Source organism: Homo sapiens, chromosome 13 (assembly GCF_000001405.40).
Source record: "Homo sapiens chromosome 13, GRCh38.p14 Primary Assembly".
NCBI lineage: Eukaryota > Metazoa > Chordata > Mammalia > Primates > Hominidae > Homo > Homo sapiens.
In genome coordinates, this window is record NC_000013.11 from 45,946,091 (window position 1) to 46,522,806 (window position 576,716).

A 576,716-nucleotide genomic window follows, 5' to 3' on the forward strand; every position below is an offset into this window, starting at 1 on the left:
CAAATAACTACATGGGAGGCTGTTAGACTAAGGCGGCTCCAGTGCCCTGGGTTGCTAAGTGAGCAAACTGAAACCTAACTCAGAATATTTTTTTTTTTTTTTTTTTTTTTGGTGAGAGAGTTTTTGTTCTGTTGCCCAGGCTGGAGTGCAATGGTACAATCTTGGCTCACTACAACCTCCCCTTCCTGGGTTCAAGCAATTCTCCTGCCTCAGTCTCTCGAGTAGCTGGGATTACAGGCACCTGCCACCACGCCCGGCTAATTTTATGTATTTTTAGTAGAGACGGGGTTTAGCCATGTTGGCCAGGCTGGTCTCGAACTCTTGACCTCAGGTGATCCACCCACCTTGGCCTCCCAAAGTGCTGAGATTGCAGGCATAAGCCACCACGCCCAGCCTCTAACTCAGAATTTAAAAGGAAATGAAATATAGGTTCAGCCAATCACAGGCAGCTAACTGGCATTTAGTTACATTGTCTTGAGCTTCCCACTGGGATAGTTCCAATAAGGTAATTGCTCAAACTTAACCAATCAAAACACGTCTTTGTTCAGTGTCTGCACTGGCCCTCTAGAAGCTTTCAATGCAACCACCTCAGGTGGTGCCCCAACCACTTATGGTTTGGAACTGCCTGATTCAGGAATCACCGTTTGCTTAAATAAACTCTAAATTTTAATATGCCAATGCTTATCTTTTACCAATAATATGGAAAATAGGCTGACACCTATACAACCAACTAGAGTCCTAATTTAGGAGATGTGATATCGTAGAGACTGTAATAGTCCAATGTACTGTAGAGGCATGTTATAACAGACAAAAACAAAGTGTGGAGAGAACAGTTAATTTGGAATGGGAAGAGAAAGGTTTCATTGAAAAAGTGCGAAGAATGTATCGGAAGGATAAACACAAACTTAATAGGTGAAGGAGGTATTGGAGGGATGGTCAGCAGGGGTCAGTCAGTATTCAAGGGGGAGGAAGAAACAGCCAACATTTTTAAAGAAACATTTTTAAAGAAACTACTGGTATGCCGGGCAGCGTGCCCTACACTGGACAGGAAGGTGCATAAGATGCAATACCTAAGATACTCAAAGTCTCACAGAAGACAAGCACACGGAGCCGTGAAGGTCTATTGGGTGTAGGAAGCAGATAAGTCATCCTGGGAGGAAGATGTGGTTAGAAGGTCCATTTTGGGGTGAGATTGTGAAGAGTGGTGTGTTTGGACTTTGTTCCATGGAAAATATGAAACATCCAGACTGTTAAGCAGAGGAGTGACAAAGAAAGTCATGGAAACTTAAGGTACAACCCAATCGCCTTAATTTATAAATTGGGAAAGTGACACTCACAGAGGTTGATTGCCTTAAATGTATATAACTTGACAGTGGCAATGCCACAGCCAGAAACCAGGTTGATCATATCTGTATTTTTGGATAATTTAGAGATATTATTCCGGGTGCAGGGTAGAGGACAAATTAGGAAGAAGGGGGCTGAAGGTGTCCAGGTAGTAAGCAACAGCTAAGAGGCTGCTGAATGGTCCAAATGAAGAAATGATGAGCTCTATCTATCTGTCTATCTATCTATCATCTATCTATCATCAATCATCTACCAATCATCTATCTATCCATCTATATCTTCAATATTAACTGATTTTTTGCATCATTTTGATGCCTTTTATTAGTTTCCAAACAATGTACTTTACAATCAGAATTATTACTCATATTCGTTTCATACAATTCTGATGCTTTTTATCACACTTTAGGGATCAGAAATAAGATGTAATTCCCTGCTTCCTGCCTGCATGTGCTAAGGAGGTATCCTGTAAAAATGGAAGGCATTTTGCCCTAACTCATTTGCCCTAACTCATTTGTCATGCAAGAATGAACTACTGTTGGGTTAAATTAATTGTAGATAGATTGTGGCCATATAGTTAAAGGCAACTAAATGCAATTTATAATGCTTAATAAAAATCTCATTTTGGGAGTGTTTAAAAGAAAATGATGCAAACCTATACTTGAACTGTGGCTGTGGGAATATACAAATTGGAGAAGTGGTAGCACTGGAAGCAGACTGTATTAATTTGCTAGAGCTTCCTTAACAAGATACCACAGACCAGGTGGCTTAAACAACAGAAATTTATTTTCTCACAGTTCTGGAGGCTAGAAGTCCGAGATCAAGGTCTCAGCAGGGTTGGTTTCTTCTGAGGCCTCTCTCCTTGGCTTGCAGGTAGCAGCCCTCTTGCTGCTGCTTCTTCATGTGCTCATCCCTCGGTGCACAGCATGCCCCTCATAGCTCTTCCTTTTCTTATTAGGACACCAGTCACATTCTTTAGGGTCCACCCTAATGGGCTCATTTTAACTTAGTCACTTCTTCAAAGACTTTGTCTCCAAATACAGTTAACTTCTGAGATAAGGGTTAGGACTTTAACAAATGAATTTGGGGGGCACGATTCAGCCCATACTACTTCTCTACAAAGAACTGGTAAGATGGAAATGACGGCCACAGATATCTTGCATTATATAGTACTTCACAGTTTATACAGCAATTTTCATGTTTATCTCATTTGAGTAGACTTTTGTTATTTGACTCAGTTTTCTTGGATATAGAATTCTGCTGCCAGTTAAGAGTTTATATAGGATGCACAATGGGAAATGCTCAAGTTATAGTCCAGGAGTCTTCAGGTCTCAGCTATCCTTCAGATTCAGTTTATTTTAAAGCGTTTACATAAACAGACAAACGTTTAAAAAAAAGTGTGATTTAAATGTCATATCCCGGCTGGGTGCAGTGGCTCACGCCTGTAATCCCAGCACTTTGAGAGGCCAAAGCGGACAGATCATCTGAGGTCAGGAGTTTGAGACCAGCCTGGCCAACATGGTGAAACCCCATCTCTACTAAAAATACAAAAATTAGCTGGGCATGGTGGTGGGCACCTGTAGTCCCGGCTACTTGGGAGGCTGAGGTGGGAGAATCTCTTGAACCCAGGAGGCAGAGGTTGCAGTGAGCCGAGATAGTGTCGCTGCACTCCAGCCTGGGCAACAGAGCAAGATTCCATCTCAAAAAAAAAAAAAAAAGTCATATTCCTTACCTTTTCTGATAAAGGAACAAATCCAGTTAAAAAAAAAAAGAAAAAGAACAAAAAAACTAAGCTAAAGAAGGCCTAACTAGGGCTTGGAGGATCCAAGACAGCCAATTCACACGACTGTTGGCAGGAGGCCTTGGCCTCTCACTACATGAACTCCTCAGGGTGGCTTGAAATGTTTTCATGACCTAGCATCTGAGCATTCCCCAGAATGAATATTCCAAGAAACAAGCCACCACCTACACTCTCAAGCCACATACTTTTGCCTTTACCACATTCCACTCATTAGAAGTTGGTCAAGTTCAGTCCACATTCAAGGAGAGGGGCCCATAATTTTATACACACACATATACACTCTGTGTTAGCATCAGGAGAAAATCCTGACCTAGAAATCCTACCCTGCATTAAAATTTGTCTGTGATACAGAAGGGTTTGAGAAGCATTAGAGGATTTCCTTAGTCAAAATACTGTCCTATTCCTCTTGCTACTAAACAATGAGACATTTTCCTACCCTATACTCTAAACGATGCTCTCAGCTCCTGACAAGGAAACGAACACACATTTGACATGTCTCTGAGCTATCGTATGTCAGCTTTCTGTTTAAATCCTAGGATTCTCTACCACCTGCTTACTTGGTAGATGAGGAAGCCAAAGTACAATGGCTTGCTCAGGGTCATTCTGCCAGTTTGTGGCAGAGTTAGAATCAGAACTTGTTCTGGGTTCTGGACTATTTAGTTTTATGAAGTTGGCATCAACAGGCCTTAACGGGTACCATTATTTCTCCTTACTTATGTTTCTCCTGAAGTTATGGAAAACACTATTGGTTGGTTGGCAAAGCTAACACCTATAACCCAACCCTCATCCTTTCTGGTCATTTCTAGTAAGGGGGCTAGAAAAGTGAAATGCTCAATATGCCAGTCTCCTTTGCTTTTAGAGGTAGCCACGTGATATATTTATTGTAAAGGAAATGTGACTAAAGAGAGAATATGATTCCTACCTACCAGGATAACATCAAATAACCTTTATTTTGTAAATCACATTTATGTGTTTGGTTTATATTGATACCATAATCCCAAGTATTAATCCATTATAGGTGTTCACCTAAGAATGCATCCCGATGGAACTATCCAAGCTGAGGATTAAAGTGACTTTTGGATTGAATTTTAGCTTGGAAAGAAATTTAGTAGGGACATGCTGCATAAATCTGTTTTTCTTCTATAAATTGTATAAAAGCAACAAAAAGACTGTAAAAATCTCCATAAAGTTTATTTCCAGTGAATCTAGGAGATAAGATATAATCTTCAGATGTCAAAATAGACATAAGGGCTGCCAGAACAGCTGAGATTTAGCAGAAGTAGTGTCAGGAGACAGTGAAAGGAGGAAGTGCAGTAAGAGTTGAGAGGGACCAGGCAGTAGCAAATCTCAGCAAAAAATACCGCTTTTGAATGTGAGGGTTCCCCTTGAAAGGCAAAAGCTATGTCCCTTGTTTGGAACAATCAGTTAGGAGCAGAGAAGAGCGAGATTGGCTGTGAAGGTCCTCCTGGACCTGGTTTGGTTCAGGGGAGGAGAGGAGGAAGGGCCACCTACACAAGCAATCACAAGGAGCCCTATTTACATGAGCCAGCATGCTTCTATGACATCAGCAGAAAAGATGAAGCATGTGTGTGACGTCTGGAAGGCTACCATGGCTGATTTCCTGCAAACAATGGTATATTACAAGTCATTCAGTATTGAGTAAGAAAAAGGAACTGCCGTAAGACTGATACAAAGATACTATATTAAAAAAACTAGAGAAATTAGCAAAAATTAACAGATAATATTCACCATCTGAAAAATTTTGCAGAACAGATGGATATCATTCTGCAACATTTCACCATGAATAGGCTGGGCATGGTGGCTCACACCTGTAATCCTAACATTTTGGGAGGACGAGTCAAGGATTGCTTGAGGTCAGGAGTTTGAGACCAGCCTGGGCAACATAGGGAGACCTTGTTGGCACAAAAGAGTTAAAATAAAAAATTAGCTGGGTGTGGTGGCATGTGCCTGTGTTCCCAGCTACCTGGAAAGCTGAAGTGGGAAGACTCCTGAACCTGGGAGGTGGAGGTTGTAGTGAATCATGATTATGCCACTGCACTCCAGCCTGGGCAACAGAGACATCATCTCAAGAAAAAAAAAAATTCAACATGAATATTAAAATCTAGTGATTCAACTGCCTCCATGAAGAAAGTCCACAAAACAAGAAACAAGAAGGAAGAGATGATGAAATCACAGAAAGAAAAAATATGAGCTTAGGAAAGGAGTTATACAAAAAGAAAAATACACACTGTGGGAAACCAAATGAGTACAGGTAATAAAATGGAGAAATGCAATGAAATGGAAGTAAAGAAAAAAGTTAAACTGTTCTGGTAATGGGAGATGAGATAATTCAGAACAACTTCACACTAAGAACTGGAGAAGCTGGACAAAACATTTATTTTAAAAATTCTGCTTGAACACTGAAAAGCCAGTAAGATGATGAAAAAATCTTGGGCCAAAATTCAGGAGATAGATATGCAGGGGTGAACCTGACATTTGGGGTCAATTTTGCCCAGATGCCATTTAAAAATCTGGAAAACAGACTGAGGAACCAATCATAAGTTATGATGTCCTCTTGGGGAAGGCAGAAAACACTGGCACATGGGATCCACCAAGAATGGAGGCTCTTATGAACCCTTGTACTTTGGATCTAGACCTCAAAGTCTGAACCCTGGGAATGACAGTGAGCTACAAGTGCCCATGCATATACTGCAGCCAAGATGCGAGTCATCTGGGGATTCAGATCATCTTAGTTCCTAAAACAGGATTAAGATGTTTTCAGTCTGACAGTGACCCCAGAAGCAAAAAAAACTTGTGTCTGGACAACAGCATCTTAGACCTCCACTTTTTTTCTACAAACAACTTTGCAAACACGATTTCGGCATATAGTGAAAGATAACCAGACCTAAGAGTAGGGAAGAAAACATGAAAAAGAGCCAACAGAAACAACACACAATAGAAACAGATTCTGAATTGGCATTAAATATTGGAATTGTCACACATACACACGGAAGTTAATTAACAAGTCTAAAACATGGATATTTTGAGCAATAATGAGTTATAACCCATGAAATAAAATAGGAATCTATGAGTTTATACTGACATAAATAAGTGAATAAAGGAGAAATAAATGGATAAGGGAATTCCAGTAAGTGTAGAAAAAACAGTGGAATTAGAAAACCGGCATTTGGCAAGCATTACAGCAATACATATGAAATACATAGGGATAACTGATTAACATTAACATCGTTTTCTCTTGATGTTTACATGGTGTCTTTTTTCTATCCTTTTACTTTTAAAGCTCCCTATGTTTTAGGTCAGTCTCATAAGCAACATGTAGTTGTTTTTCTGTGGTTTGATAATCTTTGTCTTTTAATTGGATACTGAATGTTTTCATTTAACATAATTTGTGAATACATTTGGGCTTACATCCGTGTGTTTTCTATTTGTCTCACCTGTTCTAAATTGCTTTTTCTCTTCTGCTTGCCTGTTTTGACGTGATTGAATGCCTTTTATCCTTTTATTATTACTTATTACTTTTGCTTTCAAATGAAATTCCAACTTCATACATAGCCTACATATTCTAAACTTCAATTATCTGAGCACCAGTAATTTCTGTCCTATTTCCACACTGACTACTTAATTTGTTTAGTTATTAACATTTATTCCAAAAAGAAATGTTATATTGCCACAGTAAACTAAAACAATCAGTACCACTTGCCATGCAAAGTAACTAGAACATACAGAACTTGTTTTATACTCTACTGTGGGAAACACTTCCATATTCCACAAGGCTTTGCCAAGATATATACCTACACCACCCCAAATGGTAGCCATTAGCCACATACAGCTATTTAAAAGTAATGACAAAATTTTAAAACTCAGTTTCTCAGTCACACTGGCTATATTTCAAGTGTTTAATACAAGCCACATGAAGCTTGTATTGGCCATTTTTTGGGGGGCAGCATTTACAGAACACTTCCATCATTGTAGAATATTCTGTTGAACAGCACTGTTCTAGACCTTCTCTCTAGCAACCCCCATCCCCTCCACCCAGTGGTGAGCCATAGTAGTATTTTCGTCTTGGAATTCACCAAAGCTCTTTTCCTAGGCCTTTGCATATCCCCATCCCTCTGCCTGAAATACTCCTTCCCCTTTTGCTCTTTGCTAGCTTCTTTTCATTTTTTAGGACTCATCTCATACGTAAGACCTTCTTGATAATCTGAAGTAGTACCCAACTCCCAATCGCTACACTTATTTCTCATCTCAGTCATTTGGTTTTTTCTTTAATTGCAATCACTGCAATTTACATTTTATTCATGTCTATTTACTTCCCATCTTTACCTAAGCTACTCCAATTGTACTTCTATCACAGTATAACCAGGTGGTGGCTATCGGCTGTAATCCGAACACTTTGGGAGACTGAGATGGAAGGACTGCCTGAAGCTGGGAGTTTGAGATCATCTGGGCAACATAGTAAGATCCCCCCCCCACCTTTTTTTTTTTTTTTTAAACTTGAGACAGGGTATCATACTGTTGCCTAGGCTAGAATGGAGTGGCGCCATCACAGCTCGCTGCAGCCTCAACCTCTTGGGCTCAAGCAATCCTCCTGCCTCAGCCTCCCTGAGTAGCTAAGACTACAGGCACGTGCCACCACACTTGGCTAATTTTTGTATTTTTTGCAGAGATGGTGTCCCACTTTGTTGCCCAGGCTGGTTTTGAACTCTTGGGCTCAAGCAATCCTCCTGCCTTGGCCTACCAAAGTGTTTTTTTAATTTTTCTTTTTAAAATTAGCCAGTTATGATGATGCACACCTGTAGTCCCAGCTACTTGGGAGGCTGAGGTGGGAGGATCCCTTGAGCCCTAGAGTTGGAGGCTGCAGTGAGCTATGATCCTGCCACTGCACTCCAGCCTGGGGGTCAGAGAAAGACCCTGCCTCTGAAAAAAAAAAGGGCTGGGCATGGTGGCTCATGCCTGTAATCCCAGCACTTTGGGAGGCCAAGGCGGGAGGATGGCTTTGAAGCCAGGAGTTTGAGACCAGCCCAGGCAAGACCCCATCTCTATAAAAATAATTTAAAAAAGAAAAAAAAATATGAAAGAAACAGCTCAATAAAGTTGAGAAAGTATGTTTACAGATGCATGTAGAAAGTTATTTAATAAAAATATTTCACCATTTAAACTTGGATTCCCCAGAGTGTCATTCAAAATACTGAAATGGAAAGATCAACAAAATTAATGAATAAAGAAAGTTTATTGGAGATTATTAAAGAAAAATGATAAAATAAGGCAAGTCCTAGATCAGATTTAAATACAATATTTAGAAAGATGGCTATATAATTTTAGCTAGGAAAATCAGTAAAAGGGAATATCCTTAAAAGTGGGAGGGGTTCATATAACCTTTTAAAATAGCAAGTTGAGGTGTAAAAGCATCACCAACAATAGTATGTACCTTAATCTTTACACAATTGGACAGTGAGGAGCAAAGTGGGAGATTCTACCAATGCCACTTACAGAACAGATTTTCAAGTTAATAAGTCATAAAATCCTAATGTAGTCATAGGCTAGGATGGTGACGACAATCTGCAATTACTGGTCAGAGTGAAGCGAAGTGACAGGTCAGATTTTTCAGCATATCAAGTTACTACTTAGGTATGCTTACAAAACTTTGTTAAATAAAGTTGGGTATTGTTAGTATACCCTTTACTAAATGGTGAGGATAGCTGCCAAAATAATCAAAAGGCTAATTATGTGTTAACTCTCATTTATTTTGGATTGCAGACATACTCTTGCCCTTTATCTATCTACACAATTCCTTATTACCAGCAGCTGGAATCCAGTTGTGCAATTATGGCAACTGGACAGACCTGAGCCGTCAGTTATGAGATAGATGACCTTTTAATTGTACTAGCAAACAATTTATAGACTGGAAGATTGTTTTTCGGGAATACCAGTTTAACTGAGACTTTAATTATGGTCCAAGAGCTTTTATGAGAAATTCAATCAAAAATTTTGCTTTAGAAAAATTTTATAGGTATATGTTACTAATACTGAGAATGGTTGAATTAAAAGAAATTGAGACTGAACAGTACATTTCCACTGGAAACATAAAGCTCTGAATGCTGTGACTGAGTGAACAAAGGAATAGTTCTAAATTTTCTTTTGCAACATACATAACAAAAAGATTTCAAACTGAAAGACAACAGGTTTAACTGAATGACAGATTTAACTACATAGTTTTCATTCTATAAATAAATAACTTGTGAAATATCCCTGAAGTCAGTGGACAAATGGGGAAACCATTATTTTTGTCATATTCTACAATTCTGAGAACTAGGATTAGAAATTCTAGGACTTTAAATCTTTGTGCTACAGAGAACAATATTATCCACTAAAATCAGGAAGTGGCTTCCTGAAGGGTATTCATTCTCTGAGGTCATACATTTTTTTTTTCTTTATTCAAAACACTTAGTAAAGGAAAAGGACACAAGGAAATTCTGATTAAAGTCTTCTCCTGCTCTGTTTGCAATTATACATGCTTTCAAAGTCATTTGAAAGTAAGACCATTTCCTTTGGCAGGTATCTTGTATAAAGTAACTTTACAACATATGTTTCTTGAACAGAAACTTTACACCACTGTCATTATGTTACCTATAGAGACAAAACTACTAACACAAGTAATATGGGCTTACAATTATAACACAAACCTGTGAGAGGGCATGATAAAATTAAATTTTGATTGCCTTCTTTTATTATTATCACTACTACTGTCTGCTCACAAATTCTGTGGCCAGAGTCCATTTCAAATCCTTCTAAGAGTCCACTTCATGAGTTAAACATATACATATAGAACAAAGCAGGTATACTGTAATTTTTAAAAGTAAATCTGTTTTACATAGTACAGCTGGAGGCAGTTTAATATAATCAAAAGTTATAGCTCTAAAAAATATGATAGTAGAATATTAAACCTCAGGTTACGTTAGGTTTGTTAACTCTTGATTTGCTTTGAGTAATTTTTTTCTTCAAAAGCCACATTCCAAGAAGATGCCTTAAGTATCAATGAGCTATATTTGAAGTACATCAACTCTGTTTAAAGCTGTCCAACAATAAGGACACAAGCAGTAAAATATCTGAAGCATGAAACATGTAATGTTGATGACTAATGTTCTAGATCATCAGGAATAAGATTAACGAAGAGCAAAGTAAATCTAAAACAAGGAAAGGGAAGATACATTTATTAAAAATAAAAATAGTACACAATCTCTGATAACAAAAAAAGCATTTAGGGTCAAAAGACATCCAACATACATTGTAACAATGCACACATATTAATTAAAAAAAAGACCCATGAAATAATTTTTAAAAAACTTTCAAAAGGAAAAAACTATTTTGGCTTCCTTCTGCTGAAATTCGCCTATAAACATACCACGCCAGCTAGACCAGCATTCCCTTTCACGTGGTCTGTACAACATAGTACTGCACAATGTGAGCAATTACTTTGATGAACACATTGTTTTTGAATAAAATTGTTGGTTCTGTATGGATGATCCAGACATAAATCCATGGTTCCATTTCACAAAAATATTCATAGGCTGGAAGAGCAGTGACAACCATTTTCCAAAATCTTCAGTTTTAACAAAAGGCGCAGAATAAACTACTAAATCTAGATGTTTTCACATTATTTTGCATGAGTGTCAAATACTATGTAAAAATTAACGTAAAATCTTAAGTTGGCCAAAACTAGTGTCTCTAAAGATCAAAATTCTTCACTCTTTTAGCATGGCTGATAAATCTTTTCTGCCTTTGTCACTAATGCTTGTCAAACCAAAGAACTTTGCAAAAGAATATGCACTGCTGAAGGAAGACAGTACCAAAAATACCATATTGAACTTCGGTCTTAAGACACACACAGTTCCTGTTGGATACTGGACTGTGAAAGTTTATTATCTTCAGTCTTTTCATGTCCTGGAGCATGGCAAGTAGTCTTCCGCTTAAATAACCGAAGACTCAATCGAAGTAATTCATTGTCTACCATTGGAGCACTCGTGTAAGCTTGTTTTATGGTGCCCTATTTGAAGAAAACAAAAACAAACTTTAAAAAAGATGTACATTATTAGTAGGAAAGATGGGCAGGTTAACCTCTACCCAAAATATCAAAGTTATAAGAGTATTTCATTTTGGATATTAAATTAGCTTTATTGGATTTCAAAGCAAAATTAGAAAATGTGTTTGGGCTCAATGAATCTTTGAAAAGAAACTTTTAGAGGGCACCTAGTTTAACCTCTTGCTTAAAGTAGGAATCCTCTCAACAATTTCTGACAGGTAATCAACCGGTTTTTACTTTATCATTTCCAATGACAAAACAAACAAAAAACACACTGCACGTTCTGTTGTTGAATGGCACTATTTCTTCCATGTGATGGAATAAAAGCTCTTCTATGGTGCTACACTGTAATTCAATCTTACCTTTACTTGACAATCCTTCAGTTCTATGAAGGTAAGTGCCATGAGTTCCTTCCTCACATAGTTTTTCCTTCTGTAAGCCAAACATTCTATTCTATACTCCTTACCAATCTTTCAATGTCCCATAAAAAGTGAGCTCGAAAACTGAATAAATCCTTTAGAAGACAGCTAATCATGCAGTATGCTGAAGAACTACTACCTCCCTTATACTAAAATATGTATCTATATTATTGTGACTTAAAGTTACATTAGCATTTTTTGGAAAGTTATTGTCATAGAGAAGGGACCAGGGAATGTTACAAAATACAAAACAAAGAAAAGTGCATACTGAAATCAGGGAGCAAAGGAGAATGACTGTAGTGATTCTGTCAAAAGTAATCTTGAACCAGACTTTTAAGTGAGGAAAACTTGATTATACAGTCAAGACATGTTTTAAAAATCTCCTGTTCCTCGTATTTGTTTCCATTTTAATCTTTGGAGATAAACTCATTCTTCTGTTTTTTAAAAATTGAATCCCCCCTACCCACTACCCTAAATCTGAGTATTTTTCTTTAATGAAGTAATCTTTTCTTTAGCAATGTTATATAGTCAAAGATAATTCTGTTTTCCTAACTGCCCCAAGTAAAAAGCTAGTGAAGTTAACCATTTTATCATTACTCTAAACTTTCTAAGCAAAGAATCACACCAACTCTCTTTTGTCATCCAGGTTGAGTAGTCCTCAACTGAAATGCTTTGGACCAGAAATGTTTCAGATTTGGAAATTTTTTTGGATTCTGGAATATTTGCATTACATTTACTTACCCAGTTGAGCATCCCTATCTAAGAATCCAAAATCTGAAATTCTCCAAAGAGCATTTCCTTTGAGGGTCATGTCGATGCTCAAAAGCTTCGGATTAGGAATACTCAGTCTGTACTACCTATACCCATCCACTCACCACCCCAAATAAAAATCCCAGTTTTTTTTTTTTTTTTTTTTTTTTTGAGATGGAGTCTTGCTTTGTCGCCCAGGCTGGAGTGCAGTGGCACGATCTCTGCTCACTGCAAGCTCCGCCTCCTGGTTTACGCCATTCTCCTGCCTCAGCCTCCCAAATAGCTGGGACTACAGATGCCCGCCACCATGCCCGGCTAATTTTTTGTATTTTTAGTAGAGACAGGGTTTCATTGTATTAGCCAGGATGGTCTCGATCTCCTGACCTCGTGATTCACCTGCCTTGGCCTCCCAAAGTGCTGGGATTACAGGCATGAGCCACCACGCCCGGCCAAAAATCCCAGTTTCTTAACTTTAAAGAGTCTAAAATGTTTTCATCTTGGGTTTACCAGATTTCATTAACAGATCTCTTCCAAATCTAATTTCTATTCCTCTTACTTCTCAATCTCTTTATTCCTCTCAAATGCTTATATAGAGTCGCTTTATTTCCCTTTCTTCCAACTTTGTATATTCTCATAAATACTACTCTCATAAATATCCTCATCACTCTAAGAAATTTTTTTCCTTGAGTTTCAATTTAAATAAATTTTTGTAATACGTTTGCTTGTTGAAAGCTTTTCACAAAAAACGTTTAACAGAAATGGAATATTTTAAACTTTATTAAAACAAAATTCATTAATACTGTTGAAGTAAAATAAAGCATATTATACATTTTAATGGCATTCTTCTTTTTACATGTATAAAAGATTAGGAAACCAAACTCATAAAAACATAAGATTGCAATCTCAATTTAAAACAACCAAATGAAAAATAGGCCATTCACACTATTCACTTTGTATTTTTTCCAAGGAAATAACAGTACCTTCTCATTTTTAACAAGCTGCTTTCGAATTGCAGAATCCCGTCTGAAGCACAACGCCTTACAACATGGGCCAAGATTACTAAGAAGACTTGCTCTTTCTTCTTTTCGTAGTAATGCAGCCATATTGAGAGCCCCCAATTCATGTTCAAAGAGATTGTCTGCATCTTTCAAAAAAAAGTAAACATGCATTAAGTTTTACTAAAATAGAAAAGGGTTACCAACTACTTAACTGAATATTCTACAAATTTTATACTTTATTAAAGTTAGCAACATTGGTGAAAATTATTTCACATTAAAGGCAATATATTCTCTGTGAAGCACCTTCAACACGTAGTTATGTTGGTAGTCTCAAACAAGAATAAATATTCTGATAGCCACTTTAAATTTACTTAAAATATAAGAAAAGCAGACTGTATGTGGATCTCAAGGTAGAGCCCAGGGAATTTTTTTTTTAATTTTAAACAATTTATTTATTTATTTATTTTTTGAGATAAAGTATCTCTCTGTTGCCCAGGCTGGAGTGCAATGGCACGACCTCGGCTCACTGAAACCTCCACCTCCTGGATTCAAGCGATTCTCCTGCCTCAGCTTCCCGAGTAGCTGGGATTACAGGCGTACACCACCACACCTGGCTAATTTTTTTTTGGTATTTTTAGTAGAGATGGGGTTTCACCATGTTGGCCAGGCTAGTCTTGAACTCCTGACCTCAAGTGATCTGCCTGCCTCGGCCTCCCAAAGTGCTGGGATTACAGCCATGAGTCACCGCCCCCAGCCCCAGGGAATTTATTTAAAGAACGTTTTTAAAGGATGTTTTAAAGAAACGTTCAAGTTAAGAATCATTGAACTCTAATTCAGTATACTGCTTACCATCAACTACTATTTAGAGTTTTAGATTTCAAGACTTTATTATAGCAAGATTCAAATGTTATAACAATATTCAAGTCTGTGACCTCTAAAAAAATTAGTTAAGAAAGTGATTGTTAGATAACCTGCAAACTTTGTCCTAGATTTGGTCACCATAAAAACCTGGGACAATGTATTAAATTTAAATCACTTAGTTTTAAGTCACAACATGCAAGGTAGGGGAGAAAACACTGAACATACAAAAAAACCCCAGAAGAATTAAGGAAAGATAGAATAAAATATAAAGAGGTTAGGTTAAAAATAGACACAAAGGAAGTCAAAATAACAGAACAGGACCAGTCAGTAATCCAAATAAATAAGAGTCGGTCAAGAGTACGAAAGACAGCAGGTACTGCCTCTATTCATACAACACGCTCAAGCAGGTTACTTTTACAACCCACAAAGAAAAGCAGTAAACGCCTGGGTAAAAATAAAAGACACATTTTACTGAGAACAAAATGAAGCTGCAATACATAGCCGATTTCAATTTTCTGGGCTGCAAAGTGTAAGTATTGAGATTAGATAGTTAACAAGAAACCAGTCTTAAATAACACACCTAGTCAATAGATGTGTAACATAAGAAAGGTGTAAATATATAGAAAAGCCCGAAACTAGTTCTCAAACACTGGAGTCTATCAGGATCAGCTGAGGAGCTTTTTAAAAAACATTCCCTGGGCTCTATCACCAGATTTGCAGAATGAGAATCACCATAGTTGGACTAGAATACCTTAAGGGAAAAAAGGGGCAGTTTTTTCAGATGATTCAGATATACCAATGTTTGTACCAACCAATGATATAGTCATATATGCACATGATTAAAAACAAAAACAAAAACATTAACTACCATTCCACTACAGATATAATATAAAAGAAATGCATTGAGCCTACACCCTTCCTTGAAAATTGTTCATTACCACACATTTCTGTTTATTGGGATCCTTATTTTTGGCTTTCAAAATAGTAGATTACAAAACACATACCTGCAAACCTCCTCAGGGAGTATAAAACATGACTAAATTTCCAGTCTCTTTAAAGTTTTGAACTGAGCAGCACCAAATTACTCAAGAAACAGACTAAATGCATTCTTAAAAGTTTAGCTCAAAAGAACTTAACCAACAGAGAGTAGAATGATGGTTAGTAGAGGCTGGGAAGGGTAGTGGGGGTGGGGAGATGTGGGGGTGGGGAGATGTGGGGGTGGGGAGTTGGGGGGATGGTTAATGGGTACAAAAAAAAAAAGAACGAATAAGACTTAGTATTTGATAATACAACAGGGTGACTATAACACCCTGTTGTAGAAACTGTTATTGTCAATAACAATTTAATTATACATTTAAAAATAACTAAAACAGTAATTGGATTGTAATACAGAGGATAAATGCTTGAGGGGATGAATACTCTATTTTCCATACATGATTATTAACCCACTGCATGACTGTATCAAAGTATCTCATGTACCCCACAAATATATACACCCACTAAGTACCCATGAAAATTAAAAATTAAAAATTAAAAAAAATGAACTTAACCTTAGCGCAATTAGAAAACAGACAAAAGCAATTTCAATTTCAGTACACTTATAAATTTTCTGTTTTAAGCTTTAGTTGTTTCTTTTAAAAATTATATATGAAATATGATTATGTTTTCTTTCATGTTGGTACACTTGAATAGACAAAATGGAAAAGAAAAATCAGTATCAATTATTTCATAAATATTTACTGAAAACCTACTATGTATGTCAGGCACTTTTCTGGGCAATAGCAGAAAATATAGATAGATAATTAGACCTTGGATATGGCAGTAAACAAGACAAAGTCTTTATTCAAGATAATACATCAGTTCTCTAATACAACCACCATAGCAGCAAAAATAGAAGAAGTCTGATTGTTAAGCCACATCACCCCACCCTTTACAGTGCATATTTTCACTGTTTAGGTTAAGTCATCAATAAGTAAGGGCCGAACTGTATTTCATGGGTAGCAAAATCAAACCAGATTTTAACTTGAAATGCTACTAGCAAAAGGTCACAGAAACAAATATCTTTAGAGGTGGGTAAGATTTTAGGGGTTTTATTCCATCACTTTACAAATAAAATTGAGGCTCACAGGAGTTATTTGCTTAAGGTCACAGAACCAACCAAACAAGGCAGATACAGTAGGGCAAGAACTAAGTCTTGGGTCATTTTTCGGTTAATACACGTTAACAATTATATGTATTTTGTACATGTATACTCTAGGTTTATTGGGCTATATTAAAATAAAAAAATTTACTGCTTATGCTAATAGAGTAAAGGAAGGGCATGAATTCATAAAACTCATAAAACAATATTTTTTTATTTTGTATTAGTGAAAAATTTAATACTAACTAAACTTTTATGTCCAGGGACATGACGTAAAATTGTTAATTAATGTTGTTCCTTTCACCTTTTACCTCCTTTTCCTTCTTTTTACCATCTACTCGTCCCTCCCCATTAATAAAGTATTAGTAAGTTGCAAAATAAACTAAGGTAGGTACTAGATGAGACAGAGACAGTGAAAACCAAAACCAAACAACCCCTACCACCAGAATCCATAAGCTAGATAATCTGGAATAACTGAAAATTGCTGCAGTGAGGTCAAAAATCAGCGTGATAGGATATTTTCAAAGTAGCAGTTAATATTTATTGGGTATTACTATATGCCAGGAACTGTTCTAAGTGTTTTGCCTGTAATAACTCATTTGCTCCTAATTACCATAGGAAGTTGGTGGTATGATTATTCCTGACTTACAGATGATGACACTAACACACAGATTAAGTAATAGCCAGTAAGTGGTGTGCCTACTGAAATCCAGATCATCCGGCCTTACAGACCAAGCTCTTAATCACTTTGTTAAAGACTCAACCTACACACCTGCATTTGGGTAGATGTCTAGGGGAAAGGGCTGCCAAAATACCCAATTTCTTTAGACATGAAAAATATGTAGTCTGTTTTTCCTGGCTCTGCTTCATTTAGCCAAGGGCAAACCACTGAGCACTTTGATATTAGAACTTATTGGTTAATTTGTTTTTTTTTTTTTGAGACAGGGTCTTGCTCTGTCACCTAGGTTGGAGTGTGGTGGCTCAATCATGGCTCACTGCAGCCTCAATTTCCTGGGCTCCAGCAATCCTGCTGCCTCAACCTCCCTGAGTAGCTGTGACTACAGACATGCAACACCACGCCTGGCCTGTTAATAAGTAATTTTCATACAAAAAGGTCATTGTACTCTTTTCCCAACTTTTCTGTGGGATAACTCTTCTTCTCAAAATAAATTTTAAAGAGAAACTTTGACCATGAGGGTTAAATAATGATTATAAAATGATTTCTCAAAAAATAGTTTCTACACAGTGTTAAGTGCTACATAAGAACAGATCAGAATCCCCTTCAGATGGCATCTTAAATGGTTAACAGACATTATATAGTTAAAGTAAAATGAAACTACCTTTGGGTTTTTCTAAAAGTCTCTGACATGTTTCTTTGACTTTGGCAAAGAGTTCAGAACCTGCCAACTTTTTAGAAATCCCAACTCTTAGCATAACAGCTCCAGGTGTGAATTTTAAGAGTGCAGCCCCAGGCTCTCGTGGTTCTTTTGGATGCTTTGGCATAAGACCAGACCAATCCACATCTATCACATCTAAGGGATCTGTAAAAAGTTAAAAAGTAAGATTTGTTTTACACCAAGAAATAGCAGTCTTGTTATCTACATAGACATTTACATAAATCAAGGAGAAAACAGAAAAAATGAAAAGTACTTTAAACCAAAAATGTCCTATTCTTAAAATAAAAGCCTTCCCATATAATACTCAGAATCTAAGGACTCTGACAAATAAAAAACCTTCCCACCAAAAGAAAACAGGTAACCCAACCCACCCATACAAATAACTCATTTTAACTCCATGGGAGATCCCCAATGAAAGAACTCTATTGATTTCACTCAGATTGGGTCTGATCTTTTGAAACTTGGTACCAGAATCCTTTTAAGGGTTAAATCTAGGAGTACATGTGTTTGCAGTGTGTGCACACATACATTTTAATTTTTAAAAACAACTATTTCATTATGAAATCCCTTTAAGAGTCAGAGAGTGACAATTATTAACACTGAGAGCAAATAATCCATCCACTGCGAAGGAACAGTTGAAGAAATAATGTTCTACTTAGAAATACCTGATACCAGAAAATAACAAAGATAACAATCATACATACCTTCTACATCAGTAGAAAAAATTGCAAAATATAAGAGCAAATTAAAATAAAAATTTCATATTTTATATAATCAAAGAAAAGATCCTCACTGTGATTTAAAAAAGTTGTTAGTAACAATCAGACACTAATTGGAATGATTCAAGAGGAATATTAAGGGGTGTTGCTTCATGGTATAATCACTGGAATGAGTTCCAGCAACACACAAAGTACTGTAAGTCAAAATAATTACCAAATTTAGAAAATTGATAGAGGTATATAGTGTTCAAATATAATTTCAACTACTGTAAATTTTTGACAGGTTGTTTAAAAAGTTGGCTTGTGTCACCACAGTTGTGAAGCTTTGTACCATATAACTACCATGTAGAAAGAACATTGCTAGACAATCAGTATTTGTTTAGATTCCAAGTCATATAATATGATTCTTAAATTCTGGAAAATAAACTTTAGAATTTTGCTATTTTAAATGAGGCCCTTTCTAATTCATAGACAATGCCTACTTAAAAAGGAGTAGGCATATAGGCTATAATTTTCATTTTATTGGCCTTTCAACCTTAAGTAAAATGTAAAAGGAAAAATTCTAAGTGTCTTAGGTCAATTTTTACAGAGTAGAAGGTAATAATACTTTAATATCATATAACAGATAATTTTCATGTTTAACCACCTCTGCAAATAGTTACCTGGCATCTTCTCCTCATCCTGTTGGTCCTCCCTCTTTTCTGCATCACCTGCCAGAATTTCATCTAGTTCGTCATCACTGATTGGCTCGTATCCTTCTCCAGCACCAGAGCCTAATGAATGTGCATCATCTAACTTGGACTCGTCATCTCCTGCTAAATAGACAAATTAATTTCAGATCAAAGACAACATTAAAGGGAGAGGATGACTAAGTCAAACCAAAAGGTAGAGGGTACACACATTATAACAATGTGAAAAACATCTTTTCATCAGAAAACTGTATCTCTTAATTATTCAAATACTTGATAATATCAAAAGAAAACAAAAATAAAATTTAATTAGTTAAATTAAACTTTAATAGCAAGAATACAATCTGGACAGCAATTATGAGAACAGCTTATAAGATCACAATAAAAATATGACAAATAAAAGCTACTACTAACATACTAATGTTGACTGTGTATTATTTTTGATAATTTAAAACTTTAAAACTCAGACAAATCTAACTTCAAAAGATTTTGAAGTTATATTTTCAAATTTTCACAATTTATCTAAACAAAGTAATTTAAAAACTTGCAAACATTTAAAAAATTTACTCGAAGCTTAAATCTTAGTTCATATTATTTAGCTCATTATATAAACTTTACAACAGTGAGGTAAAAATACAAGAAGTGTCTAATTCTCTCTCAACATCTCAATTCCTCCTCCCTATCTCAATGATCTTCTTGCATTGATGAACACAATTTTTAGAAAAATGCTTTAATACAATTAAAAATAACTTTGTTAGTTCCACTAGTGTATGTTCTATTTTTTTATTTTACCAACTTTTTTCAACCACCTATGCTAAACTTTGTCTCTTGGTGAGTTAGTTGTGAACTTAATCCTAAAATTACAGAATACACTTAACGTTTACAATCACTAGCTAACCATACATTTCACTGAATCTACAATACTAAGTTTCAAAATGTAACCATATGCTTTATGGGTATGAATTTGCAGCAAATAAAATATAAGAAGTTATGAGATGTTTCTAGTCATTCTAGTGATTTTCCATGTTATTAAATTCTATAATAATCTCCCCATATCCTCACTAAGTCACTTCTAATGTAACCAATTTTAGTAACTTTGTCATATAAACATACATCTAAACATAAATGCACATAATAGGATTTTCAACTTTTCAAGTTGATCCAACTCATTTTCCTACTTTGAGTAAAAACTTTACATCACATAGCAAGTGATTCACCTATACATTTCTATTCTATATTATCTGTGATCATAACCAGCAAATTATATATTTTAGAGATGAGGGATACTGACTCCAATCACAAGAGAGCTATTATAATGATTAATTCAATTATATTCAATTATATCCCAGGGTTGTACCTCCATCAGAACCATGCTTTATGATTTGATGCTATTTATACTCAAAATTGAGATGAAAATGTAATGTGAAGAGATGAATTTGAAACAGTAAGTGCCTCGAGCAGAGAAGGCTTCATCGAGAAAATAATGTATAAATTGGGACTTGAATTTTGAGTAAGAAAGATGAGATAAAAGAAAAAGGTCTATCAGGAAATGGTATGAGTGGGTACAAAGAAGGGCAGAGAATGGAAAGGCATGAGTCAGCTTGTCTAGTAAATGGGGGCTGAAGGGTAAAGAACAGAAGCATGGAGAGTGAGGTTTCACATAGCTGAGGCTGGCTCTGAGTTGATGCGGACTTAGCATTCCTATTCTAGGACTAGGGAGTACCAGTGGGATTCTAGTCAATCCTACATTAAATACAGTTTTAGGTAGTGTTATTGTTTCATATATTTGTTCTCAACTGCCCTAGAAAATAGGGATTCACTAATAATTATTTGAATCCCTCTCTGAACTAAGAAGTCATTTCAATTTTTGTAATCTTATTTTTTTAACATCTAAGAAAAGGATGTGATGGTTATTCTTCAACATCTATACACACTGCATCTAAACAATCTTTTATTTCATTTAGGTTTATGTGAACCAAATCTGCCTTAATGGTACTGCTAAGGGGACCACATTAAAAAAATATATATATCTCTATCTTACAGGCCTTTTCCTTCTGAAATCTACTTCCTCTATAGAAGAATGGAGAATGGAGTCAATTTGCCCATTAGTGGGTGCCCTTTCAAAAGAAAATAGTTGTTTCCCACGAAATCTGAAAAGAAATAAAGCAGTATCACAGACAACAGAGGTAGCACTCACCTTCCAGACTCTCAGTTCTCTCGGATTTATTTGTTTCTTCAAATCCCTGCACAGATCCCAGATCTTTATCCATTCTCTCTTTATCCAAGGCTAGAGAGTCTCGGGAAGTGCTTTCTAGATCCCTTTCATGTTCACCTTCCAGTTTTGCTTCACAGCGTTTCACAGACTCTATTTGAGAACTCTCAAAAGTTCTGTCTCTGTCTCTGTCCCTGTCCCTTTCAACAGAATCAGAAATTAGTCTCTCTCTTTCCCTATCCAAGTCTCTCCTTTTGTCTCGTTCTCTCTCTCGTTCTCGTTCTCGCAATCTATCTCGATCCCTGTTGCGTGGCCAATCTTTATCAGCATCTCGGTCCCATTCTCTCTGCCTCGTATCTCTCCTCTCTCTCTCGCGCTCTCTGTCGTGTTCATATCGATCTCGTTCTTGAAGCCTGTCTCTGCTATCAAATGACCCAGATCTTGAATGGACCTGTCGATCTGACTCTGGAGAACTTCTTCTTGAACTATGGCTTCTTGAATCCTGGCGATCTAAAATAAATATACCATATATAAAGAGTTATTAGCACATGATAAAATAGAAACAAAATGCTTCATTTCAAGGTCCTTTAAAACATAATTTACCTTTTTCCATATTCTATGTAACTTTCTATGTTCCATATTGTCTCTATATGTTCTATATATTTCTATATTCTACATATACATTTCTCTCTATAAATATCCAAATATATAAATCATTTTAAGAAAAATTCCTCTCTCAAAGTTCTAATAAATAAAAAAAAAAGTTTCCTTGTCTATTTCCACTATAACCATAAAATATCTTCCAAGAAGTACATAAAATGATTAGGCATTAATAGAACTAATCACTCCATTATTTGATCTCCTCCTACTCCCCTATCTTATTTTCTGTGGTCAAAAGAGGCAGCCTTGACTGCATGAAGAATAGCAGGAAGGTTAAAATCATAGGCATCAATAAGGGACTTGAACACATAAACCCTTCCACCAAGACATACTACTAAAATCCTGATATTAAACTGATTAACACTACTGTATGTATTTCTATTATAATGTTGGTATTAATGTGATAACAGGTAACATTTTGATAGGGCAGCTAAACTTTTCTTTAAAAAGTTGCATAAAATTTAAGGCAGCATGTAAAGTAACCAATTTAGCATTACTTTAGAATTAAAATGTGTATAAAATATACTAACCTAGGAAACAGTGACTAGATCACAATTCAATTTTATTACCTGAAGAAGTACTTCGACTGGGTTCTCCACGCTTTAACTGATCAATCCTAGATTTTCTCTCTCCTGTGATTTCCAGGCTTTTTGTTTTTTCTCTATCTCTTGAGCCACTGTGCAGTACTCTCTTTCGACCACTTTGGTCATCTCCACTTCGATGGGCTGAATCATTGGATGGGGAGCGAAGACGACCAGACGTATGACTACGGTTACTCCGATTGCTCCCGAGGCTGCTGCTCCTCTTTTGATCCATAGGCTTGCGATGCTGTGCATCTTCTATAGTCACGTGAGGCGTCTCTACTTTTTCTACTCGTGTTCTGTGGCATTTTCTGTGTGAGTCTTCATTGGCAAAAGTATTATTGGTGGTATTGGTGGGGGTGGCAGAGGTGGAAATAGTGATGGCAGATGTGCTGAAAGAGGTGGCGGCAGCAGCAGTAGTGGCAGCAAGAGTTGCAGGCACAGTTGTAGCAGTGGCAGTAGCCACAGGCGGTGGAGGAGGAAGAAGAGAAGATAGAGGAGAAGGGGTACTACCAGGAGTCGTGGCGGTGGCAGTATGCTCTGCTTCTGTCACCTCTGTACGGTCAGGGACATCCTCATCAGACCAGTCACTGAATGCTGTATCTTCTTTTTTCTGGGAGTCCTCTAGAATACCATTCTTACCATTGCACATTTCAACCAATTCCTCTTTAGTTGTTATAGGGGGAGTCCGTGGGCCTCTTTTCTTCTTACTTTGCTGGGCTGCTTCTTCATCAGAAATATCAGAATCACCTTTGGATTTTTTACGTTTTTTTTCAATGCTTTTCTTTTTCTGTCCTTTTTTTGGTGAAAATACTTGACCATCTTCAGATGTTGTCTCTATGTTACCCCTCTCTATTCCAACATCATCCTCTTTCTTTTTCTTAATTGGTTTCTTTTGAATTTTTGCTTTCTTCTTGTTTTCATCATGAGCTCGATCAGATGTCTCTCGATCTTCAGACTGGTGGTGTCCTATAATGTCCTGTGCACGCATTCTTGAGCTTTCCAGGATTTCTGTCTGTTCTCTCTGTTTATCTACAGAAGAAACTTTCTCCTTGAGTTCCTGTTCTTCGTAGCGCCTTGAACTCTCTTTCCTTTCTGGTTTACGATCCTCCTCTTTCCATCTACCCTGTCTGTCTTCTGTGAGGTGCGAGGGACTAAGAGAACGAGATTCTTGAGGTCGTACAACTTGGCTCAAGAGTCTGTGTTTTTCATCTATATAAAAGATAAAAGCAATCACACTCTCACCAGGTTAGTAACCACTGCATGGTACATATAGATTATAATAATTTCTCCTCACACCTGTAATCCCAGGACTTTGGGAGGCCGAGGCAGGTGGATCATGAGATCAAGAGATCAAGATCATTTAAAAACTTTTAAAATGACAATAATTTTAGTAAAAATAAAAATATGGCTTTACTATAAATAGTAGAAAATGACAGTACTCTAACACATACTTTAGTCACAAAAGGAGATATTTAGAGGCAGCAAAGCAAGACAACTTTTTAAAAATCTTAATTCATCAGTTCCTACTAGTATGAAAGGATGGTTTCATGGTTACAAATGAATATGAATATAGAGAGACAGAAAACAGAGTCTGCTTACTTTTATCATCTCCACTGTTGTAGGCATCACTGTCCGGAGAATGTTCACGCCGGCGCTTCGGGGACTGTCTAGGGCTGGGACTCCCTTCATTTCTATAGCGCTTCCTAAATTGGACAAGCAAACACAATTTATAAAATTCTAGGGGGCAAAAAAAGAGATTTTTTTGTTTTTACTAGTATCTCTTTACTATAACTGGAACATATAATTGTAGGAAAGCAATATTGCCAGAGTGTATCATACAAAGGATATTCAGTGTCTTTAATACAAATTCTTTACTTCATTTGCTAAGAATTGTGAACTTAAAATACACAACATTTCTTCTTCTTCTTCATTATACATGTAGAATAACTCAAGTGAAAATTGCCAGATTTAAATACTGTAAGGTGGTAACATGCAGCACAGAAACCAATATATTAATGTACCCTCTGATATAAACATTCAGCAATTTTGCATTCTTATGATATAAAAATGCCTTATGCTGCAGAGCTGAATGAGAAAACCTAATATTGGCTTTGAAGTAAAAAAGCTATGAGTTCAACTTATAACTACATTAGTTATTACGCAGCCTTAAGTAAGTTCCTTGAAGTCACTGAACCTTAGTTTCTCATCTGAAAATGGTGGGTGGGGCTGAATGGGTGGGAAATGAGAGTCCATTTCATAAAATTGCAGTAAGGAATAAATTAGTTATGTCATAAACCCAGTGCCAAATATGTTGTGGGTACACCATAAAATTAGTTCCTTTCCCCTTCATGGAAATCACTTTCTTGCTGACAAATTAATAAAATAATTCATACGTTCATTATATTTTTTGTTCCTTAGTTGAGCTTTAAATGAGTAGCGTTTTATATCTCTTGGGTACTTAAATTATTCTAGTGTTTTCCCCCATTTTCATTAAAATTTGACTACCTGTTTTTTCACTAACATTGTTTGTTTATAAATACTATGGTCAAAAGTTAAGAAACATATTGTATACATGGACCAATGGAACAGAATAGAAAACCCAGAAATAAAGCCAAATGATCTTCAGCAAAAGCATACAAAACATAACTGGGGAAAGGACACTCTATTTACTAAATGGTGGTGGGAAAATTGGCAAGTCACATGTAAAAGAATGAAACCGGATCCCTCTCAGCTCAAACAAAAATCAGCTCAAGAAGGATCAAAGACTTAAATCTAAAACCTGAAACCATTAAAATTCTAGAAATTAACACTGGGAAAACTCTTTTGGACACTGGCCTAGGCAAAGACTTCATGGCCAAGATTCTAAAAGCAAACGCAACGAAACCAAAAATAAATAAATGGAACCTAATTAAACTAAAAAGCTTCTGCACAGCAAAATAAATAACAAAGACAACCCATAGAATGGGAGAAAATGTTTGCAAACTATGTATCCAACAAAGGACTAGTATCCAGAATCTATAAGAAACTCAAATAAATCAGCAAGAAAAACATAAATAATCCCATCAAAAAGTGGATAAAGGACACGAATAGACATTTCTCAAAAGAAGACATACAAACAGCCAACAAACGTATGAAAAAATGCTCAAAATCACTAATCATCAGGGAAATACAAATTAAAAACCACAATGAGATGCCACCTTACTCCTACAAAAATGGCCATTAAAAAGTAAAAAAAACAGGAGATGTTAGCATAGACATGGTGAAAAGGGAATGCTTATTCACTGCTGGTGGGTATGTAAATAAGTACAACCTCTATGAAAAACAGTATGGAGAGTCCCTAAAGAACTAAAAGGAGATATTTGATCCAGCAATCCCACTACTGGGTATCTACCCAAAGGAAAAGAAGTCATTATATGAAAAAAAAAAACATGCACATATATGTTTATAGCAGCAAAATTCACAACTGTAAAGATATAGAACCAACCTAAGTGCCCATTGGCCAATGGGTGGATAAAGAAAATGTGGTATATATACACCATGAAACCATGGACTACTACTCAGCCATAAAAAGGAAAAAAATAATGTCTTTTGCAGCAACTTGTTCTCACCTGTAAGTGAGAGCTAAGCTATGAGTATGCAAAGGCATACAGAGTGATATAATGGGCTTTGGAGACTCAGAAGGGGGAGGGTGGAAGGGGAGTGAGGGATAAAAACGTACATGTTTGGTACAATGTGGACTACTCAGGTGACAGGTGCACTAAAATCTCTGAATTCATCCAGGTAACCAAAAACCTCTTGTACCCTAAAAGCTATTGAAATAAAAATAAAACAAAAACATACCAGCACATGTATATCATAGACAGCTCCTTTATATAGATGAACAACCATGTGGAGAAGGCCCCAGGTGTAATATGACAACTCACAGGCCCAAGCTTGTGTACTACTTTATCCAAAGCTCCTCTCCCATCAATAACTGGCCTATTTCCCCATTTTTCATATCTAATGACTTGCTATGACAAGAGAATGTGGTGAAAGTGACACTGTGCAAATGTGAAGAGGATTCAGGAGGCCTTGCTGCTTCAGCTTCTGCCCTCTTGTTGTTTCTACCATTACATGCAAAGCAGAGTTTAGACTACTGAAGGCCAGGGGGTCAAGTGGAGGAGAAACAAGATGCCCTAATTGCCAGACACATGAATGAGACAATCCTGGGCCTCCAGGCCCAGCTGCATTGTCAGATGTAATGTTGATACAGGAGTTACTCCAAGTGAGACCAACAGAACAACCACTCTATTGAGCCCAGGCAAAACTGCCAATCCACAGAATCATGAGCAAATAAATGGTTGTTGTTTTAAGCTACTAACTTATGTGGTGATGTGTTATATATCAAGAGATAACTGACAGACTGGAATAAAGTGAAAATTTAAAACATGAGAAAAAGTTATTTCAAGGAAATACCTAAATAAACACAATTAGAGTAAAATAAATACAGCAATTAGGCAAACGTTCTACATAAGAGCAGTTAAAAAAAGTGCTGGATAAATTGAACTACTGAGATGACAATACAGTTAATGAAAGATTAAGATATTAATCTCATGTAATTAGTTTCTGTTATAGAGTTATTCAACTTCTAAATTTCTGGGGTCATTGTCAACTCTTAGATTGTCTAACCATGAAAAACCAGAAAAACTTTTGCTATTATAAGCAGATATCAGAAGCATGAAAAAAATACAGGTTGCGTATCCCTTATCCATGAAATGCTTTAGGTTTTGAATATTTGCATTGTACTTACTGGTTGTGCATCCTTCATGTGAAAATCTGAAATGTTCCAATGAGCATTTCCTCTGAGTGCCATGTCAGTGTTTAAAAAACATTAGATTTTGGAGCATTTCAAATTCTGAATTTTTGGATTTGGGATGCTCAATCTGTACTAATGAAAGCAGAGGACTGAATAAAAGATAAATAACAAAGATTTCAGAATTTTAATCTTAGAAAATAAAGAGGTCAGAAAAGTAGCGGGTGGGGAGGGTGGGAATATGTACCTGTGCCTCCATGTGTTAAAAAAGGTATCTCTGAAGTTTATGTTCAGGTAAGATTTTTCAAAATGTAAGGAGAGGGAAGCAGGAAAGTAATCCAAGGAGTGTACTACAGAAAACCATGGCTGTAGATTAAAGAACAGCCAAGACCTAAGGGAAGAAAGTTCTACTTCTGTGCTGTGTTGTTTGGCCCTAACCATAATCCACAATAGTGAGGATGAAAAAAGCCTAAAGCAGGGACCCTGTATTCGCCCTGTGGCAAATGAGTTGGAGGTAAGAGCAAGAAAATTGAAGATACATAAATTATTTTCTCAGTATGTTTTGGCAAGGTAAACCACAGTGTTTATCCCAGTTGGAGGCAAAAAAGTAGTTAACTCTAGTAAGTTTGGTTTTGTGCCCACAGAACTTCAAAATTGACCAATCTGAGTCTAGAATTCTCATGAACACTGTGATCAGCTTAGTCAATAACTGTCTCCTCACCAACTAATGAGAGCCCCAACTCAGAGAGGACTGCTAAGCTGACAGGGACAACTCTGGGGCCATCTTAGCCATCATATGGAGAAAACCTTTCTGAGACTGAAATTAATACAGAGGGAAACTGGAGAGATGGAAACTGCTAATGCTTTGTTTGAGAATCTGGATATAGCCACATCAGAACAAGCAAAAGCTAATCTCCAACTTCCTAGATATTTGAGCAATAAGTTCTTTTCTGGTTAAAAGGGGGTGAGGTGGGAGAATGCCCTTAGGTATATCAGATGCCAAGAACACATTTTTTGACCCCAAAGAACTACTCCACAGCACAAGAGAAGACACTTCCTTTTCTCTCATCTTCGAACCATGCAGTGATTACAAGGATTCCCTCAGTTCCAAGACATTGTGAATGCTTCCTGTAGCCTGGGGGTAGTGACTCCATAATTACAAGCACATAAAAGTCATGAAGGATCATCAGAATGGCACAGGTGATATCCCTTGGTGACTAGTCTAGGGGATGTGATGGGATACAAGTTCACTGATTCCTGTCTTAATTTAAAAATTATTTTTTCTAGACAACTGAAAAAACTTTTTTTTTTTTTCCTGAGACAAGGTCTCGACCCAGGCTGGAGTGCAATGACATAATCTTGGCTCACTGCAACCTCTGCCTCTCAGGTTCAAACAATCCTCCCATCTCAGCCTCCCAAGTAGCTGGGATACAGGCACGTGCCACCACGTCCGGCTAATTTTTGTATTTTCTGTAGAGATGGAGTTTTGCCATGTTGCCCAGGCTGGTCTCAAACTCCTGGCCTGAAGGAATCTGCCTGCCTCGGCCTCCCAAAGTGCTGGGTAAAAAAACTTTAAACACCGATACATATACTAAATTTGAAAAACAGGAAAATATACAGAGAAAAAAAATTAACAGGAAATTAAGAGTATATTGAAAAGCATTAAATGAAACTTTGAATTCTTTCCTGAAATGTAAAATGTTATTAATAACTGATAATTATTCTTACTTTGATTTTCTTTCATCATGTCCATCTCTTGGATTCCTATCTTCTCGGATCTCTTCTCGCTTTTCTCTGCGGTCATCTCGTCCTTTGTCTTTGTCTTCCCAATCCCTTTGGCGTTCTCGTTCTTTATCCCTTTCTCTCGCTCTTTCTCGTTCCCGTTCTCGCTCTCGCTCTCTCTCCCGTTCTCGCTCTCTCTCCCTCTCTCTCTCTTCTCTTTCTCGTTCCCGTTCTTTTTCCCTGTCTCGTTCCCTCTCTCTTTCCCGCTCTCGATCGTGGTCTCGGTCTCTATCCCTTTCACGATCTCTCTCTTTTTCTCTTTCTCTCTCCCGTTCCCTAGCACGCTCTCTTTCTAGTTCTCTCTCTTTTTCTCTTTCCCGATCCCGTTCACGTTCCCTCTCTCTCTCCCGCTCCCTGTCTCGTTCTCGTTCCCGATCTCTCTCTCTAGCCCTTTCATCTCTCCTATCATCCACTCTGTCTACTCTTCGTTCCTCTCTTCTTTCATCACGCTCAAGCTCGTCATTCCTTCCCTGATGTCGAATTGGTGAGCTTGGTCTTTGATCTACAATGAAAATCAAGTTTTGTCAGTGATTAATTTGACAGATAACCTATTGGTAAGACAGCATGGTAAATCTTAAATTTTATCTGTGATAGGGTCACACTGGCAACAAATTACAAACCAAGTAGCATATTTAATTTTAACTTAATATCCAAGTAACAATCGCCCCTAGACCTTAAATTTTTTAAAGATAATTTTTATTTGCCCTCTAACGACCATGTTTCCTGCTCCCCGTCAACCCCCTTCCCCCCTCCCACTGATCAATCTTTGATCTTTCTCTGCATGCTCCCTACCCTACCTCCAGCCCACTGCTCCAACCCCACTTTCTGCCATCTCTACCCTTCACCTCTGATCTTCTCTGTCCCCCCAGCAGGACCTGAGAACACTGGTGGCAAAGGATAGGGGCAGCAGGAGGTGTAGAACATAGGAGCTGAAGGAAAAAAAAAATTTCCCTCGTAAGTCACACCTCTAATTTCAGGCCAAAATATATACACATCAAAGTGCAGCTATTATGTGAGGAAAATATAGTAGAACAAAACATATGTCAGAATTTGTTGCTGCAATATAACATGAACTGTAATATTAAGGGTACTGATGTCTAGCAATCTTGAAATAAATGTAAAAAGTGTTTCATATTAGTGATATATATTTGTAATTAATAACCAATTACTAATAAATTAGCTTTAATTACATAAATGATTACTCAGATGAAGAGCTGTTTTCTTAAAATGTTAACTGATAACCTCATCACATTTTATATAAATTTTTTCCATGTACACACAAATCACATAAACACAGAGTAAATGAATGCATGCTGCCCAAATACCCAGTTGAGCAGAAAATTAGTCTGGGATAAAAAAACGTTTAAGAGGATGGCATGAACTTTTTCAAAGAGACAGCCATTTTTGAAAGCAACTACTGCGGTCTGATCTAGGATACTGTGATGTTTCCATTTACATACTATATATCTACTGGTTTTTGATAAAGATCATATTATAATCAGGCCAACAGGTTGGTAAGTGGAACATCTAACATCAACTCATTAAGCAGAACAATTTTAGGATGTTTCTAGGAAGGGTTCAATACAGTATTCTGGATTTCCCTTCCTAATCACTGATTGAAAAGACAAGAATTATCTTATCTTTACTATTTTAGAGGTTATAGACCCAGATACAAATGATCATAGCATTTTAAAGCTGAATCAAAATGAAATCCTACACAGTTGCTTCTCCCCCTTTCTATTTAAAAACAGAAATTATGGTCCAGAGTTGTCTTCCCAATGTCACAGAGATGGTAGATGCATTAGAAGTCAGTTTTCTTAAACCCTTTCACTTTTGCTGAAACCAACTTAAAGTGGTTCTTCTGTACCATACTTTGGATTCCTAGAATGCTATCTACCCATCTTTTGTATTGTCTGAATTCCTGGTTTGGAGGAGTCATACCAACATCATAATCATTACAAGATAACCTGAAACAAATTCAATACCATTAACTTATAGCAAATCATACTTTAAATTTCTAATTACAGCAATATCAGCAAATAGACTATTCAGACATGCTTTTATGGGAGATGTATTTTCCCAACCAAAATATCAATGCTACTTTCTTCAAAGGAAAATGGAAAGAATATAAGAACATCACTTTAAAATGTCTAAATTATCTTCCCCTATCTTTCCCCCAAAATGTGTTATTCAAAGATGTGCTTCTACTTACATATTTCCTTATTTTAATAAATGACATACCAATTCATTAAAGCTGACAATCTCTGGGTTGTCTAAGCCTCATCATATCCAAGTACAATCAACTTCACTTCTAAAATATTTCTTTGTTCCTTTTCCTGTCCCCATAGCTATAGTTATTAACTCAGACCTTGATCAGGTCTTCTTAGATGCCTATGTCATCAACAGTCTAACTAATTGGTATCCTTGTTTTCAATCTTTCCCAACACCCTTAATATGTTTTTGATGAAAATTATTTCTTCCAACTGTTTAAAAGTAGTTATCTTGTAGGCAGTGAAAGGCAATTAAAATCAAATTTTTTAGCCTGACTAGGCTAAACTTAGGTCATTTACTACCTGGCCTATAGTCTTTCATCAGTCCTTTTCCCTGGTTTCTTTTCTACCTTGCCAATTATAGCATACTCTGACTCCAATCTCATAATTCCTTACTACTCCAAAGCACATGTTTCTTTCAGTTCTGGTGTCTGTACATGCTGCACCCTCTCCCTGTAAAGTGCTCCTTCTATAGTTTCCTTTTATTCTTCAGGCCCTAATTCAGATGTCACTTCTTTAGGCAGCTTTCTTGGAATTGCTCAGAATTGTGTTTGCTCCTTTGTCTTCTCACAGAACTTTTATATACAGTAGTAGCATTTTATCACACTTTGTTTTTTTGGGTGGGGAGTTCTTCCCTCTCCCCATTAAATTCTACAAGGACAAGAAATTATTGTACCTCAAGTGCCTAGCAAAGTGCCTGACATGGGTACTCAACAAATATTTGTAAAATATTCATTAGCCTCCAAAATATATTTTTATTTCAATCATACATCTCATAATTATTGAAGTAGTTACAGTAAAATTAAAATAGAGAACTGAACTTCTGGTCAGAAGACCTGAGTTTGAATTCCAGCTCTGGAACCTACTTCTCTATAATATTGTAATCTTACTACTCTTAGATCTAATCCCCAAAACTGTGAAAACATGAATTATTTTATCATACCTACACTTACAAGGATATTGTAAAGACTAAGTCAGAATATATGTAAAGCAACTATCAAAGTTCTTGGCACCTAGTAGAAGATCAATACATGTGGTTGAACTAACCATAAGATTGAAACCAAATGTTACTATTGAATTCAGGCATGAGATGAGAAAAATCTGAGCAAGGATATGAAAATAGAAAAAAAGGAAAAAAGAAATTTAAAAAAAAGCATCACCAGTTCTAAAAGTCCCAGGGAAGAAAAAATTTCAGATATCAACACAGAACATAGAAACTCCAGCCCTATCTGTAACTAAGGAAATTCTACACATCTTTTAACCAAAATGCATTAGGCTTACCTTATAAACTCAACCTAATCAATTCTCCTACTTCTGATCCTATCTATGCTCCCAAAAGTAGATGATGCCTTAGAAACTTTATTCTTCTCCCACTACTAACCAATCAAGATATAATATTACCTCTTTGATTCAGCCCATAGTAAAGTATCAATATTCAATTCTCTGGGCCATCAAGTTTCATGCTATATTAATCTCAGCATTATAGTGAACCTTACTTCAGCCAAGGTTAGTAAGACCTTCATAAAATTTTTAATGTTTAAAGGCCCTAATAAGTACAGAAATAAAAGCTTGCCAAAGAAAGTATTTACAACCCTTCTTAAGTGCTTCCTAGTAATCTTGCTTCAAAATTCATTTAAGAGATCACCTGATAGATGAACAGAAAAAGTTTTAGCTTAAGACATATAAGAACGTAAAATTAGCTAAAGCAAATACCATATCTTCTCAGGACAGAATACAAATAAAATATTTCTCTAAACAATCCCCAGCCCTATCATTCAGTTTTTTTTTACTGTTCCTTTCTGGAAGTCCTTATAAAATTCTATTGATCATAGCAAATGAGTGAGTAGACAGGATACTCAGATGTAAAGGTTTAGGTATTTCTTGAATCAGAATTGCCTGGAATAGAACCCAACCATCTACATTCTTTAAAGGTTTGTAAGCTATTTGGGTAAGATGAGAAACACACAGTAGGGCACCCAAGTTTTTGCACTTTGTTGCCAGTAGGTACTGGTCACTAGCTATTGACATAATCCCTCCTAAACCATGTGAACAAAGATTATATGAGTATATATAATAGTTTCAAATGTGTCATCGAGCACAAGCCTTAAAGTATATTTTATATTAAAAAGTAAATTGGTAACTGTTTGAAAAAACAATTCGCCCAATTGATATTGTTCACTATTTAATAAAATTCTGTTTGACAAACCTCTCTCTCTGTTGTCACGACGGTCTCGCTCTCCATGTCTTCTCTCAAAGGAAGAATCCCTTGCTTGATCTCTGTTGTCTCTTTCAGGATATCTATCTCTTTCAGGATAGCTACTTCGAGTTTCCCAGCTGTCATGATAGTTGCTATTACTACTGTGACTATCAATTTGAGAACCTCTTGAGCCTCGACTTCCTAAACAAAGGATAGACACACAAATGTTTACCACATACACTTTATTCAACAAATTTCATCAGTCATAATCTTTCCTCCTAAACATCACTAATATATATATTTAATATTCCAAAGTGTGGTAATCACTCCTGAAAAGAGTATCAAGCAATGAATCAGAACAACCAAGGTGTCCAATGACTGACCTGAGTAGACGAAGTCCCAGTTTTCCCTACCTATATAAAAGTCATATGATAAAATCATAAAATAATAAGATTCATTAAAATTAACCTGTCCCCCCAAAAAAAACAAAAAATAAAAACTATTTCTTCATATTTAATTCACAGATATATAAAAATAATGAAAGAAAAAAATGGGTACGTATTATTGCTTAAATACAGTTTACAGTGAAAACATTCCAACATAGAACACCAAGGTTAATGACAACATTAAACTGTATGTGAAAATTTTCATTAACAGATGTGGGAAACAAATGTTCACAGTGGCTTTGTTGATAACAGCCAAAACCTGCAAAGTACACTAATGTCTTTCAATGGATGAACAGTTAAACAAACTGTGGCACATGCATGCCATGGAATACTATTCGGCAATAAAAATGAATGACCGATATATGCAACAACTTGGATGAACCCCAAGAAAAAATTATGCTGAGTGAAAAAGCCAATCTCAACAGGATACATATAGCATTATTCCATTTACGAGACAATTACAAAACAAGGGACACATAAGAGGTTGCCAGGGGTTGGGGCCAGGGGCCAGGGGAGGGTTGTGGCTATAAAGGGGTAATAAAAAGGAATCTTAGGATGTTATAGATGAGTATCTTGACTATGGAAATGGGCTACACATATGATAAAACTACAAAAAGCTACATACAGACATACACCCAAGTGCATGTATACTGGTGAAATGTGAATAAACTCTATGGATTGTACCAATGTCAATTGTTTGGTTTTGATACTATGCTATAGATAAGATGTTAGATGTTAACACTGGAGAAGTTGGGGTAAGGATAAACAAAGTTTCCCTGTACATTTATTTGCAATCTCCTGTGAATTCCTAATTACTTCAAAACAAAATGAAATTTAAAAAAAAGCTTTTTTTGAGCAGTGAGGGTTAGGAGTAGAGAAACAGTACTGGGGCTGTGATAATTTAGGAATATCTGGCAAAAACAAAGACAGAAACTCTGAGGGCCCTGCCCTCAACCTCATAGAATTACCATGGATAAATCTTTGACAAAGATGAGTTCACTCCAAACTTAAAAGAACATATGATGATTTCCAATTTCATCCATGTCCCTACAAAGGACATGAACTCATCATTTTTTATGGCTGCATAGTATTCCATGGTGTATATGTACCACATTTTCTTAATCCAGTCTATCACTGTTGGACATTTGGGTTGGTTCCAAGTCTTTGCTATTGTGAATAGTGCCGCAATAAACATACGTGTGCATGTGTCTTTATAGCAGCATGATTTATAGTCCTTTGGGTATATACCCAGTAATGGGATGGCTGGGTCAAATGGTATTTCTAGTTCTAGATCCCTGAGGAATTGCCACACTGACTTCCACAAGGGTTGAACTAGTTTACAGTCCCACCAACAGTGTAAAAGTGTTCCTATTTCTCCACATCCTCTCCAGCACCTGTTGTTTCCTGACTTTTTAATGATTGCCATTCTGACTGGTGTGAGATGGCATCTCATTGTGGTTTTGATTTGCATTTCTCTGATGGCCAGTGATGCATCATTCTCAGTAAACTATCGCAAGAACAAAAAATCAAACACTGCATATTCTCACTCATAGGTGGGAATTGAACAATGAGAACACATGGACACAGGAAGGGGAACATCACACTCTGGGGACTGTTGTGGGGTGGAGGGAGGGGGGAGGGATAGCATTAGGAGATATACCTAATGCTAAATGACGAGTTAATGGGTGCAGCACACCAGCATGACACATGTATACATATGTAACTAACCTGCACATTGTGCACATGTACCCTAAAACTTAAAGTATAATAATAATAAAATAATAAATAAATAAATAAACAAATAAATAAAAAAGAAAAAAAAGAACATATGACAAACTAACCCACCCAAAGACAGAATCAAAAGGCACTTCCCCAAGATTTAAAAAACAAACAAAAACACAAAGAATACAAATGTAACAGGCTTTTGAGACCTAAAAGAATTACAGCATGATTCTACGGGTATTTTAATAATCAAAATAGCTGTGAAAAATATTTTAATAATTAAAGACCAGGAAGAAAAAATTTAAAACATTTTTACAGACTACAAAAAGGCTACATATAACATCTAGGAAAGAATGGATTAACCATCAGATTAGATGCAGCTAAGAAAAAATTGGTAAACTAGAAGGTAAGCCTGAGAATATGACCTAGAGGCGAAACAGATAAAGAGATGAAAAATTTGAAAGTTAAGAATGAAAGAAGATACAATGAGGAGATTTAATCTGTCTAAAACTATATGTTGTTTAGAGTTACATTTAAAAAAAAATTAAGCCTGAAAGGATGGAAAAAGATATATCAAACAAATACTAACCAAAAGACAGCTGCCAGCAAAACAATCTTCAAGAAAAATACAGGCTGAATGCCCTTTATCTGAAATGCTTGGGACCACAGGTGTTTTGGATTTTGGAATATTTGCATTATATTGGTTCAGCATCCCTAATCTGAAAAATTGGAAATCCAAAATGCTCCAATAAGCATTTCCTCTGAATGTTATGTCAGCTCTCAAAAAGTCTGGATTTTATCAGTTGCTAGTGGCTATAGAAAAAACAAAAAACAAAAACAAAAAAAATTACATTAAAAAGTTTTAGATTTTGGAGCATTTCAGATTAGGGATGCTCAACCTGAACCTGGCATAAACAGTCATTCTATAATGAATAAAGAAAGAAATAACTCAATTTACGTGTACCTAATAGCAAAGCTTCAAATATTCAAATAAAAAAATGATCAAACTATAAGTAGAAATCAACAAATCTACAAATTCCACAATCACAGTGGAAGACTGAACTCACCTCTCTGTAATGACAGAACAAACAGACTAAGAAAAATTACATGTAGATTTGAAAGTGTAGTTAAAACAAACTTTATCTTAGAGAAACATTTTGCATTCAACCATTACAAATGCAACTCCTTTGAAAGCATATGCAGAACACTTATAAAAACAGACCACTGAGCCACAAAATAAGAGTTAACAAATACATATCCCAAAGAACTGACTTTCAACAGAGTATTTTCTGACAACTAAAATGGGGGGAGAGAACTTAATCCTTAACACAATAAAAAGTATCTGCAAAAAATCTACAAACACCATACTTAGTAATAAAATGCCAGCAACAATCCTTTAAAATCTGAAACAAAGCAAAGCCCCTTCTACTTATATATATATATTTTTTTTTTTTTTTTTTTTTTTTTTTTTTTGAGACGGAGTCTCACTCTTTCGCCCAAGCTGGACTGCAGTGGCGCTATCCCGGCTCACTGCAAGCTCCGCCTCTTGGGTTCATGCCATTCTCCTGCCTCAGCCTCCCGAGTAGCTGGGATTACAGGCGCCCACCACCACGCCCGGCTAATTTTTTTGTATTTTTAGTAGAGACGGGGTTTCACTGTGTTAGCCAGGATGGTCTCGATCTCCTGACCTCGTGATCCGCCCGCCTCGGCCTCCCAAAGTGCTGGGATTACAGGCGTGAGCCACCGCGCCCGGCCCCTTCTACTTATATTTAACACTGTATTGATAAAGATGCTCAGAAGGTTACTGACAGAAAATTAATAATCAGAAAAGAAGAGCCAAATCAGTGTGTTCCTAGGAACATCTGTTAAGAGAATCTAATTAGATCAAGAAAATACAGCAACATCATTTAAATGTAAGATTAATACACAAATGCCAATTACCATTTCCAGGTACCAACAAAGCATTAGAAAATGCAATGTTTTAAAAGACACCATTTAGTGACATATGTACACAGTTATTCACTAAAGCACTGTTTGAAAGAGATAAAGATTGGAAAACCAAAATACCCAGTAATGCAGCACTTGCTGACTTTATGGTATATTCTACAATAGAGAACAAGTACCAAAAGAAGAAAATAGCTGTTTACCACAAAGAAAGACATGAAAGATATTTTTACTAGTTGAAAATAGTAGGATATAAAACAGTACATAGTTTTTTCCAGTGTTTTTAAAAATTAGTTTTGTAAAACCAGAGGGGAAAACAAATGGATATATATTTGCTTGTGTAAAATGTTTTTTGGGAAGAATACATACAAAGCTGGCAAAAGAGTGGTCAGGGTACAACGGAGGCTTTTCACTATATATCCTTTTATACATTCAAAATTTTGAACCATGTAAATACATAATTTACATCTTACAAAATGTAAAAGTACTATTTAAAATGGCAATAAAAAATAGAGGATACACAGGAAAAAATGTAAAAAATATTAATGAGAAATATTATAAATTGATTAAGTTGATGCATTGAAATAAAAATCCAACAGTTTTTTTATGAAATTAAAAACTGTTTTCTAAAATTGATATGAAAAAGTAAAAGGTCAAGAAAAGACAAGGCAGCTCAAAGAAGCTAAAGGACCCTCAACACAAATATGAAGCTGTAATACTGACCAAGGATTGACTAACAGACCAATGGAAAGAATAAAAGTGATCAAAGTTCTGCAGCAGTGTTTGGGGAGAGGGGAGAAAAGCAGGTGGAGGTAAAGAGAGGTCATGATAATTAAGTCTCAGCAGTTTGGAAATAGTTACAATATATTTAAGTCATTTGGGTGATGGCAAATACTTTTTATGAAAAGAAAAATGGCTCAAGATAATGACGTGTGGCAGTTTGACAGGGTCTGAAGCAAGTACAAATACTGAAGAATACACAAATCAGTCATTTCTGATGCCAACAATTCTGAAAACCCACCACTTTAATCCTACTTTAATTTAATGAACATTTTATCATATTTATACCTATTTAACAGAAAGCAACTTCCTCGTGATTCTACTTTTTTGTCTGATAGTGATTTTCTTAGTGTTCCACATTAATCAAGATGATAGGCATGACTGGATATACTTAGGGGGGGTCTAGCTCAAGCTCCATTTATCTTTTGCTATTTTAACTAGTAATTCCAATTAGGAATTTATAAGGAAGACTACAAGTTCAATTAATTAAAAATTACTGTGACAAAATGATAACAAATGTAAGAAACAACATATTAGAAATCTTAGGAGATTTTATACTTTCTATATAAGATATAGTTCATAGACAAGTCAAAAACCTTACCCTTTTCAGGTAACTCAGGAACCCTCCCCCTACTTCGGCCCATTCGGTCATTTCTAATTTCACTTCGAGACTCATTTCTGGACTCATTCCTTATTTCCGTACGAGAACTTTCTTCTCTCAAATGGTTTCGGCCATAACTCCGGGATTCTTCTGGATATGTATCCTCCTTTCGATGAGTATCTCGACCTTCACGGTCCCTGTAGTCATGGGCATCACGAGTGGACCGAGAATCTCTGGGATCACGGCTCTCTTTGGTATCTCTGCTATAATCTCTCATCTCCCTTGAGTCCCGCATGTCTCTGGAGTCTCTTAGTTCCCTTCGGTCCCTAGTATCTCTGGCATCTCTCCGATCCCGACCATCTCGAGGTTCTCTGTCATCTCTGTGGTCTCTAGAAGAGCTCTGATCCTGTTCATATTCTCGTTCTTCTCTTGAGTCCTTTTCTCTGTCTCGTTTGCCCCTAGTATCTGTAATGCAATTTTGGAAATTGACTGTAATTGCTTTTACAAAGTTTCAGGAAACTAGAAAACATATTTAATACAGAACTTTAAAAATTTTATTATAATGACAATTCGTGTTCTTTGCAAAAAATAAAGAAGCTAAAATTCCAAAGATAATTAACACCTGATAAGAATGTTCTTCATTAGATAAACTCCGAACATGAATTTCCTCTGCCCCAACTTACCTATACTGCCCCAACTCACCCCAACTTACCAGATCCTAAACAACTGAAACAAATAAGTTCATCTCCTATCATTGACGGCTTACTTTTCAGAAACCACTTTTAGATACAAAGACACTTCAGTTACTTTAATCTTTTCTATCAACTATTAAGTTAGGCTAAACTAGACCATCTGTGACCTCCTCAAATGTACTTAAGCACTTTAGGGTAGCCTATGGTTAGTAAGCTAGCTGGTTGAGTGATACTATTATTCACTCTCTTTTCCTGCACTGTTTAATGGTATAACATTCATGTGTGCAAGTCTTTAAAGCTTTCTCTACTTAGAGCATTTTCTAGCTGGGTGACGTGGCATGTACCTACAGTGCCAGCTACTTGGGAGGCTGAGGTAGGAAGATCACTTGAATCCAGGAGTTTGAGTTCAGCCTGGGCAACATAGGAAGATGAGACTTTTTCTCTTTAAAATGAACGAACAAAAAAGCATTTCATACAAAAAAATAAATACTTGCACTTTTTAAAAGCTGAACCACAGTGATTATCTAAACAAACCATGTCATTTTATAATAAAGAAATAGAGGCCCAAAACTTAGATGGCTTAGTCAACCCCATAATTTGCAAAGATTAGAAACCACTCTTTACATATATTTAGAAAGGGCACAAATTGATTATAACAAATCTGATATGAAGCCAAAGAATTAACAAGAGAACCTCAAAGGATAAATTCTGCCCTTTTTATCAGATTCTTCTGCAAGGTGCTCTTATACTCTGGAATTGCCCTAGTCTAAGGCTATTTTGGCAACTCTAGCAGCCTCATGCCCAAAACATTATAAGTTTACCTCCTTTTCTCTTTGTCCCTAATGGCTAGGCCCACAGACTTTCTCATGGACCCAAACATCTTGTAACCACAAGGCCCTTAGACCCTCATCAATAACCTATCTCCCCCACCAATTCCTTTGTCCATATATCCATATCCACAAACCCTGTTTAAGGACAAAGGCAAGAGGCAAAGATCTGACATATCTCCATCCCTTTCTGTGAATATCTTTCACTTCTATTCCTCCCCCAATACCAACTGTGCCTGAAAATGTGTTCACTTAGTGCCAGATCTTTTTCTCATGATGCGCCCATCTGTCTTTACAAATACGTCTAGGTACTGTATTTTCTTCTTTACCTACCTCCCTATCCTTCCACCGAAATTATCCTTATTTCAGAAAATGACATCTAAATAGAGAGGAACAATTGCCTGCTAAATCTCCCGTATGGAAAGTTAAACAGACATCTTCCTTACAAAGAACTTAAAACGCCTATGATTTAAGTCCCTTCTTAACACAAGCATTCCTATGAGACTCAATTGCTTATTATTTTCCCTTCCTTAGTATGTTTAATAATGTTAATGGAGTTTTCATTCAATAAGTAGTCATTAAATATGTACTATATTCCTGGTCAACTCTAGTTGTTAAATATCTTATTAAAATTTATAGAAAGGTACAATATAAGAGAATTTTCCCATCTTACCAATGTTTCATAAACACTGCTGTGCTGACCTAGTTCCAAAATCATACATACAAAAAAAAAATTCTATCAAATAGGTGCTTTCTCCAGTCCCTGCCTATTTTCTTGAATATCATTCTCATCCGCCATTTTCTTGAACAAAAGAACCCGACTGATTATTGCTTGCATTGTTGATAGGAAGAGAATACTAAATTCAACATGTTTCATAGGAGACTGCCGTACTCCACTCACCAAGAGGCGCTTAAAGTGCATATTAAATATAAATGTTGTTCCAAGTAAGCATTTCCTGAGTACTTACTATGTTAAAAAATGAACACAGGAGAAGTTAGAAAACAGACTTATTAAGTTGAATCTACGAAGACCAGAAGCTTAGACAAGAAGTAAAGAAAGAGATGAGAGCTATTAAACAGGCTTTATTGCCAGGTAACAATAAAATCTCAGCTTGAATAGGGAGTAGCAAATCCAAAGTTAACTTAATTCTCAGGGATCTAGAAAGGAAAACTGCTTCGCTTACTTCTTTATTATGACCTAGAAATTTGATGACTCGGTTTGCAATGACCTTCTAACAATTCCCCCCAGCCCTCACTCCTTTATCAAAACACTTCTGATGCTTTCAAACTACGCTCTCTGATTTGTTGCTTTTCTTCCCTTCACCTCCTTGTTTTCAAAAGACATTAACTCAGTGATTGAAAAGGATGCTCTAAGAATCAGATGGCCAAAAATTTCTAGAACTTGAGAGTACTTACTCAGCAGAACATCTTTTATTATTATTATTATTGTTATTATTTTTGAGATGGAGTCTTGCACTGTTGCCGAGGCTGGAGTATGGTGGTGCGATCTTGGCTCACTGCAAGCTCCGCCTCCCGGGTTCAAGCAATTCTCCTGCCTCAGCTTCCCGAGTAGCTAGGACTACAGGTGCATGCCACCATGCCCAGCTAATTTTTTGTATTTTTAGTAGAGACGGGGTCTCACCATATTAGCCAGGATGGTCTCAATCTCCTGACCGCATGATCCTCCCACCTCGGCCTCCCAAAGTGTTGAGATTACAGGCGTGAGCCACTGCACCCGGCCAGAACATCTTAACTAAAGAAAGCACCAGCTTAGTATACCTGTAAATACCAACTTGTATACACCTAACAGCTAACATTCCCATGTTGTTAAGCATCTCCTATTGCCCTCAAAAATTCTAGTCTGTGTGTTACAGAAGACTTAACATAGCAAAGTCTTTCTCCATCTCTTAGTACAACAATAAAGCTGGATGTTCAATTTTTCAATTAAAAAAATCAAAGTACAGTACACACCTTCCCTCCTTTCATGGCGTCGATCATGAGACTGTGAAGTTCGTTCATGATCATGTCTCCCTTTCTCTCGCATTGGAGAGCGATGTCTTGGAGGACTCTGCTTTCTCTGGGGAGACGACAAAGAATGTGAAGGATAAGGAGAGGCAGAGCGTCGTAAAGGTGGAGTTAGTGTCCGCTGATAAGATGGTGAAGGAGTTCTTTTTCGACGAGGAGAAGGAGAATGTCTTTGAATAGATGATCCTGATTGTGAGGAAGATGAGTGATGTCTAGAAGATATAGGAGAATGATGCTGTCCTGCTGGGGAAGTAGACCTACAAGGGAAAACAATAACAATAAAACATGTATTCAAGAGCTTCATTTCTAGCCAAAGGAAAATCTTTAAAAACAAAAAAGTGAATATGAAAGTATAGACAATAACTTCAGAATAAATTTTAATTCACAATGCTGTAAAATTCTAAGTAAGTCACTTTTTTAACGACGTGACTTAACTTTAAGTCAACTAGAAGCAACAGTTCAAGAAGAGATATGCAGTGCTTTTCTCCCAGGCTTTGGTGCCAAAGTACACTGCATTTTCCAACATACACCATCTACCCTAACTTAAAGTATGGAATTCACTCTGATAATCTCTGAAAGTGTGAACAAATACTTAGAGGGAGAAAACCCACAAACTATGGCAAAACATACTACTGAGATCTAGAGAGAAAGTGGCTTTGAGAATGCCTGTAAATTCATGGCTATGGTAAAAGGGGAGGTAGCATCAGCTAAGGCAAACAAAAAGTCCACGCTGCATGGGTTGACATTTAGGACTATGAAAGAATCCTAGAATTAAGGAAAGGATAACAAAATATATACTGTCTTTAACTTAAGTAATCTGCCTTCACTGTGGGCAGCACAAACTGAGAGTTAGTTCATAGTTCTTGGTTCAACTAAGGCCTCCCCTATTCCCTTCAAATCATTTTCTTTCACTGCTACCAGAGAAACAACACATAACCTCATGAAACAGATGTGATCATTAAGCACATCTGAATCACTCCTAGAGTCTATTATACCTGGGTCCTGTCCAAACTTTTGTGCAATAACTAAGAAGCAGCAGGAAATAATGTTTAAAATATAATATTCTAGACATGCCCAGATAAATATTCCTCAAAGCAATCATCTCAAGAGCTAAAAGCTTATTCAAAAAAATTCTGATTTTTTAAGTCAAAGTATTTCTGTAATTATCTTCAGTGTCTATGATAAACATTTTTTTAGTATGTGCAGTGATGGCACAAATCATTACTAATTCTAAACCAGTTTCTCAACCCTAGCACTACTGACATTTTGTACTGGGTAACTCTTCGGAGGAGGGGGAGTGTCTTGTACATTATATATAGGATGTTTAACAGCATCCCTGGCCTCAACTCACTAGATGCCAGTAGCATCCCTCCCATTCCAAGTTATGACAATAAAAAATTACTCCAGACATTGCCAAATGTCCTCTACCAGGCAAAATCACCCCCAGTTGAGAACCACTACCTTAAACTATGTTGTTTATAAATGATGCCTTAGTAAACCTTTTATCAAAAAAAGGTTTCAATCTATAAACTATGTTACTAAGTCAGGAATGTGATCTAATATATTAGAAAGAATATGCAGAAAAGAATTTAGGCAAATAAAAATACCTCTGGGTGACAGTAAATGAAAAGTCAGCTAACTAGAACACTACACTCACTTAAACATCAAGTTTTCTGTGACTTGATTAAAGCTTTATACTTTTAATAAAATAGTGATTCCTTTCTAACATAAAAAGATAAGCCATAAGCTACTAAAATTTAATTGACTCTAAATAGAAATTTATTAACTTAACAGCTAATATGAGTGGAAATACTCAACGGGTCTTAGCCAAATTTGGAAAACCATTTATGATCAATGCCCATCTAAATGCATCCTACTGAACAGAAAAATCACTGCAAGAGTAAAAATTAGAGTCAGTATTGTCTGGTTGTTTTCAATTTCAATGTCATTAGGTTCTAGTAAATTTTTGGGGGGATGGGCGGGGGGACAAGGTCTCGCTGTCACCCAGGCTACAGTACAGTGGCATGATCATGGCTCACTGCACTCTTGGCTTTCTGGGCTCAAGTGATCCTCCCACCTCAGCCTCCCGAGCAGCTGGGACTACAGGCACATGCCACCACACTCAGCTACTTTGTTTTATTTTTTATAGAGACGAGGTCTCACTATACCCCGGTTGGTCTTGAACTCCTGGGCTCAAGCCATCATCCTGCCTCAGCCTCCTAAAGTGCTGGGATTATAGGCATGAGCCACCATGCTTGATGGTTCTCGTCAATTTAAAAAACTAAAGAATGAATGGTTCTCCATTGAACTGATATTTTGGTTACTTCTGTGTTTATTTCTGGGGTATACTTAAAATTGTTTCAAGAATGTCTACAATAGCCTTGAGTTATTAGTTCATAAAACTTAAAAAAACAAAACAGTTCACATATACTACCTTTAAAAAACACATTAGGGTCCAATCATGTTTCTATTCAACTTGATGGCTATAGCATGGAAGAAAAAACTTCAAACTTAGGATAATCGGGCTATCACATTAAGGTCAGAACACTAATGGGTTGTCAAATAATGGCTTCAACTTTTTAATCATATTTTCTTTTTACTCAACCTTCACCTACGTCCATTCTGCATATATAAAAGGTATGATTCTAAGCAACGAAACTGTCTTGAAATCTGGTGAAAATTAATAGTACTTTGGCTATAGACTATTACAGAGCTATAGTAAAGTACATTTCCACTTAGAATAGAAGTAACTTCAGATTAATTCGTCTTATGCTTTATAATTGGCTGGTTTCTTATCTGAGGGAAAAAATTAGTGAAACTTGAAATTCAAATAAAGAAAAAAGGAAAGTTTATTTAATGAAGAGAAGCTTAATACCTTAAAACAAAAACCTGTATAATGTAATCAAGAGCACTGTGATTTATTGTATCCAGGGAAAGTTGATCTTTGGTCTGACTAGATTCCAATCAAACACTTTTTAGTGCTGCTATAATTAGGATATGATGTGGTGTGGAATGAGAATATTCAGGGTATATTTCATTTTGGGAAAAAATGTGAAAAGTTAAGAAATTTAAAAATAAAAACTCTCATTCAAGATGCAAGTAATTTCACCTGCAAACTAATAGGTTTACCCCAGACTTACTTAAAAATAGTAACACCAATGTTTCTTTCAAAAAATGGTTTCTATTTCTCAAATATGAAAATATGCTTACATAATGCACTAACATTCATATTTTAACCTTTAAAATCATGTAAAATGTATACATTTTTAAAACACAAAGGTAATATGGGCACTACCAAAATCATCTCTGTTTTCAGTGATAAAATACAACATAATACACATTTTGCAAGTAGAAATATTTAGGTTCTATTATTTTACATATGAAGTTTATATTTATTAAATCATTTTAATTCACTCAACAAATATTAAGTGAGCACATACTAAGCTCCAAGCATTATTTTTGGCAATGAGGATACAGAAATGAAGAGAACAAAACCACTAACATAATAATAGTAATGACATTAATAATAGCAAGTAACGTATATTGCTACTATGTGTGTGACACTATTTTAAGTGCTTGTCATATATTAACTCACTTAATCTTTATGACAATCTAATAAGGTAATTGAATGTCATGGTTAATTTTATGTGTCAACTTAATCCATTTATGCCTAGTGTTCCATTATTGGAATACTAAACTTGTGGGAGTTATTTATATCCTACTGCTCAAGGTCTCATGGCCAAGGTCTGATTTTTCACAAAAAAATTTGCAACTTCTGACATAACTGGGTTAACTGGGTCATGGAATGGCCCAGATATCTGGCTAAACATTATTTCTGGGCACGTCTGTGAGGGCTTCCTAAAAGAGTCTGGCATTTGAAATCAGTAAACTGAGTAAAGCAGATGGCCCTGACCAATGTGTGTATCATCTGATCTACTGAGGGCCTGAACAGAACAAAAAGGTGAAGGAAGGTTACATTCTCTGCCTGACTGCTTGAGCTGAACGTTGATCTACCCTTGCTTCTCAGGTCTTACACTCTGAATGGAGGCAGCTTTCTACCTCTCACGCTTCTGAATTACACCACCAGCTTTCCTGGGTCTCCAGCTTGCAGCCAGATCACAGGGCTTTATAGCCTCCATAATTGCATGAGCCAATTCCTTAAGTAAATCTCATTCTAGACATATCTTCTACTGGTTCAGTTTCTCTGGAAAACCTTGACTAATACATCGAGGGAGGACTGGAAACCAGTCTATCTAGTAACAGAGTCTATGGTCCAGGGAGCAAACCAACAATGACAAAGCAAGACAATTTCTGCTAATTAATGTAACAACATTTATACAAAAGGACAACAAAATAGAACTGTTAGGTCCAAAAAAACACAAAAAGTATGTGCTTTTTACTTTTGGAGTTTAAAAACAATCTACATGTGTGTGGCAGGAATACCGGCTATTTGTCTTTTTCTAGCCCTTGATCACAAAACACAAAAAACTATGTCAGGGTGACTACTCTAGGTTGCTTGGTAAGGAAAGGACCCTTACTAGAGGATATATTTGAGCCAAGTGCTGAAGATCTGAGGCAAGAGCTTTAGGATCAATAAGCACAAAGGAGGTAGGAGGGATCTTGATGTATAAGAATAGAAAGAAGCCAAGTGGAACCACAATTTATGAGAGAACAGAGTCTCATGAGGGAATCAGAAAGCAGGCAGAGCCAGATGTGGGCCACAGGTCATGGTAAAAGTCTGGATTTTATTCTAAGCATGAGAGAAAGCACTGGAGAGTGATAGGTGGTTAAGTGCCATTTAAAATATAACAAGATCTTACTCGTCTAAATAAACCTGTAAGATGAAAAAAGAAAATGCTTCTGTGTGATTTGTTTTACACCTAGTAGCTTGCTATTCTTTTGCAGCAGGCTAAATACTCCCTGGAAAGGGAATCATTTCTAACTGAACAATCTTACAGAACTAGGAGGACACTTGTCTGTGGGAATCTTTTAAAAGATCACTCCTCCATAAATACATAATGATACTTGTAAAACAGATTTGATTAAAAAAAACCCTCATGTAAGTTCTAGATAATACAAGAAAATATTCACTAAGGTACTAATAATTTTGTTCAGATTTCATTTTTGCATGCACAAACGCAGTATGGTTGACTCTTGAACAACACAGGGTCCACACTTACGTGTGAGTTTACTTCTGCCTCTGCCAGCCTTGAGACAGCAAGAACAACGCCTCCTTTTTGCACTTCTAGCCTCCTCAAAGGGACAACCTTTATAATGATCCATTTCCACTTAATGAATAGTAAATATATTTTCTCTTCCTTATGATTTTCTTAACATTTTCTTTTCTCTAGCTTACTTTGTAATAACAATACAGTATATAATACAAATAACATACAAAATATGTGTTAATCAAACGTTTATGTTATCAGTAAAGTTTCCAGTTAACAGTGGGCTATTAGTAGCTAAGTTTGGGGGGAGTCAAAAGTTATACAAGGATTTTCAACTGCACAGGGGTTGACCCCCTACCCCTTCATTGTTCAAGGGTCAACTGTAATTTCCAAAGTTTCAATCTCAGAATAAAAAATGTTAAAGACAACCCTTAAATTAACCCATCCTTTAATGCTATTCAAATCCAGAATAATTTAACAACTAATACTTTTATGAAACGTGGTTCAAGGTAAGAGCCTTACATAGACTTATTCAACAACATGGCTTGAACTAAAAGCTGTACCTACCAATGTGATCAAGGGTTAGAAAAAGACAAATAGCTGGTATTCCTGCCGCACGCATGTGGATTGTTTTTAAGCTCCCAGAGTAAGAGAATCGATATTTAAAATACAATAAAACCCAGAAACAACACACATTGGCATAAGACAACTGGCTCCTTCCGCTTGGTGGAACCAGTTAAAGTTACTACTTTCTGCTGGGGATAGGGTAGGGTGGCAAGAATATGAAGCAGAGGACCAAACCAGGCCAAGAAACAGTAGATAATCCAGTTTTGGAAGAGGAAGGTGCAGAAGTCCCCAATCTGCATTTCCCAGACATAATACCTTCCCAGATCAGGCCACTGGGTGCCAAGCAAGGGAGATTTTTGAAATCCCTGCCAATGGCCTGGAAGTCCCATCTAGTCACAGGAGCCAAAATTCTTCTTACGGTCATTTAACTATCAGTGAAAAAAAAAAAAAAAAACGCCACCACCTGGCACCAGACCACAGCCAGATTAGGATGGATTTTGACAGTGCAGGTAGAGGCTATTTTATTAATGTCATTATAACACAGCCCTACATTCTTTACAGAATTGACTCTATATTATGCATTTCTGACTGAATCAATTATTGGAATAGGATTAAACTTCCGAACCACCAGCTGCTACTAAAAACCTCTCTGAAAATACTTGAGAACAGCCTTCCTCAAGTCTCCAATTTTGCAAAGCAAGTTGGACAAAAGCTAAAAGTACAATTATTTAGGGTCATAAACTCTTTCTAGATATGAGTTTCTCTCCTGAATTCAACAAATTTTCCCAACATCACACCTACTAAAGACAGTCCAAGCCTTGGTTAATTTGACTAAATGTGAAAGGCTTCTTTTTTATCCCTTGTGAATGAGTTGTTTTGATGTTTATAACATGATTTCATTCTTAACACAAGCCTTTCGTAAGCTTAGTGTGCAATATAATCATGTTTGGCTATATTACAAACCCCACATATTTGGAAACACTATTTTACACACATACACCCACACCCCACATTATTCTACTTGTACTAACAAAGCTTTTGGAAATATTTTTGCCCACTGCTGCAATACCAGCTTTAGAACAGGTAATCAAGTAACTGTTGGATGAATAAATGAATTAGCACTTTTACTTCAGCATACCTCCTCCTAGTAAGCTTTCTGAGGCCCCACCAGCAGCAGATGCTGGAGCCATGTTTGTACGGCCTGCAGAACCATGAGCCAATTAAACTTCTTTTCTTTATAAGTTACCTTGTCCCAGGTATTTCTTTATAGCAATACAAGAACAACCTGATCCAACTACTATCAAGTAATAAGCAGATTTCTACACTCAGGTAATTGTGTTGGAATGATTGTGTTTTTAGTTAGCTATGCTCTGAGTACTATTTTTTCATTTGACCACAAAGTCCTACAACCTAGCATTATGATTAAAACATATCACCTGTCAGCAGAATCATACTGAAACCAAAATATCTGGCAGAATGAGCTACATGCAATTGTCAGATAATTTTTCTGATTATTATCCAAGAAGATTTTGTGTTTAAACCCTTGTTCCTAAAATACTACTAATGTATTAGTTTACTTTCCTGATTTAGCATGGGAAACTATAAAGAATATATACTAATATAAGTGAGTACACTGATAAAAGCAAGTATTACATCTACCAAAAGATCATTATAAATATTCAATTTAGGATTATCTAGACATAATAGGTTAGGAATATTGACACAGAGTATTCCCTTCAAAAATTATCTTTCTGACTAAATACCTAAAATAAACTTAATTTCCCTTTGATTTACATCTCTTCTAAACAATTTACAGGAAAAAAAATTAGTTTGTTGGGTTCCCACTACAATAGGCCCAGCTTACCTGCTGTTTTGCTTTCCCTGGTCAACCACAGTCCAAATATACTAATGGAAACTTCCAGAAATAAACAATTCATATGTTTTAAATTGCACACAGTTCTAAGTGGCACAGTGAAATCTTTTGTCGTTCCACTCTACCGCAACCACTATACACTGTATGCACTTGCTCGCTGATCACTTTGTAGCCATCTCAGTTATCAGATTGACTTGCAGTTTGGCAATAACAGTAATTATGCAGTTCGAGTAACCCTTATTTTACTTAATAATGACCCAAAGTGCAAAGAAGAGTGATGCTGGCAATTTGAATATGTACAAAAAAAAAAAAAAAGCCATAAAGTACTTCCTTTGAGTGAAAACATGAAAGTTCTTAAGAAGAAAAACTGTATGCTGAGGTTGCAAAAATCTACAATAAGAAGGAATAGTCTATACATGAAATTATGAATAAAGAAGAAGAAATTCATGCATAGTATATACAAGGTTCAGCACTATCTGCCATTTCTGGCATCTACTGGGGGTCTTGGAATGTATTCCCTGAGGATAAGAGGGGCAGAAATAGTATTTTACTATTCTCTGTAGAGTAGGTCACGGAAAGTTTATTTTAAAAAAATATTATGGGAAATTGCTATATTTTCTGAAAGCACAGTAATAAATCCATAAGGCTTTTTCTCTGCGTAAATGAGTAGTACTCAGGTTTTGATCAACATTGAATAAATAAATCAAAGCTGAGTAAAGTTAAGTTGGAAGACACTGATGACATTCATTTAAGGGCCGAAGTCTCCAAATTATTCAATTAAAAATTAACCACATGATAGAATTTCGTATTAAACTTACAAATACTCTGGGAAGAGTACATTTTTAACAAACTTGATATGCCAATGACAGTTTGGGAGGAAAGTACTCAAATCCTTGACATCAGGTTAGTGTCCTAGGCTTCAAGAATGATTCATAATTCTAACATTTTTTTGGAGAAGGGAAAATCATGAACTTTTCTAGAAGGGTATGGGCACTCTCCCTCACCAAAACACATACACAGGCAAAGTTTTATACATAACTCAAGAAACTTGTAGACCCCTAAAATCCACCAGTGGACTTCGGGTTAGAAGCACCTGATACAGAACGTTGGACAACTGAGACACAATTATTATCTATTATGAGTAATGGATAATTCAGTAAACATTAACTGTTACAATTTATTTTTGAATTTGGACAACTGAGACACAGAGAACAGCTAGAAGGATTTAAAGTCAGAGGATCGTGTAGCATTGTTGCATCTCCTATGCCATGTGTATGCACACCTATGCCATGTAAATGGGTAACTCAATAGAGAGCCATCCTTTAAGAAATGTAAGCAACCGCTTATATCCAGTAAGCCTAGTGGGTCATACTTGAAGGAAAAAAAAACAAACCCAAAGCCAAAACCCACGTATTTGGAAACACTATTTTACAAACACACACATACACACACACACCCCATCACTATATTACTTCTACCTGTACTAACAAAACTTTTGGAAACACTTTTGCTCACTGCTGCAATACCAGCTTTAGAACAGGTATTTAAGTAACTGTTGGATGAATGAATTAGCAATTTTACTTAAGCACAACACCTACTAGTAAACAAAACACTACTAATACGCCCATTATGACATTTAAAGTATTTTTAAAGGGCAATTTTTTCCAAAAGGAATTTAGACATTAACCTTTAATTACATTCCTTATCAATCTGAAGACAGTGACAAAGATACTGTTTAGTTTTAAAATTAATACAGGTACACCTCAGAAACATAGGTTTGGTTCCCACAATAAAGCAAATATCACAGTTAAGTGAGCCACACAAATTTTTTGGTTTCCTAGTACACACACAAGTTATGTTTACACTATACTGTAGTCTTTTAAGTGTACAATAGATTTATATCTAAAAAAGTACAGGCCGGGCGCGGTGGCTCACACCTGTCATCCCAGCACTTTGGGAGGCTGAGATGGGAGGATCACAAGGTAAGGAGATTGACACCATCCTGACTAACACAGTGAAACCCCATCTCTACTAAAAATACAAAAAAAAAATTAGCTGGGCGTGGTGGTGGGCGCCTGTAGTCCCAGCTACTCGGGAGGCTGAGGCAGGAGAATGGCATGAATCCAGGAGATGGAGCTTGCAATGAGCCAAGATTGTGCCACTGCACTCCAGCCTGGGTGACACAGCGAAACTCCGTCTCAAAAAAAAAAATAAAAGTACATAACTTAATTTTTAAAATACTTTATTGTTAAAGAAATGCTAACACCCATCTAAGCCTTCAGAGAGTTTTAACCGTTTTGTGGGTAAGGGTATTATCTTGATGCTGATGGCTGTTGACTGACGAGGATGAAGGTTGCAAAAGGCTGGGGAGGCTGTGGCAATTTCTTAAAAGAAGACAATGATGAAGTTTGTCACACCAATTGACTCTTCCTTTCGCAAAAGATTTATCTGTAGCTTGTGATGCTGTTCGCTAGCATTTTACCCACAGTAGAATTTTCAAAACTGCAGTCGGCTGGGCATGGTGGCTCAAGCCTATAACTACAATGTTTTGGGAGGCCAAGGCAGGATTACTTGAGTCCAGGAGTTCAAGATCAGTCTGGACAACATAGCGAGACCTCATCTCTACAAAAAGATTTTAAAAATTAGCTGAGTGTGGCAACGCAAGCCTGTAAGCCCAGCTACTTGGGAGGGTGAGGTGGGAGGATCACTTCACCACTTGATGGGAGGCGGAGGCTACAATGAGCTGAGATGGCGCCAGTGCACTTAAGCCTGGGTAATAGCGAGACACAGTGAGCTGAGATCACGCCAGTGCACTTAAGCCTGGGTTACAGTGAGAAGAAAAACAAAAAACAGCACACACATACACAAAAAACAAACCTGGACTCAATCCTCTCAAACCCTGCTGCTGCTTTGTCAACAAAGTTTATGTGACACTCTGAATTCTTTGGTGTCACTGTCATTTAAAAAAATGTTTCTAGCATCTTCACCAGGAGTAGACTCCATCTCAAGAAACCACTTTCTTTGTTCATCCATATGATGCAACTCCTCATCCGTTCAAGTCTGATCTGAGATTGCAGCAATTCAGTTACATCTTCAGGATCTACTTTTAATTCTAGTTCTCTTGCTATTTCCACCACATTTGCAGTTACTTCTTTCAATAAAGTCTTGAACTTCTCTAAGTCATCCATGAACGTTGTAATTGACTTCTTTTAACTTCTGTAACTATTAATATTTTGACCTCCTCCTGTGAATGACGAATGTTCTTAATGGCATCTTGAACAGTAAATCCTTTCCATAAAGTTTTCAATTTATTTTGCCCAGATCCATCAGAGGAATCACTATCTATGGCAGTTGTGGCCTTATAAAATGTATTTTTTAAATAAGACTCAAAAGTAAAAATTAGTCTTTGATCCATGGGCTGTAGGGTGCCTTTTGTCTTAGCGAGCATGAAACTATTAATCTCTCCTGACATCTTCATCAGAGCTCCTGCGTAAACAGGCACATCATAAACAAACAGTAGTATTTTGAATGGAATCTTTTCTTCTGAGCAATAGGTCTCAATAGTGGGCTTAAAATATTTAGTAAACCATGCTGTAAACAGATGTGCTGTCATCCATGCTTGTTTTTCCACTTAAGAGCACAGGCAAAGTACATTTAGCATAATTCTTAAAAATCCTAGGATTTTCAGGATGGTAAATGAGCACTGGCTTCACCTTAAAACCCCCAGCTGCACTGGCCCCTAACGAGAGAGTCAGCCTGTTCTTCGGAGCTTTGAAGCCAAGCATTGACTTCTCCTCTCTGGCTATGGACATCTTGGATGGCATCTTCTTCCAATAAGGCTGTATCAACTACACTGAAAATTTGTTTAGTGTGGCCAACATCAATTATCTTATCTAGATCTTCCGGATAACTTGCCGCTGCTTCTTCATCAGCATGTGCTGCTTCATCTTGCACTTTTGTGCTGCTTCATCTTGCACTTTTGTGCTACGGAGATGGCTTCATTCGTTAAATGTCATGAAGTAACCTCTGCTAACTTCAAACTTTTTTCCTGCAGCTTCCTTACCTCTTTCAGCCTCGAAAGAATTAAAGAGAGTTAGGACCTTGCTCCAGATTAGACTCTGGCTTAAAGGAATGTTGTGGCTGATTTCAACTGTGGCTGCTTTGATCTTTTATCCAGCCCACTCAAACTTTGTCCGCATCAGCAATATGGCTGTTTTGCTTTCTTCCCATTCATGTGTTCATTGGAGTAGCACTTTAAATTTCCTTCAAGAACTTTTCCTTTGCATTCACAACTTAGCTGACTGGCACAAGAGATCTAGCTTGCCACCTAAGTTTTCAGTATGCCTTCCTCACTAAGCTTAATCACTTCTAGCTTTTGATTTAAAGTAAGAGACTCTTCCTTTCTACTTGAACACTTAGAGGCCACTACACATAGGGTTATTAGTTGGCCTAATTTCAATATTGTTGTGTCTCAAGGAATACAGAGGCCCAAGGAGATGGTGAGAGACAGGGGACTAGCCAGTCAGTAGGGCAGTCAGAACACACACATTTGCAGATTAAGTTCACTGTTTTATATGGGTGCAGTTCACGACACCCCAGAACAATTACAATGGTAATGCGACAATTACTGATCACAGTCCATCGTAACAGATACAATAATGATGAAAAAGCTTGAAATATTTCAAGAATTACAGAGACACAAAGTGAGCACATGTTATTGGAAAAATGGCACTGATAGGCTTGTTTAATGCAGGGATGCCACAAACCTTCCATTTGTAAAAATACACAACATCTGTGAGCTTCAATAAAATTGGTGCGCCTGTAATTTCTTCATTCAGAGTAATGGAGACAAATGAAAATAACAGCCCCACCTAAGAACCTTGGTAATTAACTCTTCCTAAACCAAAATGTCTTTTTCCAATGTCTTGTCACATATGGCTTTAGAACTCCAGTGCGTGCAGATCAGGTATTTACATAATCTTCCAGTATTCCTAGCTCTGTTGTTTCATGTCCTTAGATGAAAAAATAAAAAATAAAAATAAATTTAAAAACCAAGTTCAGATTTGTCTACATACTAAATAACAGGTGAGTCCTATGCATACCATTTAGGGATAACCAAGGGAGAAAAACTGGAAAATGAAGGATAAGCCTGTGTAATATTCAACTCCTCATAACACAAATGTTTTTACCATTTAAATGATAAACTACCTAGCAACAGGTGTTAAGAACCAACTCTCAGAGACTTCTTAGTCAAAATACCAAAATAAAAGTACAAAGAACCATTAGGGAAAACTAAAGGCTTTACTGATAGAATGTCAATCACCAAAAACATTTATTACTGATAGAATGTCAATCACCAAAAACATTTACATGTAATTTTCACAAACACACCTGCTGGACTGAGTAAAATATAGAGTATAGTCTAAGAAAACATACTTAAGAACTCTGAAGTCTTCAGTTAACTGTTCTCTTGCATGTCAAGAAGACACAATTAACAGAGTGAAAAAAAAAAAAGCAACATATGGAATAGGAAAAAATATTTTAAAATCTTATCTCTGTTAAGGGGTTAATGTCCAGAATATATAACGAACTCTTAGAACTCAACAGAAAAAAAATCAAATAACCCAATTAAAAAATGGGCAAAGAATTGGAAAGACATTTCTCCAAAGATGATATACAAATGGCCGACAAGCACATGAAAGGATGTTCAACATGGCTAATCATCAGAGAAATGCAAATCAAAACCTCAATGGGATAACACCTCACCTCAATGAGATAAACACACCTATTCGAATGGCGACTATAAAACAAACAAACTAAGTGTTGGTGAAGGTATGGAGAAACTGGAACACTTGTGTACTGTTGGTGGGAATGTACAACAGTGCAACTGCATTGGAAAACAGTAGGCAGGTTTCTCAAAAAAATTAAAAATAGAATTATCATATGACCCAGCAATTCTACTTCTGGGTATATATACAAAAGAACTGAAAGCAGGGTCTCAAAAGGGATTATTTACACATTCATGCTCATAGCAGCACTATCAACAATAGCCAGGAGGTGAAAGAACCCAAACACCCATCAAATGGATGAATGGATAAATAAAATGTGGCATATACATACAATCAAATATTATTCAGCCTTAAAAAGGAAGGAAATCCTGTCACATGCCACAGCAAGAAGGAACCCTGAGGACATTCTGCTAAGTGAAATAAGCCTGTCAAAAAAGACAAACACTGTATGATTCCACTTATATAAGGTATCTGAAGCAGTCAAATTCACAGAAACAAAACAGGATGATAGTTAACAGGAGCTGGGAAAAGGTGGAAAGGGGGAGTTATTTTTTGACAGATACAGAGTTTCAGATTTGCAAAATGAAAAAGTTCTGCAGAATTGTTTCACAAGTGTGAAAATACTTAACACTACCAAACTATAAACTTTAAAATGATGAAGATGGTACATTTTGTTTTTTTACCACAATAAAAAATTGAAAAATAAATTGTAAAAATTAAGGCTTACTGAATTATCCATGACTCATAATAATAATTATTATGGGAATTATTAAAATAAATATACACACTATTGTAAACAAAACTAAAAAACCCAATATGCTAATGCCCAACGGCTTCTGAAAAGTAAATATTCTATATTCTACAAAAGTTAATATTGTTAAAAACATACAATCCTACTTACCTTGGCTTGTCTCTCTTTTCTCTTTGTCGTTCAAAATCTCGTCCTCTGTCCTTTCCATCTCTTGTTTTTTCTTCTATCCTGTCTTTTACTTTATATTTTTCTTTGTATTTTTTCCCCAGAGCGATATCTTCTGGTATAGGAGGGGGTGGACTAGGAGTACGTGGTCCTTTCTTTTTACTTTGGTTGGTTTTTGAATTTCTGAAGGTAACAAAAAGCTATCATTAGAGGTTCAAATATGCCAAAAGGATATTTTTTAAAGCCTTCTTAAAAACAGCAGCGTTCCTTTACATTACTTGCCCTTTATTATTTTGTATACTACTAACCAATATCAAGAAGAAAAAAAAACTAACAGAAATGGCTGAAGAATTAATTTACTTGATACTTATTTTGTTAACACTGCTTATTATTATATAACTTTAAAGGGGCAGGTTTCTGAGAAAAGATAGAGGTGAAATAGGAAGACACTTTCAGAAAAGATGTTAATACAATGACTGTTTAAACTGTTTTTTTTTAAGACAGAAAAGTAGACAAAGAAAGTAAAAATCACCTATAATTCTACTACTCAAAGAGAACTATTTTTAACATCTTGAATATTTACATACTTTTGCCATATATCTTACTTTCTCTGTCTATTCATTTAAAACTGGGTATTCACATGCAAAAGAATGAAGCTGGACCTTTACATTGCACCAGATCAAAAATTAACTCAAAATAAAGACCTAAACATAAAAGCAAAAACTATAAAAATCCGAAAAGAAAATATAGAAGAAAAGCTTCATGACATTGGACTTGGCAATGATTTCTTGGCTATGACACCAAAGGCACAGGTAACAACAAAGCAAAAATAGACAAATGAGACTAAATCAAATTTTAAAACTTTTGCATGTCAAAGGACACAATCAACAAAGTGAAAAGGCAACTTATAGAATGCGAGAAAATATGTGCAAATCATATATATATATAGTCACAACTATTTTCTCTCATCATTGGAAATGGTAACTCTGTGTGTGTGTGTGTGTGTGTCACATACATTCATGGGATATCCTATTACAATATTTTGCAAAATTTTCAAATATTGAACATAGACATAGTGTGAGCATCTTTCTGTAACAAAAAGTAGATTTAGGTTGGGCATGGTGTAATCCCATCACTTTGGGAGGCAGAGGAGGGAGGGGTGGATCACTTGAGGTCAGGAGTTCGAGACCAGCCTGGCCAACATGGTGAAACCCTATCTCTACTAAAAATACAAAAATTAGCCAGGCATGGTGGTGGGTGCCTGTAATCCCAGCTACTCCAGAGGCTGAGGCAGGAGAATCACTTGAACCCGGAAGAAAGAGGTTGCAGTGAGCCAAGATTGCGCCACTGCACTCTAGTCTGGGTGACAGAGTAAGACTCTAACTCAAAATAAAATTTTTTTTAAAAAAGCAGATTTAGGTAATCATTTTTATTGACTGTATAGAATTTCCCTGAATAGATGCTCCAAAACTTTCTAAAACAATTTCATAGTTTTTCAGGTGGCTTCCAGGTTTTCATCATTATTCAAAAAACACAATTACATCATCTACAAATGAAATATCAACCACTGTCAGTATATATTCATCATAAATTTCTCAATCTTATTTAAGAAATTTTTACCAACTCTGAGGTCACAAAGATGGTCTCCTAAAATTTTGTAATTTTGCCTTTCACATTTGTCTTTAATCTACTTGTAATTGATTTTGGGGTACAAATTTTGTTCTTTAAGTGCCTCTTTTTGGCAATTTAAGTAATTTTAAGTAAATAGTATAACTTTGATCCCATACACATTCAAAACTGGCTGTCTTTGCCTCTTACTTTAACAATAGTTTAATTGAATATAGCATTTTCATGTCAAAATCCTTTTACCTCAGAGCTCTAGTTAAAATATTTTGTAACATTTAACGTTGCAGGTCAGAAGTCCAAAGAAAATCAAATTTTTTACTATTCAGGTAAGCTGGTTTTTCTGTTGGCATGCTTATGAACATTATCCCTTGAAAATTACTCACTGGAAAAAGATTTTCACTAAATCCAGGTATTTTCAAAAAATCTTTTCCAGCACTAAATGGACTGTTTCAATCTGAAACTTCAAACTTTTTACTCAATTTCTTCTATTTTCATTTCAAAACTTTTCCTTATGACCCAAGTCTCTGCAGTTCTCTTTATTACACAGTTACTGTATCTCTTGGATCTCTCCTCCATGTTAGATGTCTCTGTCATTTCCATTTTTCCTGCTTTTCCAGGATCTTAAATCTGTCTTTATATTCAGTAATTTTTAAAGTAGTACTCATTTTGCTAATTCTAAATTTGGCAATCTCGTTGTTCTGCTATTTTTTGATTTCTTCTTTTTTTTGGAGACAGTGTCTCGCTCTGTTGCCCAGGCTGGAGTGCAGTGGCACAATCATGGCTCACTGCAGCCTCGACCCCCAGGGCTCCAGTGATCCCCATGCCTCAGCCCTCTGAGTAGCTAGGAGTATAGGTGCATACCACCACAACTGGCTAAATTTCATATTTTTGTAGAGACAGGGTTTTATCACGTTATCCAGGCTGGTCTCAAACTCTTGGGCTCAAGTGATCTGTCCACCTCAGACCACTGCATCTGTCCTATTCTATGATTTTCCATTTGAACTCTTTTCTCTTTTAAAATATTGTTGTTCAGGCTGGGCGACGTGGCTCATACCTGTAATCCCAGCACTTTGAAAGGCCAAGGTGGGCGGATCGTGAGGCGGTCAGGAGTTCGAGACCAGCATGACCAACATGGTGAAACCCCGCCTCTACTAAAAATACAAAAATTAGCCAGGTGTGGTGGCGCACGCCTGTAATCCCAGCTACTCAGGAGGCTGAGGCAGAAGAACCGCTTGAACCCAGGAGGCAGATGTTGCAGTGAGCTGACTGCACACCAGCCTGGGTGACAGAGTGGGACTCTGTCCCAAAAAAAAAAAAAAAAGTTGTTCAACCTGGCACCAACCAGATCGATAAACTGGCTCATCTGATCTTGTAGCCCCCACCAAGGAACTGACTCAGCACAAGAAGACAGCTTCGACTCCCTCGGATTTCATCTCTGACTTGACCAGTCAGCACTCCTGGCTTACTGGCTTCCCCCAGTCTCCCTGCTGCCCCGCCACCAAGTTGTCCTCTAAAACTCTGATCCCCAAATGCTCAGGGAGATTGATTAATAAAACTCCAGTCTCCTGCAAAAATATAAAATAAAATAAAATAAAATAAAAATATAGTTGTTCACAGTTTTTTTCCCATAATCAACTGCTTTTGTCTTCTAAATACAATATCCTCACAAATTGCACTAAACTTATAAATGAATTTATAATTTAAGTTTGTTCCTGTTTACTGTATTAACGTTTCTGTGTAAGCCATCTGCTCAGAGTGTTCAGTCTGGTACTAGGTTTGCAAGTAACCCTTTTCATACATCTGGTGAGTTTTCACTATCTACTAATCTCACTATCTACTGATATTTATAAATGAAGACCTAAGCCTAAAATCCTAGAACTTATTTCCTATCATGCTGAATTCTCAGAATTCTCAAGTCCCAAGAGTTCTTAGCCATATATATATATGAGATAGTATCTACCTCAAAATTGCTGGCAATATTTTAAAAGCACTTGACTCATAGCATTGAGAAAATGTAGCTCTCTTAGTCCTCATCCCTATGTCTTATTATCACTCATAGCGTTAACCATGTAAACAAGTAGGAAATTACTAAAATATGACGACTAAATCTAGTTTTCATCCTTGTCTTCTGCCAACAACTATATTAGCCACATATCTCATTGCATATTCATGAGATGACTCAATCTTCTTATGCACCCTAACAGATATGTGATAAATATCTGTATTTCTGGATACTTTTCTACTTTAAAGATAAAAACGGATCAATAATTAGCATCTGTATCAAAATTATCTTTTAAAATTTCATGATTAAACAACAAAGGAATTCTTGACACAAACTATTTTTACATTATCACCTGTGACAGAGACTAGCAGGGGGTTTACCAAACTTTTCTTCTGAGCACAGTGGTAAACCATACTATCTACACTTTCTTGAAATTAAGCATGGCCAAGTGACCAAGACCTGGCCAAAGGAACGTGAGTGGAAATGATGTATACCACCTCCAGGCCCAAATTTCAAAGGGCTCTCATATGCCAGGCAATTGTAAACTATAGAGCTAAATAACTGCAATACTCAATTTCCGTTTTTCTTTGTACATCCCGTTCTTTGGTTTCCTTGAAAACCCAAGAAAGTGGAATCATGGTCAGAAGGAGCCTGGGTTACTCAATCTCCATATATAGGACAGCCATCTGTCAATCAGAAACACTCATTTTGACTTTACGTGAGAAATAACCTTCTGTTGTGTTAAACCACCGACATTTTGGGACTTGGCTATAATCACAATCTGGACTATTCTAATATACTTACTAAAGTACAGCATTTCTTCACATTACCATCAAAATTATATGTGGTTAGAAAACACAATTACGTTACAGTGCTTTCCAACTGAAGAGGCCAAAACTGGTTTTGTGTATTCTGAAATCACCAAGATCTTCAACATTTAAAAAGTCAACTAATTGTTGTTTCAGTGGCACAGAGCCTACTTCAGACTTGTGGCAAAGAGCCCACCTGTTTACTTTTATCAGTTTTTAATCTTTTCTCTCTCTCTTCAAAACTATTGTTTTAGATTAGCTTTTGACATACTTAATATTCTCTGTACAAAGAGCTATAAAGAAAAATTCACCTAATAAAAACTAAGATTAAAAGTGCAGATGGACAGAATAGGTAATATATTTATGATTTTAGATTATACCATATCTCATATATCAGGACAAATCTTACTATCAGACTATATCTCAAAATAAATGTCAAACAAAGAAAAATGCCAGCTTTCAGGGAAAAGTGTAAGTTTTAATTTGTCAGTAATTATATCTTTCCATTCAATATGATAACCTAGTAAGACCACCAAGAAATTTGTTTACCTGATTATCACACCTCAGTTGGCTGACACTGGTTAAAATACTCCACTGAGTTTTAACTGAAATTCTAATCCTTACATGTGCTTAGTATGTTCTGAGTTGATAGTATGATCCAGCAATAAAATTAAAAGATGATTACTTGACACACTCTAGGAAATGTAAACTGCATAAATGTTATACTCCAAAAAAAAAAAAAGAAAAGAAATGCTATACTCAATTAAATGTTTTCTTTGTATTTTTAATATACTGTTTTTCCAGGTCCTTTTGCTTTTATTATTAAATTAACGGTGCATCGTAAAGTCAACAACATAGTAGAATATAAGAAATACAGTAATTAAACCAGTGTGAATGATTATTCATGACAAATATTTATAATAGGATGTGTTACTAATAAAGAAGCAAAAGAGATTGTATGTAAAAGATGAAACTAACCCTTTGTCTAAATAGTTATCAAAACTTTCTATGAAAAGATTAAGTTTCAAATATTCTATAAACAGAACAGATAAGACAAGGAAGAAAGGGTATTTCTAGTATGCAGTTTATTGGGGAAATGAATAGAATTGAGGGAAAGTTACATAGCTGGTTAGCCAAGAGGATAAGAGCAAGTGAAGTGGAGCGTATCACTCTCTGTTCATTCAACTTCTTCAATATACCTTTGCAATATTTACTCAATTGCATGAACAAAGGATAGGATCAACTCAACTTTACTGAGCGCCTTATTAAAATGCAAAGTTCTATGCCAAGTAGGCAATATGAGGGAGAGGATCAACTCAACTTTACTAAGTGCCTTATTACAATGCAAAGTTCTATGTCAAGTAGGCACTATGAGAAGACAGAACTATGAATAACCAAGATCCCAATCTTCAAGGAGCTTAAATTTAATAAAGGTTATAAAACATAAGTCACAGCTGAAATATAATGCAACAGGCAATTATTATCAACATGGAGGTATAAGCAAAATCTGATAGGTACCTAAAGGGAACAGAACTTATGTTCCATAAAGAGAAATGGGAAAACTTAAAATTTGAGCTAGAGATTGAAGAATTGAGATAGAAGGGGGTAGATAGGAGGAAGCTGGACAAAAACTACTGACAAGAAAGAAAAGACCAAAGTGTAAATGTCATTCTAAGGAATCTGAATTTCATTCTACAGAATGAAAAACCACTGAGTTTTTCAATGGTATAATAAATTAATTGGAATTGTCCTTTTAAGATTTCTCTGACAGCATCTACAAAATAAATGGGTTGAGGTAGCTGAATGAAAATGTTCACCTGTGTGGGTGGTGGGTAGAAACTACATAAAGTCAATATAGTTAGTGATATAATAATCTAGGCAAAAAGTTAAGTAGAGTCTGAAATAGGGTTAGTTTCTAGGAACTAGAAGGAGGGAGATAAATATGAGTTTCATTACAGGTTCAAATAGACAGGGCTTGTTAACTGATTAAATCTTAGGTAGAAGATATTTTTAGTTCATTTTTTTTAAGATAAAATTAGGGTATGGACTTTAATTAAAATAAAATATAAATAGTTCAGAGTGACCTTAAATGAAAATGTATCTTCTCCTTATTCTTAGTCCCTGAATATAATCATTTCTATTTTTACTTCTTCAACTGGCTTCTACAGTAATTCTAAGTTATAAAGAATTCAATCTCTTGATAATATATACTGAAAGACAAAAATTTTTTGTGTATAATTTGTAGCAGTTTAAAAATCGGAAACAACATAAATGTTCCACAGAAAAGCAGACAAATTTATAATATAAATACTAAGATGAATGAACTAAGGTTATATGTATCAATATAAACATAAAAAATGTTGAGTGAAAAAGCAATGTGCAGAAGGTTATGATATATCCCTATTACAATAGATGAAAGCAATACTATACATTGCAGAACACATATTAGTTAAAGTATAAACACATGCACAAGTATCATAAACACCAGATTTAAGAGAGGAACAGGAAATGTATCTTGTATTTTTATTTCTTAAAAAATAAAAAGCTCTGAAGCATATGTGGATGTTACACAGATGTTTGTTTTATTGTTCTCTATAATTGTCTTTTTAATTGAAACATTTCAAATTTCTTTTTAGAACAAAAAAGCTTACATTAAATATAAAATGTACTAAAAGTACCCTTTTATAACCTACTAATTCTTTTTAGTATCACTTCAGAAAAAGCTATTTTCTCGATACTATTTATCACCCTACTGACCTCTGCTGGTCCAACAGGGGAGAAGATACTGCAGATGTCTTCCTATCTTTCTTGCTAGCTGAAGACGACTTCGGGCTTGATTTTCGCTTCGGAGATTTGCTAGACTTTCTTAGAGAAGGTGACGGGGACAATTTTGATCTAACCACTTCTGGTGAAACCTTTAAAAAAATTCAGTAAGTCAATTCAGAAATTCCTCCACTTATGGTACAACAAGACTTACAGTATTTTAGAATCACACCAAACTTCAGATTAAAATTAAATATTATTGCCGGGTGCAGTGGTTCACACCTGTAATCCCAGTTTCTCGAGAGGCTGAGGTGAAAGGATTGCTTGAGGTGAGGAGTTTGAGATCAGCCTGGATAACATAAAAAAAACCCTATCTCTTATACAAAAAAAAAAAAGCCAGGCATGGAAGGTGCCTATGGTCTCAGCTATTAGGGAGGCTGAGATGGGAGGATCCCTTGAGCCCAGGAGTTCAAGGCTGCAGTGAGTGCCACTGCACTCCAGCCTGGGTAATAGAGAAAGATCTCATCCCTACAAAAAAAGTTTGAAATAAAAATAAAAATAATAAAATTATAATAACCACTATCTGTTGATATTAGTCTGACTCCTGAATCCATGATTTTAAGCAATATAACTGTCCTAACATATACCAGTTTCAATAAAGTAAATTAAAATCATAAAATTTCAAAATCTCCTCAGAAAAATCATAAATTATATTTAAATTAACTGTATCTTCACTTTTTAGAAAAGAAACAAGGCATTCTAGAAATAGCATGGGCCTGAAACAGACATAGGCAGATTCAAACCCCATGTTACATTAGCTGGTGACTCTAGGCAACAAACTCTTAGCTTTGCTCACCTATTCAATAACATAAATATTTGCTACTTATCTAATAGAATAATGTGAAAATTAAATGAATATATATGGAGTAGTACATATACAGTGGGTTGATCAATATATCAGTATACTAATATAATTTAAGATGTAGCAAGAAGCTGAGTTATCTGATCAATACAAATGCTGCTATTAAGTACTAACATATTTATTGCAATAAATAGCATACCTCCTTTTTAATGATAATTTCTTCTCTCTTCTCCATGTTTTCTTGTTCCAGCTTCATTAATTCCCTCTGTATCTTCTGACGCTTCATTTCCAATGACAATTCATGAACATAATCATAATTAATATCTCCATTGTCAGAATCTTTAAAATAAAATTGCATTACTGTTAGAAACTAGCATAATTATCTATGCCAAAAATCATACAGACTTTTTTCAACTAATTTCTTACACAAATCTAAATAGCAGAGTCTTTCATCAGGATCACATACTTCTAAAAGATAAAAGAAATAGATACCATTTCTATAAAGGATTAAAATCACCATGGTTGATTTCTTCATGAAAAGCCAAATATTTTGGAAGTTTCTGGGTTTTCTGGAAACAATTTTGGGTTGTTTGGAAGTTGGGTTTTTTGTTAGGAGATGGAATTTTAAAAGACAAAATGCACTCAGCTGAATTTCTAAGCCTTAAAGATACCAAAGCCTTCAATATTTCATGCTGTATACGATGCGACTCATTATCTCCTTGATTTTCCTAAAGATACGCTACTAAAATACATCATACAAAGTGAGGTTATATTACGTGTGCAACATTGCTTCCATAGGCTTTTCAGTTTTAAAATTTGTGAGACAAATGATTAATATCTAAAACTAAAGTAATTTTAGTACTAATGTGTACATAAACTAATTTTTAAAGGATTTATGACATTTTCTTTACAAGTGATTTGTACTATTTCCTTAGATCACAACTGTCCGTCTCAACGGATCTGATGCCATATTTCTATTTCCATTTATATTTTCTGATGAAAAGCTATGAAGATTGGTTAAAAAATCAAGAGTGGTGTGTAGATCTATTTCATTAAAATACATAGAAGTTGCTGGCACTAGCACCCAAACCCATCACGCTCATTTGCCATAAATGCCCAGGAGCCTAGAGGTGGGAATTTCATTGACCACGATGGACTTGACTGACCACAAACTGAGGTGCCTTCTCAAGATATACTTCTAGCACTTTAGATCATATCTTAACCTTGGGAAAAGAAATAAAATGAAGAACTAAAAAAACAACAAACATAAGAAGTCCTACTTGACTGCTTAAAACCCAAGAAAATGAACATCACTGTTATATATTGCTCAAATGCATTAGAATGACAACTATCCATTCATGCTTGGGGACTGAGAGGGTAACTATATATATTCACTACCTGTGTGACTAAGCTTGATTACTCATCTTATGTTGGAGTACAATGACAATTTCTCAGTAAATATATGAAATAGGCTAAAGCATGTTTTTCAGTCAGAAAGCAATTACTAAATATTTAATTAAGGGCAAGTAGTTTTCACTAGATAAAATGAAGACACTGAATTTAATTAAGTGAATACTAGCTATCTCCAGTTATTATTTTGTACTCTATTGAGATACTTTACATCAGTGAATAATAGGAGTCAATGTTCTGGTTTGATTATGTTCCTAAATTCAATAAAATTCCATAACCAAATACCCAGGTAAAACAACGGAAAGAGTAGTTAATTGAGAAGAATGATTAACAGTGTTTCTGACGGTACTGTATTATCAGTAAGGCACTGCCAATCTAAAAATTCGCAACTGGAAATATCACCAATACAGAACACATAAAAGAAAGAAGAAGCTGGCTTTCAGTTCTCAATTTTCAACTATCCAACCAAGGGGGAGAGGCCTGAGCAGTTAAAATATATGTGTAAGTCAGCCAGGCGCAGTGGCTCACGCCTGTAAGCTCAGCACTTTGGGAGGCCGAGGAGGGCGGATCATCAGGTCAAGAAATCGAGACCATCCTGGCCAACACGGTGAAACCCCGTCTCTACTAAAAATACAAAAATTAGCTGGGCGAGGTGGCGCGTGCCTAGAGTCCCAGCTACTCAGGAGTCAGAGGCAGGAGAATTGCTTGAACCCGGGAGACGGAGGTTGCAGTAAGCTGACATCGTGCCACTGCACTCCAGCCTGACAACAGAGCAAGACTTCGTCTCAAAAAAAAAAAAACAAAATAAATAAAAAGTCTAGTCAATGTAGTAAATATAACTAATATAGTTTGCTCAGAAGAAAAGCTCTCAGGTCTTTATTCTGAAGGTGCTTATTTTACGCATATAATAAAAACTCAGATATTTTCCTAACCTGTAAGAGATGGACTACAAGATAGGCACATTGCAACTGACAGTATTTTGACAACAAAAGAAAAAACAGGAAGTACAAAATACAGGATGGAATTCAAAAACAAGAGTCTGAAGCCAGTTAATAAATTTAGAAAATGTCTCTCATGTAGCTTCAGGTTATCACTACAATTTTGCCTTATAAAAATTGATTCACATAAATGATTGTTAAGTCATCAGAAAAATATCAAGTATAATTAGAAAGGTATATTTAACAAGGTAGATATTTTTAAGAATATACAACAGAAAAATATATGCAACACATAAGAAAAGGTTAAGATTCTTTCTATATAAAGAATTCTTACTAATTAACAGAACAGGTAAAGGACATTACAAGGCAATTCACAAAGAGAAAGAAATGAAGAAAGTATACACATATTTTTTCATGTATTCAGGAGCCATTTTTTCTAATTATAATATTAATTGTTGGTAAAGGTACAAATAAAGGACATACTCATTCTCTGGCAGTAGCAATGCAAACTAGTACATCTATCTTGTAAAATTATTTGTCAATATGGGTAAAAGCCTTAAGAACATCAATACATAACTTTAATTTTAATACAGCAACTTTTTTTAAAATTTATTTATTTTACTTTAAGTTCTGGGATACATGTGCTGAATGTGCAGGTTTGTAACATAGGTATACATGTGCCATGGTGGTTTGTACCTATAGGTACAGGTTGATGTACCTATCAACCTGTCATCTAGGTTTTAAGCCCTGCATGCATTAAGTACTTGTCCTAATGCTCTCCCTCCCCTCACCCCCCATCCCCACAACAGGCCCTGGTGTGTGATGTTCCCCTCTCTGTGTTGATCAGCAACTTCCAGTAATTTATTGTATAAAAATAATCATAGATATATAAAAGGTTTATGTATAAGGATTAAAAACTATAAATACTTGTGAATTGCCTTGTTACATCATGCTAATTATATTTAACCTTTTTCCAATGAGTTAGTATCATTTATGTGTATCAGTTTTTAACCTCAAGCTGTCTGAGACGTTTTCTAAATTCATTAACTGATTTCAGACACTTGTTTTTGAATTCCATTCTATATTTTGTACTTTGCCTTTATGATACATTCTCATTGCTAAAGTCTTAAATAATTCTGAATACACAGAGTAAAATATGAAATTTCCCTTATATTCCTCCTACAGCCATCCTTACTCCAGTGATAACACTGCTAACAGTTTAGTGTCATATGCATGAAAATAATGTTTTACATTTTTCCCTTTAACATTCAACACTGCCCTATAAACAAGATCTTTCCAAGTCATAGAGTTCAACTATCTTCATTTTAACGTCTGCAAAGCATTTCATTAATATGATCATACTTTATCGTAGCTTACTTAAAAGAGTTTCCTTCTTAAAGACAGATGAACTGTTTCCAGTATTTTGCTGTTAAAAACAAGACTTATATGAACATTTTGATATATACTTTGGTTCAAGTGCAAGTATTTTTCTATGACATTATTTCTCAGACTACATTGCTAGACTGAAAATAAGTATAATTTCTATTTCTAATAACACCAAACTGTACTCCAAAACTCCTTTACCAATGTAAACCCCCACTTGAAAACATTAATGTTCTTCATTTCTGCCAAACGAATGGGTGAGTAATCATATCTCTTTATTTTCATCAGTATTTCCCTGCAGTAAGATTGAGCATTTATTGGCCAGTTCTATTTCTCCTGTGAGTTACCTATCTGATACATATATATTTTTACTCATTTTTTAACTAGGCCGTCTTTTTCTTATGTATTTGTAGAAACTCATTATATGTCTATATAGTATCTTTACTAATGCTTACACGTTACACATGTCAAGTATTTTCTTTTACCATTTCATCTGTTTTTAACTTCTGCATTTAGTTACACAGAAACTCCTAGTTTTATGTAATCAAATGTTTGTGGCTTCTGGGTTTTATGCCCTATTTAAGGAGGATGTACTAACCTCCAAGATTACCAAAATATTTTCACACATTCTACTGCAATGATACTTTTACTTTTTATGTTACTTCATTGGTCCTTAAGAACACATGATGAACAAATACAAGAAGTTTAAGGAACCAAATAAAAACCACAGACTTCGGAGTGGGGCCTGGAAATACAAAGAGTAACCAGATAATCAAAAGTTTTATAGGCGTAGTTAGAATTTGTACTTGCTCCTGAAGGCAATGGGAAATTAGGGAATTTGAAACAGGAAAATAAAATGAACATTCAATTTATTCTTTTAAAAGACTGTTCTGCAACTCATAGAGTGGGAGAAAACACTAACAATATATTTATATATCTGATAAAAATCTCATATCCAGAAAACATAAAGAATTCCTCTAATTAACAAGAAAAAAAAAACAGGTAACACAATAGCAGAACGGCAGACATTTGGAACAGACACTTCACAAAATAGGGTGTACAATGGTCAGTGAACATGTGAAAAAGTTTTCAACTTCATTAGGAGAATGCAAACTAAAACCACAGTAAGATACTACTACAAAATTTTAGAACAGCTATGATGAAAAAGGCAAAAACACCGTATGGTTAACTGGAACAACCATTTTTGATCTGAAATTATCTACTAAAGAGGAACACATTCACACTCCACAGCCCAGCAATTCCACTTCGAACCATAAACTCAAGAGAAATTGATATGTGTCTGTACATGTTTACCAAAAAATATGTTTAAGAATAGTAATAGCACCTTATTATGCATAATAGCACCAAACTGGGAATTACTTGAATGTTCATCAACAGTAGACTAAATTATGGCATATTCATACAATAAAACACTATATAGCAATAAGAATGATGCAATAACAATTAATGAATGATATGTGAAATAAAGTACAATCTCAGATAATACTGTTAACAAAAGAAGCTAGGCACAAAAAGAGTACATGCTGTCAATTCCATTTATATGGAGCTCAAACACACAAAACTAATCAATGGTGCTAGAAATCAGGACAGTAGTTACCTTTGAGGGGTGAGGGTAGGGAGGAGTGACTAGAAGAAAACACAAGGGGACTATGGGAAACTAGTAATTTCCTACTTACTGATTTGAGTGGTTTTACAAATGTGTTCAGTCTGTGAACATCCAATGGGTTGGACACATGTATTGTGCATTCCTCTGAACGTATAGTATACTTCAGTAGAAAAACTTTGTAAGAAAGATTATTCTTGCTTTAAAGTGGGGGATTAATTAGGAGACAAGACTATAAGCAAGGGATGGGATTAGGAGGTTATTTTGGTAAAATCTATTTATAGGCAATAAATAAATACCTTAAGAACTAGAATATTAGTAGTATATCAAGAGAAACAGATGGTTTTCAATGGTATTGGGTACATAAAAATATCTATCTGGTAATGCCTGGGTGGAGGGAAAGAAGTGTCAGTGATGACTCTCAGGACTGTTGGTATCTGGTAGGAAAAGTGATGCCCTTAAGATACATAACTCAGATGGAGATGCCCAGTTGGTCAATGCTAAATTGAGAGCTCCAGATTTTGGAGTCACTACACGTACGACGTTAATGAAGCACTGGGTGCATGATTTCATCTAGAAGGAAAAATTGAAAGTGAGAAAAGAAGATGGCTAGGTAACAGGAAAACAACCAAGTTTTAAAAGCTGTTCTTACAGACAAGTGATTCTCAGAGAGTGGTCTGAGGATACCTAGGAGGTCCCTGAGACAATTTCAGGAGTTCTACAAAATCAGACTATTTCTATAACACTACATTGTTTGCCTGGTGTACTCATTCTCCCATGAGTAGATAGTGGAGTTTCCCAGAATATGTGATGTGGTTAACAGGTGGAATGTAGAAGCAGGTAAGAAAATCTACCTATCAACTATTAAGCCAGATATTAAAACAATTTGCAAAATGATGCAAAACACTGCCACCTCCTCACAATTATTATTTTTTGCTTTGCAAAATAGTTATTTTTCATAAAAGCATATAATGGATTTTTATATGTCATTGTTAAATGAATGAATACATAAATATTAAAAAATTTTCTCAGGTTCATAATATGGCAGTTATGGAAACATAAAATACACAAGGATAAAAGTTATTTGGGGGTTCTGAAAAAGCATATAAAAGTGGCCTAAAAACCAGAAAGTTTATAAATATACCAATTTTTTCTGAATCCAGCTAAAATTGTTATTCCAGATAGAATAACAATGCAGAAGGTAAGTCTATGAAACCAGTTTAGTCTCACTATCCAGGGAGTGGGGCACTTAACTCAATGCTTCAATATTCCCTCAACAGATACTTTCAAATCACAGAGATACACAATGGTCAAAAACTGTGCGTTTCAATCAAGGAAAAGCATAAGAAATTCTTATTAAAGACATTTACACTCACCTTTTAAAAGAATTTCCTATATAAAAGGCTCTTGAAATAAAATCACTTTAGATTTTTTAAAAGAATATAGTTAAGTGCAAATCCTTGGGAATCAACATTTAAGGGGCACACAGAATACAAGGAGCCTCCGTGTAAGACTGAAGGGCTTGAACAGGAAGATACAAAACTGAAGAGTGATAAATAGAAGCCAAAAGAAGAGTCTTTTTCAAGAAAACAGGAGCTCTTGATGTGTCAAATGCTGCAGACGGCCATTTAGGATAGTAACAAGTACATCTCCATTTATTCTGCAATGAGGAGGTCATTAGTGACTTTGAAAAGCAGTTTTAGTGGAGAGTTGGGTCAGAAGACTGAATAATAAGTATCAGGTGAAACAGTATCAAGTAGAAACAGTAAGGCACAGAACTGTTTTAAGAATTTAGTTGTTAAGTGGGGATAAGCAGGATAGTGACTAACAGTAAAATAGGGAGGAGAGAAAATGGATGTTAAAGATATAGAAGAGAGTGTATCACAAATGAACAAGATTGCTGAGGCAGGAGGAAATCAGATCTACAATACAAGGGAATTATTCATCAACCTTATACAGCAGGAAGGAGGCCTCTTACACAGAATAAGAGGGAAGTAAAAAAGTTTAGGCACAAATAAAAACTTAGTTTGAAGGTGTGGTAGGAGGAAGTTGAGGGAATTCCTAAAGATTTCCATTGTCTCTGCTTAGTAGATAGCAAAAAAGAGAAATGAAAGCATAGATTTATGGAGAAGGTTTGACATACCTACCAGGAAGAAAAAGAACAGACTTGGGCTTTTCTGAACCTTTTATATTTTCAACAACTACTAATTATTGTAATGACAACTGAAAATATTTTAAAGATAAGAAGTATCAAATACATTTTAAAATGTTTTTTATGCAAAAAAATTAAAATGAAAAGAAAGGATGCTTGGGTGTGTTAAAAGGTAACCCCTTAGTATTTAGGAAAAGTTAGCTCTCCAAACTTGAACAGTTATGGTTTATAATATTTTATTTAAATATACTAGTCAACTAAAATGGGAGAGTATAGCTGCCTTTATTGCTATTTTGTAGAAGCGGTATTAGGTTGGATTATGAAATCCTGAGTAACCATAAACAAGTTTCCTATTTGTTCTTAGAAGCAATTTTTTAACAGCACTGTCCAAAGATGGAACAGGTTTCCTTTAAGTACTGATGTAACAATTACTGGAAAGATGTATTTACAATACTTTACAACTGTTAGTCTATTAAGTCTTCAGAGATAATTCTGAAATATAGTAGTTAATATTGTAGTCTTGTAGCTTCTCAGTTCTCTGTCATAAAGACTCGACTTGGCCACTGTAGCTCAAAAGCAGCCACAGACAATATGTAACCAAATGGATGGACATGGCTGTGTTCCAATAAAACTTTTTTTGCAAAAACCAGTGACTGGCCCACACACTCTAGTTTTCTAATCCCTGGTCTAAGTTTTCAGCTTCTCACTGAAAAAGTTGCTTAAATTTTTAAGATCTTTAGTTTTGTCATCTGTAAGTAGAGTAACAAAGCTATTGAAATAATAAGACAATTATATAAATTACATTAAATTGTCCACCCCCACTCAATGCATTTAACAAATACAAGTTCTCTTTCTCTGTGTTTGGTAATATGACATTACAGTGCCCATCTTTCAGAACATCAAAGAGGTGGAGAAAACATTCAAGGGGTGGAAAATAAATGCTTATTGATGACTCAAAAATGATTTTGCTCCCACCTCAGCTTCCCAAGTAGCTGGGATCACAGGCATGCACCACCATGTCAGGCTAATTTCTTTGTTTTTTTGTAGAGATGGGGTCTTACTTTGTTGCCCACACTGGTCTCAAACTCCTGGGCTAAAGTGGTACTCCAGCCTTAGCCTCCCAAAGTGCTGAGATAACAGGCAGGAGGACTGCTTGACTTCAAGAGGCTAAGCTGCAGTGAGCCATGATTGTACCACTGTCCTCCAGCCTGGGTGACACAGTGAGAGCATGTCTCAAGAAAAAAAATTTTTTTGCTAATTTTTTATTAATAAATCCAGGTCTCTATCTTAATCTGATTTTGATTTCTTCTGAAAGATAAAAGTCAAACATTTCTTGGAAATAACTTTCCCAAGTCCTTAAGATTTAAAAATCTCATTTATAATATTTTATGTAAAACAAATATAGATTTCATTTTAAGCTTAGCGTTAGGAATTTTTAAATTTACATATGCAATACAATCCTGAAGGGCTGTAATGCTGCACAATAAAGTTCTAGAGGGAAAACTAGGAAGGGAAAATAAAAATATGCAATGCAAACCACTTTCTCTGCCTTTGTACAGCTACTATATGCCAGTTTTTGCCTTATAATTCAGTAAGATAGAAATATGTCAATAAAATGATTCTGAAACGAGAGGGATCACAGTCGAAAGGTGTTCTGAAGCCCACGAAAACTCTAGAAAGTAAATAATCAAGAATTCGCCATTTAAACCAAGATTCTGAAACTCACCATCTCTATTAGTTTCCCATTCTACATTTTCTTCTTCACTTTCTGGAGTTCTTTCCTTAGTGATTTTTATGTCTTCCTTTTCCCTATGTCTCCCTCTTGAAGATTCTTTCTAAAAAAGTACATACATACATTCAGATTACTATATTTTTAAAAATTATGAGGTAGTTTATTGTAATAAGAGAACATTTTAATTTCATTCATCTCTGTTTCATCAAAGAATCAGTTTTGTAAATAGTCACTTATCCACTAAGTAGAGAAAGTGACAAATTCTAGTTTAGCACCACAATGAAAAGACTATACTCCATTTTACTAAAGAACAAAAACTACTAAACAACAAAAACTAAAAGAGATGTAGACTATACTACATCTATTTTACTAAAGAACAAAAACTTTAAATATTAAAGAGTAGCTAAGATGTAAAAATATACAATGCAAATCTAATACTTTAACAAACTTGTGACATTCAGCTACACAGTAAGTTTCCACGTGAAAACCACTGGGGAAAAGACAGTTTAAAATGAATAAAATACAATGGAAGGATTTGTAAGTGATTATATTTTAAAATGTCAAAAAAGGGCTAAACCATTCACCACAGACTTCTAAAAATAACTGATCTAGGACTTGTCATATATTCAAGTAATTGTCATTTTCCTAGACACCCAAGGATAAATCCAAACTCATTTAATAGTATTATAAAGGTTTACAAAAATATATTTTACCCATTTTGATGAAACCAAATGGTACCTAAAATAGTAAATTAGTCCTCACTACTGCTGCTAAAAAACAGGTTTTACATTTTATTCCAGGTATAAAAGCAGCTTACACACAAAAAAGGACAAAATTAATTCAGATTATAAAAGTCAATTAAATGTCCTATTACATAAGAACTCCAAATCATATTTTACTAGGTGGTAAGAAAATAAAAGTAACCAGTGTTATATAATTGTTATCTTCCACCACAGCAGAAGTCTTACTTTTACTAACATTGTAAATACTATGAAAGACACTTACACACAAGGATATTAAGTGCTCAAATTTCTTTCTGAGCATTACTAATCATAAAATTTGGCTGCTTAAAACACAAATTAATTTCTCTTTGTAGTTTTCTTCTTAAAGAACTCTAGTATATATAACTGCCCCTAAATTCTACATATTTAGGCATGAAGTCATACTGTAAATATTACTGACAAAATTTGGATTTGATTGCTGGTAAGACAACAGAGGCTGACGAAAATAATTTGTAAGTTATATGAGAATAAAACCTGCCATGAAAAAAATGGTGAAGAGTCAAGAAAACAGAAATGGGCCTCTACTTGAACAGAAGACAAAAGGAAGAAATATAATTTACTTTTACTCTTAAAACATATTATGTGGAACATCAATGAAGAACTATCCTACATCCCAAACAATTTTTGAATGTTCTGTGGATTAAACCCACTGTAAATATACATTACTGAATAACTATACCAAAAATATTTAATAGGAGGTTATCTCCAAATTATTAAATAACATATTCTGTGCTTTCTGTCCACTTAAAAGTATGTAAAATCCAATTGCAAGTCTAGTTAAAAAGGGTGTCAGAGCAGTAGTGCTGGTGCTGCAAAATCAATCTATAAATTTGTAACATTTTTTATCAGATTTAGAGCCAGAAATGTTGTATCAATAAATGTCATTAATAATGATGTCTGTAAATATTTCATATTTACCCTAAATATTAAAATTATAATTTTTGAATTGTCCATGTTTTCCAATATGACTCTGATGCTACTCCCAGAGATCATATATAACTTCTATTATTAGGTACTAGAGACTGAATGCAGGCTTAAATAGGTGATGGAATTTCAAGTTCTTACCTCAAATCATAATATAGGAAATTATTTTGGTAACATTTATTAAGAAGGTCTAGCTAATTTAAAAAATACCTTATTTCCTAATTTCCCCCACTTCAACAATGTGTAACTTGTTTAGGTATGTTATGCCTTTTATCAAACAAAGTTATTCCCCCTTTTCTCTTATACTCAAATAAATAGGGTATGGTATTACTCGTCCAATGTAGTGTAGCACGGTCTACTATTCCACCTTGCTGTATTTCTTGAACAGAATGGCTTCTCATCTTCTCTTAAATCCAAACATATTAATTAAAAGTATAACCTACTGATTACTATGTGTTGTAAATTAGTCATCCTGGAACATCTAAGTCTTGAAATACTTGAAGAACCACAGTATTTTAGCCAAAACCCTTGGGATCAGATATTTTAAGAGTTCAGAATTTTTTTTTTTTTTTGCATTTCAAAGCATATTAAGTAGTACTACTGTTCCAGTGGAGTCTGGAACAGTAGCCTGTGACCAAACATACTAACATTTTTGCAGCAAAACACAGAAATTCACCACTTGTATAAAAACTGTAATTAAATTTATTTCAATTAAGACCAGGTTTTGCTCCCAAATGTCTGTGTCTTAGGAAAAATGTTTGAAGTTTTTTGAATTTCAGAAATGTAATACATGATTTTAGATGTTTATATTACTTTCATTTCCACTCTCATATGCACATTTATTTCTTGAACATTATATGCGTGGGCAGATTATGTTCATCATTAATTTTAGATAAAAAGCAAGCATTACAAAGAATATGAAATAGGAAGTGTCAAGGCTAAGAGAGTTGAGAACCATTATTAGTAACTAGAGTATAAAAATGGTTAGGAGGCTGTGTAAGTAATATAATCCAACCTCCTACCCTATGCAGAACAATTTTCCACAATATTTGTATAGCTATGGAAGCCCTCTATTACAAGACTCTTGGGGGCAAAAATCTTAGCTCTGTGCTGTTGCACCCTTTCTTCCCATTTCCAGACAGTTCTAATTATTAGAAAATTATTTCTTATGCCCATTGCATCTTTCTTAACCTCTCTAGAGGTTCTACCTCCCTACAATTTCTACTGATTGGGAATAGTTCTAACCTCTGGAATTATGCAAAACAAATCTAATACTTCTTTCACGTGCTAGCCCTTTCTTCATCATTCTGTCATCTTCTCTGGGCATATTAATCGGCTAGTGTGCTTCAATGAAACATGATACCCCAAATTAATCTAGTCTTGTCAGAACAGCATAAAGCATACAGCTTCCAACTCCCCTGACTTAGAATTGAAATTATACTTGTATTAATGAAGTCTAACTTGTTTTAGCAGAGAAAAATGGAGCTTCAACTAAGAAACTATAATCTCCTAAACTATACAAATTTGAACTATTATTTCACATAAAATGAAGTCTATATATAGGGTAAACTTCAGGCCTAAGTGACTTAGTAACAGTGAAATCATCAAAGACCAAATATTCACTCTTGTTTTCATTTATCACAGCTCCGCTCTGCCTAATGTTGACTTCACATTAAAGCTTATCTCTTACCATAATAAGAAGCAATCTGGGTCTCCTCAGTGTATCTCTCCCACAAGCACAAATAAGAATTCCTTCCTTCAGAGTGACTAGGCCAACTTCAGTCACATGGCCACCTATGAATGAATAACTATCAAGGTAATAGCCATGGGATAAATGGCTTAGGCCTGCTTCCTGAATCAATTGAATTAGCAAGGAGAATGGGATTATTCTAACTGGATTCGACTAATCAAGGCCCAGCCATGAAAGTGGGATCAATTCCCCAAATCACAATGCTGATACAAAATGAAAAAGTGGTGGAACGGGTTCTGGGGAATCCAAAGTGATCTGCCTGGCACTTCATAGTACACTTCACTTCCTCATGGTACAATGCTACACTTTTGATAACTTCAGGCTATAACAAGACAGAATTTCCAACTTAATAAAAATTTCTCCTTTACTATTCACATTTCCGACCCTTCTTCTAAGGTCTTTTTCCATCTTCCTGATGTATATCCTTTTAAATATTCTCTATTTAGTGAAGATCTGTTGGTAGTAAACACTCTCAATTTTATTTGAAAAGGTCTTTATTTTATTCTCATTCCTGAAAGCCAGACTTTGGTACATACTTTGGGTTGATAGGTTTATCTCAGTACTTTGAAAATATTATTTCACTGCCTTTTAGCTTCCATTGTTTGTTACTGATGTCATCCTGTTGCTTCTTTGCATGGGGATTTGTCTTTCTGTATCTAGAGGTTTCTAGGATTTTCTCTATGTCTCTGATGCTTTGCAGTTTCATTATAATATTCTATCTCTCATGTACTGCACATCTCGTATCTGTAGATTTGTGGTTCATCAATTACGGAAAATTCTCAGCTACTATTTCTTAAAATGTTGCTTCTCCAACATTCTTTTTTTTTTTTCTTCTGGGTTTCCAACTAGATGCATATTGAATTTTCTAAGTATTTCCCCCATGTTTTTAAACCTTGTCAATACTTTCCATAACTTCTCTTTATGTGATGAATTCTGGAGAAATTCTTCAGCTGGCAACTATTGTCAGGTCAAGTCACCCTATTCTACACCAGTGCAATTAACTTTCTATGCCTAAAATCAATTCCATGTTTATCCCTAACAGTTTCTGAGCTTCCTATATAATCACACCTCTTATATTGGATTTACTTACATCTTTCCACAATTACTTGGAGAAATTTCCTTTGAAGTTAATATACAAAAATTATCTCAGAACATTTAGTCAAAGAATGACTCAATTATTTGTATGTCAATAACATTCTCACCTGCTACTAATATTCACTTATAAACATCTACACAAATCTATCCACTACTAAAGTTATCATTCAAGTAATAATTCCATATTTATTATATTGACATCAGAGGATTTTAAACATTCAATGTTTTACGCAAAACTTTGTTTTCTTCTCCTATCATCCATCTATCTACCTATCTTATTGATCTTATCTATCTATCCCATCTATCGATCTATCTACTTGAGACAGGGTCTTGTTCTATGATCCAGGCTGAAGAGCAGTGACGCAATCATAGCTCACTGTAGTCTTGACCTCTTGGGCTCAAGCAATCCTCCTGCCTCAGCCTCCCACAGCTGGAACTACTGGTACATACCACTACGCCCAGCTAATTAAAAAATTTTTTTATTTGTAGAGACAGGGTCTCTCTATGTTGCCCAAGCTGGTCTTGAACTCTTGGACTCAACCAATCCTCCTACCTCAGCCTCCCAAAGTACAGGGATTACAGGCGTGATCCACGATACCAGGTCTAACCTCTCATTTTATTTTAAAAGAATAATGCTATTTCAAATCCTATTGCTCTAAAAATAAACTTAGTTTCAAAGAACACTAACATTATCAACCAATTCCTGGATTTTCTTTGAGCAGCTCTAGAATTAATGTTAATACCAATTTTTCTTCTCTGTTATTTACTGTCATGTGGTATCCCAAAATTATTAACAAGTGAAGCAACTATTATTAATTTTAAAAAGATTAGGGTTTTCGACCTTAATGTTTTCAAACCTTTATAATTGGACACATCTGATTAAAGCTAAAAAAAAAAAAAACTTTATTAATCTAGTAGAATGGTTCATTGTTGTGCTTTGGCCTGAACGTTAGACCAACAGCCTGCTCAGTCTATATACAGTTTTAGAATATATATACCTAATATTTTGAAATTTTGAAATTATTCACAGATCTGCAGTTTCAGATCCTTTCAATATTATAGAAACAAAGAGAGTAATTTAGTCCTACACTTAATGAAACTGTAGTTTATTTTGTTTATACTAAAGAAAAATACCCAAATAGGATTATTGGAGAATCTTTTTATGAAGTGCTCATATAAATTAAATTAGCTCATCTCAGAAAAAACAAGTAAGAAATATACAGATAACCAAAATAACATCATCTCTAAAAAGTACAAAAAGAATTAAAATGAAAAAGAAATAGTTAATACTTCTGTATCTATGTACCTAATAATACAGTAGTGAAGAGCAGAAACTATAGGATATGGAGTAAAAGAGACAGAAACCTACTACTAAGATACTTTAACATAATGTTCTCAAACCAAAATAGATCAAATAAAGAAGAATCTTAAAAATATAGGATGCCCAAAGAATAGATGTTTTATATATATTTATAGAACCTAAAAACCAAGAACTAGAAAATACACCTTTTTTTTAAAGCATGGGTGGAAAATTGAGAAAAAGTGACTGTCTTAGGCTACAAAGAAAATCTCATCAAATTCAAAAATATGAAGAAAAACATGAAAGTTACTTTTTAAAAATCAAAAGAAAACACACATACACACGTAAAAAACAAAAGGCCCTCCAACCTGAAAATTTTAACATTCCATTAAACAATTCTTAGATAATGGGTGGAATCCAAATCTAAAGAGGAGAACTTCCCGAAAATAACTGTCATAGTTTGACATATGAGATTCATGAGATTCAGCTAAAGCAGTTATCTGATGAGAACTTACAGCATTAAAGAACATAAATAAAAATGAAAACAAATGTTCAACAAATTCAACAACAACAAAAAAATAAGCAACCAAAGAAGGAATTTAAAGACCCAGAAATAAATGTTAGAAAGCACAAAGAAGGAACTAATATACAAATGTAAAAGCTGATTCTCTGAAAATAAACCACTGGCTAACCTAAACAAGAAAAAAGGGAGAAAGCACAAATTCAAAATCCTAAATGACAAAGTAAAAGTATCTCTAAGAACAAAGCAAAATGAAAAAATAAAACTATGAGGTGTTTTTTATTTTTTTTTATTTTTTGAGACAGGGTCTAGCTCTGTTACCCAGGCTGCAGCACAGTGCGCAATCTTGGCTCACTGCAACCTCTGCTTCCTGGGCTCAAGCCATCCTCTCACCTCAGCCTCCCGGGTAGCTGGGACTACAGGCACACACCACTACACCCGGCTAATTTCTGTACGTTTTGTAGAGATGGGAGTTTTGCCATGTTGCCCAGGCTGATCTTGAACTTCTGAGCTCAAGCAATCTGCCTGCCTTGGCCTCCCAAAGTGCGGGATTACAGGCATGAGCCACTGTGCCCGGTGAGATACTGTGTCTGGTGAGATTTCTTTACATAACTCTATGCAAACAAGTTTGAAAACTTACATGAAAAACGGCTGAAATTTCTAGAAAAATACTATTTGCCAAAACTGACTTTAACAGAACCAAAAGTCTACATCATTTTTCAAAGAAAAAATAAAGCCAGTTAAAGAACTCCTTCATAAAATAGTACCAAACCCAGTGGGTTTTGCAGGGGAATTTTACCAATCCTTTAAAGAGCAGAAAATCTAAATGCATTTAAAATATCCCAGAGTAAAGAACTGGGAATATTTTGTTATTATCTGTATTATAGATGAAGTAGTATAGTGCTGTTTCAAAGCAGACCTGAATTAGCTGTAAATGTACATTGTAAACTCTAGGGTAACCACCAAAAAAAGTAGAAAGAAGTATAATTGATATGCTAAAAAAGAATGAACAAAGAATCACATAAATGCTCAATTAAAACCACAAATTTTAAACCAAAAAAGGCACAAAACAAGTGAGAACAAAAACAGGAACAAAGAACAATGGCAATGAAGAGAAAACAGTAACGAATGTTGTAGATATTAATTCAACTACATCAACAATTACTTTAAACATCAATGGTCTAAATACACCAATTAAAACACAGATATTCTCGGAGTGGATGGAAAAACAAGACCCAATGGTATGTTGTCTACAAGAAACCCACATATAAACACATATATTAATAGATTAAAAGTAAAGGAATGAAGAAAGGTATACTGCTAACACTAATCAAAAAAGAGTATGAGTAGGTATATTAATTTCAGACAGAGTAGACTCTAGAGCAAGGTAAGTTATCAGAGACAAAGAGGAGCACTGCATAATGATACAGACGTCCAGTCTGCAAAAATACATAACAATTCTTATGTGTATGACCCTACCATCAAAGCATCAAAATACCTGAGGCAAAAACCGATAAAATTGCAAAGAGAAATTCACTCTTATGGTTGAGGATTTCACACCCTTCCATCATAAATGGAAAGATTCAGCAGGAAGTCAGTAAAAACACAGTTGAACTCAACAGCACCATCAACAAAATTGATATAATTGATTATAGATGGCTTTATCTAACAACAGCAAAATACACATTCTTCTCAAGCTCATACAGATCATTCACCAAGACAGATCACATTCTGGGCCATAAAACACACTTAACAAATGTAAAAGAAATCATACAATGTCTGCTTTCAGCCACAATGAAATTAAACTAGAAATCTGTAACAGAAAGATTAGGAAAATCCCCAAATGCTTAGAAATTAAACAACACAATTTTAATAAACATATTGGTCAAAGAAGAAATTGCAAAAAAATTTTTAAAATATTTTAAACTAAATGAAAATAAAAATATAACTTACAACAATTTGTTGGATGCAGTAAACACTGTACCCAAAGAGATATTTATAGCATTGAATGTATATATTAGAAAAGACAACCAAAAATCATTAATTTAAGCTTCCACCTTAGAAAACAACAAAAAGAACAAATTAAACCCAAAGTAAGCAGAAGAAAATAAACTTAAGAATTAGAATGAAAAAAGTCAATGAAATCGAAAACAGAAATTCAATAGAGAAAAATTAGCAAAACCAAATGCTGTTTTCTTTGAAAAGATCAATAAAATTTATCAGCTTCTAGCCAGGCTAATTAAGAAAAAAAGAGAGAAGACATAAATTATCAATAGGAGAAACAAAGGTAGGGATCTCACTACAAATCCCATGAACATTAAAAATATGATAAAGGTATACTATGAACAACTCATGAATACAAACTTGACAACCTACATGAAATGGGCCAATTCTTGAAAAATACAAGGTGCCAAAACTCACACAAGGAGAAACAAGCAATTTAAATAGGTATATATCTATTTTAAAAATTGAATCAATAATTAATAACCTTTCAAAACAGAAAGCACCAGATGGTTTATAGGTAAAGTCTACCAAATATTTCTGGAAGAAATTATACCAATTCTCTATAATCTCTTCAGAGACAGAAGAGATGGACTACTTCTTTTTTTTTTTTTTTTTTTGAGACGGAGTCTCGCTCTGTCGCCCAGGCTGGAGTGCAGTGGCGCGATCTCGGCTCACTGCAAGCTCCGCCTCCCGGGTTCACGCCATTCTCCTGCCTCAGCCTCCCGAGTAGCTGGGACTACAGGCGCCCGCTACCACGCCCGGCTAATTTTTTGTATTTTTAGTAGAGACGGGGTTTCACCGTGTTAGCCAGGATGGTCTCGATCTCCTGACCTCGTGATCCGCCCGCCTCGGCCTCCCAAAGTGCTGGGATTACAGGCGTGAGCCACCGCGCCCGGCCGAGATGGACTACTTCTTAACTCATTCTATGAGGTCAGCATTATCCTAATTCTGAAACCAGACAAAGACATTACAAAAAAACTAAAGACCAATATCTCTCATGAATAATAGCAAAAATCCTTATCAAAAATATTAGCAAATCAAAAAGTAACTATATAAAATGATGGATATGGAAATCTGCTTGACTGAAGGAATCATTTCACTATATATATTTGTATCATAACATGTTATGCAAATTAGATATAATTTTAAAAGTCAAACTTAATAAAAAGCTAGCAAATCAAATCCCACAATGTATATACCACAACCAAGAAGAATTTATCCTAGGTATGCAAGGCTGGTTCAATATTCAAAAATCAATTAATGTAACCCACCACATCAAGAGACTAACAAAGAAAACTCACATGATTATATCAATAGCTATAGGAAAAGCATTTGATAAAGTCCAACACTCAGACTAATAAAAACTCTTGGTAAATTAGAAACAGCGGCGAATTTCCTCAACTTGATAAAGATCATCTACAAAAAACCCTACGGCTAACGTCATACCTAATGGTGAAAAATGAGAAGTTTTCCTGCTAACATGAGAAACAAGGAAAGGATGTTCCCTCTCACTATTCCTTTTCATCATACTGAAATTTCTATCTAATGCAATAAGACAAGAAAAGGAAATAAAAAGAATACAGATTATTAAGAAGAACAAAAGTGTCTGCAAAAGACATGATTGTCTATGTAGAAATTCTGAAAGAACTAACAGAAGAACTTCAGGAATTAGTTCTTTTTTCAAGATCTTCCTATAAAGTTCAAGAACTTCAAGACTTCCTATAAAGCTATAGCAATCAAGACTGCGGGTGGGCAAAAGAACTGACAAATAGATTAGTTCAGGTTGCAGAATACAAGGCTAATACACATAAAAGTCAATCACTTTCCTATATACAACGGTAAGTGGAATTTAAAATTAAAACAATACCATTTTCATCAGTATAGAAAAAAATGAAATACTTAAGGATAAATCTAGCAAAATATGCATAAGACATGCATGAGGAAAATTACAAAATTGATTAAAGAAATCAAAGAACTAAATAAATGAAGAGTTATTCCATGCTCTTGGACAGAAGACTACATATCTGTCAAGATGTCAGTTCTTCCCAAATTAATAGATTAAATGTAATCCCCACCAAAAAACCCCAGCAAGTTACTTTGTAGATACTGACATACTCATTCTATATGGAGAACCAGAATAGCCAACACAATACTGAAGAACGAAGTCATGAGATTGACACTACCTGACTTCAACACTTCCTATAAAGCTATAGCAATCAAGACAGTGTGGGACGGGCAAAAGAAATGACAAACAGATCAGTGGAAAATAATAAGAGCCCAGAAATAGGCTCCCACAAACATAGTCAACTGATTTTTAACAAAGAAGCAAAACCAATTCAATGAAAAAAGGATAGTCTTTTCAACAAATCATGCTGAAACAACCGGACAACCAAATGCAAAAAAAATAAATAAATAAATAAAAAGAATCTAGACATAGACCTCACAGCCTTCACAAAAATTAACTTAAAATGGATCATAGATCTTAATGTAAGACAAAAAAAATAAAACTCCTAGAAAGTAACATAAGAGAGTATCTAGATGACCTTGGGTATGGCAATGACATCTTAGACACATCATCAAACTATAATCCATGAAAGAAATAACTGATAACTGGACTTCATTAAAATTAAAAGCTTCTACTCTATTAAAAAAACCATCAAAATAATAAGACAAGCCATAGACTGGGAAAAATAAGCTCAGAAGACATATGCAATAAGGACTGTTACCAAAAACATACAAGGAACTCTTAAAATTGAATAATAAGAAAACAACCTGTTTTTAAAAATAGGCAAAAGACCTGAACAATCTCACCAAAGATATACAGATGGCAAATAAGTATATGAAAAGACGCTCAAGAGCTTATCTAATAGGGAAATACAAAGTAAAACCACAAAGAGATACCACTACACACCTATCTGAATAGTCAAAATTCAATTCACTGACAACAATAAATGCTGGCAGGATGTGGAGCAATCGAAACTCACTCATTGCTGGTGGAAATACAAAATGATACAGTCACTTTAGAAGATAGTTGGCAGTTTTTTACAAAACTAAACATATTCTTACCATATGATCCATTAATTATACTCCTATTTACCCAAAGAAGTTGAAAACATATGTCCACACAAAAATCTGCACACAGATGTTTATAGCAGCTGTATTCATAATTGCCAAAACTTGGAAGCAACCAACATGTCCTTTGGTAGGTCAATGGACAAATAAACAGAATAGCCGAACTTTACACTGTGGACTATGAGTAATAATAATGTGTCAGTGTAAGGTCACTGATCGCAACAAATGCACCACTGGTGTGAGACACTGATAGTGGTGCAAGTCCTGCATATGCTGGGGGAGGAAGTGTTATGGGAAATCTCTGTATTTACCATTAACTTTTGCTGTGATCCTAAAACTGTATAAAACATAGTGTTTTTCTAAAACCAGAAAAGTGACAAGTAAAATTATCTGTACTTGATATCTTAAGTAAAATATTTTCCCTAAAATACAGAATTTTTAAAACAGAGAAGAAAAAGACCAAAAAAAAAAAAAAAAACAGAGAAAATGGGCAGGGGATACAGTAAATTACCTGTAAATACATGAAGATGCCCAACCTCACTCACAAGAGAAACATAATTAAAACTATGATGAAATAACATTTTTTTCTATGAAATTGGCAAAAAGACAAGTTTGAAAACACATACTAACAAAGCAAAGATAAAGTAATTTGGCTCTGTGTGCTGCTGGCAACAATGCAAATGTCATTATGTAGTAAGATTATGTAGGCATTTACCCTTTGACACAGCAATTCCATTTCTAGAGATTTATATTTCCCTAAGACACAGACACAAAAATGCAAAATAACAATTGCATATATTCCCTGTAGCTCTGCTTTTAGTGGCAAGACTGAAATAACCTAAAATCTCCACTAATAGAAGACTGGTTGAATAATGTACCATACAATCATACAATGAAATACTATGTAACTATAAAAAAGCTTAAGATATAGCTTTGCATACTGCTATAGAATGATCTCTGGTACAGTGTTAAGTTAAAAAAGCAAGGTGAAGAAAAATGTATACAGTAATGCTACCTTTTATCTAAGAAAAAGAAAAAAGGTGATTATATATACACTAATTTGTGTGCATATATATGTAAATATTAAATATATATATGTGTGTATTAAAACAGCCGGATTACCCAAAAACTAATAAATGTGGTTACCTACAGGGAAAAGGGTACAGCAATCATGGGACAGAAGTTAAAGACTTTTCTGAATGTAAAACTGTTTTGTAAATTTAGCTTTGAAATCATGTAAACGTTTTATGTAATTAGAAAATGAAAGAAAAAAGAAATCTAAAAACTTCAAAATTACTTGTAATTATCTGATTATTTCAGTTAACCCAACTAAGTATCAATTTGGTGGTTTAACCACATAGAGAAGACCTGTTTCAAGTAACTTAAAATGTACGAATTTGACTATATATTCCTAATAGACAGATTTAACAATATTATCTTAATAGGATATATCTTAAGAACTATATAGAAACCTTAAGTTGAGCTCAGTATAACACTATTAGCAATAATATAGTTGCTATTCTGAAACTATTAAATGTAATGTAAGGTCAGGCAAATGAATAATGTCAACAGGGACCAAAATTTTCAGCAGAAGAGAAAAATCATACAACTAATAAAATCAAAGTTAAGTAAAAGTCCTGCAGTCCAAATCTGAATTATTTGAATTCATGTTTGTCTGTTTTAAAGAGAAGATCTATACGCATTTCCTAGGTATGCCTAATGAAAAGCCCCAAAGACAATGACTAATCTAGCGGTAAAAGCTTTCAAGTACTCTCAGTAAAAGGAACCAAGTTTTTTGAGGAAAATGGCTGATTCCACATATATAGTATGAAATACACAATGTGCTGGGAATACGTGATCTTCAGAGAAACAAAGAAACTACAGAGGATTACTAAAGTGGTCTCAAAACAACATGATATAACTGGACTTCATTCAAGTTGAAAGACATTTTGAAAGACACCACAAAAAAAAATAAAAAGGCAGGCTGCACACTGGGAAAACGTATTTGCAATACATATATCTCACAAAGGATTGGTATACAGAATATTACCAATTGGTAATAGGACAAAGAGCCTAATTTATGAGCAAAAGATGTTAACAAATAAACAATTAGCCAATAAAAGATATACATAAGATCAGAAACAGCCAATAAACATATGAAAAGATGTTCAACATCACTAACCATTAAGAAATGAAAATTAAAACTACTATATACCCACTAGAAGGGCTAACATGAAAAAGACCAACAATGCCAAGTGTTGGTAAGAATACAGAGAGAAAATTATTCAGTGTAGGTGGAGATGCAAAATGGAACAACCACTTCAGAAAACTGTTCAGCAGTTTCTTATAAAGTTAAAAATATACATAAGACACAGTTCTACCCCTAGATATTTACCAAAAGAAAACTTTTCCACACAAAAACATATATACACATGTTGATAGCAGCTTTATTCTTAATAGGTGAAAACTAGAAACAACTCAAATGTCCATCCACTGGAGAATGGCTAAACAAATTTTGATATATCCATCTAATAGAACATGAATCAGCAATAAAAGGAATGAACTACTGACATATGCAACAATGTGGTTGAATCTGGTAAGTACTATGCTGAAAGAATCAAGACACGATAATATATATGATTCCATTACAGTGACAGATCAGAGGTTATCAGGAGTGAGTTTGGGAGGCGACTGATGACAAAAAGGCATGAAGATATGTTTTCGGTTGACAGATATGTTCTGTATCTTGATTGTGGTGGTAGTTATACAGGTGGCACATCTGTCAAGACTCAAACTGTATACTTAAAATGGGTGCATTTCAATGTTTGAAAATTATATTTCAATAAAGTAAATTTAAAAAAAAGGCTCAGGATCCAATACAAAGATCACCCACAAGCTAAGGAAGGGACATCTGGGCATAAAAATACTAATAGTGGGAATGGATTACAGTTAGAGAAATCAGTAAAAACTCATGGTTAGCTTAATACAGATAACAGATGGTCACTAGAAATATTTATATATACCAGTTAGTATACACGCATATATTTATTTGCTCTGCTAGCTGAGAGGTCCTAAAAGAAACAATACCCCACTAGCACAAACACAGCTAACGCCCAGGTTTTGGTTACTAATACCATTCTACAATAAAAGAAACCAGGGCACAAGCACATGCTCATTCCCTTGCTGTGTGTGCCAGTGTGCATGTGTCTCAGAATACTAACCCTTGGAATTCAGTTATCAGGCTGTGAGGAAGCCCAAGCTATCCAAGGGAAGAGACCACATAGAGACAAACAGAGGCCTCTAGCTGACAGCCAGCATCGACTGCCAAACAGGTGAGTAAATAAACCTTCAAGTGATTCCAGCCTACGTGCTTCCAGTAGATTAACTGAGGCCCACAGATCAAGAGAAAAGACATCCCTGCTGTGCCCTTTCTGAATTCCTGACAGAATTTGAGCACATAATAAATGGTTGTTTTACATCAAGGAATAGCAACTGGAACAACTCTTAATGCTATCAAAGAATACATCTGCAGATCATACTAGGCTAAACTTAAAAGTTTTTTCCATATAAAATGAAAATATATAGCTATGTTGGAAAATCACCATAATTATCTCCGTACTACATATTCATTACCAAATTTCCACCAGGTGGTAGATACACTGTACCTCTACTTATACTCTTATCCTTCTAAGCCTTTTCTTTTGAAATAAACAAACAACACTCATTTGATCTATTTACCCCTACAGTGATCAGCTTCCTAAATTTTTACTTTGGTGACTTTCTACTATTTCTATTTTGCATTTAAACTATGTTTTATTATTTCCAAAGAATTTTATACGTACTTCTTCATTTGGTTCTCACCATAACTTGTGATAAACTGGGGCAGGTACATCTATCCTACAAGTTAAAAGACAAAGTCAAGAGACTTACTCAAGATATAGTTAGTAACAATGTTAAGGCCTTCTAACTTAAAAGTCCTCCACTGCAGGAGTCCTGCTAATTCTAACAGCTACAGTATTATCCCTTCCTCTAGAGTCAGTGCCATTTTTTTTTCTCATCTAGACAGAAATATCAAGATGGCAGAAAAAGAACAAGGTAAGGCCAAGTGCAGTGGCTCACAACTGTAATCCCAACATTTTTGGAGGCTGAGGCAGGAGGATTGTTTGAGCCTGGGAGGTGGAGGCTACAGTGAATCATGTTTGCATCATTGCACTTTAGATCGAGAGGGAGAGCAAGACTCCGTGTCAAGAAAAAAAAAAAAAAAGAACAAGATAGGGGATGTCGGGGGGCAGTAAGAGAACTGAGGAGGCAACTGTGAAACAAAACTAATAATTGCATGGGCATTCTAGGAGGTACAATTTCCAGAGACAGTAAACTTCATACTAGAAATACATTTTCAATTCAGTAATAAGACACCTGGAATAGGTTTAAAGTTGGATAATCAACTTGAGATCCACCTATAGACTGAGAATTGAAAAAGTAATTTGAGTGTAGTCATCTTAAATAAATTCAGGATAAATATCAAGTCTAAACAAATGATCTGTTTGAAGGTAAGCAATTAGGTTGGGGTGGGGTAGGAAACATAAACAAATGACAGAAATGGTCCTTTGAAAAAACAGTGGACAAGGGAAAGAGAACAACATTGTGAAGTCTCAAAAGAAAAACCTCGAGGTGGAAAAGAAAAAAAACAAAACCTCTAAAAATTACTTTTTAGGAACCAGAAAAAGTTATTAAAATAACAGGTAAAGAAAAAGTATTTAACCAGTTGAAATAATTAACATTTAGAAAATTAACATCAGTTAAAATATTATTCCAATTGTCATTTTTGTTTTGTTTTGTTTTTTTGAGACAGAGTCTTACTCTGTCACCCAGGCTAGCATGATCTCAGCTCACTGCAACCTCCGCCTCCCAGGCTCAAGTAATTCTCCTGGCTCAGCCTCCCGAGTAGCTGGGATTATAGGCATGAGCCACCACACCTGGCTAATTTTTGCATTTTTAGTAGAGACGGGGTTTTGCTATGTTGGCCAGTCTGGTCTCAAACTCCTGGCCTCAAGTGATCTGCCCACCTCAGCCTCCCAAAGTGCTAGGATTACAGGCGTGAGCCACCACACTCAGCTATCCCAATTGTTTTAATATTGTATATGAGGACGAATAAACAACAACAAAAAACTAAACACTTTAAAAACAAAGATCATGAAAAAGTTCTGGAAATGAATGGTGGTATCAGTTGCATAACAGTGTAAATGTACTTAATGCCAATAAACTGTGCATCAAAAAATTGTTAAAATAGTAAATTTTATGTGTATTTTACCACAATAAAAAAATGAAAATAAAAACAAAGATCAATAAAGAAAAATAAACTTAGACCACTGCTCTTGCCCATTTGCTCTGATGTAAGACTTAGGTAAGCAATACTCATAGGGCACCTCTAACTCCTAAATTAGGTATCTTCCCACAGTGACAAATTATCTAATTCTTTCTTGAATGCAGCCACAAAGCTTCTACTAAGAGATAAGGATGCCCTACAGCACCTGTATGTCTCCGTCATCAATAAATGCTTGAATATTCTTCCTGACTATATTTAGGGGTCTAATTTTGCTTTCAAAGCTAATTTATCTTTTGTGCTCAAATTCCATAAAATAACAAGTCTCTGCAATATAAAATGAAAATACAATTCCATTTTAATCTGAAAACCTCTACTGATTAAATGCAACTATTTCCTACTGACTACCTCATATAAGCCTCTCACTTTTCAGTTCCACCGTATTAAGTCTGATTCACATCACCTAGACCAGCCCTTTCCAACAGAAACATGATGCAAGCACTTAAGTAATTTTACAATTCCTTGTTGTAACATTAAAAAGAAAAAAAGATAAAGGTAAAATTAAAATACTGATAACATTATTTAACCCAGCATATCCAAAATCATTGTCCTCTCAACATATAATCTACATTTTAAAATTTGAGATATTTTACTTTCTTTTCATACTAAGTCTCTGAAATTCACTATGTATTTTATATTTACAGCACACTTCAATTCAGACTACCCACATTTGACAGCACAGACCTTACATCAGCAGGGTTTCTCAATCATGGCTGCATATCAGAACCACTTTCCATTAATTCAGTAAGTGAACTTACTAGTTCCAGGGTCTGGAGGTAAACTGGTGAGCAAGACAGATCTCAGCATGTCTCTTTTCTCTATTGCTAAACTGTGAGTTTGGCACACAAGACCACTGATAATCTGGTCCTAATCTACTTCAGCCTTCATCTCACGTCCACGTTATCATTTTTATAACCTAGGCACACAGCTTCACAAGCTCCTCAAACACATTAGTCCTTTAAAACTCCTTACAGTTCTTGTGTTGGTTTTCTCTTCTTCCCTCCCCTCTGACACCGCGTCGATCCTTCAACACCAGTCCAAGTGTCATTTTCCCTGAAGAGGTCCCTGGTTCTCCAGGTAATTACTTACTCTCTCCATTGTGCATTTTGCTCGTATCTTTCTGACACACTATCACATGCTACAGAATTACAAGTTATCCATTTATGAATTTGATAACCACAAGATCAAGGGTTACCAACCTCATAATTCAAACACACTGGAGTTGACATCAGTGACAGAGAAGAGGAGGAATTACAGCTAATTTGCTGAAAATCACACCCATTCTATCTTAGCTATGCCTATGTAATCTATTCCACAGTTGCCCTTACCTAACATAGGCCTGATCTTCCTAGAGAAATTCATTACATGAAGATCAACAGTCATGTGTTGCAGCAAGAATGCACCATAAAAATGATCAGTATCTGTTACCTGTCAAATATAACACTAAAAATAATTAATACCTTGCTGGTGGCTCATGCCTGTAATCCCAGGACTTTGGGAGGCTGAGGCAGGTGGATCACAAGGTCAGGAGTTCAAGACCAGCCTGCCCAACATAGTGAAACCCCATTTCTACTGAAGATACAAAAAATTAGCCAGGCGTGGTGGCACGCACCTGTAATCTCAGCTACTTGGGAGGCTGAGGCTGGAGAATCGCTTGAACCTAGGAGGCAGAGGTTGCAGTGAGCAGAGATCATGCCATTCCACTCCAGTCTGGGAGACAGGGTGAGACTCTGTCTCAAAAGAATACTAATAAATAATAATTAATATCCTGGTGTCCCAGGTTATTAACAGTTCTGTTTAAGTTTAGATAGTGTATTACCTAAAACCTGATCACTGTTGAAATTTGTAACTCTATCCCTTAGGTATACACGATGCTCAGTGCCTTTGAGGGCTTTCTCATCTAGGGAAAGCAAGAATCAGGCTTTAAATTTCTTAACAAAATGCCAACTTTACTGTACTAACTTTATTTGATGAACATAAAAACCCTTATGATAAACAACACACTTACATTCAGTTAACTGTCAACAACCTAAATCTCCAAGGCTGATGTTCATCTTCTATAAGAGCCTAAAGACAATTTATATTAGAAAAAGCTAAGTGCCATTTCAATACCAGTATATACCATTTATTACGCATGTGTCATCATGGAATAGTAAATCATTTACATGTATATTCTTCACAGCAACATGGACAGCCTGCATTTCCATTTTACGGATAAGGAGACAAGAAGAAGAGTTTAACAATTCCTAAAGTAATATGCTCTAAATATGGATTCCAGATGTTTGCTCCTTATACTAATAACAATTCATCTAGTAGTATGCTAGAGTCAGTCTGTACTGACTCATAAGAGCTGATTTAAATTTTTAGGAATTCTGGAAGCCACTGTTAAACACAGCCATGATTGAACAAATAAACTGTATTAAAAACAAAGATAATAAGTACTCAGAACTCATAGTAAATTTTACTTCTGAGGTTATTTACATTTTGTGTGTCTGTTTATAATATACATAACGGGAACACTGTATACAATGTCACTTAGCATCTCTTCCCAACTATGCATCTGTCAGTGATGTCTTTGAAAGCTTGAAACTGACCATGGTGGGAGTATTTACATAAAAGAAGGGGCAAACCCTAGAAAGCATGGCTTTCTTTTTTTCAGAGTAGCGGTACATTTACTGGCAGACCGCTGAGGCATCTGTTATTCTGAATCAATAGGTTATTTCAAAATGTAATACACACGCTTAGCCCCAACCCAGAAATTCTGATTCAGTAGATTAGGGGTGGAATATTGGCATGTGTATTTTGAAAAAGATCTTCCCTCAAAAGGAATGTTGATAAAAACCTCCAGCTGAGAACTATTTAAGATTTTTAAGACTGTATCACTGTATAACATTAGACATTAGAAAACTAAATACTTAAAACTGTATTGTAAGAAATAAGTTTCACAAATTATAATGCTGTCAGGGCTTTTTTACCATGGGTCAAAAACAGCTGCAGAAAACTTCTACATAATTTAAGTGATCAAGGAAGTTGTTGCTTCCTTGATTCAGTTACAATTCAGTAACTTTCATAAAAAGACTATAATAGAGGACAACTGGATATCCACATGCAAAAGAATAAGGCTGAACCTTTACCACATCATAAATAAAAATTAGCTCAAAATGTATCAAAGGCTTAAATATAAGAGCTAAAACCAGAAAATGCTTCAAAGACAACATAGACGTAAATCTTTGTGACCCTGGACTAAACAATAGTTTCTTAGATGACACCAAAAGCACAAACAAGCAACAATAATAACAAAAAAAACAAAAACAGGTAAGTCAGATTTCATCAAATTAAAAATGTGTATGCTTTAAAGGACACCATCAAGAATGTGATGATAACACACAGAATGGGAGAAAAGATCTGCAAGTTACATATACGATAAGGGACTTGTATCCAAAATAAAGAGAACACTTGTAACTCAATAATAAAAAGACAACTCGATTTTTAAAATGGGAAAAGAATCTCCAAAGAAAATATACAAATAGCCAATAAGTACACAAGAAGATGCTCAACATCATTAGAATCCAAAATGCAAATCAAAACCACAGTTAGATCATCATTTCACACCCATCAGGATGGCTATAATCAAAAAGTTAGATAACAAAAGTGTTGGTGATGATGTGCAGAAACTAGAACTTTCATATGCTGTCAACAATGTGAAATGATACAGCCACTTAATGAAAGTCTAGAAGTTCATTAAAAGGTTAAACACACAGTTACCGTAGAACTTGTCAACTCCACTCCTCAATATAAACCCAATAGAAATAAAAACATATCCATATACAAACTTGTACATAAATGTTCATAGCAGCATTATACACAGGAGTCAAAAAGTAGAAAAAGCCCAAATATCCATCACTGATGAGTGGATAAACAAAATGTGATATTATCAATACAATGTAATATTATCTGACAAAAATAAGGAATAAAATACTGATGCATCCCATACTCTTTCACGAACCTTGAAAAGGTATGCTAAGTGAAAAAAGCTAGTCACAAAAAATCATGTTTTATTATTCCATTTATATGAAATATATAGGCAAATCTCTAGAGAGAGAAAGAGGATTTAGTGGTTGCCTAGGGCTGGTGGCTAGGAGGGCGACTGCTGAAAAGTTTGGCGTTTCTTTACGTAGCAATGAAAATATTCTAAAATTGACTGTGATGATGGTTTCACAACTCTAATAATACTAAAAACCACTGAGGCGTACACTTTTAATGAGTGAACTGTATGGTATGTGAAATATGGTATGATAAATTTCTAGAAAAAAATTAGCTCTGGGAAAGATTTCCATTCCTGACAAACACTTTTCTTTTATTCAATGAACTACATTATAAATTTTATTTCTCTTGGCTTCACTGCCAACAAATTCACAGCTAAAATTTGTGGTCATATGTGCTTTCTTTTACCTCAACTTTCTAGTGCAGTTTGTTAACCCCATGTGTTTTGCTTTCATTGTTTTCATTTGTAAGTGTTCTACTGCAAGCCACTTCAATCTTTCTTGGAAGCAGATGTGATGGCTGGCTGAATTCTGAAAACTTAAAGATACTCATGATCCTCGTCAAGGATCCCTACTAAGGGATCCCTACACAAAATCCCTACTAAGTTCAGCTTGAGTTCTGCCAACTAATCCCTTTCATCTTAACTACCATAAAGAACTGAACCAATCACAGTTTTCCCAGGGGACTCTTTCCCTCTAAATTACATTATCCATATAGAACATTATAATGCCGTATTACACATTTACCATATATTTAGCACACAATATTTAAAATGAAACTCAAATTAACAAATCACTACTGAAGTTGAACTTTGTTTTGGGAAATTCAATCCTACCCTAACAGGTGAGGATGACTCCTCTGTATTTCGTTTCTGGGGCTCAGTGTCCACGTCTTGGCGCTTGTTCTTCATTCTTTCTCTAAGATCCCCTGTAGGTCTTTCTGGTGACCTTTGAACCAAAACACAGAAACAAAACAAAAAACGAAACAAAACAACAAAAATCTGTATTTATATATTAATAACATTTTATAAGAATGTATTTACAGAAATAACCTCACAAATCTCAATACACTTTTTCTAACTGACCTTGACTCCTGAATTTCTGAAAAATTTCACCTTAAATATTAATATGCAAAACACGAGCAACACTTACAGTTTTTCTCCCAATAACAATCAAAATGTATATGTTAAATTCCACGAAGTGGCAGGTACTGGTGATGTGAATAAGAAATTATATGTGAACTGAGAAAAAGGAACTAATAGCTTGACTTGTTTTCCTATTAATCACATAAATATATTAGTTATATGTGGGAGCAAAATGTAGTAGTAACACAAAGTTTTAAACTACAAAGTTGCAAAATTAATCTAGAGGTAGCAGCATTATCATTTATACTGAAAGATATAAGAAGATATTACAAGAAATAAGTTTCTTGTATACACATGCCTGTGGTTGGATGCAACATCAATAACTGAGAAAATATTTTATGTACCTTAAGTAAGAATCAAAGCAAATATAGGAGCTTTAAAATTTATCTTAAATTTTAAATTATTTCAGAATAAAGATAAAGGATTCAAGGCAATTTTACAACAGTGATTTTCATATTCTGCTGTAAATTTTTTAACTAAAGGAAAAATACATATTTATACTCAACAGTGGTAAGGCTTTATTATTTATACTAGAAATTTGACAGTATATGGCTATGCAATTATTTTCACTATCAGTGGGAAAAAACAAAGGAGAGATGGAAAACAGACTGCCTTTAAAGACTATTTCTACAACACCTTTAAAACAGGGCAAAAGAAGTTAAGGAATGCTCTGTTCCTCTTTGACTACCAAAAAGTACTATATATAAAAAAGATATAAACAAATCACATAAATATTCACATCTATTTCAAGCAGTCATTGGGCAATCAAATCAGTTCCTTGATTTTATGAATATAAATCATAAGGTTAGTAAAGAAATAATTTGAGTTAATTCACTTTAAAGGATCTCATTAATGTTTACATGCACATGTAATAGATTTATATTAAATGTTTTAACAGTTAAAGCTAAACTTGAAACTGGAATCTCTTACTAAGAACCAGTACTTAAGTGCTCTAAATTATAATGATGTACATGTAAATCCTATGTGCCCTGGTTTCCTTTATATAATAAAACACTTTAGTATGAACTTGTTTCTATCCTAAACAGCACCCAACAGAATGAATGTTTTACACACAGCGAATTCTCAATTAATTATGTAAAAGTCTTGTATATAAACATATAAATAAGCATTCTGTAAAATACATTGCTTTTCTTATCTTTGACTCGCATTATGAACTATGTTTTTCCTCCCGACAAAAAAAATGCACAAATACGAAAGAAGTTATCAGATGGAAAATCATACACAAAATAGCAAAATTATAATAAATATTCTTTATTCTAAGTCTAGCAATGACATTACTTTTTCCCATTTTAGACAAATTTCTCTGACCATTTTTCTCAAAATGATTTCTTGAATAAAAATTCTGAGTCAGCTAATAAATTTCAAAGATAAATTTTAAAATGTATCAAAAGTATAGTATTAAAGCAAAACATTAAAAGTATCGAAATAGTTTCACCAGGTATGTATCTACGTGTATATATACAAGTAAACACACATATACAATAAACACTAATCTTCCCACATTAACGGAAGTGACAAATGACAATCTAAATACAAATAAAACAGTATTCAGAATCACAAATAAACTAAAATGTACAATGTTTACGTGAAAAAGAAGTTGGCTAATGTTGAGGGTTTGAATTTTAAATTCTCCTAAACAAAATCTACCCATACACTACCCCCAAAAAAATCATTCAACTAAAAAAAAAAAAAAAAAATTCCAATTGCTAATGTTCAGTTTTTATAGTGTTGCTATGCTATAGCCAAAACAATCAGTGTAACCAATTTTGGATCTAGGTAAATTATTTCTTTACCAATCAAGTTAAAACTGTTTTTGTGACAAACTTTATGTATATTACATCTTTAAATACCATAAAATAATCATCATGAGGGAACCAAAAGAAAAATAAAAGGTCTTTATTAAGCAAGTTTAATCTAGCCAAGCCTTTATTAAAGGCAAAACGATGTTCGAAATATGGAGCATATTCATCCACATATAAATACATATTTTCATTAACATACTGTGCTAAGGGATTTGGCAAATGCATTTTAACCTATAGAATTTGTACAAAATTTGAATTCAGAACATCTTAAACAGCTAAAATTATACCCTATTTGAATTTTACTATTTTAAGAGTTAAAAATAGCCTCACTAAAAAGAAATTCAGACACCATGGAATTCTGCTGTCTTAAGCAGCAATTTAATACATAATTAGGGGGGAAAAAGTAAGCCATACACATACTACAAAAAGATCTACTGTCAAAACAAATAAATAATGAACAAATAAGTTAATTTGAAAGCAAACATTTTATTAATCTTGAAAATAACAAAAAGATCCTGTCGATCTTCAATTACTGGTAAGACTACCACCAATATAGAAAATCTGACCAAATATATGGTTGTATTTCAGATTTTTATACTAGATAAATTACAAAAGCCATCTTCTAATAGTACATGAACAATACAAAGTTCTCAGTTTACCTTCTATAATTGCTGCTATAACCTTTACCACGAGGTGAAGGGCCATGTACGAATCTACATGTGTTTCCATAGAGGCAGTTGCCAGTCTTCAGCCAGTTACGGCACTGTGTCTAAGAGACAGATATTACTATGTAAATTTCATATTTATTTCTGGAAAAAAAAAATGCTAGCGGGACAAAATTAAAACAAATGCTACCAAAATTCCAGCTAACCTGTGATATATTACTCCCCAAATAATAAAAACTTCAGGAAAAAAATATGGAAAAACCCATAAACCTTATCACCCTTTTCACTTCTTTTTATAAAACACACTTTAAAAAATTTACTGAACAAACATTCCTACAATAAAACAACCTGTTCACCTTTATGATACAAATAAGCATTTCAATAATAGAATTCTAAGAGAACCCCTGTGACTATACTAGTGACAACTCACCTCTGCTGTACTGCCAGTGCTGGGTCCAAGCCTCTCAAATACACTGGGTCTTCGGGATGTGCTATCAGATATAGTCTTGGTATTTTCCACTGTGACCTTCCTTCTAATTTTTGACATTTTGTACTACTTCAACCAAAAAAGAAAGAGGCAAAACTGTAAAATTCCTCAGTTTTAAATAACTGAGCCCACAGCTTACAAGTAGATAAAACTATAGGTAACAGTGTAAAATTACAGGAGATTTTCCTTGGGAGATTAAAAAAAAAAAGCATAGGAGAGGTCACAGGTAAACAGAGATAATATCTTCTAAAACATGCCTTACTGGTGAATTTATAACAGCTGTGAGATCTGTTGGCTAGAATTGTACCTCTTCTGCAGAGTGAACGAATATGATCCTACTCACACAGTGAAGTTTTCATAGTACAATCAACCTCAGAAGATACAGTACAAAATGTTTACTTTATAAAAGTTACTTACAAAAATTGCTTCAAAATTTAGTAACTCAAAGTTGTTAACCATCAACTGGTTAACTGAAAAAGAGTTATGCTAAAGAAAATGGAAAAATAAAATTGGGTGAAAATTTTCATAGCAGAAATTATGTTTCATAAGTTTAAGGGACAACAGCAGTTATGTTCCAAAAATCAGGTTGAGAAAAATGAATGATATTTTAGTATTTTCTTTGCCTGACAGAAGTCAAAACAATCTGATCAAGCATATTTATTTTCCAGTAACACAAAAACAAAACAAAACAAAACTCAATGTTGATAGAAACAACTTTCAAAACAGGACAGACTGTAGAACTAGAAAAAGTCGAGGTGTTTCTATAATCTATACTACACTGACATAAAATTCAAAGGTGTTAAAAGTAATTATCAGACTATTTTACCATTATTAGTAATAACAAAAAAGGCAAATTGTAAAAATATTTTTATTTTATTTTACGTTTAAGCTCTGTTAGATTTGATGTAAACATAAAAATATTTTTTAAGGGCCAGGCACAGTGGCTCGTGCCTGTAATCCCAGCACTTTGGGAGGCCGAGGCGGGCGGATCATGAGGTCAGGAGATCGAGACCATCCTGGCTAACATGGCAAAACTCCGTCTCTACTAAAAATACAAAAAAAAAAAAAAAATTAGCTGGGCATGGTGGCGGGCGCCTGTAGTCCCAGCTACTCTGGAGGCTGAGGCAGGAGAATAGCATGAACCCAGGAGGCAGAGCTTGCAGTGAGCCGAGATCACACCACCGCACTCCAGCCTGGGCGACAAAGCGAGACTCCATCTCAAAAAAAACAAAAAAACTCTCTCTATATATATATATGTATGTAAATAAAACATTCAAAAACTGAAACTATAGTAAAAATCTAATCCAATGACATAATTGGGTAATTCAACTAGATTTGCAAGTATCAGATAATGACAGTATATTATGACATTAGAAAACAATATTAAATTCTAGACCAAGATACAATCCAGAGCATACACTACTGTGGGAAGAGGGTAGAAACTGCCTCATAAGGGGAAGGAAAAAAAACACCATACTATATCCCGCTTTATACAAACTAAATATTAGTTGAAATCTTATCAATCATCAAAAGTTACTAGAATGAACCACAGCAGCTAAAAAAGTTTCATTTAGTCTCTATAAAGATCACAAATCTTTAATGTGGTTTCAAAGTAAAGACATATCACTTTAAAGGAAATTAAATCGTGGTAGTACCTAATTGAAACAGCAATAAAAAATTATAAACAGTGTTTGGTTCAATGAGGTACTTCAGGTCACACTTTTAAAAGAATCCAAAGACTAAGAACAACATTTGATAAATAAAAGATGGTGCATCAAGGAAGGAAAATATGAAATAATATATGGTGATTTTAAATTGGAAAATCTATATTTTTATCAATATAAAATGTAATAATTCTTTTGATATAATAGCAATTAATTTTTAGTGATTTTAAAAACAGAATTACTTCACAGTAATTATAAATTTAAGAACCAGTGGAGAGCATCACATAAACAATAATTTGCTGCAACACAAAATCAATTAAATATTAATTGTTCTCCAAGTAAGGAACTACACACCAATTCTACATACTGGTGTTAGCATTATAAGATAATCTTTGATTTAATTTTTCTTAGACTCATTCTCAGCTGAAATGTGAACATACGGAGGAGAAGCTGGTAAAATTTCCTATGTCTATTTGATTTACTGAGCACGAAAAAACTGAAAGCTAAGAGAAGTGGAGCTGAGAAAGATCTAGAAAATGTAGAGCTTTGAGAAAAACTTTTTTAACAATATATATCCAAGCATGATTCAATAATAAGTAAATGTATCACAATGTATAAGAAGTTTGAGAAAAACATAAAGTTTCATTATATATTGCTACATTAATATACAAATATAGAGTAATCCTCAACCAATAATTCAATTTTTAAAACATTTCTTAATAAACAAAATTGAATAGGTTCCAAAATTTCCTTATTTGCTAGTTATGTAGAACTTAGAAAACAGGCACAACCATCCCACCACACTGCCTCAAGTGGACTAACACTAATTTTTTATTTTTCCCTCCACTGTCACTGGAAATGAGTTAGTTCTGCCCCCAACATCTCTACTACCCCCAACATGCCTCCACTCCCAGCTCAGTCTCCTTCAAAAAATTCAATGGTAATGGTTTCCAGTTAGGACGACAGGCTATTTATTATCGTACTTATTATACTTAAAACATTGGTCATCTATCATCTCCTTTCTTTTTACTTTTTGAGGGTTCCAGGTATTAACTCTACAGTTTCTTTTTCTGGTCTGTCCTCTGTTGCCTGATTCGCACTACTCTCCTCCCTTGACCTATTGCTTTGCTGGTCTGAGAGCTTCTCTCCAATCCTAGACTCCCTAAGGCAAACTTTGAAGATTTCGCCGGGCGCGGTGGCTCACGCCTGTAATCCCAGCACTTTGGGAGGCCGAGGCGGGCGGATCACGAAGTCAGGAGATCGAGACCATGCTGGCTAACATGGTGAAACCCTGTCTCTACTAAAAATACAAAAACAAAATTAGCCGGGCGTGGTGGCAGGCGCCTGTAGTCCCAGCTACTCGGGAGGCTGAGGCGGGAGAATGGCGTGAACCCGGGAGGCGGAGCTTGCAGTGAGCCGAGATTGCGCCACTGCACTCCAGCCTGGGTGACAGAGTGAGACTCCGCCTCAAAAAAAAAAAAAAAAAAAAAAAAACTTTGAAGATTTCAAGGGTTGGACTTGCTATGAAAGACAATCAAGTGAAGACTAATGATCCACCTCCTCACCTCCCTCACCCTACGCCCATATTCTTTCCACAGAGACAAAATTGCTTTTACCAGTGACATCAAGAACTATTCAAGATTCACCTACATAGTAATTATCCCAGGAATTTCACTTGCAGCTACTACTGTACTGAGTCTCCCAATTTAGCGAAGAAATGAAATTAAGTAAAAATGTGGCCAAGCGCAGTGACTCACGCCTGTAATCCCAGCACTTTGGGAGGCCAAGGCAGGCGGATCACGAGGTCAAGAGATTGAGACCATCCTGGCCAACAGATCGAGACCATCCTGGCCAACATGGTGAAACCCCGTCTCTACTAAAAATACAAAAATTAGCTGGGTGTGGCGGTGCACGCCTGTAATCCCAGCTACTCGGGAAGCTGAGGCAGGAGAATCGCTTGAACCCGGGAGGTGGAGGTTGCAGTGAGCCGAGATCGCGCCACTGCACTCCAACCTGGCAACAGAGGGAGACTCCGTCTCAAAAAAAAAAAAAAAAAAGATGTACTCTACTTTTTCTCAGACTCCAAGAGTACCATACTTTGTCCTAAAGTAATACAGCATCTGAGTATGCGGTCTGGGTTACAGCAAGGTCCTGGACTGAACATTTAAAACAAGAATAATGACAACAATAATACACACACACATATTCTTAATAAAATGTTCTTTAATGTGATATATATATGTGTGTGTGTAAAACGTCTGGTGAAAAAAGAAAAAAGCAGAAACTGAAGATTTCTAACTGAAAAAATTCTTCTGATCATCCATGTAAAAACTTCCACAAGTAGTCAACAATAAAATGTTACTTAAATATTACTAATGAGACATTCATGAATTTGAATAAACAAAATGCTTCATGCTTGTAAAGAACACAATATATAACTTTAAAAATCCCATTTATCTAAAAATATACACACTATCTACAATACAGCAGAAAAACATTTCCTTTTTCATATATTAAAACTAAATGTTACCAACTAATGTGACAATTAGAATTTTCAATCCTATTTAAAACTTTGGGCCCGTAAAGGAAAATGAACACCACAACAGTTAAAATGTAGATTTTCGGGGCGGGAAACTTTTTCAAATTATGTATGAACAGGCTGAACATGACAAGTAAATGCTTCAAAGTATATGAGAAAAATTAGAAACCATAAGATAAAAATGTAAATACTAAAGTCTTTCCTATCATAGAGAATAGAAATCAAGGTCATACCAATAACTTACTAATTTACTCTTCTATGAAGGTTTTCCTCCATTTTTGTTTTCAAATTATTATTTGGTTTAAGTTGCCATCACACTTCCACCCACATCATCAAGTCTTTCTCAAACACGAGCATTATCAAAGACAGAGTGGCACTAGTGAAAGCCTATTTCGTTATTTTCCTATTTCTCCTCTCCATTTGCAGAGCAAATGAATATCTGAAGTCTTTATAATCTCTTTTCAATTAAAAAAGAAAATGGAAAAAGAAAAAGAAAATCCGGGACACAAAGTTTGAGTCTATTAATAAAGACACAACAAAAGAGGGTCTTAAATGGGAACTGCTCCCTTGCCCCGAGAAACTTAGAATAACACTGTACTCAGAAGGTTCACATTATAATTATGGCTGAGAAAGGAGAAGCATACAAAAGGGTCTCTTTTTGAATAATGACTCCAGAAGCTCAATTAATAAAATCTTGTCAATAAACACATATGCGTTCTAGTATCTTCACTTCAATCCATAATTAATTATCTTTTCCAGGTCTCATCTACTGGAAGCATAAGTGAAAGCATAACACTTTAATCCGGATGAGTAGCGGCATAATATTAGGGAAATTTCAAACAATTAGGCAATTAAAACTACATGAATGTACTAACTAGTAGGATAAATCCCTATACTCTGAATTTCTAAGATTAAAAAGGTGATACTAAAAATAAGGTATCTTCACATTTATACTTCATATTTTTAGAAAGAAAAATTAACTTTATTTGATGCATAGTTTGAGAGAATTTTTTAAAAAGAACTTTCTAAAACAAACTTTCAGATTGCTTCCGTAAATTTAATGCTAAAACAATTCCAAACTAAATTCCAAATACAACTGACAGAACTAAGCTGACTACATAGGAATTAGCAAAGCAACACTGCAGTACTATGCAGAAAAAACAATTTGTTAAAAAGACTGTGCACAGAAAACATCCCATGCTGGTAGCTACTCTAAAGTGAAGTAAAAAGAACTGCATCATACAAAAATACAAAAAAAAAAGAATAAAAGACTCTTTCTATATCAACAGCAGTTAATGCTTCAACTACTACTAACAGCTGGAGAAATAGCTCCACCTCTATATGAGATGGAGTTGGGAGAGATGAGGAGGTGAGGAAGACTATCATCCACTGAAAACCAACTCTCTAAGTAAATTTAAGTTAAACAATGTGTTTCCTCTATGTAAATGCCAATGCATATTATAAATACTGATGATATTACAATTTTAATAATTTGTAAAGATGTTAAGATACCATCCACTTGCTGGATTTTTAGTATGTTAAATTCATATTACAAATATGAAAATCACATAAGCTTGCAAATCTCAAAATATGCAATGTTCATTTAGAATGACCAGTAATCAGGAAGCCAGTAAGAGGCATACATTTGATAAAACTGAATCCTACCAGATGCACAGAGTGAAAGCCTTAGTTTCAGAGTGCAACTATTTTTAAAGCCGCAATTGTTACAAGCTTGCATCAACTTTGCTAGTCTCTAGTTGAAACTGTCATCTGTTATAATCTAAATAGTTCATTAAGAAAATAAAAATTATTTGAAAATCTATAGATTGTATTCACAAAACGCTCCAATATATTGTACTAAAGCCAGTAATTTCAAATGTTACAGAACTAGACCCCGCTAACTGGCACCATATACCCATAGACTGAACTGCATAAGTATTTATTCTCCAACGGTATCGCGGACTTCGAAAACTTGAGGTGTAAAGATGTTTTCCAAATTTTTAAAACTACTTTAAAAATCCAAAAATCTTAAGAGACTTCATACTCCCATAATTTTCAAAGTAGTTCGAATTACCTGAAAGCCCCATAGTATAACCAAATACCTTAAGACTACCCTTCACAAACAACATCTTACCAACATAATTCAAGTATTATCAACTCTAAATAATTTTCAAACCACATAAATTGCGTTAGCCTATTACAGAGAGATAATGCCGCCAAACAGACTCTCTTCTTTCTATTCCACTTTCCCCCGTTTCTGACAGTTGCCAAAACTACCTACCTAAGGCTTGTGAAGATAAAGTAGCACTCAATTCCCAGGACCTAAATCGTTATCACTGCTGAGGGAAAAAAAAAAAAACAAGACCAATCACAAGTAAGATGTTTTTCTCTAACAGATCTGGAATGAGTATAGAGGAAGATTCTAAATTTAAGCCCAAATTGCTGCACCCTTCCATCGCACACAAATACGAACACCATACAAGGGTTCCCGTGCTTACATCAAATGGTAACGAGGGGTACAGCCTATTGTCTGAGTCTACTTATCGCCCTTAGACAAATGCCAGAATCATAATCAGAGTGAGAAATTACGCCTGAGCACAGGGGGCTATTGCAGAGTTAAGGGTGGGATGCTCAAGGAAAGCTCAAAATCCCAGTGACTCAAGCAAAGACGGGGGGGGGTAACCCGGGCCTCCGCATTACGGGTCCGCTCAATGCCTTCCCCAGATACCCACACCAATTCACAGAACGCTTACTTCCTCCCCAAGCTCCCTTCGCAAGTGCAGTCCGGAGGCACCACCGCCGCCGCCGCTCCGAGGAGCGGGGGAGGCGACTCTGTCCCCGCGCCTGGACCCAGGAGGACGACGACGAGGAGAAAGCGATGCGCGCGCGGCTCCCGGGAACCGGCTCTTGGCTAGCGAGGAGCCCCCGGGATGGCTGAGAAGCAGAACCAACCCGCCCGCCGCCTCTCCAGGGTCAAGCGAAACTGGGTCGCAGGAAGAAAAATAACGAAGAGATTGTAGATTAAGAAAAGGCAACAAAAACACTACCAGGCCGCTAGGAGGACCGCCTCAAAATGCCGCCGGAAGTCAGAGGTTTGCCCTGTTCCTCTGTAGACCCAGGCAGCTTCCGGCCGTCAGATTAGTCGTCAGTGCGCAGACACCACCCTTCGTGGACACGCCCTCTAGGCGTAAGGTTCCATGCGAGCGGTAAGAGTGCGGCGGGACTTGGAAATCGAATCTGTGCTCTGTGAGAGATCCTAGGAAAGGAAACTGGGAGCCCGGGAGAACTAAAATTCCCAATTAAAAGTGAATTTAAGTGAGTTTTCTCTTTTTATTACATAATTCCTTACCATAAACAGCTGTTGTAAATGCGCAAAATGCGGCATTTGTTGACAGTACCTAGAGCCACTCATTCATTCGTTCAACAGTGTTTATTGAGCAGCTGAGCTGGAATGAGAGGCTATGTTTGTCGTTTTTGACACCCCTCCCCTTTCTGGGCCATCGCCTAATTACCGTGGAGCAAACGGAATGCATGGTTGTATTTCTAAAGGCACAAGCAGAAATTTATTGAAAATTTGGAGCAGAAATCTTTAATGTACTTCTGACCACCCTTCCTTTTGTTGAGTAGGATCCAATGATCAGCGTGAGATGATCATTGATTAAACTTGCTTGAGATGGCTAGTCAAACGTCGAAACTTGCTTGAGATGGCTAGTCAAACGTCGAAAATCAAAGAAAAAGTAGGTAACTAGACTTTTACAATTTTTTTTAAAGGGTAAAAAGACATGAACCCTAGTCTGCCTTAATGGCAAAGTAGCACTTATTAGGTTCTCTGACAGAACCAAGGAATAGGAAAATCTTTTATCAAAACTACGGATAAAACTTAAAAATAATTTGATACAATGATTTGGTCTTGCTGGAATCAGTAAATTAAAATACGGAAGCAGAATGATAAAATCAGGGGCATTAAACATTCCTAATGACATGCCAAGCTATTTTAGAGACAGCGGCAAAAGCTTCTCTACAGGTGGGTTTGATGTAACGCTCCGGCAGCAAGAATCCGTATGTGCCCGTATCTCGAAGTTCAATTGTAAACGAATATTTGATGCCCAAATCATAGATCCAATCGTCCCCACCTCCAGGAGCTAGGTCTAAAAGAAGAAGAAAGAAATTGTTGAAATACAGACGTTTCAAATTAATTTACAAACTGGGAATTGTTTGATTTAAATGTTTATTTGTTTGTATACCTTTAGATTTTTTTCAGTTTTTAACTAATATAAACAACTTTACAATGAGTACCCTTGTTTATACATAATTGCTTCTTTGTCTCTTTAGAATATTCTTCCCTAGAATAGATTTGCTAGTCTAAGGCTCTGTACTTTTTGCAATTACGGCATGTTCCCAAATGGACGTCAAAAGAACTGAATTCATTTATACTTCCACAAGCAGGGTATGAATTTGCCCATTTCCCCTTCCCATACCATCAATAGGAATTATGAATTCTGATAATTTTATGGGCGAAAAATAATATCCAACTGTCTTAATTTATGTTTTTTGATTATCAGTGAGTTGCACATTTGTTTGGCATATTTATTGGCTATCTTTATATTTCCTATCAATTGTCCTTCCTCATTTGTCTACTTGGTTCATTTTATCAATTGCTTATAAAAACGACATTAGTGTTATTAGCTTTGTTTGGCATGTAGACCTTTTTTTCTCCTTTCATTCATTTCTCCTTTCACAAGAATTTTTTCTCCTTACTGAGATTTCAACTTGGTTTATGCAGGGTTTTCATATGAAAATATATGCTGTACCTGGAATTTACTTTGGTGAAAGACATGTTAATAATCCAATTAATTTTTTTCTAGGTAACTTGTTAGGTTTTCCAACCGCATTAATTGAATAATCTGACTTTTTTTGGGGGGGTGCTAAATTGAGTCCAGGTTTATGGCAAAGTCTGACCCAAAATTTTAATTTATAATTTTAGCATCTATCTAATACAGTTTGGGAAGCATCTCATGAAAGCTACAATTGCCAGAAGACTTGTTACAGTTTAATGCATGTTAACTAAAATGTGTACATATTTTAGTGTTCATGATAAATACAGTTTCGACCTTTTTTGAGATGGAGTCTCACTCTGTCACCCAGGCTAGAGTGCAGTTGCACAATCTCAGCTCATTGCCACCCCCACCTCCCAGGTTCAAGTAATTCTTATGCATTAGCCAACCAAGTAGCTGGCATTACAGGCGCCTGCCACCATGCCCAGCTAATTTTTGTATTTTTAGTAGAGACAGGGTTTCACCATGTTGGCCAGTCTGGTCTCGAACTCCTGACCTCAAGTGATCCTCCTGCCTCAGCCTCCCAAAGTGCTGGTATTACAGGCATGAGCCACAGCACCTGGCCTCTTTTTGTTTTTTTCTAATCATTAAAAAAAAAAAAAAAAGGAAAAACCTGGATTTGGCCTTCAGGCTGTAGTTTTCTGATGCCTGGTTACAGGTTTATTTTATGCTCCTCTTTTCCCATCTCCCTTCAAACTTCAAAAGGGCAAAATCAGTCTGTCCTCCCACTGTGTGTAGATAGGAGTTACTCACTAAATATCTTTCAGCAAAAATTAATCAAAACTTTTTGTTAAGAGTTTGTCACAAGTTTTGTGTGTGTAATATATATTAAAGACAATCAACTGTAATGTGTTATGAGCTATACTCTTGGGAACAGGCTAACACTAAAAAACACTTGATGCAAATGGCATGCCCTAGATTAGTGTAGTGTACAACCTGCACAACCTTCCATGGTGGCCCTGGGAATCATGCAAAAGTTTTATGAACTTTTCTGCTTCACTCAACTAGTATGATGCCAATTCTGTAATTCCTACTTGATTGTGATAAATATGATTTCTTAAATAGGATTTTGGCTTCTTTTTAGTAACTCATTTATTAATATAGCTTTGTTCAGCATTGTCATAGCTATTATGCTTCTGTTCCTAATTATTACAATTCAGTTGTATTACATGTGACCCTATTTAATTCAGAAAAATTAAATACACAAAGAAAAACAGATCACACAGATTTCTTTAGTAGCTCAAAGTTCTCTAAGATCATAAGAAGAAATACTTACATAAGGTTTCTGAGCCATGGCCATGTGTATACCTGGTATTTTTACTAATTTTCTCAATAGCACGAACTGCTTCACTGGCTACTAGAGACTGGAAGCAACAAGATATAGAATTTCAGTTAATGTGCAGCTTTGAAACATGACAAGTAGAAGTTTCTAAAAAATAATCATACATTAATTGAATCAAAGTATACAGGTAGAAAATCTAGATTCATCTAAAAGGCAAATAAATAAGGTAAACAAATTAATTTAAAATATGTGCACTTTATGGCAATCACAATTGGGTGGCTTTAAACATAAACTATTTCAATATATTGAAATAATTTATATAAATAAATATATTAATTTGCAGAAAAAAATTATCACATGCCTTTTTGGGAACTCATTTATTATGGAAAATGAAGTATAACTACATCTCAAAGGCTTAGAGGTACTCCATTTCTGAACAAAATTATCACCAAACTTTAAATCCAACCTTTCTAAACACATACAAACACCTAATGCATGCATGACTCACTTCTTATCCTTCTCACAACTTCTATTTTCTTCTTGTGTAAAATGTCTAATGACTTCCATAGATTCATCAAATCAAAAAAGATTATGCCTCTGGTATGGAGCAGGATAATAACTAAGACCCCCATTTGACTTCATTTTGTCTGTTGATATTCATTTTGTCAAATCTATTCTGAAGTTCTCACTTATCTGGAACTTTTCGGAAATTGGAACTAGCATCATGGTATACACTGTCACCTTCTTGAAAAACTCAAGAGATTTATCAGCGGATATTATTTTATGCCATCTCATTGTTCAAAAAATAAGTTTTAATGTAACCCCATTGTCTACATAATGAAATACAAATTTATCTGACAGTCACACCCCTTCAGAAGCCAACCTAATCTACTTTCTGATGCTATCACCCTCCACTTTTGCATCCTCTTATGGTGAACACCAACTTCTTTGCTTGGAAGGTCCTTCCTTCCCTGTCTGCCTATAGAAATCCTCTTTCAATGCCTGTCTAAAATGTAGCTGATCTTTGACATCAACAGCACTTTATTATTTGTAGTTTTTCCCCCCCTTAATAGATTGTAAATTCCTCAAGGACAGTAACTACTTTATCTCCTCACTTATCTCAGCATTTCCCTCTGAATGCATTAGTGAAGCCATCCCTTGATATTCTAGTTAGAAGTGAGTTGTACTGTCTGTGCCACGTATTTAGTAGTTACTCTATGTCGCCTTAGAGTACAACTATTTGTAACATTTGCTAATGGTTGAGCTCCCTAACCATAACACATTCTCTTAAAGGGCAGGATTTTACCTAATGCTTCTTTAAACATCCATTGACAAGGTATTTTACACGTAATGGCTCTCAACATATATGTGTGCTGGCAGTGATGCAAAAAAAAAAAAGCATAATTAGACTAATTCTACTTCCCAAATCATGATAAATTTCCTTTTATTTCTTCAAAGATAATATTTTTGAAAGGTGCTTTCCTTAACAGTTTTCCCTTGAGAAGAAAAAAGCTCAAGTATCAAGTACATTTATGTTCTAAATGGGCTATTTTCAGAGAATGCAAATAATCTTATATTTGTCATCAGCAATTGCTAGCTCCTGTAATGTGACTATATTTTATTCTGTTAAGAGAGCCAGAAAAAAAAATGAGTCACTAAGAAACAAGCTACTACCTAAAAATTAGTCCCTTCCCAAGAATGGGGCTGTTGATGTAACACTTCCACTGTCTGGAGAGCATCTGGGATGAGGATTTGTCGAAGCCTAGCTACAATCCTTCAAGAATCCTTGCATCTTTTGCCATGAACCCAAACATACAGTATCTTGGACTAAAAAGTGCTAAGGGAGTATCAAATTGTGTGAGTCCTCTTTGAATTTCCTGTATTGTCTGTTATGTTCCAAAAAACAGACTCTCTCCTCAATGCTAAAATTGGAGGTACTTTAATAGGACCAAAACCCTGAGGGTTAGGGAAGTCAGGGCAGGAACAATTCCTGCTGCTAATACCAAAACAATGAGTGCTGTGTTGAGACTTAATCTGTGGTGTGCTGTTGTAGGAAGCTAGTGACCACAAAGCTGTCGCATGATTCCATACTCATCCTTGCTTATACCGCTTCACATGCAGATCAGGTCAAGTGTAGTAGTAGTTCCTTCCTAACCTTCAAGGAATTTGTCTGACATTTTCTTAGGAAGCCCACGTGCTGAATAAAGTGTGTGTTGTTAGGGTAAGGCACGTTCTTTATATTCCCTTAGAGAACACTGACCCAGGGTGACTCTCAACAGGATCACACCATGATTTAAAACATCTATCATTTGCCTTCTAGAGGACAAAATTTTTCCCAGTTTTTGATTCTTCAACTAAGTATTATTTTATTTCCAAAATGCTAATGAGAAAAATAATTAAGTAGCACTTACCAGTTCCTCATGGTCTTTGCTTTTACTTCGTGTATAGGAATATGGAAACACTATATGCTGGGAGTATGAATGCATGCTGATGTATGCTTTAATCTGGTTGATATTTCTTCTCAAGAAACTAGCCACTGCCTTCACTTCTGGTTCTGACTCAGGATAAAGTCCACAGTAGGTTTCCGAGCATGAGGAACTGGATGCACCTTCCTCTGTAACGAAATTGTTAAGGTGAAATTATGAGGGGATGCACATAGTACTGTAATTTGTGGTTTCCCAGACAACGTATTCTCCTACCTATGTTGCAACACTTTTAGATGAATGGATTAGGTAGGGCTCTGCAAAGAACATAGTTCCACTAAGTGTTATGTTTCTTTTGAAGTCAAATACTTATCTGCTCACATAGCTGACCTTCTAACAGTCATTCCCAGCACCTGTCTCCCTTGCAACCTTGAGAAAGTGGCTAAGAGATCCTCAGAGATGCCAGCCCTGTCTCCAGACTTATGGTTATGGGAGAAAAAATAAACCCCACTTTCCTTAATCCACTGTAAATTTAGTTTTTCTGATATTTGTAGTTTTAAAGCTACCATCAATATAGCCCATAAAAGAAAAGCCTCACTTCAGAGCTCAGAATATGTAAATCTGCCTTCAGTGCTACTTTTAACTTGCTAAAGTGGTTTAGTAAGTTTAGTAAATAAAATGGGATGGTGATATTTGTTGCCAGACCAACGTTCATTCATTCCTTTGATAGATTATAATTTGCATCACTTGAGATGGTAGGCTGCCTTCCAACACTTCTCCCCCTGTCCCTAATTCACAAGGTGAAGCCCCAGCAAGCTGCATCTGACACAAGAGATTATTCCTTCCTGCAAACAGTTGAGGGCTCAGGATTGGGTCTGACTCTTGTGCTTGCCAATCTGAATCCCTTCAAAGATAACTTGAAATCAATACTAAGAGTCTAGTCTCAGTCTAGCTGCTCTCTTGAACAGACAGTAAAAATAGTAATACTACCAGCTGACACCTGTGGAGCACATGCTGTACGTCAGGAACTCTGCTAAGATTTTTGCCACATCTCATGTAATTCTTACACCAGCCCTATGAAGTAAATACTGTCATTTTAGGAGATGCAATCTGGATATTCTTGGTGGTAACCACTCTTCAGAATAAGAGGCTATACAGCATATTGTTAAGCACCCAATTACTTGATTCTAAATCTTGACTACCATTTATTAGCTATATGGCTTTGGGTAAATTTTTAAAAATCTATCTGTATCTCAATTTCCTTATCTGCAAAATTGAAAAATTATACATTAAATGCTGATTGAATGAGAATTAAATGAGCTAGTTCATACAAAGTGCTTTGCACAGTGCCTGGCATGTAGTATGCATTTCATAACTGTTGCTGTTTATCATCATCATCATCATCATCATCATCATCATCATCATCATCATGTGGACTGAGACCTGAAAGAAGCCAGTGTGCATCACAGAGATGAGAAGGGGAGAGGAAGGATTCACTGAGCCTCTCTAGGGCTCCAGGCCCAGTTCCTTTCTGTTTCTGAGTCCAGCTGCATCTCTGCCTCAGGAGTCCATGGCTGAGGCTACTCACTATCCTTACAGAGCCTGCTTTTCTTAATTAAGCTCATTCTGCTTTATTCCTGTTATTATACAAACACAACATTAATGTTTGTTAAAAAATTGTTTCCCTGAGAGGAAATGTGAACATCTAAGGTCTTCCCAAGTATTTCATTTTTAACCAATAAGGTGATTGGATAAACCATTTTTGATAGTTCGGTCACCTTTGAATATTCCTGCCCTTTTATGTGATATATAATTCTTAGAGAATAGAGATTATATATTGGGTATGGAGGTCGGGGAAGACATAACCACTAAATAGAGAGGTGGTGCCCTAATATGAATCCTCAGACCAGGGTTGTTTAATAGAAATATAATGCAAGTCACATATTTACTTTAAATTTTCAAGTTACCACTTTAAGAAAAATAAAAAGAAGGCCAGGCACGGTGGCTCACACCTATAATCCCAGCACTTTGGGAGGCTGAGGCAGGCGGATCACTTGAGATCAGGAGTTCGACACCAGCGAGGCCAACATGGTGAAACCCCGTCTCTACCAAAAATACAAAAATAGCCAGGCATAGTGGTGCACGCCTGTAATCCCAGCTACTTGGGAGGCTGAGGCACGAAACTTGCTTGAACCCAGGAGGCAGAGGTTGCAGTGAGCTGAGATCATGACACTGCACTCCAGCCTGGATGACAGAACAAGACCCTGCCACACACACACACACACAAAAAGAAATATGTGAGATTAATTCAATATTGTAATTTATTTAACCAAATATGTACAAAGTATCATTTCAAGTGTAACCAATATAAAAATTATTCTTGAAATATTTTATGTTACTTTTTTCATACTAAGCCTTCAAATTCTGGTGTGTATTTAACACTCAGTGTATGTCTCAATTCAGACAAGCTACATTTTAAGCACTGGATAGCCACATGTGGTTAGTGGCTACTATGCTGGACAGTGAGCCTCAGATTCTCATTCTATGATTGTCATTCTAGAGATTTCAAGCATTTTAGTGGAAAGAGCCCTGAAGAGGCAGGAAACTTGAGGTCGAGACTCTGCTTTACCATTAAGCAGTCATGTTAATTTGGGCAACTACTTCATCGTCTCAGCCTCAGGGGCCTCATCTGTACCAGGAAGGAACTTGGGCCACTGGATCCCTCCAAGCTCAAGCATTCTTTGATCTATAGACATGGAACCAAGCACACTGTGAAATATCTATAATAGGCAAATTCATAGAGACAGAAAGTAGATAAGAAATTACCAAGGGCTGGGGAGAAGGTAGGGATGAGGAGATATTGCCTACTGGTTACAATAAGTAAAAATCTCTCTTTGGGACAATTAAAAAATTTTAGTAATAGATAGTAGTAATTGTGAATGTACTTAATGCCACTGAACTGTACAATTAAAAATTGTTAAAATGGCAAATTTTATATTGCATGTATTTTATCATAATAAAAAATAATTTTAAAAAACACTATAGTCTCCTAGAAAAAGAAATAAAGAATTTTCCATTCAAGCCAGTTGCAAAAACTTTGTAGTTGAACTCAGTGTTTTAGAAAATGTGTGGTGCTATCTTAGGAAGTTTGAGACCAAAGGTTCTCATAATGTACTCCTGTTATGAACTGAATTGCATCCTCCCAAATTCCTATGTTGAAGCCCTAAGCCCCAATGTGACTGTATTTAAAGATAAGGCCTTTAAGGAGACAAAGTGAAATGAAGTCATAGGCATGGGGCTCTAATCCAATGTGACTGGTGCCCTTATAGGAATAAAGAGAGACACCAGGGAGGTTTGTGCAGAAAGAGAAGGCCATGTGAGGGCACAGAGAGAAGGCAGCCATCTACAAGCCAATGAGAGAATCCTCAGGAAGACCTCACTCTGCTGGTACCTTGATTTTGGACTCCCAATCCTCAACTGTGAGAAAATAAATTTCTGTTGTTTAAGCCACCCAACCTATGGTATTTGGTTATAGCAGCCTGAGAAGACAAAGACACCCCTACAACCTACCCTCCACTCTCATCTCCAACACACACACACACAAAATTTTAATACAGAGGAGCATAAAATGAGTAAGTAGGTTTGATATGTCACTTCCTGTTAATAAGTGAGGTGTTTTTGGATCCTTTATATAAAGAATCATAGGGGCACATTCTAGTTGTAGGGATGAGAAAAGATTAAATTCTTCTTTCTCACTGTCTTGCTTACATAGTACAGAATAGATACTGGAACAGTTGGTAATAAGGACAGTTCCTTACAATTACTTTTTATTTGGTTTTTTTTTTTTTTTTTTTAGTTAAAAACCCATATGCTTGCTGCTTCTGTTTCTGTTTTTCACTCTTATGATACATAACAATATAGCACCATGCCCAAGAGGGGACTGAGACATTTCTTGATGACAATAACAGAATATATTTTGACTACTTGGCTATCCAAATTAAATAACACTGACTTCACCAAGAAAAATATTAAGTAAAATCAAGCACCAAAAGAGCTTGAAGATAAAATAAAAACTTCCAAAAGGGAACTGATAACTTGGGTTTATAGCCCAGCTCTGCCACGTACTTGCACATACTTGCTACGTGCCCTTGAGGAAGGGACTTAACTGTTTTCAGCCCGGGTTTCTCCATCTATGATTCATAGATAATGAAATCTGGAAGATGAACTATGTCAATGGCTCAGCGCTGAGTAACTGTCAGCTCTATTTACTTAGATTCTTTTTACATGGCTGCTGTTCCTGTGAGCCCCTGGCATGTTATTAGTGCCACAGCAAACTTTGGGCCTCTGGGAACACGAGTGGTTTTTTAGGGAGAAACCACTAAATGATTCCCTGGAACCTAAGTCGGGATGAACTGCTTCTTCCTCTGAGTTCCTACCATATCTGTAGCTCTCAGAGCAACTAAATTCATTCATGGACTCATTTAGTTAATATTTTATGAGGACCCTCCTTGTGCCAGGCACTGCACTAGATAATGGGTATTGGTTTCTGTCTGCATGGAGTTTCTAACCTAGACAGGGAAAAAAATAAGGAAATAAGGTAAGTGCTTTGTTGTGAGGTTTGGTTTTCTTTTGTTTTAGCAATCAGCTTTCCCAGGCTGAATGTTGTGAGGTTTTAATAGGTATTCTGGGATTTTGATAAAATGTTTAAAATCATGAAATTTTACCTTTTTTAAAGGAAATAGGCAAAATTATGTGCATAGGATTGTATAGGGTCCAGGTCTGGGAGGAAGAAGATGTTTCTGTGGATACAATAGCTTCTCTCCCTTATGGGCCCCATGGAGCCCAAAAATATAGATGATGCATACTCCTTGTCAGGTTAGTTTATTTTCGTAGCTGTTTCTGAAATGTAGTACTATGAAAAATAATGTTGAGTGGGTGGGAAGAAAGAGTGAACTAACACCTACCCCCCTAAAAGCAAACTTCTTTGTCTTCGGGTTCAGGGGGTACATGTGCAGGTTTTTTCCATGGATATATTGTGTGATGCTGAGGTTTGGGATTCTATTGAACCCATCACCCAAATGGTGAACACAGTACCACTTAGGTACTTTTTCAACTCTTTCCCCTCTCTCTCCTTCCCTGCCCCTTTTTTGAGTCCCCAGTGTCTATTCCCATCTTTATGTCTGTGTATACTCAGTGTTTAGCTTTTACTTATAAGTGAGACCATACAGTATTTGATTTTCTGTTTCTGTGTTAATTTACTTAGGACAATGCCTTCCAGCTGCATCCATGTTGCTGTAAAGGACATAATTTTGTTCTTTTTTATGGCTGTGTAGTATTCCATGATGTATATTTACCACATTTTCTTTATCCAATCCGCCATTGACAGACACCTAGATTGATTCCATGTCTTTGCTCTTGTGAATAGTGCTGCAATGAACATATGATTGCATGTGTCTTTTGGGTAGATCGATTCATTTTCCTATGAGTATATACTCAGTGATGAGATTGCTGAGTCAAATAGTAATTCTACTTTTAGTTCTTTAAAAAATCTTCAAACTCCTGAAAGCAGACTGTTCTTGAATGCATAACTCAACATCATCGAATGCCTTAACTCATTCGAATTAAGAAATAATAAATTCCCACTGTGCTGCTTTTTATACTATTTTTAATATTTTTATATTTTCTTTATATTATTTATTAAAGAAATTAAGAAAGTGAATAGTGAAAAAAATGTCTTCAAACACTATAGAAGTAAACATTTACTTGTGCAATTAAAAATGAGGGGTCCAGGCCAGGCACAGTGGCCCACTCCTGTGAGCCACTTTGGGAGGCCGAGGTGGGCGGATCACTTAAGGCCAGGAGTTTGAGACCAGCCTGGCCAACATGGTGAAATCCCATCTGTACTAAAAAAAATACAAAAATTAGCCAGGCACGGTGGCATATGCCTGTAGTCCCAGCTACTTGGGAGGCTGAGGCAGGAGAATCCTTGAACCTAGGAGGCAGAGGCTGCAGTGAGCCAAGATTGTGCCACTGCACTCCAGCCTGGTCAACACAGCAAGACTCTGTCTCAAAAAAAAAAGAGAGGTCCTCCCCCCATCTCAGGTCTTTGATATTCTAATGATGAATGTTTTTGTTTATTAAAATAGGATCTTTAACTGTCACTTCTTTATTATTCCAAGATAATAGATTTTAGAATTTTGAAGCTAGAAGGGATCTTAAAAAACTGATTCAACTTTCTTATTTTAAAGATAGGGAAACAGGAGAGAGGAGAGGCCAAAGTGATTTGCTGACTCTGGCCAACAGTCGCAGCATTACATTTACCTAAGCATTTATCATTTAAATTATTCCCTGATTCAGACAGGCCAGCTCTGTATTTAATTTGAATTCATGGGCCTTTCCCTGTGAACATCACCCTTTCAGTGAAGAGACATTGCAAGAAATAAAGCCAACAACCTACCACACCAGTGTTTGGAAGCAAAGTTCCTATTCAGGTCTGTTCCGATGCAATGATTGTTCGCATAGAAAGAACGGTTCTTTCTCCACATTCGATTCTACATAAACAAAATACAAACAGACAACCTGGGTAGCCACGTTCAAGGCCTGAGGAAAGACATGCATTTGAAAGTCCATGAAGCCAGAATTGCCTTTCTCTCCTTCAATCCCATACCTTGCATGGCTTCATCACATCACTGTTGTTGCAATATTCCTTTGCACGGTCCCTATTGCTATCCGGGTTTCAATCACATCCACTCAGACTATTTTAGTTGAACCAAACATAATGGTAATATTTGATCAATTTTGACTGATACAAATAAAGATTTCCTTTCATTCCACTAGGCTGCTTATTAGCCTTCTTGTTTAGTCTTGTTTCCTTTACATTAATTTTATGCACAGGGTCATTCTGAGCTCCTTCGAAGAAAAGCAAAATAACTTTGTGTCTCAACTGAACGCTGAGTCATAAGTTAAAATGCTCTCTTTAGGTAGAATTCACCACTCCCCTTTCAAAGCTAGAAAAGGTGGAGATGTGAAGACACCTTTAATCTGATGACTTCTTCGATTGTGCTGATTTGACTCTGGTTTTTAAATATAAAGCAAATTCCCTATTGGGTTCTTGGGGTAAACTGGGAAAGTTTGGTCATGTAAAGAGTTGCACAGGCCGGGCGCGGTGGCTCACGCCTGTAATCCCAGCACTTTGGGAGGCCGAGGCGGGCGGATCACGAGGTCAGGAGATCGAGACCATTCTGGCTAACACGGTGAAACCCCATCTCTACTAAAAATACGAAAAAATTAGCCAGGCGTGGTGGCGGGCACCTGTAGTCCCAGCTACTCGGGAGGCTGAGGCAAGAGAATGGCATGAACCTGGGAGGCGGAGCTTGCAGTGAGCCGAGATCTTGCCACTGCACTCCAGCCTGGGCGACAGAGCAAGACTCCGTCTCAAAAAAAAAAAAAAAAAAAAAAAAGAGTTGCACATACTTCATTTAAGTTCTGAGTTTGGGATGATGTAGCACCCTTTTCTCCTACTCTCACCAACCCTCCGCCAAGCCTTCCAGCCTGTTACCACTCCCAGGCCTGTGGTTCCGTGGCAACAATAGGCCCTGGGGATATCAAGTTCTCAAACTGTGGGAATTAATAATAGGGTAATGATACAAAGAACAGTTGGGAAGCTGGAAATCTAAAGGGTGACTGAATTCCACTGTGATTCAGGTTAAGGTGTAAATATACTTTATTACCAGTTTACAGATATGACCATTCATTGGACACCAAATTTGTGTTAGGCATTATGCTAGGTAATTCTCATTTACTTAGTTTGGCATTTGCCCACCTCCACCTACAAAATTTTCAGTTACAGTATTCCTCTCACCAGAGATGACTTTTTCCTCAATCTCCTGTGCCATTTCCATATCTTCTGCATAAATTACCTCCTACATGAAATAATTCATGTGTAATTCCATGTTTCCAATCACACCAACTAATCTTATTCCTCTTAGTATTTATATGTGCTACTCAAGTAGGTTTTTCTAAATTTATATATACCTAGTTATGTTTCTATGTGCCCCTCTTTAAATTAGAAAGCAGAGTATTTCATATTGCTTGAGTAATTTTACATGAATCACAATGTTGAGTAACCAGAAAATACAGACAGAAGAGCATGTTAAACTACAAGATGGTAATGCAATTAGCAAATCCTGATAATGGGAAACTCTTTTCTTTGACAAATAAATTGCAAGGAAAAAAAGAAGAGAGAGAAAGAGCAAAAGATGGAATGTGAGTTCATGGATTAAAATAGAATTAAAAGACATATAAACCAATCATAATGTAAGAGCCTTATTTGGATCCAGAATCAAAGAAACATACTTTTTAAAAAGTTAGGAGGCCGGGCGAGGTGGCTCATGCCTGTAATCTCAGCACGTTGGGAGGCCGAGGCAGGTGCATCACAAGGGCAGGAGTTTGAGACCAGCCTGGCCAATATGGTGAAACCCTGTCTCTACTAAAAATACAAAAAGCTTAGCCAGGCATGGTGGCAGGCACCCGTAGTCCCAGTGGCTCAGGAGGCTGAGGCAGAAAAATCTCTTGAACCCGGGAGGTGGAGGTTGCAGTGAGCCGAGATCGTGCCACTGCACTCCAGCCTGGGCGACAGAGCAAGACACCATCTCAAAAAAAAAAAAAAAAAAAAGTTATTATACAATTGAAAATACTGGCAATATTTTATGGTATTCAGAAACAGCTAGTTTTTAAGGTATAATTATACTATAATTATTTTTTTCAGAGTTCTTTTTTTTTTAGAAATGCATACTGAAATATTTATTGATGAAGTGATATGGTACCTAGGATTTACTTCAAAATAAAATGAGTAAGGTAGAAGTGGGTAGAGAGAATACAGATGAAACAAGACTGGTCATGAGTTAATTATTGTTGAAGCTCTATGATGGGTAGATAGAAGTTTACTACACAATTATGTGCACTTATATATATATTTGACATTTTCCACAATAAAAGTTAAAAAAAATTAATAATAAAGCCATTGTGCCTAGATCCAGAATTCTATGAATAATTCAACCTGTATATCCTATATCCCCAAGGAGAACATGATTTGTCTTCTTTGCCTTTTCTCCTACCTTTTTCCATGAGTAGTCATAACCATCCACATTAACCACTGGCATAACATAGAAATCCACAAGCCTCAGGAGATTGGTATATTGCCCTATTATCCCATAGAATTGAGTTATCTGCAAATTAAACCAAGTATATTTAATTAGATGTTTTAAGTTCTTCTAAACTTAGTGTGTTTCTTTTTCTTTTTTTTAATTTGTCATTTGGCATGTTTAGATTTGCAGATTTAACTTTCAGAAAGAGTGCTAATTCCTCAAAAGAACTGAACTTAGGGTGCTACGAAGTGGTGATAAATGCCTTACACGTGGTCCAGTATTCCTAGTTAATGAAGGCAGACAATCGAACCATAAACTTTCTAAATTTTCCTTAAAAAATAAAATTAATTCTTTATTAAAGCCATAGAGCCCACTAAGAAGATTTAAGGAAACAAAAACCTAGATTTAGTTTAGCTCCTTTTTCTGTAATTCATGTTCATCAGAGCTTAAACTACCTACCATGTTTTATCCCCAGATGTGATTACATGATATTGGCTACATTGTCCTTAGAACTTGTGGAGCTCAAGTTTTGCTAGAATTGAGTGTGTTTCCCAAGGCTTTGATCATCTAGCTGTAGAATTAGGGTAGCTTTTCCTAGGAACTGGCTATGAATTCCTAACGGACATCATCTCAAACTTGTTCCTCTCTACTTTAGAGTCATCCAGCTTAGTGGCACATATTGCAGTGTGATCCAATGGCATCCAAATTTGGTGACTGAGAAGTTTACCCCAAAATGACAAAATGTACAGGCAGGAGAACTATAAAGACAAATTTTAGCTGGTCAAATCGTTTCATCTAGGACAAAGCTTTTGGTTCAAAATCTTAATTTGTGGCAACATTGCTATATTTTAATTTAATTCACATTTAATTACATTAAATATTTAATTTAGTTTATAATTGTTTGTTGCCTTAAAGCATACTCATGACATTGTTAAGAAATGTCTTTTTCATTATTGACAAAATAAAAACAAGCCTTTTATAAACTTTACTATTTTCCCTTTAAACGTTTAAAATATTATATTCATATTTCCCTAGAACAATCACAAGAGTCACATTAAAAATCTTTGCCATGAATAAATACTTATGAAATCGGAGAGAAAGAAAAGAAAAAAGTTATTTTAAAATCTACTGTAGGTCAGAAATAAAAGGTTAATGAAAAGGAAGCAAAATTTGTAGAATGAAGGAAGCCATGTTTTGTTTTTTTGTTTGTTTGTTTTTTATTATACTTTAAGTTCTGGGATACATGTGCAGAACATGCAGGTTTGTTACATAGTTATACACGTGCCACGGTGGTTAGCTGCACCCATCAACCCGTCATCTACATTAGGTATTTCTCCTAATGCTCTCCCTCCCCTAGCCCCCCACCCCCGACAGGCCCCGGTGTGTGATGTTCCCCTCCCTGTGTCCATGTGTTCTCATTGTTCAGCTCCCACTTATGAGTGAGAACATGTGGTGTTTGGTTTTCTGCTCTTGTGTTAGTTTGCTGAGAATGATGGTTTCCAGGGAAGCCATGTTTTAAATAGTCGAGCAACCAGTTAAATACATTTTTATGTTACGAATTTATAAATTTATGTTAGCATCACTTTTCAGTAATAATGTAGCATTCATTATTAGAAAAATATTAGGAGAGCCTGTTCCTTTTAAAATAATAAAGCAAATAATAAAGCATTTCTCATTTTCATTTCTACAACATGGGCCAAACTTTTAATAGATGCAGCATATGAATTTCTTTTTCTGCTTCACTTTTTAAATTTCCTTCCTACCTTTACCTCTGGTTGGATGGGAATCTTTCTACAAAAAGTTATGCTCTGAGAGATTACCGATGTTAGGCCCAGAACAATGTTACCTATTTCTTTATCTAATAGGTAGGACTCCAGACAGAAGGAGTGAGTGAGGGCTGAAATACAGTCTGTGCTGTGTGCCAAGCCACACCTTCAAGTGTGGCTATAGCTACAATCCCGAAGGAAGGGGTGCCCATTTTTTCTTTAACAGCTTATTGAGATATAATTTACATTCCAGAAATTCACCATTTTAAAGTGTGAAATTCAGCGGTTTTTGGTGTATTCATAGAGTTTTGCAACCATCACTAATATCTGATTTTTGGAACATTTCATCATAAAAAATCCCCATGCCTATGCCCATTATAACTCACTCCCCTTTCCCTCCTGCCATTTCCCCAAGCCTCTGACAATCACTAATGAACTTTCTGTCTCTGTGGATTTGCCCATTCTGGACATTTCATATAAATGGAATAATATATGTGGCATTTTGTATCTGGTTTCTTTTACTTAGCATAGTATTTTCAAGATTCATCTATGTTGTAGCATGAATCAGTATTTCATTCCTTTTGATTGCTGATTGATGTTTCATTGCATGAATATGCTGCATTTTGTTTTTCTGCTCATAAGTTGATGGAAATTTGAGTTGTTTCCACTTTTTGACTATTATGAATAATATTGCTATAATCATTTGTCAACATATGTGTTCACTTGTCTTGGGTATACACCTAGGAGTAGAACTGCTGGGTCATATGGTAACTCTATACTTAATCTTTTGAGGAACTTCCACATTGTTTTTCAAAGTGACTGAAGAAATTTTGCCTGACGACAAATAAATATTTGTTGAAGGTACGATTTACCAACATGGCAAGTAACATAACTGAAATCCTGTCCTACTAGAGTTGGTCTGCAATATACAATGACTTCACTTATGATTTTTTGACTTTACAATAGCGCAAAAGCAATGCATATTCAGTAGAAACCATACCCATGCCACCATTCCATTTTTCAGTTTTAGTGCAGTATTTAATAAGTGATATGGATATTCAGCAATTTATTATAAATTAGGCTCTGTGTTAGAAGATTTTGCCCTACTGTAGGCTAACGTAAGTGTTCTGAGCACATTTAAGGAAGGTTAGGCTATGATATTCAGTATTCGGTAGATTAGGTATATTAAATGCATTTTTTACTTAGAATATTTTCAGTTGTGATTGTTTATTGGGTATATTGAGACATAACCCCACCATAAATTGAGAAGCCTCTGTATAAAAGAAAAAGAAGATGAGAATAGAGGAGAATGGAGAAGAGTGTAAGACTGAGTGATGAGAGGGTGGGATTGATTCCCATCAGCTGGCCTGTGGTCAATGATTACTCAGCTCTTCCTCTCACTTTGCCTGGGGTGCACTCAAGCTTTGCCTTTAATGTGGCCCTAAACAACAACAACAACAACAACAATTCCTGCCTAGGAATTAACCAATGACCATTTGAGAGATAATAAATTAGTACATAACGACATATAGGTCAGTTAATGGGGTTGCTAAAAAAAAATATAAGACACATGAAGGGAAAATTTTAAAACAAAATGTCATTTTCATTACCATTACAAATATATCAGAGAGCTATCCGTCTCAGTTTTTACTCCAATCTCTATATATGTATGTATAGTTTGAACTGTAGCCAATGACAATAAAGTATTTATCCCAACAGTAGGTACTGTTTAGATACTCTCTGCAACCCAAAATTGTATGTCAGCCTAAACCTGCAACATTAATTTAAATTTCAAATTCCACAAGGGGATATTGAGCACCAATTATGTTGACCAAACAATATACCAGGTTATGGGGAACAAAAAAATTACTTTAGACCTGGTCTCTGCCTTCAGAAAGCTAATAGAAGTGATAAGTTGGAAAGGGAAAAGCAGCAGTTCAATGCTATTAATATAAGTATGATAATAAACAATGGCAAGATGTACAAGGTGGCTCAGAAAAAGGATGGTTAATTCTGTGGAGTGTTTGGGGTTGGAACTCCAGAAGAGCAGGTCAAGGGAGCAAGAAATTGAGGGTTCGGATGAATTTGTGATGGGACCAATTAGTGAAGAAAGTGTTCCTGGAAAGGGACTGATAAATTAAAATGATATAGATCTGTGTAGGAACTAGAAATATGCTAAGGTTGAAAAAAAAGCAGTCATAGTAGGGGTGAGAAATGAGAGAAGACAGGAAATTAAGAAGTTACATTGCTAGATGGCTTCTTCTAACATTCCTTGTTGCTGTCCATGGCCACATTCTGGGTCTAAGGATCAGCAAAACATTACTTCTGAGATCCAGAGGATGGCTACAGGAGAAATCTGCTAAAGAGGAGTTGAGATGAGGTTTAGTAGAACAGAGAACAAGGAACTGTGAAGATACATTGTTAGGTGACTCTCACACATGGACTTTGAATTCACTCAGAATGATGGCAAGAGTTGGAGGGGAATAAAGAATCATGAACCGGGTACCAGGAAATTATCTGAAGGTCAGTGCACGATAGCAATAAAATAAGAGTGCAACCAGTTTGTGTAAGTTTCTGAGAAGAGAAGGATCATTGGTAGTATCAGGAGAAGAGAATGCTGATCTACTCCACCAGGCCTCTCAGCACATGGTGATGTGAAAAAAAGAGCAGCCCCTCTACTTGAAGGAGCCACCAGGGAGCAGTGTCCTTAGGTCATGTGTCAGCTGTGGTGAGGAGGGGCAGAGATAATTCTGTGAAGGCCCTGAGGTTGTAGAGCTCTAACTTTGTGTGCAATTAGATGAGAGTTTTCTAGGGCAGAGGTTTGGCAGGAGGTTAGCAGTGAGAAAAGCCATTTGGCAGAAAAAGTACTTGGCAAGTTGTGATGGTTAACATATATTCACTGGGTCCTATGATGTGCCAGCCCTGTGCCGGATTTTGGCTTGGTGATGCAGTCATGCACAAATTGGTCTCAGCTCTGCCTTTGCGGAAAGAGAAGGATCTAAATTTGCCTCCCGAGAGTACATGAATGAGAAGCTTAGAAAGAAATGACTGGCTTCAAGCTTCTCAAAGTGTAGTGTAGTGGATTTCCACTGAGACTAGATTATAAGATTTTTGAAATCCTTATTGAGTTGTAGAAAAGAGTGAGAGACTTAAAAGCTAAGATTTTAATTTGCCTTTGGGTGGTTTAGTTTTTGAATATAAAACCTACCTTCACAATTGTTGAAAGGTAAATATTTTATTTTACTTTCCCTCCTCCAGTGCTTTGAAGTACTAAGAGAGTCAGATGATCTGAATTAGTTTTAGGCAGGCAAGAATGGAGTTTAAATGTCGATTTAAAAAGCCCTTATTGATTATGTTTCTTTGGGCTACACAAATCAGGTTCACATTGTTGGAGCAAAATACTCAGCTATAAGATCCTTGGGCTATATTTTGTTCATCCTTGTATTTCCAGGATCTGAAACATCATAGGCAATCTATAAATATTTGTGGATTAAATAATTTAATCTTACAAAGATTCAGCAAGCAGTTTGGGTAGAGGGTAGGATGTCTAATAGGAGGGCAGAGGTGTCAGGGTGAGAAGGGCAGTCATTAGGGACAACCTCACCGATATAAATTAGAGTCAATATGAATGGAGGTTTCTTCTTGGCCCTTCTCATGTTCAGTGATAGAATGGAAAATAAATGTTCTTACTCTCCTACTTTGGACCTTTCTCTATTAACTGCTGCTCCCTTCACTACCTAAAATAACCAAACTACTCAACTTGGGGAAGGTTCCAGATCATGATGTGACTGGGATATGTTAAGGGTCTGATCAGTTGGAATCATCCTCATTTGGCCAAGGTAGTACCAATGGTGTTTGGGAATTTCCAGTAGACTCAGGGAGGTTGCAGCTCCCATCCATGGAGAATGGAGGATAGAAGATTCACAGTGAATGAAGGCAAATAGGGATGTTGCATTTGTCAAGGTCAAGCAAAGACAGAAACAGTTTTATCTTGATGTACTTAATAAGTGCCAATATCTTAATTTCCTAACTCATTTATTCTGTTACTATGTATCTGTGAATGCAAAGACTGCAAAAATCATTATCAGAAAGACACATATTTTGAGTTATTTTTCCAGTGGCTATGATTCTTTGTAGAAATCAGTGTAGAGAACATATATGCCCATTTTATAGGATTTGAAGCATAATTTTTACTGTTTTCATTCATCAGGGAGGTTAATAGTCGTTATATCTTTTACTTTTCCAACATACAGTTTGTCTTATATATGGCTTTTTTGATGCAAAACCCTTCTTCAGGAACAAAATTCCCTATTATGACATATGAGAAAACATATTCTGTTTCACCTCTGTAATGTTGTGCTTTATGTTCAATTTCCAAGGGCAAAGGTGGCAAAAGATGTCTGGATAATTAAAACCAAAAGAGAAATAAATTAATTGGGCCCCAACTTAGATAACTCCTTCAGTCCTTTCCTCTACTTAGTAAACATATTATAATCAATGTACTATTTCTTAATCATTTTCCACTGTTTAGCTCCAGGCAGAAATGTAGAAAAGACCAAAAATATTTTGGGTGATTTAAATGCTTGAAGTCATGTTCTTCAACTTACTAATGCATAAAAGTCACCTGGGAAACTTGTGAAAATTGTAGATTCCCAAGCTTCATGATGTGACCTAGGAAAATGCATTTTAATAAATAGCCCAGTTGAGTCTGACACAGGTGATCTTGGGCACCATTTTGAGAAATAGGGTTAAGAGAATGTGAATACTTACATGGCCTATGAACCACAAGCAGAAAGCAGGAGAGATCCATTCTCTGGCATGGATTCCACAGTCAATCCATATGGCATTTTTGGCTGCTTGTTCTTTTCCAGAAACCTGCTCAAAGAAACCCCAAAAGTAGCAAAAACAGTAACAATAAGCTTCAGGATAATAACTTTCATTTATATAGTGCTTATATTTAATAGTTTCAGCAAATCTCTGAGATATGCATTGTTCTGCATTTCTTTGAAAATTCTCAAGGGAAATTTAAACACTGGTGATACTAAGTGACATTAGTTAAGGTAGCAAAGCTGGTGTGAATTGAAACTGAAGTTTGAAGCCAGGACTCTTTGATTTAAAACTGTTTTTATCCTCCACAATTATGCAGTCATGTCAGAGCTGCATGTGGAAGTTTCAAAGAAGAGACCAGAGAACTAATGATTTGGGCTGTATCTTCATGCTTCATTTAGAGGTAAATGGGTGTGAGTTGGATGGCAATCTTCCCCGGGAGGTGTGGAGACACACCCAGAGCAAAAACTCCCTCAAGATTTTCCTGAGTGCATATTTTTTTTTTATGTGGATTATTTCTTTATTTCACACAAAAAGAAGCACACATCTAACCTCTCACGAACTTACCAGCAAATCCAGGGACAGAGGCTTTTTTCCCAGTATGGTGGGCTAACACAAGCTGCTAACTCTGGAATAAGAATCATCAACCTTTTCTCAATAATAGCCTTTGATGTCTTTAGAAGAATTATCAAGAACACCTCCAAAATTAATCATAATGTATTTGCCTTTAAAAGTCAGCTACAACACAGTTTAGGGTATAGAGCAGTGGTCCCCAACCTTTTTGGCACTAGGGACCAGTTTCATGGAAGACAATTTTTCCATGGATGGGGCAGAGTTGGGGTGGAATCAGTGGTGGGGATGGTTTGGGGATAAAACTGTTCCACCTCAGATCATCAGGCATTAGATTCTCCTAAGGAGCATGCAACCTAAATCCTTTGCATGCGCGGTTCACAGTGGGGTTTGTGCTCCTATGAGAATCTAACGCTGCCACTGATCTGACAGGAAGCATTGCTCAGGCAGTAATGCTTGCTCGCTGGCTATTCATCTCCAGTTGCGTGGCCGCGTTCCTAACAGGCCATGGACTGGTACCTGTCTGCAGCCCAGGGGTTGAGGACCACTGGTATAGAGGGAAGGGAGAAGACTGTTGTAAAATCAAACAAATATGTAGACTTGCAATTCCAAAATAAGAAAAAGAAAGAGTTAGATATTTAGATTGTCATTTGAACCACTCCAGGAGGTTTTTTCCTAACTTGGAGCTAGCAATATTTAACAGGATAGTAAGTAAGAAAGCCCAATGGCATTGGCCACTAATCGTCAAATTGTATAGTCAAAGAGAACTACCTAGCTTAATCTACTCAATGCAAAGAAAATCTTAAGTTGTCTGGATTCGTTACTTTACTTGACCTTTCTAAGTCCTGGGCCAATTTTCTTGGCACTGGTTCTGACACCGAAAAGTTGGCAAAATCCCAGAGACTCACATTATCTGCACATCCTTGATCAAGTAAGAGTAGGACCAAACCATCCAGAATGCATGATTTTTCAACGTGTACAGGTTCCAGATAAGTATGTTCCAAGGACTACACACAACATGGCTGAAAGCAAATGTCATGGGTGGATATGCCATGATACATGGATCCAATCTGATTGACCAACTCAGTGACCAAGGGGACCCAACATTTCATATGTCTGCCTTGAGTCTGCACTGTAAGTTCTTGTAAACGACAGATTAAAATTGAGAAGTCCTAACCCAAAGTCTTATCTTTGAATGACTGAAGAGGCTCACCTATCACAATTTAGATAATATTGGGATACTGTGCATAAATTATATGTTACTAAATTAAATGTACATTTTTAGTGACTACATTATTTTCCAGAGCTTTAAAAAAAATTTTTTTTAAGAGAGAGAGGTAGAAAACAGAACTATAGAGTTGTTTCCTAGTTCTGAAAACAATTGGCTGTGGCTATGTTCACTGACCTTTACTAAGGTCAATTTATTCAAGAGAGAAGACATCCAATCCAAGTTAGGTTAATCAATTTCTCTTGCATAATATTTTGCAACTGAAAATAAATAACCAAATGGGTGGAAATTGGAGTAGAAACCATCATAAGAACCCTACTGCAAAGGACTTCAGCCTTGTCCGGCTGTTTGTCCCTTGCTGGGATTTGTTGTCCTGGTCTTACTTTAGTTTCAAAAGCTGTACCAGGAAGTACTAACCAGAGCAAACAGGTAAGAGAAAGAAATAAAAGGCATCTAAATTGGAAGGGAAAAATCAAATTATCCTTGGTTTTAGATGACACGATCTTATATTTAGAAAAACCTAGCCTCCACCAAAAAACTGTGTTAGAACTGATAAATTCAGTAAATTGCAGGTTATAAAATCAGCACACAAAATCAGTAGCATTTATATACAACAATAGCAGACAACCTAAAAGAAAAATCAAGAAAGAAATACCATTTACAATGACCAAAAAAAAAAACCTATAATAAATCTAACCAAAGAAGTGAAAGACCTACAATTAAGACCATAGAACACTGATGAAAGAAACTGAAGAGAACACACAAAAAAATGAAAAGATACCTCATGCTCACGGGCTTAAGAATTAATATTGTTAAAATGTCCGTACTACCGAATGGAATCTACAGATTCAATGCAATCCCTGTCAATATCAATATACTCTTCATAGAAAGAGAAAAAAAATTCTAAAATTCATATGGAGCCATAAGAGATCTTGAAAATCCAAAGCAATGCTGAACAGAATGAGCAAAGCTGGAGTACTAAAACAGCATGGTACTGGCATAAAAACAGACACATGGACCAATGGATTAGAATAGAGAACCCAGAAATAAATCCACAGATCTACAGTTAACTCATTTTCAACAAAGGCACCAAGAACATACATTGGGAAAAGGACAGTCTTGTCAATAAATGGTATTGGGAAAAATTTTATTCATAAAATTCAAACTAAATGCCTATCTCTCGCCTTATATATAAAATCAACTAAAAACAGATTAGAATTAAATGTAATACCTAAAACTATAAAACTACTAGAAGAAAACATTGGGAAAACAATTCAGGACTTTGGTCTCAGCAAAGATTTTTTGGGTAAGATCTCAAAAGCACAGTCAACAGAAGCAAAAATAGATAAAGGGGATTACATCAAACTGAAAATTTGCTTCTGCACAGCAAAGGAAATAACAGCGTGAAAAGAAAAAAATGGGAGAAAATATGTGCAAGCTATCCAGCCAACAGGGACTTAATAACCAGAATATATAAGGAACGCAAACAATTCAAAAGGAAAAAAACAAATAATCCAATTTTAAAAATGAGAAAGGAATCTGAACAGACATTTCTCAAAAGAAGACACACAAATGGGCAACAGGTATATGAAAAAATCCTCAACATCACTAATCATCAGGGAAATGTGAATTAAAACCACAATGCAATGTCATCTCATTCCAGTTAAAATGGCTTTTATCCAAAAGACAGGCAATTACGAATGCTAGAGAGGATGTGGAGAAAGGGGAACCCTTGTACACTGTTGGTAGGAATGTAAATTAGTTCAGCCACTATGAAAAACCATGTGGAGGTTCCTCAAAAAACTAAAAATGGAACTACCATATAAGCCAGCAGTCCTATTATTGGGTATGTATCCAAAAGAAAGGAAATCAGTATATCAAAAAGATACCTGCACTCCCATGTTTATTACAGCACCATTCACAATAGTCAAGATATAGAATCAACCTAAGTGTTCTTCAACAGATGAATGATAAAGAAAATGTGGATGTGGATAAAGAAAATGTGGATATGCATGTGGAAAATGTGGATAACAAATGGAATATTACTCAGGCATTAAAAGGAATAAAATCCTATCATTTGCAGCAACATGCCCTGAAATAAGCTATGTAGGGAAAGACAAATACTACATGTTCTCACTGATATGGGGAGTGGAAAACGTTGATCTCATAGAGGTAGAGAGTAGAATGGTGATTACCAGAGGCTGGGAAAGGAGGATAAAGAGAGATTAATTAGTGGGTACAAAATAGATAGAAGGAATAAGTTCTAGTGTGTAGTAGCACAGTAGGGTGACGAGAATCAACAATATTTCAAAATAGCTAGAAGATGAACTTAAAATGTTCCCAACACAAAGAAATGATAAATGTTTGAAGTGATGGATATCCCAAATACCCTGATTTACACATTGTATGCATGTATCAAAACATCACATGTGAGGAGGGAGGGAGAAAAAAAATCACATGTACCCCAGAAACATGTACAATTATTATGTATCAATTTTTAAAAATTAACATCAAAAAGCTGCACCACTTTTTTTAATTTTTAATTTTATTTTTTCAAGTCCCTGTTTTATTTTCTGTTAGTGTTTGTCCCCTAACAGAAATAGTGTTTGTCCACTAACGAAAATAAAACAAGGACTTGAAAAAAATAAACACCACTTCCTTCATTTTATGGAAATGTTAAATGGCTTATCTAATGTCACATAAACAGAAACAGAGTTAATTCTAGAACTGGGATTCATCTAGAATTGAAGCCTTAACCCCCTAGAGACTGTATTTGGAGATAGGGCCTTTAAAGAGGTGATTAAGTTAACATGAGGCCCTTAGGGTGGGTACTAATCCAGACTGACTGGTGTCCTTGTGGGAGGAGATTAGGACATACAGACCAGGACAAGACTATATTATTAATGGGAAAAATAACCAACCCCTAAATAGCCAGGTATTAAAGTTGAGGAACACTTGTAATGCAAATATTTTCAGAACTCAAAGGAAACAAACTCAAGTTTTAACAAACACGACTGGAGAATTAATCCCTCCCCTCACAGTGAAAGATCAACAACTTTCCCCACAACATACCTTTAAAACATAGAGTGGGTACTTCTCAAATGAGGATCCAATGTGGATTTTTGTAAGCATATCAGGATGCCTCTCAGTTATAAATTCTATCCAAGAATAGATCTAGCAAAATGGAAACCAGAGGTTAGTCACGAAGCCAAGTTCAAAGCATTTCCCTGACCAAAGCAAGCAGACAACTTCTTCAGAGAAAGGAAAACCTCTGTATGTGGAATGCACGAGGACCTAAAGCACTTAGGGCAGGGTGTTTCTTCTGCTGTTTAGGGAAATTAATAAAATTAAAGTTTTGATAAGTGTCAAGGTTTTGAGAAAGAGTGAAAAAGTGCTAAGATACTTATAATGAGGTAGGAAAAGTTAATCTATAAACTATGGCCCCTGAAAGTTACTTTTAAAGTCATCACATTGAGTCACTGCCCCTGTGTATGAAATTCTTGTTCTCATTCATTCAAAAGTTCACTTTTATATGAGACTTTTTTAAAAATGCACTTTTCAAGATGAAGGGAGCCCTTAGCACTGTCTTCATGCAGGATAAATGGAAGCATCATTGTTTCCCACTAAAGACCTGTGCAAGAACAGTGAGATTGGCACAATGATGAGAGGCAAAGGTGGGGACCATCTGGAGGAAAAACAAACAAACTCAATTATCCCCCCAAGAAGTAGTTCGATTCTGGACCTCTCTCTTGGGTGGAAGTCCAGTTGTATTTGAGGTTCTGTCAAGATAATAGGGGAAGGAAAAAGCAAAAAAAAAAAAAAAAAAAAGAAAAGAAAAGAAAAGAAAAAAATTCTGACTTTAGGCTAGCACCCACTTCAAAGCAAACATTGAATTATTGTCTGGTTTGGGATTGCTGGGATTGAACTGGGTTATGTTTTAATTTGGACCAACTTTCCAGGGTCCATTCTTAAACTCTGATGCCTTCTGAAACAGAAGCAATCAAACCCTGGCTTTATCTCTGGGAACTTTTCTAGAGGTGATTTCAAATAGCAATCCTAGCTGGTAAAAACTGGAGCACCATTTATCCTTGGGTTCTCTGAGATCACATAACCAGCATGAGTGGTAGGTGTGAGTGGTTGTCCCCATGCTGAGAATTAAGGGCTCCTGCCCACCTGCCACCAAGTACCGACCCTGTCAGTGTCTGGGGTGTCAGAAATGTAACTGTCAGCAATTTCCTAATTGAATCTCCATTTCCTGTGTTACTCTTCTAGGCATAAATACATCTGAGAAAGCTACCACAAAAAAATAATTTATGCATTGATACTTCAGTAGATTTCCTCTAACAGGAGAGGCTGTATAATATGAAGGCAGTTTAACCGACAGACTTTATTCATTTCTCAAACTAAGCTGGGGTAATAATGTAACATCCTTTGAAGAACTCTTTTCTCTCACCATTTCTTCTAAGAAGTAATTTTTGGCCATTTGTTTCTTTCTCCCTACACCGGATCATTTAAGATCTCCTGGTGTGAGTCAATGACAAAATAACCTCTGCTGCCCACCAGTCCATCTTGTAGGTAGGGCTGATCAAGAGACCACCGATCAAAGGGAAAGAAGCACTTAGAGGAATATTCTGAGAGCAAAATGCTTATGGTTCCTATGAACCTGTTAGAAAATAATAGGGGCGGGGGTGCAAAGAGAAGCACAAGACATTTTCTATAATGTCATAGTTAAGGAGTAGATGTTGTACCCCTTTCTCCAATTCATATGTTCAATCCCTAACTCCCAGTAGGTTAGAAAGTGACTGTATTTGGAGATAGGGCCTTTAAAGAGATGATCAAGTCAACATGAGGCCCTTAGAGTGGGCACGAATCCAATCTGACTGGTGTCCTTATATGAAGAGGAGATTAAGATATACAGAGAGAGACCAGGGATGCATGTGCACAAACAAAAGGTCATATGAGGCTGGGCATGGTGGCTCACACCTGTAATCCTAGAATTTTGGGAGGCCAAGGCGAGCAGATCACTTGAGCTCAGGAATTCAAGACCAGCCTGTCCAACATGGTGAAATCCCATCTCTACTAAAAATACAAAAAATTAGCTGAGCGTGGTGGTATGCGCCTCTAGTCCCAGCTACTCTGGAGGCTGAGGCAGGAGAATTGCTTGAACCCAAGAGGCGCAGGTTGCAGTGAGCCAAAATCATGCTATCGCACTCCAGCCTGGGTGACAGAGAGAAACTCTGTCTCAAAAAAAAAAAAAAAAAAAGGAAAGAAAAGGCATATGAGGAAGAACGCTGTGAGATGGCAACTACCTACAAGCTGAGGAAAGAGGCCTCAGTAGAAACCAAACCTACTGACACCTTGATCTTCTAGCCTCTAGAATCATGAGAAAACAAATTTCTGTGATTTCAGCTACACAGTCTGTGGTATTTTATTACCACAGCCCTAGAAAACTAATAGAGCCATGTGCTTATTTTTTCCTCCTGTGTCATTCCAACTCTTTCCTGAACATATCGTAAGAAAACATAACTTTTTTGAACAAAATAATTAAAATATGTTTTAACAAATATTTAAAAATACTTCTGTTTATGGCATTCCCCTCTCCCCACCAAACTTATCACAGCAGTGACAGTTTCACCTTTTATGAAGGTGAAATCCCACCTATGAAGCCTCTCTGCATCAAGTTTGCTCATGCAGTCGTGCTGATGGATGCTGGAGAGAGGTGGTCTAAGTTGGATAGATGTAGGAGAGATTAAAAAAGGGGGGGTGCAATTTTAAGGCCCCCTCAATCAACCAGGCACACATTCTAGAAGCATACTGACTCTGGCTTAATTAACTGGGAAGGAACAGATGCTTTTAAAGATTATATACATAAAATTGATTCTCATTACCTAAGTCTTAGATGTCTTAAAAATATGGATATGGTCCCTAATAGTTTCTGGGCACTTAGTCAAAGATGACAAAAATAGTTATATTAGGCAATATAGCTGCATACTCATAAAAAGGCATCAAGGTATTTTTACTACTTGGAGAATATCATATAAAAAAGAAAGTCCTCCTGCGAATTTATTCTTTCAACTAACAAATACAGGGAATGGCTTTTAGTGGATTATGTGAAAGCTTGCTGAGGTCTCACCTGCACATCAACATCTTACTCAAGTTCTCTCTAGAAGGAGTGGAACCTGTAAGTACTGATAGAAAAAAAATCCAATTTCTTACAGATTAAAACAAAGGCATTATTATTATTATTAGTTTAAATAGCTTCCTTCTAAGGAATAAAATGCAATTAGTTATAGTGTATTAAATATAAGTGAATATATTCCTTTAATTCAGTGAGCTAATCTGGTAATTAGTAAAATTAGGGTAATGGTCCAAAGAGACATGATTAATTGGACTGGTAATTTTTTGGTGGCAGTTTTAATTAAAAGCCCCAATTCTTTAATTTCTGTTGTTCCATAGCATAAAGTGTTATTCCCAGCAGTTAGAGATATTCTTAGCTGTAGACAAACATCCTGCAGTTTACCAAATATGATGCAGTCTTCTCAGGGAAGATATCTACCAAAAAATGAATGACCACCATTTAATTAACCTAAGTGTGTTTGTGTTTTATTTTTTACCATCTTCCACCAATTATGATTCTTGAATATTCCCCTGATTGAAATGGCAATACTGGTTAAATGAAAATAGTAGCTTTGAAGAGCTGTGTGATGGCTTACTTCATTTAGTGAGTGATACTGTTCATAGTACGATGCGGAGGCTCGGGGGCTGACTGTGTCGTTGGAAATCTGCTGTTGAATAAGATCTTCCACATCTGCCAGCAAGACACTAGGTGATGAAACAGAGAGTGAGCTAGTTTCCAAGCAGAGGGTGGATCTTCCCACATGGCCCATTGCAGGCACAGCAGGTGAGCATGAAGAAAAAAAATCACTAAGAAACTTCATAAGCATTTCATCAAGGTAAAAGTAAGACATCTCGCATTGTGGTAAACTGGTTGACAAACCCTTTCAGTAGAGCCTACATGGGCACTAGAGAAAAAGTAGCTCCTATTAGGTATACTTTCAGGACCTCCATAAAAACCACCGTTTCCCACCATTACCAACATTACTCAATGGTGATTCTTCAGTGTCTTTTATATGAATATATGGATTAATGTACCTTTGTTCAATCCAGACTAACACTGTATTATGCTGTTTTCAGTTAAAGAGGAAGAAGAAGCAGAAAAGCCTTTTCTTTCTTTTTTTTTTTTTCTTATTTTTTCCCCCATTGACCTGCATCAGATGTTCTGCAGAGCCAAAGAAATAGAACAGGAAAAGGGAAGTACAGGAAAGGCATCTCATTCAAGTTCTCTTCAGAGCACCACATTTGTTAACCAGGCAAATATTTTAGCTGAATTCAGGCATTCTATCGCCTGAGATGGACAAGTTGAAAGTTAGCTATCATACTAATAAAGGGTTCTTTACTTTTATTTAGGCCAATAAATAAAAGCCGCAGTGTTGACATCAGAAAGGTCTAAGTTCGACTCCTAACTCTGCCATGTTCTTTCTGATTTACCCTGAAAAATTCCTTTATAAGTAAGGATATTTTTTCATCTATATAATGGGGTTGCATCTACTTCACGGGGTTAAATAAAGATTAATAGACACAATGTCAATTAATAGAAAGGTTCAGCACAGTTCCTGGAAAACAGTACACACCTATAATATACTCTATAATATATTACTAATAATTAACATAGCATATTATCCAGGGGGCACCCATTGATACACAGAAGAGAGCATGGTCTCAAGGGGCCAGGCCACCAGGAAGGTACTGGCAGTTGGGCAGTGGATATGGAGGGGAGATATTAGGAGACTCCATAAGAAGAAGGCTAGACTGTGAGCAGAAATTGTACCTGATACACTTTTTAAGAAAAGGAAATCATTTCTAATCCACAGGGTAGGTGCTGTTTTTACCCTTAATATACAAAACTTGGGAGCAGAGAGGTGAATAATTCCCCCAGGGTCATATAGGTGGTAAGGGGCAGTGCCAGACTAACCCGAGGTCTCTGCAGAGTCCAACCACCTGTTACACTTTTTAAAGCCAGACATTCAGAAATGGTCACTGTCTTTGTGAAGAAGAATTAGCAGAAGCTAAATCCCCTCCCGAAGCTGCTTTTTCAGGAGATATCAAAAAGCCTACCAAGGCAAATGACAGTTTTGCTCCCTGAGTCTGGGTACAGAGTCAGAGAAAAAGGAACTATGAGAGCCTTTACCAATCACTGAGTCTAACCTGCATTTTAGATAAGGGACGGAGGTCATGAGGGGTTGAACCATTTATCCAAGATCACAGAGCTGGACCTTAGGCTTTATCACCAGTCCATTTGGTCCAGTCAGAGACTTCTATGCTGCCATGGTTAATACATTTTATTTTTCCAGGAAGCAATTATACCATACCCTAGTCAAGTGCATAGTAAGTGTTTATAATAACTACTCAATACGTATTGAACGGTGCCTACCTGCATGGAATTCCGCTCACATTTAAATGGGCTTTCACATTGTCGACATCAGATGCATTTACAAAAAAATGGACTTGTTTTTTCTTCACAATAAGGTCAGCTGTTACCGGCTGCCAGAGAACAATCTACAGTTTAAGGGGCAAAATTGATAAAATTAAAAAAGAGTTGTTCACATCATTCTCATCTGTAGCTAGAGCCATGACAGTTTTATCTATAAGGAGTATGAAAAGGACACTCCCTGGTGCTGGTCCCCATCCACACACATGGTAATATAAACATTTATTTTGCAGTGAGTTTTTTAAAATTCCTTTCTATAACTCTAGTTGCTAAAAAAAAATAAAATAAAAGGGCCTGGAATATACAAGATAATCCATAAATATTTGATGAGACAATGATGAATGAATGACTATATTCATGGCTTAACTGTAAAATTGCATGTGTACATCAGATATTTGAAAGGAAACAAAATTTTTTCTAGAAAGAAAGTTGATTAAACATTGATTTTATTTAATAAAAATTTCATGTTCTTGTAATTATCATCATGTCATTTTTCCTTTTTTTAAAAAGGCTTCCAATAAGATTTACATTTTTTCTCTCTTAATGTGCTTTTTATTTATTTATTTATTTATTTTTTATTTTTTATTTTTTTTTTGAGACGGAGTCTGGCTGTCTCCCAGGCTGGAGTGCAGTGGCGCGATCTTGGCTCACTGCAAGCTCTGCCTCCCGAGTTCTCGCCATTCTCCTGCCTCAGCCTCCCGGGTAGCTGGGACTACAGGCGCCCGCCACCACGCCCGGCTAATTTTTTGTATTTTTAGTAGAGACGGGGTTTCACCGTGTTAGCCAGGATGGTCTCGATCTCCTGACCTCGTGATCCGCCCACCTCGGCCCTCCAAAGTGCTGGGATTACAGGCACGAGCCACTACACGTACTTTTTCAAAGCACTTTCACACTCATTTCCTTTGATATTTATAACGCTTTGATATAGACTAGGCAGGTGTTATTATTTGCATTGTTCAGGTGAAGAAATTAAGGTTCATACCTGACATCTAAAATCATACACCTAGAAATGACAGAACAAGAACTAGAATTCTAAATCTCAGATGCTTCCTCTTGTAGTATTTCCTCTTTACCATGATGTGGTGGTCGTGAATATGCACCATTTAGCTCTTCGGTTGAGAGAAATACAGTTGGCTGGTGTTTTCAGTGGCTGCCCTGGTGACCCACTAGAAGCTGAGGCCATGTGGTCTCAGGGCTGCATCCAGCCAGTAACCGAGTCCTGTGGAAGTGTTAATGCAGGCCCATTCTTGCCAGACTGAGACTGACCTAGCCCAGCCTTCTTTGGACCTGCCCTATAGTCTGAGATTCTCCAAACAAAATTCCCCTTTCTGCAGAGGTGTCAGAGCTATGACATGGTCTGATGATGCTCTCTGCCTTCTCCAGCTCCCGCCTCTATCCTCCAACAGCATTCCCCTCATCGCTTGCTCCTCCAGTCTAGTCTTAACCTCTGCTTCTTGGAAAACACTAACAAACAAGGAGCCATCAATTTTGTACCATGATATTGTTACAGGATCCCTGGGGTCGCTTCACCAGCAGAAACCTCTGTGGTCAGTGGCGCCTTTGCCTAAGCTTTGCTCAGGCCCGCTGAGCCCACTCGGCCTGGCAGGCTGCACTCATCTCGTGCTACTGGCTTGGGTCTCATTCGTGCCAAGGGCGAGCTGAGCGGTGAGGGGTGTGTGAGTGAGCAGGTGTGGGGTCCAGCTACTACACACAGCGAGGCATGCTGGCTGCGGCAGGGTGGGCATCTTTCGGCTCCCTGCAAGGCTGTGGCTGGACCAGGTGTCCCTCAAGCAGCTTCAATGGCTGGCACCGGGGAAGGTGGTGGCACCCAGAAGTTTGGAGACGTCAGGAACCACAGAGCCCTAAAGAGGGTGTCATAGTCCTGCCTCGGGGAGTTCTTAGGTCTGAGCTCCCCAAAAGGCTGCAGCTCTTCTCTCCTTCTTGTCACCCACAACGTGGCAAGCAAGGGGCGTGTTTCAGCTCTGTTTGTGTTAGAGCTCTTTCACCTCCACCATTTGGCAGGTTCAGCGCCCGGGAACAATGACGTACGTGGACAAGCGGAGGGTGAGCAAGGTGAAGAGGAGCTTTACTGAGTAATAGAACAGCTCAGAGGAGACTCGCGGTGGGTAGCTCCTCTCTGCAGCCAGGGTGTCCTGATGAGTGTTCGTTCTCAGCAGAGAGGAGACCCTGGAGTGGGTGGCTCCTCTCTACAGCTGGTCCTCCCCATGTCTCTCCAGAAGAGTCTGGCTGAATCCGGGGGATTTCTATGGGCTTCAGATGGGAGGAAGTGAGTGCTGATTGGTTCATGGGTGGCCATAGGCGGGTGCGGAAAAATCACCGTCAGTTCCCACTGCGGTCCACGGGACTGGCAGCCTTCCTGGGCTTGAAGGTGGGGCTTCACCAGGGACCCGCCCTTTTCTGCCTAGGATCCTGTCTGCCTCCTACGGCTATTTATGGCACCCAGGATTTTCCAGCTGAGGGGGCCTGCAGGCCAGTGCCGAGAAGCCCTCAGCCACCCCCTTGGCTTCCCTCCTGTGCTCGTCAGTACCCAAAGTCCAGAGGGGGCTGAGGCAGCAGGGGGCTAGCATGTCAGTACCGCTCTGATCATGCACACAGCCAGCCAGGTTGTGACAACACCTAGGCTCAGCCTCAATTTTGCTCCAAGATTGGAGTGAGCACCAGGAACTCGGAGAGACCAGACAGTGGGAGCAGGCACTTGCGAGCCTGTAGGGGAATGAGGGTCCTTCTCAGAACACTGAGAGTGCAGAAATGCCTGGGTCTGCAACCCCAGCTGGGCAGCTGCAGCTGCGCCCAGGAGGGCAGGGCTCCTGCCTGCTCCTGGCCCCCAAGAGCACAGGGATGTCCAGGTCTGTAGCTGCAGCGGGCAGCTGCAGCTGCGCCTGGGGAGCATGAGGCTGCCGCCCTGCCATCACAGAAGGGGGCGGGACTTTTACCTCCTCCTGGCTTCTGCTGGCTCCGTGGAGCACACAGCCCCAGCCGTGCCTCCCGCATGGCAGCAGCCGCTCTAGATGGGCCGCCACTGCCATTAATATTCTGTAATTCTTGTCAATTTTCTACATCTTAGACATTATGTCGAGATGGGTGCCTGGGTGAGAATTTTAATAAATGTACTCTGTCTTTCTGGTGCATCCTTGGTTAAGAACCATTGTTTCATGAGTAAGGTTTTATTTATAAATATTTTAATTTCTGTTACTGTAGCCTCTTTGTAAGTGCACACTTTATATCCCAAGGTACTATTATGAAATTGGCTGGAAAGCCAATAGCACAAGTGAAGAAGTGTTGATTTGGGGAACCAACAAAATCATGTGATTATGAGAAGGGAGAGAAGACTATGAGAAGAAGAGTTCATACCAGATACATGTAAGCCAGACAACATACAGGAGGAAACTCAACACCCAGTGCTTATACAAAGTGAAACCAATATAAACATAAATTAGGGAGAAATTACCTCATATGTTGTAGTAAGATTCTGTAGAACTTGAACTTGCCTAGAGGTTCTAGGAAGAGCAGCTAGAACTTGGCCACTGGGGAAAAAAATAAAAGAGGATTTTGATATTAAATAAAGAGTAAAGATGGAATATATTATACTGTGAGGAGCTTTTAGGTAATTGCAAAAGGGAAACAAAATTTAAAATGTTATTAGGACAGAGGATCTTACTACAGATTCAGTGTAATAAGAGAACATATACTCTCAGTCTTTATGCTCCTAAGCAATTGCAAAATCAACAGCTCTCTTGACTGGGGGTCAGTTTACAGAGTATTTACTTCTTTCCTTTTTCTTGTGCGTGCATGTGTGTTTTAATTTTAAAAATTAAATATTTGATGCATAAGGGAATATTTATGCTGATCCTAGTTAATTATACAATAAAATGAATGCCTGTGAACCCATCACCCCACTTAAAAAGTCCAGCTTCCTTGACATCCTGAAGATCCTTGTGTGCTCCTCTCTGTCCTACCCCCTTGCCACATCACCAGAGGTATCCTCTACCTTAAATTTTGACTTTTGCTCATTCCCTTGTTTTTCTTTATAGCATGGATTTTTAAACACATGTATGTGTGAATTCTGAAACAATACCCTTAGATTTGCCTGATTCAACTTTATAAAAATGGTATACTATATGTATTCTTCTGAATCTTGTTTTTCTTTTGTTCGGTATTGTATTCTCAAGATTATCATCTGTGTTGAAGTAGCTAGCCATAGTTCACACGTGAAAGCATTTTCTTACAAGTGGAATTGCCATTTCATGGGATATGCACAGTTTTAATTTCATAGGATAGTGTCATATCAGTCCTCAAGTTTTTTGTATCAATTTATATTGTCAGTAGCAGTGGAAAAGATTTCCTGTTGTTCTTCCTCCTTGCCAATACCTGATGCTCTCTGACTTTTCAACTTTTGCAATCAAATTTTTATGAAATGAAATTTTCTTGTGATTTTGATTTTCATTTTCTGACTTATTAATGAAGTACAGTTGTTTATATTTGATTATCGGCCATTCATATTTTTGCTTATATGTTATGTTTATTCAGATCAACTGCCCATTTTTTTCTAATTTACTTGTATTTTTGTAGTAGTTAATTTGTATAATTTCTTTATATATTCTAAATACTAATTTCTTGTCAGTTATATGTATTGCAAATATCTTCTAGCAGTTTGTAATTTGTCTTTTCTCTTTCTTGATGATGTGCTTTTTTTTTTTTAATCATTTCCTTCCAGGTTTGTGTGGTTTAAGATGTCTTTCTAGATATCTGGGATATAAAGATATTCTCATATACTTCTTCTGTCCTTCTTATTTAAATTTTAAATTCAATTGAAAATTATTTGGTTGGGTGCAGTGTAAAGAAGAAATAGACTTCTTTTTTTTTCTTCTTAGCATCGTTTATTATTATGATTTTTTACATCATCTATATTTTTCCCAGGGATCCACTATGTCAATTTTGTCATATATCAAGTTTCCATACTGTTTGGCAGAGAAAATGTTGGTTCATCAACACCACTGCCTCTTCCTGCATAGACAGAAAAACTTCATTACCCAGCCTTCCGTGTGGTTGTGTTGAGAGCCAGTGCCTGAGCTTTGCCAATGGGAATGCGTGGGAGTGTTATAGGTGCCTAAGAGTAGGTGTGTCTTCATGTGCACGTGCCCCCTCTCATCCTGCGGCCAGAAGCAAAGAGCCTCAAATGTGGAGTTGCATAATGGAAGCAGCCAAGATCTCCAAGTTGAAGGAGAGCACCAGGGAGAGTTCTATGACCTTCATCAATTAGTATTATGAGTGAGAAATTGCTCTGATCTGAATGTTTGTGTCCCCCCAAAATTCCTATGTTGAAATCCTAACCTCCAAGGTATTAGGAGATGAGGGTTTTGGGAGGTGATTAGGTCATAAGGGGAGAGGCTTCATGAATGGGATTAGTGACCTTAAAAAAGAGATCCCCTCCCCCTTCCACCATGTGAATATATAGCGGGAAGGTTCTGTCTATGCGGAAGATAGTCCCTCCCCAAACACAAGAATTAGCTGGTGCTTTGTCATGAACTTCCCAGCCTCCAGAACCGTGAGCAATAAATTTCTGTTGTTTATAAGCTGCACCACTTAAGGTATTTTTTGTTATAACTGCCCAAACGTACTAAGACAGAATTAACCCTATATTGTATTAAGTAAAGCTGTTTCAGGTTTTATTAGTGATTATAGCATAATCAAGGATTACCCTTGCTAATATAATGTGCTCTATTTCTTAGTTCTCTATTATGTTCTATTGATATATTTGTCTACCCTTGAGCCAATACTACTCATCTTAGTGATGGTAGCTTCATATTACATCCTAATATCTTAGAGAACAAACTCTTGCTTCCCCTCTGCCCTGCCCAATTCTTTTTTTTTTACAAGCCTCTTGTCTTGATCCTTTGCTTTTTCACATAATTTTTAAAAATCAGCTTGTTATGTTTCATGAAAAAAATGAAATTTTCATTAGAATTATATTGGATCAATAGATTAATAATTTGGAAAGAACAGATATACTCATGATTCTGAGTGTCATTATTAATAAATACAGTGAATTTGTCTATTTGTCTATTCTTTTTTTTTTTTTTTTTGGAGATGGAGTCTCACTCTGTCACCCAGGCAGGAGTGCAATGGAGCGATCTTGGCTCAGTGCAACCTCCGCCTCCCAGGTTCAAGCAATTCTCCTGACTCGGCCTCCTGAGTAGCTGGGATTACAGGTGCACACCACCATGGCTGGCTAATTTTTGTATTTTTTAGTAGAGACGTGGTTTCACCATGTTAGTCAGGCTGGTCTCGAACTCCTGACCCCGTGATCCACCCGCCTCAGCCTCCCAAAGTGCTGGGATTACAGGTGTGAGCCACTGCACACAGCCCATTTATCTATTCTTTAATGCCTTTCCAAAAGTTTTACAATTTTATCCATAAAGATGTTGCACTTTTTTTTTTTCTTTTTGAGACGGAGTCTCGCTCTTTTGCCCAGACTGGAGTGCAGTGGCGCCATCTCGGCTCACTGCAACCTCCACGTCCCTGGTTCAAGCGATTTTCCTGCCTCAAGCCTCCTGAGTAGCTGGGATTACAGGTGCACACCAACACACCTGGCTAATTTTTTGTATTTTTAGTAGAGACTGGGTTTCACTATGTTGGTCAGGCTGGTCTCGAACTCCTGACCTCGTGATCCTCCTGCCTCAGCCTCCCAAAGTGCTGGGATTACAGGCGTGAGCCACCGTGCCCGGCTGCACATTTTTAAATTATGTTTTCTTCTAACAAATTTGCCTTTTCGTTAGTAAATGGTAACTTTTAACATGCCACCTCTAAGCTCTTTTTTGCTAAGATATAGAAATAAAAATGATTTTTGGTGTTGATTTTCTATTTAGCTCTCTTGGTAGTTTTGATAATTTTGGTATAGATATTTGGGGGGATATTTCTCTTTGCAAGTAATCATTACATCTGCACACACTATTAGGTTGGTGCAAAAGTAATTGCGGTTTTTGCCGTTACTTTTAATGTACTTAATGTACTTTTAATACGTTCTGCTTCTTTAATTTCAATGCTTATAGAGCCCCTTTTCCCCTTCCTTTTTGTCTTGCTGTGTTGCCTGGGACTTCAGTACAACATTGAATAGAAGTGGAGATAAAATGCATGATTCCTAATTTTTAAGAAAAACCTTAAAATATTTTACCATTAGAATGCTTGTTGTAGATTTTTGGTAGATGTCTTTTATCAGTTTTAAAAAACTCCTTGCTCTTTGTTAAGAGTTTTTATGATGAATAAGTGTGGATTTTAAATGCTTTCTATAAGATGAGCATATGGGTTTTCTGGCTTAATATCTTAATGTGGTGAATTATATCAATAGATTGTTTAAAAAGCAGACACTTGGTTGGTTTTCTCACTTTTGCTTTGTTGTATTTCTATTTTGCAACTGTTGCTAAGGTTGTGAGAATTCTTGGTGATTCTTACACAGCCAAGGCAATAGATTAATGTGACTCAACATGAATTTACTTTATTTTCACATACCACTTAGAAAAGAAAGAATTTCTTAGCAAATGTCCTCATTTCTGCAGCTCTCCATCCAGTTTTATAGGTAAGTGATAAGGAGAGAAAGGAAGCAGTGAGGTGAGGGATTGTGGACTCTGTTAACGGCAATGGCATTCTCAGGTTTCCAGTATACCACTGAGTAACCTCACAAGAACTATTTTATTTAAATTAAAATTAAGCATGTTGGTGGCATTTGCCAGCTCTGAGCCCCCCCTTTTTTTTAACTGAACGAGATTTTTCTTTTATTTTCAAACAAATATTGCCCTTGAAATATGACGATAGATATATTTTAAATTAGAAAAAATGCTTCCTCTTGCTTTATTTAAAACTAATCTTAGACTTTGCTTCCAGTTATACCCTCCTTTATGAAATAACTAAAAACCTGGACAAAATGTATGGAACAACAGCACTCAAGACATTAGACAACAGCAACATTATGACTAAATGCAACATGGTGTTCTGGATTAGATCTCGGAACAGAAAAAGAGCTTTAGTGGGAAAACTGGTGAAATCCAAAAAAGTCTGGAGTTTAGTTAATAGTAATATAACAATGTTGATTTCTCAGTTTTTACTAATACATCATGATAATATAAAATGTTAACATTAGGGTATATTGGGTGAGGGGTATACAGTTGTATTACAATTGGCAACTTTTCTGTAAATCTAAAAATATTCCAAATAAATCATCTTATTTAAGAAAACCATGTACCAAGAGCTCTCAAAGCACAAAAGAGGTTATGATAACTTCTGTTTGTCATTATTAGCAAAGGCTTCATAGAAGGGATGTCTGGGTGTGTAAGAATGTCTAAGAGTGGGTAAAGGCACAATAGCAAGAGATAAAGGGCATTTTTGGAAAAATGGCTCTTGTTCATTGTTGCCAAGTATAGGATACGGGTGTTTAAAGCAAGAGAAGAATGGGAGCTAAACAGAAATGAGTGTGGGAAGTTATGTTCATCCTTCCCTAGAGAAGGTCTTGAATGCATGCTGAGAAATTTGGACTTTATCTTGTAGGCAATTAGAAGTTAGAAAGGTAACATTTGAGCTGTGATTTATAGGGATAATTTTATTTGTTTTCCTTTGTTTGTTTTTGTTTGTTTGTTTGTTTTTGAGATGGAGTCTCGCTCTGTCACCCAGGCTGGAGTGCAATGGCGTGATCTTGGCTCACTGCAACCTCCACCTTCTGGGTTCAAGCGATTCTCCTGCCTTAGCCTCCTGAGTAGCTGGGATTACAGGCGTGCACCACCATGCCCGGCTAATTTTTGTATTTTTAGTAGAGATGGGGTTTCACCATGTTGGTCAGGCTGGTCTTGAACTCCTGACCTCAGACAATCCACCCGCCTCAGCCTCCCAAAATGCTGGGATTACAGGCGTGAGCCACCGCGCCCACCAAGGATAACTTTAACAAGGGTGGAGGGTGGCTTTATTTTGGAAATCCTGAGTAAAATATTCTGAATTCTGGAAATAAGTCTATGGAGAGACTTGCTTATTAGAAGAGGGGAAAAGTAGCTAGACTGAGAAATTTTATGTCAATCTCTGGTACAAGTTTAGCATAAACTATTAAACCACTGATTAAAGATACATGTTCAAGGATGTGTATTACGGCATTATTCATAGTAACAAAACCTAAAAACCATGTGAATGCTCAGCAGTAACAGAATTGTCGAATGTTGGTAGTGTCTCCACATTCTAGAATGCTTTTCAGTCATTATAAAAAATGAGTTTGATTTATAACAGTTAACTTGGGGGCTTTAAATGGCATATTAAGGGAGAAAAGCAAGATATGGAGAACTTTATGAAATATGATCCTATTTTTGGAAAAAAAGTTAGAAAGATAAAGAAAAATTATATGTGTTAAAATCAGGAGAAAATTATACATAAATAAACAACACATTGTTAGCTTTGATTTGGAGGGTGGGAAATGGCAATTGAAGCCTTGGGTAAGTGGCAGGGGAAGAACAAATGAGATTCTTTTTAAAAGAAAGGTTTCTATAGTACCAATAGGAGATACAACATTGAACTAGTATACAATTATACCCAGGGAGGTATAACTATGTGGAGAAATGTATGAAAGGATGATCACAAACATGTTCATATTTTCACCAGGATGGTGAAATTTTAGTATTTTCTCCCTAATTTTATGCTTTTCTGTATTATTTACTTTTTAAACCCAAAAGAACTCCTATTCTTGTATTTATTCAAGAAAATTAAATTTAAAGAAAAATCTCCTTTGACTGTGAAAAAGCCACTAACAAGCTTCTCAGTGATGCTGGTAACCCTCTCATCTCACCAGCACATTCCTTATTATTTTCATAAACAGAATGTTCTCTGGGCCCTTGGAGTAGCGTAGTCACCCAGTGGGTTTTCTAGCCTTACATAGCATTTTTATTCTAGTGTGCTCTATCTCTTTTTTCACCATCTGCCACATTCGCTCTGACATTTCTAGCTCAGATGGTGCAGGCCATGCTTTCTCCAAGCTTCCAAAAACTACCCTAACAGCATGTTTGTACCACCTCTCAAGGAACTAACTAGAATGTTAAATTCTGTAGCATGGGTGAGTGCACCTCCTTTGGGGTATAGTCCCTTTCCTTTGTTAACATGCCCAGCACTTCCACAGCCAGCTTATGTTGTGACTACCCTAGGTTATTGGCTTGAAGGCCAGGAGGGGAGGTGGGAATAGATCCTGAGGGCTAACTACAGGACATGCCATTACAGAACTGAGCTCTCTGATACCAATGGAGATGTTAAGATCCCTGTATAGAGAAGCCAGGCGGGAGGGCTTAACCACCAGTAACAAGTTGGGCACAGTTATTACAATGAGCAGTAAGGTCGGAGTGGCAGCCAGAGGACCATGACCCTTAGAAAATTGTGGAGTCGGTTAGGAGAACACAGAGTTCTTAGGGGCAAGATAGAGAAGCAGCCAACAAAAGGATTGCTCAATCTTTACAATAAAAATAAATCAAAGCTGGATAATGAGAGAGGCTGAGGACAGCTATCCTAATCAAAAGTCATAATCCATTGCCCTTTTCCAGATCTGAGCTGTTCTTAGACCCAGAATTTCTTGCCTGAAGGAGGAATCAGGTCCCCACAAGGAAAGACCCTGCAACTGTATAAAAAAAGAATCTAAAAAGATCATGACTCCTTCAGTCCTTTCCCAAAGAGACCTATGGAAATTTCCTCAGGTAAGTCTGCACCCTGGGGAAAGGGTAATACTCAAATATTTTCAGGTGTGTTGGATGCAGGGTCACTATCCAAGTTGATTTTGAAACTTGGGTATCTGGAGCCCTAGCCTAAGACTAGCTCATAGCGGGTGCACCATGTTAATGGATTCCCCCATCATTATTTCCCTGGTCACCAAATGTATAATTGACATGAACATACTAGGTAGTTGGCAGAACCTCCACATTGTTTCCTTGACTGTAAGACCAGAGCTATCATAGTGGGAAAAGCCAAAAGGAAACCTCTGAAATTGCCCAACCTCCCAGCCAAGATATCAAAATTAAAAAAAAAAAAATTCATCCTTGAGGGGAAATGACAAATATCAGTACCACCCTTAAAGACCTAAAAGATGCAGGGATGATAGATCCCATCAAATCCACATTTAATTTGCCATCTGGATCCCACAAAAACCAGATGGATCCTGGAAAACGACAGCAAACAATCAAACTCAACCAAGCAACAATCTCAATTGCAGCCATAGTGCTTGATGTGGCATCTTTGCCGGGGTAGAGTCTCAGGCATATGGTATTCAGCTATTGCGCTGGATATGTCAGTCGGAAAAAGCATCAGAACAGTTAACATCCACTTGGGACAGACACCAGTGCATATTTACAGTCTTGCCTCAGCTTTAATTAACTTTCTCACTCTCCAGCTGCAAGATGTGTACTTGATATAAGCCCCCAGCTACTGTGCTCTGAAATCTGTCCCTGTGTTAGTGCTAATACCACATTTCCCACTGGCTTCTTGCAGCTAATAACTGAGTATGGTGGGGATACTAAGGGAGGCTCTTTCTACAAAACTGGAAACTCTTCTGATGTGTGACTCTGGCTATAGGACTTTTTTTTTTTTTTTTTTTTTTGAGACAGAGTTTTGCTCTTGTCACCCAGGCTGGAGTGCAATGGAGCAATCTTGGCTCACTACAATTCTGCCTCGTGGGTTCAAGTGATTCTCCTGCCTCAGCCTCTCGAGTAACTGGGATTACAGGCACGCACCACCACACCTGGCTAATTTTTGTATTTTTAGTAAAAACGGGGATTCACCATATTGGTAAGGCTGGTCTCGAACTCCTGACCTCAGGTAATCCACACACCTCGGCCTCTCAAAGTGCTGGGATTACAGGTGTGAGCCACCGTGCCTGGCCAGGACTCTTGGTTGGTTTTGCCAAAACTTTCTTAGAACTGCACTACGACCTGAAATGTTCCCTACCTGCTTCCTTCCTTTCCTCTCTCCTCCACAGGGGTTAAGCTTGCATTGCAGTCTCATGGCTCTCCCAGCCTCCTCCAGCCCTCTCCCCATTTCTTGCACCCAAGCATTTTCCTCAACACACCTCTTGCACAGCTAATCCCATCTTGGTGTCTGCTTCTCAGAGGATCATAACTGACACAAGTAGGAAGAGGAAGTCTGATACATGGACAGTCAAGTTGATAGTGCATGGGTACAAGTAAAAAATGAAGTGGGCTGGGCACGGTGGCTCACGCTTGTAATCCCAGCACTTTGGGAGGCCGAGGTGGGTGGATCACCTGAGGTCAGGAGTTCGAGACGAGCCTGGCCAATATGGTGAAATCCCATCTCTACTAAAAATACAAAAAATTAGCTGGGCATGGTGGCGGGCACCTGTAATGCCAGCTACTTGGGAGGCTGAGGCAGGAGAATTGCTTGAACCCAGGAGGCAGAGGTTGTAGTGAGCTAATATCGCACCACTGCACTCTAGCCTGGGCGACAGAGGGAGACTCCATCTCAAAAAAGAAAAAAAAAAGTGAAGTGGTGCTGCATTATGGACTCACTCGGGTGACCGAAAGAGAGCAGAGAGGGAAATCGTCCCAAATAGGCAGAGCTTCAGTGTTGCATCTCATCATACACCTTGGGTGGAAAAGGTGTTTCCAGTGTTAGAATATGCAGGAATTCATGGAGAGTGGCAAGTGACATGACTGGAAAACCCCTCAAGAACCTGGAAGAAGAAATCTTGACAGATTGGAGACAAAGAGATTGGAGAAAGGGGGATGTGAATGGAACTATGAGAGTGGGCAGAAAGTGTGAAGATCTTTGTATCATTTATTAATGCCTAACCAGGAGCACCCACAACAGAATAGACATTAAACAGCTGCATAAACAAATGACTCAGCCAGTTGATGTCAGTCAGCCTGTGTCAACAGCCACCCCAATGCTGGCACAAAAGGCACTAGAACAGAATAGCCTGATGGCAGAGATGAAGTGTGCATGGCTCCAGCAGCACGGACTCCTCTCATTAAGGCTGATCTAGCTACTGTTGCTGCCCCATGTCTAACTTGCCAGCAACGGAGACCAAAGTTGAGCCCCGGAATCAGCACCATTCCTCATAGAGACCAGCTAGTCACTGGGTGGTAAGTTGACTACATCTGTCCTCTTCCACTCTGGGTATGGGTTTATCTCGCCTGCCTGTAGGGCCTCAGGCAAGCATCACCATACAAGGGCTTACGGAGTGTTTGACCACTGATAAAACATCTCACATAACATCCTATCAGATCATGGGCTCCACTTTACAACAAGGGAATTGCAGAAATGGGTCCATTACCATGGAATCCACTTAGCCTCTCACATACCAGAATACCTAGTTGCTGCTATCCTGTTACTGAAATAAAAATGGTTTGTTGAAGGATCAATTGAGGTGCTAACTTGGAAGGCAACATCCTCCAGTGCACACTTTAAATCAATACTCATGTGGTGCTGTGTCCCTACTAGGTAGTATACATGGTTCCAGGAACCAAGTTGGAGTGTTTCCATATACCGTCACTCCAAGTAACCCACTCGGAGAATTAGTACTTTAAATCTACAAATATGGACTCTGTACTTATAAAAATTCCGGTTTCCAGAGAGCATAGGAAGAGTTCCTTTAAACTGAAAGCTGTTGTTACTGTCCAGTCATTTCAGTTTCCTCATGCTGATTGATTATCAGGAAGGCGAGGAGTTACCATGGGTTTTCTAGCCATGCAGGAAGGGTAATTGACTCCAATAATCAGAAGGACATTGAGGGCTGCACTTACATACTGAATGTGGCAGGGAAGAATATGTTTGGAATCCAGCTTAGGCGTTCTGTAATATTCCCTTGTCCAAATTTGATGTATACAGACAATTGCAGCAGCCATGGCCCAAGAGGGCCCAGTGATTATGACTCAGATCCTTGAGGATTGAGGGTCTGGGTTGTCTCACCAGGTAAACCACCTAGATTAGAAGAGGTGCTAGCAAAGGGCACCTCTTTGGGGAAAACAGAACGGGTAGGGGAGAAGAGGAATGACAAGTATTGGTTATGGCCTCGAGACTAGCTGTAGCTGTGAAGGTTGTAGTTTATTTCACTAACGTTCCTCTTGTATATTTCCTTTAGGAAGAGGGACCAAGCAAAACCCCAGAAGAGTTGATCTCAAAGCTTATTTTATGAAGAAAATTGACCTGAGTGACACAAAGGGTTGGACTGTAGTAGATGTCACGTTTTGCTGCCTAGATCTCCATCCAGGGATGAACTCTTATTTCCTCAGCTTCTTTGTCTCCTCAGCTTCTGGGAGGGTTGGCAGCTGATATTCTCACCTGAGTCCCTTTCTAGGACTTGCCCTTGCCTGAAGAGAGCTGTGCTGCCCAACATGATGCCTCCTCCAAGGTACAATCCACACCCAGTGACTAATAAACAGGGGTTACAAAGGCATGCCTGCTTGCCCCAGTTTGGGACAACTTTACCAGGCCAACCCAGCCTCAAGGCTCTCCACAGGAACAGGTGAGGCCATAGTTGTGATTACATCACAGGTCAGTTTCTCCTCTGCCCAAGCCTTCTTCCTTCATTCCTCCACAGATGCTGATCCTGAGATTCCTTTCCAGTAAACTTCCTCCATGCAATCTTCATCTCAGGAGTCTGTTTCCTGGGGAAACTAACCTGCAACTGATACAAATGCCTATTCTGTGAGATAAAACACTAAAAGTACAATGCGAGTGGTATAAATATTCTGCTACAGGAATACAAAGTCAGGTATCATTTTTGACTTAGGTAGTCAGAGAATGGAGATATTCTGAGTTGGACTTCTGAGATACTAGGATTCAATAGGTGAAGGGAAGATGAGATGGTATAAGACTAACATAGGCAGAATTTTGCTAAACGAATTGGAGATGAAACATCATAAGTGCAGGTGCACAAGTAGAAAAGTAAAATCAGAGCTCAAGGAAGGAGAAGTGATCCAGCTGGGCAGAAATATGGGGCCTATATAGAGATATACCAGGAAATAAAGCCAGGACGAATGGCAGGGTAGGACCTGATTGTTAAGGGTCTTAAATGCTGGGGTCAAGATTGTGGCCCTTACTTAAAAGTTGGTTGGGCATGATTTTGGGAGTTGTAGCAAAAGATGTGGCAAACTCAAAGCTTCCTTTTCATGTAAAGTATAGAGAAGTGGAGGTTCATATCATTAAATCACTGTAATTTCAGTGTGAACTTCTAACAATTTGAGCTAACCATGAGATAGGACACCTTATCAAGCAATGAGCTCTTCATTATCTAAAGAGATGCTGAATTTCAAGTCCATGTAGAGGAAGTCTTGTGTTGACTAGAGCATAATATGTCTGGGGGGACTTTTCTTCTTTTTTACTGATATTTAGTAACTTGGATATTGTGCTAAGTGCTTTACAGGTATTCTTATTTAATCCTCACAAGGCAGTATGGTAGATAATCTATTATATTGAAAATAATGGGCCAGGCACAGTGGCTCACGCCTGTAATCCCAGCACTTTGGGAGGCTGAGGTGGGTGGATCACCTGAGGTCAGGAGTTCAAGACCAGCCTGACCAACATGGTGAAACCCTGTCTTTACTAAAAATACAAAAATAAGCGTGGCATAGTAGCTCACACCTGTAGTCCCAGCTACTCAGAAGGCTGAAGCACGAGAATCACTTGAACCCACGAGGTGGAGGTTACAGTGAGCCAAAATCACACCACTGGACTCCAGCCTGGGTAAGAGAGCATGACTAGGTCTCAAAAGAAAGAAAGAAAATAATGAACAAAAAATGTTGAGTGGGCAGTATTAAATTAAAAAAAAACCTAATGTATTAAAGAAGGAGAAAAGTATAAAAATTAGTCAACAAGCAGAGAAAGAAAGAAAATATAAAGGTAAAAATGTATGTTATCCAAATGAGACCTCTTAAGAAGAAAAAATAAAGGAAATTCAAAAAATAAGTTAGGAAATAGTGAGTAAAATTATGAAGTTAAAAATTCACCAAAAATTTATTGATATGTCCAAGTTCAGCTTGTAGTGAACAGACTCTTCTTATGCAGAATTTGAGCAAAGTGCTAACACAACAGAGTTAGGTAATGGGATGAGGGTCAGTCAGATCACTCTATTTTTGGAAACTGGTTTCATGACTGCTTCCCCTTACTTAGTCATAAACAGGCTATATAAAAAGCTGTCAGAGTGGAAAGAGGGAGAGGATTTGTGAATTTTTTTTTTTAGCATGTTTTTATGGTTCTGTAAGTCACCACCCTCCCAAAGGGATGAAGTTTCGGGGTGCACTCCCCTTACCTCAGCCTAGTAGGGGGACTTCCAGGAGATAATGAGAGAGTTGGATGTTTCCTCAAATTTACAGACACAAAGACTGGTGCCTGGCTTCTCCTGATAAAGCTAAACCTGCATGTGGCTGGTCTCTAGTTGGCTAGATAGTAGTAGTTAAAATGAAAAGAAACACTTAATGTTAGATGCCATCCAATAGGGCCACCTAAAGGGATGGAAGGTTCTCAACAACAAGAGCCCAGAGGTAGAAGCAAGACTCTTAGCGGGGAAGGATGGAGTCGCAAGTGAAAACCTAGACAAAGAAGCATCTGTCCTGGTCCAGAGGCTTCCCCAATAAAGATGTCTCACACAACTCTAAGAAGTTAGAACTCGAGAAAAAGACTAACAAGAAAAAGAGTAAGGTGTGTTTGTGGAAGAGGTGAGGCAGTTGTTTTCCTATAAATAATGTTAAATTAAACTAAATTTGGTCTGAGGATGCCTCGTAACTTGAGTCGCTACATAACAAACTGCAACCTAACTTAGGAGTATTTTTTTTTTGTACTAACGAGGTGAGTCTCAGCCAATCACAGCAGCCAAGCTACAGCCAATCCCATGTGGCCAACTGATCAGCCTATGCCCAGTAAGACAACTGCTCACCTGTAACTACTCAAGCTGCTTCTGGACCTCATTTCCATTTGCTGTTTATAAGTGCTGCCTGCCCACTTTGCTGAGCAGAACTCTCTGAACTTCTTTCGTTTTTGAGGGTTACTTGATTAGAAAATTGTTCTTTGTTCAATTAAATTTTGCTAAATATAATTCTTTTAAAGATTTTCTTTTAACAACAAAGATGGGGATATTTGAACAATACCTTGGTTGGAGGTGACATTCTAATTTCTAAATTGAGGCTATTTGTATTTTTAGCAGGACCCAAGGACTGTCACTTAAAAGCAGGCTAAAAAGCCTTGAAATTTTCTAACTTTCCATGCGAGAGCAGTGATAGATAACCCCACTACGCAAAATGTCATGGGGCAATGGGAGACAAAAACTAAAGCTGTGTTTCAACTGCGTCTCTGAATGATACGATTATAGCACTTACACAATAACCACTTGAGAAAAAAGAACAGCCTTGCACCAAAAATCGAATGAGAAGTACAAGCACAGTGAAGTAACAGGTCACTTTACAAAAAAAAGTAAAGGCTGAAAGGGGACGAGCAAATTGCCCAAGTCTGCATGGGTGATAAGTAGCAGATCTGGGGCTCGAATCCAGATCCTGAGCTTTTAATACCTATGCAACACTTCCTCTGTTCCTTCCCTTCTGAGAACGTCATTATGTTCATTGGGGTGTATCCCCTGCTATGGTTTACAGGGGAGGGTTCACACTTTCACCATTCTGAAAGATTATTTTGAATTTAAAAAGCTGGCAAGATGTCTCTGAACAATGGAACATAGCCCAAGGCTGCAATTTTGTTGCACACATTACAGTGTTTTAAGGCCACTGGTGGCCTGTTCTTTGAGATGAAAACAATACATCAGTAGGAACAAAGTGAAAGAGAGTAAACTGGTCTCCAGGTACCCAAACAGTATGTGAAGTCAACAGAGGAACACTTCCTGTGGTCTATTAATAATTCAGAAGCCCTTTATCCTCAACCCTCCTCCACTCTCTAATTCCTAAGTCTTCTTCCTAGTGTCTCTTACTTCCTCTTTCCAAATAGTCTGGGCTGGCAGGCTGCATTTAGGTAATCACTGCACAATACAATTACTGATTCTGTTTACAAGATTCTTGCTAGTATTTTATTTTTACCCTTTATAGTGTTTGGCTTTTAAAAGCAAATGAATATGGAGTCATGATTTTTTGGCTGCCTTTCCCTTTGGCATATGATATTTATGCCTTTAAAACTTGTTGTTGTTCCAGGGCATTTCACTGATGAAATTTATCAAAATGAACCTACAAATCAGCCACTAAGAGACTGCATGAATAAAAACTGTTAGTAGGAAAATGATTATGACAAAAAAAAAAAAAAAAACAAAGAACAGCTTTAAGAAAAAGCCAGACTGTTAGTTTTTTTTTTTTTTTTTAGAAGGGTTGATATTCTGAACCCCAGCAACAATTTATCAAAGTCTGTTGCCCTGAATGAAATTAGATTTCCTTTTTAGCTTCAGGAATAGGCCATTCCTGGAAAAGTGGAGCACAGAAACATTTGGTAAAAAAATTTATTTTTACTCACAGAAAGAGTAGTTTGCAATGTTATTTCCAGTGAAGGGATGGGAACCAGGATTCAGATATTCATCTGTCTACAATACTGAGGTCCTCCTACCTCCTCTCCTCTGCAAAGGGACCCTCGCAGTATGCAAAAGTATTAAATATTTTTAATGTGATATTCTTTGGTTAAAATATAGTCACATTCTCATTCCTTTTTTCAAGCATAAGTATCAGTCAGATTTCAGAGTATAAGCTGAAGCAACAAATAGTAACAAAGCCCATGCATGAAGATATGTTCTCACTCATTTTTTTACTATTTTATTGTTGGCTACTTCTTCTATTTGCGTTATATTTAGTGTCACTAAGCTGCTATACACGTACTCATTTGAAGAGATGTGCTAAAGCTTTTAGTGTGTTTTGCTATTGATTATCCTATCCAAGAGTTTGGGTTACTCTACGATCAAGATGGCGGTCTGCAGTGAGCCCACCTGCCCGCCAACCTCTGCAACAACCAGCTGAGGATAATTGCACTGGGCTGACGCCAAGGCCATGATTAGATCTGCTAGTGGGTGAGAACCATGAGACTGAACCTCTAATCCCGAACCTCTCTTCCAAGCTACTTTCCAAACCAACTGCTGCCTGCAACTCCCTTTGACTAAATCTGACCTTCCTTCAAACTGGCTCTCTTCCTAATTTCCAGATTTTATGGAGGCAATGCTGTCCAGTGCATGGAGTTGAAATGAGGCTAAAGTGGGTTTGAATCCAAGCTCTACATTTACTGTTTGATCTTGGGCCAATTATTTATTCTTCCTGAGGCTCAGTTTCCTCCTTTGTAAAATGTCAGTAAAGATTCCTAGCATGTAGGATTTTATGCATTTAAAGAGATAACATTTCTAAGTGACTAGTTCAGTGCCTGGCACAAACACAGGCACTAAATAAGCAGAGGTTTCCTCCCTTTCCCCTAACTGTCAATGGTACTGCCACTGTGTACAGTAGCCAAGTTGGACATGTTGATACCAATTTTTCTCTTCTCCCCCTTTCCCTTAACTGAAGCCAATTATCAAGTTATGGAATATTAGAACTAGCAAGAACCTTAGAAATCCTGACCATATGATTCACCGATAAAATACAGAGAAAGACATAAGTCACTGATCATTGCAGCAATCTTGACCCCCACGTCAATTAAATAACAAAAATAATATCATTTTATGATAGAATTTGTTGCTCGACATTCGACAATCATGTTGAACAAAAGAAGATCAATCAACTATAATCAGTTCAGTGATCATGTACAAACACAGCTTCAGGCTCACAAGTCAAGATCTATTTTCCAAACCATTGTCCTATGGTTATTTATGACCGTGAACATTTTTTTGGTGGTAGAATGTTCCTTGTCACTGGTATATTCCTTTGCCCTATGTCTCTTCTTTCTTTGTCATTTACTAACATGAGGAGAGGGATCTGTCTCAAAGATAATTGGAGGAGAAAGCGATCATAGAACCAAAACAAAGGGGAAAAAATAAGATAATTCCAAAGGAAACAATATCAATGTTTTAAAGCCTAAAAATTGACTACTTAATAAATTACATTACATATACCCTGGAACTATTTTCTCCATGCATTGCATGTGCTATAGCATGAATTCATTTGTGTTCTTCTAGATAGTTTATCCTAAGGGAATCTACTAAGCAAAATAAGAATCAGATAATAGTTCTTTATCACACAACTCTTCTTCCTTTCATATTCCATGCTAAATAATCATGCATGATCCAAACCTCCTATTTAACACTTCACCCTCTTCTTCCTCCTATGTTCCATGTACAAGGGGAAAATAAATGATCCATAGTTAACTTTTTTTATGTGAAGACAGGAAGAATATGAATCATACATCAAGTTAGAGTATAAATAGTTACGTTTATAAAAGATTTAATTTCTTGAATCTCCATAGTCACTGGATATGCGTATCATCCAAGGTTCTCCCAATAATAAAACCAGAGCCAGGAAAGAAAAAAGACCCTGTCTTTAGTGATAGCCCATTGTGCTAAAGTCTACTTATTTGTCAGGGCAACTTGGAAAGTTCTGAAAGACCTGGCCTTCAAAGTTTACCATTTTGTCCACCAGCTCAGTGCACTGACTTGACACGACATGAGGCAAACAAGTGAGGAGAGTGGCCCACCACAGTCTAAGATTCTATTGGGTTACCTCTGAAACGCGAAGACATGCTGCTCACAGAAGAGAACAATGGGTACAAGGACTGCAAGGCTGCAAAGCTTCATCCCAACAGCAATTTTCTGTACAACAAATTTCTCTGAAGAGAAAAACCCAGATCATTGATTGCATAACAGCCTTCTTTACACACTGGTTAAAATATAACGGCATGTTCCCTCTTGTTCCTGTGGGTCAATCAACTTAGCTTCCATTTCCACTCCCAAAAAGAGAAATATTATTGGCTTAGTTAGGCTGTTGCTTGATAATTAAACACTCAAAAAGAGTATGATGAGAGTTGCTCTTAATTTAGACTATCTAGAAAATGTGTAACTCCTTGGGGAAGGTAGGGCCAAGAATAAAAGGGTAGTAATACAGTAGGATCTTGTCTGGTTTATTGCAGAACAATAGCTATAGAATATTGACTAATGGATATATAGCCCATGTTGAGGGAGATCTACCGTGAAGTACTATAAATGTCTTCCCTTGCCTCTGACTTTTTCAACATTTTAAATTTATGAAGATGTAAAAAGTGAGTTCCTCAAATCTGGCTAATCCAATCCAATGTTGAAGTGCAGTTTGTAAGGATGATTACAGGATCTCTGTTCAAAAAGATGTTTCCTTGACCATATGGAATGATAGGCCCACCCCCAATAGGAATACTATTTCATGGAAGCTGGTTCAAGCAGTAAAGACATCAGGTTACTTTGAATCTCATTTATTTAAAGGTCACCATAATAGCCATCAATTAAATCCAGGCCCATCCCCTATCATCTTGAAAGTAGCATCAAATAACATTTTGTCTAGTATGAGGCCATATCCTACCCTCTGTAAGTGAGTGGAGCCCTCTTCCCCTACATTCCCATTGGTTAATGCACTTGAATGTTCTTGAAGTCAGAATTGGCAAATTTGCAAAATAAATCAGCCTGCCCACAATTAACTTCTGAGAAGAAAATGATTTTTTTTCTTTTTTCTTTTCTTTTTTTTTTTTTTTTTTTGAGACAGAGTCTCACTCTGTAGCCCAAGCTGGAGTGCAGAGGCGTGATCTTGGCTCACTGCAACCTTCACCTCTGGGGCTCAAGCAATTCTCCTGCCTCAGCCTCCCAAGTAGCTGGGACTAGAGGTGTGCCCCACCACACCCAGTTAATTTTTTTTGTATTTTTAGTAGAGACAGGGTTGCACCATGTTGCACTGGATGGTCTCAAACTCCTGAGCTCAGGAGATCCACCTGCCTCTGCCTTCCAAAGTGCTGGGAATACAGGCGTGAGCCATCGTGCCTGGCCAGAAGAAAATGATTGAGATTTCAAACTTTTCCTTTTGAGATTTAAAACTATTGAATGATATTTAATGAATTAAAGTGACCTCCACTGTAACCACTTGTTGTATAAGAAAGAAGAAGAAATAAGAAAATATGTGTGTGTCTGCTCATATGTGGAGAAAGAAACATAAGAAGGATAGATTAGAAATCAATGAGACTGGTTATCCACGGGAGGTGAGTGGAAACACACTGGAAAAGACAGGGTAGAAGAGACAGGGAGGGACGCTTCTTTGGGTGAAGTGTTTTGAATAGTTCTGAACTTTAGAACTACTCTGAATTTTAGAACCATGTTCTTTTCACATATGTACTTAAAACAAGCAAACAAATAAATTTTAAAAAATAATACAAACAAAAACGAACCTGTGTTTCAAATGAATAACATAATCACACTGAAGGAGAGAAAGAAAAACTAACCCAAGTAACTTTTACCTTATCTTTTTAACATAAAAGTTAACTTTAAAACAAACAGTCAAAATAGTTAAAATATGCTAATAAATTCTATCAATTTTTGTGCTACTTATTTTGTATCTGTGTTTCTTCTTTATTTTATGTCCTGTTTCCTCTCTGGGGAAACAGAAACAGGATACAAAAGAAACAGAGTGCATAAAAAACAATAAATTTTAAATTACATTTCTTATTGCTGAAGCAATCTTTTAAAAGTTCCTATAGCAAAAGTCTACAGGTGATAAAATCTTTTATGCTCTGTATCTTTAACAATAACTTTCTTTTGCCTTCACTTTCAAGTACTAGTTTAGCTGAATGTAATATTCGAGTGTGACGGATGCGTCATTGTTGTTTGACATTTCCTGTTGCATGGTAGGAATCTGCTGCCCAGGTAATTGTTGTTCCCTTGCAGTTTAGCTGTCCTTTCTCCTTGATAACTTTTAAGGGATTATCTTTATCCTTGGTGCTTCTCAGATCCATTACTCTGGTCTAGATGTGGATTTAGTTTTTATTATCTTACTCAATACACAGGATGTACTTTTGATCTGAGGATTTAGACATTTCTTCAGTCTTGGAAAATCATTTTATTATTTCTTCAGCTATCGTATCTCTGCTAGTGCCCTGTAGGGGCTCCTGTTGGAGCTTCTTGATCTATCTTTCATGTCTTGTAACTGTCCTTTCATGTTTTAAAAACTCATCATCTTTGTCTCTGTATGCTGTATTCTGGGTGAGTTTCTCAGCACTATCTTCAAATCCACTAATTTATTCTTTGAGTCTAATTTAGACTACATAGTCCAGTTGAGGTGTTTTAAATAATTACCTCGATGACTATATAAATCATTTACAGCTGGTTCTTTTGCGTGTTTACTGATTTTGTTTTTATACCAGTATTTTAAAATATCATTTAAGATTTTTTTCAATTTTTTAGTCGATATGATTCCTTTAGATCTCTCATTGAGAATCCTCAGGATACTTATTTTAAAGTCAGTGTTGCACTGCTTTATGAGGTTAATTATGTTTGGGTGAATTCATGTTCTGAGTATTGATTTTGTTAGCTGCCTTTATTGGTATTTGAATTCTTCTGTGATTTGGAACTCTGGTCTGCAGGCTCATTTTGAGTAGGAAGTCTTCCTTCAAGTAGGAAGTCTTTCATTTCTTTCTCTCTTCCCCTATGCTCACTTCTCTCTGCTTGGCACATGCCTCCAAGAAGTCCCTGCGCTTCCATTCCAGAGCCCTGTCTTACACTGGTTTTTGGAGCACATTTCAAAGATCCAGTCAGCAAACAGTAATGACTTGACTTAATTATTGGCTTAGTTACTCCTGGTGTAGTTATTCTGTCTCATACTGACTAGCAGCTACTTATAAACCAGTCCTAGGTAAAAGTGAGCAGCATTTTTTTCCTTTGTATTAAGGTACATGCAGTGAAATGCACAGATCGTAAGTGTACAGTTAGATTTTATATATATATATATATATATATATATAGAAGTGTTTGTTCAGATCATTTGCCTGGTTGTTAGTTGGGATAGTTTGTCTTATTACTGATTTGTAGGAGTTATTCACATTTTCTAGACATCAGTCCTTTGTCAGATATATGTATTGTAAATATATCTTCCTTTGAGAAATGTCTATCAAATTCTTTTGACCATTTTGGAAAATTTAGTTGTCGTTTTATTATTAACTTGTGAGAGTTATTTATATATTCAGGATACAACTCCTTTGTCAGACATATACATTGTCAATATTTTCTGACACTTTGTGGCTCTCCCATTTTTTATTGATGTCTTTTGCAGAGCAAAAGTTTTTAATTTTGCTGAGTTCAATTTATCAATTTTTCTTTAGTGGTTAGTGCCTTCTGGGTCTTGTCTAAGGAGCTTTGTCTAACTCAAGATCATGCAGATATTCTTGAAGCTTTATAGTTTTGACTTTTAGGTTTATGATCCATCTCAAATTAATTTTTATGTATGTTTTGAGGGAGGGATTGATGTTCTTTAATTTTCCATATAAGTATTCAATTGTTTTAGCATCATTTCCTGAAAACACTTTTCTTTCTCCCATGGGATTGCTTTGCCATCTTTGGGAAAAATCCATTGGCTCTGTACGTATGAGTCTACATCCATAAGTTTGCAGTAATTTCTTTCCTCACCACAATAATAACTAGAGTGTGTCTGTTTTATTTCTTATCTCTTTTTTCTCCTTATGCTTCAATTTGGATATTTTCTATTGATCTGGCTTCAAGTTCACTTATTCTTTTCCCAGCAGTTCCAGTTTGCTGATAAGTCCATTGAAAGAAGTCTTTATTTCTGATATATTTTTCATTTCTGACACTTCTATTTGAATTTTTTTTTAGAGTTTACTTTTCACTGCTGCATTTCCCATTTTTTCATACATGTATGAACAAAGATTGTCTTTGAGCAATCTCTGCATCTGGTTCTTTTGACCATTTTCTCTTTTGAAGATGGGTCACTTTTTATGCTTTTTCATATACTTGTAATTTTTTATTGAATCACAGATGTTATGTACAAAAGGATAGGATAGACTAAAGTAACTAGCAGATAAGCCCAGAATAGGTCCCATATCTTCTTCTCTCATGCCACCAGTGTGAAGGATTGAGCCAATCTAGGCTGCAGTTGAGCTGGGTCTAGGCTTTGCTGTTATTTTTGTTAAATTTTATTTGTTATATTATTATAGCAAGATCAAATTATTTCCTCTAGCCAGGATTGATATCTGAGTGCCTGGAGGGTTTGTCTTAGTTCTCCTGCCCTGCCTGCACCCATCGTCAGGCCCAGTGCTCCTGCGCCATAGGAGGGGTCTCAGCTCTCCTGCTCTCCTCTTCCCTACCAGTAGCCACAGGCAGCTACTGTCTCCTGTTCAGCGTAAGGCTGGGTTCATTGTGGGTTTTCTCTCTGTTTTCCTGCCCTGACCTCAAACGTCAGCAGGCTCTGAGCTTCAAAGAGGGTCAGCAGGCTCTGAGCTTCAAAGAGTTCATCTCTCTCTGATCTCTTGACTCTTCCCCAGTACAGATGACCACTGTCTTGTTCTCAGCCTGGGGCTCAGAGTCCTTTGAGATTTGTGATGGTTAATTGTATGCATCAATTTGACTGGGCCATGGGATGCCCAGATATTGGTTAAGCATTATTTCTGAATGTGTCTGTGAGAGTGTTTCTAGATGATATTAGCATTTGAATCAGTTGATTATAAAACAGGCCCAAAGAAGGTAGACTTCATCTAATCCACTGAAAGCCTGAATAGGAAAATGGGCTGAGTAAGAAAGATTTCTTTCTCTCTGCCTGGCTGACTTTGAGCTGGGATATCAGTCTTATGCCTTCAGACTTATACTCAAACTGGAACTTAGACCATCTGCTTTTCTGGGTCTCCAACTTGTCACCTGCTGTTTCTGGGCATTCTCAGCTTCATAACCATGTGAGCAAACTACTTATAATAAATCTCTTTATATACATATATATACACACACACACACAAACACACATATATTTATACATACATATATCTCCTATTGGTTCTCTTTCTCTGGATAACCTAGACTAATACAGAATTGCTTCCAATTTTCCTGCTCTGCTCTCAGACTTTGGCAGACCAGCATGTCTGTGCCTCAGACAGGACCTTTTCTGCTCTCCTGTCCCTCCCTCAATTTTGGTTCATTAGTTTCCTTTGCAGCATCAGCTCTCTGATGAGCTGCAAAAATTATGATTTTGGAGGTTGTCCAGCTTGTTCTTACTAAGGTAGGAACCACATTTGTCTGCAACTTTCTGTATCCTAATGGAAGCAAAAGTCTGGCACAACTTTTATTGCTTTTTTGTTTTGTTTTGTTTTTTGAGACGGAGTTTCGCTCTTGTTGCGCAGGCTGGAGTACAATGGCACGATCTCGGCTCACCACAACCTCCTCCTCCTGGGTTCAAGTGATTCTCCTGCCTCAGCCTCCCTAATAGCTGGGATTACAAGCATGTGCCACCCTGCCTGCCTAATTTTGTGTTTTTAGTAGAGACAGGATTTCTCCATGTTGGTCAGGCTGGTATCGAACTCCTGACCTCAGGTGAGTAATCCCAAATTGCTGGGATTACAGGCATGAGCCACTGCGCCCAGCCTATTGATCTTTGATTCCACAAGCTGGGAAGAATGTGCTTGGTCCCTGGCCCTGAGCAGTCAGCTTACCCGTAGCACCCTAGTATGTCTCCATGACGTACAGTGGCCACCACTGCCTGTCTCATGCCATCAACACCTGCCACCACTCTGCATTTACGTTCCATTTCTTGTATCTGAGATTGTCTCTCATTTGCTGTCTTTGGGGTTTTGTCCTTTTATATCTTTTCCTCCAATTTTGTGTGACTGGGGAGAGGTGCAGAAAGTCTCATTAAACCATAATCTCTTTGAGTTGTCTTGACGTGGAAATCTCCCTCCCTGCATTTGTCTATGGATCTCTTCATTACAGTAAATAGGATATTTCTTTTCTTCTCTATTTTTATTTGTATTCCTGTAGTTTGTTTTTCTCTGTGTCCATCTTCAATTGCTTTTACTTTCTAGTGCTTTGTATTTCTCTCTCTTTTCCTAGTTTATTTCTACCTTTGCCTTTTTATATTAATCTTAATATAAAATAATATTAAATCTTAATATTTAATACATTAAATTAATCTTTTATATTAATATATAATATAAAATCAATTTGTTCAATTATACTTTGGAGGCAATGAAATAATTTTGGTGGTGAGTGGAAGAGGTGGGGCTAGCATTTGAGCTCCTTCTCCAAAATGTCCCTCCAGAGAACAAGACAAAGGGATTGCATTGGTGTAAATCTGACAAGATTTCCAATCCACTTCCCAAGTCATTCACCTGTCTAAGTGATCTTCATTACTCGCCTTCATTTTGGGTCTGAGTTTTGCTCTCTCGTTGCTTTTGCTATCCTCTATCTGTCTCTCCTCTCTCTTGCTCTGCTCATTCTAGTGGTTGTTTCTTGGCCCCAAGCCTCACCTCTGGTGCTTCACTTTCCAAAGAGAAAGACTAGACACAATACATAAGACAAGAATATGTACAAGGAAAAAAATAGGAACCCTTCCAGTAAAAGTCAAACTCTCAAATAACTTTTTACTCCACTCTATGCTTTTTATGACTTATACACCTAAAATAAAATGATCCACAGAAGTTAAAAATAGAAGATATGTAGAAGGAGATATCAATGAAACGGAAACAAATGCTGGGGTAAAGAAATAAAAAGAAATGAGCTATCAAGCCAGAGAAAGACCTGGAGGAAACTTAAATGCACGTGGCTAAGTGAAAGAAGCCCATCTGAAAAGGCTACATATAATATGATTTTAATTATGTGACATTCTCAAAAAGGGATTCAGGTGGGAGGGAGGGAGGAATCAGTAGGTGGAGCACAGAGGATTTTTAAAGCAGTGAAACTACTCTGTATGACATAGTAATAATGAACACATGTCATTATACACTTGTCAAAACCCGAAGAATGTACAACACAAGAGTGAACCCTGGCCAGGCATGGTGGTGTATGCCTGTAGTCCCAGATACTTGGGAGACTGAGATGGGAGGATCTCTGGAGTCCGGGAGTTGGAGACCAGCCTGGGCAATATAGGGAGGCCCCATCTCAAAAAGAAACAAAAAAAAACAGTGAACCCTAGTCAAACTATGGACTTTGGTTAATCATAATGTATCAATATTGGTTTAGCAAGAATTATAAATGTATCGCACTAATACAAGATGTGAATAATAGGAGAAACTATGTGTGTGTTGGGGGGTGGGTGAGTGTAGCGGAGTGAGGGGACATGTGGGAATTCTATCTTCCAATCAATTTTTCTGTAAATCTAAAGCTGCTGTAGAAAAGTCTATTAATGAAACAACACAAACAAAAACATGGCACTATTTAAATCAGACAAAGCAAAATTAAGCTATGCAATGCAAAAAGTGTGACAAAGATCAATTGGAATTGACAACAGATTTAATTAATACACAACAGTCATTAAACTTTATGAGTTGAAAAATACCTCAGCACCATAAGACAGTGAAAAAAAAAAGAAAAAAAGAAAAAGAAATGCCATTATAATATAAAGCAAAACATGATAGAAATATCAAGAAGAAATAAATAAAAACACAAGAGAAGACTGTAGCACACTCCCATTTGTCTAGGATGGCTTAGATAGGCAAAATAAGACATTGGGAATATATAGCTCACGTCTCAATGGGAAACAGATGCCTCTTTCTGCATAAAAATTTGACCTTCACTTATCTTCCTTACTCTGTTCCTCTAATAACTTGATAAAGGTAAAATGTCGACTATGTCTCTAGGCAACATTACTTTTGGTAGAAATAACTCCTACTGGATAAATTGCATCTGGACTCAGGATAACCATAAATGATTGGGACAATCATTTGGGACATCATATCTGATTGGGACATCATAGCTTTCAGTTCCCCTGAGTGTGCTGACTCCTGTAACTCCATATGCCTCCATAGGGACCCTGAAAGCTGTGTCTATGAAGTTATTACAAGATATTGGCTACTGTGGTGCATGGAGCTTCTAGGCCAGGGTGATTCTCACACCTGCCTGATGTGGATCTTGTTGCTTCACACCTGAAACATCATTTGAGAAGCCCGGGAAGTGGTGTGGCTGCTGCATGGCTGCTCCAAGAACTACTCCCATGGGAGAGGAGCTCCCAACAGTGCCTTGCCATCAAGCTTTGATTTCTACCTTACATACCTCTGAATAAACTGTTGCCAATGAGGCTGATGGAAGTCTTGTGAGTTTGAATGCCAGGTTGAACTTAAGAGGATTCCCTGGTGAGCATTGCAAGATGGTATACTCAATGTTATTAATTTGTGGGGAGTTTAATAAAAGTATTGTTTATATTGATGTGGGAAGGGTATAGGGAAATTACAAGGTATGGTGCAGTGTCCCAAGAATAGTAACATGGGGCACTGAAAAGATAGAGAAAGGAAAAGAATGAGTGACCAGAACCTGGTGACAGAGCCACAGGGGAGGGCTGTCTGGCTGGAGCTGTGACTTACCATTGAAGGACTCAGGAAGTTCTTTTTTTTCTTTAGACAGGGTCTCGCTCCGTCATCTAGGCTGTCATGCAGTGGTGTGATCATGACTCACTGCACCCTCAGCACACACCACCATACTGGGCTAATTTCTGTATTTTTATAGACAGGTTCTCACCAGGTTGCCCAGTCTGATCTCAAAATCCTGGGCTCAAGCAATCTTCCTGCCTTGGCCTCCCAAAGTGCTGGGATTATAGGCATAAGCCACTGCACCCAGCCCTCAGGCAGTTTTTATTAATTCTGCAGGAAGGGAGCTGGGAGAATAAAAATCCCGACCTCATTTTCTTTCCTTCTTTTGTTCTCTTGCTTGAGCTTCCCATGGATGAACTGGAAGAATTCAGAAATTGAATGATATAAATAACAAAGTTAAATTAATAGACATGTATTGAACTTAGTTTTTAGAGTATGTATAATTTTCCCAATTTTCTGTGGAATTATTGCAAAATTTGATCACAAACTATAAGGCTACAATTTAAAAATATAACAAATTCCTAACTGTAAAAATTTTCTAGGTTAAATTCTTTGATCACAAAGCAGGCAAGAAATGAATGGTGGAACAAACTAAAATACTAGCTCCATGAATGAAAAGACCTACATGGATATGAGAGTAATTAAGAAGGAGTTAGCAGCGATGGGACTTTGTGATTGACTGGATATAGACAATGAGGAATATAGTGAAGGAAAGATGATTTCCTGATTTCTGGCATGGGCAGCTGAGTAGATGGTTATGCTATAAACTAAGAAAAGAGAGAAGGATAGGAAGAGATGGGCCTGGAAGAGTATGGAGTTTGAGATGAGAAGAGAAAATGGAAACTCTGAGGAGCACAGAAAATTAAGGCCCAAGTGAAGAAAGATGAGCTTGCAGGGAAGACTGGGTGATGACAAGCGGTGTAGGAGAGAATCCGGGTACTCTGTTTTGCTGAAATGAGAAAGACGGACATACAGATGCATATAAAGGCATATAGAGGCAGATATATTTATATTTGAGGAAGTCTGGACATTGAGTAAGTTAGTGCTGATAACTTCTAGTTTCTTAGTTAAGAAAGAGATGAGGTTATCTATACGGAGTAAGGAGGAACGTGGTGGTGCCGTTGCTACTACGGTGTAATACGTCACTACTATTACTATTAATTATGGTGTAATACCTAAAACGTAGTGGCTTGAAATAACAATAATTATCTTTTATCTCTCACAGTTTCTCTGGGTCAGAAATTTGAGGATAAGGTGGTGAATGATTCTGGCTCAAGGTCTCCCATATTGTTGTGATCAGTGGCTGGAGCCAGAACAGCAGAGGGCTTAGAGAATCTAGGGATTGGTCAGATGTCGCTTTCGTTTTATCTGGCTTTGAGACCTCTCCAATGTGAGCTAATTTAGGCTTCCTCATAGCGTGGTAACCTCAAGGTATGTGAACCGTGTAGCGGTTGACGCTTCCAAGAACAAGTATTCTAGCAGGCAAGGTTCATCTTTTATGCTTTAGGCATGGAAATTACATAGCGTCACTTTCCCTAAAATGAGAAAGGATATAGCATGTTTGGACAGTACGAACCAGTATCACCTAATTGACATTAATAGACCATCCTATCCAGCAATGGCAGAATACATATTTCAAGTGTAGATGGAACATTCACCAAGGCAGATCATATTCTGGGCCATGTACAAAAAAAACTGAGAAATTTAAAAGGATTAAAATTACAGAAAGCATGCTCTCTGACCACAGTGGAATTAAGCTAGAAATAGAAAACAAAAAATTATATAGAAAATCCCCAAATATTTGGAAATTTTTTATTTTTGATTTTTTAAAATTGTGTTTTTTAACCAATGAAAAATAATTGTATTATCTGTGGAGTACATAGTGTTGTTTCAATACATATAAAGTATAGTGATCAGATCATGGATATTAGCATATCAGTCATTCCAGACATCTATAATTTTTGTGTAGGGAACCTTCAATATTATCTTCCAGCTATTTGAAACTACATAATATATTATGGTTAATTACAGTTTTTCTATTGTGGTATAGAAATTAGATAATATACTCTTTTAAAGTCCATGGGACACAATGAAAAATAATTAGAAAAATTAGAACATACTTTGAACTGATTGAAAATTAAAACACAACATATCAAAATTTGTGAGATGCAGCTAAAGCAGTACCTACTGAAAAATGTATGGGATTAGATACTTAAAAAGTAGATGTTAAACCAATGTCCTAAGCTTCTGCCTCAAGAAACTTAAAAAAAGAGCAAGCAAAGTAAATCCAAAACAAGTAAGGGAACAATAAAGATAAGATTAGAAATCAATATAGTAGAAAAAAGGGAATTATAGATACAACCAAAGAAACAAAAAAACTGGTGATTTGAAAATAGCAATAATATTGATATAGGCCTCTGATCAGACTCATCAAGAACAAAAGAAATAATATACACACTACCAACATCAGGAATGAATTTGTAGGAACATTCCTACAAATCCTACAGACACTAAAATACAATAAGAAAATATTATAAACAATTTATGCTTATAAATTTCATTACCTAGGTGAAAAGTACAAATTTTTTCAATGATTCAAACTGTCAAAGGTCACTCAAGATGAAATAGATAACCTGAATAGCCCTGTATCTATTAGAGTAATTGCATTCATAGTTTAAGATCTCCTTTCAAATAAATTCCAGACTAGATGGCTTCTCTGGTGAATTTTACCAGACATTTAAGAAAGAAACAATGTGGCCGGGCCCAGTGGCTCACATCTGCAATTCCAGCATTTTGGGAGGCTGAGGCGGATGGATCGCCTGAGGTCAGGAGTTCGAGACCAGCCTGGCCAACATGATGAAACCCTATCTCTACTAAAAATACAAAAATTAGCCGGGCGTGGTGGCGGGCTCCTGTAATCCCAGCTACTCAGGAAGCTGAGGCAGGAGAATTGCTTGAACCCGGGAGGTGGAGGTTGCAGTGAGCTGAGACCATGCCACTGCACTCCAGCCTGGGCGACAGAATAAGACTCTGTCGAAAAAGAGAGAGAAAGAAAGGAAGGAAGGGAGGAAGGAAGGAAGGAAGGAAGGAGGAAGGAAAGAAGGAAGGAAGGAAGGAAGGAAGGAAGGAAGGAAGGAAGGAAGGAAGGAAGGAAGGAAATTCCACACAAAATCTTCTCAAAAAGTGAAAGAAGAGGAAATATTTCTCAACTCATTTCATGAGGTCTACATTACCCTGGCACGACACCAAACTTGATAAAGGCATTTAAATAAGAAAACTATAAACTAATGTCCCTCATATATATAGATGCAAAAATGCTTAACAACATTTTAACAAATTTAATTTAGTAATATAGCAAAAGAATAATACATTATGGTCAAGTAAGATTTTTCACAAGAATGCAATGTTTGTTTAATATTCAAAAACCAATTAATGCAATTCACCATGTTAGCAGATTAAATTTAAAAGCCCATCTGAATTAAAAGCATTTAACAAAATTCAATATTCATTTACAATAAAACCCCTCAGCAAGTCAGAAATAGTCAGGAAATTCCTCAATCTGAAAGGAAGCATCTATGAAAAGCTTACAGCCATCATCAAACTTAATGGAGAGAGGCTAAATGCTTTTTCTGAAAGGTCACTAACAAAGCAAATGTGCCCACTCTCACTACTTCTATTCAACATTAAATTGAAGATCTTAGCCAGTGCACAATGGCAAGAAAAAAAAAAGGCATCTAGACTGGAAAGAAATAAGTAAACCTGTCTTTTAATCACAAATGACAGTATCACTTACATAGAAAATCTCAAGGAATATCCCAAAAAAGTTACTAGGATTGAACTAATGAGTTTAGCAAATTTGCAGGAGACAAGATCAGTATGCAAAAATCAGTTGATTGGTTGTATTGTCATATAATAACAATAATCAATTGAAAATAAAGATTCAAATGCCATCAAAAGTGTGAACTTTGTAGGGGAAATAGTTTTAAAAGTACAGGAGAAAAACTGGCTGAGAGAAATTAAGATCTAAGTAAAAGAAGAAATACACCATTTTCATGGATCAGAAGACAATTTTGTTAGGATGACAATTCTCCCCACATTGATCTATAGACTCAACATAATCCTAGTCAAAATTCAAGTGAGCATTTTTATAGAAATTTGAAAGCTTATTCTAAATTTTTGTTGGGAAACCGTCCTCCATGTGTCTCTTGTACTGCTTGCTACACATCTTACTTAGAAGGCTAAGAAACCAAGCCCTGATCATTTCTTATCACGTTTGTTTCTTACAGTTGTGTTTGCAGAGAGCAACTTTGAGGTATGAGATAATGTTTCACTCTGGGACAAAGAACAGGCTTTCTTACAGCTTGATATAAAACAGATGAATTCCCCAAGTCCAGTGTACCTCTTCTGCAATGCAACCAATTGCATGTACAGGCATCCATCTGGGCCCATGTCACATCACCCTATGGGTCTTGGGGATGGGGAGCAAGGGAAACTGATGTGGATGATAATGCTCATAATGCTTACCATGCCATGGGTAATAGAGTTCTTTGCCATAGACCTAGGATTCTTGAGGGTTTTTGTTTTTTTTTTCCAGCTTCCATGAAACAGTAGTATAGGCTAACTTGTTAGCTTCCAAGTAGAGTAAAATCAAATCCCTGACACAACAGTTAATTCAAAGTTCCTAAAGTAGCTAAAAATATTTCTTTTAAGTTGAGGCACTTGAATATTCTGGTTATGAAGCTATAATAATTAAGACAATATGGCATTGGCATGCGAATAGAGTCCAGAAATAGCAATCAATGGAACAGAACAGAGAGTCCAGAAATAGACCCATACAAATAAAATTAACTGATTTTCAACAATGTTAACAGGATAATTCAATGGGGGAAAGGATATTTTTAGCAAATGGTGCTGAAAACATATGATATCCATGTGCAAAAGAAATCATCTGGAGCCATACTTTAAACCTTATAAATAACTCAAGATGGATCTCAGACCCAATGGTAAGAGCTAAAACAATAAAATTTCTAGAAGAAAACGGAAAATTTTTGTGACCTTGAGTTAGGCAAAGAATTTTTAGGTAGGACACAAAAAGCACAAATCACAGGTGAAAAATTGAAAACTTGGAATTTACCATTAAAAGCATCTTGTTCTTTAAAAGACACTGTTAAGAAAATAAGTATATAAGCCATGGGATGAGAGAAAATAATTGCAAAACACATATCAGGTAAGGGACTTGTATCCAAAATATGTAAAGAACACCTATAAATTAAGAATAGGAAGACAACCCAATATAAAGTGGGCAGAAGATTATACAGATACTTTACCAAATATGCAAATGGCCAGTAAGCACATGTTCAACATCATTAGCTGTTAGGGAAAATGCAAATTAAAACCACAATTTGCTACTGCACATTCCTGGAATAACTAAAATGAAAAAGTCTGAGAATACGAAGTGATGGTGAGAATGTGGAGCAACTCGAATGCCCATATATTGCTTGTGGGGTTGCAAAATGGTACAACCACTTTGAAAAACAGTCTGGCAATTTCTCATGAAGTTAAACATGTACTTACCATATATCCCAGTAATTCTATTTCTGGATATTTGCCTAATATAAAAACATTTGTCTACAGAAAGACCTGAGTGTCATAGCAGCTGAATGCTCAATAAGCTGAATGTTTATGGCAACTTTATTCATAACAATAAAAAAAAACTTGAAACAATCCAAATGACCATCAATTGGGGAGTGGATAAACAAATTGTGGTGCATTCATACAATGACATGCTACTCAAGAGTGAAAAGGACAAGACCATGGATACAAGCAACAAGGTGGAAAAACCTCAAAAGCATGATGCCAATAAAACTAGCTAGCGCTAAAAGATGTATATTGTATGGCTCCATCTATATGGCACCCTACAAAAGGCAAAACTACAGAGACAGAAAGTAGGTTGGTTTTTGCCAGAGGGTAGAGCTGGTGAAAGAGGATTAACCTTTGAAAAGGTACAGCAGAATTGTTTTGGAGTGGTGGAAGTATTCTATATTTTGATTGTGGTGGTAGGTACACAACTGTATCCTGCTAAAATTCCTCAGATTTAACACTTAAAAGTTGAATTTTATTGTATGTACAAATAGAGAATGGAAGAACAAAAGAATGAGGAAAGGAAGCAAGAAAGGAAGGAAGAAAGGGTGGGAGGGAGGAAGAACGGAAGGGAGGGAAAGACAAATTTCTTCTCATTCTTTATCCCTCTTTGAGATGCCTCTCTGTGGATCCTGTCACCTCTACTGGGGAGCAAAAAGAACACAGAAGTTGGAGCCGACGGATCCCATGCCTAGCTGGGTAATTAGGCAAATCTCAGCCTCTGGAAATGCAGCTTCTTCTGTAACCTACCTCAGAGGGCTGTTGTGAGGATTGAATGGGGTAACATTTAAACTAACTGGCAAAAGCAGGTTCTCAATATATTAAAATTCACATGAAAAAGATAAACCAGGAAGGGAGTTGGCAGGAAGCCAGGAAGCCTCCTGTGTTCTCTGCAGGAGGCTTATCTAGTTCATCAGGATCTTGGGAACAGCTAGTCTTCCTCTGCTGCATTCTGAGAGTTAGGTGATGAGTCACCACCTCAAGAGGCCATCTAGTTCTGGCCGATCTATCTGACTGGATCGTGGACCCTAGGACCCAGCTAACTTGTTCTCCAGCCAATTTAGAAGAATGAGTAGCAAAAATAATATGGCAAGTATTTCTTGAAGTGCCCTAACCCTCTGTCCTTATTAGTGTACCCTGTCAGGAGTGGCCTGCCTTGACTTTCTGTCAAACTGGAGCAGCCTGAGACTAAGGGCAAATGCCCTCTTGGCCTTGGCCGGCCACAACTTGGATATGCAGGTCAGGCTTATTGTTAGGGAAGCTCTGAGACTCAATTAATCTGATGCCTTTTTATTATGAGTTCAGGTGCAGCTCCATTTACAAGTTTTTCTTTCAAAATCATTCAGCCATTAAAGCTGCATAATCTTGGAAGGTTTTGAAGACGCATGATTGGTAAATGTTTTTCCCCTTCACACATTATCTCTCATGTTTATTCATGAAAAGTGAACCAGTCTTATAATTTAAACAGTGTCTTGGGGTATCTGGCCTCCTGTATTTCTAAGGGGGAGGAAAGATGAGGCTAGCCCAGAAGCCATTTAAAAAGGGGATTTGAGGCCTGAACGCAGAGAACTCAATCCCAGGTACTAATGACCTTGCTTTGGCTTGCAAGACTAAGCCTGAGGCCTGTGGCACTTAAGAGGGTTACTGGGTACCCAGACAGGCAAATGCCTGTTGATTGGATGGCTAAATTGTGAAGAAAGCAAAGCTTACCTGTGCAATGTGTCCATGCCTTCATTCCTACTTTCTGAATCAACAGTGCCTGTTATTGTTCTGCCCAACTGTTAAGATGTTCCACCTGTGCCTGCTCTTTGGCGCAGTACTCCAGGCTATAGATCAACATTTCTCAAACCTGGCTGCACATTAGAGTCATCTGGGGATCTTTTAAAAACCCAGCTGCCTTGGCTGCACATCTGATCATTACGTCAGACTCTTGTAGGGAGGAGTATAGACATCAGCATTGATTAAAACTCCTGAGATAATTCCAATGTGCAGTCAGGATTGAGAACAGCTGGTCTACACCAGTTCCTCTTGAAGTATGGTCTGTAAGTCACAGGCTGCAGAATCTCCTTGGATGTTTGTGGGAAATGCAGATTGCTAGGTTCACCAGCCCTATAGGCACTGAGTCTCAAGGTGAGATCTGGAAAATGTGTTTTAATAAGCTCCCCAGGTGATTCCTAAGCTTTTTGCAAGTACCGCTGCTTCTTATGATATGGCCGTTCTTGCTTCCCATCAGTTATCCTTGTCTTTCAGTTCCTCAAAGATATCAAGTTTCATTCATCCTCAGGACCACTGCATATGATAGTCGCTCTACTTGGAAGACATTTTCCTCTTTCTCCTTGTTATTAGGCATTTGGCAGACTTAACAATGAGGCTATTGTAACCCCAGAAAGTCATTGCAAAGTGCCTGCTTAGGGGGTTAAGAGTAGACACTGCAGGGCCTTGGAATAGTAATGGTTTACTATTTAATGAGTTCCCTGTCACTGGAAGTCATAGAGAGATTGCTCCAGGCATGGTGGGAGAAAAGCCAGTTTGACAGGCGGTGGAGGGATAAGAGGGAAGACTTGAGTGACGTGGCACAAACTGGGTCAGATCTATTAAAGAGGCAGCCCTGGGCAGCTGGCAAGAGATCATGTCAAGAGACACAATGCAGGTGCCAGCAGGACCAGAAGATCAGCTTCTTAGAGCGAGTGCCACCTGGAAGGGGGAAACCAAGGGAAGGGGCACAGCAAAGGGCAAAGCTGGGTGGTGGAGGAAGTACCCAAACAGAGGGAAGAGCCACTCTGGCCACATCAAGTGAATACTGATGATCGGGAAACATTCATGGGAAGTTATTTCACTCTCTCGAGTCCAGTGTAAGTGAGAAAGTGTAATTTAATTTAAAAGAGCCTAATTTAGCCTTCCATCAACTGTAGATCTTTTAACGAGACCTTTATTCTTCTAGGACAGCATTTCTCAAACTTTAATGTGCGTAGGAATCTTATTAAAATGCAGATTCTGATTCAGTACGTCTGGGGTAAGGGCTGAGATTCAGCACTTCTAACCGGCTCCTAGATGCCCCCGGTCTGAGCACTACACTTAGAGCAAGCAGGTTTGAACATTGCGACTTATAACAGTGGACCCATGGTGTAGACAAGTCCAGAAATGACTGCTGAATCAACAGTTTTTATGTTAGCTTCCGTATACCTTCAGAATTCAGTGTTTGTGTGCATTCTAATTCTCTAAATGATGTATATTAGATTTCCATTAACGAAAATATATGTTTAAGTGGAACTCTCCAATTCCAACTTGCCAAATAAAATAAAAAATTCCTGTCATTTTACTGACCTGTCTCTGAGTTGTTAATGGTGACATGCTGGGCAATGACTAGGTTACCTGTTTTTGTCCCTGGCCTGATGTGGGTTATTAAATATATGTAGATGTTAGGCATGAGAAAACATTTACGCAGTTTTCTTTTTGTCACTCATTCACAGGCTCAGTTGGTAAACTGTCTTTCAGAAATAGGGAGAAAGCATACTGAGTAAGAGCCCTCTTTGACAGCTTAAAATTTAATTACAGGAATTTTATTAGGAAACTGTCAAAGTGACTAGATTGCATAAGAGGATCGGTCAATGCCTCTAACTTGTTCTGAGCATCAGCTCTGCTTTCTGGATCATGAAATTGGCAGGAACGTACTGGGCAAAACAATGCCAAGTTCACGAAGATAGCACTGCTGGCGTTTACTGCAAGCCCATCTGCACACTGGGTGGAACAAAGAACAGAGGTCAGTGACGACAGGCATAGTAAATGTAAGGAAGGTGGGCCCAGGGCTCATCCCAAGGACTGAGAGCACATGGAAATGTCCCGTGCCTTAAGCCTCAGTCTGAAATAGGCTGATCTAAGGCAGGCTAAGAGTTTACCCGGTCTTTACAATGGAGATCACAACTGTGCTCCCAGGGACAGACTAGGGCTGTGTGTGTGTGTGTGTGTGTGTGTGTGTGTGTGTGTGTGTGTGTGTGAATGTGAGTCTAGGTGAACAAAATCACTAAGTTGACTGATACTTTAAAAGGTCATATAATCCAATGCATTGCATCAGACCAACCCAGATGTCATAATTTCCAGACAGGAATCCATTCTATTCTAAATACTCCGCAGGTAGGTCTATTTCACAACTTATCTCACAATTACTTCTTTCTGTTCAGCATTTCCTACATTCAGGAAACATTTGTTTATAACTAATATAAATCAATTTTTTAAAACTTACGAAACTCTTACTAAAAATCTAGAAATGTCCCTGGTTCTGTAGGGAACAACAGCAAGAGTAAGGCCCAGTTCCTGCCCACTTCTCATTCATCACAACTGAATTCTTCCAAAAACTTTTGTTGATCCTATATTCAGAATTAATTTTTTCCCTGAGGTCCCATGATATTTAATTTAGAAATTTGTTATCGCATTGATCACATTCTGCTTTTTATTATGGTTTATGTGTGCATGCGTGCTGGTTAACACGCTTCTTTAGACATAAAACAGAGAAGTTTGGATTGGCTAAAGCATCTGTCCCAGCTTAGGGTTTTTAATAAAATAACTTGAGGAAACTTAAGAGGATCCATGTCTGACTACCCAATGTGCTATATTTTTGCTAGAGAAGGAACTTGATAAGTACCTGTTGAATTAAAATTAACATTCTGTGCTCAAGAAGTGGGTATAATATTATCCATTGTGGCCTTATTTTCGGGGCAGAAGATTAAAACAACTTAAATATCTATTTAGAGACCACTGGTTAAATGGAGTTTGGTATGCCTATATAGTAGAAGACCATGTACCTGTTGGAAAGATTGAAGTAGGTCTGTATGCACCAATATGAAACAGCATCCGAGACACGGTATTAAGTAAAAAAAAAAATGGAATAAAGAGTGATGTTTATGGTATGCTGATATTTGTTATAAAAAGGATGTGTGGGTGTGATATGTGCACAGAATATTTCTAGGATACAAAAGAAATTGTTAACAGTGGTTGCTGATTAGGAGGGGAATTTCAGTGCAGTCTAGTACAAATAGAAAGAAACAATATCTATAGCCTCTTGATATGTTGGGAACAGAGTGACCTCCTAAGTATAGAAGGTGCAGCAGTGTTTAGGCCAGGAAGGAGCTACCTCCAAGAAGAAGTTGCTGGTAAAGCCCGGACACACAGCTTAGGCACAAAAGCCCAGCTTCCCATCTGCTGTGTGGGTGGGTGGCTCCTCTGCAGGTCAAAGCGTGATCATGCCAAATCGACGGCCAGCTTCTCTGTCACAGCAGCCTAACTGAGGAAGTTGGCTGCAGCAGAACTCCTCTGCATCCCCGCAGTGCACCCCCACTTCTTCCCAAGTAAGGCCCCGCCAAGCTGGAGAGGAGATCTCGGGCGCTGCTCACCCCAAAGATTCCTCCTCGAATCAGTCTGGACATTGTTTTGCACCAATCCCCAAGTCTGACTTTGGTTTATGATCGGGTTTGTTGGGGCTCAGAAAAAAATGAAACCCCAAAGTGTGGCACTTTGGTGTGCAGAGTACTTTGAACTAAAGGAGACTGGAAAGCCTCCAAGGAAACCTCAGAAACAAGGTCTCCCTCTCCGATCTTCTCCTGCCCTCCTGTCTCCTCCTCTTCTTTCTCCCCTGAAGCAACTCGCAGAAAGCAGAATTCCTCTTTCTCAAGGAGGGTCATAGAAACTAGAACCCCTTTCCCCCAAAGCAAGCCATAAAACCCTAGAAAAATTACTCTAACCTTCCCCTGCCTTTCTGTGTAGACAGTGACGGTAAAGAAATTCTCTGACCTACCTTGCCTGATAGTAGGTAATAAGACCCTCATTCCAGGGGGGTCCTGCCCTGATCCCTGGAGGAAAAAATGCTACAGACTGCAGCCAAGAAGAATCGGAACACACAGGCCTTGCTGGGCTTCCCCTTCCATTTATTAGCCTTAGATCACAGCCTTTTGCCCAATCACATTTCTGCCTGGCCGTTCATTCTGCATTAAATCTAAGCATAAAAATGAACAGTTTTCCTTGGATCTTTGGGTTTTCATTTCTAAAAGCTCCCATGTCATGTAAAACTTTGATGAAAGAAATATGTTACCCTTTTCTCTTGTTACCCATCTTTTGTCATAGTATTGGCCGTGACTCTTATGATAGGTGAGGAAAGGTATCACACCTCTTCACTCCTACAAGTTCAGTGTATTTCTGAGTTTGGCTCTCAGCTTTAATTTTATTCCCTGCTTTGCCTAACGGAAATTTATTCTTCAGTTTTTAGCTAAACTATTTCTCCTCAGACTGTTTCCTGTCATAAACTCATGTCTCACCCTGCCCTTCTTTTTATCACTCGTCACATCTGTTATTTTAATTGTTTAACTTCCGTCTTTCCTAAGACAGGCATCAGCTGAGCACAGTGCCTGTTTAGTTCATAGGCACATTCCTAAAACCTTGCACTGTGCCTTGCACATACTAGGCACTCGAACGTGTTGGAGGAATGAATGAATGAACGATTTATAGCACACTGTCAGCAAACTTTCAAAATGAAACATCCAGAGACACCTAATATAGGGAACATTTTATTTGGAAAGATTTTGAGCATCATTCTCTTTTCATTTTTTATTAAGGCAGTAACATTCTTTCTTCCTGGAGGCGGAGGGGGGAAATCATCTGAGGCTACAGTAAGTTCAATCTGAAGTCAAAACCAACCAATTTGTATTCAGAAGCAGCAAAAATACTGGTTATGGGCTGGGAGGAGCCACATGTTGGCTTTCTGAGTCCACTGCCAAGGAACAGATCCAGAGCAATGCATTTCAATTGCTTTGAAAAATGGCTAAGTTCCATTACATACCACCACTAAAGAAGATACCTCATTGATGGAGCTTTTCACCATGATAGAGGGCGTCTTGCATTGGTTCACAATGGCCTGTTGCTTTTTAGCCTTCAGTTGGTTTAGGGGGAAATTGCTCAACCTATGAGACCTGCTCAAATTCATACTGTTCTGGTTTTGCTTTGGAATTCTTTGTCCAGTAAATTAGCTCTTCATAACGCAGTTCCACCATTTCTTATCCAGCATAGATTCATTCTGCCCTTGACAGCTGGCTAGGTGTGTGTGTATGTGAGTAGGGGTGCTATTGATTGGCACATATTGTCCCCCCTGGAGTTTAGGGGTGGCAGAAAGCTTTTATAGTACCAAAAAAGTAAACATTGATAATATGGCCTGACAACAATCAGATATGCTAAGCTCTAGAAGCAAAAGCAAGGTAGGATTGCCTCCAAATGTTGACAGGTATTAGCCATACCACAGTAACTAGATCTAATGTGAGGGCTAAATGCCTGGAGAGGCAGAACCCTAAAGGATGCTTAGTTATAGCTCCATGCTGCCGCCGAGTGGCTTGATGCTCCATTACACCCTCCTTGGATCCAACCTTCCATTAAGGCTGAAGGCTCTAGAGGGCAGAGTATTCAAGATGTTAGATCTGGTCCAAGCCCAAATTCTAGAGTTAAAAGCAGAGGGGTTCTTAGTGGCTGAAAAAAAACAAAACCTGATGACATTTGGGACTCCAGTTTTGAGGAAAGGCTCTGATGATGAGGCTTACTTCTGCAGGCTACCAGAGACTCCTGAGACTTCAACAGCTTGACTGATTTATCACACACTCCAAGTGGCCCAGAGACAAGGACGGCCAGAAGAGATGGGCCCCCCCGGAAGGCATGGTTCCAAAAGTGTGAGGAGCAAAGTCAAGGGAGGCAGGGTAGGAAGAGGGGACAGAAAGAGGGGCTTGCAACAGATCAAATGCTGACCTCCAGGAACAGGGTTTAGGGCAGGTGTGATGTTTCCCCTCCTGGCCCTCATCTTGAACAAAGAAAAGGGAAGCCACATGAAGCTGGTTTGAAAGATTATATCAAAATTAATACCACTGCAGCTTCTATCCTTGGCTAATGGCAAAAGCGAGAAGGGTACCTGGAAAATAACTTCTTTCTTTTCCTCTAGATTTTCGAAGAAGCAAATAAATCAAGAATAGAAACCTATATATAGGAGGTTGGGCCTCCTGCAAAGAATGAAGCACTTTTTGTTAAATACAGGAGAGGCTACTTGGCTGCACTAATATGTGCTTTTTGGAATCTTATAGAGTGTCACCAAGTTGAACTTTGGAATGGCTTGAATCATCCCTGGAGCATCTGTGCCGGGCAGTCAGGAGTGAGTGCACCGCCTCCCACCCAGCCCCATTGGGCCTCACACCCTCTTCATTCCTTTCCCCATGAGGCAGGCAAACACGGTCATGACCATTTTGGGGTTCACTTCAACCAGGTCTTCTGGCAGGGCATACACTCTTGCTCCAATTTTTCGGGCCATAGAGATGGCATATCTAAAAGGGAGAAAAGAGGAAAAATAAGGAGAGCCTGAGAAACACAACACGAATGGGACCCTGGAGGGTCACAGTCACAGTCGTTCCATAGTCAGGACAGAACTCACTCCTGCAGTGGCTGGAGTCAGTCACCAGCATCCTCACACTTTTGTGGACAAATTTTGGCTCAACCAAAGATTCTGACAAAGCATCAGACTTGCTGGCTAGTCTCGTGATCATTATCAAGTGTATTATTTGTCCTTGGAGACCTCTTCAGCTCCTGCCTTTTTTTTAAGTTAAGTTTTTTTTTTTTTTTTTGTAGAGACAGGGGTCTCACTATGTTGCCCAGGCTGGGCTTGAACTCCTGGCCTCAAGAGAAGCTCTTGCCTCAGCCTCCCAAAGCACTGGGATTACAGGTGTGAGCCACTACAGCACGTGCTGCCACTTTTGATACTCACACCAGGAGTATTCTCTTGGGCTACATAGCAGCATAGCAGAAAGAGTCACAGAACTGAATAAACATGTGTGCTAGGAAAAGTTTGCAGACTACATTTCAACTACAGTAACATTTTGACAAGGAACAAAAGAGGAAAAATGTATAATATCCTGACCTTGGCCAGGCGCGGTGGCTCACGCCTGTAATCCCAACACTTCGGGTGGCCGAGGCGGGTGGATCACAAGGTCAGGAGATCGAGACCATCCTGGCCAACATGGTGAAACCCCATCTCTACTAAAAATACAAAAAATTAGCCAGGCGTGGTGGCGTGCGCCTGTAGTCCCAGCTACTCAGGAGGCTGAGGCAGGAGAATCGCTTGAACCCGGGAGGCGGAGGCTGCAGTGAGCCAAGATCGTGCCACTGTAGTCCAGCCTGGGCAACAAAGTGAGACTCCGTCTCAGAAAAAAAAAAAATCCTAGCCTTACACATCAATTTTTTTATTCTTTGTTCCATTCCAATTCTTGCCCACATATATTTGTACTTATTTATGGTACTATAATATAGAGTAGCCAGAGATTTATATTCCATATTTTCACATAGAATGATAATAGCTGCATCAGAACATTTTTGCTCTATTTGTAGATATATGAAGATAAATTTCATTAATTGTAATTTATTTTCAAATGAGCCCACACTACTACCTGGCAGTTCTTTTATTCACCTCGTTTATTATCTAGTGACCTCTTACTATGGTTACACCAGACACTCTTCACTCTACCCAAGCCCACATTTACTACCTCCTGCTCTCCTAAAATTACTTTACTTTTACTTTATTGATCAAATTAAATTAAGAGCATCAGGCATGAGTGGTCCCATTTTTTCTCCTTGTCTCTCTCTCAATAACTTCTTCCATATTAATTATTAACAAAGTAAAATTAATTTTTCCCCATTATAAAACACAGAGGGAAAACGGTCTGAAAATTAAAAGGGAGCTTCAAACAAAATCACACACAATCTTGCCACCATGACATAACCATTCTTCGCATTTTGTGTAATTTCTTTCACCCCTTTTTCTAAGTAATTTTGTATCTCGCCCTCACAGGAGAGTGCTTAGGGGTCTGGGCTCTGAAGTTGGACTTTGAATCTCAGCTGCACAACTGAAAAACTGTATGGCCTTGGCAAGTTTCTTAAACCTAATCACACTCCCCTTGAACATCTGGGCTGAAGGCTTTTTACAATTTCTGGGTCTTCATATGTGTTTTTCCTTCTGCCTGGAACATTCTTCCTCTCTCCTTCACCTGTCTACTTCCTTCTTACTTGTCTTTTCAGTTGAGCTCAGCTGAGCTGCTATTTGCTCTAAAGAGCTCTAGTCCCCTTCCTATCCCTTCAGGGATGCCTCATACTGTCCCTTCCACACCTCTCATCACAATCTATTGTAATTTTAGTTTAATTATTTATTTCTCTCCATTAAATTGTGTTAAACTTTGGCATCCCGAGAGCACAGGTTCCCACTTTCCCAAACTGGGAACAGAGAGAAGGGCTCTGTTGGGATTATAAAGCAGGGATGCCGGGCACTAGATACTTGTATCTTCTAGACCTGTGGTATGAGCTGAATTGTGTCTCTTCGAAATTCATATGCTGAAGTCTTAACCCCCAGCACCTCAGAGTATGACCCTAGTTGGAAAGAGGGTTGCTGCAGATGTAAGTAGTTAAGACGAGGTCATGCTGGAGTTGGGTGGGACCTTAATCCAGTAGGACTGGTGTCTTTCTAAGAAAAGAAGTGTCGCAGAGAAACACAAAGCGGGAAGACAGCCGTGTGAAGTCACAGACACGCAAGAAGAATGCCATGTGAAGATGGAGGCAGAGATTGGCATGGGGCAGATTCTCCCTCAGAAGAAACCAATCCTGCCAACATCTTGATTGCAAACCTCTAGCTCCTATAACTGTGAGAGAAGAAACTTCTGCTGCCCAGTTTGTGCAGTACTTCGTTGTGGCAGCCCAAGGAAACTAACGGAATCTGATCTGAGAAAAGCACCTGTCTGGAGCAGATGTTCATTAACTTTTTTTGCAAAAGACTGGATGGTAAACATCTTAGGCTTTGTTGCAACTATGCAACTCTGCTGTTATAGCAGGGAAGCAGCTATAGACAAGATGCAAATGAATAGGCTCTGTTTCAATAAAACTTTGTTTAGAAAAGCAGACAACAGGGCAGATCTGGCTCAGAAACTGTAATATGCTGATACTCACTCTAGAGGAATCATTTGGCAGGTGACCTGAATGGTAAAACACAAGACAGTGGCTTTCACACTGGCAAAGGCTCTGCTGTGGAACCCTACCCCTGTGCATTCTTATCCATGAATATTCATGAATGGAGCATTTGGTTAGGAAATTGGTTTTATGAAACTATAGGCTTGCTTATCAATTACAAGAATACTCTCATTATTGGGTTGTTTTTTTTTTTTTGTCTTGCTCCCATTCTGGCACTAGAAGTTTTAAACTACTATTGTCCCATATCCAAAACAGTGATGATGAGACTGCAGAAAGTCATGAGAAGGAAAAGCACGGATAGTGAAAATGAAATGTTTGTATAAAGGCATGAGCATTAGACTTTACAACCATCCAGCTGCCAGTTGGGTCCTTCCCTCCCAATCTGAGGTTTATTTTTATTTACGTACTTTGCATTGTTGAGTTTCTCATCATCATTCAGATTTTCTGTCTTCAGAAGGTCATAGTTAATGGAACCTGGTTGGATGGCATCGATGAGGTCCAGAACAGGCAGACTTGTACTAATCTTCGGGTCCTATGCAGAGACACAGGGAGGGTTTCATCAACGTGTCCCAAAGTTACTCCCATTCAGCTCAAAGGAAGTGGGTGGCTTTTTCTTCCTAAATATATAATATATACAGCCTGGTCTGGGAAATGCAGCAGTATTCCACATAGTGTTTCAAATAAACTGTAGTTTCTGTAGGAGCATCAGTAACTTCCCAGAAAACCCACCGTCTACCAACAGCAGGTAGTCATTCTCAAATAATAAATGGAAGGAAGTTAGCACAACTAGAGAAAGACGTAAAGTTAAAATAGTGGATTGTGTCAAGCATATGAAAAAATGCAAAAATGCTCGGCATCACTAATCATCACAGAAATGAGGACCAAAACCACAATGAGATACCACTGCACACCATTCAGAAGGGCTATTACTAAAAAGTCAAAAAATAACAGATGCCAGTGAGGTTGTGGAGAAAAGGGAATGATTACACACTGTTGGTGGGAATGTAAATTAGTTCAGCCCCTGTGGAAAGCAGTTTGGAGTTTTCTCAAAGAACTAAAAATAAAATTACCATTTGAACCAGCAATCCCAATATTGGGTACATACTCAAAGGAAAATAAATTATTCTTCCAAAAAGACACCTGCATGCTTGTGTTCATCGCAGCACTATTCATAATAGCAAAGATATGGAATCAACCTAGGTGCCCATCAACAATGAACTAGATAGAGAAAATGTGGTACATATACACCATGGAATACTATGCAGCCACAAAAGAGAATAAAATCATGTTATTTGCAGCAACATGGATGCAGCTGGAGGCCATTATCCTAAGTGAATTAATACAGTAACAGAAAACCAAATACTGCATCTATTCACTTATAAGAGGAAGCTAAACATTGAGTATGTATGGACATAAAGGTAGGAACAATAGACATTGATAAATACAAGCAGGGGGAGGGTGGAAGTGGGTTAAAGGTGAAAAACCACCTGTTCAGCACTATGCTCACTATTTGGGTGACTGGTTCAATGGAAACCCAAACCTCAGCATCACACAATATACCCTTGTAACAAACCTGCAAATGTACTCTCTGAATCTTTTTTTTTTTTTTTTAAAGAGTGGGTTGTGTTCATTTTTAAAAGGGCTTCACATAAAAGGAATGTGGGGCTAGTATGACATTTCTTTCAGTACATTATGTGGCCTCTTTTACTTAATCAATTCTGCAACAACTTACTAAGAAGACAGGAGAAAATGAGCCCCGAGTGTTACAAGGAGCAAAAGAATTGCCAAACCTTTCTAATAGTGAACCCCAGCATCGCTTGTCAAACCTTGTCCCCATAAGAACACCCCAGAAGCCACAGCCTAATGTAATGGGCTGGAGCAGCAGCTATTTTACGGAGAGAAGCACCCCTGGGCTATGTAACTGGCCACTTCATATTAACAGCTAAGTGACCTATAGATACACTACACTCTACAGCCTCACCCCACAGGTAAAAGGCATTTTCCTCCCATTTGTGGACCATCACATACAATTACTAGCCATACTCTTAGGAAGTTACTTGAGCTTTGATGTCCTCACCTATAAAATGAGGAAAACAGTAAAGCCAGCTTCACAATGTCAGCGAAGATGCCCTAAGACATGAACAAGGAGCCCCTGGTAGCCAGAGCCCATTCAATATCTAGAGCTCCTTTCAACTTTGCTTTTCTTTACTGCCTTTCCAAATCTCTTTCTGGAAGAATCTGCTTGCCGCCTTTCCAAATCTCTTTCTGGAAGAATCTGCTTGCATCAGTGACCAGCATCCACTCCTAACTCTGCTCAGCTCTCCAGACTGAACAGTAGGCTGGAGATAGAGCAGAGGTGACGGTTATCTGTGATGAGCTCACAGCAGGTGGACACTCCTGCGACAGCCCTGCCCTGACAATATCTTCTGCTACTGCTTGTGGAAAGAGATTTTCATTTTTTCTTGATTTTGAAACACAGGATGGATATCATGACGAACCACCTCACCAACCCTGTTAATACAACTCGGAAGGTGTTCCTCCCCCTAATCCTGACCTTCAAGCTAGAAAAATGTAGTTAAGATGGCACAGGCATTATGATGATGTGGATCAAGTGCACACGTCCTTTGAGGAGGAATCCAGTTAATGCATGAAACATGAGTCAAGAAATTTAATAAAATGCTGCTATTAATAAAAATGAGATTTAGATAGAAGTACACAACTGCTTTTTTACAAAAAACATCACAAGGGAGATCTTTGAGCATTTTACATGTCACCATTATAATATTAATCTGAATCATGGAGGTGCCCACATTTTACGAATACTATCATAGTTTATATTACTTTGAAAGAACAATGCCTAAAATCTTGCTTTTAAAATCATGGATTTTAAGTGGGAACTAAGCACTGAGTACACATGGACATAAAGATGGGAATAAGCCAGGCATGGTGGCTCACGCCTATAATCCCAAAGCACTTTGGGAGGCTGAAGCAGGAGGATCTCTGGAGGCCAGGAATTTAAGACCAGCCTGGGCCACATAGTGAGACCTCATTTCCAAACAAACAAACAAAAATTGCTGGGCATGGTAGTGTGCACCTGTAGTCCCAGCTCCTCAGGAGGCTGAGGCAGGAGGATCACTTGAGCCCAGGAGGTTGAGGCTGCAGTGAGCCACAATCATGCCACTGTACCCCAGCCTGGGTGACAGAGTGAGACCTTGTCACAAAAAACAGATATGAAAAGTAAACATAAATAATAAAAAATATTAAAAAATAAATTAAAATTAAAAATATAAAAATTAAAATTAAAAATAGACAGTAGAAACTAGGTGAATGGGGAGGGAGGGAGGAGGACAAGGGCTAGAAAACTGCCTGTTGGGTACGATGCTCCATACCTCGCTGGTGGATTTATTTGTACCCCAAACCTCAGCATCACTCAATATACCCATGTAACAAATCTGCACATGTACCCCCTAAATCCAAAATAAAAGTTGAAATTTTTTTTACTGATGGGTTTTTATGATTAACTTATGGGAGAAAGTATTGAGAAATTCATTAATGAAATGGCTGATGAACATCAAAACAATAACGAGTCATTTAAGCAAAATTGAAATGGGAGGGGGAGCCTCTAATACCTACCACTGAAGGTCACTTGAACACATAATGAAAACAATACAGATAGGCATAGAGCTCAGATGGCCTCTAGCAGAAGACAAAGAATTTTACCTTGAAACTAGAGATGGATGAACTTTTCTTTGCTTCCCTCAATGTTTCATTCACCCAGTTGACAATAATGTCATCATTGACCTTCTGGCCACCACCAATTTCTTCGAGGATATTCAGTGTATACCTGAACAAAATAAAGAATGCTTTCTGGAGAACAGTTGCTAAAGAATTTAATATAAACAAAAAGTAGCTAAGGATGGAATTTTTTTTTCGGGTATGTCATAGAAGACAGTCTGGACACCATTACATTTGAGAGAAAAAAAGAACATATTACAACATTAGTTCCTTTTAGAATAACTTAAGACGTGACTTTATGGCTAGTATAATGAAATGTAAAGCAGATACCTCCTTTCTAAGCATGATCATTGCTCTGAGCAAAAAGAAAAAGCCAAAGGGAAAAAATGCAAGGAAAGGAAAATGAAGGAAAAGATTCCAACCTGTGGCAATTTAAAAAAGATAAAAAATCAAGCAATAACTCAATGTTGGAAAAGTCTGAGTAGCCTACATGATAAAGAAAAAGTATAAAATACTTTTTGCCTTATATAAGTAAAAATGTTAGAAATATGCTGACAAAGATAATCTTTAGTCTGAAGGTAAGAATTACCTTAGATACCTACTGTTATGAGAATTGGTTTGTTTGTTGTTTTGGAGGGGTTGGGGGACATTTATTAAGAAGAGGCTTTAACCTCTTAAAATTCTATAGACTAGGCCAGGCGCCAGTAATCCCGGCACTTTAGGAGGCCAAGGTGAGCAGTTCACTTGAGCTCAGGAGTTCCAGACCTGCCTGGGAAACATAACGAAACCCGGTCTCTACCAAAAACACACACAAAAAATTAGCTGGACATGGCAGCGCTTGTCTGTAGTCCCAGCTACTAGGGAGGCTGAGGTAGGAGGATTGCTTGAGCCTGGGAGGCAGAGGTTGCAGTGAGCTGAGATAGTGCCACTGCACTCCAGCCTGGGCAACAGAGTGAGACTCTGTCTCAAAAAAAAAAAAAAAGAAAAAAAAAAAACCCACACTGTCTCTGGAGCAGAGAAGAACCACCATTCCCTAAAGCTACTCACTTCTGAAAGGGAAATGCATGGGAGAAAGCCCAGCAGTCCAGGAACACATGGGTTTGTGGACTTCATGGTTCAGGTTGGCAGGAGGGGATCAAATTACACATGAAAGACCTTCAGGGCTAGAATTACAGTGTGTGCTTCTCAAACTGAAACTCAAGAATCCTGTGACTGAATCTCATCTGACCGGTTCTACCTAAATTCAGGTCACCCTCCACTTGTGTGCTCTAGGATTTTGCTTACATAATCCATCGGGTATCTTCCTCTAGTTCCTGCTCCTATGGACAGTACAGTTCTCCCGTGACTTTCCAGATGGTTTTCAAGTTTAGTCCCTGAAATAAGAGCAATGCCCTGCTTCTTCTAGGTGAAAACACCTTCCCATTATTGAAGAGAGGAAGGAAAATGGCTTGTGCAACTTTTCTTTATCAAAATTCACATTTAAACTGACAGTGATGTCCTATCAATTACACCTCGTAAGTCTCCCTCAAATCAATTAGCTCCTCTTCATTCTGTTTCTCCACCTCACAGAATTTCCTTTCTGAAGTACAGTTCTGGTCTGTCTTTTTTTTTTTTTTTTTTTTAAGAGATGGGGTCTCACTACATGGCCCATGGCCCAGGCTGGAGTGCAGTGGATATTCACAGGTATGGTCATGGCTCACTGCGCCCCCGAACTCCTGGGCTCAAGCAAGCCTCCCTAGTACGGGATGGACCACAGACACATGCCACAGCTCCCTGCTTGGTCACATTTAATGTGATTCGACATGGCCCAAAGAATACAGGTTAAGCTCCAGCACACAGCACACAAGGCCCTTTACAATTTGGCTCTAGTATTCTTTTCCAGCACATCTGTGATTTCCTTCTTCCCTCTCTGCTTCCTTGCCCATCGTGTGCTACACACACACACACACACACACACACACACACACACACAAAGACCTATACACATTTCAACCACACAGAACCATCAGCAGCTCCCCAGGCACACCTCCATCCTCCTTCTGCCTCCTGCTTCTGGGACTCATCTGTACTCACTACCTGGGCCCCCTTCCCTTCTAGTGAATTCCTAATCATTTGAACAATCCTCAGCTCAAGTATCACTTTTCCAGCTTGCACAGTGTATTCATCAGTATTGGTATACTTGCTTCAAACCTGTTCCCAGAACTTGTGATGGCATTGGTATCCACCGTGTGCCCTCGGACAGGGTCCATGTGCCCTGTTCATCAGAGGTTAGCAGACTGCCTAGCACTACTGGACATCTAGTAAATGAAGGCACAGAGAGGCGGGTGAAATAAATAGAGTGACTGTCTCCCAGGGAAAGCAAGGGGATAAGAAAGATGTTTAGTCTGGTCCAAGAGATGGGACCAAAATGCTGAGAAATCATGAGTATAAATGGGGTAAGTGCAGATAGATTTTCAAAATATTTCTAGTTTGGAAAAGATCCTACTTTTGATCTCTTCATAAAGGTTACATTTTATGGCATAACTGGCTTCTTATTTCCAGATAGCATGCATATTAAGTTATTAGCATTTACTGTAACATCTAAGAATTTCTGCCTAATGAACATCTGAATTAAAAAAAAGGTAGGTTAGTGCTTGCTTCATTAGGTCCTCTCTATATATAACCTGACGGAACAAACTAAGTTTAATCAGTCTTCTGGTAGCTTCTCTTGTCCTGAGACCTAGTTCTCACTTCCCTTCATCAGGAGTTGCAGCCCGGCGTTGTCCACATGCTCATGTAAACGGCAGCAGTGTTCTTGACCCACCTCCTAAGCCTGGGAACTAAATGGTGCAGAGGGGAAGCCCACCTTTATACTAAAGTTTGTCTGCAAGAGTGAGAAGCTACTAAGGAACAGGGAACCTTATAGAGGTATAGCAAATTGTGGAGGCAGCTTATTCCATGCTGGGGTTTGAGAACAGCCTCTCATAGTGGCACAGAGTTCCAGTGAACACAAGGCAGTCTTTCTGTCACCTCAACTGAGATGCAGAGGTTTGAAATGGAATCAGACACCCACTTGTAAGTAAAACGATAAAAAAAAAAAAAAACACAAAGAGAAGAAAGAATAGAATTAGGCTGGGCCGGGCACGGTGGCTCATGCCTGTAATTCGAGCACTTTGGGAGGCCGAGGCGGGCGGATCACCTGAGGTCAGGAGTTTGAGACCAGCCTTACCAACATGGAGAAACCCTGTCTCTACTAAAAGTAGAAAATTAGCCGGGTGTGGTGGCACAAGCCTGTAATCCCAGCTATTTGGTGGGAGGCTGAGGCAGGAGAATTGCTTGAACCTGGCGGGTGGAGGTTGTGGTGAGCTGAGATCGCACCATTGCACTCCAGCCTGGGCAACAAGAGCAAAACTCTGTCTCAAAAAAAAATTAGGCTAGAGCCTCCATTCTAGATAGTACACTAAGCAATTGCTCATCTAAATACAGATTTGAAATGTAAAACAAAAACTAATTTGGCCTGTGTCTTTCTAGATTTTTCCTTTTGAGATAATTACTGCATATTATCAAACCTGCTTTGGGACGATTGTGCTATTAAATGGAGCCCTCCAGACAAGATCTCAGTATTACCAGTGTTTGTAAAATGTGCTGTGCTGAAAAGCTCTTTGTCAAAATGAAACAGAATTATGAGCTCCAGCTTTAGCCAGTTCCTCCTTCAACAAGAGAGTTGATGAGGTTTGGATGTGAGGCACTAGAGGGATGTGATTAGTACCTGCTTACTTTCCTGCCTTCCAACACTTGTTTTACTTATTTATTATTTGGCATAGAGGAACAAACCAGGCATTTTGTTTTTCAAGGACCCATCCTGACTTCACCATCCACAGCCTGTTTGACCTGGGGAGAGTTTCCTAATTGTCTGCTTCGGATTCTTTGTTCATTTGCTTCAGAGCCATCATTGCCATGTGCTGGCAGCCTGCTTGCTTCAAGGGTTTTATCTGCAAGTTTATGCATATGCTGTTTGCCAACTGTCCACCCTGAGAATGATTTCCAAGCTACTGAAGGGGATAGGGAAGTTTAAGTACATATCTCTCATTTGCTCTCATAGGAAAAAATGACAAGCCATTTATTGTCCAGATAAATGACCAAATTAGCACATCAGCACAATTCAATGAAATAAATTCCAGCTAGAACCAGCTGTAAATTTAATAGATCTTTTAATATATAGCATGCAGGGAAAAAAATCCCTTCCGGTGCCATTTATATAATTATCAGTCATTACTTCTCCTTCTACAGTAATATATTTTTCTGTCTACTTTCTTAAATGCACGATTCTTATGTAGTAAACACTCATGAGAAATATGACTTTTTAACCAGGTGGAGACAGCAACAGCAGAGTGGACCTTGTTGTGTATGTGCCAGCCATTAAATAGGGCTTTGAGCCACATTTTTATAAAACATCCAAAGATCATATTGCAAGACGTTTTTCAGATATTATGAAATTTAACATAGAATGGGGTTGACCTGAGTTTGTTTGTTTGTTTTTTTCTGAGACAGAGTCTCGCTCCGTCACCCAGGCTGGAGTGCAGTGGCATGATCTTGGCTCACTGCAACCTCTGCCTCCCAGGTTCAAGAGATTCTTCTGCCTCAGCCTCCTGAGTACCTGGGACTACAGGCACGCACCAGCATACCTGGCTAATTTTTGTATTTTTAGTAGAGATGGGGTTTCACCATGCTGGCCAGGCTGGTCTCAAACTCCCGACCTCAGGTGATCCACCCGCCTCGGCCTCCCAAAGTACTGGGATTACAGTATGAGCCACCGCACCCGCTGGCTTGAGCTTTTTAATCATTAAAATAGCATATATTAAAGATTATTTAATATTGAAACCCATGAGTCAGTTTAACTGTTGCAACTAAAAGGACTTTTGCTTTGGTTTTTAAAGCAATCAGTATGAATTGCTAATCTGTTAAAAATTTAAAACTTGTGGAAGATAATAAAGATAGCTTGGAAATATCATCTGGAAATACACTGGTGAGAACAGCCCTGAGGAGTTTTCAATGATGTTCTGGATACATGCAGTAAACTAAAAGACAGAGTTGGAGTTTCTTTAGTTCTGGAGTTTTCTGCACCAGGGGAGCCTTATGACATCTGCCCCCATCATTAAAGAGACCCCAGTGTGGAAATGGGTAATGGAGCTCTATACTTAGTAAAGCAAATGTGAATCAGGGAGTGAAATCTTTTATGATCACTTCTGATTATCCTACCTTATCTGGAAATACTGACACGATTACATCCAGAGCCGGCCATTATTAGGATCTGCAGACAGTGGCTTGGAACTAAAGCTGCAGTGCCTAGGCACACCACGAACCTTGTCTTTGCCATTATCTTTCCAGACAGAATGTAATGTGACATGCAGTTTCTGGGGCTTCCTTCCAGGTAGGAAAATGAATTGAGTCACACTAACATAGGATCTAATGAGGGGATGTAAGATTCTTGCCTTGTCAGAGCTATTAGTATAGGGGGAAAGACTGAAGCATTTACAAGTAAATTATTTTATTACTTACAGAATTCCTATCTAAAAGTCTTCCCAAGCTTATGATTTTGTACCAAAATTGTTTCTTTTTCTTATAATTTATTTTCTATTTGTGTATCTTTTTATAACCTATTTTTGTTTAACTAATATCACCCTATACTTCTCACATTAGTCAAGTTTATATTCAGTTCCAAAACATATCTAAAGTTTTGTATGAAAGGAACTTCTGTTTCTGGCCATGATGGAATAACAGGGCCCACATTTAAACACTTATAATACAGTGAAAAACATATGAAACAATGTTGTTCAGACATCAGACAATAGGAAGCACAGGACAGTGGCCCCTGAAAAGAAGAAAACAAAGTTAGCCTTAAGATTTTTCCAGCATGGAAAAAGTTTCCAAGCTGCAGCATAGGAGGAGAAAACCCAAACAGCTGGCCATCCTCTTGAGTGGAGGAAACAGGGATGAGAAATGAAGGAAGCCCAGGTGCCTAGAATTTAGGGGAAAGACTATCAGAGTGGTGAGAACTGTATAGAGAGAAGAGAGTCATTCAGAAAGAAAGCTTCAGCGGCCTTCAGAGGGTTTCCCTCAGTCTTCAGCTGAGGACCACTCAGTGCACATGTGTGAGGAAACTACTAGAGGCTGTGGGGAAAAACCCACCAGAAATGAGCCACGAGAGCAATCCTTGGGGCTCACACAAGGCTGGAAAAATTTGTTCCCACCAGCTGGAGTGGAAAAATTTCATAATACATGAGCATCAAGCAAAGTACTCAGAAGACCATTTTCTCATTACTAACAAGCAAAATGAGCTCTAGATTAATTAAGCTTAAAAGTAAGCCTCAAATGGATCAAACTGTATTTAAGTTACTTAAGTCTATCCCAGGATTAAATTTAAGAATATTTAAAGGAATACAGAAATATCCAGTACACAGCAAGGTCAAATTCATGATATTTGACATATAATTAAAAAATTAGCAGCATGCAAAGAAGCCAAAAAATATGACTCATAATGAAGATAAAAATAAATTAGTAGAAACAGATCCCAAAATAAGTTACTGTAATTATTTTCTGTATGTTCAAGAAGGTAAAGGAAAGGACAGCTATGGGAAATATAAAAATGACTCAAAATTTCTATACATGGAAACTATAATGTCCAGGTTAAAAAACATGTACACTGGATGGAGTTAATGGAATATTAGACATGCAAAATAAAAGAGATTAGTGAACTTGAAAACACAGCAATACAAGTTATACAAAATGAAACATAGAGAAAATAAATCACTAAAGCATCGGTGAGCTTAGGGACAACTTTGAACGATCAAATATACATGGACTTGGAATCCCCCAGAACCAGGGCTGGTGGGTATGGAAGATATGTTTGAAGAGATGAAAGTTAAGTTTTCCAAATTTGATGGAAAGTATAAACCCATAGATTCTATAAGTTCAACAAACCTCAAGCATAAGAAACAACAATGGAGCTGGGCATGGTGGCTCATGCCTGTAATCCCAGCAGTTTGGGAGGCTGAGGCACTCGGATCATTAGGTCAGGAGTTTGAGACCAGCCTGTCCAACACGGTGAAACCCCGTCTCTACTAAAAATACAAAAATTAGCTGGGCATGGTGGCGTGGACCTGTAGTCCCAGCTACTCAGGAGGCTGAGGCAGGAGAATCACTTGGACCCAGGAGGTGGAGATTGCAGTGAGCCAAGATCACACTACTGCACTCCAGTCTGGGCGACAGAGCAAGACTCTGTCTCAAAAAAAAAAAAAAAAAAAAAGAAACAACAATGTACATCATAATAAAATTACCTAAAACCTGTAATAAAGAGAAATCTTAAAATAAGCCAGAAAAGAAATACTACATATGAGGGAACAACAATAAGAATGACAATAGATTTCCCCTTGGAAACAATGTGGGCCAGAAGACAGTGAAACTATCTTTAAAGTACGGAAAGAAAAAACTATCAACTTAGAATTCTGCACTCAGAGAAAAAAATATTTTGAAAATGAAATAGACATTTTCAGACATATAGAAGCTGAAATCACTCATCACCAGCAAACTTGTGCTATTAGAAATATTTTAGGTAGACAGAAAATGATACCAAATGGAAATCTTGATCTATAAAATAGTAGGAAGAGCACTAGAAATAGTAAATGTGTAGATAAATATAGCATAATTTCCCCTTTATTTAAAAAGTCCCTTTAAAAGTAATTGTTATTTACACAGATCAATTGAAGTAAAAGGATGGTAAAAAGATAGGCCATGCTAACCACTAATCAATAGGAAGCCTATAGAAGCAATAGTAGCTATTATCTATTAATGTCAGAAAAAATAGATTTCAGAGAAAAGAATATTAGTAGGCATAAAAAAGACTACTTTATAAGGACAAAGGGATGAGTAAATTAGAATGAAACAACAATCTAAACTGTTTATGAACCTAATAACAGAGTTTCACGATACTTGAAACAAAAACTGATAGGACTGAAAAAAAAAAAGCAGAAAGGTAAAAAGTGTTTCTCTGGTTATGAAGCTTAGCTTAAAACATACTTTTACTGAATTAACTCATACTGCTAAAAATTTGCTAATATTTGTCTAAGTAAATAATGTATTCAAGAAAAAGCCACTTCCATAAGCTATACTACCTTCTCATTAGCTGCCAAATCAAGGCCAGTGTGAGAGTGCGGTTTCCTTCATTGAGATCTTGTCCACCGATGCCAACCAGGGAGAACTTCGCTTGATTCTTCCCCAATTCTACCGCGTAGTTACAATTCTCAAGCTGAATGAGCAGAAAGGAAAACGATTTAACGTCATCATCTTGATTATGATAAATACCAGATAAATAATAAAAATAAAGATAAAAAATGAAATAAATATGGTAAGACCGAATGACCTCTCAAGTCTCAACTGGTTCTGCAATTCTAGGATTCAAAATTAAAGAATTTTCCATCTGTCCTTAGAACCCCTCACTTTCATAAAAAATATTCATAATGTGGAAAACTGAAATGAATTCATTACTATGAATATGTTCACAGCTATATCACACTGCAGAAATGGAGAGCCATCCTTAATTACCTACATGTAATATTTCTAAAAAAGGTGAATTCATGGAGATTGACATGGAAAATTTGGAGTCTCCATCCTCTGCACACATAGCAAATGGACATGTGAACAGATATTCCTGTAGCTACGCATGGATCATTAACAGTCACGGCAATAAGAAATGCTGAGAAATGGCTGTGTCAACCCTGTTGTTTCAAAACAATGTTCCCACTGTGTTGACAGTCGACAAACTGTTTGAACAAGTCAAGCTGTCAGTACAAGCTCCAATTCTTTAGAAATTAGAATAAAGATCCTGCTGAGGGAAAAATCCCTGTGGCTCTCTGCTTGCTCTAATTATCTTAATTAGAATTTTTGCATGATAATGTTTGAAGACATCCAACATGGAATTATAAATAAGCAATTGACTGAAATAATGGACACACTTTAATAAAGCTGTTCAGGTTTCTGATTGCTGTACTAGAATTTAATTTCTGGAAAAACATTACTTGTCTACGTTTGGCTGCCTTATAAAGTATTTAGAGTGCTCTTGCAGGCTATGACTTTGCCTGTCTCCTGGAACAACAGAACCATCATTGTTTACCTTCTTCATATTGCCTCCCAGTTTGGGGTATGGCGGTTTGTTTACTCTGTTCCAGTCAACAGGAACTTTGATCTTTTCATAGAGCTGGAAGATGACCAGGGCATCTGATAAGTCACTGAACAAAACAAACACAAAAGGATTCTCAGATATCCAACATTTATTCAGGGCCTACAATGGGCCAGACACTTTCTTACATATTAGTTCAAAGAATATTCACAACAACCCTGCACACTTGGTAGTCGTAGCTCCATCTATAGAGGTGAAGAAACCATGACTCAGAGAGATTGGGGGACTCACTCTTCCCAGGTGTGACTAGCTATGCCCTTCCATCCAACATATGCTGCCTCAGGAAAAGAAAGAGCACTATGGTGACGAAATAATCTGTACACCAAACCCCTGCAACATGCAATTAACCTATATAACAAACCTGCACATGTCCCCTGTACCTAAAGGTTTACAATTTGTAAAACTAAATAAATGTAAAAGAAATATTTAGAACGGGCGCAGTGGCTCACGCCTGTAATCCCAGCACTTTGGGAGACCAAGGCGGGTGGATCATGAGGTCAAGAGATCAAGACCATCCTGGCCAACAAGGTGGAACCCCGTCTCTACTAAAAATACAAAAAATTAGCCAGGCATGGTGGCAGGTGCCTGAAGTCCAAACTACTTGGGAGGCTGAGGCAGGAGAATGGCGTGAACCCGGGAGGCAGAGCTTGCAGTGAGCCGAGATTGCGCCACCGCACTCCAGCCTGGGCGACAGAGCGAGACTCCATCTCAAAAAAAAAGAAATATTGAAAAAAAAAAGAAGAAAATTGCTTTAACAAGTGGCATAGGAGACACTTCACCACAAACTTAACATCTGTTGTTTTGCCTGCTTGTGAGCGGGTTATATGTAAGATCACTTATGACATATAGTAAATGTTTCATTTTGTTGAGGTATGATTTATATATTGAGCACACAGTGAGACTGATGTATGCAGGTGAGTTTTTCAACTGAATATCCAACATCTGAAGCTCAACTTGGCACTTTTTCCCCTTCCAGCAAGGTATGCACATTTTGTGAAGAGAATGCACATCATAGTGGTATTTGGAATCCTATGGCTCTTTTGAGGTCTCTATCTTACATTAGAATGAGTTCCCAAATATTCCTACCTGTACAAATGATTGACTCGAGGGTTAACACCCAGGGAGTTCATCCAGTTCCTAAATGTCCGCTCTTCTCTCGTCTCACCTAGATGAATGAAGATGGGTTATCTTTTGGGACCGAAGAAAACATAGCTTTTTTATGACCAAAGTTTAACTAAAGAGGATGCAATAAAAACTGAAAGTAGAATGAAAGAAAGAAATAAAATAAACTGTATTGGATTTGGACGAGGGTTCTTATACTGTGTTAATTTTTCTTTTCCATTTCAATTCCGCATGTATTTCTATAGTATCTATTAATAGTGTGTGGAATCCTGTGTGGGGTAGCTGTTCAGTTGGCTCTCAAAGGCTTACCTTCTTGCTGGAAAAAACAGGACTTTTAGGCATCAAACAGAGATCATACAAGCTACAGAACTCACTTATGAGGTAGATATATTTGTTATTTGAATTGAGACAGGGAAAAGAACAGTATGGACTGAACTTGGAAGGGGTGGAATTTGAACTTGTCCTTGGATAGCTAGCAAAATCTGGATCAGAAAAAGGAAAGAGTAGAGGATTTGGGGAGATAGCAAGGGGTGGGAGTAGAAGGTAGTATAAATATGCATACAAAGGGAGCAACAGGCAAGGTCTCTATTAAGAACATCAGGAACTGGTTTGGTCAGGGGTGTGTGTTGTACAGCCCAATGAGATAAGCCTATCTGGAAGAAGGATTCAGAATTGGGGATCTTTGGATACCAGGTAGCAGATTTTAGTTGACAGACAACGGCAGTCATTATGGCTTTGTAAAATTACTACAATAAATTCTTGAGCAAGGCAGAGATATAATAAAATCAGTACCGGGATGTGACTGGCAGCAGTGTGCAGAATCACTGAAAGGCGATATGCATTTGAATTAAACACGGCAGAGGACAGAGTGTTTGACATTAGCATGTGGGATACATTCAAGCATTTGATAAATGGAGACTCCAAGATCCATTAAAATAATTAGTGTATGAGGTAATGAGCTTGGAATAGCATAAAAGAAACATAACAATTGAGAAAATGTTCCAAAGGAAGAATTATTAGTATTTGCTGATTTAGTGGATGTAGGGATGAAGGATAGGAAGATATAGTAGGATCCAAGCTCTTTAGTTTGGTGACTAAAGAAAAAAAAATGGTATGATTAATGGAAATGGAGCATTTCTAAAAGAGGGCAGGCCGGGCGCGGTGGCTCACGCCTGTAATCCCAGCACTTTGGGAGGCCGAGGCGGGCGGATCACGAGGTCAGGAGATCGAGACCATCCCGGCTAAAATGGTGAAACCCCGTCTCTACTAAAAATACAAAAAATTAGCCGGGCGTAGTGGCGGGCGCCTGTAGTCCCAGCTACTTGGGAGGCTGAGGCAGGAGAATGGCGTGAACCCGGGAGGCGGAGCTTGCAGTGAGCCGAGATCCCGCCACTGCACTCCAGCCTGGGCGACAGAGCGAGACTCCGTCTCAAAAAAAAAAAAAAAAAAAAAAAAAAAAAAAAAAAAAAGAGGGCAAACGGGATGGGAGGTGGGCTGGAAAGGCAATGGTTGGGGGTGGGAGGGAAAATAATCAATTCTGTTTTGCATATGCTGCACCTCAAATGATAGCCAAGGATCCAAACAGGAATATTCTAGAAGCAGCTGAAATGGGTGATTTGTGGGCTTGATATATAGATTTGGGAGTCAACAAAATACACACAACCCCCTGACCATAATTCAGCAAATGACACCAATGCAGGAGTGTTGGAGCACGATTATGCTGCATTTCTAGTGAGAGTAAAGCACTGTGGAAAAGGATCAACTCATACTTCAAATCTGAATCTCCTTGCTTGGGTGATATTCATTTAATATTAGTTGACCTTTGTCTCAATATTGGGACTAGTTCATGATTTTTTTAAAAAAGTCAAGTAAACATCTCCAGCACCTCTACCTGGTAGAACGTAATTAAAGCTATATGCTTTTTGTTGAATCTTAGAGCATTAACCTGAAAAATACAACTGTTAGGGATTCTGCCTCAAAATACTTTTCTGTGGCTCCCGTAAGAAACAAAAGAAAACCAAAAACTCAGTAAGCATATCCCAGCATACCTTAAATATCATTTTTTGGAAATGGATGGTGGCAATTTCTTGTCTCTAGGAATCAACACAGTCCATTAAGTACGTAAATTATCTTTTTGAAACTCAGGATTTATTTCATCTAATAACTAAATGCATTATCTTTCCTAAAACATTTAATTCTGATAATGGATGAACGCTTTGTTAATGGACGTGATAGAATGGTATTTGATTATTCCTGCTTGGCTGAAATTGACTTGATGAATCTATTTATTCTCTTTGTTGCATACCAGAGAATTAATGGCCTGTTTGCACATGTAAATAGTTTATATTTGCTTAGGAAGTGAGTTTGAATTGCCATTGAATTAGAATTGTGAGTGCCTTTCCCCATCTTAGGCAAATCGTTTACAGTTACCTTCAAGAGCCCCCCAGTCAATGTCCTGGTTCTCTGGTTTGTGCAGGGCAGGGTATCTGTTAAAGAGGTTGGCAATAAAAGCCAAGTTCAACTTGGGGTTCCCTCGGACAACATCTGTGGCTGTGACAAACTGCCGGCAGCCCAGCCTCTCCGCCTGCTGCAGCATGCATTCTGCCCTCTGGATGTCATCCTTCTCCTGCAATGCAAAAGGATGTCTCAGGGCTGGGTCAAGGCTCTCCATGCACAAAGCAGATTGCATAATGTGAAAAGAAATGGGAATCTCACTGAAATCATTAGTGTTTATCTCAGGCAGACACTTAATAACAGCACATTATTGCCTATATGCACCTGCACCAAAATCAGAAAGTCACAAGTAAAAGGAATCTCAGAGGTTAAGTAACAAGGATCTCTCATCTCCTTTATCAAACTATTTCAGATGAGTGGTTGGTTGCTCTGTTTCAAAAGAGATGCAGTAGATTCTGAAAACTGATCATTTGAGTTTATCTTAATTATTTCCAACCATTAAGATTCCTTTTTATTATTTGTGTGCACAGATGACATGAGATTGTCTATCAAAAATTTTATTTATTAATTTATATTCCCATAACCAGTTCACAAAAGATATTTACACTTGCCAGTAAGAACATATGATTAGCATAACCACTGTCTCCACATTGAGTTGGTATACTTGCAACCCAAATAAAATAAATTTTATCAGTTAACCTATGTATTATTATTGATAAATATATAATATCAATTTTATTTTTGCAGACTTCAGATTTTGAACCACTCAATGTGCTCAAATAATTCTAGAGAATCTCTAGCCATTTGTAAGTGACTCTTAACCCTAAAATTTTGCTGAAATATGGCCCACTGTCCTTAAAGTACATGAAACCACCAATTTTCAGAAAACAAAACTTTAAATTAGGATGATTTCTTAATATGACCCTTTACTAGATAACGCTACACATTATGCATTTCATGAGCTTTACTTGTCATTTACTTTTACTCTACTTCTCATTAGGAATCAGTTGACTTCAACATGAACTCATTGGATTTAACTCCAGTGATATTAAATGAGGCACAGAAACGGGCAAAGAGACTTCTCAAGATCAGTATTAAAGTGGCGGCAAAACAGAAGTTTTATTATAACATTCAGACCCATGTGGGGTTATAGAGTCTACTAAATGATGAACATATATAGAATTGCCTAGCATGCTGGATGGTGTTTAATTACTATTGGTTTCTTTCTTTAATGTTGTATTTCCAGATTCAGTTTTCATCAATTATTATCCCAAACTGCTCACAGTTTTACCGTTTTAACAGGGCTTTAGGCAGAAATGCCCAGTCATGGAACTCCAGAATCAGGGCCACACAAGGTAATGGAACTGCCAACATGAAAATAGCATCATATTCTCCAAACACAACTGGGACCTGGCCTTACCCGCAGTCCTGACATGTCAATAACAACAGCAGGAACACCTTCTTCATCTCCTTTTGGAGCCACCTGCTCAAGCAGGTGGTAATAAGCTTTTGAGTCCTGTGAGAAATTAAGAAATTCCAATTTCAAAATAGCACAGCTAATTACATACTTAGCATAACAATGATTTCCCAAAAGCAAACATTTTATTTCATATTCAGCTATCATTCCAGAATGTAACTTAACAAAGCTAGAAACATTCACTAATTTGAATGTTCTATTTGTCTCTTTACATATCACATTTGCTTTTCTTTTTAAAAGGAGCGTAACAATAAAATAGACAAGATATACACAAAAGGCACCCTAAAGAAGTGGATATTATTCTGTTGTCTTTAGGGGAGAAAAACAACTTATTTACATGAATTAAATTGTATACAGGAAAATATATATATACCTTTATATTGCTGTAGAAGTCAGTCAGCTAAGGTTTAATTAAAAAAAAGTGACAGAAAAAGGAAGCACAAGTTTAAAGCGAGTTTAAAATACATTTAAATGGACAATCAGCAAGAGAAAAAGATGTCAAAGACAGAAGATTGAAGCATTAACAAGCAATCTTTACGTAAAAGGAGAAATATTAAGAAAAGTGCATTTCATATTTATCTAGAAGCTAGAAAAATGGTTCAATTTAGTTATAGCAGATTAGATACAGGTATTGAATTCTCAAGTTTTCTTAGATTCTGAAAATATGCTTATTGACAAAAAGAATTCTCAGAATTATAGTCTTAAAATATAAATTTATTCTTAGTCAATGAAAGCATACAGATTTTCAGGTAGTTTATTTAAATCATTTAATAGCATCTCAATTTCTCATAAAGATCGAAAAATCAGCTATTATTTTGTTTCTACAACTGGTTAGGGTAGGTAAGGCCTGGGCAGAGGAGAGGTATGCTCACCACTTTTGGCATTAGAAAGAGGAGAACCAGAGAGTGTGAATCATTGATGTTGCACCTGGGGAAAATGATCTTCATCTCCCTTCTATCTACCCTCCCTTCTCTGACTTTTCACTGTAGCTATTTTGAAGTCAGTGAAAGTCACATGCAGGTGTCAGGCACCAATACCATCTGCCTGCCCTGGGTTACATCTTTTTAGTTTGGCTAAGAGTAACCTCATTTCACCTGACTCTCATGAACCTTCTCACTCACTCTAGCCTGGGTGTTCTCCTCGCCTTTGCCAATTTACACGATTTAAAGACATCTCCCAAGGTTGCTGGCTGGCTACTCAGACATACACATGACAGCACGGAGTCAGTTGCCATGCAGCGGCTGCCAGAGAACAGGCACAACACTGTATAAGTAAGTGCTCATCTGGCCAGCTCCTATCTCATACAGACACTTCCCAAAGCACAAAATGGTGGTTCTAGAGAACACAGCCATTTAATGACAGGAAATTAGGTAAATTTACAGCTGAGATCTGACAGCCTAATTTTGTCTGAAAAGTTTTGCAATTGCAGAGCTTAACTGTTGAGCACAAAGGGAGAGCATGACAGCCAGCTCCTGTTAAAACCCAGGTCGGTTGGTGGTGCTAGAAGAATGTTAATAGCCCATGAAAGATGCATAGTTAGAAAGATGGATTTAGCTTAGATCCTAAAAAATGGGGGCTTTCCATCTAGAAGCTTGACTCTGACTGGCACAGTGCCTGACACACGCTGAGTTCTAAATGCCACTGAATGCACGTCATATAGCAGTGGGAAACTGTTACTCAAAGAATTACAAGCCTAGGTGTACTCCTGTTGAGTCATGTGAACTTTCCTCTGACTCTTTCTCTTTGGGGAAAAGTTATTTAATGTTTGAGAAAGTGGAGACTGAAGTATTTTCCTGGTGTTGCATCCCAGCATCTCCTACTCTTTCCTTCTAGGGACCGCTTTCCATTCCTTTCTGCTCCTTAACCACTTTCTATCTTCATCCATCTGTCATCATTGCCAATAGCTGTTTTCTTTCACCTTGACAGGGAACTTTTCATATACTTGAAAACCACAGTGTATTCCTGCCTCAGCCTTTCCCCTATGGACCTCTTTGTCTCTTTATCTGTAAAATGAGAGGATAATAACCCTTACCTCATGGGGTTGTTGTAAGGATTCAATAAGAGAATACACATATAAATCAGTTAGAACAGTGCCTGGCATGTTGCAGACACCATGTTTGCTGTTATTAGTATAACTAGAAGAGTCATCTTCATTTAATTTTTTACAGGGAATTCCCATCTGCTGCTCCCATTTATGAAACCAGAGACATTACAGACCTACATATATTCCCTTTACTTGGACAGCAGACTGTTCTCTTGCTCTTCCTCTAGCTCACCTTTGTCCCTCTACTTCCTGATATGGAAACTCCAATCGAGACACTGCACTAGGACTCTGGGCAGGTCTGTGTATGGCCCAGGACTAGAGCAGCAGATGGGCTCTCAAGGACAGTGAGCACCTCCAAAACAGCACCAGACTACCCTGGAACTTCTGAAGAGAGGAAGCCCCAAATCTTTATCTTTTCTTTATTATTGCCCAAATTCCCCTTCACTCCTGCAGAGAGTCATGTTCAAACAACGCTCCTCCTACCTTGATGTCAGTACTGAAGTTGCCAATTTTGTTGCAGCCTGCATTTTCCAGGTGGTAATTAGCCCACCTCAGCAAGAGCTCTTCAGGGGAGAGTTTCATCAAATCCTCCAGGCTCTCACCTTCTCTCAAAAGAGCAATCAGAGCTGAAGAAGCACAAAAACCACAGAAAAATAAATGCAGCGATGTTGGGGGAGGGGGGTTGGTTATAACTTTCATTAAGCTCTGCTAAAAAGCTAAAGATAACAACGTTACCTCTTTGGGGTAAAGGTTCTTGTAGCCTTTCCCATGGATTAAATATTTTATTATTATTCCCTAAAAAGAGGCGTAAGCCATTGTGAGCTTATTTATTATCTCCATTTTCCAGATGGAGAAAACAAAGCACAGTGAATCTCAACGCTATGTTTAAGAACATTTGGGCAGAGCCATAAAAATAACCAAGGCTACTGGCTCGGATGTTTTGCTGGGTCTGTCAAACCACATTTCACAATATGACAACATTTTTGCTTTTAAGAGATCAATTTTGTAATAATAACAATGTTCTCTTGTCTATTCCCATAGGTGTTTTATATTTCAAGTGCTTACCTGCCTAATTATAGCAACTCAACAATGTAATCAACTCTCCTCTACGTTTTCCCAGATGAGTAAGTATTTTTTTGCTCAGCTAGAAGGTTTAAATTTAGCTGAGGTCATTATTTGAAGATCAATATTCTTTCTCACAGGTTCTAAGATCCCTATTTCCTCTCCCCCGCCTTCTTTATATTATGTTTAATACATTGGTTTTTAAATAATATTTCAGGATTTTTCATTGGTTATTGTGATTTGGACATATAAATAAAAAAGTATGTATAACTAAAGATTAGAACTTGACTACAGATTTCATATTGGTAGGATTTGTACCTGATAACTAAAAGATAACATCGTGTTTTGCATGATACTTATCAAGGTGGGCTACCTCTGTCTAAGCCAGGGGGCTGTCACTGTTTACATACAGATAAGATGGTGAGAGAAGACGCAATAAGATTGACAGCTACATATTTAGTTGAGAACTCTGAAACCCTAAATGGAATTTTCTACGGTCTTTAAAAATGTTTATTCTAGCCTGCATAGATTTAAGGTGTGTAACGTGATGTTTTGGTATACTTATCTTGGTAGACACATACACAGTAAGGTGGTTACTGTTGGTCAAGCAAATTAACATACTCACATCTCATATCGTTACCTTTCTTTTTCTTTCTTTCTTTCTTCATTTCTCTCTCTATCTCTTTCTTTCTTTCTTTTTTGTAGGAAGAGTGCCTGAAATCTACTTTCTTGGCAAATTACCAGTATACAGCACAATATTATTAACTATAGCCCTCGTGCTGTTTAGATCTCCACTTATTCATCCCATATAATTGCAACCTTGAACCCTTTGACCTATACCTTCCTCTATAGTTTTGATAAGAAATAGACCAAGTTCCTCCTAATCTGGTACCTTCACTATAGTATATGAATGTGAGTTGCTTACTTCGCAAAGTGCAAGTTAAAAGTCCTCTTATTTGTTACAAATATCTAAAGGCAAAGTGAGCTCTGAAAAAACCTCTTGAGGTTAGAGTGCCAAACATTCAAGACTGAGCCCTATGCTCCAAACAAACATTATTGTTAGTCTATGGTCTTAAAAAGCTTTTGCTCTATCATTAAAAAACGTCTGGTCTGTGTGTATAGAATCTGTGACATGAATACCATGGAATCAATATAACTGTGTAGTTTTCAAAACTTGAGAATTTCTGACATCTTCCTCCTACAGTCCCCAACGCGTAAGTTATTAGAAAGCTGTGTCATAAATGACCTTTGGGACTTGCTCTTACCTTCATTTCTGCTGAGTTCAATGTCAGCAAACAACCCAATCTTGATGACTTGCCACAGAAGTCCCAGGACCAGATAAGGCTTCCCCTCCTTCAGGTCCTCAGCCCCTATGTTGACCACATGGCACCCGATGGCTGAGGCAGAGTTCAGAGCCAAGTTCAGATTTTCCTGAGGGAGAAAATGTATGCAAGTTTTTGTTCTATGACTTTGTAGATGCCAAATAATACCGATGGCAACAGTAACAATGTTTTCCTTCTGCGAAGGTCACAGGTTTAGAGTCATGGTCTTCACTCATTTTAACATTGAGAAAAAAACAGTGACTCATAACCAGAAGAGAAAATCCAGTAACCCAGACACCGACCACTCATGCAGTGGTCCATTCAATCAAACCAGCACCATAAGTTGAAGGCCCATTCTGGTTGGCATGAGACTGATGAGGCCTATATTTTTCCATCTTGCTCTGTGATGAAGCTGACACACAAAACATCTCTATTGGCCAAAAATAAAGGGACACCTTTGAGAAAGTCATTGTCCTGTCACTGGCCATCATGAATAAGACAATTGTTGATGTAAATCAAGATCATAAAAGAGAGTAGCAGAAGAGCTTTTTGACTTGAAGATTGGGTGTTAAGAAAATGAAAAGGCTGGCACGGTGGCTCATGCCCATAATCCCGGCACTTTGAGAGGTCAAGGCGGGTGGATCACCTAAGGTCAGGAGTTTGAGACCAGCCTGACCAACATGGTGAAACCCCATCTCTACTAAAAATACAAAAATTAGCTGGGCATGGTGGCAGGTGCCTGTAATCCCAGCCACTCGGGAGGCTGAGGCAGGAGAATCTCTTGAACCCAGGAGGCAGAGGTTGCGGTGAGCTGAGATCATGCCATCACACTCCAGCCTGGGCGACAAGAGTGAAACTCCATCTCAAAAAAAAAAAAAAAGAAAACGAAAATGAAAAATAGATACGATTAAAATTCCTGGAAAAGATGGAATGGTTTTTGCTAGGTTGATTTGTTGAGTATCTGTAATAACTAGGGAACCTGAGTATACACACACATACTCATAGATTCTATGTTCTTATGAGTAACAACAATGCAGGTAATGTAACTCACATATAGTCGAGATAGAGTCAAGGGAGTTTTCAGTCCAGACTCTGTATGTACTATTCTTGAGTTTAAAAAGGAAGAGATATCAATGTCAGAGATGTATAGAAATTGTTTTAATTGGCAAATTAAAAACAAAGCAAAGGCCGCCAGTGAATTAGGAAAAGAACTATCAGAAGAAAAGTGGGTCCTTGTTCTAGTGCTTAAATGATGAGTGAAAAATACTGTTTCTATATATGGTCAAGATTATGAGTAAATTTAACATTAAGTGCATTCATATGTGTTTAATCATTGTTCTCAATTTGGTTACCATTTCCATTTTTAAAGTACACAAGGTTGCTTAAATCCACACAGGAGATAATGTATCGTTCATGATTTAAGAAGTTAGATATGGTTTCTTAGCAAAAGAATTATGATAATGTTAAAATATTGGAACACAACACAGAAATACACTTACTGCTGGTTACTATTCCAGTTAATCAACAAATTGATGGAATAAAAGCAAGTTATATTTATTATACTCGTGGCTGTGGCCAAAATTACTATGAAGGCTGCCAGAGTACTTCCCGTTTTTCACCCCCTCGCTTCTTAGAAAGGCTTATGTTTTCATCTAAAATGCTGTTTATTTGGCATCAAATCAAAGATAAATTGCTAAGGAAAGCTTGAGTTAAAACTTTAGCCAAAGTGAATTTTATTCCTAAGTGGCCAAAACAAACATACAAAGCCCCAGCTGCTACCACTCCACCAGTCTCCCTTCTTTGCTGCTCAGAAATGTATCCCTTTATCCCTGAAGTATGACAAGTCACCAGCCCAAAGCCTGGGTTTTGCGAATGATGTCTGAGCCCCTGAAAAAGGCGGACTCAGCAGTTATGATGCTCATTGATGCCAAACAAATCCTGTATTATGGTAACGGTGGGAAGACATACCTGAATGGTGAAAGGGGTTAGCTTCTTTTTGTTGATTGTTCTTTCATCAATTGTGTCTGGCACTGACAGGTTGATCATTTTACTGAAAGAGAAACAATTAAATTAAAGAAAGCAGTCTTCTGAATAACAGAGCCCAGTAACGTTGAATTTAAATTCTAGCAATACCATAATCAAAGAAGATAGCAACAGAATCTGTGATGTTTAGATATAAAATCAGTTATGCCGTTTGACTAGACTCAAACTATCTGCGGGAAAGGTGAATACTACTGAAGCCACATTCATATATTGAGGTTGGAAATGAGGACCCCACTTCATTCTCCCACCTAAACAGCTGCAAAATTATCCTGATTTTCTTAGCACATTAGGAAATTCTGGGTGGATAACCAAAGTAATTCTACCATAAGTACTTTATTTTCTTAGCCATGAAAATTGTCCCCATTATATAAAAGACTGTCTACAAAATTCTGAGCTTATTATTGTCTACATTTCTATTTGACACAGGACCAAACTTTGTATCTTCAGCTAATCATATGATAACATTTTTATATCCTTCTCAGTGCCCTAGGCTGAGTACCAATGAGTCACAGGGGTCTTAGAAGGTAAAACTAGCAGATTGGGGGAAGACCATGGGGTGCCTTGGGTGGCAACCTAAAAGCTAGAATTTTGATTTTTTTATAGCAATTGAACCTTTTAAAAATGAATTCTCAGGACAAACTAATAAATAAAATATCAAAAGTAGAATTGCTCTGGTCAGAGCAGAGGAGAAAGCTCAATGTCTTTCCCACCCATTGTTATCCTTTAAGTCCTGAGTCCCTCACATATTGAGCACCTCAAGTCACTTCACTTACAACTTGGCCTGTGATGACAGAGAACCTGCTGAAGCAAGAGCTACAGAGGTATTTTCAAAGACACCACGTTGCATTGAGCAGCACCATATTTAGAGGCCTCCCGTGGGTAGGATGCAGTCCCCCTTTTCCAGGTGTCCTCAATGTTTGAGTTGTGGATTTCTGTGCATCACTCAAAGGTTTCTTTGCTTAAGGACTACAGTTTAAGGACTTCTTCCATCATCCTGCTGCTATTATCAATTCTATCTGCTTTCATGGTGAGCCACGCTCAGATGAAGCCAAGCAGCATATATTCCAAAAATATATAACCAGGAAAATTGTCCTCATTATAGAAGAGACTATCTATGTACTTCTGAGCTTACATAATGTCTACATTTCCGCTTGATGCCTGATCCAACTTTATACTTTAAACTTGTCATCAGATAAACTTTTTAATGTCCTTCTATAGTCATTATTTAATCAGTATTTTATAAGTTTCCCCCACTTAATTATCTAATACATTGATTAGACATCTAATGCTTTTGACTTGGTATAACTATATCTTCCATGTTTATCTCTATAATGTTTATCCCTCCTCTCCACTCAAGCAATAGCAATTTTACATTTCTCATTATAAATTGTTTTTGAATTTAGTTTGCTGTCCTGGACCTGGCCAAGTGAAAGTCCAGAAAAGCCTTCTAGGTGCAGCTGAGCACCAAACAAAGTTGGCCTACGATAAATAACGATTAATTGTTGATGGTCTAGAAAATGGGCAATTCTTTGGAAACCAAGAAAGAAGTATTATTTACCAAAGGACAATGCCATCTCCAACAGCATTAAAGAGATCATTCGTGTTTGGGTTCATTGGGATGACATGCCGACAATCAGGATCATTTTCCAGGGCTTTGTTTATCCAGTTGACAAAGGCATACTTTTCTTCCTCTGCAAGTAAATGATTAAAGTGACTCATTTGCAAAGTGAAACTCTATTATAAACAAAATTATGCATGTGGATCTTAAATTCTCATTCCCAGCAGAGAGATGTGAGTTTATTCAGTCCATTATCTTATCATCTCATATTTATTAAGATTTAAAAATCTCAGATCACTTGGGAAATAGGCATTGAGTCTGTGTACTCCAAGTCATAAAACATAGAGCAAACAGATTTAAAAACTATCTCTCTGTTTCTTTTCTTTTCTTTTTTTTTTTTTTGAGATGGAGTCTCACAGTGTCACCCAGGCTGGAGTGCAGTGGCGCGATCTCGGCTCACTGCAAGCTCTGCCTCCTGGTTCACGCCATTCTCCTGCCTCAGCCTCCCCCGTAGCTGGGACTACAGGCGCCCGCCACAACACCCAGCTAATTTTTTGTATTTTTAGTAGAGACGGGGTTTCATCGTGTTAGCCAGGATGGTCTCGATTTCCTGACCTCGTGATCTGCCCACCTCAGCCTCCCAAAGTGCTGGGATTGCAGGTGTGAGCCACCGCGCCCGGCCAAAACTATCTCTCTGTTCCTATATATACGCATAATCCAGATATATATTTACATTTAGAAGCAAATATATACATATGTTTATTTTCTATATATAAATACATAAATAATAAAAATATTTTATTTATATGTGCATGTATACATATATATATACACATATAAATACAAATGTGGTATAATGCTTACAGGACAAAACTCAGGATTCCGCTTTTAGCTCTGCTGGTTTAAATGTTGGATCACTGTGGACAATCCTTATTGTACCTCTGAGTTTCTTGATACAATTATAATTAAATTGCTATAAAATAAAATCATTTGGATATAATCTTTTTTTCCTAACAGTAAAGCTGCCAGAAGGTGATTTTTAGATGTTTTAATAAAAACTCAAGTTATGTCTTCACAGCCTAGCACTATGTTTCCCAAACTGACAGTTTTTGAAAACAGTAGTGTCCCTCAGAGAAATCCTGAGTCATAAAAGTTTGGGAAATACTGTGTAGTGAATGTATCTCCGCCTTAAAGATTCACATTGCACATTTGACCCAGCAAAGGTTCTGAAAATTCCTGTATTTAAAAACAAAAGGCCAAACGTTGTCTTAGCAACTATAGATGGTATTTAATCATGACTTATCTTTTTTTTTTTTTTTTTTTTTTTTGAGACAGAGTCTTGTTCTGTCGCCAGGCTGGAGTGCAATGGTGCAATCTCGGCTCACTGCAACCTCTGCCTCCTGGGCTCAAGCGATTCTCCTGTCTCAGCTTCCCGAGTCGATGAGATTACAGGCATGCGCCACTGCACCCAGTAGAACGGGGTTTCACCATGTTGCCCAGGCTAGTCTTTAACTCCTGACCTCAGGTGATCCACCCGCCTTGGCCTCCCAAAGTGCTGGGATTACACGCGTGAGCCACTGTGCCCGGCCTCATGAGTTTATCTTTAAGATCAACTAACGTTTTGAATAATTCAGTTTTGGAAATGTTGCAACAACTATACTGTTTGGCCTGTTGGAAGTTTCCATTATGGCTGTTGGATGGCAGCCTTCGGAATAAATTTACAAATTTATTCCAAATCAATGAAAACATAATTTTTTGATCACTTAGCAGGTGTTAAAAATTATCATGAAGTTTAAAGATAGAAGCTTGAGTAGCTAATTTTGTCCATAAGATTTAGAAAGGAATCTGGGCAGCCTTTAATGATTGTTTAAATGCTGATCAAATCATTTTGTATTGGACCCTACCCAGAGCTAGGACTGCTCCTATATTATGTACCCAGAACTGACCCACTTAGTCACAGGAAAATTGGGAGTCATCCATAAAGCTGTGTTTGCTTCTGTCTTTGTTTACATCCCTTAGGTTTGAATACCAAGTTTAGAATCTGTAATCCTGAAATCCTGCTCCAACCCAGGAGTTGAGCCTACCTGAATAGGAGTGTTGGGTGCCAACGCTAGACTGCTCTGAAGTACCACCGATTGCACAAATCCCTTCCTTCTTATTGATTGCTTTTCTAAAGGTCTTGGCAACATCTGTGCTTTTTAGGCCATGGAAAATCTGCAAAAATATAATGTATCTTTAGAAACTCAAGCAGTGATCAAGAAAATCACAAAGGAAAGAATATGTAATGTCGAAGCAAGGAGGTAAGGAATGTCTTTCTGGATATTTTTTAAAACAGAATTCAAGTTCCAAGTTTCAAATGTGTCTCCTTGTATTCTGCATGGTACTCACCTTGATAAACTCATCAAAGCTGATCCTTCCATCTTGGTCCAGATCACCTGTAGCCATCAGGTTTTCTGTAATTTCTCGTACTCTATACCCAGGCAAAGGCAAGCAAGCAGCCTTGAACAAGTCATTCAACTCATTGAAGCTGATGTATCCATTGCCATCAGTATCTGTAATGTACACAATATACTGAAGCTTCAGGACGATTCAGGCAACAGCTTTTAGAGAGGTGAGGGAAGACTAGATGGAAGGTGAAGGGACGAGAGAGGCTATCATTCAGACATTAAGGCATGATCCCAGGGAAGAGTCAGAATCTCACAAGATGACTGTTGCTACTGAATAGGGGCACCAGCATTACTTTCAACATCCACAGTAAAAGAGTCATAATTTCTATAAGGTACCTCTGTTTCCACAAAGAACTCTTATAGAAACTCTTAAGGAAACCACAGGTTTAGTGATAAAGAGTAAGAGAAAGTATGTGATGGTATTAAAATCAAGGAAACAGCAAAACAGAAGACAAGATATAAAAGATGAGACTTACAAACCATTTCCAGGAACAAACTATGTAAGAGTAGAGTCCATATTCCATGTTTTGATAGAGAAAGTCATTTTATTGAAGCATATTTTTCAAAAATAAGTTCTCCCAGCTCCTCTAAACAAATACTACTGGTTTCTTGTCATCTCTGAAATTTTGCTCATGTTCCCATTTCATTGAATCTACCCTGAAGCTACTCAGTGAAGAAGAGAATGATGCAATTTGGGGTACCAGGTCTACTCACCAACTTTGGCAAAAGCTTCTCTGAGCTCCATCATTTCCTCATCGGACACTGATCCTCTGGCCATTTTTTATTGCTTTAGGTAACAGATCTGGAGAGAAGAAGAACATAAGGGATAACTTTTGTGCATTTGAATTCTTAAAATACCACATTAAGAAGCAATTCCCATTTATTACATGAAGAAATATTCTTCTGCATCCCCCATGATTTAGAACTATCTTTCCAAAATGTAAGTCAGAAATACGCTTTTTCTCAATCCTCCATGTGGTGGTCTCCAAAGATGGCTCTCAACAATTTCTTCCCTCTCGGTCTATACAGACTGCTCCTCACATCAAGAGGTAGAGCTTATTTCCCTCCCCTAGAATCTGGGCTGGTTTTTTAACTGCTTTGACCATTAGAGGGTGGTAGAAATGATGTCTGGGGCTGGAAACTTCTGCTTCCTTCTTTTTGGAATGCTCATTCTTAGGATGCTCCCTCTTGGTACCCAATTTCCATGACATGAGACATTTAAGCCACATAAATAAAGAAGCCAATGAAGGAGAACTGGGTGCACTGGTTAACAAACCTGCTGAGATCCCATCTGACAGCCAGCATCAATGCCAGCAACCTGAGAGGGCCATTTTGGGCTTTCTGGCCCATTTGAGCTCCTAGATGACCACATTCCCAGCCAACATCACATTAAGCAGAAGAATCGCCCAGCTGTGCTCAGTCAACCAAAAGAACAGAGAAGACAAAACGAGTGATGTCTTAAGTCACTACGTTTTAGAGTAGTTACCCAGCAATAAGCAACTAAAACACTTCACTTTTACATAAATGTCTTTTTTAAGAGGTATCTTCGTGTTCATATTTAAAATTAGTATTTGACCAAGCCAACAGATACAGTTTATAACTTCAAAGGAAGTTAATCAAAATTCTCCATATTATTTAGGGATGAACAAAGGGAAGCTGACCCTCTCATAATTCAGCTATGGGAATCTGAGGCGCTTTCTAGGTGTTTTCTTCTCAGAAAAGCGACAGTCTTGCTGAGAAACAGTGCTTGAGTAATTTCCCTTTTCCTGTGCATCACTGCTGCCCTCTAGTGGGTGAGAAGAAAATAAAACAGAAAATGGATGATAATCTCCATGCCCCTAGCTAATCCACACCAGCATGTTTCAAATCGGAGACCCACTGAAGTTTGTTGAACTTACTGGTGCAGAGGGGATAAGTGGAGTGGGAGTGTGGGGGTTGGGGTGTTTCTAAGCATAGTTATATTTTGGATAGTTCAGGGAAGTTATCGATTTAAAAAAAAATTTGTGACAGGATGTTGTTTTCAGTAGATTTCTTTTTTATATTTTCATATTATTCTATAGTGCTGTATTTGTTCTTGATGGCCACCAACAACCACACCAAACAGAAAACAGTCTTAATTAACATCAAAACCTGTAGGCCAAAAATGCATTACACTCAATTTTGCAAATCCATATCCATTATCCAACAAATTACCATCCTGCCACATACATATATCAGTGGTTTCAAACTTTTGTTCCACCAAGCAACCCTTTGTTGACAGAAACCTTACATGTAAACCTTACATGTAAGCAAACAAATAAAAATAACAACTCTGAGAGTCTTTGGTTGAAAAAACCCAAATGTACCCCTGCCCCTGCTATCTTATCTCCTTGTCACCTTCATCTGTGGGAACTCCAGGGAGCATGATTTGAAAATCATAGAATTATATATGTCTTCATTTAAATTTAAATGTATTCATTAAAAATATATTTTTGATATCAATAAAAATTTTATTTTATTATTGTCTTACATATCTAAGAAAGTATTGGTACATTGGATCTTTTAAAGGATGACAGAAACTGTCGAGGGGTTAATTGTATTAAAAATACAATCTCACTAACACATCACAATAACCCTAAGAGACAGGCACTGGCTATCTGGCTTTCTTGTCATCTCTCTCTCTCCCTCCCTCTCGTCCTTTTTTCTTTCCTTCTTCCTTCCTTGTTTCCTACCTTCCTTCCTTCCTCTCTTTCTTTTTCAGAATGCCTTTTTCCAAAAATAATTTGAGCTAAGTTACAAAGATATATCCAAACCCAAGAGTTAAACCAACTAAATGATGTAATTGATAAGAAAGAAAGCGTAACTGAAATAAGATGATGGTCGGGAGGAACTCTAATACTTAAAATACATGCCTAAGACCCCGCATGTTTTGCTACAAGTAGGCTGAAAATCTATCTCCAAGTTCTCTAGAAGCTAAGGCAAAAAGGAAAGTATCATCGGTTATACAATTCACTATCTATGAGACAAACCAATTTTCTTAGGGCAGCAGATCTGATGTCTGACAGCAAAATCTTCACACAGGCTTTAAGAAGAGGCCATTTGTGGGATGGGGTAAACACAGGTTTTGTGTTTCTTACAATGTCCTTCAATATAGGCTGATGGCATAGGTATGTATATTCTCATTGTATAGATCAGAAAACAGTATCTCAGAGAAGTTAAGATACAGATCTCAAATCACTCAGCTGGGTGGAGAAGCAGCCAAAACTCCAATCCCCAAGTCTTTTCTCCTCTCCCAGGCTGTCTACTCGGGTTCTCTGCCTTCATGTTCCTGTTAGACACACATCCCATCCATCCATTTATTCACTAAACAATGAGTTCTCCCTCTCCCTCCCCCTCCCCCTCCCTCCCCCTCCCCCTCCCTCTCCCGTCTCCCTCAACCCACGGTCTCCCTCTCCCTCTCTTTCCACGTTCTCCCTCTGATGCCGAGCAGAAGCTGGACTGTACTGCTGCCGTATGGGCTCACTGCAACCTCCCTGCCTGATTCTCCTGCCTCAGCCTGCCAAGTGCCTGCGATTGCAGGCGCGCGCCTCCAGGCCTGACTCGTTTTCGTATTTTTTTGGTGGAGACGGGGTTTCGCTGTGTTGGCCGGGCTGGTCTCCAGCTCCTAACCGTGAGTGATCTGCCAGCCTCGGCCTCCGGAGGTGCTGGGATTGCAGGCGGAGTCTCGTTCACTCAGTGCTCAATGTTGCCCAGGCTGGAGTGCAGTGGCGTGATCTCGGCTAGCTACAACCTCCACCTCCCAGCCGCCTGCCTTGGCCTCCCAAAGTGCCGAGATTGCAGCCTCTGCCCAGCCGCCACCCCTTCCGGGAAGTGAGGAGCGTCTCTGCCTGGCCGCCCATCGTCTGAGATGTGGGGAGCGCCTCTGCCCCGCCGCCCCGTCTGGGATGTGAGGAGCGCCTCTGCCCGGCCGCGACCCCGTCTGGGAGGTGAGGAGCGTCTCTGCACGGCTGCCCCGTCTGAGAAGTGAGGAGCCCCTCCGCCCGGCAGCCGCCCTGTCTGAAAAGTGAGGCGCCCCTCCGCCTGGCAGCCACCCCGTCTGGGAAGTGAGGAGCGTCTCCAGCCGGCAGCCGCCCCGTCGGGGAGGGAGGTGGGGGGCAGCCCCCGCCCGGCCAGCCGCCCCGTCCGGGAGGGAGGTGGGGGGCGCCTCTGCCCTGCCGCCCCTTCTGAGAAGTGAGGAGCCCCTCTGCCCGGCCGCCACCCCGTCTGGGAGGTGTACCCAACAGCTCATTGAGAACGGGCCAGGATGACAATGGCGGTTTTGTGGAACAGAAAAGGGGGAAATGTGGGGAAAAGATAGAGAAATCAGATTGTTGCTGTGTCTGTGTAGAAAGAAGTAGACATAGGAGGCTCCATTTTGTTCTGTATTAAGAAAAATTCTTCTGCCTTGGGATGCTGTTAATCTATAACCTTACCCCCAACCCCGTGCTCTCTGAAACATGTGCTGTGTCCACTCAGGGTTAAATGGATTAAGGGCGGTGCCAGATGTGCTTTGTTAAACAGATGCTTGAAGGCAGCATGCTCGTTAAGAGTCATCACCACTCCCTAATCTCAAGTACCCAGGGACACAAACACTGCGGAAGGCCGCAGGGTCCTCTGCCTAGGAAAACCAGACACCTTTGTTCACTTGTTTATCTGCTGACCTTCCCTCCACTATTGTCCTGTGACCCTGCCAAATCCCCCTCTGCGAGAAACACCCAAGAATGATCAATTAAAAAAAAAAAAAAAAAAACAATGAGTTATTAAGTATATGGACTATGGATAGCCCCATGGGAGATTTTTAAAACTACAATATAGTGAGCTTGTCCAGTCATTCTAGTAGAAAGCTTTTGCTTTCCTGTGCTCAGAAATCAAGGCTTCTGTTTTAAGGAATTAGTATAGAACTTTGTATTAATATACTTTGCTAAATCCTTGTGACTAACTTGGCTTAGGTCTCTTCTATACCCTCTACCATATCCACATATGCATGAATAGAAGGCTCTCCAGCTCTCCGGCTGTCCAGCCCTTCATGTTTTTAAATGTCTTAAGACCTCTTGGTTCATAGGTGTTTATGGGATTATAAGATACATTCATTCATTTAACAAATATTTTATGAATGCCTACTATAAGCCAGGTGCTATTCTTCATTTTAGGTAAGCACGTCTATATTGACCCAGTTAGTTATCCTGAAAGCATGGAACAATGTCAAAGGTAAGGAGGACAAACAAGATCTCTGACTCTAAACCTGGCCTTATCCCTTGACACAAGAATGTTAGATTTTAGAGCGCTATCAGCAGCTAGCGATAAATATAAGTAGAAGCAGAGAACAAGACTACATTCTAAGTGTCACAAGTAGGGCCAATGAAGAAACAAAACAATTACAGTGTTGGGTAAAAAAAGAAAATCTAAAAAATATCTAAAGATCATGGTATAATGGGAAATTTTTTTTACCATAAAAATTGCAGTGGCCCATTCATTTAAAAGACATAGAAAGTACATGTATTTTAAAATCATATTATTTTTAAACCACAGCAGGTAGGTCAAGATGAAAAGCCTTGAGCATCTGTAACAATATTTTTCTACGAGATTTATGAGTGGAGAGGATAAACTCAGAGAAGTCAAACAGCAAGAACACCTTTAAATTTAAAAAATCCAAAATGCTTCAGTGATTTAACAGCAAATGCAAAAGAGAAGTGGATTAACTTAGTTTAAAAGGTAAAGTGGAGAAGGGATAATCAGCAACTGACATTGCTGTGATACTGTTTGTTGTTGTTGGGCAGAAACATGAATAGATATCTGGAGAGAGTCCCTTTTACCATCAGCATGAGCAGCATATCCTGGAAACACAACCTAACTTTTGGAGACAGAAGGAACCTCATAAATAATTTATTACAATGTCCTCATTTTATAAATAAGGAAACTGAAGTTCTAATGAGAAGAAATGTTTTATCCATGTACAAATTCTCAAGGCAATGCCAGGCTGGAGCTTGTAAATGCAGGTGCTGATGAGCAGAGCAGGAAAAGGATGGAGTTACCATTAAAAGGGCCCCTAAGGTCCATAACTGAGCAGAGACCTTTAAGTAATTAAACTGAATGTGCAAAGGGCAGTAATTTCACAAAGCAAAGCAGCAGGAAGAGGACATAATTAGTGTAAAAACAGGCAGACCAGATCATTTTTAAGAAAGACATTGAGCCAGGTGCAGTGGCTCATGCCTGTGATCCCAACATGTTGGGAGGCCGAGGTGCACGGATTGCTTTGAGCTTAGGTGTTCGAGACCAGCCTGGGCAACATGGTGAAACCCCATCTCTACCAAAAATACAAAAATTATCTAGGTGTGGTGGTGCATGCCTGTGATCCCAGCTACTCGGGAGGCTGAGGTGGGAGGATCACTTGAACCCAGGAAGCGGAGGTTGCAGTGAACTGAGATCATGCCACTGCACTCCAACCTGGGTGACAGAGCGAGACCCCATTTCAAAAACAAAAAAAAAACAAAAATGCACCCATTTTAATTCACGCATATTTGAAAATATGGGTTATGATAATATTATAAGATTAATAAGTAATATAAGTAAGATTAGTTGGTGATGGCTTTAGTTTGCAAATTACTGGCACCATATAGGCAGCAAACTATACAGATACTGCTGCAGTAATGGGCATGCTGAGGCATCTGGAGCTTAAAAGGAGGGGCTAAAGAAAGCATGTATCTTCCAAGGTATAAGTGAGTGGTTTCTTCAGCTCTGCCCGACTGCTCCTGCATTGAGTGTGGCCCTTTTTAATGACTACATCATCTAAATATGCCCTGCCACAAACCATTTTCAGGTCTTCTGCAAATCCGTGGTCAATCTGGGAAATCCCCTTCTGAATTACTGCCCAAATCAAAAATCTATTATAAAAAGACAACTCATTCATCAAGGTCACGTCTGGGCTGCTAGTTTTTTGTGTGAGTGCATGTGAGAGCACTTAAATTTATTAAATCAATAGTTGTAGAATCTCAAGACGTTGGCCAAAAAAAAAGCATTGGTTGTTCATTTTAAAAAATTATATTATTTTTAAAACCTTAAGAAAAAAAAAGCCCCACCTCAAACTGCAAAAGCCACAAAGCCTGTTCATTTCTTAAATCAGTGAGTTTTGAGTTTCTGCTTAAAGGGTGCTGGTATTTCCCAAGTCAGTAGCGAAGGGAATTTCTGAGGATGAGTTATCATAAAAGTACCTGAACTTAAGTTCTCTAAAGTCTGAATATAGAAACAATTTGTGGGAGTTTACTCTTGAACACAGTGCTGCAGAATTTACAGAAGAAAAAACATCCTCTAAAGTAAATGTAAAAATGTAAATGGAATTTTCTCTGGGGAGTTTCATAACTGATAATTAAAAGCAGAAAGGCTAGAAAAGGTGACCTGTCTAGAGAGAGATGCTCAAGGGGTGGAATCATTTCTGAAAGATGGTAGTGCTGGGCTAGTCAGTATTTTGATTCAATATACTGATGCTGAATCATATAACCTGCCAGGATCAGGGAGGCATCTGTGACCTGGTATCACCTTGCCAAGGGACTCTTTTGAATGTGCCCCACTTTTCCTGCAACTTGATTCAGTAGTTAAAGTCAAACCGGACACTCAGGACTCAAGTTCCTAGCTCTGCCTCAATAAATTTCAGTACATTTCCAGAGGGGAAATTATACAACTTCCAAACATCTCAAGAACAATCAGTAATCCAAAAGAACACATCATCTAGAATAACATTAATATTGTAAGCTTTAGCATTAGACTATGACAACTAAAGAAACGAAAAATAAAATATGTAGGACTATGAAGCAAAATAAAATACCCATACATTTTTAAAAAGCCATCAAGATTAATCTATTTAAGGAAAAAACATTGCTTTTACTTAATCCTGTCCCCTTCATTTTATAAAGTAGACCACTGTAGGAGATCTTACTTTGCGAATATATGGAATTTACTATATATTCTTGGGATATCATATCTCTATGGATACAGATATGACTAACTTTTACATAAAGGATGATTCAGAAAATATAATTTTAAAATGACTTTGTTTTTAAGAAACCAAATAATTATAAATGGCCTTAAAAACAGATGGCCAGTTAAAGGGACTCTGATGAATCTTTTTGTCAAGTCAGAATCTCCTCCAGATTGTCCTTTTTCTCCCTGCAGATACATGGATTCTCTCAAAGCCTACAGAATTCTTCTCTCTGCAGGCTCTGATGTAAATGCCACAGGGTGGAAGGTAGGGGGAAGGCTATTCAGGAGGAGAGACTCAACGGCTCTCCTCTGACACTATTATCTCAGGCCACATAAACACTTATGGGAAGCTAGCAATCCAGATTACTCCAAACTTCATCAACCTCATATTGCTCTGGGTACCTCTGGTTTGACCACTACACCGAGGGGCTTCTGAAGCTGTGTAGCACATCTTACAGAGCCTGGCTCTGTCGCCAGCTAAGGAGTTCTCATTCCTTCCTTCTCTCCCTTAGTACATTCCTGATACCTCTGTTTTCTACCAAGTTGCCCAATCCCATTAAGGGTGTGACACAAGAACAAGCCTCCTGCAAGAAAAGGGGATACTCCAGGCTGGGGCTTGGGGAGGCCTTTCTGTGCCTTAGCATCTCTCTCCTTCCCTGAGCTTTAGACAGTGATGCTCCTGATACTAACATCTTTAAATTCTACAGCTACCCTTTAGCCCACATTCTACCAGAAGCAATTTAAGATCCAGACTTTCCCCTACTGAAAGCTCAGAGTACCCCAAATGCATCTTTTCAATAAATTGAATATTATGGGCTAGCTGTTTAACCATGATTGCACTATTACCTTGATATCAAATGCCATTCATTCATTCTTTCACTCCATATATGTGTCTGTATGCAAAGTACTGCCCTGGCTGCTAGGGGGTTGGTGAGGGGCTTCAGGCATGAAGCCCACAGTTAAATATCAAGTTTCAAATGCAGCACATGGATTACAGCTAATTTACTGTGAAATAGTTAATGCAATGAAAAGAGTTCTGACGATCAAAAACGAACAAGTGAAAAGGTTAAACACAAGGCTCTGAGGGAAAAATAAAACTAGATAAGTGTAAGAAATTAGCACAGAGGCTTATCAAAAAAATAAAAATATAAAATACCTAAAGCAGCCCAGGCAATTAAGATATTGAGACAATTAATATACTTGAACATCTCCAAAGAAATCAAAATGGAAATAACTGGCAGGAAATAGAAGGAAGTGCCAAGCTTGGCAGTCAGGAGACCTAGGCTGTGTAACTTTAGGCTCCATCTTGCCTCTATGGGACTCAGTTTTCTCATTCATAAATTGAGAAGCGGAGTCCGTTCTATGTTAAAAGTTCCAAAATTCTATGCAGTAGCTGACAAGTATACATACAAATTAGAGCTAGATTAGAAAGTATTGCAAATGAGCTGAGAAATAGCTGCTGGCGCCATCAGCAGCTGTAGCTTTGGCTCGGAGGTGCCTTCTGTGAAATGGAGCAAGTGAGGGAGTGGGCAGCTCCCAGCCCAGCCTCGCTCCTGGGGGCTGGGGGGCTGTGTTCCTGCTCTTACCTCAGCAGCACGAAAAGCTCTGTCTAGATGCATTCTCCTCACTGGCCCCAGGCAGATGCGCTCTGCTCAGCTGCCTAGCTGCTGGACTGCCCCCGCACAGATCAGGGAAGTTCCCAGAGCAGCACGTGAGACCTGTTTTATGGGATGTTACCACACACAGCTTAAGACACGTTGATCCAGTTCACTCCTAGTTTCTAGGCAAGACGGTACTCAAACTGTCCCAGAAAGAGAGTCATCTACTATTTTGTTAAAAATATCCAAATAAGGAAATCCTACAACCTCTCTGGTGTCTCATATCCCTACTTTGTAACCTAAATCTTTTCTGATACGATTGAAGGTCTCTCTTGGGCTATTCTCAGAGGAAATAACAGGAGCTGTTCAATTCATAAAGATTCCATCACATGCCTTGGTCTCTTTATATTCTTGTAACCTGCTTTTTTAGGGCTTATTCTCCAAATCTTTCATAGTTTTCTTTGCTATCTTCTGGGTCTATGCCAACTTCCTTATAGAATGAATGTAGTAAGAATAGCAGTCATAGAATGTAGAGGTGGAGGGATCTTAGAGATGATCTATCTGGCCACTCCCCTGTCACAGAGGCATGAAATGACACCCAAGTTAAAGGACATGCCTAACATCACAGAGCTTATTGGAGGTGTGGCTGGGACCAGAGTCCAGGCCTCCTTATTTCTCTTCTTTCCTCTTTAATAAGTTTTAAACCCTAAGATAGGACTCTTCTCTTTAATTAAGACCTTCTTCACATATAGTAAGAACAATCCCCCAAGATTTCAAATGTCTTACGAATATAATTTCATGTATGTTTCTTGTACATGAAGGGGAATTTTTCTAGGTATGGCAAAGGCACTGTTCAGGTTTAGGCTGCAATTAACATGTGCCAAATCACATACAAATATTGTGTACACTGGCATCTTCTAGGTCACGATGATTCTTACCCCCTGCATTTGTCTCTATACATTTATTCTATTTTTTTTCCTTAAAGAGACAGATCTCACTATGTTGCCTAGGCAGGAGTGCAGTGGCTCTTCACAGGTGTGATCCCACTACTGATCAGCACAGGAGTTTTGACCTGCTCCATTTCTGGTGTGAGCCAGTGCACCCACTCCTCCTTAAACAACCTAGTGGTCCCCTGCTCCCATATTGATGCCAAACTTAGTGCTGACACCCAATTGACATGGCACACTACAGCCCAGAACTCCTGGACTCAAGCCACCCTCCTGCCTCAGCCTCCCAAGTAGCTAGGACTACAGGCGTGCACCACCACACCTTGTTGTACATTGATTCTTGACCTTGCACTAAGGCCCTCCAAATTTCCTTAGCAACCAAAGAGCAAACCCAATTAAAACAACTCACCACGAGATGAAATGTTCAAAAGACAAGACAGCCAAATTCATAGATCAATAATAAAATGACACCCTCAGACTTATCGCAACAATCATCATGGTTTCAGGCATCCTGTTCTGGAGGCTGGGGAGAATCAGTGAGCCCTTCCTCTGAGCTTTGGTCCAGATCTCTGTAGTGTGGTCCCTGTTACCATTCATCTCTCCTAGCAGATTAGTGTCTGGCCCATGTGAGGTACTCAGTAAATGAGCTGTGTACATGAACAAAACAATCCATAACCTAATGGTATACAGGACTTGAAAAGTCCCCTATCACCTTCTTTGAGGAATTTAACAATAATATTCTTGTGTACATACTTAGACAATCCCATCCACTGAAAGGTACAGACACCCAAAACAAGGCTACTAAATGCTTCAAATTCACATTAAACCACTTTGCTGGAAAGACAACTTTGGTGAGTTAATTTGGTGTCTAAAGGGCAGCTGCTGGCCCGAGGTAGTCTGTGAAATGGCACCTGTGCCTGCTGCCTAGCCCTACCTTGCCAGCCGCAAAAGCGATTCTGTCTGAGATTGCAGATCCTGAGGCTGGGCTTCTTGGCACTGTTGCTGTAAAACCTGCTGGCTGCCGGTAATGCTTGGCAGTGGGTCTCTATCCAACTCTGTAGGGCCTGCTTGTAAGCTGAGCGCTGCTGAGGTGGGAGGGAAAGGAACCTTGGAGACAGAGCAGTGACTGAATGAGGGGCAAACCCACCTGGGATGCACATATGCGGTGTACCAAGGAGCAAGCTGGAAATATAGGTGCTAGCATTTACCTGCATGTAATTTGCGTCTCACTATCTGAACAATGCTATTCATCCCCCAGTAATTCTAAATGTCTGTCACTAAAAAAATTCATACATTTGTAAATTTCTTCCTTCAATAGACATCTGCCAAACACCTACTATATGCCAGGTCCTGTGTTAGATGCTGAGAACACACAGACGTGGCTTTGGCCTGTTGAGTAGGGGAGAGAGACACAGTAACTAGAATACAGCGAAACTTTTTAGATCCACAGGAAGAGGGAAAAAATAGCTCTCCCCTGGAGAGCCAAAGGCGGCCCCCTAGAGGAAGTGACATTTGACCTAGATTTCAACAGAGCAGTAGGAGATTGCTTAAAGATCAGTCTGTTTTTTTCTTCATTCATCAGAGACTCCATGCTCTCTCTATAGAAAGCCTATCTATTTGGAGTCAGAGAAAGGGCAAATAGCTAAAGAACAAATGAAAAGACCAGTTGGTCAGTAATAATAGCCGTTAACATTAATGAGTGGTTAACTCAGTGCTAAATGTTTTACATGCATTCACATTTAATTCTCACCACAATCCTATAGGGTATTACTATGATTCCCACTTTGAGGAAACTGAGGTTTAAATAGCTGGCCCAGGGTCGCACAGCTATAAACTGGAGTGGCCTCCTGCCTTTCCTATCATTTCTGGCTATGGGATTCCTGTATCTCGAGTTTCCCTGCCATCCTTTGGGGTTGCCCTTGAAGGTCAAAGCTCTGACCTCATGTTAATTAGGGAAACACATATTTCTGCAAGGTTTTACTTAGGACTGGGCCCTTCCTAGGCTCTTTAGGGAAGTTCTAAATGTGTCTTCGGTTTCTCAACATCTTTAAAGGAAGTATTAAGAAGAGCAAGAACACAACCAGGCTTGATCTTTTCTGCCTGTGTCCCCCCTGCCACTGGTGGAGAAAAGGGTCCTCTTTGCCCGTGGCCTCCACACCTCAGTCATTCACTCACATTTAATAAAGCACATACCTTGTCCTAAGTACTAAAGATACCAAGATGAACAGCAGAGAATCCTTGCTCCTGAGGGGCACACAGTCCAGTAAACAAAATAGTCACGCAAATGCAAGACTACACTAATATGAATATTTTAAAGATATTATTTGCATGGAGCTACAGGAGCACAGAGAATGAAGTGCAGTGGACCTATGAACAACACAGGTTTCAATGGTGTGCGTCCAATTATACGCAATTTTCTTCAATACAGTCAGCCCTCATTGTCCTCAGGGTCAGCATCTGCAACCAAATGTGGATGGAAAATACAAGTATTCGCAGAATGCGAAACTCAGGGCGACCAAGGGCCAACTTTTCGTACATGTGGGTACCACAGGGCTGACTGCAGGACTTGAGTATGTATGGATTTTAGTACCGAGGGGGTTACTGGAACCAGTGCCCTGTGGATACCATGGAACAACTGTATTTAACTCTGCCTGGGAAGGCAAAAGAAGGTTTTCCAGAGAAGGTGATGTTGCCCACTGAGCTAAGTCTTAGGGAACCAGTAGTTTTCCAAACAGACAAAATAGAAAAGGGCATTTCAGGCAGAGAAAATAGCTCTGCAGGGCGAGGCATGGTGGCTCACGCCTGTAATCCCTGTACTTTGGGAGGCTGAGATGGGTGGATCACCTGAGGTCAGGAGTTCAAAACCAGCCTGGCCAACATGGTGAAAACCCATCTCTACTAAAAATACAAAAATTAGCCAGGCATGGTGATGGGTGCCTGTAATCCCAGCTACTCATGAGGCTGAGGCAGGAGAATCACTTGAACCCGGGAGGCAGAGGTTGCAGTGAGCTGAGATCACGCCATTGCACTCCAGTCTGGGCCACAGAGCAAGGCTCCATTACATTAAAAAAAAGGAAGAAAGAAAAGAAAAGAAAGAGAAAATAGCTCTACAAAGTGCAAAGCAAAAGCACACACAGGAAGCTGTGGCAGGTTGGGTGTGGCTACAGACAGGGATGCAGGAGGAGACCTCCAGGATGAGAGGTTGGTGAGGTGGTGTCAGCGTGCTGCTCGTTCTCACTAGCTCTTGTTTCTAGAGGCAAAACCTCGGTGATGCAGGCTATACTCCACTCACCACAGGTAATGTGAATACAAACAACAAAATAATTCTGCCCGGAAACCATTTTGGTTTGTGTGTGCATAGCTTTCTCCTTATGTCATTATCTCCCATTTAGAAAATACTGCAAAGACAGGAGGGAACTGAACATGTTAGAATGGGGAAATAGGGGCCCTGGAGGGTGAAGTCACTCCCCAAAGTCTCAAAGTAAGTCAGTGACTGGTCCAAAAAGAGAAGTAAGTGGAACCTCTGGAGTCTTAGTTTGGTCGAAGCAATGCGTGGGAAAAACACAAGTCAGTTGGCATTTTAAGAACCTAAAGTTTTATTTAAAAAACCTTTGAGATGCACGGTCCATGAAATGTGCTTTACTTCTTAGATGTGTGGATCTAGGATACAGGGATACACCCATGTAAAGGCATTCCAAACAAAAGCTAATGTTCCTCGCTTCCTTTATGAAATTAGGATCATTATATATTGTTTTTAAAATGAATCAACTAGGCAGTGACATGGTATGGTGAAATGCTGAATTTTCTGACTCAACTATTTTTTGCTGTGTGTATTTGAATGTGTTACTTAAATTTTCCGAGCCTCAGTTTCTTCATCTTTAAAGAAGGGGTGCTAATAATGCAATCACACCGTTCATTTCATAGGGCAGCATTAGGATTAGGTGAGACAGAGTGTTTAAAATATATACAACAGTGCCTGGTGACTGAAGGGAGAAAGAGAGGAAGAGAGGAAGGAAAGAAAGAAGGAAAAGGGAAGGAACAGAGGAAGTTAAAAGAAAATGTAAAAGAACTAGAACTTTTGCAAAATTATCTTGGAGAACAAATCCCAATTTCTAGTATAAACTGTAGGAAATATTGTCAAGTCGCAACTTAAAAGCAAAGATTAGTTGTGTTGTATACTATGTGTTTTGTGTGGGTGTAAATCTAGATCTCACATCCATGCTCTATGTTTTAATGTTCTCAGTCTGGCTTATTTTGGCTTTGGTACCACATTTCTTATTCGGAGTCCTTGAAGTCAGGTATTGCAGAACTGGTACATGATACCAACCCAAAGCCAACAGCATTGGTATTAGCTCATCCTGAGTGGTGAAGGGGCTCCGGGCTTTGCCTTGCCTGAGTACTGACAGTGGAAAGTACCTTCTAACAGTTGAGGAAGTATGGCCAGAGTGGAAAAATGTACAGCAATCTTAAGAAAAGCCCAACCACATACACTATGAGCCATGAAAAGAAAAGAGATCTCTGGGCATCTGTGATGAGGACCACTGGGCAACATCTCCTCTCTGTCAGATGCACCAATGCTCAGAACTGATTCTGTTATCCTGCACTACACTCTACCTCCTCTCCACTCTCTAATTCTCCAGGCATTTTTACCATTGTAGTCTGAGCTGAAAAACAGTGAGACAATGTACAGCAGACATTTGTATACAAGCAATGATAACAGAAACTTCTATTTATTTGTAATAATGTGATCTCATTCTCAATAGGCTTCTTGGATTTTAGAATCTCTAATGACAAGCTTATTTGCAGAAAAAAACAAAAGGAGAAGTTACAGATAAATTGAGACAGGAAATTTGTATTAATTTGATGGGCTCTCTTTATCTTCATTTTTTTTAAAAGTTACAGTTTAGTTGGTAAATATTTACCAATACCAACGTACAATGGAATATGTATAACATTTCTTTTATCAAAATTTTAAGTGCCTAAATAGCCTAATCTAATATCTTCACAGCTATTATTTTAAAGACTTCCCACCATAAAATCCTCAAGCATTTATATTTATTTCTCAAATATGTTTGGTATACCAGCCGACCTAACAAAAGGAGACTTGGGATCTCTTCCTGATAGAACATGTGGAATTATAGGCCGGGTGCAGTGACTCACACTTGTAATCCCAGAACTTTGGGAGGCCGAAGTAGGGGGATCGCCTGAGGTCAGGAGTTCAAGACCAGCCTGGCCAATGTGGTGAAACCCTGTCTCTACTAAAAATACAAAAACATTAGCTGAGCGTGGTGGTGTGTGCCTGTAATCCCAGCTACTCAGGAGGCTGAGGCAGGAGAATCTCTTGAACCCAGTAGGCGGAAGTTGCAGTGAGCTAAGATTGTGCCTGGGCAACAAGAGCGAAAACTCCATCTTCAAAAAAAAAAAAAAAAAGAAAAAAGAAAGAAAATGTGGAATTACAAATAATCATTCAATAATCATGGAAACACAAAAAAGTATATAGACATATTATCAGGAAGCAACTAGTGGATCATGTTAGAAGATACAAAACAGTTTAAATAGACATGGATTATACTTTTAAGAAACTGCCAACATAAAATGAGAGAGAGGAAAGGTGTGAATCTTGACTCTGCCAGTTACTGGTTCTGTGACCCCAGACAAGTCACTTAACCCTCCCTGAACCTCAGCTTGGTCATCTGGAATAAGGATATAATTAATAACAACTTTACCTAGCTATGTATGAAAATAAAAGAGTAATTATCTTTCAAGCGTTTGGCATGATGCCTAGTAAATATTAGGGGCTCAGTAAGTCAGTGGTGACGCTGGGTGGAGTAGATATGCTCCATATCTACCTAGACGACAACATGGGAAAATGGAAGGGGAAAATAACCCACATCACACCTAGCGAGTAGATAGCACTTGCCTGATTTTATAGATGAGGAAACTGAACTTCAGAGGCTCCAGAGACTTGCTCAGCCTCCACATTTACCAAGAGCCCAGAATATAAATCCAAATCTGTCTCTACCTTTGCTCCCCTTTCTTTATACCACATTTGCCTCTTTTGTGCCTGGGAGCTGCAGACACTCAGCTTTAAAGAACTGGTACTGGAGATATGGTACTGGAGGAAGAACTGCGTGCAGTGAACAGTAGGGTGGGTACGGAGGGAGGAGAAAAACTGTGTGAACATCACCAGGTAGATGAAGTATCACAACTGTCATTCTCAGTGGTCACAGAAAAGAAACAGAATCCATGATATTTTGAGGAACAGTCCCAACATGAATGACAGCAAGAAAAGGAAAAAATCCAAAGTTTTCCAAGGTGCCTACCATATTCCATATTTTCAAAGGGAAACTTTAAAACTGTTTATAAAGCATTAGAAACAGTGGGGGAAGTTCAGTTCGCATTTTTAAGATGACAAAAGAGTGCTCAACAGTGCAAAACTACAGGCATGATCTTCTCTTTTTTCCTTACTCCCACTTTGCACCTATTACCTAGCTTTCTCTATAAAGAATTTATATCCCACTCTTCTTTGTTCAAGCTGGCCTTTCTGGTGAGGGTGATATGAGCAGATGATGTCAAGGAGGTACAAAGGATCTACTTTTTAAATGTTACACCTGAGATTACTAGAGGCTGGGAAGGGTAGGGGGAAGGTGGAGGATAGGAGAGATTTGTTTAGATACAAAATTATAGCTAGACAGGAGGAATAAGCTCTCATGTTCTATAGCACTATAGGATAACTATAGTTAACAGTACATAGTTTTAAAATGGCTAGAAGAGAGGCGATTGAATGTTTCCAGCACAAGAAATAAAAAATGTTTGAGATGATGGATATGCTGATTACCCTGATCTCATCACTAGACATTGTATGTATTGAAACATTACTAGGTACCCCATAAATACATACCGTTATATGTCAATTTAAAAATAAATAAAAACTGAAAAAACATTTTCAGGATGGAAGCTATATTGAATGCACACACATCTATTATAATCTCATGAATTATTATAAAAGGTTTTTATGGAAAAAAAGTTGCACCTGAGGTTAATAAAGATCCACTTCTAATTTTAAACTTTGCCTAAGGAATGCTGAATAGGGAAAATATGCAAATTTTATACAAATAACATTTGTGTATCCTTTTACTTCACACATTTGGATACATAGCTTGGATAAATTTTAGTGACTACTACCAGACTGAGGAAACAAAATGCAGGGTATTATTTAAATACAAGGTAATTGTTCCATTAATTCACTTCCCTCTAGAAAGTGCAACCAGAAAAAGAAGGAAAGCAAATTATCTGGGAGATTGCAATTCACATGCATAATTAATCTGCTTGCTGAATTTGGTGTCAGCTTTTCTGCTATGGAAAACATAATCTCTTTTTCACTTTAGCTTATCCAGTCAAGAAGGAGTGTGTGAGTGAGTGTGTGTGTGTGTTTCCGTGTATGTGTGTTTATTTGTGTGTGTGTGTGTGTGTGTGTGTGTGAGAGAGCGAGAGAGAGAGAGGGAGGGAGACCCTCCCTTCTGTCCATGTAACAGATGCTGAAATAAGAATCAATGCTGCAACCACAGAACTGTGGGTTTGCTAGTTCCCCAATTTAACATAGCTTTTCCTTCCGCCAGAAAGAACAACTGACCATCTTTGAGTAACAGGCTCCTTGTACTTGCAAGTGGGGCTGACACAGCCATGGCTCTGAAGTTGAGCAAAACTTACTTAAACCCAGTAAGTGGTTCACTTTTACCTCTCTTCTTCCACTAACATTTAAAGCAATGTTTCATTCTTTCTCAGTTTTTAGGACACTTATATTTGGCCATTACTATACAATCATAGATATGTGTACTTGGGTATAAAAAGTAGAATGTTTAATCTATTCATGTCTATCAGTCACAACAGACTAGAAAATGTGAATGCCACTTGACTAAAATTATTCTAAACTTTAAAGGCCGGGCGCGGTGGCTCACGCCTGTAATCCCAGCACTTTGGGAGGCCGAGGCAGGCAGATCACGAGGTCAGGAGATCGAGACCGTCCTGGCTAACAAGGTGAAACCCGTCTCTACTAAAAATACAAAAAATTAGCCGGGCGTGGTGGTGGGCGCCTGTAGTCCCAGCTACTCGGGAGGCTGAGGCAGGAGAATCGCTTGAACCCAGGAGGCGGAGGTTTCAGTAAGCCGAGATCACGCAACTGTACTCCAGCCTGGGTGAGCCAGGAGGCAGAGGTTTCAGTGAGCCGAGATCGCGCCACTGCACTCCAGCCTGGGCGACAGAGTGAAACTCTGTCTCAAAAAACAAACAAACAAACAAACAAAAGACTAAGAACCTTTTAAAGTTTTTGAGGGTGGAGATCATGTTTTGTGACCCATGCAGAGGCCTGTAATTGTTAACAACCAACTTCTACTCAGTCAAGTGTACAGAGGGGCTGACTACTGATGCTGTTGCTGCTGCTGCTGCTGCTGATGGTGATGATAATGATGATGATGATGATATGATGACACAGAATAATTTGTTTATAAAAGCACTTATCATATAGATGCATTTATTTGGGGAAGTATTATGATTATTTGAGCTCAACTTGAGGGCTTAGTTACAAATAAGCACCATGGTTTGCTACCTGTTTATTCCAGGAAGTTGCCTTGAAATTCAACAGTTAAGACAAAATTGATCCAATTGTAGAAAATTAAATAAAATACGTGAATGAATGAACTTGCCTTCAAATATGAAGAGGACACCAGACACTACCTCACAGGACTGTATGACAACTAAATGCTTTCATAGGGTTAAAGCACTTAGAAAAACACCTGATTCAATGTAAGTATTAACGTTATTATTAGGATGATTAATTGAAGCGCCTTCCACTCCCCCCCATCCCCCACCGATATCTTACAAGATGGAGCAGTTATGCAATTTCTGGGCAGACTGATGTAAGCATTGAAACTGACAAACCAAAACAACAGGAACAGTCAATAGTATAAGGCAGGAAGTTGGATCAGAAGGGAACTGAGGAAAGCAACAAGGAGATGCCATCTGGGGAACACCACGGCCACAGCAGCTATAGGGAGATATCCCTAGGAAACCAACATCTAATCAGGAGGTGACTTCCGAGAGCCTCAAAATGAAGACCCTGTAGAACATTAACACTTTTTTAAGGAGTGCGCTTCCATCTGGCAAAATAGGAACACTTGAAACTCTTCAAATCTGTGGACACTGATTAGTTTTATATTTTGATGTGTCCTAATTCTAATGTTTATTTCTGCAGTGTTCAGTATACAGATGAAATAGTATCATTTCATTTGATATCTGTAAGTTGGGAAACTAGCAGATAAAAAAACACTAGGAAGAAAATTAGATTAACTGAAATAATGTCACTCTACTATAAAATCTACTATTAGTAATAAAGTCCAAGCCTTTATAATCTTATTTTATAAGTGTTTGACTCTTCATAAGTATAACCTTATAAGCAGATTTCTTAATTTTATTTTACCTAAGCTGATTTTAAAAGTTGCTTGCCATCTCTCCTGTATACACAGAAGGGCCTGTACTCTTTAGGTAACAAGGAGAAGTTGACTTGAGAATTTTCTGAGAATAATCCAAAGTGACTAAGTAAAAGTTAACAACTGCCCTTGTGTTCTTTGTCATCAAAGAGGCCCATTATTGGGTATATAGTTTTGGCAAGGGTAGCTAAGTTTTGGCCCAACCAATGTATTTATACTAAAAAAATGAGATTGTAATTTTCCCTGTTTGTTAGTCATTGTACAATTTTTTAAATTTCTTGAGGTCAATGTCTATATGATACTTTGAAGCTAAAATGAGACTAGGGCTTCGGTAAAGCTGAAACATGGTAGAATGCAAAATATTATATTATTGTTGCATCTTCATTCATAGCAATAAATGGAAACTCAGTAAATATTAAGTTAATAAGTACAATCAAAGTCTTTCATGCGTATGTAAGAAGCTGAGAAAAAAAATACTTGTGACAAATTTTCAATTCAATAAATGCCTTTAGTATCTACATGTGCCAGGAAAGATGGAGAAGGAGCTCAGGTCTGTCAGCAAATAAGTACTTGAAACTAAGACAATGTGATTAATGTTATACTTACTCCAAGATCAAAGCATTGAGCAAATGCACACCAAAGAAACATTTAGTGGGGGCAGGGAGAAGATGGGAAGGCCTCCAAAAGGGTATGTTTCTTGAAGTCCGCCTTGAAAAATGATCAGAAGTTTTAAAAATAAAGAAGAATGCAATTAAAGAAACAGTTGCAGTGAAAAAAGGTGAAAGAGAATGGAACTTTCTGGTGGCTTGTGGTCTGGTGCACCAAAATGTGGGTTAGCAGTGGCGGGGGAGGGGATGGGGTAGTGGGAGGTTGAACAGAAGGAAGTGACAAGAAATAAGATTGGGGAAGTGGGTCGAGGCAAGTTTGTAAAGGCACACAATTCTTTAGTAAAATTATGCATTAATTTAAAAATAGTTCTTCAGCCCATTATTATATAAAACCTGCAATGGTATCTCTTATTTATAAAAATAAAAATGTTTGTAAATTTATTACAAAGTTTTTCTTCTCTCTCTCTCTCTCTTCTTTCTCTTGCTCTCTCTCTTTTATTCTCTCTTAAAACTGTGAGTGCCAAGATCTTGTTAGCTAGCTTCAGTAATAAAAGTCTATAATCACCTACCTCTGAGAAAAATATGCTGGCCTGGAAGGGAGGATCTGTAACACACACAGTCAGTAGGAGCCTGAAATCCTGGCCATCTACTGCCCCCCACCCCAACTGCCCAGTGACCTATGGCCGGTTCCTTCAATTATCTAGCCCATTCCTTATCTCTAAAGGTAGCTGAGAGGATTAAACGAGGTAATGCATAAAGAGTAGCTGCTTACACTACGTGCTCATAATTATTGAGTGCTATTATTAATTTCCTGTCCTCTCCAAGTTAAATGGTACTTTAACAACAAGTAAATGAGACTTTACTTGTTGGTCTTCCCTTCCCCAAAGGGTTCAGAGATAGAATTATAAATGAAGTTAAAGCACTGAAATTGTTTCCCAAATTACCAATTGTTTCAAGGCATAATTTACAAAAGAGACAAAAATTTAAATGCTACAAAGAAAAGGGTCTCTGGGATTGCTAAGGAAATGTCCTCCTAGGCACAACTCCATCCCACCACAGCAGTGCTTGTTCAAAGGGCAAGACCTAGAAGATTTTTCCCCTGATGTTCCTGGGGGTGAGCTAGAATGAAGAGGAATATCTTTGTAACATATGGGGTTGATGCTTTAGCAATGTAAACTTAACTTTAAACAGGGGACCTTTATATTTTGAATTAACTTTCGCATAGTTCTTTTTTATTCCTTCGTAAATATAAGAAAAATACTGACATTCCTTCACATTCGAATTTATTTTATTCTCATTAATAGTTTTACTTAAAATAAGACACAACATATTTTTAGTCTGTTCTTTTACGGGGTTCAAGTCCCTCTTATCTCAGTTTCACATTTTTGCTTGTTTGAAACTATTCAGGTGAGATGTGCAAAGTAACATTGGTGGTCACATTTTGCAGTTTCCAGAAATTCACATTTATAGGTAAATGATTAATTCTATTCAAATTTGTCTACACAGACATTCTTTAAACAATTATACTTAATAGAAACCAAACTTATGACAAATGTATGTAAATTCAAAATCAAGATGTGTGTGGATAAGCCACCTTTATTTGCTTACTGATAGTTCTGACAGAGTAATTTTAGAAAACAAGTTGCTGTGTAAAAGAAAAGTTCGGTTTTGATAAACATCCTGATTAATGTTCGCATTTCCAGTCTGAATGGCTTTTATAGTTATCATTTGTCAATGGTTCTTAGTGTTATGTGATAGTGGTAATTAAGTAAAAGCTTATACTACAAAATCCAAAGTGTCTATGTTTGGGCAGTTTCTGAAATAAATATCCCATATCAACTGTGTAAAAATTTCTATTGTAGATAAAAGCCTTTCTCCCAGAATTTGAGTGAATATTCATTGATATGGTCATAAGCATAACAAATAATTCAGACAATCCTACAAAAACACTACAATTAAGCATTATACAAATTGCTTTTATTTTTAGAGAACAAATGGAAAAGAGAAAACCTCTAATTCCATGTGGTTATAAAGCACACCCATTAAAAACCCTTGGCGCCAAAAATCACTCAAATAACCAGTATCACATTCAGTAACATATGACTCTAGATAATTTATCCACTAAAGTACTGTAAAGAAGTTTTTTAGAAAAACAGAACCGCAGGAACTAAAATTAAACTACCCCCATTGGGCCAATAAGCCATACAATCTAAATTATCAATACGCGCTTTTCCTGAAAACATTTTAAAGAAGATAAAATCACAGTAAATAGCCTCCGTGAAATAGAGCAATAGAAATAAACCAGAACATGGTTTGGTTTTAAAAGGAAAAAGAAACCTTAATTTTGGGCAGGGGTGATAACTGCAGATAAGTTGAGAAGAACCCAGCCCAGAGAGCCGAGGTGCTCCATCTTGGATGGCCACGCGAGGTGGCGGCAGATGTCCTGGCCAGTTAGACAGTGGCAGGAATCACAGAGGTCTCAGGTGACATGCTCAGATCTCTGGTCCCCTGAAGGCAAAACCCACAATCCACAGAAACAGTGCCGAAGTGCATCACAAGCGCTTAAAACCAACAAAAACACATGAAGAACATTTACCTTGCAGGAAAAAAGCTGTCCTTGGTAGTACTGGTGTATGACCAGGAACCCCTTCTTTCTGATCTGCAGAACAGCTTTGTCAAGCCTGGGTGTGTGGTCACAAGGCAGGAAGTGACTAGAATGACAAATCATCAGCCAGGAAAGAAAAAGATTTTGTCTTTATAAGGACATTTTAACTTTTTTTTCATGTCCCCGCCCCACCAAAAATCACCTGACAGAACAGGTCACAGTGAAATTCAGACACCTCCTACCACTTCCTCTTTTTTTTTTTTTTTTTTGAGACAAGGTCCCGCTCTTTTGCCCACCTCTTTATAAGCATTTTTCTCTCTCCCTTTCTCCTCCAGCTGTCTTTGAGTAGTCCCTGGGCTACTTAAACCTTTCTGATTCTAGATAGCAAGGCAAGATCAGCCTGATAACTTGACTTCTTTGACTCTAGTTGCAAAAGCAAAGCCCAGATGCCTACCTACTTACAGCAAAGATCAACAAATTTTTCATTTTTAGTGAAAGAGCCAGGGAAAAAGGTGGCAGTACACCTGAAACAAATGAAAAGGGACTTCCTTGGGAAAGCCCCACCCCACCTGAAATCAAACCTCTCTGGAGTCCTCTAACAGTGATCTTATTGGTGCAAACAAAACAGAACGATCTCTTTAAGTGAAGGACATGAAAAGGAAGGTTACTAGATTATTTACTCATTCTTTTATTTATAGAACATCTATGTGCTAGGGATCTCTTTAACCCAATTAAGTATCTCAATTATTTAAGCGTTTCCTATAAAGAGCAGCAGTAGATTGCACAGGCAGCTGTTATATTTAAATGGGTAGCTTAATTCCTTCTTACAGGCAGGATTTTTTTTTGAATGCACATTTTATAAAATTAGCAGGTGGTGGCAGGGGAAGCTCTGTTCTGTACCCAAACCCCAGATGCTTGAGGGCAAATTCCTATCTTCAAATGGAGCATCCTCAAGTGCTCACAACAGTTGTGAAGACTGTGGCACCCTGAGTTATGTTGACTAAATATTAGACATGTCTCCACATTGCCCGGAGACTGTGTGTGACTCCAGTAGTCAATCTGCCGTTTAGGAATGAGGGTATGTGGCTGTACTCCCAGGTCAGATGCTGCGCTGAAGATATCTGCTCCAGAGTTGACATGCGTCCGTGTCCGCTGGGCCACGGGCCTCTCAGGTGGTCACGGTATTCTGACTGGTTGGAGGGCTGCCCTTATACTTCTTTTGCTTTTTTGATTTCTCCTCTAGAAAGTTCCTGTTTCTGACCTTAAATGTTAAACCAAACTGTTCTGGTTTATCTACTTCATTAGCCAGTGGTGTGGTGACTTCATCAGAAGCCCACAGGGGCTATCTTGAGGAACTGGGTGGGCGGAAGAACAGGACGAGACGGTGGGGATTCTAGAAACGGTTCACCTCACAGAGAGCTATCAGCCCTCTTGTGATTTCCCAGGGAAGACTGAGGGGGTGATGGGACTCTGTTTTCTCCATCGCATAATCACTCCCAATTAATAAGTTGCAGAGAGCTTTCAAGAAGCACCTACATTCTTTCAGGACACCAGAGGAACATCCATGCATCACTGTTACAGCACTGCTCACGCTACAAAGCAGCAAAATGCTGTCTTCATTCGGGGCCCTGCAGCAGGACTCTGTAGATAATGTCCTGCTGGTGTTACAGATACAAGGGGTTGTAACTGTGGACCTCCCTGATCTGGTTCCACATCCTGGTGGCTTCAGGATGGCATAAAGGCCCAACAGTAACACTTCATGAAGGGGAACAGATATTTATTCCTTTACCTTGGAGAAGGAAAGCACAGTGTTCTGTATCTAGTGGTGCCTGGTCATCTGAGGCCGGAGGAATCTATGAAGAAGAGCAAAATATATTTGTGCATTGGTTCAGCAAGTGTTTGCATGCCTGTCTGAATTGGTGATTCAGAAATAAATAAGACACAATCGCTGTTCTCAAGGAGTATAGTCTAGTGGGGAAAAAACATGTAAGTAAATAAATGCCATCTATAATAGAGGGGTGAAAAAGGCAGTGTGATATCAAAGCAGTTGCAGATTTGAGCAGAGGTGATGTTTGTTAAGTGAAGAAAAAGATTTAGGATTCCAGGCAACGTCGAGGTTGTAGAAGATGAAAGGCATTGACCTGGGTACTGCTTACAGCCACCCAGTTAATAGAGTCGTCTTCTACCCTAGCATCCACGGCAGGCACCCACACCCCCTCAGCCACATCCTGGCCGGCACCATTGCAAGCCCTGCCCTACTCCCTCAATCTTAATCTCTTTATCTGCCTCTCATTGGTGTAAGTCTACCCAGTTTCAGGCAATTGTTTAGGTCCTAGACCAAGACTTTTTCAGAGAAGTGTATTTTTTTGCTGTTGGTGTTTTAAATTGCTTGTGCAGCATAGTACTAGTAAACAGAAGACTGACTTTTGGTTTTCTTACGTTTTTATGTTCTGTACAGACAGTGCGCCCCCTTATGGCCTGAAGCCGGAGTGGACCTTTCTCAGCCCACCCTCTATGAGCCTCCACTGCCACCTGTTCCTGGCCTGGGTTTTGCCTTCCTCTAAGCCCTACCACCCTCTCAGACTTCATCCCACCCTCTCCTGCCCTGAAGCCTCTGGCCTCAGTCCCAGATATCAGATCACCTGCTACTCTCAGGCCTCTAAATATTGCTGAGGAAAGTCACAGAAACACAAACTTGGAATGCTAAAAAGTCAAGATGCTTGACTTCAAATTACTTTCAGAAATACTTCTATTCAATTTTACTAAGTCTTGAGAACAGGCATTCTCAACCTGGAGTCCATAGACCCCTAAAACTAAATGCACAATTTTGTGTGTATGTACTTTTTTTCTGGGAGAAGGGTCCATTGTATTAGTAAAGAGATCACAGACCCCAAAAAGTTGGGTATTTATTCTAAACTCTCTCCTCTTGCCTCAACCTTCCACTTCACCCTCCTATGCTTTGTCCTGGCCCAAGATTCTTCTGTTGCCCCTTCTTGACTGAGATGATCCAAGTCGTCTGGTATGAGCTTCCTCTCTACTTCCACAATATCCACCTCTTCCTCCTCTCTTTCAGTCTTAATGGAAGCGGCATTCTTCTTTCTTCCCAAGGTCAGTGTTTCAACACTATCTCACTCTTAATATTCTACTTCCTTAGATATCTTGCTCCATCAATTGTCTCGTGTTTCTCTAGCATCTTAATGCTAGCATCTTCAGCTCTCCCCACTTCCTCTCCATGCACTCATGGGATTTGTATGAAGAGAAAAACACCTTTGCTTCACTCTGCAGCCCACCCTCATCCCAACATATCATGGGCAGGGAATGAAGATGAATTAAGATGGGTACAGTCCTTGCCATTGTAGAATGTCCACTGTAGTTGAAGACACAGACAAGGAAAAAAGGCAAGTGAAGAGTTATCTACTTGGAAGCACAACAGACGAAAAGCAGCGTCCCTAGGAGCACACAGCACTAACCCAGACATGGGACCTGGGAGGCAGAGAGAGGGAGCATCAAAGTGGTGAAGAGTAAAGATGCTGGGCCAGCTGGCTGGGGTCAAGTTCCAGCTCTACTGTTGTACTAGCTGTGTGATCTTGGGCAAATTAGTTACTTGCACTGGCCTCAGTTTCCTAGTCTATAAAATGGGGGTAAGAACAGTGTCTATTTTAGACAGTTGTTGCAAGGGGTAAGTGAATTGATATATGTAAAGAACTTAGAAGAGTGCCTGGCACGTAGTATATCCTATGTACGTGTTAACTAATCGCTTAATATTTACGTCAGGCTCTGGACTAGACCCCTAACATCCATTATTTCATTTATTCCTCACAACAACTCTATGAATTAGGTATGATTGTTAATTTTTTTCTTTAATTTTTAAAATAATGGCTTCATTGCAATATGATTTACATACCATAAAATTCACCTTTAAAAAGTATACAATTCAGTGGTTTGTTGTATTTTAACAGAGTTGTGCAACAATTACACTATATAATTCCAGAACATTTTCATCATCCCCAAAAGAAACTCTGTACCTGTTAGAGATTCCTCCCCATTCACCCCCATCTCCCAAATTCCCAGCCACAGCCAACCACTAGTTTATTTTCTCTCTCTATAAATTTGCCTATTCGGGACATTTCATATAAAGGGAATTACACAATACATGCTCTTTTGTGACGAGCTTCTTTCACTTAGCATGTTTTCAAGGTCCATCCATGTTGTAACATGTCACTACTTCATTTTATTATTTATTCATTTATTTTGAGATAGGGGCTCACTCTGTCGCCCAGGCTGAAGTGCAGTGGTGTGATTATAGCTTGCTGAGGCCTTGAACTCCTAGGCTCAAGCCATCCTCCCGCCTCAGCTTCCTGAGTAGCTGGGTCTACAGGCACGCACCATCACACCTGGATATTTAAATTTTTTTTTTTTCTATAGAGACAGGGTCTTGTCATGTTGGCCAGGCCGGTCTCGAATTCCTGGGCTCAGGTGATCCTCTTGCCTCGGCCTCCCAAAGTGCTGGGATTACAGACATGAGCCACTGCACCTGACCTTCACTCCTTTTTATGGAAGAATGCTATTCCACTGTATGAATATATCACATTTTATTTACTCATCAGCTGATGGATATTTGGATGCTGCCTACTATTTGATATTATAAAAATGCTGCAATTAACATTTGTGTACATTTTGTGCGTGTGGACATATGTTTTCTTTAATTTATTAATCAAAGTAATATATGTATTTGGTTTTAGAAGTCAAATATTACCTCAAGGCTTCTCATGAAACACCAGTCTCCCGACACACTCCTTCACCTCTGATTCCCATTCCCTAGAACCAAGTATTTTGAACAGTTTTAGCTAATTCTTCTGTTATTTTATTACATATTTCTAGATGTTATGCTTATGGTGTATCTTGATTGGGTTCAGATACCTACATATATTTATGTATATGTATATATATGTTCATATATTTTTTCCTTCCTACTTGAGAGATAAATATTTGACCCTCTCACATCCCCCAGTCCAACATATACATGTTAACCTTCCCATCATCCTCCAGAACAGTTTATAATACCCTTTTATTTAAATCAATACTCAGCTTTTACAGTAACTCAAAATATTCATAACTGAGTTAGGAATATTTTGCATTATGTTTTTGTATCTTTTTTTGATATGCTAGGTTTCTACGTACTTATTACTAATTCTGTATAAACTCTCCAACAGAGCTAAAATTCAATTTAAAACATCAAGAAATGAATCCATTCCTTGTTTCCCCCTTGGAGAGGCCCTTCCTCTGTTCGGTCCTGCTGCCCAGCTGCCTTCTAGAAGCTTCCCTACCTCATCACTCTGGGGACTCCTTTATTCTCCATCTAGGCTGAATCTCCTATTTCTGGACCACATGCCATCCACTTTCTTTGTCTACTTCCTTGTTTTAATGAGCATATCCTCTAGTAGATTCTTGAGAAACGTTCTATGGAACGTAAATTTCTTGAGACATTTTATAGCTGAAAACGATCTCCATTCTTTGAAATCCACACTGGAAATCATTTTCTCAGAATTTGGAAGGGATTGTTCCTGTGTGTTCTAGGTTCCAAGGTTGCTGTTGAGACATCTGATATCATTCTGACTTATGGTCCCTCTCACATCATTTTTGGTTTCTCTCTGAAAATTTTTAGAATTTTTTTTAATGCCAGGTGTTCTGAAAATTGTTGGTGATTTGTCCTAGTGTAAGTCTGTTTTCATCTACTGTGCAAGTTACTCAGTGGTCTTTTCTAATTGGGAAATTCAAGTCTCTCAGTTCTGGGAAATATTTTCTCTCTCCATCTCTCATTTCCTTTCCTCTGTTTCCTATGCCCTATTTCCCTGGGATTACATTTATTTGCATGTTATGCCTCTTGGATTAATCTTCTAATTTTCTTTTTTTCCTCCCATTTCCTGCCTCTTAGCCTTCCTATTCTACTGTCAGAGAGAATTTTTCTACATTTTCTTCAAAACTTCCATTGAACGTTTTATTTCTGCTTTCACCTCAAAATTTCTCTCGTAGTCTGTTTTGTGCTGTTATAACAAAATATCTCAGACTGGGTAAGTTATAATAAACAGAAATTCATTGGCTCACAGTTCTGGAGGCTGGGAAGTCCAATATAAGGTGCCAGCATCTTATGAGGGTCTTCTTGCTGCCTCATCCCGTGGCAGAAGGCAAGAAGGCAAGAAAGCAAGACTGGGATAAACTTGCTTTCTTATAATGGCATCAATTCTACATGGGGCAGTGCCCTGATGGCCAATCACCCCTTAAAGGCCTCACCTCTTAATACTATCACATTGGCAATTAAATTTCAACATGAGTTTTGGAGGGGACATTCAAACCATAGCAATAGCTAAAAACTCTTTTTTTCTGAATGTTTCTTTTTTTATTTTATAAAGCAACATGTGGGTGGGGATAAGGTGGGGAATGTCTTACTGCTCCTTATATAAACTTTCTACTAATCTTCCTATTTTTCAAGTCCCTCTTGCACTCTGCCTCCAAAGGTATCTGGTGCCTCGGAGTTCTGAGCTTTGCTGAGTGTCCATGGTGGGATTTGAATTACTTCTCTTTGGCGTCTCTCATTATAGGGTTAGAATTCAGCTTTTCCATATGTGTTAAGGCTAGTGTTATCACCTATTTCATGGTCTCCAACATACTGCTGACATCTCTGGTATACTTATTGCCTCATTTGATATTGGTGTCTCCTACTAGGAATTCCATGAGGCCAAGGGCCGTGTTTGCTTTATTAACTTCTAAACACCATATCCAACATTTCAGAAATGTTTGTTGAATAAATTAATGAAGAATGACATGGAAAGGAAAGGTGGAAATGTACTATAAGCATAAAGGAATGGCATGTGTGAAAGATCAGGTGGGAGAAATAAAGGTATGTCAAAAATATGACCAAAGCTGGATGCTACTGCAGTCAAGAGAGCGAAGCTGGGGGAAAGTGCAGAGAAAGAGAAAAGCTGGAGGATTTTGCAGAGACCAAGTCATAGTGGATCTTTTAACTGTGTTAAGGAATTTGGGCTTTGCCCTGTGTATTAATCAGTTTTCCAGTGAAACAGAACAATAGGATGTGTGTGTATGTGTGTGTGTGTGTATGTATTTATGTATGCATGTATGTGTATGTATAAAGAGATTTATTACAAGGAATTGCTTCATGTGATTAGGGAGGCTGACAAGTCCCAAGATCTTCATGACGATTCAGCAAGCTGGAGACCCAGGAGAGCCAGTGGTGTAGTTCTAGCCTGAAGGCTGGCAGGCCTGAGACCCAGGAAGAGCCAGCGTTTCAGTTTGAGTCTAAAGGGAGAAAAAAGCCAGTCTCACCTCAAAGGCAGTCAGTCAGGAAGAATTCTCTCTTACTCAAGGGGTGGTCAACCTTTTTGCTCTATTCAGGCCTTCAGCTGATTGGATGAGGGCCACTCCCTTAGGGAGGGCCATTTGCTTAACTCAGTCTACCAAGTTAAATGTTAACATCACCCAAAAACACTGTCACCAAAACACCCAGAATAATGTTTGACCAAGTATCTGGGCACTCCATGGCCCAGTCAAGTTGACACATGAAAAATTAACCACCACCCTGCAAGCAATGGGGAGCCATTTTAGGATCCATATTTACTTTCTAGGGCTGTTTTAACAAAGTACCAAAAACTGAGTGGTTTAAAATAACGAAAATGAATTGTCTCACAGTTCTGAAGTTAAAAATATGGAACTACAGTGTTGTAGGACTGGTTCCTTCTGAGAGTTGTGAGAGATAATTTATTCCATGTGTCTCTCCCAGCTTCTGGTGGGTTTGCTGGCAACATTTGTTATCCTTGGCTTATAAAGGCATCACCCCAATTTCTGCTTTTATCTACACATTTGCATCTAAATTTCCCCTTTTTAAAAAAGATGACAGTCATATTGGATCAGGGCCCATCCTAATGATCTCATCTTAACTTGATTGTCTGCAAAGACCCTATTTCTAAATAAGGCCACATTCATAGGCATTTGGATTTAGCACTTCAATATTTTTGGTAGGGCACAATTCCTAACAGAGTCATAAGTGGAAAGTGACACAATTATACTTGAGTTTTAGAAAAATCCCCCTAGCTCCAGTGAGAAGAATAAGATGGCAAGGACTATAAGAAGAGTGGGGAGAATAAAGACTGGACCATCCCAGAGGCCTTTGCCTTGGCAGGGCATAAGGTGATGATGGTGGCAGTGGGATAATGATATGTGGGTGAATTCCAGAGACAGTTGATAGGCAGAAAGGAGAAGAAAAGACTGATTGACTATAGAGGAAGAGAGAGATTGAATATAATGGAAGGAGCATGGGAAACTGGGTGGTAGAGAGTAGTAACATTCAATGAGATGAGGAATTCAGGAGGAGTGGTTTGGACAAGAGGATTATGAATTTAAGAAATGCTACCTTTGTTCATTTCCATAGAATCTCTATTGGGCTGCTGTTCTCATCACTCTTCTGAAACTGGACTCTACTCAGTCTTCAATGTCCTTGTTTTTATGCAATATTTGACACTGTTAACAATCCTTTCCTTTTCCAATTTCTCTTCTCCATGAACAGTTATTCATATTTAAGTGAAAAATAAACAAGTCTATTTTGAAATTCCAATAATAATCTCCAGTGTCTAAAACTGAACTCATCATTCATTTGACAAAGAAGCTGCCCCTAGCCCATCTCTTCCTTCATTCTGCCAAGAGTGGACTACACCCCCAGGATGGTCCAGAGTACTCCTTGAGTCCTACTTTTTTTTTTTTTTTTTTTGCAATTCCCACATGTGGTCAAAGTTTCATTTATTTTTCCCTCATAGTATTTCTCGGTTTTGTTCTTTCTTTGCCACTTTTGCCTTATCACATTTGGATTAGCTTCCTGATTTCCCTGTTTTTTTTTGTCTCAGTGCTCCTCTCTCCATCCTGCATAGCAGCACCACATGACTCTTCATAAGGCTACAGTTCTCTCCCTTCATTCTCCTGCTCCCTGTGCATCTGAAGTTACTCATTGCTGCTAGAAAAATGTCCAAACTTTGGCTCAATCCATCTTCCAAGCCTCAGAGCAACAACGTAAGCCCTCTAGTGTCTTCAGGCTGGCCTGTCCTTGACCCTCTGGAAGCCTCACACATTTCTCATTATGCCTGTGAGATTTTTGTGCTCACTCTCCCTGCCTGTCTCTCCACTCCCCTTGTCTATAAATCTGAATCACTCTCCTAGAACCAAGAACAGAACCAACTACATAATTTGTGGCCCCCAGTGCAAAATAAAAATGTGGAGTCCTTTGTTTAAAAATTAGGAATTTTTAGACAGTGACAGCAGAGCATTAAACCAAGTGTGAAGCCCTTCTGGGCACAGGCTAGGAGGCTAGCCTGACCAAGAATCTTCCCGTGACCACCAATCTATCCTTTCCTCTCCCGCTAAAGCCTATAGTACTTTTTATAAGACATTCTTGACACTTATTGCATGCCACATTTGTCAACTAATCTTTATGACTATATATCTCTATGTGTTTGTTGCATTTTTATTCATTCCTCAAGCTCTTATTAGGATCATACCATGTACCAGGTACTCAGAAAACAAACCTAAAAGACTCAGTCATATAAATTTGGGAAGTTTGCAATCAGGGAGGTTGCCAAACATAATTATAATACCTTGTGATAAACTCTGATAGAAAGATGCATATGGTACCAAAAGCAAAATGACAGTAAGGTGCCAGGTAGGAAGGCATCTTAGAAGAAGTATAGCTTTAATCACAATGAGATACCATCTCACCCCTGTTAGGATGGCTATTATCAAAAGGATAGAAGGTAAGCATTGGCAAGGATATGGAGAAAAAAGGAAACCTTGTACACTGTTGGTGGGGATTCAGTGCAAATTAGTATAGCCATTCTGGAGAATATGGAGGTTCCTCAAAAAATTAAAAGTAGAACTACCATATAATCCAGCCGCCTGTGCAGTCTCACACAGGCCTGTGCCCAGAAGGCCTCCACACTTGGTTTAATGCTCTGCTGTCGCTGTCTAAAAATTCTTCATTTTTAAACAAAGGACTCCACAATTTTATTTTGCACTGAGGGCCACAAATTATGTAGTTGGTTCTGTTCTTGGTTCTAGGAGAATGATTCAGATTTATAGACAAGGGGAGTGCAGAGACAGGCAGCGAGAGGGAGTGCAAAAATCTCAAAGGCTTAATGAGAAATGTGCCAGGCATGGCAGAGGCATATACCCAAAGGAAATGCACTCAGAACAGATACCTGCACTCCCATGTTCACTGCAGCATTATTCATGACAGCCAAGATGTGACATCAGTCTAAGTATCCAGCATCACATGAATGAATAAAGAAAATGTGGTCTCTATACACAATGGAATACTATTCAGCTTTAAAAGAGAAGGAAATTTTGTCATGTGTGACATCATAGATTAATCAGGGGGACATTATGCTAAGTAAAATAAGCCTGGCACAGAAAGACAAATACTGCCTAATCTCACTTTTATGTGAAATCTTAAAAAGTTGACTTATAGAAGCAGGGAGTAGTTGAGCAATGGGGGGAGGGTAAGAAAAACGGGAAGATGTTGGTCATAGAGTACAAAATTTCAGTTAGACAGGAGGAATAACTCCTAGAGACCTATTGTACAAAAGGGTAACTATAGTTAATGTACTATATCCTTGAAAATTGCTAAGGGAGATTTTAAATATTCTCACGGGAAAAAAAAAAGTATATGAGGGGATAGGTAAGTTAATTAGCTTAGTTTAATTATTCCGCAATGTATACATACATTAAAACATCACACTGTATACCATAAATATATATTCTTTTATTTGTCAGTTAAAAACGAAAATGATGTATAGCTGGGCCTTGAGAAATATATAGAAGCTGGCCAGATAAAGGAGGGAGAAAAGTGATGAAGGCCATTTCGAACAGAGGGGCCAGCATATATGAACAGAGCGGGATGCTATATACATCTAACTGAAATGTCAGCTTCTGGAGTACAGGAATTGCACCCTTCCACAGCACCTAACATGGTGCGTTGCACATAGAGCAATTTCAATGCATATTTCATTAGTTGAGAAAGCAAGCTGATTCTATAAACAATATGGCGTTTTAACATTAAACCAAAGAGCTAAAGTAATTAGACATTTTAAATATATATCTAAAATTCGGCCAGGCACGGTGGCTCACGCTTGTAATCCCAGCACTTTGGGAGGCCGAGGCCGGCGGATCACGAGGTCAGGAGATCGAGACCATCCTGGCTAACACGGTGAAACCCCGTCTCTATTAAAAATACAAAAAATTAGCTGGACACGGTGGCGGGTGCCTGTGGTCCCAGCTACTCGGAAGGTTGAGGCAGGAGAATGGCGTGAACCCAGAAGGCGGAGCTTGCAGTGAGCCGAGATAGCGCCACTGCAGTCCGGCCTGGGCGAAAGTACGAGACCCTGTCTCAAAAAAAATAAAATAAAATAAAATAAAATAAATATATATCTAAAATTCATTCTCTAAGCACGATAGGTCTTCCAGAGAATTTATATACACAGCTGCCATATGAAGGTTGACTTTACATCTGTTTAATGCTAATTTGACTATTCCTTTCTGATAACAATGTAAGAAAAGTTAATTATAGTTATTATTTTCAGGTAGCTTAAGAAAGAAAGAGGGCTGTTCATGACTTGCAATTTTTTTTCATAAAATGTCAAACACATAAAAATGTTGTCTCTGCAGTATTCCTATGTATTAAAAAGTGGAACTCAGCAAATGATGCAGGCTACAACCATTTCAAAAGTAGAAAATTCACTTACCTGTAGCTTATAACAACTCCCTAGATATTTACTGACATTTTACAACCCATTTGCATTTACAGAGTCATTGAAACAGATGCCAGTTGAAATTGATTGTGCTACTTACCTTCAGTTTCCTAAGCTGGAAATACAGTATTTCCTCAACTTTTGTAAGATATGATGCTGCTGCTGAGACAATGTTTGAGACTCTTCGAACCACCGAGAATACAAATATAGGAACAAAGGTTTTAAAATAAGCATACAGAAAATAAAAGAAAAAGAGTGTGAACTAAGTAATTCAATGGGAGAGTAAAAACGTTAAGTCGTGAGCATTTTAACAATGCTCATGTTAAAAGGTGAAAAAAAAACACGAAAAAAACTGGTAAGAAAAATATTTGAGAGCATGATACGTAGAAAAAGCAAAAAAGGCCAGATGTGGTGGCTCACTCATGTAATCCCAACATCTTGGGAGGCTGAGGCGGGAGGATCACTTGAGGTCAGCAGTTCAAGACCAGCCTGGCCAACATGGTGAAACCCTGTGTCTACTGAAAACACAAAAATTAGCGGGACATGGTGGCGCACATCTGTTGTCCCAGCTACTCAGGAGGTTGAGGCAGGAGAATCGCTTGAACCTGGGAGGCAGAGGTTGCAGTGAGCTTAGATAGTGCCACTATACTCCAGCCTGGGCGACAGAGCAAGACTCCATCTTAAAAAAAAAAGAAAGAAAGTAAAGAAAAATGTAAAACAAAAAGATATGGAATCATAAATCTTAGAGACAAACCCTAATTCCAGTATATACCAACAATCCTGGAGTAAGGCATTTTCCCTTTTCTCAGCTAAACTTGTCTGTACATTGAAAAAAAGACCACCTGTATCACAGGGTTACTTCTAAGAATACATGAGAAGATGATGTATGTGTTAATATACCTAACACAGAGGTCATAATTAGTGCCAAATTTTAGTTGAATCTGAATTTTATAAATTGTGATTTATATAAAATGATTCATCATTTCATTTTGCCATCAAATTCATTCATTCAATCTTTTTGTACTAAGACTCAAGTAGGATTCATTTTGCATCTGTGGGATATCCCATGCTGGGTGCCTTAATCCATCACATGTAATACTTCCAGCAAATCTAGGATATCCATAGGTGGCATTTTTCTCTATTGTAAGGTAAGGAAATTGAGGTCCAGATGAAAACTCTATCTTATTTGCAGCTGCAATATAAAAATATTTCTGGCAAAGTTCTCCATTCCTTAAATAGAGATATGAATCAGCTGGTAATTTTCTATAAACTAGGCCAAAGGATAGTCAACATAGCTCCAATGAATTCACATGACCGAACTTCCTTATTTCAATCACTCTTAGTACTTTTTATTAAGCAAGTATTTACTGTATGTAAGAAAATGTTGAAGATGACACAAAACAAACATAGGTAAAAAGAATCAGGAAATTTGATCAGCAGAGAGTGAAACTATGAAATTGGCCATTTTAGGTTAGTTTGGTGGCAGAAAAATGGAATGGAGGGGACGTGGCTGGAAACAAGAAGGGTTAGGAAACCATGGCTGTGGACAAGGTTTGGGGCAATGACCGCTAGGCCTGGGATGGTAGCAAGGGGCATGGGGAGCAAGAGGCAAACATAAGAGATATTTCAGAGGCTACTGAGGGTAAATGAGAAGGACAAGTCAAGGATAATTTTGAGGTTAATTATCTGCTATTGGATGCTTGGATGTTTGTCCCCTTAAGCTCATATTGAAATTTGATCTCCAATGTGGAAGGTAAAGCTTAATGTGAGGTGGGAGGTGTCTAGGTCATGGGGGTGGATCCCTCATGAATGGCTTGGTACTACTGAGCAAGTGAGTGAGTGAGTCCTCGCTGTTGGTTCCCATAATAACTGGTTGTTAAATAGAGTCTGGCACCTTACCCCTCTCTCTTGCTTCTGCTGTTGCTGTGTGATCTCTGCACACCAGCTCCCCTTTGCCTTCCGCCATGAGTGAAAGCAGCCTGGACCCTCACCACAAGCAGATGCTGGCACCATGCTTCTTGTACAGCCTGCTGAACCATGAGCCAAATGTGTCTGTTTCTTCATAAATTGCCCAGCCTCAGGTATTCCTTTATAGCAACACAAATGGACCAAGACATCATCTAAAGAATTTAGAGAGTGGTGATGCCCTGGACAGAACTGTGGCATTTAGGGAAGATAAAGATGAAATCCAATGGATTACAATGAGGTTGAGGCAACACTGAAGAAGCTCAGGAGAGCTGGCCTGTGGATAATGCAAGGTATGTATCCAGAGCTTAGTGCTAGGTCAGGGCAGAAGATATAGATTGGAGCCTCATTAGCATGGAGATGACTACAACTGTAGGAAAGAGTTAACTGTCTAGGAGGACGCATTGGATGCAAATGAGAAGAAGTTTAAAAACTGACATCTAAAATTAAGAGGGGAAAAAAGAAGAAAGGCCCATTTAATCAATTTTTGGTGTGCACCTTAATGGAATGTATTTCAATAATAAAGGACTACCTTTTATTCCTGTTTTTCTGTGCCCAATAAAAGATAAGTATCAATAAAGGAGGAGGTACGAGCACTATACATTATGTTTATTTTAAGAAAAATAATATTCACAGCAAGAAAATCATGGCTAAAAATAAAGTCCCTTGAATATCAATAACCCATTTCCAATTTACCAGTGTGTAAGATCTGCTTCTATCATCCAAACTCTGGAAATGTCCAGCAAATCTGAGAACTTGCTTCTGCCTGCAATGACTACAGCCTCTAAATTCATACATTCCTTTCCTCATTCATCCTACTTTTCACAAGCTACTCACTCAGCCAAACTTTGACAACAGAGAGGCGCAGCAGGCAGACATACTCTCTGCTCTGGTGGAATTCATAGTCTAGCCTTGGACAATCTGCATCCCACCTCTTTCCTATACAAAGTTATCAGGATTGAACCTCAGTGACATTTAACTAGTTCTACTTGTCTTTCCTATTGTCCTTTGGCTATGTACCTTTTATAGATGAAGGCAGGGTGCCTGTTAATCAGCAGAGGGAGGTCTTCTTTTAGACGAATTATGAGGTAACCACAAAAGGTGATAAATATAAGTGCAAGTGGCCACACATTTTAACCCAACTGATTGAGGGGCTCCCACGACCACTCTACAGGGCTGTGTCAGTAGTCTACACAGCAGAGGGTTTCAGACTTATGAAGGCCGCCTACTCCCTTATGAACTCCAGTCAAAGGAATGAGACCATAGGAGGGAAAGGGATCCTCTCACCACATCTCCCCTCTCATTGCTCTTTCCTGTCTAAATCAAGGGAAAGGAAGGATAAGGGAAGAGAAACAAAATACATTTTTTAATTTAAAAAAAAGTACCAGAATGAATAAAACAGGGGCTTTCCAAAACTGCTTTTGGTAGATTTAGCAAACCTACTGAACTTAGAAACTTTCATTTTATAATTGTCCGGAGATAGAAAGCAGTGCTTCCGAATAAGTGGATAACTCTGCCGGTCCCAGTAGGTGCCATTGGTGAGCACACAGGGTTGCTTAAGTCTCTAAGTCATTTCCCTGACTGTGGTTTGAATCAATGTCAAATATCTACAGGGGTCAGGCAGGTAACTCAATGAAGTGAAACAGGTTGCACAGATGTCACAGGGATTGCCACACACGGGAAAATGTAAGTCTTATCTAAAGGTAGCAGCAGAAAGAATGTAGGCTTAAGAGAAACCAGAAATCTGGATTTTTACATAAAAAGTTGTCTGATTTTTAATATACTGGCAACATTTTTTCAATTAAATATCATGTTGGCTAATCTGTAACTGACTCATCTAGACATCACTAATTTACAACTTCTGGTCTGTGGCAAGTTTGCAATGTTTGTACAGAAACATGGAAGTCACTGCAGGGTTAGAAACATAACTTCAGCATTTACAAAGAGTGCAAAAGACTTAAGAATGCTGAAAGAACATAAAGAAGGGGCATACAATTATAATTATGTGTTTAAAACAGAGATCTTTTAAACACATAAAAATGGTGATGAAATGAGTATTACTGGTGCATATGGAGTGAATTGGTTGAGCAGTAACAATAACACTGAGAGACTGATAATAAATCATGCAAAATGTTGAAATGGGCTTGATCTATGCAATCATCATCATTAGCTAGGAACTAGGAAGAAATCTTTGGTGTGGTAAATATTGGATGGCTAATGTTAATTTAGAAGAAGTCTAGGAATTTTGAGTAACGTATCATGGTGAATTGCTGCTAAAAGTTGTCGCAAGGCCTGGATGATTCCATTGGTTCAATGCCTGCTTCACCAAAATTTGTATTGGGGTTCCAGTGCAGATTCATTCATCCATTCATTCATTTGTTCAACAAATACTTGAGTACTTACTTTATCTCAGGTACTTTTAGAGGCACTGGAGATACAAATGCATAAATAAGACATTAGTTCCTAACCTTATGGAATTGACATTCCAGTTGAGAGAGACAGACGATATTTAAGATAACTAAGTACATATTAGATAGTAATAAGTCTTAGGGAGAAAAAAATTAAAGCGCAGAAGGGGAATGTAAGTCTATGTGTGTGTATGCAATCAGGGTTGAGGGTAGTGTGGAATTAAAATTCTTAATGACGTTACCAGGAAAGGCCTTTCTGAGAAAGTGACATTTGAACAAAAACATGAGGGAGGTAAGGGCAGACAGTGAGGGAGTGCAAGTGGAGCAAGCCCTGAAGATATCAGGGGTAAGAGAATTCCCGGCAGAAGGAATAAGCGCAAAGGCCCCGAGGGAAGAGTGTGTGTTTCATTTTCAAGGCCAATGCGAAGAGGCAAAAGAGGGGTAGAGTAGTAGCAGATAAGGTCAGAGAGGCCTGATCACACAGGGCGTTGCCTTTTACAGCAGAGGAGGCAAGAAGCTATTGCAGGGAGGGTGGTCTCATCAACAGAGTTACAAGATCTGATACACATTTTTAAAAAGATCTTTCTAACTGCTGTGTCATGATTAAACCAAAGAAGGGCAATGTCAGATGCAGTGAGACAAATTGGGAGGCTGTTGCAATAATCTAGGTGAGAGATGATGTGGCTTGGACCAAACTCTTAGCAGAGGAGACAAAAGTTGTCAGATTCTGTGTACATTGTGACAGTAGAGCTGATAGGATTTGCTGACAGATTCTTTGTGGCACATGAGAAAGTGAAGAGGTAAGTATGAATCTAAGGCCTTTGGCCTGAACTGCTAGAAGGATGGAGTTGCCATTAACTGACATGGAGAAGACGGGATGAAAATCAGGCCTGGGGATGGAGAATTGCAGAAGCTCAATTTTAGACCTGTTTATCCTATTAGGGTTCCAATCAGGAGATCTGAGTAGACAGTTGGATATAGGTGTCTGCAGGTCTCACTGTAGATACTAAGTTGAAGTCATCAGCATATCAATGGTATTTAAAGCTGTGAGGGCTGAGTGCAGTGGCTCACGCCTATAATCTCAGCACTTTGGGAGGCTAAGGTGGGTGGACCACCTGAAGTCAGGAGCTTGAGACCAGACAGGCCAACATGGTGAAACTCTATCTCTACTAAAAATACAAAAATTAGCCAGGCTTGGTAGCCCATGCCTGTAATCCCAGCTACTTGGGAGGCTGAGGCAGGAGAATTGCTTGAACCTGGGAGGCGGAGGTTGCAGTGAGTCGAGGTCACACCACTGCACTCCAGCCTGGATGACAAAGCAAGACTCCGTCTCAAAAAATAAAAATAAATAATAAAGCTGTGAGATTGGTTGAGATCACCTATGGAGTAAATATGAAGGAGAAGGGAGGGTGGTAGCAGGGTAAGGGATAATAAAACTACATATTGGGTACAGTGTAAACTACTAGGGTGACAGGTGCACTAACATTTCAGGCTTTACCACTATACAATTCATTCATGTAACCAAAACCCATTTGTACCTCTAAAGCTATGGAAATGAAAAAAAAAAGAAGAGATAAACTCCAAATTCTGGGGCATTCCAACATAAGAGGTTAGGAAATTAAAGAGGAACCACCAAAGGATACTAAGAAGAAGTTTTCAGAGAGGCAGGAGATAAATCAGGTGATTGTGATGACTTAGAGGCCTAATGAAGACTGATCTGTAGGGGAGGAGAGGGAGCCGCTCTGAAGAGCTGCTGATAGGCCATGTAAGAGGATGGAGAACCAACTGACCACAGAAGGCGCAAACATGGAGGCCACTAGGAATCGTGTAAAGATAGTTTGATGGAAGAGTGAAGCTAAAGTCCCACTGGAACGGTTTCCCAAAAGAATGAGAGGGGAGAAATTGGAGACAGTAATTGTAAACAATTTCAGAAGATTTATTGTAAAAGGAAGAAGAGAAATGTTGAAGCTGGCTGAAAGGGGAAGTGGGCTCAAGAGTTGTTTTTCTTTTTTAAGAAGAAAGAAATAGTAGCATATTTCTATGATTCCGGGAATTACCCAGCAGCAGAGAGAAAGGGTTGGGGTGGGGATGGAGAAAGAGAGACGGAGAGAGAGAGAGAGAGAGAGAGAGAGAGAGAGAGAGACTTGCGGGAGCAATTTTCTTGAATAGATGAGAGGATAAGATCTACTAAACAAGTGGAGGACTTGACCCTGGCTAGCTGCAGAGACAGCTTATCCACAAGGGCAGGAGAGAAAGCACAGTAAAGGGTCGCAGGTGCTGGGAGGTGCACCTGGGGAAATTCTTCTAATTGCCCCTATTTTCACAATGAGTGAGGCTGGGGAAGGAGCTACACAAGGGCTGTAGTGAAAGGAGAGTGTCTGAAATATTGTTTAGGAGTTTGGAAGAATGAATGCTTTGGGGAAGATGGTATAATGGCTGAGTAATATTCAAGGCTAGTGATGATCAGTTTAAAAATATTTTTCTTTTAATTAACTTTTAATTTTGAAATAATTTCAGAATTATAAAAAAGGTGGAAAAATAGTTAAAAGAATTCCCATATACCCTTCACCCAACTTTCCCAAATATTAGCATCTTAACATTAATACAGTACCATAGTATAATTATCAATATTGGGAAATTATCATTGATCCACCATTATTAACTAAACTACAGACCTTTTTCAACTTTGATAGATTATCCTATTAGTAAGTATCCTTTTTCTGGACTAGGATCCAATCCAGATCTCACATTCCATTTAGTTGTGATATCTCCTTAGCCTCCATTAATCTGGGACAGTTCTTCAATCTGTCTTTCATCATCGTGACACTTTCGAAAAAGTCCATCATAGACTGTCCCTCAGTGTGGGCTTGTCTGTTTCCTCACAATTTAATTCAGGTATGTATTTTTGGCAAGAGTAACACATTAGTGATGTTGTTCTCTCTCAGCACATCATATTGTGGGGTACATGATGTCTGCAGGGGCCCCCCCACTGTAAAGTTACTATTTTTCCCTTTGTAATTAAAAAGTAGTTGACTGGCCGGGCACGGTGGCTCACGCCTGTAATCCCAGCACTTTGGGAGGCCAAGGTGAGTGGATCGCCTGAGGTCAGGAGTTCGAGACCAGCCTAATATGGTGAAACCCTGTCTCTACTAAAAATACAAAAATTAGCTGGGCGTCGTGGCGGGCACCTGTAATCCCAGCTACTCAGGAGGCTGAGGCAGGAGAATCGCTTGAACCCGGGAGGCGGAGCTTGCAGTGAGCCGAGATCGTGCCACTGTACTCCAGGCTGGGTGACAGAGCGAGACTCCATCTCAAAAAAAAAAAAAAAAAAAAAAGTAGGTGATTATGAATTTAAAATAAGGGCATTCCAAGTGGGCTTTCTCCCACCCTGTTCAGTTCCACTGGTGTAGGTATTGAGTAAGTGGAGAGTTGATTTAATATTGTGGTTTATCAAGTGAGCACCTTAAAGCGTAACCTAAAACAGTTGCAGATGTCATTCAAGAGGAGGGTTAACTGCCTCAATAGATTTTTGATGTAGACCAAAACAATCAATTATATTAATAGAAAGAATGTCTGATAGATTTTATATGATCTCAAAGGCGGAAAACAGACCTGATTTTAAAGTTTCACAGGACTAACTTTTATACCCATCTTTAGTGGAAATGCTTCTGGGGACCTCTAAGAAATACTCCTTAATCTGTTTTAGTCACTAAGGATTTATACACAAATGTATTGGAAAATAGCCTTCTGAAATTTAACATGTCCATAAGTAAGGAGGTTCTAGATTTGGAGGTTCTAGATTTTCATTAATGCATCCAATAAATCCTTATTGAACCAATATCTGGACCAAAACCTGAACACCTGGTGTGTGCTACAAGTGATAGAGAAAATTAAAAATATGTCAAGTGTCTAATTAAAACATCCCAGGAACTCTGAAAAGTCAGAAAGCGGAAATATGATTAATTATTCTGAACTTCTGACATAGGAGATGAGCCTAACTAAGCATTTTTCTTACAATAAGATCTAAAACTACTCTGTGGCTTTAGCTGTGTACTCTCAAAGAAATGTAGAGAATAGAGGCCTGAGGTGAGACAGGAAATACACTAGACCACAAGTCAAGAGATCTTGAATCTAAATTTGATTGGGTGGCAACTTGTGTGTCCAAGTCAAGTTGGGATAGCAAAGTGGGTAAGAGCTCATTCTGTGGAGTTACAAAGGCCTGGGTCCCAAATCTAGTCCCTGGGTTTATGGTCTTCTTAATCTATCTAAGCCTCAGTATCCTTATTAGCAGACAGGAAAAGTAAATAGCACTTACATCATAGCCTAGTTGCGAGGCATAAATGAAGAAATGCATGGAGAGTACTTAGTATAATGACTAACACACAGCATACGTTCTAAAAGTGCTAGTACTAATATTTAATCATTTTTATTACTATAATTAATGATTAGTCACCCTTCTGTGCTTAATTTTCCATATCTGTAGAGTGAGGAGAATCAACTAGACTAGAACTTCTCTAGCATGAATACATACATGAAAAAACTATCCCAGACTTCCAGAGTTGTCTTTACCTATTTCTGTTACATAAGCAAACAGCAAACTTGGGGTAAGCTGCTAGTGCAGTTAGATCATAACTATAAATCCAAATAAGCTTAAAATTAAGTTCAAAACACACAGGAAAATCACACTAAGATTTCTAATGAGGTTAGTAGTGACTTTCTGGAATTAAATTCATGCTTTGCCCTGTGAACCTGGTGCTGACCCCCGAGGCCCAGGGTGGTCTGCGTTCACTGCCCTGTTACCTACCGTGCATTTTGCAGCAGTTCAATTCCTCTGCTTTGCTTTCTTTGAACTACTGCTATCTCCGGTGATGTCATTTGGCCTTCACTTTGCACAACTCATTATTCTGTCAGAGCTGGATCTTTCCTCATTCGCCCTTGAAAATTAAGAGAATAACTTGGCCTCAATTCCAGATTCATCTCTTAATGCAGATCCTGTAGCTTTCCTGCTCTAAATCTTCCAGTAGCTCTCCACTGCCTGTCAATATCCTAATATTTAAGATCCTCTCAGACTTACATTCCTAGCCTGACCTACCCAACTTCTTCTCTAGTCAAACTGGAATATCTACTAAGCGCCCCTTTAGAATTTTTTAAGATTTCCTTTGTGGCCCATCTTGGTAAATATTTCAAGTATACTGAAGGGGAATGTGTGTTCTTTATTTATTGGATACAGGGATCTATATATCGATCAGATCAAGTGTATTACTTGGTTTATTGAAATCTCCCATATCCTTAGGAATCTTTTGCTTGCTTGAGCTTTTATTTTCTAAGAGACGTGCTTTTTTTAAAAAAAGGTTCTCATTTTAGAGGTAGATTTATCAATAGCTCCTTGTCATTTTGTCCATTGTTGTTTCTGGTATTTAGAAGTTATGCAGTTAAGTGCAGACAGTCATATGCTGGCACATCACCTTGATGAATCATTTCTTTGTATCCTTAAAAAATAAGCCTATTAGAGTCTACTTTGTCCAGTATTAATATATTGTTTGCCTAGCCTATGGTCAGCTTCCTTGATATGCTGTGGGCTAGAGAATGGATTCTCTAGTCCCTGTTTCAGAGAAAGGGTCTCAATTTTGAGGCTCTCAGATTTATGCAGGCTGTTTTATTTCAGTTCTCTGCTTGCTGCAGACTAGGGAGTTCATCTCCACTTCCCATGTAGGTAGGACAATCCCAGTTCCCCACCCCTAAAAATCAGACCCCCCGTGGACCACCAGGACTTCATCTCCAGCTCACTTCGCTGACATTAAGTTCTTTTTCTTCTCCCAACATCAGGGATTTCCTTTTCTGTTCATCTCAGCTACATATTTTATCTGGCATTCCTATGTATTTTGGGTGGACAAGAGGCCATCCACATCAGCACTACTGGTCACATAGACTGAAAATGCTAGCATTGATTTCTAACTAACTAAACAAACTATACATGCTTGAATGTAAAATGACTTTGTTTACATTATATATATATATATGTATGTATATGTGTGTATGTATATAAAGAGCACAAGAACCATTTTAGAGTGATTTAGCAACAAATCAGTTATATGTCACAAATCAGTAATATGTAACAGTAATGAGTATGGTACTACCTTTATACAATCAACTTTTGAATTATCATTGAGAAAAAATAGTAGTTGACATTTATTGAACATTTTCAGTGATCCAGGAACTGTGTTGAAGCATTTTCAGGATTTTCTCATTTAATTTTCACAACTCTGTTTGGGGTAGGTGCCATTATTGCCTCAATTTTACAGATGTGGAAACTAAGACTTAAAGGGTTAACTTGACCAAAGTCATATAACTGGTAAATGGTGCTGTCATATTCAAACCAGGTCTATCTAACTTTAGGGCTCACATATGTAACCACTTCATATTTCATCTTACACAGCTTCAGTAGGCAAACGGGGCATATTGAGTATCCATAGTATCTCTTTAAAATCATTAGGGATCTCTTAAAAATCATACAGGGGCCAGGCATGGTGGCTCATGCCTGTAATTCCAGCACTTTGGGAGGCTGGGGTAGGCAGCTCGCTCTAGCCCAGGAGTTTGAGACCAGCCTGGGCAACATGTCAAAACCCCGTGTCCACAAAAACTTTTTAAAAAATTAGCCTGGTGTGGTGGCATGCGCTATAGTCCCAGCTACTCAGAAGGCTGAGGTGGGAAGATTGCTTAAGCCCAGGAGGTCAAGGCTGCAGTGAGCTATGATCATCCTACTGCATTCCAGCCTGGGCAACAGAGCAACACCTGTCTCAAAAAAAAAAAAAAATTAAAATTAAAAAAAAAATCATTGGAGGAAGAAAAAATACTACCATGTAAAAATGGACAAGGGACTGGATAAGCCATTTACAACAGAATACACTCAGTAATAAACATACAAAAAAAGTTTAAACTCATTAATAATCAAATACTAATTACAATAAGATGCTATTTTCTTTCTGTACTGCAAAGGAAACAATAGAATGAAGAGATAACCCATGGACTGGGAGAAAATATCTGCAAATCATATACTGGATAAGGGGCTAACATCCAACTTAAAGTACTCAAGAACAAGAAGACAAATAATCTTACTAAAAAATGGGCAAAGGACTTGAATAAACATTTCTCGAAAGACAACATACAAGGTCGGGCATGGTGGCTCATGCCTGTAATCCCAGTGCTTTGGGAGGCTGAGGTGGGAGGATCTCCTCAGCAGGAGTTTGAGACCAGCCTGGGCAACACTGTGAGACTCTGCTCTACAAAAAAAATTTAAAAATGAGCTGGGCACAGTGATGGGTGCTTGTAATTCCCAGCTACTCAGGAGGCGGAGGTGGGAGGATCGCCTGAGCCTGGGAGTTCGAGGCTGCAGCGAGCTATGACTATGCCACTGCACTCCAGCCTGGGGACAGAGTGAGACCCTATATCCAAAATACCCAAAACAGTATAAAATCATATAAAGAGCATTTTATTAGTTTCAGAAGACAAGATCTTAATCTCATCTCTGACTATGGCTGTGTGGCCTCCCCAGAGGGTACTCACTTCCTGTGCTTCACCCTGTTCCATCAAAAGTCTGTCCCTTCTACTTGGGAGAGGTGCTATGAAGTACTAGAAAGAAGGGTGCCTGTTAATCTTTGGGCAGATGTTTCTGAAGGGCAGAGGTCATCTGAGGGAGGTCTAGAGATCAAGCAGAAGAGCCGGTCTTCCATTTTGGCTGGAGTCATTCCCTTCTGGGGTTCCTTAACCCTTTAGCCAGAACATGTCATCAACTCATTCAGGAAGTTCTGGCCTTTAAAATCCACATCTCCACGACTGTAAGAAGCTCTCAAAGCCCTCAATGCTCTATTACTTTTACAGCTCACAGAAAACATTTATCTTTGACTCTTTGCCCCATGAAAGTAAGTAGGAAACATAAATATATTTATTAAGAAACACACTAGGCCAACTAACTCTAGCCCTCTGGTATGGGTCTAGAAATCATAGCCATTCCAATTCATCACAGCTTGTCCTACAGTGCACAGTACAAGATTAGCAAAACCAGCCCTTCTGGTTTTTAACTAACTGATTTCTATTAAGCAAATGGTGCCAAACCGGATTTGTTATACTCATGGCTCCACTTTCAACCCCTGTGGTCTCTCACTTTAACTCCTTTCAGAAAGCTGGTATCATCATTGACCCCATTAGTGCTGTCTTCTTTTTACCTTCACTGGGGACATCAAGTGTCTCACAACTATGTACTGCCAATGTCCTCAGTCAGTGAGTGTACAGGGTGAGGCACTTTGCTTTTTCTTTTCTTAAGTAGGAACACTTGGGTAAAGTGATACACCAAGTTACAAATCCTCTGGAAGCAATCCCTTCTAATGTTGTGAGTCTGGGAGAGAAGTAGGGAGTTGGGAAGAAAGGAACGTTCTGGCTTCCTTTGCTCCCACTGAGAGCAGTGGTGACCCAGAGCCTCCACTGGGCCTAATTCAGATGGTTTGGGAAGTGATGGTGTGTGTGTAGCTCCTGGGCACAAGGAAGGTACCCCAGCAATGGCCATGCAAGTTTTCCATGAGAAAACTTTCCAGGGCAAGGTACCATCCAATGAGAAGCAGAAACACAGACTGTCTCAAGGCTGAAAACACCTAAAACCATCTGATTTGGTGGTTTGCATGCAACCTCTTATAGCCATAGGACCTTTTCTTCAAACAGCAGAGCCTAATATGTCAAACTCATACAAGCATAGTTGCTTTCTTGGAATTGCAGTGGGGAGAAGAATAAAGCCCCACAAACTGTCTTCCCCATGGCTTCTGAATAGAGCTAGACACTATATTCTTTTCCTTGGTTAGGGATTACCTCACCTGGAAAACCTGGCAAAGGAAATGAAGAAATTTTCTGCTACCTGGGGCAGGGTGGAGAGAGAAATATCCTGAAACTTTAATTCTACCCTGATAAAATTTGGCATCGTATTATAAATTTGGCAACATATTATAAAGTGGAGATTGCAATTGTCAGAAATGTAGCAGAACTGTCAACAGCATACTAAACTATGTGACACTGAAATGTGAGTTACACTTCTAGTTGTCTAGTTCTGGTATAAGAAATACAAATTCTTTACCAACACTCAACCCACAGAATACAATGGACTCTTACATGTCCCGCCCTTACTCCCATACACAACTTTTAGCCTCATGTACTTACGAATAAAACATATACTCAATAGGGCAGTAGGCATAAGCAGAATGCTAGGTTTGAAAAGGAAATCATATCTACTGTTTAAGGTCATATGTTGACATTAGAATGAAGAATAAGTCATTATAAAGCATTTTTTCTCACCTGCGGTTCTAATTGCTACAGGTGTTTGCTGAGGGTTGAATAGAGAGCATGCAGTTCAGACACTTTATTGATATAGTACATGTTCCTCCTAAGTTTAGGACTAAATCCCAGCCAGTACAGGGACTCAGTAGACTCATCTACCAAAGTCCGGTGTGCACATTAGAAAAAAACCTAAGAAAGATCATGTGCATTTAACACCTTTCCCTCTAGCCATTCAAAGGAGCTTCACATTGCAGCCCTTTTTCACCTTTGTTAGGCACACCAAGTGGCCTGGAAGATGCTGAGAACAAAGAGGCTTTCTTCCTTGGGTTACCGGTTGAAATACATCATCGATTCAGCCCGGCTCAATCAATGGTGACAGCAGCTCGCAGACCCAACTCACGTGGGGGAGAGTCAAGGCCTCCTTACAACACTGTACCAGGACTCCTTCAGGCACGAGCTCTCCCACAGCTCCTGTGCCGCCCAGAGGAGTATAAAGACCTGTGACAGAATGTGGGACACTGCCTAGAGCATAGCATTTGTGCCACAGTCTGAGAACTGCAAACTAGAGTTGCCAACATTTGGAGACATTAGGAAAGTTAAATGTGAAATTTTGTGGATAAATTTTGTGGATAAATGCCCAGGATGTATAGCCCTCCAACATTTCAATTAACGTCAACTATCATCACATAAAGCAGGGGTGTGGAGACCGGAAAACTGGGCTGTTTTATTTTAATTTTCTAACAACATCTACTGCGCACTGACTCTGTGGCTGGCACAGAACTAAGCCTCTGACACAGATTATCTCTTTAACTCCTCACAAGACCCTTTGGTAAGTACCATTTTAACCCAGTTTTACAAATGAGGAAACCCTGGGGCTTAGGTTAAGTAGCTGGTCCAAGGGCACAGGGCTGACAAGTGGCAGCCAAATGTGAACCCAGCTGGGTAGAGCTGTGCTATGCTTCCTGTGCTTGAAATTTAATGCAGATGCCAGCATCCTCAATTAATATAACAATTGTGAAGCTAAAATAAAATCAACATTTAAAACAGTGCCTTCCCCATACTAATGTACATTGCTCATGCTAAGCGCTTAATATTAAGGAAACAAATATTATTTAACTTTTTTTGGTGAAGGACACAATCATACAATATATACAAATATCTAATATTAGCTGGTTGCAGACAGTCTAAAATGATCACTGCAGCTAAAAAAAAAACCTCAAAATGTTTCTGAGAATCAAAGGAGTGTGAATAAACAACACTATTCTACCAAAGCAATAAAATAAAAAATTGTTTTAAAAAAAACCCTCAAGTAGTTATAATGCAGATAAGTGTAGTCTTTGGAAATGATTTAAAATTTCATTTCAATGTCTAAATTATAAAGCCTCAAATTAATCATTATAAGTTGTTTTAATAAAGTTTAAAGTTTAGCACCTAGTGAAGTAACTTATGCATAGTAGGTTTCCAATAAATGATTCTGGAATGAATGACTAAATTCATGAAGGCACTTTTGAAAACAGACAGACATTGTCCTTTCCTTGTGTTTGATTTTTTTTTTAATTCCATGATAAAGGTTGCATGACATTTCCTTATTAGTAATTTTTTTAAAGGAATCCCAGGATCTCCAGTTCAAACAAAGGAAATAACTATCACCTTGAAAGACAAAAAGAAATAATTGGCTGAAAATAATTAAAAACAAATGAAGTGTTTGTCTTTACAGTGAGATATGGGGATAAAAAGAGTAGCAGCTTCTTCAAAATATCTTTATTAACATTTGAGAAAATATAAAACTATTCTCTAGGCAACAGCATGAAAACACATGAAATAAGTGGGTACATTTAAGCCACTGTGACTGAAGAAGACATTTCCCCGTACATATAATTAATATAAACAGGTAAATTCAGACCAATAAAACACTTCTTTCTCAAAAGCATTTTAGTGCCCTGTGTTACTCTGGAGACTCAGTAGTTGAACAAATATGTGCTCAAAAATAACTATTCATTCTTTAACAGTACTTAAAAAAATTAATATGAACATAAAAACACAAATTACTCCATTATTTCCATAAGGTAAAATATTAGGTTAAAACTACAATGGCCAAACTGTTTAGCAAACCTCTGTCCTATTTTAAAGGGAAATAAATAAATAAGAGATAGGTCTATGGAAAATAATGAAGTTGTCTAGCAACACTTTTCACATCACTTCCACCATTTCAACAGAACCAACAGCAAATCTAAGGTTCCCCAAGCGTTTCCCACTTATTAGGGAAATCGATAGCATTACCTGCGGGGTGCCTGCGGTTGCTTCTGCATAAGGCTTTTATCTCATTTTAGCAACATTTAAAAAATGCAGGATGTCTATAACCTTGGCACTCATCATTACGCTGGCATCTTTAGTACAATTTGCTAATAGAGTGAAAGCACTGTGGTTCAGTTTGGGAAGCTTCTTCATAAGGTTCTGCCAAACTGCAAAGGGGACGGAACAAATAAATAGGCTGACCGTACATACATCAGAAAAAGCAGACCCTTAAAATCCAAAAGGGAGTTATTCATTATTTCAAAAACACGTTATTTTACAAAAGAAGAAAGAAAATTGAGGGGATAATATTTTCAAAAATATAAGAACTATAAAATAATCTAAATTGAATTTTGTTTGTCCTGTCTAAACTCATCCTATACTGATATATCATTTCCATAGACAAAGCGAGTCAGATGTGTTAGAATAACATATATACATATAAAATATACCAAGCCATGGATTTAATTTTCATAATAACTATCTCATTTGCCTAAATGTTTGGTACTAAGTGGTAGAAATAGAAGACAAAATGTTCACACCTGAGATTACATATTAAACCGCCCTAGGTTTTAGTCTCATACTTGCTAGAAGAAATCTGCAAGGAATGATACCTGGATGCCTGCGGATTCCAAGTGTGACAAAGCATTTTTTGAAAAAGCATTCAGAAGCCTTGCTTTCGACTACACAAAGCTAAGCATAAATTTTAAAGGCCAAACGTCAGTCAGTAAAACTGAATTCCTGTAGTTCTCATGGTTCCAACGATCTTGAAGAGCATAGGTACCTGACTCAATTTACACTGTCATTTTTTATGCTTAAAAATATAAACCTTTTTTCACATTTACAAAATATGCACGATATATATTACTTGAGACTAATCTTAGCCACAGAGCTGCCTTTTATTTTCAGCTTTGTATTTCTGAGAAACTAATGAATCTATGGTGTAGATAACAGCAAAAGTGGAAATAAATTCATAGTCTGGGGCAGCAGTATAATTGGGACACAGTAAACTTACAAGGAAAAGAAACAGTACACTACTACTGTAAAGGAAAACAAGTTGCATAATATTTTCCAGAGTCTGATTACTTTTTTGTTAAAACTTTTCTACTTTTTTCATTGATTGTTTTAAAACATGTTTGCTACTAAGGAGAAAAAGGAAGACATGGTTATGGTGTGAATCTTGAAAGATCCCCAAAGCTAGAAAGATTTATACAGAAGTCTCTCATTTTCCAACTTCTGTTATAAAGTTCCTGCGCTAGTACTTAGAAAAAACCAAACCTGGAAGGAAGCTCTACCTAGTTTACTTTCTGAGTTCGGATTTCCGCATCTATCAGATGAGCTCTTTCTAGTGCTCTTTCCCCCTCAAATCTCCAGAGAAACACGCACATTTTTGCAAACACACACGATGTATCTATGACTGCACACACAGGTTCATCAACACCATGACAGAGGCGACACGTCACAATATGATAACCAGAACAGAGGACGATGACAGTGAGAAATGGGTTTCTTTTATGGCCCGCTTGGATCCCTAATGCCCTTATTTCTACACAATCCAGCCTCAGCCAGGAACTTTAAAGGATCAGAAAGAGAAAACAGGTTGCATGAAAGGAAGAGAAAGAAAACCGAATGCCCGCTTTTCGAGAGCACTGCAAAATTAGCCCCGGGACCCGGCTGCACAAAAGTGCAGCCTTAAAGAATGCCAGCCCATATTCTAGACACCCAAGTAAAGCATCCTGTAATCGAGAGAAAATAATAAATAATAGTGGTCATTGCCATTAAGCATAAAAATAGTAATAACAATTGTCACCACGGCGTTCCGTACAGCAGCTGCGCGTGGAGCCGGCTTCTCCTCCGGCCCCCACGGCCCGCAGCTTCCCCTGCAGCCCCACAGTGCGTCGGAGGAAGGCGAGGGCTCCGCGCGCGCTGCACCGTGGGCTGGGCCTGCCCCTCCCGGCGCCCGCCTCGCCTCGCCTGTCCCGCGCCCGCCTCGCCTGTCCCGCCCCCGCGCCTGCGCGTCAAGTGGCTGGGCTGGCTTAGCGGACCCCGGTTGCTAGGGTGTGTCTCCTTGGCCTCCTAGAGGGTGGGGATCCGTGGTGCTTCTTCGGGAACAGCCTCCTGCAGGAAGACCCTCGCTGGACCTTTACCTCGCTGCCTAGATTCCGAGGAAAAGGAGATAGGAGACGAAAAGCCAGTTGGTTTGGAAAGCGGCCGATTATCCTAAAGGGTAGTGTGGGAGTCCAGCACTTCCATGCCCCTCTTTGGGTACTACGGAAGGGAGATTTCCAGCATCGTGTGGAACATATGACCAGGGAGTACACCTTGAGCGCTTGTGTGCAGTTATCTTTTGGCGGTAAACGGCCCATTTGTGCAGTTTCAGGGTGTTCCCTTCTAGGCTATCAATGGAATAATGCCGTGCCAGGCACTTTTGATGTTGCCCTGCAAACTAAAAGCACATTTTGGGGGTGCATCTTCTCGCATTATTTCTAAACAGTATGAGTTGGGATCCAGCAGCCCTGGGAAATCTCATTATAGTGAAACCCATCTTATTTTAGGATTGAATTGTTTTGGCCCAAGCATAGTGGTTGAAAAACAAGCCATTATAGAAAGAAAACAATTTGTTTGTGAATGGTTAGATATGGTGGGTCTTCAGAGGCTTATCTAATGAAGGCATCTTCTACACATTTCTGACCAAATTCTCTTTCTACATTTATAGCGATAACATTTTGGAGAGAGAGAAAAAAAATGTCATTTCGACTATTCTGAAAAATCAGTATTTACTAGTTGAAATAGCATTGGCAAATTGAACTTTGTACTAACATGGAAAATTGTAGAATGATCCTGGGTAGTAATAATACACATATTTTTAAAATTCTATGTTTACTTATAACCCTACATTTTAACTGGATTCTTTCTATTAATAGAAGTTTTAAAGAATTATTTTCTTACCCTCTTTTTTTTTCATAAAGGAATTCTGCCTGGATTCAGTAGAGTATTGGTACAGAATGATTTTCTTTAAGATGTAATCTAAATTCTTATTATTTTTCAACAATTCAAACATATTCAAAACCTTTTCAATTCTCATTTAAACCAAGGATTATGAAAAACAGCACTTATTATTCATTAAAATGCAAAAGCCCCCACTGCTTCTTCGAAGACCCTTACCTCCAAAATTCACTAAGCTGTCTTTACATGAGAAAAAAACCCATACAGGTATGTGTATTAATCAGATATGTGTATTAACATTTATGTATCTTTCATAGAAATTCCTTGACTTGCACAGCTCAGAATCACAATAAATACACTCACTAATAACTTACAAATGTTTGTTGTCAGGTGATAACATCCAATTCAATTCCACAGATGCATTTACTGATACTTATTGGTGGACTTAGTAGATTCAAGTTTATCTCATCGATAAAATTTACTTGTAACCCCAGAATTGGTACTCAAAGGGCTTTCTCAGTCATGCGTGGATATGTGCAGAGCACTGAAAATGAGTCACCCAACACACATGCCTCCAGCTGAGGTGGAACAAGGCTACCTCTACCTTCTTGTTTCAGCTCTCATATTGTAAACGGGTACTGTTTTCCCTGTCTGTTTAGCTCTATGTTTCTTGAATGTTTGTGCTTTTAGTTAGTGATTTCACTGTGGGCCCCAAGCATAGTGTTGAAGTACTGTCTAGTGTTCCTGAGCACAAGAAGGCTGTGATGGGCCTTACAGAGAACAAGATATGTGTTAGATAAGTTTCCTTCAGGTGTGAGTAGTGTTGTTGGCCCTAAGTTCAATGTTAACAAATCAACTGTTTATATTTATTAAAGTGTCTTTAAATAGAAACAAATATAAAACAAAATTAGTGTTGATCAGTTGATGAAAATGTTGAAACCAGAGGTTTGCAGGAACCTAGCCCCATATTTCTTCCAGGAGAAATGGTTCAGTAATGAGTAATTCATTGTTTGTAGAACAGAACTACTGCAAATAACAAGGACCGAATATATTTAGTGAGCAAAAACAGACCTTACCTGTTCCCTTCATTAGTTACCCACTGGGATACTGATTGTAATCAATCAATCATATAAGTAAATGCAAAATTACCCTGTGATAAGTGCTATGAAGTAAAGATGAGCCACTTTTATAACTATAACTTTATCTAATGCTTAATCCTCTATTTCTGTTGTATGGTTTCTATTCCCTCCTTATTATAAGCAATACAATTAGCATATTTTCTCATTTTCCCCTTCTCAGTTTCCTCTTCCATCTGATTTTAGTTGATTGCAGTTTTAGTGTCAACATTTATACTGTTCAAATATACCTAGTCTATAACTTGATTTATAATGTTAAATTATCATCTTTTGACCTATGGCTATTAACAGTAGGTAACTCAACTTACCTGTAATACTGCCACAATTTCCTCTCCTACTTTCTCTCCCAACTTTTGTTACATGATTTTTACATCATCATTTCTACATTTCTATAATGTTCTGCATTTACAATCTGTTCTGTAATAATACAGTATGCAGATTTACAGCTCAAGGTTACCAGTTATCTTGTAGTTTCTCCATTCATCTTTTGTTTAAAGTTTATCTTCTAGTACAGAATTTCACAACCTTGGCACTATTGACATTTTAGGTTGGATGGTTCCTTTTTTTTGGTGGGGAAAGCAGAGCTCTCTTGCTCCAAAGGCTCTTGACAGAGGGCTTTGCACATAGTAGGTGATCAAAATTTGTTTTTTTATTTCTTCTAAAAAAAAAAAAAGCAGGATACATGCACAGAACGTGCAGGTTTGTTACATAGGTATACATATGCCATGGTGATTTGCTGCACCTATTGACCCATCCTCTAAGTTTTCTCCCCTCACCCTCCACCCACTAACAGGCCCTGGTGTGTGTTGTTCCCCAATCTGTGTTCATGTGTTCTCAGTATTCAACTCCCACTTACAAGTGAGAACACACAGTGTTTGGTTTTCTTTTCCTGTGTTAGTTTGCTGAGGATGATGTCTTTCAGCTTCATCCATGTCCCTGCAAAGGACATAATCTCATTCCTTTTTATGGCTGCATAGTATTCCATGATGTGTATGTACCACATTTTCTTTATCCAGTCTATCACTGACAGGCATTTGGGTTGGTTCCATGTATTTGCTATTGTGAACAGTGCTGCAATAAACATACGTGTGCATGTGTCTTTATAGTAGAATGATTTATGTTCCTTTGGGAATATACCCAGTAATGGGATTGCTGGATCAAATGGTATTTCTGGTTCTAGATCCTTCAGGAATCCTTATACTGTCTTCCACAATGGTTGAACTAATTTACATTCCCACCAACAGTGTAAAAGTGTTCCTATTTCTCCACAGCCTTGCCAGCATCTATTGTTTCCTGACTTTTTAATAATTGCCATTCTGACTGGCGTGAGATGGTATGTCATTGTGGTTTTGATTTGCATTTCTCAGATGATTAGTGATGTTAAGCTTTTTTTCATATGTTTGTTGGCTATGTAAATGTCTTCTTTTAAGAAGTGTCTGTTCATATCCTTCACCCACTTTTTGATGGGGTGGTTTGTTTTTTTTTATTGTAAATATGTTTAAGTTCCTTGTAAATTGTGGATATTAAACCTTTTTCAGATGGGTAGATTGCAGAAGTTTTCTCCCATTCTGTAGGCTGCCTGTTCACTCTGATGACAGTTTCTTTTGCTGTGCAAAAGCTCTTTAGTTTAACTAGATCCCATTTTGTCAGTTTTGGCTTTGGTTGCCACTGCTTTTGGCGTTTTTGTCATGAAGTCTTTGCCCATGCCTGTGTTGTGAATGGTATTGCCTAGGTTTTCTTCTAGGGTTTTTATGGTTTTAGGTCTTACATTTAAGTCTTTAATCCATCTTGAGTTAATTTTTGTATAAGGTGTAAGGAAGGGGTCCAGTTTCAGTTTTCTGTGTATGGCTAGCCAGTTTTCCGAGCACCATTTACTGAACAGGAGATCCTTTCCCCATTGCTTGTTTTTGTCAGGTTTGTCGAAGATCAGATGGTTGTAGATGTGTGGCATTATTTCTGAGGTCTCTGTTCTGCTCCATTGGTCTCTATGTCTGTTTTGGTAACAGTAACATGCTGTTTTGGTTACTGTAGCCTTGTAGTATAGTTTGAAGTCAGGTAGCGTGATGCCTCCAGCTTCGTTCTTTTTGCTTAGGATTGTCTTGGCTATGTGGGCTCTTTTTTGGTTCCATATGAAATTTAAAGTAGTTTTTTCTAATTCTTGGAAGAAAGTCAGTGGTAGCTTGATGAGGATAGCATTGAATGTATAAATTACTTTGGGCAGTATGGCCATTTTCACGATATTGATTCTTCCTATCCATGAGCATGGAATGTTTTTCCATTTGTTTGTGTCCTCTCTTATTTCCTTGAGCAGTGGTTTGTAGTTCTCCTTGAAGAGGTCCTTCACCTCCCTTGTAAGTTGTATTGCTAGGTATTTTATTCTCTTTGCAGCAGTTGTGAATGGGAGTTCACTTATGATGTGGCTCTCTGTTTGTCTGTTATTGGTGTATACGAATGCCTGTGATTTTTACACATTGATTTTGTATCCTGAGACTTTGCTGAAGTTGCTTATCAGCTTAAGGAGACTTTGGGCTGAGACAATGGGATTTTCTAAAAATACAATAATGTCATCTGCAAACAGAGACAATTTGACTTCCTCTACCCTTTATTGCTTTCCCTTGCCTGATTGTGCTGGCCAGAACTTCCAATACCAGGTTAAATAGGAGTGGTGAGAGAGGGCATCCTTGTCTTGTGCCAGTTTTCAAAGGGAATGCTTCCAGCTTTTGCCCATTCAGTATGATATTGGTTGTGGGTTTGCCATAAATAGCTCTTATTATTTTGAGATATGTTCCATCAATACCTGTTTATTGAGAGTTTTTAGCATGAAGTGGTGTTGAATTTTATCAAAGGCCTTTTCTGCATCTATTGAGATAATTATGTGGTTTTTGTCATTGGTTCTGTTTATGTGATGGATTATGTTTATTGATTTGATTTATGTATGTTGAACCAGCCTTGCATGCCAGGGATGAAGCCGACTTGATTGTGGTGGATAAGCTTTTTGATGTGCTGCTGGATTCGGTTTGCCACTATTTTATTGAGGATTTTCACATCGATGTTCATCAGGGATATTGGCCTGAAATTTTCCTTTTTCTGTTGTGTCTCTGCCAGGTTTTGGTATCAAGATGAAGCTAGCCTTATAAAATGAGTTAGGGAGGAGTCCCTCTTTTTCTGTTGTTTGGAATAGTTTCAGAAGGAATCATACCAGCTCCTCTTTGTACATCTGGTAGAATTCGGCTGTGAATCTGTCTGGTCCTGGGCTTTCTTTGGTTGGTAGGCTATTAATTACTGCCTCAATTTCAGAACTTGTTATTGGTCTGTTCAGGGACTCGACTTCTTCCTGGTTTCATCTTGGGGAGGGTGTATGTGTCCAGAAATTTATCCATTTCTTCTAGATTTTCTAGTTTATTTGCATAGAGGTGTTTATAGTATTCTCTGATGGTAGTTTGTATTTCTGTGGGATCAGTGGTGATCTCCCCTTTATCAGTTTTTATTGTGTCTATTTGATTCTTCTCTCTTTTCTTCTTTATTAGTCTGGCTAGTGGTCTATTTTGTTACTCTTTTCAAAAAACCAGCTCCTGGATTCATTGATTTTTTGAAGGGTTTTTCATGTCTTTAACTCCTTCAGTTCTGCTCTGATCTTAGTTATTTCTTGTCTTCTGCTAGCTTTTGAATTTGTTTGCTCTTGCTTCTCTAGTTCTTTTAATTGTGATGTTAGGGTGTCAATTTTACATCTTTCCTGCTTTCTCCTGTGGGCATTTAGTGCTATAAATTTCCCTCTACACACTGCTTTAAATGTGTCCAAGTGATTCAGGTACATTGTGTCTTCGTTCTCATTGGTTTCAAAGGACTTATTTATTTCTGCCTGAATTTCGTTATTTACCCAGTAGTCATTCAGTGGCAGGTTGTTCAGTTTCCATGTAGTTGTGCAGTTTTGAGTGAGTTTCTTAATCCTGAGTTCTAATTTGATTGCACTGAAGAGACTATTTGTTGTGATTTCCGTTATTTTGCATTTTCTGAGGAGTGTTTTACTTCCAATTATGTGGTCAATTTTCGAATAAGTGCGACGTGGTGCTGAGAAGAATGTATATTCTGTTGATTTGGGGTGGAGAGTTCTGTAGATGTCTATTAGGTCTTCTTGGTCCAAAGCTGAGTTCAACTCCTGAATATCCTTGTTAATTTTCTGTCTTGTTGATCTGTCTAATGTTGACAGTGGGGTGTTAAAGTCTCCCATTATTATTGTGTGGGAGTCTAAGTCTCTTTGAAGGTTTCTAAGAACTTGCTTTATGAATCCAGGTGCTCCTGTATTGGGTATATTTAGGATGGTTAGCTCTTCTTGTTGCATTGGTCCCTTTACCCATTATGTAATGCCCTCCTTTGTCTCTTTTGACCTTTGTTGGTTTAAAGTCTGCTTTATCAGAGACTGGGATTGCAACCCCTGCTTTTTTTTGTTTTGCTTTCCATTTGCTTGGTAAATATTCCTCCATCCCTTTATTTTGAGCCTATGTGTGTCTTTGCACGTGAGATGGGTCTCCTGAATACAGCACATTGATGGGTTTTAACTCTTTATCCAGTTTCCCAGTCTGTCTGTTTTAATAGGGGCATTTAGCCTATTTACATTTAAGGTTAATATCGTTATATGTGAATTTGATCCTGTTATTATGATGCTAGCTGGTTATTTTGCCCTTTAGTTGATGCAGTTTCTTCATAGTGTTGATGGTCTTTACAATTTGGTATGTTTTTGCAGTGGCTGGTACCAGTTTTTACCTTCCATATTTAATGCTTCCTTCAGGAGCTCTTGTAAGGCAGGCCTGGTGGTGACAAAATCCCTCAGTATTTGCTTGTCTGTAATGGATTTTATTTCTCCTTTGCTTATGAAGCTTAGTTGGGCTGGATATGAAATTCTGGTTTGAAAATTCTTTTCTTTAAGAATGCTGAATATTGGCCCCCACTCTCTTCTGGTTTGTAGCGTTTCTGCAGAGAGATCCGCTGTTAGTCTGATGGACTTCCCTTTGAGGGTAACCCGACCTTTCTCTCTGGCTGCCTTAACATTTTTTCCTTCATTTCAACCTTGGTGAATCTGACCATTATGTGTCTTGGGGTTGCTCTTCTCGAGGAGTATCTTTGTTGTGTTCCCTGTATTTCCTGAATTTGAATGTTGGTCTGTCTTGCTAGGTTGGGGAAGTTCTCCTGGATAATATCCTGCAGAGTGTTTTCCAGCTTGGTTCCATTCTCCTTGTCAGTTTCAGGTACACCAATCAAATGTAGGTTTGGTCTTTTCACATAATGCCATATTTCTTGGAGGCTTTGTTCGTTCCTTTTCATTCTTTTTTCTCTAATCATGTCTTCATGCTTTATTTCATTAAGTTGATCTTCAGTCTCTGATATCCTTTCTTCTGCTGATCGATTTGGCTTTTGATACTTGTGTATGCTTCACGAAGTTCTTGTGCTGTGATTTTCAGCTCCATCAGTTCATTTAGCTTCTCTAAACTGGTTATTCTAGTTAGCAATTCATCTAACCTTTTTTTCAAAGTTCTTAGCTTCCTTGCATTGGGTTAGATCAAGCTCCTTTAGCTCAGAGGAGTTTATTATTATCCACCTTCTGAAGCCTACTTCTGTCAATTTGTCAAACTCATTCTCCATCCAGTTTTGTTTCCTTGCTGGCATGGAGTTGTGATCCTTTGGAGGAGAAGAGGCATTCTGGTTTTTGGAATTTTCAGCCTTTTTGTGCTAGTTTTTCCTCATCTTCGTGGATTTATCTACCTTTGGTCTTTGATGTTGGTCACCTTCGGATGGGGTTTCTGTGTGGACATCTTTTTGTTGATGTTGATGCTATTCCTTTCTGTTTGTTATTTTTTCCTTCCATCAGTCTGGCCCCTCTGCTGCAGGTCTGCTGGAGTTTGCTGAAGGGCCACTCCAGACCCTGTTTGCCTGGGTATCACCAGCGGAGCCTGCAGAACAGCAAAGATTGTTGCCTGCTTCTTCCACTGGAAGCTTCATCCCAGAGGGGCACCCACCAGATGCCAGCTGGAGCTCTCTTGTATGAGATGTCTGTCGACCCCTGCTGGGAGGTGTCTCCCAGTCATGAGGCACGGGGGTCAGGGACCCACTTGAGGAGGCAGTCTGTCCCCCTTAGCAGAGCTCAAGTGCTGTGCTGGGAGCTCCGCTGCTCTCTTCAGAGCTGGCAGACAGGAACATTTAAGTCTGCTGAAGCTGCACCCATGGCCGCCTCTTCCCCCAGGTGCTCTGTACCAGGGAGAAAGGAGTTTTCTCTATAAGCCCCTGACTGGGGCTGCTGCCTTTCTTTCAGAGATGCCCTGCCCAGAGAGGAGGAATCTAGAGAGGCAGTCTGGCTACCACAGTTTTGCTGAGCTGCAGTGGGCTCCACCCAGTTTGAACTTCCTGGTGGCTTTGTATACACTGTGCAGGGAAAACTGCCTACTTAAGCCTCAGTGATGGCAGACGCCCCTCCCCCACCAAGCTTGTGTCCCAGGTCGACTTCAGACTGCTGTGCTGGCAGTGAGAGTTGCAAGCCAGTGGATTAGCTTGCTCAGCTCCATGGGGGTGGGATCCACTGAGCTAGACCACTTGGCTCCCTGGCTTCAGCCCCCTTTCCAGGGTAGTGAACAGTTCTATCTCTCTGGCATTCCAGGCACCACTGGGGTATGAAAAAAAAAAAAAAACTCCAGCAGCTAGCTCGATGTCTGCCCCCATGGCCACCCAGTTTTGTGCTTGAAACCCAGGGCCCTGGTGGTGTAGGCACCTGAGGGAATCTCCTGGTCTAGAGGTTGTGAAGAAGATGGGAAAAGCATAGTTTTTGGGTTGGAGTGCACCATTCCTCACGGCACAGTCCCTCAAGGCTTCTCCTGGCTAGGGTTGGGAGCTCCCGGACCCCTTATGCTTCCCAGGTGAGGTGACGCCGCACCCTGCTTTGGCTCGCCCTCCATATTGGGAAGATTTCTTTAAGCATCGCTTCTCTACCCAATCAGACTGCCTTTTTCTTTTCTCCCATAGTATTCCATACTTACTCCTACGCACCACTTATTATAACTGTTTACCTGCCTAGTTTCTATACTAAATTGTGAGATATTTGTTGGTAGTAAGGTTTGTGTTATATCATTGTACCCCCAGCACTATGTGTACAGCTGGCACATGGTAGGTGTTAAATGTTTATTGAATGAATTGATGAGAACAATAAATATGTGTTGTATTATCAAAGAAGGATGGATTGCATAGGGTTTAAGGTAGACTTTGAAAGAAAAAAATGATTTGAATTGGTTGATAAGAGAAGATTTTCCACATAGCATGATGAACATATGAAATGAAGTCATACATGAGCAATTGGGCCTTTTTGGTTGTCAGAAATAATTGCAGTAAATAAGGCTTCATATTGGAAAGTTATGAGTCATCACACAAAAAGGTGAGGTAAAGTAGATCCTGTTCACTTAGATTTTTATATCCCAAACTAAGAAATCTGAATTAATACCGATTCTGATAATTCAGCGAAAACATGGTATGACAATATCAGAAAACCAATGGGAAATTAACTCTGAAGACTAGGACGATGGCAGTGATAATCAGGGGAAAAACTTTTTTTAATTTTTATTTTCCCATTTTGTTTTCATGACATTGGGTTTGAAGAGAGGGGTTCATAAGTATATGGGACTGTGATATTTTGCTGTCTCTCAAGTGCCATATGGATCAAAGTTCAAATTTTGTCTTCAAGTTCAAGACTTGGTTCTGAGTCAGCAGAGGTTAACCCATTGCTACTGGGGAGTGGGGGTCTGTTGGAAGAAAGAAGGGGACATTGGTGTGAATGACTGTGGAGGACTGCAGATTTCCAGAACCCATCTCAGGCCTTGGACGTTTTCAATATAGTTTATTTGTTGGGAGTTGCCAAAGCAGACCCCTAGAGCAACATGGAATGGCTAGGCTGAGATTGTACTGGGAGTGGAAGGTTGTCAGGCGTACAGTGAACAGCTGATGAGAACACACACCTTCAGGGTTTCTTTTTCTCTGCATCCTCACTAACATCTGTTATTTTTTATCTTTTTAATAACAGCCATTCTGACTAGGGTAAGATAATATCTCATTGTGGTTTAATTTGTATTTCTCTAATGATTAGTGATATAGAACATTTTTAAATATAAGTGTTGGCCATTTGTATGTCTTCTTTTCAGAAATGTCTATTCATGTCATGCCTAAGGGGATTTTTTGTTTTCTAAGGGGATTTTTTTTTTCCTGTTGAGTTGTTTGAGGTCCTTGTATATTCTAGATGTTAGTACCTTGTGGTATGGATAGTTTGCAAATATTTTCTCCCACTCAACAAGGTCTTAGTCATAAATTATTTTCCTAGACCAGTGTCCAGGAGAGTTTTACCTAGGTCTTCTTATAGTATTTTTATAGTTTTGGGTCTTAAGTTTAACTCTGTAATCCATTTCGAGTTGATTGTTGTATATGGTAAGAGATAGGGATCCAGTTTCATTCTTTTGAATATGGCTGTCCAATTTTCCTAACACTGTTTATTAAAGAGGGTATCCTCCAGTTAGAATGGCAATCATTAAAAAGTCAGGAAACAACAGGTGCTGGAGAGGATGTGGAGAAATAAGAACACTTTTACACTGTTGGTGGGACTGTAAACTAGTTCAACCATTGTGGAAGTCAGTGTGGCGATTCCTCAGGGATCTAGAACTAGAAATACCATTTGACCCAGCCATCCCATTACTGGGTATATACCCAAAGGACTATAAATCATGCTGCTATAAAGACACATGCACACGTATGTTTATTGAGGCACTATTCACAATAGCAAAGACTTGGAACCAACCCAAATGTCCAACAATGATAGACTGGATTAAGAAAATGTGGCACATATACACCATAGAATACTATACAGCCTTAAAAAAGGATGAGTTCGTGTCCTTTGTAGGGACATGGATGAAATTGGAAATCATCATTCTCAGTAAACTATCACAAGGACAAAAAACCAAACACGGCATGTTCTCACTCATAGGTGGTAATTGAACAATGAGAACACATGGACACAGGAAGGGGAACATCACACTCTGGGGACTGTTGTGGGGTGGGGGGAGGGGGGAAGGATAGCATTAGGAGATATACCTAATGCTAAATGACGAGTTAATGGGTGCAGCACACCAGCATGGCACATGTATACATATGTAACTAACCTGCACATTGTGCACATGTACCCTAAAACTTAAAGTATAATAATAATAAAATTAAAAAAAAGAAAAAAAATATAAAAAGGGTGTCCTTTCCCCAGTGTCAGTTCTTGTCAGTGTTGTTGAAGATCAGTTGGCTGTAAGTATGTGACTTTATTTCAGGATTCTGTATTCTGTTCCATTGAGCATTTCTTGTAGCGTCACTCTTGGTTGTAACAAATTTCCTCAGCATTTGCTTGTCTGGGAAATACTTTATTTTTCCTCCATCTGTGAAGGATAATTTTGCTGGGTAGACTCTTCTTGGCTGACAGTTTTTTTTGTTTTTTTTTTTTTTTAATTTCAGCACTTTGAATATATCACCTCATTCTCTTTTAGCCTGTGAAATTTCTGCTAAGAAATCCACTGTTAAGGCCAGGCACAGTGGCTCACGCCTGTAATCCCAGTACTTTGGGAGGCCGAGGTGGGTGGATCACAAGGTCAGGAGTTCGAGACCACCTGGGCCAACATGGTGAAACCCCGTCTCTACTAAAAAAATACAAAAATTAGCTGGGCATGGTGGTGTGGGCCTGTAATCCCAGCTACTTGGGAGGCTGAGGCAGGAGAATCGCTTGAACATGGGAGGTGGAGGTTGCAGTGAGCTGAGATTGTGCCACTGCACTCCAGCCTGGGCAACAGAGCAAGACCTTGTCTCAAAAACAAAAACAAAACAACAACAACAAAAAACAAAAAAAACCCACAGAAATCCAAATCCACTGTTAGTCTGATGGGGTTTCTTTATTGGTGACCAGATGCTTTTCTCTTGCTTTTTAAAGGGTATGCTTTTTATCTTTGACTTTAGGCAGTCTCACTATAATGTGCCATGGGGAAGACATTTTTGCATTGTGTTTGCCTAGGGATTATTGAAGCTCCTATATCTGAATGTGAATGTCTAAAATTCTTGCTAGACTTGGGAAGTTTTCTTCTATTATTTAATTACATAGGTTTTATAGTCCTTCCTTTGTCTCTTTGCCCCTGGGATGCCAATAATTTGAATATTTGATCACATTATGTTGTCCCAAATATCACAAAGCCTTTGCGGATTCTTTTAGGTTCTTTTTCTTTATTTTTGTCTGACTGGATTATTTCAAAAGACGTGTCATCAAGTTCTGAGATTCTTTCTTCTGCCTGATCTAGTCTATTATTGGAGCTTTCAAATATATTTTATATTTTCTTCAATTAATTCTTCAGCTCCAGAATTTCTATTTGGTTCTTTCTTAAAAATATCTATCTATCTCTTTGGTAGATTTCTCATTCATATCCTGAATTCTTCTTCTGAATTGTTTGTATTTTCTAGAATTCTCTTGTATCTAACTGAGCTTCTTTAAAATTGAAATTTTGAATTATTTTTCTGGGATTTCAGCAACTTCTTTTTGATTAAGATCTATTACTGGAGAATTCTTGTTTTCCTTTGGAAGTTTCATATTTCCTTGTATTTTGATGTTTTCTGTGTCTTTATATTGATATCTGTGTATCTGGTGTAACAGTTGCATCTTCCTATTTTTTAATTCACTTCCATAGGGTAGGACTTTTTTCTGAAGATGTATCTGTGGTGTTGGTTGGGTAGGGCACTTTGGCTTTGATTCTGAGTACATGTAGTAGTGTAGTCTCTGTATGATTTCTTTGGCTATAAATAGCATTAATGCTTTCAGTGATTTCCTTAGAGGATTAGGCTGCAATTATTAGTGAAGGCTGTGGTGAAGTTGTGCTGGGGACAGGCCCCAAGGGTGGCAAGAGTAGGCTGACTCTACCTATCTTTGTGCCCCAGAGTGGTGTATGCTGGCACCTGTGTTGGCAGTTACTGGTGGGCCGGTTCCTGGGCCTTAGGTGGTTTGCATGGATGCTGGTAGTGGCAGCAGTGGGCTAGGTGACTGAACAGGTTCTCACGTCGCTGGGAAACAATTGTGCTATGGGTCATGGCAGTAGAGGTGGTGAATGACCCTCTGGGTCCTGCATGCTGTGGGCTGGTGTTGGTGGTGGCTGTGCTACAGGTCACCACCCACAGTTCCAGACATGCTGTTCTCAGGTTCTTCTGCTCTCTGCAGCAGCAGTGCTACAGTGCCATGTGAAAGGAGGAAGAACCTTGCTTTCACTCCAGATCCCAGGCATGCAGGCCATGTTACACTGTGAGGTTGTAGTCACTACTTAGAGCCTCAGTCAAGCAGGTCTCTGGATCACCTGCCCCAGGCTTCAGCAGCAGTAGCAGAAGTGGGTGTGTGGAGGAGGAGGAGATGTCCTGTTCTCTATGTGTGAGCCTGAGAACAGAGACTCTTCCGCCGGTGGGAGAGGAAATCAAACTAATGAGTATAAATTACTCCAGTTTGCCATTAAAGGGAAGGATAAATATGGTGAGATGGTGGTAGTTGGAAGGAGTTCTGGAGTCTATTGAAGCGTTTGCTGTGTTAATGTGTTTTGTTTTAATAGAGAGAAAATGAACTTAAATATATTGGTATAGCTATTTTATTGAATCAGTTAGCTTTAATTAGTTCCACTTAAGTAGGAAGCAAACATTATTTTCTTACTACTGCCCTTCAATCTCATGTGGCATATGTATCTCTCTAAAAGCTTTTCTAGTCAGTTTTGTCAATTAGCTCTATCTCATTTTCAGATATTGAATTACTTGTTTCATCTAAATTAGTACTTCCATATAGTGTACAATCAGACTGTGTCCCTTCTCCAAGCTCAACCTAGGCCTGCTAATTCTTACACAAGCCAAGGGAAGGAGGGGCCTGATCAGTTCTTCAACCCTATTTTTTTACTCTCTTTTTCTATTCTTTTCATTTTTCCTTTTTCTTTTTTTTTTGACAGGGTCTCACTCCGTCACCCAAGTTGAAGTGCAGTGGTACAATCATGGCTCACTGCAGCCTCAATCTCCTGGGCTCATGGTACCCTCCCACCTCAGCCTTCTGAGTATCTGGGAGTACAGGAGCATGATGCCACACTTGGCTAATTATTTTTTTTTTGTAGGGATAGGAGTATTGCTATGTTGCCCAGGCTGGTCTTGAACTCCTGGCCTCAAGCGATCCTGCTATCTCAGCATCCCAAAGTGCTGGGATTACAGGCATGAGCTACTGTGCCTGGCCCTACTCTCTTTCTCAACTCATATTATAGTTTTTGGTTCCTCTATAAGTGGGGCAAGGTGTGGGGAAGAGTTAAGTTGTTAAAAAGTTAAAAATTAAAGTGAGAATCAGCATCAGTCTTGTACCCCATGGAAATGTCAGGAGATACAAGTCAAGTAGTTAAAATGATTCTCTTATATTACTCTGATCAGGAAACAGCACTAGTAAACCAATACATTTTGCTGTTCTACAAGTATCAGTCAGGGAGGTGGATAGGGGAAGAGTGAGATGTTACTTTCTCCTTGTGGCATATATTCCTCTTCTCTATAAAAAGTCTCCCTCACTTGGTTTGAGATAGGGGACATCATCCCTCCTACACCCTCCATGGGGAGGGAAAAATCAGGGAAATGCATAGAACTCCAATAGCTCTGTTCAGAAGAAATACTGTCTCCAAACTCAGATCAGTCTCTAGCAATCCCATATAGACAACAGATGGGTAAAGGGTGAAGTGTTGAAGGACTAATTTTGGCCACCCCTTGGCAAATTTTGCCTTAATGAATCTATTATCTCCTCATTTGAATGTACAGATCCTCATCATTTATTGCACTCAGCTGAGAGAACAGAAAAATGTCATTTCACATTCTGTTGCATAGGAAAGAAAAGGCATATATGATTCCTGCCTAAGAATGCAAGCTCAGTGGATTTTCTGGACGTAAGATAGAAAAGAATACTTATTGTTATAACCTAAATGAGCTTATGGCACCTGTAACCACTATCAGATTGTTATCATCTTCAAAAGACACATTGGTCTGACATCTGGCATTTAAAAGAAATGTAAATCTTTGGTCAAGGAAATTTCAAATGAGGGAGAGCTAATGATGTATGATAAATAGCAAAACTTCATCAATTGTATCCATCCCTATTGCCAGAGTTTTAGTGATAACCTCTCAAAAATCTAGTCTATTATTGGAGCTTATATCTCCCCTTCTCTCTACCAATTCTGTTCTTCCAAGAATAGCTCTCTACCCTTTTAAAATCTAATACAATTTAGCCTTGTCACTTCTCCGGTTGCTCACTCAAACTTTATACCAGTCATGTCAACACACATCCTGGTAGCTGAGCAAGTGTATACAGAAACATTTTTAGAAGGTGAGAAAGGGGTGAGTGGGTAAAGAAAAGTGAATGCTAAGATATTTTGTCTGTGACATATTGATAAATATAATTTAATTTTTCTTTTTTTCTTTTGGTTTAGCTAAAACTGGTAAAATTGAGTCACTACATGTAGCATTCACTGAAGATGAAACCACTTCCATTAAAATGGATAGAACTCGTTTTCCTGATGTTTTAAGAAATCAATCACTAACACCTATCAATATCCAAAATATCTTTCTTGATCACTGTGTACAAGAAAGAGTGACTGCAATTTCATCACCCCAGAAATCTACTAAGCATGTCCGTGAGCAGATTCCAGATACTGCTACTGGTTCCATATTTTTTCCACATTGTAATTCAGCTTCTACTCGAATTTTTGGGAAACAAACAAACAAAATGGAAAGTTCAAGAAAGTTTAAAACTATGAAAGATGTTTATACTGAAAAAAGGCTAGAAAACATTTTAATTCTTTCTTCCAAGTTTTCCAAACCTAAAAGTACTCCTGGCTCAGTTATCGCTCAAAAACTTGAGAAAATGCACCCTAAGCATCAACCTTTACCAGAGAGTCCAGGCTATACTTATCAGCACATCTCGAGAGACTTAAGTGCAACAGTGCCAAGCCCTCCACCTATGACTGTATCTATGAAACCAGAAGGACAGTGGCCTGAACATTTTAAATCAACTGCTACATTGACACTAAGAGTTACTGAATTTCCAGGTTTTGTTTCCTTGCCAACACCAGTTTTACCAAGAAAACCTCACAGGCAGTCTGTGATAGGTAAATACAATCTGAACACGGTATAATTATAGAGTCAAGTAGAGCAAAGGGGAGAGAAGGCATGCAAGCTAATGGTACCCCTCCCGCTTTGGGTTTGCAGAATGGGAGGATGGAATCACCTTTTATATATACATGTAATACTTGAGCCATAGGGCAATAACAGAAGTCCTGACCTTGCAGATCTGCCAAGGCCAGACTGGGTACTCCATTCAGATGGTGATAATGGGAACCAACAAGGGAATTCAAAGGATCGGAAAAGCTAATATAAAGAAGCAGTGAGAATACACAGTCATTCAAAGGTGATCTAGAAGAACTCCAGAAGTAGAATGCCAGTGCTGATAGACGCCTTCATGAATATATTTTCATGGATAATTGGAATCCATTAAATGATGAACAATTATATTGAAGTCATAAAACCCTCAAGTGAATTTTTACAAATATCCAAAGTCATCCCATTTGTTTTTCATTTTTCTAGAAACTCTTGTAACAGAAAATGGAAATATAGAAAGTGTCCCAAAGCAAATCCCACCAAGACCACCTGAAGGTAAATGCTAGATTTATACAATTCTTTTAGAAAATGTATGTAAGATTATATCTTTAAAAAATTATGGGTGATTTTTTGTGTTTATGTGTGTGATTCACACATGCATAACACACATATGTCTTACCTCATTTTCAGCTCCCTAAGTCATTTATGGAGCAGCTATTTTTAATATATTGACTATGAACCAAATATATTGATATTGAGAATATAAAAGCTGATGCACTCGTAATCTGGGTGGGGTGGACAGGCATACAGAAATATGAATTAACTATTTGCCATGTGCCAGGCAAATCAAACAAATGAAAATGAAAAATATATTTGAAGAAAGATTATACCATCCTAGATGTTACATTATGTCTACAAACAATCTCTCAAATATAGTGTGTGGCAAATAATTCACAATTACCAGGCACACAAAGAGAAAGACAAAATGAATGAAAACTAGCAGAAACAATAAGCAGTAGAAACATATCCACAGGATTATTTGGTATTAGAATTATTGGGCACATTTTTTAATAACCTGGTGACTTCTGGGTTTTTTCCATTACTAAGTAGTTTGTAATGGACTAACCTTACCAAAATCAACTATTAAAGCTGCCAAAAATATATAAAGTAGCTATTGAAGGAACTGGACAGTAACCAATGTGGGCGTGACTTGAGTAGAACTGGACAGTAACCAATGTGGACATTACAATTCCTGAAAGAAGGGAAGCTCTGCCTTTACCTTGGCTCATGCCTGAGGGTGTTTGTGGTGTGGGAGAATGGATTACAAGTAGAATGTGGTGGTTTTAGTGGATTGAGGAGCTAGTAGTCAGACTTCAGAGCAGCCAATATACTTGGGACTTGAGGGAGAAAATCTTGGCGAGGAGAGAATTGAAGGAAGGTGAATCAAAAAATCTGCATACAAGCTGGGCACAGTGGAGTGCAGCTGTAGTCTCAGTTCTTGAGAGGCTGAGGTGGAGTATCACTTTAGCCCAGGAGTTCGAGGCCCGCCTGGAACATAGTGAGACTCAGTCTGTGTTAGGCCATTCTTGCATTGCTATAAAGAAATACCTGAGACTGGATAATTTATAGGGAAGAAAGACTTAATTGGCTCACAGTTCTGCAGACCTTACAAGAAGTATGGTGCTGGTATTTGCTGCTGGTGAGGGCCTCAGGGAGCTTTTACTCATGGTATACAGCAAAGTGGGAGCTTGAACATCACATGATGAGAGCGGGAGCAAGAGAGAGAGTGGTGTGCGGTACAGGTGCCACAAACTTTAAAACAGCCAGATCTTATAAGAACTCACTATCATGAGGGCAGCACAAAGCCATGAGGGATCTACTCCCATGAACCAGACACCTCCCACCAGGCCCCATGTCCAACACTGGGAGTTACATTTCAATATGAGATTTAGAGGGGACAACATCCAAACTATATCACTCCACCTCTGGCCCCTCAAATATCATGTTCTTCTCGCATTGCAAAATACAATCATCCCCTGCCAATAGTTCCCCAAAAGTCTCAACTGATTTCAGCATCATTCAAAAGTGCAAAGTCTCACGTGAGACAAGGCATGTCCCTTTGTATTAGTTTGGGTTCTCTAGAGGGACAGAACTAATAGGATATATGTATATATGAAAGGGAGTTTATTAAGGAGAATTGACTCACCATCACAAGGTAAAGTCCCATGATAGACCGTCTGCTAGTTGAGGAGTAAGGAAGCCAGTAGTGACTCAGTTTGAATCCCAAAACCTCAAAAGTAGGGAAGCCGACTGTGTAGCTTTCAGTCTATGGCTAAAGGCCCGAGAGCCCCTGGCAAACCACTGATGTAGGTCCAAGAGCCCAAAAGCCGAAGAACTTGGAGTCTGATATTCTATGGGAGGGGCTGCCACAATGGTCTCTGAAATGTCTTTGAGGCCTTGTTCCTCTTGGCTATTTGTATTTGGATCCTTTTTAGTTATGCACATCTCTCTAGCAAGTGGTTACTCTATAGCCTGCTGGAATCCCTCTCCCAAAGCTTTTTCTTTCCATGCTGTATGGCCAGGCTGCAAATTTTCCAAACTTTTACAATCTGCTTCCCTTTCGAATATAAATTTCAACTTTGTCATTGCTTTGCTCCCACATCTGAGCATAGGCTGTTACAAGCAGCCAGGCCAAATCTTGAATGCTTTGCTGCTTAGAAATTTCTTCTATCAGATACCCCAAGTCATCACTCTGAAGTTCAGACTTCCACAGATCATTAGGACATGAATAGAATTTAGCCAAGCTCTTTGCTAAGGTGTAACATGGGTGACTTTTGCTCCAGTTTCAAATAAGTTCTTCATTTCAATCTGAGACCTTGGCAGCCTGGACTTCACTGTCAATATAAATATCAACATTTTGGTCATGCTGTTTACCTAGTCTCTGGGAAGTTCCAAACTTTCCCTCATCATCCTGTCTTCTTCTGAGCCCTAGAAACTTCCAACCTCTGCCTGTTACCTGGTTCCAAAGTGGCTTCCACATTTTCATGTATCTTTATAGCAATGCCCTTCTCCTCAGTACCAATTTTATGTGTTAGTTTGTTCTTTCATTACTACAAAGAAAAACCCAAGACTGAGTAATGTGTAGAGAAAAGAGGTTTAATTGGTTTACAGTTCTGAAGGCTATACAAGCGTAGTTATGGCATTCCCTTGGCTTTTGGGGAGGCCTCAGTGAGCTTTTACTCATGGCAGAAGGCAAAACAAGAGCAGGTATATCACACCACTGCAAAAGCAGAAGCAAGAGAGAGTGAAGGAGAGGTGCCACACACTTTTTCTTTTTTCTTTTTTTTTTTAGACAGAGTCTTACTCTATTGCCCAGGCTGGAGTGCAGTAGGACAATCTCAGCTCACTGCAACCTCCGCCTGCCAGGTTCAAGTGATTCTCCTGCCTCAGCCTCCTGAGTAACTGGGACTGCAGGCATGCACCACCATGCCCAGCTAATTTTTGTATTTTTCATAGATACAGGGTTTCACCATGTTGACCAGACTGGTCTCAAACTCCCAACCTCTAGTGATCCTCCTCGGCCTCCCAAAGTGCTGGGATTACAGATGTGAGCCACCGCACCTGGCCTGCCACACACTTTTTTTTTTTTTTTTTTGAGACAGAGTCTCGCTCTGTCACCCAGGCTGGAGAGCTGTGGCAAGATCTCGGCTCACTGCAAGCTCCACCTCCCAGGTTCGCGCCATTCTCCTGCCTCAGCCTCACGAGTAGCTAGGACTACAGGCGCCCGCCACCATGCCCAGCTAATTTTTTGTATTTTTAGTAGAGACGGGGTTTCACCGTGTTAGCTAGGATGGTCTTGATCTCCTGACCTCGTGATCCGCCGGCCTCGGCCTCCCAAAGTGCTGGGATTACAGGCGTGAGCCACTGCGCCCGGCCTGCCACACACTTTTAAACAACATCGGAATTCCACTCACTACCACAAGGACAGCACCAAGCCATAGGAGATCTGCCCCCATGACCCAAACACCTCCCTCTGGGACCCACATCCAACATTGGGGTTTACATTTCAACATGAGATTTAAAGAGGACAACATCCAAACTATATCACAGTCTCTTTAAAAAAATCTTCATACAAACTCCAAGGTTGCTAGCTAATTGTAAGCTGTGAATGTATAGAACAAGACTCCAAGAAACACAGTAGAAAACATCAGCTGAGAAGACAAGAAATTTATCATAGAGTTTTGTGTTTGCACAAAAGATGGATAATAGAGTTCAAGCTCTGCCAAAGTGTTGGGGCCTTTGTAAACACATTGGAATTTCCGTTGAAATTCCATTCCTTAGGAATAAAGATGATGTTCTAGGAAAGAGGACAAAACTAAAATAGCCAAGCCCTAACAAAGCTCAAACCAATCCTTGATAATGGTGTTTTCTGCCTAATCAAGGAAAACCTAACACGTTGAGAGAAAGATAGAGAGAGAAAGAGAGAGGGCGTATTATCCAGACTTCTTAAAATAGTTCATCCTCGAAGTCCAACATTAAATTTAAAAAATTACAACACATTCTAAAAAAAAAATAAAATATCTGAAAAATGGTAGAAAGAAACAGGCAATAAAACAGCCCTATATTTGATTCAGATATTAGAGTTTCAAATGGATTTAAAAGTAACTATGATTACTATGTCCAAGAAAACAAAGAGGTCATTGGAGAATTTCACCACAGAACTGGTATTTTTGTTTTTTAAAATGAGTCAAATAAAATTCTAGAACAATAAAAATAATATACCCAATTAATAATTCAAATAGCTGCATTTAGTAAGAGGTTATACACAGCAGAACACTCTAACCATAACCTACCATTCCTCCCAGAACTTTTGTACCCTTGTCTATGATGTAAATTAACTTCCGGGTGTCTTCCATGTCATGCTGCCATTTTTGCTTTATTGAGTTTCTTCTCTGGTAGTTTCCTCCTTAGAAAATTTAAGAATCCTCAGATTCTTGAGAGATCACATCCTCTTCATCTCCATCTTCCTCATTTCTACTCAACAACCAACTCTGTGGGCTTAGAGCAGGGAGCAGGCCACAGACTTATGTCTTAATTCACTCTCTTTCCCTTCTTGCTCCATTCTTTCTACCAAGCCAAGGCATCTCTATATTACATTATATATCTTTCTTTATTCTGTGGTCAGCTTTCACATCTCTTGATCTGAAATGGGCACAGAGGTTCTATTTTAGAAATTAAAAACCTTTTTTTGTTTTCTTTGTTCTAGGATGCTTATTTTCTCTCATCAAACCAGTAGCATAAGAATTACTGACATTATAAAATATGTTTCTGCAAACAATGCAGCAATAATGGCTGCAAAAGTAAAATATATAAAATTTTAAAATACTTTCCTGCCACATTTGGTGTATACTTGCATAGGACATTTTTGATGGAAGGTGAAACCCATAGGGTCATAATAAAGTAAATTTAAATTTAGATGGTCTTTCTTTGGCTTACTCCTGAGATGTTTGTTTGTTTCCTATGGGGGATCTACAAACTAAAGGAAGAGTTTAATTACACAGGGCATTTGAATTATACATCAAAGTGATGCTAAGGAAAAAGTGAGGCTGATGTCTTCATGAGGTATTCTTACATGATGTTGCTTATTAATTTTATGAGCCAAGAAGTTCTTTATGTAATTCGTAGTAAATTTTAAGAGAACATTTTTACACATAGTATACAAAGACTGATATTGATGGAATCTAAATTATCTAGACAGAAATCTATGAGCATATGGTTTACTTTGGGGAAGATAATGGTGCATTTAAAATTACAAAACAAAACAACACCCACTTTGGCAAACAGAACTAACTGAGTTTGGGTAGATGAAGGCTATGGGGAATCCCTGCCAGAGGATGTGTACACTTAAGTCCTTAGGGTAACTCAATATTATCATAAGATAAATACCTCTTAACTTTCATTCTAAGTGATAACACATTTAAATTTTATGTTTTGTTTTGTTTTGTTTATTTAGGTCTCACCAAAACTGAAAAAATAGAATCAGAGATACACGTTGTACGTGGTGAAGGTTTTAAGACTGTTGCAGCAACACGATATGAAACAATAACAGCCATGACCAACCTGGCCATAGTAAACTGTCAAGTATATGGGAGAAATGCACTTAATCTGAAGGTATGCTAGATCTTTTTAATGACAGTGCCCTCCTGTATTATCAATTATTTTTGCTTTAAATTTCCCAATATAGATTAGTTTCCATGGTATTGAGGGGAATTTTCCTATTACAATAGAGATTTCTTAGGAACACATTCAAATTGCATCTCTAAACCTATATTCCTAGTTTGCCTTCAGTTTAAAAAGATTCTGAGGTTCAAGTCAATCACAGTGCTTTTTTTATTACTTAGCATAAGAGAATTTGAATTCAGATTTATTGTATTTTTAAGTTATTAGCAATCTTTGGTTCTGTGACAAATCTAGTACTAGGATGGCTTTTCACTGAACACAAGCTCAATATCATGAATAGCAATAATATTAGTTATCATTTGTTAAGTATCCACTATGTGCCAAGTACACATTACTCCTAAAACACAATTATGTAACGTAAGTATTATAATCTTTACCCTACAGATAAGAACACTGAGCCTTAATGAAAGTAACTTGTATAAGATCACACAGTAAGCAAGTTGTAGAGCTTGGGTTTGAACCCAGAACTTTCTGGCCTCAAAATCAATGCTTTTTTATTTTAAGTTTTATTTTGAAATAAGTTCTAACTCATAGAAAAGTTGTAAAAATAGGAAAAGCTACAGAGAGTTTATTTGAAAAATTAGGCATTAAAATAATATTCACATATACTGGGAAATTTGGAAAGCCAAATGCATGGCTGGGGCTAGAAACATTCTTAGAAAAGACCTGAGAAGACCCTAAGCTTTCACATTTCGCTGACCTCTAAATGCAGTACAAGCAGGAAGTAAAGGCTAAGGTGGTTGTAAATGGCCTGGCTAAGCATTGAAGGAGTGCCTTAGCACAGAGTCGATCTGAAAAGATGAAGTTCTCTCTGTCCTCCTCCCTCTGTCTTCTGTTGTGTAAGGAAATCATGTCAAAACAATAACTGAACACAAGTTAAAGGAGCAGAGATTTTAAAGAAAATATATGTCAAAGAATACAGACTTCACAAAAAAAGTTTAGAAAATTATTAAACAACCCAATAGCTATAGCTCATATCAAGCCTACAGAAATTCTGGAGCTGAAAAATACAATAACTGAAATGAAAACTTCACTGGAAGATTTCAATAGTAGATGTGATCAGGCAGAATAAAAATAGAAATAGAAACCAAAACAACAAAACAAACCCCAAAGAGAGGGGAAAATGTGATTTCCAGAGTTAACACATAATAATTATTAAGATGTCCAGTTCCACTTTTTAACAAAAATTATGGAATATGCAAAAAAAAATGCTTGTTCACAGAAGAAACTAACAGAAGCTCTATTTTTTCACGTCAGATGGGTAATGTGCCAATGTCATAAAAAGGCTTGAGGGAGGCATATTTTATTCATGAGCATAAAAAGCCAATCATCATGCTTATGAACTACTAAAGGATTAGAAACTACTTATGAGGAAGCACAGACATTGGACTTACTGGAAAAAGGACCTTAAATAAACTGTCTTAAATATGTTCAAACTGCTAAATGAAACTATGGACAGAGAGCTAAAAAGAATAATGTGTGAACAAAGATTTCAATAAGGAGAATAATGTGTGAACAGAGATTTCAATAAAGAGATGGAAATGACAAAAGAAAAAACACAAAACAAAACAATTCTGGAGCTGAAAACTACATTACCAAACTGAAAACTTCTCTAGAAAGTTTCAATACTAGAAATATTGATTAGGCAGAATAAAGAATTATAGAACTAGAAAATCGGTCAATTGAAATGATCAAGTATGAAGAACAGAAAGAAAAAAAATAAAGAAAAATGAACACAACCTAAGGGACCTCTGGAACATCATCAAGTATACCAACATACATTTAATGGGGTCTCTGGAGAAAAGAAGAGAGAGAGAGAGGAAAGGGCAGAAAAAGTATTTGAAAAAATAATGGCCAAAATATTCCAATTTGATTAAAAGCACAAATCTATACATCCAGGAAGCTCAATCAACTCCAAGAAGGATAATTGCCAAGAAATCCACAATGAGACATATAATCTAATTGTCAAAAGCCAAAGTCAAAGAAAGAATCTTGACAGCAGCAATCAAGAAGTGTTTTGTCATGTACAAGGGCTCTACAATGAAATTCACAGCCAGTTTGTTGCCAGAAACTATGGAGGCAAGAAAGGAATGGGATGACATCTTTATAGTGCTGAAAGAAAAGCAATCTGTCAACCAAAAGTCTATACCCAGAAAATCTATCCTTCAAAAACAAAGGAGTAATTAAGACATTCCCCAATAAGCAAAAGCTGAGGGCATTTGTTGCCAGTACACCTGCCCTATAAGAAATGCTAGAGAGTTGTTCAGGCTACAGTGAGAGAACATTAGACAGCAACTCAAAGTCTTAAGAAGAAATAAAGAACTCTGATGAAGGTAACTACAAAGGTAAATATAAAAGTCAGTATTATTTTGGTTATCGGTTTATATTACTTTTTCTTTCTTATATCACTTAAAAGACAAATGTGTAAACATAATTATAAATGTATATTAATGGACACACAATGTATAAAGATTTAATTTGTGACAAAACAGAAGGGAGATGAAGCCATATAGGAACAGAGATTTTGTGTGCCATTGGAGTTAATTTGGTATCAATCCAAACTACATTGTTGTAAATTTAGGATGCCAAGTGCAATCCCATAGTAACTACTACTGAAAAACAATATTAAAACATACACAAAAGGATGTGAGGAGGGAATTAATGTGGCACACTACAGAAAATTAATTAAATACAAAGAAGGCTGTAACGAAGGGAATGAACAAAACCAACAATGACAAAACATTCTGGAAAGGGCAAAAATGTAAAGGCAGTAAAAGTATCTGTGGTTTTCAGGGTTGTGGCAGAAGGGAAGAAAGGATGAATAAGAGAAGCACAGGTGATTTTTAGGGCAGTGATTCTGTATGATACTGTAATGGTGAATCTATTTCCTTATGCATTTTGAAAACCCATAGAATATATAACACAAGGTGTGAACTATAATGTAAACTATGGACTTGGGTTGATAATGATGTGCCAATGTTGGTTCATTGATTGTAACAAATATACCAACATGGTGTACAAGTTGTTAATGTTGGGGGAAGGCTATAGGTACATGTGGTGAAGGGGTATGTGGAGAAGAAAAATCTCAAATTAAGAACTTAACTTTACACCTTAAAGAACTTGAAGAAAGAGAGCAAACTAAATCCAAAGCTAACAGAAGGAAGAAAACAATAATGATAAGAGCAGAGATAAATGAAATAGAGAATAGAAAAACAGTAGAGAAAATTAATGGAAACAAAGATAGGTTATTTGTAAAGATCAATAAAATAAACAAATCATTAGCTAGACTAAGTAAAAGAGAGAGAATGTACAAATAACTAACATTAGTCATGAAAATTGAAATATTACAACTGGCCTTACAAAAATGAAGGGGATTGTAAGAGAATACTATAAATAATTGTACACCAATGAATTATATAACCTAGATAAAATGGAAACATTTCCAGAAAAACACAAATTACCAAAACAGACTCAAGAACAAAAAAAATCCGAGCAGATGTTTAATAAGTAATGAGATTAAATCAGTAACAAAAAACTTCCAAACAAAGAAAAATCCAGGACCAGATGGACCTAATTTCAGGCAACCCTAATTTCAGACAAAACAGGCTTTAAACCAACAAAGATCAAAAAAGACAAAGAAAGGCATTACATAATGTTAAGGGCTCAATTCAACAAGAAGACATAACTATCCTAAATATATATGCACCCAATAGAGGAGCAGCCAGATTCATAAAGCAAATTATTAGATTCCTACAAAAAGACTGAGACTCCCTCACAATGAATAGTGGGAGACATCAACACTCCACTGACAGCATTAGACAGATCATCAAGGCATAAAATTAACAAAGATATTCAACATTGGACAAAAATGGATCTGGACCTTTACAGAACTCTACCCCTAAAACAACAGCATTCTTCCCATTTCCACATGACACATACTCTAAAATCAACCATGTAATCGAACACAAAACAAGTCTCAGCAAATGCAAAGTAATTGTATTAGTACATTGTCATACTGCTATGAAGAAATACCTGAGACTGGGTAATTTATTAAAAAAAAAGAGGTTTAATGGACTGACAGTTCCACATGGCTGGGGAGGTCTCACAATCATGGCAGAAGGCAAAGGAGAAGCAAAGACATGTCTTACATGACGATAAGCAAGCATGTGCAGGGGAACTGCCCTTTATAAAACCATCAGCCCTCATGTGACTTATTCACTTTCAGCATGAGAAAAACTCACCCCTATGATTCATTTACCTCCCACCAGATCCCTCCCACGACACATGGGGATTATGGGAGCTACAATTCAAGATGATATTTGGGTGGGGACACAGCCAAACCATATCAATAACCAAAATTATACCAAACACAATCTTGGACCACAGTACAATGAAAATAGAAGTCAAGACTTTTAAAATCACTCATACCATACAATTACATGAAAATTAAATGACATGCTCCTGAATGACTCTTGGGTAAATCTGAAATTAAGGCAGAAAAGAAGTACTTTGAAATTAATGAGAATAAAAATGCAACATATTAGAATCTGTGGTACACAGCTAAGGCAATGTTAAGCAGGAAATTCATAGCACTGAATGTCCACATCAAAAAATTAGAAAGATGTTACATTAGTAACCTAACATCAAAACCAAAAGAATTAGAGAAGCAAGAGTAAACCAACCCCAAAGCTAGCAGAAGACAAGAAATAACCAAAATCAGAGCTGAACTAAAGAAAATTGAGACACAAAAAAGAATTCAAAAGATCAGCAGATCCAGGAGTTGATTTTTTGAAACAAATAATTAGTAATATAGGCCACTAGTTAGACTAATAAAGAAGAAGAAAGAGAAAATCCAAATAAACACAATTAGAAATGACAAAGGGGAAGTTACTCCTGACCCCACAATAATAAAAATAACCATCAGAAACTGCTACAGACACCTCTATGCACACAAAGTAGAAAACCTAGAAGAGATGGATAAATTCCCAGACACATACATCCTCCCAAGACTGAACCAGGAAGAAATTGATTACCTGAACAGACCAATAATGAGCTCCAAAACTAAATCAGTAATAAATAGCCCACCAACCAAAAAAAGCCCAGTGCTACACAGATTCACAGCTGAATTCTGCCAGATGTACAAAGAAGAGCTTGTACTATTTCTGCTGAAACTATTCCAAAAAAATTGAGGAGGAGGGGCTCCTCCCTAACTGATTCAGTGATGGCAGCATCATCCTGATACCAAAACCTGGCAGAGACACAACAGCAGCAACAACAACAACAACAAAACTTTAGGCCAATATTCTTGATGAACACTGATGCAAAAATCTTCAACAAAATACTGGCAAACTGAATCCAGCAGCACATCAAAAAGTTTATCTACCATGATCAAGTAGACTTTATCCCTGGGATGCAAGATTGGTTCAACATATGCAAATCAATAAATGTGATTCATCACACAAATAGAACTAAAAACAAAAACTATATGATTATCTCAATTGATGCAGAAAAGGCTTTTAATAAAATTCAACATCACTACATGTTAAACACTCTCCATAAACTAGGTATTGAAGGAACATACCTCAAAATAATAAGAGCCACCTATGACAGACCCACAGCCAACAACATACTGAATGGGCAAAAATTGGAAGCATTCCCCTTAAAAACTGGAACAAGTCAAGGATACCCTCTATCTCTCTCTCTTTTTCTTTTTTTTTTTTTTTTTTTTGACGGAGTCTCGCTCTGTTGCCCAGGCTGGAGTGCAGTGGCACGATCTTGGCTCACTGCAAGCTCTGTCTCCCAGGTTCACGTCATTCTCCTGCCTCAGCCTCCTGAGTAGCTGGGACTACAGGCGCCTGCCACCACGCTTGGCTAATTTTTTTGTATTTTTAGTAGAGACAGGGTTTCACTGTGTTAGCCAGGATGGTCTCTATCTCCTAACCTCATGATCCGCCCACCTCGGCCTCCCAAAGTGCTGGGATTACAGGTGTGAGCCACCGCGCCCGGCCAAGGATGCCCTCTCTCAACACTCCTATTCAACAAAGTATTGGAAATCCTGGCCAGGGTAATCAGGCATGAGAAAGAAAGAAAGAACATCCAAATAGGAAGAGAGGAAGCTAAACTATCCCTATTTGCAAATGGCATGATCCCATGTCTAGAAAACCTCGTAGTCTCAGCCCAAAAGCTCCTTAAGCTGATAAACAACTTCAGCAAAGTCTCAGGCTACAAAATCAATGTGCCAAAATCACAGACATTCTTATACACCAACAACAGTCAAGCTAAGAGCCAAATCAGGAACACAGTCCCATTCACAATTGCCACATAAAGAATAAGATCTTTAGGAATACAGCTAACCAAGGATGTGAACGATCTCTACAAGGAGAACTATGAAACACAAAGTTCAAAGGAATCAGAGATGACACAAGCAAATGGAAAAATGTTCCATGCTAATGGATAGGAAGAATCAGTATTATTAAAATGGCCATACTGACGAAAGCGATTTATAGATTGAATGCTATTCCTGTTAAACTACCAGTGACATTCTTCACAGAACTAGAAAAAACTATTATAAAATTCATATGGAACCAAAAAAGAGCCTGACTAGCCAAGGCAAGCCTAAGCAAAAAGAGAAAAGCTAGAGGCATCATGCTACCTGCCTTCGTACTATACTACAGGGCTATAGCATGGTGCTGGTACATAAACAAACACATAGACCAATGGAACTGAATAGAGAACCCAGAAATAAGGCTGCATACCTACAACTATCTGATCTTTGACAAAGCTGACAAAAACAAGCAATGGGGAAAGGATTCCCTATTCAATAAATAGTGCTGGGATAACTGGCTAGCCATATGCAGAAGATTGAAACTGGACCCCTTCCATACACCATATACAAAAATTAATTCAAGATATATTAAAGACTTTAATGTAAAATGCAAAACTATAAAAACCCTGGAAGACAACCTAGGCAATACTATTTGAGGCATAGGAATGAGCAAAGATTTAATGATAAAGACACCAAAGCAATTGCAACAAAAGCAAAAATTGACAGATGGGGTATAATTAAACTAAAGAGCATCTGCATTACAAAGAAAACTATCAACAGAGTGAACAGACAACCTACAGAATGGGAGAAAATTTTTGCAAACTATGCATCTGACAAAGGCCTAATATCCGGCATTTATAAGGAACTTAAACAAATTTACAAAAGAAAAACAAACAACCCCATTAAAAAGTGGGCAAAGGCCATGAAAAGACACTCCAAAAGAAGACATACATGTGATCAACAAGCATGAAAAAAGCTCAATGTCACTGATCATTAGAGAAATGCAAATCAAAATCACAATAAGATACCATCTCACATCAGGCAGGATAGCAATTACTAAAAAGAAAAAAAAATAACAGATGCTGTTGAGGTTGTGGAGAAAAAGGAACATTTATACACTCTTGGTGGGAGTGTAAATTAGTTCAACCATTGTGGAAGACAGTGCAACAATTCCTCTAAAACCTAAAAACAGAAATATCATTTGACCCAGCATCCCATTACTGGGTATATACCCAAACCAATATAAATTATTCTATTATAGGGACACATGCGTATGCTTATTGCAGCACTATTTGTGATAACAAAGTCATGGAATCAACCTAAATGCACATCGATGATAGACTGGATAAAGAAAATGTGGTACATATACACCATAGAATACTATGCTGCCATTAAAAAGAACATGAGCATGTCTTTTGTGGGAACATGGATGGAGCTGGAGGCCATTATACTTAGCAAACTAACTCAGGGACAGAAAACCAAATATTGTATGTTCTCATTTATAAGTGGGAGCTAAATGATGAGAACACACGGACACATAGAGGGGAACAATACACACCGGATCCTATTGGAAGGTGGAGGGTGGGAAGAGGGAGAGGATTAGGAAAAATAACTAGTGGGTACTAGGCTTAATACTTGGGTGATGAAATAATCTGTACAAGAAACCCCCATGGCATAAGTTTTCCTATATAATAAACCTGCATGTGTATCCCTGAACTTAAAAGCTAAATTTAGAAAAAAAAGACCTAGAAAACATATTTAAGGAAATAATGGCTGAAATTTTCCCAAATCTGGAGATAACCAGCAGCACTCAAGTACAGGAAATTCAAAGGTCACCAATTAGATTAAATGCAGGAGGAATTTCCCAAGGTACATCATAATCAAATTAGCAAAAATCAAAGAGAAAGAATATTTGAAGCACAAAGAATAAAGAAACATGTGACGTTCAACAGAGCCCCAGTACAGCTTTCAGCAGATTATTCAGCAGAAACCCTGCAGGCTAGGAGAGAGTGTTGAAGAAAAAAAAAAAACAAAAAACCTCTCAACTGAGACTACTATACCCATTAAAGTGTCTCTTCAAACACAAAGGAGAGATAAAGACTTTCCCCAAATAACAAAAGATGAAGGAATTCATAAACACCAAACCTGTCCAAAAAAATGCTACAGGGAGTCCTTCCATCTGGAAGAAATGGACCCTAAGGTGTAACAAGAAAACATTTCAAAATATAAAACTCACTGCTTCAAGTAAGAAAATTGAAAACTAGACAAATTCAGAATATATTAATACTGTAATTGTGGTAAGTAAACCACTTACATCTTAAATATGAAGACTAAAAGACAAAACTATTAAAAACAACAATTGCAACAGCTGGTTAAGAGATAGGCACTATGGAAGGATGTAAGTTGAAACATCAAGAAGTCAAAATATGTAGAAGGTGCTATTAAAGTGTGGAGTTTGTTTTTGATGCTTTTCCTTGTGAGCAAAGTCAAGTTGTCATCAGTTTAAAATTGCCTATTATAACATGTTTTTTGTAAGCCTCATGGTAACCTCAAAGCATAAACCTGTAATAGCACAGAATCAAAACACATTACTAGAGAAAATTACTTAAACACAAAGGTAGTAAGAGAGGTAAAAAGGAAGAAAGTATTCACACAATAAGCAGAAAATGAATAACAAAATGACAATAGGAAACCCTTACCTATCAATAAAAACCTTGAATATAAGTAAATAAATAAATAATGTAAGCCCCAGCTATATGCTGTCTATAAGAAACTCACTTTCTCTATAAAGACACAGGCTGAAAATGAAGGGATGGACAAAGATATTCCACGTAAATTGAAACCAAAAAAGAGCAGGAGCAACTATACTTATATCAGATAAAGTAAACTTTAAGTCAAGAATGGTAAGACAAGGAGGGCCATCGTATAAAAACCAAGAGGACGGGCTGGTCTCAAACTCCTGACCTCAGGTGATCCGCCTACCTCGGCCTCCCAAAGTGCTGGGATAACAGGCATGAGCCACTGCACCCGGCCCTTGGTTATACGCTTTAAAGAATTTGTTTGCTATTTTGCACATTTCTGCCTTAAGACTGTGTTTCTAGCAACTATTTAAACTTATAAACTCTTCATTGATAAAGAATAAATCTTATATCACTAAAAGATGAATATGCAATAAGATGTTTTCAGACAAAGAAAAGCTGAATTCATTTTTCTCAAGCTTATCTCTACTACAAGAAATGTTGGAAAAAAACCTGAGGAGTACAAAAAAAAATTATACCAAATAGAAACCTAGTTAATTAAGAAACAATGAATAGCACCATAAGTGGTAAATAATCAGTGAATATAAAGGACCTTTTGAAACAATCTTGAAATCTCTTTAAAAGAATACTGATTATTTAAATAAATACATTAATCATATATTGTGGGTGTTATAGCTAATATAAAAGTAAAATATTTGACAACAGGAGTACAAAAGGTTGGAAGGGGCTAAATGTATATATCTATTGTAAGGTTCTTTTTTTTTCTTACCCTTTTCTATGGTGCTGATATTGTAAGGTTCTTTAATCATGAAGTAGTAGAATATTTTTTGAAGGGTGGTTGTGTTAAGGCACATATTGTGATCCTTAAAGAAGTCACTTTTTTAACAACACTAAGGAGAATAACAAGAAAGTCATTTTTAAAAAGTGGTGTTTGAACAAATCGTCTGTTCACAGTAAAGAAGGCAAGAAAAGAATAGAGGAATAAGGCTGAGTGCTGTGGCTCATGCCTGTAATCTAAGTGCTTTGGCAGGTCAAGGCAGGAGGATTCCTTGATGCCAGGTGTTTGAGGACAGCCTAGGCAACATGGCAAGACCCTGTCTCTACAAATTTTCTGTTTAGAAATTAGCCAGGAATGGTGACATGTACATGTAGTTCTAGCTACTCAGGAGGCTGAGGAAGATCATAAGAGCCCAGGAATTTGAGGTTTTAGTGAGCTATGATTGTGCCACTGGACTCCAGGCAGGGTGACAGAGCGAGACCTTGTCTCTAAAAAAAGGGGGAATAGAGAATAGAAGAACAGAAACAGATCAGACAAACAGAAAACAAGTACCAAAATGGTAAACTTTAGCCTAAACACATTAGTAATTTTGTTAAAGGTAAATGGGTTAAACACCACAATAAAAAAAATAGAGATTGTCAAACTGGCTAATGAAGAACCACTCAATTATTTGCTATTTACTAGGAAGCGTACTTAAATAAAGATACTGATGGTTAAAAAGTAAAACTGGAAAAAGATAACAGTAGGCATTATAAAGCTCTTATGGCTGTATTAGCTGACTAGGTAGAAAATAATACTAAAGAAAAAGAATATTACCAAGTATAGAGAAAAGTTTGAAAATGTTTAAAGGGTCAATTCATCAAGAACACAGAACAATCTAAATGTGTATAGATATAATTAGAATGCCTCAAAATTCATAAACCAAAATTTGACAGAACTAAAGTGAGAAGTAGAACAATTCACCATCATAACTAGAGATTAGACTTAATATATCTTGATCAAGAATTGATATGTGCAGTCAAAAACAATTCAATAAAGATATAGAAGATCTGAAATAACTCCAGCGACTAACTTGACCTAATTAACATTTATAGAATGATACATCCAACAACTGCAGAATAAACATTACTTTTTAGGTACACATAGAACAATTTCAAGATAGAACATTTGTTGGGCCATAAAACCTGTCTCAGGAAATTTTAAAAGATTGAAATATTGTAGTTCTCGTACCACAACAGAAATAAAATAGTCACAATAAGATATCTAGAAAAGTACCAAATATTTGTGCTAAATATTAATTTAAATATTAAAAAGCACTAAGTGTTTGGAAATCAAACAACACACTAATTAAAAAATAGGTCAAGAAAGAAAACACCGAGGAAATCAGAAATATTTTGAACTGAATAACAATGAAGACAGTACAGAAATTGGCATATTTAACAAGAAGTTTCAGATAGATGCTAGAGTAACAGATAGAAATCAGAGAAATAGAGGTGGAGATATAAAAAGGGGGTAAAGAAAATAATTAAATATAAAATAGATTCAATTATATTTCAGCACATAGCAATGTTTGCTTGTTATTGATTGAAATAATTCTGTCACACGTGTAATACTACACTTATCACATACAGAAATACTTAGTCTGATATGGTTTGGATCTGTGTCCTCACCAAGTCTCATGTCAAATGGTAATCTCCAGTGTTGAAGGTGGGGCCTAGTGGGAGGTGATTGGATCATGGGGATGGATTTCCACCTTGATGCTGTTCTCCTGATAGCAAGCGAGTTCTCATGAGATCTGTTAGTTTCAAAGTGTGTGGCACCTCCCCCGTCTTCCTGCTGCTCTGGCCATGTAAGACCGCTTCCCCCTTCACCTGCTATGATCGTAAGTTTCCTGAGGCCTCCCCAGAAGCTGAGCAGATGCTGCCATGCTTTCTTTACAGCCTGGAGAACCGTGAGCCAATTAAAGCTCTTTTCTTTATAAATTACCCAGTGTCAGATATTTCTTTATAGTAGTGTGAGAACAGCCTAATACACAGTGCTTCTACTTTGCTTCTATCTTTTACATACCAAAGAAATTATTATCATGACAGACTAAAAAAAAATGAATGGACGAGGAGTATAGGCTTGTTAGTATATTGTGTAAAACATTCTCATTCAAATTATGTGCTGATTTTGTTTTACTCTTGTATAAACTATTTTGTGCCTTGTTAGTGATTAACACCTTATCTCTTGTCACTTTCTTTTAGGGCTTTTTTATCCTAAATTGTCCAGACTTAACACCTTTGGCTTTCCAGTTGATATATCTTAATTTATCATTTAATGATCTTCATTACTTTCCCACAGAAGTGAGTCAACTTTTATTGTTATGTACTGATATAACTTGTCGTGAATAATAATTATAATAAAAATAGACGTCTTTTAATACCTTGAAGTTACTATAAAGTACTGTAAATGTATTTTGGATTGCATCTTTTGAATGGCTTATTTTCAGAAGCACAAAATGTACAGTACATCTTTCTTAGGAAATCCCATGATGTAATCCTCAAAGACTATGTTATAGTGAGACTCTCAAATGTGTTCTCATAATTCTATAATGTATATTAAATATTTATTCTTCTAACTCTGAATGTAATCTAAAATAAACCTTATTTATGTGCCAATCAGAAGCTTTAAAAACAAAGTAAACATGCAGTGTTGTAATAAGTTTTAATTACCAAACGATAAAATATAATATTCTGCTTAATAAAATGTATGAAGGATAATCAGATATGAGATGAGCTAATTTAATGTCATTTCAAGTGAATGAACCATTATGAGTGATTAGGACAAATTACGTTTTTCGTGTCTTTAGTCATTGCTTCATTGATTACTGGGTAATTGGTGGTTTTGTGAATTGATTTCCAGAGTATTGTCTTTTAGTGAGTTTATTTTTGGCAAATGTATTTTCTTCTTTCAATCAGATGGTATTGAAAACATATATTTTCCATACTTTCTCTATAATATAATGTTTTTATTTTCAATTGGAGAAGTTATTTCTTTTCTAATACATAACACCAGTTTTATTAATTTGACTAGGAGAAATTGACAAGAATTCCCAAGGAATATAGTGATCTGAGTTCTTCACACTAATTTAACCTTTCTTCTAAGTAGATACAGATAATATTTGTGTATCTGCCAAAGAAAACTCCATCCACTAAAAAATAAATGTGTGAAGACAGGAGAGCTAGTCACTTGTAAGATATAAAGTGCTCATTGTTAAAGTGACAGAGATCAACTTGTCATTAAAATGCAGGTCTGTGTTATATAGCTATAGATAAAATATTCCAATGAAGATGGTAATATCTAAGCTTAGAGAGGCTGTTTTGGGGACAGGCTAATGAGGCCCAGTTGTTAGCATGGCATAAAGGCAATGAATAAAAGGCTGGGGACTGAGGTAAGTGGGGTGATTCAAATTATTACCGATTTCATGGAAAATTCAAAATGGTTGAATTAGGCAAATTGCAGTGTCCACTAAAATAGTTTCAGATGGGAGAAGGTAGAAGCAGAAATGTTAAATAAAGAAGATTAATATAGCAAACTCTATATACATATACTTGGTCTTCTTCTCTAAGATTCTTAAACAGTCATAAAATCATAGTAATAAGTATAATAATGTATTGTTAGGTCTGTAACATATATGGATATGATATATGTAGAAATTATAGACAAAAAAGGAAGAAGGAATTGAATATGTATGAAGAACATTTTCATATCTCACTGGAATTAAGTTAGTATAAATCTGAAGTAAATTCTGATAAGGTGTATATTATAACCTCTAAACAATCACTAAGAAAATAACTCAAGAGAACATACTGAAAACATTTATTGAAGTCATAAAATGTTACACTAGAACATATTCACTTGATGCAAAAAAAGGCAGTAGAGGAAGAATTAAAAGAACATATGACATATAGAAAGCTAAAAGTGAAATGACAGATGTAAATCCAATCATGTCAATAATAACATTAAATGTGAATATATCAAACAATCCAATCAAAAGATACAGATAGTCAAACTGTACAAAATTATACAAGTTCTTATACAGATTCAATGATACGCTGTCTGCAGGAAACACACTTAAGATTAAAAGAAACACACTTAAGATTGAAGAGGTTGAAGCCAAAAGCATGAGAAAATATATATCATGCAAACAGCAACAATAGAAATGCTGGAGAGACTATACTAATATCAGACAAAATATATTTTAAAGCAAAAAAAGTTACTAGAGATAAAAAGAGACATTTGTCAATTTATCAGATAATAGAACTTTATAAACAAATGTTTATTTAGTAACAGAGCCCCAAAGTATATGAAACAAAAACCAAAGGAATTGGAGGAATAGAAAATGCAACTATAATAATTGGACACTTCAATATCCCACTTTCGATAATGAATAGAAAAATTAGGCAGAAGAACAAGAGGGAAATAGAAGAATTGAACAACACTATAAACCAATTAGACCTAATAAATCTGTATGGAATGTATTAGGGTCTAACTCAAACCAATAGCAGCAGAATACACAATTCTTGAGTTCATGTAGAACATTTTCCAGGATAAATCATATGTTAGGCTACAAAATCAGTCTCAATAAATTTAAAAGGATTGAAAAATTACAAAAGTCTATTTTTGGCTACAATAGAATTAAATTATAAACCAAAAACTGAAAGAAATTTGGAAATTCACAAATATATGGAAATTAAGCAACATACTCCTAAATAACCAGTGGGTCAAAGAATAAGTTATAAGTGAAATTAGAAAATATTTTTAGATAAATGAAAATGAAAACACAACATACCAAAATTTCTGAGATGCATTACAGAGTACTCAGAGGGAAACTTATAGCTGTAAATGTAAATCTTTTAAAAAAGAAGAAATACCTCAAACTAACTTTTCATGTAAAGCCACTAGAAAAAAAGGGCAAACTAAACCTAAACAGAGAATAAGCAAGGAGATAGTAAATATTAGTACAGAAATTAGTGAAATAGAAGATAGAAAAACAGAGAAAATTTAAAAACAGAAGTTATTACTTTTAAAAAATCAACAAAATTGACAAACTTTACGTAGACTTAACAAGAGAAAAAGACAGAAGACTTATGTTACTAAAGACCAGGATGAAAGAAGAAACATCACTACTGACCTTAAGAAATTAAAAAGATTTAAAGAAAATACTATAAATAACTGTATACCAATCAATTAAATAACTTAGGTGAAATGAACACATTCCTACAAAGACACAAGAAAGGTCTTTAGAAAATATGAATGGCTCCATGATCTTAAAAATTATATAGAAATGCAAAGGATTACAAAGAGCCAAAATAATTTTGAAAAGAAAGGCAAACTTGGAGCACTGATGCTTCCTGATTACAAGAATGAACTTGCTCTACTCCACCAATTTTGGACCTTTATGATGATAACAAGGTTGAATTTAATATTAAAGAGAACTAATATAAGACCTTGTTAATATTCACCAGAGAAAAATATACTAATCAAGTAAAGATCATAGATTATTTCTTTGTTTTTCTTTTTAAAATTTGTATAAATTTAAGAGGAAGATAATAGATTTAAATGGTTTACTCTATTTTTTAAATTTCACATGAAAAATCAGTGTACCTGAAATTACTGGGATGTCAGAAATAATCTGGCTTTGATCTCTAACACTTTTCTGATCACTAAGGTTAATTCCACCTTTCTTCCTGGTTCTGCAGATACCTCCTTCCTCCCTCATTATTCCGTGATTTCCTCGTATGAAACCGTGAGCTTGATCAGAAAGGGTAACTTTCACACTTAGGAAAGCACCATTCTTGAGTCAAGGGTGTATGAGTACAGTGGTTGCACTATTTCACCATATCATACCTATTAATGCTGGTCACTTGTTTTGAAGGTTGACCGAGGGTGTTTACTGAGTTACATGATATAGCCAATTAATGTTGCTATAATGATTCTACATTAGTTCAGAGAGTTTATAAAAGGTAACAAATAATGATTTGCATACTTTATTATTCCGCTCATGTTTGTTTCTCTTTTCTGTTCCCCAGATATTATGTCTTAAAAATTTACAAATACTGAAATTGAGAAATAATCCTATCAAAGAAATTCCTTCTGAAATTCAACAACTTGAGTTCCTTAGAATTTTCACCATTGCTTTTAATTTAATTACTGTTCTTCCAATTGGGTAAGGTTGATGGTCTGAGATTATAAACACAGAAAATAATTCATAATTTCGAAAAAGATCAATTTCCCCTTTCAAAGCAGCTAGCAGCTTTTTGGCTATTTAGTAATTTGTATTCTATTCTAATTAGCTAATACGCTTCTTCTTATGGTGTTAAAAACAATCCTACCAGCTACATACAGAGCAATTAATATGGGTCTAGTGACTATACATTTAGAAACACGTTATCTGAGTACGGGTTAAATTAACAGGAATTATCTAAAGCAGTTCAGGTGAGAGCCTTGCACCTATCTCTTGACAGCCTTTTTGGATATGGAAAGAGCACTGAATTTGGGATGAGGAAATCTAGTCCTTTGACTTTAAAGTTGATGATAATTATATATTTGATCTGGAGAAAGTAATTTAACCATTCTTGGCCTCAATTTCCTAATCTGTAAACTAAGGAGATTGGCTTATATGATATCTAAGACCCTTTCAACTCCATAAGAATGCTGATATTTGGACATAAAAGAGATGGGTTTCTTCCCACGTATGGACTAGTAATTATTTAACTCCTAATGAAAATTTTAAACCAAAACCTTAACCAAATGTCAAAACAAGATACTTATTCCAATCAGAGTTTAACAAATTGAATCTCTCAGTACAAAGAGAAAGGGACTCATAAATAGTTGAATAATACTTTGCAAAATAAGAGTCTTATCTATAGTAATTAAGGAAGTGCATCCAAATTCATTTATAAAGATGTTCATTCAGTATTGTTTGTAATTAATGATCTAAAAAATTGTACATTCATAAACATTCAGTTATTTAAAAGAATAAGAAATTATATTAAAAAATTATACCATTTCTGTATAAAATGCATATACATATCACACATTACACACTACATATATAAAAAGAAAGAATAAACACTAAAGAAGTAAGAATGTTACATATGGGTATTTTATTTCTGTTTGACTCATCCGGATTTTTCCACAGTACATAAACTGTATTTTCCCTGCCCTGACACTATCTGCCATTTCTCTAAGGAAATCCTGTTTCCTTTTATTAGAAAATAGTGTTTAAAAGCCAAGATCTGGGTGTTGGGTATCCTCATCACCATTAGGTTATCATTCCTTCTAGACCCTCTCATTGGAGAGAGCAAAGTAATATATGTATGTATACTAACCCATGTGTACACACATATCTGTAATTGTTTATATAGATACAAACACATATACAATTACATATATACACACACAGAACTATATATGTATAAATATATATGTATATATACAGCATCTAAACATGAATTCCTACTGGATAATCTATAATCATAATTATACATTTTCAATAATCATAACTACCATTTAAACAAAATAAAAATTCCTAAAGCAAGTGAAATGTGATTATAACTAAAAGGTCAACATTTTGTTCATTGTTTAGATATTGGACAAATAAGTATGAATTGTTGATTATAATCAAAAAGTTTGCAGAAGCTATTTTTAAAAACTATTAGTGTTTCTGAAATAAAGCGGCATATTTTTATTAAATAACATAGGATATGTATGCATATCAGGGGAAGAATGACAGCATATTAAAGCCAAGAATGAAAAACATAATGGGGAAAACTTAACTTTATTGACCTCAAAGAAGACTTCAAGCAAGCTCTGACATAATAAAAATGTTTATTTGCAAAGTTTGTTCAATGAAAACTCACCAGGAGGGCACTTATACAGTGAAGAATGAAGGTGCTGAATTCTTCATATCTAAGGGTTGTTGTCAGAAATCTACCTTGCTGAGCAAAGAAGACCTCACGGAGTGTGGTGAGACTTGGAGATCAGTAACTGAATTAAATTGAGTGAAATTTAGTGAACCAAACCATTATGTAATATATTTGAGATATTCTGGCTCCATGTAAATTCTGGAGTTTGGACATTATTACCATCACAAGCAATTGCACTGATACACTTTGAATGTTATACTTTCATTCTTGTAATTAATTCAGCAGATGTTCATGAAGCATCTATTAATACTGTGTGCTCCTAGGAGCTCACCACCTAAAAGGAAGGCAGACAATTCAATACAATTGAGTAAAGTAAAATAATGGAGATGTACACAGTAAAATGTATGAGTTACATGTAACCCATTCTGAAGGGTGAGAGTTGGTTCCCTGGAAGATGTAGTATTTGATCCAAAGTTGACTGAGTGTGAATTAGGTGGATTAAACAGGAGAGACAACAAAGGATAGTTGGGCCAATGATAGGGTGGATATTTCTTCAATGAAAAGTTACAACGTATATGAAAAGAAGCAGCATATATAACATGAGATGGGAAATACAAGCAGTTTGCTGGTTTTGAAGCTTAGAGGGCAATGCCAAGTGGTAAGAAATGGTACAGTAAGCAGGGACCAGATTATCTAGGAAGCCTTATGAGCTAAGGTAAAGAATTTATGCTGTATGCAACAAGAAACCATTACAGGTTTTCCATATGTGAGTGGTAGAGTCAAACTTATATTTTACGTTATTCTAGTGGCAGTGTGGAGGATGGATGTGAGGGGATAAACAGAATTAAAGGTGACCAGTTGGAAGGCCATTGCAGTAGTTCAAGCAAGAGATGAAGAGAACTTGGACCAAGGCAATGGTAGTGAGCATGGAGAAGGAGGAACAAATTGTTATGAAATTGAAGTAAAACCTGCAAGATCTAGAACTGAGACATAGAGGCTATAAGGAACAGAAAAGTCAAAGTAAAAAAAAAAAGTCAAGGTAATGCCCAGATCTCTAGTTAGAGTGAAACAATTCAATCATGTAAAATGTATTTATTGAGTATTTACTAAATACTGGGCTCTGTCCTAAGCATTGGGTTCAGATTGTTAAAGGAAAAGGGGCATGATCTTTTCCCTTATGGGGCTTAGAATCCAGAGCACGATACAGGAATTTTAATAAACACCATAATAAATATATGAATATATAAATATAAAACATTCTAAGGGCTTTGACTGAAAAGAACAATATGATGTCAGGAGAAAAAAAAATTGAATCACTAAGAAAGGTGTATCTGAGGAAATGACATTTAAGCAGAAGTTTATAAATCCAGTCCAAGAATAAGAAAAAGAATATTCATGCAGTGGGAATAACATGGGAGGTAATGAGAGCTTGGACTCCTCAAAGGCTGACAGGAAGCCAGCATGGCTTAGAATAAAACCCAGGTGAGGTTTAGGAGTTGGATAGGGACTACATCCCATGAAGCTGTGAGGGTCAGGTGAAAATATTTATAATTTATTTAAAGTGCACTGAGAAGCCATTGCTTGTTTTTAAGCACAAGAGTGACAATGAAGGCTGAGGAGGTTTGAATGAAGGAAAATAATTGGTTTTGTTTTAGATTAACATGTTGATTTTAGATTTCTGTTTTTCATCACAATTCTGGACCTAGACCTATTAACCTCACAGGAGAGTTTTGTGCTGGAGATATTTCTGGAGAAACATCTGTGTTTCAAATACAGACAGATAAAGAAATTATAAAGACTGAGGAAAAGCCTCAAATTGCATAAAGAGAACCAAGAGTATCATGGAAGCCAGGGAAGTGGATTATTTTGAAAAAGAAGTATGACCAACAGTGTCAAATACAACAGAGAAGCTCAGTAAGAGTAAAGGTGAGAACAGTTTTAGTGGAATGATGGAAATAAAAGCCAGCTTGCAGTGGGTTGTGATGGAATGGGAAGAAATTGGTGATAATGAGTGTAGACCATTCTTTGTAGAGCTTTAGATGCAATGTGAGAAGAGTGATTAGACAAAAGCTATAGAGAAAGTGGGATCTTAGAAACATTTTTATTGTTAGTTTTTTAAAGACTCGGGCATATTTACAGGATGTTGGAAAGAAACCAATAGGGAATAGATTGAAGATGTGGAAGGATGACAGATGAAGCAGAATTTCACAGGAGATGGGAGGGGAAGAAGTCATCAGCTCAGGTGGAGATTCTGGTCTTGAACAGGAGGAGTAACCATTATCTCCTAAAACTGGAGGTAGGTCCTAAAAATGAACATGTAAAATATATAGTTATATGGGTAAGAAAACAGGAAATTCATTTAGTCAACAAAGATTTATTTAGCTCCTATAATGCATCAGTTGAGAGAGGTTACTATGAAATAACTTCAGATAATCTTTGAGAGCAAGAAGAATAATGATTGAAAAGAAGTTTTAAAGAAAGTTGTGATGATTTAGTGTTGATATTGAGAGGAACAGAAAAGAACAGAGCACAGGAAAGTGAATGTTTGAGAGATGATGCTGTGGGCTTAGCTGAGACTGGAAACCAAGGATTCATGGTGACACGAATCTGCATTTCTGCTGATTATCTTCAGTAGCTCAGTCATTCATGTGTAAGATGGAGAAGGTAGATTTTAGCCTCCATAAAAAGACTTCTTTGGGAATGTCCATAGCAGTTTTATCTGCAATATCCTGAAAAAGTCTGCAATTCAAATGTCCATCAACAAAACAGTGGAAAACCTAATTGTTTTTATTCGCAATAATCAAAAGGTGGTAACTCAAATGTCCATTAACAGATTAATTAATGAATAAACAAAATGTGATATATACATACATAGAACATTATTCATCTTGAAAACAGAATGAAATGCTAGTATATGCTACAACAACAATGAGCCTTGAAAACATTATGCTAGGTGGAATAAGTCAGATACAGAAGGATAAACATTGTGTTATTGTGCTTATATAAGGTACCTAGAATAGACAAATTTACAGACACAGAAAGTGGAATATAGGTTACTGGGGGCTCAGGTATAGCAGAGAGGGGAGAATTGGGAGTAGCTGTTCAATGGATATAGAGTTTCTGTTTGGGATGATGGGAAAGTTCTGGAAATACATATAGTGCTGGTGGTTGCATAATACTGTAATTGTAATTAATGCTGCTGAATGGCACACTTAACAATGGCTAAAATGGCAGATTTTATGTTATCTATATTTTACTATAACAAAAAATACATAGAGCCTGGGCAACATGGTAAAACCCCATCTCTACAAAAAAATACGAAAAATTAGCTGTGCACAGTGGTATGTACTTGTAGTCCCAGTTACATAGGAGGCTAAGGTGGGAGGATCACTTGAGCCTGGGAAGTTGAGGCTGCAGTGAGCTTTGGGCAACAGAGTAAGACCCTGCCTCAAATATATATATATATATATATAGTTATTAGTAACCTCAATGCTTTCATCTTTCCTCCTAGTCTTCCTTCTTTCTAAAATTTTTAGGTATAATTTATATACAATAAAATGCACAAATCTTAGGTATTTGATTTAAAGTGTTTAACAAATATACGCACCCATATAACTACTATCCAAAACAAGATATGGGGTATTCCCATTATCCTAGAAAGTTTACCCTAGAAATGTCCCCATGTACATTTCTAGTCAATTCCCAGACTTCTAACATCATAGACTTATTTCACCTGTTCTGGAAAATTATAAAAGTTGATTGATACAACAAATGATTTTTTGAGTGTGACATCTTTCACTCAACATACATTTTGGGGATTCACCCATGTTGTATATATCAGTATTCCATTCCTTTTTAATGATGACCTCATGTCACATGGCCTCAGCCATTTCAGCAAAGTCAAAAATAGAAATGGGATTAACTAGGAACGAAATTTGTGGACAAGTCTTTTGTCTTATGGAATGAATACCCATGATATACATGGGAAACCCACTAGGTTCTTGAAGATTTTATACTAATAGAAATGTTGCCAGAGTGTATTAAGAAGGACAAAGACAGTATGAAATGAAAAAAGGCTGTCAGATCTCCAAAATTCCATGGGCAGGAAACAGCTGAATATATGTGCCAACTTTCATGAAAAAGGGAGGGTGATTCAGAGGGTGGTGCCAGGAACTGGGGAGGATGAAACCAGGAGCACCGAAGGTGGAGCTGTGATTCTAAAAGACAGAGCCAGAAGCCAGGAGGGCAGAAACTGGAAAGCAGGTGGCAGAGCTGGGAGCTGCTGCTGATTATTCCCAGGCCTTGAAACCAGATGAAGTTTACTCAGTCCTATTTCAAAATTGCTTGGAATTGGTAATTCCTGTTTACCTTTCATTTTCTCCCTTTTGAACCAGAATATCTATAACTTATCCTATGCCTGTCTCACCATTGTATTTTGAGAGCAGATAACTTGTTTCTTTAATTTCATAGATCCACAAATGGAGAAAAGTTGTGCTTCTGGATGGGTTATATCTGGAGCCTCACCTATACCTAATTTAGATGATGAGATATGGGACTTTTGAGATTTAGATGAGATGTTGAACTTTGAGTTGATGCTGTAAAGGTTAACCTTTCGGGAAATTGAGATAAGTGAATGTATTTTGCATGTGGGATAGATGTGAATCTTTAGGGATGAACTGTGATAGGGCGAATAATGGTCCCCAAAGATGTTCATATTCTACCAGAACATGTGAATATGTTATATTACATGGCAAAGGGAAATTAAGTTTGGAGATGAAATTAAGGGTTCTAATCAGCTGATCTTAAAGTAGGGAGATTATTCTGGATTAGTTGAGTGGTCCCAATCAAATCACATGAGCTCTTAAAAATGGAAGGGGGATGCAGAAGCATTTGTCAGAGAGATACCACCTGAGGACTTGACTTGCTTTTGTTGGTTTTGAAGATGGAGGAAGGGAGCCATGAGTCAAGGAATGAGGCAGCTTGAAAACCTGGGAATGGCCTTCAGCATACAGCCAACAAGAAAACAAGGGCCTCAGTTCTACAGCCGGAAAGAACTGAATTCTGCCAACAGCCTGCATGAGTAAGAAAACAGATTCTCCCTAGAGCCTCCAGATAGCAATGCAGTCCTGCTGATGCCTTAATTTTAGTAGAGTGAGACCTTTGCAGACTTCTGACCTATATAACTATAATTAATAAATCTGAGTTGTTGTACGCCACTGTTTGTGTTGCAATTTGTTAATGGCAGTAACAGCAAACTAAAATAAAACCAGTCAAAGATTTCAACTCTTGTGGGATCACATTCCCCCAGGAGGAGACAGTCAATATATGTAATAAATAAATTATATAGTATGTGAGAAGGTAATAAGTGATATGAAAAAGAACAAACAGTAAAAGGGAGTGAGAGTGTGATTTTAAGTGGGATAGCTAAGGTAGGCCTTATTGAGAAAGGGACACTGGAACAAAGTGGGGGTTTGTGATGTAAATTTAGCAGTTCAAGTCTAATTTAACAGTATTTTATTAAATAAAACAATTGGTTACTCAATTTGTTTGAAGCCCTAGTGTTAGGATTTAAATTAAGATACATATTTTTTCTAGATATTATCTAACATAGAAAAATGGTTGTTTATTTTGGTGGCTAAGCATTGTATTTAAAAGATTGTCTTTTTAATTCTTTTCATTATTAGTCTTTTTCTTATAGTTTCCATATGTTAAAATATGCATATATTTTTTTTCCCAGATATATTATTTTGGTACCTTCTCAAAGTTTTACTAAAAGTGTAATGGAGTACTTTCACTGTTATCTTTCCATTCCTAACAAGATCTTTCTAGTTTCATGAGACTCAAAGTGATAGAGTAGAAAAAGCAAGACACTTTCAGAGGCAAGTTCTGTCCCATATATGCTACAAACTCTAGCAAGCCAGTGACCTACTCTTTTTTTTTTTTTTTTTTTTTTGAGACGGAGTCTTGTTCTTGTTGCCCAGGCTGGAGTGCAATGGCACGATCTTGGCTCACCACAACCTCTGCCTCCTAGGTTCGAGCAATTCTCCTGCTTCAGCCTCCCAAGTAGCTGGGATTACAGGCATGCGCCACCATGCCTGGCTAATTTTTTGTATTTTTAGTAGAGACGGGGTTTCACCATATTGGCCAGGCTGGTCTTGAACTCCTGACCTTGTGATCTGCCCACCTCGGCCTCCCAAAGTGCTGGGATTACAGGCGTGAGCCCCCGCACCCAGCCCTGACCTACTCTTAACTTCAGTTTCCATCTGAAAGTTTAGAAAACTTATACTTGTCTTCAAGGATGTTACAAAAATTAGGTAAGAAAATCTTGTAAATTGGCTGGGCATGGTGGCTCACGCCTGTAATCCCAGCACTTTGGGAGGCCGGGGTGGGCGAATCACGAGGTCAGGAGATCGAGACCATCCTGGCCAACATGGTGAAACCCCATCTCTACTAAAAATACAAAAATTAGCTGGGCATGGTGGCGTGTGCCTGTAATCCCAGCTACTCAGGAGGCTGAGGCAGGAGAATCGCTTGAACCAGGGGAGTTGCAGGTTGCAGTGAGCCAAGATCACACCACTGCACTCCAGCCTGGTGACAGAGCAAGACTCTGTCTCAAAAAAAAAAAAAAAAAAAATCTTGTAAATTATTTTTAAAATCCTTTCAATTATTTTCACAGATTAGTCTCTTTTCCTTGACCTAAATTTCTAAAATAAAATAAAATATGCAATATTTTTGAAATTATGTAACAATTGATTGTTTCAATATAGGGCAAATTAGAAGTTAATAAAGAAAAAAGTTCTATTTGAGTAAAGCACACATTTACTGAGGCCTACATTTTCGTTCCTAAGGTTTTGCTTTGAGCAACTTAGGGCATACTGTGTGAGGCAGCATGGAGGCAGGAAAGCTCAGCTTCTGTGGGAGAAAGAACAGGGGCCTCCTATTAGTGGCCAGTGGATCAACACTCCCATGTTATGCTTAGAACTTTATTACTATGAAAAGCTCTTTGATTTGTCTTTTCAACTCTCTTATAAAATGAAGATAATAAATCACTTCAAAAATCCAAATGTTTTTTTTTCCTGTTCCCAAAGCTTTTGTAGAAAAGATAAAAAAGGGAGAAAAAGGGAGGTGGGGTGAAGGACAGAGACATGTTTTAGACTCATGCCCTGAGGTTATGCAGAAACAACTGTCACAAAGGTTAAAACAAAAAGTCTTTATCTTTTTCTCAGTGGATAGCAGGAGAAAAATGACATAGGAAATAGCTACTTCAACTGAGGGAGTCAAATCTTTGCCTTACTTGTTTGACTCAATTTACTTTAATTGGCAGGTAGGTTCTTCGGGAAAGAGAAACTATTTGGAACAAAAAGAACCGAACAGCCTATTTGAAAGCCGTGTCTTAACAGCAGATCTGAAATTGTACACATTTATTTTCCCATATTGTTATTTATTAAAGAAGGGGATTAAATTACCTTGCCTCCACATATCTGATGAAAAGGGATAGCTACATTTTATTTCATACCAAATTGGATACATTGCTTAACCTCTTATAGCTTCCATTTTTTTAACCTGTAAAAAACAATCCTACACTGGTATGTTAAAAGATCATTCTAAATTACCATATAGTAGGCTTTTAATAAATATTTATATCAGTGTGGTGGTCATCACTGTTAATACATGAAATTATTATTGCTAGTCTAATCTTGCAAGCTAACAGTAGGGCTCTAGTTTAGGCAGCTCATTGGCCAATAATTTGCTAATAAATCAAGCAATGAAATAAATGTAAAAAGTTTTACATATCCTAAAAAATGTGATAGATTTGGTACTGGTGGGACATAGAGTATCAGACCAAACAGGCTGTCTGAACAGATTTTCTCTGTAAAAATCATATATAGATGACATAAATTTCAACTCTAGAACCTATTCAGCTTCCTCAGTGCTGCCTACACCTGTTACATCTCACAATCAGCAGGAATATGTCATCCATAGTGAAAGCCTGGAACCAAACTAGGTTGCCAGAGCCAAGGTAATAGGGAAGATAGAATGACTCCAGAAACTGCCTGAGGCAAGAAAATGATATGATATTGAATTGAAAGATAGAGCAAATGGTATTAACATTTTCTTTACAGAGATGATAAGAAGTCAGAGATGAACACTGAATTGAATAGGCATTTCCTTTGTTTTCCTAGTCAGTCTCATTAACTTCTCAGAGCAAATTATTTTAAATTAACTGGGGTCACCATTCCTTTCATTCAGTTATGATTTACTCAGCACTTACGATGTACTAGACAGCATGTAAGGCACTGGATGTATAGAAATATGAAATTGAATCCGTGCCCTCTAGAAGCTCATAATTTTAGGAGGCAGACGTTTATTGCACGATGTGATGGGTACTATGAGAGAGTAAGCAGAGAAGTACAGAAGAGGCATCTCACCCAGTCTGAAGGATTTGGGAAGAGTTTGTTGGAAGAGATGACATCTGAGCCAAGACAAAAAATGAAAAGACAATGATCAGAGTCAAGCTTGGGGAAATTTTACGTGTTATTTAGAGATATGTGATAACTGGTTAATTCAGGGAATTTTAGCAAATAAATGCTGGACCACAGAGGAATATGGGGGATTGTGAGAGGCAAGCTGGACAAGTAGCATGGGACCAGATCATGAGGACCTTTATATGCCATGTTAAGACAGTAAGAAGTTGGCGAAAAATTCTGCTCATGATGCCTTAGTTAAAAATCATACAAATAACTTCTCACCTTTTATTTACATGGAAAACAAGAAAGTCTTTGAGAACAGCACATACAGAGAAGGGGGTGTTTACTAGGGATTATGATGACTATGATACTGAGCCCTTCAATTCCAGTCTTCAAGAAGCAATTCCCACTTCCATCCAACCCCTAGGAGTCAGGGCTTCTGACAGCACAACTATGTTTTTGCAGAGTGTTTGTATTCTTTGGTTCTCACCTTTAAGTACTTGTCTTGATGGAAAGAAAGATTAAAGGTATTTTACTAGAAAAGTCTTAATGCAATTGTAGTGGGTTGAATAGCATCCCTCGGAAATTCATGTCCTTATAGAACCTCAGAATGTGACCTCATTTGGAGATAGCGTCTTTGCAGATGCAGTTAGTTAATATAAGGTCATACTTATACTAACTTGGATAAGGGTGAGCCCCAAATTCAATGGCTATTGTCCCTATAAGAAAGGCATGTGAAGACAAAGGCAGAGGTTGGAGTTATGCTTCCACAAGCCGTGGAATGCCAAAGATGGCAGGCAACCACTGGAAGCTGGGGGAGAAGCAAGGGACAGTTTCTCCCTCAGAGCCTATGAAGGGAACCAGCCCTGCTAATACCTTCATTTCGACTTCTGGCGCCCTGAACTGTGAGAAAATACATTTCTGTTACTTTAAGCCACCCAGATTATGGTAATTTGTTAGGAAACTAATGCAACAACAACAACAAAAAAGTATCTTAGTGATAATGAAAATTTTTCTAAATAGGGCTTTGTCCACTCCAAAAATCTCAAACTGGTCTTAATGGATAGATGAGTAATTCTTAGGAATTTTCATAGTAATTACACGATCTATAATGAAAAGAAGTCCATATAAATTTCAAGATCTTAGAAATCTGGTTTCTATACTCCTGCCTACTTACTCAAGTACTTATTTATTCCCAGTGGTGATACATAATCATTTCTACAATTAATTTTCTCTTTCTATTTAAGGTTATTTTCCTTGTCTTATCTTGAAGAACTTGATGTTTCCTATAATGAACTTACTTTTATTCCAAATGAAATTCAGAAACTCAGGTATTTTGGAAGTACACAGAAAGTTATATGCCCCTTAATTATATATTTAATAATGATTGTGATAGAGAAAATCAATCCTTTCATTTATTTAATAGCCATAAAATGTAATCTGTGAAGTACAAAGTTTACCAAACATGTAATTTGAATGATTGGTGTACAGTATTTTTAAGACATAACATTTCCAGAAATTATTTAAAGAAAGTGCAGATGACTACTTAACAGAACGATAAGCTACTTATGTCCATTTGTCTGTGTGTGTACCTGTGGCTCTTATTATGTTTCATTTATTTTTTGTGAGGAAATACATTTACGCAAAATGCTAATAATACAAAATATAATTTTAATGCAAAGCTTCAATTCTTTCTAACATTAATAAAAGTCTGAAGTTTATCTATGTCCTTCTAGGTCAGTACTATACTGTTTTGATTGTGACTTCAGAATAATTTTTAATAACTAGTAGGGAGATTATTTTTCAGTAATAGTCTCTTAACTATTCTCTTTAGAACATAATCTTTCAGATCATTTTGTATAATTTCTAGCACATCCAGCAGCACACATAATCACAGAGTTAGAATTTTAATTGCAATTGCATAGAGTTTACTCATAAATTTGGGAGAATTTATATTTTTGATCAATTTTTCTACTCTAAAACTTTTTTTTCATTTTTTCAGATCTTGTTTTATGTTCTTCATAGGAATTTATGACTCACGTCATATTTTTCTTAATAACCTTTTCTAAGTGTTTTATGATTGTGATTGTTACTATGAATGTAATGTAATATTTCTCTTATTTCCACTTGTTTCTAATTATTGTCAGTACAGAATAGAGAAAAACTATGTACTTCTTTACATTAACTTAAAACTAATGTGTGTAACCAAGTTCTTCTGTTAGTTCTGATTTAGTTTTACTACATTTTATTTTGTTTCCTAGGAACGTAATCTTCCATTTAGCAGAATGAGATAATTTTACCTTTGCTTTTAAAATATTTAGATCAATTATTTAATTTCCTATGTGACAATCTCTATATTTTAGTAGGAGAATTCAGTCTGTTCATATTTATTATGACCAACATATTTAATTTTTGCTTTTCATTTTACTTTGTACTTATTATTTATTTACTTTCCCCTTTTCCTACCTATTTTTTTAAGGATGCTGTTTGTTCTCTTTTTAAATTTTTGAATTTATTTTATTTTTAATTTTTAGAGACAGGATCTCACTCTGTCGCCCAGGCTGGAGTGCAGTGGTATGATCATAGCTCACTACGGCCTTGAACTCCTGGACTCACAATTCTCCTGCCTCAGCCTCCTGAATAGCTGGGACTATAGGTGTACACCAGCATGCCTCGCTAATTTTTTTATATTTTGTAGAGATGGGGGTCTCACTATGTTGCCCAAGCTGGTCTCAAACTCCTAGCCTCAAGTGATCCTACCACCTCTTTTTTTCTATGTTATTAATTTTGGCATTCTATTGTACTACCCTAATCTGCTATTTGGCTATCTTTCCTTTTCCCAAACTCATAATCAAACTCATTTTCTTTAATATTTTATAAAGGCAATATAAAAAGTACTTCCCCCACCATGATGGTCTGTCTCCCCACTGCTGCCTTCCACTGTTCGTTGAGACCTTTAGAACAGTTATTTTCTTTGGAAAGATGCTTTCTTTCCAAACTCATCTTCCCCTTATCCAACTCTAGGCTTTGCTGAAATAGTTTAGAAACTTTTGTTTCAGATTCTCATTAGTATTTTCCTTTGCATCATGTCTCTTTTTATTAAAGAATGTTTATTTAGCACTTAAATCTTACAAGCATTTTAGTTCATTCTCCTTTTATATTTATCTGTATGTATTTCAAGACTCACTGTTTACAGCTGTTTCGCTCCTTTCCTCTCACCTGGAACCTGGCCGTGTCTCTTTTGATTCATTGGCTGTTTAGCGTTTTTCCTTAAGTATTTTCCTCAGATGGAATACATAGGTAATTTTTTCTCTGAATCTTTAACCCTGACAAATAAATGATGTCCTGAGTGAGTGGACAAGCTTTCATTCAGCGTGTTTCACAGTAGCCTCCATCATTGTGTCCTCCTCTAGTTTCCAGGGTGCTGGGGAGGCACCTGATGCCAGTTTGATTCTTTTTTCTTCCTAAGCGACTTTTCTTCTTGACTGGAAAGACTAAGATTCTCCCATAATCTTTGACCTTTCAGAATTTTATGAGATTACGCTTACAAGTTGTCTTTTTCTTAAGCTGTCTTTCCCGGAATTCAGTGAATTATTTGAATCAGCCAGCTCAAACTTCTCTTTTCTAGTTCAGAAAATATGTTTAAATAGTTCCTGTCCTTCTCCATCTGTTTCGTATTTTCTTCCTAAAATGCCTATTGTTTACATGTTAGGTCTCCTAGATCTGTCTTCCATGGTACCTAGATTTTTCCTCATGGTTTTTATTTATTTATTTATTTAGTTAGTTAGTTAGTTTTGAATTATTTCTTCTACTTCGTCTTTGCCTCTAATTTGGATCCCCATGAAGATCATGTTCTTCTTTCATTCATCCACTTAACTTTTTAGTTTTACACATCATGCATTTTGGTTCCAGAACATCTCTGCGTGTCTGTGTGTGCTGTATTTGAATCTTGTTTCCCCACCCCCCTCCCCAACTTTGTATCCATCCCTCCACAGAAGATGCTTGTCCCAGGACCTTTGCTTTGTGTGTTCTATGTGTTTTTCTCTTCTGGCCACTCTTTCTTCCATGCAAGTCCAATGGCAGTCACATAACACCACTCAGAATGCTAAGAAAGTGAGTGGTGGATGAGGAGGAAGCTTCTCTGCACCTCAGGGTGCTCAGCTGCCAAGGCAGTCTCAACACAGAGCTATTCTAGCTTTAAGGATGGCTTAGCAGCCAGGTGCAGTGGCTCACACCTGTAATCCTAGCACTTTGGGAGGCCGAGGAGGGTGTATTGCCTGAGGTCAGGCATTCAAGACTAGCCTGGCCAACATGGTGAAACCCCGTCTCTACTAAAAAGACGAAAATTAGCCAGGCGTGGTGGTGGTGGATGCCTGTAATCCCAGCTACTCGTGAGACTGAGTCAGGAGAATCACTTGAACCCAGGGGGCAGAGCTTGCAGTGAGCCGAGATCAGGCCACTTCACTCCAGCCTGGGCAACAGAGTGAGACTCCATCTCAAAAAAAAAAAATGTTTAGCCTGCCTAGCTCTCTTAGAACTCATTGAGGGGAAGGAGGCAGCTAAACAGGTGTGTCCTCCGAGGTAAACCAACTCAGGCAGGGAGAGCCTCACCATGGCTATTCAGGTGAGCCATGGTGAACCTTCACTAGCATTTGCCTAGAGTGTGCCACACTCATTCTGATTGTCCACATAGAATTTGTATTTCTCAGCTTGGGCTACTATAACAAAACACCATAGGCTGGGCAGTTATAAAAAACAGAAATTTATTTCCCACAGGCTGGGAAGTCCAATATCAAGGCCCCAGCAGATGTGGTGTCTGGTGAGGGCCCACTTCCTCATAGACAGCCATCTTCTCACTCTAATCTCACATGACAGAAGGGGTGAGGGCTCTCTCAAGTCTCTTTTATAAGGGCACTAATCTCACGCATGAGGGCTCCTGCCCTGATCTAGTCACCTCCTAAAGGCCCCACCTCCAAATACCATCAACTTAAGGTGAAGATTTCAATATTTGAATTTTGGGGGGACAGAAACATTCAGACCAGAGCAGGGCTCTCTGCTGCCGGCCCCTAGGCTTGTGATTTGCGCAGAAGAAAAAGGTGACCATGCCAGCTCTCTCATTCAGGACTGTGGCAGAGACTGGAGTCTTGCTCACCTTTTTCAGACCATGAGAGGTGAATTAGTCAAACTCTGGTTGAGGGATAAAGAGAGCTGAGGTGCCATCTTCCTAGCCTCATTGTTTTCAATACCCTTGTTGATCACATTTTAATGTTATCAGCAGGAGTCATAAATAAGTTACACTGTGTAGATATGAGTTATGAAACTAGACTGTAAATGAGAATCCAGAGGCCCTCAGCAGTTTGTTTCCTAAAGTTCATATATCAGCCTTTTCACCTCTAATACATTTGACAAGTTGGACCAGCCTTTGATTTGATTTTTATGTGTCTCTCATGAACAGACTCTTTTCCGTCTGCTTCTAGGACTAATTAGAAAGGAGATACATGACTGTACAAAAATACCATTAAGGCAAGTGAAAATAAGAAAATCAGTAATGTTGGTTCTCTTTGAATAAATAATAAGGGTTATTAGAAGTTATTGACACAGAAAAAACCCAGAGGACCCAGTTAATGAAAAGTCAAAGCACAAAATAGCACATAATATGTTTTGATAGCATAAATTTCACTATTTTGATTGGGCTTGAATATGTGTTGATGTTTAATTTGTCTATGAAAATATATTCTGTGTATCATACTATACCATATTTTATGTAACATGACATTGATTAATCTTGTGTTTGTGGATATTTCTTTTTCCATAGTGATGACATATTGCAAAAATCCAAACTATGTACTTAAACCGTGCTATTCACTCAAAGGCACTTATTTGCATAATACTATATTGGTTCTATTGCTTTATAAATTAATTCTCTTGATTCTAAAGAAATACTTAAATTCATACTTGTATTTTATTGGTACTAGTTTGATGCCAATTTTCATGAACAATTGAGGCAGAATTTTACTTTAATATTATGAATTGTATAATACCTTTTAAAGTGTGGTTTCCTTTATTTACAGATCACTTGAAAAACTGACTGTTGATGGGAATGAACTGAGTTTTTTCCCCCATGGAATTTTGAAGCTTAACCTGACAAAAATTCAGTTTGAGAATAATTTCACTCATCCTTGTTTTTGGAGAGATAATTATTTGAATAATCCACAACAACTTACTCAAATTATTTCTTTGTTCATTGTCCAAAATAAACTACATAAATTTTATGATAAGATCCCAGTAGAAGTTCAGAAGTTACTAAAATGGTGAGCAAATGCTGAAGCCCTTTTAACCAAAATATACCTTTAAGCATTAAAATGTTCTTCATTACAGGCTTAGATGACAGTGTCACTAACATGCACACATACTCCATGACACACACAAAACCATACACACAATTCTTCAAATCGCTCCATCCAGTTCTTCAGGTATAATAATGTAGTCTGAATCCGGCCCCCTTGTGTGATATTCTCAAGTTGTTACTTAAATCCAGTGTGAAATATGAGTTGTCTCTATGGCTGTTGCATAAATCTTTTCTATAAATGTCTAAGTTCACAGAAGTGGATTCTTCCAAAAAAATTATTTGGCTCCAGACACACTATTCTAGGAGGTGTTTCACTCCACTGTGATGTCATGGAGACCAGGAATGGAGCAGGCATGCATGGAGTAACCTCCCTCAGGGTATCAATGACCAGTGTTGGAATCATTGCCTAATCTCAAGACCAGGGTACTTAAACTGCCACATCCTTACAATCCACTTAGGCTTGTCGCTTACTTTCTTCAGATGGTAGAAGACGATTTTCATTGAATTATTGACCATCAGTGCTTAGGTTATTAATTTAACAAATATTTGCTATGTGCCTAAGTAAAATGGCTTCCCAGGAATACATAAATTAGAAACATTGACTCAATAAAAGGCAGAAAACCTAAACAGCCTAGTAACTATTGGAGAAATTGAACAGTGGTTAAAAATCTACCAACGAAAAAGGAACCAGGCCCAGAAGTTTTTGATTTTATGGTATTAAGATGTCAATATTCATGAATGCACATGAGAAAGCAAGAAAAATCACAAAGGCAGTAATTTTTTTGAAGAATTATAACCTAACTAGTGTGTGGTAAACAGATATGGGATCATGAGATTTGGATTCACCACAAGGTATTTGGGAAGCTGAACTTGAGATTCCTGAATTGCATGTGGACCCCAAAAGAGGCTAAATGGTCCCAGAGCAGCGAACTAACTCTCCCAGCAGAAAAAAAGTGTTTGAGAGAAACATCCTTGATTTAGACTGTAAAGTTTCCAGAAAATTACATTCAAATGAATATTAGCTCACAGCTTAAAGAAATTTCCAAATATATGAGGAAACAAGCCACCAAGGAAAAAGCAAAACAATCAAACAGATACTAATTTCCAAGGACCTAGGATATGAGTATTGCAACTGTGACCAGGAAAATATGAGAAAGAAATGTTAAGTAAAATGAAATTCTAGAAACTAAAAATATAATAGTTAACATTAACTCAATGCATGAGTTAAACAGCAGATTATACACACCTGAAGAGAGATCTGAAAAAATTATAGTAAACATGTAGACCGGAGGTAAAGAGATTGGAGAAAAAAGGACATGATTTAACATACACTTGGATACTCAGAAAGTGAGAACAGAGAGAATGGTGGGAGTCATTATTCAATGAGATAATGGCTACAGATTCTTAGAAGTAATAAAAGATATGAATTCGCAGACATCATCGGGAGCTCTATAAAAGCTAAGTAAAATACCTTGTGGTAAAACTGAAGAACCCCAAAGACAAAGATAAGAACCTAAAATCAGCCAGGAATAAAAAATCCCTTACAAAAAACAACAAATCAACTGCCAGCCACAGTGGACCAGTGACTGAAAAAAAATATTATTTTGCCCAGCAAAGCTTTCAAGAACAAGAGAAAACATGGTATTTTCAGATAAACCAAAACAGAATTTACTCACAATAAATTTTCACCAAAGGAAGTTGCAAAGGATGTACATCAAAAAAAGAAAAATGATTCCAGAAGCAAGTTCTGAGAGGCAAGAAGGAATGGTGAGAAAAGCAGTTGGAAAATATGTAGGTAAACAAACATGATCTCTATGAAATAACAATGTCTATGATATGGGGTTTAAAAAATATAACTAAAACCAGACATCAAACAGTTAGAAATATAATTTTTAAAAGATACTTTTTATGATAGGAAGAAACAAACCTAATGTAGGAATATATTAAGTGAAAAATGTGCAAAACATTTATGGAAAAAGCTGAAGCTTTATAGAATAGTAAAGAAGGCTGAAATAAATGGAAGAGTTATAGATATTTAGGGATAATAAGACTCAGTACTAAAAACACGTTATCCCCAAATAGAGCTATAAATTCAATGCGATTCTGGTGAAGATGCCAATAGAATTTTCTCAGAAACTTAATAAGCTGATTCTAAAATGTATATGGAAAAGGAGAAGATCCAAAATAGTCAAAATAAATCTGAAAAAAAAAAACCCTAACATAAAAGCCTTGCCCACCAGACATCAAGACTTACTATACAAAGTTAGAGAAGGTAATAAAGGTTGGTATTAAGTGCAAGGAAAGGCAAATCAACCAATGGAAGAGAAAACATAGTCCAGTTATTTTGTTCTCATGCACGTGGGAAAACTTGACATTTTGACAGAATAGCACTGTGGATCAGTAGTGAAAGAATAGACTTTGGAATAAATGATGCTGAGACATTTAGTCATCCACAAGGAAAAAACAATAAAATCAGATTCCAGCTATATATATGTCACCATCAGACACACAAAAAAATCATTTCCATTTTGATTAAAGATTTAAATATGAAAAGCAAAACTTTAAAGCTTTTACAAGGAAGTGTAGAAGGCTCTCTGTATGACTTCATGGTAGGCAGACATATCTTAACTGCAAAGCAAAAAATATAAACAGTAAAGCAAAGTTTTATAAATTTGACAAAAGTGTAATATTTACATAAATATAAGATACTATCAATGAAATTAAAAGACAAGCCATTAACTGGAAGAAGATATTGCAGTGCTTAAAATAGTTGAATAATATATATATATTATATATATATAGTAGTCGCTATAGATATATATACTATATATCTATATATCTACTATATAGATGTAGTAGATATATCTACTGTATAGATATAGTAGACACTATATACATATATATATATATAGTAGTCATCCCTTATCCTTGGGAGATGCATTCCAAGACCTCCAGTGGATGCCCGAAACCATGGGTAGCACTGAACCTTATATACATTGTGTTTTTCTATACATGCATATCTATAATAAAGTTTAATTTATAGGGGTGGTGGCGCCTGAGGTCACCATGGCTACCGAGCGCCAAACCGCAGAGCCGGTGGTGCCTTTGTTCGTGGATCAATACTTCACTCGCTGGTACAAAGCAGATGTCAAAGGAAGATCTTGTAAGGACCACTGTATACCACAGCACTCTAACCGAATATGTGTCATCACATTGGCAGAATCTCATCCAGTTCTTCAGAGTGGAAAAACAATTAAAAGCATTCCCTGTCAGATCAGTCCCAACTGTAGCAGACTTCAGAACAAGGTCTCTGGGAAATTTAAGTGGGGGGCACAGTTTCTAACAGAACTTGCACCTCTCTGTAAGATTTACTGCTCAGATGGCGAAGAATATACTGTATCTAGTTGTGTTAGAGGATGTTCGATGGAAGTGAATGAAAAACATTCTCCATAAGCCATCTATTCTTCAAGAAAAGCCATCACTGAAGGCTACATTGCAGTTGAGTTACCCAAATTTGAAGAAAGTAAAAACATAACAGAAGGGTTACTGACACAAAAACGGTATGAAGAAGTCATGGTGAAATGCATTAATGCCACAACAGTGACGTCATGAGGACTGACATGGAGCAAAAAGCAAAGTGGGATTCTTGTTACCTGGCCTAAACCATCAGTGCACGAAAGGAGAAGAACCAGTATCTGTGAAGCATACTTCACAGCCATAGGCCGAGGAGGCCTGGTGCTTCACTTACCTTCGTTTCCCCTCTCTGGCTTGCATAATGAGCCTTGGTTCCCATTTGTCTTCAGCCTGCCAGATCTGGCCTGCCCATGTACTTACCCTGTTCTCTTGCATCTCTCTAACAACTGGCATGCAAGGAATGTTTTTCTGATTAAAAACAAACAAACAAAGCTCTTCAAAGAAAATTTAGAAAGTATAGAAAAGTTTTAAGTAGCTAAGTAAAAATAATTTACGCATTATCCCATAATCCAGAAGTAAATACATTTGACCCTTGAATAACATGGGTTTAAACTGTTAGAGGGTACCATAAACGAATCAAAAATATATCATTAACCAAACACAAAACCCACTTATAGAGCAGGCTGACTTTTCATATACTCAGTTTCCAAAGAGCCGACTGCAGGACTTGAGTTATGTGTGTATTTGGGTATATGTGGAAGGTCCTGGAACCGATCCCCCATGTAAACCAAGGGCTAACTGTACTACATTTTAACCTACTTCTGTTTGAACATTATGGTATGGTTATTGCTTTTGCCTCATTGTCCTATTAGTTTGAAGTTTAAAAAAACCTAACCCGCCTTTCTTACCCAATCTGCTATAATGTGACGACCAAAAAGTCTAGTCCCAGCCCATCTGCCTCAACTCCTCTCCCTTTTAGGTTGTAGGGAAGAGGCTGGAGTGCAGATTGTATCTTCTGCCCTCCTTATGCCAACAAGATGGCCTTCCCCTCTGAAACAAAGTAAAACTGCAACACTGTGACTGCTTAAATGAGGGATATGTGAAAAGGCTATGAAAAATACAAAAGCTTTCCTAGGAAATGTATTATAATGCAGTGGGAAGCTAATTACTGAAATATGCATATTGTAGTCACTCAGTCTCACATACTCTAGTTACCAGCAAATAAGTTACTGAGAATATGTCATTCAAAGGCGTAGAAGCCTTTGAAAGGAGCAAATGCTTTCACATCATTTAAACTAAAAAAAAAAAAAAAACTCCAACAACTATGAATTTATAGTTTAAGATCAGTTAACACTGAATTTCAAATAAAAGGACTATAAAACTTGTCATTTTTCTGTAAGGGCTGTAACACATAAATACATTTCAATATCCCTGTTTTTAAATAAAATACACATTTATACAGAAAAAAGTTTATAAATTAGGCACAGTAAGAGATAACTAATAATAACTAACAATAACTAATAACTAATAAAATAATAATAACTAATAATAAAATGAGATAATTATAACAGTATGCCAGTATCACTACTGTTGCACTTTGGGGCAATATTAAGTAAAATAAGGGTTACCTAAACAAGTACTGCAATACCACAACAGTTGATTTGATAACTCAGAGGGCAACAATGGGTAGCGTCTACAATGTGGATACATTGGACAAAGAGATAATTCCTGTCCCAGGTGGGCAGTTTAAAACTTACAAATTGCTTATTTACGGGATTTTTCACTTATTATTTTTGGACCACAGTTGATAACTGAAACTGTGGAAAGCAATACCTTCGATAAGAGGACACTACTGTATATCTTCCATAAATCAATAAGAAAAGATATAAACCATAGACAAGTAGATAAGTGATAGGAATATGAAATTCATGAATGACGATATACAGATAGGTGATAAACATGAAGAATGTAATATCACTAGTAATCAAGAAACTGCAATGTAAAATAGCAACAATCTTTTTTTAACTTACCTATTTTTATCAAAATTTAAAAGACTGATATTGTGCTAGCTTTGGATGCCCAAAAATATGACTATCATCATGTATCATTGTTGGTACTATAAATTGGTGAAAGCTTCTTGGAAGGCAATTTGACAGTTTCTTAGACTTTAAAAGAGCACCTTAAATCTCAGGAATCTGTCTTATAGAAATAGTTACATGTAAACACAAAGTTAGATACAGGGATTATAACTGCAGCCTAAATCTGCCTCAGTCAGAGAGTGGTAAAATAACTTATGGCATATTCATACTATAAAACATTATGATGCTGTTAATAAGAATGAAGTAAAACAAAATGTTTTGACATGGAAAGTTGTCCAAGACATTTTATTAAGTAAAAAAAGCAAATTGTTCCCACAGACACATACATACACAGTGAGGGTGCACACATGTGAGAAAGATTCCATTTCTGTAAGAAACAGTTACTTATCTAGGAGCTGGAGGGGACAACCCAAGGGAAGAGCTTTAGTTATTCTAGGGAGAGGAGTTCCAGTGATTGAAGAGAGGAATAAGCAGGAATCTCTGTGTTTTTCTCTCTATATTTCCTTATTGTTTGGAAATTTTACAAGGACTCATTTTCATGTAAATAAAAACTGACACAAGTGAATTATAAATAAAAGCAGCTGGAGGAGGAGCTGATAACAAATAGTTGGGGACATAGGGGAAAGATTCAGGGATGAAATAGTATTTGAGAAGGGTCTTGAAGGACCAGTAAAATTTGGAACTATGTCTTGTGTTCAAGGGACATTCCAGAAAGAGGAAACAAAATGGGAAAAGAGGGATGTGTACAAAGAGAAAAATAAATATTCAGCCAGAACAAAACATCCATAAAGGGTAGTGGACCGGGCGCGGTGGCTCACTCCTGTAATCCCAGCACTTTGGAAGGCTGAGGTGGCAGATCATGAGGTCAGGAGATCGAGACAATCCTGGCTAATGTGGTGAAACCCTGTCTCTACTAAAAATACAAAAAATTAGCGGGGCGTGCTGGCGGGCACCTGTAGTCCCAGCTACTCAGGAGGCTGAGGCAGGAGAATCACTTGAACCCAGGAGCCTGAGGTTGCAGTGAGCCAAGATTGTGCCACTGCACTCCAGCCTGGGCAACAGAGTGAGAATCTGCCTTAAAAAAAAAAAAAAAAAAAGAGTAGCGGTGGCTGGGCATGGTGGCTCACGCCTGTAATCTCAACACTTTGGGAGGTGGAAGAGGCTGATCACCTGAGGTCAGGAGTTCAAGAACAGCCTGGCCAACATGGCAAAACCCAGTCTCTACTAAAATTACAAAAGTTAGCTGGGCGTGGTGGCACATGCCTGTAATCCTAGCTACTTGGGAGGCTGAGACAGGAGAATCACTTGAACCCAGGAGGCAGAGGTTGCAGTGAGCTGAGATCATGCCAGTGGACTCCAGCCTGGGTGACAGAGCAAGACTCTGTCTCAAAAAAAAAAAAAAAAAAGTACCAAGAAGTGAGCTAAAAAGAAATAAATGGAGTTAGCTAGTTGTCCATTGGAGATCACTGAATGCATTGGAAGTTTTTTTCTTCAGGCCTTGAGAGTCACTGAGTCCAAATAGCACAAATAGACCTGGCAGTATGTCACAGATAGACTAGTGCAGGGGAAGGCTGGGTGGAGGTCAGTTAAAACACTCATGTCCATAACAGGTAAGGAGGGATTGATCCAAAGTAATAAGTATGGGTATGAACAGGCAGGAAATGCAAGACAAATTATGGAGGTAAAATTAACATACCTAGGTATGTGAGCCGAGTGAGAGAGGGAGGATGAAAAATGACAAAGGGTTCAATCTCATCAAAGATGACTGTGACATTAGTAAAAATAAGAACAGTGAGGGAGGGATTTGTCACCCAACCACTGTCATCCTCCAGTGTCTGCCCTTGGCTTTAATCCTGAATTGCTAGCTACTGAAAATTTCGGTACTGTCCTACTTTCGCTGAGTTCTTTGGATTGCAGCTCAGCTGTAGGCTTGCACTAAAGTCACTCTAAGCTCAGCTACTGCTGTCACTCCAATGGCTGCCCTGTCAATTAGCAGCTATGTATGTCTTTTCTGTCCTGTACAACTTATCATTGCTGTCTGCCTCTCTCTGTCTCTCTACCCACATTGTATCACCTCAGACAGAGAATCCACTTCCATTGAGAATGGGGTCAGAAGACTCATGTTCCACAGATTTTTACCTTGACTTCCTTGAGCATAAGAATGATAGAAATTTTTGTTTGTTTTTATTTTTTTCTTTTATTTTTAGTTGGCACATAATTATACATATTTGTAACATACAGGGTGATATTTCAATACATGTATATAGTATGTAATGATAAAATCAGCTTAGTATATCCATCACCTTATTTATCATTTCTTTGTGTTGTGAACATTTAAAATCTTCTAGCTTTTTGAAAATACACAATAAATTATTGTTAACTATATTCACCTACAGTGCTATAGAACACTAAAACTCCTATCTACCTGTGATTTTTTTTCCATTTTTAACCTCTCCTATCCTCCTCTTCCTCTTACCCTTCCCAGCCTCTAATAACCACAATTCTACTCTCTACTTCCATGAGCTCAATTTGTTTTTAGTTTCCACATGAGTGCCGTTCTGTGCCTGACTTATTTCACTTAACATAGTGTCCTCTAGGATCATCCCTGTTGCCACAAATGACAAGATTTTATTCCTTTTATAGCTGAATAGTATTCCATTGTGTGTACATACCATATTTTCTTTATCCATTCATCTGTTGATAAACATTTAGGTCAACTCCATATCTTGGCGATTGTGAATAGAGCTGCAATAAATATGGGGGTGCAGCTGTCCCTTCAATATACTGATCTCCTTTGCTTTGGATAAATACCCAGTAATGAGATTGCTGGATAGTATGATAGCCTTATTTTTAGTTTTTTGAGAAACCGCCATCCTCCATTCTGATGGCTGTACTAATTTACATTTACCACTGAAACTGTGTAAGAGTTGCTTCTTTTCTGCGTCTTTACCAGCATTTTTTACTTTTTGTCTTTTTTATAATAGCCATTCTCACTAGAGTAAGATATCTTATTATGGTTTTGATTTGCATTTCCCTAAATATTAGTGATGTTGAGCATTTTTTCATATACTTATTGGCCAATTTATATGTCTTGTTTTGAGAATATCTATTCTTTGATCATTTTAAAATCAGATTTTTTTTTTTTGCTGTTGAATTAAGTTCATCATATATTCATTAGTGCCTTGTCAGATGAATACTTTGCAAATATTTACTCCCATTCTGTAGGCTGTTGATTCTGTTGATTTTTCCTCTGCAGTGCAGTAGGTTTTTAATTCGAGATTAGTCCCATTTGTCTATTTTTATTTTTGTTGCTTATGCTTTTCAAGTCTTAGCCATAAAATCTTTGCCTAGGTCAATGTCCTGAAACATTTCCACTGTGTTTTCTTCCAGTGGTTTTATAGTTTGTTTAAATACTTAAACATATTCTTATAATCTGATGATTGTGAAATGGTATTTCTTTGCTATTTTGTTTTGTATTCCCCGATTACTAGGGAGATTGAAAAGCTTTACCTGTGTTCTCTTGACATTCATTTTTTCTTCTTCTGTGAATAGTCTATTCCTGTACTAATGTTAATGTACTAATGGATTAATATTTTTTAACTGATTTCTAACCATTTAAAAATACATTATGGACTCTAATTCCATACTAGGTTATGATAGTACCTTTATTTTTTTAAATGATATATTTATTTTGTATCATAAAAAATAACATGTTTATTATAAAAAATTAGAAAATAAAGAAACACATTATAAAGAAACATAAAACCCCTGTGATCACATTTCCCAAGAATAATAACTATTTTCAATTTGGGATCTATCATTAGAGTTTTTTCTTGTTATGCATATATACCTTTCTGTTTTAAAAAGCTAGGATTGTATTATACATATACCTACTTTATTGTTCAGCTTTTTTAGCGTTTAGTCTTTCACTTAATGGGTAGCACTCACCTAGCTGGTAAGCTCAATGAAGGTAAGGGCAGTATTTTATACTATTTGGAGTCTTGCATAGCACAGAGTCTTTAGTAAAAATTTATTAAATATTGACTTGCTGTTTCCTCCATTTCAGCACATCCAGGTGTGAATGGTGTCATGGTCCCAAGTTTGGTGAAGGTTTTCGTGTCATCCGATCCTGTGATATTTTTGGAGCATCACAGCTTCCAGTTATGTTTTATGTCTGTTCTCCTTCTTGCTATAGAAGAATAAAGGAAAGCAGTTTTGTTTTAGATGGTAGTCCTAGTAGAAGAATAGCTCTAGATGTGGAGTTGTCAAAAGAATTATAGTACAATGATTTATCGTATGTGTGTGTATATATATATATATATATATATTTATATATATATATATTTATATATATATATTCATATATATATATAAACTTTACTGGCTTTTACTGCATATATATCTGCATATAGTAATTCATCTCTTTGAAAGTAGAGGTTCTGTTTGGAAGACATAAGTGTCTTCTCATACGAATTATCTTTGTAATTCTAGCTCCTTATGAAAGTTTGTGATTGTTTGGGAATTGTTGCAGAATAATTACTCAAGGAGGATTAGTAAAGCCTTTAGATTTGAATAAAGCTCTAGAAAATTTCTTTCAGAGCCTGTTTACTATAAAAGGAAAAATGTTGGAATCCTTTGCAAAATGGGTTATGTCTTACAACTGGTCTTTTCATGCATCCATACTAAGTGATGAGATAGCATTGCAGAGTCATCAGTGGGGTATGTGCTGCATAGAGCTTCAATGTCACACATCCAAGTGCTCAATGCTTGTGCATTTCTGTGGAAATCTGACCAGCACCTTCCATCTCAATTGTAGGTTGTTTTGGGGAATAAAAGATTAATTCTATCCCCATTTGTTTGTTTAAATTAATGTCCCAGGTTCTTAGAGAACTGGTACAGTCTTTAATTGTTACCTTGAACTTCATGTCCTAAAGCTGAGCAACTGGACATTAGTCTGATTCCATAGGCTAGCACCAGCATCTACCAAGGCCTACAGTGATAGCCTGACACAAAAATAAAATACAGCTTACAAAATAACATTGCAAAGCAGCATATACATATAGTAAAACTTACTTTAAGAATTAACGTTTGGTAAGAGAAAGATAAAAGGGCATTTTGATATACAAACAACTTTAGAATGGCATAGAATTGTTTCACATATCTTTACACACAGTTCACTTAAATCTCAAATATCATTGCTAAATTTAGTGATATGAAATGATTTACACAGCTATCATCATTAATGTCAGAAAATATACATTGTCATGTTTGTGTGTATCTTTTAGTGATATCATTTAAATAAAGATAAATCAGGCAGAATAATTTTTCTATTGATTTCAATAAATTGCAATGCTTACACGCTTTTCCTTGAGACTCTGTTTCATTTTTCAGCAGAATCAGGTAAACTTTACTTTGCTTGATAAGTATACACTATATTCTCCAGCATAAGAATAAAATTATTTATAATGAGAGAAGTAACTACCATATTACACATGCATGCAGAAAGGGATATTTATAGTATGATAAATTAATTCATTAAAATGTAATATACTCATAATTAGAAAACAAGATGAAGAAAATAATACTAACTCCCTGTGGCATATAGTTTATTAATACTCACCCTTGTTCCTGAAATATTTCTTGGGGAAGAAATATGTTTATTTATTTATTCAAAACATGTTGGGTTTTGGTTTAACTGAGTAATTTCTCAATGAAATAGGAAATAAAAAAGAATAGCTTTCAAGGGAAATGACAAATTCTGAGGGACGTTTCAAAACTAAATATACCTAGATACTTAGACAAATATGAAATATACTTAGAACCCAATCTCTTCATGCTTAGTATAAACCTTGAATCTGAGTGATCTCTTATAGATCTTCCAAAAAAAGTAACTTACAGTATTTTTTAATGAAAGTAAGACATATTTATTATAGAAATATTAGAAAATACAACTAAACCTAAGAAGAAAACAAAATCCTCCTTGTAATGCCTCTGTAACTCAGGTTCAGTCATCCACTGCTTGCAGAGTCTGAATAACAAGAGCAAGGTCTGGTGGGAAAAAAAAAGTGACTTAATTCAAGAGCTACCCGAGGGGAAGTAGTACAGGCTCCTGCCCTGAGATACCACTTCAGCCTTCAGGGCAGAAGGCAAGGGCTTTTAAAGGGGGGATGGGGAGGAGGGGAGGAGGTGCGGGGTCTGTGTGACTTGCTTCAGATGTCTTATCTATCATGTGGTCTGGCTGGCGCCATGGCAGGCAGCTACGTTGTAAATTGAGGCAATCTCTTAGTGGGTGAGAGTTCCAGAGGGGCCTGATTTGCTTCAAGTTTTGGTCTCTGCAACTTCTAAGTAAACACATAGATAAGCTTGCCATACCTGATGGAGAGAAGGTAAAGGTTATAATTGCATTCCTAAAGAGCTAAGTAGGAAGCGGGGGAAAAGGAAAAAGAAAAAAAAATCATTTTTTTCCTTTTAAAAATGGGGTACTCGGCTACACCATCAACCAATGAAAGTCAGAGGCAATCATTTCAACATGTGTATGTGTGCATACATTTGTGTAATACATATGTGTAATACATTTATATAATGTATTACTTTTTTTAAAAATGGGATTATCTGCCTCACACCACAACAAAGATTAATTTCCAATTTTAGGCCTAAAGGTCTAAGTTGAAATATAAAAATAAATAGCTATGGTCTTTAAAAAATCAGATTTAGATTTTTTTAAAAGCGGGTAATGAAACCTCAAAGAAAAGATGAACAAATTTACCATGTAAAAAATTTTTAAATGTCTGTCGAGCAAAAATAACCAAAAATAAAGACAAGCAGCACACTGGGGAACATATCTATACTATATATGACCAGAAAGAATGAGGTTTTCAACAACAACAACAACAAAAAATATATATATATGTTGTGCATGTGTCTCCTGGCACAACTCATTCAGGACTCAAACTGTGTCATCAAGGCATTATCTAGTTTTCTGTCTATCTAATCTAGCTCACTCTATCTATTTATCTATCTATCTATCTATCTATCATCTATCTCTTACCAATACTTTCTAAAAATTTTGTCTCATATCCAGGTAATATGGATGGTCACTAATCATTCCAGGTTCATGTACAAGAATCTCAGGAACCTCAGAGGAAAACACACTGTCTATCCCAACTGTTACTGTAAAATACATTAGGGATGATTTTCATTGGCTCAGCCTGGGTCACAAATCCAAATACAAACAAATCATTAAAGCTTCATGGATGGCATACCCTGGCCAGGCCTGAGTCACATGCCCATCTCTGGAACTGGGTAAGGCAGAATTAGCCCCTCCCAAAACATACTAATTAGATTCTCCACAAGAAAGGAGAATTCTAGAACTGAAAACTAGGGGAAGAAAAAGTGTTTTGGACAGCTAAAATCTGGAACTGTCAGAGACCTCTAAAACATCCTGACATCCAATAAGCTGTTACAAGTAGCAATAACAACAAAAGATGACCTTAATATAGCTATAACAATCAACATTTAATTTTTGTTTTTTACCATAATAAGTCTAATAATTTTCTGCTAAAAAATACTTGTGCGTATGTCTAAAAATATATTCAAGTATACTTACCACCAGGATATTTACAATAGTGAAAAACTGGAAACATTCAAAGAGTTCATCAATATGTATGTAAATCCATACAAGGCACTATCATTCAGTCATTTAAAAATTAGATAACTGTTTCCTTAAATGGAAAGATATCTACCAACTAGTTTTTGAAAAATATTTACTAGGTAACATAGTCACATAACTCAAAAGGTACAAAAAAGTGTATAGGATAAAAATTCTTTCTTTAACCCTGATGCCTGGCATCCTTTTCCCTTCTCAGAGACAACCAATGATATCAATCATTTTGTATTCCAGGATAGCTTATGCATATGTATGCTAACATATACATATATTTCTTCCTTATCTGTATAATATTAGCATAATATATACTCCTTTCTGCATCTTTCCATTCAAATTATGTCATAGAGGTTATTCCAGATCAGTACATTATTAGTTTATGTTCTTTCTTTATGGTTTCATATTATTCCATTGGGCAAACATATATAGCTTATTTCACCAGTTTACTACTTGATGGACTTTTAACTTTTTAACCTCTTGCTTGGAAAAAAATGTTGTGATGAATAAGTTTGTATGTTTACATATATCTGTGGTATAATTTCCTGGAAGTAAATTGCTGGGTCAAAAGGTATGTTCATTTATATTTAATTGGGAGTTGGGAAAAATATGTATTTATTTGCTTTTTAAATAGGTAATACTAGCATACTTTACCCAGCTCAAAAAAGATTTAAGAGTGAAAAGTCTATTTCACATTAATTTCCTTCAGATGCCCACATATTGTTAACCAGCTTCTTGCATTTACTTAAACACTAAGTACCTATAAGGATGCAGCTGTATATAGAAGAATTTTCCTTATTCCAGTAGTGCTTTTTTTTGTATTATATAATTTAAGAACAGCATTAGCGTCATTCATACACTTGTTAAAAATATGGATTCTCAGACCTACCTCCAACCTACTAAATCAAAATCTCTGGGAATACTATCCAGGAATCTTAATTACTACCCGGTCTCCAGGTGACTCTAATGCTTGCTGAGCTTGAGAATCACTGTTCTCCAGAGGTCAGAACGCTCACACCAAAGTGTTGATTCAAGAGAGGCAGGTGTTGGTGTAACATACCTCATTATCTTTTCATTAGTCTCAACTATACATCATTATCACTGACGATCTCATCAATAAAAATTATCCCAAGAATGCAGGCCTGGTTCTTGTTTTGTTTTGTTTTGTTCTTTGTTTTCAGACAGGTCTCGCTCTATCACCCAGGCTGGAGTGCAGGGGCACGATCTCAGCTCACCGCAGCCTTAGCCTCCTAGGCTCAAGCGATCCTCCCACCTCAGTCTCCCGAGTAGCTGGGACCACAGGCAGGCACCACCACATCCAGATAATTTTTATATTTTTTGTAGAGACAAGGTCTCTCTATATTGCCCGGGCTGGTCTCGAACTCCTGGGCTCAAGAGATCCTCCCACCTCGACCTCCCAAAGTGTTGGGATTACAGGCATGAGCCACCGTGCCCGGCTGCAGGACTGGTTAAACATTCAAATATCAACTAATGTAAGCCACTGGGTAATCACTGTAAGACCCACTTTATCTGTAACTTCCAAAACTCCAGGAGCACCAGAGAAAGAAGAGAGATGAGTGAATGTTTCTGTTTCTAGGTTTTCTTGATCATTGTTGAAAACATCTCAATAACCAGGCTCTTTTTTATCCTTCTTATTCCTTGACTTGCTTGCCTTCCATTCCTTCTCTTTCCAGCCTCCCTCCTGCCCTCCTCTTGTTCCTTTCTTTCATTCTTTTCTCTTTTCTATCTTTTTCTCACTCCTAGTGCAAAGTGTGCTTTGTTAAATTAAGACATGTAGGGGGACTAGGAATAACGGAAATTGTCTGTCTGTAAAATACTCAAGAGTATTGCAAAGTCATCCTGCGACAGTGAGTATGTGTGCATACAACTGCCTGTATACACAAAGAAAAAGGTTGACAGAAGCCAACTGAATGGTAAACAATGAATTCATGGTTATGTCTGGGAAACAGAATCTAGGGTCTGATTATAGGGTCCTTTGCTTTTGGCTAGATGAACTTCTCATTGTTTGAATTTTTAATATAATTATGTATTACTCTTATGAAAATTAAAAATGTTTTAACTTTTAATGGGATCATATAATGGTGACACTTTCTATTTTTCTCTCCTCAACCTTATATCACAAATACCTTTCTGTTATGATATTCCAACGTTGATGTGTCATTATGGAAGTGCCCCAATTTACTTATCTAATATTCTCTAATTAAATTACCTTCATTTTCTCTTCTATTATAAACAACAATTTGATAAAGAACATTTCTAAAGCTAAATCATTGCCAAAATCTCTACCCATTTTCATTTAATTTTGATATAAATTTTTTATGATAAAATTGTTCTTCATATCAGTTTACCTCTTCACCAGTAATGTATAAAATGCCCTTTTTTGCCTAAGCCCACATTACTGATATTAATTAATTAACTAATATATTCATTGCCAATTAGACAATGTCACTGATTTTTGTTTATTACTAGTAAAGTTGATTTGTGTTCCACGTTAAATAATCATGATCCTATTATCTTTTCTGATTTTTCCTTTTACATCTTTTTCTCACGTTTCTATTGGTATGCTTGTTTATCTTATTGATTTGTAACAGCTTAGTTAGATAGATAGATAGATAGATAGATAGATAGATAGATAGAATATTAACCTTCTGTCATGTGTGATGAAAATATTTTTCTCAGTTTACTGCCTGCCTTTTTGAAGTGAGATTTCTTGACGTAACGAAAATGTAAATTTTAGATTATAAAATCTATCGCTCTAGTTTTTGTTTTTCTTCTTAATGCTAAGCTTAATAAGCCCTTCTTCAGTCCTCAAATTACATATTGATCTAAACTTTACTTATTTTATATTTTTATCTTTGATTCACCTCAGAATTCATCTTTGATTCACCTCAGAATTACCTCAGTATGGTAAGTGATGTGTGGTTCCACAATTCAAGTCTTTATAGAATTCTGGGAAGTTGTGCCCTCAGCCATTATCTGCTCAATCTTTACCCCACCAATCTGAAATGCTACTTACGATACACTAAATTCTTACATGGTTAGGCCATTTTTTTCCTCCACTTTCTGTGTCATTAACTTGTTTATGTAATGCCAATACCACACTGTTTTAATTATTTTAACCAAAACCAAGCCTCAATATATCTGATTTATCAAGTTCCAACTAATTGCTATCCTTATGTAAAACTTCTTAGCTATTCTCGTACCTTTGTTTTTCTATGATAATTATTATAATCCTTAAAATTATTTTGTTTTATATCCCTTTCCCACACCACATAAACTGTTTTGGATTTTGGTTAGGATTACTTTAGTTTGAAGAGAACTGAGAGCCACACCGGTTAGAGTCTCCCATCTGGTAATGTGCGTTTAGCTTCACTAATGTGATCATGAATGTGATAATTCAGTCATTGGGGAATTCACTTCTCTATGATCCATGTTTTTTACGGTAAAAACAATATAGTCTGAAGTTTTTGTCTGCCTCTTACTTGGATATTATGCTTATGCATTTACTCAAAAAGTATAACTTCCAAGCTCAGGGTTTTGCCCGATATATCTCCCATGGAATACTCTGCCTTGTTCTGACAAACTGGTCGCCAGCTCTGCCTGCTCTCTGTCCTCTTGTCCATTATCAGAGTTTTGTGTGGAGCAGGTATTCTCAGCTGACTGTGGTTAAAAGCAAGGATGAGAAGGTAGAGCAAGGTGTTCTGAGCCCCCTTCACTAGGGATTATCATTTTGTGCTTGTAATCTAAGGGTTGTGTAATATCCTGTCTACCTCACAAGGGATATTAAATATCGTGTACCCAACAGCTCCGAAGAGACAGCGACCATCAAGAACGGGCCATGATGACAATGGCAGTTTTGTCGAAAAGAAAAAGGGGAAATGTGGGGAAAAGAAAGAGAGATCAGATTGTTACTGTGTCTGTGTAGAAAGAAGTAGACATAGGAGACTCCATTTTGTTCTGTACTAAGAAAAATTCTTCTGCCTTGGGATGCTATTAATCTATAACCTTACCCCCAACCCCGTGCTCTCTGAAACATGTGCTGTGTCAACTCAGGGTTAAATGGATTAAGGGCGGTGCAAGATGTGCTTTGTTAAACAGATGCTTGAAGGCAGCATACTCATTAAGAGTCATCACCACTCCCTAATCTCAACTACCCAGAGACACAAACACTGCGGAAGGCCGCAGGGCCCTCTGCCTAGGAAAACCAGAGAACTTTGTTCACGTGTTTATCTGCTGACCTTCTCTCCACTATTATCCTATGACCCTGCCACATCCCCCTCTCCGAGAAACACCCAAGAATGATCAACAAATACTAAAAAATAAAAAAATAATTTTAAAAAAAATCCTCTAGGCTGCAGGCACTCAGAAGTAGCTTGCTTGCCAGGCGTGGTGGCTCACATCTATAATCCCAACACTTTGGGAGGCCAAAATGGGTGGATTGCTTGAGCCTAGGAGTTCGAGACAGCCTGGGCAACATGGTAAAACACCATCTCTACAGAAAATAAAAGAATTAGCCGGGCGTGGTGGTGCGTGCCTGTGGGCCCAGCTACTCAGGAGGCTAAAGTGGGAGGATCACTTGAACCCAGGAGGCAGAGGTTGCAGTAAGCCAAGATTGCACTCCAGCCTGGGCAACAGAAGAGACCCTGCCTCAATAAAAATAAAAAATAAATTTAAAAAATTTTTAAAAAGTAGCTTACTGGTATCACTGTTTAAACATAAGCTGCCCACCAAGGCAGTGCTTTACTTTCACATATTCGACTTCATGCACCCTGAGCCTCTACCCTGATAATCTGACTCCCATAAACTGCCACCAGCAACCAACCATGAGTGACAGTTTAAAGATATTACCTGGTGTCACTGTCTGCCAGAGACAGGGTAGGGTTAGGGATGGGGAAGGACCAATCCTCAACCAAGGCAGCCAGGCTGGTGCAGCACCAGTGAAGGCTCGTGATGGCACCACCCAAGGGCCTGGCTTCCTGCAGGCTCAGGAGGAAAGACAGCTGCTGAGGCCCTGGAGTTTGCTTACTCAGGAGGGCAAGATGAGGTTCCCTTCTGCAGTGGTTGGTGAATATGCCCTCTCCAGGCCAACCACCTCCTCTACTGACGCTTGGTCCCTCCCAAAATTCTCTCTCCTCCCGCTTCCCAGGAGTGTGGGTTAACACCCAGTTGAAAAGCCTCCAACAGGCCGGGCACGGTGGCTCACGCCTGTAATCCTAACACTTTGGGAGGCTGAGGTGGGCAGATCACTTGAGGTCAGGAGTTTGAAACCAGCCTGGCCAACATAGTGAAACCCTGTCTCTACTAAAAATACAAAAAAAAAAAAAATTAGCCGGGCATGGTGGTAGGCACCTGTAATCCCAGCTACTTAGGAGGCTGAGGCAGGAGAATTGCTTGAACCCAAGAGGCAGAGGTTGCAGTGAGCTGAGATCGCGCCACTGCACTTCAGCCTGGTGACAGAGTGAGACTCCGTCTCAAAAAGAAAAAAAAAAGAAAGGAAAAAAAAGCCTCCAACAGGGTCACAAATACATGCAGAGTTCTTCCAGCAGATGAACAACTCAACCTGGGCAGCCACCGGGGGTGAGGAGGTGAGGAGTTGGGAGTTGATTCTTTCCCCTTCCAGAACCCAGACTCAGGGTCCTCACTTCCAATAAGGTAAAGGAAAGTAGAAGCCGAGGCAGCATAGTGAAATCCCATCTCTACAAAAAATACAAAAATTAGCCAGACATCGTGGCACATGCCTGTAGTCCCAGATATTTGTGGGCTGAGGCACGAGGATTGCTTGAGCCAATAGGTCAAGACTGCAGTGAGCCATGATTGTGCCACTGCACTCCAGCCTGGGCAACAGAGCAAGGCCCTTCTCAAAAATGAAAATAAATAAATAAATAAAGCAGAGGTCAAGTGACCTGCCCAAGGCTCCTCATCTTACAGGACGTGCAAAGCACCCGATGCAGGATTTGGCACAGAGTATGGACTCAGAAAAGGGTAGCTCTTATTTTTAATGTGAGAACTTGTGTCTGCCCAGCCCATTCTCCTTTCTCTTGTAACATGATGGCTGCCTTCAAGGACATTATGGTTTGTTTTTCTAAAATAGATTTTAAACATGCATTTTCCCAGTTTCTTTTACTTTTTTTTTTTTTTTTACTTTTTTCCCCTTTGTTTCTTTTTTTTAAATTTTATTATTATTATATTTTAAGTTTTAGGGTACATGTGCACAACGTGCAAGTTTGTTACATATGTATACATGTGCCATGTTGGTGTGCTGCAGCCATCAACTCGTCATTTAGCATTAGGTATATCTCCTAATGCTATCCCTCCCCCCTCCCCCCACCCACAATGACCTTTTCAAATGATTGAAAGTCGGTTGAGGATCTCTGATTTTTTCATTTGTTGTTTTCATTACATTTAGGGGAGGGACAGGAGGTAGAGACTAATGACAAAAATTGATTCTTTATATTCTCTCCAAGCTGTGTTTAGTTCAGCATTTCTAATCTTTAAATGGGATTCCTTTAGCTAGCAAGCAATGCAAATGTTCCAAATGTAATTAATCTCAGAAATCCATACAGCCACAAATCAAGAGTACCAACTCATTTTGACTACCTAGCCACTCTTTTAATATTTCCATTAGGACATATTAGGAAGTCCCATTTTTCACCAATAAGAAATGCGGTGTGTTTGATCAGAAAACAGTTGTAGGAGGACCTAGGTACAGTAAGGCCAAATGGTTCAGAGTGTTCTTTTGCTGCATAGCTCTGGGGAATCGTGGAGATTCCTTGCTTTATAGTGGAAGAAAATAACAACTATATTAACCATCTGGTAAAACTTCCAAACTAGTGTTCTCTGGAGATCACAATTGTTAAAGCTTGGTTCAATTCATCAGTTATTTACTGAGCACCTTCTAGATGCCTGACACCATGCTAGGTCCTTTGCATAAAGTGTAACATAGAATTTCTATGGCAGAGGTATGCCCAGCATGCCGTAGAAGCACAGTGAAGCAGCACAGAGCCACCTCTGGGGATTCACTTTCTGAGGGAGCATTAGTTAAAGCAATCTTGCTGTTGTAAAATGCATGGCAGAGAATTATGGGAGACAATAGTGAAATAAACAAGGCCAGGTCACAAGGCTCTCACATACCATGTAAGGACTGTTAATAGCTGTTAGGGAGTCATGGAAAGGTTTTAACTGAGGAATAATATCATCTAATGTGTATTCTGAATAGATTAGTCTGGTAGATGTACAGAGGAAATTCAGAGAAGATGTTAAGGTTTCCAACCGGGCATGGCAGTAGTAGTAGTAAGGAGGAGAAATTTTAAAAAACATTTAGAATATAAAATTGGCAGATTGGATGTAGAGCATGAGGGAGAAAGGGGAGTTTCTAGGACTATTTGCTTAATTTGCATCCTATGGAGGAAGAAAGTTTTTAAAAAACTTTACTTCACCCATCAATTCACTAAGCCTATAAATTTCTTATAGAAAAAATAGTTTTATAGGACTGATATGGCAAAAGTACGAGTTAGTTTTAATTCATGTTCTGTTCTTGGTACTAAAGTGGACTTTATGCCACCTTATACAAATGTGACGTATTTTTAAAAATCCAGATTTGTCAAACAAACAAAGGTAATTATTCTCTTTATAAAATGATTATTTGTTCTAGAAAATAAATCTTTATATGACACTTTTAAACTGTCAGCTCTAAATATGATTTAATGTACTATTCCTCAGAAACACATTCCTTTTCTAAAAACCGACATACACGTATTTTCAAACTGATTTATTTTTTCCCAAGATATTTTTATTTTTTTAGAGTAAGTGGCAGATCAGTATTTTCTAGGATTCATTCATTCACTCAGTTAAGAAATACGTGCTGGATTCCTATTCTATGCCAGACACTATCTTATACTTTTCAGTTATGGCAGAGAATGAAACAGACAAAATATTCTATCCTCATGGAATGTATACTCTAATGGATTATACCTTTTTTTGTTTTAAGAAATAGGATATGCTATTCATTCTGCTAATTTTAAGTATTTCCTGGCACAGTGCTTTGCACATAGCAGGAACTTTCTATAGATTTATTCAGCTAAATAAATTCTCAAAACCAGAAAGTGACTCCAATAATATGTTGTGTAAATGATTTCACCATTTTTAATTTTCTTATTTATTGTCAGACTCAGAAGAGATGCCAGACTATGTATTCTTGTTTTTTTTTTTTTTAATAAATTCAGATATACAGTCATTTGTTGGGAGAAAAAGACACTATGATTTGAATACTCCTAATTTCCTCCCTTAATCTCTCATCAAAGAGTGTGCTGTCTTTGCATCACTTCAAACTCTTCCATACCAATATAAACCAAGTTACCTTGCCTACACAGTTCAGAATTTTGCAAAGCACTTTCATATACCAAGGGAGGGGAGAAATGTTTAAGCCATTGTTTTTCTAGTATTACCTGTGTGGTGCAGAAGACCGATTAACCACGGCATTTTCTTTCTCTCTTTCCTCCTTAGGAGCAGAATCCAATTTTTGGATAGGCACAATCGCCTCCTAGTAGAAGCTACTACTTTCCCCAGGCTCCCTTGTAGCTGCATCTGGCCACTATACTATGGACAGTAACATGAGTGAAAGTATTGGGTCAGACTCCAGGAAGGCTGTTGAAAGGCAGGTGATTGATTCGAGGGAAGATCTTTCTTACCCTTTGGTCTTACCTTTACTCTTTATTCCAGCGTAGAATGCAGACAATATGACTGGGGTTCCAGCAGCCATTTTTGGCTACAAGGTGACCTTGAGAATAAAGAGTAGAGAGTAGAGACCTATGCCCCTGATGGCATCATAGATCCACAGTATCAGACCTGGTATTCCCTATCTTGTACATGGGAGAGAAAATGATTTTGATCTTGTTTTAGTCACTGATATTTTGGGTCTCTGTTTTATCCAGCCAAATCTAATCCTAACAGATACTGCTTTAGACACTAATCAATGACACCAGCAAAGAGTTAGACTCCCCCTACTGGAGAAATCTGTTGCTAACTCACTCCTTTTTCCCTTCAAGTGGCTCTTGGCTGTCTTCTAAACCTGGTATCAGTCAGATTTACATGTAAGGCTGGGGAAAATTTCAGCAAACTGATTTCTTTGTGATCTCACTTGTGGGGTGAGGCGGGGGTCTGGGCTCTCTCACCTCACCAGACACGGGTCTATATATGACCTACTGGCCAGGAAGAAATCAACCACTTCTGGTCAACTTCTGTTTCCTTTTTGTACCTCTGTACAGCTGTAAACAACAACAAAAAAAGTCTGATAAATCAGCAAACCAGGAAAACCTGGGAACTGCATGCAAAATCTGATTTGTTATTGAGTCTCCCAACATCTACTGGGATGGTGAATTTCTAGCCAGGTGAATTTCTATCATCGTATTCCCCAGCTTACTATAGACATTCCTAATCAATCCTGACACTCTCGCCTGCTAGGCCCTGATGTGCCTCTGAATCTTTGTCAATATAACCTATCAGACTAAGGTTCTCTTTGTTTACATGTTAGTGCTTACAAGTGCATTTTATATGACCTCTTTTTAGGTTACTAAGCTCTTGTTTGGTAATGGTTAGCAACTCAAACAGGATACTGAAATAATATTTGCATTCTCTTCATTTTAATTGGTGGCCAGATGCTTAAAATAAGTTTCACAATGATATGTTGTAAAGAACTTGGAAAGAAGGTGGTTAAAACTAGTTTTGTGAGTTAGTCATATATGTGTGTATATATGTGTGTGTGTGTCTGTGTGGCGCATATATATATATATATATATATATACACATATTCCAGCAATCTGGAAAACACATAAGAGGTGTGTGAGAGGTCCACCAAGACCTGAGGAGACACATAAAAGAATTCCTTTAGACAGAACAGTTGCAGAACTAAAGCTCCAGGAATCACGGTGGTTGCTTCCCCTTGCCCTAAGCCAAGTGGGAGAGACTTCAAAGGCCTGCTTGATGAGTTTCTAATGTGTTTCCTGGAGCTCAGGGACATGGCACTGGTGCAGGACACACACAGAAATTGAAAGGGAGGAGACTGTGGCTATTGGCCTAAGATGGCCAAGTAAAAAGAACAGACCCAGATCAGCTTAGGCATAAGCAACAAGACCCCAAACAGAGGCAAGGATGTGTCAGCTTTCCCTTGAGTCAGGTGGACCAGAGGGAGGATCAGGCCTGGGATCATGTTGAGAGGGTTCTCTTTAGGAGGTCTGCTTGGAGATTGAGCCAAATGCTACAAGGGAATCTACTACTGGAGGTGCAGGGCTTAAGGGAGGGGACAGAAAGTGGCAATTGAAGGAAGCACCACCAGGATGGTGGGAGCTGCAGTGGGAGATTCCTGGTGGGGTGAGTTTGGGACACTCTTCAAGAAACCCACAAAATTTCCAGAGACAATCGGTCTTGAGCATCCACCAAATCCAAATGACACAATGCCAGATCATGACGCAAGACTGTGCCAGTTTCTCCTAATCTCCTTTGCCCCTGGAGCACCACTCTGAAAGGGTCAGAAACTACAGCCAGCCAATGGGTGAGCAAGGTGGGACTGCGGGGTGGGGGGTGACAGATGCAACTGATCACCACTTCTACCCCACTCTAGGTCTCCTGTCAGACTCAATACTGGTCTCACTTGCTTAAGAGCTTGGAGTGTGGTTATTACACTGGACTGGACATTTTGTTGCTGCAATGATACTGCTCTGATGACCAAAAAAGCAGGTAGAGCACTGGGCTCTACCAGAGATTTCATGCAGAGGCAGGGAGGGAACTGGTCTTTGGTATAAAGGGCCATGAGAGAAAGGACCAAGTTATTCCATTCTGCCTCCCATGCCTCACCCCTGCTTAGGTCCTACCTGCCAAAAAAAAAAAGCAGGCACATTGCATTCTCCCTCAGTCCCCGTGTGGCCCCTAGGCAATGTGTGAGTCCAGGAACTGGAGCTACCTGTCCCTTTTGAGGGAGTTCCTCCATGATTGCCCCTGAATGTGAGAAAGGCTGTTTCCTGACACCTGGAGCATGAGAAGAGTAAGAATCAGTCTACTCAATGTGCCACATCAGTTTTGGAATGTCTGACCCCCTTCACAACATTTCAGCAACAACACATGAATTTGTTTGATGACTGGGAAAATCTAAACAAGTTAAATTTTCCACTATGTTTCAAATAAAGAAAGCTGATGTTAGAAAATTCTGCAGAAGTCAGAGGTGTCTCCAGAATACTACTATGACTAGATTTCTTTTAAGCTGAAACTTCATGAGGCCAATTGGCATATTCCTCTGGAACTCAGACAAGCCATTTGCCATAATTATAAAAAGCTTAGTGAGAACCATGGGCTTACCTGAAACTGTACAAATAAGTCAGTTTGATTTTCTTCCTGTACTTTTCTCTAGCTCAATTGCATATAGCTTATGGGTTGTATTCTTTTTTTTTTTTTTTAACTAAAAAGAGATGCACACCAATTGTACTTTTTGATCCCTGGGTCACTCTTGCTTCTGTCAGACACTTTTAATTTAGGAGTGAGGTAATAAGATGTAAGCATTACCCAAGTAATTTATAGTAATGCAAAATTTGGCTCAACAAGCAGATCAATAGTCTCCGTAAGGCCTGGGCCAGCTACAGACAGTTTCACAAAGTCATTATCTAATTGGAAATATCTGCTGGGACACCAGATTTCCCACTGACATTAACTGGGCATTCTCTTAGCCCAGAAAGCATGATGATAGATTATCCTTGAAACGGCATTCTGACAAGGGCATTTCTCTGTAACATCAGGCATCACAGAACAAATTGCCTAATTGGAACTTTACAATTTTATTTTCCTTTTCTGTTTGGCAATACACCAAAAAGAGACTCGGAAATGATCTATGGTATTCCTTTTGTCAAAGCTCAAAGAACTCTTAACTGTTCTTGTATTTTGATTCCACCTGAATTCCTCTCATGATGATGCTACAGGTGTTTATCATCATCACTATTAGGTTTATCTCCTTGTCCCCCACTCTATACAGGGCAAATGGAATTACCGCTATTTGTAGTCTTCAGCGGACACAAGTGTAAAAGATGTCCTGTGTAAGACAAATAAGTTTAAAAGTATGAAAACAAGGCCAGCTGCAGTGGTTTAAGCCTGTAATCCCAGCATTCTGAGAGGCCAAAGCAGGGGAATTGCTTGACCAGGGGTTCGAAACCAGCCTGGGCAACAAAGCAAGACCCTGTCTCTACAAAAAATAATAATAAAAAAATAGCCAGGTATAGTGGTACAGGCCTGTGGTCCCAGCTACTTGGGAGGCTGAGGCAGGAGAATTGCTTGAGCCCAGGAGGTAGAGGCTGCAGTGAGCTGTGATTGTGCCACTGCACTCTAGCCTACATGACAGAGGGAGACCCTGGCTCTAAAAAAAAAAAAAAAAAAAAAAAAAGGGGAAAACAGTATTACCTTAAAAAGGTGACGGAATGCTGTTAAGCACTGTCCCAACTTGAGGGTCTAAATTTTGCTCATTTCACTAGGATTCCTGCCCCAAGCACAGGACAGGGAACTCTGAGAACACTAAGCTATGAGGGCCCCCTTTGGGTTTGTAGATATCTTGGGAAGTTGTCCACATGAGGAAGGCTGGGCAGAAGCATGCCTTGTGGCATTGCTTGGGGTCACTTTTGCTAGTCAGTCAACTGGTGAGGCAGAGGGCTGGGTGGAGCCGAGGTTCATGTATAGGGTGGAGGAGGAGAGGGAGATCTCCACATGCGTGAAGGCTGGGTGGTCAGCCACGAACACACTACTCAAGGCAGCTCCTGGGCGTGTGAGAGGGGGACCCTGCATTAGGCTTCCTATGAGTCTGCCCTTCCCAACACCCTGACCCACTCCTGCACTGCATGGACAGCCTCTTTCCCCATTCTGACAATTCCCTCTCACTCAGGTGTCAGAAAACTAGGTCTCCATCCCACAACCACTGGTGCATCTCCCTCCTCTCTATCCTATGGGTTCCATTGCATGCCCTTCTCACAGCTTTCCTAAACAGCTGTATTCTCTTTTCATTCACAATAGAGCTTGAGTTGCTCATCTACACCACAGCCCAATCATGGCTAGCCCAAAACAATCTGGACCCCCTTTCCTTAAGAACCAAGAAGCTTCCATTTTCAAAGCCCTTGAAAACTTTCAAATAGACTCAGATCCTAGTTCTACAAGAAAGCCCACTGTGAAGGCTGATAAGCCCACACTAACCACACAATTCCAGGTAACAGAGTCCACCCTAGAATGTTCCCTCAGAAGCACACTGTATGCCCCCAAAGCAATCCATAAAAATAACACGTGGAGTTTTCCTATATCAAAGATGTCCTTAACTGTTCTTATAACTCTGAACTAAATTGTGATCTCCAATTTACATAACTTTCAGACGTCTTAAGAGACCTATTCCAGAGCTTAATGGGAAGTGGGTGGGTGGAAAGCTCACAAGACAGCCAGAGCTCTTTTCAAATGGTTTTATGTTTGTTACCCACACAATGGGCAGGTATGATCACTTGGTGGGTGGCCATCCAATGACCACAACCAAGGAGGATTTAACAAGGGGATTTTATTACTTGCAACAAGTAAGGAAGACACCCGGGATAGTTCCCCAAAACAGTACCTTTCATAACAAAGGTGAAAACGGGGCTTTAATTGGGCTGGATAGCTGAGTCACTGTAAGTAAAGGGGGAGTCTAGGCCACACAGGTGCAGTCACTGTTCATGCTTCTACATATATTGCATGTGGCTGGACGTGGTGGCTCAAACCTGTAATCCTAGCACTTTGGGAGGCTGAGGCAGGCGGAGCACTTGATGTCAGGAGTTCGAGACCAGACTGGCCAACATGGTGAAACTTCATCTCTATTAAAGCTGGATGTGGTGGCGCATGCCTATAGTCCCAGCTACTTGGGAGGCTGAGGCAGGAGAATCGCTTGAACCTGGGAGGTGGAGGTTGCAGTGACCCGAGATCACGCCAGTGCACTCCAGCCTGGGTGACAGAGTGAGACTCCATCTCAAATAAAATAAAATAAAATAAAATAAAATAAAATAAAATAAAATAATAAAATAAAATAAAATAAAATAAAATAAAATAAAATAAAATAAAATAAAATAAATAACATTGCATGTTTAGAAAGTGGCAAACAGGCTTCTCCCTGGGCAGGTTTTTTTAGTATGGGAATGAGGAGAGTTCCCCAAATTTCATCTCCAACACAGCAGGCATCTCCCGATTCAACCAGTTTTTTGTTTTGCAGAGGCTGAGCTTCTTTCTGGGTCTTTTTGAAACAACAGGAACTCAAGGTGCAACAGTAACAAGTGGGTACTTTTTCACAGTGTGTACCCAAGGACCTCAAAACCCCAGGAACCTGGGCTGCAGGTTCACTCCAGAACACCGAGCTATCAGTGCCCTAAATTTCTATGCCATGATGCTGTAATAATTTTTGCCTAAAAATATTTTTACTTTTTTATTAATAATGATGTCTTACATTTGTCGGGCACACACTGTGCCAGTTATCCATGATCTAATTCTCACATCACTTTATGAAATGGTTCCTATTAATATCTCTGTTTTATAGGTCAGTAAACTGAAGCAAGTAGAGTTAAGAAAAAGTGGATTCTGGCTGGGCACGGTGGCTCACGCCTGTAAACCCAGCACTTTGGGAGGCCAAGGCGGGTCGATCGGTCAGTAGTTCGAGACCAGCCTGGCCAATATGGTGAAACCCCGTCTCTACTAAAAATACAAAAATTAGCTGGGTGTGGTGGTGGGCACCTGTAATCCCGGCTGCTTAGGAGGCTGAGGCAGGAGAATTGCTTGAAACCAGAAGGCAGAGGTTGCAGTGAGCCAAGATCGCACCACTGCACTCCAGCCTGGGCAAAAGAGTGAAACTCCGTCTCAAAAAAAAAAAAAAGAGTGGATTCCACACAGTGTAATTTCAAGGTTATAAATGTAAGCATGTTTAAGGCTTTTCATACGAGAAGCCAATTTGTTTTCTGAAAACTGTGTTCCTGCTAGTGTACATTCCTGGCAGGCTACACACTTGTTCTTCCCACTACACAATCATCGAGACATTGAGAATTGTCTTCTGAAATATTTAATACTTTCATATGGGAAAATGGTGTCTTCTTGTGGTTATTTTAATTGTCTTTGTTTTAAATTCTCTGTTTTCCAATGGTTCAATTTTCTAGTCCTTCTGAGTTTTGTAGGCAGTAAGCATGGCATAAATCCTAAATAAATAGAGGAAATGCTTCACTATTTTTCCTGGAACTGGACTTAGCTATTTTATTTTTAAAAGGAAAGAAAAACCTAGAAAAGGGAAAATCTACAAGTGTCAGACCCTCCCACACTTCTATGGTTTGTTCCAGAAAAAGGAACAGCTTCTTTACTCTGAGGAACCAGAAAGAAGCTTGCTCTGTTCCTCTTCTCAACAGCCAGAGCTTCAGCGCTAGCACCTGTGTTATCAAGAGAAGCTGAGTCCAGAACACGTGATGGGAAGCATGTGGGTATGTATGTGTCAAAGCTGCTTTGAGCCTCACTCTGTGCTTTTTCTCTTCTTCTAACAAATTCATCACCGGTGTTATTGTGTCAGTGCATGCTGAGAATTTTATGCAACTTAGTGTATATCTGATTATCAAGCATTCAAATCCCAACATCTGTGCTCAAATATAAGGAAATAGGTCAAACAGAGACGCCTCCTCCTGCTGCAACGCCTTTCACACTGCGTCAAAGAGTTGCATCAAACAGGATGATCAGTGTTGCAAGGTGTGGAGACCACAAACTGTCTGCCACCACTGCCAGGCACCATGTAACCTCAATTCTTCCCTGGCAAATAGTGTCTGACACAGTGCAAAAGGGCAGCACTGTTAGAAAGACTGCAGCTCTAACTAAAACTGATGATCAAGCAAGAGGAAAAAATCCGATTATCAGCTATTTTAGAGTACATTTAAATTCCCAAGTGCAATGACCCCTAAATGCAAACCATTGTTTTTGACCAGCTATGACTAAAACAGCTAAAAAGGATTGAGAAACAGCAAGAGAGAAACTATGCCCTCTAAAGAAGCAGACTTCCTGCCTTGGCTAGCTTGTGTTAGAGCAGATTCTGCCAAATAATACCACTATAAAACGTGTCTTCAAAAAAGCTGTATCTTCCAAAAGATGATGTAACAGTTGCTCTAGGGAGGCAATAGCAATGTTCAGATGAATGGTGAATTCCTTTCCTATTGCTGCTCTAACAAATTACCACAAATCAGTGGCTTAAAACAAAACAGCTTTATTACTGCACAGTTTTGGAGGTCTGAAGTCTGAAATGGGTTTCACTAGGTACAAGTCCAGGTGTCAGCAGGGGTGTGTTCCAGCTTCTAGAGGCTTCCTGCATTCCTTCGCTCATGGCCTCACTCCTCCATCTTCTAAGCCAGCAATGTCAGGCTGAGCCTTCCTCATGCTGCCGCCTTTCTGATTCTTTCTCTCCTGCCTCTCTCTTATAAGGAACATTGTGATGACATTGGACCCACCCAGATGATCCCAGATAGTCTCACCATCTCAAGGTCAGCTGATTATCAACCTTAATTCAGTCTGGAACCTCAAGTCTCCCATTGCCATGTGACATAACATAGTCACAGGTTCCAAGGATTAGGATGTAGATATCTTTGGGGGGCTATTATTCTCCCTATCACAAAAGGGAACACCAGAGTCTTCAGTTTAGCAATCTTCAAGGAATGTTGACAAAGCAAGAATCTGAGGCTTTGAGAATGTAGGTAATTTTCCCGAAGACATTCTGCAAGTAGGAGATAGAGCTGGAACATGACCAGATCTGTCTGCCAAGTAAGCCCAGGCTCATCCTCCACACGCTGCCCCCATCAGGAGGCAACCTGGCCCCTTCTACTGAATCTCTACATCAGATGGAGCCTGCATATGACTCAGCAGAAACCTCAGAGGAAATTCTGCTTCCTTCAGGAATTTCAGGGCATGGTGGTGATTGGAAAGAGTCAGGACAGTTGGCCTTTACTTCATATTGCATCACAACCACTAAGTGGCTTTGGGAAGTTTGCTAAAACTTTCAGGTTCTAAGGATCCTCGGCTGTGAAACCAGGAACTTGGACTAGATGGTGTCTAAGACATCTTTCAGTTCTAAAATTCTATAATTGAATGGTCTTATGGGTAAAACCACTTTGCTGCAGAACAGTGCCACTCAGAGCATAGTTTGTCGACCTCTGTCAGTCCAGAGTATTCGGTACCTGTCCATGACAAGATAAGGAGCTTAAGCCAAAATGTTAACCAACTACATCAGTAAGTGCACTGTTCAGTACTGCTGCCATTTGATTTTTTGTAGCAAGGCTTTCGTGGTGAAGGAAGCAGTGTGTTGATTTACTTCCTGGCATAATCTTCTTATCTCATTGCAGATTGTTAGCAAATAGTTCCTGGATGAGATTCTGAATAATGCTGATGTAGAAAAAACATTAAAGTTCAGAGGTGAATATGTGCTTAATATCTGAAAATTTTTAGAGAATGACAGCTGGTTGTTCTTGCCTCACAGAAAGGAATAGTATCCAGTAAGTATTTGTAAAAATACAAATGATGAAACTATCTTTGGGATCTGTGATAGACTGCAGTATTTCTTCCAGATTATTTACACTCTCCCTGCAAGAAAATTATACATCCAGGTCTACTGCCATGGGCCTTCCTGTGGAATACATTTCTTCCCACTATTGACATCAGACTTGGGTCCAGGGACTTGCCTTGGTTAATGGAATGTGAGCAGATGGCTTATACCATGTCTCAGCAGAAGTTTTGGAAGTCATTCACGCCTGTAATCCCAGCACTTTGGGAGGCCAAGGCGGGCAGATCACTTGAGGTCAGGAGTTCAAGACCAGCCTGGCCAACACGGTGAAACCCTCTCTCTACTAAAAATACAAAAATTAACTGGGTGTGGTAGCGCACGCCTGTAGTCCCAGCTACTAGGGAGACTGAGGCAGAAGAATTGCTTGAACCCAGGGGGTGGGGGTTGCAGTGATCCAAGAGTGCGCTACTGCACTCCAGCCTGGGCGACAGAGCAAGACTCCATCTCAACAACAACAACAACAACAAAAATCATTGCATAGTTCAGCCATGGCTTTTTTTCTTCTCTTAAAAAATGTGGGGGCAGGGAGGGGAAGGAAGGGGGTGTCCTAGGTAGGGGTGAATCTTTCAGCCTGTAAACCAGAATGAAGAAGACATGTAGAGCAGAGCTATAGTCAACCCTAGCTGACATATATTGTAAGCAAAAAATAATCCTTTGTCATTGTCCCTGAGATTTTGGAATTGTTTGTTACTGCAACCTAACCGAACAAATGCTGGTAGAACAATTTGTATTCCTTTGGGTATATACCCAGTAATGGAATTGCTGGGTCAAATTGTAGCTCTGTTTTTAGCTCTTTGAGCAATCACCACACTGGTTTCCACAATGGTTGAACTAATTAACACTCCCACCAAGAGTATATAAGAATTCCCTTTTCTCTGCAACCTCACCAGCATCTGTTATTTTTTGACTTATTGATAATAGCCAATCTGACCAGTGTGAGATGACATCTCATTGTTGTTTTGATTCGCATTTCTCTAATTAGTAGTGCATTCTTCTTTCTATTAGTAAGTACAACAAAGTTTTTACCTCAATAGCCTCATGGCCCAGTCAGGACTGCTTTATCTCAAAAAGCAAAGCAGAAACTACAGCTATTATGAAGTCAATGACAGTAGCATTGTTTACCCCCAGGCAAATAGATTTCTTATTGCTGAGAGCATACCCACCTCCTCCAACACACACACACACACACATACAGGATATGGATTAAGTTGAATGGTTCAAGTGTTTTATGTTTTCATAGCCACACTCCACTTCCAATAACTTACAAAGTCCTGTCAGTTCTACCTCCACCTCTTACATGTCTCTCCAATGTCTCTGGTTCCACTGCCACTATTCCATTCCAGGCCATCATTATCTCTCATCTGGACAATTGTGATAATTTACTAAGTGGTATGGCCATATACATCAACTCTTCCCCCACTCTAGCTAGCTTGCTATATAATTCTACAAAAGTCAGGGCTGGGCATGGTGGCTCATGCCTGTAATCCCAGCACTTTGGGAGGCTGAGGTGGGCAGATCACGAGGTCAGGAGATCGAGACCATCCTGGCTTGATCTCCTGTCTCTACATGGTGAAAACCTGTCTCTACTAAAAATACAAAAAATTAGCCGGGCGTGATGGCGGGCACCTGTAGTCCCAGCTACTCGGGAGGCTGAGGCAGGAGAATTGTGTGAACCCAGGAAGTGGAGCTTGCAGTGAGTCGAGATCACGCCACTGCACTCCAGCCTCGATGACAGAGTGAGACTCCATCTAAAAAAAAAAACAAAAACAAAAAACAAAAAACAAAAGTCAGCTTTCCAAAATGTAAAATTAATCACATTATTGCCCTGCTTAAAACTCATTCAGTAGTCACAAAGGAGAGAAAAAAAGGAATCAAACTTTATCACTACAGAAAATGACCAAACTGCAAAAATAAACAATGAGAAGAAGTAAGGAATAAGTAATATGCAAAACAACCAGAAAACAATCTATAAAATGATAAGAGTAAGTCTTTACCTATCAATAATAACTGTGAATGTAAATGTATTAAATTACTCAGTTAAAAGACATAGGTTGGCCAAATTGAAAAAAAAGTAAGACCCAACTATATGCTGCCTACAAGACACTCACTTCACCTGTAAATACAAGCTTTATGTGAAGGGATAGAAAAAGATATGTCATGAAAATGGAAACCAAAAGCAAGGAGGAGTAGCCATGCCTATGTCAGATAAAACAAACTTTAATTCAAAAGCTATAAACAGAAACAAGGGACATTATATAATAATACAGGGATCAATTCAGCAAGGACATATAACAACTGTATATATATGCAGTCAATACTGGATAGTCTAGATATATAAAGCAAATTATTAGATCTAAAGGGAGATTCAGACTCCAATACAACAGTAGCTGTGCATTATAACATCTCACAGCATTAGACATATCATCTAGACAAAATTTAACAAAAAAACATTGGAATTAAATAGCATCATAGATCAAATGGACCTAGCAGACATTTACAGAATATTTCACCCAATAGCTAAATAAGACACATTTTTTCCATCAGCACATGGAATAGTTGGAATATTCCATGTGTTTGGAAACAAAACAAGTTTAAATTTTTAAAAAATTGAAGTCATATCAAGTATCTTTTCTGACTACTGGAATAAAACTACACATCAATAACAAGAGGAACATTTGAAACTATACAAATACATGAAAATTAAACAACATGCTCCTGAATGACCAATGAGTAAAGAAAGAAATTAAAAAGAGAACTTTTTAAATTCTTGCAATAAATGAAAATAGCAACATAACCTGTCAAAACAAATGGGAGGCAACAAAAGCAGGATTAAGAGGCAAGTTTATAGCAGTAAATAGCTACATCAAAAAAGTAGAAAGAAGCCAGGTGCAGTGGTTCATGCTTATAATCCAAGCAGTTTGGGAGGCCAAGGCGGGTGGATCAACTGAGGTCAAGAGATGGAGACCAGCCTGACCAACATGACAAAACCCTGTCTCTACTGAAAATACAAAAACCAGCCAGTGTGGTGGTGTATGCCTGTAATCCCAGCTACTCAGGAGGCTGAGGCAGGAGAATTGCTTGAACCCAGGAAGCAGAGGTTGCAGTGAGCCAGGATCGCACCATTGCACTCTAGCCTGGGCAACAGAGCAAGACTCTGTCTCAAAAAAAAGAAAAAAGTAGAAAGATTTCAAATTAAAAAAAAACTAATGATGCATCTCAAAGAAAAGCAAGAACAAATCAAACTTTAAATTATAAGGAAAGCAATAATGAAGATCAGAGCAGAAATAAAATTGAGACATAAAAATAATACAAAAGAAAAATGAAACAAAAATCTGATTTTTAAAAAAGATAAACAAAATTGGCAAGCCATTAGCTAGATAAACTATGAAAAAAAGAAAGAAGACCCAAATAAACAAGATCAGAAAAGTAGACATCACAACTGATACCACAGAAATACAAATGGTCATTGGAGACTACTATGAACAACTATATGCTAATAAATTTTAAAACCTAGAGGAAATATAGAAATTCCTGGACATATATAACCTATCAAAATTGAGCCAAGAAGAAATAGAAAGTCTGAACATACCAATAATGAGTAACAATATTGTATCAGCAATAAAAAGTCTCCTTAAAAAGAAAAGTCCAGGACTGGATGGCTTCACAGCTGAATTCTGCCAGACTTTTAAAGAAGACTTAAGACTGCTTCTTCTCAAACTATTTTAAAAAATTGAAAGGCAGAAAATTCTTCCAAACTCATTCTAAAACGCAAACATAACTCTGATACCAAAACTAGGTAAGGACACAACAAAAACTACAGACCAGTGTCCATAATGAACATAGATGCAAAAATTTTGAACATAATACTATCAGGCTGAATCTAGCAGCATGTCAAAAACATCATACACCATGACCAAGTGGGGCATTTATTCCAGGGATGCAAGGATGGTTCAACATATGTAAATGTTGACCTTTTTTTTTTTGAGACAGGCTCTCACTCTGTTCACCCAGGCTGGAGTTCAGTGGCACGATCTTGGCTCACTGAAATCTCTTCCTCCTGGATTCAAGGGATCTTCCCACCTCAGCCCCCCAAGTAGCTGGGACTACAGGTGCCTGCCACCACACCTGGCTAATTTTTGTATTTTTTGGTAGAGATGGGGTTGGGTTTCACCATGTTGGCCAGGCTGGTCTCAAACTCCTGACCTCAAAGTGATCCACCCACCTTGGCCTCCCAAAGCACTGGAATTACAGGCATGAGCCGCTGTGCCCCACCAACATGTGCAAATGTTGATTGAGCTCAATAAATGTGATAAATTACAGCAACACAATGAAGGGCAAAAACCATATGGCCATCTCAATAGATGCAGAAAAAGCATTTGATAAAATTCAACATCGCTTTATAATAAAAATTTAGTAAATTAAGTATAGAAGGAAAGTACCTTAAAACAATAAAGGCTGTATATAATATACCCACAGCTAACATCATACTGAATGGAGAAAAATTGAAAGCTTTCCTCTAAGCACTGGAACAAGACAAGGATGCTCACTCTCACCACTCTTATTCAATATAGTACTGGAAGTTCTAGCTAAAGCAATTAGGCAAGAAAAGGAAATAAAAGGCATTCAGACTGGAAATGAGAGAGTCAAATTACCCTTATTTCCAGATGATATAGTCTTATATATTTAACAACCTAGAGAGCCTACCAAAAAAAAATTTTGGAAATGATAAGCAAATTCAGTGAAAGTGTAGCATACAAAAATCAACATACAAAATCCACTAGTACTTCTATACACAAACAACAAACTACCTGAAAAAGAAATCAAGACAGCAATCCCATTTACAATAACTACAAAGAAAATCAAATACCTCAGAATAAATTTAACCAATGAAATGAGAGATCTCTATAAGAAAAATTATAAAATACTTATGAAAGAAATTGAAGAGAACATTTAAAAAATGGGAAGACATTCCATGTTCATGGATTAGAAGAATTATTATTGCTAAAATGACCATACTACCCAAATCTACAGATACAATGCAATCTCTATTAAAATGCCAATGACATTCTTCACAGAAATAGAAAAAATAATTCTAAAATGTATATGGAACCACAAAAGACCCTGAATAACCAAAGCAATCCTTAACAAAATGTACAAAGCTGGAGATATCACACTACCAGACACTAAAAAATACTACAAAACTATAGTGGCCAAAACAGCATGGTACTGGCATAAAACCAGAGAGACCAGTGGAACAGAATAGAGAACCTAGAAATTAATCCACATATCTACAGCCAGCTGATTGTTGAGGAAAGCGCCAAAAATATTCACTGGAGAAAGACAGTCTCTTCAATAAATGGTGCTGGGAAAACAGAATTTCCATATGCAGATGGAAAAAGATTAGGGTCCCACCTCTCACCCTATATAAATATCAACTCAAAATAGATCAAAGACCTAAATGGAAGACCTGAAACTATAAAACTTATAGAAGAAAACAATGGAGAAACACTTCAGGACATTGGTCTGGGTAAAGATTGTATAAATAAGACTTCAAAAGCACAGTCAACAAAAACAAGAATAAACATCTGAGATTATATCATACTAAAAATCTTCTACATGGCAAAGGAAATAATCAACAGTGAAGAGACAGCCTACAAAATGGGATACAATATTTGCAAACTATTCATCAACAGGGGATTCATATCCAGAATATATAAGGAACTCAAACATCTCAGCAACAAAAATCCCTTAAACAATCTAATCAATAAATGAGCAAATGATCTCAATAGACATTGCTCAAAAGAAGACATACAAATGGCCAACAAATTTGTTAAAAAAAAAAGTTTAACTAATTTAATTAGTTTAATTCCTCTGATTAGGGAAATGCAAATCAAACCCAGTGAAGTATCATCTCACCCAGTTAGAATAGCTATTATCAAAAAGACAAAAGATAACAAATGCTGGTAAGGATGAGGAGAAAAGGGAACTCATATACACTGTCAGCAGGAATGCAAACTTGTCCAGCCACTATGGAGAACAGTATGGAGATTCCTCAAAAAACTTCAAACAGAACTAACATATGATCCAGCAGTCTCGCTACTGGGTATTTAACCGAAGGAAAGGAAGTTAGTATACTGATGAGACATCTGCACCCCCATGTTTATTGCAGCACTATTCACAGTAGCCAAGATATGGAATCGACCTAGATGTACAACAGCAGATGAATGGATAAAGAAAATGTGGCATATATACGTAATGGAATACATTCAGCCATAAGAAGAATGAGATCCAGTCCTTTGTGGCAACATGGACGGAACTGGAGGACATTATGTTAAATAAAATAAGCCAGAAACAGAAAGTTAAATACCACAGTCATATGTGGTATTTCTCACTCTTATGTGGAAGCTGAAAAAAAGTTGATCTCACAGATGTAAAAAGCAGAACAGAGGTTACTAGAGGAAAGAAAAGAGGGGGAGAGGGAGAGACTTGTTAAAGAACGTGAAATTATAGCCAGATAGGAGGAACAAGTTCTAGCGTTTTACAGCAGTATAGGATGACTCTAGTTAACATATGTTACATATTTTCAAATAGCTAGAAGACAGGATTTTGAATGTTCCCAATGCAAATAAGTCATAAATGTTTGAAATAACAGATATGCTACTTACTCTGATCTAATCACTACACATCATATATATCAAAATATCACTAGGTACTCCATAAGTATGTACAATTATTATGTGTTAATTAAAAATAAATAAACATGTCTTTTGAATAAAATGTTTTTAAATACTTAATAAAATACAGTTTATGTTGTAAAAAGTTATTCAGTGGGTTTCCAACACCTTTTCTCAGCATGATTGGTCTGGTTCCAGCTCGGCCTCATCTGGCCTCATCTCATGCCACTCTCATCTCACAGTCTGTGACTGCATCTTTCTGGTTTTCTTCCAGTTCCTCACATGGGCCACACTTTTCCAGTTTCCGGACCTTTACACATGCTGGAATCATGCCTCCACTAACTAATTTTCTTTTTTTGTTGGAGTTTGTTTGTTTTTTGGCCAGGCTGGAGTGCAGTGGTGTGATCTCGGCTCACTGTAACCTCTATCTCCTGGGCTCAAGCTGTCTTCTCACCTCTGTCTCCAGAGTAGCTGGAACTAAGGTATGCACCATGCTCGGCTAAATTTTTTTTTTTTTTTTCCGTGGAGATGGAGATTTGCCATCTTGCCCAGACTGGTCTCTAACCCCTGAGCTCAAGCGATCTACATACCGTGGCCTCCGAAACTGCTGGGATTACATGTGTGAACCACCATGCCTGACCTCAGTTAACTAATTTTTTTTTATTCAGCTTAAACATAACTTCCTCAAGGAAACATTCCATGACCCTTGTACACTGTTGGTGGGAATGTAAATTAGTACAATCATTATGGAGAACAGTTTGGAGGTTCCTCAGAAAACTAAAAATACAGCTACCATACAATCCAGTAATCCTACTGCTGGGTACATACCCAAAAGAATGGAAATCAGTATATCAAAGGCACATCTGCATTCCCATGTGTTGTTGCAGCACTGTTCACAATAGCCAAGACTTGGAAGCAACCTAAGTGTCCATCAACAGATGAGTCGATAAAGAAAATAAAGTACTATTCAGCCATACAAAAGAATGGAGTACTATTCAGCCATAGAAAGAATGAGATTCTGTCATTTGCAACAACATGGATGGAACTGGAGGTCACTATGTTAAGTGAAATGTCAGGCACAGAAAGACAAACATCACATATTCTCATTTACTTGTGGGATATAAAAATGAAAACAATTGAACTCATGGAATAGAGAATAGAATGATGGTAACCAGAGGCTGGGAAGGGCGGTGGGGAGGTTGGGGGGAGGTGGGGATAGTTAATAGGTACAAAAAATAGAAATAATACAACCTAGTACCTGACATCACAACAGAGAGACTATAGTCGATAATAATTTAATTGTATATTAAAAAATAACTGAAAGAATATAACTGGATTGTTTGTAACACCAAGGATAGATACTTGAAGGGATGGATACTCCATTTTCTATGATGTGATTACTATGCATTGTTATGCCTGTACCAAAATATCTCATGTACCCCATAAATATATACACTTGCTATGGGGTATGTACCCACAAAATTTTTTTTTAAAAAGTTCCCTTATCTCCTGACTGGATTCGAACTTCCCCTTTTGATGCTTCTGTGGCACCTTGTTCATTCCTTTGCATACTCAGAGCCCGTGTAATCATTTATTCAATTTCTGTGATACCTACTGGTTATAGGCTCCTTGAGGACAGGAATCATTGGCGTCTTTTTTGCTCTCTAGCCCTAGCCTCAAACACAGTACCAGCATAAAGTGCTTCATAAATAAATAATGAATTAATGAGCAACCATTGCAATGTCTCCTGACAAATATCCTTTTTTTGGGGGGGTGGTGGTTTTTTGAGACAGGATCTTGCTCTATCACCCAGGTTGAAGTGCAGTGGTGCAATCATAGCTCTCTGTAGCCTCAAACTACTGGGCTCAAGCAATCCTCCCACCTTGGCCTCCCAAAGTGCTGGGAGTACAGGCATGAGCCACCACACCCAGCCTATATGTGAATTTTTACTTTCTTTCTTTCTTTCTTTTTTTTTTTTTTTTTGAGGCAGAGTTTCACTCTTGTCGCCCAGGCTAGAGTGCAATGGCGTGATCTCAGCTCACTGCAATCTCTGCCTCCCGGGTTCAAGCGATTCTCCTGCCTCAGCCTTCCGAGTAGCTGGGATTACAGGCACCTGCCACCACTCCTGGCTAATTTTTATTTTTGTATTTTTAGTAGAGACGGGGTTTTGCCATGTTGGCCAGGCTGGTCTCGAACTCCTGACCTCAGGTGATCCACCCACCTCAGCCTCCCAAACTCCTGGGATTACAGGCATGAGCCACCATGCCTGGCCCACTTTCTTTCTTTTCAACAAATAAAATATTGCTGCATCTGTTTTCTCATAACATGCAGTCAGGACACACCAGAATTCACTCATTCCCCAACTATTTATTGAGGAACTAATATGTGTGAGGCATTATGCCAGGTACCTGGAGTCAACAGTGATAGAGTGTATATCTCCCTCATCCTAGGAGAGAATCTATGTAATTTCCTGTGATATAGAAAGAGAATACCTACCATTCACTTGCCTAGGGAAATCAATACTTTCTGTACTGGCTGTCCTCTTTATACGACAATATTATCTGCATATGCATTTGCATTTGCTATCCTTTTCTATTTGTATGAAGCCCATAACAAAAATATCTTTGTCAACATCAAAATGACACAGTCTCAATAACGTATTCCAAGTTACTTCTGGTGAGACTCATTTGGTTGCAAGCAACATAAACTCTTCAAGATAGCTTTAAGTTAAGGGAATTTATATGAAGATACAAATAATAGGGAAGATTAACTGTCTCTGAAATTTTGAAACAAAAGCCGTTATAGGGACTGGATCGAGAGAGGGTTTCTAGATCTGTGGCTGCTCTAGGGACTTGAGCTGCCACTCAGACATTCCTACACCTTGGCATTCTACCCTCTAGGGCTCTAGTTTTGGTATGACTTTATCTACCAACTGGGTTCTTTTATTCTTGTCCTAGTACCAACTGTTCTACTTACTCAGTTTCCGCTTCTTTGTAACTTTGGCTGGAACACAGCCATTTCTTCTTAACGTCCCTACTCTATTCTTTTCAGTGTTTGTCCTGTGACCTTTTCTGTGTTTGTCACTAGCACAAATTGACTACATTTCTCCTTATCTAAGTCCAAGTTTTCAAGACAGAGCACTTCACTACCCCAGTTCATTTTAATGCACCAGAGGTTGCTGGCTGGCCAGTGGATTGCCTTCCCTCAGGTCAGGTTCCCTTTCTCATCAGATCAGCAGATGCCAGAAAATAAGCATGGCATGCCACAAGATGTGGCTGGTGCTCCACTGACTCACACTTGCAGGGCTGTGGAGAGCGGATTTCTGTAGCATGAAACTTGGGCAATGCATATGCAAGAGAAACTAATCTTATTTTCAGGCAGACTTTGAAGATTGACAGATTAGTGGTTTATTTATTGTAATCTTTAAATATGAAATAATTTCTTTAATTGGCAAAAACCATACCCATATTGAAGTCAGAAATATGGAATGTCACTTTGGTGCACTTGTTAAAATTCTGAGGAAGCGGAATGCAAAGAGAATAGGATCTTCTGGTCAAATGACTTCCTTGGTTCATAATAATCATTCACCCAGTGAGAATTTATTGAGTATTTACTATGCACCAGGCACAGTTCTAGACCTGCGATTACAGAAACACATAAGATAGATATGGCCCCTGTCCTTTTGTATATCAACTATTGATATTTTTAAAGTCTTAAATGTATTGGTCTATTCTCTGAAGTAAATAGATTTAACGTAGTTGGAGTTTTCTTGATGACTGAAAATGTTAAAAATAATCTTATTGAAGATTGACATAGATTTAATACAATAGAGAAGACAGGGGAAGCTGGACTGGCAATCCCACAAGATTCTTCAGGAAATTGCTGTTTAAAAATGCCATCTCTTGGATTAGCTGGTTGGCCTTAATTTCTATCATTCCTTTATATTTCACATACAGAGATAAAAAGAATGTTTATTGAAGTTCCGGTGAAAATTAATTTTGAGTAATTGAGGGAATATGGTTTGGATGGTCCCCAATGTTGAAGATGGGGCCTGGTGGGAGGTGTTTGGGTTATGGGGGAAGATTCCTTATGAATGGCTTGGTGCTCTCCTCATGGTAATGAGCATGTTCTTGCTCTGAGTTCAAGCAAGATCTGTTGTTTAAAAGAATATGGTATGTCCTCCCCCTCTCTTTCTTGCTTCCTCTCTTGCCATATGACATGCCTGCTCCCCCTTCACCTTCCACCATGATTGGAAGCTTCCTGAGGCCCTCTCCGGGAGGAGATGCTGGTACCATGCTTCCTGTACAGCCTGCAGACGGACGTGCGAGCCTATTAAATCTCTTTTCATTATAAATTACCGAGTCTCCAGGATTTCTTTACAGCAATGCAAAAATGAACTAACACATTAGGTTTTACTTCATTTTTATTTTAAGTGATTTTAATTTTTATTTTATTAATTTTAATTACACACAATACTTATACAGATTTTGGTGACATTATCAATATTAATTTTTTCAACATATATAGATCCATAGTTTTAAAACTTAAAAAAAATATATGGGCATAGTGTCTCACACCTGTAATCCCAGCACTTTGGGAGGGTGAGAGGGGTGGATCACCTGAGGTCAGGAGTTCGAGACCAGCCTGACCAACATTGTGAAACCCTGTCTCTACTAAAAATGCAAACATTAGCTTGGCCTGGTGGCACACGCCTGTAATCCCAGCTACTTGGGAGGCTGAGGCAGGAGAATCGCCTGAACCCAGAAGGCAGAGGTTGCAGTGAGCCAAGATAGCACCAGTGTATCCCAGCCTGGGCAACAAAAGCAAAACTCTGTCTCAAAAACAAAAACAAAAACAAAAACACACACACACACACAAAAACAAACAAACAAAAAACAAAAAACCAAAGGCTTATAGTGAAATCCATAGCCATGTGCCCTGTCTCCCCAAGTCCTGTTCCAGCAGTAACCACTCTCAACATTTCTAGCTCTTTCTACTGGTATTTACCTCCATATTTCCAACTGATATGCTTAAACTATAAATGTTCTGTTCTATCTATTTTAGGTAGTATTTATTGACTTTCTGTCATGGTAGAAAAAAAATCTCACCTATTCCATTTCTTACTCCCAATTCCCCTCCTAACATTACCTTGGTATAGTTATGACACAGCTTTTGGTGAAGTCAAATATCATCCCCCTTCTGTGACTTGTGAACTATGACCAGGTCTCTTTATCATATAATCCTCCATTTTACTAAGAATAAGCATTTTCTTGTTTTCATCTGTGATACTTTATGCACCAGTGGCTAATTTTTCCTAGTGTTCTTTTATCATTGTCTTACACTCATCAGTAATATTTTCCAGATACTCAACTGTATCAATTACTTTTTGTGTTTTCTCTGGGGTCCTCTGTCCTCCTGCTTCAGCTTGGACTGTTTTCTTCCCAAGTTGGCTATACAAGTTTTATCCTGTCACTTTCCTTCACTGTCATCTCAGGACTTTGCTTATGCCATTGTCCTGTGTTAGACCTTTTATTTTACCTTCCTCTTTCTTGGCTTACTCCTTTGTTTTAGTGGAACACATCCTCCAGTAACTTCTCAATAACTTGTAAATGGGAGAGCATTGTTTTGAGGATGTGTATGTCAGAAAATGCCTTGATTCTAATATCAGTGTGTGTGGTATATTCGAATCCAGAATTCTGGACTGAAGATCATTGTCACTCAGAATTTGAAGAAAGGCCTCCATCATCTCCTAACTTTTGATGTTGCCACTCAGCAGTCTACTATTGGTCTGACTCACACTCTTTTGTGAGTTGTTGTTTCTAGAAGCTTTTAGAATCTTTACCTCTTGTGTTTTGCAATTTCATAATGGCAAGTTTTGACAGTCTTTGGTCATTTGTTATGCTGGACCCTTGGTGAGTCCTGTCACCTAGAACTCAAGCCCTTCAATTACAGGAAATGATCTCATTTTATTGTTTGATAATTTTCTCCTCCTATTTTCTCACTTCTCCTTATGATACTTCTATTAGTTCCTATAGGACTTTTTAGACTGATCCTGTAATTTTCTTTTCTTTCATATTTTCTATCACTTTAACTTTGCTTCTATTGTACATGAGATTTCTTCAATATTTCAGCCCTCTCATTTTTTAGAAATGCCTCATTTTTAATCTCAAAGAAATATTTCTTTTTATTTTTCATGTATCCCAAAATCCATACAAAGGATCAACAAAACCAAAAGCTGGTTCTTTTAACGAACAAACAAGATCGATAGACCACTACTAGATTAATAAAGAAAAAAAGAGATAAGATCCAAATAAGTGCAATCAGAAATTTCAAAGGTGACATCAAAACCAATCCCATAGAAATACAAAGGCTCTTCAGAGACTATTATGAACATCTCTATGTACACAAACTAGAAAATCTAGAAGAAATAGACTTCTATAAACACACAACCTTCCAAGACTGAGGCAGGAAGAAACCAAAACCAGAACAGACGAATATTGAGTTCTGAAATTGAATCAGTTAATAAAAAACCTACGAACCAAAAAGAGCCCTGGACCAGTTGGATTCACAGCTGAATTGTACCAGACATACAAAAAACAGCTGGTACCAAACCTACTGAAACGATTCCAAAAAATGGAAGAAGAGAGACTCCTCCCAAACTCATTATACAAAGCCAGCATCACTCTGATACCAAAATCTGACAAAGACACAACAAAAAAGAAAGCTACAGACCAATATCCCTGATGAACATAGATACAAAAATCCTCAACAAAGTATTAGCAAACCACATCCAACAGCCGTTCTTATTCTAGATGCAATATCTTAATGTACTGAGGGTATTTATTGTTTTAGCTTTTTGTCTTTAAATAATTATAGATTCAAATTTACAAAGATAGTACAGGGAGGCTGCAAGTACCCTTCACCCAGTTTCCCACAATGGTTACATCTTACATACTTATAATGCAATATCAAAATCAGGAAATTGACATTGGGGCAATGCACATGTATAGTTCTATGTCACATCACTGTTGTAGGACTCTCTCCTTAGTTCAGCTAAAGACGAGGTCCCTGTCACATGGCCATGAAAAATTAGGCTTACAGACAATTTGAAGGGTGAGAATAATGGAATTCATTGGGCAAAAAGGAAAAAAGGGAAACAGGGCCTCTCCACAAATCTAGAGTCCCTGCTAGTGTGCTTCCTGCGTCACAGATTGAATTCCAGGTTCCACCCAGGAAGAGGAGGGGCCAAGCTCCTCCCTGATGCAAACGGCGGAACTCCAGTGCACTGATCAGTTGGGATTGCTTTGGGGACCCCTTCCCACCTGGCTGTGTCATCACCACAAAGATCTCCCTCATGCTATCCCTTAATAGACACACCCTCACTCCCCCCACCACAGAATATTAAAATTAATTTTTTTTTCTGTTTTCAGCCTGGTATTTTTTCTTCATGTTCCATTTTTTTCTGTACTTTTTTTTTCTAGTGCTCTTTCATTTTGAAAGCTACCTACAAATGTCTGGCAGTCTTGCCTATTATTCATATTCAAGCATGAAGCGAATTGCAGGGTCAGCTTGTGCATAAGTTGTAGGGCCCACCAAAGGGAGATCAGTCGGTACATCAACTTCTTCATTGCCAAAGGGTCCTGCAAATGTTGGTGCCTGAGATGTTTTCTCTAGATTCATTCACATAGTCCAGAGAAGATGCTTCCAATCTCCCCAGGGATGGGGAGAATTGTAAGCCTGACTGCTAGCTTCCTTAAAGCAGAGCGTTGTGGGAGGGTATTGAGAGTCTACTATTCAATGTGCAGATTTCAAGTTAATTTCCTTGTTTTCAACTTCTACCCATCTATTCTCACTCACATTCATCATTATTCTCCTGAACTTCTCAAGTTCAGTTTCCATAGAGAATAAACCTCCAGGCCAGGCGCCATGGCTCCTGCTTGTAGCCCCAAGCAGGGGAGGCTGAGGCAGGCAGATCACTTGAGGTCAGGACTTCAGACCAGCCTGAACAACATGGTGAAACCTCATCCCTGCTAAAAATACAAAAATTAGCCAGGTGCCCTGGCTCATGCCTGTAATCCCAGCACTTTGGGAGGCCGAGGCGGGTGGATCACTTGAGGTCAGGAGTTCTAGACTAGCCTGGCCAACATGGAGAAACCCCATCTCTACTAAAAATACAAAAGTAGCCGGGCCTGGTGGTGGGCACCTGTAATCACAGCTACTCAGGAGGCTGAGGCAGGAGAATCACTTGAATCCAGGAGGTGGAGGTTGTGGTGAGCTGAGATCACACCACTGCACTCCGGCCTAGGTGACAGAGTGAGACTCTGTCTCAAAAACAAACAAAAAAAAAACAAAAAAACAAAACAACAACAACAAAAAAAACATTAGCGAGGCATGGTGGTGGGCACCTATAGTCCTAGCTACTCAGGGGGCTGAGGCAGGAGAATCGCTTGAACCTGGGAGGTAGAGGTTGCAGTGAGCCAAGATTGCACCACTGCACTCTAGCTGGGCTCTGGGAGGGCACTTGCCTAGCTTCATGAGGAGAGGGGAGGTTGTCTAATCACTCCACATACAGCCTTCCAGAAAATGCCCCATTCCCACCTTTGCCTCATGGCACCTCACACCTGTGTTAAGCCTTTTTGTGCCTCTGAAGAGGAATCACTCATTTCTCATCAAACTTCCCCTCTGTAGACGCCAACATTGTTACAAATCTTCCATCAACCAGATTTTTTGTTGAAATTTTTCTCACCAGATGCTGTTTCATATTCAATCCACTTTGTCCTCTTGGACTTCTGTATTTTTTTTACTTCCTTTATAGATATTTTATTAAGGTTCTAGGAGGGTGGGTGAAAGCACATTTAGTTTGCCATGGTTATGCAGCATACAACAATCTTTTTTAAAAAAATATTTATATATATGATGAAAATGGAACTTTTGTCTTACATAATTTCAAATATAGAAGTAATGCGAGATCGTATTTCATAAAAGGTATCACAAAAAAGATTTTCACTGTTTCAGAAGATAGTAATATTTTTGCCTCATTCATCTTTAAAACTTTATTGGGTGATATGTGGTTCTATCTTCCACACATATTTACCCCAATTTTCTGCTATTGCAATATCAAAGTTGTGAAATTTGACAGGAAATGTGAGGGAAGGCTACGTTGAAATGAGCTCTAGACAAGATGTCCTTTTGCTTCTAGAGTTTAGCACCTCTAACAAAAGGTAGGGACCCTCATGGCTCTTTCTTTTAGGATCCTTGGAAGACTATTTGAATGATCGATGATTTTTGTCGGCTCTTGTCTCCCGTGTCTTCTAGAGTCAGGCTGCTTCTCACTGACCAAGGCCCAGGGGTGTCAAGCAGCAGGGAGGAAGCTGGGTACAGGGGTTATTAAATTGAAAAGCTGACTTTGAAAAATACAAGTAAGCTCTCCTGAAGTTTCAAGTCTGGCAGCAAGCATGGAGGCAAGAGAGAGAACTCTCCAGGAGGAAAGAAGTTAGCAAGAATGAGAATAAACACAAAAGTAGACATTAATGGAGAGTGAAAGACAATGGAGAAAGTATAAGATGAAACTGAAAGCAAGATGGAAGACAGAACATATACCAAGCAGGAAGAAAGCAAATATTGATCTGAACAGAACTAAAGTTAGCACATTTATTTATTTAATAAATATTCAGTAAGTATCTATTGAGCAGCCACTATGTACAAGCTTTGTAGAGGAGAAACTAAAATAGACCAACAAACATTTTTTGAAAAAGAGAGGAAGGAAGGAATATCAGATAGTGGGAATTAAAATAGGTTGATATAGTTAAGAAGAACAAGGTGGCTCCAGATGTTTAAGCTCAAATTTGAATGACAAGAAGAAGCCAGCCCTGCGGAAGTCATGATAAATAATCAGCAAAATGCGAGTGAGACTGCCACAAGATATCATTTACACCTACCAGACTGACAAGACTTGAAAAGTTAAGTGATACCAAATATTGACAAGGGTAGAGGGCAATAGGAATGCTCCTTCACTGATAATAAGACTGTAAATTGGTATAACCACTTTGAAATCAATTTCATGTTACTTAAAAAAAGGAATATGCTTATATCCTAGAACCCGCAAGTCTATACCTAGTTATATAGAATCAATCTTGCACATGTGTATTAGGAGATATGTTTCAGAAAGTTTAGTTTATTGTAATAGCAAAAAGCTGGGAAACTTCAAATGTCCATCAACAGTAGAACAGATAATTGTATTTTGGTATTTTGATGTAATGAAATACTACACAGCTGTGAAAATGGATGAATTACAGCTTTACACACCAACATGATGAATCTTAGGAACATAAAGCAAAGTGAAAAAGCAAGTGGCAGAAGTATTGTGATTCCACTAACATTCAATCCAAACAACATATTGCTTAGAGATAGAAACAGATGTAGGAAAACTATAATGAAAAGCAAGAGGATCTCAACACAAAATTTAGGCTAGTGTTTATCTCAGACTAAGTAGGAGAGGGGCTGAGATCAGGAAGGAATTCACAGATTTTATGGTAAATGATTGAAATGGTTAGCAGGTCCATGAATGTAAGATATGTTGTCATTCTGTAAACATGATGTGCATTTTATAAATATAGCATTAGTTCATAAATTAATGGATTAATAATTAATCCATTAATTGTAAACATATTTACTATAAATTATTTTAATTATTTTGTCTTTACATATAATAATATAATTAACTTATATTATTATAAATAAGAATATAAATTATTTTATTATTATAATTATGGATCAATAATTCATTAATTAATGTATGGATTAATTATTAACTAGATGTTTAAAAGTGTTTTTAACCAAGACCAAAACAATGCAAGGAGAACATTCTGGGCAGAGGAGACATCAAGTATGAAGGCCATAAAATGGGACAAGCTGGATGCCTCCCAGGATAGGAGAGAGGCCAGCATGGCTGGAACAAAGTAAGCAGGGCAGGGTAGAGAAAAATGAGGTTGGAGTGGCTGAAGTACATAGGGCTATTGATGGTGAGAGAACACAAGTTTCAAGATATCAAGGACTCAAAAATGTCAAATCGCCTGAGTGAGGCGAGAAGAGTGAATGGGCTGGAGGTAATAGGATGGTGCTCAGATGGTGAGAGGTTTGGAGCTGAGGTTTCAGAGGTGATGCAATGATTGGTAATGACAATGTCACGATTTCAGGAGTGTGTGATTTCAGGAGTGCATGGATGAGGTATGTGGAAAAACAAAATACTATAGGCAAGGAGGTTAAGAAAGTAGAAGGCAGGGTGGGGGCAGTCACCCACATGGGTGAAGGGTCTGGACAAGCCTAACAAGTTGCTTGTACAGCAGTCACGTTGGTTGACCACAGAGCCACCTTTCCCACCACCTACCACACCTGCCACCTGATCCAACTCTGACTCCTAGTCTTCAGCTTCCACGAATGAATGGGAGTTCAGATAGGTAAGTAAGCCTGAATGGTAGCATGCATAAACTTCAAGAGGCAGCATTGTGTGAGGGGACAAACACACTGGCCCCAGGTGGGCAGGAGGCTAGGCAGTGGGCCACGTGGTCTCTTCTCATGGGATTTCACATCGGCAGTGAGCTTCCTAAACTCACAAATGGTATGTTTATATTCCTTTTTTGGGAATGGTGACAGAGATGAGCCTCATGCCTGTATCTGATACAGGGCCAAAGCATGATGGCACACACAGGTGTAGAAACCTAGAAGAAGATAAAAGCAGGAGAAGTCAGGCCCAGAAACTCTTAGAATACAAGGGGACCCCTTGAGGGGTCACAGGTCCTGAGAAGGAGGTACCTGTTTAGACTAACCATGCCTGTGATAAGCAGAGGGTGTCTTAGTCTGTTTGGGCTGCTATAATAAATACCATAGATGGGGTGACTTATAAGCAAGAAACATTTATTTCTCACAGTTCTGGAGGCTTGGAAGTCCAAGATCAAGGCACTGGCAGATTCCATGTTGGGTGAGGGCCCATTTCCTGGCTCAAACATGTTGCTTTCTAGCTGTGTCCTCACATGGTGATATAAATGGGCAAGGCAGCTCTCTAGAACTTCCATTAAAAGCACACTCATCTCATAATCACCTACCAATGACTTCACTTCCTGGGAATTGGCTTGTGACCATTGCCTTGTGGGTATAACATATGAATTTTCAGGGGACATAAACATTATATATCCATCAGATATAACCTCTCATTTGTCCAAAAAGGGAACTGGGTCTCAAAGAGGTTAAATAATTTGCCCAAGATCATTCACTTGCCAAAATGGCAGGAGCAGGATTTGAACGTAGGCCCACTGGACTCCAAACATGTGATCTTCACCATTCACTGGCAACAAGAGGAGGAAAATACTTCCACTGAGTTCTAAAGGCTGAGTAAAATTATCCAGAAAAAGGAAGAGAAGGTAAGAGGTGGAGGAAGTGGTACCAGGCAGAGGGAGCCCAGGAATGAGCAGAGCCAAGAATGTGAGAGAGTATGATGTGTCCAGGTACCTGCAAAGGCCACACACAAGACCACTATGTTCCCAACACAACACATGTTCTCACCTCCAAGCAAGTGAGCTGTTCCTTCCTTCCAGAATTCCTCCCTGTCAGCCTTTAGGTCAATAACTTTTCCTTGTTCTTCAAAATTTATTTCAAGTGTTAATTTTTCCAGGTTTTCTCAAAGGCCTAGGAATTGGCTAGGGGCTCTTTGCACTCCAGCAAGGTGTTGGTCTGCATTTTCCCTGCAGGAGAAAGATGAGAGAATTTAAGAAGCTGTGTCTCCCTGTGCATAAAAGGATACAGCCTCACTTCTATGAGGTTCCTTCCAAGAATATAACATGATTGCCACCATGAGGAAACATCAGGAAAACCCAGATTGAAGGATCTACTACAAAATAACTCATCTCTCAGAATCATGAAAGAAAGAAAAATCAAGGATTTGACCCACATTAAAGGAGATTAAAGGGTTATGACAAAAAATGCAATGTGTGATTTTGAATTAGAAGTGGCAAATTTTGAATTAGAACACAAGTGGCAAATTTTGAATAATGTATATATTTTTAAAAACATAATACTATCATATCAATGTTAATTTTCTGATTTTGATCACTGAAGTCTCACTGTGTAAAAGAATATCCTTATCTTTCAGAAATACCCATTGAAATATAAAAATATTTGGAGGTAAAGAAACTTCATTTCTGCATCCTAGACTCACACATCTCAGAAGTACAAATATGCACACACACACATACACACACATAGAGAAGTTCACACGAATGTGAACATTTGTACTACCCAAAGCAATTTAAAGATTCAATGCAATCCCTATCAAAATATCAATGACATTCTTTACAGAAATAGAGAAAAAAATTCTAAAATTTGTATGGAACCACAAAAGACTCTGAATAACCAAAGCAATCCTGAACAAAATGAACAAAGCTGGAGACATCATACTACCAGATTTCAAACTATGCTACTAAGCTGTAGCAACAAAACAACATAGTACTGGTGTAACAACAGACACATAGACCAATGGAATAGAATAAAGAACCTGGAAATCAATCCATGTATCTACAGCCAGTGGATTTTTGACAAAAGTACCAAGAACATTGACTAAGGAAAGGACAGTCTCTTCAACAAATTGTTCTGGGAAAACAGAATATCCACATGCAGAAGAAAAACTAGAATCCTACCTATCACCCTATATAAATATCAACTCAAAATGGATCAAAGACCTAAATGGAAGACCTGAAACTATAAAACTACTAGAATAAACAATGGGGAACCACTTCAGGACATTGATCTGGGAAAAGATTATATGAATAAGATCTCAAAAGCACAGGCAACAAAAGCAAGAATAAACACCAGAGATTATGTTACACTAAAAAGCTTCTGCATAGAAAAGGAAACAATCAACAGAGTGAAGAGACAGTCTACAGAATGGGATATAATATTTGCAAACTATTCATCGACAGGGGTTAATATCCAGAAGATACAAGTAACTCAAACATCTGAACAGCAAAAATTCATCTAATTCAACTAAACAATTCAATTAATAAATGAGTAAATGATCTCAACAGACATTTGCTCAAAAGGCATACAAATGGCCAACAAATATATGAAAAAATGTTTAACATCACTAATTTCCCTGATGAGGGAAATGCATATCAAACTCACAGTGAAGCATCATCTCACCCCAGTTAGGATAACTATTATTAAAAAGACAGAAAATAACAAATGCTGTTGAGGATGAGGTGAAAATGGAACTCATATACACTGTTGGTGGGAGTGTAAACTAGTCCAACCACTGTGGAGAACAGTGTAGAGGTTCCTCAAAAAACTACAAACAGAACCACCATATGATCCAGCAGTCTCACTACTGGGTATTTATTCAAAGGAAAGGAAATCAGTATATTGATGAGACATGTGCACTTCCATGTTTATTACAGCACTTTTCACAACAGCCAAGATATGGAATCAATCAGGTGTACAACAGCAGATAAAGAAAATATGGCACATATACGTAATGGAATACTATTCAGCCATAAAAAGGATGAAATCCTGTCATTTGTGGCAACATAGGTGGAACTGGGGGACATTATATTAAGTGAAATAAGCCAGAAACAGAAAGTTAAATACCACATGTTCTCACTCATGTGTGGAAGCTTAAAATGTTGATCTTACAGAAGTAGAAAGCAGAACAGAGAATACTAATAGCTGGGAGAAGTAGAGATAAGGGAGTGATGGGAAGAGATTTGTTAAAGGATGCAAAACTACAGCTATACAGGAAGAACAAGCTCTAGTGTTCTATACCATTGTAGAATCACTGTAGTTAACAATATTGTTTCACATAGCTAGGATGATATTAAATGTTCCCAACACAAAGAAATAATAAATGTTTGAGATGATGGATATGCTTATTAACCCTGATCTGATCACTATATATTACATGTATCGCATCATTATGTGCCCCCAAAATATATACTATTATGTGTATTTTTTAAATTAAAAACAAATCAGTCAATAATAAAGAATATCAGCAGTACCTTCAAAGGTCTGGAGTACCTCTCCCTGATCCTGTCTCCCACCCTCCATCTGTGACAACCACTATGTTGCATTATGTTCATCATTCACTTGCTTTGAAAAACAAAAACAAAAAACGTTTCTACCACCTATGGGTAGATCTCTAGTGTAAACAACGTAATGCTTGGCTTTGTCTGTGAAATTTATGTTAAGTGATCACTAATGAACGTCTTCCATGATTTGACTCTTTTGCTCAAGTTTGTTTTTAACATTTGTCAAATGTTAAAATTTGTACAATAGAATACAAACCCTAATTAGCCTTATGCTAATTAGCCATATGCTCATTAGGGTTTGTATTAGCTAATGTGGCTAATTACGGTTTGTATTGCATTGCACAAATATGTCACAATTTCCTTAATCATAGAAATGTCAACATTTGGGGAATCTAAGCAAAAGGGTATGGGAATTTTCTGTACTACTTTTGCAACTTTCTCTAATTATGAAATGATTTTAAAGTAAAAAGTTTTTTCTAATTCCTCTTAGAGCTAAGGAAGAAGAGGGGAAGCAGAAGAAAAAGGAGGAAGAGGCCGGGACAGTGGCTCACGCCTATAATCCCAGCACTTTGGGAGGCCAAGGCGGGCGGATCACGAGGTCAGGAGATGAAGACCATCCTGGCTACCATGGTGAAACCCCGTCTCTACAAAAAAAAAAAAAAAAAAAAAAAAAAATTTGCAGGGCGTGGTGGCGGGCGCCTGTAGTCCCAGCTACTCGGGAGGCTGAGGCAGGAGAATGGCGTGAACCCGGGAGGCGGAGCTTGTAGTGAGACCAGATGGGGCCACTGCACTCCAGCCTGGGCGACAGAGCAAGACTCCGTCTCAAAACAAAAAAAAAAAAAAAAAAGAAAAAGGAGGAGGAAGGAAGGAGATAAGAAAGAGGAAGAGAAGGAAAAAGACAAGAAACAGGAGGAGGAGGAAGACAAGAAAGAAGAGGGGGAGGGAGAGGAAGAGGAGGCGGAGAAGGAGGAAGAAAAAGACAAGAAGGGAGGAGGAGGGGAAAGAAGACAAGGAAGAGGAGGAAGAGAAGGAGGGAAAAGGAAGAGAAAAAGGACAATGAAGAGGGGAAGGAGGAGGAGGAGCAGCAGCAGCATCTCCTGTTCTCTTCCCTCTCCACACACACCCCTGCAGGCTCTCTTACAATGAGATGTCTGTACATAAACGCAGTGTTGCCTTTGCCACGTGGTTTCCAATCTGATCACACTTTCAAAATTTTCTCTACAGAATTTAGTTGTGGGGAACTAGAGACCCAAACAACTTGCTTCAAAAAGGGGAATGAGGTATGCACTAGGCACCCTGCTACCTCCTTCAGTTCTTCCAGGGGCATCCAGTCTCCTCTCGGCTAGCAGCCCTTCTGCTTCTTGCAGTGGGCTTATTCTCCTCTATGGCTCCAACAGCTAGGCCAGCTACCTCATGCGCTGGCCTGTGTGAGGCCACCAGGTCACCCTGGGGCCTTTCTGCTCCTTGAAGTTTTACTCTGTGCTCCTGCTGCTCGCCACCCTGTCTTCTGATCCTTTAGATCTTGAAAAGCAAGGATCTGACTGGCCCAACGCATCTTTCACACCAGGTGATGAGATGAATGTCCCAGGCCAGCTTAAGGCCTGGGACCCCTGGGGTCAGGTGTGGTTGGAGAGGAGGGGAAGGGACCCAACAGGCTGCTGAGTTGCAGGGGCTGCAAGTAGGACAGTTCCCCCTTAGCAGAGAAAGGGTGTGGAAGACATTCTCAGGCTCAGCCTGTCAAAGAAAATCTTGAATATTTTGGTCTCCTGAGCTGATCTAGAAGAAAGAACCAGTATCCGTTGTTTTCATCTAAAAAAAAAATCTACATGACCTCTCTCTTCTCTCTCTGGTTTTCTCACACACACACACACAGATACACACATATATACACCTCAGTGCCTTCTTTTCATTTCAGCCTGGCACGCTGTTAACACTTTTGGTGCGTTTTTATTCCCAGAAAGATGGCGTTTCTGTCCTACCTTTCAACTCCACAGAGAACGCATGTGAAGTTGCTTTTCCTGTGACTGTTGGTTTTGTAAGTCGTACTCACCAGGTCCACATTTACCCGCCTATGGCTTATAACTGCAACATCTGATGACTGGATTAGATCACTTGCAGGGTGTCTTTCAGCTCTAAAATCTGTGGTTCAGCAGCTCATGAGAAATCGGACCCTTAGTTCCTTAGACACAAGCAAAGCTGCCTGGTCTTTCAACTGGAAACCTTTTGAGGCAAAGCTGTGTCACCAGTGCCCTCTCGTGGGCAGATCTGAGACCCACAGTACCTTGAAATTACAAAATTGTAGCAACACTCAGATAATGATTAATGTTTAATTGAGGGCTTACGAAGTGTTAGGTGCTGATCTACAAATATCACACACGTTACCTAATTTAACCCTCACAACACCCCTATGCAATACGTGGTGTGGTTACTACTACTTTTTCTTTTTCTTCCCCCCAAGATGGAGTCTCACTCTGTTACCCTGGCTGAAGCACAGTGGTGCGATTTCCGCTCACTGCAACCTCCACCTCCCGGGTTCAAGCGATTCTCTTGCCTCAGCCTCCCGAGTAGCTGAGATTACAGGAGCCTGCCACCACACCCGGCTTTTTTGTATTTTTAGTACAGACTGGCTTTCACCATGTTGGCCAGACTGGTCTCGAACTCCTGACCTCAGGTGATCTGCCCGCCTCGGCCTCCTAAAGTGCTGGGATTACAGGCGTGAGCCACTGTACCCAGCCGTTTGTGGGTAGAAATTAGGGATGCAGGGTGTGGGTAACTGTCGGGGCAACTGTGTGTGTGTAGAAAGAGGGCACTATGGATGGAACCCACAGCCTAACTTAGTTTAGTCCTGCTTCTTTAACGAGATCCTCTGGGGTTCCAGTTAGGACTTTGTTTGCTAGATGACAGAAATGTTCTATATTGCCAGGCGCGGTGGCTCACACCTGTAATCCCAGCACTTTGGGAGGCCGAGGCAGGCGGATCACTTGAGGTCAGGAGTTCGTGACCAGTCTGGCCAACATGGCAAAACCCCATCTCTACTAAAAATACAAAAATTAGCCGGGCATGGTGGCAGGCGACTGTAATCCCAGCTACTCGGGAGGCTCAGGCACAAGAATTGCTTCAACCTGGGAGGTGGAGGTTGCAGTGAGCCAAGATCTCGCCACTGCACTCCACTCTGGGTAACAGAGTGAGACTGTCGCAAAAAAAAAAAAAAAAAAAAAAAAAAACAACTAAATGTTCTATATCTTAACTGGGGAGTACACATGGATGTATATCTTTGTCAAAACTTCATCAGACAATACACTTAAAATGGTTATATTTTATTCTATACAAGTTATACTTCAATACAGTTGATTTTAAAGTTCTGTGTGTGGTTTCTGAAAAAAAGTCACTTGGAAATCCACATGGACATCATGAAGATTTGTGGGGGAATAAATTGTATATAATTAGAGTATCCAATTTTACGGTTTAGAGTGTGATTACAACAAGATGTGATTTCTTTCACTATTGATTTGCCTATTATAGAATTTCATGTAGATGGATTCATACAGCATGTTCTTTTTTGCTTCTGGCTTTTGGATTTATCAGCAGTTTGTTCTTTTTATTTCCAGTAGTATCCTATTGTATGAATATAACAAGATTGGTTTATTCATTCTGTTAATGGACTTTGGGGTTTTTTTTCCAGTTCTTTTGGATAAATATGCAGGAGTGGAATTTCTAGGTCATATGGTGAGTGTATGACCAACTGTTTCCCAAAGTGTTTGTGCCATTTCATATTTCCACCAGCGATGCATGAGTTCCTATTGCTCCAGATCCTCGCCAGCATTTGGTATCATCAGTCTTTTAAGTTGGGGACCTTTGAGAGGGTGTACAGTGGTATCTCATTGCAGCACAGGCAGAACTTTGAAGCTCAAAAAGTAGGAAGAAAACATGCAAGAATGTATAGAAGACAGGTTAAGCTGATGAATATTACCATGGTCTGCATTATGCTGAGCTAAAATAATTGATTTCCAGCAACTTCTCAGTCTGGACCGGGAGAGAGAATCAAGGACTTGTGGTGTCTTCACTGGGTTGCTGGCCCAAGTGATGGCTCATCCCATATCTTGGGGCAGGTTCAGGAAGGATTCTGATTGAGATAAGGAGAATCAACCCAACTAATGGACAGGAGTAAGAGCAACTATGGAAACTTTCCCCTGAACTTTCACTTCCAGGAGATAACACACAACTCTTTTTTTTTTTTTTTTTCGATGGAGTCTTGCTCCCATCGCGCAGGCTGGAGTGCGGTGGTGCGATTTTGGCTCACTGCAACCTCCGCCTCCCGGGTTCAAGTGATTCTCCTTCTTCAGCCTCCCGAGTAGCTGGGATTACCGGCGTGCACCACCACGCCCTGCTAATTTTTGTATTTTTAGTAGAGACGGGGTTTTGCCATGTGGGCCACGCTGGTCTTGAACTCCTGACCTCAGGTGATTCATCTGCCTTGGCCTCCCAAAGTGCTAGGATTACAGGCATGAGCCACTGTGCCTGGCCTAGATAACATACAGCTCTTAAGACCGGGCGTCTCCTCCAGGTCTCTGAAGGAGAACTGTTTTCAGAGATAGCAGTTTGATTACTAAAAGCTGTAACTAAACAATATTTCTATAATGTACAATCATTTCTATAATGAGCCACTGCTACATAAATAAAGGCTTTTAATGATTGATTGTTGAATTTTGGAAAAGGAGTGCTGGAAAGTAACATTATTTGGGGGAAACACTTTCCTACACCTCAGGTTTCCATACCAAGCAGGGAATCATGATTCCCTGATAGAAAAGAGGAGGCGGGGGATGTTCCTGGCCCCTTTCTCCACACCTAGGATATGACAGTCAGGACATTTAACAACCAGTGAAGCATGGTCACCACCAATCAGAAAAGATGCCACCTGGAAGGGGTCTTTGGTGCCCCTGCCAGGTGCTGTCGCTGGGAGGTCTGAGAGTCGGAAGGAGGGGCTGGAGGCTAGAGAGGATGCTGTTTCTCAGCTGCATGGAAGTATTCCAGTATTGTCATCACTGGTACAGCCACACTCATGTGTAGGGGCTGACCCGGGAGGAAGAACGACTTGTCATTCCGGTGAGTTTGGGAGAAGGAACTTGATGGCTGCAGTGAGCCACCTGGGCTTTCTCTCTGATGTCAGCCTGCCTGCTTCCCTCTCCAGTAACAACAAAGTTTACTGGGCAGTCTCTGCCATGAGATGGAGGCTGGCAGGAGACTGGAACTCAGACGGTCTGTTTAATTCAAGGCTGAAGATTGATTAAGGCTGCTCAGCAATGCGCCCCATCAGTAATATCCGTCTGATTCATGTGTCTCTCAATTATTTCCATGTTCAGTGTGGAAGGCAGGACTACAACTAATTTGCACCTCTAAAAACCCAATACTATTGTCAGTGGGACCCCAGGTCCATTTATGGGAGGAGAACTTTGCTTCTAAATAACCAGTTCTCTATTTTAGACACAAATATCCCTAATAGAAAAAATTGCATAAGATTCTGTAACTCCATGGATGTATAATGTAATATCATTCCATTCGTTCTAGTCAGTTTTCAACAATGCAAGCAATTGTCTGATTAACACGTTGGTTTCCTAGAATACCTGATCAGCAGAAGAATGTGTCCTGTTTATGCAATAAAATTGTGGTGTATAGACAAGGGATATGATTTGTATGTGTGGCCCCTCCGAATCTCATGTCGAAATATGATCCTCAGTGTTGAAGGTGGGGCCTAATGGGAGGTGGCTGGGTCACGGGGGTGGATCCCTCATGATTACCTTGGTGTCATCCCTGTAGTAATAAGTGAGTTCTCACTCTATTAGTTCATGGGAGAGCTGGTTATTTCAAAGATCATGGGATCTTTCTTGCTCCCTCTCTCACCACGTGACATGTCTCCTCCCCCTTCACCTTCCACCGTAAAGAAAGCTTCCTGAGGCCTCACCAGAAGCAGATGCTGGCTCCACGCTTCTTGTACAGCCTGCAGAACCATGAGCCAAATAAACCTCTCTTCTTTATAAATTACCCAGCCTCAGGTATTCCTTTATAGCAACACAAAATGGATTGACCCAGGCCTTATTCACTTATGTTAAAATAGGTAAAAGGCTTTTCATCCAAGGAGCTGAACGCTTTATTTTGAATAAGCTAAAGGCCCTAAAAAATAAATTATGGAGCATATGGATATTCCAACAAGAAACACAGTAGAAGGAAGGCAATTAAGGGATAAATCGCCTTCATGTGTGCTCTTCATCTTCCACTTTTTAGCTGGATGACATTGAGCAGGCACCTCTCTGTGCCTCAGTTGTCTCAACAGTAAAATGGAAATAATGAAATCTAATCTTACAGAGTTGTTGTGAAATGTGTATGAAATAAAATATATAATAAAATGTGCATATAAAAATGCTATGTAAAGTTTTAAAATCTGATACAAAGTGTATTACAATTCTTATTATACTTTAAAAAATAAAAGAAAAAACACTGCCAGCAGTAGATCGATGATGGAACATTCCTGATGAAGATGATGGTATTTATCCTCACAGAGCTGATTCCATTGGGTTCCTTCTGTTTTTTCTAGGGTGCTACCCTGGTTCTAAGATCAACTAACCATCCATGTAAGAGGTTACATTCTTTAAGAGAAGAAGGAAGTAGTGTGGGGAGGGAAGAGATGAGAAAGAGATGGAAGGAAGAAATAAAAGATATCTGTGTTTCAGGAAGTATAACTCCTTCCAGTGGCTTGGTACTTTCTCACTACCTGGATGGAAAATGAGTGATTAAGAAAGCATCTCAAATTCAAGATTTTCCCAGTGGTTTGCAGACTTAATTGTTGTCCCTACAAGAGCTATGAAAACCATATTTTCTCCTCTCATCTTCATACCATTTGGTCCTGACCCTACCCTCCTCCCCGGATTCCTGCTTAGTTGAGAATCTCATGCTTCTTTTCTCAGATGATCGAGGACTGAGAACTCTGCTGGTCAGTTTTATGTGTTTCCATGGCTGGGCTGTAGTACTCTGCTATTTGATCCAACACTAGTGTAAGTGTTTCTGTGGAGGCATTCTGTAGAAGTGATTAACATGCACAATCAACTGACTTTAAGTAAAGAAGATTATCTTGGATAGTCTGGTGGACCTGCTCTGGCCAGTGAAAGGCTTTAAGAGCAAAATTGGGATTTCCCTGAGGAAGAAGAAATTCCACCTGTGGACTGCAGTTTAAGCTCAGTTCTAGCCTGCCCTGCCTGATGGCCTGCCCTAAAGATTTCAGATTTGGCTAGTCAATCCCACAAGCATGTAAGCCAATTCCTTGCAATCAATCAACAAACAAACAAATGAATGTGTATGTGTGTGTCCTGCTGGGTCTGTTTCTCTGATAGAACCCTGACTGACTCTAGGAAAACAGCCTGTTGCATGGCAAGAGTGACGCCATCTTGAAGTGGAACTGCCATGATGACAGATATTTGACTCCTGCAGACCAAGGTGTTCTTCAGCAAGATCTTTAAACAACACCTGCGGTGTAGATAATTCCTCATAAAGATGCTCATCTAACCTCCCCAGTGGTCATTAGTCTTGGCAAGAAAGTCTGAGACGTGATCAGCTGCATGTGTCTCTACCTTAAAAGACTGTTATATAAATGATACTTTTTGGAGAGCATGATTTTTGGAGGGGATTCACTGTCTCACGGCTGCCCAAGACATTGCTTCTGTTCCTAAGTCCCTATTAAATGCTTCTGAGAAACTAGATTTGTCAGCCTTTCTTCAGCCTCTCAGCTCCCTTGGCCTTTGGGGGTTGGTTTGCATAGACCTGTGCACCATAAACCAGTGACCAAGAGCAGCTTTCTATGCAACTGATGTCATTTTCCTTTTTTACACCCTTACTTATCTGGTGCTTAGTGATGTCACAGCATCAGATAAGGCAGGCACTGGCACAGATGTCGGCCAAGCCACTGGGGAACAAATTGAGATTTTAACTTTAACTTGATTTTAATGGCAAATCCAAATCTGAGTTTCAATCATAAATCTTTAAGAAAAAGACTAAAAATTAAGTGAAAAATGGGCCACAGAACAGGCAACACTCAAAATAATGTTCTATGAACATATGCTAAGATGTTAAATCTCATTTGTAAATAAAGAACCGTGAATTACATCAATAACATATCAATTTGTCATCAACCAGGCAAAGGTTTAAAAGAATGATGCTAAATATGTGTGGTTTAGCATATGTCAATTATACCTCAATAAAGCTCTAAAAAGCAAAATGAAAAAAAAAAGCGTGGTGTTTGGGATACTGCTGAAAAATGAAAATTCTCAGTCACAACCAGTGAGTGTTTGAATTGATTCATCATTAGGGAAGGTAATTTGGAAATATTTATTAAAATGTTAATTAGACTCACATTTTGCCCTAGCAGTTCCTTTTCCTAGAATTAATCTTATGACAAATTTTCAAACTGGTGCCAAAGGAGTAGCTAGAAAGAAATATAAGAAGCAAAGAAGAGAGAAAGCAAGAAAAGAGGCCAGGCATGATGGTTCACTCCTGTAATCCCAGAACTTTGAGGGGCCAAGGTGGATGGATCACTTGAGGCCAGGAGTTCGAGACCAGCCTGGCCAACATGGTGAAACCCCACCTCTACTAAAAATACAAAAATTAGCTGAGTGTGGTGGTGGGCACCTGTGGTCCCAGCTACTTGTAAGGCTGAGGCAGAGAGTCACTTGAACCCGGGAGGCAGAGGTTGCAGTGCATCGAGATTGTGCCACTGCACTTCAGCCTGTGTAACATAGCGAGACTCTGTCTCAAGAAAATAGAAAAAAAAAAAAAGAAAAGAAAAGAAAGAAAAACACATTCTAAGGAAATAATTAGACCCTTGAATAAAGTTATAGGTATAATATTATACCTTTATAATGGTAAAAAATATTAGGATATTTATAACAGCAAAATATTTGGACAAAAATTAGATTGGTCATATGAATTCTGGTAGAACCACAGAATAGAATACGATACAGGCATTAAAATAACTATGCAGATCTACATGAACTGGCATGAAAAGATATCCAAAAACATTACTGGGAGAAAAAAGCAGTTCACATAATAGAATTTGCTAAATAATCCCCTTTTTAATAGATGTAGGAGAATAGCTAACAAAACTCATACATTTTCAAAGGTTTGGGATTTTTAGAGTGAACACGAATAACTTTTATAATCAGAAATAGTAATACATTACTTTTCCATTTAGAGGAGAATTAAAATAAATAACAAATAAATATGGTCCTCCTTCAAGGGGCTTACATGGGAAGCTGCTTTCTGCTGAAAGCAGAAATTTCTCTGAAGCTCTGATATATTGATTTAGGATATCCTGAGGCTCTACCTGACCCCCAAGAGAAATATCTCTCAGGGGCGATTTCTAGGAATAATTGCATCTCTCCTGATTTTAAAACATCTGATCTTTATCTCAGGGGCCTGAATCACATAACTGAGAATACTGCTTTCTACATGAGCTGTGAGAAAGTTCAAGGCCAAATTTATGTTCCCTTAGTGAACGTAAAGCATTTTGTACTTGCATTCTATATTCTGACATTTCCCCTGAATTCATGGTGTATTTTCTCCTCTTTTTTTATCTTCATCCTGATTTTCTCACTTATTTTTACCTTGATCAATGATTCATTCATTCAATAAAGTATATGGAGTAGCTGGTATGTGCCAGAGGAGGCTAAAGCGAATGAAATGTGTGTGCCTTCAGTTTAGAGGCTACTGAGGGCAGCGGTTGTCAGAAGGGAGCAGATAAGAGAATTGTAACTTCTGTTACATGTTACAATGAAAAGATAATCATGTTGACTTGGAGACATGTAAGAAGAAGACCCACTGAGTCCAGGGGGAGGGTAGGGGGGTTGAGCTGTGGTCTGAGGTTGGGATGAAGCCCAACATTTGAAGATGGGAAGCCCTGGGAAGGAACAGTAAACAGTGTCTTCTGAGCTAGGAGTTTAATGCCTTCTAAAAATAGAGAGAAAAATCAGTGTGTGTAGAACATAGCAATCCCACGGGGTTTGGAGAGCTTTCAGGTTGGTAGATACATCAAGGCGCTGGGAGGGTGCTGCACCCAGAGACAGTGTGGAAGCTCTGCGCCCTCCGCCATACTCCACCCTGTGCATCTCTTCCATGTGGCTGCTCCTGAGTTGTATCTTTTATAATAAACTGGTAAATATAGGTACTTTTCTGAGCTCTGAGTCATCCTAGCAAATTATTGAACCTGAAAGCAGGGAGGCTTGTGAGAACCTCCAACTTTGTAGCCAAATTAGACAGCAACGTGAGTAGCCTGGGTACCCAATACTTGGGTCCGGCATCTGAAGTAAGGACAGCCTTTGGGGGCTGAGTAATTAAACCTGTACAGTCCAACATTAACTCCGGGTAGTTAGTGCCAGAATTGAATTAAACTGTAGGACAACCAGTCGGTGTCCTGAGAGAAGGAAAATTGGTCATTGGTGTGGAAAACCCCCACACATTTGGTGTCAGGAGCATTGTGAGTAAAATGTTCAGAGATACTCAAGATACCCTCAAAAACCTTGTGGTATAATAGGCGAGCCAGACTAGTAATCAGTAAAAAAAAGTGTGTAATAGTATAAATATATACAAGGTATAAAAATAATAAAGCAGAAAGAGTAACTAATATTGAGAGGAGTTGGAGAACAAGGCTAAGCTTCGCAGAGGATGGCAATGAAGGGTGAATAGTTTTCCAGGCGAATAATGAGGAAAGATTTCCCCTTATGTTTTCTTCTTAATTTTAATGACACAATCCTTCTTGGTTTATGCTTTGAAACACCAACCAAAAATTCAGCAGAAGCACCTCTGCAGCTTTAGGATTGTCTGCTAATTGTAACAGCTAGAAACAGTGAAAAGGTGTCCAATGCATACTCACTTCTATTCAAAAAAGATGTGTTTTGTCCTCACCAGACCAGATACGAGGTTAAACTGGATGAGAGGCCCTCTGAGGTCAACACTGCTTGGACCGGGACAAGGCAAGGGTGAAAGTCATGCCTCTCTCTGCCATGGGCTTCCTCCTCCCCACTTTCTTCTTCACACTCTATCCACTCCCCCAGGCTGTGAACCAGAGCAGCAAGTGCAGCCTGGCCCTTCTCACCAGGATTCAAAGATGCTTAAGCCCCCAAAACCTAACCTAAACAGCAAAAAAAAGCCCAAGTAAATGAGGCTGTGTGCATGTACTTGGACGTGCGTGCATACACCTATGTCACTCGGCATACATTACCCTGGTGGCTGTGGACTGGGACCAGGCTCCTGGAAAATTTCCCCCTTTTTAAAAAATCTGTCAGAGTTCACGGTTCAAAGAAACAGTCACCTGCTCCAGTTGCTTTAAGCAGAACAGAGATTTGTAGAAAGGACATCAGGAGCTTCCAGAATAGCAAGGAAGGTTAAAGAACCATGCTTGGAAATAATCCGAAATGAGGAGCCAACAGTCGCCAGAACCTCAGGCACAATCACACCACGGCTATGCCCCTGGAATGGGTGCTCCCCAGCCCCGCCTCCCTGTATCACAAGATCCTGATCTTAGAACTTCCGGGATGCAACCAATCTGTGGTGCCTGGGTTGCCTGCCAGTCCCCTGGCTGCAAAAAAGGTCAGAGAAGGAAGAAGACTGGAAATTTTTGCATTTATGGTAGGACATGGTCTTGGCTCCCAGCAAGAATCACCAGATTGAAATTTCCCAACATTAGGAAGGGAATTTAGATGCTAGGAAGGGGGAAAATAATCATTCACTTCACCCCCCATCAATATTGTAAAGTAAAAATATGAGAGAAAAATCTGCAGTTAAGTTTGGAATAAAGACTAAGAGGAGAAAGAATTGAGGAATATTTTTTAAATAGCCACGGTTTATGTGGGCACAAAACCATTTTATCCTCACCACAGCTATCTGCTTCCTTTCTCGTTATTACACTACAATGTCATCAACTGCATATTTGACTTACTGCAATTTAACCAAAAGCTTGGAGAAAAACAAAGAGAGAAGGAAAAAGAAACAACAACAAAAAAGGAGGCTGTGCTGTGGAGACAGGCAGACAAGAGCCTGTGGTCCCCTTGGTGGCTCTTGGTCCCCATTGCATGTACAGTGCCCATTGCATGTACAGTCCCCATTGCATGTACAGTACATTGCATGTACATGAGTGTGAAAATAATATCTGAAGACAATTTTTTTTAATTCAACAAATGCAAGTCATCTACTTTTTCTGTTGTTCAAGTGTTAAAACAGCAATCTATTCCAATGTGAGGAACAGCCTTGCTTTGCTGGATTTATTAATTCTCCATATGTTTATCTCCCATGTGGCTGCTGCTTAAGAGCTTTTTAAAGGGTAACTTTCTAGTAAGTAATTTTTAATCCGACTTTAGAACTTATATCCCCCAGCACTGAGTGATGCTCCCAGGAAGGTGAGAGTCCAGTGCTCCTTCTTGTAACAGAGTTTTGTCAATACTAGCCTCAGAACAGCTTCCCTACCACAATTCTATCTCCATCTTCCATGCCATCACCACAGTTAACTTTCTAAAGGCACAAACATAGTTAGTCCCCTGTTAAAACTGCTTCTGGGCAGGGCGCGGTGGCTCACGCCTGTAATCCCAGCACTTTGGAAGGCTGAGGTGGGCGGATCATGAGGTCAGGCGATCAAGACCATCCTGGCCAACATGGTGAAACACCATCTCTACTAAAAATACAAAATTAGCCAGGCGTGGTGGTGCACGCCTGTAGTCCCAGCTACTCAGGAGACTGAGGCAGGAAAATTGCTTGAACCCAGGAGGTGAAGGCTGCAGTGAGCCGAGATCAGGCCACTGCACTCCAGCCTGGGCCACAGAGCGAGACTTTGTCTCAAAAAAAAAAAAAAAAAAAAAAGACTTCCGAGACAGTGAAACATAGAGGTGAGGCACAGCGCAACAGTTAAGAGTTTAAGCTTAACCACAATTATAAAATAAAAAGGCTGTGAGCTCTAGCTTCCTGTAAAAATGGCAGCCTGAACGTACGTTTACTTTTGCATACTGCTGAAGTCCCTCTAAAGCAATGGTAGAAAGACTGCTCAAAAACAACAATTAAGGAATTATTCTAAAGACATGAACTTACAAGAACAGAAAGGATGAAGGAAGAGACATCAGCAACAAAACTTTGGGAGCCGGAATGTCAGTGGAGATGCTGTAACTGACTGCACCATCTTTTTTTTTTTTTCTTTCTTTTTTTTTTTTCTTTTCTTTTTTTATTATACTTTAGGTTTTAGGGTACATGTGCACATTGTGCAGGTTAGTTACATATGTATACATGTGCCATGCTGGTGCGCTGCACCCACTAACTCGTCTGCACCATCTTAACCCCACTTCCCTTTTCTGACGTTTTTCCTCCTCTGTGGGGAACTGGAAGGGGGCAGCTACTGAGATCCCACATGGATCCACACGGACCCAGATGGCTGCAGGGGCTAGGGGCAGGGGCCTGGCATGGGGCATCAGGGTCAGCCCTGCCCCATGCTTTGGCCATCTGGACGCTACAGCAGAGACAACATGTCACAACTTCAGGTTGGGGAGGAGAGGAGGTAGTTAACAGAGGAAGTTAACCTAATTGGAATCAGGTTTGGCCAGAAAAAGGCAATAAATTCTGCATGCGTTTGTGTTTGTGTTTGTAATGTGTGTGTATATGGAGAGTGTTCCCTAGCATGCATCTTTGGGAGACTTCTCCAGGGGGTCCTAGGACTACTCTGCAAGGGAATGGGAGGGCCTGGTGGCATTTGTGGTATGCAGCCTGACCCACTCTCCTGCCCCCATGGTGTGAGGAAGATGTACTTATTGGAGCATTTTTATAGGTCATGCTTTAGAACCAAGTGAGAGCCTGAGGAGGAGCTGGAATCAGAAGGTGATTCTGACTGTTTAAAACTGTCAACTTCGGAGGCTGCAAGGGTCTCTAGAGTACACACTGGGTCAGGTTCACACCTGTGCTTCCGGAGCAAGGCTGATGCTCAGTGATAGATTTTTAAATTGTCTTCAACTGAGAATTGCTGGATACATGAGATCACCCAAGGAGTAAAGATGCAGAAGATGGGCGATGGAGACCTGAAAATTGTGGTCAGTTTTCCAGTACCAGGAGAGCTTTGTGCAGATGCACATATATCAGCATCCTCAGTTGGCCATGGCCACCAAGAGCAGCTCCCTGAGTAAAATGACTAGCCAAGAGGGTGGCACATGTTCTGTGACTAGTCAGGACATGGTCAGAATGTCACTTTAGCTCACAGGCCACCGTGAATGGCCATAGTGCAGGAAAGGTGTCCACCCAGCTTTCTATAGAGTTCAGGGTTGGAAGAAACATATAAATATCACACAGGACATATATACAGTAAAAACTTACTCATATATCTCAAGTTCAGTTTAATTAGGTGCCTGAATTTTTATGTGCCAAATCTGGCCTACTAGGGCTGTGCCACTCCCACACCAATTCTCTCATCCAAAGACGGGGCCCCAGGAAGCTCAGCCGAAATGTGGCCAATCTGGACTCTGACAGTGAAAGACGGTTGACAGGGAGGTGACTCTGAGGAAATCCAATGGCAACTGACATGTGCTCTGAAGGTGGAAACCACCAGCATTAGGTTTTCATAAGCACTAGCACCAGAAGAGAGTAACTGTTCTAAGCTACATCTCGGTGTGCTTTACATTACTGCACTTTCACTTCCATTATCTTGTTGGATGCACACAATCACCCTGCAAGGTTGGTGTTATGTGCCACTTTCCAGATAAGGGAGCCAAGACGCAGAGATTAAATGAGCTGTCCAAAGTCACTGCACTTGAAAGTGTCTAAGCCACCCTTTCCATGTAGGTTTCCTGACTGTTAACGGTCCACTCTACATTCTCATGATGCCCATGGGCCAAAACAATCACTCTTTCCTCCCCACGACAACTGATTGAATGGGAAAGGGTCCCTTAGGAAAGTTGATGTTATTTTTATGGAAGACTCAGAGGGTCAGACGAGCAGGAGGGAGGTATAATGATTCAGATGTGTGAATTATACCAGGGCTGAATAAAGAGGTTATAGAGAAGTTATGATTCAGAAAGGAAGGGGGATGGACTAAGGGTAGGCAGGGGAGCTTGGAGGCCAGGGGGAAAAAAAACACTGAATTTTATACACAAAGTGATAGACAAGATGCTAAACATACTTTTCATAACTTATATCATTTAATCTGTACGACAACCTTGTGAGACAGATTGTCAGCATTTTACAAATAGGAAACCGGAGTCTTAAGAAATTTGAGCAACTTATCACAAATCACAGGACTAGAAGTGAAAGGATCCAAGTGCTTCTGGCTCTAAATTCTGGATCACTTAGACTCACTGTACCCCAAAGGAAAGTGGGGGAAGATTTGGGGGTATACTAAGGGCAAGAGGAATTTTTAAAGAGGTTCCTGATGGAGGGAAGAGAGGAACAGCTCAGGAAGTGGTGCAGGTCAAGCCCAACAGGAAACCTACTTGGGTAAAGAATTTGGACTTTTTTTTTTTTGAGATGGGGTCTCACTCTGTCACCCAGGCTGGAATGCAGTGGCGGGATCATGCCTCACTACAGCCTCAAACTCCTGGGCTCGATCGATCCTCCCACCTCAGCCTCCTGGGTAGCTGGGAATACTGGCACACACCATTGTGCCCAGCTAATTTGTGTCTTTTTGTTGTTGTTGTTGTTGTTTTTTTTTTTTTTTTTTTTTTTTTAAGAGACAGGGTCTCGCTATGTTGCACAGGCTGGTCACAAACTCCTGGGCTCAAGTCATCCTCCTGCATTGGCCTCCCAAAGTGCTGGGATTACAGACACGAGCCAGCACCCACCCAACTTAATTTTAAATTAAGTCTTCAGAGGGTTTAATCCACGGAGATAGACGATCTGATTTATGCTTTATAAACATTCTGGTGTTGTGTGGAGAATGGACTATAGAGGGGCAAGTGTGGAAAGAGGAGATAGGAGGTTTTTAATTAGGTTGAACCACACATGAAATTGCCACTTGGTAGCTCAACAATTATAAAATAGCAGCAATGCTACGTAGTTCAATCTAATAGAAGTTCAGGAGAGAGATGGTGGCTTGTACTGTAATAATGTCAGTGGCTGTGGTGAGCCATCAACTAAGATATATTTTGTAGGTAGAGCTGACAGAAGTTACTGATGGACTGGATCTGGGGAGTGAGGGAAAGGGAAAGGATGACTCCTAGGTGTTTGGCTTAAGCGACTGGGTCTATGGTGGTGCCATTTTCTGAGATGGAAAAGCCTGTAAAGAAATACTAATACAAGCACAGCTATCAGTGGGCTGCTGAGTACCAGCCTCTGGGCTGAAGCTACAAATTTAGAGTCATTCAAAGCTATTTCACTGGATAAGACCATCCCAAGAGAAGAAAAGAGATGGCAAAACTGAGCCCTGGAATCTCTGTCTTTATTTAGAGATGGACAGAGAAAGAAGAGGAAAACCTACAAAGGAGACCAAGAAAAGAGACCACTGTCTACAGAGGAAGGGGAGAAATCACAAATGTCATGATGTTTCCGGGTTCCAAAGCTTCCAGGAGGAAGGTGAATGGTTGCATCCATCCATCTGGTCTATCTGACAGCCGGCCCTGTTCTTTTTGGTTCACGTGGTCTTTAGTAATTTACTAAATAACCAAGAAAACCAGGAGCTTTGGGTACCAGGCAGCACCTCCATCATCAGACTCTACGAAGATGGAGTTTCAGGTGGTCCCCAACAGCTAATCTGATTTCTCCACTGTGGGCATGGACAGTAGAAATGCAACCATTACTCTTAAAAGTTGTATAGTACTGATCTCATTTATCATCTGTAATTTGTCATTAGTTTAAATGATCTATCATTTATTTAAAATGATATCTAGTCTATATGGTAAAATTTACAAAGAAAATTTTTGAAAATTATTCTAATCCCACTATACAGAGATAATCACCACCACAATATGATGAAATTCATTATAGTCTAGCTTTTCTTAGCTAGACTTTTTTATTTTATTATATTTTATTATAAAACAGTATTCTCTTTTGTTAAGAAGAATGCAAGCAACTGTGGTAGAGAGGTAGGTGAAGACAATACAGTGACTACTGAATTTAGATATTGCTAGTGACCTTGACGGTTTGGGTAGAATGGTTGAGATGGAAATGCTATTGTTGTAGGTAAAGGAAGAAAGAGGTGTGGAAGCGATGGCAAACATTAAAAACTGTTCTTTCAAAAATGTTGCTGTGAAGAAGATCATAGAGGTAGAACTGGAAAGGAATGTGAGGTTAAAGAATTTTTTTCTCTCTGCATATTCCTTTATTTTTTAATGTAAGGAATACTAGATAATATGGATAACTCAGAGGAGTAGAATAGTTTTTGATGTCTGCATGACTGTTATGGACTGAATATTTATATCTCCTCAAAAGTCATGTGTTGAAGACCTAACCCCCAATTGTGACAGTATTAGGAGGTGGAGCCTTTAGGTGGTGATTAGGTCATGAGGGTGAGGCCCTCACAAAGGGAATTAGTGCCCTTGTAAAACAGACCCCAGGGGGTTCTCTCTCTCTCTCTTTTCCTTTTTCTTTTTTTGGGGGCAGGGAGGGGGGACCAAGTCTCACTCTGTTGTCAGGCTGGAGTACAGTGGCGTGATCTCAGCTCACCGCAACCTTCAACTCCCTGGTTCAAGCGATTCTTCTGCCTCAGCCTCCCGAGTAGCTGGGATTACAGGCACTTGCGACCACACCTAATTTTTGTATTTTTAGTAAAGACTGGGTTTCACCATGTTGGCCAGGATGGTCTCAATCTCCTGACCTCGTGATATGCCTGTCTCAGCCTGAGGCATATATCTCAACTTTGGGAGTGCTGGGATTACAAGTGTGAGCCACCGTGCCTGGTCCGCTCTCTCTCCTTTCTACCATGTAAGGATACAGTGAGATAGTGCCATCTATGAACCAGGAAGTGGTCCCTCAATAGACATCAAATCTGCTGTTGTCTTGATCTTGGACTTCCTAGCCTCCAGAACTGTTAGCAGTAAGTTTCTGTTGTTTATTATCCACCTAGCGTAAGGTATTTTATTATAGCAGCCTAAACAGACTACGACAGTGACAAACCTGTTCCCTCAGTACTCATCCCCTGGACAACAGGTATCAGGACATCTTATGTTAGTCAGAGTAGGGTGGGTTACACTGTAGGAACCAGCCCCACAAAAATCTCAGGAACTGAACAAAATAAAGGTTTATTCTTGCTTGTAAAAAGTCCAATGCAGGCACCGCACTCCTGAGTAGTTCTATTTCAAACAATCACTCAGGGAGCTGGGTAGGGCCCTCAGGAATGTGGACCTTCAGGGGCTGCAGGAGCAAAGGGAGAATAAAGTCTCTCTCATAGCTTCCAAGAGACTTTCAAGGGCAGATAGAAAGGATCAAAGGCTGCCAAAAGTTCAGAGAGCTGTCCCCAGTAGAATAATGAGGTAAATGCAGATATCAGAGTGTAAGGAGAAGGGAGCATGTGTGTGCACGTGCAGTACGCTGAAGAATGGGCAAGATCGGGAGGGAGATGAAAAGGGGAAGCGCCCACCACTCCCATCTGCAGAGCCCATGCAAGAGTACAAATACAGGTCCACATGCCATATATCCAAGTATTTAAAATTTGAAATATGTTTTATCTTCCTACCATGGTGAATATCCCTTCATCAGGACCCGAGAAAGCAGGTTTGAATTTTGAAATCTTTGACTCCTCACTGCTCTGCTCTGGAGCATGGTGGCTCAGGTATAGCTAGCATTGGGCCAACCCCTGCCCCTCTCTCTTCCCACTTTGGCTCCATCCTACAAGCAGCTGCCCCTTGGCTGCCTCTTGGTCTTAGCAGCGCAGTTCACTTTCAGGAGGCTGGACCAGGGGAAAGACCTGAGCAGCCCTAAAAGTGGGGTTGAGACCACAGGGCAGGGGATTCTGTCTGGGGCTCCATTTGATCTAACAGGAGGGGTGGGGGCTTTGGGTGCGCTTGCCCTTTGTCTCCTCACCAATGGGGATGTACGTAGCCCGAGGAAGGCCAGAGCAGGGCCTCTTTCCAGGATGAAAGGGCAGTCCTGATCCCAGGCAAGGGATGCAAGAAGAACAAGACCATGGAGGCAGGAACACGGCAGGACTAGAAAAGAGGGGGCAGCCCTGGGGAGAAAGAAGCCTGGAAGCACAAGCAGAGGCCAGAAAATGTTCAAGGAAGGGCTGGGCGCGGTGGCTCACACCTGTAATCCAAGCACTTTGGGAGGCCGAGGCGGGTAGATCACTTCTGAGACCAGCCTGGCCAACATGGCGAAACCCCGTCTCTACCAAAAACAGAAAAAAATTAGCTGGGCATGGTGGCACATGCCTGTGGTCCCAGCTACTAGGGAAGCTGAGGCAGGAAAATCGCTTGAACCGGGAAGCAGAGGCTGCAGTGAACTGAGATCACGCCAACTGCACTCCAGCCTGGGCGACAGAGCGAGACCCTGTCTCAAAAAAAAAAAAAAAAGTGCAAGGAAAAATACACAATTTGCTTAACCTATGTGGTTAAGCTCTTCAATCCTCAGTCCCCTTGGCTTGGAGAGCTGCCCAGATATGCGAGGATGCAAAGGTTCTCGATTTCTCATGTTTGTGCTGAAGCTTCCCAATTGTGTCTGCAGCCTGCTACCTCAGCATTACTCATAAAAGTATTGTTTTAGTTTCTAGTGAAGTGAAAAAGGGGAACTACGGTTTTCCTTCCCATACCAGTTGAGAAATTATTTAAAGACAGAGATCCTTAAATGCTTGTTTTAAGGAAGCACGCTTCTAAAAATGACACACTTCACCCTCCTTTGGCGATGAGTTCAGGAAGGCTTCCTGCAGGTAGCATCTGACGGTGGCTAAGCCAGCCATGCAGGCTCAGACCTGGGGGCAGAAACTGAATGTCAAACCCCTTCCTGACATGTCTACCACGTTCCTTCCAGCAGGTTTGAATTCCGAAGTCTCAGACAAATGACCACACTCTGGGTGGTTTAAAACAACAGGGTCAGGCGCAGTGGCTCAGGCCTGTAATCCCAGCACTTTTGGAAGCCGAAGCAGGCAGATCACCTGAGGTCAGGGGTTAGAGACCAGCCTTGCCAACATGGTGAAAACCCGTCTCTACTAAAAATACAAAAATTATCCAGGCCTGGTGGCGTGCGCCTGCAATCCCAGCTACTCGGGAGGGTGAGACAGGAAAATCACTTGAACCCAGGTGGCGGAGGTTGAAGTGAGCTGAGATCGCACCACTGCACTATAGCCTGGGTGACAGAGCAAGACTCCATTTCAAAAAAACAAAAACAAAAACAAAACAAAACAAAAAAACCCCAGGAATTTATTCTCTCATAATTCTCAATGTCAGAAGTTTGAAATCAAGGGGTCAGCCATGTTGGGTTTTTTTTTTAAGGCTCTGAGGAAGAATCTGCCCCCTGCCTCTCTCCGGCTTCTGGGGGCTGCCAGCAATTCTTGGTGCTCCTTGGCTTGTAGATGCATCACCCCAACCTCTGCTTTTTTTCTTCCCTGCATCTTCTCTCTTCTCTCAATTTCCCTTTTCTTATAAGGACACCAGTCACTAGATCAAAACTCATCCTAATGCACTATGTCCTCATCCTAACTTAACCACCTCTGCAAAGACCCTACTTCCCAAAAGGCCACAGCACAGACACCAGCATAGACCTTTAACATATTCTTTCATGGGACACAATTCAACCCACAACAGTAGCTATTGTTCTAATCCTTGTATTACAGATTATAAACTGAGACCCAGGGAGTAACTTACCCAGAGATACAGAAAATAAGGGGTATGACTCAGTTTGTAATCTGTCTAGACCTCATTATTACCATTTGCCCTTGCTTGTACCAGGCCTTTTAGTGGGTGCTTCATTTTCATTTCTAATCCTTATCTCAACTGCAGAGAGTCATATCCCTCATTTTACAAACAGAGGCTTAGATAATTTAAATGGCTTCCCCAGTGTCTGAGTCTATTTGTGTTGCTATAAAGGAATACCTGAGGCTGGGTGATTTATAAAGAAAAGAGGTTAATTTGGCTTATGGTTCTGCGGGCTGTACAAGCATCGCACCAATATCTGCTTCTGGTTAGGACTTGTGGCTGCTTCCACTCATGGTGGAGGGGAAGGGGAGCCTGCGTGTGCAGACTCCCCTTGTATGGAAACAGAGGAGGCAAAGAGAGGGCAGGGAGGTGCCAGGCTTCATAACAACCAGCTCTCATGGGAACTAAGAGTGAGAACTCACTCATCACCACAAAGGTGCCACCAAGCTATTCTTGAGGGATCCACCCGCATGACCCAAACACCTCTTATTAGGCCTACCTTCAACACTGGGGATCAAATTTCACCATGAGGTTTGCAGGAGTCAAACAAGCCAAACTAGAGCACCAAGTCACCATGGGTAGGTAGAAAGTGGCATATTTGGGATCTAATCTGAAGTTGTGGCCAATAATTCTCACCCAGGTCAACACACCAGACATCTTTGGGATGGCTTGCTCCTCCTCATCCTATAGCCTCTGCCTTGAGATGGTGTAACTTCCTCCCTGCAGTTGAGAATCATGACTGTAAATGACACACTACTGGAATTGCCCATGTGAAGAGTGCAGAGGCAGAAAATGAATCACTGACCTTTACAGCACTGCAACTGATGCCTCACAGTGGGTAATGGTCTGACCAAGCATTCATCTTCTTTCCGGCAGCCAAGGAAGAGTTGAACAGAAAACCCACACAATCAGGAAGACCCATTAAACAGCTATATATGCCACAACTAATTACTTCCTTATGGGGTGCTCCATGTGGGCTGAAGATCACTTCCCTAACAGGTGCCTTCCTGGGAAGAAGCCTCTATTATCACATTGGAGAGGAACAAAGTCTCAGACAAATCCCATACTGCAGTTATTTAAATGACCTCATTCTTCCTCAAAATAGAAAATCAAAAGCATCACTTCCTGGCAACTGCTGTGCACTCTTCCTTAATATCAAAGATATGTAACACACACAGGCTCATCAGTGCCTTACAAACATACAAACCCTGAGCACAGAGCCCTTCAAGCAATGCTTGAGCCATAGCAGCTGCCTTAAATCAACACTGATGTGAGAAAACACTCTGCCCAATGCCACTTCTGCAAGTTGGAGCAACACTTACCAGTTAAGGTTGTTTTTACTCCTTTGTCTTGAAAAGACACCACAAAAGAAGCAGGGCCTAAGCATGGGCTTTGGAGGCAGGTGGACTTGAATGTCAACCCCAGCTCCATCATGCACTTCCTGTGGGAACCTAGGAAAGTTATTTCTCTTCTCTAGGCCTCAGTTTCCTTGCCTGTAAATGGAGATATAGACATCTGCCTCAGAAAGGAATGTGAACATACCACTCTTACCCTTGATTCTTAACAGGGAATAGGAGCAATGGGCAAGAATGAAACATTGTTTGAAGTCTGGTTTTATTTATTCTATGTGCCTCTACACTTCTATAATACTTAGAAAAGATCTGGCTTAAATAATGGATGTGAGCACAGTTCTGGCAGAGGCACTGCGGATGAGAAAACAATTGACAGAATGAGAAGACTGAATGAAAAGAGATTGACAGAAGTCATTCATTTCTTTCATGTGCTCAGTACTATCCCATTGAATAAAACACACTCATACACATGGCTGGATGGGGTTAGGGGACAATCTGTGACGCTTTATTGCCTGCCTGTGCTGTCTGAGAAAATCAAGGTAGGTTTAGTTAGGGCATGTGAATCCCAGGGAATGTAATGCCCAAGCCCTAGGTTGCAAACCGTTCAGTCTAAAGGTATACCATGAAGGGACCCAGCCTCAAGGCCCCTTTCTCAAGTGGGAGAAAGTATATAGAAAGTAGAAGAAAAAAGAATAGGCTCACATGTTTCAGGAAAACATATAAGAACTATTAGAAAAAAGAAATTCATAAAGGTTTTGTGATTCATTTAACCTTATTAGTCAATGTCTATGATTTTAATGTTATTACTAGAATCACACTGTTCATTATTTCCCCCAGTTCGTTTAAATCTGCAAATACCTTATGTTCAGTTTTACATCTGTTAAAGCAAGATCCTCAAGGGCAGGGATGGAATTCTACTCACTTCTGCATCCCTTGACATTGCAGTGTGTGGAACAGAGATGACAAATACAGGTTCAATTTGTGCCACCTGAAAGAGTGCCATCTAGAAGCAGTTGCTTCAAACTGCACTTCAACGGGACCCACACGCCCTGCTAAGCAACTCAAACTCATCATGAAATAAATCTGCAGAAGAAATGTGTACTCTCTATTCAAACTCTGAAGTAAATAAAATGTGTATGATTGACACAATCACAAAATGGCATTTAAGTGGAAGTCTGCTTCCTGAAGAAATAAAAGCCAGAGCAAACAGATTTGGGGTCATATTTTTGTTCACTGAAAGGACCAACCAGTTTCATCAAACAAGCTTTAGAGAAAGAGAAACTGAGTAATTCATCTTGTCAGTTACAGTTCACATATATGCACACACATACAAACTGGCTCAGCATCAGTGAAACATAACTATTCAAATACAAAAGTATAAAAAACCTCTTTAAAAAACCAATAGCAGCCAAAACAGAACATTTGTAAACAAAACCACAACTATCAGCCCTGTGCTTAAACACAGAATCTGCATTCTTTTGAAACATTAAGTATATGCAATAAAGAGAATATAGACCATCTTTTTCCTTAATATACAATACCCAATATCTAAAACAATGTCACCAATAATAGACACAAATCGGTGTTATCATAAGGCATGTTGAACAGTCTTTTTCACAGTACTCAGGGGCATCATGTTGCTGCAGAGGCCACACTTTCCAGAAGTTTTCTCCTCGCTGTGATCCTCGCACACCGGGGGCACTCGGAGGACTGGAAGCACTGTTTGTGAAAGCAAGCCCTGCACGCTGCAAGCAAGGAAGAGAGCCGTTAGCAAACGGTCTATCTTGTTTTCTCACATTTCTGCAGACATTCGTCTCCATCCTAGGGAGGGAGAGGGGTCTGAATCCAGAGCCCAGAGTCTTCTAAAAAGAAACCAGCCAGGCTGAAACGCACGTTTCAGCAGGTCACATTTCAGCAGACCTGTTGGACTCTTCCAACAGGTCATGAACAGGAGGCTCAGAGAGCCTGATGTAACGGACACTGCAGTGCCCCCTGGATCTGCTCAAGCACTGAGGCAGGCGTTTCCCCAGCTGCCAAGAGAGGTGGTGGCTGATAACTCTTGGGAAGCCACATTGTTTCTCTAGATATGGCCCTACATCGAGAAAGCTGCTTTGTCCCCTTCCTGGCACCAGCCTGCATTCAATGACTGATCACTATATAGTGAGTAGGCCGGCCCCAATTTGTCCCCAGTTTGGAACAATGCTGAAAGGCCACCAAACTCCAGAGCTCCCCGTGAGATGAGCTGAGGGCTCCACTGCAACCCCACCACAGTTCAACTTCTCCCTCTCCCAGTCTTGCTGCCTGCACACCCCTACAGGTATTAAGTTGAAGAACATGAAACTTTTTGTAGGCAAGTCTCTGCCCCAGAGTCTCTTTGCTGGGGAGCCAGTCCTGCAACACTGCCTAAAGGGTTGGGGAGACAACACTGGAGTGGCCTGAGAGGAGGATATGCCCCTATCAAGGGTGAAGGCAGAGTTCATTACCAGGATCTCTCCCATTAAACAGAGTTTACAGAACACGGGATTCTCTCGGGCACTAATACCACAGAAGGGTCGGCAACCTTTTCTGTAAAGAGCCAGATAGCAAATGTTTTAGACCCTGAGGGCCATGTGGTCTCTACAACAGCTACTCAACTCTGCCTCCGTGGCACAAAAGCAGCCAGAGACTTCACCACTGGGCATGAATGATCCAATTACAAGACAGAGAGGTGGGCACAGGCAACAAAGGGACCATCTCCTCTATCCAAACCCTGCACCAGAAGACATTATCCTTTATCCCTGCCCCACCCAAATACTCCTCCTTCTGTGCCCAAAACTTCATTATCTCCAATCCAGCATACAAGCACACACCAGCATGACTGTACTTTAAATAACTGTGCTTAAATTATTAAGCTATTATTCAGCTTAAGTTAATTTTGTGCTTAAGTTACTAAACTTAGTTTAATTAGTTAACCTATTATTAAGCTTATGTTATTAAGTTATTAAATACCTGAACATCTTCTACATGTTGCTGTCTGAAATGGGAAGATGACAGTCGTATTCTGGCAAAATTCACAAATAAAGCCCTTTCCTTGACACAGCTGTAAAAGAAGACATCAAAAAGTTACAACCTTCTCTTGATGGATAAGCTGAGTTTTCACTATTACAGAACTTTATAAACATCAGTGTTTCAGTGTCTATGATTCCAGCCTCTAGAAGGAAAAGGATGTTGTTTTGCAGCAATGAATGGGTCAGAATCAAAAAAAAGATAAAAATGTACATTCAACCAATTCCATATCAAAGCAGTTTTAAAGTACCAGAGTAAGGTCCTAATTGTAAACATGCACTCTGAAATGATCTAATTTCATTTATCATTGCTGCACTACAATTCTTCAATCCGTGTAGACACAGAGCCTCCTGTTCCATTGAATCCTGGTTCCACATGACTATACTTGGTGCATCAGGGCAGAGTGGGCCCTGAGCAGAACTGGGCACCCAGATGAAGTCCATTGGTCCAGGCTTGCATCCCGGCTCTGCCACTTACCAGCAGGGGTATCTCAGCTGTTACTTCACAGCTCTGACCTCAGTTTTCTCATCTCTAACTAGGTCACCGGCACTTCCCTCAGGGTTTGTGAGAGTTAAATGAAGTCAAGTGCGGAACACCCAGCACAGGCCCTGGTGCATCGGGAACGAATCTGCTCTGGGTGCACCCTCACCTCACAGCCAGCCACATGTGCAAGGGAAGCTTTCAGAATGTCCTTGAGTAAGGGTGCCAGCAGCCCTTTCTTGATCCTGACCAGGTCCTCAAGGGAGAACAGGTGGAGCTCATCAGTCAAGTGTCCCGGCACCTGCTCGAACTCCTTTAATGCACTGCCAGAGAGGAAACAAAGAGGAATTCAGAAACCCACCCACACAGAGGACAGGGAAGAATGGGGCCAGTTGTTTTCTCTTGGCACTCACACTTAATTTTTTTTTAACTCAATTTAAAAAATAAATAGCTCCAAGAACAACAGTGAACCATGCTCGCCACCATTCTACATGTTGCAAGTTTGCTTGGAAGCCAGGAAGTTAAAATTCCATGAAAGCTGATTTCAAAAAGCTGAATAAGCAGAGACCTGTATCTCTTACAGCCTGCCCATGCACACATTGAGCAAAAGAAAACTGAGCATTAGTTTTTTAGGTCTTAAAGAATGTGAACCTAGTACCCTTTGATTACCAAGTAATCAAAATTCCTACCTTATTTCTTCCAGCTACATTTCAAGTCTATCAGCCTTATGGACTGTTGGCTCAGCTGCGAAAATTCTCACTCACTCGGCAAGCCTATGACTTCCAAATGCACGAGTCAGGCACTGAGCTTAAGGCTCATGCAGCCAACTGCCAGTGGTCATGGTCCCTAGGGCATTCAAAACTTCATCTTCTCCAAACCCGGCAGGTGTCGACCTGAATTCTCTCAATGGCTAGTAGAAGCACTATTCCCTGCACTTCCAAGACAGCCATGGCCTACACTGGACTTGGCATGCTACAATGCCAAATTCTCTTCAATTCTGCACCCAGCCTGAGGTGCCCACTCCTGCGGCATCCTCTGCCTGGAGAATCCCCAATCCCTCTTCTTTGCTCCACCTTACTCTTCAAGCTCAGCCTTTTTCTCCTGGAATCCTTGCTTGCGGTCTACCCTATCTCACTCCTAACTGAGCTAAATGCTGCCTCCGTTTGTATCCTCATGGTCCCCCGACACGTGTCTAACACTCAGTCCAGCAGTGATCGGTTGGTGCTGACCATCCCCCTGGACTTAATACAGATCTACTAATTTTTTTTATCTGAAGCCCAGAATGGATATTCAAGATTTTTTGTACAAGGTAGGAAGTATAGGTATTGTTCTATGTTGTGGATGAAAAAACCGAGGCCCTGAGACCAATGCCACGCCAAGGCCATGAAGCAAAGGCTCAAAACCAAATGACTCCAGAATACATGCTCCTTCCCCCAAAATTTAATTAAAAAGCAATACATCATCATTAAAGATTAGAGACTGAAAAAAACGCTTTAAAGCTAAACCATTTATTTAAAAACTCTATAATTCCACCAAGTACAATAAACAATCTTAACTTCCTTGAGCAACCTATGCTTTTTCTACTTAAAAATCTCTCTCTCAATGAATTCATGCCTAAGTCTTTACTGGTTGTATAGTATTCTATTCTACGGACATGGTATTAATGTAAGTACTGCCCTATTACGAACACCTAGATTTTTAAAATAATTTCAACTTTTATTTTAGATTTGGGGGTATGTGTGCAGGTTTGTTACACAGGTATATCGCAGGACACTGAGGTTTGGAGTATCAATGATCCCATCACCCAGGGAGAGAGCATAATACCTCTTAATAGACTTTTAATGCCTTTTCTTATTTAAAAACAAAACTAGTAACCCCAGCACTTTGGGAGGCTGAGGCAGGCGGATCACCTGAGGTCGGGAGTTTAAGACCAGCCTGGCCAACATGGTGAAACCTTGTCTCTACTAAAAATAACAAAAATTAGCCAGGTGTGATGGCACATGTCTGTAATCCCACCTACTTGGGAGGGTGAGGCACGAGAATCGCTTGAACCTGGGAGGCAGAGGCTGCAGTGAGCCAAGACTGTACCACTGCACGCCAAACTGGGTGACAGAGCTAGACTCTGTCTTAAAACAAAACCAAAAACAACAAAAAAAACTATACTTTAAATCTCTACCTATATCCATCGGTATGTCCTTAGGATAAACTTCCAAAAGTACAATTTTTGAAGACCATGGTTCCACTTGGTTAGACATGCCTCCCTATAAGGGGTTTTAAAAGGCCCCTGGTATACTCATGGTCATATCCACTTTATTCACAATAGCCAAGGAGGGGAAGCAACCCTAGTGTCCATGGATGAATAGATGGATTAAAAAAATGTAGTATATACATACAATGAAATATTATTCAAACTTAAGAAGGAAGGAAATTCTGGCTGGGCGCGGTGGCTCATGCCTGTAATCCCAGCACTTTGGGAGGCCGAGGCGGGCAGATCACGAGGTCAGGAGATCGAGACCATCCTGGCTAACATGATGAAACCCTGTCTCTACTAAAAACACACAAAAAATTAGCCGGATGTGGTTGCGGGCGCCTGTAGTCCCAGCTACTTGGGAGGCTGAGGCAGGAGACTGGCGTGAACCCGGGAGGCGGAGCTTGCAGTGAGCCGAGATCGCGCCACTGCACTCCAGCCTGGGCGACAGAAGGAGACTCCGTCTCAAAAAAAAAGAAGGAAGGAAATTCTGACACATGCTACAACATGAATGAACCTTGAGGACTTTATGCTAAGTCAAACAAGCCAGTCACAAAAAGACAAATACTGTAAGATTCCTCTTATATAAGGCATGTGTGTGGGCAAAATCATGGAGACAGAAAGTAGAATAGTGGCTGCCAGGAGTTAGGCTAAGAGGAAGAGGGAATGGGGAGTTGTTAAATGATACAGAGTTTTAGTTTTGCAAGATGAAAAGAGTTTGGGGGCTGCATGGTGGTGATGATTGCATAACGATGTTAATACTTTAATGCCACTGAAGTGTATTCTAAAAATGGTTAAGATGGTAAATTTTATATGTATTTACCACAATTTAATGATAACAATAATAATAATAAAAAGGTCACTGGCTAGAGTTGTTCATCCTCCAACTAAACCATTCTTCTTAATGAGTTAAATTCTCCATTATACGGTTAGGCTGTGTCCCCACCCAAATCTCATCTTGAACTGTAGCTCCCATAATTCCCACATGTCATGGAAGGAGCCTGGTGGGAGGTAATTGAATCATGAGGCACGTCTTTCCTGTGTTGTTCTCATGGTAGTGAATAAGTCTCACGAGATTTGATTTTTTTTTTTTTTTTGAGACGGAATCTCGTTCTGTCTCTAGGCTGGAGTTCAGTGGTGCGATCTTGATTCACTGCAACCTCTGCCTCCCAGGTTCAAGCGATTCTCCTGCCTCAGCCTCCCAAGTAGCTGGGACTACAGGCATGCAGCACCACGCCTAGCTAATTTTTGTAATTTTAGTAGAGACAGAGTTTCACCATGTTGGCCAGGATGGTCTCGATCTCTTGACCTCGTGATCCACCCACCTCGGCCTCCCAAAGTACTGGGATTACAGGTGTGAGCCACCGTGCCTGGCTGATCTGATGGCTTTATAAAGGAGAGTTCCCCTGCAAATGCTCTCTCTTTGCCTGCCACCATGTAAGACGTGCTTTTGCTCCTTGTTCACTTTCTACCATGATTGTGAGGCCTCCCCAGCTATGCAAAACTGTGAGTCAATTAAACCTCTTTCCTTTATAAATTACCCAATCTCTGGTATGACTTTATTAGCTACTTGAGAACAGACTAATGCATCCCACTATTGGCTTAGTAATTCAAAGAGATGGCATGATTTCCCAAGGAAAGCCATGAGGTCATCACTGTGCTAAGAAGCCCTGTGTAATGGGGGAGCCAGATGCAGGAGGCACTAATAGGATTAGCAGATGTATGGAGGGAAGGCAGCCTGTCCCAGCTGAGAATAGTACCTGTTAGCAAACCTACAGGTCTTCAACAGCTTCTTGATATGGAAGAGCTGCTCCTGAATTTCCTAATGGGAGAAACCAAACACGGGGAAAAGTTAAATGTAATAAATGACACGGGAAAAGTGCAAGTCAAATTTAAATGTTATTTCTAAGCTTGAAATGCTGCACTTGTATAAAACAAACCTTGAAAGCAAACCGCCTATACAGCAAGCCTTCACAACTGAGTCTGCTGATCCACAAAGTGTGCCCTGGATGGATCCAGGTTTTGTAGAACCTAAAACTTACAGAACTTTGGGGCCTTCTTCAAGAAAAACATAATACTAAGTATAAGATTCAGTGTGGGGCCTTGGAAAGAGCCTGTGCAGGAGAGGGGCTCCAAAGTGTAAGCTTCACTAATTTTTTTTTTTTTTTTGAGACAGGGTCTTGCTCTGTCACCCAGGCTGGAGTGCAGTAGTGCAATCTCGGCTTGCTGCAACCTCCACCTCCCGGGTTCAAGCGATTCTCCTGCCTCAGCCTCTCGAGTAGCTGGGATTACAGGCGTGTGCTACTATACCTGACTAATTTTTTTTTTTTTAATTTCTAGTAGAGATGGGATTTCACCATGTTGGCCAGGCTAGTCTCGAACTCCTGACCTCAGGCAATCCGCCCACCTTGGCCTCTCAAAGTGCTGGGATTACAGGTGTGAGCCCCTGCGCCCAGCCGCTTCACTCGCTTTATGATCCATTTGCCTCTTAGAGGATGTATCTGTGGGTTCCCCAAGCTAGTGTGATGTGCATTTCCTGCCACAGGACACTTCCAATGAGAGGGATGGGGTTGGGGCTGCGGCTCACCTTCACTCTGTCCAGCTCCTTGGCTTTCGCATACAGGCTTTGGCCGATGCTCAGCAAATTGAAAATGGGCTGGTGCCATATGCTGTCGAGCAGCTGTTTGGAGAAATTGCTGACGTAGTACTTCTTGAAGTCCCACATCATCAGGATTCGGGCAGGGATGCACGACTCTGCATATGAGTGGCAGCAGTCACAGAAATACTTCCCTAGGTATTCGCAGTACCGGAGCCGCTTCACAAACTCTGCCAAGCATACCGGAGGGTGAGTGCCACACCTGGTGCTGAAAACCTATCCTGGTATACCCCGACTTCCAATTCCTACGCAAGATTCAAAGACTCTGATGACTTGTTTCATGATGATAAAGCCATACTCAACCTCATGACAGCTGGGAAGGCTCCAGCAGAGACTTGGGGAATTAAATCATGGCCATTCATGAGCTCTGCTCTTGTGGAACAGACGTCAGAAAAACAAAACCTTCCCAAAATACTCCTGGATTTGGAAGATGGAAATTGCAAACTGCAGTGTAGCAAAAGGAACATTCATTTTAGGATCTGGAAATCTGGGTGGGAGTCCAGACTCCTCTCACTAGCAGGAAGACTGAAGGCAGGTTAGGCTAACTATTCTGAGACCACAAAATGCAACTCAGAACTGGATCGAGTGTTATTACACATAGGAAAAGTGCTTTATAAATTGTGAAGCAGTATATATACAATGTTAGGAAGCAGCATCATAAAGACCTTGATAAATCAATGAGAAAAAAATACAAAAATGCACAAAGGATGGGAATAGGTAATTCACGGAAAGAAGAAATGCAGATAACTAACAGAGAAAAACAATCTCAGAAACAAAAAAATGCATATTTTAAAAGTGAGGCTGAGCACAGTGGCTTGTACCAGTAATCCTAGCACTTTGGGAGGCCAAGATGGGAGGACTGCTTGAGCCCAGGAGTTCAAGACCAGCGTGGGCAACATAGTGGGACCCCATCTCCACAGAAAAAAAAAAAAAATTAGCCAGGCAATGTGGTGTGTGCCTGTGGTCCTAGCTACTTGGGAGGCTAAGGCAGGAGGATTGCTTGAAGGTGGAGGCTACAGTGAGCCATCATCATGTCACTGCATTCCATCCAGCCTGGGCAACAGAGCGAGACCCTGTCACAAATTGATGACAAATAATAAAATTAAATTGAAATGAAATGAAAGAAAAGAAAAGTGAGATACTCTGTTTTGACTCAGCCTGTCATAAATTTAGAAGACCCAGAACTGGTGCAGTATCTAGAGGAGGGCACTTACGTCTAGCACTGATAGAACTAATTTGTAGGAAGACATTTTTGTGATAGACTTCAATTCTCACATGTGTAACAGTAATCCTGCTTCTGTTACTCCATCAGACAGAAGTGCTAACAGGCACACATAGTGATATAAAAAGGTGTTCATTACAGCACATTTATAATGGGGGTGGCAGCCAAAATGTCCATCAAAAGGCAATTGGTTAAATAAGTATGGTGCACTCAACATGAAATGCTGTACAGCCCATAAAGTACACGGAAGAGCATAGGAAGTGGACATCCAGTTACAAATAGGTATAATGTGATCTCAATTTTATTTAAGAACATATATATAAACATACACATAAACATATATTCACTGTCTAAATCCCCACCAAAAAGCCAACAGTGACTATTTCTGGAGGGTAGGAGAAAGAAGGAATTTTTGCTCTTTACACTTTTTTTTTTTTTTTTTTGAGAAGGAGTCTCGCTCTGTTGCCCAGGCTGGAGTGCAGTGGCATGATCTCAGTTCAGTGCAACCTCTCCCTCCTGGGTTCAAGTGATTCTCCTGCCTCAGCCTCCCCGGTAGTTGGGACTACAGGGCGTGCCACCATGCCCGGCTAATTTTTGTATTTTTAGTAGAGATGGGGTTTCACTATGTTGGCCAGGCTGGTCTCAAACTCCTGACCTCAAGTGATCCACTCATGTTGGCCTCCCAAAGTGTTGGGATTACAGGCGTGAGCCACCACGCCCACTGCACTTTCTAACCTACTAAAATAAACACTCATTGACCACTTTTGGAAATGTGTCTAATAAAATACATTAACAAACAAAAGGTATAAAAACTAATGCAACAAATACCTGTGCACTCACCACCCAGCTTCAGAAAGAAAACAATTCAGTTGAAGTCTTCTATGTGCCCCTCCCTCAACACTAGGTTCTGACATGAACCAAGTTTGATATTTATCATTCATAGTTTGAGTCATGTACGTCTTTGTAACTAAAATACCATACAGCATAACAGAAATCTTAGTTGCCATATACTGGGAGGATTAATGAAATCATGGATGGGAAAGCAGCTGCTGTAGAACCCGTACACTGTAGATTCTGAAGATCATTTCCAAATAATGGCTTTAAAAATAAACAAGGCCTGGCCGGGTGCGGTGGCTCACACCTGTAATCGCAGCACTTTGGGAGGCCGAGGTGGGCAGATCACCTGAGGTTGGGAATTTGAGACCAGCCTGACCAACACGGAGAAACCCCATCTCCACTAAAAATACAAAATTAGATTGGAGTGGCGGTGCATGCTTGTAATCCCTGCTACTTGGGAGGCTGAGGCAGGAGAATTGCTTGAACCCGGGAGGCAGAGGTTGCAGTGAGCCAAGATTGCGCCATTGCGCTCCAGCCTGGGTGGGCAACAAGCGTGAAACTCCATCTCAAAAAAATAAAAATAAAAAATAAACAAGGCCTGGCTGGGAGCGACCACAGAAATGAATCTTGCTGAGTACTTACTCTGTGCCACAGATCAGTTAAATGTTTTACATTTACTATGTCATTCTGTGCTCGAAAGTCTGTGAGAGAGGGACAGTTATTTCCCCTATTTCACTGATGAAAGCACAAGACACTGAAGTTAGGCAACACGCAGGGCCACACGAACAGTATGTAGGCAGGCAGGATTCCAACCCAAGCCTGGACTGCGAAAGCTCCAGCCCACAGCCATCATGTCCCACTCCTCCTCCGCTGCATTCGATGGTGGGAAAGGGAGAGGGAGCTAACGCCTTTGCACTTGCCCAAATTGTCCCTCAGACCCAGGTCACACTCTGAGTTGATGTTTAAAAGCAAACAAATAAAGAGTTGTTTTTTGTTATTCATGATAGTTATGTTCTCTAGAGTCGCCATGAACACTGAATTAGTCAATACTGAACCACTGCTCCTGGGGGAAATTCAGGGTTAGGCACCTGTGAGCTTCTGGTAGCAACAGTTTCATCTACTCCTCAACACACACTCAATATCCATTCACTCATTCATCAAACTTCATTGAATACATGCTGTTATACTATCAATACAGAATACACTAATGTCCATCTTTTTTAATTTCCTAAGTCCTTTAACTAAAACAGAATACAAAGTGACCTAAACCAGTGGTTCTTGGCCAAGGGTGATTTTGCCTCCCAAGGGGCATTTGCAAATGTCTGGCGCCATTTTCAGTGGCCACTGGGAGCTGCTTCTGGCACCTACTGATGCTGCTAAACATCCTACAGTGCACAGGACCCCCCACGACAAAGTCCATGGTACTGAAGTTGAGAAATCCTGCTCCAAAACACAATTGTCCTCATTTTATGAAAAGTCAGCATCAGGGGGTTGGGTGGAAGAGAAATATTCTAGAACAGAGATGTCCGGTATAACTTTCCATGGGGATAAAAGTGTTCTATATCTGTGCTGTCCAATACAGTAGCCATGAGTTACATGTGGCTATTGAGTACTTGAAATGTAGTTAGTGTGACTGAGGAACTGAATTCTTAATTTCAATTAATTTAATTTTAAATAGCCAGGTGGACTAGTGCTACCATACTGCATAGTGCAGTTCTAGAATAAAGCTAACTAAAGAGAATCAATAACTAAATGCAATGTATGAAATTTGATTGCAACCTTGATGGAAAAAATAGCCATAAATGATACCTTAAGAACAAAAAGGACTAGGAAGTAGACAATATAGAGAATTGTTTTTAATTTTTTTGGTGTGATAACTTGTTTCTTATCCTTATTTTTGGGATATACTGAACTAGTAAAGGGTAAAATGTCATGTTCAGTGTGTGGAAATTGAAGGAGACTAAGGAAAACATGACAACTAAATTCTGAAACAGATAAAGGATGTTACTGAAAACCTGGTGAAATCTGAATAAAGCCTGGGGTTTCATTAATAGGACTGTACCCCATGCTAATTTCTCAGGTTGAAACTATGATTATGTAAGATGTTAGCAGTAGAGGAAGCTGGGTGAAGGGTGTACAGGAACTCTCTCTACTCTTTTTGCAACTCTTCTGTAAATCTAAAATTATCTCAAAGACAAAAGTTAAAAAAAATGTATCCTAGAAGCTAGAGGAATTTAACAGGAAAAGCCCAAAATTATTTCTATGCTGTCTACAATCTGGGCCCCGCCTACATCTGCAGCATGTTTTCTCCTCCTATTCTTACTCTCTGGCCACACAGGGTTTCTTTTACTTGCCACAGGCCCTTTGCACATGACGAACACCCCTACTTCTGTGGGCAATCACTTTCCGATGAAACCTCTTACTCCCAGCTTCTCAAGCTCAGATGAAGTTCCCTTGCTGTAAATCCCACGGCACTCTTGACTCTTTTGTTACGTACATCACTTTGTGTTACATACACTTACTTGGCTGATGAGTGTATCTTCCCTAAAAGATGATAAGCAAGCTCCCTGAGGGCAAGGCCACTGTACAAAAGTGCAGACACACATCTCCATACCTGAACAAGCTTAGGGAAATAACAAAAAGTTGGTGGAGCGATAGTCATATGTGTACAGTTTCTGACTCATGCATTCAATATTTACAGAAGCGCCAGGATACAGTGGTTAACCAAAGAGACATGTTCCCCACTAGATGTGCTGGGAAAATGACTCATTCAAAGAAAATCAGCAACAATGGTGATGCCCGTCAGGCATTATCATCCAGTGTAGGAGAGGAAGCCCAGATCGATTCCTGCTTGCTATTTTTATCTCTTGAAGTAGGAGCTCCTCATAGTCTTTTTCCTTCAAAAACCGACTATCAAAGGCTAAGGGAACTCTTTCCACAAAGCTCCTCTTTCCAGCCTTTTGCAGGTCAGACATACAGGTACCATCAGAGCAGAACAAGTGATTCCCAGTCTCAAGGGGGAAACTTGCATTTCTGACTGAGGAAAGCCCGAGCTTTTTTTTTTTTTTTTTTGAGACGGAGTCTCACTTTGTCATGCAGGCTGGAGTACAATAGTGTGATCTCGGCTCACTGCAACCTCTGCCTCCTGGTTTCAAGGAATTTTCCTGTCTCAGCCTCCCGAGTAGCTGGGATTACAGGAGCCTGCCACCCATGCCTGGCTAATTTTTTTGTATTTTTAGTAGAGATGTGGTTTCACAATGTTGGCCAGGCTGGTCTCAAACTCCTGACCTCAGGTGATCCACCCACCTTAGCCTCCCAAAGTGCTGGGATTACAGGTGGGAGACACCGTGCCTGGCCCAGGAAAGCCTAATCTTCTAGGCCTCAGTTGGCCCAGGAATGATCCTCTCAGGCTACCTCCTCAAACTCTCAGAGAAGTTTGGCTAGCTCCTTGTTAAGCCATTCCTTTACTCAACAAATATCTTTTGAAGACCTACTATGTGCCAGGCACTCTTCTAGAAGCTGGAAATAAAGTAATAAATACAACAGACAACACATGTGGCCTCACAGAACTTATAATCTAGTGTTGAAGACAGATAATAATAAGACATATTAGTAAAATATAAGAGACTATTTTAGAAAGACTGTGCTAAGAATACAAAATAAGAAGGAACTTCTAAGAAAATATTGTGCAAGAAAATAAAGAAAAAAAATAAGGATGGGTAATATAAAGCGTTCATGGGATTGTCTGTGGCCAGCAGTGGGGCAAGACAGGTATTTTAGATAGGGCAGCAAGGGAAGACCTCGTGACTTTGGAGTGAAAATGTGAAAGAAGCAAAGGAATTAGTCATGGGGGTGTCTGCAGAGAGAGCATTTGGGGGAGAGAAAACCACAAACGCAAATATGTCAGAAGTGAGCCTGGCATTTTCAAGGGGCAGCAGGAGGCCACGTGGCTGGAGCTGATGCCCAACAGGGAGAGAACTAGGAGGCTGGTCCTGGTGTCCTCGGTCCTAGTTGATCACACAGCCTTGTCAGTCATGATGGACTCCTCATGAAAAGGAGGGCAACTTCTCTGAAGCTCTTATAACAACTTCTCATCAAAGGCATCTCTCACACAAGCAATGCGCTGCCCTACTTTGCTATTCTGGACCTTGTCATCACATCATAAGCAGGCGATCCATTATCCGTACTTACTAGGCTCTACTGGAGTTCCACAGCCGGCACAGAAAAAATTCTGGGCTGCCACCACAAGGTCCCTCCTGAATACGAAAAATAATACTAGTTACATTTCAGAGAAGGCCAATGGCACATTTTTCACTAATTAGAAAAGAAATTGCCATCGTGATACTTTTCTAACTAAGGGCCTTAACTTTGTCACTTTTCATTTGGGAAAGAAATAGATTTATTCAATACAATTTTCTAGTTGAAATCCCTGGGTCTTTTAAAGCTATGACTAATTTTTTTTATTTTTCATTTTTTTTCCTGAGACAGGGTCTTGCTCTGTCACGCAGGCTGGAGGGCACTGGCATGATCATAGTTCACTACTGCCTCAAACTCCTCGGCTCAGCTCAAGCAATCCTCAGCCTCCTGTGTAGGTAGCTAGGACTACATGTACACGCCACCATGCCCAGCTAGCTTTTTTTGGCTTTATTTACTTTTTTTTTTTTTTTTGGTAGAGATAGGGTCTCTCTATGTTGCCCACACTGGTTTCGAACTCCTGGCCTCAAGTCATCCCCCTACTTCGGCCTCCCAAAGTGCTGGAATTACAGGCATGAGCCGCCGTGCCCAGCCTTAAAGCTACATCTCTTTAAAAGCTTCTGCTAGGCTGGGCACGGTGGCTCACGCCTGTAATCCCAGCACTTTGGGAGGCTGAGGCAGGCGGATCACGAGGTCAGGAGATGGAGACCATCCTGGCCAAACCCTGTCTCTACTAAAAATACAAAAAATTAGCCGGGCGTGGTGGTGGACACCTGTGGTCCCAGCTACTTCGGAGGCTGAGGCAGGAGAATGGCGTGAACCCGGGAGACGGAGCTTGCAGTGAGCCAAGATCGCGCCACTGCACTCCAGCCTGGGCGATAGAGTGAGACTCCGTCTCAAAAAAAAAAAAAAAAAAAAGCTTCTGCTAAAACCAAAGCAGAAGTCAGCGTCACTGATAACTCCAAGGGGTTTTTAGGGAGGTCTCGATGCCCGTGTACAGGGTTCCAGCTCCAGAGAGAACCAGAGACATGTTATACAAGGAAGACAGCTCAGGGAGGCCATACACCAAAAGATGATGCACTTGGGAAATTCACAAATGGATCTAAAGAAATTTAGACGAATAAGAGGTAACGTAAGACAAAGAAATCAAATCATTTCTGGTAAGAGATATTCCATTCCATTGAGGAATTTTCTTTCTTTTTTTTTTTTTTTTGAGATGGAGTCTTATTCTGTTGCCCAGGCTGGAGTGCAGTGGTGCAATCTCAGCTCACTGCAACCTTCACCTCCCAGGTTCAAGCAGTTCTCCTGCCTCAGCCTCCCAAGTAGCTAGGACCACAGGCATGCACCACCATGCCCGGCTAATTTTTGTATTTTTAGTAGAGACAGGGTTCTGCCATGTTAGCCAGGCTGGTCTTGAACTCCTGACCTCAGGTGATCCCGCCCACCTCGGCCTCCCAAAGTGCTGAGATTACAGGCATTGGCCACTGTGCCCGGCCTGAGGGATTTTCTATTGAACTGTTTATCCCATAGTTTTACATGTGACTTGGAAATACCAAGGAAATTGTAAAATTTGTTTACAGTTCAGGATCAGCAAAAGATGGCCAAGGTAAAAATATGCTAAATCTCTGCCCAGGTGCCATAGTGAGGACCTAGGAAACCCCTAAAGAAAAGATACCCCAGGCTAAGGAAAGCAACCTCTCACGATGCCTAGACAGGGAGTTCTGCCCAAGCAGCCCCACAGACTTTCTTGGCATTCTCTCAAAAAAAGAAAAACAAAAGAAAGATCTAGTCTATAAGGCACCTCCGTGGGGCAGAGTCAACCTCTCTCCAGTCCCTTGGGCACAGTCAACAACCCTCACCGGTCCCTTTGTAATGCTTGGCAGTTTGCACACCAAATTGAATACAAACCAAGAGGGATGGAAAAATTATACTTGGTTAAAATGTTTTGTGTATAATCTTTGATCATAATCTGTCCTATAGTCTCGGAACAAATTACAATTAAACTATTACTTTAAATTTATAGGTTTATTTCCTTTTTTGCATAATCTTAGTTGTTTTGTCTTTTAGAACTTTTGTTACTTCTTAGAGAACAAACATATTTTTATTTACATTTTGTTACATTTCTTTTGTTGGTTTTGAGATCGAGTCTCGCTCTGTCACCCAAGCTGGAGTGCACTGGTGCAATCTCAGCTCACTGCAACCTCTGCCTCCTGGGTTAAAGCAATTCTTGCTCCTCAGCCTCCCGAGTAGCTGGGATTAGAGGGCTGCACCCACCACACCTAGTTTATTTTTGTATTTTTAGTAGAGAGAGGGTTTCACCATGTTGCCCAGGCTGACCCCAAACTCCTGACATCAGGTGATCCCTGACCCCAGCCTAGGCCTCCCAAAGTGCTGGGATTATAGACAGGTGTGAGCCACCGTACCCGGCCTCTGTAACATTTCTTAACTATAAGTGCTTTCCCTAAGATTAAATGTTCCTTTTTTAGAAGTTTATTCATTCATTTTTATTTCACACTGATTGTTCTGGAAGATAAAGTGGTCCAGTCTTTTAAAATTATCATAGGCTGAGCGAGGTGGCTCACACCTGTAATCCCAGCACTTTGGGAGGCTGAGGTGGGCAGATCACTTGAGCCCAGGAGTCCAACACCAGCCTGGGCAACATGGTGAAACCCCATCTCTAATTTTTTTAAAAAGGAAACACATTTTAAAAAATTATTGTATATAATTTTTAAGTTTTGATATTAGCCACTTTTAAAAATCCCCTTTAAGCCTATTTAATTTTCAGTTGCTACGCAATATTGACAATTAGGGTTGCATAGCTGAATTCTCAACTTGTCAAAACTTACAGAGCCCCCAAAAGTCCATGGTAAACAAGAGGAAAAAAAAAAAAAACCTAAGCCAGAAAATACAGCCAACTTTCCTTTCCCTAAAACAAATTTTCCTGTGTTCTTTAGCATATGTATTTTTTTCACCTACTGCCATAGAGTCAGGTGGGATCTGTCACAATGTGATTTAAATGGATTGGAGGCCCAAGCAACAGCCCATACTTACTTGAGTGGTGGATGAATATTAAATATGATTTGAAATCTAGGAGGAGCCCAGTCTTCAGTCCCTCTGATCCTAGACTTAAATTTAATTTCCTGTACTACATTCATACTGGATTCAAAGTCTTTTCGGACACACTCTTCATTTACGACCTGCATAAGACATAAAATGATTTAGGAACAACTTAAGCATATTTCAAAGAATTTAAATTAAAGAAACATCTAAATGTATTTCCAACATTAAAATTTACCATGAAAAATTAACAGTGCTTTTAACTGAACTAAAGGGCATACCAAGAGCCCTCCACATCTCTAAAGCCATCTGCAAGAGAATTGCTTTAAACACCACCCAGATGAGATCACTTTTCTTAGTATTTTTAGTTCATTTATTTCCAGACTTCAAATTTACTGTAAGTAGGTCATTTTGACCTGGAATGCATTTATGAATAGCAGAAGCCTCACCCCTCTTAGTCAACAGACTGACAAATGCTACCAATCAGAACCCCTATCATTATTAGTCTTCCCCAGAAACAGCTCTATTAAGACCTTTCCCCTTGCTTACAAATGTTCAGTGCCTCCCCGCTGAACCACTGGACTTTCCTACTGTCATTTAAAATCCAAACTTCTCAGCTGGGTGCAGTGGCTCATGCTTGTTTTCCTAGCACTTTGGGAGGCCGAGGTGGGTGGATCACTTGAGGTCAGGAGTTTGAGACCAGCCTGGCCAACATAGTGAAACCCTGTCTCTACTAAAAGTACAAAAGTTAGCCAGAAATTGCTTGAACCCAGGAGGTGGAGGTTGCAGTGAGTCGAGCTTGTGCCACTGCACTCCACCCTGGGCAACAGAGTGAGACTCCATCTTAAAAAATAAATAAAATAAAATAAAATAAAATCCAAACTTCTCAAATTAGCATTCTACATCCTCCACAATTTGGCTACTATCATTCAAACCTTATTTCCATAAAGAACAACCTCTCAGACACAAATACTCACAAACGGGTATTATCCAACCGCAGCGAATCACTCTGCTCAACGGCATAGCATGCCCCTCCACTTTTGCTGCAGCTCCCCTTTGCCAAGAACGTCCTCCCCCAACCTTTCTACCTGCCACAGTTCTGGCCAGCCCAATACTTAGCTCAAGTTCTGAAATCTGCAGTCAGCCTTCCTAAGTTCCCCTGGTAAAATTAAACACTCCTTCCTCTGCACTTCGAGGGCATTTTCCCTACCCCTGTTTTAGCCTTTGTCATAATGTTCTCTACCCTCAGAAGGCTGCTTGCTCTCTGACAGCAGTGAGCAGTGTGTTCCATGAGGGAACCAACATGTACTTTCCAATGAGGCAGCCTGGGCATGACTCCTGCTTCACAGCTGACCAGCCCTGCTGGGAGGCTGGGCCCACCACTTAAAAATAAAAATAAGGACAGCCTCTACCTAACAGGATACTTATGAGGATTAAAATGTGGACTGCTGGCCGGGCACGGTGGCTCAGGCCTATAATCCTAGCACTTTGAGAGGCCAAGGTGGGCAGATCACTTGAGGTCAGGAGTTGGAAACCAGCTGGCCAGCATGGTGAAACCCTGTCTCTACTAAAAATACAAAAAAGTTAGCTGGGCGTGGTGGCGTGCGCCTGTAGTCCCAGCTACTTGGGAGGCTGAGGCAGGAGAATCGCTTGAACCCAGGAAGCGGAGGTTGCAGTGAGCTGAGATTGCGCCACTGCACTCCAGCCTGGGTGACAGAGCAAGAATCCGTCTCAAAAAAATTAATAAATAAAATAAAATAATGTGGACTGCTGAGCACAGTCTCTGGTACACAATAAGTACTCAACACATGCCAGTTTCCTCATTCATTTTGAGTCTCCCCTAATATCCAGTGACCATACAAGGAAAGACAAATGTTTAAAGTGAACAGGGCAGGCAAAATGAGGATTTAGGAACTTTCAATTCAAGGTCAATTTTTTTTGATACTTACTATCGAGCCAGCTGCACTCAGGGAACCTGCCAGCTGAGAATTAACTACTGACAGTATCCAGCACTTCTGGAACACGCGGTACAGCTCTTTGGCTAATAGTTCTGCAGAATTGAAGTCTGGCTCATAAGTGACACTGAAATGTAAGAGATGCAAATACTGGAAAACTATATTCATGAGGAGTATGTTCAGGGTCTTCCTGAGGTTTTCAACTGTTCTTCCCAGCCCCCAAAACTCAGAAGAGGCTGTCATATGAGATGACGCATGAATCACTCACCAGGCATCTTACTCAACATGGCTCCTGCATGTTCAATAAATAAAGCATCTTTTATTTACTGAGGGCGCTAAGACTTAGAGGTGTGGTGAAAGAGCACTGGCTTTAGAGTCAGAAGACCTGCATTCAAGCCCTACTTCTACCTCACAGCCTTCGTGTCCCGAAGCACATCCTATATATGAGTCTCAATTTTTATGTCTATAAAATGAGGTTTAAAAATACATAAATATATGGTCGGGCATGGTGGCTCACACCTGTAATCCCAGAATTTTGGGAGGCTGAGGCAGGCGGATCACCTGAGGTCAGGAGTTCAAGACCAGCCTGGTCAACATAGTGAAACCCCATCTCTACTAAAAATACAAAAAAAAAAAAAAAATTAACCAGGTGTGGTGGCAGGTGCCTATAATCCCAGCTATTCAGGAGGCTGAGGCAGGAGAATTGCTTGAACCCAGGAGGCGGAGGTTGCAGTGAGCCGAGATTGGGCCATTGCACTCTACCCTGGGTGACAAGAGCAAAACTCGGTCTCAAAAACAACAACAACAAAAACATAAATATACACACACATGCATACATAAAATTCACCCAACCTGTTTAACTGAAATGAGGATTAAATGAAAATGCATACAAAAGCCTTTTATATATTGTAAAACACTATAGAAACTTTGGGGGTGATTGTTTCATTTCTAGGTGATACTCTCCTAGATTCATGGGAACAAATCACTGGAACTAGCTAAAGTGGGCCCAGAATGTCAGAGGCCTAGGTTTCACACTGCCTCAGAGGTGACAGCCCAAGGGTCTATGTGCACTGTGCACAGAAGACAGATACCTCTTAGAGGAGCTGCAGGAACAGCTACAGGTTTCTGTGATATCATTAAAATCTCCAAGCTCTGTGGGAAAATAAAAGAAAGAGTGGTGAGGTCTTTTAGTCTGTTTCATTTAATCGCAGTCCATTTTATAAGAACACTAAAATCACTCCCTGCATCTCAGAAAGAGCAAATTATTCAGCATCTCCATGCTTCAGGTTCTGAGAAATGGACAGAACAGATAATGAGAGGACAGATAATGATCAAAGATGGGATTTCATCTGAAATTTCACCAAAATATAACTGAGAGGCCAAAGAGATATCCGACCATAATGAATATCTGCTTTTTCATTCAACTCTACAAGTGAGATGAGAGATTAGCTATCCAGACATTTGAAACAAGAACATCATATATATATATATAGATATATATATATATATATATATATATATATATATATCAGGGCCATAATCTGATTTTGGAAGAAGTTGGTTTGAATGCCACTGTAACGTAATGTTGTGTGTGATGCATGTTAGTGTGTGTATGCGGATGGGATTGGGGAGGCAGCCAGTCACATCCAAACAGTTTCCAAATCTTACCTAAAATAACAAATTCATCAACATCGCATTTGCAAATCTCTTTCACATCATGGTAAGTACGTGTTTCAGTCACTGGGCTGACCTGTAACACAGCACAACCTAGACAAAGAAAGGAAGGAGGTTTTTACCAATAAGAAGAAAAAGAAAAACTGTACAACCTGCAACACCCAACTAAATAGAAATTGGGAAATGAAGAGGGCTAAAAGTTTAAGAGAATTAAACATTTCAACTTAAAGAATTAAAAAACTGGGGAACTATTTGTGTGTTCTTTTTGCACTCACTATGATTAAGTGCCTGTAGTCCCAGCTATTCGGAAGGCTTTCATCACAAAGAAGCTATCTGCAGTCCATCCAATGTTTTAAAATATTGAAACACTGAAAGCATCTAAACGTTTAATAATAGGAAATTGATTTTGCAAATCACACGATTAAATACTATCATTTAAAAATGTAAATCTGCCAGGGGCAGGGGCGTGCACTTGTAGTCCCAGCTACTCAGGAGGCTGAGGTAGGAGAATCACTTGAGCCCAGGAGTTCAAGTCCAGCCTGGGCAACATGGCAGAACCCCCGTCTCTACAAAAAATACAAAAAAATTAGCCCAGTGTGGTGGCCCGGCCAGCACCTGTAGTCCCAGCTGCTCAAAAGACTGAGGTGGGAGAATCACTTGAGCCTGGGAGGCGGAGATTGTAGTGAGCTGAGATCATGCCACTGCACTCCAGCCTGGGTGACAGAGTAAGACCCTGTCTCAAAAAAAAAAAAAAGTGAAAACTATAGCAACATGATTATTAATACTAGTAGTATGAATAGTATTAATACTATTAATAATACTGATAATAGCATTAATAATCATTATTATATTATTAATATAATTATATAATCATTGTAAATATAAATTTGTAAAACTGTCTTCATTTGAATAAACATAGGAGAGAAACACAGAAAAAGGAATACAGTTGTTTAAGGAAATAGCCTAGCCCATAGTTTACATAGAAGTTATGTGGGCTGGGCGCAGTGGCTCATGCCTGTAATCCCAGCACTTTGGGAGGCTGAGGCAGGCGGATCACAAGGTCAGGAGTTTGAGACCAGACTGGCCAACAAGGTGAAACCCCATCTCTACTAAAAATACAAAAAAAATTAGCCAGGTGTGGTGGCAGGTGCCTGTAGTCCCAGCTACTTGGGAGGCTGAGGCCGGAGAATCGCTTGAACCTGGGAGGCAGAGGTTGCAGTAAGCTAAAACCACACCATTGCACTCCAGCCTAGGCAACACAGACAGACTCCATCTCAAAAAAAAAAGAAGTTATGTGAAGGGTTTTACAGTAGGCTGGCTGACTTTAAGACAGAACCCATTCTAGCTGGGTGACGATGGACAACCACCACTTCCAGCTGCAGTTTCCTCATGGATAGAATGGGGGTAAGAGCACCCATCTGTGTTTTTCACTGTCTTTTGCCCATCATCCATAGTAACGTACAATTTACATTGTGACTTAGTACAGACACAATAATATGTTTAACTGATAAAAAAAAAAAAACTTTCAGGAAACATTGCTCACCCTCAGTGAGATGCACTCTGCTATTTTCTACCCTTGTTTTTTTTTTTTTTAATGTTCTCAGGACCAACTGGCAGTTTGAGTAATACCAACCCACCTCATGGAGGAACATCTATTGCCACAAATGTCACAAAAGAAGTACTTAATAAAAGATAAATATTTATATTTGGAGGATAGAAATATTCTTAATTTTCATTTAACATATTCATATTTATTCATGTTTTCTTAAAGTTTCAGCTACCATCAATTTACACCCAACCACTATTTATAAAAATACCTATTTCAGACAAGGCATTATACTAAACACAAATACAAAGAAGACAATTTCTCAGCCATCTAAGAGTTTAAAATCTCATGAAAGGCTGGGTGTGGTGGCTCGTGCCTGTAATCCCAGCAATTTGGGAGGCCGAGGCAAGCGGATCACCTGAGGTCAGGAGTTTGAGACCAGCCTGGCCAACATGGTGAAAGCTCGTCTCTACTAAAAATACAAAAATTAGCTGGGCGTGATGGTGTGCGGCTGTAATCCCAGCTATTTGGGAGGCTGAGGCAGAAGAATGGTTTGAACATGGGAGGTAGAGGTTGCTGTGAGCCGAGATCGCACCACTCTACTCCGGCCTGGGCAACAGAGAAAGACTCCATCTCAAAAAAAAAAAAAAAAAAAAAAAATCTCATGAAGGAGCTGAGATACGAACAGACCTAAACCACGTACACACACAAAAAACACAGTTGCATTGCATGGGCCTTGAGAAGTTCTGAGGCAAGGTTCTGCACTACACAACTCCAGGGAAAGACGAGCATGCAGATGGCACTGGAGCATTCTGGAGCACAACCTGTGTTTCATTCCACATGGATGGTGCTCCTCCCCTGGGATACAAACCAGGGAGCATGTCACAGTGACAGTGGCAGGACATTGCTTCTGAAGGATGCGAAGGATGAAAGACCTGATGTGTGGTTACTGGGGGAACCCACATTTCAGGACATCCTTCCCAAAGCCATGGGGGGAAATGTCTGCCAGCAACTATACACAGTCTAGTTCAACTACAGCCCACCATCCAGCCAAGGGGAATGGCACGAGATTCCTGTTTAAAAGGCAGGAAGCAGCTGGATGCCACAAGGCTAAAAATTCCAGAATAAAATGTGGCAAAAGCTCAGCAAGCCATTATAGAGGACAAAAAGTTGTGATCCAGGAAGACAGATACATGCAGGATCAACTAGGGGAAACAAGTTGAAAGTAAAGAGAGAAAATTAAACCAAATCGGTATTAAAGAACTAAATTGTAGTCCTTACAAAATGACTAGCCAGAAGGCTACTGCAGCGGGCCAGGTAAGGGATAGAAATGGGAAATGGATGGAAGAGAAGTGATTACGACTGAGAAGTCAGGATTGATTTGTTTACTAACTAGAAACGGGACAGGAGCACAAGACCACAGAAGAAGGAAGAGTCCAGTATACTAAATAGGAATTACTTCTTCTCCACCCACATTCATTTTCTCCCTACTGGTAGCCTCAGAGGGCACGATCGTCCATATCAGATTTCCCCGCCCCCTGGCTGCATCTGACCAACCAGTTATGGACATCTAACCAAGGTAAGGCCCATCAGGTGCTCTGTCCTGGGATCTGGACTGAGGGTCCTGCAAAACTGAGTTGTTGAGATGTGACCTGGCTGAGTGGTCAGGAAGACTGCAGAGCTGAAACTAGATGCCAGGGGTGGGTAGAAGTAGGTAGGCTACAGAAAAAGAATGAAGCAATTGCTAGAAAAGAAGAGATGAGAGGCCCAAAGTCCCCGAAAAGATAGACACTGGAGCTTTGTCTACACTGGTCATATGTGTCCCAGATATATTTCCCACCACTGGGTTCAGTGAGAATGTTCTATATCTTAAGACAAAACAACCCTTTTAATTTGAGCCAGTTAGTGCATTCAACAGGTATTTGATCATATACCTATTCTGTGCCAGGCATTATGCTATACACCATATGGAGTGAGTTCTTCCTTTGTTATTGAGTATTCCTGATTAACGTGTAGTAAAGGAAGTCAAGAAGAAAAGCAAGCTTCAGTGGTTTTCTTTGGAAAGAAGGGGATTGTGAGAGAGTGATGGAGAGATGACTAGTTTAGACATATTAAGTTATAGGTTAACTACACCCACCTTTATGTTGCAGTGAACATATATCAACAATGAATAAAATGAAGCATTTTAAGTCACCCAGAAATGAAGTATTAAGTCACAGGTCCTGGGGGGCCAGCCAGACGGACAAGCCTCCAGCCTTAGAGAGCAAGCACTTAGAAGAGATGTCCAGGACTGAAAACATAGATTCAGGAGATAATAGCTGAGAAGGAATAATTGAAGGTGTATAGTAGGTTAAATCTGCCAGGAAGCAAATACAGATTAAAAAAAGAATATAGGACTGGAGGCAGGACTTAAGAAATGGTAAGAAAGTAGCAAACCCTAACATGAGCTATCGGCTTAGGCACTCGTCCCTCGGGGAAGAGCCCCCAGGTCCCAGAGTGAGCCGAGGCACTCCTCCTCAGTGACAGTGACGCACTGTGCTGGGTCCCCACCTCTGTTCTACAGGTTACCCCACAGGGCTTCCCGGTCCCATGCTCCAGCACGCAGACTCCTTGAGGGAAGGAGCACACCCTGCATACTGTTGATGTTCAGCACCTAGCACAGCACAGGCCCATTACTGAATGAAAAAAAGAAGATTCATTGGAAAAGGAAAGATGGTGTAAGAACAGCTAGGAGAATGCCATGTGACAGAAAACAAAGGACGAGGAGACATCAGCCACGTTTATTTCCAGTGAAAAAGAAAAGTAGGATGAAGTCCAAGATTAAAAGAACAAAACAAAACAAAACATAGGATTTGACAACTGAACGGAGCATGATAACCAATCCTGACCCAAGATGGCAGAAAGGGTGAGGATTACAGAGGTTACTCAAGAAGTTTTTAGACAAAGGATTTAAAGACATACATTTGTCCTGCTTTATCTGCAGTTTTACTTCCCGTGGTTTTAGTTACCTGCTGTCAACTGGTCCAAAAATATTCAATGAAAAGTTCCAGAAATGAACAATTCTTAAGTTTTAAATTGTGCACCATCCTGAGTAGGATGATGAACTCCCACACGTCTTGCCATGTCCCCTCTGGAACATGAATCATCCTTTGTCCAGCATACCACACTGTATATACTACCCACCCACTAGTCACTTAGTAACCCTCTTGGTTACAAGAACAAAAAAAAAGTAGTGTATATAGAGTTTGGTACTATCTGAAGGTTCAGGCTTCCACTGGGAGTCTTGGAATATATGCCCCGTGGATAAGGGGTAATTATAGAGGAGATATATGTGAAACACATAACATACAGCTTTCTCATATTTGCCCAACTTGCCTTCATAGCCACTGTATGAAGAAGTAGAAGACCCAGACTCTTGCTTTATGTTGGTATCAAAAGTCATTTCAGAGTCAGGCTGATCACTCCCAAGTAACCCACTGACTTCTTTACTCCAGCTCTCTGTCTGCTGTTGACTCAGAATGTTACACTTCATTTTCTCCATTGCTGATATAATCATATCTGCAACATAAAAGTGGGCATTTTCCTGCAGAAAAAGAAATCAATTAAAATACAAGCATAATCAACTTTTTCATGGAGGGTATATTAGATTTGAAAAATCAATATGCTCTATTTAAGTGGAATTAATGCATATCAGTATAAATATTCATTTAACTGAGTTATCATAGGTCACTCTATGACTTATAGCACACATTGTCCAGAGACATAGATTCGGCTTACTATAATCAACGGACAACTCAAATTGGATTTCTTGTTATACAAAACCTTAGGTTGGGGGAAGCCTAATGCCAGACATCATTCATCAATCACAGAAAACTTTCCAGCTGAGCACAGGCACGGCCTCGGAACCCTTCTTAGCTTAGTGTTTCTGGCAGTCTCCATCAATCAAATGCTGAAAGGAAACCTATTTGTAATGATTCATCAAATTGAAGTTTCCAGATTTAAATCAGAACAACACTATCTAAAGGATTAAGACTCTATGGTTAAAAAGAAAGAAGATAGCATTCACCTTTTCTACATCAACAGGCAGCACAAATACCTCTGGTGAGAAGGAATTCGAAGAAATGGTTCTTCTACTGACTTGAACAGCACCTGCCAATATAGCAAATTGTTAAAAATGGGGAAAAGGGAGTTTAAAGATTACCTAATAAAATAAAACAATTATAGGAAGTGGCTTTTAAATAATGTAAAAAAATAAGCACAATTCTAGAATAAATTCAGATGACAGGAAAAGAAAGATCTTTCCGATGGCAGGTCTTACAGATATTGCTTTAATGATGATCATTTCTAGGAGAGGCTGTTGGAGTAACTGGGAGGTATCCTCAGCCACCGGAGTGGAGGAGACCAATGAGGAAAAGAGGGTAGAAAGAGAATAGGGTCCTGGGAAATCCCAACAGGGGCTGGGGTAAAGTGAGAAGCCACAGTCCAAAAGCAGGGTCCTAAGGATTATGAGATCGCTTCTCTAGCTCATTGTGATTGATCTTAAACTTCCTTTCTTCTTCTTCTTTTGAGACAATATCTCGCTCTGTCACCCAGGCTAGAGTGCAGCGGCGTGATCACACTTTAGTGCGGCTTCAACCTCCTGGGCTCAAGCGATTCTTCTACCTCAGCCTCCCTAGCAGCTGAGATTACAGGTGCCACCATGACCAGCTGATTTTCTAAATTATTTTTGCAGAGATGGGGGTCTCATTAGCTTGCCCAGGCTGGTCTCAAATCACTGGGCTCAAGCTATCCTTCCACCTCAGCCTCTCAAAGCACTGAGATTACAGGCAGATTGAGCCACTGCACCCAGCCCTAAACCTCCTGTCTAGAGAAATAAAATCCATCCAAAAAAGGTCAGCATTGCTTCTCTAAGTTAGTCTTCTTCCAGTCAAAACCAACAAACTGCAGAAGGTACATTCTGCTGACACATCCATTCCTGCACCCTTAGCCACTCCATTACTGGCAATGACCACCATCAAAACAAACATTTTTTCTGTCATGTGATTTCTTACTGCAGCATTTAAAGCAAAAATTTCTGTGTCAAGAGCTGAGATGTCCCAACCTGCTAAATTAGAACAAAATGCTGCACATGGTGGTGACACAGCTCTCAGCATGATGGAGTTGCAAGCAGAGTCATTCAAATCCCTTGCTTCATGTTCAAGAAAGTAGTTGTTGCATGGAAAAATTTGGACTTCTTAGCTTCAGAAGCTATGGCTGGCAAACTTTTCCTGTAAACAGCTAGCTGGTATATATTGGAGGATCTGAGAGCCATACAGTATCTGTTTCAACCACTCTCTTCTGCCGCTGTAGTGAGAAAGCAGCTATAGACACAAGAGAAATTCATTTATAAAAACAGGAAGCTGGCAGGATTTGGTCCACAGGTCATAGTTTGCAGACTCTGAGTATAGAGGAAAGAGCACAGAGAAGAATCGGAACAGAGTGGATTCCAGTTCCAGCTGTCCGTTCACCAGCTGTGCCTCTGCATCAAAACGCTCTCAGCCCTTAAATTGGGATATTTATCAGGACACTAAGGAGATAAAGGAAGGTGAAAGTGCTTGTAAATGTGTAGTTCCTATGCCAACAAAATAAACTGTGGAATCCCTTCCTACAGCCTTAAGAAATGCTTACAGAGGCCGATAGTCTTTCCCTAAAGTATTTTCTGAAAAAAGAAAACCCTTTTGCCGCCATCTGAGATGCAGCGGTCATAGGAATGTCCACATCTTAGTGGCCAATGGCTGTTTTCCCTATTGCTGCCTCCGCACCAGAGAAAGAAAGAACCAGATCACTCAAGGCTTCTTTTTCTTAATCTTAAAGAATGAATCCCCTTACTGAGTTTAAGAGATATTCTCAAAACATTCCGTGAGTTGTTTCTAAAGGCACTGACAGGAGCTGTTGGGAGTCCTTGTCTTTGGGCAAAAGGGGCTGGGGTATCTGTTTTCTTTCTGAGTAAAAGAAAAAGCTAAAGGATAATTTTAAATTGTAGAACTACTTCCTGTACCATGATAGAATAAAAAGTTTCAGGCAAGGGTATGCTAGGCCCCAAAGATCATCTTCAGTTTATTATAACTTGTCATTATGGTGGTTCTCTGTTGGGGAGAGGGCTTTCCTCTATAAGACAATCTATTAAGACTAATCTCTCACTTAGCCACTACTAAATTTGCAAGTCACTCTTAATCCTTAGAACTATCCAAGCAAGTGAGCAAAAAAATAGGAAAAAAAAAAAAAAAAGGCCTGTAATCAGTCTTGTCATTTTGCTCAAACTTGGTCCTTATCTCAAAATTAACCATTGAAAGATTGTCCAAAATTTGTTCTTCTTAAGCAATGAATAAATGTGTTAAAGACTGTCATCATCTTTGATTGCTCAAACATTTCCAAAAGAACACATAAACTCCATATTTTAGGTAAGGGGGAAGATGAGCTCCTGCTAGTGAGAAATAAATATACAGAGAAATAGACAGGCAGGCAGCAGGCAGACTGATGACTTTTTAAATTGCTTTGAAAGAAAAAGCTTCATTGATTATTTATACTAGGGTTTGAATAGAAATGTAAATTAATAATGACAAGTGTGACTATAACAAATATTTTAAAATGAAATAAACATGTCACAGATTATAACAATAATAGCTAATTTATTGACTCTTGAGTAGTACTTCGCACGGATTATCCAATTTTTAGGAATTTTAGGGTCTTAGGAATATGTACATTACTTCATAGCAGTGAGAGCCCTTGTTTTAATAAAAAGGGGTTTTGTATAGTCTTCAGGGGAAACTGTAGTTATTGTTTAAAAATCTTACCATTTTCCTGTCAGATTCTATACAGGTAAATATAACAAGTGAAGTGACTTCACCACCTACTAGGTACTGGTGTGAAATGCAGACCCCGTGGCTGTCTGGAAACACCTCCAACCTCCACACTGACTTGAGAGTGCTTCCGATGCTCTCCCCTGTAGACAATTTAATGAGCTCTAAGTTCCTGAAGGCAGACGCCAGCTTAAAGATGGCACATGGCACTGATTATCAACTACATTAAGCTAAAAAGATAACAATTCTCTGCAGTCTAAGGAGAAAGCCAATATTTGATTTCACCTGTTGTGACCGCCCAGATGGCTGGGCTGCTGACAATATTAGATGAGGCAATGCATTGTCCCATGGGGAAGACAACAAGGCAGGCTTTAGAGCAAGGCGAAGCAAGGGTGTGAACAGAGAGGAATGAGGGAGGTCACCTACTAAAATTACCTTCATCAGCAGCAGATGTCAGATGGGAAGGCTCAAAAAAAGCACTGTCAGTCTCAGGATATGGGGAGGTGGCCAAAATCCCAGGGCTTGTGGGCAGAGACACCCGATGAGAGTATCCTGGGCGGACCATGTGTACCTCTGTTGAGGACAGAGAGAAGCTGCTACTCTTTTCACTCGAGCCATGGGGAGAAGCGCTGCCAACGGAGTCTGTGGTATCCTCAGACAACGTTGTCTCTGCCAGGGAGTCCCCGAGGCACGAAGGTGAAGGGCCTGAGGGAGAGGCAGCATCTGTCACAAAATGGGTCCCACTGTTCCCTGCTGCTGGCACCTGAGATTGCAAGTCCTGCGGCTGTTGCTGCACATCCTGGGGGTTAATCCAGACAGCTTTGTGCCTCATGAGCCTGATGTCTAATTGGCAAGGAGGATGGTCAGTGTTCAGGAGTCTGGGCGAACCATCAATAATGCCAGAGTGATCGCTGATCCCTTCCCAGGGCTCCACAGGAGAATCCTGCCTGACTGTAGATTGTGACACCATCTTTCCAGGCTTGTGGCTGGTGTGAATCCATTCAAAACAGATAGGAGTTCCCTGATTGCTGGTACTACTTGATTTGGGCCCTGAACTCACCACATGGCCAGCTGGGGGTCTGGAGAGCTATTCTGCAATGAGCAAGGAATCATTCAAAATAAGTAAGAATTCAATTGTATTTTGGCTACAAATTATTTTGAGATGGCAAAACCCAAAAAATTTAGAAGTCTGTACTTGGCTCTATCCAACATAGTAAAGCCCGCTTGGATTTATAAGTGAAAAAATAAATAAATCAGCCATAAAACTAGCAGTAAACCTACAGAGGCTTGACATTGGGAGAGGAAACATTCTTCAAAGCATAAAATTAAGAAATCACAAAGGATCAACTGATAAATCCCATAAAAATGTAAAACATCCATGCATCAAAATTATTTTAATAAAATTAAATGTCAAATCCAAGACAGGAATACTATCTGGAAGTAAAGACACATTTCCACATTTTCTTTCTTTCTTTTTTTTTTTTTAAACACAGAGTCTCACTCTGTCACCCAGCCTGGAGTGCAGTGGGGCCATCTCGGCTCACTGCAACCTCCGCCTCCCAGGTTCAAGCTATTCTGGTGCCTCAGCCTCCCGAGCAGCTGGGATTACAGGCACGTGCCACCACGCCTGGCTGATTTCTGTATTTTTAGTAGGGACGGGGTTTCACCATGTTGGCCAGGCTGGTTTCAAACTCCTGACCTCAGGTGATCCACTCGCCTCAGCCTCTCAAAGTGCTGGGATTACATGCATGAGCCACTGCGCCCAGCCATTTCCATATGTTCTTATTTTCATTTAGTTTGTTCTTGTGTTTCAACAAAGTAGGCAAAGTGGTACATAAAACAGAGGGATGATCCATAGCACTGAAGACTTTGCTTCATGTAACTTATATTACCTTTCATACTTATAATATCAGTATCAATGTATTCTCAGTTCATAACATTTAAAGAACACAGTATGAATCTAGAACCCATCTTTAAAACCCACTCACTTCTAAGCTCAGATTTTAGCTTTAGTGAAGACGTAATGATTAAAATGTTGAGAGCTACACAAACAAGAAGCACTCTTGTCACTGTAATTACAGGCTCGGGAAATGTTTTGCTTTTCTGTTCTTCCACTGCCCTCTGCATTGTGAAGCTAAAAGCAACTTTCAACAGCAAAAAGCAAGAAGAGACAGGGGAAGGCCTAGAGATAGAAGGGTGGCCTATGCCACATTCACCCTGCACAGTGGTGAACAGGAGACTTTGGAGTCAATTACAGGGCTGTAAATACCATTGCTGTGCATGCAGGCAACTCCCACATGTATCTCTATTTCTGATTTCCCGGCTAGCAAATCTTATTGCCTATTTGACATCTGTCCAGTGGGCACTGCAACCTGATACATCCAAAACAGTCACTCACTTCTCCTGAAACCTGCTCCTTCCCTGCTTTTCCCTCTTCCAATTGCCCAAGCCTGAAACTTAGGAGTCATTTCTGATCCTATCTTTCCTTAGCTCTCCAACTTCATTCCATCAGCAAGTTTATAGCTATAGCTGCTGTCTTAGTCTGAGTTACCGTCTTCTCACACCTGGACGTGCAGCCATAGCTTCCCAATAGATTTCTCTGCTGTTACTCTTGCCCAGGCTGGAGTGCAGTGGCACAATCTCGGCTCACTCCAACCTCTGCCTCCCAGGTTCAAGCAGTTCTCTGCCTCAGCCTCCCAAGTAGCTGGGATTACAGGTGCATGCCACCACACCCAGCTAATTTTTGTATTTTTAACAGAGACGGGGTTTCACCATGTTGGCCAGGCTGATCTTGAACTCCTGACCTTGTGATCCACCTGCCTCAGACTCCCAAAGTGCTGGGATTACAGGTGGGATCCACCGTGCCCGGCCAGTAACACCGTGTTTTAACACCCAGAGGGGTGCGCCGTTCCTAGGGGTACAGCAATACCAAGTTGATGCATGGAGTGGACGGAGCAAGCTCCTAGTCCATGTCCCTGCTCCAAAAATCCATTTAATATATTGTCCTCGGATAGAGGACATATCAGATATTAACTGATAAGAACAGATACTACACTTGATCTTAGCCAAAAGGCCGAGAAGCGATTACTCTTGCCCATTTATAATCAAGAGGTATTCAAGAGATCTTTTATAAACCTAAATCAGATCATGTCATTGCCCTAATCGAAATCCCCCAAAGGCTTCCCATCAAATCTGGAATAAAATCCAGACTCCTTACCTTGCCCTCAAGGCCTGACATGATGCTGTCCCTGTAAACCTCTCTCACTTATCTTCATCCAGCATCCATAAGCCCCAACCACACTGCAAGTTATTGAACCCTATAGGCTCCTTCTAACCCTAGGAATGCTGTTTTATGTTTCCTCTTTCTGAAATGCTCCTCCCCCAGATGATGACACATCTGGCTCCTTCCTGTCATAAATGCCTTGATTTATAAATTACTTCCTCAAAGATATCTTTCCTAACCACCTTTCTGCTTAAGGTAGTTCCCCCATCATTACCTCTCACATCACCATAAACATTTAGTTTTCGTCACAGAGGTGCTCACTTCCTGCTATTTTTTAGTTCATTACCGCCATTCTCCCCCTACTCCCACCTAACTGTAAGCTTCATGAGAGGAGGGGCCTTGTCTGTTCCCTGCCGGGTAGCATGCCCCATACCTAGAGCTGCATATCAGGGTTCAATAAATGTTTATGAATGGAAAGAACAAATCCAACAAAATGGAGACAAAGTTAAGAGCTAGAGAAAAGACCGGGCGCAGTGGCTCATGCCTATAATCCCAGCACTTTGGGAGGCCAAGGCGGGTGGAGAACCTGAAGTCAGGAGTTCGAGACCAGCCTGACCAACATGGCGAAACCCCATCTCTACTAAAAATACAAAAATTAGCTGGGCGTGGTGGCGGGCGCCTATAATCCCAGCTACTGAGGAGGCTGAGGCAGGAGAATCGCTTGAACCTGGCAGGCGGAGGTTGCAGTGAGACAAGATCATGCCATTGCACTCCAGCCTGGACGACAGCGAGACTCTGTCTCAAAAACAAAACAAAAAAAGAGCTAGAGAAAAGACCTCTGTGGCAGATATAACTGTTCTATTAATGGGGCAGAATTACTCATGTAGGAATAGAAGTGAATCCACATTTCCTAAAACATGAAATTGTTCTCACCCAATAATAAAAGTTCAGTAGACCAAAATAAGGTACATATGAAAACTGTTCTTGAGACTTTGAGTCTCAAGAGTTTTGGAGACTTCTTGATTTGAGGGCCCTATATTTTAGTTTATACCTTCTGGAGTAATAAGGATTATAATTTATACACACACACCCACACAGTTGACCCTTGAACAACATGGATTTGAACTTTGTGGGTCCACTAACATGTGGATTTTCTTCCATATCTGTCACCATGAGGCAGCAAGACTAACGCCTCTTTTTCCTCTCTTCAGTCTACTCAGCATGAGAGGATGAGGATGAAGACCTTTATAATGATCTATTTCCACTTAATGAACAGTAAATATATTCTCTCTTCCTTATGGTTTTCTTAATGACATTTTCTTTCCTCTGCTTTATTGTAAGAATGCTTATATAGTATTATACACTAACATACAACATATGTGTTAATCAACTGTTTATGTTATCAGTAAGGCTGCAGTTAACAGTAGGTTATAAGTAGTGTTAAGTTTTGGGGGAGTCAAAAGTTGTGCGCAGATTTTCAACTGCACAGGGTGTTAGTGTCCCTAACCCCTGCATTGTGAAGGGTCAACTCTATGTGTGTGTGTATATATATATCTTTTGCATATGACATATATTGTTTCTGGAGGCATATAGATATATATATACCTTTGTATATAACATATATTAATATATAAATGCATCTTTTGTATGTAACATACATATATAAACATATACATGCATCTTGAAAACACTACAAAAGCCCCAAATCACCATTCACAAAATATCACAGAGTACAGCTGGTTGTGTTAACCGCCAGAACTCACCAGCCCAAGATGCCTATCTTCCTTCTCCTGACCTCAAATCCCACCTTGTGCACCAATTTCTCTTTGTCACACATCTTTTCGTCTCCAATAATTCTGGATTTTATAATTACAAAAGGAAACCATGACTACATTTTTATAAAATGCCCAAACACAGAAGCCTAGAGTAAAAAGTGAACAGCGCTCATCACCCCAAGCCCCACAATCCTACTTTATTCTCAGAAATAACATTGTTAACCATTCTATTCTTTCTAGACCTTTATCTATGAATTAACGTACATATTTCAGACCAGAAGATATGTTTTCTTTTGTATACACATCCATGGGATCATACTGGAGATATTTTACAACTTATCTTCTTTTTCACTCAACATTATGTCTTGAGGGTCTATGTGATTCTCCTAAACTGTGTTATCACTTTCTATAGTATAAATATATCATACTTACTTAGCCAGACCCTACTGATAGAAATTTATTTTTAGCTTTTTGCAGTTATACAGTTTATAACAATGAACATCCTTGTTCATGTCATTTTTTGGTTGACTTTTTTTAGTTCCTTTCTCTTACTAGTTCCACTCTTAGTCTGAGTCCATAGTTCATGATAGCCTCATTATTTCCAAGAGAATAAAACTATATAAGTAAGTTATGGTTTATCCTCAATTTTCTACACATATCTTTTGTGTGTTTGGTGGGGGGAGATGACTATAGATGTGAAATCACATGAAAAACATGCAGTCTCAAATGGTAAAGCAGTAGTGATTCCAGGTGGTTTTGTTTTTCATTTTGTTTTCTTTGAGACAAGTCTCGATCTGTTGCCCAGGCTGGAGTGCAGTGGCACGATCTCGGCTCACTGCAACCTCTGCCTCGTGGATTCAAGCAATTCTCATGCCTCAGCCTCCCTAGCAGCTGGGATTACAGGTGGGCACCACCACGCCTGCCTAATTTTTGTATTTTTAGTAGAGATGGGGTTTCACCATGTTGGCCAGGTTGGTCTCAAACTCCTGACATCAAGTGATCCACCCAACTCGGCCTTCCAAAGCGCTGGATTGCAGGTGTGGGCCACTGTGCCTGGCTGATCCCAGTGTTTTTTATAAACAAGTTATAGTTAATAGTTCAAAGAGAATGACCTTATTTGGAACTTCCCATACATGGACTGACCTAAGTGAATTGAGCAAAAACCAACGTCCTCATAAAAAACAACCGTCAAAAGCAGGTGCTTTCTTCACTTCCTTCTAGAAAAGTGTTGTTGCTTCACAAAAATAACCAGCAGGTGCTGCTTTGCCAGGTTATAAAATCAAAGCATTGAGAGTTAGAATAGGCCCATAATAGATTCACAACCATGTCTAAGGTCACAGCTGGGCAGTGGCAGAGAGAAGACAAAAGGCCAGGTCGGACACTCACCAGGAGTATGAATTTCTCGAAGAGGCAGATTGACACAGAGGAGAAAGTAATGATTGGAAACCATCAAAGTCCATGCAGTAGTGACAGGAGGTCAATATCCCCATTTTTTATTTTATCTGTAAGGCAAAAAACAATTTGCCAGATGCTATGATACCACTGCCAGGTATGTTACTTGTTGCCATATTGTTTGTAGTGTGTTAGTTATTCAGTTAAGAAATATTTTTTTACTGAGCATCTACTACAGGTCTGGCATTGTTTTTGTTTTGGTAGCACTGGGGTAACAGACGGGACTAAAATAAGCTTCCTGCCCTTCCTCAGCTTATGTTCTGGAGGAAGGGAGATAGTGAATAGACATACATTTATACATTCAGACACACAATCATTTCAAGGATTGATAAGCAGAGATAATACAGGTCTAAGCAATACTTAGCATCTTCTCAACATACTTCCTGCCACTGTCACAAAGGGGGTCCTTTGAATCAGAGATACTTAGGTACAAACAATAAAATCAATTTCCAAAAACATTTAAGGGAAGAGATACCAATCTCAAAGCTTACCATCATTCTTACTGAGATTTTCCAGCTGGGATTAAAAGGTAGGCACAGGCCAGATTACTAGTGAACATATAAGCTGCAGCAAAGGCCCTGGACAAACAAGAGACTTCAGGACACCTCCAGCCAAGTCATTGTGACATCAGAGTCAGTGGCCCCATCGAGAATGATTGCATCACTAGAGCCACCAGAGACACAGTATTAACAGCAAAGATGCAACTTCTGCAGGAGGGATAGATGCCTCAGTGCCACCATGATGCCTACGGTGACCTCACAGAAGTCTTTCAGATCATAAGCAGCCAGCACTTGGAGGGCAGAGCAGCTTTAGCTCCCACTATGTATAACAGTCTTCAAGTTATTTCATGAATAGGCAAAAGTACATCAGATTTAGGTTTTAGGATTTTCTATGCCCCAATACTAACTGCCTATTGAATACACAACTGGGGGCATCAGAGTAAAGACACACCTTAAATCTTACCTTGTCAGTAATGCTTCCTTGGTCACCCTATAAAAACTGGTAATTGCCCCTCCCAAACAGTTCCTATCCCTCTCTTTAGCTCTATTTCTCTCTTTAGCACAAATCTCATTGTATCTAACCTCAATGACTAGTACCCCCCAGAATGTTAAATCTATGAGGGCCCTTTTATTTTTATTTATTTATTTTTTTGAGACAGAGTTTCCATCTTGTTGCCCAGGCACAATCTCGGCTCACTGTGACCTCTGCCTCCCAAGTTCAAGCAATTCTCCTGCCTCAGTCTCCCAAGTAGCTGGGATTACAGGTGCCCGCCACCATGCCTGGCTAATTTTTAGTATTCTGTAGAGACAGGGTTTCACCATGTTGGCCAGGCTGGTCTCGAACTCCTGATCTCAGGTGATCCACCCACCTCGGCCTCCCAAAGTGCTGGGATTACAGGTATGAGCCACCGCAGGCGGCCGAGGGCACTTTTTAAAATAACGTATTTTGGACACTGCTTTGTCCCCAGAACCCAGACCAGTGGCAATAATAGGTGTTCAATAAATATATTCTTTGCACTTATGAATGAAATCATGAACAAATTATCAAACGATACCTAGATATGGTTATGTTGTTTATTTCCTTGTCACCCAAGAAAGGAAGTCAAGAATGGATGTCACCCTTTAGAAGAAATTAGAAATCATGACCTAAATGTTCATCAACCACTTCCTTAGAATAAAGGATACTAGAGAATAGAAATCACAAATAAATAAGAGTCTAGAGTGAAAAGTAAAATTCATTTTTATCAATTTTATGGTACGTTACTAAGCACAGCCAGTAATAAACAAATACTGAGTAGAGCATGAATAAATCTTCAACTGTAGCATGTGAGCTGTTTGGTTACCACAGTTCCCCAGAACTTCTTCCCTTCTTTCTCAGGATCTACTTCTCTTCATGCTTTGACGTTAGGCAAAGATTCACATCCCAAAGAGAATAACAGAGCCTAAAACTATCACATATCAAATAGAAACCATCAAGATGCCCAATAATTTAACTCAACAGCTTCCAAAACAGTGTCCAGGAATTGCAGTAAACTGCAATTTTCTTATTTCATCTATATACTCTATACTATGTTGTAATAAAAGCAGCAGAAAGGAAACAGTGCTATACTGTTTCCCTGGCTGGGTGGTATCACAAAGGACTCCACTCCAGCTGATTTAGCCTTTGGTAATGACCATTAATTTTGAAGGTTTGCTGTCAGAAGAACACAACAGAAGGACAGAAAGCAATCAAGAGAAATGGGTAAGTAAGAAGGGGAAGGCAAAGTTCATGGAAAATTGAATATTTCACCTAAAAGAACTGCAGGGTTGCCCAAAACACCCAAATGACTAACTCCCTCTGGTCGCTGCATATGACGCCCTTCCCAGTCTCATTCTGCAAAGTTATAATTTGCAAAATTTCAGGTGTTATTATGCCAAGTTGAGAACTGAAATGGAGACCATTAGGGGACTTACCCAAAGTCTCGCCATTAGTAATTAGCAGAAGTAGGACAAAAACAAAAGTCTGAACCTGATCCAAAGCTGTTTCCACTGGTATTTCACACATTCCGTGTGGGCTGAAATTAGCAGGCTATTTTCAATTTCATTAGCAAAGTAATTTTAAGAACTTTCCCATCAGACATGTCATAAAATATAGGATTAAGACCTACATAGGTATATTTGATTTCATGCCTCTGGACAATTGTTCACAAAATTTTATTATTATTCATACTTGTATAAAAAAACTTTGCACCACACAGATCTAATATAAGAATATTAATTTATACACCTTACATGTGTACAGCTATGCTAATACATTAGGATACATACAGCATATGTAAAAATAGAATTTTGTTCTTTCTTTCCAATGAATCATCTTACACTTAAAGGTAAATGCCCTCCACTTTGGGGACCACCACTAAATTAACATTCTACCTAAAAACTTTACATATATTAAAAAAAACCAGATTTACATGCAACAGAATTTGATAACTAAGACAGTGAAAAAATATTAATACAGAAATTTACCCAAAGTAAAGGTAGGCAGCTGCACTTGAAAAATGGCTAGATTTCCATGTTTGGGCAAATAAAATGGAAAGCCATATTGGAAAAATGGTCTGACAGTTCCTCAAATACTAAATATACAGTTACCATTTAATCTAATAATTCTACTCCTGGATATATATACCCAAGAGAAATGAGAACACACATTCACACAAAAACTTGTGCCCGAATATTTCTAGCAGCACTATTCATAATAGCCAAAAAGTGGAAACAAATGAAATGACCATCAATTGATGAATTAACAAAGTGTGCTATATCCGTACAATGAAATGTTATTCAACCATCATTAGAAATGAAGTACTAATTTATGCTCTGACATGGATGAGCACTGAAATGACTATGCTAAGTGAAAAAAGCCAGAAACAAAAGACATTTCATATATATATATATATAAAATGTCCAGAATAGGCAAATCCATTGAAATAGAAAGGAGATTCGTGGTTGCTTAGGGTGGTGGGATGGGAACAGCTAAAGGGTACCAGGTTTCTTTTTGAGGTGATGAAAATGTTATAAAATCAACTGTGGTAATGATGGCATATATTTGTGAATACACTGAAAATCACTGACTTGTACACTTTTTTTCCTTTTCTTTTTTCGGTTTTCGAGACGGAGTTTCGCTCTTGTTGCCCAGGCTGGAGCGTAATGGTGCGATCTCGGCTCACTGCAACCTCTGCCTCCTGGGTTCAAGTGATTCTTCTGCCTCAGCCTCCAGAGTAGCTGGGATTACAGGCATGCGCCACCACGCCCGGCAATTTTTGTATTTTTAGTAGAGACAGGGTTTCTCCATGTTTGTCAGGCTGGTCTCGAACTCCTGACCTCAGGTGATCTGCCCGCCTCGGCCTCTGTTGCTCAGGCTAGAGTGCAGTGGCATGATCATGGCTCACTGCAGCCTTGACCTCCCGGGCTCTAGTGATCCTATTGTCTCAGCCTTTAGAGCAGCTAGGACCACAGGTGTGCCACCATATCTGGCCAATTTTTTATTTTTGTAGAGGAAAGACCTCACTATGTTGCTCAGGTTGGTCTCAAACTCCTGGCCTCAAGCAATCCTCCCAGTTCAGCCTCCCAAAGTGCTGGGATTATAGGCAAGAGCCACCATGCCTGGCTAGACTTGTACACTTTAAATCAGTGAAGCATTTGGCATGTAAATTCTATCTCAATCTCAGTAACAGTATTTTTTAAAAAATAAGAATAGGAAATGCTCATCTCCCTTCAAAAAGATCTAGAACTAAAGGGAGCTGTATTTCATGGGCTACAGGGATCAAAAGAGCACAAGCTACACACCAGGCTGTGAACAAAAATACTGAAAGGATAGGAGAAAGTTAAAAGGAGAAGTAGAGAGTAGATACGGGAAATACTGAATAAATGTGTCAAAAATAGGTAAGGAGAAGAAAGAGGAAGTAAAAGTGAAATTGTCATGATAGAACTATCTAGAAAAGGAAAAGAAAAAAAAAAATCAAGGGCTGGTAAAGACAACAGATGACCACTAGCAATTGAGCACCTACTGTCAGACCCTACCCTAAGGAATCCAGACATCCAAGATTATCTTCTTTTTTGAGACAAAGTTTCGCTCTTGTCACCGAGGCTGGAGTGCAGTGGCATGATCTCAGTTCACTGCAACCTCTGCCTCCCAGGTTCAGGCGATTCTCCTTGCCTTAACCTCCCAAGTAGCTGGGATTACAGGCGCCCACCACCATGCCCGGCTAATTTTTTTTGTATTTTTAGTAGAGACTGGGTTTCGCTATGTTGGCCAGGCTAGTCTCGATCTCCTGACCTAGTGATCCACCCGCCTCAGCCTCCCAAAGTGCTGGGATTACAGGCATGAGCCACCGCGCCTGGCCTATCCATGCTTATCTTTCAACCAGTGCTGCAAGAAGGCTCTAAGGCCAAGATTTACAGATGATAAACAAGGTAAAAAAAGTTAAGTATTGTGGTTATGTTTTAAGTGCCTATTTTTTAGAAATATATATACAGAAGTATTTAGAAATAACTGATAGAATGTCAGTGGGGACGATAAATAGAAATAATTGGTAGAATTTCTTAAATTTGCTTTAAAATAATGCCAGTGGGCAACATGGATGAAGCACAACTGGCCATGTTGATAACTGCCGAAGCTGGGAGAAGGGAGAAGGTTGTTCATTGTACTATTCTATGTTTAAGTTTGAAATTTTCCATTAAAAAATTCCCGTTTAAGTTTTCTAAAAACCTTCAATTTGCTACATCTGTCCAGGAGTCCCTAGGTTGCCTATCTGACCTCCTTATCTGCTACCTGGACACCTCTATGCCCCTCTACCCATACTCTCTTGTGGATCTTTATTCAAATGAAGACCTTACCCATCACCTTCAAACTGAGACCTTTCCCATCACCTATGACAAAACCACATCTCTACAGATAACCACTCTCTCCATGTACTGCCCCATAGCCTTCTCTACAGCATTCATCTTCTGACACCTTCCTCCTCATCAATTCATAACTAATGCTTATATGACATTTACTTTGTGCCTGGCACAGTTCCAAATTTTCTACACACACACACACATCATTTCCTTATGCCTTGATTAGGTCAGAATCCTTCATGGTGCTTCAGATTATTAGCAACCTAGCCCAGCCCCCAACAAAAATGAACTCTCTTGGTTTCTACACAGCAACATCCAAAGGGCAGCTGGAGGATGGGGGTAGGGTGAAGACTATTAAAGCTATCTTGATTAAGAAACAGTCAGTATATGAGCCAAACCCACAAGTCCAGGTGGCACTGTTTGGAAAAACAGAAAGCAAGAAAACTATCATCTGTAATTTCACAGTATAATAGACGACACATGGAGTGAATAATGAATTGTTTCTGCTATACTAAGACACATAGCCAGCCTACTTGAGGAGCTATTTTCAAATGACCAAGACCCAGGAGGCCCAGGCTAAACTAATTTAGCCCTAATTCTACAAGCACAGCGGTGAACAGAAGATCTTTAAATCTTGTGGACTCAAATATCTCTTCAGAATATTAATATTCACACAGCATGCAGCAGACTGCCTATACCTTGGCAATGCTAATGACATTGACATGTCTACCTCCCTGAGCCCAGATCACCATAAAACCAAGCCTAAACTAAAAGTGAGCAACCAAAAAACCCCCAGATTTTTATATAAGTCATGGGACGAATAAAATGATTTAACAATTGAGCCATATTTTTAAAAATACTTGCAAAATATGCATATAGATAAGTGCTAGTCCCTTCACTTAACAAACTTAAAAGTCCCATGCCAAAAACTTCTAAGAATCATTTCCAAGTAAATACAGAGAGAATAGGGAAGTGCCCTAAACATATTTTTGGAATTCAGTTCTTTTCTGATCAACTCTAGCTTGTCGGAATAAAAGAACGTAAAAAAGTATAAGAAGAATACATTTCTTTATAAGAATAATACAATACCTTTGAATACAATTCTTCTTATACTTACTCTATAATTGTACTTACTCTACAGTTTTCTGCAAACGTACTTACTCTACAATTTTCATCATCTAAAATCAACCAGCAAACAGTACCTGCTTACTGTGGGTGCTTTTCAACGTTACCTGTTAAAAAAAAACGTTGAGGTCTAATTTACATTTACTTCTTTTAATAAATATAAAGCTAAGGATCATTGGAATGAATGCATTTTTGAACAATTTTTCAACATAATTGTTGGAAAAATCACATTAAGTGTATAGTTTATTCTAACTTCTATTCATTTTCCAGCCTACTGATGACAAAAAGGCTTGAATCTGAAACTTTTCTTTCTACACTCTGAGAAGTATTTTACCTTTACGGAGCAGACTTTGGGCTCAGTAGAAACAAAGGATTCATTCAATGTAGAATTATTATCATCATTTTACGGGTTAGAAAAGGAAGTAAAGTGATGACCACATAGCCACTCAGCAGCATGCTCAAGTCCAAACCCTGGAACCTTGTCCATAGCCCCTAGTCTCACCATCCATGTTGCCTCCGTGTGTGGGATAAAAGACAATGCAAAAGTTAAAACACTCGCACACACAGGACCCAATTAAATATAATTTTAACGCCAATCTGAGAAAAATGACTTATTAGCTGTGTGATTTTGAGCAATGCTCTTAACCTCCCCCATGAAGGATGGTGTGAGAACGAACAGAATTGTAGCACGTGTATCAGTCTGGTACACAATGTCCTATGAAGGTTAGCTTTATTATCACCATCATTATTATTGCAGAAAGACTTTCAGTTCAGAATAAGACAGCACAGTTACAGAGACCTGGTTTTATTTTCCAGCTTCTTAACTGAGTCATCTTTCAGCTCCTTTTAATTAAAAAGAAAAAACAATCAGAGATCTAATTGGGTATCAGGAAGATACACAATATGACTAACAGGCACTAATATTACTACACTTATAGTCTCTGGAAGGCTGGACATACTTATCCAAGAACTGCCTAAATTTTTACAATGACACACCATGCTAAATCTTCCATATTAGAAATTCCATATTTCTCTCCATACTAGAAATAATCGTTCCATATTAGAAATAAGAACGTAGATTTGGTAACAAGGGAAACTATTCAAATTTGCCAGTGCTATTATTTGTGTGCCTTCAGATGGGTGGGGAAAAAATGTGTCAGCAAGCAATGCAGCCTTTCTTTAGTTTTTTACTTATCCTCTAAAGATCATGCAAAAAAAAAAAAAAACCAACAAACGTTTACTCTTGGATGTTTAACCTTGGCTCCGACAGAATGTTCCTTGTATCAAAAAACAAGAACTCAGCCAACAATGTTTTTGTTGTTAAACGGTTGCATGAAGACTATGTCCAGTCAAATCTAACCCCTCACCCCGCTCCAAGGCTATGACCCTCAATTTTCATCAAAGTTCCTACCATCTCCCACTTTGTAAAGGCCCTAAAGAAGTTAATGAAGAAGGCAAAGTTCCTGTCCTCTGCTGTCACTCAGTAATGAGCAGTTTCATGTGGCAGTGCAGAAACTGGGGTTTGAGAAACAGAGGTGTCCTGACACTCTGGACCGGTAATCACGAAAACCCCAGCACTGCCATAAAGATGCTGTCTTAACTCGGCTCCAAACAAAGTTCTGTCGGCGGCCGGCAGTGTTTCAGTGGGCAGCAATGTGGTGATACCTTCACAGGATACTTTATAGGCTTCAAAACACTTCCCTCCCTCCAGGCCATTAACCTTCTAAACCACACAGTGGGGTATGGCTGGAGTATTCTCCCCCTGAGGCAAGGGAACTGAAGTTCAAGAAGGTTTCTTGACTTGCCAAGATCTCCCCGCTACTTTGGCTTTAAGAAACTGGGTCTAAGAAACTCAAGCTTACGGATTCTCTGTTCTCTGCGCGCTCCCACCACATCTTCAATTCAAAGATCCTTCCAAATTCCACAGAAATAACCCAGTAAGGGCAGCTCTTGAGTATACCTTTTCCTTTGAGTCTTAATTTTCACTCAAGGCGAAATAACCCCTCCTCTGAAAGTTCTCCACGTTTTCCAAGCGGACAGCATCAAGTTCGCAGGGGATCTGTATCAGTCTCAGCAGGTGGACTTCACAAGGGGCGGGTTGGGGGAACGCCCGCCTGACCGTGTCCGGCGTGGCGGGGGGTTGGGGGCGAGAAGAGTGGGGGTTGCTATGTAGGGCGCCCGGACCAAATAACACGCCGCGATTTCACACTCCAGCCTAGCTCAGTTATGTAGCCAAATGTTTTTCTGTCACCACATATCCACGACTTTGGCTGTGTTGAGGACGAAAACAGAGAAAAGACACTGATCCCAGAACACTGCGCCTGGGAGGACGCAGGGCGCAGGCTTTGTAGTCTCTGAGAATCGCCCTGCGTAAAAGTGTCCTGAGGTCCCGCTTCTGCGCCCTTCCCGGCCCAAGCCGAACACAGGGTCAACCTCACTCTACAAAGTCAACCGGATAGAAATCCGCCACCCCGCGAGGAGCCCCTTCCTACTGTCTCCAAGGGGTCCCCGACACTGCTCTGAGCGACCCTAAGATACCTGGGTGTCTCTGCTGGGCACAAACCTCTCTGGCGCCACTTCCACCATCCAACCTCTCCCGCGGCCCTCCCTTCCCTTTCTCCAACCACCCTCTCCACCCCGCGCCGCTCCCATCTCGCCCCCGGCCCCGCCAGCCTCACCCAGCCAAACCCGAGCGGTGGAACGCTGCGCTGGGTAAACGCCGCGCGTCGGGTCCTCCCTCGCGCGGCTCCGGGCAGCGTTCCGTGGCCACCGCGCTCCCGGTAACAGCAGAAAGGGGAGGGAGGAGAGCTACCGAGGAGGGGACAGCGACGCCCCGACGCCGCCACGCCCCCCGCCTCCCACACGGGGGCCACCGTAGCTCTCTAGAAGCTCCTCAGGGAAGCAAAGCGCCGTTCCCGCCGCAGGCACCGAGACGTCGCCCAGATGGAAGAAACTCTGGAGATGCGCGCTCCTACACCGGTGCCGCGGCGCCCGGGCCCAGCACCACGCACCTATGCGCGCCTCTGCCGGTCCTCCTAGAAATCCCGCCCTGCCTACCCGCGGCGCGAGACGCAACGACGCTTTCAGGGGTCAAAGACCTGGCAGAAATGACTTCCCAACCCCAGATGCCCCCAGCAGCAGTATTTAGCAGTCATACAATTGCCTGAAATGAAGAATGAGTAATCTGGATGAGTCGGCCCTGAAATCGACCTGCAACTTACCCGGAACGTGAGCTGTCTCTCTCTGACCTCTGCTGGCTGCTTCACCTGGAGTCTGAGTCCGACTCATGTAGCACTTCACTGTCCGCGTTAGTTTAGCCTTCACTGTCAGCAACTCGTCACCTTGTCCTCTTGCAGCGAAGGTTTGGAATCCCATCACGGGTGTGCAGTGGTTAGTCCTGAGATCATGGTGGTGCTAGGAGAACCTGCCAACCAATACAGAAAGTTGTCACGAATAGAAACCTAAGCTCTGGCCGGGTGCGGTGGTTCAAGCCTGTGATCCCAGCACCTACTTTGGGAGGCCAAGTCGGATGGATCACTTGAGGTTAGGAGTTCGAGACCAGCCTGGCCAACATGGTGAAAGCCTGTCTCTACTAAAAATATAAAAATTAGCCGAGCGTGGTGGCGGGTGCCTGTTATGCCGGCTACTAGGGAGGCTGAAGCAGGAGCAACCCGGGAGGCGGAGGTTGCAGTAAGCCGAGATCGCGCCATTGCACTCCAGCCTGGGCGACAGAGCAAGACTGTCAAAAAAAAAAAAAAAAAAAAACAGAAAGGAGAAGAAGGGAAGGAGGGAGGGAGGGAGGAAGGCAGGCAGGCAGGCAGGAAGGAACCCAAGGGAGGGAGGGAGGGAAGAAGGAAGGAAGGAAGGAAGGAACCTAAGCCAAGGAAGGAAGGAAGGAAGGAAAGCAAAGAAAGGAAGGAAGGAAGGGCGAAGGAAGGAAGGAATCTAAGCCAAGGAAGGAAGGAACCTAAGCCCAGGAAGGAAGGAAAGAAGGAAGGAAGGAAGGTAGAAGGAAGGAAGGAACCAAAGCCAAGGAAGGAAGGAAGGAAAGAAAAGTAGAAAGGAAGGAAGGAAGGAAGGAACCTAAGTCCCAGAAGGAAGGGAGGGAGGGATGGAGGAAGGAAGGAAGCTAAGCTCTCTCTCGCGGTGCCCTGACTTCTCCCGGGGAAGGACCTCTGAGCTGCCTGCACTGGTAATGACACGTAGGTGAACCGGTCCTGGCTTTCTTAGAAGATTCCCTGCTGCATAAAACCAAATCCCGTTGCACTTTCCTGGGTTCCTTGGCTTTGTCCTTTGTCATTTCCAGGATGGAGCAGAGGCACTGGTAATTTGGCTTTTACTTGCCTGGTACCTCTGGCATGGAGTGGCTAAACGGTGGCACCATGTACTAGTTGCTGCCATCTTCAGATAAAATATTGAATCAATATGACAAAAGTCAGATGAATACTAGCTGCCAATTACCCTGCTTCCCTTGGGGGCAGCCTGTTTGGAGCATAGACCAGCTTTGACCTGCAAGAACTCTGGATATTTGGAATATTTAAAATTCCAAATACAGTATCCCAGGAATTCAGGTCAGCTGAAGGCCGATTGGGAAGGGCTTACCTTAAATGAATCAGAAAGAAAAAGGTGTGGGTGTGTGCTAACATTTTTTGAGTATCGGCTATGTGCCAGGTACTTTTTCTTATTATTTTAAGCAAGTCTGTGAACATCCCTGAGAATAACAAATCATTTGTTCCCATTTCGCAAGGGGGAAATCTATGACTTAGGTTCAAATAACTTGCCCAAGGTCACAGAGCTAATAGGTAGCACAGTTAGGCTTTGAAGGCAGGTGTATCTGACACCAAACCCTATGTCCAATTTCCACCATACTACCAGCAAGATGGAAGAATAATGAAATAAAGGGACCAGGCAAGAGCCAGTTTCAGGAATACTTAAAGGGAAAGAGGAGTCAGGAGGAACTTAGAGAAAGAATCTTGAAACAAGAGGAAATGTCATGCCAGGTAAATCAGTGAGTCAAAAACCAGAAACAGCTGTACTAGTTGGCAGACTGGACATAGTCCAAGGCAAGAAAATCGTTTTTGTAGGGAGATTAGGATATTTTGGACCAAGATTGTGGGCTTTAGTCATCCCCTCTGAAGCCACTCTGAAATCACCTTTCTCAAAACTGCCATAAGGCAGGCCTAGGCACTATCACGTGGACATCCTACTAACTCTGAGTATAGACCTTCTACATCTCGTCACAGACGCAGGAGGTTCACATTCTGAAAGAGCATCTCTAGGACTAAGGAGAAACATTCAAGGACAGGTTTTTCAAGTTAGGAATGCTCACTGGAAATCTGCTCTGTCCCCTCTGGGATCTGGAAGTAGAATTTCCCAAGCACTAAATGCTGAGGCGTGGACTTTCCAAGAATTTCCTGATTGGTTAATTCTGAGAATGTCACTGATCATTACAGACGGATCACCATGCAGGAAAAGGAGAGGCTGGTTTGGGTTTTTTCATGGGGAAGGTGAACTTCCAGATCACAGTGCCCTCCAAGACACAGGGCTTGAAAGTCATGAGTGTCAGGGACAACTCACTGTGTCAGCTAGCCCAGCCGGGCTCATGCCCAGCACCCATTGATCACACACAAAGCTCCATTGTGGCCAGGATAGCCTCATAAAAGACCGAAAGCCTAGCAGCTGCCTGCCAAAACCCAGCCAGGCTTCACAAGAAGTGATTTGTGCTGTGAGCAGAGCTTTGACCCCAGTTTTGAACTCAGCTGACAGTCAGCAAAGGGGAAACCAGTCTCTGTACAAAACAGGAAGGAAATGAGATGAAATGAACTGCATTATAAGCTACCAGAGGGTGCCTAATGGCATCTTCACCACATAGAAGTCCCAGGAAGAAAGACTGATGATTTTGCATGGGAGAGAAGCCCAGACAAGCACCAGGGAAGGAAAGAACCGAGGAAAGCTGCATTTGGCTTGGCTGTTTCTCTTCCTCCTTGCCTGACTTAACAGCCACTGTCTGCAAAAGGACACATCTGTGTGAACCCACTTGCATGAGGAGCCTAGAAGAGACAAATTCATAGAGACAGAAAGTAGAACAGAAGTTGGCAGGGCCTGGCAGGATGGGGAATACAGAGTTATTGCTTGATGGACACAGATTTTCTGTCTGGTTGATGAAAAAGTTCTGGAGAGAGATTGTAGTGATAGTTGCACAATGCTGTAAATGTACTTAATGCCACTGAATTGTACACTGAAAAATGGTTATGATAATACATTTTGTTATATTTTACCACAAATATTTATGTGTATGGTGTATGTATATATGTATATATTATTTATATATTTTATATATACATATATATGTAAAAAATATAAATGTATTATCATGATGTAATACTTCTTTGGAGTAAAAGCCCAGGTGAAAGCAATCAGCTGACAGGGCCCCTACATCTGGAAATTCTTCACTTGAATTTTTGTTCATTTCTCTTTTTAATTTTTATTTATTTATTTTTGAGATGGAGTCTCACTCTGTCACCCAGGCTGGAGTGCAGTGGCATGATCTCGGCTCAGTGCAACCTCTACCTCCCAGGTTCAAGCAATTCCTGTGCCTCAGCCTCCCAACTAGCTAGGATTACAGGCATGCACCACCACACCCAGCTAATTTTTGTATTTGTAGTAGAGATGGGGTTTCACCATGTTGGCCAGGCTGGTCTCGAACTCCTGACCACAGGTGATCTGCCTGCCTTGGTCTCCCAAAGTGCTGGGATTACAGGTGTGAGCCACCACACCCAGCCTTTTTGCTTTTAATTTTTTTTTTTTGAGACAGGTTCTTGCTCTGTTGCCCAGCCTGAGTGCAGTGGCATGATCATGACTCACTGCAGCCTCAACCTCCCAGGCTCAGGTGATCCTCCCACCTCAGCCTCCCTAATAATTGGGACTACAGGCAAACAGCACCACACCCAGCTAAATTTTTTAAGTTATTTGTAGAGATGAGGGTTTCCCTATGTTTCTCAGGCTGGTCTTGAACTCCTGGGCTCAAACAATCCTCCCACCTTGGCCTCCCAGAGTGCTGGGATTACAGGCATGAACCACTACGCCTGGCTCTATGAATGTTAATAAATCTTTGCCAGGCATGGTGGCTCACACCTGTAATCCAAGCACTTTGGGAGGTGGAGGTGGGTGGATCTCTTGAGGTCAGGAGTTCCAGACCAGCCTGGCCAACATGGTGAAACTCCACCTCTACTAAAATACAAAAATTAGCTGGGCATGGTGGCAGATGCCTGTAATCCCAGCTACTTGGTAGGCTGAGGCAGGAGAATCGCTTGAACCCGGGAGGCAGAGGTTGCAGTGAGCCAGGATAGTGCCACTACACTCCAGCCTGAGCAACAGAGCAAGACTCTGTCTCAAAATAATCAAATAAATAAATAAATCTTAATTTATTTTTCTTTCCATTTAGGGGTGCCCAGGGCCCAGCTTTTGGGTTGTTGCAGCTCCTTATTCAGAAGGAAGAGTAGTTCTGCCATTTTACTCTCTGATCCAGCTGGTGTTAAGTAGCTGGGGGTTTGTGGTGGCATAGTCAGAGATGTGGCCCTAAAAGGGACTCTTTACCTTTGAGGACTAAACTCATTTTTTTTTCTTGCCTAAATTCCTATCTAAGCGGTCTGGGGAGTCATGCCCTACAAATCATAAATTCTCATCAGATGGGTTTTATTTAACCCTGTATGTCGTGACTTACTTTCCAATCTGACTCTGGCATAACATCACGAGACAAGGAAGAAAATCAAAATATTTTACCCCAAAACGTGTTTCTTTGCCATATTTTGAAATGACCCTGCAAAGCTGTTCTTTGTGGGGGAAAATTTACATCTGTAAAAGATCTCTATTAAAATAGCTAGATCTTTTTCTTCCAGACCCTCCCAATCTAAAGAGATTAACTAGGATCTGAATAGGAAACATTTGTCATCTATTGTCTCTAAGGGCAGACACTATAAGACTTCAAAACAACTTTGGTCACCACAATTTTTATCTTAACCTGAACATTCCCTTCTTATGAATCCCAGGTTTTTAGACAAACTCAATCAATTGTCAACCAGAAAATGTTTAAATTCCCCTATAACCTGGAAGCCCCACCACCGCCGGCTTTGAATTGTCCCGCCTTTCCGGACCAAACCAACTATTTCTTCAGTGTATTTGATGGATGTCTCATGCCTCTCTAAAATGTATAAAACCAAGCTGGGCCCTGACCACCTTGGACACATGTTCTCAGGACCTCCTGAGGGCTGTGTCACTGGTCATGGTCACTCATATTTGGCTCAGAATAAATCTCTTCAAATATTTTATAGAGTTTGACTCTTTTCGTCGACACCTTTGATATTAAATCTATGCACTATTTACAAAGAGAGAGGGAGAAGGAAAGGGAGGGAATGAGAGAGAGAGAGAGAGAGAGAGAGAGAGAGAGAGAGAGAGAAATTGAAGAAATTAAAAGGATTATAGACCCAACTGACTATTTGCTTCCAGCAGCCAAGATGACCAGTTAGGACCATCCCATAGCTTCAGGCTGACCATTATCCCCAGGGTAAGCCTGTTCCTGAAAATGACTGTATGAGGGGATGTGCTCTTGGTCTGACAGATAACAAGAAGTAACCTTTGACTTTTAGTCCTTCCTCCGGTGTCTTCAGTACACAGTTGCCACTTTTCCTCTTTGAAGATGCTCTTAGCTGGACTAGTAGAACTAGAAGCTGCACCTGTCTTGTGGTCTACTTTTATGACTAACAATGTGGTATAGATAAAATCCATGGTTCCACATGAGTGCAATGGCAATCTACCGTTAGAACTAAAAACATTAAGTTGTTTGTATTCTGTCTTGCCCACTGGGTTGTGGAGCCAGGAAAACCTTACTCATTCTTGAATTTCTTCCCCATCCCCCATCCAGAACCTAGCCATGTACTTTATATATTTTAGGTGTTTTGTAAATGTTTTTAACTGCTCTCATGGCTTGTGCGGTATGATTTGAATGCCATCCTGCAAAACAGAAAGACGTTAAACTAAGATTATCCCATGCTTGGAAACAGTTAATATGTCCAAAGTTCAAAGTCTTCGTCTAACATTTATAGTGTTGTCTGAAATTTCAACCTAATTTTCAGTCTCTTCTTTCAAGCCTGCCTCAAATACCCTAAAATCCACAATAGCTACCAATTGTTCTGGGAATATTCTCCATTTTCCTACCCTCGTACCCCAAGTCATTGACCACATCTTATATTCTTCACATGTACTTCCTAGTGTTGACCCTATACTTCAGTGTTTTGTGCCTGACATTTCCTTTGTCTTGGGGGTAGCCTTGTAGCCCAGTCTAGATAATCCCCAAGTCATTTCCACATGGACTGTTTGATAAGGAAAGGCTAAAAGACTTAGATAAAATCTTAGGTGGCTAGTATGAATTTTATTCTATAACTCTGGTATCAAAAAAAAGTGACATTACCTTATTTTTCCAAAATTTCTTCTAACTCAAATGAAATTGACCTGGTATTTCCTACTTGAGTAAATGACAAGCAATGGAGTCTGCCACATGTTGGAGAGCCTTACTCTTACCCCCCTAGAGCTTCTTGAGAGCTCAGGTACTTATGGAACATCTGGGGAAAGATTTCTGGCCTTTGTTCCATCATTATCACTGCAGAAGTTCCCATTTTCAAAGCCTGTGTTAATTAGGAAGTTCTATCACTCTATGCCCAGTGTAGGTACAGGGATCCTTTGCCAAGCCCCTAGAGGTTTAATGGCTCAGCATCCAAATGCTACCCTTTCAGAGAGTCTCTTCCTCATTCAAACACCTTCTTCAAACTTCCCAGCAAAACAAACAAACAAAAAATCCCTCTCCCTTATCTCCTACCTGAAGAAGCTACCTCCCAGTCAGGCAACTCCTGCCTCTCTGCATACCGTATCTTAGAGACAAAAAAACTAAAGACAAAAATCTTTAACTCTGCCCCTTGGGACTCCCAGCCCTGCTGGCCGTCTTTCAGGAGGGGAGAGAAAAGAGGTCTCATTGATTCAGATTTTTCCACAAAGCAGTAAGAACAAAACAAAGCAATTTATTAATTATCAGCAGCCGCAAAATACAAATGAATTCCTCAATAAATTATCCTGCCACAGTGGTTCATAAATTCTAATGCACTGGTACAATGAATACCAACGGATACTGGTCTGTGACCTGAACAGAGGTTGCATCTCTATAAAGTTTATAGATCCAGCTTCTCTTGCATCAATTATCTTCACCAGCCATTAAAGTCATTCAGCTTAATGTGATGCTCTGATTTTATGCTCACCAAGCCATCTACTTAAAAGTGGACTTTCTATGTAAATTTGCTTATAGAAAGAGAAGGCATTTATGAGTGAGAACATGTGTGGTGTTTGGTTTTCTGTTCTTGTGTTAGTTTGCAGAGAATGATGGTTTCCAGCTTCATCCATGTCCCTGCAAAGGACATTAACTCATTCTTTTGTATGGCTGCATAGTATTCCATGGTGTATATGTGCCACATTTTCTTTATCCAGGCTATCATTGATGGGCATTTGGGTTGGTTCCAAGTCTTTGCTATTGTGAATAGTGCTGCAATAAACATGCGTGCAAAGTGGGAGCTGAACAATGAGAACACATGGACACAGGGAGGGGAATATCACACACCAGGGCCTGTCAAGGGGTGGGGGGCAAGGGGAGGGAGAGCACTAGGACAAATACCTAATGCATGCTGGGCTTAAAACCTAGATGACAGGCCAGACACGGTGGCTCACGCCTTTAATCCCAGCACTTTGGGAGGCCAAGGCGGGTGGATCACGAGGTCAGGAGTTCAGGACCAGCCTGGCCAAGATGGTGAAACCCTGTCTCTACTAAAAATACAAAAATTAGTTGGGCATGGTGGCAAGTGCCTGTAATCCCAGCTACTCAGGAGGCTGAGGCAGAGAATTGCTTGAACCCAGGGGGTGGAGGTTGCAGTGAATCGAGACTGCGCCACTGCACTCCAGCCTGGGTGACAGAGTAAGACTCCGTCTCAAAAAAACAAAACAAAACCAAACAAAAAAAACCTAGATGAGGGGTTGATGGCTGCAGCATACCACCATGGTACATGTATACCAATGTAACAAACCTGCATGTTCTGCATATGTATCACAGAACTTACAGTATAATTAATAAATAAAACAATTTAACTCATTCACATGTTTGCAAAGACCCTAAATAAAATATTAGTAAAGTAGCCGGGGGTGGTGGTGGGCATCTATAATCTCAGCTACTCAGGAGGCTGAGGCAGGAGCATCGCTTGAACCCAGGAGGCGGAGGTTGCAGTGAGCTGAGATCGTGCCATTGTGCTCCAGCCTGGGCAACAAGAGTGCTACTCCATCTTAAAAAAAAAAAAAAAAAAAAAAGTAAATATAGCGTTGGAATAAAAGAGAAAATACATTGAAAAAAAAAAAAAAGAGAGAGAGAAGCCATTTACCAACCAGTATGGACATTCCCACCTACTCCACTCCCCTAATGTTATATTTTTATAGTACATAGTAATAAATTATCATTCTTGCTTATATATTAATCTCTAGTGAGTTTGGTCCAATTACATCAGACCCTGTAATAAGTGGAATAATGGTCCCCCAAAGATGTCCACATTTTAATGCCAGGAGCCTGAAATTATGTTACACGGTAAGGGGGAATTAAAACCGCAGATAGAATTAAGATTGCTAGGCTGGGCACAGTGGTTCATGCCTGTAATCCCAGCACTTTGGGAGGCCAAGGTGGGTGAATCACTTGAGGCCAGGAGTTTGAGACCAGCCTGGGCAATATGAGGAAACCTTGTCTCTACCAAAAATACAAAAATTGGCCAGTCTCATAATGCAGTCTTAAAAATAAATAAACAAAAATTTAAAATAAAATATTTTTAAAAATTTTAAAAAGAATTAAGATTGCTAGTTAATCAGCTGGCTTTAAAATGAAGAGATTATCCTGGGTTATCCATATGAGCTCAATGTCATCACAAAGATCCTTATAGTAAAAGAGGGGGAGACAGGAGAGTCAGAGTCAGAGTGATTCATTGTGACAAAATTTTGACCAGCCATTGCTGCCTTTGAAAAAAATGGAAGGAGGCCATCCATGAGGCAAAGAATATGGGCAGCCTCTATAAACAGGAAGAGACTGGGAATCAGATCCTCCCAGAGCTTTCCAAAAGGAACAGAGCCCCACTGACACCTTGATTTTAGCCCTGCTAGGCTCATTTCAGACTTCTGGCCTCCAGAGCTATATGATAATACATTTCTATTGGTTTTGTTTGTTTGATTTTTTTGAGGCAGAGTCTCACTCTGTCACTCAGGCTGGAGTGCAGTGGTGTGATCTCAGCTCACTGCAACCTCCGCCTCCTGGGTTCAACTGATTCTCCTGCCTCAGCTTCCAAGTAGCTGGGATTACAGGCACATGCCATGATGCCTGGCTACTTTTTGTATTTTTAGTACAGACAGGGTTTCACCATGTTGGCCAGGCTAGCCTCAAACTCCTGACCTCAAGTGATCAGCCTGCCTCGGCCTCCCAAAGTGCTGGGATTACAGGCGTGAGCCACCGTCCCCAGCCATTTCTATTGTTTTAAGCACTAAATTTATAGTTACTTGTTACAGCAGCAAGAGGAAACTAATAGGACCCTGAGAGCCTGAATTATTTTGGTTGCACTGATGAAATACAGTTTCTGGATTTCGTATACCTGCCAAGTGGTTTCCTGGACTCACCTGGAAATATCTCAGTTTTTTTCTTTCCCTAATTATCCAAATGCTTTGAACATAATATAGGCTCTTAAAAATATCTGTTGAATCAATGAATTTTGGCTAAATATAAAGTCTGTGAGTCATGGCTGGTGTGTTTTTGATAGTTTGAAAACTTTTAGGATTAACCATTTCTCTCTCTAACGAGCTGTGAATAAATGCCTCTAATATCAACGTGATAGATCATTTTATGTGTCACTGGGATAAGAGGATGCCCAGATAGCTGGTCAAACATTATTTCTGGGTGTGTCTGTGAGGGTGTTTCTGGATAAGATTAGCAGCATTTGAATCTGTGAACTCAGTAAAGTAGGTTGGCCCTCCCCACTGTTGGGGGGCATCATTCAATCCCTTGAGGGCCTGAATAGACAGAGGAAGGAAGAATTCACCCCTTTTTCTCCGCCCCACTGCCTGAGCTAGAACATCTTGTCTCATCTCCTACTGTGCCCTTTGTTCTCAGCCCTTCAGACTTGGATTTCATTATTCCATCGACCTTCCTGGGTCTCCAACTAGCAGACAGCATATTGTGGATTTCTCAGCCTCCGTAACCTCCATGATCATGTCAGCCAATTTCTCATAATAAATCAACTTCTCAGGCGGACACAGTTGCTCATGCCTGTAATCCCAGCACTTTGAGAGGCCAAGGCGGGCGGATCACCTAAGGTCAGGAGTTCGAGACCATCCTGGCCAATATGGTGAAACCGTGTATCTACTAAAAATACAAAAATTAGCCAGGTGTGGTGGCGGGAGCCTGTAATCCCAGCTATTCAGGAGCCTGAGGCAGGAGAATCCCTTGAACCCAGGAGGCGGAGTTTGCAGTGAACTGAGATCGTGCCACTGCACTCCAGCCTGGCAACAGAGGGAGACTCCATCTCAAAAAATAAAATAAAATAATAAATAAATTTCTCTCTCTCTCATATATATAATATATAGATATAGATATATATACAAATATACATATACATGTATACACATATTATGTCTATATTATATATGTGCGTATATTTATACATACAGAGAAAGTATAGTTATATATATACATAATATGTATATATATACATATGCTTTTGTGTATATATACATACACATATACACACATATATACACAAAAGCAAAATGAGCAAAAGTCCTCAGTTTCAATATCCTATTGGTTCTATTTCTCTGGAGAACCCTAAAAATCAAGAAACTGGTAGTTAAATTATATGGACTTAACAGCAAATTTGTGAGGATAACACGTAGCTCTTTTTTCTTCTTACATGGAAAATGTGAATCATTTGAAAATCAATGCCTAGTCTTAACATACAGTAGTGACTTTCCCCATACAAGAGGAAGCTTTCTTTCTTTTCTTTTTTTTTTTTTTTAGACAGAGTCTAAAATATTTAAAAAAATATTACCCAGTAACCCAGGCTGGAGTGCAGTGGCATGATTTCGGCTCACTGCAACCTCTGCCTCCCGGGTTCAAGCGATTCTCATGACTCAGTCTCCTGAATAGTTGGGACTACAGGCACGCGCCACCAAGCCTGGCTACTTTTTCGTATTTTTAGTAGAGACGCGGTTTCACCGTGTTGCTCAGGCTGGTCTGGAACTCCTGACCTCAGGTGATCTGCCCACCTTGGCCTCCCAAAGTGTTGGGATTACAGGCATGAGCCACCGCGCCCGGCCCAGGAAGCTTTATTTCTATTTAGAGGTGTGTGGAAGCTCTTTAGGCAGTCTAGGAAGTTTAGGCAGTTTAGGAAGCTGGTGACATTCTGGTCAACACTGCTGACAACATATCATGTCCAACACTAAACACTGAGCCTGTCTGAAGAAGAAAAGACAAGTAGAGAGTTTCAATGAACCATTACAACATTTGGTCAGCTAAGAAGGGCTCCCGAGAGACCAGTTGTTACTGTCTGGTGCTAGCACTGCTGTCACAATGTCAAACCAAGTGTAAATAAAAAGGTCCCTTGAAAAATGCCATCAGTTGGAAGTTGCTGGCTTGAGAACCCTCCTGGGAAGAGATGTGCTTCTTGTATTGAGACTAGCCACACTCACTGGGCCTGTGTGGGCTTGGGGACTTTAAAGAAAAAAGTTCGGCCGGGTGCAGTGGCTCATGCCTGTAATCCCAGCACTTTGGAAGGCCGAGGCTGGTGGATCACCTGAGGTTGGGAGTTCAAGACCAGCCTGACCAACATGGAGAAACCCTGTCTCTACTAAAAATACAAAATTAGCCGGGCGTGGTGGCACATGCCTGTAATCCCAGCTACTCCGGAGGCTGAGGCAGGAGAATTGCTTGAATCCGGGAGGCGGAAGTTGCAGTGAGTGGAGGTCTCGCCATTGCACTCCAGCCTGGGCAACAAGAGCGAAACTCCGTCTAAAAAAAAAGAAAGAAAAAGAAAAAAGTTCATTGTCCCTAATTAGTGTTGTATTTCTGTGACTTTAAAGCAGTCCTATTAGTTTTTTTTTCTTTTTCTTTTTTTTTTTTTGAGACGGAGTCTCGCTCTGTCGCCCAGGCTGGAGTCAGTGGCACAATCTTGGCTTACCACAACCTCCGCCTCCCAGGTTCAAATGATTCTCCTGCCTCAGCCTCCCAAGTAGCTGGGACTACAGGCATGTGCTACTATGCCTGGCTAATTTTTGTATTTTTAGTAGAGATGGGGTTTCACTGTGTTGGCCAGACTGGTCTCGAACTCCTGACCTCGTGATCCTCCCGCCTCAGCCTCCCAAAGTGCTGGGATTACAGGCCTGAGCCACCACGCCCGGCCAGTCCTATTTGTTAAAGTGATAAAACGTGTAAGAGTTGGCAGAAATATGTGCAACACATGGAACAAAAAGAAAGCCTGGCTGGTTTGTGTTGCTGCTCTAAGTTGAGCTTGGCTGGACTATGAGAAGGAAGAGTGAGCAGCAAAGTCTGGAGATGGGAGTCTAAAACCACTTTAAAGAGCTGTAGACTTAATTCCAAGGGCAGTGGGAGCTACTTAAGGGCTCTGAACAGTGGGGCATGATCAGGTTGGAAGCCTATATTTGCATTTTTCTTCCTTGGTGATCTAATATTCCTTAAGGCAGTGCTTTCCAAACTTTAATGTGCACAGGAATTACCTGGAATCTTGGGAAAGTGCAGATTCTGACTTAGTAAGTCTCATGTGGGGCTCCAGATGCTGCGACAAGCTCCTAGGTGACAACAGGGCTGCTGAGCCCCAGACTGCTCTCTGAGTAACAAAGTCCTAGACAGAATCATTTGTGAGCCTCCCCCACGGGCTTTTTCAGAGCCTGCAAGAAAGTGAGGGAGCAGCCGTAAGGCATAGACAAAGCTCCTTTCCATCCTCAAATGGCTACATGTTTTCCTGGGGTGACCTAATTGCTCAGGCAGAGAACATTGTGGCAATGTCATTAGTCATTCCTTCTGAGCGTTTTGTGTTCTGGACCATTACTTAGACTCTGCTCTTTTAGCTCAGAACTTTGTGTCTCATCTGGCTCTCCATGTGCTCAGTTACCAAATGGGCTTTGAAATTCCATTTGGCCAAGCGCTGTGGCTCACGCCTGTAATCCCAGCACTTTGGGAGGCTGAGGCAGACAGATCATCTGAGGCCAGGAGTTTGAGACCAGCCTGGCCAACATGGTGAAACCCCGTCTGTACTAAAAAATTAGCTGGGTATGGTGGCATGCACATGTAATCCTAACTACTTGGGAGGCGGAGGCACAAGAATCACTTGAACCCAGGAGGTGGAGGTTTCAGTGAGCCAAGATCGCACCACTGCACTCCAGCCTGGGTCAACAGAGCAAGGCTCTGTCTCAAAAAAAAAAAAAAAAATTCTATTTTCCTGCCGTCTGCAGCAGGATTGACTTCCCCATTCCTTGAGACTGACATCAAGCCAAGAATATCAGATTCTCCAAATGTGACCAGTTTGCCTTTCTTCAAATAATCTTGCGATGTGAAGGGAGGTTGCAGAGTCATAAATTTGACTATTTTTAAAAATTTTATTTTCTTTTTAGACTAAAAAGACTAGATCTGAGAGAATATTTTAAATTGACGTTGCGGAGAGAGAAACACAGGACTCTAGCCTTTGTTTTGGTCATCATAGCATAGATAGATACACACACACACACACACACACACCCTTTTATAGTATAAATGAAATGATAAATGTAAAGTACTTAGCACAGTGCCTAGCACACAGGAAACATCTGAAGGAAATTAAAGTATTTTACCCTAAAATATATTTCTTTGACATATTTTGAGATGGCTGCTCAGGGAGACAGCAAAGCTGTCTTGTGGGGGAGATTTGCATCTGCAGAAAATCTGCATTGATGCAACCAGGCCTTCCCTGGTCTACATGTGGGAAAGGTGAACTGAGAGCCTGCCACCTTTAAACATCTGAAAGAAACATTTACCTTCTATTTTCTCTGAGGGCTTCTACCAGTGAGGTTTTATTTACATGAACAAGACCACGTTTACTAGCCAGAGCTCCTCCTTCCTCTTTTTCTCTCTCTCATATAACTTACCTTGCCACTATAACCTGGTTTATTACCAGAACCTGTTTCTGGCCATGCTCTGAGCCCCCATGCTTTCTGTAACCTTCTGTACTCCACTGGGGGTTGGGTAATCATTCTGTGATTCTGCCAATGTACATATTAATAAATTTGTAAACATCTTCTGCAATTATCTGTCTTTTGCAAGTTGATTTTTCAAGGAAACTTCAGAGGGCAAAGGGGAAGTTTTCTCTTGGCCCCTACATATCCAATATATGGTAGCTATTATGATCAAAATACATACTTTAAGTCTGAACGCCATGGCTCACACCTGTAATCTCAGCACTTTACGAGGCCTTGGCCTCCCAACGATCACTTGCGGTCAGGAGTTCGAGACCAGCCTGGGTGACACAGTGAGACTGTGTCTCTACAAAAATTTTGAAACATTAGTCAGCCGTGGTGGCATACGCCTGTAGTCCCAGTTATTTGAGAGGCTAAGGTGGGAGGATTGCTTGTGCCCAGAAGTTTGAGGCTGCAGTCAGCCATGATTGAGCCACTGCACTCCAGCCCAGGCAACACAGTGAGAGCCTATTTCAAAAAAAAAAAAAAAAAAAAAAAAAAGGAGAGAGAGAGAAAAAAAAAGGAAAAAAATACATGCTTTACAGACGTGATGTGAGAGTTAAGTAACATGTGTAAAGCACTTTAGGATAGTGCCTGGCACGTGGTAGATGTTGAATACACCATAGCTTTCATGATGGTGATGATGATGGAGATGAGGAGGAGGAGGACAAGGAGGAGGAGGAGAGGATGGGAGGAAGAGAAGCAAGAGGAGAAGAAAAGGGGAGAGAGGGGGAAGATAAGAAAGGGGAGGGAGAGGAGGTGGTGGTTGGTGGGGAATTGGAGGGGAGAGGAATATAAAGTTTGACTTAAACAGGGATAACAACAGTGGGGTGCTGATAAGTGTTTAACAACCGGCCTTCAGCACACCACTGTGTAAGCGGCAGGATAAGATTAGTTCCAAGAGTCTCCAAGGCCGGTTTTGATGGTGACAGCATGAATGGGAGGTGTGAAGAGGTATGGCAGGAGCTCACGGAGCTTTGGGATTCTCCCATCCTTCCTGCCATTGCAATGACACTCATTCCACAATTAAGACTGGGTGTATCTTTATGGTTTAAAATGATAAATTTTATGTTATGTACATTTTACTATAATAACATTTTTAGTTAAAAATAACATCAACAAGAAAACTGGTGAGATCAAAATAAAATCAATTGTTTAATAGTTAAACAAAAACCCTGAGATATCCTCATGATAACCTTGTTTGGAATTAAGACAGAATCAAGAAGTCAAGCCACTGTAACTTGAAGCATTCCTCTTCAAGAACCTCTCCATCTTCTTCAGTTTCTGTTTTCTCTTTTTCCTCCTGTCCATCACCTGAATCGCCCTTTAAATTTGCAAGTCCTGAGAGTGGTGCCTCACCAAGGGCTCTCTGTGGGCCCTGCGTCTTTGCTGAGCTCACCCTAGTTTGAGCAGTGGTCAGGCAATAGTCAGTTTCTCCTGGCAGAGTCACCATTCCCTTATCTGTGCTCTTCTAAGCCTCTGGAAATTAGAAACTTCCCCTAAGCACTTTCTTTCCAGGAAGGAGACTCAAAATATTCCTTTTCCTGTGCCCCACACCTGCGTTCTCAGCACTCATACTTCTCCAGGTTATATTCCTGTTAGTTGTGTTAAGGTCTTTTTCTGTCCTTTAGTGATTGAAGCAGATGCATTCAATCTGAAATCTGAAAATCTTATATCAAATCTTGGCTCCACTTTGAGTAATGTATTAAAGTCAGATGAGCTTTCCTTCTCTCTTCTGTCAATAGAATTACCTTCCTATGATAAGACTTGGTGGGGGAATTAAGGAGGTAAAGTAATTTACTTAAACATACTTCAACAACCAACAATGATTATCATGCAACCAATGCAACCAAAACTCTTTCTTTGCACTTTTTTCTTTTCTTTTTTCTTTTTTTTTGAAACAGAGTCTCACTCTGTTGCCCAGGCTGGAGTGCAGCGGCGCAATCTCAGCTCACTGCAACCTCTGCCCCTGAGTTCAAGCAATTCTGCCGCCTCAGCCTCCCAAGTAGCTGGTGCCTGCCACCACACCCAGCTAATTTTTGTATTTTTCGTAGAGATGGGGTTTCATCATGTTGGCCAGGCTGGTCTTGAACTCCTGACCGCAGGTGATCTGCCTGCCTAGGCCTCCCAAAGTGCTGGGTTACAGGCGTGAGCCACCGTGCCCAGCCTCTTTGCACTACTTGAGGACCATCAAAGGCAATCGCACTCATGACTCTCAGTCTTACTTTATTGCATTCCATTTCCCCTCCCCTCAGCTTCATTTACACCCAGAGCCTCCTCCCAAGTGTCTCTCACTCTCCAAGTGCCACTTCTTACAGGAAGTTACTCAACACACAGTAGCTAGTGTTTGTGTCTATATTTTCGACAGCAACTGACACAGAGCCTACCACATAATGAGAGCTCCACAAACATTTGTGAAATTGAATGGAGTTTTATCAGAATACAGAGATCTTACTACAAAAAAACTAGAGTAAATAACTTTTTCTTCTAAAAAAAAAGTTCAACCTCAGTTACCTCTCTCATTGCTAACCTCATTCCCTCCCCCTTGTAGCCACCATCACCACCCCAGGGCAGAAAGGGCATCTGGAACATGATGTGGCATTTCCTTCAGCATCCCTACCCCCACCATTAGCTTAATTTGTTAGGACAGTGACCAGGGAGTGACTGCAATCAAAGGGAGGGTGCTGTGTGCTTCTCTCCAGCTCTGAAGTGCGGCTAACTCTCCTTAGGATGTAATCAGAGATTCTTCTTCAGAAGTCCTTGGCGTACTTTTCCTAGCTCACCACAACTATTTCTTCAGTTCACGTCCAAGAGGAATGGGATCATGTTGTATAAATTAAACATTTTGCTTCTCCTCTATCAACCCAGATCCATATTTATATCCACTATTGCTGTTCTGATGATGGAAGATTCCCATCATTGCTTCTTTGGTTCACACTCCAGCAGCAGAGTCATGCGTCTCACAGTCTCTAAGGCCACTATAGTAGTTACTGGATTAACAGTAACATCAAAAAAGAAGGAAAAGGAAAGAAGCAAGGCAGGAAGGGAGGAAGGGAGGGAGGAAAGGGAGGGAAGGAGTGAAAGAGGAAGTGAGAAAGGAAGAGGGGGGAGGGAGGAAGGAAGGAAGGGAGCTTATTCAGCTTATTGTCAAGTTCAAGAGAGGCTCATATTTCTTTATATATAGTAGTAATATTTTCAGAACCAAAAATGAGGATATAGCCTGATGAATGACATTTTCTGATTTTTAATTATACAATTCATAAAGTAATTAAAATTTTGCTAAATTTACTTGAAAACATGTATTAATTAGCCTTTATTGGAAAGAAAGCAATTTAATGTAATCATGTTTATCTGAAAAATTCATGAGATTAGATTATTTTGCTTATGTGGATTGGTTGAAGTGGCAATGGACATAATTCTTAAAGCAGCACAATTTTCCCTAATCAGTTTCTATTCCTGTGACTCTATCTTATGCTTTCTTATGAAATTGAAATGGCATCGAATCTACTTAAACACATTTCAAGAACCAACCATATTAATGCTGCAGTGAGCCATGATTGTGTCACTGTACTTCAGCTTCAGTGACAGAACAAGGTCCTGTCTCAAAAAAAAAAAAAAAAAAAAAACAGCAATAATTATAATGCAACCAAAACTCTTTCTTTGCATTTTTAAAGGATCATCAGAGGTGATCATAACTCTCTACCCTACTTCACCACATTTAGTTGAAGTAGGAGACCACTGGCAGGACTTATTTCTTGGTCCCCATGGTAAAGTAAAGAAACTGGCAGGAACCAGCAGATGGCCAGAAAAGTGATCCCTAGCTGCTCATTAGCATAAGACACTCCTACCAGCACCATGACAGTTCACAAATGCCATGACAACCACCCAGAAGTTACTGCCCCTTTCCTAGAAAGTTATGAATAACCTGCCCCTAAATTTGCATTAGCCCACCTCTTAATTTGCATATAATTGAAAGTGGATATAAATAGAGTTGCCAACAGTCCATAGCTGCCAACTTTGGTTGCCCTGACTGTAAGTTAGCCCTGCTTATCAAGGAGCAGTGCCATTCAACAAAAAATTGCTAATACCACTGGCTCACTCTTGAATTCCTTCCTAGGCAAAGCCAAGAACCCTCTCGGGCTAAGCCCCAATTTGGGGGCTCATCTATCCTGCAACACCTTTGCGCCTCCCTCCAATTTATTTACACCCAGAATCTACTCCCAAGCATCACTCTGTCTCAAATTCCACCTAAACTCTCCCAACATGCTTCTCTGTTTTATTATGCAGATTGACTTTTCAGACCCTTTCCCAATAAGCATAGAGTGATAAAGTGAGAGAAACTCAATGAGAAATTACAGGATTTGCTTCACTGGGTGCATAAAGTGGGAAAAGACTAGAATACTTCCATACTGATCATTTTTTGGCCTATCAAGTATTGTTTTATGCAATTCAACTTTTCACCTCCCAGAAACTTTTCTCAAAATTTTATGCATAGCTTTATAATTTAGTTACGTATTAAACTTGGGTCATCTCTTCCTTCTAAACTTAGAAAAGGAATATAACTGACTAATTAATGTTAAAGGTTTCCATAGACAAATAATCCAGTGGAACAAAAGAGAAAATCCAAAAACAGAGCCACATATATATGACCACTTGATTTGCAACAAAGATGCACTGCAATTCAATGGGAGAAAGAATGGCTTTTTCAGGCCAGGCGCGGTGGCTCATGCCTGTAATCCCAGCACTCTGGGAGGCCGAGGTGGGTGGATCACGAGGTCAGGAGATCGAGACCATCCTGGCTAACATGGTGAAACCCCATGTCTACTAAAAATACAAAAAATTAGCCGGGTGTGGTGGCGGGTGCCTATAGTCCCAGCTACTCGGGAGGCTGAGGCAGGAGAATGGCGTGAACCTGGGAGCTTGCAGTGAGCCGAGATCAGCCACTGCACTCCAGCCTGGGGGACAGAGCGAGACTCCGTCTCAAAAAAAAAACAACAACAACAACAAAAAGAGTGGCTTTTTCAAACAAAAGGTACTTGGGCATTTTTATATCCATGTGGAAAAGACCTGAACATTGACCGTCACCTCACACCATACACAAAAATAAATTTGAGGTGGATCACAGACCTAAATGTGAAACTTAATAAAGCTTTTTAAAAGAGCACAGAGGAGAATACCATAATGATTTGAACAAAGATTATTTAAACAGGACATGAGAAGCACTAGCCAAAAAGAAGAGATTGGTATTTGAAATAGAGCTATTCAATAACATCTATAATTTAGCTGAATTGTTCACATTAGTTATGGTTTATAATTATTGGGGATTCATAATGTATCATGAATGACTACACAGACATGCAGTTTCTTCATAGCATCAACGGTCTTTACAATTTGGTATGTTTTTGCTGTGGCTGGTACCGGCTTTTTCTTTCCATATTCAGTGCTTCCTTCATGAGCTCTTTTAAGGCAGGTCTGGTGGTGACAAAAATCTCTCAGCATGTCTGTAAATGATTTTATTTCTCCTTCGCTTATGAAACTTAGTTTGGCTGGATATGAAATTCTGGGTTGAAAATTCTTTAAGAATGTTGAATATTGGCCCCCACTCTCTTCTGGCTTGCAGGGTTTCTGCAGCGAGATCCGCTGTTAGTCTGATGGGCTTACCTTTGTGAGTAACCCAACCTTTCTGTCTGGCTGCCCTTAACATTTTTTCCTTCATTTCAACCTTGGTGAATCTGATGATTATGTGTCTTGGAGTTGCTCTTCTCAAGGAGTATCTTTTTGGTGTTCTCTGTATTTCTTGAATTTGAATGTTGGCCTGTCTTGCTAGGTTGGGGAAGTTCTCCTGGATAATATCCTGAAGAGTGTTTTCCAACTTGGTTCCTTTCTCCCTGTGACTTTCAGGTACACCAGTCAAACGTGGGTTTGGTCTTTTCACATAGCCCCATATTTCCTGGAGGTTTTGCTTGTTCCTTTTATTTTTTTTTTCTCTAATCTTGTCTTCATGCTTTATTTCATTAAGTTGATCTTCAGTCTCTGATATCCTTTCTTCTGATTGATCAATTCAGCTATCGATACTTCTGTATGCCTCACAAAGTTCTCCTGCTGTGTTTTTCAACTCTATCAGGTCATTTAACTTCTTCTCTAAACTCTTATTTTAGTTAGCAATTCCGCTAACCTTTTTTCAAGATTCTTAGCTTCTTTTCAATGGTTTAGAACATGCTGCTTTAGCTCAGAGGAGTTTGCTATTACCCAGCTTCTGAAGCCTACTTCTGTCCATTTGTCAAACTCATTCTCCATCCAGTTTTGTTCCCTTGCTGGCGAGGAGTTATGATCCTTTGGAGGAGAAGAAGTATTCTGGTTTTTGGAATTTTCAGGCTTTTTGCAATGGTTTTTCCTCATCTTCATGAATTTATCTACCTTTGGTCTTTGATGTTGGTGACTTTCAAATGGAGTTTCTGTCTGGATGTCCTTTTTGTTGATGTTGAAGCTATTCCTTTCTGTTTGTTAGTTTTCATTCTATCACTCAGGCCCCTCTTCTGCAGGTCTGCTGGAGTTTGCTGGAGGTCCACTCCAGACCCCCTTTGCCTGGGTTTCACCAGCAAAGGCTGCAGAACAACAAGGATTGCTGCCTGTTCCTTCTTGTGGAAGCTTCGTCCCAGAGAGGCATCTGTCAGATGCCAGCAAGAGCTCTCCTGTATGAGGTGTCTGTGGACCCCTGCTGGGAGGTGTCTGTCAAGCCCTGCTGGGAGGTGTCTCCCAGTCAGGAGGCACAGGGGTCAGGGACCCACTTGAGTAGGCAGTCTGTCCCTTAGCAGAGCTCGAGCAGTGTGCTGGGAGATCTGCTGCTCTCTTCAGAGCCAGCAGGCAGGAACGTTTAAGTCTGCTGAAGCTGTGCCCACAGCTGCCCCTTCCCCCAGGTGCTCTGTCCCAGGAAGATGGGAGTTTTATCTATAAGCCCCTGACTGGGGCTGCTGCCTTTCTTTCAGAGATGCCCTGCCCAGAGAGGAGGAATCTAGAGAGGCAGTCTGGCTACAGAGGCTTTGCAGAGCTCCAGTTTGCTCCACCCAGTTCAAACATCCTGGTGGCTTTGTTTATACTGTGAGGGGAAAACTACCTACTGAAGCCTCAGTAATGGTGGACGCTCTTCCCCCAGCGAAGCTCGAGTGTCTCAGATCGACTTCAGACTGCTGTAATGGCAGTGAGAATTTCAAGCCAGTGGATCTTAGCTTGCTGGACTCCATAGGGGTGGGATCTGCTGAGTTAGACCACTTGACTTCCTGGCTTCAGCACCCTTTCCAGGGGAGTGAATGGTTTCATCTCACTGGTGTTCCAGGTGCCACTGGGGTATGAAAAAAACTCCTGCAGCTAGGTTATTGTCTGCCCAAATGGCTGCCCACTTTTGTGCTTGAAACCCAGGGCCCTGGTGGCATAGGCACCCGAGGGAATCTCCTGGACTACAGGTTGCTAAGACTGTGAGAAAAGCATAGTATCTAGGCCACAGTGCATTGTTCCTCACGGCACAGTCCCTCACAGCTTCCCTTGGCTAGGGGAAGGAGTTCCCGACCCCTTGTGGTTCCAAGGTGAGGTGACTCCCCACCCTGCTTTGGCTTGCCCTCCATGGGCTACACCCACTGTCTAACCAGTCCCAATGAGATGAGCTGGGTACCTCAGTTAGAAATGCAGAAATCACCTGCCTTCTGTGTTGATCTCTCCAGGAGCTGCAGACTGGAGCTGTTCCTATTCAGCCATCTTGCTAGCAACCTCTTCTATAATATAGTTTTTAGAAATTCTTTCTAACTTAAACTTGCATATATTCTAGACATTTCATTCCTAGATATTTATGTTCACATGAAGATTTATACACAAATTTTTATAGCTTTATTTGTAAAGCACCAAACTGGAAACATTCTAAATATCCATCAACAGGTAAATGAATAAACAAATTGTATATCCATAAAGCAGAATACTATTCAGAAATTTTAAAGTGTTGATTAACACCAAAATGTGAATAAATCTGAAAACAAAAACAAGGTAGTAAAATAAACTCCACAAAGTGAGTACATAATGTGAGATTCCACTTATATAAAATGCTTAAAATAAGAAAAACAAAATATAATGACAGAAAGGAAATTAATAGTTGTAGAAAGGAGAGGTTGTAGGACTCTATATGAATTACAAAAGAAGATACTCTTGGGGCTGGTGGGTATACTCATCAATTTAATTGCAGTGTTTATTTGAGTGGCTTATATGCATATCAATTCAACAAATTAAACACTTTATGCACTGATTATTGTACATCAATTAAACCTCAACAAAAATATTAAAATGCATTAATCGGCATGTTAAATATTACTAGAAGGAAGCACTTTTAAAAGGATTAATATGTCATTAAGATTTAAAAATTGCTATACCACAAATTAATATATAAATGATGACTATAGTAAATCCTAACATTAAATAACAGTTTTCATTATTATACTGTACATATTCATTTCATATTATTTTGTTTTATTTTTGTTTATGTTTTGCCTTTTTGAAATCTGTTAGTAAACTAGATATGGGAAATTTGCTAACCATTTTTAAAGTAGCTTCATAATTCTGGAGTCCGTAAATAAATGGGGTATAAATACAAACCACTTGGGATTTTAAAAATATACTGTCATGCTCACTTTGGCACTTATACTAAAATTGAAACCATAGAGAGAAAACTAGCATGGCCCCTATGCAAAGATGACACACGCATCTTTGAAGCATTCCATATTTTTACCAGAATAGCCAGATTAGAGAGAAACATAACTGACCTGATGGAGCTGAAGAACACAACATGGGAAATTCACAGTGCAATGACATGTATCAATAGCAGAATAGATTAAGTGGAGAAAAGAATCTCAGAGCTTGAAGACTATCTTTCTGAAATAAGACAGGCAGACAAGAATAGAGAAAAAAGAATGAAAAGGAATGAACAAAACCTCTGAGAAATGTGGGACTATGTAAAAAGACTGAACCTACAACTGATTGGGGTACTTGAAAGAGACAGGGAGGACAGACCCAAGTTGGAAAACATACTTCGGGAGGTCATCCAGGAGAACTTCCTCCAATCTAGAAAGACAGGCCAAGATTCAAATTCAAGAAATCTAGGGAGCCCCAGTAAGATACTTCACAAGAAGATCAACGCCAAGGCACATAATTGTCAGATTCTCCAAGGTTGAAAGAAAAGAAAAAATGTTACGCGCAGCCAGAGAGAAAGGCTGGGTCACCTACACAGGGAAATCCGTCAGTATAACAACAGACCTCTCAGTGTAAACCTTACAAGACAGAAGCAATTTGGGGCCAATATTCAACACTCTTAAAGAAAACAATTTCCAACCCAGAATTTCATATCCAGCCCAACTAAGTTTCATAAGCGAGGGAGAAATAAGATTCTTTTCAGACAAGCAAAGGATGAGGGAATAAGTCACCTCCAGGCCTGCTTTGCAAGAGTTCCTGAAGGAAGCACTAAATATGAAAAGGAAAAACTGTTACTAGCCACTACAAAAACATACTGAAGTATACAGACCAGTGACACTATGAAGTGACCACATAATAAGTCTGCAAAATAACCAGCTTGAATTATGATGACAGGATCAAACTCACACATAGCAATATTAACATTAAATGTAAATGAGCTAAATGCCCCAATTAAAAGACATAGGATGGCAAGCTGGACGGGGTCAAAATCTGTTGGTATGCTGTCTTCAAGAGACCCATCTCACATGCAAAGACACACATAGGTTCACCATAAAGGGACTAAGGAAAATTTACCAAGCAAATGGAAAACAGAAAAAAGTAGGGGTCACAAACCTAGTTTCTGACAAAACAAATTTTAAACCAACAAGGATCAGAAAAGACAAAGAAGGGCCCTATATAATGGTAAAGGAGTCAATTCAACAAGAAGAGCTAACTATTCCTAAATAGATATACACCCAATAAAGGAGCACCTGGATTTATAAAGCAAGTTCTTAGAGACGTACAAAGAGATGTAGACTCCCACATAATAATAGTGGGAGACTTTAACTCCACACTGACAATGTTAGATGGATCATCAAGACAGAAAATTAACAAAGATACTCAGGACCTGAACTCAGCTCTGGATCAAGCAGACCTGATCAATATATACAGAACTCCTCATCTTGCAAACAACAGGATATACATTCTTCTCATTGCCATATACACTTACTCTAAAATTGATCACATAATCTGAAATAAAACACTCTTCAGCAAATGCAGAAGAACTGAAATCATAACAGTATCTCAGATCACAGTACAATCAAATTAGAATTCAAGACTGAAAAATTCACTTAGAACCACAAAACTACATGGAAATTGAACAAGCTGTTCCTGAGTCACTCGTGGGTAAATAATGAAATTAAGGCAAAATCAAGAAGTTCTTTTAAACTAATGAGAACAAAGAGACAATGTATCAGAATCTCTGGGATGCTGATAGAGCAGTGTTATCAGGGAAATGTATAGCACTAAATGCTCACATCAAAAAGCTAGGAAGATGTCATAATAACCTAATATCACAACTAAAAGAACTAGAAAACCAAAAGCAAACAAACCCAAAGATGGCAGAAGATAAGCAATAACCAAGATCAGAGGGCAACTGAAAGATAAAGACATGAAAATTCCTTCAACAAATCAATGAATCCAGGAGCTTTTTTTTTTTTCAAAAAAATAATAAAGTAGACCACTAGCTAGACTAATAAAGAAGAAAAGAGAGAAGAATCAAGTAGACACAATCAGAAATGATAAGGGGGATATCACCAATGACCCCACAGTAAAGCAAACAACCATCAGAGAATACTATGAACACCTGTATGCACATAAACCACATAAACTAGAAAATCTGGAAGAAATGGATAAATTCCTGAATACATACATCCTCCCAAGACTGAACCAGAAAGAAATTGAAACCCTGAGTAGACCAATAATGAGTTCTAAAATTGAGTCAATAATAAGTAGTCTACCAACCGAAAAAGCCCAGGACCAGATGGATTTACAGCTGCATTCTAACAGAGGTACAAAGAAAAGCTGGTACCATTTCTATTGAAGTTATTCCATAAAGTTGAAAAGGAGGGACTCCTCCATAACTAATTTTATGAGGCCAGCATCATCCTGATACCAAAAACCTGACCACAATACACCAAAAATAGAAAACTTCAGCTAATATCCCAGATTAACACTGATGCAAATATCTTTAATAAATACTGACAAACCAAATCCAGCAGCACGTCAAAAAGCTTATCCATCACATTCAAGTTAGTTTCATCCCTAGGGTGCAAGGTTGGTTTAACATATTAAAATAAATAAATACAATTCATCACATAAACAGAGCTAAAGAAAAAAACCACATGATTTTCTCAATAGATGCAGAAAAGACCTTTGACAAAATTCAGCATCCCTTTATCTTAAAAACTCTCAATAAACTAGGTTTTAAAGGAATATACCTCAAGATAATAAGAACCATATCTAACAAACCCACATCAAATATCATACTTAAAGGGCAAAAGCTGGAAGTATTCTCCTTGAAAACCATCATAGGACAAGGATGCACTCTCTCACCACTCCTATTCAAAATAGTATGGAAGTTTTGATCAGGGCAATCAGACAAGAGAAATAAATAAAGGGTATTTAAATAGGGAGAAAGAATGTCAAATTATCTTTATTTGCAGATGGTCCTATGTCAAGAAAATTTCATTGTCTCAGTCAAAAAACTTCTTAAGCTAATAAGAAACTTAAGCAAAGTCTCAGGATACAAAATCCATGTGCAAAAATCACTAGCATTCCAATACGCCAGCAACAGTCAAGCAGAGAGCTAAATCAGGAATGAACTGCAATACACAATTGTTACAAAAAGAAAAAAATATTTAGGAACACAGCTTATAAGGGCAGTGAAGGACCTTTTCAAGAACTATGAACTATTGCTTAAGGAAATCAAAGAAGACACAAGCAAATGGAAAAACGTTCCATGCTCATGAATAGGAAGAATCAATATTGTGAAAATGGCCATACTGCCCAAAGTAATTTATAGATTCAATGCTATTCGCATTAAACTACCATTGATGTTCTTCACAGAAGTAGAATAAACTATTTTAAAATTCATATGGAGTCAAAAAGGGAGCCTGAATAGCCAAGACAATCCTAAGCAAAAAGAACAAAGCTGGAGGCATCATGCTACTTGACTTCAAACTATACTACAAGGCTACAGTAACCAAAACAGCATGGTACTGGTACAAAAACAGATACAAAAACAAACAGAACAGAATAGAGACCTCAGAAATAAAACCACACACCTATAAGCATCTGATCATCAAAAAACCTGACAAAAACAAGCACTGGGGAAAGGATTCCCTATTTAATAAATGATGCCGGGAAAACTGGCTAGCCATATGCAGCAAATTAAAACTGGACCCCTTCCTTATACCTTATACAAAAATTAACTCAAGAGAGATTAAAGACTTAAATGTAAAACTGGAAACTATAAAAACCATAGAAAAAAATCTAGGCAATATCATTCAAGACATTGGCACCAGCAAAGATTTCATGATGAAAATGCCAAAAGCAATTTCAAAAGCAAAATTTGACAAATGGGATCTAAGTAAACTAAAGAGCTTTTGCACAGCAAAAGAAAGTATCATCAGAGTGAACAAGTAGCCTACACAATGGGAGAATATTTTTGAAATCTATCCATCTGACAAGGCTTTAATATGGAAAGTCTACAAGAAACTTAAGCAAACTTACAAGAAAAAAAGCAAACAACCCCATTAAAAAGTGGGCAAAGAACATGAACAGACACGTCTCAAAAGAAGACATACACGCGGTCAACAAACATGAAAAAAAAACTCAACATCACTGATCATTAGAGAAATGCAAATCAAACCCACAATGAGATACCATCTCGTGCCAGTGATAATGGCAATTATTAAAAGGCCAAGAAACAACAGATGCTGGTGAGGTTGCAGGGGAAAAGGAATGCTTTTACACAGTTGGTGGGAATGTAAATTAGTTCAACCATTGTGGAAGACAGTGTGGCAATTCCTCAAAAATCTAGAGTTAGATATATTATTTGACCCAGCAATCCCATTACTGAGTATATACCCAAAGGAATATAAATTATTCTACTATAAAGATACATGCGCACATATATTTATTTATTTATTTTTTTTTTTTATTTTTTGAGACAGAGTCTCTCTCGGTCGCCCAGGCGGGAGTGCAGTGGCGCGATCTTGGCTCACTGCAAGCTCTGCCTCCTGGGTTCACACCATTCTCCTGCCTCAGCCTCCCAAATAGCTGGGACTACAGGCGCACACTGCTACACCTGGCTAATTTTTTGTATTTTTAGTAGAGAGGGGGTTTCACCATGTTAGCCAGGATGGTCTCGATCTCCTAACCTTGTGATCCGCCCGCCTCAGCCTCCCAAAGTGCTGGGATTACAGGCGTAAGCCACCGCGCCCGGCCCCATGCACACGTATATTTATTGCAGCACTCTTCGCAATAGCAAAGACATGGAAACAACCCAAATGCCCATCAACGATAGACTGAATAAAGATAATGTGATACATATACACCATGGAATACAATGCAGCCATAAAAGGGAACAAGATAATGTCCTTTGGAAGGATATGGACAGAGCTGGAAGCTGTTATCCGCAGCAAATTTTTGCAGGAAAAGAAAACCAAACACTAATGTTCTTACTTAAAAGTGGGAGCTGAACAATGAGAACACATGGACACACTGTGGGGGAAACAACACATATTGGTGCCTGTCAGGGGAGTTGTGGTGGGAGGGGGCTCATCAGAAAGAATAGCTAATGGATGCTGGGCTTAATACTTAGGTGATGGGATGATCTGTGCAGCAAATCACCATGGTGCACATTTACCTATGTAACAAACCACATATCCTGCACATGTACTCCCGAACTTAAAAGTTAAAGGAAAAAAAAGAAAATGTAACCAAATTAAATTTAAATTGAATCATTTAAATTAAATGAAAATGATTTAAACCATTTGATTAAAAGATCAAATCAAATAAGATCTAGTATTTGAGAGCACAGCATGGTGACTACCGTCAACAGTAATTTATTATGCATTTTAAAATAACTAAAACATTATAATTGGGTTGTTTGTAACACAAAGAAAGGATAAGTGCCTGAGGTGATGAATACCCCATTTACCCTGATGTGATTATTATGCATTGTACGCCTCAATCAAAAGATCTCATGTTCCCCATTAATGTACACACCTAACATGTACACACAAAAATTAAAACTTATTTAAAAAGACAAAATAACGCCTATTCCCGTCTTTTATATATCTAAATGTGACAAATAATAAATATAAATAATGCAAAAAGGCTTTACTTAGCATAGTTACCTTATTGTTACCTTAGCCTTATTAATAGCAAAATATTTTATAAACTTAAGTTAAATATCATCGATAAAGTTCTAATCAGCTGCCCATAAGATATTTAAGACATTTTTCTAAATACAAAAAATTAAGTTTCCATGCTTTTGATGGAGCATCTACATGGGAAAATTTTAAATTGCATCAGAAAAGGCAGAGAAAAGTGAATTATGATTTCCAGGAAGACAGAGTAACCTTTGCATTTTAATAATAAGTATGTGATTCATGCCAGATTCCTATGACAATTCATAACTATATTCTTGGATATTTTGATTCTACCTGGCTTGACTAAAAAATAATCTTAATGGAACATTAAATGAGGAGTAGAGAGACAACCTGTAATCAAAATCAAATTATTCTCTGATCTAATTCATCCCGAAGATTCTTAGAATAGTTTATTCCTCACAGTATATTTACTGATACATTGCTGCTTAAAAAAATCACTTTATTTAATAACGACTTGGTTATATATGACTACAGGTAACAAGAACGTCTTTTTCAGGAATCAAATACAAATTTCTGAAACAGTGACTGATAATGCAAAACAAAGGGAAACTAGTGTTCAATGGAATATGGAGGGTCAGATGTGGATAAAATATTTCAAAACAAAAAACAGGAGTACCTTAACATTGTAATCGAAATGCAAATGTTTAATCACTCTTTATTCCACCAGGAGAAATGCACTTAAAGTAATGTAATACTAGCCACAACTTATTTGAGAAAAGAATCAAAAGCAAAGATGTCAGGCAGAATTTATATTAAGTTGCAAAAAGTAAAGTCTGGGTTAGATAGAAAAGCAATTATCTCATTTCACATGATAGAAATAACAGAATATTTAGACTATCTTTTCTTCTCATGAGAGAACACTCAATAAATTGAGATAAGAGCATTTTCTCCTATTTCCATTTTAGACATTATATTATTTTTTCATTTCTCATGCCTGGTTTTGTTAAGTAAGCACTCTCTTGTAGCCAGAAATCATTCTGTCAAAGGATAATAATTCATTTTGTTGTAATTTTGTTTAGTTTAACACAAACACACACCCTTATTCTTTAACTTGTATACTGGATTACTGATTAATTGTTGAGGCACTATTTGGACAATTAAAAATTAGAGACTCCTTTTGGTATAATGATTTTTATAAATTGATTTGGTTTAATATTAATCATTATGAAATAGGTAATAGAGTATTTTTTCCAAGATAATTACATATATATGTGGATGATTTGTGCCCTTTTCAGTTTTTTCTCGCTTTGTATTTTTAACTTGTTTCTCAAGGATTTTGTCTGAAAACATACTGTCATTTGTTACTTATGAGGCGAACATTGTTAACATTAAAATTTGCCATTGGTGCTTACTGTAATCCTAAATTTGATGTGAAAAAATTCCTCCTACATTCCTGCTACTATATTGGTAGAGTCAACTGTCAAAAATAATAATATAAATTTGTAATAAAACAGACATTGTTGATTTTCAAAAGAATAACAAACATTTCAAAAGAATAACAAATAAGAGGGAAAAAAGTTACATACAAAGCTGCCTACATAGAGAAATAACCCTTCAACAATATTATAAAATTTATTTTAGCACTGAAATGTGTTGATCACATTTGCATGAGGAAAAACATCATATTTTACAGTTATTTTAGATATTTACATAAAAATGAGGCTCACAAATAAATCTATATTGACAAAGAAGGACAATGTTTGTGCTGTACTGAGAATGACAACTGTGATGAATCAAGGACAACTGTGAGAGTTAAGTTCAAAAGGAACTGACTTGATGAATAGCAATTTTACCTCAGGCCACAAAGTACACTAGGTCATTGTCTGCAGGCTCTTCTGAACAGCCTGTGTTCATCCAGAATTATACCGGAAGGACAGAACCTGTGTGAGATGAGACAGAAGAGATCACCTTTACTGCCCCAAAGTATATTAATGCTCTTTTTGCAGCTCTCACCATCTTTTAGAGATGCTTATGTTGATGCTTTTTTGATAAACCGCTTAGCCAAAAAATATCTTGAGAAAGTGCTAAACAACTACAATTGAACTTTTATTGTTGGTAAATAGAAAACTTTGATCATTTAATGCACAACACTACAGTGAATGATGGCGGAGTTAAAGATGAAACATGCCTGATTATATAATTATGGTCAAGAATATGATACGCTTTAGCTATAAAGTGCTTTTATTGGAAACAATTTGTCCACTCACCTTCAGATCTCAGTATAAAAGTGGGTTCTCAGACTGGTCTCCCTAAATGCACAGAGTAAACTAGATTCAACTACTATAGGCATTTGCAAATCTCTATACATGATTTGGAAATTATTTGTCACTTTAGTGATATGTCTCCGTTGTTCACTAGACAATATGCTCTGTGATAGTAGGTCACATATTTGCTTTGTTCAATACTGTGCCCCAGAGTAATTTTGGGGGTACATATTAGACATTCTGTGCATATTTGCTAAATACATATATGAATCAATTGATTTTATAAGTGAAAAACTAGAAGAACCACCTGTATAATATGGATACTACATAAATGCAATGTGTTATAATTATGAAGCAGCATATGGTAATTCATATTTCATTAACATAAGAGGTAGAGACATTTTTCAAAAAGCAGAAAACCAAGAATCACAGGATTGGGTTTATATAAGAAGTGTCACTAAAATTTGTGTGGTCTAGGCAAATTTACTCATAAAATTAGCGTGAAAATTCACTGAGATAATAAGTGTAGAATGTTCTATAACACTCTGTATTTTATATATTTGATGAGTCATAGATATTAGTAGTAAAATTATGGCAACATAACACCTGGCCTTCTGCATAGGTGACCATGCTACATGTGTTTTTCTTCCTGGCAGTTGCCTTCCATACAAGACTACAATCTCTCCCTGTTCTACTCAGAAATATGAATGTGACTCTTGTTGGCAATGAAAGGTAGAAACGCATGAATCAAGTGCAGATGTCTTTTCTCTTCTGCTGTGATGTATGGAAATAGTCTAGATAGAAGCTGCTTTGCGATTTGAGTCCTGCAAATTAGATGACATTGAGCAGAGCAACCACTGACCCATAATTAAAATAAAATGGGAAAATGAAATAAGGTCTGTTTTAATAAGTTTCTATGATTTTTAGAATGTTTTCTACAGCTGCATGACATGACCTAATCCGACAGATTTAACAACCCTCTTTTTTAGTTAGAAGCACTGAAAATTTGATGGCAAGATTACATAAAGAAAGAATGATTGCTATAGTGGCCCAAAACATGATCCAGAAACTTATATCAGAAGAGCAGTGTTGAGAGTAAATATTTTACATTTTTCAAGCAAGCATTTTTTTTAACATTGAAAGTGCCATTAGAGTTTTAAAATAGTAAGCTTTAAGGCAATCTTAAGATTTACACTATAAACAACTGGTGGGAAATAAAGTAGAAAAACCAGCCTAGCACAGGGCAAGAGTCTAGAAGTAGTGAAGACAATGTTTAGGTGCTAGTGAGTGCCTGAGAGGGCCCTGTGCTGGTGTGATTCCTGGTTTTCTGCTGTTTAAAAAATTTATCCACCACTCACGTGAATGAAATATGAATGACTGTGCCATAGGAACACCCTCCACCCAAGAAAAATGTGGACATCTGAAATGAGAGAAAATGTGCGGTCGGCATTTGATGAGGTGCCAGACCTCATGATCACTGTCCAGTACTAGCGTGGTGAAGCACTGGAGGCAGGTGTATGGTGAGGCACTACTAGGCTGAGGGTCTCTAAGACAATCTCTAGCTCCAGCCTAGATACCAGACTACTGCTGCCGTATAATTGACTCTAGGTAAACAAAGAGAAGAACCACCAAGTTTGCCAATGCACAGAATCATGAGAAGTAATTAATTGTTGTTTAAGCCACTATTGTGTTATGGAATGTATTAGCCTACTTGGGCTGCCATAACAAAATACCACAGCCTGGCTTAAATGTCAGAAATTTATTTTCTTACAGTTCTGGTGTCTATACATCTAGATCAAGGTAGTGTCAGGGTTTGTCTCCAGTGAGGTCTCTCTTCCTGGTTTGCAGATGGCCCTTCTGGCAGTAGCTTCACATGGCCTTTCTTCTGGGTGTGCACAGAGATAGAGATGTCATTTCTTATAACATCATCAGCCCTATTCTCACAATAATGACTTCATTTAACAATTATCACTTTCGTATAGGCTCTATCTCCAAATAAAATCCACTGGGAGATAGGGATTCAACATTTGAATTTTGCCACAGTTCAGCCCATCACATGCAACTAAGGCCAACCGAAACAATATATATTTTTGAATTGTTTTAATGTTCCATTATCAATTCATTTATTTCTGGAGCAATAGTGTAGTCTTAGTTCACAGCTTTAATAATGGCATCTATTTGCCTGGCGCAGTGTCTCACGCCTGTAATCCCAGCACTTTGGGAGGCCAAGGCGGGTGGATCACCTGAGGTTGGGAGTTCAAGACCAGCCTGACCAACACAGTGAAACCCCATCTCTACTAAAACTATAAAATTAGCTGGGCATGGTGGCACATGCCTGTAATCCCAGCTACTCAGGAGGCTGAGGCAGGAGAATCGCTTGAACCTGGGAGGTAGAGGTTGCAGTGAGCCGAGATCGCACCATTGCATTCCAGCCTGGTGACACAGTGAGACTCCGTCTCAAAAAAAAAAAAAAAAGAAAAAAAAAGAAAGAAAGACATCTGTTAAGAAAATTTCCTGCTTTTATTATATTTTCCCTTTTTTTGACATTGATTTATTCAGAAATATATTTTAGTTTCCAAACACATTTTTCCTGGTTTCTCTTTATTTTTGCTTAATTGGATTGTGGTTATAGGCTTCTATTTTTAAAATAAAATTCTGTTAGCTTTATTAATATCTATTGACAAAAATTATATGAGTACACAATGTGATGATTTGATATACGTATGCCTTGTGAAATTTTTATATACCTGTTATATTTATACAAATAAAAAGACACAATCTTTTTAAATGACTCTGTTTTTAATATTTGACTGTTGGATAGCTTTGAGGCCTAAATTGCCCCTTTCTGTTTTTGTGCTATTTCTGGAAAAGCAGATAGAGCCCACAGGCACCTTTCTTTGATGAACAGGAAAGATCAAACAACACAAACCCAAGCTCCCATGCAGAAACCCTCTCTCTGCTCCTCCACCTTAAACACTCAATCAAAAAGTCCCATTATGTGAGTAATAAATCTTTTTATACCTTGGTGTTTTTGTGGTATAATCAATCTCCACATCCATATCAGTTTTGGGTTGGAGGGATGGATCCCATAGTGAACCAGAAAACAATTGGTATGTGAACAGGATAGCCTAGGTAATGACCACCACCTGTGGCCCTTTACGTCCTGGTTCACTGATTGGCTCTGCTCTCTGCTGGACAGTATGTACTTTGAGCTGTTGCCAGCTGAATTCCATGTGCTTTGAGCTTTACTTCTTAGTGCCACATATGTTACTTCTGTCAAGGTTCTGCTTCATATTTAACTGGCATTATTTGAAAATTTTGGTAGTTGGCGCTCAAGAATACCAGCATGGGATTAGGGATCTTCCTTAACATGGCACAGATTGTGTGTCTCAGCCTATACCTATCTGTGTGTCAAATTAAATCATTTATTTTGATCTAACCATAAGCGTTGATTGAATCTATAAAACATCAATAAAACATTGACTCACTTTCTACTGAGTGCTTGGGAAAACACCTATATACTGTATAATTTATGGACCCATTAGGTGGTTGCTTAAATAACTATAGTCACCATTTTTGAATGCTGATGTCAACGCTCTTAATATCAGATAGGTCTCTAGGAATCCAAATGCTGCTACCGCCATCTATACTTCTATCACAACAGAGATTCTGATCCTCAAACTTAAGGAGGAAAACATCCAAGGAACCTTGGCATAGATCTTGGGAAAAGTTGTCTTGAATCCTTTATATCGCCTTATCTTCCACCCACCTCTTCTTTAAAAAGCCAGGGGGCATCATCAATCTATTGGACAAGGATAAAATGGTTGGACTGTGAGTCTGATGAATGCTATGGCTTGTCAACATACCAAAGAGATCATTCAAACCTGGCTTTTGCCTAGCGCCTCTAAAGCCAGTAATGCAATAAATACCGTGGGGAGCCTCTTTACTGTGATGACAGCAATTTGGGAACTTCTGGAGGAAGAAACTTATAAATATTAGGAGTGTAGAGAAGGACCCTAAGAATATGGGGACTAACAGGGACAAATACACAAAATGAGCTACCATCAGCACAAAAACCAAGACAGACACCTAGATACATGATGACAAGCCAGAAACTGAGACAGAGGCCCACAGTCTGATATAAATGGAAATAAATTTACTTACTTAAAGAATTTACCCAATAGAAATATTAAAAGGGTGCTGTTTGACATTTAAATCTCTACATCATTGGTTCTAAATTAATTTTAAAATCTGCTGAAATGTATGTATTGACAACTATTCATGGCCTTAACTGATATAGGTGACAAAATTGTTATTATACATGGATGTCCCACTAAATTCACTAAATTTAAACAAAGTACCTGCTATTTTCTTAAGGAAGTTACCAGGCATAAAACAGAAAACTAACAGATATGTGTTACCTTAACCATGAGAAATGTTGCTTTGCCAAAATTTCTAATGGCCATAGTATTCATTGCCCTTAAAATATCCTATAGTGGCCCCTTTGACTCAAGTAAATAATTGAAATAAAATTATGTCTTTAGCACTTAAAATCGACTTGACAAATAAAACCCGATGGATCTTCTAGTTTTTTTAATTAAAAGAGTTGATAAAGCCTAATATAAATTAAAATGTGGGTTTCAATGTTTGAAATCTACTTTGTAGCCCTATGTAGAAAAGGATGATTATTTTTACTATTTTACTATTAAATAGCCCAATTCAATCTGTTCTTAAAACTGAAAATAATGATGGACATCTTGCAGTGGCAGTGGATGACCATGAACTCAGTGTGGCTCTACCCATTAAAGCCCACACCTATAATATTACTGAAATCATCGATTCTATCCAATCAACAACTAGTAAATACTTTATAGTACTAGATTTGATTAATATGCTCTACTCAGTGCCTAGTTAGGTGAACATGTTCTGTTTAGTGCTTATTTCAGCTGCAGTGCCTTCACCTTTGAAGGGATATGCATTTTCCTGGATACTGATGGGGTGATTCAATAGCCTTGCATTCTTTTACAGTCTTTGTAGGAAAGATCTTAGTTGTATCTGGCTTTCTCCAGGAGCTCAGGTCTGACATTACATTGATGGTATCTCCTCCAAGGAGATTTATTTGTCACACACACATGCAGGACATAAAAGTAATCACAAAGGCGTTTACAAAACGTAGCGGTGGAAATAGGTTATAACTCTGCATTTACAACAAGGTCCACTACTTCAGTTAGATTTCTGAAAATTATTTGGTTTGTTAAAAACTGTTCCATCCCTGACACTGTCAGAAACAACAACAACAACAACAACAACAAACTATTGATCATCTCAGCACCAAGAATGTTGAAAGAATCTTGATTTCTTTTAAGGCTTTGAAGGTTCTGGAGGCAATATATTCCTATTTTAAAATTTTATTTAGCCTAATTTACGCTATAATTCACAAATCAGCCCACTCTGAATGGGATTCTCTGCAACAAGAGGTTCTAGAATCTGCCCAACTTGAAATTCAACAAGCAGTCTCATGAGTATCCCCTAAAGATTTCCATAAAGGAGAACTTCTCTGTTTTTAATCTATTGTCAGATGAAATCACGCTGAAGAAAATCACTTTCTCACAGAACAACTGGCCAGATATACAACCCCCAAAATCAACTTGATAATGAGAACTGAAATTCATATACTCTTCTGATGGTAGAACCACCAAATACACAATGAATACCGCTGGGTTTCTGCTGCTACCCATCCCCTAACCAGAACATAAATTTTTAATGTATATATTCTGAAGATGTGCTGTTAGGAATATTTACATTTATACATTTTAAAAGATTTAGATATTTAAGGGTAATTTGAATTCTTATTTTCTAGTAAAAATTTTATGTAAAGTCTATATTGTCAGATATAAACGTGGCTATCTCCGCTATTTCCAGTTACTACATATTTGGCTAGATCATCTTTTATCACTCTTTTATTCTGAAAATTTGTTCTTTGTTTTTATGTATGTTTATTTAAAAAATATATAAATAAATTTAGTAGTTTAATGCAGTTTTATAATCTTTGTCTTTTCTAGGTCTTTTTTATTAATAATTATTATATTACTGTTATTTCTCAAATATCTTATGTAATTTCTGTTTATACCATCCCTTAATGTGGTTTTTCTATTTTCTTATGTTTTAATTGATTTAAATCTTTTCTTTATTTTCTCTAATAATTTGTAACTTAAATATGTCATTTCTATTTCCCTAATATTTTCTGACAGATTTTTGCTATAAAACTCACCTATCAACGTTAGGGCCACTATTAGCATATGATTTGTCATCTAATTCAGGGCATTGTTGAAAGTATGAGTTATATTTGTATTTATAGTGAGACATACAGTTTATTTACATAATTATACATTTAAAATATTGTGGGAAGCCAGAATGTATGTCAACCAAGTAATTGCTAAAATTAATATCTCTTTCCTCATGCTAAATGAAGTAATGATTTTTAAAAGTTATGTCTTTGTTTCTATCAACCTACAAATTTATCAATTGTTTTCTTTATCATTACTTTTTGAATCTCAAATTTTACATTTGAAGTAATTTTTCTTCATCATAAAAACATCTATTAGATCTTTCATCAGAAAATATCTTTAATAGAGAACATTTGTTAGTAGAAAGTATTTTTATTCCACTATCATTCTTGAAAGATACATTGACTGTGCGTTAGAATTCTAAGCTAATTATTTTCTCTTAGTACTCTGCAGACATTCATTTATTCTCTGACTTCCAGTTATTATTTATCTCTTCTCTGGCTATTGTTAAAGTCTTTTTGTTAACTCTAGCTTTACTAAGATGCATTGAAGTGAAATTTATATTTTATGCATTATGATTTGAACTTGGGGCTTCTTAAATCTGTGTGTCAACACTTGCCATAAATTTTACCATTACCTCTGAAATTATTACATATTTACACATTTATTTATACATTTATTTCCAGAACTTCGATTAGATGCAGATCATACTACCTTACTCTGCCTACCATGTCTTTTTATTGCTTTATTTTTTACATGCTTATTACTTTGTCTTCTCAGAATTTTGTTATATATTTCAGCTTATTAACTGCTTTTCAGTCTTGTCTGCTAAGTAAGCAATGTTGTTTTATATAAATTATCTTTGTAAATTTCTAGTGGTTATATATCTCTTTCAACTGAGCATATTGACTAGATCATCCTCCCCCCATGCAAAGCTGACCCAAAACACAGAAAAATAACATTAAAGTTGACCTCATTACAAATATCATATAAATATTGCATTCTCATTATTTCTTTCCCTTTATACCTTTTGAGTAATTCAAACTGGATGCTTATGAAAACTTTATTTATCATTTTTGTCTGACTTCATATCTAGAATCAATTTGGTTCAATGCAGCTTCTAACCACCAGGATATGCAGGCATAAAAAATGAGTTACAGAAAATACATTTTCATACGCAGCTTATGATTAAAGAAGAGAAATGGCATTTTCATGGAAACCCACAACACGCAGAATAATAAAATGATTTCCATGTAAGAACAGATAATATCCAGGCACACTGACCACAGTGTTCTTCCTTCAACACTCCCCATGACTGCAGGGCACATCTCTAAAATATTTGCTTGGCATCTCCTTTACCTTTCTCAAAGATTTGCTCAAATCTCATCTTCTCTATGTGTCGTTATGCCCACAATACTGCACCATGAGGCATTACCATGGGAACCGCTCATAATCCATATTCTACTTTAAAAAAATGTAACATTTACCATATATGCATATATATTTTTATATGTAGATGAAATAAGCCACCTTTTTTTTTTTACTTTTAAAGATTTTATTTTTATTTAGAGCAGTTAAGCTCATGCCACAATAGAGCAGAAAGTACAGAGAATTACAGTAGTCTCTCATTATCTGTGGTTTGACTTTTCAGTTTCAGTTACTTTCATGGTCCAAAAATATTAAATGTAAAATTCCAGAAATAAACAATTCATAAGTTTAACATTGCACATCATCTTGAGTAGCATGATGAAACCTCATGCTGCCCCACTCTGTCCTGCCCAGGGACCAGGGCCATAAATCATCCCACCCATTAGTCACTTAGTAGACCCCTTGGTTATCAGATTGATTGCCATGGAATTGTAGTGCTTGTGTTTATGTAACCCTTATTTTATTTTACTTAATAACAGCCCCAAAGTACAAGGACTGTGATGCTGGGATATTTTTATCTGTCATATTTTATTGGTAGTTGATATGGTTTGGCTGTGTACCCACCCAAATATCATCTTGAAATCCCACGTGTTGTGGAAGGGACCCAGCGGGAGGTAATTGATTCATGGGGGTGAGTCTTTCTCTTGCTGTTCTCATGATAGTGAAAAAGTCTCATGAGATCTGATGGTTTTAAAAACGAGAGTTGAGCTGCACAAGCTCTCTTTGCCTGCTGCCATCCACCGAAGATGTGACTTGCTCCTCCTTGCCTTCCACCATGGTTGTGAGGCCTCCCCAACCATGTGGAATGGAACTGTAACTCCTATGCACCTCTTTCTTTGGTAAATTTTCTCAGTCCCAGGTATATCTTCTTTTTCTTTTTTTTTTTGAAATGGAGTTTTGCTCTTGTTGCCCAGGCTGGAGTGCAATGGCGCAATCTTGGCTCACTGCAACCTCCGCCTCCCGGGTTCAAGTGATTCACCCGCCTTAGCCTCCTAAGCAGCTGGGATTACTGGCACGTTCCACCACCCCCGGCTAATTTTGTATTTTCACTAGAGACAGGGTTTCACCACGTTGGTCAGGCTGGTCTCGAACTCCTGACCTCAGGTGATCCACTCACCTCGGCCTCCCAAAGTGCTGGGATTACAGGCGTGAGCCACCGCGCCTGGCCCCAGATATGTCTTTATCAGCAGCATGAAAACTGATTAATACAGTAATATTGTTATTAATTTCTTAATATACCTAATAATAATTAAAGTGTCTTTATTGTAGATAGGTATATATGTATAGGAAAAACACATAACACTCAGTTGACCCTTGAGCAATACAGATTTGAACTAAGTGGGTCCACTTATGTACAGATTTTCTTCCATCACTGTCACCTTTGAGGCAGCAAGACCAACCCCTCCTCTACCTCCTCCTCCTCAGCCTACTCAATGTGAAGATAATGATGATAGACCTTTATGATGATCCACTTCCACTTAATAGTAAAACATATTTTTTCTTAAGATTTTAATAATATTTTCTTTTTCCTAGCTTACTTTATTCTAAGAATACAGTATATAATACATATAACAGACAAATATGTGTCAATTGACTCTTTTATGTTATTGATAAGGCTCTAGTCAACAGTAGCTATTAGTAGTTAAGTTTTTGAAGAGACAAAAGTTATATGCGGGTATTTTATTGCATGGGGGACTGGCACCGCAAACCCCTATACTGTTCAAGAGTCAACTAAAAATGCAAAGTTTGGTACTATCTGTAGTGGTTTTAGGCATCCACTGGAAGTCTTAGAACTTCTACCCTGTAGATAAGATGTGACTAGTGTGCTATATACCCACTGCCCACACCCATGCATTTGCTCCCCTATTATCTACATCCCCTACCACAATTATACCTTTGTTATAATTGATGAACCTACATTGGCACCTCATAATAACTTGAAGTTCATAGTTAACATTAGGATTTACACTGTATGGGTTTGGACAAATGTCCAAATATCAAACTGACAGAATCATACAGTATGTATCTTTTCAGATTATTTTATTTCACTTAGTCATATTCATTTAAGGTTTCTCTATGTCTGTTTATGGCTTGATAATTCATTTATTCTTAGTGATGATTAATATTTCATTGTCTGGATGTGTCACAGTTTATGCACCCATTCACTTATTAAAGGACATTTTGGTTGCTTCCAAGTTTTGGAAATGATAAACAAGGCTGCTATAAAAATATGCTGTGCAAGTTTTTGTGTGGATATAAGTTTTCAATTCCTTTGTTAAGTATACAGGTGGACAGTGGGCAGTTGCTGGATTTTATGTTTATTTTGTAAGAAAGCTCCAATGGTCTTCCAAAGTGACTGTACCATGTTTAATTCCCACCAGCAATGAATGAGAGTGCCTATTACTCAAAATACCTGCCAGCATTTAGTGTTGCCAGTATTTCAGACTTTGATCATTCAAAAGATGTGTAGTGGTATCTCATTCTTATTCAATTTGCATTTTCAATCAGGTTATTTGATTTGTTATTGTTGAATTTGAAGAGTTTGTCGTATTTTTCGTAACAGTCCTTTATCTGATGTGTGTTTTGCAAATATCTTCCCCTACCCTGTGGATTGTCTTCTAATTATCTTAGCACTGTCTTTTGCAGAACGGTTTTTAAATTCATCTTACCAATTTTTCTGTTTCTTGGATCATGCGCTTGACGTTGTATCTAAAAGGTTATCACCATACCCACGATCATCTAGGCTTCTTCTTATGTTATCTTCTGGTAGTTGTATACTTTTGTGTTTTACATTTAGATCTAAGATCCATTTAGGATTAAATTTTGTGAAGGATGTAAGGTCTGTGTCTAGATTTCATTATTTTGCATGTGGATACACAGAAGCTCCAGCACCATTTGTTGGAAATACTGTCTTTCCTGCATTGTATGACCTTTACTCCTTTGTCTAAGTTAAGTTGATTTAAGATCAATTGTATTTATTTGGGTTTATTCCTGGGCTTTCTATTCTAGTCTTTCTCTTTCTTTTCTATTTTGTTGATCTATTTGTTTATTCTTTCACTAACATTTATCATATTTTAGCCTCTATAACATTTTCTAACTGATTGTACTTTTTTGGTTATAATCTGTCTCTCCTATCCAGAATATAAAACACACAAAGATGGAGACCTTCATATATTTTGTTTTTTCTTTTATCTTTTTCCTATTTTTGTTTCTCTATTTACTCTAGTGTACCCCAAATGATGACTTCAGTTCCTGTATATAATAGTAGTTTCTTAGTACAGATCTCCGTCTCAAAAAAAAAAATTGCCCAATGCTGTGCAGTAATTTTTTCAATCAGAAGATTTTAGCTGCTTTTACTTAGGCTACATTTTTTACAATTCTATTTGCAAGGTATGTTCTGAGCCTCTAGATTTTTCTGATGTATAGCCTATTTGGACAAACTCTTGTTTAAAAGCATGTGTCAAAATATTTGAAGCTGTATGCTTGATTTTAAACTTTGAATACAGCACAACTTTGAGTTGTTCACATTTTTAAGAGGTGCACAAGTTTCCCTGACATCACTTAGCAACTATCTGCAGTAGTTGTGCCTTAACACTCTCAGTTTCACATGGTAATATAGAAGACCAACAAACACTAGTTTTGTTCCTTCCAAGAGAGTTTACCAAAATACTTTTTAGAAATAGCTGTGTTTCACTGTTCACGGGGCGGTCAAGCTGTGCTGCAGGACAGAATATAAAATGAGTGTGGCCAAGGTTAACAAGCAGATGAATGCCACCCAGGGAAGAGACCTACATGATTTGGGGTCACTGAGAACCGAAGACATGTACACTAGGCTCCAGTGGTATGGTACAGCTATTTATTTACAGAAAAAGAAGAAAAGGAGTGCAAGACTTTGTTTCCCCATGGCCAGAGAATCCACTCCATAGCCGATGTGGTTAGTGTGGCTGCAGGTCCCTCACTTTGTACTGCACTAAAGGGACCATGACCTCTTCCCCTTGGGTCTGAAATATAGAAAGCTGGAGGAATGCCAGAGGATCACTGAAGCTTGGGCCTAAGCAGAATACTTATGGAGCATACATCAAGCCTAAACAGGGAAAAGTATTTTCTTGCTGGAAATATGACAAGCCCAGCCCAGGCTGTGAGGGTTTTTTATCTCCCAATAAGAAATATTACAGGCCCAAGGCCACTCTTACGCAGCCATGCAGGCAGCAAGAAGTTGCATATGCTGCCTTTCTCAACTTGTTTGAACTTAACTTTCTAACCTTTAAGCTAACATTTAATTTCGTACCTACCACATCTTTACCTGTGGCAAGCTTGCCACACAGCATGTTGGACTATTTCAGGAGAGTCATGGCCAAGATTTATTTACTGCTGCAGCAACTAACAAACATCCATCTTTTAGAACTGGGTTGTAAGAAAGCATAAATTCTTGTTTATTTGGTAATATCTTAAGTGTATTTAGGGGTGCCTAATAATATGTGCGATGGAAGACTTATTATATTACCATTAATTATAAAATTATATTACAGGTAACATATTATAAATCTAAGTAGTTAAGTAGGATGCTTGAATTCTAATAAAACAGTGAATAGGACTATTACCTATATACAGTATTCAAGTTTTTAAAATTTGTGCTGTAAAAGTGGATTTATAAAAATTTTCAAAACCATTTATTTTATATAGTGTTCAAAAGCAGGATAACTAAACATTAAAAGGACTTTACTTTTTAAAACAATATTGACATATTTTATTGATTATAGCCCAAGTGATCATTTATATTCAGTTCATAATGATAATTATTTCAAAGAGCTACAAGGTATCAAAATTCTTATTTAGAACGACATATATTTTATTGTTGATAAAACAAACAAGCTTCTGTTGTAATCAATAGATGAGATATATAACTAATTATTTTATAATTTTATTTAATCCTATAACTCTAAATCATCATTTGATTAGAGAGCTGAAAAGACATTCAGCCTACAGAGGTTGAATATAATTAACCTCTGTGACATAAATGAATATAATTATTTATGTCACTGAGCACAGCATATTATCTAATTTGATATGCAAATGGGTATGTAATAAGATAAATTACATGTTAAATTTCAGATATAGAACAATAATGAAACCCTTGCACCTTGCAGTTTATACAGGAAAATTATAATGATACTGGTTTTCTTGATCTTTTGGACAAACAAAATGTATAGAGGTAGTTCTCTAGGTCAGAAAAATGCCCTGTTTAAAAAATTGTCACAGGAAAAATTAGCATAAGGTCATTTTTAAAATGTTCAAAAGACACTAGCATACTCATGAAAGTAGTTATTTTAATTGCTAAAAGTATTCACATATGGAAAATTGTTTCTACCATTTGCATAAAACATGCATGATATGTTTACAGTCCAAAAGAGGTTGGGAAATTTTAACAAAAAGCAGCATATCTGCTGAGGGGCCTGTATGTTTTAAAAGCTTAAATAACATCGAATGCATTTAATGGGATTGTTGTAAGATTTATATCTGGGTGGGGGCATTTTTAAATGAACTTACATTGTTCTTAAATATTATTCTTTGAAAGAATTTCTTGAAAAAACTGAATATTGATGAATAATTGAGCTTATCTTAAAGTCCTTTAATTGACATAATCTAGCAAAGAAATGAGCTCATGTTTCAGAGCTCATTTGTGTATATAGAACAAACATCACTATATTTTTTCAGTATATACTTATATTTTCTCAAAAATTAGTATAGCAGAATATTTTTAAGATATATATGCATATATACACATATACACATACACACATATATATACATGCACATATATATGTAGTGTACATATGTGTCCCACACATTAGAGAAAATAAAGGACACAGAATATAATTTTATTCTAATAAACTGCTTATCTGACTTCAGTGATAAATACAATAACCTTTGGTGTTAATAAACTTTGTCTTATGGAAAAGCACACAAAACAGTGAGAAAATATTGGTTATAGCTCTTCAAAATCAGTAGCTAGTTGGGATAATAACTCGCTATAGAACATTTTCTTCAGGAAAAACATTGTTATTGATTATCTTCATAAAAAAATTTGTTTTCATTTGACTCACATCATTCTTTTGTTGCGAAGTTTTCCAGGTTAGCTTGAAGCCTAATCATGTATTCAGATTATCCTCAATGGTTCTCATCACTGTCTGCACAAAACAGTCACCTGAGGCTTTATATAATACAGGTCTCTGGGTCCCATCTCTAGAGATATTGATTTAATTGGACTGGGTTGCATCCAGCACACTCGGGTTTTTAAGACTTCAAGGTAATACCAGAATGCAGCCTAAGGAGAGAACCACTGATGTAAGGGATTGATTTTTGTAAATACTAGACACATTCAAGATAATCAAAATTTTAAAACTTACATTTATATCTCCATTGTTTCCACACAGCTCCATCATTATTTTAAAACCAATCAGCCATTAGTTAGATATATTTAACACACATTTTTTGCACCAAAGGGTATAACTATAATTATAAATCAAATAGTTGATGATGATACTCCTTTCTCCAAACTCAAAATATAATTATGTATTTGTTCATTCATTATAAAAATACAAGTAGTTAAACAAGTTGGAATTTTTATGAATATATTTTTATATCTGAATTAAAATCACTTCCCGTGAAATTCTGTAGTGTTTGGTGAGGTGAGACATTTCCCAATGGGAGGCTCTCTTGTGTCTCATTATTATTAGGAACTTGTGTGAAAGTAAGTGTAACATCCACTCATTATGTAATGCTTCCTATAAAAGAATTGCAAGAGCCCCCAAATTAGTGTTCTATTAAGGTATTGTTTTAATGATGGTAATTATCACTGATGGTAATGTGACTGCTTCCTAGGAGCTAAAGTAAACAGTCTTACTTTGAAGAATGTAATACAGAACATAATGACTCATATAAATGAAATAGCCTGATAATCTTGTCAGATGAACTGTAACACCTTGTGGGACTATTAGAAACTATGTTAACTTGGATCTCTTCCTATTTACATAACGAGTTTTAATTTATGTCACGTAAATTTCCCACACTGAGTTAGACTGAGGTCAACTCTGGATAGTCTCACTGTTCCAACAGAAGCCTCATGAGATCTGGAGTTCCAAATTTGTCTACAGAGTACTCTGTAAAGACACACACACATAGGTGCATGCAGACATACACAACCACACATAAACATACCATGAAGAAACAGAGGCAACTACAGCTAGATAGGACAAAAAAAAAGCAAAGAAAAAAACCTCAAAGAACACAAAACTACAACAATCAACAATACAGAACCTCATTATAAACAATAAAACCATTCACAAACAGAACAATCAGAAACAATGAAAGGTTAAAGAAACAATATTGTCTATGAGAGATAGCTACAAATAGGCTCAGGCATGCATTAAAATGATTACTAAGCCTAATGTTCTTCCACTGATTCTTCTTAGCCAGAGTAGCTGGGGACAGGAATGAGATAAAGGGAGTAATATTCTTCTATATTCAAACCTTATCATAGGCTTGTGATTGAAGCCTGGGTGACAGGGGTGTGTTTCTCTGCAGGATTTCTAAGATACACTGTTATCTCTTTGGGCTTGTGCCTTGCAGCATTGTAAACATGAACACTATATAGCCTATGATCCTATGATCAGATTTCTGCACTTCAAAATAAGTACTGCCCCCATTACTAATTGACATTTTCAAGTGTAAATTCTACAGAATAATGCATTCACATCCTTAAATAATGGGATTCAATTCATTATTTTAAAGCACATCTTTTTTTCAAGGGTAAATGCATAGTGCTGTACTTTTCTGGAAACAAGCAAAAAAAGGGAACATCGATTTTACAAAAGTTAATTTCAAATACGAAAATAATTTACTTTTTATGTTATTGTTAACATGACGTGTTCATTAAGTGAGACATAAAATTATTAAAATTTATCTAGCAATGTCCTTTTAGGCAGCATTAACAGAAAAAAATTCTTTCACAGGTATGAAATATATTTATTAACTCACTCAAAAATATTTCCTGAATGGATGCTATGTTCCAGGCCTTATTCCATGTTCCAAGAATGTAACAGTGAACAATACAGACACATTTCCTGACCTCACAAATCCTCCAATCTTCCGATCTTTCAGTCGATTTATTTTTAGTAACTTCTGAAGATAGAATTATTCTTCATGGTGTCATTATAATTTAATCCCTACGTTCCCAACAAAATCCTTACATCAGTACTATAGTTGACAATTATAGATACTAACCTTTAAAAATAAAAACTTAATTTACTCAACATATTTTCAATTCACTAACAACTTATAACTACAATTTAAAATTGTAACAGATTTAATTTTAAAATAATCTTCATGTGGTCGCTATAAAAGTTTCTGACATGCTATGGTTTATATTACAACATCCAAAAAAAAAAAAAAAGATATAACATTCTCATTTTGAAGTTAAGAAAAAAAAGTTCTATTATATCAAAAGTTAAGAAAAAGGTCATGCACAGCTGTTTTGATTGTAATTGCATTACTTTTTTTTTAATTTAAAATATAATTGTTAGGACTAATCATCCTTATATTGTTATTTACTACATAGTTCTGTAAAAGTAGTGTTTTATTATATTTTTGGTAGTTGATTTTTCTTTCCTCTAGCCACTTTATTTAAATTTCCTGTACATATTTGAGTTTGTGCCCCCTGTTTTATAGCATCACAATGGAAGTGCTACTCTGTTGGAGTGAGGAAATTCTATTTGGAGTATGGGACAGGGTACTGATTTCCCACTGTAGTAGGATAATGTTTTCTTAAATATACAAGTCTTGTTGGATAGGAGGGGAGAAATGTGATTCAACAGACAGATAAACCACGGGTATTTATAATCAGGGTGTGGTTACCAAAAAGTCTGATCCTAAGGTGTGGCAGACCAAGTGCCAGGCAGAGACTCTTGGGAAGCATCAAGGACCACCCAGTTCGCTAACTCAAGGAGCCCACTGCATTTACAATCAACAAACACAATTTATGCTCGTATGATTTTGACCTACCTGATTCTTCATATCCACTCAAAAGTCTTATACTTATCCCATAATCATCTGTGGTGTTATTCACAACAAACAAACCAATGTTCCTCATCATTTCTCCAAACTCTCATCTATTTTGAAGCTCATGACAACAGTTTATGACATACATTGCCCCTTTTTGCCACAGCTATTTACAGATCTCCAGATCTGTAATTTTGTCTCCCTCATTCTCTGGAAGTTTAGTAATTCAGCTTACTATCTTTCTCTTCCAAACTATCTCTGCAACTTTTCAGTAAATTTCCTATCCATATACACTATGCTTTCAATATCCATTTACACACGCAGTTCCTTTAGGAATTCTCCTTCAATGGACTTCTGGTCCCTGTTAGTTCAGCCATCTGAACTTTGAAAATTACCAGTAACAGCTAACCCCTCTTCCTCACTTATTACTAGGTTCATCCCATCTTCCAACCAATCCATTGATACTACTGTATTTTCACTGTTCACCATGTCTTTCCTACCCATCTGACTTACATCTTATGACCACTCATTATAACCTCTTTCCATTGTTCATAAAGCCTCAATACCATTATCAACACCCGTGTTTTATTTTCCTGAAAAAATGTTTACTGTTTTCACTGGTTTTTCACTGGTCACCTGTTCTAAGTCATCATCGAATAAGTGAACTTAAAGGAGAAAACCTCACAACAGTGTTGAATGATCTCATTTTAATATCCTGACCACTGAACTCAAGGGATTCCTTAAGGCTGTAGGGTGATACCACTCTATCTCCTTATTCAATTTGCTCTCCCATTATTCTGCGTAACTGTTCCAATTATTCCCCACTCTATGGAACTAGAGCATTTTTCTTCCAGATACATATTCATGGCTATTATTTCACTGAGGAAGTAGAAAGTATATGAAGAAAATGCCTGCATGGACCCATCATCGAGTCTATCGACCTTCCTATACTCCTATCCTCTTCCCACAACAAATAAGCTATATGCTCCTATATAAGTCTCAGCTCTACACTTGTGCAACAGATCCCATTACCTCTTGTTTGCAAAGTGAATTACTCCGGCAACTTCCCTATCATGTTCCTGTATGATCAATGTTTTCCTTATTATTTGGGCATTTTCATTTGTATAGAAACATTGCAGTTTCTACTGCCTTAGAAACAAAGCAACAAAAAAAATAAAAGTCCATTGACTCTGCCTCTTCCTCTAATGCCTGACTTGACTGTTCTATTCAACAAAACTCATTGAAAGTGTAACTGTACTTACCGTCTGAACCCTTTCTCTTCCCATCCTCTCTCCAACAAACTTCAATCAGACTTTGCTTCCTCTACTCTGAAGAAATATCACATGCTGTTGTCATCTCTGCTCACCTGAATCCAGTGGTCAATTATCAGTTCATGTTTAAGTTGACTTAACAGTATCTTTTCACACCCTGTTATCCTTCTACAACTTTTAGAACATTAATTTCCTCAGACCACAACTACATTCTACCTTGGCTTAATTTTTTTTTTTTTTTGCAAGTTTAAACTGATAATTTATTTGTGAGAAAAAAAAGGCTAGTTTTGATGAGAAAAAGTTCAGTCCTTTCCTTGTAAATACAAAGAAACTCAACAGGAACTTTAAAGGTAGTAGGACAGAAAATGCAAGAGTAACTCTTATAATCCTTTTCAATTAAACAGACAAATCAAGTTGAAGACAAGTGTTAAAATACTATTCGGACTGAATATTTATCAGCCTATACATCCTGTTGTTCAATTGTCTTTTGATTTAAAAAAAAAGCAAACCAACAAACTTCTAAGAGGTATCGCCCCATTTAGAGTGATGAAAATAACTTAGTTCCCCTCCCCAAAGATATTTTTTATCCTCTAAAAATGCTATATAATATCTTACACAAATTAACCAGTGTTTTTACAAAAGTAATGCAGTTTTGGACTGATGATATTACACTGGATTTGTGGTAAAGTACTAGGCACAAGATATATATACCAATTAGGCATGTTCAGTCTAATCAGTTTCTAAGGATATCATTTAATTCTTGGTAATATATAATAACTGGTATGATTTTGATACTTAAATCATAAATTGTGGAGAAGAAGAAGCAATGTATTATAGTAACAGGGTTTCTATCTAGCAAACAGTTGTAGTGTTGAACAAAGCTCTTCTATGAACTTACTGAATGTGTTTTGCCGTTGGTCACTTGTTGTAGAGCTTTGATTTGATTCTTCCGTCTTCATGCTTTCTCCACCTGCAGTCTTTAACATTTCTTCATCTTTGTCATCATGTAGGTCTTTTCAAATTAATTCTCTAGCTAGTTTGATATTGAGTCCCTCATTGTAGTGAAGCTTCCTTTTCATTTGAAATTGTCGCCTTTTTTCTCGTTCTTCAGGTGAGAGGTCACTAGCCTCCTCTCCACTGCTTTCTTGTTCCTGAACCCGATACTTTGGGTTCAAGCCTTCAGCAACAGCTAATTTCTTAGCTAAGATATCTGGTGCCACGGCTTCAGTGGTTTCTATACCACTACACGCATCTTCACCATCACCCATCTTACGACAGGAAGGAGTGCTTGGTTCAACTATTTTCATTAAACCATAGTCTTTGTCCGCTGGATGATATGTCGCCAGGATGTTCATTTCTTCCCACTTCTGGGATTTTTTGCTCAGCTCCTCCTCGACACTCCCGCTGGGCTGTTCAGCCGAGGCCACCATAGAGGAAGCTGTAGAGGTCTTGTTCTTCAGGATCCCCTTGACTGGCCAGTGCGAGGCAGTCCAGGCCGCCATTTCTGGGCGCTCTGGCTGTTGGCTCAGGGTCGCTGCTTGGCGTGGAGTCCGGAAGAGAAGAGTCGGGCACTGGCAGAGACCGTCCAGGGAGCCGCGGAGCCCGCTCAGGGCTAAAGCGGCCGCATCTGCCGTCTCAGAAACGGCTACCTGAGTGGTTGTCACGAAACAACGACCCCGGCGCAAGAGCCAACGCCGAAGGAGTGGCGGCTGCTCACGGGCCCTTAACCGCCAGCACTTCAGCCGCTGGCCGAGGGGAGACGCCGGCAAGAGCTCCAGCTCGGGAGCGACGCCAAGCCTAGCGGGCCCGCCCTCTCGCGATATCTTACCTTGGTTTAAATTCTATCACATTGGCAGCTGGTTCTCATTCCCCTTTGCTTATCCTTTCTCATTTTATGGATCTGGAATTTCTTCTGTGTCTACGAACTGAGACTTCCAACCACTTCTCTATTATAGTTTCTGCACCCAGTTGCTAAGTTATTTCGTGCAGTCCAATGCCTGGAAAAGTAGTCTGTATGTTTGATGACTCTGTTATATCACTTTATTCCGAGCTCGGCTTTTGTTTTTGGCACATCATAAGTCCTTTTAAAATACTGTTTGAAGAAATATGGAGATGAGTGAGACCTAAAATATCAGGTATCTTTATACAAGGAGCCATTGAGCTGGCTATTAGCAGAACCAGTGCTAGTCGTTGGACTTTTGATCTTATTTTGAGTCCAAATTAGGAATTCCTTCTTTCATCATGAATTTAAAATGCATTATTTTTCTCTTAAAAATGGTGCCTGCCAGATGATTGATGCCTTTATACTTGAATATCAGTCATTAAACATTTCATTTACAGTCAAAATATACTTAATATACTCAGCACTATTAAATCTCGTTAATTCTGAGAAGGGATTGAATGACTTGCAGTGTCATGATATCTAGCAATTGGGATGTTATAAGAAATACAGCTGATAGAGATAAATAGATGATAAATAACATAATATTCTTTACACAAATTTTTAAAACAAATTACAGCTTTTATTTTTATTTTGGACTAAGATATAACTGGTATCAAGTCAGGAATAGTGTGATCTTGGGAAATTCATTTATAATCTCACATTCCTCCGTTGTAAAATGACAAAAAAAATAACTTTCTCAGTGAGTTGTAAGGAGTAAACAAAATAGAATAGTGTCTGGCAAAAGAGAAGCTCTTTACAAGTTAATAATTATGTTATTATGTAATCACTTAATTCAAATTGACATCAAATTGGAAGTATATTTATTAAATACATTTGTGATGTCAAGATACACTAATATATCTAAGAGATTTAAAACCGAATCATATTTGACTTCTTTTCAGTGTTCATTCCTTTTGTAACAAGTGTGTGGTATTTATTTTAATATTTTTGTTATTGTTTTACTTGAACCATAAAATCACCACATGCTTTCAGAATACAGCATTCCTAGATTCATTCCTGATTCACAGAACTGGCTATGGTAAGAAAACAATAATAATACATTTTAAGCTGATTATTTTATATGTTCTCCAAATCAATCAGTTTCTAGACTACCTCTCCTGGCCCACTACTATAGCATATTTTTTGCAAATGTCAGGGCGTATCTACAGCTTCTGTAATCATAAAAACTAATTTTCAGTCTTGGCACTAAGACTGTTTGCATATATTCGAAAGAATATTTGACTTTTGACCTTCTATTCATTTCCCTAACACTTTTCAAATTTGTCCTTATTGATTCAATTCATTCTCTGTGCAATGTACTTTTTTCATGCCTGGGATATTTTTTGTGTTTGACACAAATGTTTAAGTTAATATAAAATTTAGGTTAAGTACATCAGATACTAAGAATTCTAGTTCAATATATGGTGACCTTTAGAGAATTACTTATGTTAGAAAATACACTTTGTCAATGAATACTTACTTAGAAAAGCATTGTGTCCTGCTCAAGTGTTGCTTAAATAGAATTTATACGGTAGTAGGTCACCTTGAAAAAATATGGCAGATCGTGAAGGAACTGAGAAATAGGTTGAGCTAATGAAAAATGCATTGATGATGCTAAGACATTTGTCTGAATTTATAGAGCAAATTGTTGGGGGAGGCACAAGTAAGAAGGAGGCTTAATATTCAAAAGGTATTTTTTTATTAGTATCAGCGGAGCAAAGAACTATGTCTTCTCCCAGTATCTTAAACTAAGAAAGTAGACTAGTGACACAGGAATTTTCGGTGCTGCTTTGCCAGCTGGTGACTTCTGAGGCTGGTGACGCCCCTACCCAGGATTGCCCTTGGATTGCCACAGGAGGTACCCCACCCACTTGGTTCAGTGGGCTGCCTTTGGCTTGTGCTCCAGGCTGGATCGAGCACTCACGGTGGGATCCCACGCTCAGCCTGCAGCTCAGCCGGGCATGCAGCAACCTTCTTCCACCTTGGGCACCTGCATCTGGATGAGGGGAATGCAGTGGCTGCCAAGAAACTCGGAGACACCAGCAACTCCAGTATTATTATTGAGGGGGTATCATTCCCACCCTCTGCAGCTCAGTGTACAGGGGTGTGTTAACATCTTTTTCAGTCCTGTTGCCCAACTCTGGCCTGTGGTTCCCGGGCAGACCCAGCCCCACTGCTACTTTCTGTTGTCTAGGGCAGCCACCGGACACTGGTGGAGGACTGTGGACTACAGTGCTTCAGCCTTTTTCATACCAACGTTTGGCAGGTCCCAAGTTCTTGTCCCACTTCCAAGAAGAATGAAGTTACTCTGATAACTGAAGGGTGAGGAGGGTGGAGACTTTTACTGAGCGACAACAGCACAGGTTTTAGCAGAGAGGGGACCCAAAGAGGGCAGCCCCCTACCCAAAGTCGAGTAGCCTGTGAGGTGCCTGAGTCCGGTTGAGTCCTTGGTTTTTATGGGCTCAGAATGGAAGAAGTGCATGCTGATTGGTCCATGGGCAGGAGGAAGTGGTTCTGAGTTGGTCCATGGGTGAGTGTGGAAAAAGTGCCAACTGACTGGCTGAAAGGCATCAAGGAAGTTCCCACTCTGGGTTGCAGACCCTACCTGGAACTGGAAGCCCAGCCCCCAGGCTTTAGGTTATCCTTGACTTGATGGTTGGGCCCCACCAGGGACCTGCCCTGCCTAGGAACCTGTCTGCCTCCCGCCACCACCGATAGCATCTTTTATTAATGTAAGTTCACAAATACTACATCTTAGATTGTAACCATTTAGTGCTAGCATTGAATAATTATATACTATAAGAGGAAATATTTTAAGACAGAATTAGTGACTATAGTTATAAAGTTATAAGTTGGGCTATTATCTATTTAATTTTGGATACTGGGGTGTCTTTATAGTTGCTAAAATTTTAATTCCAGTTTAATACAATACACTTAAAAATCTGTTTAGTTAACATGTATATTCCATCAACTTAATTCAGTTTTTATGTCTCCTCATGCAAGGAGCAAGAGGTTGGTAGACAGTTTAATTCAAATGAGAGTTCAGAAATTAGAAACTTGGCAAAATTGCCAAATAGCTTGCACCAGGCACTCTTTTAAAGTAAGCATTAAAAAATACCAACTCATCAAGCTGTGTCAACACTTTTATTCTCCTCATTTATTCTGCAAGGCAATTGAAAATCCATGAGATTTGTAAGATATTGACCATAATGTTTGCATCCTCTATGTTTTAATGAAATCCTTTTTTCCCTATTGTATAAGGGCTCCCAAAACAAACTCATTATATTCTACATCAAAAATATAATATTTTAATTATGGAAAGTTCTTTTAACTTTCCTTAATAGTCTTAAAGTATTTATTCCATAACTCTAGGTACCATTATATACGTGAATACATTTGTATGTTTTAAAGTCTCAGTCATTTTTGTGTTTTATTAGAAAATGAATTGTTTTCAAACTCAGTTTGAAATCTTCATTAAAAATAAAATCTAATGAGTTATGTAGTGAAACTCATTTTAATGTCACTTATATATAACTAGAATTAAAGAATTAAGACAATAGTTCCCATAGTTTCAAAAACTATCCTTCTCTTCCACTATTATTGACATAGTCAGTGAATAAATTATCTAATTTACCATGTTCTCACATAGAAGTGATGGTTTCACCTTTTTGAAACCATGGTCTTCTAGAAAATGGGGAAATGCCGGCATGCTAAAATCAGCAATCTCTATGATGCCACAGGCATAAGCGGAAAAAAAGTCATGTTTCCCTAAGTTAATTTCTGAATAAAATAAAAATGTGTGGAATTGGGAGAGCATAAGATAGAGAGACAAAAGAGGATTAGAGAAGTTACAGAAAATCCTTGAAGAAGTGACAAGCAGAACAGAGACAGGTCAAAGTAGATTTATTTTTATGTCAGTATTTACTTATAAGTTGTGATGGGCTTCTAAGCTTACACTTTTAATATGTCCCTTCTTTTCTCATAAAGTGATGAAGCATGGTTTTATTCGACTATAATTAGTTTGGAGAAAAAGTGATTTGAGAAATTATCTCTTTTACATAATGATGATATTTTATGGATAATTAATGTTCATAACATTAGATTTTTAAGAAAGCAAATAAAACAATGCTAACAGCTGTTCTGATCCACATTTTAATGTAACAGTTTTCACAGATAGTTTGTGATTTTGCTTTTAGAATATCCAGGGAAGTGGATGTGTTGTGTTTATATGTGAAATGACATACAATTACTTTAAGATTTTGGAGAATATGATAAATGAAGACTTAAAGAGTCTCATTTTTCAGCTTCTAATCTTCCTTTGAAGAGAATGCCTAAGGTAAAAGCAATGTTAGTTTTTCACCTCATTTCACTGATGAAGTGGTAATTCACAAAAGTGCCTCTGTAAGTTGAGAAAGTATATCCAGGTGTATAAATTTGAATGCATTCGAGCATTTGGTTTTTGCTTCAAGCTGCATTTTTCCTTTATATCAGAAAAGCTTTGAGACACAAGTGGTTAAATGAAGACTAATTAGAAGCAAGGTAACATTGAATAAGCATAACCTAAGTACAGAATGATGCCTCAACACTTTCTGTTAATGAATATTTATGTCCTTTTACTGCTTGTGCAAACACATATTTCTGTGCATATTCAGTTAGCTTTAATACTTTAAATAAATTTTTAAAAGGTTTAATTTTAATACCTAACTTTTGCTTAAAATATATCTTTATTCAAGTTATTTATTCCATTGTGCACATCACAACCTTTTACTTTAGATTCTGGATGGTTCCATAATGTTTGGTTAAGAATTTGTTTCTCTAAATGCTGAATAGTTCATGCATTTAATGAGAAATATATAATCTTGTATTTCTCTAAACTTGCAAATTCACTTATACTTCACATAAGAATGCACCATCAATTTATTTATTTTCAAGAAAAACTGAAAAGAATGATTAAGATAGTATTATTTGAATTTATATTTCATTTTTAGAGCATAAAATGAAGTAATGATTCTCGTATCTTCATAATATATATTATAATCCTCAAAGGTCTCTAATATACAAAGTAAATTTTTCACCTTCCTTCTTTGCTTCTTTACCCTATTATTATTCTTGCTTTGTGCCATTTTGTTTCTGCCATCTTATCCACAAAAATAAAAATATTTTTAAACATATGTCATATTAATGTACTTTGAAATGTATTATATATTATAAGTAGCCTCTGTGCAAATTAATGCTCTTATCTTATTTGAAGTTTGTTTATTAAAACATATGATTAGATTTTCTAGATATTTTCTGGTTTACTTTTCTTTAAAGTGTTTGCATTAATCACTGTGATTACTGTATTTTTTTTAATTTACTTTTTGGTCTTCCTCCTATAATATGGTCATTCTCCCTTTCCTTCAGCCAACTGGAATACTTAGTTAATTTATTCTTTTCCTAAATGAACATTTAATTATTGACTTTATAATTGTGAAAAAGTTTTGTCTATATCCTGTGATATTTTACGACATGGAAAGTTTTCTTTTTATATAATTTATTTGATTGTTTGCATTTTTATTTTTTGTGGAAATTTTAAGCAAATCCTAAGGAATCTAGAAGAGCCAAATCAATCTTGAAAAAGAGCAGAGATGGAGATTATGCCCTACAATATATCAAGGATTCCTATTCTGCAATAATTAAAATAGTGTAGTATGAAACAAAAATAGGATGTACACTAATGGAACAAAAGCCAGTCCAGAAAAAGACTCACCTCTATAGGCTCATGATCTCTCTCTCTCTCACTCGCTCACTCTCTGTCTCTCTCTTTAAATATATATATATGAAAAAGTATAGCTTATTTTTTAATAAGTCATGCTGAAGAAATTTGATATTCATATTGGATTTAAAAACACCTTGAACTTTAACCTCAATCCATAACAAAAGTCATGATTTCCTAATAATTCAAGAGAATTCAATAATTCTCTTTGCGTGTGTGTGTGTGTGTGTGTGTGTGTGTGTGTGTGTATACACACATGCACAGGGGCCAAGACATGACTGGGTACTGCAAAAAAGAGTATAACCAAGTTGCCTGATAGCTAAAATATTCCAACTTGCTCATTAATCTTTGGAGTCTTTCAAATTAAACAACAATAAGATACCAATCCTCACCTATCATAATGTTTATTTTAATTGTGCTAAGTAAACATTATTCCCTCCATGTATTTGATAATCTTTATAGAACACATAGCACCATATTGCTTTTTCTCATTAGAGAATCACAGTGCGTGTTTCCTGAAGTAGAACAATATTCTAAGTAAGATTTAATCTCAGTTCATAACTGACTGAAATTCAAGGGTAATTTATAGTTTTAAAATATCCGCAGGTGAAAGAAATATTGTATTCCTTTTTTTTTTCCTGAGCAAAATAAATCTGTCCTGCTCCCCTTACTCTCTCCAGAGTTAACCTTTAATTGTTTATGAAGATTGCCAGTTGAAAGCATTTGAGCATCCTGAGTGTCCTGAAGTTTATACACTTCAGGGAAATGGGAAGAACTTCCTGTTGTTGCCATGGCTGACATGCACCTTTCCTGGGCCAACTTGGCACCTTTCTTGTGCCCACATGGCCCCTTCAAAGTTCAATAGTAAACTCCCCTAGAATGATCTTTCCTCCCAAAGGCAACATTCAGCCAACAAGGCCTTTGCTTAGAATCCCAAGGCAGAAGTGCTACATGTTCATTTTCAGCCTCTGCAAAGACATATATATGCAAATTATTTGGTATTATTCATGCAAACAGCATTCAAATACCTAATGGTCTCAGTTTAGGATTTCCAGCACTATTTCTAATGCCATACTACACCTGTCTCCCACATCAAAGCACTGGAATTTCAATCTGCCCCGCCTCTGAGATAATCCACTTTAATCTATTTCACTCCCTATTGCCCCTAGAAGCCAATATTAGATAAAATTTAACATTTCACTCATTCTGGGATAAAGATAGCATAAAATCATGCTGTGGTGCTTGCACATGATGTTTGTAAAAAAGAAAAAATCAATAAAAGTATTCCTTTTTCTCTGGTAACATATTCTCTATTACCAAATTTGTGAATGTGTGGGGAGGAATCCATTCACTAGGGGAAGGGAATCAACAAAGCTCTATTTATCTTAATAATTCCCGTGCTCCACAAACAAGAGTAAAGTAAATTCCACCAGAGTAATTCAGGAATCTTTACACAGGATAATATTTTCCTTACCTAAAATGCATTTATAGGCATTTATTTCTTAACATCTCTTTTTTCAGCCACATTAATTTTCACACTGAAATCTGTGATGCTTTATACTTATTGATGGCAATTAGAAAAGAGAAGAAAAAGGAAGTTGGTAGTAAAATGCGAAGTAAAGAAAAAGGTAGATAGATGGGCACATTTTTGCAACAATACTTGGAATAGGTAAATGATGCAGATGAATAAATAAACTCAAAGCCACAGGCCAATATATCTATGAGTGAAAAAGCTGAAACAAAAGGAGGAGGTTATGTCAGACTTTGTTTTTTTGCTGTGGTGGAATCAAAGGTAGAAAGGTAGAACTAAGTATATATTTAGCAGAAAAATAGTGTGCCTACTGTACTAAGTAAAAATTATCTTGGTGACAATCAGGTTTAAAAAATATAAAGTAAAAATTTTAAGAAATTGAAATTCTAGATAAAAATCAGATAACTACTCTAGAAAATACAAATTTGAATACATATTTTTTGAAAAATAGAAAAACTCAGGTTAAGTTTCATAAAAGTACCATCTGAATACTCTAGAAAGAATAAATCCTGACAAAATTTTTAGTAAATAAGGATTGGTAAGTGAAAATTAATTGTCTAGGGGCTTTTATAAGTAATTTAAGTGTCTATGATTGCTTGACTTGATGTCCATGTTATTGAACATTTCAATGATCAAGAATCAACGATTACGACACTGAGCTATCAAAACTGGTAAAATTGTTACAGAGCTTAGAGAGGTACATGTAAATAGGCGACCAATAAATGTATCTTTTGAATAAATGAAATATATTAAATATGAAAATAGATTTCTGGAATATTAAAGAAAGTTTACATTTATAGATATAATTTAGAAATGATGTGACTAGAGTTGATCATTGAATACTAGATTGGCTAGCACTTTCTGGAAAAAAGCATTAAACATAACACTGACAGTGTCCAAAGCTGCTCTTTGAAAATATTCAACAGAAAGTGCTCAACTGAATAATTTTACTCATTAAATTGATGTGATATATCAGATATGCTTAATTCAAATCTCTTTTAGGAGTGGATGGACAGCTTAGATTTTCCTTCCACTATAGTACCACAGACAGTAATAATCAAATGATGGTTGTAAATGCTAGTTGATTGATTACTAAGCAACTTATAAGCTTTTTTTCCCCTTTAATAATGTTCTATACTTACCAGGTTGGATCAGTGATGAAATGTCCAAGGCCTGAAATTTCTACGATTAGTGTCATTCTTTGTGATAAGATATTATTTAATCAGAAGGACCATGTCCAAAAGAAAATTTGTTTCCTGGGAAAGGGAGCATATCAGCCTATTATGATACATTCATGGATAAGAATGACCAATCATGAACTCTGGGTATTTCTACTTTGATGCTGCAGAGATTGCAATTACATTTGCACTGATATATTTTCAGCCTGAAATAATATGTTAAGCTTTTGATATATGCCCTAAGAAATGATGATGTTGGCTCCGAAAAAGATTTCTACCATCAAGGGGACTAAAGGAGGTTAAAACTGGAAGCACACCCTGGTATTAAAACCAGGAAAACAGTGGACCGTAAGAGATAGACATCTGCTTTTTAAATTGTATTTTTTGGGAAAAACAAAAAGGTTTTCTCATTAATAGATTTCTTTCACTGAATATAAACATAAGCTTAGATCTTGATGTAGTTAAAGAATATATTCTTTTTTATTCTTTTTTCTTGATGCTAATCTAATTAAAGTTATTCATCAGGTACCCCATAATTTAGCAAACGATTGTTTTCAAAAATTAGAACAAAGTTGTCAGCAACTGTTCAACACTGATGAACTCCTGAAACACTTCCTTGCTTTGGTTCATCAAAACAGACAGTACATTTTAGTCAAACACCCTGATGATATACACATTTTCAATATCTAGTTTTTATGTATTCTTTAATTGTGGAATTGTTGGAAAATTCCCAAATGTTCATTTACCTCCTCTCATTAAAAATGGGCACCTATCACTTCTGTTTTGAAGTTTAAACAGTGCATTTAAATATTTCATTACTATTAATGTTAAAAATAACCCTTGTTTTTTGATGTAGATACACTGACTTTTTTTCCTCATTTGCTGCATTAATTTGATAATAATGTGAAATGGTCCTAAGTTATTCTGCAAATTTAAGGCTACACAAACACACACACACACACACACACACACACACACACACACAATAAAAATTAAACAGAAGTAGAAAATAATTACTAAACAGCCAGACTTTGATATATGTAAGCTGCTACTTTGTTTTGTAGGGTTTCAAAACTTAAGCAGATATATTCTTCTCCCAGTTCTTCTGATTTATTTTTACTCAAATCCTGAACATTATGTTAATCTTCTGTATGTTTGACATTGCTTAATATCAGTGAGTACTTATTCCAAAATAAAGCTCTAATTCCATTTCTTCTTACGACTTAGTACACATTGTTTATGGTGGCTCTTGCCTGAAATAATGAGATGGAAGTTGATCTCTCTTCTTTCTCTCTCTCTCCTTCTCTCTCTCTCTCACACACACGCAGACACATGCGTGCATACACACACACACACACTCTCACGCTCATAGGATCAATATTTATGGAGTGTTCACTGAGTCCCAGGCATTTTCTCAGCCATTAGTAATACAGCAGTACACAAGACCAAGTTCTTAGCCTCTTAGCCTTTTGGGAATTACATACTGGCATCTGAGTCTACTTGTAAAAGTTGTTTTTTACTGACTACCATGTAAAGTATGTTCATTCATGGCTTGTGAGTAATATATTGGGGTATTAGGAAGTTAATATTTATATAGTTAAACTAAATATAACATTTAGTTAAAATATGAAAAACATGGAGCGTCTTTACATAGTTAAACCTACTAGTTTTCTAGCAGTGCCAGTGAAATAAAACAATAAATTATAATTTGAATGGTATTTAATCCACAAAACTCTATCTTCACTTTTTAAAAAATCATTCATATGATCAAAAAGAAAGGTACTAAAAATACTACTGCATGGTTAGTGAATAATTCTCAATAAAATAGAGAATAAAATGGCCAACTACAAACTTATAAATTAAGCTTATAAGACATTGATTAAGCAACAAATTTAATAATAACTTGTATCATTTTCTGTGAAAAAATAAAGTTTAACAAGAGGTGTACATATATGTGATAAAATATTTGAACAATGAATATCATTTCATTTTTCATGCGTTTATATGTAGCTATCAGTTTTTTTTTCTGTCCATGATAAAATTGTGGGAAAGATAGAATAACTCTTACAAGACTAGTATTAACACTTCCATTTTTAAGATAAGGAAACGGGTTCAGAAAATACACATAAATATGGAAGAAAAATTAATAAATTATAAGAATATGATGTAAACCTAGGACTGTCATCACCTTCTAATAGTTCTTAATTTTTCCAACTTAATCCTTTATGATATTATGTTCAAACTGTGGGCTCTAGATAAAATATGAATATTGTTTTAAATAAATATCTACTACTTACTGTCTGTGCTTTCTCCAGTGCTAAATAAAACCATAATTCAGTTTCCTTATCTCTAAAATTTGAATAATAATGGTAACCTATCTTATAGCTATTATGGAAATTATTGTTTGAAATAGTATACAATGTCTGTTATGTCAACTGTTATTTAGCACAGACTCTATTGATCTTAATTTCCTTTTCTTTTAAATCTTCTCTTTCCAGGATATGTATGTATGCAGTGTGTGTGTTCTTTTTGATAGAATTACCAATCACCAGCCCTTACATTTTGGCAACACATTAAGCACACACAAAAAATAATGCCCATTTGTACTTTTCCCACTCTTGTACTTTTGTAATATTAAAAATGGGTGACATAGAGCATGCAATCAAAACCTGCAGAACAATTATATAATTCTAATATCATGCATATCACTTCCATTGTTAGTAAAACTAACAATGTTAGCTCCACTTCAATTAAGCCGAAACTATCTCTATAGCCTTTTCCATGTATTGCAGAAGCAATACCTTGTTGATATCATCAAATATTCCTGAAAGTCATTGCAATGGTAGCATAACTCTAACTCTAGGTTAGCACAGTAACACATCGCATTTCTTCTTTGCTATTTTTATTTTTCTTAGTGAAGTAAAATTTCTTTATTCTTCTTTCAGCTTTTATTTAATTTCATTTTCTCTCTTAAGTGCTGTTTATTCATACATATTAACTATTCCTTGTCTAAAATTCTTGGAACCAGAAGTGTGTAAGATTTTGAATTGCTTGGGATTTTGAAATATTTGCATGTACATAATGAGACGTCTTGAGGTTGAGACACAAATGTAAACACAAAATTTATTTTTCATAAGCACTTTACCAAGATAGTCTGAAGCTAACATTACATAATATTTTTAACAATTTTGTGCATAAAATAAAGTTCTTGTACAGTGAACCATCAGAAACCAAAAGTGCTACTATCTCAGCCACCCACGTGAACAGTCTGTGGGGATTTTTTTTTTGGCAACACCATCATTCCTAACTCTGAATTTATAACTACTGATAAGCATTTTCTTATATTTTTTTCACACATAAGCACTTAACCATAATAAATATGACATAATATTAATACAGTGAAAAAATAATATGTTTAAGGTAACTAATCATCACACTAGCTTCACCAGAATACCTTTAACAGCTGTTAAACAACAGCAACAAAAAATAAGAGCAGGCTTTCAGTCTCCACCTAAGAAGCTGTGATTTGATTAAAAGGTTACTGTAGACAGTATTTTATCTTTTGTAGGTGAGAAAAAAACACTAGAAACAGTCGCCAACCAGGAAGTGGATCCTCTAGGGATGAGGAGACATTCAGCTGGATGGCTTTTTTAAATGCTTCCTCCAGAATCATCTGTCTCATTAACAACACTCTTTGTCTTAGAAGTCACTTTCTGATTTTATGAACTGAGAAGATTTCTGTTTCTGTTATGAGTGCACACTGCTTTAGGCCTTCAATAAGCTCATCACATATTTTCACCATGTTGTCGTGGGCTCTTTTTCTGCAACGTATAAATCATCTTCATGATCACTATTTTCATGATCACGTTGATTCGGAACCATTTTGGCTATTTGATCATGAGTCAATGAATGAAAAACTGCATTCTCATTCTCACTGTTAAAAACTTCCTAAATTCCACTTCTTCCGGCTTACTGAGGGACTCTGAAGGTATTTTTTGCATATGTAAGGAGATCAGACATCGTTTTTTTTCCTCACTTGATATGTGGAATCCTTCAAACCCACCACCTTATTCATCATCATCACTAAACATGGTTACAGACTAGAGGCTATTCCAGACATGCACAACTGTGTCTTTAGTCACTTTATTCTAGCATTGGCAACAGCATAGATGGCATCCTTCATGCTAAACTTCTTTTGAAAACCTTCTACATTCACATCTCTGTTCACTGCTGCTAGCATGCTCTTCAAAAAAAGTGTTTTTATATTTACTCTTTATTGATCTAACAATATGTTGGTGATATGACGGAATTAATGAAGTCATATTTGGGGAAAAACACATGGCATAAAATTATTTTTGATGAGAATTTCAACTGGAGGATGAGGAGAACAGTTGTCAAGGAAAAACAAAATCTTGCAATCATCATCCAGTCCAGCAACGCTGCAGTGAGCTTGAGCTGCTGGTACAAAATGTTTGTGAAACCAGTCAAAGAAGACGCCTTGATGATTCATGCTTTCTTGTTAGCATAATAATGGACTAAGAAATTTACTCCTTGAAAAGAGTGAGGATGCAAGCTTTTTCCTATCACAGGAAGTTTATACTTATGTTTGCCTGTTGCATTAGTACATCCCAGACACTTATTCTGTCCTTGGCATACTTAATTCCTATAGTGGCTGTCTTATCAGCTCTAGTCGATGTCTTTCTAGAGCAACAACACCACAACAGAAATGAATGTTTCATCAGCATTATAGACTTGTTCTGGCATCAGATCTTCATCAGCGATAATCTTGATATACTCATTAATAAATTTATCTACAGCCTAATGGTCAGCAGATGCTTTATCACCATAAATCTTTAAAAATGTAATGTCATGACTTTTCTTAAATTTTTGCAACCAATCTGTTTAATATTCAGAGTTCTCTTCAATTTTCTAGTTCATTGTAATTGATCTTTGCTAATGTCATGATCCACACACCATTAAGTGGCATGCTTTATAAATAAAGCATATTTATTTGTAGCTTTATTCAGTGTTTTTGTATTTTTCATTATCTTCTGCTGATCACTTTCAGCACAGATCTTCAGCAGTTTACCCTTAAGTTTCTTCAGGGGTAGATATGTGTTTCTTCAGGGATGCTAACATATCCACTTTGGTTACACAACTTACATATTTATTTTTAGCTTTATGCAGTGTTTTTGTATTTTTCAATATCTTCTGCTCATCACTTTCAGCACAGATCTTCAACAGTCTATCCTTGTGTTTCTCCATGGGTATATAGGACAGTTATTCTACCACCATATTCTTCTGTAAGATGTTTCACACGTACACTGCTGTCCAGTTTCTCTAGCAACTTGACTTTCTCTTATATAGATAAACAGAAATGCTTTCATTTTTTCTTATTACCATTACCCACAGAGGTATTTGCAGACCTTTTTGACATTTTCAGTAATGTCTTTACACCAAAGAGCAGAGAATAAGCAAGAAAAAGCACAGTCAGTAATGCACGTAGGTCTTGGCCCCATGTAGGGCACTGGTGGGAACACACATCCAGCCTGTGCATGTGCCATGTTATTACCCTTTGTAGAAGGGCATGGAGAAGATATATCACAGCTGAAGTGGGCTAAGGTGGTCATTTTTCCTTGGAGATGCTGAATAAACTGTGGGTTGTGCCTTTTGACTGCAACCTATCCCATGAAGTTAGGTGTGGAATTTTCCACTTGTGGCATCATATTAGCACTTAAAATGTTTCAGATTTTGAAGCGTTTTGCATTTCGTATTTTCAGATTCAGAATGCTCAACCTACAATGGGTTCTGATATATTTCTTCACTTAATTTTTGTAGATATTTAGATTCTAGTGTTTCACTTATTTTAATAAAATACTTAATGTATATTTGATTTATAGTGAAGAAAAGCGATATGTAAAAAAGGAAAAATACAAAAATAGCTATTTATTATTGTCCTTTATCCACCACTGAGCTCTCATCTTTACCACTTAATCTGTGGGAAAATTTCATATTTCACGTATTTCTTGAAACACATTATCATGAGTTTAAAGTTATAAATGGTTTTTCAAAGAAGGAAGGCTATGAAAACATTTGTCTCTTTGGTAAAAAACATTTTAAGGCAATTTTATGAACATATGAGTAGATATTTCCTGAATATCTATGATGATAACGCAAAAGAAAAATCCCAGGTTGTGACATAACAATTTGTAAAATACTTCAATTGGAGTAGAAACAATTGTGCAAATTACTTCATGTCAGTGAGGCTCAGTAGTTTACTCTGTAGTATGAGACAATACTACTTTCTTTACAGTGTTTCTCTAAGAATTTAATTGCACATTACTTTGGAAAGCACTCTAAAAGTTTTTAAGTTTGAAATATGCCTAACATACAAAACAAAATAGCATAATATAATAGACATCCATGTATTTACTTCCATATTCAACAATTTTAATTAAACTTGCTTTATATTATTTCTGAGTATTAAAGAGGGAGTCAAAGTTTTCCTCTCCTGAACGATTTCTATTTTATTCTTTCCCTCTCTGGTGTCGCTGTGCAACTTTCTTATTCATATTTCACATTATCATTAAATACGTATGCTTGAACAATATTCAGAAATGTTTTATAATTTTTCTTAATTAATACATTTCATCATATTATACTTATTCCAAACATAGTGGTTTCTTACTCAACATTATACTTTTAAGATTTATTCCCATTGATGCATTTGGGTCCAGCATAATCAAGTGCTGTTTAATATTCTATGAAATAAATGCTGAGTAAGTTAAGGATACTTTCAGTTTACTTAATAGAAACTCCCGACAACCTTCCATTTAAATTTAGGGGTTGTTTTCTCAAATAATAAAGATTTGGACAGAGAGTCAGTCACTAAATAATGTTATTGTAGGCCAGGCTCACTTCTTTCCATCAGCAATCCTCACATTCATTCTTAGACCCGTAGCCTCATAACTGAAAGGTAGTTGCTTCAATTCACCGTATTATGCCCTCACTATTAAGCAAGAACTAGGCTGGTCTCCTATGTACAGCCCCTCAACACACACACACGCGCGCGCACACACACACACGTCTTTATAGGAAGAGAAATAACTTTCTCATAAACCTCACAGGAGATCTCTCTTCAAATATTACTAACCAAGATATAATTTACATGGACTAAAAGGCAAAAGAGAAACTTTGAAAGTGTTTATTTGTTTATTTTCCATAGTAGAATGCCAGAGAAAGTGGCATATAGAGACTGACTTATGGCTGCTAATAATAATGTCTGCCAATAACATGTCACCATTTATTCAAGCATTTTTGTATTGGCCAATATTTAGATTTTCTTCAATTTTTTAATATTATATAGAATACTGAAATAAATCTCTTTGGGCATATGTGTAATGAGAGTGTCTGTTTATGTACATATGTGCATTTCGGCTGCTCAGTATCTTAATCACCTTTATATGATTGAGAAACCTTTTATTTTGTGATTGTTGTTGCAATGCAGAGTTTGCCACCTACTATAGAAGCTGAAGATAACGGTAATCATTATCTCAGTCTCTGTTGCAGCTAGGGTATGCCCGATGACCTAAGCTCTACCAATTAGATTAACCCACTCCCCAGAATTTTAATTATGATATAATGATACATTTAAGCACTATAAAATTCTCACTGGTAGCAATAGCAGTAGTGGCAAGATCAAGTTACTGAAACAATAGTGACACCCATGTAAGTTATAGCAACTTATCTTTAATGGTGGTGAGCTTGGTTTCCTCACTGAATCAGTTCCCGGCTCCAGATTTTGGACATTATCCTTGACTGTATAGAAACTAATAGTCTTTTGATGAATTTTTGTTTGTTTGTTTACATTAGGCTTAAGCAAGGGAATTTTTTTTGCCTTGTTGTATTTTGTTTTAACTTTCATTTGCATTATGTGATTGCTCAGGTGGGTACACATTTTCCACGTGTATTAAAAAGTAATATTTCCTCTTTTATGACACTTTGGCTTCAATATTTTGCCCAATATCCCACTGGATTATTTTTTTTTCTTATTTATTTGTTGGAATTATACATGTATTCTAGATGCCAAACATTTACAAATGTTATAAACACTTATAAAATTTGACCACACCTTCTTTAAATTTGTGGTTTGTCTCTTGATACATAGTTACCATGTTCAGAAATATGGGAGAAACTCTGGAGATTTTGTATAGTGATTAAAATAACTTGGACTGTGGAGTTATTCATTCAAAAATATTTATTGAGTTTGTATCAATCTATATCCATAATGAGTAGAAACCACACAGTCGATTTAGACAGGAGAAATGTAATACAAAAGACTGGTAAACTTTGATAAAACAGTAACTCTAAAATACAAGAAAACTCTATATGGTACTCTGGAGCTGAGGGAGAGTATTCAATGAAGAAAAAATTTAGAAGGGGTATTTTCTCCACAAGACTAGAGTAGTTGAAAAAGGTGCAGTGGCAACCCACTCAACAGCACCGCGTTTCACTGCTTTGCTCAGGTCAGAGCTATTCGGCAACTGCTGGACGATAACAATGGCAGAAAGCAATTCTCCACGGCATAGGTTCCACACAGTTGAATCTCTTTCAGTGGATCTAGGTAAAAGGATATAGAAGGAGTGAGCCAATGACAAAGTCTTTTTTTTTTTTTTTTTTTTTTTGAGACGGGGTCTCACTCTGTCGCCCAAGACGGAGTGCAGTGGCGCGATCTCGGCTCACTGCAAGCTCCGCCTCCCGGATTCACGCCATTCTCCTGCCTCAGCCTCCAGAGTGGCTGGGACCACAGGCGCCCGCGACCACGCCCGGCTAAATTTTGTACTTTTAGTAGAGACGGGGTTTCACCGTGTTGGCCAGGATGGTCTCGATCTCCTGACCTCGTGATCCGCCCTCCTTGGCCTCCCAAAGTGCTGGGATTACAAGCGTGAGCCACCGCGCCTGGCTGCCAATGACAAGTTCTTTTTTTTTTTTTTTTAAATGACAAATTCTTAACTGCAAGCAGGCCACAGGCAAAAGTTAGCAAGGGCCCAGGTACACAGGTGGGCAGAGGGAATCAAAAAACCTGTGGAGGTATGAAGCCTGCAAATTGTGGTGTCCATGCTGAGAAGGCTGCAGGAAGCCAGCCCCAGCTGTAAGATTCCTGAGGGACCTCAGATTCTGAAGTATAGCACCTCTAGATGTTCTCACACTCACACCGCCCACTCACTGTAAGGAGCCAGGCACCATAGGAGAGCCCTTTCCTCTACAACATCTCTCCGGTGCCCTCTACTGAGAAGACTTGAATACTGTGCTCACTATGAGGAAGTAAATACAAGAGGAATTCCACACATTATGGCAGAGTGATTGCGGGGTAAATTTGGAGCTGAGAGTCAATACATTATTTATTGACAAATATGTGGCGTGCTGGCCAGCATAGTAGATGCTAAAATGTCACAGTAAAAATAAGAAATAAAATTATCTTCCCTATAGAAATTATACTTTTGTAGAAGATATATGATATTATCCAAAGAAATGATTAATAAAACAGTGAAGTTCTATGAAACAAAAATAGAGTGCTATAAAGTGTAATGACATTTATTGAGGTTCAAAGAAAGTCTCCTGAACGACAATCATATGTTTGGGGAATTAATACTTAAGATGTATACTGAATATGTGAATGAGGTATATTAATATTCCTATAAAGCTTGCATAGTAAACTGTGATAAATGTTTAGAGTTGGCAGTTACTGGCATGGCAGCTGATAACTGAAATTTAATAATAAATGAGATTGATGAAAGAGTAGAGAAAGATAAAAAGTCACATGAAGGCATCTTTTGATAAACACACCTGAAGAGTTTTAAACTGCTTGCAGGTCAATTAAGATGCAAATTAATATGTATTCAAAAGACAACATGTAAGTCATTCACGATCTCCATTAATATGGCTTGTGGGTGGCAGAATTCAGATTACAGTGAGTTAAACAAGTAATAATCTCATAGAACCAAAAGTAGAGATCATAACATAAATAACACATCGATTTTAATTTCCAACTCAAATTAAAAATTAGATTTCATATAAAAATTTGGATTATGGGTCCTTTTGAAAAATTGGAAACCTTATCAATCTTTCCCTAAACTGGCTTGAAAAAATATTCAACCGGGTTGCCGCCCCTCCTTGAGATTATAGGGTCCATACATTCTCTCTTTTTTTTTATTATTATACTTTAAGTTCTAGGGTATGTGCGCACAACGTGCAGGTTTGTTACATATGTATACATGTGCCATGTTGGTGTGCTGCACCCATTAACTCATCATTTACATTAGGTATATCTCCTAATGCTATCCTTCTCCCCTCCCCCCACCCCACGACAGGCCCCAATGTGTGATGTTCCCCTTCTGGTGTCCAAGGGTTCTCATTGTTCATTTCCCACCTATGAGTGAGAACATGCAGTGTTTGGTTTTTTGTCCCTGCGATAGTTTGCTGAGAATGATGATTTCCAGCTTCATCCATGTCCCTACAAAGGACATGAACTCATCCTTTTTTATGGCTGCATAGTATTCCATGGTGTATTTGTGCCACATTTTATGGACATTAGGGTCCATACATTCTGTATTTCATCACTGTCAGTATTGAACTGCATCACTTTTAATATTTCTACCTGGCCTTTCTAGCACTTGCACTCATAGACTCTGCAACATGCAGTTCTTTAAAGAAGATAATGTGGAAGAGAAAAATGTGGTGTCTGATAGTAAAAGAGGGTTATGGTTTTTGTTTTTTCTTCCCTTTTTTTTCTTCTCTTCCTTCTTTAAAGAAAGTCAATAACTGATTGCCGAAACCAAGGTGTATACTGGTTGATATAAATAAGCCCATACATAGAAAGAAATTATAGATAGAACTGAGAAAGTTGAACTCTATTTACGCCTATTTAATTACTGGAATAACACTTACCAAGCTACTTAAACTCTGGTGCTTAATGTCTTCACTTATACCGTGAGAATTAATACCCACTTCCTGAAGTTATCCTGCAGAATAAATGAAATCATGTTTCCAAAGCTTATCAATAGTTCATGACCAAGTAACTATTTAAAAGCACATAAAGGAGACACATTATTAATATAGTAATCAACATACCACAGTGGCTGAAAAAGAATTAAACTCAAAGCACTAAGTTAGTCATTACACAATCCCAGGCTGTTTCATTAGGCAGTTGATGGTAACACATGGGGAAAGCAAAGGGACATCAAGACAATAAATCAAATACATTCATGTGCTGCTAAACGACAGGGATATGTTCTGAAAATTTGAGAAATGTATCATAAGGCAATGATGTTTGCCATGCAGATTTCACAGTGTACTTACATAAACCTGTATGGTATAGCTTAGAACACACCTAGGTTATAAGGTATAGCCTATTGCTTCTAGAATACAAACCTGCACAGCATGTTACCATATTGGATAATATAGGCAATTGTAACACAATAATAAATATTTGTGTATCTCAACTTATTGGAATCTAGAAAAGATACAGTAAAAACACAGTATAAAATAATAATAATAATAATAATAATAATAAAACAGTACCTATATAGACCACTTAGCACGACTGGCACTTAAAGGGCTGAAAATTGTTCTGGGTGGATCAGTGAGTGATTAGTGAGTGAATGTGAAGGCCTGGGATATTACTGTACACTACAGTAGATGTCTTAAACATTAGGCATTAGGGTAAATGTATAAAATACATTTTATTTCTTCAATAATACATTAAACTTAGCTTACTGATAATTTTTTGCTTTATAAACTATATTTTATTTTAGCTTTTTGACTCTTTTGTACTAAACATTTTTTTTGGAATAAAGAACCATTTTTATTACAAATGATTGACTTCCCCAATTGTAGATGTTATGATCATTAACACAGTCATAACAGAGAATCAGAGATTAAGGGAGCAAAAGATAACATTTGGAAAACAGTCAGATGACACCGTGGATCCTATGGCCATGATTTCATTCAAAGAAATGTGAGGCTAGAGGTCCAAGACTCTGTCAGGCATGTAATCCTTGGATATAGAAATCTTGGAGTATGAATCCTTGAATCAGTATTATCTTTAGACGTGTCATCTTAGAAGCAAATGGTCCTCTGACAGTGATGTTTTAGCAGGAAGAATAGCATCTTCTAAAGCAAAATGGCCGGTAGCCACAGTAGCCAGAGCCAGAGCCACATCCACAGCCATAGCCAGTTCCATAACCACAGCCATACCCACAGCCGTAGCCAGTTCCATAGCCACAGCCAGAGCCAGAGCCATAGCCACAGCTGTAGCCAGTTCCATAGCCACAGCCATAGCTGGAGCCATAGCCACAGCCATAACCAGAGCCATAGCCACAGCCATAGCTGCAGCCATAGCCACAGGAGTTGCCGTAGTAGTTGCAACACAGTTGTCAAGAGGAGAGACTTGAGATGGGTTTCAAGAAGATGCTTCTGAGGTGTGGACGTCTTCTACTTCCCTGAGACCTTTATATACTGTCAGTAATTGCCAAAGCATATCATTCATTCCCTGACTTAGCCAACAAATATTTAAACAATTATTATGTGCCAGTCACTGTTGATCATCAATAATATTTTGCTTAAAATGAGCCAATTATTTTGGAGACTCTAGTTTCATTTCAGGAACATCATTTTAATCTGCTCTGCCCAAGAACCATCTCAGTGAAATCATGTGCCCAAATATAAAGCTGATACTAATTTTCAAAATGTCCTATCAGTAGATATATATCTTACATAACAAGTTTTGGGGGGATCATAACAAAATTTTATCCTTTTTCTCTCTCTCTCTTTTTTCCTAAAATATCTACCTCTACCCATAGGGAAAGAGACAACCCTATTCCCTTTCCTGAGTCATTACAACTTCTTTGCCAGACTTCTTTCTCCAACTCACTCTGCACTTCCACACCTACCCCTTGTCCAACCTCCCTCAAATCCCAAGAAACATATTCACATCTGATCATTCAAAGCCAGACTGTATGCTATCTGCAAGTGCTTCTTATATTTTCCTTCCATCCTCCAGGCAAACCAAGACCCTGGGGAGGCAGAGAAGCCCTCCTTTTGTCTCCCATTTCTTCAGCTATATAAGTAATTGTCATTGAGGAGACTTTTAAAACCAAACCAGCTTCATTTTAAATATATATATATATTTTTGTTGTTGTTGTCGTTGTTATACTTTAAGTTCTAGGGTACATGTGCACAATGTGCAAGTTTGTTGCATATGTATACATGTCCCATGTTGGTGTGCTGCACCCATTAACTCGTCATTTACATTAGGTATATATCCTAATCCTATCCCTCTCCCCTCTCCCCACCCCATAACAGGCCCCAGTATGTGATGTTCCCCTTCCTGTGTCCAAGTGTTCTCATTGTTCAATTCCCACCTATGAGGGAGAACATGAGGCATTTTCTTTTTTTGTCCCTGTGATAGCTTGCTGAGAATGATGGTTTCCAGCTTCATCCATGTCCTTACAAAGGACATGAACTCATCCTTTTTTATGGCTGCATAGTATTCCACGGTGTATATGTGCCACATTTTCTTAATCCAGTCTATCACTGAAGGACATTTGGGTTGGTTCCAAGTCTTTGCTATTGTGAATAGTGCAGGGGGGTGAGGCACCCCCTGCGATGCGGGAAGTAAGAGCCAGCCCCTCTCCCACCCCTGGCTCTTAGGAACCCCATCATGACCTCGTGTTTCTGTGGCTTTCTAGTTTTGTCTTTTTTTTTTTTTTTCTCAGTCCTTTAGACGCCCAGCTGCACAACTTGATTGCCTTACAAATGACCTGCTTCCAGGATGCGGAAATTCCTAGTTTCTTCTGTGACCCTTCTCAACTCCCCCATCTTGCATGTTGTGACACCTTCACCAATAACATAATCATGTATTTGCCTGCTGCCATATTTGGTTTTCTTCCCATCTCGGGGACCCTTTTCTCTTACTATAAAATTGTTTCCTCCATTCTGAGGGTTTCATCATCACGTGGGAAGTATAAGGCCTTCTCCACCTGTGGGTCTCACCTGTCAGTTGTTTGCTGATTTTACGGAACAGGCTTTGGAGGGTACCTCAGTTCAGATGTGTCATCTTCCCCGAGAAAGGCTGCAGTGGCCTCAGTGATGTACACGGTGATCACCTCCATGCTGAACCCCTTCATCTACAGCCTGAGAAACAGGGATATTAAAGGTGTCCTGCGGCAGCCGCACGGCAGCACCGTCCAATTTCAGTATCTTCTTATCTGTTCCATTCCTTTTGTAGTGTGGGTTAAAAAAGGCAGCAAGGTCAAATAAGAATGATATCACAGGGTGAACACACAATGTGATATTAGGAGTAATACCTCCCTAGGATATAGAATATACTGTCACAGAGTATACACAGATGGGGTACACCCACTGTGATATTAGAAGCAATATCTCCCTAAAGTATGAGGAAAAATATCACAGGGTGTGCACACTGTGTGATATGAGGAGTAATATTTACCCTGGATATTACGACTAACATCAAGGGTGTACACACACGGGGTACACACACTGATATCAGGAGTTGTATCTTCCTAGGATATTATGAATACTATCACAGGGTATATACTATGTGTGTACATCCACTGTGATATTTGAAGTAATATCTCTCTATGAGATTGCAAATAACATCAAAGCATGTACACCCCTGTGATACATTAGGAGTAACATCCTTCTAGGGTATTACAGATCACATCACAGCGTGTACACCTCTGTGACGTTTTGTACACACTTTGTGACATTAAAAGAAACATCCCCCTAGGATATTATGAATAATAACACAGGAGGGTTACACACATGGTGTACACCGCCTGTGTCATCAGGAGTAACATTCCCCTAGGATATTATGAATAATATCACAGCAGGTGTACACACATGGAGTACACCCCATGTGACATTCGGAAGAGCATGCCCCTAGGATATTAGGAATAGTATCACAGGTGTTGAATATGCATTTTTAATATGTAATGTCACCCCCGGTGACAATAAAAATAACATCCCCCTTGGATATTATGAATAATATGACAGGGAGTACACCCCGTGTGACATTAGGAATAACATCCCCCAAGGATATAACGAACAATATCAGAGGGTGTACATACATTGTGACCTTAGTAGTAACATCTCTTTAGCATATTACAAATAGTATCACAGGGTGTACAGGCATTGTGACATTAGTAGTAACATTCCGCTGGGATATGACGAGTCATATCACAGGGTGTACACCCCCGTGACAATAGTAGCAACATTCCCCTAGAATATTAGGAACCATATCACAGGAGGTACAGCCCCTGTGATTTACAAGTAACATGTCTATAGAATGTTACAACTCATATCACTGTGTGACTCTGTGTACACCCCGTGTGACTTTAGGAGTAACATCCCACAAAACTATGATGAAAAATATCACAGGGTGAACACCCCCTGTGACCTGAGGAATAACGTAGTTTTAGGATATTATGAATGATGTGACAAGGTGTACACACCCTGTGACGTTAGGAGCAATATCCGTCGGGGATGTTAGGAAGAATATCACACGGAACACACCCCCTGTGACATTGCGATATGACAAATAATATCACAAGGCGTACACACATCATGACATTAGTGCTAATATTCCTCTGGTACACTATGAATAATATCACAGGGTGTACATCCCTGTGACATTAGGAGTAACATCCCCCTAGAATAGTAAGAATAATAACAGGGGGTGTACACCCCCTGTGACATGAGGAGTATCATCTCACTAGAATATTACGAATAATGTCACAGGGTGTTATCGTCTGTGCCAATAGGAGTATAGACCCCTGGGAAATTATGAATACTATCACAGGGTGCACAGCCCTGTGACATTAGGAGTAACATCTTTCTAGAATATCACAAATAATAGCACAATGTGTACACCCCGTGTCATTAAAAGTAAAATTGCCCTAGGATATTACGAAATAGAACACAGGGAGTACACCCCGGGTGACATTAGAAGTAACATCCCCCGAGGATATAACCAGTAAGATCAGAGAATGTACCTGCATTGGGACATCAGTAGTAACATCTCTTCAGGACAATACAAATAATATCAAAGGGTGTACACACATTGTGAAATTAGTAGTGAACTCCCGCTAGGATATTAGGAATTTTATGACAGGGTCTACAGGCCCTATGACATTAGCAGTAACGTTTTCCTAGAAGATTACGAAGAATATTAAAGGGTGTACAGGACCTCTGAATTACGAGTAACATTTCCATAGCATATTGCACGTAACATCACGGTGTGTACACGCCGTGTGACATTAGGGGTAACATCCCACAAAATTATAACGAATAATTTCACAAGCTGTGCGCCCTCTGTGACATTAAAAGTAACATTTCCCTAGAATATGACGACAATACCACGGAGTGTACACCCTCTGTGATATGAGGAGTGACATCTTATGAGGATAATATGAGTAATTTCACAAGGTGTACAAACCCTGTGACATAAGGGGTGACATCCCTCTAGGACATTATGGATAATATCAAAAGGAACATACCCCGTGTCACAATAAATGCAACCTCCCCTTAGGAGAATAAGAATAACACCACAAGGTGTACACACAATGTGACATTATTATTAAGGTAAAGCTAGGATATTGGGAATAACATCACAGTGTACAGAGTCCTGTGACATCAGGTTTAACATTCCCCTACAAAATTACGAATAATATTGAAGGGTGTATACCCCCTGCGACGTTAGAAGCCGCATCTTGCTAGAATATGGAAGATAATGTTCCAGGGTGTGAACCGAGGGTGGCAGTATAGAAAGGACCCTAGGAAAAATCCGGGAGTAATATCACCACCCTATGGCCCCCTGTATATGACCATCCACATCGCAGGGGGGCAGGTGCCCCCCGCGATGCAGGGAGTAATATCACCGGCCTCTAACCCTCTGGATATTACGATCCACATCGCAGTGGGGCGGGCGACCCCCAGCCACGCGAGGAGTAATATCACCCACCTTTCACACTCTGGATAAGACGATCCACATCGCAGGGGGGCGGGCGCCACCCGCAAGGCAGGCAGTCATATCACCCCCCTCTCGCCCTGTGGATATGACGATCCCCATCGCAGGGGAGTAAGAGCCAGCCCCTCTTCCGCCCCCGGCTCTCAGGGCCCCCATCGCAGGGGGAGAGGCACCCCCCACGAGGCAGGGACTGAGAGCCAGCCCCTCATCCCCCCCGGCTCTCAGGACCCCCATCGCAGGGGAGGGAGGCACCCCCCACGAGGCAGGGACTGAGAGCCAGCCCCTCTTCCCCCCTGGCTCTCAGGGCCCCCATCGCAGGGGGGGAGGCACCCCCAACAAGGCAGGGACTGAGAGCCAGCCCCTCTTCCCCCCTGGCTCTCAAGACCCCAATCGCAGGGGGGGAGGCACCCCCAACAAGGCAGGGACCGAGAGCCAGCCCCTCTCCCCCCCTGGCTCTGAGGGCCCCCATCGCAGGAGGGGGAGGCACCCCCAACGAGGCGGGGACTCAGAGGCAGCCCCCCTTCTGCCCCCGGCTCTTAGGACCCCCATCGCAGGGGGGGAGGCACCCCCCACGAGGCGGGGACTCAGAGGCAGCCCCCCTTCTGCCCCCGGCTCTTAGGGCCCCCATCGCAGGGCGGGGGAGGCACCCCCAGCGAGGTGGGGACTGAGAGCCAGCCCCTCATACCCCCCTGGCTTAGGACCCCCATCGCGGATCCTAAGAACCTTAGGACCCACCTGGAGGACTGTGGGTATTAGGTGTCCAAGAAGAAAGCTCAAATCTGCCGAGGGCAGGTACCTTACTTGGGATTTACTGTCCGACAGGGGTCCAAACGCAGCCCGGGAACAGAAAGAAAGCAGGTCATTTGCAGTCTACCGGAGCCTAAGGGCAGAAGGCAGGTGAGGGAATTCTTAGGGGCTGTGGGGTTTTGTAGACTCTGCATCCCAAACTTTGCAGTATTAGCCAAGCCTTTGTATGAGGTCACAAAGGGGGCAGGTGAGGGAATTCTTAGGGGCTGTGCAGTTTTGTAGACTGTGCATCCCAAACTTTGCAGTAGTAGCCAAGCCTTTGTATGAGGTCACAAAGGGGGCGGGCACCGGGAACCTTTGGAATGGGGATCCCAAGAACAGCAAGTCTTTCATGACTTAAAGGAAAAACTTCTGGCAGCCCCAGCCCTGGGGCTACCCGATCTGACAAAGCCTTTGCCATTGTATGCGTTAGAGAGAGAAAAGATGGCAGCTGGACTTTTAACCCAAACTGTGGGGCCCTGGCTGAGGCCGGTGGCCTACGTCTCTGAACAACTAGACAGGGTTTCTAAAGGATGGCCTCCCTGTTTGAGGGCCTTGGCAGCAACTGCCCTGCTAGTACAAGAAGCAAATAAGCTGACTCTTGGGCAAAACCTGAACATAAAGGCCCCCCATTTTGAGGTGGCTGAGAGCCAGCCCCTTTTCCCCCCGTGGCTCTTGGGACCCCCATCGCAGGGGGGGGTGGCACCCCCTGCGAGGCGGGGACTGAAAGCCAGCCCCTCTTCCGCCACAGGCTCTTAGGAACCCCATCGCAGGGAGGGAGGCACCCCCCGTGTGGCGGGGACTGAGAGCCAGCCCCTCACCCCCACCGGCTCTCAGGACCCCCATCGCAGGGCGGGGAGGCACCCCCCACGAGGCAGGGACCGAGAGCCAGCCCCTCTTCCCCCTCTGGCTCTTAGGACCACCATCGCAGGAGGGGGAGGCACCCCCCACCCCCCACGAGGCAGGGACTGAGAGCCAGCCCCACTTCCCCCCTGGCTCTTAGGGCCCCCATCGCAGGGGGGGGAGGCACCCCCGGCGAGGCGGGGACTGAGAGCCAGCCCCTCATCCCCCCCGGCTTAGGACCCCCATCGCAGATCCTAAGAACCTTAGGACCCACCTGGGGGACTGTGGGTATTAGGTGTCCAAGAAGAAAGCTCAAATCTGCCGAGGGCAGGTACCTTACTTGGGATTTACTATCCGACAGGGGTCCAAACGCAGCCCGGGAACAGAAAGAAAGCAGGTCATTTGCAGTCTACCGGAGCCTAAGGGCAGAAGGCAGGTGAGGGAATTCTTAGGGGCTGTGGGGTTTTGTAGACTCTGCATCCCAAATTTTGCATTATTAGCCAAGCCTTTGTATGAGGTCACAAAGGGGGCAGGTGAGGGAATTCTTAGGGGCTGTGGGGTTTTGTAGACTGTGCATCCCAAACTTTGCAGTATTAGCCAAGCCTTTGTATGAGGTCACAAAGGGGGCGGGGACCGGGAACCTTTGAAATGGGGATCCCAACAACAGCAAGTCTTTCATGAGTTAAAGGAAAAACTTCTGGCAGCCCCAGCCCTGGGGCTACCCGATCTGACCAAGCCTTTTCCATTGAATGCGTCAGATAGAGAAAAGATGGCAGCTGGACTTTTAACCGAAACTCTGGGACCCTGGCTGTGGCCGGTGGCCTACGTGTCTAAACAACTAGAGAGGGTTTCTAAAGGATGGCCCCTCATGTTTGAGGGCTGTGGTATCAACTGCCCTGATAGTACGAGAAGCAAATAAGCTGACTCTTGGGCAAAACCTGAACATAAAGGCCGCCCATTTTGGGTTGGGTGACAGCCATCCCCTCTTCCCCCCCTGCCTTAGGACCCCCATCGCGGATCCTAAGATCTTTAGGACTCACCTGGAGGACTGTGGGTATTAGGTGTCCAAGAAGAAAGCTCAAATCTGCCGATGGCAGGTACCTTACTTGAGATTTACTCTCTGACAGGGGTCCGACGCCACCTGGGAACAGAAAGAAAGCAGGTTATTTGCAATCTCCCGGAGCCTAAGGGCCGAAGGCAGGCGAGAGAATTCTCAGGGGCTGTGGGGTTTTGTAGATTGTGCATCCCAAACTTTGCAGTATTAGCCAAGCCTTTGTATGAGGTCACAAAGGGGGCGGGGACCGGGAACCTTTGGAATGGGGATCCCAAGAACAGCAAGTCTTTCATGACTTAAAGGAAAAACTTCTGGCAGCCCCAGCCCTGGGGCTACCCGATCTGACAAAGCCTTTGCCATTGTATGCGTTAGAGAGAGAAAAGATGGCAGCTGGACTTTTAACCCAAACTGTGGGGCCCTGGCTGAGGCCGGTGGCCTACGTCTCTGAACAACTAGATAGGGTTTCTAAAGGATGGCCCCCCTGTTTGAGGGCCTTGGCAGCAACTGCCCTGCTAGTACAAGAAGCAAATAAGCTGACTCTTGGGCAAAACCTGAACATAAAGGCCCCCCATTTTGTGGTGGCTGAGAGCCAGCCCCTTTTCCCCCCGTGGCTCTTGGGACCCCCATCGCAGGGGGGGTGGCACCCCCTGCGAGGCGGGGACTGAGAGCCAGCCCCTCATCCGCCACAGGCTCTTAGGAACCCCATCGCAGGGGGGGAGGCAACCCCCCACGAGGCAGGGACTGAGAGCCAGCCCCTCTTCCCCCTCTGGCTCTTAGGGCCCCCATCCCAGGAGGGGGAGGCACCCCCCACGAGGCAGGGACGCAGAGGCAGCCCCTATTCTGCCCCCGGCTCTTAGGACCCCCATCGCAGGGGGGGAGACACCCCCCACGAGGCGGGGACTGAGAGCCAGCCCCTCTTCTCCCCCTGGCTCTTAGGACACCAATCGCAGGGGTGGGAGGCACCCCCAACGAGGCAGGGACTGAGAGCCAGCCCCTCGTCCCCCCCGGCATAGGACCCCCATCGCGGATCCTAAGAACCTTAGGACCCACTTGGAGGACTGTGGGTATTAGGTGTCCAAGAAGAAAGCTCAAATCTGCCGATGGCAGGTACCTTACTTAGGATTTACTATCTGACAGGAGTCCGAACGCAGCCCGGGAACAGAAAGAAAGCAGGTTATTTGCAATCTCCCGGAGCCTAAGTGCCTAAGGCAGGCGAGAGAATTCTCAGGGGATGTGGGGTTTTGTAGACTGTGGATCCCAAACTTTGCAGTATTAGCCAAGCCTTTGTATGAGGTCACAAAGGGGGCGGGGACCGGAACCTTTGGAATGGGGATCCAAGAACAGCAAGTCTTTCATGACTTAAAGGAAAAACTTCTGGCAGCCCCAGCCCTGGGGCTACCCGATCTGACAAAGCCTTTTCCATTGTATGCGTTAGAGAGAGAAAAGATGGCAGCTGGACTTTTAACCCAAACTGTGGGGCCCTGGCTGAGGCCGGTGGCCTACGTCTCTGAACAACTAGACAGGGTTTCTGAAGGATGGCTCCCCTGTTTGAGGCCTTGGCAGCAACTGCCCTGCTAGTACAAGAAGCAAATAAGCTGACTCTTGGGCAAAACCTGAACATAAAGGCCCCCCATTTTGTGGTGGCTGAGAGCCATCCCCTTTTCCCCCCCTGGATCTTGGGACCCCCATTGCCGGGGAGGCACCACCCGTGAGAGTGCTGGGATTACAGACGTAAGCCACCGCGCCTGGCCAATAAATGTTAGCTTTTTAATAATGTATCTCTGGTAGTTGCCTGCTTCACTAGCCCTACACACACACACACACACGTGCACCTGTGCAATTTTCCCTGGTCAGCATTGATGACAGTGAATAAGAAGAATAGATATACATTGTTTCATGAACCTTTGCAGTGTTTGAGGTTTTATAAAGGCACAGGTCCAGTTATACAGACTTGTGCCATCAAACTTGTGCAGCTTTAAATGAGTATTTTTTTTTTTGGCTGGGAGTGGTGGCTCATGCCTGTAATCCCAGAACTTTGGGAAGCTAAGGCAGGAAGATTGCTTGAGCCCAGGAGTTTGAGACCAGCCTGAGCAATGCAGTGAGATCCCATCCCTAAAAAATAATAATTTTTAAAATAAGAACAATTAATTTAAAAAAATAAAATGAGTGTTTTTAAAATTGTATTTTTAAATTGACAATAATTGTACACATTCATGGGGTACATAGTGGTGTTTCCATATACATAATGTATAGGGATTAGATCACATTAATTAGCATATTTATCATCTCAAGAGTATTCTTTTTAATGTGTCCTTTCCTCAAAGAGGAAATCAATATTCTGCTTGCTGGGGAGGGGGAAAGAGGCAGTTGCTATTTATTCTGTGCCCACTGATTTTTTCCCTAATCTAAATGAAAATAATAAACCACATAATCTGTTTGAACCACAAAGATTCTTCCTTATAATATTGTTCCCTTCTCCCTCTGTCATTGCCATAAAAAGCTTGTTCCTTGCCATCTGAATTCTCATAAAGCCCAGCTGGCCTTTGTCCTAACGCAGCAGATCTCAGCTTATTTCCCTTTCAGTGAATCAGATAACATCATCCTTTTTTACTGACTTTCGTACTTAGATTTATGAGTGACTTGGCAATGTGGTAATGTCTACCAATGAATGTCTTTTTTTTTTTTTTTTTAACCAAGAGGCATTTGTAAAAGCAGCTAAATATAGTAATTGCTGGATTCATTTTTCCCTGCTTCCACATACTTTTAGCCAAGGAACTGTGCACTGTCAAGGGCATTGAGCAATAGACAGTATAATGATATGCCTATATGACCTATTTATTTAGAATATTTAGAATCTCTAAACTTCAGTTTGTTCATTTGTAAAGTCTGCATAAGAGTATCCACTTCAATAGTATAATTATAAAAATTAAAATAGCTAGTATGAATATTTAGTATGGAGCTAATTTTGCTTTAAACTACTGATTATCTTTCAAAGATATCTAAATAATAAGAAAGAAAGTCTTCCTATTCACCTATATGGAACCATGGATTGCTGGACCGGCATGGTGGCTCACACCAGTAATCTTAGCACTTTGGGAGGCTGAGGCAGGAGGATCACTTGAGCCCAGGAGTTCGAGACCAGGCTAGGCAACATAGAGAGACACCATCTCAAAAAAAAGAAAAGAAAAGGAAAAATAAAACCATGTATTTACCCATGGAGTCACCATTTCCAGTGCTGTCATTCATAGGTGAGGATGATGCAATTGACCCATTAAAAGACAAGGGCTTGGGGCCGGGCGCGGTGGGTGACTCACGCTTGTAATCCCAGCATTCTGGGAGGCCGAGGCAGCCGGATCACGAGGTCAGGAGATCGAGACCATCCTGACTAACACAGTGAAACCCCATCTCTACTAAAACAATATAAAAAATTAGCTGGGCGTAGTGGCGGGCACCTGTAGTCCCAGCTACTCGGGAGGCTAAGGCAGGAGAATGGCGTGAACCTGGGAGGCAGAGCTTGCAGTAAGCCGAGATCGCGCCACTGCCCTCCAGGCTAAAAACAAAACAAAAAAAAGACAAGGGCTTGGGCCGGGCCTGTAATCCCAGCACTTTGGGAGGCCGAGGCAGGCAGATCACAAGGTCAGGAGATCGAGACCATCCTGCTTAACGTGGTGAAACCCCGTCTCTACTAAAATTACAAAAAATTAGCTGGGCGTGGTGGCGGGTGCCTGTAATCCCAGCTACTCATGAGGCTGAGGCAGGAGAATCACTTGAACCCGGGAAGCAGAGGTTGCAGTGAGCAGAGATCGTGCCACTGCACTCCAGCCTGGGTGACAGAGTGAGACTCCGTTTCAAAAAAAAAAAAAAAGAAAAGAAAAGACAAGGTCTTCAGGCCGGGTGTGGTGGCTCATGCCTGTAATCTCAGCACTTTGGGAAGCTGAGGTGGGTAGATCACCTGAGGCCCAGAGTTCGAGACCAGGCTGGCCAACATGGTGAAACCCTGTCTCTACTAAAAATACAAAAATTAGCCAGGTGTGGTGGCGGCACCTGTGATCCCAACTACTTGGGAAGCTGAGGCAGGAGAATTGCTTGAACCTTGGAGTTGGAGACTGCAGTGAGCCGAGATCACACCACTGCACTCCATCCAGCCTGGGCAACAAAGTGAGACTCTGTCTCAAAAAAAAAAAAAAAAAAAAAAGACAACGACTTCAAGCTGCTTCACCAGCAGTTATCTGTGTCTTTTGTTTTAGGGACAGCTCTGCAGATTTGGGGTAGCATGTGGCCAGGGAACCAAAGTAAATAGTTTGCAAAATGATCAAATTTGTCTTCCTGACATTATCAACGTCTAATTTAATGTTCATCTTTTGGTAATGTTCCAGAAAATAGATTAGACACTTTGGGAGTGATAGCAATTCTTAAACAACATTTTTTTTTCTATACTAAATATAATATGTGCATTGTACAATAGTTGGGATGGAAAAATATTCTAAATGTCTAAATCATATATAATCCTAAAACTTATAACCATTATTAATATTTTGGTATATTTTCTTTTAGTCTTTTTTGCATATATGGATGCACAGTATATATGTTACACATACGCATATTAAAAAAATCATCTTATCAAATATCTAGCTTTTAGAAACAACATTATAGCATCAGCAGCTTTATAATCACTAAATGTCTTTCAAAAAACCTGATTTTGAATGACTGTGTAATAGTCCATAATATGGCTGATCCACAATTTATTTAACCAACACTCACTGCTTAATAAAATTACCATTCCACCACATATGCCAGGGGTACGATTCACTTTTTATACAAAAGAGTGGGCCAAGTTCTATTTATATAGTTGGAAACCAAGGGATACATTAATGGTTTAGATACTAGAAGTGTCAGATGTATAAAGAATGACAGCAAATAACTTTAGTCTCCATTTCTATCGTGACCTTTAAAATTTGGCTTTGTGAAAGGAAAATAAATCTTGGAACCCCAACATCACTAAGCCAAAGGAAAAAGCCAAGCTGGGAACTGTGTCATGCAAACCTGCCTCCCATTTTATTCCTAAATAAGACAGCTACAAAGATTTATTTATTTATTTATTTATTTATTTATTTATTTATTTATTTTAAGATGGAGTCTCGTTCTGTCACCCAGGCTGGAGTGCAGTGGCATAATCTCAGCTCACTGCAACCTCTGCATCCCAGGTTCAAGCGATTCTCCTGCCTCAGCCTCCCGAGTAGCTGGGACTACAGGCGCCTGCCACCATGTCTGGCTAATTTTTTGTATTTTTAGTAGAGACAGGGTTTCACCTTGTTGGCCAGGCTGGTCTTGAACTCCTGATCTCAAGTGATCTGCTCACCTTGGCCTCCCAGTGTGCTAGGATTACAGATGTGAGCCATCCCACCCGGCCCAAAGATTTTTTTTTTGTTTTTTTTTGAGATGGAGTTTCACTCTTGTTGCCCACGCTGGAGTCCAATGGCACAATATCCACTCACGGCAACCTACGCCTCCTGGGTTCAAGCAATTCTCCTGCCTCAGCCTCCTGAGTAGCTGGGATGACAGGCACGCACCACCACGCCTGGCTAATTTTTGGGTTTTTAGTAGAGACAGGGCTTTGCCATGTTGGCCAGGCTGGTCTCGAACTCCTGGCCTCATGTGATCCACCCACCTCAGCCTCCCAAAGTGCTGGGATTATAGGCATGAGCCACCACACCAGGCCAAGATTTTTTAAAAGGCTACATACCTCCCTCACAATTTGTTCATCAGGAAATTCCTTGTGGGCCCCAAGATCTTTACCCTAAAACAGTTCTGTTGAATTTTACCCTGACAATGTAAACTGATAGCTTATCTTCACAGGTACAGGACAAAGGACAGAGCTCTAAGTCATCCCTCTGTACTCACCTAAGACAAATGCATATCTGATTGCTTCCTCTGTAAAAATGCACATTCACTGAGCTAGACTAAGGCGTAAGTGACTACTCCTTTACCCTCCTCTCACGTGTAAATTGCGTATTTGGTGAAAGGCTGATCAAAGACTCAAAAGAATGCAACCATTTGTCTCGTATCTTTCCACACCTTGTAAACATTTCTTCCTCTTTCCCCAGTATCCGCTCTTTCCCCTTTAAATATTAAAGCCCTCAAAATCATCTCTGGAGAAAGGCACAGACCTGCCTCTCAGCTGCATATACTTAACCTTGGGCAATTTATCTCTAAATGGATTGAGACCTGTATCAGATATGTTTTGGTTCACAACTTGAAGGAGATAGATGATGCAGTGACTGATGTGTTTGCCTATGGTGATAAACAGTAAGTTTTACCTTGATTCCTACATTTAGTTTTTCACTCACATGTTCCCAGCAGATCCTAAGAGGTAGCAGCCTTGTTGGTGAATGAGTTATTTGTTCATTCAATAGACTAAGTTCTCTGTGTTGCTATTTCCTTTGGCCACTCTGAGTTGTAGACAAATGAATTCTTATTAGAGATGAAATCTGTATTTAATTGTTGAATGAAAGGAATTTTCAAATCAATTTAAATGTAAACTCTTCATATAAATCCAAACATACCTGGCTCTTCCTTTTATCTTCAAAAGTCAGTTGAGTTTTTTTTCATCAAAAATGTTGCATAGGGGCCAGGCACGGTGGCTCACGCCTGTAATCCCAACACTTTGGGAGGTCGAGGCAGGCAGATCACGAGGTCAGGAGTGCGAGATCAGCCTGGCCAATATGGTGAAACCCTGTCTCTACTGAAAATACAAAAACTAGCTGGGCCTGGTGGCACGCACCTGTAGTCCCACCTATTTGGGAGGCTGAGGCTGGAGAATCGCTTGTACCCAGGAGGCAGAGGTTGCAGTGAGCCGAGATCACACCACTGCACTCCAGCCTGGCAACAGAGTGAGACGCTGTATCAAAAAAAAAAAAAAAGAAAAAAAAAGTTGCATAGGGCTGGGCTGCATGTGGTGGCTCACACCTGTCATCTCAGCACTTTGGGAGGCCAGGGTGGGCAGATCACTTGAGGTCAGGAGTTTGAGACCAGCCTGGCCAACACGGTGAAACCTGGTCTCTACCAAAAAATACAAAACTTAGTTGGGCGTGATGGTGTGTGCCTGTAGTCTCAGCTACTTGGGAGGCTGAGGTGGGAGAATCACCTAAACTCAGGAGGGGGAGGCTGCAGTGAGCTGAGATCATGGCACCGTACTCCAGCCTGGGTGACAGAGTGAGACCGTGTCTTACGAAAAAAAATATTGTTGCATAGTTTTGCCCTAAGCCAGCCACACTCACTAGCCTATTTCCTACTGACACTCACCCCTACAGACCCTTAACCCCACCCACAGCTGTCAGCTCTGCCTGGCCCTTGAGGGGTGGGTTTATGAGAGACCTTCTGCTTACTGCTAGTCTCAGAATCTATGGTATTCATGGAATGCTGATGCTATGGTTTGAATGTATGTATTTCTCCAAACTTCATGTTGAAACTTAATCCTGATGTGACAGTTAAGAGGTGGGGCCTTTAGAAGGCAATTAGGTCATGAGGGCTCTGCTCTCACAGATGGAATTAGTGCCTTATAAAAAGGCTTGAGGGAGCCTGCATGGTCCTTCCTCCCCTTCCACCATGTGAGGAGGCAGCAACAAGGCACCATCTTTGAAGCAGAAAGTGAGCCTTCGCCAGACAGCAAATCTGCCGGCACCTTGATCTCGGACTTCCCAGCCTCCAGAATTGTGAGCAATAAATTTCTATTGTTTATACATCACCCAGTCTAAGGTATTTTTGTTATAGCAGCAGAAACAGATTAAGGCAGATTGAGGATAAAAATAATTGACTGTATGCCAGGCGCAGTGGCTCACTCCTGTAATCCCAGCACTTTGGGAGGCCGAGGCAGGTGGATCATGAGGTCAGGCGTTCAAGACCAGCCTGACCAACATGGTGAAACCCTGTCTCTACTAAAGATACAAAAAATTAGCCAGGCATGGTGGCGGGTGCCGGTAATCCCAGCTGCTCAGGAGTCTGAGGCAGAAGAATCGCTTGAACCTGGGAGGCAGAGGTTGCAGTGAGCTGAGATCACACCACTGCACTTCAGCCTGGGTGACAGAGTGAGACTCTGTCTCAAAATAAATAAATAAATTAATTAAATAAAATAAAATAATTGACTGTAAAACACTAGTAACTGTAAACATTGCAGCATCCTTCTACAAAACATCTAGCCCCACTACATTGTGATGGGGTAGGATGTATATGGACTAGATTTCAATGAGAGTTAATAGAAATGAAGTGGAACTATTTGGGAGGAGGTTAAGGAGGGGGCAGGAGGGGACAAGGAAGAACATCTAAATTACCTAGCCTCCTGCTAGCATTTTTAGTTTTTAATATGATGACAGTCAAGGAGAGGACAGAAGAGAACTCACTTCACAGTCCCACTTGGGGTGTGTTCCCGAGTTACACCGATAAAATTAGCTGAAAAATGAACTCCTCTGCACTGATTCTTTAAAGAGTATTTTTACAATAAATTATATTGTGTATGGCTTTCCAAACTCTGTGGGACTTTGTCTCTGGGTGGATTCCCCAAACAACTTTCAGCTGCTTTTTGTAGCCACCTAACTCCCTAAGCAAAGAGCCACTCCAAGGGCCCCCTCTCCAGGAAGGAAAGGTCCTGACACAAAGTTGGCCTGGGCCCCACAATGTCATAAGCTGCATGCTTTGTTTCCTCTTGTTTCATACAGTTGACATCTTTCAGATGGTTGTGTGAAGGTTATTCTTGTATTTTCCTTCTCCCTCTTACTGGCAAGAAAACATTTGGCTGTGCAAAAGGTAGAAACAGAGGCAACTGAGATGTGCATATGAGCCGGAAAGTCCTGGGCTTCAGGTATTTATTCTTGAAAGTAATAGTGAGTATTTAGAGACGATCCCCCTATCCAAAGGTACCAGTGAGATTAGATTTGTTAAAGACATTACTCACAGGTGCAAGAGTACACACCCACACCTGTTCAGACACCAGCAACCGGGAGCATGGATAAGAACTAGAACCTGCTGATACAGCCCTTTGCAATGACTACACCGCATGCCAAATGGCTCTAGTGCAGAGTATGAATGAGCTCAGAACAGTGGGTGGATTTATGCAATTTCTGAGAACCACATGGAAGCTTCTGACTTGATTGCCAAAAAGAGAAGACTTTTTTGTTGTTGTTTTTGTTTGGCTTTGTTTTTTATTCTTTGCCTCAGAATGATCATCCTCCCGCATATAAATTAGTGATGACACCCGTGACTCGGAAAGCCAACATTGGAACAGCAGCAACATGAAGCACCGCTTTCATGACTCATTTCACCCAGAGAATGCACTCAGGCCCTATTTACAAAACTGTGCAACATAAATAGAACTGCACAGATACACTTACTGAAAGATTCAGCTTGAATCAAAAGACATATTCAGATCACTATTTTTCTTGAATACTAGAATTAGACTATCTCAATATTTTTAAGTGATATGAATGCACTCTAGAATTGAAGTACTTTAAAATGTACTAGTTTATTCCTGTTCGAAAACTCTAAAAGCTTCTCTTTACAACAAATTAGTGGTTAGCTACTCCACATCAATCTTTTTTTGTTTGTTTGTTTTTGTTTTTGTTTTTTTGAGATAAGGTCTCGCTATGTTGCCTGGGCTGGACTCAAACTCCTGGGCTCAAGCAATCCTCCCACTTCAGCCTCCTGAGTAGGTGGGACTACAGACACGTGCCCTGCCTGGACACATGAATCATTTTTATCCAAGACTGGCAACTCTTCAACATTCTTTTTCCTGTGTCAGGGCAAAAGCCTCAGCAATTCTTCTATTTTTCTACAGAACAAGAACTTGCATCTTCACATATTAGGTTTCAATGCAAGTCACTGAGCATTTTGATCTCTATTATAATGATTTTTGACATACAGTTTCACTCTTGTTGCCCAGGCTGGAGTGCAATGGCATAATCTCGGCTCATTGCAACCTCTGCCTCCCAGGTTCAAGCGATTCTCCTGCCTCAGCCTCCCGGGTGCCTGGGATTACAGGCATGCACCACCACATCCGGCTAATTTTGTATTTTTGGTAGAGATGGGGTTTCTCCATGTTGGTCAGGCTGGTCTTGAACTCCTGACCTCAGGTGATCTGCCTGCCTCAGCCTCCTAAAGTGCTGGGATTACAGGCGTGAGCCACCGTGCCTGGCCTGGATCTCTATTATTAACGTGCAAAAGAGGAGATAAGGAAGCATCTTGTGCGCCTTCTTTGGTGGAGGGGATGGGTGGTAGGCAGCTAGGAGGGGGTGAGGGCCTGCACACTGAAACTGGATTTAGTATAAAGCAATCTGGAAAACATAGTAGTAAACCCTGTCTGGAAACTGCAAGTCACGTTCCGAGAAAACCTGGGATGAGAAAAGGATAAATTTAGCAATAATGATTTTTGCTAGATCCTGATGGTACAGGCAGAATGACAAAGAAAGAGAATGTCTTTTGAAAACAACACTCTCATAAAAAATGATGAGTTTCCATCAAAGAAGTAGAAATAAGAAGATACATAGAGTTTGTTTCCATTTACATGAAATTCAAAATAGACAATATCCAAATCTATTTTTTAGAGCGAGAGAGTGATAAGTGGTACCAGCACGAAGAAAAATAAAGAAATAAGCACAGAATTCAGCATAGTGGTTCCCATTAGGGATAGGGTGGGAACAGGCTGCGATTGAGTGGAAACACAAGGGGAGTTCTGGATCGCTGCTGAAGTGGCTACGTTGTCTGGGGTAAATATCCGGGGTTCGTCATCTCAGCCAGGAAAATTTAGGACACGGACACACACGAGGAGTTTAGGAGCAGAGGTTTAATAGGCAAAAGAAAGAGAAAGGAAAACAGCTCTTTCTCCAGTGAGAGAGAGAGGGGCCTTCCAAGAAGAAAGACTGGCCAGTGGCAGATGATCCGAATTGTATGTATAGTCAGGTTTGAGGAGGCAGTGTCTGATTTACACAGGGCACACAGATTGGTTCCATCAGGTATGACGTTTACATATCGAGAGGGGAAGGCTGGCCTCCCCATCCTAATCTTATTACGCAAATGAACTTTCCCCTTTGTGGCGCCATCTTGTCTGCTCCTTACTGTCCACATGGCTGACAAAGAGAAGGGAAGATGGTGCTGCCATCTTGAACATGACTGGCACAACTGCCAGGATCTATGTCTGCAGCTCAATTTTACAGGCTGCTCTTTGTTAGAAAGGAAAATAATTTGGGGCTGCTTTTCATTAAAAGGAAAACCTTACTGAGGACTTCTGTACTCCTCACTATCTGCCTAAGTAATTTATTTTTTTTTTTTGAGATGGAGTCTCACTCTGTCGCCCAGGCTGGAGTGCAGTGGCGCCATCTCAGCTCACTGCAAGCTCCGCCTCCCGGGTTCACGCCATTCTCCTCCCTCAGCCTCCGGAGTAGTTGGGACTACAGGTGCCCGCCACCACGCCCGGTTAATTTTTTTTTTGTATTTTTAGTAGAGACGGGGTTTCACCGTGTTAGCCAGGATGGTCTCCATCTCCTGACCTCGTGATCCGCCTGCCTTGGCCTCCCAAAGTGCCGGGGTTACACGCGTGAGCCACCGCGCCTGGCCTAAGTAATTTCTTCTTAACTCCTGTATCATTGGTAATGTTATATTTCTTAATCTGGGTGGTAGTTATATAAAGTGTCGTGTGGTCTGAATGCGTCTCCAGAAATGGTGTTGAAAATGTAATCCCAAGTGCAACAGTATTAGGAGGTGGGGCCTTTGGGAGGTGTTTAGGTCATGAGGCTCCACCCTCATCAAGGCCCTTACAAAAGAGGTTTGCAGGAATGGGTTCACTCTCTTTTACTGTTTTGGGACATGAGGACAAATTGTTGGACCCTGCTTGCCCTTCCACCTTCCACCATGTGAGAATGCGGTATCTAGCCAATTACCATAGCACAGGGGTTAAGTGCACAGACACCAGAGCCAGGCTATCTGAGAACCTGACAAGAAGGCTCTCACCAGACACCAGATGCTGGCACCTCGATCTTGGACTTCTCAGTTTCCATAACAGAGAAATAAACTCTCTTTTTTGCCTAGTCAGATATTGTGGATAGCAGCACAAAAAAGCCTAAGACAGGGAGTTTGTGATATAATTATTCACTAAACAAAACATCTGTTTTATGCATTTTTTACGAGTGCATGTTTTATTTCACAATTTTTTAAATGAGATAAATGGCTACATTAATCATCCCTAGAAAGATAAACATTCTCTCAAAGATGAGACTTGGGCACCATTGAATATTTAGTGACTGACACACTCTGGGTTTCACTAGAGTGAGTCTCTCACTTTGGTATCCCTGAAAGTCCTTCATATTTAGGATTAGAAGCTGAGGGAGCCACCAGCCTTGATGCTGGCTTCTCCATGAAAGTCCTGGCACCATAGGCAGCAAGGGCAGGAGCTGAAATATGAAGGGATGGACAAAAGTTGGGGGAGCACGATTAGGAAAAAGAAGACACAAGGCAGACCAGGGAGACCAGAGCTCATAGTGGGAATCAAGTGTCAAGTAGGCAGAGCTACTGGCAATAAGAGCAAGGCTAGATGTCAAGACCAGGCAGGTAAACAGAGATCTGGACAGTTATGGAGATTGCAAGTTCTCAGAAGGGAAACTTAGAACTCCAGAGATTTGATGCTGAGTCTCCTGGCATAAGCCCAGTTGAGCTGGGGAGTGGAAAGACAGATGGGGACTAGGAGTAAAACAGACCTACTGTGATGGCAGCGGCACTAGGGTCCCAGGTGAAGGCAGTTAGAGAAATGACAGAGTAAAGACAGAACAGTGTAGCCTAAGGCTTTATGCATGTATGCATTCATTTGAATACTTCCTTGAGAGCTTACTGTGGGTCAGATACTATCTGTGGGTCAGATACTATCCTAGGTATTGGAAATCCAGTGTAAACAAAACAGTCCCTGTCTTCCTGGAGTCTATATTCTAGTAATTAGCAAAGAAGCAGGAGAGACAGATGGTAAATAAGTAATTGGACAACTAAAAGGGTAGTTTCACATAGTACTATCAAGAAAAATATAGAATGGCTTGGGGAGGGGGCAGTACTCAAGAATGATAAGTGTTTTTCTGGAGAAGGAGCAAGCAGGAAGAGCATTAGATGAGATGTTATGGGCAGCCTGAAGAGAGTTCCAAGTGCAGAAAAGAAGCAGAGATGAGGCCTGCAATTAGGATGTAGCTGTTCAACACAGCCCAGGGCCAGGAATCCAGCCACCTGGGAAGACTGAAACTACTGTGGCATTCCTGGCCCAGCGGCTGAGATACCTGACCTGTTATCAAAGCAGGGTCCAGGCTTGGCAGAACCCACCAGAGAACATGATTCCAGTAGAGCAAACCTGGGGCTTGGTCCTAGGAACATGTCAGAAGTCAGAGCCAGGCCACAGAGCCAGAATATTCTCCACTTAAGACATGATTACATTTCCTAAGCTAATTGCTTTTTCTCCAAAGAAGCCTCAGATCTCCGGTTTAGAGCTTTCGCCATGATGTACAACGTTATGCTTAAAACACATCAAAACATCCTCCTTGCTGGGGAATGCTACTGGATTCTCTCATCTTGGCTTAGCATGCTACCATATTCCAATTATCCTGAGGCTCTTTGGAGACAGAGACGGGCAGGATGGGGAAAAGCTCTTCAGCCTCCAGGCTAAGTTTGAAACATACTCTCTTTGTCAGCAGTCTTACTTTTAGATTCACCCGATAAGATCCTCTAGGATACTGACTACAAAAAGCCACAGAATCAAGCAAGATAAGGCTGGTGGTCTCTCACAGCTTACCTCACAAACTGCTCTTCTACATATTTAAAAGTAGCCCTTGGCTATTTACGTCTGCATCCTGGGGATGGCTGCTTAGCCCAATACTGCAGCTAGTTCTGGTCCTTAGTCTTCAAAAGCTAAAAGCAGTTCAGAAAAGGGGCAAAGAGGATGATTCCAAGTTCATGAACAGGACTACTCCATGAGACACAGGGAGAAAATCCTCCCTATTTCTCCCTCCATGCCACCCTGCAGAGTTCCTTGATCACATCCCTGGCAAGCTCACCACTAACCCAGATGGCTCGACAGTCTTCCTGGCCTACCTCACAGCTTTGTTGAGAGGTCAAAGGAGGAAGCTGTAAAGCATTAAGGAAATTTAAGAACCCATTATTATTATTTTACAGTATGATATGGTTTGGCTGTGTCCCCACCCAAATCTCATCCTGAATTGTAGCTTCCACAATTCCCACGTGTCATGGGAGGAAACTGGTGGGAGATAATTGAATCATGGGGGTGAGTCTTTCCTGTGCTGTTCTCGTGATATTGAGTAAGTCTCACAATATCTGATGGTTTTATAAAGGGGAGTTCCCTGCACATGCCTTCGTGCCTGTCACCATGCAAGATGTGACTTTACTCCTCCTTTGCCTCCCGCCATGATTGTGAGGCCTCCCCAGCCATGTGGAACTGTGAGCCCATTAAATCTCTTTTCTTTATAAATTACCCAGTCTCGGGTATGTCTTTATTAGCAGTGTGAGAACAGACTAATACACAGTAGTATCACTTTGAAACCTACTATAGTCCCAGAAGTTCAATAGTTAGGAAAAATAAGTTGCTTAAGTTTAAAAGAACATGCAGCAGTGTGGTCGTAGATGAACCTCCAGAGGAAAAAGGCCTGAAAAAGGCTGTACTTGCCAAGATCTGTGATGCAAATACTCCCACTGCAACTGATCACGTTGATGTCAAGCCATCAACATGATATCACAGAATTGGAAAGAGATGAGCACGGTCCACCCTGGCAAGCCAGTGCATGCTGGCTCCAACACACTCAGGGGCCATGCTAAGGACTGGGGGCTCGGAAGTAAATAAAACACAGCTTATGGCTTCAGATTAATGCATGGGCTAGTCAAGGAGATGGACAACAAAGTAAAGAACCATGATAATAAATTCTGTAACAAAATTATGTACTGATAGCAGATGCATGTGTGTGTTCTCCCAGTGGAATCTGGAACCCAAAAGGAAACAAAGCTTTAGACCAACAAAATGAAGCTTTGATAGTGGAATGGCAGACATCGGCTAACAGTCAAGGAGGGTTACTGGAAATTCCATCTCTAATAGATAGCTGCCAACTTGTTTATGAAGGCTGGCTCTAGATAAAATAGGCACTGTAACAGAGAATGTTCAATGATCTCAGCTACGCTACTGATAAGCATGAGAAGAGTTGAGTCAGAGACAGGGTAATTAAAGCTTATGCTTCCATGGGCTAGAGAGAACCTGCATCCATTCTCCTAACATCTGTCTACTTATTCCTGCTGCTGCCATGTCCATACATTGGCCGGATAGAGCAATTGGGTCAGAGAGGGGCAGGAAAGGCATGGGAGAAGGTTAGGAACCAAGGGGAAGAAGAGGTAGATGCCATCAACACCTCCTTATCTTCCTGCTCTTTTGAAGTCCATGAAATCTACTCATCCCATACCCTTCTCCTAGGCAACCCTATTGTCTGTCAAGGTTCAAGACTCAGTCACACCTTCTTCAGATATTTCAGCATCACAGTCTTTCTCCCACAGCTGCTCTTTCTAGATCTCACATTACGCTGTTTCTCTCTCCGTTTCTGGCTCTTTACATGCAGAGGCTTCTTCAACGTTCAGTCATTCTTGCTTCTTTTGTTGTTCCATAGTTTCTCTTTAATATTGACATCCACTTCCTTATTTCTCTTCCCTATGCAGACCACATCCCTGCTTGCTTATCAAGACCTTACCTTTCTCCTGAGCACCAGCCTCATATTTCAATCAGCTGGTGCACAATTCATTTACAGAGACCTCTGGAATTAATTCAGACAGCACATCCTCTGAGACCTCATCTTCCTCTTCAAGTTTCCATTGCTATTTTATTTATTTAGCAAAAGTGTATTTTAAAAACTGATTCATATCAGTTGTACATATTTTTGGGGTACATGTGATAATTTGTAATGTGTACAAATATGTACAATGTGTAATTATCAAATAGGGTAACTGAGATATTCATCACCAGGGCATGGTGGCATGTGCCTGTAGTCCCAACTGCTTGGAAGGCTAAGGTGGAAGGATCACCCGAGTCTGGAAGGTCGAGGCTGCAGTGAGCTGTGATTGTGCCACTGCACTCTGGTCTGGATGATACAGTGAGATCCTATCTTAAATACATACATACATATAGTGTATATTATTCTGTTTCCTTGTACCAGCAAACAGCTTTGGGAGGAAAAAAGTCCTTTATAATTGGGAGATAATGAAATGCTTTTAGAATGGGGACAGAACTAGAGCCACCCTTAAGGTTAAATGGACTCAGGAACAGAAACAAAGACTCTCACAGCTGCTTCCTATGGCTGCCAGCCTCTATGTGTGTGTGATTGTGTGTGTGTGTGTGTGTGTGTGTGTGTTTGTAGGTTTTTATCCACAATTCCTATCTCATAACTTCCACGGACAGAATTTTGTTATAATGTTGGGGCACTGTAGGCCAGGCATTGGAAGTAGGAATTGGAAAACAGAATCTCTCTCTCTCTCTCTCTAACATTCTCCTGTCCTCCTTTGACCTGCCCAAGGCAGGACCCTAGTCTGGTTGTGGGCCCTAAGAGCCTCATTTGCGAGAGTGTCCTGCCCCATACCCTAAAGGAAAAAAGTGCTGCACAGAGAGGACAGAACGACGTGAACAGACAGGCCTTTCTGGGTTTCCCCAATCAGTCTATTAGTATTGAATCATACCTGTTTTGTCCAATCACATTTTGACATGGATGTCCATGTTTCAATCATGCCTATCCAACAAAGTCTCCATAAAAGGCTCAAGAGGACTGGGTTTGGGGGCCTTCCAGAGAGCTGAACACATGGAGGCTGACAGGAAGGTAAACAAGAATTCATTCATGTGCTGTAAGGATGGCACACCTCAACTCCATGGATCAGAAGCTCCTGCACTCCAGACCTTTTCAGACCTTGTCCTATGCATCTCTTCATCTGGCTATTTATTTGTATTCTTTAAAATATCCTTTGTAATAAACTGGTAAACATAAGTAGGTGTATGGCTGAGATATGTGAGCCACTCTAGTAAATTAGTCAAATCCAAAGACAGGGTCATGGGAACTCCAACTTGAAGCTGGTCAGTTAGAATTTTCAGAGTCCTGAACCTGCTACTGGTGTCTGAAGGCTGGAGGTTGTCTTGGGGAATGAGCCCTCAACCTGTGGGATCTGACATTATCACTAGGTAGATAGTGTCGGAATTAAATTGGAGAACACTCAGCTGGTGTTCACTGCAGAATTAATTGCTTGCTTCCTGGCGGGGAGAAATCCCCACATATTTTGGGGTCACGGAAGACTCCTGTATTGATTGTTGTTGTATTATTGAGTGAGAAAATAGGAAAAAGCACATTAATTATTTTTTTCCACATTCAGAAGTCTTTAATTCATTTAGGTTGATTTTTGTATATGATGAAAGATGGGGATCTTGCTTCACTCTTTTGCTTATGGATATTGAATTTTCCCAGCATCATTTATTAAAGAGACTGTCCTTTCCCCAGTGTATGTTCTTGACACCTTTGTCAAAAATGAGTTGGCTGTGTGTGGATTTATGGGTTTCTATTTATAACTTTCTCCAGGTTTAGAAAGTTTTCTGTTATCAGGCCAGGTACAGTGGCTCATGCCTGTAATCCCAGCACTTTGAGAGGCCAAGGTGGGAAGATCATCTGAGGTCAGAAGCTCAAGACCAGCCTGGCCAACATGGCAAAACCCCATTTCTACTAAAACATACAAAAAGTAGCCAGGTGTGGTGGCAGGCACCTGTAATCCCAGCTACTCTGGAGGCTGAAGCAGGGAGAATTGCTCGAACCCGGGAGGCAAAGGTTGCAACCTGGGTGACAGAGCAAGACTCCATCTCAAAAAAAAAAAAGTTTTCCGTTATCATTTCTTTGAATAAGATTTTGACTCCTTTGTCTTTCTCAGTTCCTTCTTTAACACCAATAACCCAAATATTTGTTCTTTTGATGTTGTCCCGAAGATTCCATGAGCTAGCTTCCTTCCTTTTCATTCATTTTCGTTTTTCTCCTGCATATTTTATAACGGTCTCTTTGATCTGATTCTTTATTCTGTTTGATCAGTTCTGCTGTTGATGCTCTCTATTGCATTTTTCATTTCATTCATTGTATTTTTCAGTTCTAAGGTTTATGTTTAATTTTTTTAAGTATTTCAATCTCTGTTAAATTTGTCTGATAAATTTCTGAATTGACTCTGTGTTTGCTTGAAGTTTATTGAGCTTCCTTAAAACAGCTATTTTGAATTATTTACCTCATCACACATCTCCATCACTTTAGGGTTGGTCACTGGCAACTTTATTTTGTCCATTTGGTGAGGTCATATTTCCCTAAATGTTCTTGTTTTTTGTGGATGCGTGACAACGTCTGTGCTTTGAGGGATTAGGTATTTATTTTAGTCTTTGCAGTCTGGCTTTGTTTGTGGCTGTCCTTCTGCTGAGGGCTTTCCTAAAATTCTAAGCTGACTGCTGAGTTCCTTCAGCCTGTGACCACTGAAGCCATCTCAGCACTGGAGGGTGCTCTAAATCCAGGCTTGCAGAGGATCTCACAAGGACTCTGAGGTTGACATCGCTTTCTGGCCCAGATGGACTTGCAGAACACCCAAGGAGTATACTGGGGCTGTGTGGGGATGCTGGCTCACAACCTGAATCAGCTCAGCTAGCTAGGAGGAATAAGTTCTAATGTTTCATCGCACTGTAGAATGACTCTACTTAGCAATAATATATAGTTTCAAATAGCTAGTAGAAGGATATTGAGTGCTCACGACACAAAGAAATGATGTTCAAGATGATGAATATGCTAATTACCCTGATCAGATCACCATATGTTATATGTATTGCAACATCACTATGTACTCCCCAAATATGTACAATTATTATGTGCCAGTTTTTAAAAATTAAAAATTAAAAACTCTTAATTTTCTCCTTACCCATCATCTCCCAAATAAGACACAACTACATTGTATCTATTCTAGGTCATTGATTACAACCTTGTAAATAATAAATTGCTTGTTTGTTTTATCCCCTTCTAGGTTATAAACTCACTTTCTGGTGGAGCTAATTTAAGAAACATTTGTCAGTGTGCTTATGCCAGTCCCACACCAGCAGTGTATTGGCAAAGGAGTAACCAAGATCAATAAGGCTAAATTCCTGCTCCCAAAGTGTTTATGATCTATTATAGTAGAGTGACTATCAAAACTTGGCTGCAATTTGGAATTGCCCGGAGAGATTCTGATTTGATGGGCCTCAGATTGGTCAGGGATATCAGGAATTTTAATTTCCTGGATGATTTGATTGTGCAGCCAAAGTTGAGGAAAGTTGTTGCGTTAGAAGAAGCACCTCATTTCAATACAATACTGAGAGTTCTGAGGCTGAAGTAAGTAGTCACATAGTTCTATAAAAATCCCCGGGAGAGGCCAGACGTGGTGGCTCACCCCTGTAATCCTAGCACTTTGGGAGGCCGAGGCAGGCAGGAAGAAATAAGAAATATTTTCTAAACTAATGAGAGAACATGTGACATCTTTCCTCCATCCAAGTCCTCAGGCTTTTTTGACGTGATTCTTGTTTTGTCTTTGACTAAAGCAGAACTCATGCCCCGCACACTCACAGATGCAACGCCTTCAGTGCTAAAGCTGGGACAGGTGCTCACCCTCTCGGTTTCTCACTCTTACTTCTTCAGCCTTCTTTGTCTTCTGTCTGGGTGTGCCCTGTTGGAAGAGGATAACAACACATGTGTCACATTTAAAGCTTTATTAATGGACTGTGAGAAGTTCCAGCTAATTTTACCCAACCTTCACGCTTAGATATTACGCAAGAAGTGACGTGGCCTTATGATTTGGTAAAATTCAAAACAAATTTTTGTTCTGTAAAGCTCCACCTAACTGCCCACACAGTGAACTAGGATACTAATAAACTTGAAAATGTTCTAATTCCAATTTAGAGTGGTCCAGTTTTGAATATGTGACCTTGATCTTCATACAAATTTGGAGCACTCCTTTATAGCCAAAGGTCTGTGAAACAGCCTACACTCGTGGTCTCCCCTGCTTCACTTCTGCCTCCCTGCCCACTGCAGTCTCGCTTGTGTCCCCATACCTACAATGGAGATGCTTTCTGAAGATGGTCAGAACATTCCGATTGTCAGATTTTATGGACAACCCCCAGTGGGGTGGCTAAAGTGAAAAAGACTGACACTACCAAGTGTTGACAAAGATGTGGAAGAATCTGAACTCAAACACTGCTGGTGGGAATGTAAAATGGTAGCTTCACTTTGAAAAACAGTTTGGCAGTTTCTTAAAAAGTTGAACATACAGGCCGGGCATGGTGGCTTATGCCTGTAATCCCAGCACTTTGGGAGGCCAAGGCCGGTGGATCACGAGGTCAGGAGATCGAGACCATCCTGGCTAACATGGTGAAACCCTGTCTTTACTAAAAATACAAAAAATTATCCCAGTGTGGTGGCACATGCCTGTAGTCCCAGCTACTCGGGAGGCTGAGACAGGAGAATCACTTGAACCCAGGAGGCAGAGATTTCAGTGAGCCAAGATCGTGCCATTGCACTTCAGCCTGGGAGACAGAGCGAGACTCTGTCTCAAAAAAAAAAAAAAAAAAAAAAAGTTGAATACGCACATACTATATGATCCAGCTATTTTACTCCTGGATATTTACCCAAGAGAAGGGAAAACACATTGTCTGTGTCAGTTTGTATTGCTACAGCAAAGTACTGTAGCATGAATGGCTTAAACAACAAACATTCATTTCTCACAGTTCTGGAGGCTAGAAAGTCTAAGATCAAAGTACCAGATAATTCAGTGCCTGGTGAGGATCCACTTTCTAGTTCATAGATGGCTGTCTTTTGCCTTCACATGGTAAAAAGAAAGCAAGGAACTCTTAGGGGTTCTTTTTACAAGGGCACTAATCCCATTAATGAGGGCTCCTCCCTCAAGGCCCAATTACCTCCCAAATACCCTACCTCCTAGGACTATCATTTTGGGAATTAGGATTTCAAGACATGAATTTGAGGACACGAACATTTAGTCCATTACACAAATGTTCATACAAAGACATAAATACAAATATTCAAAACAATTTTATTTGTAATAGCCCAAACTGGAGACAACCCAAATGTGCACCAACAGGTGAATGGGTAAACAAACTGTGTTCTATCCATACAATGGAATACTGCTTACAAAAACAAAGCAAAACAATGAATGAGCTATTGATACATTCTCCAACACAGATGACTCTCGGTTTCAAAATAATCAGCCCAAGTGAAAGTGAAAAAAGCCAGACAAAAGAGAGTACATACTCTATGTATTAGTCCATTTTCATACTGCTGTAAAGAAATACCTGAGACTGGGTAATTTATAAAGAAGAGAGGTTTAATTGGCTCATGGTTCTGCAGGCTGTAAGGAAGCATGGCAGCACCTGCTTCTGGGAAGGCAAACTGTCTTACATGGCAGGAGCAGGAGAAAGAGGGAGCAGGAGGTGCTACACACTTTTAAACAACCATATCTCACGATAACTCACTCACTCCCTATCACAAGAGCAGCACCGAGGGGATAGTGCTAACCCATTTATGAGAATTCTGTCCCTATAACCCAATCACCTCCCACCAGGCCCCACCTCCAACACTGGGGATTACAATTCGACATGAGATTTGGGTGGGGACACATATCCAAACCATATCACTGTAGTACTTCACTTACATAAAATTCTACAAAATACAAACTATAGTGACAGAAAGCAGATCAGTTGTTGCCTAAGAAGGAGGGTTCATGACAGGTGGGAAGGAGGGATTACAAAAGAAGAGGAGGAAATTTTAGGATGACAGAAGTTGTTATCTTGATTTTGGTGATCATTTTAGGGTATGTACATATGCTAAAACTTGTCAAACCATACACTTTACATATTTGTATTTAAATATCTTGTTATATGTCAATTGTACTGCCATAAAGCTGTTTTTAAAAAAAAAAATCCCATACACATGTTTAAGTCCTACATTTACTTGATTTAGCTGCAGTGTCTGAGAAAACTGGAAATTTCCTCCTCTTTGAAATGTTCCTCCCCTTCCTTGGCTTCCAGGACCTAATTCCCCTGAGCCCAAGTCTCTTTCTGCCATACCATACAAACGGTAAGAGATTCAGTGTTAGCTGTAAAGATGATTTTCGAGTTCCATCTGTGAATTTTAAGCAGATTGTCTTATTTGTCTATCATCATCTTAAGCAGCTACAATAACCACAGAAAAGCAGGGAAACTTCAAACCAACTTGCAACTTCGAATGTCTCTATCGATGCTTTTGTATTTCCTAGCTCCTGTGACACCAGAAAGGGGGATAGGTTCGCATTTCTGCGTATTTGGTATTTTTTGCATTTATAAATTTACTACCCCAACAGAATTGCAAGACAAAAGATTCTAAGAACCAACTGTGGGCCGGGTGAGGTGGCTTATGCCTGTAATCTCAGCACTTAGGGAGACTGAGGTGGGCGTATCACCCGAGGTCAGGAATTTGAGACCAGCCTGGCCAACATGGTGAAGCCACGTCTCTACTAAAACTACACAAATTAGCCAGGCGTGGTGGTGGGTGCCTGTAACCCCGGCTACTCAGGAGGCTGAGACGGGAAAATCGCTTGAACCCGGGAGGCAGAGGTTGCAGTGAGCCGAGATGGGTCCACTGCACTCCAGCCTGGGCGACAGAACAAGACTCTGTCTCAAAAAAAAAAGAACCAACTGCCAGTTAACTCAAAGGCCTTCCAGTGTGCCCTGCAAACCTGCAGAGACCTAAACGAGTTGATCTCCAGTTGCTCACATGAGCAGTCTCATCCTTCAAACAAGTCTGGTGCACACGGTGGGACTTGGCTGGGCTTTCGCCTCCTTAGATGCAGTGCAGGCAAACATCTCTAGCTGGACTGGAGACCCCCACCTTCACCCTGCTCAGGAAGAAAGGATAAAGGAGCATCTTGGTCATAGTCCTCCTCAGCCCTGCAGCCGCTCACACCAGAAGCATAAAGAAACGGAAAGTCACTGTGCTTCCAGAAAGTTGCTTTGCCTTCCCAGACAACGATTGAGTCACTTTTCTGAGATTTGTTGCCAACTTATTTTTAGTTTGCCCAAGAGTTGCCCAAATATGTTATGACATATGTTTCTTTAATAAGTCACCACATGTGGTTTGAATTTCTTTAAGAGAGGAAAAGAAATCTCCCAGGTGGTGGGTCTGTAGTTTTACCAGGACTCTGAGGCGCAGAGCCAGGAAACACAATCCCAAGTTTCTGCCCAAATGCCCTGAGTCACAATCATCAATGCTTGTAGGAGTCACATGCTTAGCTAGTGACAAGCGCCTGTTTGGAGATTCCCCTGTTTTACTAAATTCGAGGTTGTCCTCAGTAGCCATCTAATTTGGTTACTACCAAGCTTAATTTTTAGTCTTTTTCCAGGAAGCGTTTAGCTCAGTTTCTCTTTCAGATGGTATCAAAAGGGTTAATGCTTCTAAGATGCTTAGTTCAAAGATCTCACTACAAATGTGTTTGTTGACTGCTTCCAAATAAAGATTTAATCCCTTGCTCTGGCAGAAGCAATCCTTTCTATTTCCAGGAAGAAAACAAACACTGTCTGATAGGACTATTGCTTAAAAGCCAGGCAAATCCCACCTGATTAGGATAATGTGTGTGTTAAGATAAAGGAGAAACACCACCACATGCAGCAGTGAAGGGTAGGCGCCAGGCTGTGCTTGGGAAGCTGTGATTGCTATTGGCTCTTTTGGGATACAGAAGTGAGTTGGCCAGAGGGCACTATTAGTTCCCCAATCCGTCAAGGGATATTTGTATCATGAACTGGTATTGAAAGAGATGAAAAGTCAGAGAGTTAAAGCCAGTTACAGGGGTATAAAAGTAATCAAAGGCAATCAGTTCTCCCCCACCCCCACGCTTCCCTTTGGGGTAGATGTTTTCAGAGAACAGCTGCCTCTCAGAAGCAAACAGGCAGAGCTTCCTTTTCCACATTGACAAGAGTCTGAGCCTTGAGCCCCTGACCTTTGGAAATGGGATATATAGAGCATTACAGAAGAGCTTATCTGGAGTGACAGAATTAAAATGACTTCTTAATTTTGAAACCAAGAGAGGGAGAAGGATGAGATGGTCTTGCTGATATGTATAGCACAGTAGGTGCAATCAACTTTAATTTAAAGAAATCGGACGAATTGGCGTTTGCCGAGGCTGGCATAGATTTGGCTGTCTCCGCTCATAGCTGCTTTTGGCGCGAAAGATGCCGGGTCTGGTTGACTCAAACCCTGCCCTGCCTGAGTCTCAGGAGAAGAGGCCGCTGAAGCCCTGCTGCACTTGCCCGGAGACCAAGAAGGCACGCGATGCGTGTATCATCGAGAAAGGAGAAGAACACTGTGGACATCTAATTGAGGCCCACAAGGAATGCATGAGAGCCCTAGGATTTAAAATATGAAATGGTGGTCTGCTGTGTGAATAAATAATTCCTGAAGGATGAAGAAGATTAATTTTGGGAGTTCTTTGATGAACTTTGATATGTGGAAAAAGTATTTATAATTTATTGTAAGAAGAAAGTAAAATATTACTAGTGGAAAAAAAATCATCCATCAAAGACTGTAGCTAATATAAAGAAAAATAAAATAATGTGCAGTGAATTTCACCAGTGTAGACAATTGTCCAGAAAAAGAAAACACAAACTATACTTTGTTTTGTTTGGTTTTTGAGACAGAGTCTTGCTCTGTTGCCCCAGGCTGGAGTGCAGTGTTGTGATATCGGCTCGCTGCAACCTCCACCTCCCGGGTTCAAGAAATTTTCCTGCCTCAGCCTCCAGAGTAGCTGGGATTACAGGTAAGTGCCACCATGCCCAGCTAATTTTTGTATTTTTAGTAGAGACAGCGTTTCACCATGTTGGCCAGGCTGGTCTCAAACTCCTGACCTCAAGTGATCTGCCCATCTTGGCCTCCCAAAGTGCTGGGATTATAGGTGTGAACCACTGCTCCTGGCCGCTACACACAATTTCTTACCTATTTTGTATATGAGGAAATGAAGGCAGAGAGGAGTGAACTGCGTGGCAGAGCATGGATTCCCATGCAGTCTCAAGTGTCCAGATTCCTCCAAAGCACTCTTGCTACTCTGCTGGGCCCATGGGAGTGTGGTTAGTGGTTTTGTTCATTTGTTTTCATGGCATGGGTTTGTTTTTGTTTGTTTTGTTTTGTTTTAGTTGGAAACTGGAAGTGTGGAAGCCTGGTTAGTGATGGCCTCCTGCTGTATGTAAATAATTTTCAACATTTACTAAAATATTTTGTATATGTGTGTGCACGGAGAGCCCACACGTCCAGTGCAGGAATAGAGTTCCCTGCCCAGAGGAAGTACTGCACCACATGATGAACAGTGCATGGGACTGGAGTCAGGGGTCCATATTCCAGTCCGCATGCCATCAATTTTGGGTTGTGTGGCTTAGGGCAAGCAACGTCTCTCTAAGCTCATTTCTTTATCAATACACTGAGTCCTATCATCCTCATATATTTATATGGGAGGAATATCACAGTGCTTTCAGCTCTCTTTAGGTTTCCATTACATTAAGGGGTTAGTTTGACTTACTAAAGCTTTCTAAAAAACATACAGTGGCCATGGAAAATGTATCTTTTTATCTCCTTTTGGTCTAGGGGATCTGCAGACTTCATGGAAGTGATGCTGCCTTTATAGTCTCTGTACCAAATAACAGATCACATAGTGCAGTGAAAAAGGGAGAAGAATCTTGGAGTCCTTGGAGACAACTACTAGTTTTTCACTGTTCTTTGCTTCCATATGATTTTCTGCTTTGCTCTTCAGTTTATAGTAATTCAATCGACATTTACTGCAACTTTGTGCTAAGCATTGGGTGGCTGGGAATATGTAGTTACTTCCTCAAGACCAAAACTCTGTGCTCAAAAGCACAACCATTAGTGACGGATTCGGATAAATACAAAGCAAAGTACAATCAGTTGTCAGCCGTTATAGAGACTGGGAGGAGGTAGAGGCACCAAGAGAGAAATAGACAAATGTTTTTAACCAAGGGGACATGAGGATGAGGAGGACATGAGAGAGAGGAAAATGAAGTTAAATTTGTGGGCTGGATCATGAAGGTCCTTATATGACACATGGATGTGATCTAGCACTATGGAATTATAAAAGGGTTTTAATTCTGATCTCATGTATGTTAATTCTCTTTCTTTAGAGCAACTCCGCAGGACTCAAATACATTCCTGGGTTACCAACAAAGACATCACAACCACCCTGACTACATCTTTGGCAGGTAGGATATTCTGATTTAAAATTGTTTAAAAGCATGGTTAGTATCAGAAGCAATGAGTCTCAAGGAAGCAGTTTTCCTCCAGAGAGAAGCAAGATGCTATTTCCTGGATCCAAATTTCCCAGGACAAAACTTCTTGCATTTCTCTTTTAAAAAATGGAAGACCACAAGAGGGCACCAAACTTCATCTTTCCGGCTGAGAAAACAGCATCTGGGCATTGCAAAGTACAAAATGAAGAGGTGGCCAAAGGAACAAGTTGTTATTGTTTGTCTTTGTTCCCTAATAAAATTAGAAACATATCTTTATATTACTTTGCATGAATGTGAGTATTGATTTATTCTTCAAACTCCAAATCTGGGTTTAAAAACAACAAAACAAAATGATACAGTATTTTCTTTGCAATTGGATTCCCACCCAATATTCAAGGACTGACGAATAAGATAATGAACCATCCTCTTCCTGATACTTGTTTTCAAGGCTGAGCAACCTATAACTGCTGATAGGTGGCTTGTTCATTTATTTATTTATTTATTTATTTGAGATTGATTCTTACTCTGTCACCCAGGCTGGAGTGCAGTGGCACCATCTTGGCTCACTGCAACCTCTGCCTCCCGGGTTCAAGCAATTCTTGTGCCTCAGCCTCTCAAGTAGCTGGGATTACAGGCATGTGCCACCACACCCAACTAATTTTTGTATTTTTAGTAGAGATGGGGTTTCACCATGTTAGCTAGGCTGGTCTCGAACTCCCTACCTCAGGTGATCCGCCCACCTTGGCCTCCCAAAGCCCTGGGAATACAGGCGTGAGCCATTGGACCCAGCCTGTTTATTCCTTTAACAATACTTATTCAGGTTTGGTGATATGCTGGGCAAGTTGCTAGGTGTTAATACAAAGATAAAAAGGCATGGATCTTGGCTGGGTGCTGTGGCTCATGTCTATAATCCCAGCACTTTGGGAGGCCGAGGCGGGTGGATCACCTGAGGTCAGGAGTTCAAGACCAGGCTGGCCAACATGGTGACACTCCGTCTCTACTAAAAATATAGAAAATTTGCCACGTGTGATGGTGCATGTCTGTAATCCCAGCTACTTAGGAGGCTGAGGAAGCAGAATCGCTTGAACCCGGGAGGTGGAGGTTGCTGTGAGCCAAGATTGTGCCATTGTACTCCAGCCTGGCAACAGAGTGAGACTCCATCTCAAAAAAAAAAAAAAAAAAAAAAAAAAAAGACATGGATCTTGGGATCAAGGAGCTTATTGTGAGTAGGGGGTTGGGGAGTCAAGCAGCTGAACAAACAAACAAAAGTGGTCACTGATCTAAGGAAGGCATTTTAATGTTGTAGGAACACCAGAGAATGGCCATGTAACTTATGTATCTCCCATGAAACCTGGGCTGTTAACGCTGTTACGGGAGGAGCAATGGCCTGGGAGCTTAAGGAGCTTAGGTGTTAGTCCTGGCTGGGCCTCCGGCTGTGAGCTTCACCTCCTGGAGCTCAGTTTACTCACCTCTGAATTGACACCATCTTCCCTCCAATCTGTAAAACTTTCTGGCTTCAACATAAAATTGGCCATTTCCATTTCAGTGCAAAGTTTTTTGTTTTTTGTTTATTTTTTATTATGGTGAAATATACATAATGTAAAATTTACCATTTAAACCATCTTAAGTGTACAATTCAGTGGCATTAAGTACTTTCACACTGTTGTGTAGCCATCACCCTCATCCATCACCAGAGCTTTCTATCACCCCAAACTGAAATAACAACTTCATATTCCCCCACCCCTCAGCCCTGACAGCCACCATTCTTCTTTCTGTCTCTATGAATTTGACTACTCTAAGTTCCTCAATAAGTGGAATCATAGAGTAGTTGTCCTTTTGTGTCTAGCTTATTTCACTTAGCATAATGTCTTCAAGGTTGATCCATGTTGTGGGTTGTGTCCACATTTTCTTCCTTTTTATGGTTGAATAATATTCCATTGTATGTGTATGGCAAAGTCATTTTGAAGTGGCTGTTTCAGACCCCACCAATCACATAATGGGAAGAAGGAGAGCCCTAGAAGAGCAAACTTGCTCCCTTCTCTCCAGATCCAGGACAGCCAATTTAGAACTCAGTGTTCAGAGGGCCTTGCTACTTCTGCTGGGGCAGCTCATTCCTTTCACAAGCTATGCTTTAGCTCCTAGTGTCTTAGTCCTTTGGTCTACTATAACAAAGTACCATAACCTAGGTGGCTTATAAACAACAGAAATTTATTTCTCACAGTTCTGGAGGCTAAGAATCCAAGATCAAGGTGCCAGCAGATTTGGTATCTGATAAGGGCCCATTTCCTCATTCCATGGAGGTGTTTTCCAGCTGTGTCCTCACATGGTAAAAGGGGCAAACAAGGTCTCTGGGGCCTCTTTTGTAAGGGCACTAATCCCATTAATGAGGGTTCCCATGACCTAAACACCCCCCAAATTTCCCATCTTCTAAAATCATTACCTTGGGGGTTAGGATTTTAACATGTGAATTTTAGAGGGACACATTCAGACCGTAACAACTACTCATGAAATGGCCCTTCCTTCTTATTTGTTGAGCAGGAATCTTGTCTCTACCTCATAGGAAAGAAAATATTTCATTATCCAAGTGTCCTGAACAGGGAAGACCAAGAAAATAAAGATATACTACTTTCTCTTCTTTACCTGAGAAGGCAGCAAAATAAGATGCCAGGAGCAAAAAAGAGCTGTGTGTTAAGGGTATTTAGAACCTGATTTCTCCATTCATGCAATTTATCACCGACCAGAAAATCAAGTATGGAAAATGTGGTCTTAATTACTACCACGTGAAATTGCTAAGTGATGTGGTTGCGAGGAATTAGACTTCTGGAAGAAGAAGAAAACAAAAAGCCAGTTTGTTCAAATAGAATTTTATGCCTTGCTCAAATGTAGACTAGAGGCATGTAGGTGACCATTGGCTCAAAGCATCGCTGTTGGAAACCAGACAAGGAATATATTGACTTTGAGAACATTTGCCAAACCTACTCACAATAAAATAATATGGTTTCATTTTCAAAGTGCCTCAAATGTGAGACTCTCTTGGAAGTTCACAATGCCTAATTCCCTGTCCTGCTTGAACGCTTTCTACAAGTATAGAGTAAAAAGTAGATTTGGGGTCTGGGCAGGGTTCGCTGCGAGGCTAAAGTATTTCCCATGAAGACTAAAGGACACCATTGATAGAAGGCTTGAGTTTTCCCAGAATTGAAATAGACGAGAAACATAGAATTTCATATTAACACACTCACAATGCATAAAGCTTAAAATAAATCAGGCTGGTCGAATAGAAAACAGATGGCAAGGCTTTTGTCCTTTTTTCTTGAAGGCCAATTTTGTGGTGAAGTGCTCCAGAAATTGTGTGTTGGTTAGATGGGTGTGCAGGCTCTGGAATCTGGTCTTAAACCCCAATTCAATTCAACCTTTCCTAGATATGTAGCCTTGGGCCAGCTAGTTAAATTTTTTGAGGTTCAGTTTTCTGTGAGATGGAGATAATAATATTATCTGTATTACAGGATTTTATAAGAATAAAATGATAAGTACTTTTTTTTTTTTTTTTTAAGACAGAGTCTCACTCCATCACCCAGGTTGGAATGCAGTGGTGTGATCTCGGCTCACTGCAACCTCTGCCTCCCAGGTTCAAGAGATTCTCGTGCCTCAGCCTCCCAAGTAGCTGAAATTACAGGTGTGCCACCACGCCCAGCTAATTTTTGTATTATTAGTAGAGACAGGGTCTCGCCGTGTTGGCCAGGCTGGTCTCCAACTCCTGACCTCAAGTGATCTGCCCTCCTCAGCTTCCCAGAGTGCAGAATTACAGATGTGAGCCACTGTGCCTGGCAGATAAGTACAAATAATTAAACAATAAATATGGACTGGGCACAGTGACTCACACCTGTAACCCAGCACTTTGGGAGGCCAAGGCAGGAGGACTGCTTGGGCCCAGGAGTTCCAGACTAGCCTGGGCCACATAGCAAGGCTCCATCTCTACAGTAAATAAATAAATAAATAAATAAATGAAACTAGCTGGGCATGGTGGCGCACACCTGTGGTCCCAGCTAATCGGGAGGCAGAGGTGGGAGGATGGCTTGAGCCAGGGAGTTTGAGGCTGCAGTGAGTCATGATCACACCACTACACTCCAGCCTGGGTGACGGAGCAAGACCCTGTCTCAACAAAAATTAAATGAAAAAAAAAAACAGGAAAAAAAAAAGTAAAACCTTTGGCATGATGGCGTTGTTATTGTTGTTGTTGTTATTGTTATAATTATTATTAAATATTTTTAGGATTGGATGTTTTTTCTCTTAGCTTACTAATCTCTAAGTAAATACAATAAGGGAGGCAGCATGCTATAGAAAAGAAACCAGTGGTCTCTGCCCATAAGTATCAAGGACCTTAGAGAAAGCATTATGTCTCTCATCTCAAAGCTAAATTTGATCTTCTGTATTATGGTGATGCAGGGTGTATGAACTTTACTCGACAAACTTGGGTATACTGGACACTTATTTTTCTGAAGCCAAGTAAACTCTGACCCTGGGCGCACAAAGGAGGCAAGAAATTTAGTCTTGGTCTTGTTGATAGTCTCCTCCCTCCCCGAGGAACATTTAAGAAGGGGGTCCTTGATCTTTAGTCCATATACTGTGCTGGTGCAAGGTCCTTTGTCCAAGTCCCTTGAAGGTGGGTCACTCTGATCATTCTTTGCCAAACTTGAGCATAGGGTCTTGGTCAGGAGCAAAGAGCCCCAGGGTACAGTGCGCACCCACCCTTAGTGTTCCAACCAGACATTTCCTTCTAAAGCCCAGTCACCTCCTAGAGGGATGGGGGCTCAGGTCACCAATACTTTCCCACAGTCCATGTTACAGACTTGGCAAAAGCCTTCTCCCCACTCTGTTAGCACAGTTTCTACAACCTACCACTTCCAAGGCACTCACTCTTCCCTTTCTAGGAAAATACAGTAGAATCCCCTTTAGGCTTTGCAGAGCAAATGCCAGGAAGGTGATACTGGTGATGGAATTATCTCCAAAAAACCTTTTTTTTGAGACTGAGTCTCACTCTGTTGCCCAGGCTGGAGTGCAGTGGCATGATCTCACCTCACTGCAACCTCCACCTCCCAGGTTCAAGCAATTCTCCTGCCTCAGCCTCCCGAGTAGCTGGGATTACAGGCACCTGCCACCGTGACTGGCTAATTTTTGTATTTTTAGTAGAGATGTGGTTTCACCATGTTGGCCCAGCCTGGTCTTGAACTCCCGACCTCAGGTGACCTACCTGCCTAGGCCTCCCAAAGTGCTGGGATTACAGGTAAGAGCCAATGCACCTGGCCTCCAAGAAACCTTTGCTTTGGCCTTTAAGCCAAAGAACACAAAGATTCAGCCACCTCTAGAGTCAAAATAAAAGTGTCCATGCATGGTGGCTCAAGCCTATACTCCCAGCACTTTGGGAAACTGAGGTGGGAAGACTGCTTGAGGCCAGGAGTTTGAGACCAGCCTGGGCAAGATAACAAGACCCAATCTCTAAAATAATAATACAAAATAAAAGATAAAAATCCAATGATAATACAGCACAAATTAACATCTCAATAAATATTCCTTCAAGCTGATTGAACTAGTTTGATGATTCTCATTTTTCCCTTCTATTACTATTTTCTTGTTTCAAAATATCATCTTTCAAATATCATATAATCAGAAGGGTAATTTATTAAGTAATTGCTTGTACAGATTTATCTTAGCTAAATATAGTTCTATCAGACTTTTTGAGATAATGGCCCTCATGTCAAGAGGGTCCCTTCCTGGCTGCCATGAGTTATACAAGGAGGGCCAGGACAGATTCTACAATGTCACATGATACGTGATCAGGAAAAGCCTTTACTCAGTGCAGTGAGGCAGAGGTGACTGTGGCCCCCCCAGTCTCTCCACTGTTCCTGGATGAGGACCACACCTGGAGAGGTGTGCAAGGCCACGGTTCCTTTTCAGGGGAGGGACTTTTCCCCTTTGTGTCTGTGTTCTTATAGGACAAATGTGATGAAGTGGCCTTATCAGGAACACTTAGACTGCATGGCCTACTGTGTACAAACTTGTCTCGGAACACCAGAGCCTCTGCCATGGGGGACTTAGAGCTGCTGGGGCCCAACACCCATGGACATTATAACTATACACCCCCTATACATACACACACACACACACACACACACACACACACACACACACACACGGCAACTGGGGGTGTGGAGGAAACCATTGTCCAGTAGGAAGCTGAGCTTGGGTGAGCTCCTTTTTCTGGGAGAAAGAGGGTCTCCGGGGTCCCACGTAGCTGGTTCTCTCTTTCTTTCTCCCTCTGCTTTTGCCACTAAGTATTTTCAAGTTTAACCTATTTTGAACTGTCATTTCTTTAAGCATGCAGGCCTTCCAGTTTCTCTCCTTTTTCTGTTTCCCTTTTGGAATAAAATGGAAAAAATGGAGAAAAATGTGTTTCTGAGACCTTCTCAGAGAGTTCGGTATGTGGTTGGAAGAACTACCTTACCTTGGTAAGTGGCTCAGATTGGGAATGTGGATGGAAAGAAACTATTGAGTCTTGTCCTTAAATAGCAGGTTAAACCACTGAATTTCGGGGAGCTGTTGAGGAGAAGCTGAGTGCCTTGTGGAAGAACACACCGTGAGGAGGAGCCTGAGAGAGCTGGTCACTGAGAAAATCATCATCCGAGAAGAAGTGGTGACATTGTGTGCTTAGAGGAGTGTGATTCCTCCCTTTTCTCTACCTGCCTTATGAAACACTCAGTAAATTCTACTTTTCCCACTACCTCTTTTGGTGTGAGCAGTTTATTTTAGAGCCCTCCAAAGAGGTACTGTGGTCCTTCACAAGGTTGGCAGGGTGGAAGAAGGTGGAGGAAGACCAGTTAGGGATTAACCAGACACCTGAAAAGACTTTCTATCTTTTCTTTACCTATTCATTTATTATCCTCCTGTCATCTCTTTCCCCTTGAGCCTATTCAAGGATCTCCCCTCTCTCACGTTTCCATCTCTGGCTCCCTCATGGGCTCCTCTTCCTCCGAGGTCAACAGGTCTTTGCTCGTCCCCACTGTCGAGTTTCCTAGAGTCAGCCGTCACGACTGGGGTCAATAGAGAGAACTATAAGCTGCCTCTCACAAAATAGCCAATAATGGTACTACAACTTACTGAGTTTTTATATATATTGATTGTGGTGCTAGGTACCTCACATATATAATTTCAGTTAGTCTTTTTAACTACTCTGTATAGCAAATATTATTATTGCTTTGTCACAGAAAGCAAACTGAGAGTCACTGGCTTGATGTTCCATGGGCTTGAACTATTTTTACTTCCAAACAGGCTGCTAGTTAAAGTCAGGACAGTCGATAGGCAGGAGGATGATAAGAGCACAGCGGCTGAGGCCAGGCATGGTGGCTCATGCCTATAATCCCAGCACTTTGGGAGACCAAGGTGGGCAGATCACCTGAGGTCAGGAGTTCGAGACCAGCCTGGCCAACATGGTGAAACCCCATATCTACTAAAAATACAAAAATTAGCCAGTGTGGTGGTAGGCACCTGTAATCCCAGGTACTCGGGAGGCTGAGGCAGGAGAATTGCTTGAACCCTGGAGGCAGCGGTTGCAGTGAGCCGAGATCATGTCATTGCCCTCTAGCCTGGCGACAAGAGTGAGACTCAAAAAAAAAAAAAAGTAAAAAAAGAGCACAGCTACTGAGAGTTCCATCTGCCTTCATCTCTTTGCTGCAGATTTCATTTAAAAACTGAATGTGTGTAGGTTATTAAAATTGCTGGGCTGGGCGCGGTGGCTCATGCCTGTAATCCCAGCACTTTGGGAGGCTGAGGTCACCTGAGGTCAGGAGTTCGAGACCAGGCTGGTCAGCATGGTGAAACCCTGTCTTTACAAAAAAAAAAAAAAAAAAAATTAGCCAGGCATGGTGGCAGGTGCCTGTAATCCCAGCTACTCAGGAAGCTGAGGTGGGAGAATTACTTGAACCCGGGAGGCGGAGGTTGTAGTGAGCTGAGATCGCACCACTGCACTCCAGCCTGGGCAACAGAGCAAGACTCCATCTCAAATAAATAAAATAAAATAGACTGAGGTTGACTTCAGGCTTTTACATTATCTCTTTTCAGCCTAGGAATAATCATGAAGCAATAATGCTGCCATGGAAAAGTAAAAGTTGGAGTAATTAATATTTCATGGGCCGGGCATGGTGACTCACGCCTGTAGTCACAGCACTTTGGGAGGCCGAGGCGGGCGGATCACCTGAGGTCAGGAGTTCAAGAGCAGCCTGGCTAACATGGTGAAACCCCGTTTCTACTAAACATACAAAATATTAGCCGGGAGTGACGGCGCGCGCCTGTAATCCCAGCTACTTGGAAGGCTGAGGCAGGAGAATCACTTGAACCTAGGAGGCGGAGGTTGCAGTGAGCCTAGATCATGCCATTGCGCTCCAGCTTGGGCAGCAAGAGCAAAACTCCATCTCAAAAAAGAAAAAAAAATTTATTATTTCTATTTATTTATCTTGTTTTTCTCTTTATGCTGTTTGAAATCACAGTAGACTATGTCAGCAAGAGCATAAAAGTACCACTTAGTTTAAATCCTGCTATGTCTTAAAGAAATTATAATGGTAAGTTGTGGGAATTCTAGAGATGCAATTGAATAGAGAGTGGAAATTGGATTATAAAGCCAATAGCTGTGTTTTTTATTTTAAAATTGTTTTGTACATATTATGTATTATATAAAAGACTCATATTTGCTGCAGATATGTATTCATCATATTCTGACTTAGAAGAAACATGTTCTATCCATGTCAGAGTTTAGAAAGAAATGTTAATTATCTTTCTATTGATTTTCTCTGATTTGAGTTAATTGATTTTGTTAGCATAATTGTTATTCTACCATTCCTTAGCTTCATTGTGATCAAAATACACAGTAAAGAAAATTATGAGGGGAATTCTTACTATCTGATTTAATATTTCATGTAGAGCTACAATAGTCAAGACAGCTTGGTTTTGGAGAAAGAATATACATATAGAACAACAGCGCCAAATCCAAAAATAGACCCATACATATATGGTCTATTGATTTTTTTTGACAAAGATGGAAAGACAATTCACTGGAGAGAGAATAGTCTTTTCAACAAATTTGCTGAAACATATACACATCTATATGCAAAAACATGAAACTTGCTCCAGAAATTAACTCAAAGTGTATCATAGATCTAAATGTGAAAGCTAAAACACTAAAACTTCTAAAAGTAAACATAGGAGAAAAATCTGTGTGACCTGGGTTACAAATGGATATTTTAGAAACTACACAAAAGACACTTCCTATAGAAAAAAGACACATTAGACTTTATCAAAATTAAGAACCTCTGTTTTTTGAAAGAGCTATTAAAAGAATTGAAAGGCAAGTCAGACCAAGAGAAAATATTTGCAAATTATATAACTGATCCAGACTATATAAAGAACTCTCAAAACTCAATAGTAGGAAAACAAACAACATTTTTAAAATAGAGAAAATACTTGAACAGACAATTAGTGATGAATGGTAAATAAGCGCCTGAAAAGGTGGTCATTACTAATACCATTAGATATTAGAAAAATACAAATTAAAACCACAGTGAGAGACACACCTACTAGGATGGCTAAAACAAAATCAATAACCTGACAATACCAAGTCCAGGCAAGGAGTTACTAGCTTTCTCACAAGCTGCTGGTGGGAATACAAATTGGTACAGCCACTTTAGAAAATAATTTGGCAATTTCTTATAAAGTTAAACATACACTTACATAGGACCTAACACTCTCACTCCTAACTGTTGACCAATAAAATGAAAATGTATGTTGACATAAAAACCTGTATGTAAATATTTGTAGTAACTTTATTTGTAATTACCCAAAACAGAAAATTACACGAATTCCTCTCAATGAATAAACAAGCTACAGTATACCATAAATATCCATGACTGGATATCAGAGCATCTACCCATCGTCTCTTCCTATGACCTGGGTTTCTTATGGCAAGAAGTATTCATTCAATAGAATACTCAGTAGTGAAAAAGAATGAGTTAGTAACACACGCAACAATGTGGATGAATCTCAGAGCATTGTGTTAGGGAAAGAATCTAGACCAAAAAAGAGTACATTCTGTGTTCTTCCATTTATATGATATTCTGGGAAAGGCAAAACTATAGGGACAGAAAACAGGTAACTGTGGTGGGAAAGGGTCAATTCTAAGGGGACACCGGGTTTTAGTGGTAGTCACAATGATGTGACTTTGACAACATATGCAGGACTATACACTAAAAAAGGGTGAATATTTATGCATTTTACTGCATACCTTGAAGAAAAAAAAGAAAGAATACCTGAGATTCAAACACACGATGTAATTGCTCAAGTCACATTGCAAAGACCTGGAGTACTAGGTCAGGTCTGCCTGTAACACTCCAAGTTTTTTTTTTTTTTTTTTTGAGTCATCCAGTCTGGAGTGCAGTGGTACAATCTTGACTCACTGCAACCTCTGCCTCCTGGGTTCAAGTGATTCTCCTGCCTCACCCTCCTGAGTAGCTGGGATTACAGGCATGCGCCACCATGCCCAGCTAATTTTTATATTTTTTGTAGAGATGGGGTTTCACCATGTTGGCCAGGCTGGTCTCAAACTCCTGACCTCAAGTGATTGGCCCAACTCAACTTCCCAAAGTCCTGCGATTACAGGTGTGAGCTACCACACTCAGCTAGGTAACACCCCAAGTTTTTAACAAATGCCTTACATACATTCTATATCATTTGAATAAATATGTTGATTTGAGTGAATTTAGAGTTTCAGGTAATCCTCTGAGAGTTAAACTAGTGAAAATAAGTCAATAAAGCAATTGTTATTATCTGTCTCCTCCTGACTCTCTATGTGTTTCTTCCCAGTCTCCTTAGCCGATGCCTCCTCCTCAGACACCCCACAAGTATTGGTGTCCTGGCCCCTATTTGTTCCTACTCTCCATCCATGGGTGATAGTCTCTATTTCCAGGGCTTTTCTTCTTCTGTTTGTTTGTTTTAAACAAAAGTAGAACTGTCTTTATTGCAAATGACATAATCTTTGCTACAGAAATATTCCAGGACTTTTTGATAATCGCTTGCATGGCTGTGAGCCTCAGATCTATGTTTTCAGCTTAGGCTTTGTCTTAAACCCTGTTCTGAAACTTAGGACTTAAATATTTTGTTTTTCTTATATTTTGTGCATCAGGAATTCAGGAAGGGCTCAGCTGGGTGGTTAGTAATGATCCCTGTGGCATCCACCAAGTTGCTGGAGCTGGAGGAGCCACTTCAGGATGTGGCTTCTTCATGCACATGTCTGTGTCTGGGAAGGGATGGCTGGTGCTGAGACTGTGAGTTCAGCTGGGCCTGAGTCCATCTACCCATGGTCTCTCCATGTCACCTGGGGTTCTTACGGCACAGTCACAAAAAAATTTTAATTTTTCTGTAATCAAAAATGTTGAATTTTGCCTTACAGTTTATGTTTTCAAGACTGTGTTGGAGGAGTTCTTTGCCACTTCATGTTATAAAGTAGGAAACACTGCATAGATGGTCAGCCACATGCCTCAGAAAAATGAAGAATGAATTCTAGCAGACACCCTCATGGGGTTGTGTGAGATTTAATATGATACTGGATCCTTAAATTACTGTGCAGCACAAAGCTGCCTAACCAACCTGAATACTCAGCTAGGAATTATTATGTGTGATCGAAATACAGGCATAAACCCAGCACTTTGGGAGGCTGAGGCCAGTGGATCACTTGAGCTCAAGAGTTTGAGACCAGCCTGGGCAATATGGTGAAATCTCATCTCTGCAAAAAAATACAAAAATTAGCCAGGCACGGTGGCACCTATCTAATAGTTTTACTCTTCTCTTTTATTTTAGTTTCTTTTCTCAGAATTTCAAATCTTTCCATTAACTTTATTATTAGTTTTACTGTCCATCAAAGGCAACTAATAAGGTTTATGTTCCGAAAGGTGAAGTGCCAATAATAAAATAGAAAACATTATGTCATTTACGTGATCTCTTTCTGATTTGAGTGTTACTTATCATAGGGTTACTTTAAAAATACTTATTTAGGGTCGTGCCGACTGCCTGCCCAGCATCCACTGCCGCTGCGGGAGTGTGGGTGGAAACCATCTCCCCAGGAGAAGGGTGCACCTTCCCGATGCATGGCCAGAGCTGCGTGTTGCACTACACCGGTATGCTTGAAGGTGGAAAGAAAATTCATTCTCCCCTGGACAGAAACAAGTTCTTTAAGTTTATGCTAGGCAAGCAGGAGGTGATCTGAGGTTGGGAAGAAGGGGTTGCTCAGAAGAGTGTGGGCCAGAGAGACAAACTGACAACATCTCCAGATTATGCCTACGGTACCACTGGGCACCCAGGCATCATCCCACCACATGCCACTCTCGTCTTCGATATGGAGCTTCTAAAACTGGAATGACAGGAATGGCCTTCTCCCCTAGCTCCCTGTTCTTGGATCTGCTATGGAGGGATCTGGTGCCTCCAGATGCATGCACATGAATCCATATGGAGCTTTTCCTGATGTTCCACTGCAGGCTGTATAGACATCTGCCCTGACTGAATGTATTCTGTCACTCAGCTTTGCTTCAAAACCTCCATTTCCTCTTCCCCTTTCTCCTCATATGTGTGTTTACCTAAACTATATGCCATAAACCCCAAGTTATTCATTTTATTTTGTTTCCATTTTGGGGTGAAGATTCAGTTTCAGTCTTTTGGATCTAGGTTTCCAATTAAGTACATGGTCAAGTACTTTTTTATATATTTTTGTTTATTATACTTTAAGTTCTAGGGTACATGTGCACAATGTGCAGGTTTGTAACATATGTATACATGTGCCATGTTGGTATGCTGTACCCATTAACTCATCATTTACGTTAGGTATATCTCCTAATGCTATCCCTCCCCACTCCCCCCACCCCACAACAGGCCCCGGTGTGTGATGTTCCCCTTCCTGTGTCTAAGTGTTCTCATTGTTCAATTCCCACATATGAGTGAGAATATGCAGTGTTTGGTTTTTTGTCCTTGCGATAGTTTGCTGAGAATGATGGTTTCCGGCTGCATCCGTGTCCCTACAAAGGACATGAACTCATCCTTTTTTATGGCTGCATAGTATTCCATGGTGTATATGTGCCACATCTTCTTAATCCACTCTATCACTGTTGGAAATTTGGGTTGGTTCCAAGTCTTTGCTATTGTGAATAGTGCCGCAATAAACATACGTGTGCATGTGTCTTTATAGCAGCATGATTTATAATCCTTTGGGTATATACCCAGTAATGGGATGGCTGGGTCAAATGGTATTTCTAGTTCGAGATCCCTGAGGAATCTTCCACAATGGTTGAACTAGTTTACAGTCCCACCAACAGTGTAAAAATGTTCCTATTTCTCCACATCCTCTCTAGCACCTGTTGTTTCCTGACTTTTTAATGATTGCCATTCTAACTGGTATGAGATGGCATCTCATTGTGGTTTTGATTTGCATTTCTGTGATGGCCAGTGATGATGAGCAGTTTTTCATGTGTCTGTTGGCTGCATAAATGTCTTCTTTTGAGAAGTGTCTGTTCATATCCTTCACCCACTTGTTGATGGGGTTGTTTTTTTCTTGTAAATTTGTTTGAGTTCTTTGTAGATTCTGGATATTACCCCTTTGTCAGATGAGTAGATTGCAAAAATTTTCTCCCATTCTATAGGTTGCCTGTTCACTCTGATGATAGTTTCTTTTGCTGTGCAGAAGCTCTTTGGTTTAATGAGATCCTATTTGTCCATTTTGGCTTTTGTTGCCATTGCTTTTGGTGTTTTAGACATGAAGTCCTTGCCCATGCCTATGTCCTGAATGGTAATGCCTAGGTTTTCTTCTAGGGTTTTTATGGTTTTAGGTCTAACATTTAAGTCTTCAATCCATCTTGAACTAATTTTTGTATAAGGTGTAAGGAAGAAATCCAGTTTCAGCTTTCTACATATGGCTAGCCAGTTTTCTCAGCACCATTTGTTAAATAGGGAATCCTTTCCCCATTTCTTGTTTTTGTCAGGTTTGTCAAAGATCAGATAGTTGTAGATGTGTGGTATTATTTCTGAGGGCTCTTTTCTGTTCCATTAGTCTATATCTCTGTTTTGGTACCAGCACCATGATGTTTTGGTTACTGTAGCTTTGTAGTATAGTTTGAAGTCAGGTAGCGTGATGCCTCCAGCTTTGTTCTTTTGGCTTAGGATTGACTTGGCAATGCGGGCTCTTTTTTGGTTCCATATGAACTTTAAAGTAGTTTTTTCCAATTCTGTGAAGAAAGTCATTGGTAGCTTGATGGGGATGGCATTGAATCTATAAATTACCTTGGGCAGTATGGCCATTTTCACAATTTTGATTCTTCCTATCCATGAGCATTCTTCCATTTGTTTGTATCCTCTTTTATTTCATTGAGCAGTGATTTGTAGTTCTCCTTGAAGATGTCCTTCACATCCCTTGTAAGTTGGATTCCTAGGTATTTTACTCTCTTTGAAGCAATTGTGAATGGGAGTTCACTCATGATTTGGCTCTCTGTTTGTCTGTTATTGGTGTATAAGAATGCTTGTGATTTTTGCACATTGATTTTGTATCGTGAGACTTTGCTGAAGTTGCTTTTAAGATTAAGGAGATTTTGGGCTGAGACGATGGGGTTTTCTAGATATACAATCATGTAATCTGCAAACAGGGACAATTCATGGTCAAGTATTGACAGCACAAGTGATAGGTTAACTTTAGAACAGGAATTGGTGTTGGAGGGGGTTGCAAGAATATTTTAATTTTTTGGGTGAAATTTTTACTGTATATTAAATATTCTTGCTGCTGCGCTGCAAAGCCATAGCACATTTGAAGTGCTGTTGAGGGCTGAATTATTCTCCAAGTTGAGAGATGCCCTTAAGTGAAATTAAAAGCCCTACCTAAAACTGAGGTGGGGAAGGGGAGAGCCTTTGCCTCCACCAGTCCCACCTACCCTCCCCTTAAACCCTCTGCCTTTGAAAGCAGATCATGTTCACTGTAATGCTGGACACTACAGGTGTCTGTCCCTGGACCAGCAGGGACCTCTGAAGCCTTCTTTGTGGTCTGGCTTTTTTTTTTTTTTTTCCCCCATCCTGTGGTTTTTCTAATGGACTTGAAGGAATTTCGTAATCTCATAACTTTCCAAGCTCCACCACTTCCTAAATCTTAAGAACCTTAATTGGCAGTTTCAGTTGAAGATGCTGTTTGTAGACTTAACACCCAATGAAAGTCCAGCCATCATGACAAATCCTTGAATGTTCTCTTAAGAAAATGATGCTGGTCATTGCAGCTTCAGCATCTCTTATTTTTTGATCCTTGGTTCCCTCTGCTGATCTCAAAGTTTCCTGGCTTTTCCTTCTTCAGGCCCTTTTCACCCCTTTGCTGTCCTGTGTAGTGAGTTGGTGAGAAAAATTTTTGCTGCCCCCTCCCCTCAGCATCATATATGAGTTTCAAGTTTTATTATTGCAAAAAAAACATATTTAAGTATTTTTATTTTTGTATTTATTTATTTTATATTTTATATTTATTTCTTTTATATTCTTATATAAAAGCTTATTAAGTATTTTTATTTCTTTTCTTTCTTTCTTTGTTTGAGATAGGTCTCACTCTATTACCCAGGCTAGAGTGCAGTGGTGTGATTATGGCTCACTGCAGCCTCAACCTGCCAGTCTCAAGTGACCCTCCTACCTCAGTCTCCCAAGTAGCTGGGACTACAAGCATATGCCACCATGCCTGGCTAGTTTTTGTATTTTTTGTGGAGATGAGATTTCACCATATTGCCCAGGCTGGTCTCAAACTCCCGAGTTGAAGTGATCCACCGGCCTTGGCCTCCCAAAGTGCTGGGATGACAGGCATGAGCCACTGCTCTTGGCCAGTATTTTAATTTCTTATAAGAGTATGCTTATACTCTACTTTAAGTATTTTTAGGTCTCTTTGCAGTAGCAGATTAACTTTCCCTAACTCATACATCCATCTTACAGATAAGGAAATGAAGCTTGGAGGGGTCATACAACTTTCCAAAGCTTATCCAGCCAGAAGGCAAACCTCCAGGTAATTCAACTCCAGGTAAGTCAACATTGTGGCCCCCTGAAGTTGGCAAAAACTGCAATTACTTTTGGACCACCCTAACAGTTTTACTCTCCTTTTTTATTTTAGTTTCTTTTCTCAAAATTTCAAATCTTTCCATTAACTTTCCTGTTAGTTTTACTGTTCATCAAAGGCAACTTATAAAGTTTATGCTCCAAAAGATGAAGTGTCAATAATAAAATAGAAAACATTATGCCATTTAAGTGACCTCTTTCTGATTCAAGTGTTACTTATCATAGGGCGAACTTTGGAGAAAGCCACAGTTCAGTTTCTATGCACTGAAAAGTGTGATCTCAGTGACGGTAAGCACTGCTAGCCAGCACAGTGGTGATAGACTAGGAGAGTAATTTAAGTTGGTGATATGGTTTGGCCATTTGTCCTGCCCAAATCTCATGTTGAAAGATAATCAACATGTTAGAGGTGGGCCCTGGTGGAGGTTGTGGGAGTGGATTTCTCATGACTGGTTTAGCGCCATCTCCTTGGTTCTGTCCTCACAATAGCGAATGATTTCTCACAAGATCCGGTTGTTTAAAAGTGTGGCACCTTCCCCATCTCCCTCTCTTGCTCCATCCTGCCATGTGACACACTGGCTCCCCTTCACCTGCCACCATGATTGAAACTTCCCCAAGGCCCTCACTAGAAGTAGATGCTGGCATCATGCTTCCTGTACAGCCTGCAGAACTGTGAGCCAATTAGACCTCTTTTCCTTGTAAACTACCCAGCTTCAGAAATTACCTCTTTCTTTATAGCAGTGCAAGAACTGTCTAATACAGGTAGACATCAAGAAGAAATTTTATCCTATACAGTCAGATAAAAAGAATATGGATAAATATTCACATGAAATATTCTATGAATAATTTGAAGAGATTGACACGTGTTGCATTAGCTGCTGTGACACCTGGGAAGTAAGACTGTTTTGTAGTCATTGTAACACTTACTCTTTACTCCAACAATCATCCTGGGAGGTAGATAATTATAGCAATTTAAGACATGAGGAAACTGACAGATGAAGCAACTCTACAGGGTGTAGTAACTCCTGGACAACACCTCCAGGAGCTGCCTGGTCGTTAGGTAATTGGCGATCAAGTCAGCCTCTCTGAAAGAAATGACTACACGAGGTGGAATGGTTCTCCATCAACAGGACTCCACCTGAACTAGAATTTTTGAAATCCAGTTCTCTTACTCAACCATGAACCCAGTGAAGAGTCTGTGCTCAGGCCATAAAGGAGTTAAACAAGAGCCAGGACATACAAGTAAAACAAATCTATATCCTCTTCAGAAGGTAACTCAAGTGTATTTCTTAAAGTTAATTTTTCTAAATCTGGAGAGTGTAAGAAAAGTGAAAACAGTTAAGAAGCAGAGAAAAACACTGGTAATGGAAATTGGAGTGAATTAATTTATAAAGGCAGTTTTTGAGGATCCACCCAGAAGGAACTGGACATGGGACACCATCTAATCTACAGGTGTCCAAAGTTCAGGGAGTCTATTTGACCACAACTGAATTTCTGCCCATTCTAGCCAGTGCCTAGTTTTCAAAGGTGATCTTAGCGGCTTATTGCTATCTATGGGCTAGGGATTGGATACATACAAAAGTTTCATTGATTTTACTTTACATTTAAAGGGAACTGGTGTTGTGCAACAGCTTTGTTTTCTTAGAACAATGAGTTTTGTTCATTAAAGAAGACATTTATATGCTGATCATGAACATTACTTCTGGTTGCTAATGATGTTAATAATTAGGTACAAGTGTACCTTAGATGATCATGCATAGCTTCATTTTGTTATCTACATGTAAACATTCCAAGAACCCAACACACTGAAAACTTGTCAGCAAGTACCCAGACCCTAATTATATACCTAGAGAATATGAGGATTGGTGGTCCCCATCCTTGTAGCACTGAGTAGTAGGTAGACACAGGGAACAAAAGAGGATTCAACTACTAGAACCAAGGTGTTGATTGGGAATATGTCTCAGGATCAATACACTAGCTCAGTTCTCAGAATTGAGGATGAACTTGTTACTAAAGTGGGACTAGCAACAAGAGTGAATACTTGGCCAAGAACATTGACCTAGAGCACGTTAAATCCACCCGTTTAAAGTCAGAGTGGAACTTTCGGGCTAGGGCAGGGTTGAACCCATAACTAGAGGAATAATTGCCCAATTGGTAGAGAATAGGGATAAGGAGTTTAGAAACCCAAGCAGGGCTGGCCAACTTAGGGCTTACCCCCATCCACTGTGGGAAGAAAACTGAACTCTAGAGATTTGGCCTCTAAGTTCAATTCACACTAAAAAATTGATCTTTCTTTGCAAACAGGTATGCTCGACTAGTTTTTTGTTTTGGGCTAGGTCACCAAGGTAAATCAAGGTATCACTTAAGTCCATTTCCACCCCTCTCTCTGGCAGCCAAAACATCCTTCGAGCAGCAGTCTCTTGGACATTTATTAAAATTGCAAACAACTATCAATGAAAAGGTTTAACACTTTCATTTACATTAATTTATCAATTTATAAGCAGTGCACATGTTCAATTCTACTAAAGTATCATGTATATTAAAAACAGAAACAAAAATATAAACTCAAAAAGATGAAATAAGGAATACACAGAAATTCTGATACAATGTGCTTTGTACCGCAGTAGACTGTCTGTGGCCCCTTTGGGGTGAGCACATTCCATTTCGAAGATATCTTCTTTAGAATATTAATGGAGAATCACATGGTCTGAATGGCATGACTGTGTTTTCAAACTACATACAGTAGGTCTGGAAACGTAATTTTTATGTTTCCTATTCATTAATTTGACAGTGTAGGCCCTACAGAGGTCTATCTTGGGTATTCTGATTTATTCTGATTAATGGCAGATAGCACCGGCCTCAGATGGTAATGTTGTTCTGTCCTGATCGTCGTATCAAAGCTAGAGTGCACTGATTTATTTTCTGCGTGAAGAATATTAGGCTCCAGCTGCTGAGGTCAAAGGCCAAATGAAACTTCACTAGATGCTGAATCCAAGAATTCTCCTAGCACCTGGGTCTCAGGTTCAGGGCCAGAATCTATCTGTTCCCTGGAGGTCTGAGGCCCTGGGATCAGAAGACACAAAACTGCCGTGAAAGCAGTCCTAGAGGTGCCACACAGGATGGCAATACAGTGGCTGTCACCACATCCCAGATTCCTAAATAGTAAGCCTGAGCCTTGAACCCCAGCAGAGTCCCTGCTGAACACCCAGACTTGCTGAGAAGTTCATGAAGACATTTTGATAGCCACTTCTCTGTAGATTCTTTAAAAAAAAAGTGTTACTGATCTATAATTTACACTTCATAAAATTCAACCATGTAAACCAGCTCAGTGTTTGTTAGTACATTCAAGATACGTGCAACCATCACCACAATCAATTTTAAAACATTTTCATCACTGCAAAAAGAAATCCACTAGCAGTCCCTACCCAGTTACCCCCAACACACTTCTCTCTCCTCTTCCCCTCAGCCCTAAGCAACCACTGATCTACTTTCTGTCTCTATAGATTTGCCTATTATGATCATTGGATATAAATGGAATCATATAATACGTCGTGTTTTGTAATTGGCTTCTTTTACTTAGCATAATATTTTTAGGGTTCATTCATGTTGTGGTATGTACCAGTACATAATTTCTTTTTATTGCCAGATAATATTGTATCATGTGGATATACCACATTTTATTCATCTATTCTTCAGTTGATGGACATTTGGGTTGTTCCTACTTTTTAGCTATTATTAATAATGCTGCTATGAACATTCATGTATAATTTTCTGCATGGACACATGTTTTCATTTCTGTTGGGTATATACCTAGGAGAAGAATTATAGGAGCATACGGTAACTCTATGTTTAGCCTTTTGAGGAACTGCCAGCCTGTTTCCCAAAGTGACTGCACCATTGTCTATTCCCACCAGCAGTGTAGGAGGGTTCTGATTTCTCCACATCCTTGCTGACATCTATTAGTTTCTTTTTGATTAGATTATTCCAGTGGGTGTGCAGTGGGATCTCATTGTTAATTTGATTTATATTTTCCTGATGATTAATAATCATCTTTTGCACATCTTTTTGTGTGTGTATTGGCCATTTGTACGTCTTCTTTGGGGGATGTCTTTTCAAATCTTTCGCCCATTTTAAGTAGGATACTTTGGCTTTTTATTATCGAGTTGTAAGAGTTCTTTATAGATTCTAAATATGTGTTTCTTATAAGATATGTGATTTTCAAAAATGTTCTCCTATTTTATAAGTTGTCTTTTCACTTTCTTGATGGTGTCCTTTGAAGCACAAAAGTTTTTAATTTTGTTGGTGTCCAGTTTATCTGTTTTTATTCTGATGCTTGTGCTTTTGGTTTTATATTTAAGAAACAGTCACCTAATTCAAAACCACAATGTTTTATGCCTAGGCTTTCTTCTAAGAGATTTATAATTTTAGCTCTTACATTCAGGTTTCTGATCAATTTTGAGTTAATTTTTCTCTATGGTGTGAGGTAGGTGTGCAGCTTCATTATTTTGTGTGTGGATATTCACTTAGCTCAGAACCATTTGTTGGAAAGACTATTCTTTGCCCTATTTTATTGTCTTAGCATCTTTGTTGAAAATCAATTGACTGTAAATGTGAGAATTTATTTCTGGACTCTCCATTCGATTCCATTGGTCTATATGTCTATCGTTATACTTCACAGATTTGTATAGGGTCTTCTACTGCTCACTCATAAAAATTAATTAATTGCTTAAGGTTTTACAAAGGACACTAATGCTTCTAATTGAAGCTTAGGAAGAAATTAACAATCAAGACTTCAGAGGGCAGAAAGCAAGACAGCCTCAAGGAGCTCAGCAGCATCTCTCTAAAGCTCTGCTATTACCGAACTAGCTCAAAGGATCTTCAGTCTTTGTGACTCTTCCAAGTTTCAAATTTTCAAGTAAAGGAATCTGGTTTACTTTGATGAGAAGAATTCCCCTAAAACAATCCATTGTGGCTGAGAACAGGGTTACACAGCACAGACATTGTTATTAGGGACCCGTCCCTTTGTTGGAAGTTACGCAAAGACAATACATCCAACTCCGGGGCCATGGAAGTACCCGCTTAACATTTCTCCCCGTCTCTAGTCTCTCCATACCTCACCCCCATTCACAAAAGTACATCTGCACAGAAGTATATTGGTGCACTTCTCGTCCACACCCAAAAAGAACAGACCTTGTACTGGATGGGGCCAAACCTGCACATCCTGAAAGTAAGCCCCATTTTATAAACTGGATTATTCTATCTTTTGTTTATTTCTGTAGAATGAGAGTTTAGTAATATCTTGTTGAATGTTCTTTTGATTCAGTTAATCATTGAATTATAATCTTGTTTAATGTCCTTGTCAGAGCTTAGAGAATCACTGAGTCATTGGAAGAGCCCTCTCTCCAGCTTGGTCTAGAGATCTCTGAGATTTGCCTAAAATATTGGTATTGACCACTGGGGACTCACTCAAAAGGGAAGGTGAACCTCAGATATTAAGATCCTATGGGGATTTTCTTCTCTTAATAATAGAAGTTCTGGATGTGTTCTTGAAAATGAGGCAATACTTACCTGCTTAACATCCACTTAGTGGCTTATGACTACCTCTAAGATAACATCTAAACTTCTTGGCTTGACCCACAAGACAATTACAATCTGGTCCCAGTCCTCCTATTCCTTCCCTTTCATACACTCATACACCCCTTACCCTAACCATACACCATACACACTTACCTTATCTTTTTTTTTTTTTAATAATTTTTTTTTTTTTAAATTTATTTTTTTATTGATAATTCTTGGGTGTTTCTCACAGAGGGGGATTTGGCAGGGTCATGGGACAATAGTGGAGGGAAGGTCAGCAGATAAACAAGTGAACAAAGGTCTCTGGTTTTCCTAGGCAGAGGACCCTGCGGCCTTCCGCAGTGTTTGTGTCCCTGATTACTTGAGATTAGGGATTGGTGATGACTCTTAACGAGCATGCTGCCTTCAAGCATCTGTTTAAAAAGCACATCTTGCACCGCCCTTAATCCATTTAACCCTGAGTGGACACAGCACATGTTTCAGAGAGCACAGGGTTGGGGGTAAGGTCACAGATCAACAGGATCCCAAGGCAGAGGAATTTTTCTTAGTGCAGAACAAAATGAAAAGTCTCCCATGTCTACTTCTTTCTACACAGACACGGCAACCATCCGATTTCTCAATCTTTTCCCCACCTTTCCCGCCTTTCTATTCCACAAAGCCGCCATTGTCATCCTGGCCCGTTCTCAATGAGCTGTTGGGCACACCTCCCAGACGGGGTGGTGGCGGGGCAGAGGGGCTCCTCACTTCCCAGTAGGGGCGGCCGGGCAGAGGCGCCCCTCACCTCCCGGACGGGGCGGCTGGCCCCCCCACCTCCCTCCCGGACCGGGCGGCTGGCCGGGCGGGGGGCCGACCCCCCCACCGCCCTCCCGGACGGGGCAGCTGGCCGGGCAGAGGGGCTCCTCACTTCCCAGTAGGGGCGGCCGGGCAGAGGCGCCCCTCTTTTTAATAATTTTTTTAGCAGAGACAGGGTTTCATCATGTTGCCGAGGCTGGTCTCAAACTCCTGGGCTCGAGCAATCCACCCGCCTCAACCTCCCAAAGTGCTAGGATTACAGACGTGAGCCAAGCCACACACTTGCCTTAAACCCGTGCTTTTCTCGCTCTGTTCCCCTTGACTCTTTCCCTTCCCATGCCAACTCCCACAGTCCTGCTCATTCTTTCACTCCCTGCTTCACTGTCACCTCCACTGTGAAGCTTTACTACTCACATCATCTCCTCACGAAAGTACAACTTCTCTAATTCATGCCCCCATGGCCCTTTCCATGTAATTCTATTACATCACTCATCATATTGTTACCATCACTATGTATCTGTCTCCTGCCAAGAAACTATATTTCCCAAGGGTGAGAATCTCTCCACACCAAGCATAATATGTGTTTATCACAGATGTCCAAGGATGTTATTGAAAGAAACATGGAAGGAAATTGCACTAATTTTTGCTGTTATAGGAAAATCCACCAGTTATCTCTAGCAATCAAATGTAACAGGCAATGTTTGCCTCTAATTTGACCAATTCCAAAGATTTTCCCTGAAGTCTTCTCCCAAACCAAGGTCATATTCCAACAACAAATTACTCTGATAAATTCAAGATACATGACTTTCACCTGGAAGTCTGGCACTTGAGGGTAGAAGATTGCTAACTGAGTGAACCTGTGGTCCAGATTAGTCTTTTTACTACTGAATTTCGTTGAAAAAAATTACCAGCTTTACTTTGTGCTACACACAGTCTTCTAAGGCAGGCTAAAGAGTAAAACTAAAGGACTCTGCTCCCTTCTGCAGCACGTAGAGAAAATATTTTGTACCAGCCTAATACTGCAGGCCTGATGGTCAAATTTTCCCTTTCTTTATCAAAAAGAAGAGAAAAATGAACATTGATATTATTTGAGAAAAAAGTAGAGAACCCACAAGCCATTTGCCCAGTTAGTGACATTTCATTTATCAGCACAAAATGTCACATAAATCCTAAATCTGGTTTAGTGTAAGGAATTGTTATTCGTCACGCACAGGGTAGCATTTGGAATTCATTTATCTGAGTTCTGTTGCCTTGTTTTCAGAATGCCTAAGGTTGGAGTCTCCGATTTCATTCTCCAAAGCAATGAAGAGACCTCACAGGTTGAAATCTGAATCCATGGGATTCTATACAATAGCTGAGGTTTGGTCCCCAGAGAAAAGTGAGTAAGAATACAGGAAAAAAAAAAAAAACCCAAAACTAAACAAATCTAAAAAACACACACACACACACACACACACACAAAATAAAACAAAACAAAAACAGAGAGCAACCTATTAATCCTGGAAGAAAACACATAACATCATTTTCATTATTAGGATTTCCTTTGTATTTACCCTCAATAGAGTCAGCCAACATGTTTCCGTTCCCATTTAATTCCCAAGTGGCACTTTTGGTGTCCAGGAAAAGTGCCAAGCTGAGTTGTTCAGAAGATCTAATTACTCCTAATAGAAATACTACACAAGAGACTGCTTTGGTTCTTGCTCTGACATCTCTTGTTCTCTTATTTCCTATAAAGATTCATGTGAAAAACCAAAGTTGTATGTGCTGTGCCCAGGAATGTCAAGGAATGGGAAGCTGGGGCAATCACATCCCAGTCTCATCCTGGCAGGAGAGAGGATCCTCAAGAGGCGGTGCAGGGGGAGGAAGCGCCCTAGCATAATAAGAGCTTTGAGTGCCTGGGACCTGCTCCAAGGGGGGTAAACAAGGTGCAGAGGTGACCTGAGATTTCTCAAACTTGCAGATCATTAGGAGGGCATTTCCTTTATTATATGCTTGAATTTAGAGGAACAAGCCACTCACTCTCCCACTCCACCACTGCAGCTCCGGATCAATCATATATTTCCTGGTTAGTTCCTCATTTTTATTAATTTTCTAAGCTTCAGGTTCATACATCTAAATGCCCACTAAATGTCTAGTTCAGTATGTCATCTTCCCAAACTTGCTTCTTCTCCTTTCATCTTTCTTATCTCATTTATGTTATCAGCATCACCGCCAACACCAACCACACAGGCTAAAGATTCAGAAAATATCTTATCTCCACACTTTCCTTCAAGCCCAACTCCTACCCTAGTATCATGTCACCCATTACTAAATTCTGGCAATTTCACTTTTTAAATATTTCTTGATTCTTCCCACCACTTTTCTCTTTTTCCATTGCTGGTTTATCATTTCTTGCTGTATAGTACTGCTTGGTGCATAATAGACACTTAAATAATGTTTGGTTTGGGGCCGGGCCCAGTGATTCACGCCTGTAATCCCAGTACTTTGGGAGGCCAAGGTGGGCAGATCACGAGGTCAAGAGTTCAAGACCAGGCTGGCCAACATGGTGAAACCCCATCTCTACTAAGAATACAAAAAAATTAGCTGGGCGTGGTGGCACGTGCCTGTAATTCCAGCTACTCAGGAGGCTGAGGCAGAAGAATCACTTGAACCCAGGAGGCAGAGGTTGTAGTGAGCTGAGATCGTGCCACTGCACTCCAGCCTGGGCGACAGAGCAAGACACCATCTTGAAAAAAAAATAATGATAATGTTTGCTTTTGATTGAATATAAAATGGATCTTCCCACTAATTTATACTATAGAGAGAATGACTTTTTTAGATTTTTTTTTTTTAAGAGTTAGGCTAAAGAAGGAAAACTGAACAGGATTACTTGAGATATCTGAAAGGAAAGAGTGTTAAAAGGGTACACAACCCCAATTTTTTCTGCTTTCCTCAGCCTGGAGTACACAAAGCAATCATTGGGCTACTTCACAAAATGCCCCACTCTCCTGTTGAAATAGCCCTTTCAGAGCTAGGATCCTCCTGTGGAGTAATATTCAATGATCTCAGTAATCTGTGGGTTTCATGAGTACTTCTTAAATAATAACGTGCCTCTTGGCCGGGCGCGGTGGCTCACGCCTGTAATTCCAGCACTTTGGGAGGCCAGGGCAGATCACCTGAGGTCAGGAGTTTTGAGAACAGCCTGGCAAACATGGCAAAACTCCGTCTTTACTAAAAATACAAAAATTAGCTGGGCGTGGTGGCATGTGCCTGTAGTCCCAGCTTACTTGGGAAGCTGAGGCAGGAGAATCACTTGAACCCGTGAAGCGAAGGTTGCAGTGAGCTGAGATCATGCCACTGCACTCCATCTTGGCAACAAAGTGAGACTCCATCTCAAAGAAAAAAGAAAAAAAAGAAAAAAAGAATGTTAATGTGCATCTTAGTGGCTTGGAATCTTGTTAAAATGCAGACTGTGACTTAGTAGGTCTGAGGTGGAGCCTCAGCATCTGCATTTCCCAGGCAAGGACAACGCTGCTGGTCTACAGGTCATACTTTGGGTAGCAAGGGGTTAGATAATATCTTTCAGGGTAAAATTTCTTTGCCACAAACTATAGGACTGTCAATATTAAAACATTAAAAGTGGCCCAAGGCTCTACAAGTCTCCAGGTTATACAGTTACAACTTCATGGCATCAAGAACTTTGACCCAAAAAGGCAAGGGCTCATTGGAACTAAAAATCCCTTAGCCAAGGCCTCTGCAGGCTGCAGAGAGCACGCCTCTCTCGAGACTTAGAGATTTGAAGGACAGAACTGTTTCCACAGGCAGGCTTAAGAGACCCAAAGCGGGTCTAGAAACATATAGAGACAAGCACAGCAGGAAGTCATTGCCACATCTGGGTCTGAAGGGCTGGGAACCTGGTGAAACCTGGAGCCATCAAGGGGGACCACACAACAGGTGCTGAAGCCACATTAGAGGAAATCCTTGGACCCTGCCAGACCATGGTGCCAAAGCAAGGAAGCAGGTGGTAGGTGAGAAGTACCCTGACCTCATTCTCCCCTCGATGAAGAATAAGGTTGGCCAAATTTACCTGCAAGGGAGTCCCATGATGTAATATATGTGGGGTTCTTGGGGAACAGAGCAGGGCAGGAACAGGGTGTGAAGTGAATCGGGTTGGTTAGTGGAGGATAAGTAGTGCCTAAGCTGTAAAATAAGAGGTTCATACTGGCTTGACAGTTCTCATCCTCTTTATAGAAATGCATGAATATTTTAAAACATGTCATCCCTAAGTACAAAATGGGGAAAAGGCAATCCTTTGGCATGGTCTGTTGGACACATTGACCACCGAGGCACGGACAGGCCAAATAGAGAGTGAATCATAGATGTGGAAGCCACCACAGTCTAGTCTCCTTCCCTGTGTATTTGATCTTCAGACACCACACAGAGAATCTGACCCCAAACTCCCACTTTACCCAACATGTCCATTCTTTAAAGGATTCTAGGCAAATATGTATTGGTTCAGACACTATTCGAAATAGGGCTGTTGGCCTTTCCAAAGTAAATTCCTGCATTCTATTCCAAGAACCATCATCATGTCAAAGAAAATATAAATAGGATAGGAAGGTTTCCATACACAAAGTCCTACTCCAGATCCATTGAAAGCTCAGTGAAAGAAGCCAGTACAAAATGATTATGGGAAAATGTACAGAGCATTTGAGTCAGAATTTGAGTCTTCCAGTTCATCCTCAACAAAACCATAGAATGCAAACTGCTGAGGCTTACTACATCTAGCTTAGGAGGATAAAGGACTTCTCTGACCTCATCGCCTTAGGAAAGCTCAATAGGTCACATTTCCGGCTGGGGCCAGCAAGCACCCCTTTGGCTTTTCCTTCCTATGCACAAAATTTCAGAAGTCACAGTGTAGCTGAATTTCCTTTGGTAACAGAAAAACAGTCATTATTGTTGAATGCAAGGAACTGATCTGACCTACAGTCAATAATTTTTTCCTGCAAATGACAAAGCCTGTTTCCTCCAGCTGACAATGAAACCTTGAAAATGCACAGGACATGTATTTTCCAAAGCAAATAATCCATGGCAAAGGTGCAATTCTGTACCTTAATCAATCAAAAGCTAAGATTGAACAGAAGAGTCTATTGTGGTAAAATACACATAACTTAAAATTTACCATTCTTACCATTTTAAAATCTACAATACAGTAGCATGAAGTGCACTGAGTCATATTTATTTTTAAAATAAATAGCTATAAATGAGCCCCTAGTCTCTCTAAAGAAATGTACTCAACAGGCACAACAAAGAGAGAAGTGCTGCTTTCTTTTCTTTCCTTTTTTTTTTTTTTTTTCTGTTTTGAGACAGTTTCACTCTTGTCGCCCAGGCTGGAGTGCAGTGGCGCGATCTCAGCTCACTGCAACCTCCGCCTCCTGGGTTCAAGTGATTCTCCTGCTCCAGCCTCCTGAGCACCTGGGATTACAGGTGCCCGCCACCACGCCCAGCTAATTTTTTGTATTTTTAGTAGAGATGGGGTTTCACCATGTTGGTCAGGCTGGTCTCAAACTCCTGACCTCAGGTGATCCACCCAACTTGGCCTCCCAATGTGCTGGGATTACAGGCATAAGCTACTCTGCCCAGCCGAGAAGGGCTGTTTTTATATCAGAGGAAAATGGAAAAGTATGATACTCACACAGAGATAATGTCATAAGCTTTAGGCAAGAAAGTAAATCCTATATCCCTCTTTTCCAGGTCAGGGAGCTAAGCAAGGATATTACAGGGCTAGTTATGAGTTTCCAGGCTTTAGGACAGTCCTGTAAACATTTGCTGGATCAACTGCTTTGCCCGACCAGTATGCCTGTTCTGGTCTCATGCCATTTGCAAGATTCACTGACAGCAAGTGCATTTTCCTAAGTGTGAAGAAGAGACATACCTTCCATGCCACACAAAAGAGTGTGGTTTAGGGGAAAACCATGCTATCTTCTGTTAAGAGTTTGGACTTTAGTGTCAGAAAGACCTGAGTTTGAGCACAGCTCTGTTCCTTCTGGTCTGGTTGCAAGTTACTTAAGTTCTCTGCATCTCAGTTTTCTCATAACATCTCAGTTTTCTCATCTATAAAATGAGAGTTAATGTAAGTATCTACTTCATAAGGAGGTTATAAGGATTAAATGAGAGAATTAGTCAGGATAAGATAGGCTCTGCTGCATTAACAAGTGAACCCCAAAATTTCAGCGGCTTAATCTGACAAAAATTTACTTCTTGCTTACGTCACAGTTGAGGGTGGGAGGAAAAGGTGGCTCTCCTCCAAAAGTGATCAAGGACCTGGGCCTCTTCCAAATGGCAATCTAACATCTAAGAGGCTTTTACTTCCTGACGAATGGAGGAGCCACACTGGCTTTTTACTACTTTGGCCTCAAAGTGACTATGTCATTTCTGGTTATAGTCCATCAGAAATAATCACATGCATCAGTCAGTTTACAGAAAAAAAAAAAAAAAAAAAAAAACAACAAAAAACAGATGGCACACTCTAAAGGGCCATCTGTTTGATGGATTAGTTACAAAAGTGTGAGCAGGGTTAAGGGAAGTCACACAGGGTTGTAAGCTACCCCGGGGCTACTAATAGCCTAATACAGGTCCTGAATTTTCAGTACCCGAAGCTCAGGCTGGGGATGAATAAACTAGCCTCTTTTGCCTCCTGTCCTTCTAACTGTTGCCTCCCAGTAGTCATGCTCAACTATGAACCAGTCAGTGGCGCTCAAATGATGTCATCTATGAAAGGTCAGCTTGTGCCAGACCAGGAGGAAAAGTCAATCTGGAAAAGCAAATGGAGCATGCCTAGCAGAGCATGCAAAAGGCTTAGCAATGTGCTCAGCACATAGTTGGTGCTCAAAAAATGAATGTGAAGCCAAGAATATATGAAGAAAAATATTTAAAAGTTATTTGTTTTTATTGAAGTTTTCAGTTAACTTTACCTCTGACAAAGAGAAATTTACATTTGCTAGTGAGAATTTTTCTCTCTCCAGTTCAATAAGGGTTCAGCGTCCAAAGCTGGGTTGCACTTCCCCTTGGCTCAGTGTCCAAAGCTGAGCTGTCTTTCCTTTCTCCTAAAAGATGAGTTTAATAGGAAGAATGGTGTTTTGTTTTATTTTTTTCAAAGTGAGAAACATTGATAGCTCTGCCCCAAATAATTTTATCTGTCTGCCAGCAATTACAACTTCAGTTAGGACTAATGGCACAGTTACATTGATAACTGCTGTTACTGTTTTCATTCTTTAACTTGCCAACAAGATCCTCTGGTCCCTTATCTTGTACTGGGGCCAACC

At 39.0% G+C, this 576,716-nt stretch overlaps 5 protein-coding genes, 8 long non-coding RNA genes, 1 other non-coding gene and 10 pseudogenes across 79 annotated transcripts, besides 34 other annotated features; 10 read left to right on the forward strand and 14 right to left on the reverse strand.

Moving 5' to 3' along the window:
• Positions 1-8,374: 8,374 nt before the first annotated feature.
• On the reverse strand, positions 8,375-106,656 carry ZC3H13 (zinc finger CCCH-type containing 13). 28 transcript variants are annotated; one of them, XM_017020476.3, is made up of 21 exons: positions 106,608-106,656; positions 105,842-105,899; positions 99,301-99,423; positions 98,865-98,974; positions 96,074-96,185; positions 74,359-74,467; positions 65,325-65,464; positions 64,258-64,415; positions 57,049-57,246; positions 42,697-43,007; positions 39,207-39,671; positions 33,723-33,914; positions 30,092-30,175; positions 29,193-29,748; positions 24,272-24,375; positions 22,658-23,881; positions 21,414-21,938; positions 19,190-19,342; positions 17,752-17,952; positions 13,393-13,556; positions 8,375-11,207 (listed from the first exon to the last, which is right to left on the reverse strand). In XM_017020476.3, the coding sequence occupies exons 3-21, from the start codon at positions 99,415-99,417 to the stop codon at positions 11,037-11,039; spliced, it is 5,094 nt and encodes a 1,697-aa protein (XP_016875965.1). In that variant the 5' UTR covers positions 99,418-99,423; positions 105,842-105,899; positions 106,608-106,656; the 3' UTR covers positions 8,375-11,036. The 28 variants fall into 28 exon arrangements, 27 of the variants coding, with proteins under 27 accessions (XP_016875965.1, XP_016875964.1, XP_005266362.1 ...); XM_017020475.3 differs by having other exon boundaries at positions 99,301-99,426; XM_005266305.4 differs by having other exon boundaries at positions 106,314-106,656.
• Positions 105,840-106,376: an enhancer, noted in NCBI's record as "NANOG-H3K27ac-H3K4me1 hESC enhancer chr13:46626065-46626601 (GRCh37/hg19 assembly coordinates)". NCBI's record gives its function as "activates a minimal SCP1, AML or CMV promoter by ChIP-STARR-seq in primed H9 embryonic stem cells {active_cell/tissue: H9 hESC(primed)}" and the evidence as "EXISTENCE:reporter gene assay evidence [ECO:0000049][PMID:30033119]".
• Positions 106,377-106,912: an enhancer, noted in NCBI's record as "NANOG-H3K27ac-H3K4me1 hESC enhancer chr13:46626602-46627137 (GRCh37/hg19 assembly coordinates)". NCBI's record gives its function as "activates a minimal SCP1, AML or CMV promoter by ChIP-STARR-seq in primed H9 embryonic stem cells {active_cell/tissue: H9 hESC(primed)}" and the evidence as "EXISTENCE:reporter gene assay evidence [ECO:0000049][PMID:30033119]".
• Positions 106,442-106,611: an enhancer, noted in NCBI's record as "active region_7684". NCBI's record gives its function as "activates an Ori minimal core promoter by ATAC-STARR-seq in GM12878 lymphoblastoid cells {active_cell/tissue: GM12878}" and the evidence as "EXISTENCE:reporter gene assay evidence [ECO:0000049][PMID:35858748]".
• Positions 106,622-106,821: an enhancer, noted in NCBI's record as "active region_7685". NCBI's record gives its function as "activates an Ori minimal core promoter by ATAC-STARR-seq in GM12878 lymphoblastoid cells {active_cell/tissue: GM12878}" and the evidence as "EXISTENCE:reporter gene assay evidence [ECO:0000049][PMID:35858748]".
• On the forward strand, positions 106,758-155,257 carry CPB2-AS1 (CPB2 antisense RNA 1). Of its 2 annotated transcripts, NR_046226.1 has the most exons (4): positions 106,758-106,875; positions 148,763-148,912; positions 151,020-151,309; positions 152,308-155,257. It is a non-coding gene; the product is annotated as a CPB2 antisense RNA 1 (long non-coding RNA). The 2 variants fall into 2 exon arrangements; NR_046227.1 differs by lacking the exon at positions 151,020-151,309.
• CPB2 (carboxypeptidase B2) lies at positions 107,096-158,943 on the reverse strand. 3 transcript variants are annotated; one of them, NM_001872.5, is made up of 11 exons: positions 158,846-158,943; positions 141,655-141,730; positions 138,129-138,253; positions 136,351-136,459; positions 132,710-132,811; positions 127,783-127,887; positions 121,217-121,327; positions 118,558-118,651; positions 112,089-112,291; positions 109,672-109,759; positions 107,096-107,708 (listed from the first exon to the last, which is right to left on the reverse strand). In NM_001872.5, the coding sequence occupies exons 1-11, from the start codon at positions 158,917-158,919 to the stop codon at positions 107,524-107,526; spliced, it is 1,272 nt and encodes a 423-aa protein (NP_001863.3). In that variant the 5' UTR covers positions 158,920-158,943; the 3' UTR covers positions 107,096-107,523. The 3 variants fall into 3 exon arrangements, with proteins under 3 accessions (NP_001863.3, XP_016875882.1, NP_001265470.1); XM_017020393.3 differs by lacking the exon at positions 158,846-158,943 and adding an exon at positions 152,655-152,830; NM_001278541.2 differs by lacking the exon at positions 121,217-121,327.
• Positions 125,395-125,454: an enhancer, noted in NCBI's record as "active region_7686". NCBI's record gives its function as "activates an Ori minimal core promoter by ATAC-STARR-seq in GM12878 lymphoblastoid cells {active_cell/tissue: GM12878}" and the evidence as "EXISTENCE:reporter gene assay evidence [ECO:0000049][PMID:35858748]".
• Positions 125,465-125,654: an enhancer, noted in NCBI's record as "active region_7687". NCBI's record gives its function as "activates an Ori minimal core promoter by ATAC-STARR-seq in GM12878 lymphoblastoid cells {active_cell/tissue: GM12878}" and the evidence as "EXISTENCE:reporter gene assay evidence [ECO:0000049][PMID:35858748]".
• Positions 125,685-125,754: an enhancer, noted in NCBI's record as "active region_7688". NCBI's record gives its function as "activates an Ori minimal core promoter by ATAC-STARR-seq in GM12878 lymphoblastoid cells {active_cell/tissue: GM12878}" and the evidence as "EXISTENCE:reporter gene assay evidence [ECO:0000049][PMID:35858748]".
• Positions 140,654-141,153: an enhancer, noted in NCBI's record as "H3K4me1 hESC enhancer chr13:46660879-46661378 (GRCh37/hg19 assembly coordinates)". NCBI's record gives its function as "activates a minimal SCP1, AML or CMV promoter by ChIP-STARR-seq in naive H9 embryonic stem cells {active_cell/tissue: H9 hESC(naive)}" and the evidence as "EXISTENCE:reporter gene assay evidence [ECO:0000049][PMID:30033119]".
• Positions 171,804-172,098: a silencer, noted in NCBI's record as "tiled region #4806; HepG2 Repressive non-DNase unmatched - State 23:Low". NCBI's record gives its function as "represses a minimal TATA promoter and a strong SV40 promoter by Sharpr-MPRA in HepG2 cells {active_cell/tissue: HepG2}" and the evidence as "EXISTENCE:reporter gene assay evidence [ECO:0000049][PMID:27701403]".
• Positions 178,281-178,350: an enhancer, noted in NCBI's record as "active region_7689". NCBI's record gives its function as "activates an Ori minimal core promoter by ATAC-STARR-seq in GM12878 lymphoblastoid cells {active_cell/tissue: GM12878}" and the evidence as "EXISTENCE:reporter gene assay evidence [ECO:0000049][PMID:35858748]".
• Positions 179,361-179,470: an enhancer, noted in NCBI's record as "active region_7690". NCBI's record gives its function as "activates an Ori minimal core promoter by ATAC-STARR-seq in GM12878 lymphoblastoid cells {active_cell/tissue: GM12878}" and the evidence as "EXISTENCE:reporter gene assay evidence [ECO:0000049][PMID:35858748]".
• LCP1 (lymphocyte cytosolic protein 1) lies at positions 179,833-236,087 on the reverse strand. Of its 5 annotated transcripts, none has more exons than NM_002298.5 (16): positions 236,021-236,087; positions 213,509-213,596; positions 212,736-212,899; positions 212,432-212,561; positions 210,348-210,480; positions 208,715-208,796; positions 206,690-206,855; positions 204,846-204,988; positions 202,262-202,357; positions 200,818-201,013; positions 198,352-198,430; positions 197,200-197,314; positions 196,202-196,335; positions 188,037-188,160; positions 184,724-184,848; positions 179,833-181,633 (listed from the first exon to the last, which is right to left on the reverse strand). In NM_002298.5, exons 2-16 carry the CDS (start codon positions 213,570-213,572, stop codon positions 181,501-181,503), a joined length of 1,884 nt encoding a protein of 627 aa, NP_002289.2. In that variant the 5' UTR covers positions 213,573-213,596; positions 236,021-236,087; the 3' UTR covers positions 179,833-181,500. The 5 variants fall into 5 exon arrangements, with proteins under 5 accessions (NP_002289.2, XP_005266431.1, XP_047286259.1 ...); XM_005266374.3 differs by having other exon boundaries at positions 222,373-236,087; XM_047430303.1 differs by lacking the exon at positions 236,021-236,087 and adding an exon at positions 214,456-214,577.
• Positions 203,906-205,105: an enhancer, noted in NCBI's record as "BRD4-independent group 4 enhancer chr13:46724131-46725330 (GRCh37/hg19 assembly coordinates)". NCBI's record gives its function as "activates an origin of replication core promoter dependent on BRD2, P300/CBP, MED14 and CDK7 cofactors, and independent of BRD4, by STARR-seq in HCT116 cells {active_cell/tissue: HCT116}" and the evidence as "EXISTENCE:reporter gene assay evidence [ECO:0000049][PMID:35650434]".
• Positions 223,368-223,654, reverse strand: RN7SL288P (RNA, 7SL, cytoplasmic 288, pseudogene; annotated as a pseudogene).
• Positions 226,388-226,437: an enhancer, noted in NCBI's record as "active region_7691". NCBI's record gives its function as "activates an Ori minimal core promoter by ATAC-STARR-seq in GM12878 lymphoblastoid cells {active_cell/tissue: GM12878}" and the evidence as "EXISTENCE:reporter gene assay evidence [ECO:0000049][PMID:35858748]".
• Positions 230,838-230,897: an enhancer, noted in NCBI's record as "active region_7692". NCBI's record gives its function as "activates an Ori minimal core promoter by ATAC-STARR-seq in GM12878 lymphoblastoid cells {active_cell/tissue: GM12878}" and the evidence as "EXISTENCE:reporter gene assay evidence [ECO:0000049][PMID:35858748]".
• Positions 235,750-236,179: an enhancer, noted in NCBI's record as "active region_7693". NCBI's record gives its function as "activates an Ori minimal core promoter by ATAC-STARR-seq in GM12878 lymphoblastoid cells {active_cell/tissue: GM12878}" and the evidence as "EXISTENCE:reporter gene assay evidence [ECO:0000049][PMID:35858748]".
• Positions 242,447-265,762, reverse strand: LOC107984578 (uncharacterized). 3 transcript variants are annotated; one of them, XR_001749863.3, is made up of 4 exons: positions 263,805-265,762; positions 257,011-257,140; positions 247,934-248,015; positions 242,447-243,343 (listed from the first exon to the last, which is right to left on the reverse strand). It is a non-coding gene; the product is annotated as an uncharacterized LOC107984578 (long non-coding RNA). The 3 variants fall into 3 exon arrangements; XR_001749864.3 differs by lacking the exons at positions 242,447-243,343; positions 247,934-248,015 and adding an exon at positions 248,501-249,920; XR_007063783.1 differs by lacking the exons at positions 242,447-243,343; positions 247,934-248,015; positions 257,011-257,140 and adding an exon at positions 263,060-263,174.
• On the forward strand, positions 242,842-248,103 carry LOC105370192 (uncharacterized). Its single transcript, XR_007063784.1, has 3 exons — positions 242,842-242,927; positions 244,942-245,104; positions 247,890-248,103. It is a non-coding gene; the product is annotated as an uncharacterized LOC105370192 (long non-coding RNA).
• Positions 265,594-265,923: a silencer, noted in NCBI's record as "silent region_5319". NCBI's record gives its function as "represses an Ori minimal core promoter by ATAC-STARR-seq in GM12878 lymphoblastoid cells {active_cell/tissue: GM12878}" and the evidence as "EXISTENCE:reporter gene assay evidence [ECO:0000049][PMID:35858748]".
• On the forward strand, positions 265,838-331,025 carry LRRC63 (leucine rich repeat containing 63). Of its 22 annotated transcripts, none has more exons than NM_001282460.2 (10): positions 265,838-266,169; positions 266,912-267,029; positions 281,422-282,099; positions 282,575-282,643; positions 288,102-288,259; positions 300,437-300,535; positions 304,265-304,401; positions 315,819-315,902; positions 320,643-320,882; positions 330,500-331,025. In NM_001282460.2, exons 2-10 carry the CDS (start codon positions 266,945-266,947, stop codon positions 330,711-330,713), a joined length of 1,764 nt encoding a protein of 587 aa, NP_001269389.1. In that variant the 5' UTR covers positions 265,838-266,169; positions 266,912-266,944; the 3' UTR covers positions 330,714-331,025. The 22 variants fall into 22 exon arrangements, 9 of the variants coding, with proteins under 9 accessions (NP_001269389.1, XP_016875911.1, XP_016875920.1 ...); XR_007063660.1 differs by lacking the exons at positions 265,838-266,169; positions 320,643-320,882; positions 330,500-331,025 and adding exons at positions 307,810-308,029; positions 308,243-308,399; positions 311,046-311,183 and having other exon boundaries at positions 266,788-267,029; positions 315,819-315,962; XR_007063665.1 differs by lacking the exons at positions 265,838-266,169; positions 315,819-315,902; positions 320,643-320,882; positions 330,500-331,025 and adding exons at positions 305,939-306,203; positions 306,910-308,029; positions 308,243-308,399; positions 311,046-311,319 and having other exon boundaries at positions 266,788-267,029.
• Positions 289,580-289,683, reverse strand: LOC124903262 (small nucleolar RNA U13). The gene has a single exon (XR_007063961.1). It is a non-coding gene; the product is annotated as a small nucleolar RNA U13 (small nucleolar RNA).
• Positions 303,852-304,123, forward strand: RN7SKP5 (RN7SK pseudogene 5; annotated as a pseudogene).
• ABITRAMP1 (ABITRAM pseudogene 1) lies at positions 323,963-324,728 on the forward strand (annotated as a pseudogene).
• On the reverse strand, positions 328,611-375,669 carry LOC105370194 (uncharacterized). The gene is made up of 3 exons (XR_941946.4): positions 375,518-375,669; positions 370,955-371,133; positions 328,611-330,622 (listed from the first exon to the last, which is right to left on the reverse strand). It is a non-coding gene; the product is annotated as an uncharacterized LOC105370194 (long non-coding RNA).
• On the reverse strand, positions 332,334-333,751 carry LOC124903170 (uncharacterized). The gene is made up of 2 exons (XR_007063785.1): positions 333,696-333,751; positions 332,334-332,805 (listed from the first exon to the last, which is right to left on the reverse strand). It is a non-coding gene; the product is annotated as an uncharacterized LOC124903170 (long non-coding RNA).
• Positions 347,368-347,869: an enhancer, noted in NCBI's record as "NANOG hESC enhancer chr13:46867593-46868094 (GRCh37/hg19 assembly coordinates)". NCBI's record gives its function as "activates a minimal SCP1, AML or CMV promoter by ChIP-STARR-seq in primed H9 embryonic stem cells {active_cell/tissue: H9 hESC(primed)}" and the evidence as "EXISTENCE:reporter gene assay evidence [ECO:0000049][PMID:30033119]".
• Positions 350,342-351,541: an enhancer, noted in NCBI's record as "CDK7 strongly-dependent group 2 enhancer chr13:46870567-46871766 (GRCh37/hg19 assembly coordinates)". NCBI's record gives its function as "activates an origin of replication core promoter dependent on BRD2, BRD4, P300/CBP, MED14 and CDK7 cofactors, with strong dependence on CDK7, by STARR-seq in HCT116 cells {active_cell/tissue: HCT116}" and the evidence as "EXISTENCE:reporter gene assay evidence [ECO:0000049][PMID:35650434]".
• LINC00563 (long intergenic non-protein coding RNA 563) lies at positions 350,355-351,754 on the reverse strand. Its single transcript, NR_047493.1, has one exon. It is a non-coding gene; the product is annotated as a long intergenic non-protein coding RNA 563 (long non-coding RNA).
• Positions 373,300-373,848: an enhancer, noted in NCBI's record as "NANOG hESC enhancer chr13:46893525-46894073 (GRCh37/hg19 assembly coordinates)". NCBI's record gives its function as "activates a minimal SCP1, AML or CMV promoter by ChIP-STARR-seq in naive H9 embryonic stem cells {active_cell/tissue: H9 hESC(naive)}" and the evidence as "EXISTENCE:reporter gene assay evidence [ECO:0000049][PMID:30033119]".
• Positions 374,906-375,405: an enhancer, noted in NCBI's record as "H3K4me1 hESC enhancer chr13:46895131-46895630 (GRCh37/hg19 assembly coordinates)". NCBI's record gives its function as "activates a minimal SCP1, AML or CMV promoter by ChIP-STARR-seq in naive H9 embryonic stem cells {active_cell/tissue: H9 hESC(naive)}" and the evidence as "EXISTENCE:reporter gene assay evidence [ECO:0000049][PMID:30033119]".
• Positions 388,025-388,104: a silencer, noted in NCBI's record as "silent region_5320". NCBI's record gives its function as "represses an Ori minimal core promoter by ATAC-STARR-seq in GM12878 lymphoblastoid cells {active_cell/tissue: GM12878}" and the evidence as "EXISTENCE:reporter gene assay evidence [ECO:0000049][PMID:35858748]".
• RUBCNL (rubicon like autophagy enhancer) lies at positions 388,591-443,952 on the reverse strand. 8 transcript variants are annotated; one of them, NM_025113.5, is made up of 15 exons: positions 441,044-441,162; positions 431,800-431,915; positions 425,851-426,507; positions 422,643-422,725; positions 421,952-422,159; positions 417,025-417,123; positions 416,448-416,508; positions 415,351-415,483; positions 413,396-413,541; positions 410,342-410,406; positions 404,023-404,261; positions 403,196-403,257; positions 399,357-399,510; positions 398,651-398,741; positions 388,591-397,407 (listed from the first exon to the last, which is right to left on the reverse strand). In NM_025113.5, exons 3-15 carry the CDS (start codon positions 426,383-426,385, stop codon positions 397,295-397,297), a joined length of 1,989 nt encoding a protein of 662 aa, NP_079389.2. In that variant the 5' UTR covers positions 426,386-426,507; positions 431,800-431,915; positions 441,044-441,162; the 3' UTR covers positions 388,591-397,294. The 8 variants fall into 8 exon arrangements, with proteins under 8 accessions (NP_079389.2, NP_001273694.1, NP_001273695.1 ...); NM_001286761.2 differs by lacking the exons at positions 431,800-431,915; positions 441,044-441,162 and adding exons at positions 441,587-441,789; positions 443,695-443,952 and having other exon boundaries at positions 395,649-397,407; NM_001286763.3 differs by having other exon boundaries at positions 395,649-397,407; positions 425,851-426,120.
• Positions 393,022-393,101: an enhancer, noted in NCBI's record as "active region_7694". NCBI's record gives its function as "activates an Ori minimal core promoter by ATAC-STARR-seq in GM12878 lymphoblastoid cells {active_cell/tissue: GM12878}" and the evidence as "EXISTENCE:reporter gene assay evidence [ECO:0000049][PMID:35858748]".
• On the reverse strand, positions 428,314-428,500 carry RNU2-6P (RNA, U2 small nuclear 6, pseudogene; annotated as a pseudogene).
• Positions 432,626-432,705: an enhancer, noted in NCBI's record as "active region_7695". NCBI's record gives its function as "activates an Ori minimal core promoter by ATAC-STARR-seq in GM12878 lymphoblastoid cells {active_cell/tissue: GM12878}" and the evidence as "EXISTENCE:reporter gene assay evidence [ECO:0000049][PMID:35858748]".
• Positions 436,338-436,387: an enhancer, noted in NCBI's record as "active region_7696". NCBI's record gives its function as "activates an Ori minimal core promoter by ATAC-STARR-seq in GM12878 lymphoblastoid cells {active_cell/tissue: GM12878}" and the evidence as "EXISTENCE:reporter gene assay evidence [ECO:0000049][PMID:35858748]".
• Positions 440,929-441,018: an enhancer, noted in NCBI's record as "active region_7697". NCBI's record gives its function as "activates an Ori minimal core promoter by ATAC-STARR-seq in GM12878 lymphoblastoid cells {active_cell/tissue: GM12878}" and the evidence as "EXISTENCE:reporter gene assay evidence [ECO:0000049][PMID:35858748]".
• Positions 441,399-441,678: an enhancer, noted in NCBI's record as "active region_7698". NCBI's record gives its function as "activates an Ori minimal core promoter by ATAC-STARR-seq in GM12878 lymphoblastoid cells {active_cell/tissue: GM12878}" and the evidence as "EXISTENCE:reporter gene assay evidence [ECO:0000049][PMID:35858748]".
• Positions 441,709-441,808: an enhancer, noted in NCBI's record as "active region_7699". NCBI's record gives its function as "activates an Ori minimal core promoter by ATAC-STARR-seq in GM12878 lymphoblastoid cells {active_cell/tissue: GM12878}" and the evidence as "EXISTENCE:reporter gene assay evidence [ECO:0000049][PMID:35858748]".
• Positions 441,829-441,938: an enhancer, noted in NCBI's record as "active region_7700". NCBI's record gives its function as "activates an Ori minimal core promoter by ATAC-STARR-seq in GM12878 lymphoblastoid cells {active_cell/tissue: GM12878}" and the evidence as "EXISTENCE:reporter gene assay evidence [ECO:0000049][PMID:35858748]".
• Positions 443,702-443,841: an enhancer, noted in NCBI's record as "active region_7701". NCBI's record gives its function as "activates an Ori minimal core promoter by ATAC-STARR-seq in GM12878 lymphoblastoid cells {active_cell/tissue: GM12878}" and the evidence as "EXISTENCE:reporter gene assay evidence [ECO:0000049][PMID:35858748]".
• Positions 444,162-444,381: an enhancer, noted in NCBI's record as "active region_7702". NCBI's record gives its function as "activates an Ori minimal core promoter by ATAC-STARR-seq in GM12878 lymphoblastoid cells {active_cell/tissue: GM12878}" and the evidence as "EXISTENCE:reporter gene assay evidence [ECO:0000049][PMID:35858748]".
• Positions 455,629-455,718: an enhancer, noted in NCBI's record as "active region_7703". NCBI's record gives its function as "activates an Ori minimal core promoter by ATAC-STARR-seq in GM12878 lymphoblastoid cells {active_cell/tissue: GM12878}" and the evidence as "EXISTENCE:reporter gene assay evidence [ECO:0000049][PMID:35858748]".
• Positions 464,364-464,467, forward strand: RNU6-68P (RNA, U6 small nuclear 68, pseudogene; annotated as a pseudogene).
• Positions 490,637-492,095, reverse strand: PPP1R2P4 (protein phosphatase 1 regulatory inhibitor subunit 2 pseudogene 4; annotated as a pseudogene).
• Positions 509,113-520,686, reverse strand: LINC01198 (long intergenic non-protein coding RNA 1198). Its single transcript, NR_120426.1, has 6 exons — positions 520,519-520,686; positions 519,819-519,897; positions 518,651-518,729; positions 514,855-515,080; positions 511,750-511,823; positions 509,113-509,421 (listed from the first exon to the last, which is right to left on the reverse strand). It is a non-coding gene; the product is annotated as a long intergenic non-protein coding RNA 1198 (long non-coding RNA).
• Positions 511,974-513,095, reverse strand: LOC112268117 (keratin associated protein 21-1 pseudogene; annotated as a pseudogene). Its single transcript, NR_158370.1, has one exon. The product of NR_158370.1 is annotated as a keratin associated protein 21-1 pseudogene (transcript).
• On the forward strand, positions 514,489-515,098 carry OR7E101P (olfactory receptor family 7 subfamily E member 101 pseudogene; annotated as a pseudogene).
• Positions 518,614-519,269: an enhancer, noted in NCBI's record as "H3K27ac-H3K4me1 hESC enhancer chr13:47038839-47039494 (GRCh37/hg19 assembly coordinates)". NCBI's record gives its function as "activates a minimal SCP1, AML or CMV promoter by ChIP-STARR-seq in primed H9 embryonic stem cells {active_cell/tissue: H9 hESC(primed)}" and the evidence as "EXISTENCE:reporter gene assay evidence [ECO:0000049][PMID:30033119]".
• Positions 519,270-519,924: an enhancer, noted in NCBI's record as "H3K4me1 hESC enhancer chr13:47039495-47040149 (GRCh37/hg19 assembly coordinates)". NCBI's record gives its function as "activates a minimal SCP1, AML or CMV promoter by ChIP-STARR-seq in primed H9 embryonic stem cells {active_cell/tissue: H9 hESC(primed)}" and the evidence as "EXISTENCE:reporter gene assay evidence [ECO:0000049][PMID:30033119]".
• Positions 520,641-520,815: a silencer, noted in NCBI's record as "fragment chr13:47040866-47041040 (GRCh37/hg19 assembly coordinates)". NCBI's record gives its function as "represses an EF-1alpha promoter that drives an FKBP-Casp9 reporter gene in an ReSE screen in K562 erythroleukemia cells {active_cell/tissue: K562}" and the evidence as "EXISTENCE:reporter gene assay evidence [ECO:0000049][PMID:32094911]".
• Positions 544,767-545,169, forward strand: COX17P1 (COX17 pseudogene 1; annotated as a pseudogene).
• On the forward strand, positions 546,746-547,178 carry LOC124903171 (uncharacterized). The gene is made up of 2 exons (XR_007063786.1): positions 546,746-546,870; positions 546,953-547,178. It is a non-coding gene; the product is annotated as an uncharacterized LOC124903171 (long non-coding RNA).
• Positions 558,989-562,419, forward strand: FKBP1AP3 (FKBP prolyl isomerase 1A pseudogene 3; annotated as a pseudogene).

What these genes read in the sequence shown, in the direction of transcription:
- ZC3H13 (XM_005266306.4), bottom strand. Translation starts at nt 99,417, where the DNA reads ATGTCAAAAATTAGAAGGAAGGTCACAGTGGAAAATACCAAGACTATA. An exon ending in GCACTGGCAGTACAGCAGAG is followed by an intron (nt 98,975 to 99,300) that starts GTGAGTTGTCAC and finishes TCTGTCTCTTAG; the next exon opens with ACACAGTGCCGTAACTGGCT. An exon ending in AAATTATCATTAAAAAGGAG is followed by an intron (nt 64,416 to 65,324) that starts GTATGCTATTTA and finishes ATTTTTTTAAAG; the next exon opens with GTTTCACCAGAAGTGGTTAG.
- CPB2 (NM_001872.5), bottom strand. Translation starts at nt 158,919, where the DNA reads ATGAAGCTTTGCAGCCTTGCAGTCCTTGTACCCATTGTTCTCTTCTGT. An exon ending in ACCCACTCTATGTTTTAAAG is followed by an intron (nt 127,888 to 132,709) that starts GTATGTTGTGGG and finishes TTCTTTGAGCAG; the next exon opens with GTTTCTGGAAAAGAACAAGC. An exon ending in CCATGGCTCAGAAACCTTAT is followed by an intron (nt 107,709 to 109,671) that starts GTAAGTATTTCT and finishes TTCTTCTTTTAG; the next exon opens with ACCTAGCTCCTGGAGGTGGG.
- LCP1 (NM_002298.5), bottom strand. Translation starts at nt 213,572, where the DNA reads ATGGCCAGAGGATCAGTGTCCGATGAGGAAATGATGGAGCTCAGAGAA. An exon ending in TAACCCCTTTCACCATTCAG is followed by an intron (nt 206,856 to 208,714) that starts GTATGTCTTCCC and finishes TTTCTCCCTCAG; the next exon opens with GAAAATCTGAACTTGGCTCT. An exon ending in TGACTGGGGGGCTCTTGAAG is followed by an intron (nt 198,431 to 200,817) that starts GTAACTGTAAAC and finishes TCATTCATCTAG; the next exon opens with GTGAGACGAGAGAAGAGCGG.
- LRRC63 (NM_001282460.2), top strand. Translation starts at nt 266,945, where the DNA reads ATGCAAAAGCCCCCACTGCTTCTTCGAAGACCCTTACCTCCAAAATTC. An exon ending in TCACAGGCAGTCTGTGATAG is followed by an intron (nt 282,100 to 282,574) that starts GTAAATACAATC and finishes TCATTTTTCTAG; the next exon opens with AAACTCTTGTAACAGAAAAT. An exon ending in ATTACTGTTCTTCCAATTGG is followed by an intron (nt 304,402 to 315,818) that starts GTAAGGTTGATG and finishes TTTCTATTTAAG; the next exon opens with GTTATTTTCCTTGTCTTATC.
- RUBCNL (NM_025113.5), bottom strand. Translation starts at nt 426,385, where the DNA reads ATGGTGTCACAATCTACAGTCAGGCAGGATTCTCCTGTGGAGCCCTGG. An exon ending in TGATGAATTTGTTATTTTAG is followed by an intron (nt 416,509 to 417,024) that starts GTAAGATTTGGA and finishes ATTTTCCCACAG; the next exon opens with AGCTTGGAGATTTTAATGAT. An exon ending in AGGAGCTGGACAGAGTGAAG is followed by an intron (nt 403,258 to 404,022) that starts GTGAGCCGCAGC and finishes TTCTCCCATTAG; the next exon opens with GAAATTCAGGAGCAGCTCTT.